This window comes from Saccopteryx leptura, chromosome 2, assembly GCF_036850995.1.
Source record: "Saccopteryx leptura isolate mSacLep1 chromosome 2, mSacLep1_pri_phased_curated, whole genome shotgun sequence".
Lineage (NCBI taxonomy): Eukaryota > Metazoa > Chordata > Mammalia > Chiroptera > Emballonuridae > Saccopteryx > Saccopteryx leptura.
The window spans coordinates 80,529,509-81,017,095 of NC_089504.1; the positions used below are offsets into that span (position 1 = coordinate 80,529,509).

The 487,587-nt window shown below is 38.3% G+C and overlaps 1 protein-coding gene, 2 non-coding genes and 1 pseudogene across 5 annotated transcripts; all 4 read right to left on the reverse strand.

Moving 5' to 3' along the window:
- Positions 1 to 86,070: 86,070 nt before the first annotated feature.
- TRNAN-GUU (transfer RNA asparagine (anticodon GUU)) lies at positions 86,071 to 86,146 on the reverse strand. The gene has a single exon. It is a non-coding gene; the product is annotated as a tRNA-Asn (tRNA).
- Positions 86,147 to 118,853: 32,707 nt separating this feature from the next.
- TRNAR-CCU (transfer RNA arginine (anticodon CCU)) lies at positions 118,854 to 118,932 on the reverse strand. Its single transcript is given in 2 exon segments — positions 118,854 to 118,888; positions 118,892 to 118,932. It is a non-coding gene; the product is annotated as a tRNA-Arg (tRNA).
- Positions 118,933 to 161,814: 42,882 nt separating this feature from the next.
- Positions 161,815 to 457,449, reverse strand: MLLT3 (MLLT3 super elongation complex subunit). Of its 3 annotated transcripts, none has more exons than XM_066368259.1 (11): positions 457,071 to 457,449; positions 454,446 to 454,626; positions 290,489 to 290,571; positions 281,419 to 281,562; positions 243,615 to 244,325; positions 182,289 to 182,364; positions 180,300 to 180,429; positions 177,633 to 177,732; positions 172,223 to 172,294; positions 171,036 to 171,107; positions 161,815 to 163,159 (listed from the first exon to the last, which is right to left on the reverse strand). In XM_066368259.1, exons 1-11 carry the CDS (start codon positions 457,158 to 457,160, stop codon positions 163,028 to 163,030), a joined length of 1,791 nt encoding a protein of 596 aa, XP_066224356.1. In that variant the 5' UTR covers positions 457,161 to 457,449; the 3' UTR covers positions 161,815 to 163,027. The 3 variants fall into 3 exon arrangements, with proteins under 3 accessions (XP_066224356.1, XP_066224357.1, XP_066224359.1); XM_066368260.1 differs by lacking the exon at positions 457,071 to 457,449 and adding an exon at positions 456,008 to 456,260; XM_066368262.1 differs by lacking the exon at positions 457,071 to 457,449 and adding an exon at positions 455,551 to 455,663.
- Positions 457,450 to 477,517: 20,068 nt separating this feature from the next.
- LOC136393863 (transcription factor BTF3 pseudogene) lies at positions 477,518 to 483,516 on the reverse strand (annotated as a pseudogene).
- Positions 483,517 to 487,587: the final 4,071 nt, after the last annotated feature.

Genomic DNA, 487,587 nt, shown 5'->3' on the forward strand with positions numbered 1-487,587 from the left:
GACATGGACAAGAATGTGATGGTAACAGGGGAGGGGGGGAAGGAAGGAGAGGGAGGGGGGTGAGGGGAGGGGCACAAAGAAAACCAGATAGAAGGTGACAGAAGACAGTTTGACTTTGGGTGAGGGATATGCAACATAATCAAATGTCAAAATAATCTGGAAATGTTTTCTCTGAACGTATGCACCCTGATTTATCAATGTCACCCCATTAAAATAAAAAATATTTATTATAGTTTTTTATATCAATTCATTTGTTAAGCATTTACTAAGTACTCACAACTTTGGTAAATAACTAGGAAAGACAAAAGAAATGAAAAACAGAATAACCTTATTAAACTGAAAAAGTACTTCCTATTAAGGATAATCACTACCACTTGAATCAAATCTCTATACAAACTATAAGATAAATAAGAAAGAATAACTAGAGCTAAACATTATTCATATGTTTAGCATTACCTGAAAATACCACAAACTTCTAATTAGTTTGAATAATACTAGCATTCTAATTTCCACAGAGCTCCACTTCCACTACAAGTTTATGAGTGTAGAGAATAGAATAAGGTGGTTTGAGAGACTACATGAAAGAAGTGGAGGGGAGAGGGTGCATTAATTGGATAAAAAAGAAAAATCAGCTTCAAATATCTAACATTAATTGCTAAAATACTGATATCTGGGGTTTGATATTTCATAACTATGCCTATAGGGAAGGGCTTTAAAGTGAGAGATACTGGAGGTAGGAACCTCAGAGAAACATGGATTCTGAGGGAGAATCAGAAAATATGATGACCTTGAGATATAGAAGTGAAGAGGAATAAAAAGAATTAAAATGTGAAAATAAAAATTAGTAATCCTACAAAAATTAGAGAAGTAAGATATATCAACCCTTCTCCCTCCAACTATCCCTACCACCATTAGTATAATCCATCAGAGAAATTGTGCTACATGATTATGAGGAATGTACTCTTCAAACTAGGAGCCTTGAACACAAAATACCCAGTAATCTAAAAAAGCAACCCAGCTTTATGCAAAGATCATAAAAAAGAAAATAAGCAAATAAAAACTGAATGTCAGTTGAAAATTCTTCCTAATGAACTATAAGGAAGAGCAAAAAACACCCCAATAAATAACCTTCATAATAAAATTAATAGCCTAAGCAACCATGGAAAGAAAAATTTTATGCCTAGAATGAGAATTTTAAAAACTAAAATCAGTAATGGGGCAGAGGGGACTAGTAAGAAATGCAATGAGAATCTTCATAGCTCAGGACAAAATTGAAGAAAAACACAAAATCACAAAATGAAGAATAAATTGCCAGTTACACAAGGGAGAATAAATCAAAATGCAATTTTAATAAGAGACATTGAGGAAGGGTAGGGAAGAAAGTGAGAGAACTAAAATGAAAAAAGATGTAAAATTGTCAGAGAGAAAAGAAGGCAAAGAAGGACCAACACACTATAATTGGAGACTGGGGAAGAAAAACAAAACTATGGAGCAGGAATAAATATTTAAACTATAACCAAGTAAAATGTTTCAGAAAAAAAGAACACTTGAACTTATGTTTTAAGAGAGTCCATATATTTCTGAGAAAAAAAAAAATAGAATGATTCTGATCAACTTCTAAATTTGGCCTAGTAAATCAATTATATTTTAAAGACAAAGAAAATATTGTCGGGGCCTTCAGGCAAATGATCAAATTATCTATGAGAAAAAAATAATTAGGCTGACATCAGATTTCTCAAGAGCAACATACAAAATATCTCTATGGGGAGGTGAATTTTAAGAAATTTAAAGACAAAAAGTGCAAATCAGTAATATTATACCCAGCCACACTTTGTTTCAAGTATCAAAACTATAAGAAAACAGTTTTGAACATTAGCAATTCAGAGAACATCATACACATGAACCATTCCTAAAGAGTCTACAAGACTCGATCTTTTCCCCCCATTATTGTCCCTATAAAAATTCTTTTTATATATTCATACACATCTCACCACCACTAAATTTTAATACTTTACAGGCGCTTTCTACCTGTTTATGTGATGTTGTCCTTTGAAATGTTAGATACTATTATAATATCTGAGAAATTTTCATCCCTGACCCCAAGAACAAATTTTCACCTTTTTTTATATACTAGAGAATAAACATCTTTTAACTAAAACATACCTGAAAATTTTTGGAAAAGGACCTATACAGTATAAAGTATATTTCATTGTTGATTTAGAACTAAAACAGTGATAAAACATGGGATGAAAAATAGTATGTCAACATTTTATTTTCTGACAAAACAGAATATTTTACACACACACATCTGCCAGAAAAAAAAAGAGGAAGTAAGAAAGGAGTAAGGGTAAAGTCAAATAAGATCATTTACCATCATATAGATAATAGGTGGATGTCAACAGATAACATCTATTTAATACTGGGGAACCAAACCAGATAATAAAAGATTAAATAAAAATGAGAAGTAAAGGAATATATATATATAAAAATAACCACATAGGAGATTCCAAACTGGAGGAGGAAAAAAAAAAAACTATGATGGACAGAATTGGTGCAATTAATAATATTAGCATATGTTCTCTAGATTAGATTTAAAAGTTGTACCATTGTTAACTTTCCTGAATTTGAGAACTGTATTTTGATTATGTAAAAGAATATCTTTGTTTTTAAGAAACACACTCTAAAATATTAAGGGGTAAAGGGTTATTATGCATGTAACTTACTTTCAAATGATACAGAAGAAATGTATTCAGGCTTGACTTTTGGTGGCAGAGTGGATAAAGTGTCGACCTGGAATGCTGAGGTCTCCAGTTTGAAACCCTGGGCTTGCCTTTTCAATGCCCGTATAAGAAGCAACTATTACGAGTTGATGCTTCTCACTCCTACCCCCCTTTTTTTTCTGTCTCTCTCTAAAATCAATAAATAAAATCTTTAAAAAAATGTACTCATATATGTATATGTGAATATATATCTATATACATATTAGTAGATAGCTACATAACTATATTAAATGTAGCAAAATGCTAAAAACCAGCCCATTTTAGAAAGTATATATGAGAGTTCTCTATATTATTCTCTTTACTTTTCTATAAACTTAAAAATATTTCAAAATAAAAAGCTTAAAAGGAAAATAAGATAAATTGAATGTCATCAAAATGAAGAATTTTTGTGAAGCAAGGTACACAATCTAGAAAGCTAAAAGACAACTGACAAATGGGAGAAAATATTTTCAAATCACATATATCTGGTAACAAGTTAATATCCAGAAAATATAAAAAAATTTCTAAAACCTAGCAACAACAAAATAAACAATTCAATTCAAAAATGGGCAAACGTGAATAAACATTTTCTAAAGATAAGCAAATGGTCAGTAAGTACATGAAGAGATGTTCAACATCAGTAGTAATTAAGGAAATGCAAATAAAAAACACAATGAGATAACACTTTACACCTACCAGGATGGCTATAATTATTTTTTTAATGAAACATCACATGTTGACAAAGATGTAGAGAAACTGGAACCCTTGTGTGTTGCAGGTGGAAATATAAAATGATACAGTCACTATGAAAACAGTTTGGTGGTTCCATAAAATGTTATAGAACTACTATATGACCAAGCAATTCTACTCCAGGTGTAAAAGAGTTGAAAGCAGAGACTTGAATAGATATGTTTACAACAATGTATATAGCAACATTATTCACAATGGCCAAAAATACAAATAGCTCAAGTGTCCATTAATAGATGAATGACAGAGATTTAGGAAGTTAGTGGTTAATGGATACTGAGTTTATTTTGGTATGATGAAAATTTTGGATATGGGACCTGGTTAGTTGGCTCAGTGGTAGAGCATTGGCCCAGTGCTTGTATGTCCTGGGTTCAATTCCTAGTCAAGGCACACAGGAGAAGCACCCATCTGCTTTTCCACCCATCCTCCTATCGTGTCTCTGTTTCCCTTCCCCTCCTGCAATCATAGCTCAATGGGAGTGAGGTGGGCCTGGGCCCTGTGATGGCTGCATGGCCTCTGCCTCAGGTGCTAAGAAGAGTTTGGTTGCTGAGCAATGGAGCAATGCCCCAGATCACAATGCAGAGCATCACCCCCTAGTGCAGTAGTCGGCATACTGAGGCTCACGAGACACATGCGGCTCTTTGGCCCCTTGTGTGTGGCTTAAAGGCCAGCTTAGGAGAACTCTAATTAAGTTAATAATAATGTATCTACTTATATAGTTTAAGTTTAAAAAATTTGGCTCTCAAAAGAAATTTCAATAGTTGTACTATTGATATTTGGCTCTGTTGACTAATGAGTTTGCCAACCACTGCCCTAGTGGGCTTGCCAGGTAGATTCCAGTCAGGGCACATGTGGGAGTCTGCCTCTGCCTCCCTTCCTCTCACTGAATAAAAATAAAAAGAAAAGAAAAGAAAATTTTGGATATGGATAGTAATAACAGTTACACAACAGTATGAGTTTATTTAATGTCAATGAATTGTACATTTGCAAATGGTTAAATTGATAAATATTACATCATGTATATTTTACCACAATTTTTTAAGTGATAAAAAAGAAGTGTATGTAGAAAAATGATTATGTAACTGTACACACAAAGCAAGTTGCACTGAAACCCTCTAAGTGCTCTCTGTACCTTGAATACAAAGATTTTTAGCACACATTTTCCTTAAAACAAACAAAAATCTTGAAAATATATTTTCTGAGAGTAGACTGAGTTATAAAATAGAGTACTTATCATATGTTATTAGCATATTACTTTTTGATGGTAATCTAACTAAACAATTTCTTTAAGTTGAAAATCATTACTTCATATTTGTATTCCAAGACCTCTTGTTATTGGATGAAGAACAGAATGATGAAGAGATAGGGAGTAAATTAATTGGACTAGGGATTTAAGGACCTGTTATGACCTAGAGAGAAACTAAAATTGGAAAGAGTTAAGGAAAAAATCATGGAGAGGCGTGATCTGAGCAAGGATGCCGTGGAAGATGTGGAAGGGCAGACAGGTAAAGTGAGGACCACTGAGCGTGAGAAACAGAGACATTGACAAAGTCACATTCTTCCATGAAGCTGTAACAGCACTAGGACTTCCTTGTTCTCACCTTAAAGCAGTGGTCCCCAACCTTTTTTGGGCCACGGACTGGTTTAATGTCAGAAAATATTTTCACGGACCAGCCTTTAGGGTGGGACAGATAAATGCACAAAATAAAATTATGCAACCGGCATAAAAAACTGTGGTATTTTTAAATATAATTGTCGAACTTAAGAGACAAGCATCAAGAGTGAGTCTTAGACAGATGTAACAGAGGAAATCTGGTCATTTTTAAAAAATAAAACATTATTCAGACTTAAATATAAGTAAAATGGAAATAATGTAAATTATTTATTCTTTCTCTGCGGACCGGTACCAAATGGCCCATGGATCGGTACCGGTCCGCGGCCCAGGGGTTGGGGACCACTGCCTTAAAGGCACTATGTTAGAAAGCTTTGCTTCTAGAGTAGCACCTCAGTGAGCTCAGATTTATCAGATGATCAAATAAGAAACTAAAAAATGAAATAATGAGTCATAATGAACCTTTTTTTAATCCTGTCCCAAATAAGTCATTTTTCTGAGTAAAATGATATCTCCTGATTTAATTAGTTTTAAAATAAGGTCAAATAATGTATGATTTATAAAATTATAGCTGTGATTTTAATTAGATGAATCAGATGGTAAATTAAATCAGAGAAAGAACCAAGTGTCTGTGGATCAATCAGAGAATATTTTAACTATAATTTTAAGTATAAAAAGAGAGGTCAAGAGAGGTTTTGAAGAGAATAAGAAACCTCTTTGAGAAATGTAGTCATTAAAATAACTTCCTGTAATCTCTCCTACTAGAAATAAACTCTGAAAGAGTCTAGAATCAGAAATGTCTTGGGAATACGAGACATTTTGCAGATGAGAAGTACCAGCCACAGACACTCTTCAACCTGCATAAATTTTATTTCCAGGAATTTATCCAGGCACACAAATGAGGAAGTTAGTAGACATTGATGACTATAGGTCTAGGCCTACTTTGAGTATAAACATCCACCTCCCTGTCTATTTTTCCCTCACCAGTTTTAGAAAAGAACTAGTCTGGATCTATAATGTATTGAAATTAAAAGACGCTGAATGAAAAAAGCAAGTTGCAAAATCTAGAAATTAACCTATAAATATATATTTACTAATATAATCCTTAAAATTCTGGAGAAATATACACTAAACTTTAATAGTTATCTAATAGTCATCTAAAGTGGAAGATAAATAGGGAGAATGAAGAAACAGAAAATTAAAAAGAACTGCCTTATTATTTATTGCTCTACATGTGTTTTAATACTAGCAATATCAACACTTAGTATGTAGTTGACACTCTTCTAAGTGTACTTCTGATGCATTAACTCATGTAATTTTTACCTAAATCTTATGAGGTAGGAAGTACCATTATTCTATTTTATAACTAAGAAACCCAAGGCCCAAAGAAGTTAAACAACTTGGCTGAGGTCATGCCGTTTGTTGGTCAAGGAGCCAGGACTCACACCCAGGTAGAACAGCTCCACTATGATCTACCTTCAAGTACACAACAATCTGATACAGAAGAGGCAAACTGTAACTCAGGAAAGAAGTGCAGCATTCCCTTTAAAGAATTTTCGCTAACTGGGCCACACAATTTTTAGTCTTCCTGCCCAGAACTACCTCCTTTCATTTGGAAGCTGCTATTGCATTATTATTATTATTATTATTATTATTTAAGAGAGAGAGAGGAAGAAAGAAGAAAGGGGGAGGAAAAAGTTGAGAAGCATCAATTCATAATTGCTTTCCTTTTTTTTTTTTTTTTTTTTTTTGTATTTTTCTGAAGCTGGAAAGGGGAAGAGACAGTCAGACAGACTCCCTCATGCGCCCAACCGGGATCCACCCGGCAGGCCCACCAGGGGGCAATGCTCTGCCCCTCCGGGGCATCGCTCTGTTGCGACCAGAGCCATTCTAGCGCTTGGGGCAGAGGCCAAGGAGCCATCCCCAGCGCCCGGGCCATCTTTGCTCCAATGGAGCCTCGGCTGCGGGAGGGGAAGTGAAAGACAGAGAGGAAGGAGAGGGGGAGGGGTGGAGAAGCAGATGGACGCTTCTCCTGTGTGCCCTGGCCGGGAATCGAACCCGGGACTTCTGCATGCCAGGCTGACGCTCTAACACTGAGCCAACCGGCCAGGGCCCATAATTGCTTTACTTTTAATTGTTCCTTGATTGTTTCTCATATGTGCCTTGACCAGAAGGCTCAAGCTGAGCCACTGACCCTTTGCTCAAGCCAGTGACCTTGGGCTCAATCCAGCAACCTTGGGCTTCAAGACTAACCTTTGGGCTCAAGCCAGCAACCTTGAGATCATGTCAATGATCCTGCACTCAAGCCACATGAAGGACTCCACGCTCAAGCCCATGAAGTCTCAAGCTGGCAACGTCAAGGTATTGAACCAGGGACCTCAGCGTTCCTGGTGGTTGCTTTATCACTGCGCCACCACCAATCAGGCTGTATTTCTTGACCACATCACCACTGGCTGAGCCTAGGGCAGTACCCAAGCTGTCCAATCAGAATTGTCCTTCCAGATTTCTTGAGCTAGGCCTGAAGGGGTATGTCAGCTCCTTTTAGGTTGTGGGAGTCATGTCTGTGAAGTGCAGAAGTGCCGCAGGAGCCAGGCTTCCATTCCGTGGAGGACACATGAAAGTGAGAAAGGTCAGTGAGCAGAAATAGTAGAGAGGGAGAGCTTGGGCAGTGAATGTTCAAGTCCCTAGCTGTGGTTGTCCCTGAGGCCCAACTGCAAGCCTGCCTTCCCACAGCTGGCCTGTCCCACTCTCTGTCACTCATTAGAGACTCATTTGTTTCTTGCCTCTGCTATATTGACCTGAGGTTTAGGTGGTTTTGCCTCTGCTAGTTTGACCTAGTAATTGCATGTAACAGCAATGAATTCAGATTAATCAATGGGAAAGAGACCATTTTGATATTTATCTCAGGGGCTCAGAATTTCAACTTTTGATACTGAATGGATTTTTATGCATTATGCTCAGGTAACAAAGAAAAATGTGTATTCATTTTAAAGAAATAAATCTACCATTAAAAAAGAGGCACTGATTCATAGAAACTTCTATATTAAATCATTAGTATGGTTATTCTGACCATATTTCTCCATAGCAAATATTAGATTTAACTGGTGTTTATTTTTACTACTTTTGTGAAGTGCTTTACTCTTTTATTTACTCTCATTCTTCAAAATATAGACCAGTTGTTAAATATATGCATGTGAATTTAGTTTTACTTTTTCATAGGATTTTTAAATAAACGTTCAAAAATAAAAACCACCTTATCTGACCATATTTCCAGCTTCTGATTTTTTTAAATGGTTACCAAAAGCTATGCTCTTACCATATTGACTTGGCCTATTTCCCTGTTCACCATCTTTAGAAGAAAATATTCATTTCCTTTCTCTAAATTATCTCTCCCCAAGGAGGTACTCTGCGTTCTCTGCAGCAAAAGAACAATACCTACTCTAAAGATTCAGATCAGAGCAGCCAAAGAGGTACAAATGACCCTTTTTCCTGAGGAGCAAGAATTCAGGAAAGAGGTGTCAACAGCGCTTATATGATCTGATCAAGTCTTGAGAGGAAATGTGTGGTTTGTTTAGAACCTTCAGAGTAAGATGTAAGATTGGGTAATTAAACTCTAACCCAGGGGTCCCCAAACTTTTTACACAGGGGGCCAGTTCACTTGTCCCTCAGACCATTGGAGGGCCGGACTATAAAAAAAACTATGAACAAATCCCTATGCACACTGCACATATCTTATTTTAAATTTAAAAAAAAAAAAAAAAAAAAAAAAAAAAAACAGGAACAAATATAATATTTAAAATAAAGAACAAGTAAATTTAAATCAACAAACTGACCAGTATTTCAATGGGAACTATGCTCTTCTCACTGACCACCAATGAAAGAGGTGCTCCTTCTGGAAGTGCGGCAGGGGCTGGATAAATGGCCTCAGGGGGCCACATGCGGCCCGCGGGCCATAGTTTGGGGACCCCTGCTCTAACCTGTAGTAGATCCAAGTCCTAAGTTGATCCTTTCATCTTTGGGTGAATAGTTAATTAAAATATATTCTGAAATATAAAGAAAATACGCAAGACAAGAAAACTAGTATTTATTGAGTACCAGTTACATCATGTACAGTATACCATATATTATTTCAATAAGTGTTTTCAAAAAGAAATAATCATTCTTCTTTGGAATAGGAAGAAAACTGAGTCACAGAGAAATTACCTAAATTGCCCAAAGAGACACATTCAGTACACAGAGAGTCAGGATTTTGAACCCCTATCCATCTATATCCAGAGTCCATACTTTTTCCACTATACACCTTTGTGCAAGCCAGTATTTTCTTTCATCCATTCTAAGTAATTAGTCTATTATCATTTATAGCATCCAATGTTAATAATCATAGAGTCTGGGTTGATAAGGTTCTGTATAGTTCTCTAATATAAGCTTAAATATTTTCATCCTTATAAGTAAAAAGTTTGATCATTTGAACTGTTCATGGTGGGTCCAGATTGACAAATAAAATCACAATAAGCCAGTTTTATCAAAACAAAATGTTTCTTAAAAGGCAATAAGTCGCCCTGGCCGGTTGGCTCAGCGGTAGAGCGTCGGCCTAGCGTGCGGAGGACCCGGGTTCGATTCCTGGCCAGGGCACACAGGAGAAGTGCCCATTTGCTTCTCCACCCCTCCGCCGCGCTTTCCTCTCTGTCTCTCTCTTCCCCTCCCGCAGCCGAGGCTCCATTGGAGCAAAGATGGCCCGGGCGCTGGGGATGGCTCTGTGGCTTCTACCCCAGGCGCTAGAGTGGCTCTGGTCGCAATATGGCGACGCCCAGGATGGGCAGAGCATCGCCCCCTGGTGGGCAGAGCGTTGCCCCCTGGTGGGCGTGCCGGGTGGATCCCGGTCAGGCGCATGCGGGAGTCTGTCTGACTGTCTCTCCCTGTTTCCAGCTTCAGAAAAATGAAAAAGAAAAAAAAAGGCAATAAGTCATCACAAGGGTCCTGTAGCCCATCAGCTGTAATTGTCCTTTGTACCTCCATCCTTGGGTACTAAACAGCTGTCTGCCTCCTACAGCAGCCTGCAAAGGGCTTTATCATTAATACCAGCTGAGAGCCAACGCAGATGAAGGGCACATTGTCACTACAGTTTCCTTCCCCACATGTCAACATATTCTGAAAGCTAGTGACATCTGATTTAGCTCTTTGCTGCCTTCTGTTCCTCTGACTTTGACAGATTTAATGAGACAAATTCTAGTTGTGAGTTTCTTCCTCCACCTTCCCATACCTTACCCCTCTGGAGCTCACTTTTTGCTGCTGTCTTTTGCAAACTGGCAAGCAACAGGAAAAACTGCTGATAAGAAGAAATAGACTTATGCCCAGAGGGTAAACTTAGCAGAGCTTTCCCAGTCTGTCTGACACTGACCCCTGCCTCTAACTTCTCAATACTGTTCATCAGGCCTCCTCCTGACAGTCAGGGACAGGGGGATCAAATCACCCCTAAGAGAGAAACAGCTGATGCTTCCAGAACTCTTTTATGTAATATAAATATTAGGAGATGGTTGGGTATTGCTCAGGTTCTCCAGCAAGTTGATAAATTTAGGGTTTGTTAAGGAAATCCAAATGAGTTGGCGGATGTATTCTGAATCCAAATACTTAAGAGAATACTCAGAATAAGGACCATTTATTGAGGATCAAGCACATCAGCTACTTTATCTATATTTTCTTAATTGTCCTCAAAGTTGAACTAGTAATACAACACTCTGACATTGAAAGACCAACAATGAGGATGGACACACTTACATCCAGAATTATTCTTTATCATTTGAAGATTGCTCTTCACAGTTTGAAAAATACCATGTAGCAGACCTTCAACTAGTGAGAATTGTCATGACCACCTCCATTCCCTCACCTCCTACTAGGTTTTCTAATATCTCAATTTAGAAGCTCAAGATTTAGGGACAGAAGGAAGAGAGGCAGTAGAAATCCTGAGACGATGAGAAAAGACTCGTGGGCACAGGGTTTTGTGCCTTGTTTGTCTGGAAAACAATCACTCACAAACTGCCCTGTGGTTCAGGGCACTGGAACACACACTAGGCAGTGCTTGAGCAGAGCATACTAGCGCTGGAGAAGTTAGTTCACCATGTCCCAGTGAGAGAACAAAGGGAATGAAGTGACTGAGTGTACAGACGTGAGACCAGACTATGATGTCTCACTGAAAGCTGTGGCAGGATTTTCAAACATCAGCAGATGCTACTATATGACCAGAGGCCAGGTGAACCCATTTGATTAAAAACAGAGACCGGACAAGGACTCAGAGGCCAGAAGGCCCTCCTCCTGTGGCCATGATGTTATTTCTGAAAGCTTCCCTCTGTGCACAGATTTCTTCCAGAAAGAAAAGGAGGAGAGTGAAGGAGAAGAAGTCCTGAAATACTGTGCTTTGTCTCACAGTGAATGGATTAAGACTTAGATGATAACACTTATATTGATAGAAAAAAATCAGCACAATAAAATGGGATAAAATAGATTATGAGCTCTAGGACTGAAAAAGCAAAGTTGAATTCAAATATAAAAAAAAGAAGCAAGTTACACTTTGGTACATCTAAGTTGTAGAGTGTGTTAATATTACCTGGTACATATGTTGTTCATGTTTTTATGTATTGCTTAAAATTATTGAACAAAACTGGAAAAAGAAGAGAGCTTGGCACATACATCTGAATAATTCCTTTGAAGATGACATCAATTTATAAGTCAATATTAATTGATTACATTGATCAACCAATCACAGTGTAATATATCTACAATCATTCATTATGCCCCATACTTTCCATGAGAATGCCAATAAAGATTTGGCCATTGCCTGGCTCAAATCAAGATACACAATATCTATAGAGTATGATGAATGATATAAGAAATACATAGGGGCCTCGGAGTTAGAAAATCTCTTTAAATTCCACAATGTGCTAGGTGAGAAAGATTGTATAAATTATTTAACTTTTCCAAGAACCTGTAAAATGAGGGTCGAATTTATTAATAATTCTTAATACAAAGATTTGTTATGAAGATATGTGGATCAATTGAGGTCACACGTATTAATTCCCACATAGATGTTGGTTCTTACCTATTAATATATGAATGAGATTTATTTGAATCTGATTATTTTAAAAAGAAATGTTTGACTTAAAATATATCTTTATAGTAGATCCATTTTGGCTCTTGGTGATCTTTTAAATTTCCAAGTACTTACAAACCATCTACATTTTAAATTCACCCAAAAATTTTGCCAAAGATAGTTTCATTAATCCTCTGCCTTTTCATACTCAACAGACTGAATAAAAAGAATTTCTGAGGGGGGAAAAAAGACTCTTGGCATATCTCCAGTTCTCCATGATTCCATGGAAATAATTGGCTTGGTTAATGATCATTTTCAAAGTTGTTTTAAGTCTCCTGAGAGATTAATAATCAGAGTCTTAAAGACATGGGAATAATTATCAACATCATTTTCACTCTCAACTAACATGTTTTTCTTTTCCTACATCCAGTAAAACACAAACCTCTCAACCGTATTGCTCTGCTCCTCTCCAGTTTGAAGATAATCTTCCTTCATAGAAGAGACAAATGAGAATTTCAGAGCACTGCTTTCTCTTAGTGCTCTTGTAACATACAATAATGTGCCACTAATACTGAGCCCTTTCTTTTTCATTTCTCTTCCTTGCCCTGAGCCAACCGCAGCTCACGTTGGGCACTGGCCTTCCTGATGCTGACACTCTCCTTGGGAGTCGTGCTTTTCTTTGGGCAGCTGTCTTTGTCATGAGCCCCTTTTACCACCTTCAGCACATGTTCACGTCAAATCGAAATTGTCTTCAGAGAAAGCCTGTACAGGAAAATTCTTGGCATTTGAGAGAGCTCTAGGTTTCAAGCCAGAGTCTGGGGTTATGAGGGACACTGACTGACCAGGAAGCCAGGTGGCAAGCCACACTAGTGCCAATTGGCAAGACCAGTGCAGACCAAAGTGCTTCTAGCAGTACCAAGTCCCCCTGCCCTGGTGGACACATAAAGAAGCTAAAAATATCAGTTATTTTAGAATGTAAGTATGGTGGGGAGGACTTATTAGAAATAACTAAATTCTTAACAATTGATGTGTTTGAGCTACAATTTTCTGTTCTTTCTACTTGTTGGAATGTTCTAAGATTTTCTTAAGAGGTAAAAACTACTTTGAACATTGTTTTATAAAAATAGTTTAAAAGTTTAGTGCTGTCTATATATGATGGTGATAAGACAAAAGATTTTAAAAAACAAAAGACAATGTTTTCAAAAGTGACTTAGAAGAAACACTTCTTGCAAAGAAGATAATGTCAGACTGAACCTAAGCTCTAGATCCATTTTAATGACTCATTTCATTTTGTTGGGGGAAAAAATTTTACTTGCATTTGAACATGTGTTGAGTTCTTATTAATGGGTCAGCCCTAAGATAGGTGTGGAGAGGAGAGGCTGAGGGTAACACTTGACTCCTGACCTCAACGAGCACTTAGCACAGGTGAAAAAGGATGAACAGTAATGCAAATAAGCGTTCCATTTTGTATTATGAACCACAAATACGAGAAAGAAGTTCAGAGAACTGGAAGATGAGTATGGATGAGAGCATTATGTCCCAAACCATCTTCTACAGAAACACAAGGGGTCCCTTTTTTGGAGGGTCATGTTGTTCATTAGAATATTTAAAGCTAATCTGTAGTGAAGAGAGATCTTTAACATTGAATGACTATAATTTCCCAAATATATTGAAAATAGAAGCCCTTTTTTTTTCAGGTAATACCTTTAGTATTCTGTGCAAATGCCCCCAACCCAGAGTTGATGTTATCAGAAACAGATTCAGGCAGGTTATGTGCTTACTCTGGGCCTTGAAGAACAGGTAACTCTTGGATGAACAAAGCATGGAGGTAGCTTCAGAGGATGGAAAGAATCTTCTGGGAGTGAAACACGTTCAAAACATCATATTCAGGGTCAAGACTGGTCAGGAGAGTTAGAGACAGGCTGGAGGAAGAGGGGTGAGAGCCAAGTGGCCCTGGGTATAAGGATCAGAAGGCTGTAGAGGAATAGTTTTCAAAATGTGAGCCTAGGACCACCTGTATTGCAATTTTCTGAGGTGTTTGTTAAAAAGCCCTCAGTTACAACCTCAGTTCCACTGCAGGTAAGTCCTGGAAATATGCAATTTTAAAATTTGCATTTTAAAATAGGTGATTCTTTAAGCACTATAAAGTTGTAGAGACTGGAAACCAGTTTGGAATAGGAAAAATATGTATACTTGATGAAAACGTGAAGTTTAATTAGAAGCGTAGTTACCCTCACACTCAGGTATTGAACCCTTGCTATATGCCAGGCCCTGGGTATACCTTGTGTTATGATTGGAATAACCCCTGTCCCTGTTCTCTTTGGGCTTACATCTGGTGGTTAGTTAAGATACTTCTTGTTTATCTGCTTCTGACTATTTGACCAATTTTCAAAATTTGGCTTCTGCCTTATTTCTGAGACCCAACTCTAACTAGTGTCCTATGCAGGTATTCTAACTATTGGGCTTCAGCCCCGGTCTATCCATCTTTGTCTCTATTGTTTACCTGCTTATTCCTAGCCAGCAGCACCATCTGGGTACTGCCTATGCACTCTAACCATTCTAACCAGAGGATTCTAACTGGGGTCCTGCTAGCTGAGTAACTGACCCGCCCACTATCGACTCACTCTTCACCATTTCCCAGCCTAGAGTAACACATTGCCACTCCCAGATTTCCAGTCACAGCCCGGACCACCTCACCCTCACCACTTCATGTTCAATCCATCCTTTGCCAACTGTCTACCTGAATGGCAATAAACCTTTGCTATTGACCCTGGTGGTTTTATATAATTGGCTTTGGTGTCAGGCAGTCCTGAGTTTAAATCCTTTACCTGCCACATAACCTTAGAAAGTTTAATTATTTCTCTGAGTAATAGTTTCCTCAACTGAAAAAAAAAATAACAATGCCTGTCTTACCAGATCATAATGAATTAAATGTGATGGTGTCTTTTAAACTCGTAGTGGAAAGCCTAGAACATAGGTATTCATTCAGTAAGAGGCATTTTATCCATCATGGAGATCTCTGCCCTCCAGGCTATAATTTTCTTTAACACCTACATGCAGGCTCATTTCTGCACTCCTGTGCTGATCTTCCCAGCAGGAGCAGGGGTGGGCATGGATGTTGAGTTCTGAGCCCTGGCCCTAAGCACACTCTCCAAAAGTGGCACATTTTAAAAGGTGATGTGCTAACTAAACTATTTAGGCTAAGCTAAAAAGACATGAGGGAAAGCAGTGTAAAAGGAAGAACTTGGGATAGTGTCCCTTCCTAAGCAGCAGAAAGGTCTTCATCTCCCCCATCCCCATGCCATCCATGTGCTCAGGGAATAAACCAGGAGTGTCAGGGGCTGGGTCAGCCCCTGCACAATGCAATAGAGCTTAGTGCACCTCAAATATAGCATTGCCCTGATATGTTTATGGGTTCTAAATAAAGACTGTTTATTAAAAGCAAAGTTTCCTGTCACTTATTTAATTGCCCTATAATTTGCCAACCAAAACAAGGTGGACATTTCCCAGAATGGGTAGTAATAAATAAGTCTCTGCCTCCACTTTCTTCTTTCTCTTAGCTAAACAAACAAACAAACAAACAAAAATACCCTTCTTTTCTTACTTGATGAAGTCCAAATTTCCCAGCTTGAGCTGCAAGGGGGTGCAAGGTTCTACATGATCAGACTCATATTGCTTATCTCAACAGCCTCGCCTCATGCTACTCTCCCGTCCTTAAGCTCCTCGCTGCTGTCATTCGGTAATACTTGCAGTTCTAACTCTCCTGTCTACTCCCTTTGGACATACTGTTCCATTTCCCCCAATTCTTTGCCTGGAACACTCCCATTCAAACTTGTCCTTTCCTCTGGTAGTCAGCCTGTGCCTTGGGCAGGTGCACTCCTTTGTGACCACATTTGTGGATTTGCTGGTAAAGCATTTATCAGACCATCACATAATTAATGATCAATGTGTGGTCAGTCTCCCCTAGATCCTTGCTACTTGATGTGTTAGCCATACAGAATGTCCCTGCCCACCTCGGAACAGAATTTTTATTTTGACAAGACCTCAGGTGATTCCCATGCTCATGACAATGTGAGAAGGTTTCCCTAATGGGCAGACTTGTGAGGGGTTTCAGGAGGTGAAACTGTCATCTCTGAATCCCCAGTAATGACTATGATATCTGTCACATCCTAGGGGCTGAGTCTGGCTAAATGCCCGTACCTGAATCTCACCTAGCTTCTCAGATTGGTTTAGCATCCCTGCTGAGAGAGAGTTAGTAACAAGCTGTCTTCAAGAGATGCCTTGTAGAACTCCAGACACAAACAATGTTTTGTGGGGCCCATATGACACCCCAAACCAGAGAGGATCATTGTCCACATCTTTCCTGTGAGATTCAGTGCTGCTATATCACAGGTCTCTGGGAGCCTTAGAACCCACATTCCAGGTTCAGGCCTGGGGTTCTCATCTTGGGTGCCATGGAGAAGTTTCTGAGTCTCAGCAAACCTTAACAAAAGGCAATCTGTTGTGAGTACCTACAGTGGGGTGGAGATACTTTCTAGAAACTCCAGATAACGCGTTGGGAGTAACTGCATGAGACAATGGTCCTGCATAAGCAAATAGAAGCAAAATAGTGTAGTAGGCAGAATAATGGCCGCCCCTCCCTTGATAGGTCTGTGACTTAATTCCCAGAATCTGTGAATACTGCATTATGGCAAAGGGACTGGCAAATGTTACTAAATTACGGATCTGAAGACGGTGAGATTATCTTGAATTATCCAGGTGGTTCTCATGCAGTGGTTGGATTCATATAATTTAACAACTGGTTCTCTGCCCTAATGACCATTTTAAGCTTAAAAAATGATATACCAAAAGGCAACTTATTATTTCATGCATTTAATACTTAAATAAGAATAATAAAAAAGGTACACAAAACTAGATTATATTATAAAAATGTTTTAAAATATTAATGAAAAAAATATTAAATAATACCTGACCAAAAAAAACCCTGTTATTTAATATATTTCCATGTTGCTTCTTGATTGGCATTCTCACTTGCAATTTTTTCACCTATGGACAGAATGAACATTACTATGGGCACTTAGAATATGCTGTTGTGCAGAGGAACTTTAAAAAAGAGTAAGGAATGTAAATTTGTAATTTCCACATTGGGCGCTGCCCAAACACTCACCTTAGAGAGAACCCTGATGACAAGTGCCATCTCAACAACCGTTTCACCAAACTCAACAAAAAATTAGGTGTCGGTTCTGCCGAACCTGTGCAAACGGCTGAATCCTACCTCTGGTCTGATGGGATCAAAACAGTCCTCATAAGAAGGATGCAGAAGGAATTCGAGTCGGAAGAGAAAGAGAAACGACCAGAAGCAGGAGCTGGAACGATGTACAAGGGGCCTGAGAAGGGTGGGAGCCAAGGCGCTAGTAATCAGAGAAAGCAAGGAAACAGATTCTCTCTTGAACTTCCTGAAGAAACCAGAGCTGCTGACACCTTGACTTTAGTCCAATGAGACCAGTGTCAGACTTCTACCTTACTAGGCAATGAGAAAGTAAATGTCTGTTGTTTTAAACCTCCAAAACGCGTGGTAATTTGTTATAGCAGCATTAGAAAACTAGTACAAGTAGGAAATCTGAGTTATTCATATCAGTGTGAATCCCTTTATTTATACTGGTTGGGACACACGGTCAAGTCTAGGTTACTCAAGTTGAACTCCTATGGTCTTGGACTGCCAGAAATTGGTTTTATTTTCAGCTGATTGGCTCTTGGAAAGTTCTAGAAAAAAACATACTCCCTTGGGTGCGGAGGGGAGGGGAATGAGGGCTTGGTTCTATCTCAATTTCAAAAGAACCCGCATTCTTTAAGCAGATTTATTACTACACATAACACTGCTTTCCCAAAGGCATCCTCCTAGTCTAAAACCCCAAATAGTACTTGAAAGCCAAAGCTTCCAGAGAACAACAATGAACTTGTCATCCTGTTCTGATAAATTGACTGCTAGGAGCTCTGGAGGCTTGGTGGGGAAAGCCAGTCATCACAACCATGTAGAGAGAGTCCCAGGGGCCATCAGTGGAGGAAAAAATAGTAGCTTCTATACATAAATCAATCCCATTCCAGAAGAACTTTAGTATTTTCATTACTGTTGGTTAATGGGAAACCTTAAAGAAAAAAAAGAGGATCGAACCCATGTCAGATCTGTCCAGACCATGAAATCCACCTGACATTATGATTCTTACGGACCAGTTGAGCTATGCCCTTTTGAAAGGTCTCATTAAAAGTAGAGCTCTCTGCAACCTTGAATTTCACATGGCATCAGCCTCCTATCGGAGAGCTAACAATGGTGCTGTGGAATCCTGAATGCTGAACAGTTTCCTTGGTGTTCACAGCTAAAGCTATTTTCTCAAGATCTCAGCAAATCGCATTACTTTAGCTATGGGTAACTGATTCTGAGCCCCTTGGAAGAAATTTCTCTGGAGTTTCCAATCCTAGAAAACAGGGAGAGTGATTGCCCAAGTCTGCCTCTGAAAGGGAAGGCCCATCTCACCTTCTCAAAAACAGCATTCTCAGTCCAGGGGCAGCTGAGAGGGGAGGGGAGATGGGCTGCTGGTCCTGGTCTAAGACAGCCACTGAGAGGAGCCGACCCAGGAGTCCAGTAGGAATGACAGCTTAATTCCTGCCCCCCTACCAGGAAGCTGTGGCAGGGGTTAACTAATTTCCTTCCCAGCAGTTCCCTGGGAGAGTTTGCATTGGTTCATAGCTGTGTAAACCCACAATACTCACGCATGAGGCCTGATGAAAGGGGCAAGTGAGCTTGTCGCTTATTTTGTTTCTCCATCTCTGGAGGTGGTAACTCACTGACTGCTTAGAAGGGGCAGCAGCCAGGGAAGTCTCAGGGAAACTGCAAAATAGACTAGCGTTGCCTCTGGCATCTTAAGATAACCCTCCTTAGGGTCACTCCCATATATTTATAGGTGTGTGTGTGTAAAGTCGAATCCTAGATCCATTTTACAGATGAGAAAAGTGAGACTCAGAAGAGTTAAATAATTTACCTGGCATTACATAAGTAATAAGCTATAAAAAAAGAAAGAATTTAAATCTAGTTTGCCTGACTCCAATCCTGTGTATTTTCTATAATAGTTATGATCTAGAAATCTGGAATTAAAAAAACAACAACAAAAAAAACTAGGTTCAAATCTTGGCTTTGCTACCTAATAACTGCATGACTTTGGCCAAATTACTTAATTATTTGTCTTAATGTTTTTATCTTTTAAAAGGGATGATAAAAGTAATATCTACTTTATAGAATTAATGAGGATTAAATAAAATAATGTTTAAGCATTGTTTAGTACAGTACTGGGTATATTATAAATTCTCAAAATATATTAACTATACATGATTTTCCATGCTATTCTCAAAGAACTTACCCTGTGATAATAATTCCCTCATGAACATATTTCTTTTTCTAAAACTTTAATACTTATAAATTGACTTTTGAAGATTGTTTTTCTAATTAAAAAATAAGTCTCAGATTGAGTGATCTTGACTCAAGGTCTACTTGAGCTGTAATTACCATGTTCTCTAGACCACTTTTTCTTGGGACAGATTAGATTTTTGGATCTTTTACTACCCATAATAATACTTATCATTGTTTCTCATTTATAAAATATCATAGATGATCTCCTTAGTAAGTGTAGAGTTTTTATAACTATTGTTTTAGCAGAAATAAGAATATTTTAAAGAGTTTTTATAGAAACACAACCCCAAGATCTTGGTTTACTTTTTCTTTTAAGATCTTGAGTTTATAAACAGTGTCCTTCCTTGCCAGGGTGGTTTATGGGGACATAGAATAGGTACATTCTAAAAGGTGAGGTACATAGAGCATAGGCCAGGTATGTGGAAGTCCCGGATTAGATTCCCGGCCAGGGTACACAGGAGGAGCGCCCATCTGCTTCTCCATCCTTCCTCCTCTCCTCCCTTTCTATCTCTCTCTTCCCCTCCCGCAGCCAAGGCTCCACTGGAGCAAAGTTGGCTCCGGTGCTGAGAATGGCTCCATGGCCTCCACCTCAGAAGCTAGAATAGCTCCAGCAGCAACGGAGCATCTACCCTGGTGGGCATGCCGGGTGGATCCCGGTAGGGCACATGCCAGAGTCTGTCTGACTGCCTCCCGGCTTCTAACTCCAAAAAAATACAAAAAAAAAGTGAGGTACATTATAAAAGACCAGAGGAAAGGTGCATTGGAGAGCATTTGGTAGAATCTGGAAACTGGGGTAGTCCAGAGAAAGTCTCAGACAAATTCATTGGGGGTTACCTATGAGAATGTTTACGGCAGCCCCCTGGAGACATTAGAGACAAACTGGCATCCACTAAGAGAGGAACAAACAAGTAAATGCGGTGGTGAATGTCCCTTAAGAAATACTATACAGCAAGTAGAAGTAATAAATTTGACTTAATTTTAGCAATGTGGATAGATTATAAAAATCCGGGGTGGAAAAAACGAGTAAGGTTTATAGCAGTGGTCCCCAACCCCTGGGCCGCAGACCGGTACCGGTCCGTGGGCCATTTGGTACCGGTCCGCAGAGAAAGAATAAATAACTTACATTATTTCCGTTTTATTTATATTTAAGTCTGAACAATGTTTTATTTTTTAAAAATGACCAGATTCCCTCTGTTACATCCGTCTAAGACTCACTCTTGACGCTTGTCTTGTAAGTTCAACAATTATATTTAAAAATACCACAGTTTTTACGCTGGTCGCATAATTTTATTTTGTGCATTTATCTGTCCCACCCTAAGGGCTGGTCCGTGAAAATATTTTTTTACATTAAACCGGTCCATGGCCCAAAAAAGGTTGGGGACCACTGGTTTATAGCACGAAACCATTTGTGTGTTTAAAAGCCTCTATGCACACACACAAAAATGACTTATTTTAAAAGGATACACATACATTTATGTGTATTGTTCAGACATAATCGAGTTGCCTGGTATTGCCCAGTGAAGATAATGTGCTATGCAGAGAGGAGTATGACGAACTTAGCTTCCCACAGCTCAAGTCCAAACCAAACAAAATAAGAGAAAGACGCAGAGCACTTGCAGTAAACCCATAGAGGAAAACATGAATTATCCTAATTTAGAAAGATTATAGTTTCATGGAAGTCATGGCATTCTAGCTGCTAGAGAGCAGGATTTAGGTGGGCATGGTGGGAAAGGCCTTTGCAGGCAGAGGTAAAGAGTTAGCAAAGGCTCAGAAAGGAGGCAGAAGTCAACCCAGATCAGGATCCAATGTGCACACAAGAGAGGGGTTGGGGTGAAATGACGGAGAACGTGAAGATGAACGAAAGCTGGAGAAGGAAAGGCCTTCAGAGAAACACTAGAGATGGTATTTTAAAGACAGTTAATGTTTTTAATTGGGGAAAAGACATGTATTTAAGAAAGATATTCTGAGAGCCAAGTAAAAGGTAGATGGGAATAGAAGAGACCACTGTCACAAAGAACCATCTTTGTGTATAGCAGGACTCATTTACATCACAGTCTTGTGGATTTTTGTCAGGAATGTAGATTCCTTGCCCCCACTATTTCCTACTATTCATTACCTCAGAAGGTTTCTGGATTCTACATTTTTAAATTAGCCCAGGTGACCCTTTGCTCATTGGGGATCGAGAACTATGTCATTTTCAACCATGGCTGCATATTAGAATGAGTTGGAGAGATTTTTAAACTCTTGATAGCCAAGCTGCTAATCAGACCAATTAAACTAAAATCTCTGGGGGAAGGAGGGTCTGGGCATCAGTATTTTTTAAAGCACTGTAAGTAATTCCAACAATCAACATTGAGGACCACTGTGCTCCAACCAGCCTTCTTTAGAAAGCTCAGGAGCCAGCAAGACTTCCCCTCATTCCATCTTCATTGAATCTCCAGCTAATTTGATTCTCTACTTAATTGGATCAAAGCCTCAGGCTCTAAATCACTTTTATGAAAAATATAAATTACCCAACCTTTTATTTTGAGACACCCCCCCCCCCCAGGCATACAGTATAGTGTTTTTTCATCCCTGGTCCTAAGCAATTGACATTTGATTATCATAAAAGGACTAACGTTGGAATTAAATAAAAGTAGCAAGATCCCTGCTCTGATTTGGTCTGATGAAAAGCAACAATGACAGGTGGTAGAACATGTCACATACATTGTATGCTAAGTACACCTTGAAGTCATAGACATTCAAAACTCAAACATATCTAGATATTAGATGCATATATCAATTAAGGTGACAGGAATGGGTTTGAAATAAAGAAAGCAAAAAAGTAGGTTTGTTATCTTGAGCAGCACTAAAACATACATTATGCCTTAGAATTCTATTATTTTTTAGTCAGTGAACAGACTTCTGGTTTAAAATAGTGCCTGGCTAGAGTTTCCTGTAGTGTCCTCTTTAGCTGCCCACTAAAATATCTATAGAAACACAGAAAAACAAGAAAACTTGAAAATTCACACCACCCAAAACAAAAACTATCAACTCAGTGCTAAAATATGAGACTTTCCCGTGAATATAAGGAAATATAACGTATTTTTTAAAGCCAATTGACATCTTCCAATGAAATGCAGTTAATTTTCTTAACATATTAAATATCTATCAAACTAAGTACTAAAATTAATGTTGGATGCTGAAATTGATAAATAAGATAGCTTACTTTAAAAGATATAAATATTTAGAATATTGAGAAAGAAAAATTAAAACCCAATACAGAAACACAAAAAAATAACTGAACAGAGACACAAGAATCTTGAATAAGAACACTCTGTGTTGCTACTGAAAATAATCTATGAAGTCAATGATTTCCATATCAAGTCCCACTAGAGTCTTATTTTGTTCTAAAAAAGTGTCAAAAATGATTCTAACATTTAAAAGAACCATCGAACGGGAAGGAGCAAGAAAACACTGACAAGGAAGACTTTTCTTAGCAGATTTTTAAATTTATCATAAAACTATAGTTGTTTTAAAGATAGCAATAGCGTGGAAATCAATTCATGGAACAAAATAGAGAGTATATAAACATGACATTCTATGCATGATTATATGAGGCATTTTAAATTATCAGAGAAAAAGGTTGAGCCAGCTTTCTGGGAAAATAAAATGGAGCTCTCCCTCCATCCTTATACTAAGTAAAATTACAGGCCAATCTAGGATTTTATTTTATTTTTTTTTTTATTTTTTATTTTTTTCATTTTTTTATTTATTCATTTTTTTTAGAGAGGAGAGAGAGAGACCAAGAGAGAGGAGAGAAAGACAGAGAGAGAGAAGGGGGGGAGGAGCCGGAAGCATCAACTCCCATATGTGCCTTGACCAGGCAAGCCCAGGGTTTCGAACCAGCGACCTCAGCATTTCCAGGTCGATGCTTTATCCACTGCGCCATCACAGGTCAGGCTAATCTAGGATTTTAAATATTTTAACATGATACAATGTCTTCCCAGCATATTATAAAAATTAGAAATTAAAAAGTAAAGACTGGTAAACTTGATTATAAGTTTTATATTTCTGTATAGAAGAAATTTAAAAGAAAGAAGAAGAGAAAATCTTGCCATGAATCAATGTCCGTGGACATCAGGTACATTCCTTGGACTTCATTGTGTTTGGCATCGGCCCTCATTCCAGATCCTGTGAGCCTCTCGAGTCCCCTCCCCCCAGAGTCCTGGCTCACATTCTCATGGCCACTCTTCACTTGTCCCTGATCTAAATCTGTACACAGCTGCCTCCTTCTCCTTTTCATGACAGCTCAGTTATTTTTCCTTGATTTCTCCAAAATCTCAGACAAAATATTTAACAAACTTTACTGAAAGTTTAGAGTGAGGAGAACTATACTAATAATTTCAAATGGACTATCGGATAGTTTTATTTTAAAAACTCCTTTGTACACTACCCGCTAGGAATAAGGTATTCACAATAGTTCTCTGCGGGCTTCAGTCTCCTGCTCTGTCATCTAGCCCCTTCTCTTGCAGTATTTCTTTTCACCTTCTGGTTCCCCACTTCTCTGCTCTTTTTAATTCCTCGAGTTTCTATTTTATTGTTAAATATAAAATGCATTAGAAAATGCATACAAGTTAGATAGCAAACACATAAAAAACAAAATCATTGGCACCCTAGAATCCTTCTCAAAAATAAACACACACACACATCCTTTCCCATCACAGTCACCACTCCACCTTCTAGAAACAACTAATATTCTCATTAGTAACCATGTCTTTAATTTTTCAATTAATTAGCAATCATGTCCTTGTTTTTTTTCTTCTAGTTTTACTACCTAAGCATACACTCCTAAACCGTATAATTTAGTTTCCTTTTGAACTTTTTATACATGGAATAATTTGAATATCTTCTTTGTGTCTCATTTTTTTGACCCAACACATGTCGGTAAGATTTATCCATGCTGGAGCATGTAGCTTTAATGTGTTTATATTCATAGGTATATAGTTTTCTATATTACAATTTATTTATGTATTCTATGTTGATGGCTATTTTAGTTGTTTCCAGTTTGGAGAAATGATAAGTAAGACTTCAGTAAACATATTTAATTTGATATAGACAATCATGCATTTTTCTAGGAATAAATAATATTATCCCTGGATCATAGGATATCTGTGTCCACACTAGAAACTTTTCCAAAATGGTTGAACAGTCCCACCTGTGAGTTGTAAGAATTCTTAATATTCTATATCCTTAAAAACATTTGATGGCAATAAACATCTGAGAAGTGTGTTTCTTATTCATTTTTTTTTAGATGAGAGGAGGAGAGATAGTGAAATAGACTCCTGCATAAGCCCCCACTGTGATCCAATTGGAAGCCCTGGTCTGATGCCAATGCTCAAATCAACTGAGCTATTTTTAGCACCTGAGGTTGATGTGCTCTGACCAACCCAGCTATCCTCAGCTCCTGAAGTTTACTCTCGAACCAATAAAGGCACTGTCTATGGGAGGGGAAAAGAGAGAGGAAAGGGAGAGAGAGGGGAAGAGAAGCAAATGATTGCTTTTCCTGTGTGTCCTGACCAGAAATCAAACCCAGGATGTCCATACATTGGGCCAAAGCTCTATGACTGAGCCAACCAGCCAGGGCCTATTGATGTTTTAATTTAGATTTATCTGATAACTAATTAGGTTTTAGGAAATTTTAATATCTTTTTTGGCCATTTGGATATCTTCTTTTGTGAAATATCTATTCAAATATTCGGCTATATTTTACTGTAGTTGTCTGCCTTTTTTTCCTCTCAATTTTTTTTTTTTTTTTTGACAAAGACAGAGAGAGAGTCAGAGAGAGGGATAGATAGGGACAGACAGACAGGAACAGAGAGAGATGAAAAGCATTAGTTTTTCGTTGTGGCACTTTAGTTGTTCATTGATTGCTTTCTCATATGTGCCTTGACAGTGGGGCTACAGCAGACCGAGTAACTCCTTGCTCAAGCCAGAGACCTTGGGTCCAAGCTGGTGAGCTTTGCTTAAACCAGATGAGCTCGCGCTCAAGCTGGCAACCTCGGGGTCTCGAACCTGGGTCCTCCACATACCAGTCTGACACTCTATCCACTGCGCCACCACCTGGTCAGGCTTTCCTCTCAACTTTTAAGAGTTGTTTTTTATATTGAATATTAATTTTACCAATTAACTGGGTTGCAAGAATTTTCTCCTATTCTTCTTTCTTTTTATTATGTCTGTTGCCAGCATTTCACCAAGTTTGGCTGTTCCTTAATTTCACTGTTTTCATATGAGTTTCACTGTTGTTTATAATCTTATTCCTTAAGGTATTCCCCTAAGCAAAATTAAGTTCACACTTAAAATAATAAAAATTTTATTTTAAATAAATAATTTATTATATGTTTTTAAAATTCTTTTGTTTGCGCAAACGTATCTTACATAAAGTTAAAATCATCTTTGGTATGCAAGTATTTTCCAGCATTGGGTGTCTAAGGCATTGCCTCAAAAACAGTTTTCCATCATTTCTAATCATGGCCAAATATTTTATTGTATGGACAGAACATAATTTACACAGCTATTCTTCTAATGTTAGACATTTAATTCAATTCATCGTTTTCCGTGTGACAGGTGTGATGTGTTGTTTTGTTTTTATTGTTATAAATAATGCTGGAGTGGAGGTCTCTTACTGTAGTTGAATACATTTCTGTATTACTGGTATGAGATACTGTATTCTCGGAAATAGAATTTTTGGATCAAAGCATATGAGCATTTTTAAGGCCTTTGACACACAGAGAATTGCCACGTTGCTTTCCTAAGGATTGGTTGGATCAATTCATATTCTCACAATAGGAGATAGGGCCCTCTCTCAAGTTTGCCTGTTTATCCCTGGATACAAACACTTTGGGGCCATTTCCAACATGAAGGCTTCTAAAATAAGTTTAATTCTCTGGATTGGAGTCATTATCCATATCAATTGGCACTAAACTTTAGTTGATCAGGCCTTGCCCAACCACAGAACAAATAGAGGCAGAACAAATTGGTTCAAAGAGACCAATACCATTGGTAAGGTCAGAGGTGGATTTAACAGCAAGTGCACTGGGTGCGTGCCTTGGGCCCCAATTTCTAAAGGGCCCCGCAAAACCCTAACTTTACACATTTTTCTAATATAAGGGTCCCAATATTTTCTTCTGTATCCAGGGCCTCAACCGACTTTAATCCACCTCTGGGTAAGGTCAAGTCTGTGACTGTTCATGATGTAAAACTGGCAAAGGAAAGGGTACCTGAAACACTAACCATGACCTCAGTGTCCTCCCCTGCAAATCCTTACTGGATAAAGACCTGAGGGCTATCTCCCAAGGGACAAAATTCCTGAAGACTTCCCTGCCACTTGGCCATATCAACTAGAGTAAAGGGGTGAACGAAACAGTCCACCTTCAAAGACAGTTACCTCCAGATGTGTCTGCCCCAGGTACCCAGGCTCCACACCAGATGTGATCCCCTGGGAGTTGGTGGGTGGGAGAGCTTGGAGCACACAGCTGCAGATGATGAGGTCATCAGCACAATTTGGGGAATGGATGAGTTCACTGGGGAAAGAAAAAAAAACATGTCACTTTTCTTTTTTCTTGTTTGAAGTCACTAAGCTTCAGGGTTCAGAAGGGAATTGTTGCTCTGACTTTATTCTCTGGGAGGCGGGTGGCTGCCTGCCAGGGCAGCTGCGCCGGGTCATTTACATTGCACGCAGTCTCTGCTGTTAGAGGGAAGCTCTTCCTTTTCTTAGATCATCTGCCTCTTTAGAGTTAGGGCCACTGCCTCGCACAGATTGTATTCGCTCGCTCTTTAATCTTTTCCCCACCCCTCCCTTTCCCTGACTTACTCTGAGCAGTTTAACAAGCTTCCCAGACAGGTCCAGCAGGCTCATCCCAATAGCTTTGAAAGCCAGCTGGCAGACAAAGGAGGAATTATTTCATAAACTCATGGCTAGGTGCAGGAGAGAAGCACTTTGTGGGACACATCGGGTCTCCTTCCATATCTCTCTCTTTCTCTCTCTCTCTCTCAGTCTAACCCTAGATGTTGATATCCTATAGCCCGGACCTTGGCTTGGTCTGACCTGAAGCACAGTTAAGATTGCTGAACTTTCCACAGGCTCTGGCAAACCTGATGGGGCCCTGAGGGAGCCGTTTCCCAGAAGGAGGAGTAAATTCGCTTTTGTGTATGGGCACATTCTTGAAGTTTCACCAAGGTGATGCTAGGGCTAAAAGGGATGGGGATCTGGTTCTCCAATGTGGGGAAAGTTGTTTTCAGTTAAATGAGGCACCCTTTTTCTTTTGGTGATGGCAGGAAAAGAAAGCACAGAAGAGTGTGACGGAAGGTAGTCTAGGCAGGGAACAGGGATGTGCAGCCTTTTTTGTCAGCGGAGCAAAGCTCATTTCTAGCCAGCCAATTGCTTATTAACTGACAAGAATGTGTCAGGTGTCATTTTATTTTTTATATCTCCAGTTAGAAATTATTTCAGCCATTACTTCAGAAATGACACCAAATGGAGAGTAAGTGGTTGATTTCATTTTCATCTTCAAAATTCAGACTGGAGAGAGGATGTGTACTATGAACCAATAAAGGGAACAATCAGAGAGGCATAATAGTTACGTTGAACACCTATGTCATGGAAAGGCACCATATGCTATTAAGCCCCAAAATGTTCTTCCAATCCTCAGAGAATCTAGCAGCCAATAAAGCAGTGAACTATTTAATAATATCAGATGGATTTTGCTTCTTATCAGTGGTATTTGGAAGGTCTAGGTTCTTATTATTAATATTGTTATGAAGCATCTTAAGGATGCTTTAAATTTTTAATCATTTAGAGTGAAAGTACTTCTAGTACCGGGAATCCAAATAACTGGTATCCTCAATATTTTCTCCAGCAACACCTTTGAAGAATAAAGAGGCAAAAAAGAGGGGAAAAGTAATGTCAGATATTTATTTTTTTAATAGTATGTATCAAGGGTTATCACAAACTCCCAAGAATTCTGATACCTGGTTCTCATAGTGATGGATACTGAGATGCTTCAATAAGAAAAAAGTACCTTTATTTACCAACTATTTATACTAACCATTGGTAACACTTCCACACATTTTGTTTGATCTTTATAATAACTTCACAATGTATCTTACATGATTAGTATACTATAATAATGATATTCTATGTCACACACATTTTAAACCTTGTCTCTCCTCCTCCACTGCCCACATATTTTAGTGTCAAGCACCAAGGGACACTTTTACTTGCCCTGTTTCTTTGTATCCTGTTTTTAGATGGATCAGCACAGTGGGCTGTAGGCATGTACCTGCAAACCATTCTACACCAAGATGGCAGCAATCAGTAGCTGAACATGGAATTGATTTTGGCCCTGTTAACTCTATCTCACTAAACCCAAACTAAAGGTATCTCCAACTCAACTGCCTGAAATCACTCCAACCCCAGGCAACAGGAGGGAAAATACAACAGAGGGAAAGTTAAAATGGAAACAGCAGTCAACTCATTGGGTTTTAAATAACTTATTTTTGCAAATTTTGCTACAAAAAAAAGTAAACCTTGCTAAGGCTCCCTCTCAGCTCAGGGCTTCAAACAGGGCCGAGAAGCTTATGCTTTTTTTGCTTCATGGTAAATTGGCCTCTACCCAGGGATCCTGCCATTGTCCAAGTGTTTGGCATTGACTTCAGAGCTTACTTCATGCAAGTCTGAATAGTCTCACTGGTAGATCTAAGGGTTGATTGGGCTTTTGGAAACAACCAAAGTCTTTTGGACTCAAGTGTTATGGTTCAGGCAATTGGTCAAGCTGTGGAGTCCTGTTTTGAAGTCAGAAGTGTGTTGGTTTTCTTTTGCAGCTCAATAACTGTATCTGAGAATAGTCTCTGCAATAAGATGCCCTGCAAACTGTACAATACAGCCCAGGATTATTCCAAGAACATTCAACAAAGAAATGACAGATTGCAGTACGCATCTCTCACAACCTAATGTCCACGTTGTAACTCGGCCTAGGGTCTGTCTACTTCAAGTGCACTGAGAGTGGAATCCAACACTAGAGTGCCCCTTGGCTGTACACTCCCGACCCTGGGATTTGCTTATCTTTATAGCTAACAGCTCTCAGGAGCTGTCTTTGCGGAAGGGTTTTGTTTTGCCCAAACTTTAATGGCTTTAATCCCACTGCATTTGTCATCTTTGGCCTCACTGGATACAGAGAAAGAGAGAGTTCAACCAGCTTGCCAGAGAGGTAAATAGGTTTAAACTTCACCACAGATGGCCTCATCTCTCAGTGCCAGATTTTCGTCAACAACTGGTGTAGCTAGTGACATGGCAAAGAACCACAGCTCAGCCTGGCTCTTGTCCACCTCTCTGATAGTGGAGACCAAGAGGGGGATAGAGAGGACAGAAACGGCCTGATAATTTGGGGTGGAAGAGAGGAAAGAAAACTACCGTGTTACAAACTGGGAGAAGGCTCCTAACAGAAAAGAATGAAAACTTAAACATATTGTTTGATCTGTTTACTTATTTAATGTCTGCCTCATTCCACAAAGAACTGAAAGTCCCTTTTATTTCAAATTAGGACTATCTCAAAGTAAAAAGTCTTTTTTATTCTCTTCTTTGGCAGAGAGAGAAGGAAAGTCACATTTAAAAATTGTCCAGCGTTTTAAATTTCATTCTTTCTCTCTGTGCAGTCAGCCCGACTCCCCCACTATTCTCAATGTCTTTTCTTCCAAAACGTGGCAATTACAGCAAGTATGCATTTGCCATTGCTGAAAAGCCACACCTCAGTGGTTGACTAAAATGGAGAGGGGGAAAGGGAGGGAATTACAAAAAAGAAAAAAAAAGGAAATACATGACTTGGCCTGTAATCTTTGGGAAGTTGCCAGAATCGTTTCCTAACGAACCAGTTCTATTCCATGGTGTGTGTGCATGTGTGTATGTGTGCATGTGTGTGGACACACGCATGTGTATTTGTGTGCGTGAGCATGTGTGTACATGCTGCACATTTCTAAGCCAGGGTGAGCACAGAAGACTCAACTCTCCATGCGTTGCTGAGATATATGAAGCAGAAGAAGTGCTTCTAGCAACGGTCATGGTCCAAACGATTATCAAAGAATTGCACTCTTGATCAGGTTTTGTGCTAAACACGCCAGAAGAAGAAAGGAAGGGCTGATTACTGCTTGTTTGGCATTTCTTTGTAGTCTGGGACTTTTTTCCCCCTGAGGTGGTTGTTGTTAACCAGGGCTGTGTGAAACCCCTTCTGTGCAGAAACTGGAGCTTCCGCTTTGAAGCCGGAGTGTCTTTGTTCTTCACCTAAGTTGGGGCCGTTTTCAACAAGAGCATTTGTATTGAAGTCTGGTCAATGCTCGCCACCCAGAATTCAGTGAGGCTGTTTTCCAGGTGGGAAAACACAGTGATGTTGGGGCCAGAGGGGACAGTGTGGTTGAAGACAGAGGAGATATGGGGAGGAGTTGTCTGTGTATGAAAATACAGAAAAAGATGCTGTAACAATTGACATGGATTGGTGAGTCAGAGTTCACAGTTCTCTTCTGGGATTCAAATGCTCCAAAAAAGAGTGTTTTGGGCCAGAGAAGAAGAGGGGAGAAAGGCAAGTAGGATATATTGCTAGATGGTAAATAAAAAAAGTGGAGAGAAGGGTAGATATTTACAAAGTATAATTATTATAGAACCCCTTGATAACTGGTATTGAGACCAGAAATGAGTTTAGTAGATATTAACAAAGCAGTAACTGTCAAGTTTTCCCCAAAACACTTATTTCAATTTCACTTTGAAAATTATGTTTAAAATGTTAATATAGAAAACAACTCAAATGTGTTGAATACTACATTTCTAATGCACTGGAGTAAAGCAGATTTCCATCTCATCCAGGGTTTGGTTTCAAGGTTGGCAAATGTTGCTTACTAGAAAAATTGGCTTAAAATTGACTTCTTAAGTCTCCCATTAATTACAAAACCCCTGAATAGTAATTGTTATCCACACTACACTTGAGAACCACTGACCTAAAAGGAGAAATAAAGAAAGAATGAGTTGCATGTCATTTTCTTTTAACAGCACTACTAAGTCTATCTGTGAATGGGGCAGGAATAGCGTTCTCTATGTTGCCTAGCAATAGGGTTTACTTCTATTCCTCTCGTTTATGGAGCCTCTATTACCCTAATACATATTATGGTTTTCTTGTTGCTGTGACAGTTAAGTTAGGTACTGTAGTTCTTTCTTATGACAGGAAGTTGCTCCTAGTGACAGAGAGTTGCCCATATATTAGTATGTAAATTTGCTCCAAATTCAGCTCTATTGTATATCAAGCCATTTACTTGTTGGCTCAGCCCTCCTATTAATTAGCAGGTGAACTCAGGTGAGAAACTTCAGCGCTTGGCTATTCCATGCATCTGTGTACTAGACAGCTTCTAAATCATCTCTTGCACTGACAGTTCATACTGCTACAATTAAAACCTCATCTTCAGGCTGATAGCATCACACTGGGTTTTAACTGTATACTTTACTTCAGGTCAGTGCCAGTGTCATTTAAGAAGGGAAAAATCATCAGCATATGGACAGCCAACTTGGCTCCAGTCTGAGGAAGAAGCTGCTCCCAACATTGATTTAGACACCTGCAATCCTGGATCTTAGGGCCCAGTGAGGCACAGGTAAAAATAAGAAAACACATTATCATTAACTGGAAAAAAATATATATCCCATCTTAAACTCTGGGGCAATGACACTTCATTATTCATGTTTGTTGAGATGACCTGTGTATGGTGTGTATGTTTGTAGAACTAGAATGTGATACCCCTTAAATCAATATTCTCTGAATATTTATTCAACATGCGTTTAGTGCAGATGGGTAGAAACTCTCTTCCTAAGAAATTGTATTCAGAAACAGATTCACATTACTAAGTCACTCTCATTGACTGAATTAGACCCAATATGCAAAAGAAAATTCAGCAATATATATTGGAAAGCCAATTCAGAGTTTAAGATAAAAGACTTAAAATATTTTAAACGTAGATGTAGGAAGCTTTTAAAAGCCAAAAGTTATTGCTTACATCTTTTGGACTAGAAATAAAGCCCTAGGGGCATCTTATAGGGTAAATCATAGAATTGTATTGGCTGGAGCAGCACATACAGTAGCTAAGACACAATAAAGCCTTAGGTAGTTAAATTGCTGAACACTTTCTAGATGAAAAGTCAGTAAAAAGAATTTACAGCCTTGCCACTTTCCAACAGTATAGTAACTTGTCGAATTAAAGATTTAGCTGGAAGCAGAAAGACTAACTTGTTATCTCTTCTGCAGAGTTGCAGTTTTTCCTTTTAAAGGGAAGACTCTATAAACATGGCTATTTTTCTTCTATTTGTCCAATATCAACAGCAAGTAACCATTAAAGAAGATTTTCTTTTAAGTCAGTGGTGGTCAACCTGGTCCCTACTGCCCACTAGTGGGTGTTCCAGCTTTCATGGTGGGCTGTAGCAGAGCAACCAAAGTACAAATAAAAAGATAGATTTAACTATAGTAAGTTGTTTTATAAAGATTTATTCTGCCAAACTTAGCAAAAATCTGACATAAAGTACTTGGTAAGTAATTATTGATATTATTATATGCTTTAACTTGCTATAACTCTGCTTTATAAATTTTATAAAGTAAAGTTACTTCCCTACTTTATAAATCACCATTACTGTGGAACCGGTGGGTGGTTAGAAAATTTTACTACTCACAGAGCTACAAAAGTGGGCGGTAGGTATAAAAAGGTTGACTACCCATGTTTTAAGTGAATGCTTGATAGCAAACACAAGCTGTACTGAAACGTTCAGTGTTCAATACTTTTTAAAAAATCTGTTGTTGAATCCTGGTACAACCATGCTAACATTGTGTGGAAGGACAAAACCGCTGGCATCTTGGCTTAGATCATGGCAGCAGCACCAAACTGTGCCAGTAGTTACTGTATTTTTTTCACCACCACATGCTTAAATAAAAACAACAAACAAATAAGATAACAAGGGGTCTCTTGATGAAGCAATAGAAAGTATTACTTTTATTAAACTTGACCTTTTATTACCCATTTTTAGCTATGATAAAATGAGAAGTACAGACCAAGCCATCTTCACATTGAAGTTTGATATCTGCCTCTATAGATGTCTAAATAAAAGCATTATTGTGATTGAGTTACTTTTTTCATGAAATACCATTTTTACTTAAAAATGACATATATAAAAACTATGACTATTTATTTTCAAGAAAAAGGATGAAGTGAGCTGGCCCCTTTAAAGAAAACAGTTGGCACTACTGGCTGCCAGTGATGAAAGTTAAACTTTCAAACAAAGCTTAGAATTTTGGTAAACTTGTCACCAGGAGCTTTATAGCTTCTCAGTAGTTATACCTTTCTGATGAGGTCAGCCTTGATATTAATATTTTTATTTATACTTACTTACACTTTTTATTTTCATGTTTATATTATGATTTGATGTTTTATAATGAAATGCATCTATGGTTCACTCAGTGAACCAATATTTTCTAAATGACTAATACCCAATATTGTAAAATTATGCCTGGTTAAATGATTCATTTAAAATGCAAGGTAGGCCAATAAATATTTATGTGACAGAATACAAATGTTTATTAATTAATTTCAGATTTCACATTTCAAATAAATTTTAAGAAACTACCACTTGTCAAGTTTTGGTGCAGTGTCAAAGAAGAATATCCATAATTATCTAAAAAGGCTATTGAAATATCCTCCCATTTCCCAACTACATAACTATGTGAGGCTAGAATTTCTTCATGGACTTGAACCAAACAACAGATTGCAACAGATTGAATACAGAAAGCAGATATGAGAATTCAACATCTGTTAAGCCAGGCATAGAAACTTGCAAAACTATAAAACATTGATACTCTTTTCCTTAAATTTTTTTGTGAAAGGAAAATAATGATGATATAGTTAACATGTAATTGGTTTATGATATTAATTAATTAATTAATGAAGCTTTTCTAAATGTTTATTTATTTATTTATATTTTCTTAAGTGAGAAGCAGGGAGGCAGAGAGACAGACTCTTGCATGTGCCCAACTGGGATCCACCTGGCAACCCACTAGGAGACGATGCTCTGCCCCTCTGGGGTGTTGCTCTGTTGCAACCGGATCCATTCTAGTGCCTGAGGCAAGACCATGAAGCCATCTTCAGTGCCTGGACCAACTTCCTCCAATGGAGCTTTGGCAGCAGGAGGGGAAGAGAGAGATAGAAAGAAAGGAGAGGGGGAAAGGTGGAGAAGCAGATGGTCACTTCTCCTGTGTGCCCCAATCAGAAATCGAACCCAGGACATCCACACGCTGGGCCGATGCTCTAGCACAGAACCAACCAGCCATGGCCTAAATGTTCTGTTTTAATTTATATATACAGGGTGGGACAAAAATAAGTTATAGTTGTTCATATAGAAAATAATATAATTAGTAAGTACTAATATAAAAATAAACTGTTTTGTGTATTCATAACTATAAACCTACTTTTGCCCCAGCCTGTATATAAATAATACCCTCATAAGATATATAAATTACATATATAACACCCTTGTAAACAAAAGCTTTTTTGTGATATTCAACAATATTCAGGAAAATAAAAGAGTTGTAATACCAAAATATTTGAGAACTACTGACATACTATTATACTTAACTCATTGTATTTTACTCTTGTTTATGCTGCTGTCTCCCTCACTGTACTAAACTCCTTGAGGGTAAACACTATATCTTATTTGAATCTGTTAGCTCTCCTTAGTGCTTAGTTTTTAATAGGTAGTAAGTAAATGATCAATGAAGGAATGAATGAATAAATTATTCAACTTCAGTGTCTAAAATTTTCTGCATTCTGTAATACCAGCCTTGGTCTCACTGACCAAGAAAAATATAAGCAATTAGAATTCCCAGATTGTGGAGAAAAAACATAAAAGAAAGAACACACATTATTTGGTATGTCTTCTAAGATCATTCATGACTTACCCTCTAATCTTATCTCCATCACTTTCTACCTCACGTTTTATGTTTCGGTGGCATCAAACTGCTACTAAATTACACTCTTGTCCACACTGCCACTCACACTTAGAGTCTAACACAAACACACACACACACACACTTCACAATTCTAACTCTGAACTTTGAAGATTCCCATCAGGTTAAGAAATGAGGCATCTCTCTATTCTCTGAGTTCCCATAATATGCTATACATATCTTTTTTGTTGCACATGCAACACTTTGCCTTTAATTATTTCTTTGCGTATCTGTTTTCCTTTCTATACTATCAGCTAACACATTTTTTGTACCCTCGGTACTATACACAGAGTCTGACATTTAATGAGTCCTTAATAAATATGAATTTGAGCAGAAATGCTTCCTATACATTACATTAAAGCTTAGGTATAAGTCATGCAAGTCCCATTCAATTTCACTCATTTGTATTGAGCACTTTTATGCTCCATTATGGGGCACTGGGGATTACAAATATTTATATCATTGAACTTACAGTCCAACAGGATACATACATATGGCAGCAGAATATGAAAAGGAAGCTACATGTATATGTTTCTATGGACCCAAGAAAAGCACACTCCTTCAACAAGTATTTAGAGCACCTACATGGCAAGACGCTGTGTGCGATGTTAATGGAAATGTGTGCTCTCAGTAACTTTCAGTCCTGTGAAGGAGATGGGCATTAAACAAATGTCACACAAGTACGTATATAGTTAATTACAATTGATGCACAAGACCAGAAAGAAAAAATAGTGAAAAGATATCACTTTAGATTGGGGAGGGATAAAGGATCAGAAAAGGTGTTTCAGAGGAAGTATCTGGAATGCACCAGGGTGTAGATGTGCAGAAGAGTTAACCACAGGAGTACTGAGAAAGCCCACCACGCTGTGGGGAGGGTGGATAATTTGGCTTGACAAGAAATGAGGCATTGGCCCATTTTGTCAGGCCAGAAATGTGGAGAGGATGAGGGCTGGGTGATGGGAGAGGGACTACTATGGCACAGCACAGAAGACTGAAGAAGCCTACAGCTAAGTCTGTACTCCATTTTCCTCTCATGATATGCAAAACCATAATTCAGTGTGGTCTGTATTCATCTCACATAAGCTCTCACGAGACAAATGGAGCCTGTTTCCTCAAGCAACTTCTACTAAGAGAAAAGTTTTCTTCAGATGTATTTCTCCATCAGCACTTCCCCCAAAGGGTACCTAAAAACTTGATTTATCATAAGAGTTTTGCCCAGAATACACATATAGTAATACAAATGTGGTATATTTAAATGCACGCCACAGAGAAATTTTCTGGTGGTGATCACAAACCATAAATAATGAAAAAATAGTCCAGTTATGGTTGTTTCCTAAACAAGGAGTTAGGCCCCCACTCAGGCTACTTCCAGACGTTGAAACATATCTCAAAAGTCATGGCAATGTTTTAAAAACACTTATCCTGGAGCTGAGACCAACTTTTACTTAAGGGCTGGCGCCTCGAATGGGAGGAACACTAGCATAGCTCCATGGATTCCTTCAGTTGGTTTGTTAAACAGGGGGCAGAAGAAAATGGGGCTGGCCAATCAACAATGTGAGCCCAGTTGGGTAGTTAAGGTACACTGAGAAGTTCAAACCCAGCTCAACCATGTACTAGCTCTGTGACGTTGGTTAAGTTATTTAACCTGTCACTCATACCTTTCTCTGTAAAATGAAGTAATAGCTATTTACAGACAGTTATGAGCATTAAATGAGATAATGTAAGTCAATGCTCAGCAAAGCATTCATTCAGCTATTATTATCATGATTGTCTACAACCAATCAACCAACCAAGAGTATTTCCATGTCTGAGCCTGCCAGACCTCACAACTAGCTTAACTACTTGTTTTACCCCCACCTTTAACCACTCATTGACATTTTAAGAACACAGTTTTTGTAATGAATCACCCTGTTTTTAGACTTCTTGCAGATAAGACTCATTTTATGAAATCCTAGCCTATCAGCCATGCAAAAAAACTACTGTACCTTTTTTCTTCTTCCTTATTGCTCATAAACTTTATATCCTGTAAAAAGATTCTAAGAAAGTCCTTGCTATTAAAATCTAAAACATGGCTCTAAAAGCACCCTCTCTTCACAGTTTGCTGCTTCCTTTACTGCTCTGAACAGACACTGAATTTTGAGAATAGCCGTCCCCACCCCTGTCACTCACTAACACCCACTGTGGTGGCTCCTGAGTCCACATCCAGACCTGAGCACTTTCCAAGTCCTTGTGTCACATCCAGCAACACCTTGAAACCTAAGTGCCTGCCACACATACCCTAAGACTGGGCAAAGCATGAAGTAATCACAGACTTTGATATTTTTCTGAACACAAGCCCCCTTAAAGTCAAATGTGTCTGTGAGAGAAAAGTGAGTCTTCCTTATCTAATCCACGGTAGAAAAAGGATCAATAGAAACCACATCAAGATTGTTGCTTCATAAGAAATAAGAAAGACTTTCAAAGGTATACATTTGGTTTAAGCATGTTTAAAATATAAAATAACTAAAATGACACCCTTGACCTTTGCAGAGGGCCTTTCAGAGGAGTATCTTAATACCTCAAATGAAAGAAAGTACTTAGAACTTTGAAACACTTTTTAAAATTTGCAGACAGCTTAATTTAGGGGTCTTGTGAACAGTTCATTGTCAGAGGTTTATAGCAAGTGTTATTTCTTCCTGAATTCCAAGAACCAAGTACGCTGAAATTTACATTCAGGTAGGATGAAAAAAACCACCAGAGCATAAAAGAAGAAAATGCCTGATGTGGTTTTTTCTTAGGGACAAGTTTAACACCCATATACCTACTCAGACCCAGTAGCTGGGAAGATGGCAGAGAGGCAGGTGGCCTCCTGTGGTTAGGGCCACACTAAGATCACATACAAAATGTAAAGCAAGTTCTGGCAAACAGAAAAGTAATTTATGACAGTAAACAAATGGCTCTTTTAAAAATCTGTCAGGTGATAGAAAGCAGTGACAAAAGACAAACATTTGGCTAAATAGCAGTTAAAGAAGAAAAGAAAAGATGGATGAAACCACCAAGCAGAAGGTCTTGTGCACCTGCAGGGTGTCAGGTAAAGGGCTTCTAGGTAATGAGAGGGAAAGAAATCTGAATAAGATTATTAACACAGCCACATGGCTGTTGCTGGATTCTTTGATTTTACCTTAATCAAAACAATTAACACAAAGCCACTGGGTCTAGATTGTGTTCCAGAACAGGCAGAACATTCAGTTTTATGAAGAGAAGCTTGATTTGGGTATTAGAAAGAAGGGAAAAGTTCCTGTATTATGGCCACTAAACATATACTTGCTTCTAGAACATCCCTCAGAAACAGCTGCCAGAGCTAAAGGCAGGAACACTGTGTACGAAGCTCTAACAAACATTTTTTATCTTCATTATATTAGCACTTGCCTTTTATATCTTCTAAAAATACCTGTTAATTATGTGATTATAAAAACAATACATGTTGTCCTGGCTGGATAGCTGTGTTGGTTGGAGCATCCCCCTAAAGCACAGAGGTTGCCAGTTCGATCCCCGGTCAGGGCATATACAGGAACAGATTGATGTTCTTGTCTCTCTTTCTCTGTCTCTCTCAAATCAATAAAATAAACATTTAAAAAATAATAATACATATTACTTACAAACTAAGAGACTCAGAGTAAGTATTGAAACCAGTTAGACATGGATGGCTATCTAAATAATTATACTAAATATGGTTACAAAAGCAAATGCCACCATAATTATTCTTAAAAGATTAGATATATAATATAAAAATAATTCTTATAGTAATAATTAAATAAAAATAACCTAGTGCTAAATCCCCATATTATATTTTTAAAAATTTGGAAATAAGAAAGGAGCATAATAGTATGACTATTAAATTCTTTGTTTTAGATAAGGAGTCTCAGAACATTCATATTTATTTTTGATGTTTATTATTTAAAGGGATATTGATCAAAGAACAATTTTTATTTAAAAAAGTAAAATTAAAATAGAAAATAAACCTTCTAGAACACTGTAGAAGATAAAAAGTAAGTATATACAGTCTGTATGGAGAGAGAAACTAGAAACAACAAAGATATTAGAAGTAAAATCAAAATAGTTATGTCAATAAATGGGTTGACCTTTCCAGTTAAAATGCAAAGAATTTAAAATTAAATTTTCAAAATTCAGTGATAATTTATTAACAGTGATCAATCTAGGGAAGCAATCAATGAACAACTAAAGTGATGCAACTAGGAGGTGATGCTTCTTGTCTCTCTCAGAAGAAACCACATTAAAGTGATAAATCTAAATCAGAAAGATACAAAAATATTAAATATATTCACTCTTCCCAAAAATACAGGTGTTACGGCCCTGGCCGGTTGGCTCAGCGGTAGAGCGTCGGCCTGGCGTGCGGGGGACCCGGGTTTGATTCCCGGCCAGGGCACATAGGAGAAGTGCCCATTTGCTTCTCCACACCCCCTCCCTCCTTCCTCTCTGTCTCCCTCTTCCCCTCCTGCAGCCAAGGCTCCATTGGAGCAAGGATGGCCCGGGCGCTGGGGATGGCTCCTTGGCCTCTGCCCCAGGCGCTAGAGTGGCTCTGGTCGCGGCAGAGCGACGCCCTGGATGGGCAGAGCATTGCCCTCTGGTGGGCAGAGCGTCGCCCCTGGTGGGCGTGCCGGATGGATCCCGGTCAGGCGCATGCAGGAGTCTGTCTGACTGTCTCTCCCCATTTCCAGCTTCAGAAAAATACAAAAAAAAAAATACAGGTGTTACAATACTGATATAAGAAAATTCAAAGCAATAAACATGAGACAAAGTATAAGTTCACGTTAACAAGTGGTTTAACTAATAATGAAGATATAAGTTAACAAATTTCATATATCAAAAAGTCATTGCAGGCCCTCGCCGGTTGGCTCAGTGGTAGAGCGTCGGCCTGGCGTGCAGGAGTCCTGGGTTCGATTCCCGGCCACGGTGCACAGGAGAAGCACCCATCTGCTTCTCCAACCCTCCCCTTCTCCTTCCTCTCTGTCTCTCTCTTCCCCTCCCACAGCCAAGGCTCCACTGGAGCAAAGTTTGCCCGGGGAACTGAGGATGGCTCCGTGGCCTCTGCCTCAGGCACTAGAATGGCTCTGATTGCGGCAGAGCGACACCCCAAGATGGGCAGAGCATCGCCCCCTGGTGGGCATGCCAGGTGGATCCTGGTAGGGCGCATGCGGGAGTCTGTCTGACTGCCTCCCCGTTTCCAGCTTCGGAAAAACAAAAAAAAAAAAAAAAGTCATTGCATCCAAATGTACAAAGGGGAAATGTGTGAAGTATCAGAAAAAAGTGACAGAAATAAAATAGAATTGGTAAATGAAAAAAATCCCTCTATTTTAGATAGATCAATAATGTCAAAGGCTATGTGTATGTATAAAATGTGTACAAATACATTTATAACTCTTTATAAATAAATGTTTATATAGAGAAAATATGAATGTATGGAGAAGATATAAATATTTACAAAAAAGCAGAAATTTTATCAATCTTATTGACCATACTGTAAAAAAGAAAAATACTTTAATAGTTACCTTCCTAAGAAACTTCATATTATTGAAAACTATGTTACAAAAAACAATTCTTTCAATGGGAAGACTCACAGTAACAAGCTACTTTCTTATAGGAAGTTTAATAATAATTTTAAATAGAAAATAAATGTAAAGCTATAAAAATTGAACAGATAAAGCAAATCTAGACTTTGATTATGGTATATATTTAAGTAAAGTCTTTTCCTATATCTTCCAGTACTGTCATTAGTCCAGGACTTCTTATACACACTTACCAACATTATCACCTTTATCGGACCACTTTTCCTTTTTTCTTGTACTATTTCCATTAGTAAGCTGATGACTTCAGCTGTCACCCTTGTAGTGCTAGGCTATTGCTTTTGTCTGCCAGCACCTCTTCTGACTCTTGTCTGGTAACAGACCTGCCCCTGAGGTAGAGAGCTCATGACCTGGGCTGAGCCTCTAAGGTTTGCCTCATCCCACTCCTACTCTAACCATGTGGCCTGGCCCAGGAAATGAGCACTAATTCAAACTGGGTGGGTGCTTCCCCCTGGACAGAAAGCATGCAAGTTCTTCATGCTTTCTGGTCTTCAAGTCTTATTGTTCAGCCATACTTCAAGTCAGTGATGTTCTCAATATCCTCCCAATAAGTCTTTTCGTTGCTGTTGTTCAAGTTAGCCTGTATCCATTTCGTTTCTCACAGGGAAGGGAAAATCCCCTTAATTGATAGAACCATTTTTTAATGATAAATCACAAAGCCATTCAAACAAAACAAGGCTCCTTTTTTCCTTTTGCAGTGCTACTTCCTGATATCAGTGGTGCCTTGGGAATTCAGTCTACTGCAAAATGTGTTTCCTAAATAATGTATCATATTGTATCCAGTTTGCCTCAGGAAAATATGTGCTATGAGGGAAATGTCAGTGCTAGAAGAACAGGATAATCTGTCAGAGATCGAACTTTATTTTGGTTTCTTTCTCTTCTCTCAAAGAGGAAACCAAGATGCTTTTCTTGGAGAATATATTTCTTCTAAAGTGAGAAATGGGAAGGAAAGTATTTATGATGCTTGTCTTATACAAATTTTGGCTTCCATTAGGTATTAAAGCTCTACTGTCTTTATCAGAGAAGGGATAATTATCAAGTGTTTGTGTTTAAAAAGCCTTCCTTGTATATTTTATGGCATACACAGACAATGATAATATCTGAATACAAATTGGGGGTAAACAGAGGTTCATTATGGGGTTCTCAAAAGACAATCCAGGTAAAAACCCTTGTCTCTGACCCTTTCCATTGCCTCCCCTGGGCAGTGTTGGCATCCAATACCTCCTCTGTGATAGATTCAATGGACAGATATCCTTTGTTTATTTTTATAGTAGTACCATAGAGCAGAAAGTTGGCTCAATTTTTGAACAAAGGTTTCTCACAGAACATTTGTACACATTATATATTTCACTTGTAATCATGTTTCTGGGAAAAGTACACAAAGATCTTGGTATGACTTGGTTGAGAATAATAGTTAATAACCATAATTAGTCATTTCTGTCTTTCCCAAAGAAACACAGAGGGGAAAAAATAATTAAATGTATCTTGAGCTCATGGGAGTTTCAGGCATATATAACAATTTAGAGAAGATTATCTCAGAAGACTTTTAAAAGACAAAAGCAGCTGTGTACATATGCTCACTAAGAAAACAAAAATGTTCATGATAGACCCAAACTAAACAATCCAATGTTCATCACCAATAGAATGAATAAATATATTCACACAATGGGATACAATACAATGATGAAAATGAAAACGTATAACTTCATGAAACAACATACAAGAAACTCATATACAGCTTGACCAGGTGATGGTGCAGTGAATAGAGCACTGGCCTGGGACACTGAGGACCCATGTTCAAAATCCTGAGTTTGCTGGCTTGAGCATGGAATCATAGACATGACCTCATGGTTGTTGGCTTGAGCCCAAAGGCCACTGGCTTGAAGCCCAACTGGCCTGAGCCCAAGGTCGTTGGCTTGAGCAAGGGATCTCTGGCTCAGCTGGACACCCCCCCCCCATCAAGGCACATATGAGAAAACACTCAATGAACAATAAGTTGATGCTTCTCATCTCTCTCCCTTCCTGTCTATTCCTGTCTGTTCCTCTCTCCCTTTCTCTCTCTCTCTCTCTACATCTTGCTAAAAATATATATAAATAAATAAAAGAAAAAGAAACTCACAAACATAACTTCGAGCTAAAGAAGACAGACATAAAAATTGCAAGTTCAAGGTCAGTTAAAAAGTCATCTATGCTATTAAGGGGTGAGTAGTGATCAGAAGGAGGTTCTGTACAGGATGGCAAGAAAGTGATCCTGGAGTTCTGGTGATGTTCCACATCTCACTGTGGGTGCTAGTTACACAGTTCTGTTCAGTTTAAATAATCCATCAAGCTGGAAACCTAGTGTTTGTGCTCTTTTCAATATGTGCACAACACTTTGATATAAATGTTTTGATTGATATAGTATTTAGGAAGAACTGGCAGAGTAAGGGTGGTCTTCTAGGCCTTTTTAAAATTGTATGTGCACATTTAAAAGCCATTTTAAATGTATGACACAGAGAACCATGATAATATTTTAATGCACATGGGAGGAGTGGGAAGAGATTAATTAATGCCTGGGGAACTGGCCCAGGGGCTTCAGCTGCCTTGAGTGCTAAGAGGATTCATCCAGGAAGGACTGGAAGAGCATGGCTTGAGACACAGACCTGCAGAATTACATCTTTCTTTCGTATCCCTTGACCCTCTGTAACTGTGGCCTCCAACCCAATGTGGCTCGTTTTGGTCACTGTACAAGCATTAGAGACCCCATTTGTCTTAATAGCATTACCCAGGTCTCTCATCATACTACTGCTTTTCAGATTGCTTTTTCCTGGAGAGTATCTGTTTCAAATTATTGTTTCCCAGATGTTTTGGTTTTTCTTTCTCCAATCTGAACCACATCTGATTGTTTCCTGCCTACATTCCTGATCTCAGTCTGCTTTTGTATTGCTTTTCTATCTTCACTGGAACTTTCATCACCTCCTATTTTGCATCTTCCAAGTATTTTGTTAAATCAATTATATCCATTTTTTAAAATGATCTCAAAGACAACAGATTAATTCCCTAATATGATGTTATGTGGCTTTAGGCAAGCAATTAGCCTTCTCTGAGTATGACCTGTGGGTTGAGGTCACCATTTTCCTAGCTCTCCAACAGAGGAGTACCTGTAGGAAGGAGGTTCTTATAATGTCAAGCCTTGAGTTTCCAAATGGTACTCAGGAGAAAACTAATTCTAAACAAGGAAGTCACTGTAGGCCACCATCACTAAAACATAAATCTCCAAATCCATCCATTCATTTGTTCCTGTTGGTTGTCACATTAAAATTTCCATGAATTCTGACTTACACACACACACTTACACACTCAAGCTTGTATTGGGAGCATTGGAAACCACTCCAGAAAATCTGTACTCCATATTTAGGGATTTTTAGACTTGGATTTTATGGATCAGTAGAAAAACATAACAGGAGGAACTGTTGTAAGATTGTTCCCTTACACTCCCATAGGAGTTCTAACATCCTATGAGGTTCTAGTTCTGATGCTGCATATGATACAGTAACATATTCAAGTTCATAAAGTTCATACAGGATTGGCTCAAGGATAGGCACCCAGGTCTTTGAATGCCCAGCTGTATTAGTTTTCTATGCTGTGTGACAAAGTAACACACATTTAACAGCTTGAATCAACACACACATGTATTATCTGGCAGTTTCTGTAGGTCAGAGGTTTGGGTGCAGAGCTCAACTTGACTCTACCAGAGAATCTCATTAGGTTACAATCTACTTGTCATCCATAGCTGAGGTCTCATGAGAGGCTCAACTGGGGACAGATCTGCTTCTAAGCTCTCAGGTTTTGACACTTGTCTATGTCCAGTTGTAGGACTAAGGTCCTCATCTTGCTGGCTGTTAGCTTGGGGTTGTTTTCAGATTGCTTTTTCTTGGAGAGTATCTGTTTCAAATTATTGTTCCCCAGATGTTTTGGTTTCTCAAACATCTCAACACTGAGAGGATGCTCAATGTTCCTTGTCATGCAGCTCTTTCTATGGGCGCTCAAATATAATAAAATAGCTTACTTCTTCAAAGCCAACAATGAAGTGACATTTTCTTTTTATTTTCCAGTTTTATTGAGATATAATTGACATCTAATATTGTTTAATTGTATATGTTGATTTAATATACTGTGATATATTTTGATATATGTGATATATCACAGAATGATTACCACCATTGCCAATAGTAGAACCTCTATCTCATTGCATAATTACCATTTTGTGTGTGTGTGTGTGGTAAGAACATTTAAGATCTAATCTCTTAGCAACTTCGAAGTATATAATGTTATTAGCTATAATCATCATACTATACATTAGGTCCCAGAACTTGTTAATCTTATAACTGGAAGAAGAGATGCTTTCTTCACTGAAATAAAAATATATCATCTATTAGGCTTCCTCCATTTTGCTATCAAAAGCTAGATAACTGACCATATGGCCCCTTTTCTTTGAATACTAGGGAACTCAAAGCCAGATCTTGATCACAGCAGCAGGAATTTTACATTCCAAGGCACCTCCTTACAAAGAAACTGCCACCATCAAAAAGCAGATCTCTGTATCCTCTAGCCATGGCCAGCTTCTGGCTTTTTTATCACCTAATCTTTGAGCTGTTGTTCAGTTAACAGTTTCCCCTTGAGGCTCTAGAAACCTCAGCCATGCTTCTGTAACTCTGACTTCTTGTCATCACAGACAGGCTGTTTCTTCTACACATTTACTCCAGTTTGTAAAACAAGGCTGGGACCTATTTTTTATGTTTATTTTATTAATCAGTTAATACATCTTTTGTGGCAAGCAACTTCATATTCCTTTTGTAAAATATGTAAAATTTCAGTAAATAAATAAAACTCAATGTTTTAAGTCTAGCACTTCCAAATGAGGCAAAGTAGAAACCTAAAAAAATATTTGATGACTTTCTAAATATATTTCTCCTATCAGTCATTGGCTTCTCATTGAAAAGATTTCTCAGTATCAATTGGCCATTGAAATAAAGCAAGGGGCTCAACTTGTCAATCTAGAATTCTCACTTTTTGAGATACTTAGTCCAGAGCCAGTCTCTTCTTTATTCCTAATGGAAAGATAAAGTCACCACTGAGCTCTTTAGCTGTGCATAGTCACTGAATAGCATTATGGTGAAGCATAGGTCCCTCCAAATCAGTACAGAAAAAGGAAAGGGCGGGGAGATACAAAGAGTGCTAGATTTTATTACATAATTAAGTGGTGAATAAGTAGCAACATCTCTTAATCATTGACAGTTTTAGTGGAGCCAGGGTGACTCAAAATCATCTGTGACTCAAGGAAAATAATTTTGTGTATGGGTAGATACTAATGATCATGTGCTAGTCACTTAATTCACATTAACAAAATAAAAAAGTTATGGAATTGAGAAAGAAAAAGAGTTAGTGACAGGTATTACCTCTGTTGTAAGTTTACGGATGAGGGAGACAGAGAGGGAAGTAAATTTAGAGACTCCTATGTTTTTATGCAGTAGGATTGGGTGAACCCTGAATATTACCATTAGTGAAAGGTTTCATGAGACGTTGTTAACATGCCTGGCAGAGGGTATAGAGAAGACTGCATACACTTGCTGGTGAAGTGCACTGAGAGAAAGTCTCCTATTAGCGAGTGGATGCTTACTATATGCAGTGATTTTCATTTAGATCTAAGAAGCACACTGGAAGCCTGAGATGAGGTCTGTGACCTATGTCTGTGCTAGAGCTGGATACCAACTTTAAGAGGAAAAAAGAGAGAAGCTTTTTGAAAAAGTCACCTAGGGCTCTTTGGCACTGCTTCCTTGAGGCTAGGCCAGTCTTAGACATTTTAATACAATTTCTTGGGGTAGATGAATTTGGATATTCTAGCTAACACATAGACTGTACCAAGCTTCTCTTAATTGGCAAATTATGCTTATTTAAGCAATTCTTAATAGTGACTTCATTGGTAGATTATTAAATTTTAAGTAAATCAACAGTAGCTCTTCATCAAAAAGATCAATTACCCTTGGCAAGAACACTTGTAGTTTCTATTCCTGCATCTGTGTGGTCTTTGGACATTGGCGCATTTGGCAGGGCGTGTGATGGAACACTGAGTGCACAAGGCTTCAGAGTTACTAGATCTGCTCCTGCCATGACCAGCTGTGTGATGTTTGGTAACTAGTAGCTTCACATTTTCTCTCAATCTCAACTGTAAAATGAAATTTAATATAAAACGAGTGATTAAGAGCTCTTTATGCCTCCAGCACTATACTAGATCCCAGTTGGGTGAGGAGGGTAGGGTAGGAAACTGTGGTTAAACAATTATGGCTCAGTTCCTACTTTTAAATGGACTGTCCTACTTATCTCAGAAGGCTGGAAATATCAAATGAGGAGGTTTATATGCTTTGAAAAAGTGTAACATGCTATATAAATGTACTTTATTATTGCTTTTACTGAAGAATACATGCTGGTTCCTATAGTTAAAAATAATTTGTTTTCCGGGTGACATGCTATTTCCATGTATTTCTGACTAATTTCATCCCAATAAAATGCTTTGTTCTTTAAGTCAGTGACAGCATCCCATAACATCATCACCTGGAGAAATGGGAATCATTCTATCCTTTCTTGTCAGGAGTTCTTACCCTCTGTCCTCCTCAAAAAGGACTTGGTGGGAAAGTGAACCTTCTGTTTCACCACCACCTTTGATGCACCCCCATGCTGACTCCAAACAGCTCATGTTCAGTAAAATTGAGCTTTCCCTTATTCTCACATATTCAATCAGAGCTCCATATGGGTAAGCAGGAGATCCCAGATGGCCTGACCACTTCCTGGATCATAAAGCTTCTCAGTATATAAAATAGAAATCTCTTTGATGATCCATGTATTTGTCAGGATTTGTTACACAACACGTGTTCCAGGAAAGTCTCCTGTGATTTCCAGCACCTCTATCATAAGCCCAGAAAGACAGTTGGTTGGTTTGTTTGTTTATGTCGCTTTCACTTGGGCAGTTAGTTACAAAGTTTTCTATTTCTTTTTCTTCCCACGTCTCACCATCTCCTAACTTAGCATGCAGTTATGATGTCCTTTCTTTAAACAGCATATGAATGCTAAGATCCAGGATGGAATGCTGATTCTCCAAAACATTTTCACGTTCTTTATTTGAGATACATTTCTCCTCATTTATTTTAGTTCTCCAGCTCTCATCCACCACAGTGGAAAATATTTAAACTGAATGAATTTTAGCCCCAAAAGAAATGCCTATGACTTGGTAAATCTAAGATAGATTTTATTTTAAATATATGTGTTTATTTAACAAATACGTAATGAATTCTTACTATGTGTGAGACTATTCTAGGTACTGAATATAACGTTAACAAAATAGACAAAAATCCTTATTTTTCTAAGCAGCCTTATTCTTATTAAACCAGAACTTATATACTAGTGAGAAAGAGAAACAGTAAAAATATTAATAGAAGAAGAAAATTATATCTACATAAAGTTAATTGTGGTAAGTAACATGGAGAAAAATGAAAGATAAGGAGAGCAGGAGTAGGGATGCAATTTAAATTTTTAAATGCTAAGAATAGACTACGGAGGACAAGAGAGAAAGGAGAAAGATAATGGTGGCTTAGGATAGGAGAGTGACAGTGAGGGTGGTGAAAAGTGGTCACTTTTAGGGTTTATTTTTAAATTAGAGCCAACAGGATTGTTCATGGATTAGATCTGAAAGGAAGAATAACCTGAGAGAAGCTAACTTGGGGTAGGAGGTAAAGGACTTGTTTTGAATACAGAAAGTAGGAGGTGTTAGATGTTAGAAGAAAGAGTAGAAGGTATGAAATAGTAACTTAGGAAGGAACAGAATGAAGAAGAAAAAAAAAATATCTAGCCCTGGCCGGTTGGCTCAGCGGTAGAGCGTCGGCCTAGCGTGCGGGGGACCCGGGTTCGATTCCCGGCCAGGGCACATAGGAGAAGCGCCCATTTACTTCTCCCCCACCCCTCCTTCCTCTCTGTCTCTCGCTTCCCCTCCCGCAGCCAAGGCTCCATTGGAGCAAAGATGGCCCGGGCGCTGGGGATGGCTCCTTGGCCTCTGCCCCAGGCGCTAGAGTGGCTCTGGTCACGGCAGAGCGACGCCCCAGAGGGGCAGAGCATCGCCCCCTGGTGCGCAGAGCATCGCCCCTGGTGGGCATGCCGGGTGGATCCCGGTCAGGCGCATGCGGGAGTCTGTCTGACTGTCTCTCCCCATTTCCAGCTTCAGAAAAAATACAAAAAATATATATATATATCTAAAACCGCAATAAAGACTTTTCTAAAATTGAGAAAAGACGTAAATCCTCAGATTGGAAATGCATCCCCAGTCTTGAATTGAATACAGTAATGCCTCAGTTTTTGTTGACTTTAGTTATCGTCGGTTTTGGTTTTCGTCAATTTTTCTGCAAAAAATTTGCCTCGGACTTTGTTGGTGTGCCCGCATGACCTTGCTGCTAATTTTGCGAAAACAAAGGGCGGCTCACGCGTTCTCCTGCTCAGTGTGGCGTTGTTTCTCGTTGTGTGATCATCACCCCGTGCGTCTAACCAAACAATTCCATTGCTTTCCAGTGTTTTTGTGCTTTTTTTATTGATTGCGAGTGCTAATACTACAATTACATGTAAGTGATTACTGCGTGCAATAATTGGATTTACATTGATTCATATGGAAGTAATTGCCTCGGTTTTTGTCGGTTTCAGATTTTGCCAGTTGTTTTCAGACAGATTATTGATGAAAACCGAGGTATCACTGTATATAAAAATAAGTCCACATGTAGACACATTATAATGAACCTGCATAGCATCGAGGAAAATGAGAAGACTTATAAAGCTCTCAGACAGCAGATTTTTCCTTAGCCAAAAAATAACAATAATACCTTCAGGGTTAACAGGAAATAAATGTCAACCTGCAACTTATGCCCAATCTTTCAACTGTATAGTCACTCATTTATCACCACACAAAGAGCATTTACCACTTACAGACCCCTATGAAAAAAACTATTAAATTGTTCACCTCAATAAAAAGAAATATAAACCCTGAAAAAATAAATGAAACAGCAAACACAAAAAATCCTATAACATAAAGATACCCAGTTTTCTCAAATTAATATATCAATTTAATTCCAATCAAAATCTAACAGAAATTTTCATTAAACTTAAAAATCTGGTCTTAAAGTTTATATGAAATAAAAAAAGACAAAAATATCTCAAAAATTTTTGGAGAACAATATGGGTAGGTTAGCCCTATCAAATATCACGATTTATCATAAAGCTATTGCATTTAGAAGAGTGTGTTATTGGTACAGGTGAAAAGACAAACAGATTAATGGTATAAGACCGCAAATTAAAAACAGACTTGTATATATAAGAAAATTCATACATGTTGTAGACAGGGAAAACTGGCACATTACAAATTCTGGAGATAAGATGAATTATTCAATAAACAGCTATTCATGTATATAATAAACATAAATCCCTAATCTACAAACACCCAAAAGTCATAAATATAAAAAATAAATTTAAAATTGTTTAGAAAAAAATTAAGTAAAATGTTTTTATGTCTCCAAGCTAGAGAAGAATTTTATAATAATTATACCAAAAAAGCACAAAATCAAAAGAAAAATATAGTTTAATTTGACTTTATAAAAATTTAAAACTCTGTACATCAAAAGATACCACAGTCAGGTGATTACTAGAATTATTGAAGTGATCTCTTCATAAGTTATATAAATGTCTAATCACTATGTTGTATACCTAAAACTAGTATTTATACCTATTGTATACCTACACTATATATATAGTTGTTTTTTTAATGTTTTATTTTTTGGTTAAGTGTGTTCCAAATACCTTCCCCCTGTGCATGACTTGACTTTTGGTATCTTTTTAAATTTTTTATTTAAATTTTACTTTATTTTATTTATAAAATTAAATTTAATAGGGTGACATTGATCGATAAGAGTACATAAGTTTCAGGTGAACATCTCTATAGCCTTTGAACTATTGATTGTGCTGTGTGCCCATCACTAAAAGTCGAATCACTCTCTGTCACCACCTACTTGTCCCTCTTTAGTTGTTCATTGATTGATTTCTCATATGTGCCTTGACCGGGGGGCTACAGCAGACCGAGTGACCCCTTGCTCGAGCCAGGAACCTTGGGCTCAAGCTGGCAAGTCTTGCTCAAACCAGACGAGCCCACGCTCAAGCTGGCAACCTCGGGGTCTTGAACCTGGGTCCTCTGCATCCCAGTCCAACACTCTATCCACTGCACCACCACCCAGTCAGGCAGTAATAGACTTTTGTATATTGATTTTGTATCCTGCAACTTTACTGTATTGGTTTATTGTTTCTAATAGTTTTTTGGCAGAGTCTTTGGAGTTTTCTATATACAGGATCATGTCATCTGCAAAAAATGATATTTTTACTTCTTCTTTCCCAATACGGATGCCTTTTATTTGCTTCTCTTGTTTGATTGCTCTATCTAAAACTTTCAGAAGTTGAATAAGAGTAGAGAGAGTAGGCAGCCTTGTCTTGTTCCTGATTTTAGAGGAAAAGCCTTCATTTGATCATTTAGTATATTAGCTGATGACTTATCATATATGGCCTTTATTATGTCAAGGTACTTTCTTTCTGTACCCATTTTATTGTTTTAAATATAAATGGATGTTATATCTTATCAAATGCTTTTTCTGCACATATCGATAAAGTCATATGATTTTCGTTCTTTGTTTTGTTGATGTGGTGTATTATACTGATCAATTTACACATGTTGAATCACCCTTGTGCTCCTGGAATAAATCCCACTTGATCATGATGTATTGTTTTTTTAAATGTTTTCTTGTATTTGATTTGCTAGTATTCATTAGACATATTGGTCTGTAGTTTTCTTTTTACTGTGTTGTCCTTTCCAGGTTTTGGTATCATGGTTATGTTGGCCTTATAAAATGTGTTAGGGCGTATTTCTTCTTCAATTTTTTGGGAGACTGAGAAAAATAAGTACCAAATCTTCTTGGAATGTTTGGTAGAATTCACTAGTGTAGCCATCTGGTTTTAAAGAGGATATTTTGGGGGAGGTTTTTTATAGTTGTTTTTATTTCCTCCCTGCTTACATGTCTATTTAGATTTTTCACTTTGTGAATTACTTTAGAAAGATTGTATAGTTCTAAAAAATTATTCATTTCTTCTAGATTGTTAAATTTGGTGGCATATAATCTTTCAGAATATTCTAGTGTAATCCTTTGTATATCTATGATGTCTGTGGTAATTTCTCCTCTTTTTTTTTCAGAATTTGTTTATATGAGTCTTTTCCCTTTTTTTCTAAGTGATTCTAATCAGGGGTTTGTCAATTTAATTGGTCTTTTCAAAGAACAAGCTCTTTGTTGTATTAATTTTTCTATAGTTCTTTTGTTCACTTTCATATAGTTCTGCTCTAATTTTTACTATTTCCTTTCTTCTGCTTACTTTGGGTTGCCTTTGTTCTTTTTGTAGTTCTTTAAGATACGATAATATGTTGTTTACTTGGTATCTCTTGTTTCTTGATATAAGCCTGTAATGACATAAACTTCTCTCTTATTACTGCTTTTGCTACAGCCCAGAAATTTTGATATGTCGTATTGTCATTCTCATTTGCCTATATATTTCTTTTGATCTCTGCTTTTATTTCTTCTTTGACCTAGTCATTTTTTAGAAGGATGTTGCTTAATTTCTACATTTATGTGGGATTCTTAACTTCCTTTCTGTGGTTGAATTCTAATTTCAAAACTTTATGGTCAAAAATATCCTTGTTATAATTTTAATCTTCCTGAATTTGTTGATATTAGTTTTATGGCCCAATATATGGTCTATCCTTGAGGATGTTCCATGCACAGTGGAAAAGAATGTCTAATCTGATGTTCTGGAATGAAATGTCCTGTAAATGTCTATTTTGTACATTTGGTCTAGTGCAGGGGTCTCAAACTCGCGGCCCACGGGCCGCATGCGGCCCGCCGAACAATTTTGTGTGGCCCGCAGACTAATCCACGAAGTTCAAAATATTTTGGATAAAATTAAGTAAGCCTAGGAGCCTACTTGTATTTTTCATTTCTCTAGCATCCTAGCTAGATATTAGCTTAGTTAACAGCAGTTGTGATGCGAACTACAGTTTCTGGTCGTTTTGTGACACTGAGTAAACTGCATGTACGATTGTGCTTGTTGTACTGATTTTTTTTTGTTTTCAACTGCAGTGAGAAAAGTGTTGCGTAACAGTTGCCTTTTGTAGACCTAGTGTGGCCCGCCGAACGGCTGTGATCTTGCTCTGCGGCCCACATGCTGAGTTGAGTTTGAGACCCCTGGTCTAGTGTGTTGTTTAAAACCAATATTTCTTTATGTATTTTCTGTTGGATGATCTACCTAAAGCCATCAATAGTATGTTGAGATCTCCAACTATGACTGCATTTTTTGTCTGTTTCTATTTTTAGATTAGTAGATGTCTTTTATATTTTGGTGCTCCCTGATCCAGTGCATATATAATAAGAAGTGTTATATTTTCTTGTTACAGTGTCCACTTTATCATTATGAAATGTCCATTTTGACTCTGGTAACCTTTGTTGTCTTGAAGTCAGAATTGTCAGATATGAGTATCTAGCTTTTCTTTGAGTATTATTTTCTTGGAGAATTGTTTTCCAACCTTTCACTTTGAATCTACTTTTGACCTTGCAGCTTAGATGTGTCTTTTGAAGGGAGCATATGATTGGGTTTTGCTCTTTGATCCAATCTGCTACTCTGTGCTTCTTAATTGGTAAGTTCAGCCCATTTACATTTAGGGTATTGATGCTTGAGAATTTTCTATGGCCATTTTGTATATGTTTTGTTTTCTGGTAGCTCTATGTTTCCTTTGGTTCTTCTCTTTTGTGTTTCTGTCAGTTGTTTTTGTCGGTGGTATTATATACTTTCTTCCCCTGTTTCTTCTTTTTTAAAGCTATGTGTTTAAGTGGTGGGTTTTTTGTGGTTGGTTACCATTTTATATAAATTTTTTATTTTTTTTCTTCTTCTTCTTTTCCAAGTGAGAGGACGAGAGATAGGGAGACAGACTCTTGCATGCACCTTGACCAGAATCCACCTGGCAAGTTCTGTCTGGGGCTGATGCTCTGCTCTTCTGGGACCATGCTCATAACCAAGCTATTTTGAGCACCTAAGTTGGAGGCTCCATGGAACCAGCCTCAGCACCCAGAGCCTATGTGCTCGAGTCAATCAAGCCATGGCTGCAGGAAGAGAAGAGAGAGAGAGAGAGAGAGAGAGAGAGAGAGAGAAGGGGAGGGGGAGAGGTGAAGAAGCAAATGGTTGCTTCTCCTGTGTGCTCTGATTGAGAATTGAACTCAGGACATCCACACACTAGGCTGAGGCTTTACCACTGAACCAACTAGCCATGGCATTTTTTATTTAAATTTTAAGAAATTTTTAATTACTATTGATATTCAATATTAGTCTAGGTATACATTAGGTATAAAATATAAGTTTTATGTAGACAATATAGTGATTAAACACTTATATAACTTAAGAAGATATATATATACAAATATACACACAAAAATAAAAACTCCTAAAAATCAACAAAAACAAAGGACAATGAATATGAATAGTCTAGTTACAAAAGGGAAACCTTATTGAGCTATACATATGAGTTGCTCAATTTGAGTAGTAATCATAGAAATTCAATTTACAACCATAATGGGATATCCATTTCACAACCATAAATTTGGAAAAAATTAAGGTCTGAAAACAATGACAAATATGTACATGGAGGTGATAAAACTAGAACTCTCATAGTATGTATTGGCAGGAAAATGAACTGATTAAACTCCTTTGAGGAACCATGTGGCAGTATCTAGTAATGTAGAAGATGTTTATCCTTCAGCAATTCCCCTTCTATGTGTCCTAGAATAGTGTTTTTAAAACTTCAGGTTGTGACCCATTACCCAATAACAAAAATCAATTTGAGCAGGAAATGAACAAAAGGGAGGGGGAGGAGAAGAGAGGGAAGGCACAATACATTTAGATTTTGTTTATCTAAGAATGTGTGTGTGTGTGTGTGTGTGTGTGTGTGTGTGTGTGTGTGTGTTTAGATTAAGGATATAATTCTGCTTTACTCTGTACATAAATAGACAATTATTACAGCACCATTTATTGAGTAATCCATCTTATCTCCCTTATGTCATGAAAATGAAATCAATTTAATGGGTAATGAACAGAAGAAAGGGGGAGGGGAACAAGGGGGAGAGGAAGGGAGAGGAGGGAGTGAGTGGGGTGGAGAAGAAGAGATAAAAATATCAGAATGTATCACTAGTTGGAAGGTGCAGTCGATCCTAGTGATGCCCTGCCCAGATCTCCTTCATGGAGCTGGTACACTCACCCTCAACTGCTGAATTAGCTGCTAACCACTCACAGCTGCACTTTTTTCCAGAGAGTTGCCATTGGCTGATAACAAGCCACTTCAACGTAGATACCTGGCAGGTTACCTCTGCTTACCCCATGCCCACCACCACTGCCCCAGGTGGCGAGCAGCCGATGACTGACAAATAAGGGGCATATAAGTCAGACCCCCTTGCCTCAGTGGAAAAACCTGTGGTGCCCTTCACAGTCCAGAATTCCCTGAAGGGTCAGACTGCAGCTAGACTTCCCCAGAAACTGCACTTTGCTTAGCTCCTTCCCCACTCCCTTCCCTCATTTCCTTACAGGGTTTCCCTAGCTCTGTTGCTGGGAACCTGACCTGAAACAGAAGGGGAAGACACTTTTTTTTTTTTTTTCGTATTTTTCTGAAGCTAGAAACCGGGAGAGACAGTCAGACAGACTCCCGCATGCGCCCGACCGGGATCCACCCGGCACACCCACCAGGGGGGGACGCTCTGCCCACCAGGGGGCGATGCTCTGCCCCTCCGGGGCGTCGCTCTGCCGCGACCAGAGCCACTGGAGCACCTGGGGCAGAGGCCATGGAGCCATCCCCAGCGCCCGGGCCATCTTTGCTCCAATGGAGCCTTGGCTGCGGGAGGGGAAGAGAGAGACAGAGAGGAAGGAGAGGGGGAGGGGTGGAGAAGCAAATGGGCACTTCTCCTGTGTGCCCTGGCCGGGAATCGAACCCGGGACTTCTACACGCCAGGTCGACGCTCTACCACTGAGCCAACCGGCCAGGGCTGACACTTTTGTTTATCTATGGGTTACAGTTTATAATGTAAAATATATTTTTAAAAGTTTGAACACTTCTTCTCTAGGGAGAATTTTGCAAATGTGCACAAGAAGATATGTACAACACTGCACATTGTTCTGTTGTGGTGAAAACAGAAATGATGTAAATGTCTACCAATAAGAGCATGCATACAATGTGTCTGGGAATAATAAATCCTATATTCATAATCACCTAAGGGAGGTGGAGGGGAATGAAAGTGCAGGGTAGCAGGCAGGAATTTTTGCTTATATCTGAAATACTGTTTTATATATGTTGAAGAAATTTGGAAAAAATTAGGCTTTATTAAAGCTGGGAGGTGAGTCTATACAATGGATGTTGCTGATGTTTTTTTATAATTATCTGTTTATTTAAAATATTTCCTGAGGAAATAAGCAAGAGATGGGGGCCTTAAATCTTCAAACTCTTGCACTCAGCTCCCCACATATACCTGTGTGGATATATCTATAAGAGGAAGCAATTTGTTTCCTCCTCTTTGATAATAAAACATTATGTGAGATATGTTTCCCTTTTTTGATCTTTATTCTAAGGACACTCATAGGAAAACTATATTATATGGAGGCTCAGTAATAATAAACTCTATTGGTCTTTATGGTCAGCTTGTGCTCTCAATTGCCGTGGTGCTGAGATTACTGTTTGATTGCATTTATTCTTGTTTACTGTCTCAAATGCGTTACGAAGTGAGCAGAATAATGTGCACATACATAAGAAGGAGGAGAGGGGTGTAGGAGAAGAGATGGAGGGAGGAGAACAAAAGGAGAATGAAAAAGAAGAAATAAAGAAACTGAAAATCGCACAGTTTGTCAGTGTGGAGATGACCATTTTCCTCCAGTGCCTAAGGAGGAATCAGAATGAAACAGATCAGAGAATCCCCAGTGGCCATTATATGTTGACTGCAGGTTGTTTTGCTTTTTGAACATGTGAGGAAATTAAGGAAAATTTGACTATCCCTGCAGCACCCATTGCAACTTCCTATACCGTCATTCTACAAAAAATAGAGGCTTCCCATTTTTCTGTCAAAATACTGCATATTTTATTCCAACTCATTTTGGAATAAAGTGAAGCATATGGGGAATTTGCAGGAGATCAAGTCCATCAGCCAGGCATCAATCTGTAATGATTTGTGGCCATGTACATATAAAGAGACCATAGTTGTCCGCTAACTGCATACATATGGCATCTGGGAATGTAAACTCACAGCCTTTGCCTTCAAAACCACATGCTACCCAGGGAGGTAAAATCATGGTTCACAACATGTGGGTTGTGATCCGGAGTAGTCTGCCAACATTTGGCAGGTGTGTGTCTAGAGATGAATTGTGTGCCTACTGCAATTTCCTTTCTTTGGGGCTCCCTTGGGGAGTAGGGGTATGTGTGCATATTCTGTAGGTTATAATACATACCTGACGTGAACTGAAGCAATGCTGATGAAGACCTGCAACAACACACATACATATTCCTGTCTCCTCATCCACTGGGCACATTCTTCCATCTGTCTTTATTTTAAACACATTACAGATACATGTTTATATATTGCACGGGCCTATGCAACTTTATAATCTCTATCAACAATGTGTCTGTCTTACAGCCCCTACGGGAAAACCTGACCATTTGCAAATAGGTACATCTAGCCAGTGAGGTGGGCTCTGACTAACATTAGGGAAATAATTTAGGACTAGAGTATTTGTTCTGATTTGAGTTAACAGAATGAATGGGGTTGGCAGAGGACCTAGTAGTAAGGACCTACTTGAATAGCCTGTCTTCCTTGCCTCAATATCAAAGCAAAATTTCCAAATCTTTTTTAATAGAGTAATGGCATTGTTCATTCTGTAAATCCAAAATCAGCAGTTACTTCCTTTTAGCATTAATAAGAAGCCCCTTTTTATTCTGAATGGCCTTGAAAATATATGAAAAATATATATGAAAATATATGCTATAACACACAATTGTTTTAAAATATGAATATGATATGTTGATTTTGCTGCTGGATTCAATTAAATATTTTAACTACACTTTGCCAGTAAAAATCTTTGGTTTGTTTATGGGTTCTTTGGTGGTGTGTAACCTTACTTTCCTTTCGGCTTGTGAAGCAATACTAACCTGGCAAAATGGTCCATACTTATTTCATCATCTTCCTGGTGTTTTAATATCCAGCCAGCCACAAGAATATTTAATGACAGCTCAACCACTTCAGTTGAAGGTTTCATGGAGAACTAAAAGCATAATCTTAGGCAAACTCACACATTTCTAGAGAGAAGCCTGAGCAGAATGAGTTGCAGGTGACCGGTGCTATGAAGCAGCTGTGGTTCTGTAATGCACTGTAACAGAAATTGTCTCCTACCCTTCCATGCATAGCCATCAGTATGGCCTGGTGCATTCCAGAACAGTCTATGCAGCCAATTATATTCAATGATTACCGGAGCTCTGGCCTGAAGACTGGATCTCTTAACATTGCTGCCTAAAGTTTTCCCACTTCTCTACTGGGATAGCTGCCCCCAGGAAGGTCACGCACACATCTTCCTACAACCTGTTTTAGTTTGGCTTCTTAGAATTTAAGTTTGGACCCTATTTCTTCCAGAACGGGGATCTTTACTTCCCTTTGAAAAATCAAAAAGCCCAAAGGGGTAAGCCATCCATGAAACAGGTTATAGTTTTCCCCATATCTACACCTCTTGTAGCACAAAGAAAGAGTAAAAGCCTTGAAATTACACAATCCTTCACTTGCATATTCTCAGTTTACTAATTTTCAAATATTAGAAAAGGGGAATAAATATTAGAAGAAGGGGAGGAGAGGAGAAGAGGAGGAGGAGGAAGAGAGGAGGAGGAGGAAGGCAGGAGGAGAAGAGGAGGGGAGGAGGAGGAGGAGAAGAGGAGGAGGGGGAGAGGAGGTGGAGGAGAAGGAAGAGGAGAGAAGGAGGAGGAGAAGGAGGAGAGGAGGAGGAGAAGGAGAGGAGGAGGAGGAGGAGAGGAGGAGGGGAGGAGGAGGAGGAGGAGAGGAGGAGGAGGAGGAGAGGAGGAGGGGAGGAGGAGGAGGAGGAGGAGAGGAGGAGGAGGAGAGGAGGAGGGGAAGAGGAGGGGAAGAGCTTCCTTATTACATAACTTGAAAACAAATGGAATCCAGACCTATATTGACATAATAACTAGAAGGGAGTCTAAATGGTATTTTCCAAGGATCAGACATTAGGGCTCAAATTCAAATCCCTCAAGTTTCCTTTTCTTCTCCTGTGCAAGACATAAGCTTTTGTGCAGGTCTTGTTCTCAGGTATAAGGCCTGGTTCTGACGGGAGGGTCACAGACCTGTCAACCACTTCTACAGTAAACTCAGTTGACTTATGTAGACACTCATAGTAGGAAAGGTGATGGTGGAGCATGAATTCCCACATAAGAGAGTAGGCACCAAAAATTAATAAAAACAAAAAGCCAAAGGGAAACCAATAGAAGCCTGGAGAACAGGGAGGCTAGGGTAACTCAAAGCCAAAGGGAGACTGCTGTGCTGAAAGGTGCACACTTGCACTGACAATTTTTTCAGAAGCTCTCTCCATTGCCTTGAAAGGAAAGGAGGGGAGAACCCCAAGTCTCCCTGACCCAGGAAGGGATGAAGTAGAGAAGAAAAGATTGTGATAACCCCAAGGTGGGCACAATCCACCCTGGCACCCAGGCTCTAACCGGCTGTGTGTTCCACTCCATGTGTAGCCCGAAGCAGGTAGAAGGGAGGAGAGCCCCCAGCAGGAACAGGAGAGATAGCAATGCTGCTCAGCCTGCTCACTTTGGAGGAGGGCCACCTGACAACGGTAAAGGGAAAGGGAAGCCTTGCGGTGACTGTGACATATGGATTCTCCCAGAAGCTTTAAAAGCCACCAACCAGGACCAGTCAGTCACCCTGGCCACAGGGACATCTGTGGAGTATGGAGGAAAATGCCTGCTTTGATTTAGCAAAGCTGTAAAGCCTGGGAGCAGGTGATAGGGGTGAGCTGTGATAGAGCGGCATTATTATTGTCTTGCTCTCTTGTAACCACTAGAGCACTCATCCCTGGGGGAATACATGCTATCCCTTTTCTCTTTCCATTTGTTTCTCCTTCTTCATCACACTTCATCACATTACTTGTTGACATTAGAAACTTTGAGCAAAAAGGGCCTCATAAAAGATTATTTCATTTACACAATTAACTAACAATGTTCCAGGCATTGGACAAGGGCCTGAGTACAAAAATAATAACATCACTCAGTTCATGACTTTATCAACATCTCCTGGCACTTACTATCCTAGGTTCCTTATCAGATGCTCCTTTTATGCTGTTATTTTTGCAACAAAGCATACATCACTGTATAAATTTGGATTTTGTGTGATTTTTTTAACAATAATTCTCTCCTACACCTATCTGTTGTCTCTCCAAGCACTGGGACTGATATCTTCCTTTTGTTTTTATCCCATTGTCCAACCCAGAAATCTCATATTAGATTAGATGCTCAACAGATAGCTGTTGAATGGATGAACAAATGAATGAGCCAAGAGAAATAAGTAGGTATCACTTTCTAAAAGATCTCATTAAAACTCAACTTAGTAAAAGAGACAGGTGGTGAGTGTTAAATAAATATCTTACCACCAACAGTCAAGATGTGCTTTCTTAAAGTAAACCACATGCTTTCCTGTGCTAAATAAATCATTCCTCCAAGGAGAAAATGGAATCCTTAGTATAGCAGGTTCTTGAATAACATCATTTTGTTCAAAGTTGTTGATGAAAAAAAACAATCAATTCCCACCAAGTCACTGTCTGTGTGGAGCTGAGCTGGCTGGTTCTCCCCATCTCTGCGTGGGCTTTCTCTGGATACTCAGGTTTCCTCCCACATCCCAAAGACTTGATTTTATATTGTTTATAAATGTCATGTCTAAACTGTCCTGGTCTGAGTGAGTGTGGGTGAGCGCCAGGGGGCCTGGCATTGGAGCGCTACCTGTCCGGGTGGGTTACTGCCTGGTCCTGAGCTGCCTGGAGAGGCTCCAGCCGTCCTCAACCCTGAACTGGAATAAGTGGGTTAGAAATAACTATCTTACTTGTCTTTATTCATCTGTAATCAACGTATGTACAACTCATTTATTTCACTGATTAATATTAGAAGTGTTTTGGCTTTTTATTTAGAAGTTTAGTGATGTTTTTGTGACCAGAAATATGCTGTAAGAACTGTAAAACTCTGGTTTATCTCAATTAGTCTACAGTAAAATTGGTTTTGTTATACCTTGCTCTACTTAAAGTCGTAGTTTCCAAAAACTATGACTTCTATCGAGGATGTTAATGGAGGATTGTTTGTACCTCAACCAGAGGTTGATTTCTCATCTGAAATAGGAAAACATGACATCCCAGTGGGCAGGCAGGCAGCCTACCTTCAGTTTTAAATATTCAAGAAAGAATACAAGATACAGTGGTGAGATTTAGCCAGTTTGCACTAGTTCGGCAGAACCGATACCTAATTTTTTGTTGAGTTTGGCAAACCAGTTGTTAAAATGGCACTTGTAATCAGAGTTCTCTCTAAGGTGGACACCTAGGCAGCCGCCCAATGTGGAAATCACAAATTTACATTCCTTACTCTTTTTTTTAATATTCATCTGCGCAACAGCATATTCTAAGTGTCCATAAAAATGTTCATTCCGTCTATAGGTAGAAAAAATTGCAAGTGAGGATGTCAATCAAGAAGCAATATAGAAATATCTTAAGTAACAGTTTTATTGTTTTTGTCAGGTTATTTAAAAGTTTTTCATTAATATTTTAAAACTCTTTCTTATAACAGAATCTAGTTTTATGTACCTCTTTTATTGTTATTTAAGTATTAAATGCATGAAATAATAAACTACCTTTTGGTATATCATCTTTTATACTTAAAACAGTCATTAGGGCAGAGAACGGGTTGTTAAATTATTTGAATCCCTTCACTGCATAGGTACTATTTGAGCAAGCATTGAGAGGGAAATTTACCTGAAATAAACATCTTCAGGACACATAAATTTCTGTTTATTGATTTCCAAAAATCTTTCTGCCACTGTTGGTTTGAAAGGGGTCATCCTGAAATTGAGCTACTCCATTTGTAGAAGTGAAAGGCTAGGAATCAAAACTTTTCAAAGATAAATTTCCCTTTGTGTTTGATTCTCTGTTAACAGGCTGTCTACTTCTCTTGTTCATATTTCCTGCCACATTTGAGAGACATACTGAGCAGGTCAGATCCAAACCAATGAAGTCCAAGCTTTAGGACCAAGAAATGCTGAATTTATAATTGTGTACTCAGAAACTAGCATCCTGAATGACTGAAAGACTTCTGCTCCACAAAATCAGGCTTCTCCAGCTATGAACAGCAGACTTGTTTTCACCGGTGGGCAGAGCTGTTTGCACAGTGGATGGCAGCAGGAAGCTTGTTGGGGCACTAGTACCAGACAGTGGGGCGCTTATGCTATATGAAAGGTATGTGCCTGTGATTTCTTAATTATTGCTGCCTACCTGTTTGGTCTTGCAAGAAATCAGAGATAGTTACAGGTAAACGTGATCCAATCAATGAAGGATGAGGCCGTGGGGACAGACAAACAGAATGAGCCAGCAAAAGCAAGGTGTTTCACACTGTCGAGCAAAGCGGGAGAATGAATGGCAAACACCAGAGGCTCAAAGGAGCCCTCCGGGCTGGGGGCTCAGGGCGAGAGAAAATGTTCAGTTTACTCCTTTGCCTGATTTCTGCTTTTGTGAAACTGTAATTTTTGCAAAGAGAACCTTTCAAAAAGCATTACATTCATTTGTTATGCTTTGTGGAGCACAAAGTGTAATCTCATTTATATATATTATGCATCATGTTCAATAATAATAATAAGGGCTACCATTTAATGAGCACTTTCTAGCTGCCAGGCACTGTGCTAAGTAAAGGCAGGTTGTATAACTCACTGTTAAAGACAGACTGACGCCCTGGCCAGATAGCTTGGTTGGTTGAGCATCATCCAGAAGTGCAGAGATTGCTGGTTCAATCCCCAGTCAAGGCAGATACAGGAACAGATCAAGGTTCCTATCCCTCTCTTTTTTTTCCTCTCTCTCTCTCTCCCTGTTCTCTCTCTAAAATCAATAAAATAAACATTAAAAAAAAAAGACAAGCTGTGGCTCAAAAAGTTTGAGTAGCTTACCTGTGATTACATAGCCAGGAGATGGCAGAGTTGGGGTTGTGACCCAAGTCTTTCTGACACTACAGTCTGTATTTTCTGCATCACAATATACCAACTTCCTCTTGAGGCTGTTCCTGAGGCTTGCTGGCAGATGAATAGAAGTAAATTTGTTGGAAGGAAGAGAGGGAGGGCAGGAGGAAGGAAGGAAGGGAGAAAGGAAGAAAAGGAGGGAGGGAGGGAAGGAGGGAGGGAGGGAGGGAGGAAATATTAAGAATTAAAATTCTCAAGGAGACTAGGCAAGCACTGAGCACATTGTTGTGCCGTGTGTTGGGAATGGTCTGTGTTTCTCTTTCCATATTTTGCTATTTGTAATAAAGAAAGACCACTAAGGGCCCTGGCCAGTTGGCTCAGTGGTAGAGCGTCGGCCTGGCGTGTAGAAGTCCCAGGTTCGATTCCCGGCCAGGGCACACAGGAGAAGCGCCCATCTGCTTCTCCACCCCTCCCCCTCTCCTTCCTCTCTGTCTCTCTCTTCCCCTCCCGCAGCGAGGCTCCATTGGAGCAAAGATGGCCCGGGCGCTGGGGATGGCTCCTTGGCCTCTGCCCCAGGCACTAGAATGGCTCTGGTCGCAACAGAGCGATGCACCGGAGGGGCAGAGCATCACCCCCTGGTGGGCAGAGCGTCGCCCCCTGGTGGGCGTGCCGGGTGGATCCTGGTCGGGCGCATGCAGGAGTCTGTCTGACTGTCTCTCCCCGTTTCCAGCTTCAGAAAAAAAAAAGAAAGAAAGAAAGACCACTAACCTGGCACTGAAAAGGAGTCGGATTTTGTTTGTTTGTTTGTTTATTAATTCTTAGTATGACTTAATTTTAGCATCTTAATAAAATTCAGGAGAATAATTCAGACTTCTGTTCTGATTAATGATTTAGTTCTATTTGGTGGGCAGGGTCCTCCTCACCCTTAGACAGAAGTAGTTTTATTGTTTCCATGTTATAATTTTGAGTTGCAGACCTAAAGTCAGATGATTCTTGAAAAGGATGCCCCTGGGTTCATTTACCCAAAATGCTCCAGAGAGCTTGGATAAAGGTGACATCCCTGCTCCATGACTCAGTAGCCATTTCATATTGGCTTCACAGAAAATCCAAGGGCCCCAGGCTGGAAATGGGTGGGTAGTCCAGCTGAACTGAACAAGGGAACATCCAGGCTCTGTTTCTGCCTAGATGGGCTCAACTGCATCATGAGGCTTTACCTGCCAAGAACTTTAATACTTTCATGCGTTATTTCATTTCACCCTCACACCCAGTCCAGGGGGCTGGGGTAGGTTTCATATGTTATGAGTGGAAAAAATACTTAAGAGAGGTGAAGTATTTCATTCATGATCAGGTACCTTATTACACAGTAAAGCCAAAAACTTTGACCCTCACCTCAGAAGTTTTTTGTTTGGTTTTTTTTTTCATTTTATAGACTGAGAAACCCATCAAGCCATTAGCTTCAACATTTAAATTTCTCTTAAACTAGAATTAAGTAGCTTGTTTTAGCACCTACCACTTTACCAGATCAAGTGAGAGGTAAGGAAAATAAAAGGGGTCATGTTCTGTGAACAAAATTGATGTATGAAAATCACAAATGAAAATGCCTTGCTAACATGCCTGCAGACACCCAAGTATGAGTGTTCAAGGTCTGTGCACATCCTACTCAAATAGTCATCAGGAAAACCCACCAGGTTCTGGAAGTGGGCGGGGCTAGGTTTGCCAGAAGACATACAGGAATCCCAGTTCAATTAGAATTTCAGATAAATAATGAATAATTTTTTTTAGCATTAAGTATGTTCTAAATATTTTGGGACATATGCATACTAAACAATTGCTGTTTATCTTCAATTCAAGTTGAACTGACATACTGTACTTTTATTTGCTACATCTTGCAACCTAGCTGGAGTTCTTTGTTCAGAGAGTTCCAGGAACCTGAGTATTCCAAGTATAGTGTAGACGCTGAGATTATTCACTTGATGTGAACCTCAAGAATGAAGTTATCAGCAGAGGTGGAATCCCCATGGTGAACAGAGGGCCCAAATTTTATTAAAGGTAAGCATACAGCTGCTATTTGCTGACGGTGGCTCCCCAAGTACTTAGTATAGGAGGAAGAACCTCAGACTGAATTCTCAGGTTTCTGCACTATGATCTCCTTGTTTACAAAGTCTGAGTCTTTCAACCAATGGATGGAGACCTACCCCATCCAATCAGACTGTACAGTTATACCCTCATTTGCATTTATATCAACTCAGAACTGCTCTATAGTGACCCATCAGAATGCATGATACTGACCAATCAGGACTGCATGATTCAGACCAGTCAGAACTATATGAATTTGGAAAGGTCATCTGCATAAAATTGGATCAGTTGGGAACCTGGGCAGAAACTTTCTCTATAAAAGTCAGACTCCCCAGTGAACTACACTCAGTTTCCACTGGAGGTTGCCATTCTGTTTTGCAAATTGTTTCACCTGAATGAAGTCTCTCTTTTTCTAAATCTCTCCATTTCTACACTTCTCTGGGAATTTTGGTTCACAATAATCTAAATGTAAGGGGGCTCAATAGGGAAAGGTGGGCCCTGGGTAGGGATGGCTTCTTGGTCCCTCTAAAGCTCTGAGCCCAGGGCAGGGACCCCTCTTGCCCAGACCCATGGGCATTAGTGTTAGCCAGAGATTGGGAAGGGGGCACATGAGAGTAGCAGAGCTTGAACTTTGGAAGAGACCTGGGCTCCATCATGGGCCTTGGGCAAAAAGTCCCTTCATTTCTCCCTGATCAGTTATCTGAACTGTGTCTAAAATGGAGACTTCCGTGGATTAATGTTTCTAAAACAAAAAACTAGTTCCATGCTCAACACCTAGTAGGCTTCAATAGTAAAAGCTTGCTTTCTAACCTTAAAAGAAAGATCTACACTAGGAAAATGCTTTGAATTTTTCTGCCTTCTGTTTTTTGCTGAACTGATTGACCTAAGCCGAGCTGGGAGTAAGTGTCAAAGTGTATCCATTGCCCCCACATCTGGGTTAGGAAAGGGTCATTCTGTTCTATGATAGCTGCCAGGGAAGTTTGTGAAGAGACACTGGAGCAAAGTATTTCAGGAGAGGTGGGGACTTGATCTCTTCTGGCCAAGAAATCCCTTTCCCTCTTTTCCTCTTCTCTCCCCTATTGTTCTTCATACCTGTCTCTGGGGCCTGGTGCATAGTTGGGGCACTGTCCTCTCCAAGGAAGTAGAGAAGGAGAAGAGGGAGGAGATGGGGGAGGGGAGCAGAGCACCATCACTTAATTCACATACTTGTTCTTCCTTCCTGGGAGGGGCCTTCCTTGGAGCAGAATTTAATCCCTGTGATTTTAACTCTGGGCTGCAGGAGTGCACACAAAGGGGGCCCAAACAAGTCCGCCCCAAGCACAGTGCTGAGTGTTGGAGGGAAGATGTAAATGAACTTGGAAACTAGTGAAAGCTAAGACTGCTCTCTTGATTTCAGTTTCATTCCTAACCAGCCCTGTAGCATCTGACTCTGGTATCTTTCTGCTAAAAAGTCTAGAGTGGGGGGGAGGGGGTGATGGCAGACTGGCTCAGGACCAAACTGAGCAGCTTCCTTTTTAACTCAGATGATTTAATAGGAGTACAAGTTTTTTAAAAAAATTCTTTTGGCATTCAGGTTCCTTGCTTTCACAGATTATAGCGAAGTTATATAAAATGACTAGGGTCTGAAACAACCAGGGAGTTGGTACAGGGCTTGGACTGACATAGGCCCAGGGTGGTTCTGCAATGAGGGGCAAGCAGACGGGAGGAGATCCCGGGAAGAGGGTCAGTGTGTGAGGGATTCTCCCCCTCACCAGACCTGACTCTAGAATGCAACACTTGACAAGGGAAAGAACCTCCACCCAAATTACCCCAACAAAAACATCCTGATGCTAATTAAAAACAGAATTTTGCTGAAGTAGAAGTAAACATCGCTCCATGAATGTCTTTGTCATTTGCAAGAACCTTGTTTCTTTGTTGCCTTCATTTAGTTAATTAGTCTTTCACTGTTGATCTGCTGCTGTCAACTAGGCAATATATGCAAATTACATCTCTGATTCCAGCCTGTTCCTCAGCCTTTGAAAGAGGGAGGGAGGGAGGTGGCTATAACAAATCTACAAGTCAGTGCAAAATGAAAAGTTTCATTTCCCGTGCTTAAGGTGCCAAGACCTTTCTTCAATAACCCAGCAGTGTTTTCTTAGCTGGTGGAATTTCAAATCGGCAAAAGCTTCCGTGGTTTCTTACAGACCTCCTTGGTGACAGAAGAAAGGTCTCCACTCTCACCCCCCTCGTGTTTCACTTCCCTGGTATTGATAAGCCTTCACTTACCTTCATTTTTACTTTCCCTTTGCCCAATTTTTTAAAAATTATTAATTAGCTCCTCATTCCCTCATGGTTGGTGTCTGCTGCATTTCAAGTGAGACTGCATTATAATCCCCTTTCACGAGACTGTCCCCATCAGAACAGCACTTGGTTAGAATGCTGACATACTGGCTCCTCTTTATGATTACACTTATGAAATATTTGATATGTACAATGTGTGCTGTCTATAAAATTATATAGCATACTAACCAGTACATGATACTGTTTGTGGATACATACATACATGAATGGTAATATTTAAATATGCTTAGAAATGATAAATGCCACCGTTAGTTACTGAGGCCACTGACCCAGGACAGTTTTACTAGCCAGAGTTGTAAACATGTTCACACACACAAATTTACATGAACATACACATTGTCTCTCAGTTTTGTTATGTATATGAACAAGATGTCCTGGAGTTTTATTACTAGCCTAGAGAATGTCTTGGAAGACATTTCCTTTAAATGAAAAGAAAGTCAGATGATCCTGTATATAGAAAACCCCAAAGATTCCACATAAAGACTATTAGAAACAATAAACCAATACAGTAAGGTCGCAAGATATAAAATTAATATACAGAAATGTATTGTTTTCATATACACCAACAATGAAAATTCAGAAAATAAACTCAAAAAAATAATTCCTTTTATAGTCGCAACAAAAAAATAAAATACCTAAGAATAAATATAACAAAGATTGTAAAAGACCTTTATACTGAAAACTACAAAGCATTATTAAAGGAAATAAAAAAAGACACAATGAAATGGAAAACTATCCCATATTCTTGGATAAGAAGAATACATATATATGTAGTTAAATGGCCATATTACCCAAAGCAATATACAAATTTAATGCAATTCCCATTAAAATTCCAATGTCATTTTTTTAAAAAATGGAACAAAAAATCATCAGGTTTGTATGGAACCATAAAATATCCTGAATAACCAAAGTAATACTGAGAAGAAGAAAAAATAAAACAACGAAGCTGGAGGCACTACAATACCTGACTTCAAATTATACTACAGAACCACAATAATCAAGACAGCATAGGCCCTGGCCGGTGGGCTCAGCGGTAGAGCTTCGGCCTGGCGTGCAGGAGTCCCGGGTTCGATTCCCGGCCAGGGCACACAGGAGAAGCACCCATCTGCCTCTCCACCCCTCCCCCTCTTTCTCTCTGTCTCTCCCCCTCCTGCAGCCGAGGCTCCATTGGAGCAAAGATGGCCCTGGGTGCTGGGGATGGCTCTGTGGCCTCTGCCTCAGGCGCTAGAATGGCTCTGGATGCAACAGAGCAATGCCCCAGAGGGGCAGAACATCGACCCCTGGTGGGCATGCCGGGTGGATCCCGGTCGGGCGCATGCGGGAGTCTGTCTGACTGCCTCCCCGTTTCCAGCTTCGGAAAAATAAAAATAAATAAAAATAAATAAAAAAAAGACAGCATGTTACTGGCAGAAAAATAGACACACAGATCAATAGAATTGAATTGAGAGCTCAAATCATCTTTGATAAAGGAGCCAAAAACACACAATGGAGAAAAGAAAGCTCCTTTAAAAAATGGTGCCGTGAAAATTGGAAAGCCACATGCAAAAGAATGAAACTTGACTATAGTTTGTCCCCTTGCACAAAAATTAATTCAAAATGGATGAAAGACCTAAACATAAGACTTGAAAGAATAAATTACATAGAAGAAAACATAGTTACTAAACTCATGGACCTTGGCCATAGAGAACATTTTATGAATTTGACCCCAAAGGCAAAGGAAGTAAAAGCAAAGATAAAGGAATGGGACTATATCAAACTAAGAAGCCTCTGCAGGCAAAAGAAACTGACAACAAAGCAAAAAGTCAGCCAACTAAATGAGAGATAATATTTGCATACAACAGCTCAGATAAGGGGTTAACCCTTTGAAACTGAGTTTTTTTCATCCTCACTGACTCCTGGGAGTGAGTTTTTTTCAAAAAATAAAATTAGTTCCAGTTCCAGTTTTTTTGTTTTTTTTTTTTTTGTTTTTTTTTCTTTCATTTTTCTGAAGCTGGAAACGGGGAGAGACAGTCAGACAGACTCCCGCATGCGCCCGACATGGATCCACCCGGCACGCCCCCACCAGGGGGCGACGCTCTGCCCACCAGGGGGCGATACTCTGCCCATCCTGGGCGTCGCCATGTTGCGACCAGAGCCACTCTAGCGCCTGAGGCAGAGGCCACAGAGCCATCCCCAGCGCCCGGGCCATTTTTGCTCCAATGGAGCCTTGGCTGCGGGAGGGGAAGAGAGAGACAGAGAGGAAAGCGCGGCGGAGGGGTGGAGAAGCAAATGGGCGCTTCTCCTGTGTGCCCTGGCCGGGAATCGAACCCGGGTCCTCCGCACGCTAGGCCGACGCTCTACCGCTGAGCCAACCGGCCAGGGCCCCAGTTCCAGTTTTATTAACTTAAAATCATGTTTGTTTGATAACCAATTTATGGAAATAAGAAGAACATACATTTGCCTTTTCTTAATGTTGCCTTACACATTTTTAAATTTTATTTATTTATTTTTAGAGAGGAGAGAGAGACAGAGAGAGAGAAGGAGGGAGGAGCTGGAAGCATCAACTCCCATATGTGCCTTGACCAGGCAAGCCCAGGGTTTTGAACCGGCAACCTCAGCATTTCCAGGTCGACGCTTTATCTACTGTGCCACCACAGGTCAGGCTGCCTTACACATTTTTAAAACAAATCAATCATACTCTGGATGGTCAGGAGGCATGAGGATATACATGAACATTCGTACTACTGAAATGGTTAATATTTAAAATATATAAAGAACTCACAAAACTCAACAGCAAACATGCAAACAGTCCAATAAAAAAAAATGTAAAGAGAACATGAACACACCCTCTCCCAAGAGTAAATATAAATAGTCAATAGATACATGAAAAGATGCTTATCTTCACTAGTTATTAGAAAAAATGCAAATCAAAACTACAATGAGATACCACCTCATACCTGTTAGATTAGCTATTAGCAACAAGACAGGTAATAACAAGTGTTGGAGAGACTGTGGAGAAAAAGAAACCCTCATTCACTGTTTGTGGGAATGTAAATTAGTACAACCACCATGGAAGAAAGTATGGTGGTTCCTAAAAAGATTAAGAATAGAACTACCATAAGACCCAGCATTCCCTCTGCTGGGTATCTACCCCCTAAACTCGAAAACATTGGTACATAAAGACACATGTACCTCCATGTTTATTGTAGTATTCACAGTGGCCAAAACATGGAAACAACCAAATTGCCCTTCAATAGAGAATTGGATAAAGAAGATGTGGTACATATATACAATGGATTATTCAGCCATAAGAAACGATAACATAGTATCATTTATGACAACATGGATGGACCTTAATACCATTATAATGAGTGAAATAAGTATGGTAAATAAGGAAAAGCTAGGAACTCTATAATTCCATACATAGGTGAGGCACACAATTGAGACTCATGGACATAAATAGGAGAGCAGTGGTTATGAGGGGGAGGGAGAGGGGGGGAAGGAGAGAGAAGGAAGAGAGGGAGGGGATGGGGGGGACAAATTAAGGTGATGGAGGATGATTTGACTTTGGATGATGGGTATACAACATAATTGACTGTTCAAATGATGTGGAGATATTTGCCCAAAATCTATGTATTCTAGTTGACTAATGTCATTCTGTTAAATTTAATTGTCTAAATAAAAACTAAAAAAAAAAAAAAAAAGAAAGAAAGAAAGAAAAGAAAGTCAGAGCACATGGTTTTGTTCGAGGGCAGGTGGTTAATGACTTCACTTTGGAGGTTGACTGCCTTCCAGTAGCCCCCCTTCCTGGGTTCATTTGAGGCAGGCTCAGGCTTGGCCACAGGCCAGTGTGGCATTCAAGGCCAGAAAAGTCTTTTCTTTCAGAGATTATGTCTTGGGTGTACTTATAGGTGGATGAGAGGGACAGTGAGGAAGGGGGAACGGGAAAGGGGACCTCAAAGAGTGCTAACCTCAATCATGAGGTCCCACTGCTGTCCCAGCCAGCCCATGCTGAGGGTTTCAGTTAATCCAGGGAGTCTGGGCAATGTTGGACCGGTGCCTTTGAGAGAGTCCAAAACTCCTAGGAGCACCCTGACTCTTGCAGTCCAGCCAAGGTAATTTAGAAGAACAATGGACTCAGGGGTGGGGGGGTAGGAAAGAAAAAATAAACTATCAGGTTAAAACCTGTGCCTTGAAACAGCTATGGGCCAGACACCAAAATGAGTCTTTATAAGCCGCCAAGGAGACAATTAAGGGAAGTGAAAACAAGCGAAGAATCAGATGATTTCAGCACTGGAGACAGCAGAGAGTAGGGAGCAGTCAGAAAGGGAGTCTGTAAGAGCCAGAGTGACTGATAAAGGAGACCAGCTGGCCCTCGCCCCCAGGCCAGCCAGAGGGCCGGCCCAGCCCTGCACACTGACAACCCTTCTGGCCCCTCTGCGAAGTGCCTGTGCACAGCCCTCCTATCTGCTTGGGTTCCAAATGAAAAATCGTTCTGCCTTCAAAGCCAAAGGAAGTCTGGTAGAAGCATGAACTTTCCCCTTAGTTCAAAAGAGAAATTAACATCCCCACCATCTTTCTGTACATTCCTACTATTATTTTTTTTCAAGTGAAAAGGAGAAATTATGATGGGTGGCATCCTATAAAAATAGAAGGTGTTATAGCATTACACCATTGCTCTTATTGAAGCAAGTCTTTCTATCAGTATATATTTTCTTTTAATAGGGAAATGTGATTTACTTTAAAGTCCATCTAAACAGTACAAGTTTACCTCTCTTATACAAAAAAAAATCTGTTTTTGATAGGCTGTCATCATGATTATTTATCCCACTTCATTTTAAAACATTTGTTTGTGTCAGTGTTTGCACGGCAAACGTCTGAGATGATGTAGGTGAACCTTGGCAGGAGTTAGCACCGGGGCAGAGATGCAGAGGACTTTCACATCCTAAGTCACTTATCCCTGTTGAGATGCATCATTTTTTTGCCTTGAGAATATTTTAACTTTGTAATAGAAAAAAAAAATGTTATTGAACTGCCATCACGGATAAGGTCCCAGCCTAACACAAAAATGGACAAAGATCTCATGGTCTGTGGTTTCTTCCCTGGAGGATCTCGTATCTATGGGGAAGATAAGGGAGGTGGAGAGGGTCAGATAAACAAGTAACTAGACTTAACACAAAGTAATAGGTGCGCTAATGGAATTAGGAATCAGGTTGTGTGGGGTATATGTGCAGGAGCAATTATTTCTGTAGGACTCTCATGCATCAAGGAAAACTACACCTAGGTGATACTGGTGAAATAAGAAAGGTAAGGGAGTCTCAGAGAGAGAAGTGACAAAGGCCAAAAGGATTGGAAGTCTGTGATATTTCCCAGAAGTAGTAAGGAGTCCAGTGCAGCTAGAGTTCAGAGACTGGGAGAGGCAAGGAATGTCTGAAGATGGGTTTGGAACCAGAAAGCAGTTCTTCAAAGGCAAGGATTGCTATACTAAGGAAGGTGAACTCCCAAGCAGTGGGGAGGGGATAATCTGTTTAAGGAACATCCTGGTCTTCAGAGGTTGGGTTGGAGGAGAAAGGGCATCAAGATTTGCAATAAGGACCATTTGAACTCTGGCATGTTAGGGTGGACAAAAGTGGGGAGATAAATTCAGATTAGCTCTGAGGAACAGAAGGGAGGTGAGATTGACAACAAAGTTTGTAACAAAGTTTCTAACCAGATATTTAGCTAAAACTGGAAATAATAATAGTTGACATATCCTGTGAGTTATGTGCCAGACCCATGCCAATCATTCTAAATGAGTCCTCACAACCCTATAAGGGAAGCGTGATTATTAGACCCATGTTACAAATGAGGAAAATGAGGCAAAGAGAGTTTTTAGTAAATATTCTAAAGTCACAGATTAGTAAATAAGGAAGCCATAATTCAAACAAAGGCTGTCCAGTCTCCCTGGATACACTCGCAGAGAAGGAGATATGCTATTTCAGGGAATGAAATGAGATCATGTGTTTATGTAAATTTTGAGGTTGCTGCAAGATATCAAAACAGATATGTACAGTAAGTAATTGGAAAAAATAGGTCTGGCACTTGGAGAATGATTCATTCATTCAGCAAATATTTTGTGATCGTTTATTACATACCTGGACCTATGTCAGAGTTGGAGTTAGGACATCATCAAAATACTTACTGAGCACCCAAATGCTCAACTATCAAATTTTAGTAAAACAAATCATTTTCATACCTAGCTGAACACATACTCTTTAAAATAACTCAAAAGATAGCTCCTTGTATAAAACAAATAAATCACCCATTAAGTACCTGGTTTTGCAATTTTGAAATTACTCATGTTGGCTTTTCTTAAAACAAAACACCCAATAAACGTGTAAAATTCAGTCAGGAAGAGAGAGTTCATTTGAATTTTATGACCCATTCAGCACATGTGCTGGGCTCAGGAAATAATAAAATAAATATATCTCAGTCATTTGTGTTGATAGAATTTAACAGGAAGATGGACAGGCGGGAAGGGTTACCCACAGGTAGGCAGAGTGCAGATCAGATCCCCCTCAGGAAAAAAAGGAAGAAATTCAATCGCAAAGTTCAAGAACACTGGGAAGAAGGAAGCATCCTCTGATTTCCAGCCTGCCCTGGCCTCTGGGCCTCAGTTGAACTGTCTGCAACACCGAGCACACCATTCACATACAGACCTGGTGGCCTGGCAGGAGCACCCAGGAGAGGTCCCTGCAGTCACCCCACACCCAGCACTAGCTGCCACCCCCAAACACAGCTGCTGAGTCTGCTGAGTAAATCTGCTCCAGCTCACCTTTGAAAGGGGAGAGCAGCCTCAGGACCCCCATCTATCTCCAGGGCTTTCTTGTGCCAAATGGCTGTTACACAGTGTGCTACATTATCATAAAATGAGTTTCCTTTCACAGGAAAACAACATTTGAGACAATTTATGTCTTGAACTTAAATAGTACCTTTAGCTAAGTACCTCAACTGACTTTATTATCTCATTAAATCTTCACAGTGTTCAATATTAAAAATATTTTTCATCAGTGGCATAAAAATCAAGGCATTTTCGTGAATATATACCCTGGGTGAGAGAAGTTGAGAATCTACAGATCATTTTCTTGCTGAGCAAACCCCATGGTGCTGTCATCTCACTTTAGCAGCAGCAGACCCTCATCGCAAACTCTAAGCACATAGTCCTGCCTCCCCCACCTACCTTCACACTTCCCACCATCAACTGTTTTCCAGATTCAGAGCCATTTCGTGGGACTGTCATAAAGAGCGAAGGGGCCACATAGCATAACAGTTAAGAGCATGGCCTTAAAGCCAAACTCATTGACTGTGTGAACTTGGGAAAGTTTCCCAACCTCTGTGAGCCTAAGTTTCCTCATCTGTAAAATAGGAATAGCCCTGGCCGGTTGGCTCAGCGGTAGAGCGTCGGCCTAGCGTGCGGAGGACCCGGGTTCGATTCCCGGCCAGGGCACACAGGAGAAGCGCCCATTTGCTTCTCCACCCCTCCGCCCCGCTTTCCTCTCTGTCTCTCTCTTCCCCTCCCGCAGCCAAGGCTCCATTGGAGCAAAGATGGCCCGGGTGCTGGGGATGGCTCTGTGGCCTCTGCCTCAGGCGCTAGAGTGGCTCTGGTCGCAACATGGCGACGCCCAGGATGGGCAGAGCATCGCCCCCTGGTGGGCAGAGCATCGCCCCTGGTGGGCGTGCCGGGTGGATCCCGGTTGGGCGCATGCGGGAGTCTGTCTGACTGTCTCTCCCTGTTTCCAGCTTCAGAAAAAATGAAAAATAAATAAATAAATAAAATAGGAATAATAGTATTTCCCAACATGCTCATGAGAATTGAGTTATTACACACAACGTGCTTGAATGATGCCAGCACATTGAGAGCCCTCAATAAACATGCCCCGATCCACCTGTCTGTCCACATGTATAGGAAGCAAAGGGCAGGAAAGTGGACGTCAGAGAATCTGGAGGCTGGACTCAGCTCTCACACCACCTAGATGTATCTTCTTGACAAACTCAACCTCTCGAAGACTCAGCTTCTGACTCCTGAGATATAAGGGAACAGTCTATACAGCTGGTTTTTTGGGAAGTGGCTGCAGCTGGGACCAGTGGTGAATGCAATGCACCCTTCTGGGCACTCCCACTAGTCCACAGTTTAAAGCTTACAGGTCAGGAATGAATGTTCCATCTTACATAATAGGTGTTAGAGAAAATTCCTCTGAAAGAAAGAGAATTTCACTGACTCTGCCTCACAAGCAGAATTCGGAGAATTTACTTCCCATCTTATCAGAAACAAAATGACTACTCAACAGCAATCCTTGTGAAACTGTATTGCTGGCATTTATTTTTCTGAGATACCCACATGGCAAAGCTCCTATAGAGCCTTTGCACACAGTAAAGTATCCTCTGAACAGTCGTTTCTTCCAGAGATCTGCTCATGGTTCTCCTGCTTCTGGTCTCCCTCCCTCTTCCCCTAGATGCTGTTCAGTATACAGCCACAGACTGCACAGGCCGGGAGCACAGTGCATGGAGCTCAGGCTTAGACCCGACATTCCTGTGTGCAAGGCCAAGACAACAAGGCGCAGTGGCCCTGGAGTCAGCCTGCCTGCCTGTGAGTCACACAAGCTGCACCTTGGGCAAACTGATTAACCTCTCTGAGCCTCAGCTTGTTCATTAAGGGATAAAAACATGAATAACTAGGTATCTCCCTAACCTGGTTTCCTCAAAGATCAAATGACATAGTGCATGTCAACACTTAGAATAGTACCAGACACACAGTATGTGCTCATTAAACATTAGCTGTGAATATAATTATTACAGCTCTGCCATTTTATAACCATGAACAATGGACAGGTTAAATTCCCTGAGCCTCAGTTTCCTTATCTGTATTCAGGGGGACAATAAATACCTTGTAGTTTTCGTATAAGGATTAAATGAGGTAATCTATCTGAAATGTCTTCACTACTACTAAGCACTCGGACAATATCTGCTATTCTCAAAATTATTATCATTAATATATACCTAATAGTAAATGAGGAAGAGGAGGAGGTCACAATACCTGGGCTGGCTACTCACACTGACTTCTTGGAATCAGGAGATAGGCCTTACACAGACATAGACTGATCTATATAGATTCTTACCACCAGACCCATGTTCAAATAAAAGAAAAAGAGTATTATATAACTTCCTTAGCAACTCAGACACTAAAATAGAGAAAAGTTATATCTACAAATTGTCTTGGGAAGAGGCCCACTGCCAAATTTTGCTAAACAATGAGCATATTTCAGGAAGGATTTTAAAGTTATGTTTGTTTGGTTTTGTTTGTTTGTTTGTTTGTTTGTTTGACAGAGACAGAGAGAATCAGAGAGCAGGACAGATAGAGACAGACAGACAGGAAGGGAGAGATGAGAAGCATTAATTCTTTATTGCAGCATCTTAGTTGTTTGTTGATTGCTTGTTCACTGATTGCTTTCTCATATGTGCCTTGACCCAGGGGCTATAGCAGAGCAAGTGACCCCTTGCTCAAGCCAGTGACCTTTGGGCTCAAGCCAGCGACCATGGGGTCATGTCTATGATCCCATGCTCAAACCAGCAACCTTGCGCTCAAGCTGATGAGCCCGTGTTCAAGCCAGATGACCCAGCGCTCAAACTGGCAACCTCATGTTTTCAAACATGGGTTCTCCCATGTTCTACCCACTGCACCACTGCCTGGTCAGGCTAGGAAGGATGTTAAACCAATATAGGGGAACCGTAGCAACACTTGTGCTTATCCCAGCCCTTCTAGGCACAACACCACACTTTGTTCCCACCACAAGGATGAGATGCAGGTAGGGAAAGGATCATTGACCCCATCTTGCAGGTGAAAAAATTGGAAACTGGAATAATCAGTCATCCTGCCCAGGCTCGATAGTGCTAGAATTAGAACTAGAATTCAGCCTGGCCTACTGTTTCTTCCAAACCATTCTGAAAGCTACTCTCTACCTGACAAGAAATTCTACAGGTCTTCTCACTATGTGTAGTGGTTGACCTTTAAACTCCATGTAACAATGAGCCCCTGATCAGATGCCCATGGCAGACATCACCAATCAATAGTGGCTCTTTTCTAATGAACCCCAGAATCTTTTACAACAAAGCGCTTCAGGAACCAATACAAGTGGATCAAATCTGGCAAGTGAGGTGACTAGAACTTACAGAATGAAAACTCCATTCCCTCCAACGGGGACCAGGCTGGTCATGGAAATAAGTAAAACAGGTGGGATGTGAGTATCTGCACACCTCGCGTGAGTGTGCTGAGTATGCAAGCACATGTCACCTCCAGCTACTGTCTCCCTAAGTTGCAGTGCAAGTTCAACATGGCCATATTTTCATAGTTAAAAACAAGTAAAAGAAGGTGAAATCTGCACATTTACCTAAAATGTTTTTCAATCCTGTGCAGCCTAACAAAACGCATGTATGGGTCACACTCAGCTCAGAGGCTGTCAGTTTGTAACCTCTGCCATAAACCAAATCTTGCAACTCTTGCCTTTCTCTGAACTCTGAGCATCGTGCTTGATTCATGACCTGATTCCGGAAAGCACAGCTCTCACCTCCTCGTTTCCATTAACGAGACCACTGAGAGGCAGCTGGGCGGACTGCTCAAAATATGCAAGGCGCCAGGTGGCTACAGTGTTCACCTTTTCCAGACAAGGAGTTGGCCCCAGGGAAGGAGAAGGTAGTGGAAAAGGAAGGACCCTCTTCCTTAACATGGCGAGGAAAGCCAGAGAGAGGGGCACAGCCAACCTTTGGGGAAATCTTGAAGGTTACCTTTTGTCTCTCAGAATTTTCTCCCCACTACTCTCTCTTCCCAAACTTTATGTACACTTTAGTATTTCATCCCAACAAAGTTTCCCAGATTTGCCCCATACTTACCCCTTTTCAACATCCCTTCTAGGATAAATATCCAGAAAATTGTATTTTGGATTTTTTCCTTTTCTCTTTAATTTTTTCAAACCAGTAAAATCAAGTTAAAGCAAACACCAAGGAGAAATTGACCAACATGTTAGCTATGCCTTCCTCCAAGGTGGGAGGCCCTTATGATTTATATTTGCTTCATTAAATATTTCCATCTTTGCCAAGTCTACTATTATTAACAATTATCATTTTCATAATAGGGAAAATGGAAGATATTTTTCACAAAGAGAAAATAATAATAAAGAAAAGTAAGTATCAGACTTACATAACATTACTGGTCAAATTACAGGGTCTATCAGTTAAGATACCTTTGGCTGCAGCAATTATAAAAACCTCAAACTGACTCAAACATAAAAGAAATGTATTATATTTGGATACAAGCGGTCTAGAGGTAGGATGGCTCTAGGAATCAGTCATGCTATAAGGCAGCAGCTTCGCTCATGGACACAAGATACTGCTGCTGTCCCAGGCATTCTAGCCATGCATCACAGAGTCCACAGGTAGAAAGGAATCATCCCCCTTCTGTCTCCTAACTGAGAGCAAAGACAAAGATGTCCAGACCCCTGAGAGAACTTTGCCACATGCTTCAGTGACCAAGACTTGGATCACCTGCAGATTTTTAGACCAGACAATGCAAAGAGAATGAGATTGCTATGAATAGTGTGTGCAAATTATTTGGGAGGGAAGAGATATTGGGGAGCCAGTCACAAGTACTACAAGATAATGCATTCACATTGTAAATAAAAGTAGACTGTTATGAACAATGATAAAATTATAAAGGTCGTTTTGAAGAGCTCAAGGTCTACAAATAAAGCAATATTCAATTAAAAAGGTGTGTTTGGAAGGGCATATGGGTTGTAATTCTAACGCTACTTGACACATACAACAATTAGTAGTTTGTATTGCACTTTCTCACAAGCTTCTTGGTTGGTATTTCGCATCTCCAGGGATGGTGCTGCGGTCATGATTTTATTTTACAGAAAAGGAGGCAATTGAGCATTTGTCTGGTGTCTAATGACACCAGAGATGGAGGCGGGTCAGGATGCCAGGCCTTTTGACACGTAGTTCGCAGGTCTTTCTGCTACGTTACACTACTCTCTCCCAAAACTGCCTAATAGGGGCAGAGCACCCTGATTTTCCCAAGCACACACACCTATAACCTCTCTTGATCCTCAGAACATCATGAGATGGCCTAGAAGGAGCAATTATCTTCATTTCGCAGAGCTATGGAGGCTCAGGAGGCAGACAGCAAAAACTCAGGTTCAGATAAATTGAAAGGCTTTGATTTTTTTACTACCAAGTGGTAATTTCCTTCTACTATATCATTAGCTGCATTTCAGCACCCTAGTCCTAAATCAGCAAACATGTCTCTAAAAGCATGGGATCCCCATTTCAAATTTTCACTCTGAGCCCCTTCTGGCTCCACTCCATCAGCCTTCTATTCTGCCTGCCTAGGCAGCTGGTGCTTCTCCTGAGCTCCTGAAATCCCTTTCATTGTTGCCTCAAGGTACTCTGACCCAACAATGGGATCATTAGTTAATCTGATCAACTAATTAGCTGAGGAAAGACTCCAGGCTCTTGGCCTTCTAGGGAAGAAAAACAATGGCATCCTAGAGACCAGGCAGTCACTTTCCTCTTTCCCAAGGCAGTTATCCCAATAGTGAGCATTTTAGGGCAGGATAGAGGGAAGTCTTAACCCTTAGCCTTTAACCCCACTCCTCTCGTAAGTATCATAGAGAAGGGCAAAGGGAACCATTTGATACAGTATAAAGAGTCTGTACCTGAGAAGACATGTTTAGGATATAACCTCCAGCCCAGCCCACTTCCCAGAGTTTTTATAAGACCTTATTGTATCATTTGTGAATGCATTTTGAGCTAAACAGAAGTTAGTTATTTTATTAAATAGTTGTATCTAGGTAAGTGGATGCCTTGTAATTTAACATTGCTCTGATAATAATTGTTTGTCTTATCTCACTTCCAAGTGTAACAGGAAGACAAAATAGGAAAGACTAGATCTCATAGCTATTTATCCAAAGCTAAGTTTCTAGAGGCTAATTCTCAACCCTGGCAGTATATTAGAATCAACTAGAGAAGCTTATAGACTATGATGTTGGACTCTATCCCAAACAATTAATTGAGAATCTAATCTCTGAGGAGGTGGGGCACAGGCACCAATACTCTTTTAATAGCCCCGGAGGTGACCCTCTGTGCAGCCAGGGCTGAGAACCCCTGCACTAGGGTGATTCAATAGCAGAGAGATTAATTGGAGTCTGTTTCCTTCAATCATGCAACCACACTTGAGGGATGCGGTGACACAGTCAATTCACAAGGGGTCAGAACATCCTTGGTTCTCTTTCTTGGCAAGTAGGTCAGTGCAGGCGATGCTCTGACATGACCCATTCTGGCACTGCAATTACTTCTCAACCACTAGAGGTTTCATTTCAAAGGCTTTAAAAATGTGACTTGGGGCATAAGGAGGAGACAAATGAGGGAGAATTGTATGGGAGAGAGGGAATTTGAGGTTGAAAGAAAGGGATAAAAGCAAAAAAAAAAATGACAAAGACAGGCAGGGGGGTGGGGTGCTGAGAAGCAGCAGCAGCAGAAAATAAAAGTGCTGATAGTGGCGTTCAGAATTGAGACCTGCTTTCAAACCATATGGCAGAGATATTAGCTTGCCTGTAATTACTACAACATTCTCAACTGCAGAATGACTTTCATTAAAACCCATGGATTGAGGCACTTGGAATTTGTGAATAATTTTGCTTTGAGCTCTGGCTCTATTATGCTTCTGTTTGGACTTGATATCTTTTAGGGAGGGAGGACTCCACTTGTTCATCAAGCAACTATTTTGGAAATAATGCCATCAGAATCATTTAATGAGCATTTATTTAGCACCCATTGTGTGTCAGTCTTTGTGCCAAGAGCTCGGTGGTAGGAGAAGATGAAAAAGGTTGACCCCATCCCTTGGCCACATTCATTCAACAAATATGTTCAGCAGCAACAGCATTTCAGGCACCCTGTGAGGTGCTATGGGGATGGACTATCCTTAGAAAACAGATAAAAATACAGGCAATTACTTGCAGTGGGGTCATTTGGGTACAACCCATCAGATATCAATTAGACTGTCCCAGGGGCTGAAGGGAAGAGAATAGTGAATGCATTTGTCCTTGACCCCAAGGGCCCCCTGACTAAGTCAATAGCACTGACCACCACCTAGGGAGTCATGAAAGCAGAGATGAGGACGTTCAGTCTCATGATGCAATCAGCTTCCCAGTAGGCTCCTGGACGGGAGGCTGGGAGAGGGGTGGTAAGGGTGTCTCTCTCTCTCTTGACTAGAATGGGACCAAAAGCACTCCCAAATTTCAGGGTTTAGCATATCTGATATATATATATATATATATATATATATATATATATATATATATATATATATGTCATACTCTTTACCATTTACCACTTAGTCCAGTGGTGACAGTTTCCTTTTTCATGCCATGACTATTCAGAGTACTGCTAATAAGGTTTCTGGGCTGAGTGATGCAAAAAAAGCTTGGTGACTGATTATTTATATCGGCTGTAGGGTTTGCATTAATGAGTATAGTTTCCATTCTTCATTTAGCACCAATATTTTTTTAAAAAATTTTTAATTTATTGATTTTAGGGAGAAAAAAAGTAGAGAAATATCAATTTGTCATTCTACTTATTTATGCATTCATTGGTTTATTCTTATATGTGCACTGACTGGGGATTGAACCCACAATCTTGGAATATCGATCGGGATGATGCTCTCACCAATTGAGATACCTGGCCAGGACAGCAGAATCTTTTTTGTTCTAGTTATCTATTTCTGTACAAGAAACTACTCCTTAAAACAGTCCTCTGAACAGTGGCTTAAAACAACAGTCCTTTATTTTCCTAATGCATCTTGAATTTGGGTAGAGCTCAGAGGAGACAGCTCATATCTGACCCATAGCATCAGCCAGGCAGCTCCTCTGAGGCTGGAAGACCCACTCCTAAGATGGCTCATTCACGTGACTGGTAGGCTGGTCCTGCCCATTGACTGGATGCTCAGGTGGGGCTATCAACCAGAGACCTCTGTTCCTCTCCATGTGAGCCCCATTAAGGGGCTGCTTGGGCTTCCTCACAGCAGGCGGCTGGGTCCTAAGAAATCACAAGTAGGAGCTGCTAGTGGCTTATCACCGGGAAACTTAACATCTGGAAACTGACACAATACCACTTCTGCTGTATCCTATTGGTCTAAACAGGCACAGGGCCCACTTAGGTTAAAAGGAGTAGAAAGAGGGTCAAAGAAGAATGGCCACCTTTAATTCACCACACTGTCCTTCCAGTTTGTGAAGTAAGTTGAGCTCAAGCTTCAAAAGTTTTGCTAACATTAAAATGAAAACATGTCGGGAAACTGAAGGCTAATGGCTTGGGAAAATTGTTTTGAATGTAAGACATAGTATTGCAGTCAACACTGCAATGCTCTGAGGAGTCCTTTCTGCTAAGCCTCTGCTCTCCTGTACACGCTCAAGAACCCCAAACACAGTGAAGGCAGAGAGTCCTGCCAAGCCTTTGCCAGGCATTCCAAGAAGTAGGTGTCTGGGCCTGTGTTTAATTTTTTTTTCTCCTAAGGCATACATTTTTTATGTTATATCTGCTGCCATTCCCCACCCACCTCTTGGAGTGATTGTCCCATGGATTCTCTTCTCCACGTTTCCCACACTTATAGGTCTGCCATCAAGCATTATAAATGCTGTGGTTTTCCAAATCCAAGCATGCCAAGGTGAGACAGGGCCCAGTTTTTCTAGAGCTGTGCATTCACTGAGGGCTTTCTGAGGAACCTGGGCAAGGCTCCTCTACCTTATCTAGGTAGCAGAAGCAACCTAAGGAGTTAATGATTCCAAACAAGCTTATGGTTCTTTTCATTTTTATTTGCTTCTGCCATGTCCCTTGAGTGTATGATTTCTCCCAACAGAAGGAAGTAAACTGAAAAGAAAAAAATAATAATAAAGCCCTACCCAGAGGACTCAGCACTTTCAGCTAGTATAAGTTTGAGGAAATATCAACCTGGTTTTAAAATTGGTTGTGGGTTTTCTAAGGTATATCATTTTTGCTTATCCCTGATGCCCAGTTCTCCCAAGCCTCTTGTCCTGCCATCTACATGACCAGACTAATTTAATCCTAATTTCAGCCCTGGCCAGATGGCTCACTTAGTTGAAGCATTGTCCCACCGTACAGAGATCCTAATTATAATTAGTAATAAATACATGGTAAGATTAAAAAATTTTTCTTAACCCCCACCTAACTTTAAAAAAATGTTAAGCTCCTAAGATGAAAATCTACCTCTTTAGTGTTGTCAGCCAAATTGAAGAGCCCAGTATGCTTTCTCCTTCTGCAGTTGACTTACTCTATATCAGTGGTCTGAACCTTCTTATCATGCCTGTGCATTCATACAGAAACACACACAAAAACCCTGGTGAGATTAGACTCCTGCCTTAAACCAGCAATGTGACCTCAGCCTCTGGGAAACTACACATACATGAATGTGGCAAGAGAGCTGATTTGAAACCAGACTGAATGGAGTTTAAATCCTAGCTCTGCCCCTTAATGGCTTTTCTAACTTGGCCCATTTACATAACATTATTGACTTTCTTTACGTCATCTGTAAAATGAGGACAAAAGTACCCAATTCCTCAGTTTGTTATGACAATTAAATAAAGAAAATAACCTGGCGTGTAGCAAACCATCAATTAATGATGGCCCCTTTCCTCTGGGCCTCTACTTTTTCAAAAGTGAGGGGGCCCTTTGGATCTACATAACCACAGAGAGACAATAAGTGTTCTCTATGACCCGGGCATGGGCCATCAGATCATAACCTCTAGGGATGTGTAATTAAGAAGGAGTCATCTCAGTGAGATCCTCAAGACCTAACTTGGAAGAGCAAGCTGAATGTTGAGACTAAATCAATGATTTTCTTGCCTTAAAACTCTTTTCCAACATAGTTTTTCTCTCCCCAATCTCCTCCCCCACCGCACACACACAGATACACAGACACATACAGTGTGATGGGCTCAAAAATGGCCTCCCAAAGATGCCCCATGTCCTAATTCCAAGAACCTGTGAATACATTCTCTTACATGACATAAGGGGTTTTGAAAATGTGATTAAGTAATGAACCTTGAGATAGAAAGATTATCCTGGATTATCTGGGTATCCTAATATAGCCACCCTTAAAAGTAGAATAAGGAGACAGAAAAGAGTCAGAGGGATATGTGACCGTAAAAGAGGAGTGAGAGAGATGTAATGCTTCTGACTTTAAAGATGAGAAGGGGGCTGCAAACCAAGCAATGTGGGCAGCCTCTTACAACTGGAAAAGGCAAGGGACAGGCTCTATCCTAGAGTTTCCGGAAAGAATCACATCCCTATCAACACCTTGATTTTATCCCAGTGAAACCCATTTTAAATTTTGACCCCCAGAACTGTAAAATAATGAATTTGTGCTATTTTAAGCCATTAAATTAGTGATAATTTGTTATAGCAGCAATACAAAACTAATACATGCAAATACTCTATTTTGACAAAATAACCACCCCAGACTCAGAGAAAATAGTTATTAATACCACTACTATGGAAGTATTAAATTTTCATTAGTCAAAAATTTTTAAAGTTTTTATTTATTTTTATTTATTTATTTTTTTGTATTTTTCTGAAGTTGGAAACGAGGAGGCAGTCAGACAGACTCCCGCAATGGCCCAACCGGGATCCACCTGGCATGCCCACCAGGGGGCGATGCTCTGCCCATCTGGGGTGTTGTTCTGTTGCAACCAGGGCCATTCTTGTGCCTGAGGCAGAGGCCATGGAGCCATCCCCAGCGCCCAGGCCAACCCTGCTCCAATGGAGCCCTGGCTGCGGGAGGGGAAGAGAGAGACAGAGAGGAAGGAGAGGGGGAGGGGTGGAGAAGCAGATGGGCACTTCTCCTGTGTGCCCTGGCTGGGAATCGAACCTGGGACTCCTGCACAACAGGCTGACGCTCTACCACTGAGCCAACCGGCCAGGGCTAAAGTTTTTATTTTAATATGTTTATACTGACAACCCCCACAAGATAAGAGGTGAGTGGATGTTAAACAAAAGCCCCTAGAAGTTCCTCAAAAGATGAATGAATCATATACCTACTATTTGGGATATCATTGGAGACATTAACTGGAATTTAATCTTCTCAGGTAATTATCAATATATAATCCCAAAGAGTCCCCAGTCACTCAAAAGAAAACTTTCTTATTTAGAGAGTTAAAAAGGAATTAATCACATTTAGAGGTTGAGGGGAATAGGGGGACATCTTTTGTTCCAACAGAGAGCTTGGCTTCTTGGCTTAAAACAATTAGATACCAATTCTCAATTTTATTTTTAGAAACCTATAAGATATAGATCAGGATTAAAATACTGTCTTAATTGTGTTCTTTTTCATGTAAAGTTTACTATTTTCTATTGGTAAAGTAAAACCTGTTATTTTGGAAACCATGAAAAACACCAAATCATTTTTTAAAATCATCCCATACACAAAACACAGCATTGTTTTTTGTATTCATTTTTTTGTATTTTTCCGAAGCTGGAAACAGGGAGGGAGTCAGACAGACTCCCGCATGCGCCCGACCAGGATCCACCCGGCATGCCCAACAGGGGGCGATGCTCTGCCCATCTTGGGGCGTCACTCTGCCACAATCAGAGCCATTCTAGTGCCTGAGGCAGAGGCCACAGAGCCATCCTCAGCATCCAGGCAAACTTTGCTCCAGTAGAGCCTTGGCTGCGGGAGGGGAAGAGAGAGAGAGAGAGAGAGGAAGGAGAGGGGGAGGGGTGGAGAAGCAGATGGGTGCTTCTCCTGTGTGCCCTGGCTGAGAATCAAGCCCAGGACTCCTGCACTCCAGGCCGATGCTCTACCATTGAGCCAACCGGCCAGGGCAAAACATAGCATTGTTTACATTACATTTCCATAAGAAAAGAAGAAATATTCCTGTAGTACCATAATTCTCTGACCAAGCATGCTTCCAGCTTGTTCAGAATATTACCAGTTAGGAAATAAAACCAACCCTTCCAAACAAGAAGGGTCCCATGGGGTCAGACAAGCCCAGTTGGAATCCTGATTGCAGTATCTCCTACCTGAGCCATACCAGTTACTTCTGGCAACCTCCGTTTCCTCATCTGGAAAATGAAATTTATCAGACCTGCCTCCCTGGCTATTTGTGAAGGTTGGACATAACTTACATAGAGTCAAAAATAGTGCTCAGTAATGGAAAGTGGTCATCGCTGGGACAAAAGTAAGTTTTCAGGAACTTACCAACTGGGGTCTTTCGGCTTTCCTAATAGCAGCATTTCAGGCCACTGATGCCAGAGCCCCTGCAGCTCTGCCACCACCAGGAAAGGACCTTTAACTCAGCACAGCCCAGAAGTAATCAGCTAATGGGTAAGACTGAAAAAGTGACTATTTTCCATTTACAAAGCCCTATCGTGGGCATTCTCTCATTTCTACTTGGGCATCACCCTGTATAAAATGGCGACCATCAAGCTAGATTTGTTTAGGATTCACCATCTGGATGTTGTGCTTCTGTTCCCCTTAATGGACATGGACTCCCTTTGCTGAAATGTTCTCACCCATCCCCCCCCCGTCCCTTGTCACACCCTCCTTCATATCCAAACTGGAGTTTGTACATTTTTCTACTGTTACATGTCTCTTTCTACTCTTCAGGGTTGGTTTTAATTTTTTCCCTAATCTTGAGAACAGTAACCAAGGTAAGGCAAGTGACTTAATCTCTACAAACTTTCGGTTTCAGTGGCCTTCGAGGGCCTATCAGTTCTAAAAAACATAAATCTCTGAGTTCAAGGTGATAGCAGGAGTCAACATTGTTAGAGCATCTTTTTGATGGGAATATGTTCGCTTTTTGCCACTCCAGCAGTGAGCATGGAGGTGTAGGACTCAGCTCATTCTCCCAACCTAAGCATGGGGTGCTCACGACCTGAGGGATAGTCAGGCCAGCGAGAGAAGCAACATCTTGCAAATGTCCCAGAGCATGTCCCTGCTCTTACAACAGGCTTATAGCAGAAGAACCACAAAAAGGCACTGTCTGTGCCCCTGAGCCCTTCAGCAGTCATGTGAGGATTAGAACAGAAAGGATAGATATGGCTTCTGGCCCAAGATTGGACAGGCACTGCTATCCACTGTGTAGGTTCTGGGCAAAGGCAGAGAATCAGTTGTCCCAGATTATTGGTGATCATAAGAGAGCTGAGAAAAAGTCACCCAGTGCCTGCCCTCAGTAACTGTTTTCTAGATTCCACAAAGGCCTGGGTCTTCTTGTTTTGCACATCACCTAAGCACCTGACACACATTTCTTTCTAAGACAATTCAGGAGACACACCCTATTATTAACCATGTCATAGCATCCCAAAACTTCCTAAAACATCAGAGCTATATTATACAACCTATATTCTGAACACCGAATCTCCTCAAATTTAAAGGTCCCACACAAGTGAGTTTGAAAATGTCTACATTCCTGGGAGGTCATAGTGCACATCATTATAGCTGAGGCACTGAGAACCTCTGAATTATAAGAAAGCTAGTTTGATTTTATTTAATTGACAGGTCAAAATTTTACATAAAACAGAAACTTTAAAAATAATTTCCATAGAAATTCAAGTGTTCTTCAGATCCAGTTTGGCAAATATCAAGGTACAGTATTTCTAAATGGAGATTAAAATACCTTTAACCACAAAGGTATTTTCACTATGCTTCAAATGTCATTTTCACCATCACCATTATTACCACCCTTCACCCACCTCAAACTTGTCCAGGTCTCATAAAATTTACAATAAAAAGATGGCAACTTTTTGTCCATATCCCATTGGGAACTCCCTCTCAAGGTCAGTGTGGCCACAGTTGTGGTCTCTGATAGCACACTGTGTGGTCAGGCCCCCTTCCAAGTCCCCAGCACCCCAAGGCTGCACTATTCTGAGGTTTATTGGTAGTAGGTGAAGAATAACATTCTGACAAATAAAGGGGTTCTGGCCCCTAAAGGGGCCCAGAGTTAGCAGTCAGGGGAGACCCCAAGGTGAAGCACTAGATGCCTCAGGGTCTTTCAGGGTTCCTGCCACACACTTTGAACACACATTCCCAGAGCCTAGAACAGCATCGCCACATGGCAGGTGATCAATAAATGAATTAATTGCATTTGGAACATTGCAGGACAATGTTCCATTTATGGGAGAATTTTTGCCTTACAGGAAAATACCATTTCTTTTTTTTTTCTTTTTTTTTTTTTAGCCCTGGCTGGTTGGCTCAGTGAATAGAGCATCAACGCAGCATGTGGACTTCTCAGTTTTAATCCCGGGTCAGGGCACACATAACAGGCAACTCTCTGCTTCTCTTCCCCTTTCTTTCCCCCTTCTCTTTCTCTTCTTCTCTAGCAGCCAGTGGCTTGATTGATTTGAATATCAGCCCTGGGTGCTGAGGATAGCTCAGTTGATTAGATCAGTAGAAGGGATGAATTCTGATGGTTTCTTGTCCCCAGCATCTCATCTGCTTCCTCCAGACCTAGATATCATCTGTCCTTTGATATCCAGACAAGTCTAACCCAAATCCCCATTCTACACCCAGGATGAAATACAAGCTCCCCTCAAGATTTCTTCAACTTCTTACAGTTTCCTTGTCCCAGTCACCTCTATTTCATACTTCTGGGCCATACAGATTTTTATTGCTGTTTTTATTTCCTTCTTAGTGTTGGCCCTTCCCTCTTGATATCCTTCCCAATCTCACACATAAGAAAGATGTGTAGACTATTTTTTACTGAAGAATTGGAGGTAGCGATAAGGAGTTTCCACTAGTACCACATAGCCTGTAATTTATAAGTATTAGTTATGACTGTTCATGACAAGACCTGCTACTTGGCCTCTCCATCCTTCTATCTCCCCTCTGTATTTACTACCCATCTCCTCACCATCAAATTCAGGTTTATTACTCACACAGAGCCATTAATTGTCTCTTGGTTCCCATCTTCCCTGGGTGACTTAATAAGTGTTTCCCTAACATAAATTTCTTTCTCTAACAAATTCTGATATCTGCTAGAAAGGCAATGATCCTTCTCAGTTCAACTACATACCTATTTATTTATTTATTCATTCATTCATTCATTCATTCATTTAACAAATATAAATTGAATGCCTATTAGAAAACTAATTCTAGGGATACACCATGAACAACAAGACAAAATGACCTCATGGATTTTATGCTCTAGTTGAACTCTAAATAAATTTCACTTAAAAAATATAAAGAGCCCACACCTGCCTGCTTTGGTTGGGGAGCCGAAGCCCAAATGGAACCAATTATAAACGTCATTTGTTAGCTGCTTCTCTGGAAAAAGCCAATCGACCTAAGGAACCAATTAGAATGTGTCACTAGAAATCCATGCCCAAAGAGTGAGAAATATTGAAGATATCCAGCGAGAAGAAGTAGATAAGAATATTTTTAGAGACCCACGGTGAGGGGTGTTGTTACCACTACCCGGGCTCTGAGGGAGGCAGTCGCCAAGGCAGCATAAAGTCCTGCTGCATATCATTGGGAGCTTATGTTTCCGAGTTTCTGTGGCAGTGCATGAAAAGCAGGAACTCTGCTAGAAATAACACAACTGAAAATTGGAGGCAGACAAAACCAAGCCTAGACTCAACCAGCTCTACAAACAATACACTCAAACACTCAGACATAATGAGATGACAGAGAAGTGCAATCCAAATGAAACCACTAGAGAAACCTCCAGGAAATGGACTGAGTGATATGGAAATAACCAAACTTCCAGATGCAGAGTTTAAAATAAGATTATAAGGAGGCTTAGGGATATTAAAACAAAAATGGATGGTCATTACAAACACCTAAATAAAGAAATAGCAAGTATAAAAAAGGACATTGAAATATTAAAAAAGAATCAGTTGGAGATGCCAATACAATATCAGAAATGAAGACCACAATGGAAGGAATTAAAAACAGGATGGATGAAGCCAAGGATCGAATCAGCGAGTTGGAGGATAAGTTGAACGAAAGCATGGAAGCAGAGCAGAAAAAAGAAAAGAGACTGAAAAAGTCTGAGGAAACTCTTAGAGAGCTCTGTGACAACATGAAGAGAAATAACACCCACATCATAGAGGTTCCTAAAGAAGAAGAGAAAGAACAAGGGATAGAGACTTTGTTCAATCATATCATAGCTGAAAACTTCCCTAAATTAATGCAGGAAAAACTCTCACAAGTTCAAGAAGCACAGAGAACTTCATTAAAGAGAAACCTGAAGAATCTACACCAAGACACATCATAATTGAAATACCAAAGCTAAGTGAAAAAGAGAAAATATTAAAAGCTGCTAGAGAAAAAAGGCTATCACCTACAAAGAAGACCCTATAAGGATGACATCCGACTTCTCAACAGAAACACTTGAAACCAGAAGAGAATGGCAAGAAATATTCAAAGTAATGCAGAACAAGAACCTACAACCAAGACTACTTTATCCAGCAAGGTTATCATTTAAAATTGAGGGATAAATAAAAAGCTTCCCAGACAAAAAAAAAAAAAAAAAAACCTCAAGAAATTCATTACAACCAAACCAATGCTACAGGAAATGTTAAGGGGCCTATTGTAAAGAGATCAAAGTGGGAAAAGAATATAGCAAACGAGGAATACAGCTTTAAAGAATAAAATGGCAATATACAACTACATATCAATAATAAGCTTAAATGTAAATGGATTAAATGATCCAATCAAAAGACATAGGGTAGCTGCATGGATAAGAAAACAGGACCCATACATATGCTGTCTACAAGAGACACATCTTAAATCAAAAGATGAACATAGACTGAAGGTAAAAGGATGGAAAAAACATTTCATGCAAATGGAAATGAAAAAAAAGTTGGGGTAGTAATACTTATATCAGACAAAATGGACTTTAAAACAAAGGCTATAGTAAGAGATAAAGAAGGCCACTACATAATGATAAAGGGAGAAATCCAACAGGAAGATATAACCATTATAAATATCTACGCACCTAATACAGGAGCACTTAAATATAGAAAACAGACTTTGATGGATATAAAGGGTGATATCAACAGCAATACTATAATAGTAGGGGATTTCAATGTCCCACTAACATCACTAGATAGATCCTCAAGAAAGAAAATTAACAAAGAAACAGTAGACTTAAAGAACATACTAGATCAACTCAATTTAATAGATATCTTCAGAACCTTTCACCCTAAAGCAGCAGAATATACATTCTTTTCAAGTGCTAATGGTACATTCTCTAGGATAGACCACATGTTAGGGCAAAAAAGCGGTCTCAACAAATTTAAGAAGATTGAAATCATATCAAGCACTTTCTTTGATCTCAATGACATAAAACTAGAAATCAACCATAACAGAAAAACTAAAAAATTCTCAAACACATGGAAACTAAATAGCAGGTTGTTAAACAATGAATGGATCAACATTGAGGTCAAAGACAAAATAAAAAAATTCCTAGAAACAAATGATAATGAGCATACAACAACTCAAAATTTATGGAACACAGCAAAAGCAGTACTGAGAGGGAAGTTCATAGCATGACAGGCATACTTTAAGAAGCTAGAAAAAGCTCAAATAAACAATTTAACCCTGCATCTAAAAGAACTAGAAAAAGAACAGCAAGTAAAGCCCAGAGCTAGTAGAAGGAAGGAAATAATAAAGATCAGAGAAGAAATAAGTGACATAGACGCTAAAGAAACAATATAGAGGATCAATGAAACCAGAACCTGGTTCCTTGAGAAGGTAAACAGGGTCGATGAACCTTTAACTAGACTCACCAAGAAAAAAAGAGAGAGGACTCAAATAAATAAAATTAGAAATGAGAGTGGAGAAATAACAACTGACACAACAGAAATACAAAATATTGTAAGAAAATACTATGAGGAACTGTATGCCAAAAAATGAAAAAGCTAGATGAAATGGACAAATTCCTTGAAATATATAATCTTCCAAAAATCAATCTAGAAGAATCAGAAAACCTAAACAGACCTATTACAACTAATGAGATTGAAACAGTTATCAAAAATCTTCCAACGAAGAAAAGTCCTGGGCCTGATGGCTTCACAAGTGAATTCTACCAAATATTCAAAGAAGAACTAACTCCTATCCTTCTCAAGCTATTTCAAAAAATTCAAGAGGAAGACTTCCAAGCTTCTTTTATGAGGTGAGCATAATTCTGATTCCAAAACCAGGCAAAGACAACACAAAGAAAGAAAATTATAGGCCAGTATCCCTGATGAATACAGCTGCTAAAATCCTCAACAAAATATTAGCAAACCGGATTGAGCAATATATGAAAAAAATCATACATCATGATCAAGTGGGATTTATTCTGGGGAGGCAAGGCTGGTACAATAATCACAAATCAGTCAAAGTGATTCATCACATAAATGAAAGGAAAGAGAAAAACCACATGATAATTTCAATAGATTCAGAAAAAGCATTTGAGAAAATCCAGCACCCATTCATGATCAAAACTCTCAGCAAGGTAGGAATAGAGGGAACATACCCCAACATGATAAAAGCCATCTATGAGAAACCCACAGCCAACATCATACTCAATGGGCAAAAATTAAAAGCAATCCCCTTAAGATCAGGAACAAGGCAGGGGTGACCCCTTTCACCACTCTTATTTAACATAGTCCTGGAAGTCCTAGCCACAGCAATCAGACAAGAAGAAGAAATAAAAGTATCCAAATTGGAAAAGAAGAAGTAAAACTCTCATTATTTGCAGATGATATGATATTGTATATAGAAAACCCTGGAGTCTCAGTCAGAAAACTACTGGACCTGATAAATGAATTCAGCAAGGTGGCAGGATATAAAATTAATACTCAGAAATCAAAGGCATTTTTATACACCAACAATGAATAGTCAGAAAGAGAAATTAAGGAACAATCCCCTTCACTATTGAAACCAAAAAAAATAAAGTATCTAGGAGTAAATTTAACCAAGTAGACTGAAGACTTGTACTCGAAAAATTATAAAACATTGATAAAAGAAATCAAGGAAGATACAAACAAGTGGAAGCATATACCGTGCTCATGGTTAGGAAGAATAAGCATCGTTAAAATGTCTATATTACCCAAAGCAATTTATAAATTCAATGCAATACCAATTAAAATACCAATGACATACTTCAAAGATATAGAACACATATTCCAAAAATTTATATGGAACCAAAAGAGATCATGAATAGCCTCAGCAATCTTGAAAAGGAAGAATAAAGTGGGAGGTATCACACTTCCGGATATGAAGTTATACTTCAAGGCCATTGTACTCAAAACAGCCTGGTACTGGCATAAGAATAGGCATATAGATCAATGGAACAGAACAGAGAACCCAGAAATAAACCCACAGCTCTATATACAACTGATATTTGACAAAGGAGGTAAGAGCATACAATGGTGTAAAGACAGCCTCTTTAATAAATGGTGTTGGGAAAATTGGACATCTACCTGCAAAAAAATGAAACTAGACCACCAATTTACAGCATTCACAAAAATAAACTCAAAATGGATAAAAGACTTAAATGTAAGCCATGAAACCATAAGCATCTTAGAAGAAAACATAGGCAGTAAGCTCTCTGACATCTCTCGCAGCAATATATTTACGGATTTATCTCCACGGGCAAGTGAAATAAAAGACAGGATAAACAATTGGACTATATCAAACTAAAAAGCTTTTGCACAGCTAAAGACAATATGAACAGAATAAATAGACAAACTACACAATGGGAGAACATATTTGACAATATGTCTGATAAGAGGTTATTAACCAAAATTTATAAAGAACTTGTAAAACTCAACACCAGGAAGACAAACAATCCAATCACAATGGGCAAAAAAAATGAATAGACATTTTTCCAAAGAGGACAGACAGATGGCCAATAGGCATATGAAAAAATGCTCAACATCACTAATCATTAAAGAATTGCAAATTAAAACCACAATGAGATTATCACATCACACCAGTCAGAATGGCACACATCAACAAAACAACACAGAATAAGTGCTGGCGAGGATGCGGAGAAAAGGGAACTCTCCTGCACTGCTGGTGGGAATGCAGACTGGTGTAGCCACTATGGAAAACCGTATGGAGATTCCTCAAAAAATTAAAAATCAAACTGCCTTTTGACTCAGCTATCCCACTTTTAAGAATATACCCTAAGAACACCATAGAACTGTTCCAAAAGGAGAAATGCACCCCCATGTTTATGGCAGTATTTGTTCACAATGGCGAAGATCTGGAAATAGCCCAAGTGTCCGTTAGTGGACGAGTGGATTAAAAAGCTTTGGTACATATATACTATGCAATACTACTCAGCCATAAGAAATGATGACATCGGATCATTTACAATAACATTGATGGACCTTGATAACATTATACTGAGTGAAATAAGTAAATCAGAAAAAACTAAGAAGTATATGAATACATACATAGATGGGACATAAAAATGAGACTCAGAGACATGGACAAGAATGTGATGGTAACCGGGGGTAGGGGGTGGAAAGAGAGCGGGGGGGGGGAGAATATTTTTAATTTGTGGATTAAGTATTTGAAGATAAATTACTCTGTATAGAATAAAAAAAATAAAAATAAAAAGATTTAAACACAATAAAAGCCTGAAAACTGATGTCTTAGTATGTTTTTGAGAAGTCACTTAGAGTCGACCACATTGGGTTGCTATTATTCCCATGTATTCTTTTTAAATGGAAGGAGAGCTAGAGGAAGGAAGTGGCTTCTGTTCTTTAGAATCCAGTTTCCCTTTTTATTTTTCCCCTTTTTGAAAGGACCATTTCCTCCTCTGGTCCCCTGGGCTGTGCTAGCCTCCTCTTATCTCTGGTTTAATCCTCCTTGAAATATATAAAGTAGCACTACCTTCTCTCCATCCCACCCCACCTTCGAGCTTATTATTTCCAAGGGGTCCTTCCCATAGAGCCCTTCACCCACTCAGCCACTTCACCACTCTCTGCTCTCACCTAAATTAATTCCCTGCCCTATTTCGAAGATGCTATCTGTGCTGGCTGGGTGTACTGCTTTGCAGATCATTAAACTGTCCCCCATATAATTTACAGATCCCTCCAATGATGCATGTCTGACTGTAGATGTCACCAACAGATGTCTCGGGAGTTACATTCTCCCCAGAATATGCTCTCCTGCAGTTTCAAGAGTTAGACTGTGTGTCTTATTCTTCCTCTCCTCCTGGGCTAGTGGGTTTCACCAGATATATGCTGCTGTTTCTTTTATAGGATTTCCTTTTTTATTTCGCCTGTTCATACCCAGCAGATCATCTCGGAAGAGTTACTTTATAGCTGGCTGAGATTATCAACACATAGAAAGCCTGTCTCATAGCTCCGCTAGGTGCAACAGACAAATGGCATCAGATGTGATTCCACAAGCACTTTTATTCCCGAAGCATCTTAGGAAAAAAAGCTCAAGCTAGCGACAGGCACAGGAGTTGCATAGAAAATGAAACATCTACAAACAGCATGCACTATCTTAATATGTATATACTATTTATTTCTTTACTTGAACTCCCTTTTGTTTTTGTTTTGTTTTGTTCTGTTTTGTTTTTTAAAGACACTGTTTTGAGCACTGATGATATGAGAGAGAGCAAACCAAAGTCCAGAGCTTATATTCTGGTGTGTGGGTAGGGGTAGGTAGAAAGTGCAAAAAATTAATGAGGACACCAGTTGTTGTGAGGCTGCTGTTTTCTATAGAGTGATAGGATTGGGGTTGTGTGGCTCTCTTGGGGAAGAGCCAGGAGATAGCGAGTGTAGACACCTAAAGCAGAAGCATGCTCGGTGTGTCTGGAGACCGGCAAGGGGGCCGATGACTGCAGGAGAGTGAGGAGAGATAAGTAGATAGTGAGGCTGGAGAAGAGGTGAGGACAAGATCATACAGGCATTCTAAGCTACAATAGCAACTTTGGCTTTAAGCCTAAATGAGCTAAAAAACCCTCAGAGAATGCGGTGACAAGAGGGGCTTGATCGACTATTGTTTGAATGGAATAACTTGGTTTACTGGGTAAAAATCAACTTTTGAGGTACAAGAGACAAAGAGAGGAGGCCGGTGTCACACCCAGGTCTCTCGCCTAACCACAACACCACAGTTGTTGAGGGGGAGAGTTTGTAGGTAAAGGGGACCCTGAAGAGAGTCTGGTCAAACCTGTGAGAAAGCTCAGAAATGTGAAGTGACCACTATACCTTGCCACCAGGACTGAGGTGAGAACCAGGCTTTCTGCATGGGCCTGGACTATTTTCACTAAGCCACAATGGTCAGGGAGAAGGCTTGGTCCCTCTTTTCTGCCCAAGGATGTTGGACCACGACTTTTTCATCCCCTTACAGCTTTCAGAGATGACAAGACCCTGCCTGTGTCAGGCCTCTGTCCCACGCCATGGGATGAGCTGCCATCTGTGTGGACACTGAGGTAGTAGTACTAGACATGTCAGCACCCATTCCTGCAGGGCCCCATCCATGTGAAAGAGGCAGCCTTACAGAGCCACAATTTGTGATGTGTGACTTTCTTCCTCAACCCTCACCTCAGCCAGACCTTATAGGGTAGGGGCCGGGGCAGGGGCAGACTCTTGATCCAAGGAGCAGAATCTTAAGGCTGGTCAAGAAGCTCTGATGACACTGCCTGGCACTAACAAATGGTGATGGCCAACTTTCTCATTTGGAATCTGAACTGAGAGATATCAACTAAAATTCTCAGCAGTGGGATCTGAAGCTAAAAGTAAACATAGACAAAGAGCTGAGTTAAGCCTTAAGGCAAACAAGTGATGGGGGAGCAGATTCACAGAGCAAAGCAAGGCCATGAGCATCATGGTGCCCATGGGCGTCACAGGGAAGGGTCGTGCCACACTAAGGCCTGTGCTTTCACAAGGAAAATCACGCTCTCTGCTCAGTGCCCAAAACCACCTCTCCCAGAGGCTCAATGGTTCTGCTTCTTGCTAAAATGAGGGTGTGTGTGTGTGTGTGTGTGTGTATTATATGTATATACATATATACATATACATACATATATACATATACATACATATATGTGTATATATGGTGACATCTGGTCATAAACGTTCAGGCCTTAGAAGTACCTACCTCCACTCAGCCAGTCCGGACTCCAGACCATCAACATAAAGACCACACCTAAAATAGCACCACACTCACTTCCTAACGCCACTATATCCAGGCCAAGTTTATTCTTAGTGTTGTTTTATTCCAAGGTACATTGATTGAGACATGTCTGTAGTGATATATCTCTTGAGAATACTGCGTGCAATAGTCTATTTAAAATAAAGTCTATCTTCGTGCAACATTTGATATCTTGCTCCCTGGAGTATGTCATCAGTTTAGCTCAAATAAACTCTAATAAAAATTCTCAAAATGTAATAAAATAAAGGCTATGTTTAAAAGAGTTATTGTTGATGATTTTGTAGGTCCAGCAGCAACTCATTGCTCCATTGCTAACCAAGGTGTCTGGACAACCCTGAAGCCAAACTAATAGCTGCAAGGGACTCTACATTTACTGTCTTATGTAATGTATAATTAGAAGGATAAGATCGCATTTTAAGGAGCATAAAGTCTTTCCTAGGATTAATGAACTGATCACTTCCTCCCCACCATAAAAACAAGTGTTCTTTCCAATGGCTTATGTGGCTAGTCATAAGCAGGTCTCCAGGCTCAGGGACTCACTCTTGTTGACATTAATGATGTTGACCTTCCAAGCTAGTTATTTATAAAAGGTGTCAGTAAAACTATTCAGGGTCAAGACTTTGGGATTCAACTTAAATGGGCTCATCATTAAAATCTTCTCATGAATGTGCCTGCCAACCAAACAAAGGGTCTTATGCAGAAGCTCTGGCAAGAAAGGCAGGCTGTTGCCAGTGGTGGAGGCATAGTTTTGGTGTGAGTCCCCAAGAAGCAAAGTCTGAGATGGAGGTTGTTTAAAAAGTGATTTACTGGAGTAAAAAAAAAGTGTGCTCAGGAGAAAGGAAGCTTGAAAGGCAGAATAAGGTGGAGAAGAATGTTAAGTGAGGATGTGGCTCAGGTGGGTTTAGTGTGGTCACCCAGGGAACTTTGGGAGACAAATCATATCACAAAGTTGATCTCATCTTCAGGCAAGGGGTCACCCTATACATTGTCAGCCATTGGCCTCTTTCAGGAGATGGGGAGTACATAACTTCCAGACTTGAGCCAGCTCCCATCTGACCCAAGGCAGTTCTCTAAAGAAGACAGTGGCTGTGAGCTGTCAGCAGGACCATAGGATGCTGGACCACAGAGTGCACCAATCTGGTAAAGGAGGTATGAGCTAGGTACCAACAGCAGCCTCTACAAGCAGCAAGAGAGATGGGTAGAAAATTCCCAAGGATTTTGTCTCTTCATTGGACTCTGGTACCATCAGAAACAAAAAAAACAAAACAAAACAAAAAAACCATGATGCTGATTTCTAATTACATAGATTAATGTTGCCTGTTTTTTAACTTGACATAAACGGGGTTGTTCAGTTCTTTTACATGTATCACCTTTCATGCTACATAATGTTGAAGAGATTTGTTCATTTTATTGCATGTAGGGGTGGATTGTTTATTATCATTTGTGTGTTTCATTCCATTTGGGGAATATACCAGTTGATCTATCTATTCTACTGATGATGAGTTTTGGGGTTCTTGCCAATTTTTGTCTTTTGGCAAACATAGATTAATCTGGGGAAAAACAGATCCTCTCTAGTATTAAATCTTTCAGAACATAAACATGGCACATTCCTCCGTTTATTTAGGTGTGTGTGTGTGTGTGTGTGTGTGTGTGTGTGTGTGTGTGTGTTTTCTTTCTTTCAGTGATGGTTTTTCATTTTCTCTGTTAAATTCTGTCACATTTTCCATTAGATTTATTCTTACATGGTGTACATGTTTGATGCTATTGTAAATGGTTTTGAGACTGTGAAATATTAAGGAGATGGAAACTTTTAATAGTCTGAGCTGTACTGCCTCTCTAGAAAATAATGGTAAAATTTTGTTTATTAAAATTGTACAAGGAGGAAAATTGTTTAAATCTTCCAAACTATTAAAGCTGACGAAAAGGACAAGGGACTCCAGTTACCTAATTAGGGTGTCAATGACAAATCTAGTTTGCATTTCCAACAGTATCTAATATGCCCTTAGAAAGTCTTTCCCAGAAAAGTACCCAAAGAGGGAAAAAACTTGAAATTCCATAGTTTGTGTAAAAGAAATGAATTCTTTTGATCTTTGGACACAGTTTAGTACTTTTTTGTACTTTTTCTGATTTTAAAAATTTGAAAAGGGAGACAAAACCCAACATTCATTTGTGCTACTGTGTGTCAAGTGCATTTACATAATTACCTCTTTTAATTCTCATGACAAACCCATATGCTGTGAGCACTTACTTGATTTTACAGTTGAGAACTATGAAACACAGAGAGATTAATGCCCCAAACCACACATCAGTGATAGCAATGCAAATCTACACCAAGCAGATGCCAAAGGTAATTTCTTCCCCTTTAAAAGTAACAATTAGTATCTTTCTAGCTATTAAAATTAAAGACACGTTCATGTACATTTTGAAAAATGTAGAACAGCGTGGACAAATCATTTTTCTAAATACATATTTAGTTTTTACCTAACAACATTGTATGATAACATACTCATGACTTTTTATATTCTTCTACAGATATCATTCTAATGCCTGTGTAGTATTTAATCAGTTTAATCTACCATAATTTTTTCACCAAACACTTTTCATGTTGGACACTTAGACTATTTCCATTTTTCATATAATAGATAACTCTGCAATTAACGATGCATCTATATCATTACAACTTTGCTCACACTGATGATTGCTTCTTTATGATAAATTCCTTGAAGTATTCTAAGTTAAAGGGATAAGAATCTTTTATGGATCTTTAATGCACAGGATCAAATCCTCCTCCCTGGCCTCCTGCCACCTGCCCCTTAGACAGGTCACAGTTTGCAGTCCCCTCAGTATAAGAGAGCAGCCACCAGCTGTGTCTTTGCTTGTGTTGGGTGTTAGAAAAATATTTGCTAATTGAACAGGTTAAAAATATTATTTTATGTTATTCTTCTTTAAATACTAGTGGTTCTGAGAATCTACTTCTTGATCGTCTGTTTCTCCCTTGGGCGTCAGCGTTTTCAGAGATTGCTCTCTGAATCACCTCCATTAGCCTGGAGGCATCCTCAATAGGCAGATTGCTGAACTCTAACCCAGACTACTTGTTCAGACCCCGGGGTGGGGCCAGAGTGGGAATCTGACTGCAAGTACTCTGCTCGCAATCACATGCTGCTAAACCTCGTAACCACTGTCTCCTTCACCCCACTTTCCGCTTAGAAACAGCCAATAGCCAGAACTCAATTCCTTCATAAATCAGATTAGCAGTCATTTTCATATGAAACTCTTGTTCATCTAGAAGATGATTTCAAATATGTAGTAGCTGCAGAGATCTGTTGAGATGTGATGATTCAAACTTGTCCATGTGAATAAACTTGAAACATATCTTTGGTAGCATAGTCAAGTCGGTGACTGCAGAATCATATTTGCTCAGTTGGGTACTAACTGGATGGCAAAAGAAGAGATTTTTAAATGCAGAAAATAAAACTTTTCTTTTAAGTGTTCAAAAAATTCTGTGAAAGCTATGAAACTAAGGATACAACTAAAGAACTAAACAAAAGAGCACACCATCCAGTGCTGGCTTCTGAGGGTGGGGTGGGCTCTGGGCCTCTCCCACCTCACGTCTCTCTACGGACTTTGCTTCCATCAAATCAAAACGAAAGAATTATTTTCTCTAAGGACAGTGGGTATATATTTGTGGGCATTTGGTTTCTGTTTTTAAAGCCTTACAGAGAGTTTTAGGGACATAAAATCTATAGTAGTGTTGTTTGAGAACCAGCTTTCTTATATTATACCTTTGTAATTCAAACAAGCAAGACTTCATGCCAGGAGAAGTTTTAAAATGATACAGTATAGGAGGTTATTTATTACTAGCAGGCCAAAATGACCCAGACGATCGCCCAGAGGTAGCAGGATGGGCAGAAGATGGCATACCGTTCGTGTCTGGGAACCTTTCCCGAAGAAACAGAAACTGTTTTCCCGGGAAGGAGGGGGAAAGGGTTGTGTTGTTGCCGACCACTCTGCATTGAGCTCCTGCTGTCCATGCTGCAAGACTGACTTTTCACGTCCTGCCTCATGTATCCTCAGGACACTCACCTGAGTGGGTGTTCCTGTCTTTATGTCAGTCAAGGCAGGTTGGGTTGGCACTCAAGCCACCAGGACTTGACCAAATGAAGGGCTGTTTTCCTCACTTACAATAAATGCAGGGAAGGTGTCTTTGTCAGAATTGGCACACTGTGGATGTTTATGGATAAATAAATGAACAAATGAATGAGCCAGCAGCAGGAACCGAGCTCAGGTCTGCTGGCTCCTATACCCTCCTCCTTTCCGTTGTGCCATCACTCTCAGAGCCTGTAACCAGCAAAGCTGCCTTTTCTGAACAAAAATTGTGTGCTGGCTTGACCTAGAATAAAAAATATTAATTACTTTCCCCTAGGCTTCTATGAATCTAGCACTCAAAAGTTCAGAATTTTAACACATAGCTTCACACTGGTGCCACCCCACCGCGCTCATAAATCAGGCTGGGATGACCCCTCTTTGAGCACTGTTACCCCAACCTCCCCTGAGCATGACCCTCTAGGCTGGGGCTGATGGCTTATGTTGCCCCTTCCCCCTGCGTCCAACCCTAGTGTGAACTCTCCACTTTCCCAGCCCGACAGAGTGGCACTAGATCCTCTCTGCTGAAAACAAGGCCCAGAAGTCATCTTTCCAGCTATGCTGAGCGCAGCATGCAGGGTAAGACTGAACCCTGTCAAACAAACAATGTAGAAAACCTGAATTAATACTGAGATGGACCCAATTCTCTGACAGGCGTGTTAAATGGGATTAAAGCTGCATAGCATTCTCTGCATACCCATCTGCTGCGCGGAGGAGCCCACAGCTGTTCTGATTTCCGACGGACAGTTTCTTGTCAGTTGTTTCAAATGCATCTCATCTTGCACTTAATCTGGGCCCCCCCTTCATCGCTCATCAGGCCGGCCTTGGCCAGCTCCTATAAGCAGCCACTGATACCCACATGCCGCGGGCTGCGGGTCTGTGGAGGCATGTGTGAGCTCTGGCTGGTGCAAAAATGTGTGATCACAGGGAAAGCTTAGCACTTTAGCAGCTGAAATAAATCTCTTGGATCCTAAGCTGTGGTGACGCCACCACCTGCAGCTTCTGCAGGCTTATGTTGTGGGATGAGAAGAAAGAACAGGAACAAATTGTTTCTGAGGCTACAGAGAGCTGCCTCTGAGATGCCCACCAACTACCATGGAAAGAGGCACCATAAAAATACATTCTGAAAGCTCTGGAAGGCCCAGCACCTCGAGGGGACTCTGGGGAGTGGCAGACTCAGAGATGAAGAAGATGGGGCAGTGCTGGGAAAGGGACGAGGCCAGAGCAACCTTCAGGGCAGAGGGCACGGAGAAGGCAGAGGACAGCTGACTCAGGAGCGCTGTTCAGCCAGCACTGGCCCATACAGTATCTTCATGAGAATTTTAAAAAATGGCCCCTTTTGGCGAGGGCTGCTTATGCAGTGAACGATCTGTGCCACCATACACTCCAGCTCTGGACAGAGGAAGCATAGGAGGTCACCATCAGAAGCAAAGAGACAAAATGAGTGAAAAAATACCTGCCCTCAGGTAACCACATATGAGCAAGGCTAGACCATGTATGTGGAAATGCAGGGGTGCATGGAGAAGAATTAGCCAAGCAATGGAAAAGCAGAGTGTCAAGTGTCTCAAAGAATCTGAACTGTCTTCCTGGCTTTTGGTGGTCTGCTGGCAATTGTTGGTGATCCTGGACTTATAGATGCACAATGCCAATCTCTGCCTTGGTTGTCACATGACATTCTTCCTGTGAGTCTCCCAGTCTTCATAAGGCCATCTTCTTACAAGTACACCAGCCACACTGGAGAAATGATTTCTAAAGGACTTATTGTTGCTTCACATCCTGTGAAGTAAAGCACTTTAACTGGCTCCTCCAGCTGACCAGCCTGGGCAAGCACTGCTTTGCATTCTGGGTAAAATCTGTGGCTCTTTCTTGTCTCTGAAAACAAACTTTTTTGTCAACACTCCAGTTCTTTTAGTTCTGATGAACAAACATTATCTTAGGATAAATGTCAAAAGCAACAATTATATTATTAAAAGAAAACCTGAATATAGCCCCTTTAGTTCTATTAAAGACATCAGAAATAACTACGATTTTCTTTTCATTTTGAGAGAGGCAGGGAGAGATAGAGACAGGAACATCGAGCTGCTCCTGTAGGTGCCCTGATTAGGAATCGAACCAGCAAACTGTGCTCTTGGACAACGCTCCAACCAACTGAGCTATCTGGCCAGGGCACTTTATGATTTCCTTAAGGAAAAAACATATTAATTGAAAAAAAGAAGTTTGACATTATACAAAGGCTGCTATTTAATTTGATAAACATTTGCAGGACAAATATTAAGTTTCTGGCACAAAGAATGCAAGAAAAATAAGACACTGTCCCCAACCTCAATAAGTGCATGTTGGTGACAGCTCAATTCACACAGCCTTGGGACATTGGGGTTCAGTGTCAGAAGGTCATGTCCCTTCGAGCTGAGCTCTCCCTTCTCCCACATTTCAGATCTCATTGGTAACACTCTGTTCACATATCGGCAAAATTCCAGTTTTCATTCATTAAATACACCAATTTTAGATCAAGTATAAATAAATAATAATATAAATAAATAAAAGCAGAAAGGCATCTATGCATGTATATATAAGCATCATACACATATACATACAGTGTGTCTGTAAAGTCATGGTGCACTTTTGACCGGTCATAGGAAAGCAACAAAAGACAATAGAAATGTGAAATCTGCACCAAATAAAAGGAAAACTCCCCCAGTTTCATACCTATTCAGTGCAGTTTGATGTGGGCTCAAGCACAGATTTTTTAGGGCTCTTTAGGTAGCTATCCCGTAGAGCCTCTACAGACTCATCACTGACTGATGGCCTACCAGAACGGGGTTTCTCCACCAAACTGCCGGTTTCCTTCAACTGCTTATCCCACCGAGTAATGTTATTCCTATGTGGTGGCGCTTCGTTATAAACACACCGATATTCACATTGCACTTTGGTCATGGATTCGAATTTAGCAAGCCAAAGAACACACTGAACTTTCCTCCGTACCGTCTACATCTTCACGGGCATGGCCATGGGCTGCTCTGCTGTATACACAGTGTTACGTCATCATCTGCACATGCGCACATGCTGCCACTTCATCCTACAGAAACTGGAAGGGTTTTTCTTTTATTTGGTACAGATTTCACATTTCCATCGTCTTTTGTTGCTTTCCTGTGACCAGTCAAAAGTGCACCATGACTTTACAGACACATTGTATATAAATATAGTGTGCATTTTTAAAAAAGCCAACGAGGAATCAGAAATAATATCAATCTCATCCCAGCCACACTTACCCACAGCCCAAACTGACTCACGATCTGCTGAGAATGTGAAATTAGGCCGAAAGGTCACACTGAGGAAACATTTTATCTTTAATAATACAGATGATTTAAAAAATAGTTACCAGTACAGCATAGGTAATATAGTCAATAATATATAATAACTACATATGGTACCAGGTGAGTACTAGAAATATCGAGGGGAACAGTTTGTAAAATATATGATTATCTAACCACCACACTGCATACCTGAAACTAACACAAAATAATATTGAGTATAAACTGTAATTTAAAAATAAAAATTTTTAAACTCACTATTAAAAGAAAAAGGAATATACTTTAGTCCATTGCCTATTTTATATTTAAAGACCAAAAGCAAGATAAATATTTCAAAGCACACACAAGCAATAGTTAACATTTGAGCACTCACTACATGTCAAACATTACATTTATAGTTTACCTCATTCTTTTATTTAATGCATGTATTTGGATTATCTCATTTAATGCTTACCTCAGCTCTGAAAAGAAGGTGTAATTTCCTCCATTTTACTGGTGAGGAAACTAAAGCTTGACAAGCAATTGGCTCAGGAAGTGGCAGAATAAGGATTCAAGTCCAGGCCTGTCCCATTCCACAGAAAACCTTGAGGGAAGGTTCCAGAATGAGCTTCAAGGCTCAGGCTGGGCTCCAAAAGACCATATCATCATCACAGTTTTAACATTAATTCTGATCAAGGAGAGAAACCAGACATAAAAAGCAAAGTAGCTGAGTCAGGGGCCCTGGGCTGAGGCTGTAGACAGGAGGCCACCGTCCGAAACCTGGGGGAGGGGACTGATATGTTCTGGGCCTGGGGAAGGATTTGGCATGTGGAGTGTGAATGAGGCAAGGGTCTCAAGTCTCATTTGAATTAGTCACTGGTTGGAGGGGTAGGTCTGCCTACTTAAGGGTCAGTGGCAGGTGTGGAACAGCTCCAGGGAGGTTGGCCATTGCTCACACTGGGCCTTGCTGTAGAGAGCTGGCACCTCCCTAGCACACTTCCCTCCTGGGCAAGTGGAGCCATTTACCCAGGAAGGAGCAGCGGCAGCCTCCCCTGGCAGCTGCCAGGGGTCCCGTGCAGAGTCCAGCACTGCTGGCCCTCGCCTGTGACAGCTCTCAGATACTGTGCAGGTAGGCCTCTGGGGGCTTCCTTGGGAGGGTAAGCACAGTCCAAACAATGGACAACAGACTTCCATGGCCTTCCAACCGAGCCTTTTTAGGTCACAGACAGTGCTGTGTTTACATTCCCAGGGATGGAACATCCTTTGCTCACTGCCCCACGTCCCACCACCCCTCCCATCTCCCTCCCTTTGGTACGTGCTTAGACTCTTAGCAATTTGTACAGATGTGTTGTGAATCACTGTCAGTTCAAGTACACAATATTTCTCACTTTAAGCTCTGCTTGCCCTGCATACCTCTTGCTCCAAGTGCTGGTGGAGGCAAAGCCACAAAGCTGCAGCAGCCCCCAGCCCTCGGAAACATTCTGCAAGATCAGGAAAGATACCCACAAAACTAGGTGACTAATACCCAGGATGCACAGTCTGTGCCAGACAGTCCCAGAGACTTGACCTCCCCAGACATCTGTCCCTTACAAGGTTAAAGAAACAGGCTCAAGGAAGTTGGTTCCCACAAACACCAAGTGACTGAGAAAGCTGAGATTCAAAAGATAGGTTCTTTCTATGATACAATGTTCCATCTTGAATTATTCTGTTTCCAATTATTTTTATTAGCAGTCATAACAGCAGCAGCAGCTTGTGGACTAGACACCATGCTAGCGCCTTGTTATGTATGAAGTTATTTCATCCTTCTTAAGAGCACTGAGGAAGATACAACTGTGATCTTTATTTCAGAGATAAGAGTCTGGGGCACCAAGGTCAGCAGGCAGGAGAGGGTGAGGAAAAACCATCCGCCACATTCTTCACTTCCTTTACCCTTCTCCTTGTGTGACCTCACATTCTTAATTGTCATCTACAGACCCATGCTGGAGGTGAGAAAACCTGAGATGTACAACTGTGGAGTGTCTGAGAGATGGTTCGGAGGTTGAGATATACAGTGTGTCTGTAAAGTCATGGTGCACTTTGGTCACAGGAAAGCAACAAAAGACAATAGAAACGTTAAATCTGCACCAAATAAAAGGAAAACTCTCCAAGTTTCATACCTATTCAGGGCAGTTTGATGTGGGCTCACGCACAGATTTTTTAGTGCTCCTTAAGTAGCTATCCCGTATAGCCTCTACAGACTCGTCACTGACTGATGGCCTACCAGAACGGGGTTTCTCCATCAAACTGCCAGTTTCCTTCAACTGCTTGTCCCACCGAGTAATGTTATTCCTATGTGGTGGCGCTTTGTTATAAATGCGCCAAAATTCACGTTGCACTTTGGTCACAGATTCAAATTTAGCAAGCCAAAGAACACACTGAACTTTCCTCTGTACCGTCCACATCTCGACTGGCATGGCTGTGGGCTGCTCCACTGTATAAATGGTGTTATGTCATCATCTGCGCGTGCGCACATGCTGCCACATCATCCTACAGAAACTGGGAGGGTTTTTCTTTTATTTGGTGCAGATTTCACATTTCCATCGTCTTTTGTTGCTTTCCTGTGACCAGTCAAAAGTGCACCATGACTTTACGGACACACTGTATTTATATCTCTCCATACATTTTCTTCCTTAAAAATGTGCAGAAAGAAAAAATGAGGGCAGAGGTAGAGGGGGCTGTGGAGCTAAAGAGTCAAAAATGGCTGAATGGGAAGCTTGGAGGTTCCTTGAGACTCACAGGAAAATGGGCAGGAGCAGGCAGGGCAGGTCCATCAAAGGGACAATAAAAATTAACCCTTTCATGTTGGTAGTCCTTGGCCCCAGACCATAAAGGATCTTTATAAATATGAACATATATTTTATTTAGGAGAGAGTCAAAGGTTTCATGTATAAGGCAAGACGACACATGGGAAAGTAGCTAAGGAACGTGGATGGGTGCAGTTTCAGAGCAGGTGGGTATACAGTGAGGGTGGTCCCCCAAAGGGGGCTGGCCATGCCAGGAAAGAGATTGATGGGCTCTGCAAGGAACAGAATGAAAACCAGAAGGAGCCACACAAGCATGAACCATGTCCAGCCATGTTCTCATGCTCATTGTAACATGACCACTCTCTAGAGGGGTGTCCAATATTAGATTTGGACATATCATCCCTTCCGTTGTCACTTTGGCTATCATTGACCACAAAGGGGTCCATGTGAACTCAATGATTCCTGAAGATCTATTGAATAGAATGGTCCCCAGGAGGCTAGGGTAACAAACCTCTCTCTACTCCTCACCGCCACTATAGGACCAAATTCAACTTTAACTCACCTTCACTGAGCACCTAAGACATGCTAATTGGAATTCTAATTTTGAAGACAAGGAAACTTGTCAGGGAGGGACTTGTGCAAAGTCATACAAATCAGTCAGTGACAGAGCCAGGATCCAAACCTGTACCTCTTTCTCCTCTTATTGCATTTCTCTTTTTACTACCCTATGTTGCCTTCCAGAAAAATCAGCTGTTAACTCTGTGCTTCTATAAATAAAAAAAAAACCTCATGTTCAAGACCTCTAATCACTTTGAATTTAGAAAAATGCCTATCAGTTGGACCAGATCTGCTCTATAACCTCATCTTTGTTTCTAGTACTTACTGAGAAATAGTACAGTATTCTGAAATATATATATAGATAGAGGATCAATTGAGTTTTGTTCTTAGCTCTTCCATCAAACTTTGTGGCCTTGAAAAAACTTTTAAATAGGTTTTTTCCCCCGTGTCAAAGCCTTTCTCACAGGACTCTAGTAAGAAAACTATCTCTAGCAATGCCTGACATACTCATGGACTCTCACTATTCTCCTGTGTATTAAATCCACCTTAGAATAGTGCTTAAATTCCACAGCAAGGACCTAACACAAATGTCATTTGGAACATTCAGAACGTCTGTTTTTGACATCAAGTTGGCCCCGAGGTTTGACAGCCTGGTACCTGCAGAGTCCCACCCAAGAGCATTTCCTTCCAAACAGGTTCTTGTTACAGAAACAGCCCTGGTTTTAGATATATTCCCTCCTCTCATAAAAGTGCCCCAGCCAGCTAAAGTCATTTGCTCCAAAGACTTAATTAATACCTTCACAGGGGTCTGGCCCTTATTAAAGACTCTTGGGGATCATGTCTTAGGGCAACGCTTTGTTCTAAGCAGCCCTATGTGTTACAGATAAAATAAAGTGCTGGAATGTGCTTTCCATTAAAGCAGGGAAGCTTGCCTGCCGCTGCTGGAAGCCCCTTTGTCATCAGAGTGACACATTAAGGCATAATCCAAGTACAACATACAAATACAAACAGTGTAAATCCTCCCACTTAATAAAAAGAGTCCCAGTAAAACCACAAGAGAAGTCTGGTAATTAGCCGAGGGGATTAAAAACTGGATGGGCATTTCCTTTACCTCATCTCCCCACTGAAGAGGCCACAGAGCGCCACCGCTCCCCGTGCACACGGAGCAACCTCAGAGCCACACCGCTCCCCCTGCACACAGGGCAACCACAGAGTCACACCACTCCCCGTGCACACGGGGCAACCTCAGAGTCACACCGCTCCCCCTGCACACAGGGCAACCACAGAGTCACACCACTCCCCGTGCACACGGGGCAACCTCAGAGTCACACCGCTCCCCGTGCACACGGGGCAACCACAGAGCCCCACCGCTCCCCGTGCACACGGGGCAACCACAGAGCCCCACCGCTCCCCGTGCACACGGGGCAACCACAGAGCCACACCGCTCCCCGTGCACACGGGCCAACCACAGAGTCACACCGCTCCCCGTGCACACGGGGCAACCACAGAGCCCCACCGCTCCCCGTGCACACGGGGCAACCACAGAGCCCCACCGCTCCCCGTGCACACGGGGCAACCTCAGAGCCACACCGCTCCCCGTGCACACGGGGCAACCACAGAGCCACACCTCTCCCCGTGCACACGGGGCAACCGCAGAGTCACACCGCTCCCCGTGCACACGGAGCAACCACAGAGCCCCACCGCTCCCCGTGCACACGGGCAACCACAGAGCCCCACCGCTCCCCGTGCACACGGGACAACCACAGAGCCCCACCGCTCCCCGTGCACACGGGACAACCGCAGAGCCCCACCGCTCCCCGTGCACACGGGGCAACCACAGAGCCACACCGCTCCCCGTGCACACGGGGCAACCACAAAGGCCCACCACTCCCCGTGCACACGGGGCAACCACAAAGGCCCACCACTCCCCGTGCACACGGGGCAACCACAAAGGCCCACCACTCCCCGTGCACACGGGGCAACCACAGAGCCCCACTGCTCCCCGTGCACACGGGGCAACCGCAGAGCCACACTGCTCCACCCCCTCTAGCACCTTCTGGGCTCCTCAGCCCAGAAGAGGCACCTTGGTTGAGCATCCCACCTTTTCAGAAAGCAAACTCACACTTAGCTATCTTTGCCTCTTGTACTGAAGACTGGCAACAGCTTGTTTGTATTTTCTTGTTTGAGAAGTGAATTTTTTTTCTGATTATAAAAGCAGGGTAGGCTCAATTTTGACAACTTTGGAATACACAGGAGAATATGACAAGAATATAACAAAATAATAGCCATACCACCTAGAGGTGACTCTGACACTCTTCACTCCTTCGATGTGTGTGGTTTCACAAAACCATGAGCACATTTTATTTCCTGCCTCTTCTCTAACGTCTACACTCTGAGCGTTTCCCTCTATGTCATTTGTTTTTAATCACTGAGGAGGGTATCATTGTGGGACTTGAGCAACATGAAGATAACCAATTATTTCTCATAGAACACTGAGGATCTTTGAGATTTTCACTTATTGTAAACAATGCAATGATAGCATCTTGATACATCAGCTTTTGTCCAATTTTTGAATTATTTTCTTCAAATAGATGCCCCAAGAGAGAATAACTAAATCAAAGTCTATGTATATTTTAAAAGTATTGATATATTTCGGTAAACTGAACTCCCTAAGCTGCACCACTGAATTCCTATACCTATGTGAGAACATCTTACCACATTTTTGTTGTTGTTGTTAAGATATATAGAAAAGGCTACTTTTTGTTTTAAGCAGAAAACCATCTTGAAGCTATGGCCCCTTTTCACAGTCATGGGAGCATAGCTACCACCTCTTCTTGCCTGTCCATTTACATGAAAAAGAGTCTTGGGGGAATGGGCAGGCTCAGAGGCCCCCTAAAAGAAGGGTGTACCCCTCCTCCCATATGAATTGGAAAGGAACACTGAGGGTCTTTTGCAAAATCTAACATGGTTGAGAACAGGGATTTAAACTTTGGCCCCTGTACTGCAGCCAAGATCTTTTAAGAGTTTGTTTATTTTTTTTCCACTTTTCCCTTTGATAATCAACAAATTTAGTGCATTCATTTAAAATCCCACAAGTCTGTTCCCTTTCCCAGGAGCAGAATGAAGTAATCTAGTTCCCACGTTCTGACAGCATGATTTGGGGTCCACAAAAGATGATAGGCTCCAGCCCACAGAACCAGGGGTAGTTCAAATAACTGGAGGTTTGCTAAAACAATCAAGCAGAAGGACTTCAGCACCAGAGCCTTGGAGATCTTCCCACACTTAGCTGCCCAATCATTCCCTCCCAGAAGAGTTGGTCTCTTTCCTACCTGACTGTAGCCATATCTTGAAATTTAATTGAACTCTGCTATCAGAAGAATACATTTTCTACTTATTAGAGAAATGAGCAGTACTTTTTAGGGAGGGGGAGAAAGGGACCTTCTGGCATAACCTCACAGTGTCCCAGGTCTCAGCATCCTAACTGAAGCTAGTGAGGAGACAGGGACGTGGGCTCTCAGCTCATTGTATGCTGGGCATCCTCTGCTTTGGGGGTTTGCATGGGAAAAGACCTTGGAAGTGCTTTGAACCTTATTGTCCCTAACTGATGGTGACCATCCAAAGTGTCCCCAAGTCTACCAAGACCCTCAGCTACCTTTCCTGGCATGCTGTAAAACAGTTTCAGATATGAATACATTCATCTTGGTTGTATGTATGCTGAGTGACTTTGAACTCTGATTAGAGGCTACTAGCTTGGTTTGGATTTGCCTGGTTTGGATTTGCTGCTGCTCCAACCAGGGTCGCCACTTCAATGACAGGCGCACTAACGATGATTCCTAGGCTGGGTGCCAGTCAGCTCCATCCTTCACCGGCATCCACAGCCCCGGGAGTGTGCTTTGCAGAGATGTACAAAGCCCAGAGGGAAACTGATCATCTGGTCGGAGTGCTCTTTCTTAAAGGCAAAAATATATATTTAGAAAGCATTAATTGTACTAAATATCATACATTTCAAACTTATAATTTCTTATGTTTAAATTTTTGACAATTGCAGAGATACAGAGAAGAATTTTTTAAATATATTCTCACGAGGCAAATAATCCTTATTGATGTTTTACATGCATATATGGTTATATTTTAAAAGTTTTGATCATTCAGAAAGGTACAAAGTTAAAAGTGTGAAAATAGTACCATGCTTATTTTATCTGTCAGAAAAATATAAGACTCATTATATACTTATTCTTATAAATGAATTACTCCTTTATGCATATTTTGAATTATACTAGGTTTTTGGGAACACAATCTTTATATAAAAATGAGACAGCCCTGAGCTATTTTTAAAAGAGAAAAAATCTCTTGCTAACGTCTCAGAAATACTAAGCAGCAAAGGGAGGACGTGGACCCGGCGGGACCCCAGAGTCACGGGGCCACATGTACCAGCTCCTCACAGCTCAGTTGGGCCACTGTGGTCATTGACCAGCATCTCTGTGGCCATGTCCAGCGTCTACCACTCCCCACTGAGCCTTACTGTGGCACCATGCCCCACTCAGATCCCTTACCTGACTCTCCACCACACACAGCCTCACTGGAGAGCCCACTGGATATGGAAAACAGAAGACATGCTTTTTAAAGAAAGTGGGCCCTATCAAGAAGGGCAATACCATTTTAATAGTTATGAGGTGTCTGTGTGGGTGACTACCTATCTTTGTAAGAGCTATAGGATAATAGCAACTAAAATCTTAACAAGATATAGGCCAAGAGGTGGCAATAAAACTACCACTTTTTGCCTTTAGCTCCTTTTGATATGGCAGGGAAAAGGAGGTTGATCTGAATAAGTAAATAAAAATAAAATAGTTATCAATGATTTCCGTATTCATGGTATAGCAGGCACTGTGCGAAGTGCTTTACATGCACCAGCATGTTTAAGCACAGAACTCTGTGGGGTAGAAACTATATCTCAGTACATATAAATGAGGGTGTTGAGACTCAGGTGTTGGGTGAACTACTCAAGGCATGTGGATGCTTAGGCTAGTTTGCTGGGGCTTCCATAACAAAGCACCACAGACTGGGGGCCTTCAACAACTAACATTTATTTCCTCACAGTCCTGGAGGCTGGAAATTCAAGATCAAGTTGCTGGCAGAATTGGTTCCACTGAGGCCTCTCTCTGGGCTTGCAGATGGCCAGTTTCTCCCTGTTCTCCACATGGCCATCCCTCTGGGTGTCTCTGTGTCCTAATCCCCTCCGCTTGGAAAGTCCAATCATATTGGATTAGGGACCACCCAAATGACATCATTTTAAGTTAATTACCACTTAAAAGACTATCTCCAAATGCAGCCACATTCTGAGGTACTGGGGGAAACACAGTTCAGACCACAATCAGGGATTGAGCCAAGATTCTGATCCTCACTTGTGAGGTTGGAAGTAGGTGTTATGGCTGCACCGCTGTGTAGCCTCAGAATTCAGAAACTTTCTTTAACTCCTTTGACCTATTCCAATGGGATTTAAGGAACCAAAAACTTGACATTATCTCTTTATAATTAGCTCTTTTAACCATAATGAACAAAAAAATTCAAGGCCCAAAGTATAGCAGTTGATTTGTTCGAATGCAGCAAAAGCAAGATGGGGAGCCATTATTGTTTATTTTGCCCCCAAAGGCTCCATGATTAAAAAAAAAAAAAAAACCTGAAGCTATTTACTAACTCACGATTCAGATTTAGCTGCATATTCTTGGCTGAAATCAAGACTCATCTCCATGTCCTGTCTGAGGACTCTTAAGTAGGGTTACCAGCCTGGAGCCAGCCAGTTGGAGGGTCCACAGATTGGGCAGGTCGTGGCCAGATGTCTCTCAGGTGCCATTGCCTCTTCATTAATCACACAGCCACGCCCCTTTCAATTCCTTCCCATGTTATCGGCGATGGACTCACTCACACATCCTCTTCATTTCTTCCATGTCTACATTCAGCTTATTTACTATTTTTTAAATTATTTTACATGTTTTATTTAAGTTTATCTTTAAAGGGAAGGCTTATATAATTGTCTTAAGTGAAAAAACTTGTATGTTTTGCCCCCAATTAAAGGTAATCACAAAAAAAGCACAAGAAAACAAAATAATGTTATTAAATTCTAACTGTATATAGCTTCTTGCTGCCTCTCTCTGTTTAAAAGAAAGAGATATTGGGAAATGTAAAAGTGTTTGAAACATACTAGCACTGAAGTGAATTTTTTTTCAAAATCAATTGGAAGGTTGAAAGAAACTTGGAATAACTCATTGTATGATCAATGTTCTCCCATCTTTGTTTTATCTAAAGTCAATTCCAACATTTTGGAAATGCTGCTTTCTACTTTTCAAAGCACTCTAACAACATAATATAAGCAGAGCTCTAAATGGAGAAAATTCCAGCAAATCCTAGGCACTCTTAGAAACTCTTAAACCCAGACAAGCCTCTTACTTGGAGTTTAGAGTTGGACAACTGCACTTGCAGTCCAGGAATGCAATCCAAACCAGGGGCGGAGGGGCGGGCAGGAAACACTTACTGCTAAAGAGATGACTTTCTATAGTTGGCTCAGCCCCTTCACTGGTCTTGAGCCAAGTGCTACACAAGTGGAAACCAAACCTAGGTTCAGACACACATGCTAGACCCATGTTTCCGGGCCTGACTCTCTGACCAGGCTGCAGAAGGTGCTGGGATAACATCCGCTTCTCCCAGGGAAGGAGGGATTACTTGCTGCTCTCTTTGCTCAGCTGTGGCAATTGATTTGACCACAAGATTGACCAGGTCTTTCCTTTCCTGCTTTTGTTTTGCAAATAGTTAATTCAGTTCTCAAGTCAGAGAACTCCCCTGGTTCTTACAGGATCAGCTTCCCCCTTCCATCACCCCTGTCACCAGGGAGCTTGTTAGAAATGCAGACTCTCAATACTCCATCCTCCATGTCTCTCCCAACCCCCCATATCAATGGGCTCATAATCTCTAGATTAGCAAAGTCTCTAGGTGACTTGAGTGCACATTACATTTTGAGAAACGCTACTTAAAAGATTGTGGTCAGGGGGTCACCATGAACTTTAAGCCATGGGTCCTTCAGCTGTGTGGCCCTCAAGCTCAAAACTGGGAGCTGCCACGCTCAATGTTGCAACTGTAATGAGCATGGTTCTCATCCAAGATCCCCTTCTTACCCAGCTGGGGGATCCTGAGCAAGTCACTCAGCCTCTCTGGGATGCTGTTGGCTCACCTGGAAAACAAACTCTCCCTCCAGAGTTGTCACAAGTAGTCCCTGCGAATGCCCCAGAGCACTTCACTCAGCGCCTGGCCTATGGTGAGGGCTGTCTAGGCCTTCATTCAGCAGATATGTGTTGAGTACTTAAAGTGTCCAGGCTCTGCTACAAGCTCTAGGGCTTCAGCACTGAACAGGACAGACAGGGACCTGCTCTTATGGGGATTACATTCAAGGGGCCAGACATAAGAAACAAAGAATTATGTCTTTCAATAGTGATAAGTACCCAGACTCAATGAATCTTATTAGAGATTAAGCGGGGTGGTCAGGCATGGTGTGTTTAAGGAAATCCCATTCAAGCCAAGATACAAATTGAGAAAAGGGACAGCCATGTGGAGGTCTGGAGGCACAGTGTTCTAGACAGAGCATGTACCAGGCAGAGAGGCAAAGGTACTGATCCAGGGTAAGTTCAGACAGAAGAGAAAGAACTGGTTAGGCTGGTTGGAGTGCAGGTGTTACAAGATGAGGCTGCAGAGGCTTCATTTCTACCCCTATCATTTTCTCTTTGAGACTTCATCCTTCAGCTTTATGATCATCCATATCCACCTATTGAAACTTGTTTGGAGGTTCTAGCAGGGGAGCACAGCTCCTCGTATACCCTTGACTGAAGAACGATCCTCTCCTCTAGAGGGGAAGGTCGTCCTCTTCAACTGAGCACGCAGCTTCGGGAGGGATGCACATGGAGCGGTGAGGGAGGAAGGGGACACCCGCCTAGCCAGCCAGATCAGCCGAATCAACCCTGACGATCAATGGGGTGACAGATGTTGCAGTCAGATCGCCCTCACATCCCATATCCACCTATTGGCTCCATTCAGAAAGCTGTTTACACTTGCCCACAAAATAGATGGTAAAGAGGCTTGAAGACCAAGACTGCTCCTAGTCCAGGTGTCCGGCTTAACAGGGATCCACCTGCCTGAGTTCCTAATGAGGAAAGAGGCACCACAGGTCCAACACCAAGTGCTTTGGAAAGGGAAGTAAGCCTGTCCTAGATAGAGAGCCTTGTGTGTTCTGGCTAGAGGGAGCTGACATCTCAGGGGTGGGATGAATTTTCTGCTGATTCCACAGATAAGACAGAGATGCCAAATACTGTGAGCAGAAGGCCAAAGCAGTCAGCAAGATCAGATTTAGAGTTTTCACCAAATCAAGGGTGTTTGTTGTGAGCCTGACATGGCTGGCTCAGATGTGTCAGCAAGAATTCAAGAAAGTTTGGGGCAAAGTGTAAAACAAATAACTTGTTTCAGAGGTTTAACATCACACCAGGTTATGAATTCAAAATCAATATTTACAAATAATGGATGCCTGCTCCTCACTTGACGCTAACAAACCTGGGAGGAGGGTAAGTCTTACAATTCCTATTTTGTGAATGGCAGTTGTAGTGCTCAGAGAGGTTACTGCTTGGACCAGTAGACACAGGACTGGAAGGCAGATCTTCTGCCGCAACCAATGATCTTTCCAGTGGACCAACCATTGCCATGAGCAACATACCTATTTCCCCCACAAACGTCCTTGCAAAACCATCTTTCCTCCCACCATTCAAGCCTCCTGCCTGCCGCCTCCCACTCTCACCATTGCTACCTTTGGTTTATTCTCTCCTTGCTGTCTTAATTCTGTCCAAAGCATAATCCAGGATAATCTTCCTAATTTATGATCAGTTAGTACCTCAATTCCCCTTTGCCATGTAACCTAACATATTCTGTTTCTGGGAATTAGGATGTGGATATCCTTGGGTGTGTTGGGGGTTATTCAGCCTCCCACATGCAGTCTCCCCCCGAGGAGCCATTTCTTGGCACAGCTGTACACTTTGGAAGATTTACTGCCACACTGGATAAAACACCACTATCACTACCACCTTCACGCCTCGGAACACTCAGCCAGGTAGTCCTATTTGGGGTGATTTAATCATTAAGAATCTTTAATTTTGTATATTCTATTGGCTCAATTCTTTTTTATAAAGAAACCCTCCCACATTGAAGAGAAGTCCTCAGTTCTACTCCCACCCCTCCCAAATGTTAAGACCTAAAGAAAGTTGAAATTCCACTTTGGGTAGAGCACAAACCTGAAAGGTTCAGTTCCAGAAGGAAACTGCACTGAGGACATCTCAGCTGGAGAAAGGGGAGCCATTTTAGTCTTGATTGGAACATGCCTTCTTCTTCTTTTTTTTTTTTTTTTTTTTTTTTTTTCATTTTTCTGAAGCTGGAAACAGGGAGAGACAGTCAGACAGACTCCCGCATGCGCCCGACCGGGATCCACCCGGCACGCCCACCAGGGGCGACGCTCTGCCCACCAGGGGGTGATGCTCTGCCCATCCTGGGGGTCGCCATGTTGCGACCAGAGCCACTCTAGCGCCTGGGGCAGAGGCCACAGAGCCATCCCCAGTGCCCGGGCCATCTTTGCTCCAATGGAGCCTTGGCTGCGGGAGGGGAAGAGAGAGACAGAGAGGGAAAGCGCGGCGGAGGGGTGGAGAAGCAAATGGGCGCTTCTCCTATGTGCCCTGGCCGGGAATCGAACCCGGGTCCCCCGCATGCCAGGAGGCCGACGCTCTACCGCTGAGCCAACCGGCCAGGACATGCCTTCTTCTGACAATCAACCCAGACAACGTTTATAGCTATACAGTCCTGTGCAGTGGGTCAGCATCTCTCTCCTCCCAAATACGGCCGTTTGATTTGAAAAATGCCTGAGAGGCTGCACAAATGCATTCAACTAGGTGCTTTGCTAATTACATCACACATACCAGAGTTACCCAGGCTAGCTGAATCTAATTACGGGAAATGCATCAACCCTGAGATTTCCAGTATGCCCAGAGAGATGTTCCAAAGATTTCAAGCTTTGGGAGAAACACTGTAATGGAGGCTGCCCACATTGTTCTGCCTGTCTGGGGTAATGGAAACACAAGGCAGGGCTCTGTGTATCTGATTCTTTCTGCTGTAAACTCTTCAAGGGGCTGTGAGGAACACAGTGTGCCTTCCACATCAGATGGCTTTCTTTACAGAATTCTGTGCATAGCACAGACATCCCAGCTCCTTAGATGCCAGGGAGAAATTCAAGGCTCTCACTTGCCTCTTTCATTTTAACAAAACTTTATTGAGCTAATGCCTTTATCGAGAGCTCTCAGCAATGTGGGGAAAATGAAGATGGGTGAGACAAGCTCAAGACAGTCCACTATATGGGGGATCCCATGCAGCCTAATTACCTGGTGCCACTTTTAAGTAAATATTCTTTAACTAGTTTTGATATTTATTTAGGGGTGATGAGGAGGAAATGATTTAATAATCATTGTATGCTGAAGTAAAGTCACTTACTTTACCTCTATTGGCTAAAATAAAATGTCCAAATTTTTTTTGCCATTTTCCAGAATTTTTGTTTTCTTCCCAGTTTTAAACTGTGATTTGTTTTCAAGTCAGACAACTTCTTAGGTATAGAGACATATTGAAAAATTTTGCATCTAGGCAATAAAATAATTTACTCACTGCCAATAAACAGCACCCTGCCCACATTATATAGTTTCGGAATTGTGGCTGCCAGCTTCAGGCCACTGTCCCCTGCGTAGTGGGGCCATTGATTCACTGTGAAAATTGCATGTGCTTGTCACAAGAACTCTCAGCAAGGTTAAGTGGATCCTGGTGAGAGACATTTTGTTTTCCTTCTAAGATGTTGTCTTCTATAGCAGAAAAGGAACTCCTTCTCATTTTGTAATTCGTGAGGAATTATACCTTATACCTGAGTTAATTGGCATGAGATGTGTTTTTTTATTTTTTTCATTCAACAAATATTATGTGCCAGAACTGACTCAAGTACTGAGCCTATTCCAAAGAACCCAGATAATGATCCTGTTCATCCTGTTCTTATGGAGTTTGCATTTTAGTAAGGTGTCAGGAAAAATAATAAACAAATAGGGAGATGTGATAAAAGAGTAAAAGTATAGGATGTTCAAGAGCTCAGAAGATATGCTGACTTGTGACTATAAAAGGGGGAGGCTGATTTAGGTTTTTATTTGTAGCTGAGCTGACACCTGATTGGTGAGGAGGAGCTGCCAGACAAAGACCTGGGGAAAGCAGTCCCAGCAGAGGCACAGGCAACAGCCAGTGGCATGGAGGAGCGAGCGGGCTGGCGTCTATGGCAGAGCAAGCCAGGGCTGATAGGGAAATGAACGGGGTGGGGGGTGGGGGATTCAGATTTTACAGGCTCTGATAAGGAGATTAGATTTTGTTCTAAATGTAATGGGAAATGATAAAAGGGTTTAATGAAGGGAGTGACATGATCTGATTACCCTTTTAAGAAATCATGACAGTTACTATGTAGAAAATGGATTATTGTGGGGAAAAGATTAGAAATGGGATGAACATTTAGAGCACATTACCAAAGTCTAAGCCAAAAATAAAGGCAGCTTGGACTATGATTGTAATTGTGCAGCAGGCGTGGTGAGGTGTAGGAGTCAGGTTGTGTTTTGAAGGTCTAGGCGACCGGACTTGCTAATAGTATAAGGTAAGGTGTGGGAAAGAAAGGAGTCAAGGGTAACCCCTGTACCAATATGGAGATGGAAGCAATTGTCAGGGTAGGGTGATCAGCAGCAGATTTGGAAGCACAAGAAATCAAGGGTCCTGGTTTAGATGTCATACATACAATGGTGTGGTCTAAATTTGTATATGTCAAGGTGGCAGTTGGATCTCTTGCTCAGAGAACAGGTCAAGGCAGGAGACATCAATCTGAGATTATTCTCTGTAGGCAGCTTTTAAAGGACAGGGCCAAGAAAAGAGTGTAGATAGAGATTAAGTCCACTAATGCATTAGTGTCCTTTCTTAGATCAGAGCTTCCAGAAGCTATTTGGCCAGTCCACTAATTACCAACCTCTGAACATGGTGCCTGTTCTAAGGGAGCTCACAGCCTAAAGAAAGACAGGCAGACGGTTACAAAACAGTGTATTATGTGTTATACATAATGAAAAGATAGCTGGCACTGTTGGGAAGACTCTATGCTAAAGGTGAAATTTGAGAAGGGCCATGAAAGTCAAGGTTTGCAAAGTAAAAGAGAGATAACGTGTGTGCAGGCATGGAATCAGGCCATGTCGGTGATGTTCCATGAAAAACAAAACACGTATATATCCCATCCCAAAAATTCAGGTCATGCTTAACAGAAAGACATGAAAAACATTCTCATTAAAGTCAACAACAAGGCAAGGACTTCCATATTTACTACTACCTTTTAATACCAGTCTAGAGATATATGCCAACAAAATTAGAGAAGACAAGAAACTAACTCGTTCAAAACTGGCTGTGAGGTTATAGAATAGACAGATGATACGATCATATATCCAATAAGAAAAAATAAGAGAACTAATAGGAAAAAATATTTAATATGAATAAGAAAATTCTAAAAGGCAGCTGTTAGTCCAATAAGTTTGTAAATACGATATATATGTTCGCTTGCTTTTATTTTGCATTGGGTGTGGGAAACAGGCTATAAACTGGCAAGGTCCTTATAGCTTAATGCTTAGTTTTAAGACTAAGCCTTTCCCACTCTTTTAATACTAAGATCTTTTCAACATCCTTCTAATGCTAAGATCTTCTCAAAACTAAGCTTTCCCCCACACCCTTGACTGTTGCATGATGTGGGGTGGTGCACTCTTATGAGGAATCCCATTTATACCTCAGATAAGTGGCTTTGTATCAGAAACTTCCTTATTTGTATACTGGCTTAAAGGCTTTAATATCTACACTATAAGATAAGGGAGATGGGGGGGGGGGACTTACTCACACGCACGTGCTCTCTCTCTCTCTCTCTCTGTTCCTGAAATTAGCATTGCTCAGATCCTGTCATCAGTATTGGAGAGGAGAGGCAGCCAAGATGGTGGAGTGCTGAAGGTGAAGCCAGTTTGTACAGAGTTTGTGCAGAGAGAAAGAGATGGGGAACAGAGGTGAATAAGGCTGGTGAGGTAGAAACCTTTGATTCTAGGAATACTTGGATGAGTCAGTAGCTTTGGGAGCCCTGAATGGAAAGGGAAGTGTTTTCCCACTGTGTGTATTTCTCATCCACCGAGTGTGAGCTAGGATTAAAGGTAATGGCACACCAGTTCTTGGCTTCGTTATTTCATTACCATCTGTCTGAATCAAATGCGAACCTGCACGCACCAAGTGGCTGTGTTGGTGGCTGTGGCTGCTGGCTTCACAGCAGCAATAAACAAAATTAGTATAAAAAATCAATAGCCTTAAATATAAGAACAATGATCATTTAAAAAATATAGTTGTATGGCCAGTATCTGCAGCCACCATCAAAGCCACCTGACCAACTCAGGTTCAGGTTTGATTTGGACCAACGGTAATGAAACAATAAAGCCAAGCACTGGTGGGTCATTACCTTTAATCCTAGCTCGCACTTGGCAGGCAAGTAAATACACACAGTGAGAAAACACTTCCCTTTCCATTCAGGGCTCCCAAAACCACTAACTCATCCGAGTATTCCTAGAATCAAAGGCCCCACCAGCCTTATTCACCTTTGTTCCCCATCTCCTTCTCTCTGCACAAACTCTGCACAAACTGGCTTCTGCTTCAGCACTCTGCCATCTTGGCTGTTCTCCTCTGCAATGCTGATGACAGGATCTGAGCAAGAGAGAGCCCCCCCCCCCACTGTCTGCCTCATTTCATAGTGTAGAAATTAAAGCCTTTAAGCCAATATACAAATAAGAAAGTCTCTGATACAAAGCCACTTATCTAAGGCATAAATGGGATTCCTCATAAGAGTGCACCACTCCACATCATGCAACAGTCAAGGGTGTGGGGAAAAGCTTAGTTTTGAGAAGATCTTAGCATTAGAAGGATGTTGAAAAGATCTTAGTATTAAAAGAGTGGGAAAAGCTTAGTCTTAAAAACTAAACTTTAGGTTATGAGGATCTTGCCAGCTTATAGCCTGTCTCCCACACCCAATGCAAATTATAAGCGAGCAAACATATATATCATATTTACAAACTTATTTGACTAACAATAGTAAAAGATCCTAGTCACAGAAACTTAAAGAATAAAATAACTAGACACAACCTAAAATTTGCTTTCAATGAAAATACATTACTTTAGCCCTGGCCAGATGCTCAGTGGATGAAGTGCTGGCACAGCTTCCGGACATCCCAGGTTTGATCACCAGTCAGGGCACATAGGAGAAGCAACCATCTGCTTCTCTTCCCCTTTCTTTTCCTCTTCTCTCTCTCTTCCTCTCTTGCAGCCAGTGGCTCAATTGTTTCTAACGTTTGCCCTGGGAGCTGAGGATAGCTCGGTTGGTTCGAGCGTCGGCCTAGGGCACCGCAGACAGGTGTTGTTGGGTGGATCCCAGTCGGGCCACATGCAGGAGTCTGTCTCTCTATTTCCACTACTCTCGCATAAACAAACAAACAAATAAAATACATTACTTTATTTCACTAAACAAACTAATATTAAATTATATACAGCAATAAGAATACCTAGAAAATTAAGAAAAAATAAAAGGAAGAAAGGCAGATTTGTTTGACAGGTTCATATTACATAAAGCAAGAGTAATTAAACCACCATGGTACTGATTTTAAAAATAAGGAGGCCCTGGCTGATTGGCTCAGCGGTAGAGCAGTCAGCCTGGTGTGCAGGAGTCCCAGGTTGGATTCCCGGCCAGGGCACACGGGAGAAGCGCCCATCTGCTTCTCCACCCCTCCCCCTCTCCTTCCTCTCTGTCTCTCTCTTCCCCTCCCGCAGCCAAGGCTCCATTGGAGCAAAGATGGCCTGGGCACTGAGGACGGCTCTGTGGCCTCTGCCTCAGGTGCTAGAATGGCTCTGGATGCAACAGAGCGGTGCCCCAGAGGGGCAGAGCATCGCCCCCTGGTGGGCATGCCGGGTGGATCCTGGTCGGGCGCATGTGGGAGTCTGTCTGACTGCCTCCCCATTTCCAGCTTCGGAAAAATGAAAATAAATAAATAAATAAAATAAAAAATAAAAATAAGGAAATCCAGAAATAAACTCCAAAATATCTAAGATGTATAATATAATATGACAATGGTGGCATTTTCTCAGTGCTTAAAAAAACACATAATTCAGCAAATGATGAAACAACTTGGTAGCAATTTTTTAAAAAAATTAAGCTGCCTTACTAAATTTGCTCATAAATCAAAAGTAAATTCTAGTTAGGGGAAAAAATCATTGAAAATGTAAGAATTATTTTAGAAAGAATGAGGTGGGGAGGGAAATCCAGGAACAATAAGAAATAAAATTGATAAACTCAAATGTGTAAAAATATAAAATCTGGCTCTGGCTGGTTAGTTCAGTTGGTTAAGAGCGTCATCCCAAAACATAAGGTTGCATGTTTGATCCCTAGTCAAGGCACATACAGGAATCAACCAATAAATAAACAACTGAGTAGAACAACAAATGCTTCCTTTTCCTCTTCCCTCTCTCTCCCTTTCTCTCTTGGTCTCTCTAAAAATCAATTTAAAAAAATTTAAGCCCTGGCTGGATAGCTCAGTTGGTTGGAATGTCCTCATAGAACGCGGAGGTTGCTGGTTCAATTCCTTGGTCAGATAGGTGTTCTGTTCTCTCTCTCTGTGTCTCTCTCTGCCTCTCATAATAATAATAATAATAATAATAATAATAATAATAATAATAATAATAATAAAATTAAAATATATAAAATTGTGTATAATAAACATATGGCAATACAACAAAATCAAAAGACAATGACAACACACTAAGGCAACTATTTGTAACATATATAACAAGGGACTAATTCTCTAAATATATACAAATACTAAAATCAATTTTAATATGACTAAAATCACAATAGGAAAATGAGAAAGGGACCTGCTTAGACAGTATGTATACACACACACACACACACACACACACACACACACACACACACCCCAAATAGATTTAAAACAGTTAAAAAGGATTTATGAGAAAGCAAGTAAACTACATTTCTCATATTTCATATTGGCATATATCAAACCCTTGGAAGAAGCCCTCTTGTAGAGGATGTTAGGAAATAGCCACTCACCTATGTTATTGTAAGTGCAATAATATTGATGCAACCTCAGTGCAGGGAAAGCTGAAGACATATATTAAAAATGTATAATGCATACAGACCCTTCAACCTTGCAATTCCACTTCTGAGAATTTATCCTAATGATACATTGGCATATATGCACAAGGATTTGCCACAAAGACATTCTCACAGCACTGTTTATATCAGCAGATAACCTAGGTGATCATCAATAAAGGACAGGTTTAATACATAGATTATGGCATTTCCTTGCAATGTTTCAATAGAAGCTATTCAAAGAGATACACTCTATATGTATAAATGTGGAACCACTACCAAAATATGATGTTAAAAAGTTTTAGAATAATGTGAAAAGTCATCGAGTATTTCTGTGAAAACAAAGAATGCACACATTTATGCTTGTGTCAGTAAATGACCAGTAACAGTGGTTGTCTTTAGGACGGAAAACAAGATGGCTGGGATAGAGATGAGAAAGAGGATTACTATTCACTCTTCATCCCTAAGTTTTTAATCATATGCATGCGTTATCTCTTAAAAACCAATTAAGTAGCAGAAAGATAAAGACAGTAGTCATTTTACCTTGTGACTTGAGACTAGAGAGTGTGGTATGGAGAACAGAGATGAAACTGAATAACAAAATCAATTTTGTGGAATTATGAACATTAGAGGATGTTCTTAACACTTAGCAGAGTGCCTGGCCCATTTTAGTTGTCCAATAAATGTTAGCTATTATTACCTATAGATTACATAACAGAATCACACATCATTTAGTGAGGTGGGAGGTTTGCTTTTGCAGATTTAACTAGGGTAGAGCAAATTCTCCAGTTACTCTTTTTAGTGTTGCACATCCAGATGGCGGCATCTGGTGAGAGCCAGCTGGAGTCCCGAGAGCCCCAACTGTGAGGTGAGAGCCAGAGCTTGGCCTCCAGCCACATTTCAGATCCCAGCCTCAGCCCAGGAGACAGCCAACCCAGACACACCTTTCTTCCTAGGCAAGTGGACCATGTCCATCCCTTCAGCACTAGAAAATTCCCCTGACCTCAGGGGTGTGCTCCTGTCCCTTGAATACAGCCAATTGGATAAGGTGAGGACACTTGAGTCAAGCTGAGCCAATCAGATTTTCTTCTTTGTAAATATGGTACTTGAAACAAAGGAGAATAAAATCAGTCTCTCTATGTGGCTGGAAGTATAATATTACATATGGGAGCTGTAGATTAAAAGATAAATCTGTAACAAAAAAGAAAAGAGTGAGGCACAGAGGACTTTCCAGTTCTGGTTCCAATCCCTTCCGGAGGCATTAGTATTTTTGTATTTCATCGGATATCTCTGGGTTCTTATAATTCATTGCCCCCCCCCCTTTTTTTTTCATTTACTTAGGCTAGATGAATTTAGTTCCTGGGTTTTTGCAACAAAACACCCAAACCAATACAGACACTGAAAACAAAGTAAATTTCAACCTCCCACTGACAGTAACCAGAGGAACGTGGAGTTGAGACCAAACAACAGCTATCCAGTTGGAGATCAGCTTGACACTCCTCCCAAAAGATAAACTTAATCCACTGATTCACTCTACCCTAGTGAACCCAGGGGAGAGCAGGTCTCTTTGGGTGAGCAGTGTAGTTAGAGCTGCTTGACATGGTTGTGGAGAGCAGGGAGGAGAGCCGGACCTAAGAGTCTCCCCCAAGAATCTGCCACGGCTACTGGATTCGTTTCCTAGTGCTGTCATAACAAAGTACCACAAACTGAGTTGCTTAAAACAACAGAGATTTAATGTCTCACAATTTTGGAGGCTAGACGTTTGAAGTTGATGTCAGCAGAGCCATGCTCTTTTTGCAAACTGTAAGGAGAGTCCTTCCTTGCCTCTTCCTAGCTTATGTTGGTGGCTGTCAACCCTTGGCATGCAGTGGCTGGCAGGTACAACACTGCAATCTCTGCCTCTGCCTTTACCTGGTGATGTCCCTGGGGGTCTGCCTTCACATGGCCTTCCCTTGTATGTGTTCTGTGTCCAAATTTCCCTCTTCTTATAAGGACACCAGTCATTGGATTAGAGCCCACCTTAATGGCTTTATCTTAACTTGATTACACCTACAAAGATCCTATTTCCAATAAAGTTACAGTCACAGGTATAGAGTGGGAATTAGGACTTCAACATTTTTTTTTGAGGAGCATGATTAAACCATAAAGCTGTCACTGAGATGAGAACTACTGTCATTCACTGTGTTCATTACTGTCCATTCATTGGGGAAACAAACCCCTCTGAGACTTAAAAACAGAGGGGATTCAATGGTAACGCAGGTTATAGAAAAGACTGAGATGCCAAACAGGCATCTTTAAATAACCAGGGATCAGAAAAAGCAGAAAGCTACTAAAAATGGAAGGACAGAGTGAGGGTGGCGATAGGGAAAAGTGGGGGCTCAGACCACTCTCTAAGTAGAAGCGAGAACCAAGGCTCTGTTCTGAGGCAACGGGAGCTGGGAGGATGGGAGGGAGGGGAAAAAATAGCTGGGCCCTTCCTCCCATCATCTGACCAGCGCCTCCACTGGCCCGGGGTTGTAGCTGCCACCAGAGCCAGCAGGGAGGGCTCCTGGCCACACAGAGAGAGCAGAAAAGGTAAGGTGACAAATCTTCCTTTAGGGAGGACAGTCCTTCTTTTGTAAGTGCCGTCCTCCCTCGAAAAGTGTCCTCCTACAAGTCCTCCTTTTTGATATTGGAAGACTAATCTGTAAATGTCCATATTCGATCAATGCAGAGTCGATTCATTATGTGTGATGTGATGTATTTGTATCTAAATGAGCACTTTTTTCTTACACTTATTATTAAAAATTAAGAGGCATATAAGCATAATTACAATATAAAATATTACAAATGCTTTTATTATGCATTTATCATATTATAGTGTATTATTGTTGCAATAAATAAAATGTTTCTTTTATTTACAATATTGTTTTCTTCAATTTATTTTTGTCCTTTTCACTGTAAAAAAGTTGGTCACCTTAGAAAAAGAGGAGTGGAGTGAGGACAAGCCAACCCAGATCGGCCCACTTGCTGTGCTCTGGACTGCTAACATGAGCCTCCAGTGACCTGGGAGGTGGGACTCATTGTCCTAACGTTATAAACAGGGGTGCTGAGGCTCTTAGAATTTAAGTAGCTCACTCCATCCAAATCACCAGCTCCCATTCCATTGTTCCTGGATTTGCACATGGGGTTGTTCTAGGAGCTGATATTACTTCCCTTCAACGGTTGCAGGTTCCACACCAATTTCTTCTCTCCTGCGTCTGGACTGCCCCCAAGCAGACACCCCCTGTACAAACCAAGCACTTGAGGGGAATCCCTTCTGTAAGGAAAAGGGCCGACTCCACCACCTTTGTGTCACTGCTGTGATTTCCTTCCTCTCTTCCCAACCTTGGGGCTTTCTCTTCACAGACCAGACTGTTGGCTCACTCTTGCTCTGCACCAGACCTTTACACACCTGAACCCTGATTCCCTGGCTAACTCCTTTATCCTTGAGGTCCCTCCCCAGTCATGACTTCCTAAAGAGGCCTTCTGCCCTCAGTGCAGCCTATCCTGTGCCCCGTGACTGGGGATAGTTCTTCTTTTATAATCTTCATGCAGTTTGTGGTTGGGGGTCTGCTGGGGTAGCCCATGGAACTGTTCATTTGAGTGCTCTTTCTTTATTTTTTTTATTTCCTCAGTTCAAACAGCTTTATAATCCTGTGCTGTGGGGATTTCCAGAGGGAATGGGGGGGCACAGTTCTTCACATGAAACACCAAGGGGGATGGCCGTGCTCCCGGGGCGGGCTGGCGGAGGGAGAGGGGTGGCTGTCCTGGTGAATGGGAAGGTGGTGATTGTGAGAAGATGCTGAGCGTAGTGGAAACCAGACAGAAGGGTGGCCAAATATAGTAGAATAGCTTCCCCCAAGCACATTTTCCAAAAATTCAGCATTTTAAGCAATTTTAAGTCGTATATTGACATGGCTGCTGTTAAAAACATAAAAAGATTTTAGAGGAGAGTATAAAACACATAAAAAATTGGGCAATATCCACCCTCCCCCCACCCAAAGGTGGGTGGCTCAGGCCCTGTCCTGCAGAAGTCCCCCTCCTCGTGCAGGGTAGATCCTGACAGTGCCTCAGAGTAAAGCCCGCTGTGCGGCAGCACCTGGGGAGCAGGGACAGGACCTCAGAGGGTTGCCAACGGCTGCACCAGGGAAGCCATCACCTGGTCATGGTCATCCCAGCTATGGTAATGACGTATGCCCACGTATGCCCACAGGTGGCATGGAGGCATGGAGGCAGAAGAATACTCTGAGCTGCTTGGCATTAGCCTTCTTGTCATCTAAGGCTGTAGGTGTAATAGGGTTGCCAGCAGCAGCCATGATGGACTAGACTCTGGAGGCCCTGTGTTTTCAGAGTCCGCATGAAAGCCCCAGGCTTCCAGTGCAAACCTTGGGGTTGGAATTTCCTGCTTCCCAGGCAAGATGAGAGCATAGAGTCAGCTTTGAGCCCAAGGAAATAAACAAAAGTGTGCATATTTACACATGAATCATGGTCTGAGGTTTATGCCCACTCAATTTGTTTCATGCCTGACTTCCCTGAGTCCCCAACTGCCAAGCCTGTCTGCCATAACTCACAGCCCAACACGTAGTGAGTACTCGGTCAATATTTGCTGAATCGAGTGAATGGAAGTTGAATCTTGGAAGAGCATTACTCTGTTTCCTCCAGCTGTGCCCTGCATGCATTAGCTCTTGGAGGCATTGGTCCTGACTGTCCCCTAAACCTGCTGACACGGGAGCTGAGGCTGCCAAACTGGCCCGTGGGTTCTGTCCAAGCAGGCACTCCTTCCGTGCTGTGGAATACCTCTGAAGTTGCCTAGCATCTCAGGGCTCCATGCCCATCTTTTCAATTTTCAAGTGCCCCCAGCTATTGTGAGTGCATTCTGTGTTTATATTCCAAGCAGCTTGAATCTGTGCCTTGCAAAAATGCAAGTTGGAAAGTTAATTCATTCCTTTATGTCAAGGTAATTGCAATTTTACCTTAATCTTCTCTTGTCAAAGACATTTCTACAATGCAGGGAGTTATCTTTTATAAGAGACACTTCAAGGTGATTTAATAACAACACTTGCTATGAGTCACATTTTCCCTGTAGTCATCTACTCTTCAGCTTGGGAGAATAGAGTTTCAAGCACAGAAGAGAGAAGGCATTTGGCTAGGCTCATAGCCCACTTACACAGTCTCAGCCAAATGTACACCTTCAAGAAAAAAGAAAACCTTAATGACCACTTGTGTTAACTAAGGTGCAAAATGGGTCTTTCAAAGCAATGCTATTTTCTTTGTTTGCTTTAGGGCAACCTACCGTATTTTCCCATGTATAAGTTGCACATTTTTCCAAAAAAATTGGGGTCTAAAAACTGGGTGTGTCTTAAACAGTGGTTGTAAATTTTTTTACTTGCATTTTCCGCTTTTTTGTGCTTGTTTTTGTGCTCATTGTTGAAAAGAGTTATTTGTCATCAGACATAGATGAGGACAAGCTAATGGATGGGAGTTTCAACAGTGATGAGGAGTTGTAGGAATTTCATGATGAATAAAACTTGAGTTCAATAACTTTATGTAATACATTTTTTTTTCAAATTTTGGGCCCCCAAATTATACATGGGAGCATCTTATACATGGAGAAATACGGTATATTCATTTGCTGCTTTGAAACTTCTTAAGACACATATTTGATAACTGTGGACAAAGAAAAAATTTGACATTGAAATCAATTATTAATATGAGCCAAGCACTGTACTAAGGATTTGGACATAATAGCTCACAGGCTTGTCTGCTAGCTGCCCTCACCAAGCTTATTGTCTAGCAGAGTAACAAAGGGGCTCTCTGTCTCCTTCTGCCTCTATCTTTATGTCTATTTCTGTCTCTATCCTCTCTACCTCTATCTGCATAAAAAAAGGGAATGGGGAAGAATTTTTCCATCTTACTGCACCATGAAAAGAAGTTTGGACATGCTTCATAGTTTCTAGTTCTCATCTCACACTAGGTCACAGGGCAACAAGAACTGGCTGAACTGAGGCTGAGCTTCAGGAGATTTGGGTTGGAATGGCCAACAGTTGGTCCAATCTTGAAGACAGTGAAGTCTTCTCCCACCAGCTAAGCCTCTAGACCAGTGGTTCTCAACCTGTGGGTTGCGACCCCGGCAGGGGTCGAACGACCAAAACACAGGGGTCACCTAAAGCCATTGGAAATATATATTTTATTTAAAAATGTATTGTATAATAAATATGTATTTTCCGATGGCTTTAGGTGACCCCTGTGTTTTGGTTGTTCGACCCCCGCTGAGGTCACGACCCACAGGTTGAGAACCGCTGTTCTAGACACACCATCAAATGTTAGCCTTAACCCAGGAGTAAATGGAGGTGATGAAGAGAAGGCTCTGCAGAAACTCTTTGAAAGGCTTACTATGTCTCTCCCCCCAAATATATAAACAAAATACACTTTTTAATCAAGACCAGGCAATTAGGGTAAGAAGACAACCTTGCCAAGTGCCACTTACTCCCACCTTCAGTTGGAATTTTTGAGCATGCTAGCACTGGTGTTCCTGCTGTAAGCAGACAGAGTCCCTACCCATACTTATAAAAACCCATACTGGCCACTCCTAATGAAGTTCTTAGCATGTTTTTTTCAAATGGATTTCTAAAACAAGGAACAATGTAATTGGCAGGTAATGACAGGATTAACAGGTTAACAGGATTGTCTTAACAGATTCTTGTGCATTTTTCAGTTCAGACTTTCACTAGCCAAGATACAGAAGAAAACAGATGTGTTGAGCCAAGCAGAGACATAAACACTGGAAATCTGTAACCCAGAAGAAGAGTCGGGTTTGCATCTTAGAGAAAAAATTGCTGCTCTCATAAATACATGATGTCATGTTTCAAATATGGTCATTTAAAGTATAAAATTATTTGGAGTTTAGCGACCTTAAACCCTTTGTGAAATTAAATGGGATAGAAGTAAACTAAATGGTCATAGACTTTGTGCTACACTTTCTGAAGTTAGAGACAGCCATCTTTGTGTTGACAATTGTGTCTCCTTCCAGCAAGTGGCTGTTGGCTGAACTGAATCTTTTGCCTTAACAGAGAATTTAAACTACCAACTGAGGATCCTCACTTTTGGCATAGATCCAGTAGTGGGATTCAGCTGGTTCATACCAGCTCAGCTGAATCGATACCTAATTTTTTGTTGAGTTTGGCAAACGGGTTGTTAAAATGGCACTTGTAATCAGGGATCTCTTTAAGGTGGGCACTTGGACAGCTGACCAATGTGGAGATCACAAATTTACATTCCTTACTCTGTATTAATGTTCATTTGCACAACACTGTATTCTAAGCACCCATAGTAATGTTCATTCTGTCCATAGGTGAAAAAAATTGCAAGTGAAGATGCAAATCAAGAAGAAAATGGAAATAATTTAAATAACAGTTTTATTGTTTTTGTCAGGTACTATTTAATACTTTTTCATCAATGTTTTAAAACTCTATCTTATAGAAAATAGAACTGCTTTGGTGGCGGCAAGATAGCAATGGAGTAGGTGGATGTACCAACTTCCACCTCCCAGAACCAAAGTGGATTACAACTTAATTTTAAGAACCATCATCTGGAAAAACCAACTTTGGACTAAACTAAGAGGACTCTTTAACCAAGGAACACTGAAGAAACCACACTGAGACTGGTAGGAAAAGCAGAAATGCAAAGAGAGCTGCCCAGCTCCCAGGCGCAAATGCCAGTCCGGAGGGACTCGCGTGGCCAGAAGTGAGTTTAGCGGAGAGGAAAAGGTCTTGGGCCCCAGGACCAAACCCCTGCCTGCAGCCCCAGAGGTTAGAAGAGGTATAGCTGCAAAACAAGGCAGGATACTGTTTGTGAGAAAGAGACAGATTTCTCAGATCCAGGATTTTTCTTAAAGGAACCATGCAGAAAACCTCTTTCATAACCACTCACCTGAGACTCCGGGGGATGGGGAGAGATGAGAGGACTGCAGTAGCAGGAAGAGAGAGTAATCTAGGAGGCACATGGGGAAACACTTTGAGGGACAGCCACCCTAATCCCTGAGTTGAGTCACTTCCCAAATCTAAAGTGAATATTTCCCCTGGAACCAGCAATACCAGCAAAGGGAAGCAGGACACCAGCCAAACATGCTCTCCCGCAGCACTCAGAGGAGAGTCACTTAGAAGACCGGAGCCATCAGGAATACAGTATTGAGTGCTAAGGTCTGAGCTACAGTGCCCCCCACACACACTGCTGAGGGCTCACCGAAGTGCAGGCGGCAGTAGGATGCGGAAGTGCGGTCCCATCGGCGGGGCTGGAAAGGGCACACAAAAGCAGTCTGACCTGGCTACGGGCCAGGTGAGCAATAGTGGTCTCACCTGCAATCCTGCCACAAGGGGCAAGGCGAAAGCTGGGCAAAAGCCGGAGAACTTGCAGAGAGCTGAGACTGAGCAGGGGACTGAGCAGGGGCACACAGCCCTGCCTGGGAGCCAGAGTGTGTGGCCTGGTGCGCCAGCACAGCCCCCTCATTAGGGGCATAAAGAAATCCGGGGAACAGAGGGAGACTCATGGCTGAGCGAGGGTGTGCAGCCCCACCCCTGGAGCTGGGTCTTGTGGTAGTCAGGGAGCACAGCCCAGCCTGTGGGGGCAGGGCGGAAGCCAGGAATGGGAAGAGACCTGTGGCTGAGCATAGGTGTGCAGCCACAACTGTGGTGCCAAGGCTTGTGGCTGCAGCACAGAGTGCAGCCCTATGAGAGGGGGCAGGGCAAAGGCCGAGGCCTGCCAGGGCTGTAGCCCAGGCATGTGAAAACAGCACCACCCATGGAAGAGGTGGAAATCAGAATGACTGTACAGTGGGCCAGTGCTGGCACCGCTCATACCCAAATGCCTGAGGCAGTGGCAGAGGGGGTGGTAGGCCTGCAGACAGATCCCACTTAGGGAACACAGAGGCCACACCCATTTGACTCCTGTGGCCACACCCTTCTTATACAGAGACAAAATGGTAAGGCAGAGAAATGCAACCCAAATGAATCAAGATAAATCCCCAGAAAAGGACTTGAATGAGTCAGATATAAACAAATTACTGGATGCAGAGTTTAAAATAATGATTGTTAGGATGCTCAAAGATCTTAGAACAGCAATAGATAGACATAACAAGCACCTAAATAAAGAGATAGAAAATATAAAAAGGACATTGAAATAATAAAAAGAATCAGTCAGAAATGACAAATACAATATCAAAAATAAAGACCACAATGAAAGAAATTAAAAGCAGGATTGATGAATATGAGGATCGAATCAGCAAATTAGAGGACAAAATAAACGAAGGCATGGAAGCAGAGCAGCAAAAGAGACTCAAAAAGTCTGAGGAAACTCTAAGAGAGTTCTGTGACAACATGAAGAGAAATAACATTCACATTATAGGGGTTCCTGAAGAAGACAAAGAACAAGGGATAGAAACCTTGTTCAATCAAATCATAGCTGAAAACTTCCCTAAATTGATGCAGGTAAAAGTTACACAAGTTCAAGAGGCACAGAGAATTCCATTAAAGAGAAACCCAAAGAAATCTACACCAAGACACATCATAATTAAAATACCAAAGCTAAGAGATAAAGAGACAATATTAAAAGCTGCTACAGAAAAAAGACTATCACCTACAAAGGAGTTCCCATAAGGATGACATCCGACTTCTCAACAGAAACACTTGAGGCCAGAAGGGCATGGCAAGAACTATTCAAAGTAATGCAGAACAAGAACCTAATTCCAAGACTACTTTATCCAGCAAGGTTATCATTTAAAATTGAAGGCAAAATAAAAGCTTCCCAGACAAAAAAATAAAACTCAATGAATTCATTACAACCAAACCAATGCTGCAAGAAATGTTAAGAGGCCTGTTGTAAACAGAACAAAGGGGGAAAATAATACAGTAAAAGAGGAAGATAGCTAAAGAATAAAATGTCAACAAACAACTACATATCAAAAATAATCTTAAATGTAAATGGATTAAATGCTCCAATCAAAAGACATAGGTAGCTGCATGGATAAGAAAACAGGACCCATACATAGACTGTCTACAAGAGACACATCTCAAAACAAAAGATACACATAGACTAAAGGTAAAAGGATGAAAAAAAATAATTCATGCAAATGAAAATGAAAAAAAAAAAAAGAAAAATAAAAAAGCTGGGCCCTGGCCGGTTGGCTCAATGGTAGAGCGTCGGCCTGGTGTGCGGAAATCCCGGGTTTGATTCCCGGCCAGGGCACACAGGAGAGGCGCCCATCTGCTTCTCCACCCCTCCCCCTCTCCTTCCTCTCTGTCTCTCTCTTCCCCTCCTGCAGCTGAGGCTCCATTAGAGCAAGGATGGCCCAGGCACTGGGGATGGCTCCTTGGCCTCTGCCCCAGGCACTGGAGTGGCTCTGGTCGTGATGGAGCGACACCCCAGAGGGGCAGAGCATCGCCCCCTGGTGGGTGTGCTGGGTGGATCCTGGTCAGGCGCATGTGGGAGTCTGTCTGACTGCCTCCCCATTTCCAGCTTCAGTAAAAAAAAAAAAAAAAAAAGAAGGCTGGAGTAGCAATACTTATATCAGACAAAATGCACTTTAAAACAAGGCTACAGTAAGAGATAAAGAAGGCCACTACATAATAATAAAGGGAGCAATCCAACAGGAAGATATAACCATTATAAATATCTATGCACCTAATATAGGAGCACCTAAATATATAAAGCAGACTTTGATGGATATAAAGCACAAGATCAACAGCAATACTATAACAGTAGGAGATTTCAATATGCCACTGAGATCACCAGATAGATCCTCAAGAAAGAAAATTAACAAAGAAACAGCAGACTTAAAGGACACACTAGATCAACTCGATTTAATAGATATCTTTAGAACCTTTCATCCTAAAGCAGCAGATTATACATTCTTTCAAGTGCTCATGGTACATTCTCTAGGATAGACCACATGTTAGAGCATAAAACATGTCTCAACAAATTTAAGAAGATTGAAACCATATCAAGCACTTTCTCTGATCACAAGGGCATGAAACTAGAAATCAACCACAACAGAAAAACTGAAAATACTCAAACACATGGAAACTAAAACGCATTATATTAAATAATGAATGGGTTAACAATGAGATGAAAGAAATAAAAAAGTTCTAAGAAACAAATGATAACAGGCATACAACAACTCAAAATTTATGGAATACAGCAAAAGCAGTACTGAGAGGGAAGTTCATAGCATTACAGGCATATCTTAAAAAGCTAGAAAAAGCTCAAATATACAATTTAACCCTGCATCTAAAAGAACTAGAAAAAGAACAGCAAGTAAAGCCCAGAGCTAGTAGAAGGAAGGAAATAATAAAGATCAGATGGAAATAAATGACATAGAGGCTAAAGAAACAATACACAGAGGATCAATGAAACCAAGAGCTGGTTCTTTGAAAGGGTAAACAAGATCGATGAACCTTTAACGAGACTCACCAAGAAAAGAAGAGAGAGAGAACTCAAATAAATACAATTAGAAATGAGAGTGAAGAAATAACAACTGACACAGCAGAAATAGAAAATATTGTAAGAAAATACTATGAAGAACTGTATACCAAAAAATTAGACAACCTAGATGAAATGGACAAATTCCTTGAAACATATAATCTTTCAAAAATCAATCTGAAAGAATCAGAAAACCTAAACAGACCAATTACAACAAATGAGATAGAAACGGTTATCAAAAAACTCCCAAAAACAAAAGCCCTGGGCCAGATGGTTTTACTGGCGAATTCTACCAAAGATTCAAAGAACTAACTCCTATCCTTCTCAAACTATTTCAAAAAATTCAAGAGAAAGGAATACTTCCAAGCTCCTTTTATGAGGCGAGCATAATTCTGATTGCAAAACCAGGCAAAGACAACACAAAGAAAGAAAATTATAGGCCTATTTCCCTGATGAATTTAGATGCTAAAATCCTCAACAAAATATTAGCAAACCAGATCCAGCAATACATAAAAAAAATCATATATCATGATCAAGTGGGATTTATTCTGGGAGGCAAGGATGCTACAATATTCATAAGTCAATTAATGTGATTCATCACATAAACAAAAGGAAGGAGTAAAACCACATGATAATTTCAAAGATGCAGAAAAAGCATTTGATAAAATCAGCACCCATTTATGATCAAAACTCTCAGCAAAGTGGGAACACAGGAAACATATCTCAACATGATAAAGGCCATCTATGAAAAACCCACAGCCAACATCATACTCAATGGGCAAAAATTAAAAGCAATCCCCCTAAGATCAGGAACAAGACAGGGGTGCCCCCTTTCACCACTCTTATTCGACATAGTTCTGGAAGTCCTAGCCACAGCAATCAGACAAGAGGAAGAAATAAAGGCATACAAATTGGAAAAGAAGAAGCAAAACTCTCATTATTTGCAGATGATATGATACTGTATATAGAAAACCCTAAAGTCTCAGTCAAAAAACTACTGGACCTGATAAATGAATTCAGCAAAGTGGCATGATATAAAATTAATACACAGAAATCAGAGGCAATTTTATGCACCAATAATGAACTGTCAGAAAGAGAAATTAAGGAAACAATCCCCATCACTATTGCAACAACAAAAAAAATAAAGTACCTAGGAGTAAATTTAACCAAGGAAGTTAAAGACTTGTACTCAGAAAATTACAAAACATTGATAAAAGAAATCAAGGAAGATACAAACAAGTGGAAGAATATAGTGTGCTCATGGTTAGGAAGAATAAACATCATCAAAATGTCTAAACTACCCAAAGCAATTTATAAATTCAACGCAATACCAATTAAAATACCAATGACATACTTCAAAGATATAGAACACATATTCCAAACATTTATATGGAACCAAAGAAGAACAGGAATAGCCTCAGCAACCTTGAAAAAGAAGAATAAAGTGGGAGGTACCACAATTCCTGATATCAAGTTATACTACAAGGCCACTGCATTCAAAACAGCTTGGTACTAGCATAAGATCAGGCATATGGATCAAGGGAACAGAACAGAGAACCCAGAAATAAACCTACACCTTTATGGACAGATATTTGACAAAGGAGGTAAGAGCATATAATGGAGTAAAGACAGTCTCTAACAAATGGTGTTGGAAAATTGGACAGCTACCTGCAAAAATATGAAACTAGACCACCAAGTTACACCAATCACAAAAATAAACTCAAAATGGATAGAAGATTTAAATGTAAGTCATTAAACCATAAGCATCTTAGAAGAAAACATAGGCAGTAAGCTCTCCGTCATCTCTTGCAGCAATATATTTGCTAATTTATCTCCACGGGCAAGTGAAATAAAAGACAGGATAAACAAATGGGACTATATCAAATTAAAAAGCTTTTGTACAGCTAATGACAATATGAACAGAATAAAAAGACAAACCACACAATGGGAGAACGTATTCAACAATATGTCTGATAAGGGGTTAATAACCAAAATTTATAAAGAACTTGTAAAACTCAACACCAGGAAGACAAACAATCCAATCAAAAATGGGCAAAAGAAATGAATAGACAGTTCTCCAAAGAGGACATACAGCTGGCCAATAAGCATATGAAAAAATGCTCAACATCACTAATCATAAGAGAAATGCAAATTAAAACCACAATGAGAAACCACCTCACACCAGTCAGATGGTGCTCATTAACAAAACAACACATGATAGGTGCTGGCAAGGATGTGGAGAAGTGGGAATCCTCCTGCACTGCTGGTGGGAATGCAGACTGGTGCAGCCACTGTGGAAAATAGTGTGGAGATTCCTCAAAAAATTAAAAATGGAATTGCCTTTTGACCCAGCCATCCCACTTTTAGGAATATACCCCCAAAAAACCATATCACTGACTCAAAAAAAAATGCACCCCCATGATTATGGCAGCATTTTTCACAATAGCGAAGATCTAGAAACAGTCCAAGTGTCTGTCAGTGAACGAGTGGATTAAAAAGCAGTGGTACATATATACAATGGAATACTATGGGGCCATTGAAAAGGAGGAAATATTACCTTCTGCAACAACATGGATGGACCTGGAAACTATTATGTTATGTGAAATAAGCCAGGCAGAGAAAGAAAAATATCAGATGACCTCTCTCATTTGAGGAATCCAAGGAACAATGTAAACTGAGGAATGGAATTAAACCTGAAGGGAAGGGTGGAGGTTGCTGTTGAGGGGGTTGCAAGGGAGATGTTGAGGGGAATATAGGGGAGGGGGATGCAATCAGGGCAACACTAGAATCTATGTAAACACAATCAATTAAATTAAAAAACAAAAAAACCCACCTCTATCTTATAACATAATCTAGTTTTGTGTACCTCTTTTATTGTTCTTATTTAAGTATTAAATACTTAAATAACCATATTTTTCGCTCCATAAGATGCACTTTTCCCCCAAAAAAAGTGGAGAGAAAAATGCCTGTGCGTCTTATGGAGCGAAAAATATGGTATTTTATTAAATATTTTAACATACCACTTGGTTCAAAATATTTTTTTTCTTATTTTCCTCCTTAAAACCCTAGGTGTGACTTATGTGACTTATGGTCAGGTATGTCTTAAGTAGCGAAATATACAGTAATTTTAAAGGTAGTATTAAAAACTATCTTTTGGTATATCATTTTTTAATACTAAAAATGGTCATTAGGGCAGAGAGCCAATTGTTAAATTATTTGAATCTCACCACTGGTAGATCCCTCTGAAAACAGAAAACATTTGAACCTGTGGTCTCTACCCCAGTCTGCTGTGAGTCTGATTGTCTGAAGCTGCCTGCAAGGCGTCCATACAGTCACCAGAGTCGCCTTTATTCCAGGAGCTGGTAACTTCATCCCTGATGACCTTTGTATGAGCCAATGCTCCCACCTGAAATGCACCAACATTCCTCATGTGATTTCAAGACAGAGACAAAAGTTTAAACTGAGGTAATTACAGCGGGTTCTGTTAAGGTCCAATTAAATCTCTAAATGTGGGGTCTGGTGGGCATGACCAGGGCTGAGAACCACTGGCTTAGCTTAAAACAGTGGCCTTTCTTGATTAAAATACACGGGTGAATAATGCATTCTGTCTTTCAGATGAATAATAAGTGCTCTGACAAGGTGCTTGTGTCCCCTGAGGGTGGCAAGACAGAAAATGAAGGCTCCAGAGTGGAGATGTAGTATTTCCAGTAGCCAGATGTGTGGATCCCAAAGCAGATGTCAATGCCCAAAATGGACTGGGAAATCCAAAGCTAGATCTTTACTATGAAATAAAGGTGTAGGACCCACAAAACCCAGAAAGTAGAAAAGAGGACATAGAGCTGGGCAGTCAGAAGAGAATTTCCACATTGTATACTCAGGGAAATTCACAGAGATGGACCTTCATTCCAGGGGTGTCCCTGCCCTTAGCTCATTGGGTAGCTATGGTATTCAGTGGCTAGAGTTTGGTTCTGTGTAGGAGAGGCAACTTGGAGGGAGTAGTGGCCATTAGTTCTAATAAAAAAACACGAATGTATATTTACTGGGCATTGATTGCTGGGATTTCAAAACACTGAACATTGATACAATACAGTGATTATAGAGCCACTATGTAAGCCACTATGGAAAATCCAGGATGGTCACTGAATTAGTTAGGGTTATACAGAAAAACAGGGCCAATAGGATATTTATAGACAGAAAAATTTACTCCAGGCATTGGTTAATGGGATTGTCTAGACTGAGATATGCCATAAGACGCTATCCACAAGCTGGAGAGCCAGGAAAGCCCGTGGTGAAATTAGGTCTGAATCCAAAGGCCTGAGACCAAAGAGTTCCAATGACCAAAAACAGGAGAAGATGGAAGTCCCAGCTCAGTAACAGAGAAGTTGGCCTTCTTCTGACTTTATGTTCTATTCCAGTCGTCAGTGGATTAGGTGATGTCCATCACATTGGTAAGAGTGGGTATCTTTACTCAGTCTACTAATACAAAAACTAGTCTCTTCCAGAAATACCCTCACAGACATATCCAGAAATAATGTTGCACCAACTAACTGGGTATCACTTAGCCCAGTCCAGTGGACTCATTAAATTAACCACCACAGTCACTGTACTTAAATTCCACAGAGAGGTATCTTGCATGATTAAAGCTTTGGGCTCAAAGCCTTTGGTCATCCTTATGTTACTTTCTTATAGCCTTTCACAGAACTAGTTCTGCCATATACCCGTATTAGGTTTTCACTGCATGAGATGTGATGCTTGGCTTCAAATTGGTAAGGGTTTCACTTAGACTTTCTTTCCAAATCTCCTTTCCACCTTCAAGTGCCTTTCTGGGAGAAAAATGACTTTGGATTTTCAAAAAGAAACTAAGAAAGACCTAATGCACAGTGTTGTGACTACATCCGTGCTCTTCATCATCCTGCTTGGCTTCTCAGCCATCGTAACCTGTCTGCTTTAACTCCATCATACAGCTAGCCAAAGGATGATCAATGACATTTGGGGATCTTGCTCTAACAAATTTAAAGTAATCCAATTCCATTTTTCCTACACTGAATAACATGTACAACTATCACTTTAATAAATCATGTTGGATCTCAGTTACTGGGTCACATATTCTGTCCATGTCCTAGTTAAGCGGTCTAGTTGCATATTAGAATCAACTGAGAAGATTGAAAAAGTGCCGGTGCCTGGTGGCCCACCACTCAAGATTCTGACTTAATTTTTTGTGCTATGGTGGAAGAGATTGGTATTTTAAAAAAAGTATTTGCTAGGCTTCTTAATATTTTAGCTAATTATTGGTAATTGTTTTTAGTGGGTAAGCACTTATAACCAATCTCCCAGCCTAATGCTCTGCAGCCCCTATATTTCCTCTTTGACACCATTTAATAATTAGCCATCTTTAGTTCCCTTAGTAGAAATTTGAAGATTAAAGGGAAACTTCTCCGCCAAATGGAAGCCTGCATCTCTAATGAAACTAAAATATACCAGCTGTTCTTTGTGAAATTATTCTGAGAGGTTTCTAACAATTTCCCATAACGTTGAAACTAAGTTAGAATTCCTTCTTCAAACAAGAGGATGTTTTTCACTGTGGGATAGAGTTGCCCTTGCCATCTTCCAAGTATTACCTATTATCTTCACATTTAATGGCTTTAAAAGTATTGACTCCTAGAAGCAATCTGAATTATCTAATATAATGCAAACGCAGACTCGGTCATTAACAATGTTTTTTCAACTTCAGAAAAAGCTTCTCTCAAGTTTTGCTCCAGCCCCATTCTCTCCATCTAACAAATAAGAAACATGCTGTGAATTGTTTGCCTGCTTGGATCTTTTTATCCCAAGGAACTTTTTAAGATGATTATGTGGTTTGGGAGAAAAATGGTCAGGGCCAGATTAATTTTAAGCTCATTTCTACTTTCTCAATGAACTTTGAATATATGCCATCTCTTATACTTACATTTTTTTTTTTTTCCTGAAGCTGGAAACAGGGAGAGACAGTCAGACAGACTCCCGCATGTGCCCGACCGGGATCCACCCGGCACGCCCACCAGGGGCGACGCTCTGCCCACCAGGGGGCGATGCTCTGCCCATCCTGGGCGTCGCCATGTTGCAACCAGAGCCACTCCAGCGCCTGAGGCAGAGGCCACAGAGCCATCCCCAGCGCCCGGGCCATCTTTGCTCCAACGGAGCCTTGGCTGCGGGAGGGGAAGAGAGAGACAGAGAGGAAAGCGTGGCGGAGGGGTGGAGAAGCAAATGGGCGCTTCTCCTGTGTGCCCTGGCCGGGAATCGAACCCGGGTCCTCCGCACGCTAGGCCGACGCTTATACTTACATTTTTTATCATCATTTATTATATGAAAAAAGCCCAGAAAAGGGTAAAAACAATGTTATTTTAAATAAAGCAATTAAATATAAACATTTTATGACAATCTGTAATCTACACCCACCATTTAGTATAGTAATTTTTCCAAAATAAACTTTATAGATCAGAGGTTAATCTATTTGATTATTTAGACCAGAATACAATTTCCAAATGCCTGAGATCTATCACATTTCCTTGAATCCTTCCTTCAAGTGGAAAATTTTAAATTTTGCTTGGAATGAGAACTGAGACCACTGGACCCACCACTTGTTGGAGGAAATTAGATCCTAGGTACTACAAAACGAAGTTTTTGTCTAAGCTAGATAGACTCTGATAGCCACATAGTTATGAGAGAAACTAAGCTATTGTATGGGCAGAATTAAAGCTTCAACTTTGTGTCATAGCAACTATCACTCTCCACTTGGGACTATAAAATCCATGGCACAGGGCCCTGGCCAGTTGGCTCAGTGGTAGAGTGCTGGCCTGGCGTGCAGGAGTCCCGGGTTTGATTCCCGGCCAGGGCACACAGGAGAGGCTTCTCCACCCCTCCCCCTCTCCTTCCTCTCTGTCTCTCTCTTCCCCTCCCACAGCCAAGGCTCCATTGGAGCAAAGTTGGCCCGGGCGCTGAGGATGGCTCTGTGGCCTCTGCCTCAGGCGCTGAGTGGCTCTGATTGCAACAGAGCGACGCCCCAGATGGGCAGAGCATCACCCCCTGGTGGGCATGCCAGGTGGATCCCAGTCGGGCGCATGCAGGAGTTTGTCTGACTACCTCCCCATTTCCAACTTCAGAAACACACACACACACACAAATCCATGGCACAGATAGTTTTAAGTGATCTTTTAAGGTTTCACCAAAAATTGGTTGCAAAACTAGGAAGTGAATTTTTACTCCTGTGTACTCTTTGAGAGTCTGTGGTTATATATGTCCTTTCTGTTTTCTCTTGCTTGTGTTTTCTTGGGGAGGTGAGAATGACTTAGACACATGTCTATGGAAAAATGAATATTGATGATACATTATGTAAGTTTCCATGAAAGTTATAAATTCATTGGAAAATCAGCAGCTTCCCTATCTTATCCTTACATTTCATCCTGATTATAAAGGGGGAAGGAGAAAGTCTCCATCATTCAGAAATATCTCACAACTCTTTCTACCCTGAGTAAAAACACCAGGTCCTAGTTCTGAGATATTTGCCAGAGTGAAGTGTGCCTCCTAGGTTTTCAGTACATTTTATCTAGATCTGTACAAATTTCATTATTTTATTTCTATTAGCTGGGTTTATTTCCTGTCTCCCTCCCATGGGATCCTTCAGAGCTGAGGCTGCGTCTTTTCTTCTAAATATGTCCAATTTGACTCAGAGGAGGTACTCAAATGTGTGGCGAATGAAGGAACAAGTGAGTGAAGAATTGACTCCCCAAAGTTAGCTGAAAGGAGACTAGTTGAGGAAGGTCAGAGCCATGAGTGCCATGAGCCAGGGCTGGCCTGCAGAGATTTATTGCTTGTGTCTCCATTTGTCCACTGTTATTTTGCTAGTCAATATCAGTAGTTGTTGAATAACATTCATTTATACATTATTTAGTAGGTGTAATCAGTCAAAGTCTGCGCAATCCTGGCCCAGCTCTTTAAACTTGCCTCTTATCTGTAAACACATTTCCTGAGCAGCTCTATCTTTTCATCTTGTCTAGATGATCTATAGCAATATCCCAGAACCTGCCTATTTTCTTTTTAATCCCCTGATGGATTATAAATAGCCTGCTCTAACCCTTCCCAAAGCTTTGAAGGCAAATTCCTGCATTCTACATTACTATCAACATCTTGCTCCACACTTGGACCCCTTTGGGAGGCTACCCTCCTTCCCCAGGGGCTGACACAAAAACCTTCTCTACTTCTCTGCTAACATAATGCTATCTATGGCCATGACCAACGTGGGGAATGGTCGCTGCAAATACACACCTCATTCACTGCTTCACACACTTCGCAGAGGTGATTAAAGAGGAGAAATCTAGCATTTAAAAAAAATGGCAGGGAGAGAAGGCAAGAGAAAGAGAACAACAAATGACAGGAAAAAAGGGAAGCAAGGGAAGTGACATGAGGGAGATCTAGGCCCACATAGGTGAGGACAGGAAGGGAGATGAATAGTGGGGGACAGAGAGCAGCACCCTGGCTTGCTTGCTCAACTTTCAGACACCACACTTTTGCTGAAACACCCAATTCTGTCCAGCCACCTCTGAAGTAAATGTTGTTATAAGAAGCAAAATTGCCTGGAGAGAACTCAGTTTTCTGGTGCCTCATGAATCCTTTTTATTCTCTGCGCAGAGGAGAAGAGCCTCAGTGTTCGACTTTCTCAATTTCAGAGAAACTCTTCTTCAAGGCCACAGCAGGACCTGGGAGACAGTTTTTGAGGACTCTCTATAAAGAGCACCTCAGGATGCTCTTCTATGACAGGAGTGGGTTTCAAGCCTCACTTCAGTCTCTGCTTCTCAAATTCACTTCCATTGCAAACCGGAATCTTCCCCTCCCCAGCTCCCCATGGCTGCCTCTCAGGCCAGAGGTGAGCAGCTAGGTTGCCCTTCTCCAGGCTCAATTTTTTCTGAGTATTCATTTTCAATTTCCAGTTACAGCCTAATCCATTAAGAAGCACTTATTCTCAGCAAACCTCTTGTGCAAGCTCTAATTTGCTGTTTCTCAGTATGCACTCATTTTTATATTCTGTCAAGCAAGCAAGCCAGGGCACTCTGTCACCCAGTGTTTGTCTCCCTCCTTGTCTCCATCTCTGCAGATCCAGGTCCACTAAACGAGGCAGAGAAGCTCCCCTCCTTCTTCTTCAGTACCCTGTCTGCTTCTTCCTGTCTCAGACTGAGATGGGCTCCCTCAGGCTTCCATCCTGTTGGAATCGGCCTGTCTTTTCCTGAATGTCTATGAGGCTTAGCGGATGGGTGATAGCCTTCTGAGGACAAGTTCTGAGCTGCTCCAAAGGCATCCTTAAACACAGGTATCATCTTGAGCCACTAAACTCTGAACAGCCAAGTCTTCTCTACCATGAACACCCCTATCTACCCTCAAAAGGGAATAAACCCCACTGGTTGGAGTGAACATCCTTTGGAAAAACAGCTCAGTTTCTTATGATCTCAGGTCATATCTTTGGAAGACACAGAACTTTACAAATGTTTCTGAAGGCTTGATGCTTTGTGATCATAGGCCCCTTTTCTCTGGAACTAACATTTATTGTTGTTGTTTTCTTTCACCATGTTGCAGGAATTGTGCCTATTTTCTTTCATTATCTCATTTAATCCAAACCAAACTCCAGAATGATCCTTAAAACAGTAGTCAGAGACCTGGCCGGTTGGCTCGGTGGTAGAGCATCGGCCTGGCGTGCAGGAGTCCCAGGTTCAATTCCCGGCCAGGGCACTCAGGAGAGGCACCCATCTGCTTCTCCACCCCTCCCCCTCTCCTTCCTCTCTGTCTCTCTCTTCCCCTCCCGCAGTCAAGGCTCCACTGGAGCAAAGTTTGCCCAGGCTCTGAGGATGGCTCTGTGGCCTCTGCCTCAGGCGCTAGAATGGCTCTGATTGTGGCAGAGCGATGCCCCAAGATGGGCAGAGCATCGCCCCCTGGTGGGCATGCCGGGTGGATCCTGGTCGGGTGCATGCGGGAGTCTGTCTGATTGCCTCCCCATTTCCAGCTTTGGAAAAATACAAAAACAAACAAACAAAAAAACAGTAGTTAGATGATGACATTCATCTGCACAGAACTCTTCAATGACTTTTTGTCTTACTCAGCGGAAAGCCAAGTCCTTGCTACAAGCTATAGTGAGCACTCTATGATCTGACTGTGTTTCCTACATAGCTACCCTTCAGTTTCTCTAGTCTAGCTGTCCTGGGCTTCCCCCCGACAGTCACATCACTTCTCCCTTTTATTCTCCCCCGTAGGCCCTTCTCAGGGAACCTTCCTGGACCATCCAATATACTTAGAACCTACCTGCCCCTGATCTTCCCTACTGCTTACCTCTTCTCTTATCTACCTCTATAGTCTTGGTTACTGTCCCTCTGATTCGAATGCAGTTGCACTTTGTTTTGTTCACTTCTGAAATCCCACTGTCTAGAACATGATTCTCAATAAAACATTCTTGAATAAAGAAATGAATTAAGGTATCCTTCTTACCCTCATTTTCATTGAGAAACTGTTTTTTGGTGGCTAACTAATTTGCCTAAGGTCATAGAGCCAATATATGACAGAACTACACAAACAGTACTGAGGGCTCAACAACACCCCTCCCCAAAGTGTCTTTGTGGGAAATTTTTTGTTAGTCTCATTCAAATAGGGGTGATTTTTGACCAAAGAAATAAGTGGGGAAGCTGGGTCTGGAACCTGTTGTGTACTCTCGTACTTCTTCCAAACTCACTTACCTAGTAGGTTCTCCTCTCTTCACACTTAACATGGACCAAATTCAATCCTTCCTTAAATACATACCATAGCTTTAAAGTAAAATGAAGAGAATATCACATAAAAGTTTCAACATTTTTAGAAACAATTTGTTGTTATTGGTACTTGTAAATATAGAGGTGCTTTTGTTCACAGGGTAAGGTTATATAAAATGAGATAAGCTAACCTCAAAATATTCTATAGTCTGTAAGCTCCCATAGGGCTGATACCGTGCTTTACTCTCCTGGACTAGTACTGAGATTGATAGTCAATATGGCACCCAATTGAGGCTTAATAAACAAATAACTGTCATTGGAAAATAAACCTTAGTTTTGTCTAGGAGCAGATTTGGACATTGGTCACATTGTCTGGATCAGTCGATTCCATACACATCTGTGCAAAGAGTGGCACCATCTTAGACATTTGGGTGGAGCTTGGGAAGTCAACCACGTTGGAGAGCAAATCCTAATCCCAGTGGAAAGTTTGAAAAACAAAATACATAACTAGTGCAGGGGTCGGGAACCTATGGCTCACGAGCCAGATATGGCTCTTTTGATGACAAATCTTTAACAAATAATGTTAAAAATATAAACATTCTCATGTATTACAACCCATTCATTTCATGGTTTCAGGTGGCTGGAGCCAATCATAGCTGTCCTCCAGGACAACACCAAATTTTTATTGGATAATGCATAATGTACACGGGTCGTTGTATGGCTCTCAAGGAATTACATTTTAAAATATGTGGCATTCATGGCTCTCTCAGCCAAAAGGTTCCCAACCCCTGAACTAGTGGAATGGAATATCCTCAATTGTAAGAGAGAAACCTGGAGCAGAATCTGTCAAGTTAGTGTTGCATGGGAATCTGCCAGGTGAGACATGTACTCCACAACCTAGTCAAAGGCAGTAGCTTTTCAACCACTAAAAACATTCCATAGGGAAAGACAGATGGCCATGATATATAAACCAGAAAGTTGAATTGGTAAAACATTAACAGGAAGTCTACAGAAATCCAAGCTGACACTTTCTAATATGTATAATCTTCTCTCTCTCCTCTCGTCTTATGTGGGCCTTGGAGCTCTGCCACATTTCCCTTCAGGGGAAGAGGATGGAGCCTAGCTAAGGAACAAAATTCCTTCCCCTGCTTCCTTGAGTCTGTTCTAGGGCCTGAGATATCAGGAAGTGCCTCTAGATACCCTGAAATATTAGGTCAAGAAACTCTATTGTTTCCTATGCAACCACCAAGCTGCATCCAAGAGGAAGGCTGGCCCTCCAAATGAGGAATCACTCAAATAGCATTTCCAGATTTCTCCTACTGACATGTGACAGAGGTAACCTTCCCTTTAATATGGCTGGACCCAGTGACTTGCTTCTAATGAACAGGATATGGGGAAAGTGATGGATATCACTCCCATGATTAGGTTATAAAAGACCATGATTTCCATCTTGCTAGCAGACTCTCTGTTGCTGCATTTTATAAAGAAGCGATCAGTTGGAGAAGTCCATGTGGCAACAAACTGAGGGTATCCTCCAGCCAATAGCCAGCAAGGAACAGAGGACTTCAGTCCAACAGTGTATGAGAAATTGAATCCTGTCAACAACTACTAAATGAACTTGGAAGCCTATGACTGTGGCCAGATCAGCATCTTAAGTGCAGCCTTGTGAAAGACCCTGAGCAAGAGGGCCCAGCTAAGCCATACCTAGATTCTAAAGAAACTGTGATAATAAATGTGTTGTTTTAATCTGCTAAGTATTAGGCTATTTGTTATACAGCAATAAGTAACTGAAACAAGGATAATAAAAATACTGTGAGATGCATATAACAGGTTCATGCTAAAAGTGTCATGACAGCACAGCAGCTTGAAGTCAGAGGGCACTTACAGTGTACGCCTGGTAGAGTGGTGGAGTATGGGAACCTACTTAACCATGCAAAGCTGTTCATGCTGCTCCCACTTATCATGCTGCCCATTTGCCCAGTGGATAAAGCCCTGGGCAAATGTTGATAAGTTGATAAGTCTGGCCACAGGATTCCCATCACCTGGTCTTAGCCAACTTCTCCAATTCTACCTCCTGCTTCCCCCCTACCTGAATCTTTGAGTCATACCAAACTCAAAGATGTAGTTAACCCAGATGCTCTATTACTTTCCCCTTTGTCCACACTGTTCCCTTTTTTTAGAATGTTTTCCTGTACAGGCCCAGTTCTAGATGCTCTGTGGAACTCTGTTCAGACCCCTGTACCTGAGCCTCCGTGACTCTCTCATACCACAAATTCCCTGTTCTGCAACCTTTATTTTCTTATGCTAGCACCCCTCTTGCTCTAAGCTCTAAATTGGGCCCCATCTTCAACTTGGCATCCTCAGTGCTCATTCGCAGTCTGGAAAATCACTTCAGTCAACTAGTGAAAAAATAACCATGGGATGGACCTGCCAGGAGGATAAACAATTATTTATTGGTTTAACTATAATTTATACCATACTATAGAAATAATAGGCAGCTTACAATAAAAAGACGTATATTCAGGAAGATCAGTGGCACAAAAAATCAAAAGCCACACAGGAGGATGAAAAAGAAAAGCCTACAAATTACAGGTAAATTTGTCACAATAGAGGATTACATTTCACTCTAAGTTTTCCCATAGCCAAGCAAGACAACTCCAGGAATTATTAATTTGCCTACACCGTCCACTTCTGTTCATGTCAAAACTCCATTAAAGACAAAGAATGGCTTTCACAAGATTTGTCACATTATTTAGGCTCCCATCCTATATACCAGTTCTACTTACCAATAATCAAATCAACAGAAAGAGAAAGGGGAGGGGATAAAAAAAATCAATATCTAATTTTTAAGCCCTTCAAGAAGTCAGTCTTCCTCCCCATTTGCTACCAACTGAAATTGACAGGCTGACCCAGAATTAAATCAACGTAGGAATCACTCAAGGAGTGGCATGCTTAGGAAAAAAGATAGCAATTACACTTTGTGAGACCAAATGTCTTATGAGGTATGGCCATCAGGTGGAGATATTTGATGATCCTTTAAAATATCTTTGAATCAGCAGCACTTTCACATGGATGACTTAAATTTTGAAGAAAGAGAAAACACTGGATGATTTAGTCAGTGTATCAAAAATTTGTTCCCATCCAACAGGCTTATTGTCATGAAGGATTTTAATGCAAGATCAATAATGAGCCTTGGAGAAAAGGCCTTGAATCCCATGAACAAAGAATGACATAAAAAAATTCTATTCCTGCTTAGTCGACTTATTGGAAATGATCATAATTTTTGGTCTACAGAAGAGAATACACCCAAAACCTAAGCTGAAATCTCTCTTCAGGTCATAAGCCAAGGTGTACAATTACGACTGTGAGAATTTCTTGCAGGGCAAATGACTTAGAGTTTTTAAAAATTGGTTAGGAGTGAGAACATGATCAATGGATTTATGATTTGACTATGTAAATATGCTGGAAGATCACCTGTACAGAGGGCTTGGATGACTGTACAAAAATTTAGGCTAATAGAGCTCTTCTATGCCAGCACAGGAGAAGGCTACAGAATTTCAGGGAAACAATTTTTCAACCTTGGACACTGAGTAGAGACATGAGGAAACAATGCATTCATTGAAAAGCAAAACTAAAATGGTAAGAATAAAGTTATTTTCTATACTAGAATTGCTAGCAAATTTGATTATGTAAAAGAAATCTCAAAAATTCTACTTGGTGCAGCTTTGTTGAATCAGAACAGACTCAAGCTTTCACTGTCAACATGTCTCCATGAGAGAAAATTCAATTGGTGCATTCTTAAGTGCTTCTGGTTTATTTTCATTCTGATGGATTTGCATCCAATTTGCATCTTTTCAATGCACAGTACTATAGAACAACCCTCCCCCTTTCTTATTGATAACATATCAGATGACCTAATGGATCTATACATCACTTTTAGGTGACCATCAACACAGATAAAGTCCAAGTAGACTCACTCAGGGACAAAAGTATTCCATGCCATAAGGGTGACACCTAGCACAACTTCCTTATGCATGTCCTTCAGACACCACTAACCCAGCCCTGGGAGTACTGGCTGAGTGCCTAGACTGGGAGTGGATCTGTGGGCTAGATTGCACAATGTAAGCAAAGGCCCTACTTTAAGAGCTTTGCCTCAGGATCCTGATTAGCCATCAGTGTTTCCTACAATTCCCTGATAAGAAACACCTGGAACACAAGTCAAACCTGCAGCTCTTTAGGCACTGACCCGGGTCTGGGTTAGGAAGCCTGGGATAGAAATGGACTTTAAGAATCTGTATTGGTAACAAGTCCCTCATCAGCATCAGGGACCCTGGGAAACAGAACTTGGATAGCTGAAAGGTTATTGCTAGGACAGTAGCCTCATAAAACTGGCTGCATATTAGAATCCCTGAGGAACTTGAATGATTGGAATTCATACCTTAGCTAGGCTTACCAAGTCAAAATCTCTGATAGTGAAAATCAGGACTGTATTTTTTACACTCCTACCCCAGCTTCACATTGGAATGATCTGGGAAGCACTTGATAATAACAATATCCTAGACCCTGTGCATAAGAATTAACTCAGAACCTCTGGAAGAGGAGCAGCTTATAAAAGCTCCCTAGGTGATTCTGGTGAAACCAGACCACAGCTGAGCATATGGGAACCACTGAGGTAGATGGTGTATGATGAGCTGAGGTCATTGGGCTTTTCTTCATTCAACAAGCCAGAGCAGCAAGGAGCAACTAAGCACTGACTCTGTGGCCGACACGGCAGGGCCAGTTCCTTTATTCATTCGATGCCTCTGACTGCTCCCTGTGCATGGCTTTCAGGTGAATTATTTACTCCAAGTTATTTATCCTTTAAAAAGCTGTGACTTTACCAACAGCAATAGGAACAAGAAGGCTAGGAGCCCAGAAAGGCTATTCAGTCTGCCTGCCGTATAGCTTCAAAGAAGTTCTAACAGCATAAAGACATTGTTGCTTGGGAGCGCAGTGCCTATCCCATCAAAATGGAAAGGCAATTCTGTAGCCACAGCTGCTACCTTTGCACAAGCTCCTCAGGAAAAAGGCTGGCACATGGTAGGCACTCAGTGAATATCTGGTGACTGGCTGACTGAATTCCCACCACCACAGCTAAAACCTTCAATAACCTTTTAAGATGGCTCACTGTGAATTTTCTCCAATTTCTGAAGAAATCACCACCACTGTCATTGTATAATACCATGAACAATTGGAACTAGTAGCAAAATTGCTATTTTCAAATTGCTTTAGTTTTTAATGTGGGGCAAATAAGTTCTACTAAGATATTAAGTAGACTTACTTAAACCTCCAGAAGGATGAGGTTCTTAACATGGTCATCTCCCATCTGTGGTAGGCACAATACTGCCCCCGAAAAGTGAGCACATCCAAATCCCCCCAAAACCTGTTCACATATTACCTTATATGGCAAAGGGGCAGGTAAGATTACAATTAAAGATCTTGACATGTGGGAATTATCCTGGAGGATCTGGGTGGTTCCAAGGTAATTATAAGAGTCTATAAAAGATGGAAAGAGGCAGAAGGTCAGAGTCAGAGAAAGATTTTAAGATGCTACACTGCTGACTTTAAAGATGGAGGAAGAACTCATGAGCCAAGGAATGCAGGCAGCCTCTAGTCTAGAGCTAGAAATGGCAAGATAATGGATTCCCTCTCCCCCCTCCCCCGAGCTTCTGGAAGGAGCACAGCCCTGCCGACACTTTATTTTAGCCCAGTGAAACATAGTTTAGTCTTCTGACCTCCAGAACTGTTAAGATAAATATGTGCTGTTTTAAGCCACTAACTTTGTGGTATTTTGTTATAGCAGTAATAGGAAATTAATACATCATGTAATTTTAAAGGAAAAAAGAATAGAGAGAATAGTGGCTAAAGTGGCATTTCTTTACATTTCATCACAGTGAAAGGCTGCAGTGGGGTTCTCTACAAAATAATGTGGCCGACCACATCCCATCAAAACCGTGTTGTGGTTTTTAAGAGTACAATTCTGAAACGAGTTACTGAAATCCTTGCTATAAATCAAATCATAGGATTGTAAGATAACAAGTGGCCATTTCTACATAATATAAATGTCTGTCTTTTCAAAAAATGCATCATGTCATGCTAAAGTCGAGATGGTGAGCAGAACATCTGGCTAACTAAGGTCACAACGTGGGCTTACTCAGGTGAAATGGCCATTATCAAGAGGACAGTCTCCTACCCCAAAACCCTTCACCAAAGTAGTAAGCCACAGTTTTGTAAAGATGACAATGATGACCACACTGTATTACCTACCATCCCCTCCAGATGTCAAAAACTCATGTCTGAAAGGACACATTCTCCTCTATCCTTCTATGACTCAGGACAGTCTTTGTATGATTATGTAGGACTAGGAAGTTTGTAGCCATTCAAGTGGATAAACCAATGAACTCACAGGGTTCCTGAACCCATGACCTCAGCTTCACTAATACTACCTCCGGCAACTGAGCTCATCCAGTGGAAGTGTGTTCAATCTTGTTTTATGAGACCTAGCTCTGAGATCAGAAAGAGGCCTGAAAACTGTGATGTTTTGCCTCTGGCTCCCTTTCTTTCCACAGGCTGAAAACAGGTCAATGGCAGTAGTTACATAGCTGAGGACTGCCCTGAAAGAATGTGTCTGTGTGGCCCTGGCTGCTTAGCTCAGTCGGTTTGAGAATCGTCCTAAAACAACAAGGTTATGCGTTCGACCCCCCAGTCAGGACTGAGTGGAACAATAAATGAATGCTTCCTTTCCTCCCACCTTCTCTCTTTCTTCCTCTCTCTGTCTCTCTAAAAAATCAATCAATCAATAAAAAATAAATCCCTGGCCGGGCGGCTTGATTGGTTGGAGCATCATCCCGAAGCGCAGAGGTTGTCAGTTTGATCCCTGGTTAAGGCACACACAGGAACAGCTCGATGTTCCTGTCTCTAAAAAAAAAAAAAGAACGTGTCTGTAAGGATGGCCAATGACTGTGACTAGCGTATTGGGCACATCACAACAGGCTGACAACTGAGGCTGAGCTGGACTAGGACAATCCTATGTGTTGGCAAAATTCTCTACCAACAAAAGAGAATAAATAGAAAGCTCTTATTAGACTGCCAACAGCATAAAAAATTTAAAATCACTATCATTTATTGAGCATTTCACTACAGAGCAGGACAGTGTACTAAGTGCTCTATAAACATCTACTCTTCACAACACCTTTAAAACAAGAGGTACACTGCTAATCCCATCTCACAGGTTAGAAAACCAAGGGTCAGGAAAGCTTCAGGTTACAGGACTAGGAGTGGCAGAACTGGCATTCAAAACCAAGCCTTTCTGAGTCCAATGTCTGTGATTTCAGTTATCATACTGTACTGCCTTTAATAAAATAGCAGAATAAGAGACACAATTTTAAAGAGGCAGCAAAGAATGAAATGAATGTAGCAATCACCTTTCAAGCCAAGAGATTTATTAACAGCCATTCACTCAACATTTTTTGAGTGTTTGTTTTGCACTAAATATTGAACCTGTGCAACTTGGAATGACTAAATATCAAAGGATATCAGGTTACAGGACCTGGAGACAGAGTGGAGGGCAGCAAAATTCCAGAGCATGCTCCAACAATGAAAGAACCTGCTAAATGGGTAGCTCCAGTAATACAGGAAATGGGTTGCCACCCCAGGAAACAGCAGCAACAGGCAGTGACTCAGCAGGTGACAATAAAAAGGTAGTAACTCCAGCAAAGGTGTCAGGTTTCCTGTGTGGAAAACCACCCAACCTCAACATGCAGGAGGCTCTTGGAAATGGGTCAGTGACCAGAAACCCAATATAAGGAATGGGTCCTCCTTGCATATAGTATAGAAAGAACTGATCGTCAATACTGGCCTATTCACTTACTCAAATGATAGGCTAACGTGGGCACAGCGGTGCGGAAGTGATGCATGGCCCATGGATCACTTCACCATGAAGGCTCTTTGGCAACATTGAAAATGCTCTACACCCGGATCCTAAGGGCCTGCTCCTACCTTAGGGGAGATTCTCTCCTGTTACCATAAAGGGCCCAACTAAACACCTTTTATCATGCACATACCTAAGTGATAGAGAAGCCTGAGGTTGTATTTTCAGTTCAGCATTCCCAAAGTGTGTTCCTTGGAAATGGATGACCACAGGTCCTGGTTTACTTGTATTGTCCTTGAATAGTTAATAGTGTCCCGTTTCACTGAAAAATGTCCCAGTTTGGACAATAAGTTAATTAATTGACCACTTAACCCAGAAAACTACTTTCAGGCATATTTAGCTAAGTTATCCTTTTCAAACCTTTAGCATCCCAACTTACACTGTAAATCTTGAAGAATGAAATATACTATAAAAACTATTTTGATCAAGAAACTTAAAAAGCAAGATATCTATTACATTGTGTAACTCCTGTTGTGTTATATACAACTTGGGAAATATTGTTAAAGTTAAATATGTTTGGTTGTTGAGGGTCATATACTAGGTAGTTTTTCTGAACTTATTTAAACACAAGATCATTTTTGAATGAAATGTCAAAAGAGATCAGTATTCCACAAAATGCTCCCACATTTTTCTTCAACAAACATGGGTGCCTAGTATGTCCTGGAATTGTTCTACATCCTGAAAAGACAGCAGTAAAAAGTCCTTGTCCTCATGGGGCTTACATTCTAGTGGGGGATACAGGCAATATACCTGTAAATAAAAACTAGAAAGCAATGATTTATCCCCCAAGTGACTGACAGTCAAAATAAAACCCACAACATCTACCAATTCTGAGAAATGTTCATGAAGTAGCCACCCATTGTGAAATAGGAGTTAGTACTGATTCATGTCTGTCAAAAGCCATCAATGGCTACCATGTTTTCTGAGCAGTAGACATTCCCTCAACAAATCTCCCCTCCTTGAACTGACTGTACTTCATTCAGCATTCTTTTTACTATAAATGCGCCTTTGGGGGAGTCCATCTTCCTCTGCCTTTTGTTTATGGACTGTATTCATAATTTGTGCCTTTAATATTCTTTTCCGTTGTATCTAAGGTGTTATTGAAAACAGCATCACTTTCAAAGAGATGTTTATAGTTGCCTAGCACACAGGGAATAAATTAGAACAAATGGAGAGTTATTACATTCTTTGCCACACATCCCACCCCCTAGGGCTGGATGAGGGACAAGGAGGTGCTTTAGAAAAAACGCAGGCACACACACAAAAACTCCCACCCTTTGGACTGATTCTGAGCAGAATAAAGACTCATATTTAAATGAATAAGCCAAATTAAAACTTTCTCTCCTGGAACAAAGCTAAAGGAAAGCCTCTTTATGTTGCTGGGGCCTTAGATGCCACGGCTCAGCCTGTCCCAAAGCTTCCCTCCACTGCTCAAAACTAAGCCATCTTGCTGCATTTAGCACTTCTCACCAGACCACCCACCCAGACGCGGATACACAAACCACATGTGTGAGGAATGCTGTTCTGCTAGGAAATCAGTATCAGTATTTCAACCTTATTACTTGCACAGGCGGCCTTTCTAGTGTGACTCATTTGTTTTATCTTTTCAATAGCTTTGATTATTTTCTTTTAATGGCCTGGATTTATCCTTTTCTACTCTTTTGAAACTTCAGAACTCTGGGGTGGGGGCTGCATGCGGTGGGAGACATGATTACGAGAGGAAAATGAACCAACAGCTTTGTCTTGACTCACCATCTTGCTCCCACTCCTGTGGTCATCTATTCTCTGCGAACTGCCCAGCACCAAGTTAGTACGAAAGTGGCCTCTAGGAACCTTCCCACTCAGGGGGTAGCTTATTTTTGTTGTTATTTACAGCTATTAAGCCCAGTTATAACTACTGGACTGTGTTTTAGTTTGTGTCATGTATTTCTCCTCCTGGCCCTCAGGAACCATAGTAGTTATCTTTCTTTAATTAAGAGGAAATGAAGACCAAGAGGCTCAACTAACAGCCCAAGGCAAGCTCGCAGCCTCTGGAAAAGACTGGAATTGACTGTAAGGACGGGGAGCACATAAACAGGAAGGTGTGGCTATGTCCCCCGGCAGAGAAAGCAGAGACTACAATGTGCTCAGGGTTTTCTATTTGGGTGGTATCCTGGGCAAGGAAACCAATAAAATACTCATAGTTGCTCCACTAATCAGAACAAACAAGACCATTAGTTTTGGACACTATGTCCCTGAGTCCCCAAGCAGAGAGGTCTGGGTATCTGGCCTCAGTTAAGCTGCCATTTCTTTCCAGGACTCCTTGCATGTCCAAGTGGGAACACAATTCTGAGATGGTGGAACTGTATTGAGGGAAACTGGCTCGGTGCACCTTCTGTGTGAGACCACTGGGAGACAATATCCTGGGTGTTCAGCAGGCCCAAGATGTCCATCCTGACAATCTCCAAGCTGGAGAAAAGGCAAGGCCATTATTTAAAAATAAACAAATGAATGTTTGTGCTGAAACAGGGGAAGAGATTAGCCCAATTCAAGCCTGGTAATTAGAAAGCTTAACTGTCAGCCAACCTCTTCTGGGAGTGATGCTTCCATACCTAAAATCAGGTTTTACTTGATAAGATACAAGGCAGTCCACCATAATCTTCTTAGTTGCTTGTCAGCCTGCTGATATGGAGTTTCTCAAATTTGATCTCTTTACTATTAAGAAGAGCCTTATATTCCATTCCCTGGTCCCTTTGTTGAAGTAGTTTTTCACTTTCCTGTACAATTAAGGTAGCATTTCCTGCTACTAAAGTAACTGCAAAACCTATGTTAGACTGACTCTGTCCAGTGATAGCATGTTGTTCAGTTTATAAACAAAACATTCCAGAGAAATAGGGGAAAGAGAAAAAATACCATGCACAAGTAACCTGATTTATTCCAAGAAAGTGTGGCACTATTTCTTGCTCAACTCTACAGAGCATTAAAAATGCACTGGTTTTAGGATGGAAAATGTTGCTCAGACACTGGGGAACTCAAAGAGGAATGGAGCATTGGCTGTCCTTAACTGGTCTGATATCTCTCCATTCATTCTTCCTTAGGACCAGCATCTCGTCTTGAGAAAGGGTAGGGGCTCATTTTTCTGTATGCAAAACAAAACCAAACTTTGGTCAAATGACTCTTAACAAATCAGTAAGACTATACATTATAAAGAAAACGAAGCCACAATAGATTAGATATGAATTTAAGCAAAACACCTATTTCTGTCCATCTGTACTTATATTTCAGCACGGGTTTCAGAGATGGGAAATACATCTATGAATGGCTTGTAGTTCACATAACAGCATCTACACACACATACACAGTGTATCTTTCAACATAACTACACAAACACACTCCATTAAAAAAGATACTGACAGATTTATAAAATGTATTGGCCTTGCAGTATTAATCTCAAGAATACATTTTTTACTTAATTTATTTTTGCACTGCATGGTAGCTCTGGCCACTGTTAAGGATCTGTCAGCATTTCCATCATAACTCTATTTTCAGGATACTGGAGTATAAGCGCCAAAACACATATTTACAGTTTACAGACAGCAGTGGCTTTGTCTTCCTTTTAAGTTGGCTCCTTCGATACATCTTTACAAGAAATATTCAGGGATGGCAGTGCCTCCAGATAAGAAGCATCACATAAAACAAGAGGTTAAAAGATGCAGACTTTCAGCCCAAGACTAAAACATAGAGACTGCCTCCTCTACTTTCACTGCAGCTGTGGTAGACTCGACAACGTAGTCAGTTTTAGAGCAATAGTCCAAAGCAAGCTTATAATCTGCGTGCTTGTCTGTGTGTTCGCATTAACACACACATTGCTAAAGGTGGAAAATCACAATACAGCAAATAACTCCAGAGTTAATCACATTCACAGTGAGAAAAATGAACACCAGTCACCAAACACAAATACTGACCATTTCCACACTGAACATCCAACTCCATTACCAAGGCAGAGTTAAAACATTTAAGATTAGTCTCTCTTAAACATGCATGTTAACTCATTAACATGTACAGGGCTTAGAATGTTACGCTGGCCTGAACTAATGTTATGCTGGCCTGAACTTTCATTAAAAAGTCTTTTATAAGAATTAGCTGAGCCTAAAGAAGGTATCCATAGAAACATTTTTGGTGGAAGAAAACCAAATTTATCAGTTCTTTCCACAAAAAGGTGTATAATTATTCAGATAGAGTTTTGCTTAGCAATTTAAAAATGTTTACAGCACTTCTTATGATTTTTTTCTCTAGTCTCCTGATGTTAATTTTTCATGTTCTTCCCCACTTTGACACAATATGCAAGCATATATATTGATAGAACTACCTCTTTGTCTACATAGAGAGGTGGATTACAGGAAAGAAATGAAATAACTGCAAATGTTGTTGCTGACAGGACTGCCATATTCTAAGACAGGCACCCGCTCTCATACATATTCTGCTGTAAAACCAGAGGCAAGAACTCATTTATTAAGGAGAACTCTGTACGTACATTTTCCCCTCTTAAATTACTGGGAGAAAATTTAAAGTAAGTTTATCATATTCTGGTTGGCTCAAAACATATTCACACTCACCCAATTAATTTTATTTGAAACATCTATTTATATATATATATATATACACCAAAGAAATTAAACCCTGCCATTTTTCTTTTGTGCTTAAAAAACCAAAGCCACTGTTAGGACACATATGTTTAACAGGTTTCAAGAGTGAATGTATATAAATGTGGCAGAACTGAGCAGGCTAGTTTAAGAAAGGTATAACTATTTGAAATTAATTGAAAGGGGATTTTTTATTTCTGAATTTATAAATTAGATGAGAGCAAGAGTATAACTTCTAAAAAGTTAACAATGTGACTCTTATTTTACCATAATTTGGTGGAAAACTCATTTTGCTCTCTCCACGAGTAGTAAATGGGGTAGGTTCTCCTGCATTTTGTTATCAATTACAAACTTATATTTTCACAATATCCTGAAGACATCTGCTTTATTATCTAAACTTTATATCTAAATTTTATCGATGAAATAGCGTCTCCTCTTTTTGTCACACAATTTAGTTACAAAGATAAAAATGGCCCAAATTACATATAAGCATTCCTAGTTAAACTACACAGAACCACACAAATTTCTGGCTTAATTGAAATTGTGGATTAGCAGTTAAAATTTTTCAAAAGAGTTTTAAAAATTGCAAATAATTCCATATAAAGTCCTGGCTAGGTGGCTCAGTGGATAAAGTGTTGCCCCAGAGTGCCGAGTTTGCAGGTTTGATCCCTGGTCAGGGCACGAACGAGAAGCGACTAATGAGTGTACAACTAAATAGAACTAGGTGGAACGAGTTGATGCTTCTCTCTTTCTCAATGTAAAAACAAAACAAAACAAAAAAACAACAACTAAAAACACACAATTCATCAGTTACCTAATGTCTAAAACAACTTAGAAAGTTTCTCTGTAATTAAACATTGAGAAGTGGATTAGACAACAAATGCTTCAAGGACGGTTTGTGCCAATCATCAAAAATCAAACGTTATTGAAAACATACACTTGTCTTCAGGGAGGATGCCTCAGAGAATTAGTTTACAAGAAGTGTGGCTATATTACTTTTTAAAGGAAAAAATAGTGTCTTTGGATAGAAACAAAGTAAAAAAAAAATCCCCTTTTAAAATGCAGAAATAACTCCATTATCAATCTACATTTACATTACTGCCCAAAAGAATGGGTCTGGAAAGACCATTTTCTGTACAGACACTAGTTAATCTCTGTGTGAAAAGACAGCATCTGGCATGGAAATAAACAAGGGAGACACTGGTCTATTAGCACACATAGAGACTTTCCTAAGGCTGATCCAGTAAACGAACCTTGGGATCCAGAAGTACTTCTTCATTTCTTTTCTTTTCGGTTGAGTTCCTAGCAAAACCTGCAAGACGGGCTGTTCTCACTTTGCATTTCTCCATTTACGAAGAAGGTGGAATAATGACACCAAAAGTACTTTGGTTTGTTTTTTGTTTTTTTCTTTAAAAATAATTTGCTTTCTTTTGCATGCCACAGGACAGATTTCTAGTTTCAAAACAGGGTACATCAAGAACAAAAATATCCCCCCTCCCCAACCATCTTTATTTTCACCAATACAAGAAATCCTTCTGCAAACATAAGCAAGTGACTAAACAGGTATCGAACCACTGAATCTACACGTTAATACATAATCTGTTACAGCAGAATAACCAAGAATTTCCCCCAAAGAAAGTTTTTAATTTTTCAAATATAAAAAGAGTCTAAGGGGATCATATATGAACAAACAAAAATCTCTTATTCCAAGATTTATGGTAAGGATGGATAACACACTGGCAGCTGAAGAAAGCTGAAACTCTTACTAATAAATAGATCCAAATTAAGAATTTCTACATTTCTTTAGAAAACAGAACCAGAATTCCTTTTTGTAAAAAATGATGATCCTGTGGAATGCCTTTACTTCCATATTTACCTAATATTATAACAGTAAAACAGACACAAGGATGTTGAGGACAGCTCAACAATGCTGGATGCAGGACGCGCACATGTACACTCTGTTTAAAAGTCCTACAGGTTGATTGACTAAGGCTAGACAGCAAGTCATGATCCTATTTGGTGCTTTTTCTACCATGGTCCAAGATCATTATATGGATACAGCCAAGGACTAGGCCCCAACTTTCAGGAAAACAACCACAAAGAAGAAAAATCAGGGTGGTTATCTGGTCCCCCCAGTTGATCATTTGTGTCCTGGAACTGGGAAAACAAAAGGTGGAAAATACAGACTGCAACGAGTTAAAGGAGTTGGACAACGTTGGTGGAGAGTGGCACGGTATACAAGTAAGGTCACTGGGCTTGGGATGGCAAGGGCGCTGCATTGAAAGAGCATCCACGGGACCAAGTACTTATAATGTCTTGTGGCATCATCCCCTCAACGACTTTAGGGTATCTGTATGCGATAATAAATAGATCAGTTATGTAATAAGGCAGTGTGTTGAATATGCATTCATCCTGTGGAATGAACCACCACAGAGAGAGATACATGATACCATACACATTCTTTAAGTTTTCTTGTGTTGTATTTGATTTGTTTGTTTTCAAGGCTATCCAGGCAAACTCTTCCCGGGGGTTTCCTTGGAGAGAAGAGTGGTCCGCTGAGGCTGTTTGCGTAACCTCTCCTTTATCAAGAGATGATGACTGGCTTTAAAGAAAAATAAAGCTGAAGATTGTTTGATTTTTATTTTTTCCCTTTTGGTTGCATCATTCTGAGTGTTTCCTTATAAACAAAACAAAACAAAAAAATCACAACCAAAAAAAAAAAAAAAAAACACCAAACAATAGTTTTTGATGCATCCAGTTGTTGTATCCTCAGGATGTTCCAGATGTTTCCAGGTAACTCTGTAGTTTACGGACTGTGGTTTTGTCCAGCGAGCAAAGGTCAAAATCAAATGTTGTGTTTGTAATATGAAAGTGTCCAGTTTCTTCTATAAGGTTCACAATCTAAAAGAATAAAGAAGAGAAAATTTGGGCATCAAAAAGCAAAGAGAGAGAGAGAGAGACGAAGGCAGTCAAATATGGAACATGTGACATATACAGTAAGAAGGTTCTATGCCATGAATGGCACCAAAGTGTCTCTTAGCCAATTTTATAAGCTAAAGGAATATTCACCGTTTGAAATTCTGAATGAGAACAGATTACCTGTTTTCATCATTCATATCCTTTAAAAGTGATTCGTGTTTTCAAGTCATCAACAAACTATTTTACTATAGGGGTGGGAGTAGGAGTGGGTTGTTACGGGGGAGATAATATGTCTTGACCCCTTTAATATTAGTTATTGACTCAATGGACAGTGCCTATACCCAATAGATGTATGGAAATTCCAGCCTATAAATGACAAAACTCCTTGTAAAAAAATGTATACACAAAGCACACACATACATCCACACATACACTGCTCAGAAATACTAGGGAATATTTCAAAATAAATATGAAGCTATAAAATATCTCCTAATTTTTTGTGAGCAGTATATATAATAATGAAAATTTTTCTTTCTGGTTACATTATTGAACTTTTAAAAAATACAAAGACTTACAAAGAAAAAATTAAACTCATCCACAATTCTACCCCCTGAACATCACGGGTAGTGAGTGATTGGCAAGGGGCTGGAGGTAGCCTTCTGGAACTGTCTTGTTGTTTGGTTTGGTGCTGGTTATAAAAGATGCATTCCCTTTGTTAAGATTCACATAGCCATATACTTTGTTATACTTGAACAGAAAACGAATAAAAATCTACATTTATTACTTATAGTCATGTTTAGTTTGTTCCCTTGAGTACTGGATGGTGATAAGTATTAACTAGAAAATAAAAGGATGCCTTTGTCTGCCACTTGGAGGAGTTACACCTCATTTCCCATTGCATTGGCTCGAGTTTTCAGAAATAAGATAAACAAAAGTAGTGACAGAGATGTGGTTGTCTTGCCCTGGCTTTCAGGAGATCATGTCTAAGGTTCAACATTAATTATGATGTTGGTTACTGGTTTAAGAGAACCTTTTACTAATAATTTTACTAACAATTTGATTAGAAAATAATGATGTGCCTAGGTAGTGTGGGGTTTAAGTATGTTTGCTGGGGGTAAAACGGGATGGAAGGAGTTAATACTAGTAAGCTTTTCTGAGAGGAAAATCAGCGCCCGGATAAAAGATGAAATACTTATGCAGAGAAAAAAATTGGAAACTCTTCCACTTATTTTTACTTGTCTCTATTACTCCCTATCTATCACTTATGATTCACTTTGGTTCAATAATATTTTTTAAAAAGAATAATTTTAATTATTTAACCCACTTATTCAAAGACACTTTCAATTATCTAATTTCAGGATGAAAACAGTAAAAACTTTTGACCTTTTCTTAAAATTAATTTTCTCTAAAAAATAGTAAATTTGTGAACTATTCCGTAAGGGTCAGTGGTTCTCAACAGAAAATGTGCTCCCCATTCCGGATATCTTTGACTTCCACGGAAGCATAAAAGACATATTGAGCTTCATCCAATTGTTGCACAACTGTAGACTTACAGCTACAGTTACTGCTTTATTCAATCTCTGAAACTATTTATTTTATTTTTTTTACAGATGTACCTATTGGTTTAATAATAAAACAAGTTGTTCCCATTGCAAAACCATGACATACACAGCAAACTGCCGACCTGATATCCATTTGTTCTTTTTTCTTTACTAACAGAAGCTTGATTTTCTAGGAGTGGCAACACACCCAGCTATAATACTTGCCCCCCACCCCCACCCCACATGCAGCACTTTGCAGATACCGCTACTTACAATTTATTTTTCAGAAATCACTTGGCATTCAGAAAAATTTTAGCAAAGCATATGGACAATGGGCATGGGCCTCCTGCCCTCTGTCCCTCTTCCTGTCAGGAATGATGACGCCATCCTGACAGTGCAGGGGCTATCTAACCCTTGAGAGGATAAATGCATGATGTGAAAGATGGCATCTTTCAAGCCACCACATTGATCATAAATTACGTACCTCCAGAGCTGTTATTAAGGGGGGTACAAAGGGTGAAGAGGGAACCTTATTTGCTTAAACCACTAGTCCTAGAGTTCTATTACATGCATCAAGAGACTATTAAATGGGGTATTCCCAATGGTTAAACTACTACATTCACATAAGAATTTATCAAGCAAGATCTTGTTATTAACCCCTAAAGATCTAAAAAAGACCCTCATTTTTTTTATTAGTTAATAGTTATAGAGCGTTGGATAGGTCACACACACATCTACATACATACAGAGACACACAGCCAGCTCTGTCCACACAAACAAACCTCTCAAGGTAATCAAATATTATATATATTTAACATCGATTTATTTAAGAGTTCTTTCCAGAGTAAATTATCTTTTTTGCTCTATTGTATGGAAATACTATAGAACTATTGAATACGTGTAAACTTCAGGATAGACACAAATATTCCCTTGAGGGAGCCCTTTCTGGATAGAAACGAATAGTCTTTCAAAGGATACAATGGAGGCAAATCATAATTACTCCCGAGTGTGACTTGTCTACCCAACTAGCAGGCAAGCAGGTCAGTGACAAGCATTCAGAATAGAGAGTCCTGAATTTGGCTTATCAAGTTCTGTCCCTGCTCTCTATTTGAATGGCATTAGACAGGTTATGGCCTTGAATATCAGTTTCCTAACCTATAAAATAAAGGAAATGCCAACTGATCACACAGGGGTGTGCAGAGGATCAAATAGGATATAGGAAATAAGATATTACAAAGCTTCTCTACAAACTGTAAAGTGCTACACAGCCCAGGGCAACACGATTCTGATGCCATATAAAGATGAACTTATCCGTAATTACCTGGGAAGTAACCGCACAGCACATGAACGACCAGACACAGTGCTTCTCCGCCTCCCCTCATTGACTATAAGCCAGTTCATCAGCACCAAAGCAAACGAAGCAGGGAAAAGGCCAGAAGCTAAAATTCAGAAAACACCTACGTGGATTTTTTTTTAAATACTTATAAGAAAAGTTTGCAGGGGGAAGGGAAGACAGCAGGGAGAGAACAGTAGGTGAAGGAAATCAGTTGAAATGACAAACTAAAATTACAATGTGTGGGTTAAGGAAGTCCAACCCCACATTTTTCCTTAAAAATGACAGGCACCCCACCCTTTTAAGAAAATAGCTTTCTGTGGCTCAATATCGCTGCTCACTAACTATTTCATAAGTAGAAATAGAGAAAAATACCTTTTAGAAAAAGCCACTTGATTTTAAAGCAAATAAACATATTTGCCCACTAGGAAATTCAGCTAAGTCATCTTACAAGCTCTGTAGCATCGTGGTTCCCGGGGCTTCCACCACGGTCTTCCTGCTGCCCCACACCCAGCACGTCCCACCTTGCCTGCAGCCGCAAACACACAAAGACATAAAGGGGAGCTGCTCCATCTCACTAGAGGAGCCCCGCATTTTTACGGGGGCCTGTAAGGCTACATCAAGGCAGATGCAGAGACAGCCTAAAAGCACAAGCAGTGGCAGCAGCTAGGGAGTTTGGAACTGTTTGCCAAAGGGAACGGCATTAATGATGTGGATCATTAGAGCGTGTACCCACGTCCTCAATTAAGTAAAAACTTCATAAAGAAAAATAAATTGGGCTCCTTTCCTGAAACCCTGATAAAACATCAGAAACAGCATTAAAATAAATGCTTTACTTCAATGACAGAAGACAAAGCCTAAAAACACCCCAAAAGTTAGTCCCCCAAAGGATACCACTCTGCTGATGCAGGGTGGCCCTACCTCAGTGTCAGTACCCTGCATCATACTGCAATAATAAATGCCTCTTTAAAATAATAATAATAATAATAAAGAGCAAGTGACCGCAGATAAGGATAAGCAGGCAAGAGCTCGGGGTGTGTAGGGAAGTGGAAAAGGAATGTGAACTGCTTAACTCATTCTTCAGATGATAGTTGTTGTGAAAACCCTGGTGATTATTGCCTGCTATGTCAGCCTTTTAAGGGGTACCATGCAGGCTGTTTCTTCCTTTTTTTTTTTTTTAAACAAGGAAGATTCACTTGTTAAATTGGTGACTCCTGTCTCCATCCCTGGTTTTTAATAATAAAAAAGTAGAAGCATTATTTTTAGTCTGATTATATATTTTTAAGACCAGGGTCTTTCTACAAAAACAGTCTTTTGACTGAATGGGAAGTAGCCAACAAGCTTTGCTTTAATGGCATTTGCCTCGAGTGGAGTCAGGGCTGGGATAAATTAGGTCCTCTTGTAGAATGACCATGGCGGTAGACTAGGTAGTACTGTCTTGCCCTGAGATGTGTACCCTGCTTTGGGTTAAGAGGCAGACTGTCAACCTCCAGTCTACAGGGGATTCTAAAACATGACAGGCAATTTCCCAGGATGGAGAAAAATCATTTTCAGCAGAGCATTTCACAGAGAAGGGTCTCCATGATGTTAGAAGAAATACTCTGAACCCCTACTCATTCCCCATATCCCTGAAGATAATTATAATAAAATATAATAGCTGTTACCTAAATTGCTAAACTGTCTTCTAAGGAAGCCCTGGTTTTCCTCTGAGCTTTTTTTCCTCCTAAGTAGGATGCAAATCCAGACTCAAGCTGAATTGCTGAGGAGGAGTTAAAAAGTGCTCAATCTCCCTTTCCAAATAAATGTAGAACATGTGGTTTGAAGAATTATTAGTCAGTCCTGTAACTGACATCTCTGCATTTCACTGTATTCATTGTACTGTATTTTTTCCTCATGTAAAAGTAGTTTAAGAACACAAGGCTATTGGCCCTGGCTGGTTAGCTCAGTGGTAGAGCATCAGCCTGGCGTGGTGAAGTCCCAGGTTCGGTTCCTGGCCAGGGCACACAGGGGAAGTGCCCATCTGCTTCTTCACCACTCCCCTTCTCCTTTCTCTCTGTCTCTCTCTTCTCCTCCTGCAGCCAAGGCTCCATTGGAGCAAAGTTGGCCCGGGCGCTGAGGATGGCTCCGTGGCCTCCACCTCAGGCACTAGAATGGCTCTGGTTGCAATGGAGCATTGCCCCCTGGTGGGCTTACTGGGTGGATCCCAGTTGGGCGCATGTAGGAGTCCGTCTTTCTGCCTCCCGCTTCTCACTTTAGAAAATTACCAACCCCCCCCCCCCAAATAAAAAAACAAAACAAAACAGGCTATCTTGATGCAATGTCTATTCATTAAACTAGCTGTTGGGCACCAGTACTTCATGCCCCCAGATTAAGGCAACGATATTAATCACCTCCTGTGAGCCAAATAAAAGTGTCAGAGTGGATTCAATGCATTTTTTTTTTTTCATTTTTCTGAAGCTGGAAACAGGGAGAGACAGTCAGACAGACTCCCGCATGCGCCCAACCGGGATCCACCCGGCACGCCCACCAGGGGCGACGTTCTGCCCTCCAGTGGGCGATGCTCTGCCCATCCTGGGCGTCGCCATGTTGCGACCAGAGCCACTCTAGCGCCTGAGGCAGAGGCCACAGAGCCATCCCCAGCGCCCGGGCCATCTTTGCTCCAATGGAGCCTCGGCTGCGGGAGGGGAAGAGAGAGACAGAGAGGAAAGCGCGGCGGAGGGGTGGAGAAGCAAATGGGCGCTTCTCCTGTGTGCCCTGGCCGTGAATCAAACCCGGGTCCTCCGCACGCTAGGCCGACGCTCTACCGCTGAGCCAACCGGCCAGGGCGGATTCAATGCATTTAATAGGAAAAGGCCTAGGATGTGATCCTGGGCTCACTAGAAAGTCAGTCGCAGGTGTCAGGTCTGCATGGCAGCGAATACATAAAATTTGGAATGCATTCCAAAAGCATGTTCAATCTGAGCAGCTCTCAAGGTGGGGAGTAACATTAGTTCGCCATAGTGCTAAATTTTACAATAGGAATTAATTAAGCAGTAAACCGTGACAGGACATGCATCATGGTATCATAATCACAAGCCTCAGCTGCATTGCAAGGCAAAAGGCCAAAGACAGAGAGCTTTCAAGCAGCCTGGGAATGCAATTAGGGTGAAACGCTGTGCACCCTTGAGTGCCTTTATGCCAGGTTAAAAATTCATAGAGATCACTCTCTCCCTCTAGAACACTAAAATAATCCACTTCGAGGGAAGTCTCAAGTAAGCCATCTTCCGTCAGAATTCTTTCAAAGGTCAAAATAAAGGAAAATGTGAAATTGGGAATACCAATGACACTCTAAGGTAATACTATGCCCAACGGCCTAATCTTCTCGACTTTGCTGGCAAGGCTGCCTTTGCAAAGATGTCCCCAACCCTATCCAAACATCTGTCTCTGTCTCTTGCAAGACTCACTATTTGGGCCCAGCTTGTACATTAATAGCTTTGTTGGACAACTGCTCCACAGTGGTTTAGAGCTGGTATTTGGGAAGAGATGGAGAAATGAGCTAATCGAGTAACCATCACCATTCAGTCAGTTAGCTCCAACGAACTGGCAAATGGCAGGCGAATGATTTCCAGTTCTAATCCTGCTCCCCTACCCATACTCACTTAGAAGGAAAAGCAACCTATATCTAATTAAGTAGCATAGGTCTGTAGTCTTTTGTTCAAATATGAAACTCTAGAAGGGTTAAAAAGTTTATCAGACCAATCAGGAAACTTGCCAAGTCTGAAAGTGTGTATTTATAGATTTAAGCAAAAATGTACATAGAATATAAATGTTACTATCAGCCATTAAATGTTTAAAACACACACACACAGACATACATGCACACAAACACACACAGCTGGGGTAGATTAAGTACTAATTTCAAGTCATTTGAGAGTGATAAAAAAAACTAAACAGTGAAATAATCTACAAACCCACTCTGGAATTCAGAACACAACCTTCTCTTTGAGTGTTAAAGAAAAAATATTTTATCAATAGCCACTGTTAATGCAATGGACACACATAACTGCATGATAACTAAAAACCACCCTGCTTATCTTCTCAAAACATCAAATTGTACTAATAGAAGTTTCCCCACTCTACAAGTATTCCACAGTTGAGTTCATAATAATAGAATGTATGTTGTACAAGATAAGAGAAATGAGGGAAATATTTATTTTCCTTAGAACAGCACTGGCAAAAGGTTACTAAATTGAATCACAAATGTTTACAACACTTGACTGAAATCCTTATCACTGTTTTCCCATGAAACCAGAAGCCTGGCTCCAGAGGTTTCTGCATTCCTACTATTCCTCCTTCAGCCCACCTCACAGCATCAGCTAGCCAAGTGATCAGCACATTCCAGCACCATCACCTCCACAAACGCCCAGTCTTCACTACCCACGGCACCAGGGAAGGGAGACAACCACCGCAGAGCTCCAAAGCAGACTTCCGGGTAGCCTCGGAAGTGAGCACCCTCCCTAAAGAGGGTGGGATAGAACCCCTAAACCCTTGAACAGCGCAGAGGTTAGGGGTGCATCCTGCCCCACACAGCTGAATATCCCCACATAACTTTGGACTCCCTGAGAAACTTAACTATAGTCCCTCGGTATCTGCAGGATTTTGGCTCCAGTATTCCCCGGGAATATCCAAATCCTCAGATCCTTAGGTCACTTACATAAAATGGTGTAAAACAACACACACTGTTGGCCTTCTGGATACACAGATTCCCAGCTGCAGATGGAAAATACTGTTTTTGATCCACAGCTGGCTGATACCAAGGGCCAACTGTATGAACAGGTGAAATTCAAACCCATGTTGCTCAAGGATCAACTGTATAGCTTCAGGTAGCATCAGCCCAGTTCTGACTGTGTGAGGCTGACATGGCCTCCAAGTGATATCACACTACTCCAGCCCAAACTAGGCCTTGAAACTTCTGGAAATGGTTGTGCTAAAAAGCATTTCTCACCTGCTGCAGAATGTGTCTTTCCCTCAACGTCATTAACCTTCTGTGCAGCTCTACCAGTTCATCTAGGTATGCCTGAAAGAGAAGAGTAGCCCCCAAAGAACAAACATGTTAGGAAGCAGTTCAAAAAGATAATAAATACATCAGGACATACAGGCAGCGACTGAAGGTTCTTCATTCTACCCTCACCCAGGCTGTACGGATTCGGCGCCTAAGGCCTTTGAAGACCAAGAGTCCCTTGGCCAACTATTACTTTTTTGAACCAGCTTTTTAGAAAGGAGCAATTCTCACACTTATTTTCTCACAACAAGATTCAAATGAACAGCCTCATCTAGTCCCAACAATTGCTCTGCAGACAGAAGGGCAACTCAGGGATGACTTGTGAGTTATCAGTCTACTTTCATTTTTTTTAAATTCTTCTATCTGAGAAGCTTTTCAACTAAGAGAAAAAGTCCAAATTTGAACGTGGAAGTATCCAGGCAGATTACCGATTATGTCAGGGCAAATGCTTAAAATAAAAATAAAAAAGGCTTCCTGGTGATCTAACGTTGCTAGTGAATAGCAAATGAAAGAACAGAAGGATATCTTACAATAAATAGACGTTTTTGTCTAAATTAGTACGTGGTTTGTTAAGAGTGCCCTTGAAAGGGCAAAAGCGACCTCTCCTTCCATATGCTCAGACCCATGAGTCTCGGTTAGCATAGCTGCATGTGTGTTGCTACCACCATTTGCAATGAAGGGAACAGAAAGGTCTGTGAAGCACTAGCCAGGCCTGTCCTGACCCTGCAAAACACGTTAGGACCCAGCCCACCCCAGGAGATGAACCTCTAATAGGCCTTGCAGTCAGATTTCAGATGCAGGATGCACTCTTGGGGAAAGCACACTGCGCTAGAATAAGATGTCCTATGAGATATGTTACATGAGATTCTTTCACCCTCTAACTCCACCACAGGTTTCTTATCTCCCAATTCAGTGTGCCTGAAATCCCTGGGCAATGTAGGCATCAGGGCAAATGGTAGCATAAGGCCAAGCTTAATACTGGAGCTATAAGGAACACCTGGAAAATGAACTACTCTCAGGCACTGATGAAGTCAGTGAAAGGAAAACCAGCAAGGATGATCAAGGGAGACACAAAGAAACAGAGGACCTGTCAGTTCTGCAGCACTCAGGGTTGTGGATTGGAAACCTACCTTGTCACATTCACCATTCTTTATTTGCTTATCTGATTTGCTTTGCTTTATTGGACTTTTCACTTCAAGAATCTAGGGATCCAAGAGAAAGAACACTGTTAAATTTGATTTCAAGCACTTCTTAGCTTAACCAGCCACCTAAACAAAGTCACTTATGGATGAAATGTCATACAATAACATCATTCTCCAAATAGTATATCTCCTTTGTACACTTTCTTCTCTTCTAATCTTACTTTTTCTTGGAAAGTAAATCAATTCTATCTAAAATGCTGAGTCAGGGCAACAGATTTTTTTTTTTTAAGTTGATGATAAGAAAATTGATCTAAGCTTCCAAGGCTGGGGCTTCTTTGTGACAACACTTTCACACATATGTACAGCAGCTGACTTATACCGGATTATAGTTCCCTCTGGCAAGAATTTTTTCGTATTCATTCTGCTGTTTCAGCATGACTACCAGTGCTCAGTATGCTAGAGATGAGAAAACAAAATTTCAAATGCTTTTTTTAGTACCTGACTTTCAGATTCTAAAAATTACTCATATCCACTAACTTAATGCAGCTTTGGAAATAAAGAGGGCCACCATCAGTGACACTGCTTGTTCCCAACCTGGATCATCCAACTCAAGGAAGAAAAAGCAAGGATTATTGTGTTTCAGGAGATAATGTCTTTCCCCATGATAAAACACCAGGTGCCTCTTCTTCCATCTGACTCATTACAGCTCAGGTTATGAACGGCAGTTTTGCATACTGTTTAGAAGCTTCCTTGGGGAGCTAGGTTTCTAATTAATAAAATAAAAAAGCAAATTATTATTTAATAAATAGAGTTGACTTATTAGAATCTGAAAAATTGAAGATTATGAGAAAAATATTTTTAAATTGCCCTGGCTTAAAATGGCTTAAAAACCACGTAACTTATTTTTGAGTATTTACAAATGCATATAAACATAAAAAGTAAAGTAATTTGTCTTTTTTCATTATAACCTCATTTTCAAGTGAGTCCTTATAATCTGAAACTAATATTAAAAAGTAAAATGCAAAATAAATCAGTCTCATATTCCTAACTGCTCTTCTCTTTATCCATTCTCTACACACACACACACACACACACACACACACACACATCACAATTCTGTTCAAAGGTCTATCATTTTCCATAACAAAGACTTTTAAAATAAGTCTACTTTTAATTTGTAGTGGAAAGAGCCCTCATTGGGCTCAGAAACCTGAATTAAGGTCCTAGCCTTATCATTTAATATTTTGGGGCCTCAAAAAAAATTAGGTAAAATGAGAGGAATGCCAATCCCCCCATTTAGCTGTAAAATTTTATACTACTAAACATTTTACCTTTTGAAGACAGGACCATGACATTCTAGCAAAGAACAAATATTTATACTTCTACAAAAGTTTATTTTCCTTTGAATTTAGAATAATGCACAGGTAAGAAGTGAGTTTCTAACAGTCTTTCCTAAAAATTACCTTTTTTTCATTTTTAACATGAAGATAATCAGATGACCAGTTTGACCAGGTAATTTAAAATAACTTGGCAATACAAGGAAATTACTTAGTAGCAGAAGCAAGGCAATGATTTTTTTTTTTAAAAAAAAAATATGGTCCACTGTAAAGAAAACCAAACACTCCACTACATTCAGAATTTCCTTCTCTTTATTGTTGTTGGAAATGAGACCTCAAGGGAAAACTCCAGGCTCAGAGACCAAGGAGTAAGTAGGTCAGTAGATGGCACTCCTTCCCAACTCAGACACGAGGCTGGGCAAAACAGAGACAATCTGCTGAGATTTCAGGGCAGAGAAAGAAACAGTGCCTGCTGGCTTGCCTTGTGCATTAGAAAACTGAGTTTTATTCCCATATTCCACCCTGCCCACCCACTCCCTCTCCACCCCCAAGTTATTGCACTCCAGGAGTCAAAGTGACTGAGAAACTCGATACTGTATTTGCAATGGAACTTGGCTAACGAGGCTTTAGAGAGTTCTACCACCTTCTCTTTAAGGCAGAAAACTGACAGGACATTGTGAGAAGCTTAAGTCCCACCCTCCGCATTCCCTAAGTGCTACAGCACAGAAGGCCAAACTACATTGAAATCCTAGTTTCTTTCTTCTGAGGCTTCAGTGGCCTGAACAAAAGCTCTGGGTGTCAGTGATCCGCCTCAAGTTACTGAGTGGCTGCCCAGAGAGGGCTCAGTTAATCTTCCTCCTTTGATCTCTCCCTGCTCCAAAATAAACAGCTTTGTCAAAACCTCATTCTGAGAGAGCTGAGCCATGCTGTAGACAATTGTTTTATTTATGATCATTTCTTATCTTTGAGGAAACGACTCCAGAATATAAAAGTGCAGCACCTTGTCTTCCACAGGCTTATTTCAAACCAGTTTAACTGGATAGACTTTAATTTCATTCAAGGTGCCTTGCAGGCTGATAGGTGATTTATGATATTCTGAATATTAACTCAGGTCCAATGGATCATTTCCTTCCTTTAGGGCCCTCTCTCCTCCTGCCCATCCACACTTTCATCCAAAAAGGATGTGGAATTTTGATTTTGTTTGAAATTTGCATAAGGAAGGTTTGAAGTAAAAAAAAAAATCTGATTAAAATAGCACATCAGTCACTATAATTCCTTATCAAGTTTTAGGTACTGAGGGAGACAGCCACCCAGACTGCAGAGATGCGTCTCTGATACACAGGCAGTCTCTGAAAATAGAACTGTGTTTAGTTGCACTTCTATCCTTAATCTACAGGTATAGCCTGAAAATTAAAATTTCAAGATTATTGTTTTTCTGTATCCCTTTGTGAGGACTGACAACTCAATTATTCAGCAGAAGGATTCTCTACTGATAGGGCATTCATGTTAATGATCACTAGTTGCTCCTAACAATACTCCGGTTAATTACTTGCTTTGTTGACATGTGGCTGTCTCTCTGTTCCCCCATTTTTTTTCAATAGTTAGAAAACATTTCACTCAATTAACACTTTCCCTCTTCCTTAGTACCTGAAAGATTTGAGAAAGGGGAAGGAAAACTCAGCTTTGTTTGGTAATTTACAGAATCTTGAGACAGCATTATCGACTCACCGACAGAGAACAGCCAAGGGGTCTTCCTATTTCAGTTAGGCCTTCCCAGTATGTTTTCATCTATTTTATTTGAGGTGAAACTTCAGTTAACCACATACCCATATTTAAACATAAGGCTAAAATTACATTCCAGAGTGAAATTTATAGACTTCAGACTTAAAATTTTTTTTTTTTACTATTTCATTTTATCAATGTGATGACTAAGGAAGATGAGAAAGTTTTTAAGAAGCCTAAGAACACTGATTCAAAGGGATGGCATCAGAGCCAACCCAATGCAGGTGATTTAAAAGCTTAAGGAAACTACTATATATATATACCACATTTTAAAAACCATTTCTTGCTCTCAGTTCCAAGATACAGCTCTAAGGAGGGAAGCACTCTTAGGTACATGTATTTTCTAACGCCAACTAGGCAAAAGTGAAAGCACATGGTCTTCCTTATAGGTGCATGGAGCAAGTGACAGATAACTGAGTATTCTTGACAGATTGATGATTCACACGTGTACAGCTACATTTGTTGAATAAACATATGCCAAGGAACCAGTGGTATGCTATTTAATAAGATAATGTAATTTTTACCTTCTCCAGATAAATGATTCTATTCATTTTTTTTTATCTTGTTTTGCTAGACAGGTAAAAAAAAAAAAAAAAAGCCTGACAACGAATTCAGACCTTTGTCAAGACTGCCCATCCAGGTAGGGCGTAGGGGCAGCTGTTAGATTTGAAAGGTAAGAGAGGGGCTTGTTGGAGCCGCAAGTACAATATTTAGCAAGCATGGTCTGAACCCTGACTGGAGTGATGCTGAAGGAGCCTCAAGAGGCAGGAAAGCACATCCTAACGCCCTTTGCTTCTGCCACTGCCGCCACCTGTGAAACTGCCTGATTCTACTACACCATGCACTGGAAGCTAAGTAAGTTTAAACTGTATATAAAAATATATTCAAGGTCCAAATTCTACTCTTTTGTCAGCTCATACTAAAGCACAAATTACAAAAGAATTCCAAGTTATCCACTCAGCCAGCCCAGGGCTCTCTTCTCGATGGATGGCAATAATGGCTATGACCTGAGCCTTCACTTCCCCCGAAATGCTTCACTCGTGGTGCTGGGTGGCCATGCCATAGGTGAAGGCTGGCTGGGCCTTGGGCATGGTGGGCACTGGAGATGGGGAATGCATGAACTACAGGGAGTTAGGATAAAGAATAAGGATGCACTAACTCCTCGAATAGCCAGTGTGTAACAGATGATGATGTTGGGTCTGTACTCAGAGAAACAGAGTCAAATTGTAATTAATTGGTGAGGTAAAAAACACTCATATTTTCCTACTTAACAATGAAAGTTTTAAGATGTAGATAAACATTATGAATGTGGAATTTTAAATTTTAAGATATCTTTGTTTATGTTTTATATAACATTTAAAAAGAAAAAGTCTTTAGCTAGAAAAATCACATTTTCCTAGGAAAACAAAGATCAAAGTTTAAGGGCAAGGTCATTTAAAATTGTGGACACCTGTGAAACAGAATAATTTTAGAAAAAGACAGCTCTTTTATTTTTAAATTAATAATATTCATATGGTAACTTGAATTAAGCAATTATTGTAGCAGTCACCAACAATCAGTCTAAACAAAGAGACAAGAATAAGATTCGGTAATGAGAATATCAACTCAATGCACAATGAGGCTTTTGCAATATTCATAATATTTGAAAATAGTTTATGATAGTAAGTACTTAAAATATTACAATGTTAATCATTTAACAAAAGCTTTTCATTTTAGCTTTCAAAGTTCTGCCTAGACCTTATCCAAACAACTATATTCTGAGTTGACTATCAAATTAATAAACTTTCCTATAACTTGATGTAATAGCAATGATAATAACCATTATTTACTCTGCATTTTATTAACAATTCCCTACATTCCCATGTGAGGGTCCTCGTTTCCTGGATAAGCATACAGAGGCAGAGCACCTACGACAAAAAACCTTCGCCGTCAACTGAGTACCAAGTAGGTATGGGCACTGCCTCATGCTCTACGCATGAATTATTTATCATCTTCCTAATACAGTAACTAGAAAGGAAGACATTACTATCCCTGTGTACAGATGAGGAAACTGAGGATGAGAAGTTAAAGCTAATTAACTAACCCATCCAATGGAACATACTTTTCATGACAACATAAGTTTACATAACCCGAACTACATGTTTATTTCTAAGGTTGTACATTCCCATTTGAGATCAAGAGGGACTTTATTTAAATTACTGAGCAAAAAGTTTTGTGTGCTTTGTGAAATGATCCCATCTAGTTCTGCAATCTTGACCAGTGCAACCCCAGCAATTTACCTGGTTGTTGTTGGTTTTTAATAAGGGTGGTGGGGGTTCATGATGCAGGGGCGAAGAAGCAGAACTGCTTTCACTATCGCTGCCATCACTTAAGCTAACTCTGAAAGAAAACAGAGAGAAGGCACTTGCATCATTACAGACAATTCTAGTACCTATAGACACAGGTACAGAGAGTGAAGTATCTAAATACTCTAAGCATTGAAAACTTGCTTTAATTTACACAACCGCTAACATGAGTTGACATTTACTTTGTATCTGGAAATGTGTCACCTGCTATTTCTCATTTAATGATCCCTATATCACAGATATGGAAACTGAGAGATTGGGTCACTTAACTAGGGTCACAGAAATAAAAGTGGTTCTTTTCGGATTCCGACCCAAGCAATGTAACCCAAACCTGGCACTCACTACTAAATTTCACAGCCTTATTTATTCTTTATCTCCCTGCTCCAGCTCTATCCACCTGCTGTCATCAAGCATGTCACCCAAGTTTGTAGAAGGTCAACTAAATCAGACAGTTTGTAAGTTACTGCCTTTTCTGTATTTCCCTTTTCCCCTGCCTCTTTACTTCAGATGAAAAATTTACAAATATAGCTAAAATACAGGTTTCAGGAGTGGAAGCAACACTAAGAAGAATGTGGACAATAGTCCTGCACAACTGACAGCTCAGAGGTCATCTGAAGATAGGATGTGTGACGCTCATGCTAGAACCACCACTGGCCATGTCTACTGTGTAGAGAGTCAGAGCTGTTGCTCGGTCCGAATAGTGAAAAAATTCATTGGGAATATACTATGGCAGTTTGGAATAAATGCTTTAGAAAAATACAGTGATATCTTTCAACAACTAAAGACAATAAAAATATCACCTGCTCCCCCATTTTTCTCTTTTCTGGAAAAATGAAATTTTCTTCTAGCCAAAGTAGGAGGTATTTCTTTATTCTACTCTGCTCTCCTTCAGAAATGTCCTTCAATGTTTGCTCCCTCTCTCTGGGTATGCAGTAACCTAATATAATATTCTCAGAAACAGAAAACGCTTTAGAAATCTAGATAGTCTTTCTCTTACTCTGAATAGGCAATCACATCCCAGCTCTATAATATATATTCAGATAGACAAGATACAAGATAGGAAATGAAAAGGATACACTGGGACATCCTTTTAGCAAAAACTGATGGAACTTGTTTTTCTTAACTAAATTACATTAATGAAGTGTTTAGTTGAAGCGCTGCTTTAAAATGCTTCTTGACTGAAGTGGAAAGCTGAGTATTTAAACTGATTAAACAGTTGAGACTTCACAAGTGCAGTGAAGATCAAATGTTACACCGGCGCTGCTGTGCTAACAGCTCATGTCAAGCAGGGAAAAAAGAAGAGCAAATCCGACAATAACGTATCACATTGGACAACTCACAAATGTGTACAGTCTGACCCACACGGACTCAGGGGGCAGGAGAGTAAGTGGGTGGGCAACAGCTAATCAGAATATTTAGATCTTCTAAATAACAATAACTTGGGTAATTGCCTAAATAGGTTGTGCATTTTTCCTTGACTAAAATTGAGAGCAGCGGGTGGTCAGGATTTTGGCTGTTTTAAGTATACTCCTCCCCTGTAAGTTTCAGTCCACTTTTAGATCTTTTTGCTCTACCAGTTTCCTTCTTGTCAGATTAATGGCTTCCAAAGGGAAATGTTGTAAGGCCACGGCCATAAGGTTCCTTATATTTTCTCTCATTTAAAATGAATACAGACAAGTGAGTTTGGGAGACAAGGTGGAGAAAGAGGTACTGAGTATGGCCATAAGGAGAAACTGAGAGATCTGATAGGACATATACTCTCAGGAGCCTCTTCCAAAAGGACACTAAGAAATTACCAATTAGGAAACATGGTTTGTCCAGTTCAGGCTCAGATTACATTCCTTGCAGGAATTTTAGGGCCTTCTAAATCATAATGAATAATGGGGAAAGATTTACTGCAATATATTATAAATGTAATTGGATTTTAAGTTCAAGTAGATTCAGATTTTATTCTACTCAAAACACATTAAAGTAAGCATGCCTATTTGTTTTCCTTATGATAAAGAAATAATATCCTCAAGGCAATTTCAAGCTGACTATTAATTATAAGTGACATGAATTACCATCTTATAATGTGGAATTATGCCTCACAGCATTCAAGCTACTTAAGGAATCTAATTGTCAGCACACTTAAAAGGAATTTATTTTCTAGAAAACACACAGGTGATCCTAGTTTTAATTAGGTCACACACATAATTCACTGAAGCCAATTATGTATTTCTAACTACAAACAGAAAACACATTTCCTGAAATTCTGAGACTACCTACAGCAACGGATCTAGCCAGACTCTTCAAATGAAAAGTGTTTATTTCAGCAACCACGCCTACCACCTTGGCATATACTTTCAAGAACAAGAACTTCTAATAGGACTTTTTTCCTATAAAATTTTTAGAGGAAAAACCTCTCCTTTCTGATAAAAGAGATAAATAGCTCCCTGTAGAGGCAAGTGCAAGTATGCCAAGGTGTCTCAGCTTAAAACAAATGTGACCATTTACTGCACTGTTTTGGTGTTTCACACCTTGGCTGTGGTTTGCACTAGTAGGTCTACTAAAAAGGTAGGATTCTATTGCAGAAAACCTTTTTCCTTCCAAGACACTCACCTGCGGCCTCGGCTGCCTCCTCTATTTACAGGTCTCTCCATTTCAGAGTCATTGTCATTATCCTCTGCTTCATCTGATTCCTCCTCATTGTCATCAGAATGAAGATCTTTCATTATAGACCTTAAAGGACCTGAGTAATGACAGTGAACCACAGGCAATCAAACATACTACTTCAAACACACTTAGCCACGTTAGTCACAGAGAAGGGGGATGCTCAAAAGCACTGAACACTGGTTAAAAATAGCCATCATCATATATATTTATACAATTTACAAGACAAATTTGGTAGTTTCTGGAATGAAACTTCTGCCAAAACACTATTGTTTTCACAACAGATACTCTAAAATCTTCACTAGAAAAACTCTATTTCCTAGGAATCTTTTTTCTATGTATTTTTCTTCCCTAAAAAAAAAAAATTACCCCTAAAAAGAAACAGAAAGATCTATTAGTAAATTGAATGTTTTGTTAGGTTAATCCATGTATTGAAAAGTTGAGACTAATAAATCACTGTGGTTGTAACTTGTTCTTGGCAATGCAGCCTTTGTGTGGTAGTTTTTGATCTATTAAGGTTTAGCTGTTCCTTTTATTTTAAGGTCAATTTCAGGTCAAGCAAGCATTTCAGTCAAGTTCAGATTATAAAGTATTTCAATTCCAGGGTGTAATGTCCTATCTCTGATCTTTATATTGATCTTGGACACAAGGTCTAGTTACAACAATTTTATGCAGCCAATTTTTAATTTAACTTTTAAAGAAATTCCTGGCAAAATACCAGCATATATTTACATAAATAAGACCATGTAATAAATCAGAAGAGTATTCACGAGAAATTCAAGAGTATCCAGTATGAGATGGAAGAAAAAAATTAAGTCATAACTAATTTTATTCTAGAATAGGACTAAACTGAAACAAACACACAGAAAAACTCAATAGTGTGGGTTATTTTCACTCTACTAAGCTGAATATATTGAAAACAAGATAGATATTTTTATCTTAACTGAAGAAATTGTAAAGACAATCAAGAAAGTGAGAGAGGCACTTTCATTCCAGATCAGGCAAATCCTAAAGTCTAATCTAACAGGAATATCAGAGCTATCACTAACTCAGTTCTGAAATAAGTACTGATTCTGCCATCTCCCATTCTTCAAACCTCAGATTTCTATGCTTTTGTAACTGGCTTATTCCTTTGGACGTCCATGGAATAAGAAATCTGAATAATCTCAACAATCAGTGTCTTTTATTTTTTCCTGGAAGCTAAGCCTTAGCCCAAACACGTACAACAATTTAATCCTTTTCAAAACATACAAGGTCATCAGGGATTCAGTGTGGTCAATGAAAAGGACAATGTGCAACACAATCCACAAAAACCAAGTATTTCTTGATATTACTTCACTTTCCATGTTTAAATTTTTTAAAAGAGACCTCATTATTTGAAGATTTTGAACATACAAAAGCAGAAAGTATATTTAGTTAATGTTCTGGTTTAAATTAAAAAAAAATTCTTAAAATTTAAATTTCTGAGTTTGAGTGTGTGTATATATTTATATATATGATATACATACATATGACAACAAATTAACACTTGCCTAAGAAAAAGGTTTATTAATATATAGAAAAATAAATAAAATGAAAGATATGAAAGATGTCCAGGAAGGAGAGTAAAAACCTCTTTCTCTATATCATAGCCTCTGAAGTCCAGAATTTGCTATTGTATTTCCTTTGGGAACTCCCTGGAACAGGCTGTGTCTATAATCCTTTTGTAAAATGGGACTCTGATGGCAGGGACTGGAAAAAAGGGAAATTTCTAGAGGTTGGCCTCATACATCAAAACAATACTCGAGTACATTCCTAGGGGAAATAAATACAACTACATAAAAGCCGAGTTATCATTCAAATAATAAAACAGTAGAAAACAGGCCATAAATCAACTCATTAAGCTGTTTATGAGGAAAATGTCCCATAGTCCCATAGTTGACTGGGAGATGTTGGTACCTTGTTGCCTCGTCTGAGACGGTGTGAAGCTGGAGCTGGAGCTGGAGCTGGAACTGGCAGGGCTGGGTTGTTCAGACTTCAAAGAAGAGAAAGGCATCATCAACATATTTATGGGACACTTCATATATAGAATTACAAACAATATTGTTGCTAAAACTATTTTGCTTTGCAAAAACAGCCTGACACTGCACAAGAAAAATGGCAAATATGCTAACACAGGAGAGTCAGGGTGTCCTTTTCATTTTGTCCACCATATTTTTACTAGATGCAGAAACAAGAATATAAACTCAAAGATAAAGAGATAAACAGGGAGTTATATGAGGAAAGAGCCTTGCTTTGATTTTACTCCAATGTTTACTACTATCCTGATCTCTTTCTAAAAGATACCTTGATTACCTTTTCTGCAATGTCTGATTGACTCAACTGGTTAAAACATAGTGCTAATGAGGTCAAGGTCATTAGTTCAATCACATTATGAGCCAGTTAATTTTACTCTGGTCCAAGGCCATGACCCAACCCTAACCCCATTCATCCACAGTTCACAAACAGAGGCCAATGTTCACAAGGAGACCCGGCCAAGTCTGACAAATGAGTCAAGAGAAAATTGTTGCCACTATTTAAAACAAACAAACCAACTAACCAACAAACAAAAAACCTTTAATTCCACACAGCTTATGGATGCAGGGAAAGTGCATCAAACATACACCGCATTCTCTCCCAGTGAATTCTTCTCATCCATTAACATCCAGAACAAGTGCCACATCCTCCTTGACCACCCAACCAACTCAGTTCTCTTCCTTCTCCAACCCCACTAAAATATGGATCTTCTCTGCTTATTAGATATGCTACAGTATTATCGTACTTCTGATGGGTGTCATCTCTCTCCAGGAGATTGCCAGCACTTGAAAAACTGGGGCGTGGGTAGGTGTCCTGTGCTTCACGTTAACTCACTACTCAGCAAAATGTATGCATATAGCAGGCATGCTGTGTCTAAGACTGAAGCAGCACATTAGGCCCTCTGTCCCACTGTCTGCCAGTGTTTGAGACTTTATCACAGGTAAAGATGGGAAGAGCAAATATATGTTCAGAATTATGCAAAGAAATTGATCTTACTATCAACACACTTTAAATTTATATATTTAAGGTTAAATTTATTTTAAAATAACTTACTAAGGTCGATAAACTTGGTTTTAAGTGTGGGCTATTTCTATCCCATTTCTAATGTGCTTATAGTCTCAACTACAATGTCATTTAGAAAATATTTGAGGTTTTCTCATGTACTGGCTATTTCTTTCTACTTTGCTCAATAGGTGACCACACTAATCAGGGCCACATGGAAGACCAATTAAGAGCTCAATCAGAAGCTAATAAATAAATGAGGATTAAAATCTCAGTTCTGTTCATATTGCAGTTTTTCACCACTGATTATTTTTATCTCCCCTCCCAGCACTGAACCCCTAGCCTACCCTCTCCAAGCAACACCAAGCTTCCTTGGACACAAGGAAGCATTTTCAGGCATTCCTAAAGCACACTTCACATCCTCAGGCTGGATGGGAAAACAGGTGTCAGCAATCTACCACTCATTCTGCAGGAAAAGAGCCAGACAGGATCTCTAATGAGCAGCAGGTGGGGAGCCCACCAACCCTTCACCAATGCAAGATTTACTTAATATTTGTAGTACAATGTCCTACACACTGCAGTTTGTGGCCCACAAAGAAGAGATGGTTACAAGTACATGGTGTGAGGTACTCTTCATTTCTGTTCAGTGGCTCTTCCACTGTGACGCATAATGGTGAACTGCACAACCGAAAGGGTGTTAAGTTAGCATTTTTGTGCAATGCCCAGCTGCAAAACATTTCTGCCGTGGTCTGCAGAGAACTCTTTTTCCTCTCCAAGTTGCTTGCTTCAGCCATGAAAAGTGTCTGCAAATGGTATTATTTTGATAGTTCTGGAAACCATTTGGGAGCCAAGAGAGAGGTTTCCTTAGAGTGAGTGGAGAGAGCTCTAATTCCTGGTCCTGTCTGACCAGTACATGTTGCACTGCACTTAAAGGAGCCATTCTGCCAGAGCTGTTTGCTAGCAGTGACATTAATTAGGATAGCATGAGAGGATGGTGGCCATCTCTTCAAGTACCCCACACTAAACTTGTTCCATCTGTCTTAAACACTACGCCAATGCCAGAGCCAAACCTGCAGGCAGCCGTCTATTAGATTTTTAACTATCAACAAGGTTAATAATTTCACAGTTGCTAACCAACAGAAAATTGACAGAGTAAAAACATAATACAATAGGAGAAAAAGCCTTTTCATTCAACATTTTTCATTAACACTCTGCCTTATCCACAAAGCATTTGAGAAGTTTACAATAGAAGACACATTAAACAATAACTATTAAAGTAGAAAGCCTAGGCCCTGGCCAGTTGGCTCAGCGGTAGAGCGTCGGCCTGGCGTGCGGGGAACCTGGGTTCGATTCCCGGCCAGGGCACATAGGAGAAGCGCCCATTTGCTTCTCCACACCCCCCCTCCTTCCTCTCTGTCTCTCTCTTCCCCTCCCGCAGCCAAGGCTCCATTGGAGCAATAATGGCCCGGGCGCTGGGGATGGCTCCTTGGCCTCTGCCCCAGGCGCTAGAGTGGCTCTGGTCGCGGCAGAGCGTCGCCCCCTGGTGGGCAGAGCGGCGCCCCTGGTGGGCATGCCGGGTGGATCCCGGTCGGGCGCATGCGGGAGTCTGTCTGACTGTCTCTCCCCGTTTCCAGCTTTAGGAAAAAAAAAAAAAAAAGGTAGAAAGCCTAATGCAACAGAAGTGGGTAGAGGATAAAATGTTGAATGATGAGCAGCTAATGTCCTGGAAGCTTTCTGCAACCTGGATAAGGACTTGAAAAATTTTGGGGGCTGAGGAGACAAACCTTTGATGGAAGAAATGAGGCTTACTTTCATGGGCATTGGAATCACCTGGAGGACGTGTTACAAAGGCTGCTGAGCCTCACCCCCTGGTTTCTGATTTAAAGGTCTAGAATAGCTGGAAGGATTCTATACATGAAGAGATTCTGATTTAATAGTTTGGGTGTGGTGTGCAGGCATGTTTATATTTTAAAAGCGTAACAAATGATATTAATGAAAATTTCAGGTTGAGCACCACTGATACTATGTCAATCACATCATTTTTTTCTAAATGCAAAATAAATTTTTTAAATAAATCTTCAATTTAAGACAAAATAAGAGAAAAAAGGATCATGAGAAAAAAACTAGGAACTTACTGACTTATCCAGAGATAGCACCTTTGCATCCTCTTTAAAGCATTTTGCAAGAACACAACCTGACAGAACATGGCTACCACTCAATAAAAACATTTATAAAGTATGTACAATAGTGTCATGGTAGACAGACTTCAAACAACCTGAGAGACCAGGATAAAATTCAACTAAATATTAACTGCTTAAAAGGCCATTCTGCTACTATATGAGGCTGACATATTCTTATATGTGGTCAGTCCAGCAAAACAGAGCTGTAGCTCACTTTAAGTGAAGCCTGTATTTTATTTTTTAAAAAATCAGATTTACCCTCCAAAAAACACAAATCAAGGATGATTATATAAACTAGAAAAGGTTATTTGCTTTACAAAAAATATTCACATAAACAGGGCTAGATTAAGATCTTTATGGGCTCTAAGGATCTAAAACATTATGGTATCCTTTTTTCCCTATGTGTGTTTTGTGCCAAAACCTAAGTGAAGGAGATTTCAATGAGGTTCTGATTTCCCCCCTAATTTGATGCTTTTGAACTATCAGAAGTCTCCCCATTAAAATTTTTGTGTTTTCTTGCTGATGCCCTAAGCACATGCTTGGCTGACAGTGACTAATCAAACACTATACATGAAGTTTCTTTCAATGGTGTGCTCCAGTGACAAAAGTATATATAAGCTTAAGAATCTCAAATTCTATTGCTTGCTGGTATGTTCTTAGGAAGATTGCTTGCGCATCCGTTTCCTCACAGAGTGAAGGCACTGAACCTCATGTAGAAGTGTTAAATTGACATAATAAAGTGAAAACTCCTAGTCCATTGCTGTTATAATAGCTAATCAACATTTGGTTGCTACTATTATTTACAATAGATCAAACTCCTCTGTAGCCTAAAACAAGATATACCTTTATTGCCAAAACAAGAGGTCTACCAAGATGTGCAATGAAATCTTCAACATTAAGTGGCTTTGCAAAATCATTTTGTAATGGATTTTCTACGGAGGATTACTTTTGTCCAAGACAAGTAAGAAAAACCACATGTTTACAACGCCTAGAAGTTAAGTGCTTCAAAAGAGAACACCTGTCAAGGTAGGTCACATGAGAAGGCTTGTAAAATCTGGCATTGTTCCTTATACTGGAAGGAGACTTCCTCCTTAGGTAATCAGAAGACAGAAGTTGTTTAATCTTTTCTAATAAGTAACTACACTTATGAACAGAATTTCAACTTAATCTTTAAAATAATCAAAATTAAAATGGGGAGAGAATAATATATACCTTCATCAGGAAAAAAATAATACAATATAACAAGTTAAACAGAAATTATTTTAGACATATTGCTCCATTTTTAAATAAAATTTCTATCTCACTTAGAAAAATAAAAGCATGCAATAAAGATTATCTTTTCTTTGCACAAATATACAGAGAAACTGTGTCAAGGATGAGTAGTCCTCAATACACTTTATTTTTCTGTTCAATTATCATGAGTGACTGAAATCATAGGTTCTGTTTAGTCAAATCTTATTTTCATTAGAAATGATAATCATCTGACACTTTTTTTTACCTAACAAAAAATCACTTTAAGGACTGATAGACGATAACTAAAATTATTGTGGCAAACATTTCACAATATACACATGGGTCAAAACTTAAACTAATATAAGTCAATTATATCTCAATAAAACTGAAAAAAGACTACCTCATTTAGTGTCTCTTTCATACAAAATATAAGATAATCCAACTCAAGTTTAAAATATACATTTAATTGGAAAGAAAAATGACAGATAACATCCTTTGTAAAAACTGTAGAAAATGTTCTTCATATAAATGCACTCTACTACCTACCAATTTCCATTAATAGGTTATATATATATATATATATTTGTATTTTTCTTAAGCTGGAAATGGGGAGACAGTCAGACTCCTACATGCGCCCGACCGGGATCCACCTGGCATGTCCACCAGGGGACAACGCTCTGCCCACCAGGGGGCGATGCTCTGCCCATCCGGGGCATTGCTCTGTTGCAACCAGAGCCACTCTAGTGCCTGAGGCAGAGGCCATAGAGCCATCCCCAGCGCCCGGGCCATCTTTGCTCCAATGGAGCCTTGGCTGCGGGAGGGGAAGAGAGAGACAGAGAGGAAGGAGAGGGGGAGGGGTGAAGAAGCAGATGGGCGCTTCTCCTGTATGCCCTGGCCGGGAATCACACCCGGGACTTCTACACGCCAGGCCGACGCTCTACCACTGAGCCAACCGGCCAGGGTGGTAATATATTTTGAAAACTATGTCAATAAAAGGTTAAGGTCAAAGTTAAGCAAATAAACAAGTTTTGAAAAATTACAAAAAACCCATTTAGATTAAGTTAATCTGAAAAAATTGATGTAAGAATGAACTGTCAAAAGGCTAGAAATAAGCCCTGGCCGGTTGGCTCAGTGGTAGAGAGTCGGCCTGGCATGCAGAAGTGCCGGGTTTGATTCCCGGCCAGGGCACACAGGAGAAGCACCCATCTGCTTCTCCACCCCTCCCCTCTACTTCCTCTGTTTCTCTCTTCCCCTCCAGCAGCCGAGGCTCCATTGGAGCAATGATGGCCCGGGCGCTGGGGATGGCTCCTTGGCCTCTGCCCCAGGTGCTAGAGTGGCTCTGGTCTCAACAGAGCGACACCCCCCCCCCTGGAGGGGCAGAGCATCGCCCCCTGGTGGGCAGAACGTCGCCCCCTGGTGGGAGTGCCAGGTGGATCCCGGTCGGGCGCATGCGGGAGTCTGTCTGACTGTCTCACCCTGTTTCCAGTTTCGGAAAATACAAAAAAAAAAAAAAAGGGCTAGAAATAAGAGAAGTTTTTTTATTTGGTTTTACATTAATAACTGCTTCAAAATAAACATGCTAAAAGTACAAAACTTTATTACATATATATAAAGGTATATGAAAAAAATTAAATGAGTATCTATTAACAATTCTAACCTCTTAAAGTATCTTTGTGTAGCTCTATCCTATTCTTCATTTCATTTGCTCTACCATGAGCAAGGAAAGTGTTAAGCAAGGACTGAATTGTATCCTTCTAAAATTCATATGTTGAAGTCCTAACTTCCATGTGATGGTATTTAGAGATTGGGCATTTGAGAGGTTATTAGGTTTAGATGAGGATGAGGGTGGGATTTTCATGATGGAATTACTGTCTTTATTTAGAAAAGACACCAGAGAGCTTGTTATCTTTCTTCCCCCTCCCATGTGAATACACAGTGAGAAAACAGCTAGCTGCAAGTCAAAAAAAGGATCCTCACAGAGGCACCAAATTAGCCAGCACCATGATCTTAGACTTCTCAGTGTTCAGAACCATAAGAAATAAATTCCTTTTGTTTAAGCCAGCCAGTATATGATATTTTGTTTTGGCAGCCCCATCTAAGACAGCAGGACAAATTTTTTCTCCCTATTCTGATGATGACACAAAGCACAAGGTTAAGTGATCAGTGGGTAATATTTAGGTGAATGGGAACCAAGTTTTCTTTTTTTTTTTTAAATAACTTCCTATTTATTTTTATTTTTTATTTAATTTATTGTGTTTACATAGATTCTAGTGCCACCTCAAATGCATCCCCCCATATTCACCTCAACATCTTCCTTTCCCCCTTCCCAACATCTCCCTCCCCCATTTCCTTCAGGTTTATCCCATCCTATCATCTCCTTTCCCTCTGTCCTCTTTTCCTCTGGTCCCTTTATCTCTCCTCTGTCTCAATTTCGTTCCTCAGTTCACATTGTTTCTTGGATTCCTCAAATGAGTGAGGTCATCTGATATTTCTCTTTCTCTGCCTGGCTTATTTCACATAACATAATAGTTTCCAGGTCCATCCATGTTGTTGCAAAAGGTAATATTTCCTTCTTTTTCATGGCCCCATAGTATTCCATTGTGTATATGTCCCACTGCTTTTTAATCCACTCGTCCACTGACGGATACTTGGGCTGTTTCCAGATCTCCACTATTGTGAACAATGCTGCCATAAACAAGGGGATGCATTTCTTTTTTTGAGTCAGTGATATGGTGTTCTTGGGATATATTCCTAAAAGTGAGATGGCTGGGTCAAAAGGCAGTTCCATTTTTTAATTTTTTGAGGAATCTCCATACTGTTTTCCACAGTGGCTGCACCAGTCTGCATTCCCACCAGCAATGCAGGAGGGTTCTCCTTTCTCCACATCCTCACCAGCACCTATCCTGTGTTGTTTTGTTAATGAATGCCATTCTGACTGCCTTGAGGTGATATCACATTGTGGTTTTAATTTGCATTTCTCTAATAATTAGTGATGTTGAACATTTTTTCATCTGTCTACTGGCCATCTGTATGTCCTCTTTGGAGAAGTGTCTATTTCTTTTGCCCATTTTTTGATTGGATTGTTTGTCGTCCTAGTGTTGAGTTTTACAAGTTCTTTATAAATTTTGGTTATTAACCTCTTATCAGACGTATTGTTGAATATGTTCTCCCACTGTGTGGTTTGTCTCTTCTTATTCTGTTCATATTGTCTTTAGCTGTACAAAAGCTTTTTTAATTTGATAGGATAGGAGTTCGTTCTTCTTTGAATATTTGGTAGAACTCACTTGTGAAACCATCTGGTTCAGGGGTTTTGTTTGTTGGGAATTTTTTTTCTTTTATTTATTTTATTTTTATTTTTTTTACAGAGACAGTGAGTCAGAGAGAGGGATAGACAGGGACAGACAGAAAGGAATGGAGAGAGATGAGAAGCATCAATCATTAGTTTTTCATTGCACGTTGCAACACCTTAGTTGTTCATTGATTGCTTTCTCATATGTGCCTTGACCGTGGGCCTTCAGCAGACCGAGTAACCCCTTGCTTGCGCCAGCGACTTTGGGTCCAAGTTGGTGAGCTTTGCTCAAACCAGATGAGTCTGCACTCAAGCTGGCGACCTTGGGGTCTCAAACCTGGGTCCTTCCGCATCCCAGTCCGACGCTCTATCCACTGCGCCACCTCCTGGTCAGGCTGTTTGTTGGGAATTTTTCGATAACTGTTTCCATCTCATTTGTTGTAATAGGTCTGTTTAAATTTTCTGATTCTTCCATATTGATTTTTGAAAGATTATATGTTTCAAGGAATTTGTCCATTTCATCTAGGTTGTCTAATTTTTTGGTATACAGTTCCTCATAGTATTTTCTTACAATATTTTGTATTTCTGCTGTGTCAGTTGTTATTTCTCCACTCTCATTTCTAATTTTATTTATTTGAGTCCTCTCTCTTTTTTTCTTGGTGAGTCTAGTTAAAGGTTCATCGATCTTGTTTACCCTTTCGAAGAACCAGTTCTTGGTTTCATTGATCCTCTGCATTGTTTCTTTAGCCTCTATGTCATTTATTTCCACTCTGATATTTATTATTTCTTTCCTTCTACTACCTCTGGGCTTTACTTGCTGTTCTTTTTCTAGTTCTTTTAGATGCACGGTTAAGTTGTTTATTTGAGCTTTTTCTAGCTTTTTAAGATATGCCTGTAATGCTATGAACTTACCTCTCAGTACTGCTTTTGCTGTGTTCCATAAATTTTGAATTATTGTATGCTTGTTATCATTCATTTCTAGAAATTTTTTATTTCTTCTTTGATCTCATTGTTAACCCATTCGTTATTTAATATCATGCTATTTAGTTTCCAAGTGTTTGAGTATTTTTCAGTTTTTCTGTTGTGGTTGATTTCTAGTTTCATGCCATTGTGATCAGAGAAGATGCTTGATATGATTTTAATCTTCTTATATTTGTTGAGACCCCTCTTGTGCCCTAACATGTGGTCTATCCTAGAGAATGTTCCATGAGCACTTGAAAAGAATGTATGTTCTGCTGCTTTAGGGTGAAAGGTTCTAAAGATATCTATTAAATCCAGTTGATCTAGTGTGTCCTTTAAGTCTGCTGTTTCTTTGTTAATTTTCTTTCTTGAGGATCTATCCATTGATGTTAGTGGGGTATTGAAATCCTCTATTATAGTATTGCTGTTGATTTTGCCCTTTATATCCAACAGTCTGCTTTATATATTTAGGTTCTCCTAAATTAAGTGCATAGATATTTATAATGGTTATCTCTTCCTGTTGGATTGCTCCATTTATCATTATGTAGTGACCTTCTTTATCCCTTAGCTTTTGTTTTAAAGTTCATTTTGTCTGATGTAAGTATTGCTACCCCATCTTATTATTTAGTTTCTATTTGCATGAAATATTTTTTTTCTGTTCTTTTACCTTCAGACTATGTGTATCTTTTGTTTTAAGGTGTGTCTGTTGTAGACAGCATCTGTATGGGTTCTGTTTTCTTATCCACACAGATACCCTGTCTTTTGATTGGATCTTTAAATCCATTTACATTTAAGGTTATTATTGATATGTAGTTGTTTATTGCCATTTTATTCTTTAAAGCTATAGTCCTCTTTTACTATATTATTTTCCCTTTTTGTTCTGTTTACAACAGGCCACTTAACATTTCTTGCAGCATTGGTTTGGTTCTAATGAATCCCTTGAGTTATTTTTTTGCCTGGGAAGCTTTTTATTTCTCCTTCAATTTTAAACAATAGCCTTGCTGGATAAAGAAGTCTTGGTTGTAGGCTTTTGTTCTGCATTACTTTGAATATTTCTTGCCATTCCTTTCTGGCCTCAAGTGTTTCTGTTGAGAAGTCAGATGTCATCCTTATGGGGGCTTCTTTGTAGATGATAGCCTTTTTTTTTTCTCTAGCAGCTTTTAATATTTTCTCTTTATCTCTTAGCTTTGGTATTTTAATTATGATGTGTCTTGGTGTAGATTTCTTTGGGTTTCTCTTTAATGGAGTTCTCTGTGCTTCTTGAACTGCATCAATTTAGGAAAGTTTTCAGCTATGATTTGATTGAACAAAGTCTCTATCCCTTGTTCTTTCTGTTGTTCTTCAGGAACCCCTACGATGCAAATGTTGTTTCTCTTCATGTTGTCACAGAGCTCTCTTAGAGTTTCCTCTGATTTTTTCAGCCTCTTTTCTTTTTGCTGCTCCACTTCCGTGTTTTCATTTATCTTGTCTTCTAAATCGCTGATTTGATCCTCCGCTTCATCCAGCCTGCTTTTAATTGCTTCTAGTGTAGTTTTCATTTCTGATATTGCATTTTTTATTTTTGACTAGTTCTTCTTTATTATTTCAATGTCCTTTTTGATGCTTGTTATCTCTTTATTTATGTGTTCATCGTGTCCATCCATTATTGTTCTAAGATCGTTCAGCATTCTAATAATCCTTTTTTTAAACTCTACATCCAGTAGTTTGCTTATTTTCATCTCACTCAGTTCATTTTCTTGAGGTTTCTCTTGTTGGTTCATTTGGATTGCATTTCTCTGTCTTCCCATTTTGTCTGTGTATTCCCTTGTTTGGGTGTGTTGTTTGTAGAGCTGGCTCAGTTGAGGATTGGTGTTGTCTGCCTCCAATTTTCAGTTGTGTTATTTCTAGGTTTTCTTGGGTTGGCATCAGCTGTTGTTTGTAATCTGCTGTCAGATTTGGCTTTTCTCTGGAACCAAGTTTTCTAACTTCTAAATCAGTACTCTTTCTACTACACCTATTAACTTTGAAAAAGTGCAATTAATTTAGAGCGTTCTGAACACATTACCTATCATTTATAACTCTAGTATCAGAGAACAAAATTTGCTATGTTACTGTGAAAGATGTACTGAATATCCCACCATTTATAAAGGACATCTTGTGATGGGCACCTAAAGCAAACCAGTAGTAAAACAAAACACTTCATTGTTGGGTCTGAATATGTCTGTATCAATTGTGTCTTTATCCAATCAATACTAAAATGATCCTGACTTCTCATATCACTAGTAAGATAGTTTTGTTTAAAAAAGCAAGAAAGTGTCTCCTCTGCATTGTCCCGATTCTCTTGACATTGGCACCAGTCAAGAGGCCATCAGGCGACACAGTACAATCATTTATTTTATTTGCCTCCAAAGGTGATCTACTTTCTTTTCTCAATTCCTGTATATAATTCCATTAACCTTCAGGAACAAATGACAGATTTAATGCTTTAAATAACCTGACAACAGCTCTTTCTTTGAAAATGAGGTGAAATTGGGGAAAGGACTCTGGAATAGGAAACTGTAATGTTTATTTCTCTCTTTGGCAAACCATCTCCATTTGTAAGTATTATGATCTTAGATGAACTTGATGTTAAATTAGAATTACATTTAGCCTCTTGATACTTACATTATCAAAAGCTATTTTTATGCCTGTTATTTTCTGGTAACAGAGCAAGATCCTAAGAATTATCCTTCTCTACTTTTAGCAAAACAGAAAAGGCCCTTATCTCTACTATATTTTCAATTTATATACAAAATCATCCTGAGTGCCAGGATAACTGGCTTACTATTGAGGTGCCTCAGTTTTTACAAATTCATTTGTTTTCTTTGTTATTATTGTCATTTTCACTATTATTATTAAATGCTGTCATCATTTGTATCCATACTGTCTGAGAAAAAAACCCCAAAAGGAAATGAAATGGCCTTGGGGAACCAGGGTCTATAAATCTTTCTGTAAGACTTTTTCCCACATTTAGGGATATAATTTTCTTTTAGCTTCCTCGCTTTTAATAGAAGAGCGTCAAGTTTTTTTTTTTCTTTATCTCTCATCACCAGTTGTACTTTGAAGGCTGCTACTGATCCCTATAGCCAGAACACATAAACTTTCAATATATCCAGTTGTTGCAAGATGGTGTATGGGCCAGATGTGTTCAAAAAATCACTCCCTTGTTAAGAGCTTTAGGAATGAAAGCTCATTTGGAAACAGACAATTTACAGTTACACCTCCTAAAAGCATGTTACTATTTCTTGAGCAACGACTGCATAAAAGTTGAGTTTCACAACTGGCCTTTAATGTGTGTGTTTGAGGGTGGTGGGTAGAAAAGGAAAAAAGTTACAAGTCAAAAGGTTTTGAGCTATAACTCTTCACGAAAGAGAAATAGGAAAAAAAAAAAAAAGGTTCCTGATAGAATTGTCCCATAATGAACTGTTATTGAAACAGATCAATGAACATCAAAACACCATTGCTCATCAGTTAACAATAGGATCCTGAGACTATTGTCTGAACAACTATTCAGTTAGTCATGAAATAACCCACCTGTGCAGAATAAAAAAAGCTTGACATAATGTAAAAGTATTATTGTATTCTCTCTATACATAAGTGTAGTATTGAATTGAACAAAGTCCTAAAAAGTATATGTGTTCATATTCCCAGTTTTTGATTATAAAAATTTAAATATTAAATTAAATAGAATGAATTCGGGGTATCATAAAGGTGATAGCTAATTGAAATGAACTAAAACATAGGTGCACCTGAAGTGATCATGACAAGATATTTAACTGCATTTCCTTATTAACTTTAGCCCTTTTAAAAAAAATGCCTTACTTTAAATGGTGATAGAGCATTTGATTGACACAAATAGAATAATCTTTGTAGACATATTCAAATGTCAAAAAGTTTTATTAATTTTAATCTTTCAACAATTTTAGAGAATTTTCCAAATTAAAAGTGAAGTTTAGATTTATTGTTATAGCAGCAGCATCAAGAGTTCATTTTTTAAAAAAATTTTATTTACTAAGACCTTATTTCCATGGTAATTTGACTTCTAAAATAACCAAATCCACTGGGAAAAAAAAGGTATTGATTTGAAACTATCTAATCATCACTAGGTCCAAAATACATTTCTTGTGATCAATCTATACAGTAAAGACTATCACTAGCTGCAAGGATTATTTCTTTACAAGCCTTCTTCTATCTTCTTAATTAGAATAACAGTACAATTTCCATTAACATATTTGAACCATTTCTTCTAAATCAAGCCATTTGTACCCATCCTGTCTGAGATTTCCTTGGTTGTGGGTATACACCAGCAATGTTCAATCCTTTTCTTCTCACAACACACATACACTAATTACTAAAATTCTGTAGCACACCAAAAATATATTTTTTGTTGATCTGACAAAAAAAAATAGTTTTAATGTTGATTGATTCACACTGGGTGGTTATTGTTGTGTTGGCTGTTGTCATTTTTTTATTTGACAATCTAAGAGGAAAGAGGTACGTGCCCCCAACTAAGTAGTCAAATATTGCATGGTTTTAATATTCTTGTGGCACACCAGTTGAAAATCACCAATATACACATGTAAGATAATCCACAGGAGTAAATAAAATAATAGAACCTTTATTCATATTTATTTTGTCTTTTTCTTTTAAATTTTCAAATTCTTATATGTGCTTTCTTGTTCATAATATGTTAGTATGGCTATTACTACAATTTGGAAATATACATATATTGGGAATATGTGTTTCCTAAGGGAAATACATTTTAATACCAATTCTACAGATAATTGTCAGTTTTAATTCTATATTTTACCTGCTCAAATCTTGTGATATCATAAAGATTTCAAATTCAGGAGTGAAATGGGCTAAATATACATGGCAGTATTATAATTTACTCAGAGGCTATCTAATTTTTATATTTTTATAACATTTTATGCTCAAAATTGACTTAGAGGTTAAAATTTTAAATTTTTGGTTAAATAGAACTGCTGTAATAGAGTTCCTGATTAAATAAGAGATAACATAAACATATTTAAATTTAACATTTAGAGTGTACATAAATGTTAAAAAAGGAAAAAACAAAATGCCCTCCCCAAAATTTGAAATTGTTTTCATCGTGGCTCTCTGAGACTCCAATTTTCATGTTTGCTGAAATTATACACTAATAAATAAAACTGAAATTTTTATAAACAGCTTAACATCTATATGTTATACTTATATTCACTTCTATTTGAAATGCCAACTACTAACCAAATGTTTTAACTCCCTCTATTTTCATGAAAATAAACTGAAATAGCAAAAACACAGCATATTTAAGAGACTGCTCTTATATGAAAACATCAGGAGGTATATTTTTTGTTTTGTTTTCAATGTACCCCTTTTAAAAATGTGGTATTTAAAATCAACACATTCCCTGTTAGTGATATTAGATTTCTGTCAAGAATAGGAGGAATGCTACTGATTACAGGGCTCTAAAGAAACCTACATTTCCATGCACACATCTTATATAAGCCTAACAGTTGCTTTTCTTCATAAATCAATCTATTGTTGTACTTCATAATGAGAAGGCAGATTTACTGCCTTTTACAACCCTTTCTCACCATCAGAAAGATGCCTATTTGGGTAATAGGACGTTTCTCTTCTTCAAGGGTGTTTAGGATTAGGGAGGCAGGGGCAGGAACCTTTAACATCTGCTCCCTTCAAGTGAATGACACCTCCAGTTCTCACAGCCAGGATGCTGAAAGCAAATACTCATAAGTTGATAAAATACTTTAACTTAAAGAAGCACAAAACTTTAAATATACTGAAGACACATCTCTAAAACACACATTTGGGATTTGAAGGTTATACTGTAAAACTGCTGAACATATTATTTTGATTGCTAACACTTTAATTCAAATGCCATAAAATCATCATCACAGAACAATAGGAGTTTAGAATAAAGACCTTCAATTCCATCATCTTGAATTTTCTCTAACCCTGAAAACAAATCTAAAATATCGCCTGGTAAGACTTTTGTCATTTGTTATCTTAATATCGTGCAGTAATAGTAAAATACATTCTTCCGGTTTTATTTACTGAATTTATTTTTCCCTTAGGGAGAAATATTTAAGAATCGTGAACTCTAGACTTAAATTTAAAATAAGAGAAAGGCACTTGTCAGCATCTAATTTCTAACCATCTCCCTTTTAAATGTACACGCACCTCACTCACTCTAGTTAGGCTAAACATTCTTAGTGAGTAAGTAGATCTTAATAGCTCTAAACAGAAATTTCAGCAATCATAGTTCTACTTTTGGAAACATAGCTCTTTAAACAGGCCTCATGATTCCTACTAGAAAATGTAATCAACCATAAATTAAAACCAAATGGACACCATCCAGAACAAAACAAAGTAGGGCAGGTACTGGATTCACGAAGAACCTCTATTTTTGAAGAAAACTAAATTATGTCTCCTGTCCATGAATATGGAGTACTGCTCAGGGAGCGAACACGTTTTGTTACTTTGGGCTATCTTTTGTCACTTAAGCAATGCTTTCTGACAGTTTTACAGGCTGTTATCCCAAGGACTTCAGTATTTATGGCCTTTATTCACTTAGGCTTTCTGCTCTTATCCACTGGTTACTAATCACTAAATAGATTTTTTTTTTATGGGACTGAAATTAGCTCAAAGGATGTCCTTCAACAATGGCAGCTCAGGACAGCACCGGCTAAAGGACTTCTCCACAGCCTTTTCCTTGCTCTCCTCAATTCTGTCTTCCTTACAGACAAGTTAATGAGGGTTTAGATCCATGCTGCTCAATTAGAGCAACAGCAGAAATGATTTACAGTGTTCTTAGAGGCTAGTTCGCAACCATTTCTGAACTGATCCTCAGAAACTCATTCAATTTCAATATTTCAAGAATGACTTAAGGGCCTAAACTTGTTTTTAATCTACATGGAACAAGAGTATTTTCTATGCATAAAATAATTATTCAGGAAATGCTCAATTCTACAAACCTTGCTATATACACATGTACAAATGTTTCAAAAATATAATTATATTTAGAAATTTTGGAACATTTAGTTTATAATATGGCATTGGAAAATCTTTCTACAAGAAAAGGTTACTTATTACCTTTTTATTCACTACATTTAAAAGACCATGTGTTGAAAAGCAAGGAGAAACACAGACTCTTCTTTTCCACTTAATTGCATTTGACTTGAACATCTCCTAAGAGATTGTTTTTTTTATCTCATGAACAATGTGAAATGTGTAATAGATCACGTCCACTTTACCAGCTGGTTCCTAGAAACCTGAAAGTCAAATTAGTCTGGAAAGTGGTATTTTCTTATAAACTAAAAATTTGAAGGAAAACCAGAAATAGTGACATTATTATTCTCATAAGCTTCCTGATAAACTGAGAAAACTGCACAATTCCAAGTGTGGGCTGAGCACAAGGGAGGGAGAGAAAGAAAGGGGAGGATGGTCCTGAAAGAGCACCCAGGCTCTGCCATATTGCTCTAGAATAGAATTTACTAAATATGACTCTTCCTGGGACGAAAGGGATTTATGATGATCTAACTTCTGTTTTCTCTGAAATTACGCTGGAATGAAAACATTTAAAAGAGAATTGTGCAAAAAAAAGTTTCTTAACACTTTAGATATTTCCATGTCTGGGTAAAAACAGTATGTTCTGCCCCATGAGAAAAGCAATTTTAATTTATCAAGATCAGTATTTGCATGAAATTACTTTGTCTATTTATACATAACATGAACTATTTGGATATTGCATTATTGCACTTAATTGCTAGAGACCCGTACGATAAATTTTCCTTGAATATAGTTCCAGGAAAATTTATTTCAGCCAATAAATGTGCATGCTTTGGTATTTCAAATATAAAACTATATAAATCATATTTCTCTAGGAAAAAAAAGTTAGACCTTATTAACCATGTGTAAAATTTGCCTAACTCAGAATGAATGCCGTTTTTAAAATTTTGTTACTACTTATCTTAGTTTATATTTGCCATATATATTAATCTGTAAACCAAATTCTACTTAAACAGGCATATAGTATAAATATTAAATAAAATAAAAATTAAATACATGTACATGTATAAGAATTTACATAGTAATAATTTTTAGAAAATAAGATAGTCTCTCTAGAATTATCAAAAATATTAAGGAAACATTCTAATGTGCAACTAAGGTGATAACTAATTTTTTATCAAACACTCCAGTGGTTAGATGACAAAGGGTATTCTGTTATTTATTTATTTATTTATTTAGTACGTTAAATTACTACATTGTTCTGATGTAAACATCTAAAAAAATAAGTGAATGAGGAAAGAAAAATATTTTGGATATATAACTTTTCATGGTATAATAATGACAAAATGCAACAGTATTATATTATTCCTTTTTGAATGAAAAGATTGATTTCAGATTAGTAAAATATTTAAAAACCTAATCTTTAGCTTCTCTTAGAAGAGAAAAGGTGGTGTATAATACAATAATCATGAATAGAAAAGACTTCAATTCTTTAGTATGTATTTCAATAATTGCCAGGTAGATAAAATATGTTTAAATACTTGGAAGCCAGAGGAAAAGAACATCTTTTTTTTCTACCTTAAATTACTGGGGGGAAAGGCACAGTAGGGCTCCATTATACAATGAGGTATTAGAAAACCATACCTCCTCTTTTAGAAACATTTTCTCTAATTTTAATACTATATTAAAACATGTTATATGCAAATTAGTGATCTAAAATTGATAGTTTTTCCTGAATTCTTCTGTAACTGTTTTTGAAACCCCCTGTGTCTTTTCCTCATCTCATCACTCTCACTCCCCGCCCCCACCTTTCATTACCTTGTGTAACATCCTAGAAGCTGTCTTTTCTATGAAGTTACTACTCACAGTAAATAAACTTTACATTCATCTGTTCTTTAAAAATCAGACATACAGTGAGCAAAAAAATCCTCCTCACCTTATTTAAAAGAAAACAGAGCAGCCCTCAGGAAAACAGAAGTGCCCCAAAGTTCACTTTTGTCGGCAGGGAGTTGAGAGTTGTTAAGAATGATCCTCTTGAAAAGAAAGAAGTCTCCTTAGGCACCCACATGTATATTTAGATTAGATTGGCAGTTTAAATGACAGCAAACACATGGTCATGACTTCCCAATTGCTCATTCATCCAACACACACACACAGACTAATCGGAAGCAAACATCCACCCCAAACTGTTTTAGAAACTAGCTTCTTCCATCTGATAACACAGTATGTGTGGTAAGCATATATTCTGCTACAGAGATCAGATGTCAAACACTTACCTATCTCTCTAGCATTCCCAGATCTTGAATCACATTGCTTCAGCATTCCAGAACATTTTCCTAAAGTCTGACTTATCAGCTTAAATCAGTTGAGTAAACTCCCTGCTCTAGCCGGCAGTTTTATGAAGCACATAGTAAAGAATGACCATGTAAAGCTTCCAGAATCAGTGTGTCTTATGACTGTTAACTGTAAGACCTGCCTATCCTATCAGTAACAGCACAACCTTTTAACATAAAAAGGTTAAAGACACTACAGAGGGTCACATTTTGTTGTAAAAATAAAGAATGGTAGAGTTAAAAGAGATACCACACACAAACTTTAAGCTCCTGTTCATTACAGGGGCTCCAGTAACATTTTCAGGAAACATTTTCCAGTAAATATACACTGCTCAAAAAAAAATTAAAGGATATTTTATTGCTTCATATTAATTTTGAAATCTGCCCTAATTTTTTTGAGCAGTATATATGTACGTATAATAAAATTCATATATATTAAGATGTGTTAGTGAGATGCGGAAAGCCAATTGTTCTGTGACAGAGTGAAAGGTTATTAAAACATGGCAAGGAGATTTTAAAATAATTACATTTTACTTTTGACATGAATTTTGCACTCAAATATAAATATCAAATACTTTGAAAACTCAGTATGAGGGTAAAGGTGGAAATAATAGAATAATAAAATGATCCAAGGCTCAGGTTTTGAAAACCTCAGGCCATGTTTAAATACTGATTCCACCACTTTTTAGCTGTGTGAACTTAGCTGAGTAACATTATCTTTCCAGCTCTCAGTTTCTTCACATCTCAAGTGGGAAAATAAAATTAACACCAGTACTAATTCATATAGTTACTATGAGAATGTAGATAAAGCAAGTAAATCATTTAGGACAGAGCCTGGAATAAATGATGACTAAATCAGCTATTATTATTATCAATAGGGATAACTTTGTGAGCGTAAGATGTAAGAAAAGTCAGGTCTGAGTCCATTTGGCTTGCTTACCACCCTCTCCCTCTATGATAGTCTTCCCTAAAATATGTTTGATACTTCGAGAAATAAGGAGACCTCCTTTAGACTAATTTAAAATTTACTTTCCCTCAAATTTCTCTTGGAGCAGGGAGCTGGCAAAATGCCTTGTTTATTTAATGCCTGGCTGTAGACAGGACTTATATACAAACAGAATAAACAAAGAAGAGAATTAAAAAGTGATAATCTAAGTACAATTGCCTAGTCATGAAATAATTAAGAATTCACAGAAAAAAAGAAAGTGAAACTTACGTAGGGCATCCCACTCAGAAGGTTTTCCTTCTGCAAGGAGACTCCTGGCCCCAAGAGACCCAAGAAAAAGATCCACTTAAAAAACACACTAATACCATTATACTGTTCTTGGTAGTTCATCTCAATTTTATAGACATACATACTTCTGTTATATGTTAACTTGTCTTAGTAGTAAAAAGACAAAAAACAGATGGATTCTGATGGCTTAACGGAAGAAATATTTGTCCTGTGGTTTTTGCTACTTTATAAAAGTATTATAAAGAAATTCAGAAGTGGGGTGAAACCTCAAACTTAATTGAAACTCCTTTTGCTGTCTGAAAAATTAAGATTATAAGTAGCCTTTATTATGTAACATTGGCTCATGTGGTATCATCAATGTCAAGTGTTTCCCTTTTTTCTTTAAAAACCATAATCTACATTACATGCAGTTCCTGCACTCCTAGTAAGAGGCTTTGTTCTACAGTAAGTCCTCACCTAATGTTGTTAATGGGTTCTACAACTTGCAGCAAAATGATGTATAAAGAAACCAATTTCACCATAGTCTAATTGCTATAAACAAGAGTTAAGTTCTTACAGCATCTCATCAACATTTTAACAAACCAATGTTGAACAAAACATTATCGGAGAACCTGCTATATGGCTAATTTGATGTACTTGAGAAATAAAGATTATTTCCGATGTTAGTGTTATCCAAAAATTTGTTTTAATGTTCACTTCTACCTATCATTAAAATTTAATATAACCTAACACAATTATCATCAATCAGATGCAGGTGTTGGATAACTACATTAGTGTTAACACTACAGGCAAATTAAGATTTCTTCTCATGGGATGGAGTTCTGATAAATATCAATTCCTTGGTTTACTGAATCCTGAAGATCAAAAGGCCCTGCATATGGCACTAATAAATCAAAGGGAGTCATCAAATCTCCAGTCTGTTTTCTTTGGCTAAAACTGCAAAGTTTTACTCACAGAGCCTTATTTACTCCTAAAAATTCTCTGCCAAACCAAATTTAGCTCACCAAGAGGACAGAAAATACAGCACTCCCCAGCTGCACCCCCCCGGGGCTCCTGAAGCTCAGGGATACTATTGTGTGGTGGCCTAGAATACCTGGGCTTTCCTTTCCATTGCTTTTCTTATATCGCATTATCAACTAAAAATTCATCTGGGAAGCAAGAAGTAATCTCTAGATTTAAAACTGGAAAATTACAAAACACTTTTATTTATTAGTGAAACCTACCATGATTAAAGGTACTAAATTTAAAAAAAAATCTCTAAGTTATTCACACATACATACCAAAAATAAAAATTTTAAAAAACACCTCACGAAAATTTTCCTCACTTTACTTAAATATTAAGTAAATTATATTAATACTTAATATTAAATATTAAGTAAATTATATCTCAAAGGTGGGAATTCTACTAAGATATTCATAGTCTAATAATCACTTTCTGATACGATGACATAAACTTTGCGTGATGGCAGCACTATTTGATAGAGAAGGGGCGTGGAAAAGATAACATAAGCAGGATGAAAGCTGAAGAAAAATTCTACTAGCTTTCAGTTGGTTTCTCTAAGGAGGATATTCTAATGGATTAACCATTCTGTTCCATGGTATTTCTGATCTTGAAAGAAATGTATAAATGAGTGCTGGGACATGTGTTTTACTTTATAAAATCATTCTTACATTAAAAAAATTTTTTTTTGCATAATTATGTTGGAAATATATAAACAAAAGTAACAAAATATATTTCTCGGTTCAATTGAGACCATCCTAAAGCAGTAAGAAATACTACTCACTTTTCTTTCCAAAAGGAATCCAGAAGGTAATATTGGCTGTAATAAGCTGAAATCTCAGCTAAGAATTTTTGCTCAATGTTAATTTCTCAACATTGGCACTACTGACATTTTGGACTGGAAAAAAATCTTTGTTGTCAGGGCCATCCTGGGCACTGTAGAATGTTTAGCAGCATTTCCGGCTCTACCTACTAGGTGCTGGTAGTAGCACCCCCCTACATATACACATGTCCAGGTCATGACAATTAAAAATGTCTCCAGACATTGTCAAATATCCTCCCTGGAGAGAGGACAAAATCACCTCAGGTTGAAAACTACTACTGTAGGCTATTATTTTCTTTAAAAGTCATCTACAGGAGTTTCATATAATCACCCAACACTAATTGGCACAATATTCCATTTCACTGAAGTTCTATTTCTGAGACCATCATGAAATGACATTTTGGTCTGACAAGATACATTTTAATGTTTTTTCTCTGGTATTGATGAAAACATGCATTTTAGAGAAAATTAGAATCTCTTCCTTCTAATATATTTGCATCCAATCTCTCCCTTAAGTGATCTGGCCTGTCATTCCACTGTACTTCTGGTAGGATGTCAACCAAGCTGTCTCTTAGGTTGAAACCAAATTCCCACTTCCAGCTGGCACTGCCATTTCTGTATTCCATACACAGAACAAGTACAGAGGCATGCCATTTGGTGAACAGGGTCCAAAAGCACCATATGAAGACACATACTTTACATAACATTATCTAAAACAAAGTTTGCAGTTAGATAGAATAAGAGTGGGAGAAGGATCACTCCAATACCTCTCTGGTCAGTAGTCCCAAGCCTACCCCTTCAGAAGCCCATTAAATCTTACAAATTAGCCTCTGAAATCTGTGTGGTTTTCTTCTTCTTAGCTATATAGCTTTGCTGAAGAAAGGCCAAAAAGGAGTTGGTCTGGTTCCTGTCATTAAGATTTGTTTAGAGGCCCAATCACTGGAGTAATGAACCTTGCAGGAGTGGACAAAGCCTATTAATAGAAGCTTTCAGCTGCCACAGACATCACTGTAGGTGACAGACCTCATTCCACGGATGCCCCAAGCTCTAGTCTAAAGATGTGCTTAAACGAGAAAGCAAAGGGAATATATGACCACATTGAATATTTCAGACCTAAGAGAATTCCCAGTTAAGAAATACCAAATACTTTTTGTGGCTATTAATATTGGCCATGCTGCTCCTATGATAACAGCCATGATATTTTCTGGATATATATGAAATTCGAACCTGTTCTGAACTGAACCTAGATAATTAATTTTAGGCCAACTAGTGCTGTTTTATCCTGATAGCCATTACCCTCCAACTTAAAATTCTGCTTCTAATGGTTTTAGTATATTAAGGTTCCTTTTATGTGCTTTTTGTCACTGATAATTTTATTTTATTTTTGTTTGTACTTTGTGTATGAGTTTTCCAAGTACTTGTGTTAGCCACTTTCTCCCATAATCGCACTAAAGATGAGGATGAGAACAGAAAGTACGATTACTTTAGACCAGGGGTCCCCAAACTTTTTACACAGGGGGCCAGTTCACTGTCCCTCAGACCGTTGGAGGGCCGGACTATAAAAAAAAACTATGAACAAATTCCTATGCACACTGCACATATCTTATTTTAAAGTAAAAAAACAAAATGGGAACAAATACAATATTTAAAATAAAGAATAAGTAAATTTAAATCAACAAACTGACCAGTATTTCAATGGGAACTATGCTCCTCTCACTGACCACCAATGAAAGAGGTGCCCCTTCCGGAAGTGCGGCGGGGGCCGGATAAATGGCCTCAGGGGGCCGCATGCGGCCCACGGGCCGTAGTTTGGGGACCCCTGCTTTAGACCCTCTATGGTAGGAGTTGGCAACCTTTTATTGTAAAGGGCATAAAAATAAGTTTTAGACTTCACAGGCTATATATTCTGTCAGAGCTACTTTACTTTGACCTTTAGTGTTAAAGCAGCCACAGACACTATGTAGAATGAGTATGGCTGTGTTCCAATAAAAGTTTATTTATAAAAACTAGCAGAACATCAGATTTGGTCCAAGGGCTATAATTTGCTGATCTCTACCCTATTGGTACTTAGTACAACTGCATGCTTATAATGGGTTAAGGAAAATTTCTTTCCTTTAACTCACCATATTATTTGTGTTGGTCTATTTCTGTTTATATTCACAACACAGTTTAATTTTTTGCAAAAAAAAAAAAAAAGCTTAATGATCTCATTCACTAGTTATGTGGTTTTCAGTTCCTTTAAGACCTTCTGTCCTATGGCAATCAAACAGTTTTAGCCCATGAAAGAACAATGTTCTGATCTTGTCCAAGTTTCTCAGTTACTATGGAAAACTTAACTGTGATATGCTATCCTGAAGAGTAAGTTTTCTTGCCAATTATATTTGTGAGTGTGTACGAATAAAAAAGTTTCATCAATAAAATAAATTACTCTTTACCAGATAAATAGCTACTTCCTCTAGCAAAGCAACATCTTAGAAAAGGCAGTTGGAAAAAAGTTACAAACTTAGAATTCCAAAGCCGCTGCAAACCCTATAGGAAGGCTATCCAAAGGTCACCCATTTAGGAAAAGCAATCCATTAATTATTTTGAAAGTTCTAGTATTTAAAATGAGGAAGTTTTACATATATGTACAAACATACAACGATAGTACACTTTTGGAAACAAAAACACAGGAGCCTGTATATTTAATTCATATAAACATGACTAAAAGAATAAAAATGGTAACAAAATAAAAATCCAGGACTAAATTAGGCAAAATACATAATAACCTAAATGAAACCCATGAACAAGCCATATATAAACAGCCTCATTATATATGATTCTATGTTCATAAATTTAAAATGGGCAAAACATGTTCAGCATAGTGGTTACTTCTGGGAATAAGGGGTAGTGACTGGAAGAGAGTGATAGGAGGTTGTAGGGCGCTAAGGAAGTCTATACCTTCTGTGCCCCTCCCCCCATTCTTTGCTTTATTAAGGTATAACTGACAAATAAAACTGTAAGATATTCAAAATGTGCACTGTGATGACCCAATACACATACATGTTTGTGTACTGTGATGATCCAATTGATCCAATACTCACATACATTTTTTTCTTGCACTTTTCCAAAGCTGGAAATGGGGAGGCAGTCAGACAGACTCCCGCATGCGCCCGACCGGGATCCACCCGGTATGCCCACTAGGGGGCGATGCTATGCCCCTCTGGGGCGTTGCTCTGTTGCATCCAGAGCCATTCTAGTGCCTGAGGCCGAGGCCACAGAGCCATCCTCAGCACCTGGGCCATCTTTGCTCCAATGGAGCCTCAGCTGCGGGAGGAGAAGAGAGAGACAGAGAGGAAGGAGAGGGGGAGGGGTGGAGAAGCAGATGGGCGCTTCTCCTGTGTGCCCTGGCCGGGAATCGAACCCAGGACTCCTGCACGCCAGGCCGACGCTCTACCATTGAGCCAACTGGCCAGGGCCATTTTTTGTTTTTAATCTAATTTACCATTTTAACAGCTGCAGGATTTATATAACTATTATGCTTTACCCAACAAATTACCTATTTGATAAAGGCCTTCTACATGTCAGAGATGGTGCTAGATTCTGGAAATAAACTGTGAGCAGGATAGATTTTTTTTAAAAAGAAAGAAAAGAAATAGACCAAAAAAGTCTGACCTCATCAAGGAAGATATGCAGATAATAAATAAGCATATGATAATGTGCTCAACGTCATTTTATATCAAGAAATTCCAAGTTAAAACAAGTTAACATTTTATTAAAAAAATTTTTTAAACAAGTTAACATTTTAAAACAATAACAGATACCATTGCATATCTATTAGAATGGCTAAATTTTTTTTACACTGACAATACTAAACACTGACAAAGATGTGAAGTTACAGGCACTCTCTTTCACTGAAGGGGGGAATGGTACAACCACTCTGGAAGACAGTGTGAAGTTTGTAGCAAAGCTAAAACTAGTCGCACCATACAATGAAGTCATCAGACGCCTAGGTATTTACCCAGTTGATTTGTAAACTTATGTTGTTACAAAAACTGTGCATTAATGGTTATAGGAACTTTATTCATCATCAACAAAAACTAGAAGCTATCAAAATGTCCTCCAGTAGCTGAATGGATAAACTATGTGTATCTATACAACTGAATATTAATCAGCAATAAAAGGAAGTGAGTTATCAACCACAAAAACATATGAAGAAACCTTTTAGACTGGGTTTCTGTATTATTCTTATTACATGACATTCTGGAAAAATAAAATGGGTAATTTTTAGATAGATATCTGGAAGTTCAAGTTCTGTACAAAGAAATATAGGACTTTTCCATGGTGATTGAGGGGGTTGTAATGTCACAATTGACCAAAATTATACCCAACCAAATAAAATAAATGTGTACTTTAAGTTAAAATGGACATATATGAAGATTCATGTTTTAATTCTCACCTAGAAGAAGTTTCCCACACTAGAATTTTTAACCAAATTGATTCTTGTGTAAACCTCAAAACAAAAAGGTAGATCAAACGTGAATAAGTTAGAAAGTCTGTATTTGGCTGCTTCTTTTGAATACTTATTCTAATAAACAACAAAACTGAATAGTCAGCTAAAATGTAAAATCAAAGGTTGATGAAGAAGATGGTAGAGTTTTCTTTTTTTAAGAAAGATGTTCTTCCCACAAAGAATCTCCCATTAAACAGCAATGATAATAACAAACTTCAAATTTAAAAAATTTCCATGTTTTTCTAAACAGGTGCATAACTACACAAGAGTTATTCCACCAGCAATAAAGATATGGGTGGATATTGTTTACTTTGTTTTTTGGTACTGAGGATACCTAAATAACTGACCCAATCAGAGAAAAATAACTCATATTCTACAACATCTCTCAAAAGTCTCTAAAGTTTCTTAAGATGCTCAGAGTTAAGGAGAAATAGAACACTTATATCAACAAGAATGTCAGGGACTAAATCCTGCTGTAGGATCAGAAGGCAATGTTTCATCAATAACAGGCATGTAAAACTAGCATTATTCACAATAGCCAAAAAATGAAAGCAGTCCAAATCTCCATCAATGGATGAAGAGATAAACAAAATGGTATATTTATATAATATAATATTTTTTAGCCATAAAAAGGAATGAAGCTCTGGTACATGCACAAAACAGATGAGCCTTGAAAATGTCATACTCAGTGAAAAAAGCCAATCACAAAAGACCACGCATTAGGTAATTCCATTAATATGCCTTGTCCAGAACACGCAAATCTATAGAGACAGAATGTAGATTAGTGAATGGCTGGGGCTAGAGAAGATGTAGAAGCTGAAAGGCAGTGAGTTTTATTTTAAAGGCAATGAGAATATTCTAAAATTGATTATGGTAATGGCTATACAACTCCATGAGTATACTAAAAACTACTGCATTGTATCCTAATAAAGTTGTTTTTAGAAAACTATACTGAATATATACTGACAATAGCTCATTCAGTGTTTTTCCTTTTCTTTATTCAGTAAAGCAATTTGATTCAATCCCTGTTTTTAAAGATAAAAATGTAATTACATGATGTATGCTTTGATATATTTAGCCTATCAGATTATTATAGAAGTTACTAAAATGGAAATGTTATGAAAATAAACCAAGAGAATTTAACAATCAGTTTGGCAGTAACGTTCCCAATGAACTATAGATAAAGTGTAAAACATTAGCCAAAGAAAACAGTAGTACATTTGACAGTGTTACATAAAGAAGCATATAAGTTAGTAAAATAGGTTGAGCTATTTGGAGGTAAAAGGTGTTAAGTTTAAACACAGAACTGAAAAGTAGGATATTAATTTTTCTCCAAGGTTTTAAATAGATATATGGCTTTAGAACAACTTAAAACACCTTCTTGCAAAAATGACAATCAACTTTCAGAATAAGAAAAAGTAGCAGTAAATTAAAATACAAATAGAGATAGAAATATATACACATCACATCAAAGTATTTATCACAAAACAATCAAATTAATCCCTTTGTGTAAAACATATCAGCAAATATTGTACATACAAAAATGTGCCTTTTACTGACTTGCTCTTACATACCTACTATGTGTTTGGAAATATGTTAGAACCCTGGGGAACAATGCCAGACAATCTAGATATGACCCTGACCCAGCTTTACAGTTTAGCTTATGGTTTAACATTTAACTGGCTTTTCATTCAGTATTTCAAATTTACGAAGAACTCTAGCAAATTAACTACCACTATGCAAACAGTTTAAATCAAAGTTAGAAGTAAGAATTAGCAGGTAGAGAAATAATGTCTTTTTTATAATAGTAAAACAAATTTGATTATTTTATAGGTTGAATTGAGGTATAACTGAAATGTAGTAAAGTGCAAAAATCTAGGAGTATAGCTCAATTAATTTTTATAGATGTATCATATATACACCCATGTAATTACCACAGGTGATTAGTTCCCCTGATAATGACAGTGGACAATGACTTGCTAAGTGCTGATACTGGCTCGCATGCATGGTCTTAGCAACTCTCACAGGAAATTGTGTAAAAGACTTTATAAGAGGCAAACCAATTGATACTGGTTAATTATTCTGTAGAAATAAAGTCACATCTAGATGACTAATCATCTTCGTATGGAAAATACTGGCAAACTTCTAGAAAGGACAAAAGTGGTGGGGAAAAGGAGAACGGATGTAGATATTACCAATATAAGTGGTAAATAAAGGAGACTTTACATGAGAGGAATTGTGTGGACTCTTCCCATATTTATTTTGTATAGAGGGTCAACAGTCTGAGAAAATTCCTACCATAAGGCATGAAACCAAAGACATCGAGTTAGATCTAAGGAGCAGCATAAAGTGAGTCTAGAAGGGTAACAGAGATGCCTAAAACGTTCCATTCCATCTATCCATCCTCTATTTATTTAACATTTCATGAGACAATATGCCAGCCTATCAAAAGGATCCGATTTTTATGTCCCCAAACCACTTTCCATATCCACCTCTTTTAAACATAATCAGATGTTCTTGCATATAAGCATTATTTTTAAACCTGCAATATTTTTTCCGAAAACAAAGTAGGGTAAAAATATAGAACTCTTTGTATCAAATGTAGACTACTAAAGTTGAAGTTAATCAAAGGAAGACAAGTCAGTGATAAATATTTAATCAACAACTAGAAATTATAGAAATTATGCAAGTTTAGATAAATTCAGATTTTAAAATCCATTTTTCTTCCATTTCTCCCATTTTATTCTACTACTTTGATATGCTATGGCCCAGGTGCTATATAAGCGTAAAGACAGAAAACAACTAAAGAAAAAGACAAAATTATAAGGAACTAAGTAGCTGGTCTAAGGAGAGGCATATCAATGGCGGCTTGACATAAAAATCAGTGTACCTTGTGGGGGAAAGGGAACCTCCCAGGATAAATATCGTGCAACCTGCTCACCCTAGGTTTCTCCCAAGCTGCTTTATCCTGCCTCAGTCCCTGGGTTGCCAAGAAGCCAAATCTGAATGCTCTTGTTGATCAGAACACTCTGAGAAACTTTTAAGAACACTATTTCAAAAAATAAAGAGAATTATTATGAGTCTTCCCAGTCTCATTTCCTTAAACCATGCCTGGTGGTCCCCAGACCAATCAGGGTCCAGAGACTGCCTTCCAAGAGCTACATTTCCATTTTGTCAGCATCTTTATAATGTGTCCCCAACACAGGACCCAGATGTAGCTTCATGGGGCAGAAGTAACAGAGTTGTAATTTTCCATAATTGACAGGTAATGTTTTGAATATAGTCATACTGCACTGGTGAACCATTAAAACCTCCAAGATAATTTCCCTCCAATAAAAACTATCTTTTAAGCCTTACCAGGTGGTAGCACAGTGGATATAGTGTCAGCCAGGGATGAAAAGGACCCAGGTTCGAACCCCCAAGGTCATCAGCTTGAGCATGGGCTCACCAGCTTGAGTACAGGGTCACCGAATTGAGCATGGGATCACAGACATGACCCCATGGTCACTGGCTTGAGCCAAAGGTCACTGGCTCAGCCACAACCCCCTGGTCAGGGCACATATGCTTCTCATCTCTATCCCTTCCTGTCTGTCTGTCCCTGTTTGTCCCCATCTCCTCTCTATCTAGCTAAGACAAAACAAAACAAAAAACTGTATTTTAAGCCTATCATTCTTATCCTTTACTAATAAAAATGAAGGAACTTACACATATCTTTGTTAAATTTCACTTTCTTAGGTTTAGCCTAGCATTTCTACTTGATAAAAAAAAACTAACCATAATTCTGGGATAATATGAAATACACTATCCCTCCCATCTTTGGGTCACATACTTTTTTCCACAGTGCCTGCACCAGTCTGCAATCCCACCAGCAGTGCAGGAGGATTCCCTTTTCTCCACATCCTCGCCAGCACTTATTATGTGTTTTTTTGTTAATGAGCGCCATTCTGACTGCCTTGAGGTGATATCTCATTGTGGTTTTAATTTGCATTTCTCTAATGATTAGTGATGTTGAACATTTTTTCATCTGCCTATTGGCCATCTGAATGTCCTCTTTGGAGAAGTGTCTATTCATTTCTTTCGCCCATTTTTGATTGGATTGTTTATCTTCCTGGTGTTGAGTTTTACAAGTTCTTTATAAATTTCGGTTAATAACATTTTATTGGAAGTATTGTCGAATATGTTCTCCCATTGTGTTGTTTGCCTTTTTATTTTGTTCATATTGTTTTTAGCTGTGCAAAATCTTTTTAGTTTGATATAGTCCCATTTGTTTATCTTGTTCTTTATATCCCTTGCATGTGGAGATATTATTATATTGCTGTGAGTGATGTCGGAGGGCTTATTGCCTGTTTTCTTCTAGGATACTTATGGTTTCACGACTTATATTGAAGTCTTTTATCCATTTTGAGTTTATTTTTGTGAATGGTGTAAGTTGGTGGTCTAGTTTAATTTTTTTGCAGATAGCTGTCCCAACACTATTTGTTAAAGAGACTGTCTTTACTCCATTGTATGCTATTACCACCTTTGTCAAATATCAATTACCCATAAAGGTGCAGGTTCATTTCTGGGTTCTCTGTTCTGTTCCATTGATCTATGTGCCTGTTCTTATGCTAGTACAGTGGTACCTTGAGATAGGAGTTTAATTCGTTCTGTAACCAAGCTCGTCAGTCAACTCATATATCAAACAAATTTCTCCCATTTAAAATAACTGAAATAGATTTAATCCGTTCCAATCCTGTGAAACATCCCCAAATCATCCTAAATTATGAAAAATGTTTTTAATTAAGAAACACACATGTATACTTTACCAATGCATAATAAAATATATGAAATAAAAGAAAAAAGTGTTCTTTAGTACTGTATTCTTACCTTGGAGACAGACGAGTGCGGCTAATGGAGGTGAATGGCGGAGGAGGAGGGACGGAGGAAGGGATGCAGGCACTGTAGACACGTAAACTAAAACTGCACTTTCTTAACACTAAATGTAAACTAAAACTGCACTTTCTTTATTTAAAATGAAACCACAAAAACTTAATTATAAAATAATGTACTTTCTTAACTTTAAACTTAACCTTAGCTTAACATTACGTATTTTTCATTTAATCACCACTTGTTTTTGCCTTTTTGGCTGCACTTTCAGCACTTTCACTTGCAGGACTTTTGAATAAAAATTTATCCAAAGAGGTTTGTTTTTGCCTGCCTTTTAAAATGTTATGGAGATGTGACAAATAAATGTCATTAAAAAGTGCTGAAGCACGAACAGTTGAAACTTTTTTGGGGTGTTTCTTTTCAATGAAACTTGAAAGCTTCTCCTACATTGCGAGTATGTCTTTAATTTCACTTATAGAAATCACTTCCTCCAACTCTACCTCCTTGTCACTACTACTCTCTTGCATTAGCTCCATATGTTGCATCATCTGTAGCTCCTTCTACTCCTCAGTTGAGAGTTCCTCTTCATGTTCCTTGACAAGCTTGTTTATGTCACCCTCATCTACCTCCAGACCCATTGACTTTCCGAGGGACACAGTCTCCTCCAACGTTTCTACCTCAGTCTCGGTCTCTGGTTCGAATCCTTCCAAGTCCCTGTCTGCAACAACATCAGGCCATAACGTTTTCCATGCTGAGTTCAAGGTTCTTCTTGTAACCTCTTGCCATGCCAAGTCAATAATGCGTAAACATATCACAATGTTGTAGTGATCTTTCCAAAACTCTCGAAGGGTTAGATTTGTATTTTCAGTCACCTCAAAGTAGCGGCGGAACAAGTGCTTTGTGTAAAGCTTTTTAAAGTTGGAAATGACCTGTAGATTAAAGTCTTGTTGGGTGGGAGGCAGGGGACTTTCATGAATTTGAACTCATCGAGAATGTCATCTTCAAGACCAGGTGGGTGGGCTGGAGTCTTATCAAGAATTAGTAATGCTTTCATTGGGAGTTTATTTTCTTGAAGATATTTCTTCACTGCAGGACCAAAGACAAGATTTACCCATTCAATAAAAAACTGCCGCATAACCCATGCCTAGCATTGCTGCGCCACATAACCTGCAGTTTTTCTTTAAGAATCATGTGAGTTTTAAAGGCTCGAGGATTTTCGGAATGATACACTAGCAGTGGCTTTACTTTACAGTCACCACTAGCATTTGCACACAATGCAAGGGTCAGACAGTCCTTCATGGGTTTATGGCCTGGCAGCTTCTTCTCCTCTGTGGTGATGAAAGTCCTCTGGGGCATTTTTTTTTAAAACAATTCTGTTTCATCACAGTTGAACACTCGTTGGAGGATGTAGCCTTTCTTTGTGATAAGCGCAGCAAAACATGTGATGATGTGATGTAGATGTACTCCTCAGCTGCCTTATCGTTAACACTCGGAAATTTGCCATGCCTCACCACCGAGTGGATGCCAGATCTCTTCTTGAAATTTTCAAACCAGCCGTGACTTGCCTTAAACGTATCTTCTGCTGCCTCTTTTAAGGTTGATGGTTCCTCTTCAAGTCGCTATAAATAATACGTGTATTTTTGCATATTTCAATCTCTGTCACTGTATCTCCTGCCAGCTCTTTTTCTTTCACCCACACCAGCGGAAGCTTCTCCGTTTCTTCATGGATATTTGTCCTTAACTGGCACAGAATCATAGTTCCTTTCACTGGATTTACAGTTTTGATGGCATCCTTTTGTTTAAGGATGGTACAAATTGTAGATGTATTGCAGTTGTAAAGCCTTGCCAGTTCAATCACTCGTACACCACGCTCATGTTTTTCTATTATTTCTTGCTTTACTGCTATCAACATCATTCTCTTCTTCTTCTCACCACTGTCCTTTGGCCCCATGATAGCACACAAAAAAAGTTAGTAAAAAATGCAAAAATGATGCAAGAATAAGTACAGCGCATGAGATTCGACTTGATTCTGCAGGTAATACGTGAGAAAGAATGAGATGCTGGTGTTGTGCTGCTGATACTGGACCCATGCACCAATGCTCCAACTAGTGGCAGCTTCCCAAATAACGACTCCTATCTCGGAATTTCACTCAGATCTCGAATGAAAATACAGACCAAGTCACAGCTCGTATCTTAAAAAAATTCATATGTTGGTCTGCTCGTATCTCAAGGTACCACTGTACCAAGCTGTTTTGAGTACAACGGCCTTGTAGTATAACTTGGTATCAGGGAGTGTGATACCACCCGCTTTGTTCTTCTTTTTCAAGATTGCTGAGGCTATTTGTGTTTTGTTTTTTTTTTGGTTCCATATAAATTTTTGGAATATGTGTTCTATATCTTTGAAGTATGTCATTGGTATTTTAATTGGTATTGCATTGAATTTATAAATTGCTTTGGGTAATATGGACATTTTAATGATGTTTATTCTTCCTAACCATGAGCACGGTATATGCTTCCACTTCTTTGTATCTTCCTTGATTTCTTTTATCAATGTTTTACAATTTTCCAAGTACAAGTCTTTAATCTCCTTGCTTAAATTTACTCCTAGGTACATTATTTATTTATTTATTTATGCAATAGTGAAGGGGCTTGTTTTCTTTTTTTTTAACTTTATTTATTTTTTATTTTCTTTATTGATTTTTAGAGAGAGGGGAGTAAGCGAGAGAGAGAGAGAGAGAGAGAGAGAGAGAGAGAGGGAGAAGGGGAGGAGCAGAAAGCATCAACTTCCATATGTGCCCTGACCAGGCAAGCCCAAGGTTTCGAACCGGCGACCTCGGTGTTCCAGGTCAACGCTTTATCCCACTGCGCCACCACAGGTCAGGCCTATAGGTATTTATTGTGTAAGGTTTTTTTGTTGTTGTTTTTTCAGAGACAGAGAGTCAGAGAGAGGGATAGACAGGGACAGACAGACAGGAACGAAGAGAGATGAGAAGCATCAATCATCAGTTTTTTGTTGCGACACCTTAGTTGTTCATTGATTGCTTTCTCATGTGTACCTTGACAGCGGGCCTTCAGCAGACTGAGTAACCCCTTGCTCGAGCCAGTGATCTTGGGTCCAAGCTGGTGAGCTTTTGCTCAAACCAGATGAACCTTCGCTCAAGCCGGCAACCTCGGGGTCTCGAACCGGGGTCTTCTGCATCCCAGTCCAACACTCTATCCACTGTGCCACCACCTGGTCAGATTGTTTTCTTAATTTATCTTTCAGACAGATCATTGTTGGTTTATAAAAATGCCTCTAATTTCTGAGTATTAATTTTATATACTGCCAATTTGCTGAATTCATTTATCAGGTCCAGTAGTTTTTTGACTGTGACTTTAGAGTTTTCTATGTACAATATCATATCATCTGCAAATAATGATAGTTTTACTTCTTTTCCAATGTAGATGCCTTTTATTTCTTCTTCTTGCCTGATTGCTGTGGCTAGGACTTCCTGAATAATGTTGAATAAGAGTGGCGAAAGGGGGTACCTCTGCCTTGTTCCTGATCTTAAGGGGATTGCTTTGACTTTTTGCCCATTTAGTATGATGTTGGCTGAGGGTCTGTCGTAGGTGGCCTTTATCATGTTGCGGTATGTTCCCTGTATTCCCACTTTGCTGAGAGTTTCTGATCATAAATGGGTGCTGAATTTTATAAAATGCTTTTCTGCATCTATTGATATTATCATGTGGTTTTTCTCCTTCCTTTTGTTTATATGATGAATCACATTGACTGATTTGAGAATGTTGCACCAGCCTTGCCTCCCCAGAATAAATCCCACTTGATCATGATGTATGATTTTTTTTATGTAATGCTATATCCAATTTGTAATATTTTGTTGAGAATTTTAGCATCTAAATTCATCAGGGATATTGGCCTATAGTTTTCTTTCTTTGTGTTGTCTTTGCCTGTTTTGGAATCAGAATTATGCTCACCTCATAAAAGGAGCTTGGAAGTTTTCCTTTCTCTTGCATTTTTTGAAATAGCTTGAGAAGGATAGGAGTTAGTTCTTTAAATGTTCAGTAAAATTCACCTGTGAAGTCATCTGGGCTAGGGATTTTGTTTGTTGGGAGTTTTTTGATAACTGTTTCAATCCCATTTGTTGTAACCGGTCTATTTAGGTTTTCTGATTCTTCCAGATTGATTTTTGAAAGATTATATTTTCCAAGGAACTTGTCCATTTCACGTAAATTATCTAATTTTTTGGCATACATTTCTTTAAAGTATTTTCTTACAATCCTTTGGATTTCAGCTATGTCAATTGTTACTTCTCCACTCTCATTTCTAATTTTATTTGAGTCCTCTCTCTTCTTTTCTTGGTGAGTCTGGTTAAAGGTTCATCGATCTTCTTTACCTTTTCAAAGAACCAGCTCTTGGTTTCATTGATCCTCTGTATTGTTTTTTTAGCCTTTATGTCACTTATTTTTGCCCTTATGTCATTTATTTTTGCTCTGATTTTATTATTTCCTTCCTTCTACTACCTCTGGGCTTTATTTGCTGTTCTTTTTCTAGTTCTTTTAGATGCAGGGTTAAGTTGTTTATTTGATTTTTTTCCTAGCTTCTTAAGGTATGCCTGTAATGCTATGAACTTCCCTCTCAGGACTGCTTTAGCTGTGTCTCATAAATTTTGAGTTGTTGTATGCTTATTTTCATTTGTTTCAAGGAGATTTCTGATTTCTTCCTTGATCTCATTGTTGATTCATTCATTATATAATAACATGCTGTTTAGTTTCCAAGTGTTTGCATATTTTTCAGTTCTTCCATTGTGGTTGATTTCTAGTTTCATGCCATTGTGGTCAGAGAAGATGCTTGATATGATTTCAATTTTCTTAAATTTGTTGAGACTCTTTTTATGCCCTAATATGTAGTCTATCCTAGAGAATGTTCCATGAGCACTTGAAAAGAATGTATATTCTTCTGCTCTAGGGTGAAAGGTTCTGAAGCTATCTATTAAATCTGGTTGATCTAGTGTGTCCCTTAATTCTGCTGTTTCTTTGCTAATTTCCTTTCTCGAGGATCTATCCATTGATGTTAGTGGGGTATTAAAATCTCCTACTATTATAGTATTGCTGTTGATCTCACCCTTTATGTCCATCAAAGTCTGCTTTGTATATTTAGGTGCTACTATATTAGGTAAATAGATATTTATAACTGTTATCTCTTCCTCTTGGATTGTTCCCTTTATCATTATGTAGTGACCTTCTATATTCCTTACTATAGTCTTTGTTTTAAAGTCTATTTTGTCAGATATAAGTATTGCTACCCTGGCTTTTTTTTCATTCCCATTTGCATAAAATATTTTTTTCCATCCTCATTACTTTCAGTCTATAGGTATCTTTTGTTTTGAAGTGGGGTCTCTTGTAGACAGCATATGTATAGGTCCTGTTTTCTTATCCATTAAGCTACCCTATGTCTTTTGACTGGAGCATTTAATCCATTTACACTTAAGGTTATTATTGATATGTAGTTGTTTATTGTCATTTTTTCTTGTAATATACATTCCTCTTCTACTAGATTTTTTCCCCCTTTTGTTCTGTCTACTGCAGGCCCCTTAACATTTCTTGCAGCATTGGTTTGGTTGGGATGAATTCCTTGAGGGTTTTTTTTGTTTGTTTTGTTTTGTTTTTTTTTGGTCTGGGAAGCTTTTTATTTCTCCTTCAATCTTAAACGATAGCCTTGCTGGATAAAGAAGTCTTGGTTGTAGGTTCTTGTTCTGTATTACTTTTAATATTTCTTGCCATTCCATTCTGGCCTCAAGTGTTTCTGTTGAAAAGTCAGATGTCATCCTTATGGAGGTTCCTTTGTAGGTGATTGACTGTTTTTCTTTTGCAGCTTTTAGTATACTTCCTTTATCTCTTACCTTTGATATTTTGATTAGGATGTGTCTTGGTGTGGGTATCTTTGGGTTCTTTTTTAATAGGGTTCTCTCAGCTTCTTGAACCTGTGTGACTCTTTCCTGCATCAATTTAGGGAAATTTTCAGCTATAATTTCTTCAATCAGGTTCTCTATCCCTTGTTCTTTCTCTTCTTCTTCAGGAACCCCTATTAAGCATATACTGTTTCTCTTCATGTTGTCATAGAGCTCTCTTAAAGTTTCCTCAGACTTTTTGATGCTTTTATCTTTTTGCTGTTCTGTTTCTGTGCTTTCACTTATCTTGTCCTTTAAGTCGCTGAGTCAGTCCTCTGCTTCATTCAGCCTGCTTTTAATTCCTTCTAGTGTAGTCTTCATTTCTGATATTGTGTTTGTCATTTGTTTGGTTCTTTTTTATAATTTAATGTCCTTTTTGATGCTTGTTATCTATTTAGGTGTTCATTATGTCTATCCATTGTTGCTCTAAGATCTTTGAGCATCCTAACAATCATTATTTTAAACTCTGCATCCGGTAATTTGGTTATTTCTATCTCACTCAGTTCTTTTTCTGGGGATTTCTCTTGTTGATTCATTTGGATTGCATTTCTTTGTCTTCCCATTTTGTCTGTGTATACACTCTTCCTTTGGGTGTGTTGTTTGTGTAGCTAGCTGAGTCTAGGGTTGGTATTTTCTGACTCCAATTTTCAGTTGTGTTTTCTCTAACTCTTCTTGGTTTGGCATCAGCTGTTGTAAACTGCTGTGGACTACTTATCTGCTATCACTATTCTTTTTGCTATTTGTGTCGGTATTTTCTTTTGTTTTCTTTTTTTTTTTTTTTTTTGTATTTTTCTGAAGTTGGAAATGGGAAGGCAGTCAGACAGACTCCTGCATGCACCCAACTGGGATCCACCTGGCACGCCCACCAGGGGGCGATGCTCTGCCCATCCGGAGCATTGCTCATTTGCAACCAGAGCCATTCTAGCGCCTGAGTCAGAGGCCACAGAGCCATCCTCAGTGCCCGGGTCAACTTTGCTCCAATGGAACCTTGGTTGCAGGAGGGGAAGAGAGAGACAGAGAGGAAGGAGAGGGGGAGGGGTGGAGAAGCAGATGGGTGCTTCTCCTGTGTGCCCTGGCCGGGAATCAAACCCGGGACTCCTGCACGCCAGGCCAATGCTCTACCACTGAGCCAACCAGCCAGAGCCTGTGTTTGTATTTTCTATGTTTTACCTGGTCAAGTGTGAGGATCCCCTCCTTAAGCTACCACTCTAACAAGGGTTGTTAGGTCCTGAACTGATGCTCTCCATATCTGGCCGCTAGATGTGCCTGCCCTGGACCTGCCTGGCTGGAGCCTGGCACAGATCAGTGGGGGTCACTGCCTATGACTGGCTCTTATCAACCTTTTTGGAGCTACAGGTGATCCAGATCTTGTAGCTGCCTCTGCTGGGCCCAGGTGCCATTGTAAGTATCAGCTGCACTCCTAGGCTAACTTTTATCTACTCTTGGCCTGGAGAAAGTTCCTTTAAAAGTTCAAGTTCACCTGAGATCCACTTTTTGCTGCCTCTTACTATTAGCTACTGTTGGGCTCAGTACTGTAATTCAGTGATTAGGTACGGTATTGAATGCAGCTTGTTCCTTAGCCTCAGCTGTCTTTCTATCCAGAATTTTTACTTCTGTTTTATTTTTATTTTTCTTCTTTTTTAGCACTCAGAAGGGTCTAGTGGGTGTGGCCTCTGTGCTCCCAATGTGTAGTCTGTCTTGGGAGGGGCTAGCCCCTCTTCCACAGCTGTTGCTGTCTCTCCCATTTGGGCTCAGGCGCTGCCAGAGCCAGCCCAACTCCCAGGGCTGCTGCCGCAGCTTCTGCCGCCCCTGGTGGGCCAGTGAGTACCTGCTCAGACCGCCCCCAAGGTCAACTGGGACCCAGCCATCGCCAAGGGCCGGCTCATGCCACAGGCTGGACTGAGTGTGAGCTCGAACCTCTGCAGAGGCCTGCCACTTCCGCTACCATGAGCGGCCCACACATGCCTGTTTGGACCGCTACTGCTGTCACCTGGGCCTCATCCACTCCCTGGGGTGGGCCCATGCCCCAGGAGTGACTGCGTGGGAGCCAGGACTTCCTCAGCAGCCCCCGCAGCCTCTGCCTTCCCAGGCGGGTCAACGCGCAGCCGCTCAGACTGCTTCCACTGTCGCTTGGGTTTCAGCTGCTGCCAGGGGCCAGCCCAGGCCGTAGGCATGATAGCACGTGAGCTCGAACCTCCACAGCAGCAGCAGCAGCCATGGCCTCTGCCTTCGCGGGCAGCTCATGCACAGCCCTTCGGCCCGCCAGCGCTGTTGTCCAGGCCACCACCACCTCCACCTCCAAGGGTGGGCTGGATTGTGTGCAGGCTTGAAGCTCCAGGCTTCATGCTCGCCTCTTACCAGCCGGCTGCGCGCCCACCTGTACCACCTCCGCAGTCACCCTGGCTCGCACCCGGGCAGGCCTGCACACTCATTCTGACCTCCACAGCAGCAACTGTGGCTTCTGTCTTCATGGGCAGTTTCACGCACGCTCGCCAGGACCGCCCTGGCTCTGCAGCTGTGCCTCGCTGCGGCAGGCCTGCCCCTGGCAAGCACTCAGCAGTGTGGGGGAGCGGTGTAGCACAGACCTCAGCACTCACTACCTGTGTCCCTAGTGCTGCCAGCCTCTAAGCGCCTCTTTGTTCTGACTGGAGCAGGAGAACCTCAGGTGGGCGGGGTAATTTCTTCCCTTTGCTGGTGTGTTGCTGCTCTGAGGAAAAACGTTCACTTTAGATTTGGGGCGTGATTCAGCCTAGGGTGCAGGGGTCCCCAAACTTTTTACACAAGGGGCCAGTTCACTGTCCCTCAGACGGTTGGAAGGCCACCACATATAGTGCTCCTCTCACTGACCACCAATGAAAGAGGTGCCCCTTCTGGAAGTGCGGCGGGGGGCCGGATAAATGGCCTCAGGGGGCCACATGCGGCCCGCGGGCCGTAGTTTGGGGATGTCTGGTAGGGTGTCCATCCCTCAAAGTGTCTCCCCCTGTGCCTCCGAGACCACACTCTCCCCTGGCAACTCCAGTTCTCCCAGTGCTCCCCGCTCCCAGAGTCCCAGGCAGGTGGCTGTGAATGAGGCTCTCCATGAGGTCCCTTTAATATGGAGCCTGGTTCCATGAGTTCTGTCTCCTTCTCTCAAACAGTATCTAGGCTCCTTTGTCAGACAAATACAGTCCGTTCACCCCTTCCAGGTTCCAGGGCTCTAGGCTGGGACTCCGGTTTGGGGCTGAGGACCCACAACTTGCTGGGCAACCCTCCCCGTCGCGAGAGTCCATCTGGGCCGCTGCTTCTCCCAGGGGTGGGGCAGCTCGTTCTGCATCTCCACCTTTCCTACCAGTCTCAGTGTGGGTTCTTTGGTGGTCCTTGGCTGTAGAATCCTCTTAGTTTAGTTTAAAGTTGGTCTTTCAAGATGACTGTTCTCAAAATTAAGTTGTAATCCACTTTGGTTCTAGGATGTGGGAGTTGGAACGTCTGCCTATTATTCTGTGGCTATCTTGTCTCTCTTGACATGAACCCTTTAAATACACTGTTCAGCCATTACAAATCCACCTATCTCAAGAATCACCCAGTTTTCATATTTCCTCCACCTTACCCTAAAGTATCATTAAAAGATGATGAGTCACTATATTCGCTAGTCAACTTCATGAAAATTAGATTAGTTGAGTACAATAATCTTTCAGAACCCAGTGATAGCCTTTTCAAAGTTTCCTTAACTGCATAGTTCAAATTTAATTCTAGATTATTATTTGGAAAGAACATAGGATTCACCGATCTGCAGTTTATAGAATGTAAAGATTTGTGAAAATAACTCATAGAAGATCTTATTTTTTCATTATATGTTGATTGTTACATTTTGGAGGCATTTACTCATATTATTCATTATAACACTGTGGTTAATGGTAATACTATAATACCTTCAGTAGACTTGCTACAAAGATTTCCCCTCACTAAATTATCCAATGATACAATTAAAGAGAGGCCTGAATGTTTCAGACTCTAAATATGTGTGGTGGTCTCTTTCTTTATCCCAACAGCTGTTCCTGAAATAACTACTTTACTTGCCTGGCAAAAATAATGCTAACTGAAAGAGAAAAAAGTCATTACTAGCTCTGTGGAATAATTAGTGATGATTTTTTTTCTTTCAAGTACAATCACCTAACGTGAACATTTAAAAACCACAGAGCAACAAGTAAAAGTGACAAACCTAACATGAGATATACTTGTAACTGACATTATCAATGTTTAAACATATAATAAATTGATTCCTGATTATTTGACACTTTACTTGAAAGCATTTCATCATTGATTAATAAGTTACCATTCCTCAAAGTTTCACATCTAAAAAAGATTTATAGTATTTTACTTATCCTTGACAACAACTCTATCAAATCATTCACTGCCATCATCCCTCTTCTTTCCACATGAGGAAAATGACTCCTACATAATCCGTAGAATTTTCACCAGCACAGTACAGCACAGAGCTAGCTGGATCCCTCACAGGCTCTGGCTGCAGGCCGAGAGACCAAACACAGGCGCTCTGCGCCCTCCCCGTTCCCATTCCACCAAAAGAGGGGGAATGGGTTGAGGGAAAGTATCTTTTCCACAATTAATATCAAGGTTTCAGGTATCTGCCACCTGTAAAGGGAATGAAATAGAGAAGCTCTTCCCAGCCTAAACACAAAATAAGATGCCAGCTGTGCAAAACAAGAGGCTAGTGAGCAGTTTTAAGGAATCCAACTATGGTTCCTCCTAGCTAGACATTGAGCCTATTGGTGACTGGGCCCTGAGTTAGAGAATGAACACTTCAAGGCCTTGGGATGGGAGGGCAGATAAGGAGGAAAACTGAATGGCAATAATTTAATTCAATACTTCTAGAAGGCAAATTTGGGGTCCACAAAGAGATGCCAGCTCCATGTCTAGGTTTATAACTCTACCACCTACAGGAAAGAACTACTTTGCTCAGAATATGGAAGCAGTTGTAATTTTCCTCTACCATTGTGAGGTAACACCTTGGCTTGGGGTTACCTTTATTCACAAAGTGTTAGACATTGGCAGTAAAATATACTTGTAATAAAGATGGAATGCGCTTTTACTTTCTTCCTTAGAAAAGACCAGAAAATAAGAAATAAAATGTCAGGAAAAGAGTTTGGAGAAATAAGAGAAAAACAGAGACAAGTTTTGGCCTATTTCAATTTTTTTTAATGGGCCTATTTAAAAAAAACCAAACAAACAAAAACGGTGCCCTGGGTAGGGGAATTTCTTCCAGGGTAGGGGAATTCCAGTCCAAGATGACCCATATGAGAGAAGGGCAGGTGAAAGAAACATCCTACAAGAGTTTGAAAAGCGATAATCTCCCTAAATTTATTGGTCACTACCTATGAAGCTAATAGTTGGAGAAACTAACCCACAATGTCTCCCAAGGCAACAGATGGATCAAATGAATTAGTCAGTATCCTTCCCAGGATGCTGGCCATAAAACACTTTGGAGGAAAGGTGGTTAAGCAGTGCATCATCCCGAATCAAACTTGACATCTGCTTAATCTTCTCCCTTGGACTCCAACACCATACTGGATATTTCAAATGGATAACAACATGAAAGCTCCATGTGGACTTCTCTTTCATTATTATTTCAAATGCTAAATATTATCTACTTAAGGATCTTATCTTGGCTCCATGCCCTGGCAGAAGGTAAGCTTTTTCTTCTAATAAGAGCCTGGAGGCTCTACACGACCATGGGAGATCTCAAAAATATTCCTACATATTCATAATAGTCAAATTAATAGATCTGATGCCTGATGTAAAGTGGCATTTTATGGGTAGCTTTAAAAGGTACTAATGGGGTAACTTTTAAAGCTACTTTAAAACATGCCGCTATGAATCTAATGCAAAACCCTGTTGCCTTTTGATTTTGGTTATGTGTTCACTATTCTCTAATGAAATAACCAGAAAAAAACTTATCATTTTTCTTCTCCTCTAAAAAGATTGTGTGGCATTCAGTAAAGAAATTTAGGTTAAAAACCTTTTAAGTGTCCTCTGTAACAATTAAAATCTTTTTCTTTAACTTATTGACAGGGTTCACAGCCACACACAACAAAAGCAATAAAATCTTCCCTGCGTGGTATATTACATGCCCTTAGATGGATTAAAAACGCTAGCCAGATCTGCATTTTTAGAGGCTTTTGGCTGCTATAACGCTATCAAAAGTAGTGTCAGCTGAGCAGCAAATAGACCAAGGATAAGCAGACCTCAACGATACAGTGAATTCAGTTCCAGACCACCATCATGGAACAGGGCATCATAATCTTTTTGCTGGTGGAGGGTCTTGCCTTTAATTTATAAAGAAAAAAAGCAATACCTATGAAGCGCAATAAAATGAGTGCAATAAGAGGTATTCCTGTAAAGAAAAACCACTGCTAACTATACTTCAGGATCTTCTGACCTTGTGGTTAGGACAGAAATAGGCTGTTGTCTGAGAAAGCAGAGTCCTTGCCTTCAAAATTCACAACCCTAACCAGGAAACAAGATGATGCATACAGGGCAAAAGTTAACTGACACATATGAACAAGCATCCATAATGGCAATTTCACATCAAAGCAGAATAAAGTCTATCAACTAGAAGAATAAAATGCTTACTAAAGACTGTGTTTTCAGTATTTATTTTTTAAGATCAAGCCATCTCTTCAACATTTTTGAGAAGTGTTTTAAAATTTGGGAAGTCCTTTACACATATAATCCTAATAATCTGCAAGGTGAGCATGACCAGGATCCCCATTTGACTAAAAAATGTGTGGGAAGAACTAGTTTAGAAATAGTCAGATTTTATTAGCATTTATAGACTACCAGCTAAATGTCAGGTACTGTTTGCTACTCATTTTGAGTCGCACAATTTTGAGATATACTAGTCACATTTCAGAGATTATAAAATTTGACACAAAGAGGTTAACTATTTTGTCCTAGATTACAAAGCTAGTACAACTGTCAGACCTGGAGCCTTTTTCCAGGTCTGAAGATCTTTTCTAGGACACCTTTTTCACTTATTTATAAAAATACACAGTCCATGTTCCACACCAAAATATAATATGCTTTCCTTGATCCAACACACCAGGGTTACAAACAGATTCCTGTGTCCAGATATATTTACATGAGCATACTAATGTTGAAGAGAACTGTTGGTGGATGTGGATGCTGCCAAGGCTGAAGGAACCTGTTCTCATCCAGAAAACACTGCAAGAGGTGAAATATGAACAAGGTTGTCACTAATAAAATGGAATGCCGAAGTAAGGCTCATCCTAACTCAAGGATCAAGGGGGAAACCACCAGAATCATGGGTGAAGAGAAGTCAAGATTTTTGGCATCCGTCAGGTGGAAGATACCAGAATTAGTTATAAACAAACAAACAAAAAAACACACATACACCCCTTAGATATTTTACTTTAAATAAAATTTATAAATATGCATTAATCAACCAATCTTTTGATGTAGGATCAAGGAGTTTTCTTTGAGTGAAGTGTGAAAAGTCTTTTACACAAACCATATTATGCATTATCTATGCATTATCTATGATCACCATCTATAAGCAAGAAACCGGGGACTTGCATAGCTTTTCGAGTGCAGAGTCCTTCTAGGTTCTTACAATTTTTTTCCCATGGTGTTTTTTACCTAATTTGGGAATAAATTTTTTTCCAAGGACTCTCAGGTTATACAACTTAGTTTTCATAGAAGCAATTACTTTTTGTGTATATAATTGGTTTATACAACATTTAATTAATTAATGTAATTGCAAGTTGAATCGACACACGTTTGAGAACTAATAATGACTTCTTGGTGAGTGTATCATTCAATCTGTGGGAGCAGAAGCGCACAGGATGAGAGCACCCACCAGCACTGGGCAACAGCGAATATGCTTCATAAAGGAATGGAGAGCCATTATTAGCACAGGCTAATTCATCGAGCTTCTTTTGGCTGCAGACTGTGCAGGGTCTCATAAAGGCTGGCTAGAACAGCAACTGTTCAGGAACCATCAGCATGAAAATTCCAACTTAGGGAATCCCCCAGAAGTAAAAACAGGAGGGAACCCATCAATGTATAAGTTTTAGAATACTTTAATAAGGTTTCAAAGTACAAGAGCTGGAGATATCTTTCCGTAAGATAAGAGAGGATAGCTGCGATAACACTTTTCTTTCCAAATTGATGGCTGCTATTTTCAGTTCATTTTTTTCTTTTAATAGAACCAACCTCCCACAGTGATAAATTACACTTGGTTATAACTTTAGTTTTATAGTGTAATCATGATTCTTTTAAAATCACCCTTAGAAATGCTAGCAGCCTCGAATCCATATAATTAATTATACATTTGAGTATAATTGAATATATATTTGAAAACTGACTAATCTGACAATCCTTTAGGGGAACTAAATGCATCCCCCACATCTTGTTTCTCTCAGTGTGTTACTAGTCAGTATAAATCTTTTTTTTTTTTAATTATAATTCTTGCCCCTTGTGGTTAGAAACATAAATCTTTTGTGATTATTATTTCACTCATTCTTCCACATAGACAATAAACATTTTATTGCATGGCTGCAGATACTCAAATGTGATTGTTTGATATTTAACAACCAAATTAAGATTATTAATTGAAAGCTAATCTGTTGTGATAATTACGCAACCTGAGGAAACAGAAGAGGGAAAAATAGTTCCTTTTATACAATATACAAGTGGTGTTTTAGCAGTTCCAATAATTTCAAGAGTACATACAAACATTAGAGGAAATATAATCATATTTCATGATCGCAGACAGCAAAAACAAGGTGGTCATATAACTTTCATGTTATCACGCCTCTGCACAGTCCCTATAGGAAACAGTGAGGCAGAAATTTCTTTCACTTCAACATCCTGTTATTGAAATGTCTCCGAAAACTATTTGCTTTTTTAAAATACAGAAGCAAATGTTTCGGATTTTGGACTCTCACATCCCTCTGCTGTTTCAATAAAAGATTAATTTGTGGTCCTTGACTTTTCTTTGTTATTTTTATGGTTTAATATTCTATGTAGTACAATAAGGTTAAAAATAATCTCAGGTTGTTTTGTGGGAGTTTTCAATAGCTCCACTCTCCTTGGCTAGCGTATGTAGTCTAACACAAAGGCAAGGGCTACAAAGGCAGGTAAAGTGCAATCCAATGTATTCAACTTGCTGACTTGGCTGCCAGTTTATCCCAGAATTTGGTTTTGTGAACTTATCTGTGCAAGCATGGCTTATACCCTGAACTGTATGTCTCTGAGAGGACCGAGACTTGTCTTGGTGAGCTCTGCCACCTCTTGTGGTCTATTTCAGGTCTGTCACATTTCCAGATCATTCAGATATATTTATAATTGAGACTCCTCAAGACACAGAGAATTCTCAACTATAAATATATAAGTTAGTTAAGAGGAGTCTTAATTATAAGTACATAAATCCATATATAAACACACACACATATATATATACATAACATCTCTGCATTATCTAAACATTTGTTGAGCACCAATTAAGTACCGGGCATAATACAAAAAGCTGAGAAATCAGACAATTAAGAGACCATATCTGCCCTAAAAATATCCCACTGAGCAGGAGAAAAACACTTTAATATGAGAGAATAACAACTATAATCAAAGTATACACAAACTGTCAATGGAGGGAGCACAAAGGAAAGGTGGAGGTTAATTTAGGTCAGGCAGGTTATGTAGAAAAGCTTCAAAGAAAAGGTGACTATTAACCAGGTCATAAAGGACCAAGGGTATTTCACCAGGACATAAAATTATATGGAATGGTCAAGAAACTGAATATTGCTAATATTTTAGGATCACTAAAGTATAGGAAGAGTACAGAAGGAGGAGAGTGAAAAGGTCAGATTAAAAAAGTCTAAAAACAATGCTTAAAAAAAGTTGGCCATTGTCTAAGGATGCTAGACAACCAAATCCATTCTTCTGAAAACTAGGAAAAAAGGGGGGGGGGATCATGAACCATGTTTTATTTTTCCTATACAAACTGTACTACTGGTGAAACAAAAGGTAAAGGAGAAAGAGTTTCTCTTTTTAGGTGAATTCTGGCAATAAATAAGGGAAAAATGATGAAATAAAAATACCAACGATCCACCAATGCATTATGCACAGAGGCACGAAGCATCAGTGGTGGTAATCTCACCTCACAGGCTCCTGGTGAAAGAACACAACTCTACCTATGAAACGGACTTGCCCAAACCAACACCAAAACCTAACTCAAATCTGGCCATGCCTCTAATTTACAGAAAACACAGCACAAAGACACTATCAGCAAAACTCAAACTGAGAAATTGTATAAGAAAACCTAGTTGTTTTCTTTTTTCCTTTACACTTTTATGTGAGAAAAAGATGTGAGGAAAAAGGTATAAATCACCAATTTAAAATACATTTTTACAAACCGTAAGATGTGGACCTAATTTGGATTCTGATTCAAAATCACTGTAAAAACAAACAAAATTTTTATGACATTTTTATTCTACTGAAAATTTTACCAGAAATTTGATATTAAGAATTATTCATTTATTCAGATATAATAATGATACTTTAGTTCTTTTAGAGATTCATATAGAAATATCTATGTATATGAACTAATATGACACCTTAGATTTATTAAAAATTATATTGGGGGAAGAGTTGACGGTGATCCAGTTGAAATGAGATTGACTATCAGTAACTGTTGAAGCTGAGTGATGGATAAATGGTGGGAGGGTTCAGTATACATTCTATTTTGGGCATATTTGAAATTCTCTATAATGAAAAGATTACAAAAAAGTAAACAAGAAAGGCTAAAGAGAATTTGGTGTTTAGCCCATATGGCAGCTGATGTTTTGTAACAATGAAATGTTTTATAAAAAAGGCTACATTAGCCTGACCAGGCGATGGCACAGTGGATAGAGCGTCGGACTGGGATGCAGAGGACCCAGGTTCGAGACCCCGAGGTCACCAGCTTGACTGCGGGCTCATCTGGTTTGAGCAAAAGCCCACCAGCTTGGACCCAAGGTCACTGGCTCCAGCAAGGGGTTACTTGGTCTGCTGAAGGCCCGCAGTCAAGGCACATATGAGAAAGCAATCAATGAATCAATGAACAAGTAAGGTGTTGCAACGCGCAATGAAAAACTAATGATTGATGCTTCTCATCTCTCTCCGTTCCTGTCTGTCCCTGTCTATCCCTCTCTCTGTCTCACTCTCTGTCTCTGTAAAAAATAAATAAATAAAATTTAAAAGAAAAGGCTACATTAAAGATAATATTTTGAAACTGAACCACAATACCATTTTAACTAGTTGTTTCATATTCTTGAATATTTCTTTCCAGAATTTGTGTTTTAATAGTTATGTAGAGAAGGGCTTAGGGCAAAAACGAGACAAGAGACAGATAATAGGTGATTTTCCAGGAGAAGATAATATAATAGAAAGGGAGGAGACTAGCAATGGCCCACTTACGGGTGGTGGAAGGTGGTCAGCTGGCACAGAAGATGGGCAGAGAGTGGTTAGGGAGATCAGGGTAGGTATAACAGAGCCAAAGGTGCCAGAAAGGTAAAAATCTAACGCTTAGAAATGGTTTCTGCATTTAGAATCTGGAAGGCACTGGTGACCTTTTCCAGTCATAGTTTTAAGAACAGTTTCCAAGAGCAAAAGCCAGACTACAGTAAGCTGAGGAATAAGGGAGCTTTTGAGATAGCTGTCACTGAAGGTAAAGGAAATGAAGAAACTAGAGTCTGAATAGAATCAGGGTTAACTGAAAAGTTGGAGGCGAGTATATGTGTGAGCAACTGGCTGTTTGGCATAAAGGAAGCCATAGTACATCTGTAGAGAGACTAGAGGGAACTCAGGACACAGATACTGGAGGGTCAGAGGGGGAAGGATTCAGATTTCATCTGTTAAGAATACCAGCTTGTCGCCCTGGCCGGTTGGCTCAGTGGTAGAGCATCAGCCTGGCGTGCAGGAGTCCCTGGTTCGATTCCCGGCCAGGGCACACAGAAGTGCCCATCTGCTTCTCCACCCCTCCCCCTCTCCTTCCTCTCTCTCTCTCTCTCTTCCCCTCCCGTAGCCAAGGCTCCATTGGAGCAAAGTTGGCCCAGGCGCTGAGGATAGCTCTGTGGCCTCTGACTCAGGTGCTAGAATGGCTCTGGTCGCAACAGAGCAACACCCCAGACGGACAGAGCATCGCCCCCCGGTGGGCGTGCCGGATGGATCCTGGTCGGGTGCATGCGAGAGTCTGTCTGCCTCCCCATTTCCAACTTCAGAAAAATACAAAAAAAAAAAAAAAAAAAAAAAAAGAATATCAGCTTGTCCAATACTTCATTTATATTACAGGTTCTGTAAAGCTCTTTCCATGTTTTTATTATTAAGCAATATTAAGACTTTTGCTTCTTCAGATGCCTAAACGTGTCAGTTTCTGTTTTGCCTAATGATCCCCATACCCCAATCCAACCTCTCTGCCGAAATACAGCAAACCATAATTATTCTGCTTGGTAATTTCCCAGAGACAAAGAGGACCAGGGCATCAAATTTTTCACTAATTAATCTCTGTAATATCCACTGAGATTTACACCCTACCCTCACTTAGACATGACATGAGGCTTTCAGGTGCAATTCTGCTGAGGGTATGAAATGTAAAATTCATTTATTGAACCACAGGGCACAGACTAAGAGGTGGGCCACGGGGCGATACCAGCCTTATGTCTAATGGGCATAAACAACTCATTAGGAACCATTTTAAAATGTTCAAGTGGAGGAGTTTGAGAAGGTAATAAGGGGCATGTGAAGGATTGTAACTGTTCCAGTTGGAAATGATAATGGCATACCAATTGGGGACCTGCATCCCAGGGCCTCTGCTGAGGCTCAGTGAGAGTTCCATCATCTTGGGCAAGTTGTAAAACTCGGCCCCATGATCTCTGCAAAACGCAAGTTGTTAAAGAAAGTTTCTGAAGTGTTCCTGCTTGAAATATCCCATTATTTTCTCAATCATGAAGTAAACTGGGCATTAAAGATTTTTAAATGTTATTGAATGTTTGTGGTTTCTAATCTTAATCTTAAATCTTTAAAAGAGTACATATTAAGGTTTTCTAAAGATGCAGAGAGACAGGAGTTATGAATATGATGAGGATACGGAGATGGGCAGCATGGGAGGCACCACGTCTTTCTTTCAAACATTAGTTTTGGGGGAGCAAACTATGAGACTCATTGGTTCTATTCCTCAAAACAAGGAGGAAGATGCATGGCTTATCTCTAAAACAGGGAAGGGACTTGTTGCAAGTTGTCCCTGTGAGTGTTGCTGGACAGAAGAGGCAAGCTTGATAAGTGAGAAAAGTGAGACTCTGACTATCGGATAAGCTAGCACTTTCAAACACCCATCTCAAGATCAGCAACAAGTTTGATGTCCACCTTTAACTAAAACAATCCTAGAAAATAGTGAGGAGGAGGAGTGAACTTGAAAATCTAGTGAGCACTTTATAATACTGAAAATGTTATCAGGCAACTTTGAGGAGAATTTATCAGATAGAAACATTTTAAACTAGAGGAGACTTTCAGCAACTCTCTAGTTTGATGGAAGGTTAGGCCAAACAGAAAATGACATTTTAGAAACATGTGCAGGAATTAAAAATATATACTGTGGCCATGGATTATAAATCACTAAATTCCTACACAGCAGCTTTGCCTCTTGAACTCTACAAGAACACCTACCAACATCAGGTTTCACAGAATACAATTCATAAATTACCGAACAAAAAGTTAAGTCTTTGTCTGTGACATAATTAATACTGTTGCTTGAACTAATACCCGAGTAGCAGTTCACATGGGTAATTTAATCATTAGCATTAAAATTCACATTTTACAGTGCATCACCAGTAAGCTGAATCTGTCTAGTTTTTTTTATTCCAAGTGTATGCTGGTGGACTATGGCTCCAGGACCATCCTCCTAGGCCCAGGAAGATAATTTACTAGCCAAGTATGGCTATGTACCAGGACAAGGGAGCCCCATCTTCCTTCCTTACAGCCTTCATGAGTACAACCTTTAGACAATGCAATACAGTAGGTGGAAGTTCTTACAGTAACACTGGCTATGGCCTTTTCCCTAGTATGAGTTATATGAAACACTTTAATAAGACAGTACATTGGTGAGTAAGTGTCCTTGGATAGATTCTGAAGTACTACAGCTTTTTACTAAGTTCTGTAATTCTAATTCCTAGAAAATGATACTGAGGCATATGAAGCACCAGTTGATTGGCATTTTGTATATCATAGCTAGCTCTCCTCACACCCCTAATTAATAGCCAAGTATCCAAATTTGGGGATGACATCTTACTTCTTATTCTCCTCCTTTCACTGAACTGTGGTACCACTACCAGAGGAAGCCAGATGGTGAAAAAGTTAAATGTTGCTAATTAGATTTTTCTTGAAAGGTTTAATCTGTACCACAGTGGTTTTAATTTGGTGTGATTTCTCTCTCAAGAAGATTTAATCTGTAGTATGATACAAGAAAGTATGGGCTTTGGCATTAGTCAGACGTGTATTCAAATTCTGGCTCTGCCACTTCCACATCTGTAAGATGAGAACCAAAAACTATCTCACACATTTTACAAATTGCATAAGGATATGGAGTGAAAAGGTCCAGGACAATTCCAGCATGGAGCAGAGTTCAGTAGGGCTTCCTTCATTGCTGACAAACCGGTTTGATAAACTAACTGAAGGGTTTCATTTACAAGATCGCTCTTCATTTTCAGACTTGTCTACATTTGCTACTGGTTCTTTTTTTCCAAATTATTTCTTCCATCAAGAATCCCTTCTCCTGTCCACCCAGCTCTCCTCTACACTAATTCATGCCTTCCTTTTTACAAAGCTCAGCCTAATTTTGTACTTTCCGTAACACCTAATAAAGTGTTTGTATATAGGAGTACCTACAACATAAAGATTTTTAAACGTTATTGAACATCATTAATCACAGAATATAAAAAATGAACATGTTAAGAAGGAAACGTTTGTAGTTACTCAAAGTGACATAATGGTTTATTATATTCAAAATAAATAGAAGGACCACAAAATAAATCAAGGGTCAACAATTTAATTTTTAAAAAACAATACTATGATTCTAAACACTGAGACCTCAAACCAAGACATTCTAGTAATTACTTTATTTATTTAAAGTAACATCTGAAGACCTCATATATTAAGGTGACCAATCGTCCTCCTTTAGGGAGGACAGTCATTCTTTTGTAAGTTCCGTCCTCCCTCAAAAAGTGTCCTCCTACGTCTTCCTTTTTGATATTGGAACACCAATCTGTAAATGTCCGAATTTGATCGATGCAGAGTTGACCCATTGCGTGTGATGTGACGTATTTGTATTTGACACGATTCGTCAAGAATCAGTACAGTGTGGTGAGACACGATTATGAGACGCATGCACTCCGCACGGGGGACCTTGAGAGAGCACGGGATATACCGAGCATGCAAATGGCTTTGTGTACTTCTTACTGAAACACAACACGGCACATACGACATTGTAGACTCACAATTATTTCTTTCTCAGTGAATATTCAATCATAGACAGGTAAGCACAATTCACGTTTTATTAATTCATTATCTATTTAATAATTTCCAAATATGTATAATTTTATTTACAAGTATTTTCCCAAAATTTGAGTTTTAAAGTAGAAATCAAACCTCAAACCATATCTATTAATAATGCATTTTGATTAAATAGTTGCATAAAATAGATGCTTTTAAATTAGAAAATGATAAATACACCCGAATATGACTCCATATTAGTGGTTTTGTTTGATATTTAGTTTTACTAAATGAGTACTTTTTTCTTACAATTATTAAAAATTAATAGGCATGTAAGCATAATTACAATATAAAATATTACGAGTATTTTTATTATGCATTTACCATATTATAGTGTATTATTGTTGCAATGAATAAATGTTTCTTTTATTTATGATATTGTTTTTCTTCAATTTATTTGTCCTCCTTTTTACTGTAAAAAAAGTTGGTCGCCTTACATACATACATTTTCTTTCCATGACTGAGAAAGGCAAGAAAATTTCCTTTTCTATAAAGTGTCAACAACTCTAAATATTCTCCCTACCCCGGCACCTCTCATCCCCATCCTCTATGTCTTCTAAATTCAAAGGCAAAGTCTGTTGTCTCCATACACTTTAGTAAATGCTTTTCCATTTTCCCCTGCCTAATAGAAGGATCTTTGACTTTATCTGGGAACATCTCACTGTGCAGTCACCTCTGGTGACCCAAAGAAGCCTCTTAAGGGTGATTTTTCTTTGTGGACCTTGACACTGCCTTGAAACTTTACAGTCATAAATTGTCACCTACTGAGAACAATTTCTCAAACTTGGTTAAATAATTACATAGACAAAAAATAAAACTATCCTCTACCTATATCATTGCATTATCTTGCCTCCTAATTCAAAGAAAACATAGCCTATTTTGAATACCCCAGAAATATTTTAAAAATGGAATTACACAACGTAACTACAAGATCCAGAAAGAAGGGATCTTCAAACCGAGGACACCATTTGTTATTTGGTGGCACCTTCTGGGAAAGCTTGATATTGCAGCTCAGCTCTGTTAAACATAAATTTCCAGGCAAAGCCAAGTGGGAAAAATGCTAGGAGCCGGGAAGTAGTGCTGACAACATATTATAATAATGTGAAATCCAGATCCATGCGGGTCTGTTTTCCTTTAAGCAAGTATGTATGAGAAGTTAGAGGTTCCTGGATGTTTCACAGCTCTTGCCTCAATTCTGGCTGTGGATGCCAAATCCACTTATGAGGAAAATGCATCACCTTCTGAATGAAGGCTATAGGTAAAGCCCAAACCAATTGGTGGGTCAGAGCAATATGATTCACGAATGGAACAAGAATATATCAAAGGCTTTCTCAGCAGTGATGTCAATTTTATGAAGCAGTCTCTGCAATTGTAAGATAAATTCATGGGGAAATAAAATTTGCTTTACCCCAAAACTCATCTTGAGGGCACTCCCTACTAAGTGGGATCTAACTCTGGCTCTACCATTTTAAACATGGCAACCATGGGCATGTTTTGTAATTTTGAGCCTCAGTTTTCCTATCTATAAAATGTGGATAATAATATGACCTATTTAATTGAGTTGTTTTGAGAGTTAAATGAGTTAAAACTACTCAAGTGCTTCGAGTGGTGACTAACACAAAGAAGCATTCAAGGGAAGTTTAGCCACATCTGTAAGGTATCCCTATGGTATGATAAACCTAGTTGTGTCAAATGTTGACTCACATCTTTGACTCTATGTCTAAAGATGATTGATTGATGGGACAATTACAAAAAGGTCATGGGCCCTAGATTAAGAAACAATAGACTAATAATGTACAGAATAGGCAATGCAGCTCTCTTGAAGGAGGCTCATGGAATTTATTTAGAGTAACAATTCAATATAAGTAGGTAAAAAAAAAATCAAAGTTTTAGCAATTATTGATGACAGTCAACTCTGCGGTGCTAGGGCCCCCTGTCTGTTCATGACCCTCAGCTACCTAAGACGTCTAAATAATTATTTAATTTAAAAACTGAAAAAACATTTGGATTTAGTATGGTACCCAAACAAGGAAAAGGAAAAACCCTGTAACTCTGCTTAAAAAGAAAAAACAATCTCCCTTTTAACTGCTTCAAATTTTTTTAAAAAAATAAGCCAGAAATGTGGCTGAATAAATGCACTATTTATTGGCTTGACTGCAACTGCTGATAACATCTAACACAAAAACCAAACAAAAGCAACAAAGTCAGGTGAAGTTTCTCCATGCACCCAACAAAGGTAACTTTTTTCCAATAGTTTACTTAATGTGCCACATGAGGTGAATCTACCAGGGGGAAGAATTGCAACTCTTCAGGTATTTTTACCTCCAGTTATAAAATACAAAGAACAGGAGTCCAAAATGAGTGCCCCCCTTGGAGAGCCGGGGCAGCCTTTTAATGAATGGCCTCTCCAGCTGCTCACTCACCCTACTTACAGACTTTACAGCTCTTACATGTGCTGGAATTACAAGTCATTAAAAAGCCACTTTGAAAACACAATAAAGACCTTCTTCTCTGACTGCGACAACCTTCCATCATATAAAAACCTAAGGCCAATGCTTCAACAGCGGGACATTTACTGCCAGCTCCAGACAGTTTGAGCAGGGCAAGGAACAGGGTGGGGCGGGAGGAAATGAAGCACAACAAAAGAAGGGAAGTTTCTTTTTCCTTCTCCTTCTTTTTTTTTTTTTTTTTTTCTGTTCAAAAGAAACTTCTGCTAAGGTGGTTTGAAGTCTTTATCCTGGATCCGAACTACCACCTAACCTTGGGAAAAATGCTCCTAGTCGGAAGAGAAGATTTTACCTAAGTAAGCACTTCAGTAAACCAAAACTATCAAAAGACGTGATTACAATCTCATTTCTCACATTGTAGATTGTAGTATGAAACATTTTCCCAAATGTAATCTGCCCATTTTCAAGGAAAGATAATTAAAACTTTTAATTTCCGCACTTTTAAATTACAATTAAATGTCTACAAAGCAAGGGAAAAAAGTGAAGGCAACGATAAGGAAATTACTACCATAAACGAAACTGATCATAAATGGTTACTTCAGTCTTCTTTTACTGTTTTATTCCTCCTTCTCTGCTATGATACCAAACTTCCTCATATCACAAAACAAAATCAACTCAATAGAGAAGCAGAGTTATATGAAAAATAAAAACTAGGAAATTACAGGAGAAGTGGAAGGTATTTGGGTTCTTTTTTTATTGTCAGTTAAAGTATAAAACAGTTTACTACAAATCACAATTACAAACTTTTGGTTGATGTTGATACATGCAGATCCTTACTCTTTTCTAGCTCCTAGTTAATGTCACCACTACTAACCGACACTTTCAATAAGTGACCACTATTGACACAAAAAAAGAATTCCTAAACCAAAAGCTTTATTCTAAAGGGAATTATCTGGATTCTTTAGTGCAAAATATTATTATTATTATTATTATTATTATTATTATTATTATTTTATTAAGTGAGAAGCAGGAAGGCAGAGAGATAGACTCTGCATGCGCCCTGATTGGGACCCACCCAGCAAGCCCTCTATTGGGCAATGTTCTGCCCATCTAGCAGCACTGCTTGGTTGCTTGGCAACTGAGCTACAATATTTTAGCACCTAAAGTGAGGCCATTGAGCCATCCTCAGCAACCTGGGCCAGCTTGCTCAAATCACTTGAGCCATGGCTGTGGGAGGAGAAAAGAGAGAGAAAGAGAGAGAGAGAGAGAGAGAGAGAGAGAAGGGGGAGGGGAAGGAAAGAGGTAGAGAGCAGGTGGCCACTTCTCCCGTGTACCCTGACTAGGAATCAAACCCAGGACTTCCATATACCAGGCTGATACTCTACTGCTGAACCAACTGGCCAGGGCCCAAAATGTTCTTAACAGTAACATTTATGTGCATAGCAAAATCATACCTTTATTATATTTCTTTTGTTTGCTAAACGCTCACCCACTATAAAACAGTCCTTCTGTTTCCCTACCTGTACTCCCCACCAACCTCCCATAGTCTCTAAGGGAAAATTATAAATAGACGTTCATCTAACAATATTAGATTTCTTTATAAAATGAGAAACATTTCAGGAATTAAAAAATATATTGAAAAATTATTCTTTCAGTCATAATAGTAACCCAAAGGTAAATCATTTCTTAGTACAATTGACAAAAGCTATAGGAACCCTCAACAAGAAAGTAAGACCACCAGATTTATGGCTTAAGACCAGCAAGATGGCCTGACTAGGCGGTGGCACAGTGGATAGAGGGTCGGACTGGGATGCAGAGGACCCAGGTTCGAGACCCCAAGGTCGCCAGCTTGAGCGTGGGCTCATCTGGTTTGAACAAAGCTCACCAGCTTGGACCCAAGGTTGCTGGCTTGAGCAAGGGGTTACTTGGTCTACTGAAGGCCCACAGTCAAGGTACATATAAGAAAGCAATCAATGAACAAGTAAAGTGTTGCAACAAAAAACTAATGATTGATGCTTCTCATCTCTCTCTGTTCCTGTCTGTCTGTCCCTACCTATCCCTCTCTCTGACTTTCTCTCTGTCTCTGTTAAAAAAAAAAAAAAAAAAAAAAGACCAGCAAGACTACCAGATTCATGGCTTAAGACCAGCAGAGACAAGCGTGACCCAACACGGCAACTAGGTAACCTCTAACCTTATTATATATTTATTGTAATTTATTAGCTTCTAAATGACACACCCCAAACCACCATGCTTAGAAACAGAAAGCTCATATAAGGACACAAAATGGCCAACATAGCTACTCTGAGAAATCTCCACCCTTTTCCAGGGAAGGTCCTGAATATTCCTTCCCCTTCTTAAATACCCTACCCCTCCCACCCTGATTAAATGAACCTCAATAAAGGAAGCAAATTCTGCTAACTGAGTGCTGCTCTGCCCGCGGAGCAGCCTACTCTCTGTCTCACCACTTCTCTAATAAACTCACTTTCTCTTTAAACTCTATGCTGGCTTGCATTTGAATTCTTTCCTGCACAAAGCCAACAACTCACAATGGGTGGTGAGCTTTCGGGTCCCAAAACTCCCAGAATGCCTGCATAAAAATCTTGCCATTTACAACAATATGGATGGACCTAGAGGGTATTAAGCTAAGCGAAATAAGTCAGAGAAAGACAAATATTGTATTATTTCACTTCTATCTAGAATCTAAAAAACTAAAATAAACAAAATAGACTCATAGATACACAGGACAAACTTATTTTTTCCAATGGGTTGGGCAGTGGAGAGATGGATAAAAAAATGAAGAGGATTAAGAGATACAAAGTTATTGTTATAAAAGTCATGGGGATATGCACAGCATTAGAAATATAGTCAATAATATTGCGATAACTTTGTATGGTGATAGATGGTTGTGATCACTACTTGTGATCACTTCAGAAGGCTTATAAATGTCAAATCATTGTTGTATACCTGAAGCTAACGCAATATTGTTTATCAATTATTCTTTAATTAAAAATAACTTTACATTATTGAATAAAAATATTTTAAAAAGTGTCTTTGCCCTGTGTTTTTCCCACAGTGTAGCAATATCAAAGTCCTCAAGACAAAATTCAGAGCAACATGACATATATTTCAATTACTGTTTTCCATTTAAAACATATAAACCTCATACTTAAAAAAAGACAAGAGAATTCTGCAGTATTTTTAAGTATCAAAAAATATTTCAATGCTTTAGGTTAGAAATGTTTCCAGAGTCAAATAACACATGACAATGGCTAACACACATTTTTGGAGTAGTGTACTGATGCTTTACACCAAGACTGACAATTTTCACAATGATCTTACAAAGTAAATACTATTATAATCTTCATTTCACACACACATACCCACACCCACACACACAGAAATAGAAATAGAGAAAATTAAACCATTTGCCCAAGGTCATAGATACAGGTGGGATTCAAAACACGACCAGTCTGTCTGACACCAGAGAACAGACTCCTAAATACTTGATTACTTCACTACCTGACTGCCTACGTACCTATCAACCTACCTACGAAAACACTTACTAACAAGTAAGTGATCCCACAAAAACATTCAGGAATACAAACCATGGATGTAGTCTCTTTTTCTATTCTCATTTACAAAATATATAAAAATCTTAAGCAAAACAACAACAATGAAAAAAAACATGAATCAACAATTTAAGCTTATTAATCTCAATAGCCCTCATTTTTATTTTTATAGAAAACCTGAATCTAATTTATAAAAAACCTTCTTTAAAAAGTTCTTCCTTTTAATTGCAACTAACTTGTACCAAGGCAAGGTGCTTTCTTCGCAGACATACCAGGTAAGTAATCTTTTTACCCTAGCCCCTTCAAATTCTTCACACTCTTCCAATTATTTTTTGTGTCTTTCTTCTGTTTCCAATGTCCATGATTTCCACCTACTGTGTCTAAAATTATCTATCACCCCATCCCTCACAAATGAACATAAATCTGGCAGATATTTAAATAATGAAGCTGGGAAAGACTTTATAGAGATCAGGTTATCTGATCACACTTACTCAAATGCAGACATACCATCAGGACAATGGGAACGGTGTCCCCTGCTCCAAGCTACCACCAAAGCAGTTACTGGCCAGGGGAGGTTTAGGATTGCTAAGGACTCTCCATTACAATTGTTTCCTTTTAGTTCCTTCAGTCTTGCCCACAGGAGGGACACCAGGTAGTAAAAAGGCCAAACAAAGGCTATCTTACCTACTAAATAAAGGAAATTTCAGCCCTATTTTATTTTCCTTTGCTCATAGAAAAGTATTTTGGGCACTGGCTTACTTGAAACTACTGGTGTCAGTTCTTTTCTGTTTCACCAACTACATTTAGAGAATTAAACTAAAAGCAGCAACAATAAAAGAATTACTACTATCAGAAAACTGGTAAGGAAAGTATAGTTGTTGGGTTGGATATCCAAATAATACCCAAAAGTCTTTAGTCTCTCTGTAATAATATGCATATTACAGAAACATTTGTTATGATCACTGGATATATGGGGCTCTAATGTGTCATGAATCCTTTTTTTAAAATTCACTAGTTACCATGAGGGATTATAATTTTAACTCTACACTCTAGAAGATTTTTAAAGGTATTGCTTTGAATAAATATATGAAATTGGACATAAAGTTTATGAAAAGAAAAGCCATACCTTGTAAATTATATATAAAAGGGAGAGAGTAAGAGGCAAACAAAAATGGGAATTCACAAAATTATCTAAAAAGAAAGGTTATTTGTGATACCTTCATGTTGAAAGAGCATTCAATATTGCTTTATAAATGCCATTGGTCTTCTTATAAATCAGCAAACATTCAAGAAAGATGCCTTTAAAATTTTTGATCATGACCTATTATAAGAAATGATACACCCTCTGAAATAAAAATTTCACAAACCATTATTTATCCATATTAATCACAATGTATTCTGACTTTTTAAAAATACTGGTGATGACATGCTAAATTGAATACATGGCTCACCAGAGAATCACAACCCCTAATTTAAAAACCTCTGTTCTAGAAGAATCACAACTTGTCAGAACAAAGTTGCTAAACGTGACAATCTTGATAGACTAATCATACCCCAACTGCATCAATGAACATTTCAGGGTGATCTGAAATAAAAGTCAAACACACACAAAATAATTCCAAGTAGCATCTGCCTTAAGAACAAGTTCAATAAATGCTTGAAATATTGGAACAAACCCATTAGTTCTCATCTCCATTTCACAAACTACCGTTATAAAGCCTTTACCAAACACTGGAATGAATTGCTCAATCTCTAGTGTTTTATATGTTACTCTGTTCCTAATAAAAACCTTACATTGAAATTTCAAAATTAGCTATAGAGAGCGGGGGGAAAGGAAGTGGTCTCTGGATGACTAGAGATCAATATTGATGCCATGTCCTCACCCTGGCTGGATTTCAACCCAAAACAGTGCAAATGCATGAGACAGAATCTGCTAATAACAAACACCCCCTAACCCTTGCCAACATTTGAACTAGGAACATTGGTGAAGCGACCCCCCAGAACAGAAAAAGAAGTAGTATTCTAAAACTGCCAGCAATTTTCAGCTAGGAATTTTCCTTGACCATATCTAGAAATATTAACAAGTCAAAGAGAGAAGATTATTGGGACTGAGCTTGACTGATAAGTAATGGTAGAAGGCCAAAGTTAGAGAAAGAGGGAATGTGAGGAAGTGATAACTAAAATTATCTCCTCCTCACATTATCTTCTAATTGTCTAGTTACCCAGATAACTAGACAATTGGAAACATTAATAAATAATGTTCATATTCTATTCTCCAGAAATAATATTGACTTAATTACTAAGTCTTGTCACTAAAGCATAAGATGTCTTACATTAGTAGATTAGAATAGATAACTTGAAAATCCCATCTAACTCTGAGACATCTGTAATTATAAGTTTAAACCTCAACATCAGGTAACATTATAGGGGTTATTAGATTATTAGATAGTCTTTTAGATACCCACAAAAAATAATCCTACTCATCAGAAAAAATTTATAATGAAGATGACAATAAAAGCATTACTACTATTACCAAAAAACTGGTAAGGGCAGTACAATTATACTGTTAAATTAGTGGCTATACAATGAAAAAAAATTAAATTTTTTATTTTCAAAATACTGTCACCTGGTTTCATAGGCACATGTGTGTATGTTAAAATTTATCAAATTATATATGTATAATATATTGTTACACAATTTTGCCTAGATAAAACTGTTTAAAAAATACTATCACCAGCTTTTTATTTATGTAAACAAATTACTTCATCCTGTTAATCAAAAAGATCAATATTATAGCTGCACTCTATTTTTTTAAGTTTCTCTTTTAAATTTATTATTCTTTATATTCAAGTTTTACTACATTCTTCTTACTTTCCTAAATCAGAATCACTGAAAAGCACAGTAACAGCTCTAATGAGCATCTAAAGTTTTTCTGCTGCCATTCAAACAACCCACTATTACACTGTGAAATATATCTTTCTATAACAATTTAAATCATAGCCTAAAAATCTGCAGATCTCTTAATGATTTCACTTCCTTCTATTAGCTAAGGAAATTCATTTCTAGGCACTTCCATGCTACTATGTTCTGATTCAACTATCATTTTCTTCCTTCATTCTTTATCTTGAAGCTATTAGAAATAAAATCTGAAAACTAAGGTGGGAAGGGAGGGAAGCCAACAAGACTACTCACATCAGATTTGGAGGACATATTCTCCTCCGCGTCGGAATCATTGGGGTCCACGATATCATCAAACGGCGGTAAAGTTGATTTCTTCTTCTCTGACGTCTCACTCTCAATTTTGACCTTTCCCATTTTGACATGAGATTTGTCCTTTATCTGTTTTTTGTCAGCAGAACAAGTGAGTATCAGTGGTGGCGCACTAGAAAAACTTTTAAATAAAGCCTCTGAGCTACTCTTTTTCCTTTTTTTGGCTGAGAGTTCTTCAGAATCTGAAATGGGGGGCCTTTTACTAGGAGCCTTCTTATCTTGCTGTCCACTGGTGATAGTGAGTAAGTTACTGTCTGGTTTTGGCTCTTTTGACATGGGTTTCGGTTCCTTGAAGGCCATCTTAGGAACTATTTTTTCTTCTTTCAGTGGTTTGTTTTCTTTGGGTTTCTTAGAGGATTCTTTGGAAGATTTGTTGTGATCCCTGGAAGGTTCTTTGAAGGCACTTTTATGTTCTCTGGAGTCTTTAGAAGGTTTTTCCTTGTGCTCCTTCATTAATTTGTGAGGCTTTGAAAAACTGGTACTGCTGCTGCTGCTACTGCTGCTGCTGCTGCTGCTGCTACAGCTGCTGCTGCTGCTGCTGCTGCTGCTGCTACTGCTGCTGCTGCTGCTGCTGCTACTGCTGCTGCTGCTACAGCTGCTGCTGCTGCTGGTATGAACACTCCTATTAGGGTCCTGCAAAAAGGGGAGAAGAAATGAAACTCAAAGCCAAAGAACAACAGAGTCAAAGGCCACTTGCCTTGCATTTCATCTGCATAAAGTGATCCCTCTTTATTGCTCTCAAAGAAATTTTAGTGGAGACCAATAACCACACTATAACAGGTGGAAATAGGGTATGTGAAAAACATGGTGAATGAGGGCTACTATGGATCAAGGAATTTAATGAGGCAAGCTGATTTCCTAATCATGAGAAACAGAGCATTCTAAACATGTCAATTCAGCAAATGCTTTTTCTGGAAGATACAAGAATGGATAACATATGGCCCCACTTAAAAAAAAAATTTTTAATCTTAAATTGCAGTTGATGTATAACATTATATTAGTATCAGGTGTACAACCCAGTAATTAGATACTTATATAACTTAAAGTGATCGCCCTGATAAATCTACTACCTATCTAACACCATACACAGTTATCACAAGAATATTGACTATGCTGTACTACATCCTCATGACTATTCTGTAACTACCAATTTGTACTTTTTAATCTCTTCACCTTTTCAAACATTCCCCCAATAATCTTCCCCTCTGGCAATCATCAAATGTTCTTTGTATCCATGAGTGTGTGTCTGTTCTGCTTGCTTGTCTGTTTTGCTTTTTAGATTCCACATATAACATATGGTATTCGTCTTTCTCTGCCTGACTTATTTCTCTCAGTGCAGTACCCTCTAGGCCCATCCATGTTAGTGCAGATGGCAAGACTTCCACATACCCACTCTCAATAACTGTGACATACCTATGTTTCACAGTTGCTGAAAGAGCTACCTATATAGTGCTATGGCAACAAAAAGCAGGAGATGAGTAATTCTGCTGGGGGTATGGGGAAAAGAATAATTCAGAAATTTGTAGAAAATTAACACCTGAATTAGGTCCGTAAGGAGAAGCAAATAATACTAAAAAGAGAAGTATTAAAAAGTACTTGGAGACCAGAGACTAGAATGAATGAAAACTATGAGGGATCAAAGTACAGATTACCATATTTCCCCATGTATAAGATGCACCTTTTTCTCAAAAAAATAGGGTCTAAAAGCTGGGTCATCTTTTGTAGTGGTTGTAGGGTTTTTTGTTTGCATTTTCATAGATGAAACTGAGGATGAGGCAATATATGAAGACAGTGATTTGTCATCAGACAGATGAGGACAAGCTAACGGATGAAAGTTTGACAGTGATGAGGAGTTGTATAAATTTTACAATGAATAAAACTTGAGTTCAATAACTTTATGTAATACTTTTTTTTCAAATTTCAGGCCCCAAAATTAATGTGCATCTTATACATGGGATCATCTTATACTTGGGGAAATACGGTATATTTGGGGAGAAGCATCTTTGAGGCAGAGGTAGAAAAATAGCCCAGGGTCACATAGTGAGGCAGATAATATTAAGTTTGAAATGGCCTTTTAAATATAAAGAATCACAAGAACCCCTCCATCGAAATAAAATTATTCTCAATTTGACATAAAAAGCAAGTATTTTTTGCTGTCCAAACTTCAGCACTTAAGGAATATGTCTCATATCCACTAGCAAAGAAAACAAAAAAGAACCCTAACAGAACAAAGATTTCACCTATTAGTCATCAAAAGAATGAAAAATCTTTATCAATTATTACTGTCTGATCATAAGAAAAGAATTCATTGCTATTTCATTTTAAATGTGTTACCATTTTTTTTCACTCATACAAATACCTCAAAATAAAATATATAACCTTTCCATCTAGGCACAAAATCTAAGCCCCTCCTTAACCATATCTGGGAAACTTTATCATTAATAATAAGAATAAGAAACAGAAGTAAACCCTGGACATGCAAAAATCCATAGCAATACTAAGAGAAGAGCTCTTTCTAGCTTACCTCCACCTTCTAATGGAACCAAAGACAAATAAATGTTCAAATTGCAACTGGAATTTACATCATCAGGTTTGGTTATTATGTTTTACTTTTAAATCACCCACTTAAGGTCAAAGATATGTAAACCAATCCTCTATTCCTTAAATATCTAGCATGACACAAAAAAAGATAGTAGGCAAGGGTTATGCTTCTCAGTAATATGAACAATCTACTTATTGGGTCTATGGGATGAAAAGCACATATACGAATATGCATTAGGAAATAATACAATGAAAAATTATTGTTCTGTGTTAGTGGGAATATGTATTTTTTCCTTTTACAATTTTTGTCTTACTTACTCAAGAACAAAATTACACATACCAATTATTGCATTTATTTTTCTCAAGTGAGCATTTGGTTTAAAAATTCTAAAATGGATAAAGTTACAAAGCAAAGACATGCTTTTATGCATCAAATTAGATAATTCCTTACAAAACATCTTAATCTGAGATTTGAAAGCAGAACACTAAAGATAGTAAGATAGTATTCATATTACTGAAACTACATTATTATATAAATTCTATTACAAGACATTTCCTGTCATGTTAAGCAATACTAGGAATAATTAAAATAAAATATAATGAAAAAACTAAATTCAGGAAGAACATTTTGAAATCTAATATCCTTGAGTTTCTTTTGTTGTTGTTAAACTGGTCTGTTGACTCATTGAATTTTGGCAATTTGCAACCAGTATTCTAAATATGACTTTAAACACCCAAGCAATACTGTTTAATTTCAACCTTATGAAGTATTACACATATTTTTATAAATGTAACTTATAAAATATATTAATTTTAACCTACCAACATATATTCTAATTTTAAGCATTAAAAAACTAATATTTCAGTACCAACAAAAATAAAAGACTTCTATAGGGATTTTTCCATGATTTATTTGTAAAATCCTTTCATAGTACAAACTGGTATTCTTAACACAAAGTACATAGTGGTATATGACACAAATTCTTGTGTCATAGAAAGTTCAAGTTTTCAAGTTAATTACATACATATGACGTTAAGTATAGAACTCCAGAAATTTTATAACTTTTTACTCCCCATGTTGGGCTAGGCTAGGTTTGAATGCCCACCACCACCGTTTCACCCACCCAACAAATCTTGGTTACAAGCAGGTGCCCCAACCATTCTTGTTCCTTCCACTTTACCAGAAAGCTTTTTTTTAAGTTAACACAATTCAGAGCTAAAAAGGGAAACACATGAAATAACAGTTCAGGCAAATAAAAATTTAGAAAATAACAAAAAGATGAGAAAATAGTTCCTTTTCATAGGGTTACATTTTCTATGAGCGATGAAAGTAAAAATATATGTCACCTGACTCCATATTCACACGTGTAATAAATTCAAAACAAAGGCTTACCAAGTCAGAAATCAAATTATTACTGAAATAGAGTAAAAGCTTTCACTGAATCTCAACCTATCTATCCCTTCTATATTGAGGATTAAGTCACTGGCTTTTAAATATTTTTACTGAACTCTTAATCTCAACATTAAATTCCACTAAGCATCACAGACTAATTACCATTCAATGTGAAGTTCACACCTGTTGTATAATTCAAATGCTCTTTGCCTGAGGCTGATTAAGACAAAATAAATATCGATATTAGGGAGAGCATGTGTGCATAATTCAAATCTCAAATATTTAAGGCAAATAACTGTTTAAATATAAATATACATGTATTTGTATTAACTTTACAACCTGTGAATATAGGATAGAGCTTTTTTTTTTTATCTACCCAGATTTTACTGAATGCTTCCTTATTTTAAGTTTCTGGATCAGAATGGGCCCCTTTAATGTATAATCTCTCTTTCTTTCTTTCCTTTTCTTTTTTTTGATTGTTTTCTCATATGTGCCTTGGGGAGCTCCAGCCAAGCCAGCAACCATGGGTTCATGTCTACGATAAGATGTGCCAGCTGGCGTGCCTGCGCTCAAGCCACATGACCCTGTGCCCAAGCCAGTGACCTTGGTGTTTTGAACTTGGGTCCTCACCATCCCAGGCCATTGCTTTATCCAGTGTGCTATGCCCTGGTCAAGCTGTATAATCTCTTTTAATACTATTTTTTAGCAACCCCAGGCCTAAGAGAATGGTGTAACAATTCATCAGAATAAGATTTTCTGATTATATGTGATTTTTAATTTCCATGTTATCACCATGTCTTCTTCCTAGTACTACTGATAACTCAAAGATGATTTTCTAGCTCCTGTTTCTTCCTATACCTACCTTTTAAATTTTGGCTTCTGTCCTACTTTAATTGGTTTCTGCCTTGTGGAAGATTTTCAGTTCAGTGAAATTTGCATATAGATAAATAAACTCTTCTAGAAGGTTTATTTATCCCAAAACAATAAACTCTCCTAAAAGAGTTTATTTGTTCATGGTACATCTTAAAAGAACACTTCCAAAAAAACAAAAAAAAAAGGAACACTTCCTAGAAATTGTAGTGTAGTCCAAGAGCTTATGCATATAAAGAAGTTAGGAAAACTATGATAGCTAAAGACTGGCCTTCAAAATAGAAGTCTCTTCTGTAACTTCATTAAACACTTCACAAATATCACAGAAGGATAAAATATCATCTGAGGCTATAAAAAAGTATAAAAAAGTAGAATCTGGGGGAAACAATGAATCTTCAACTTGACTTACGTCCCCCACTTCAATCCCAAATTCAATCTATTTACCTATCTTGAACCAGTCAGCTTGGGTACCAGCTGGGAGTAAGCAGGGCCTGAAGAATGTGGCCATGAAATTATAGTCACCTTCAGAGAGGACTGGCTCAGGACTGCTTTGTTCTGGGCTCCAAGCAAGACCCAGAAGAGCTCTGCACACAGATAACTGCACCAGCGTGGCCAGCCTCCCTGGCCCCAAAGGTGTTCAAGAGGCACTCAGTAGAGGGGAGACTACCCTCTCCTCCCAAGGCCGGGGAATGCAAGACCAGAAGAAAGGCAGAGAGTCCTCAGGCTATAAAATACACAACATGTCTGTTACTACAGTGCAGGCTGAGATGCCTGTGCTTTTCATCATTTACAGGATACAACAACCTAAGGTCCCATAACAGCTCAACCTGAACTCCAGCTGACATACCTAAGGGTGGGAGAATGTAGGAGAGAACAGACCTAACAGATCTTCTCAAGAACACAGATGAAATATCATGGCCAAAAACTAGTATCACTGATTTATACAGATTAAAAGATAAATTAAAATTTAAAAAGTAAAATGCTCAAGCTGAACAATTCAGCAGATAAAGAAGAAGATGGACTATAACTGGTGGCATGAAGAATCAACTGGAAGAAAACTCAAAGGATAAAATAAAAATACAATGATTTGAAAATTATAATGGCAAAAGAAAATAGGCTTGCACTGGCCTCAAAGCTCGGATGGTTGTTAGAGCATCATCCCAATATGCAGAGGTTGCCAGTTTGATCCCTAGTCAGGCACAAAGAAATAGAACAATGTTTTTGTCTGTCCCTCTCTCTAAAATCAATAAAATAAATTGGAAAAAAAAGAAAGTAAACTTAAAAAACAGATTGAGACAATCTAACTAATACACCAACCATAGGAAAGGTTCCAGAAGAATCTCCAGAAGGAAGAGAAGGGAAAGATAGAGGAACAGCAAGGACTAATAAGTCACATGCAAAAAAAACCATTCGCTAAAATTCCTAAACTTTAAGGATAAAAAGAAAATCTTACCAGTTACAAGAATCAAATTAACATTACACTTATGATTTGTAATATTGGACTAATAATAACAATAAAAGTAATGTGTAGACTGCCAGGAAAAAAAGCAGTACAACTCAAACATCCTACATATACACTCAGTGTGAAAGAAGTTATTTGCCAAAATTTAAGGATTCAAAGAGCACATCGCCCACTGCCCCATCTAAGGAAAGAACTTGAGAAGGAATTTTAACCAAGCAGTCTGAATCAGAAAAGAGAGCTTTATGTGTGGGAAGACGGAGAGAAGACGAAACAGGGGTGCGATGTACCTTGCCCTCTATACAGAATTAAATCTTAATGAATAATAAACTACATGGAATATGTAAGATAAATGCTTAATATAAATTCCAGATACAGAAAAGTCTAACAGAAATCCTGACCTAAAAAACTGAATTTCTCAGATGGGTTTGAGACTCATTGGGATGATCACTTAGTAAGTTACATAATGTGTAATCAGTGGTGTACACCTGAAACTAATATAATAAAGTATGAAAACTGTAAATAATGCTTTTAAAAAGCTGAATTATCTCCATAGAAATTTAGAAATGTTAGAGAAGAAGATTAATGAGTGTCAAGGTGAGGGAAAACATTGGTATCATTTTTCATGTTAAAATAGAGGAAAACCGGTTTATAAGAAGTTAAAAGGGAAGGTAGACAATGATAAAATGGAAAAGTATAGTACTTCCCCATAAACACGAGGAAACCAGGAAATAAAAGTATAATAAAAATTACAAAAATTGAAAAAAAAAGACACAAATATAAATAATGAACAAGGTATAAAGTAATAAAATCAAGTATCACTAATTAGGATAAAAAAGAAGGGTGAATCCCCCACTAAAAGGCAGACTGTCAGGAAAAGGTCATACACAGACAGTAGAAACATTTGAAATCAAATGACTGAAAGAAAGTTTAAAACCGGGCAATGAGCCAAGAAATATCAGCTAAGTGCCCCCAAAAGAAAGCATGAGTGCTATATTAATATCACACAATGTAGAATTCAAGGTTAAGAGGACCAGACAGCATAAAAATTTTAAAAGTTAAATTATATAAAGCCAAAGGTATTAAAATATTTTTAAAAAGCTATTATTTTGTTTTATTAAGTGGGAGGCAGGGACACAGACAGACTCCCACATGTGCCTGGACCAGGACCCATCCAACAAACCCTCTATGGGCAATGCACTGCCCATCTGGGACCTGCTCTGTTGCTCAGCAACCAAACTAATTTATAGCCTGAGGCAGGTCATGGAGCCATCCTCAGTGCTCTGAGCCAACATGCTGGAGCCATTTGAGCCATGGCTGGGGGACAGGAAGAGGAAGAGAGAGAGAGAGAGAGAGAGAAGGGGGAGAGGATGGGGAAGGGGTGGAGAAGCAGATGGTTATCTCTCCTGTGTGAATCGAACCCTGGGACTTTGTACACCAGGCCAATGCTCTACCGCTGAGCCAACCAGCCAGGGCTATAAAAAACAAAAAACTTGAAAATGTTTCACTGAAATGAGAAATCAATACATCTTTACCAAAAACAGACAGATATAAGGCTCTGGCCGGTTGGCTCAGTGGTAGAGGGTCAGCCTGGTGTGCAGGAGTCCCGGGTTCGATTCCCGGCCAGGGCACACAGGAGAGGCGCCCATCTGCTTCTCCACCCCCTCCCTGTCTCCTTGGTCTCTATCTCTCTCTTCCCCTCCCGCAGCCAAGGATCCATTGGAGCAAAGTTTGCCTGGGCACTGGGGATGGCTCTGTGGCCTCTGCCTCAGGCGCTAGAATGGCTCTGGTTGCAACAGAGCAACGCCCCAGATGGGCAGAGTATCGCCCCCTGGTGGGCATGCCAGGTGGATCCCGGCCAGGCGCATGCGGGAGTCTGACTGCCTCTCTGTTTCCAACTTCAGAAAAATACAAAAAATAAATAAAATAAAAATCTTAAAAAAATAGATATAATAAGATGATCAGAGATATGAGGAAATTAAAACAATTCACAAACTTGATTTAATAATTATATAGAACTTTCATTTCCTGAATAAAGGTTACAATTTTTATCTGCCTATAGACCACTGAAAAGATTTTAAAATAAACTTTAAAATTCCTTTAAAAATGTTTGACTAGGTTATATAGATTAATCATACTCTAATAAAATTATTAAAATAAAGAGAAAAAAATCAGCCAAAGGAAAACAATGAAAAGAGCATTTCATATTAAAAACATTTAGAAGCACAGGAAAATATATGCTCAAAGGAACTGACAGCCTTTATTGCATTGATTATTCCCAAAAGGAGAAGAAAGGGGATTGGGGTGGAGGAGATATACACTTAGTACTCATTCTGAGAAACTAGAAATAGATATATAAATATGAAAACAGTATAATATCAAATATAAGGGAGAAAATAAAAGAAACAAATTTCACCAACATATATGCTTTAAAATAAGGCCCTTAACTGTATATTTAGGGCTCAAATTCTAAGGAAAAGTTTATCAAGTTCATTCTGATTTAAAGAAGATCTACAATCTTCTTTTCAAAATTAGCTAAAAGAGGTGAAGTTTCTTGAATTTAAAATTTCTTAAATTTACAAATTAAAAATTAATCTTATCTACATAAAAGGCATAAAATTAATAAGGGATAGTGATTTATAAATATTTCAATATAGCTAGGCAAATATCAGAAGAAATGCCCATACAATTAGAAATGGTTGAGTGTGTGTGTCTGTGTGTGTTTGGGGGAAGGGTAGACAGAGTAGACTACTCATGATTTTTAAGAGCTTTTTAGCACCATTTGACTTTATACTATAAGTGTCTTATTTAAAATTAATATTATAAGACACTAATATTATGAAGCAGATGTTATTTCAACAACAATTGGTCGGACACATAGAAATATGAACCAAATTTATTTAAACACCAAGGGTAGAAGCAACACGACCCAAAACTTAACATTTATTGATTAGTCAATGGGTAGGAACTAGAAGAACAGTACATAAGTGGAAAAGAAAAGGCACTTGAGAACAGCAATGGGTCTTTCATTCAATAACAATCTAAATGGCCTGTGAATAGAAATAATTTTTTTTAAATGCACTATTTAAACACATACAAGAAAGAAAAAGTCTGCTGTTATAGAACATAATGCTTTGAAGGGTTTTACTTGTTTTGATTTTTTAAAATAATGTACTCTTTTAAAGTGACATAACCAGGAAATTAGAAAAAGTGCTGCAATACACCCCACACAACTTGAGGCAGGAGATATATATATATGGATATATAATATATATATATATATCCATTTCTTGGACTGACCAGGGAGGGGCAGCCCACAATTTTAAGGAATTGAAGAATCACATCCTCAAATTCCTCAATTTGCCTGATCTGTACAAAAGAGCCCATGCAAATACAACTACACCTACCTAAATACAGGTAAGTCTACATTGCACACAGTGATGAAAGATGCAGCAATCATCCTATCAGTTAAGCATGAACCAATAAGTAACATGAAAGAGGATAAAAAATGATGTTCATCATTCAAGGAGAGAATCTAGACAATAATAACAGATTCTCCTCAGCCATACTTAGCTGTGAGTTCTTACAATTCTTTAAGACAAATTGGCCTTAATAACATGTACAAAGAACAGTTACATCTCAGAAGCAAAGGACACCCACTTGAGGACTTTAAGGAGGAAGTCAATATGAACTACTATTCATTTTAGGAAGATCATCTAGTAGCAGTGTGGTAGGGAGAATGGAATGGGTAGAGGGTGAGAAATGAAAGGCCATTTAGAGGACTACTGCACTGTGGGCTGGTGGCGGCAGAATACATACTAGTCCAGACAATTATGTAGGAGTTTTATAACAATTTGGTGAAGTATCAATTAGCCACATTTTAAAATGAAAAGACAAATTCACAGAAACCACTGTAACCAAAGTCACACATGTAATTAGTGATAGAACTGAGAGTCAAGCCCAGGTTGTCTGGCTCTAATACACATACCCTAAACCAGTGTTTTTCAACCGTGGACCAGTGTTTCTATAGACAACTGCCAGTCCACCAGTAATATTGTGCCTGTCTGCAAAAAGAGTTTACTCCTTGACATTGCATAAAGATTATAGGCCCAATGATCTTAGTCAAATTTGCTTATGCTCAGGGTGATTGCCACTTATCAGCCTGTATCAATGATGAAAATACTACTGAAGTTGTCTTAGATATCTTTGGAACTTGCAGGCTTGTTTGAACAACTTTTTGCACTGTGCAGAGCATTAACAAGTCATGCGCAATAGATAAAAAAGCATCTGCCAAACTTATGTAGTATTCAATACATCATATATGTGGAGTTTAGAAATCAAGTACCAGCTTGTACCATGTTACACTGTTATATGCGGTTAAGAAAAAAACTTTATTCATTGTGTGTTTCCGTTTCTGGCCAGCAGGATCACCAGTCCCAAAGTACAAAAAGGTTGAAAACCATTACTTCTATCAGGTCGATTAGTTTCAAAACCATCTGCCAACCTTGCCAACATAATATGAGCTGCAAATGAAAGAATGATGAGTAGAAAGGGGAAGGGAAAGGCTTAATAACTTTAAAAGAACACCGCTGAACTTACTGCAAGTCTAGGCAGAACTACATCAAGTTCTTTTAGTTCCAGTAGAGGGGGTACAACTTTTTGGTAGGTGTCAAATGGTCACAGGATCTTTCTTTTCTCAAGTGACTTAAACTTTGAGTCTTTTGTTATCAAATAAATATTTTAAACTTGACAGACATTAAAACAGTTGTAGTTAGACGGCTTATTGGAAAATCAACCTTTCATATAATGTCCCTCAGGAACATGATATTGCCAATTCTTTTAAAGAATATCACAAAACTATAAGATACATCTTATCACATAAAGGCTTTCAAAATCAGTGTATATAATCTGTCACACTATATAATTTGCAATGACAAAAACTTTAGTGATCAAATAAAATAAATGATTACCTCCTAAAGGCTGACATGGGGGAGAGGTCACTGTTAAAACTAGAGGCTCTTACATGAGAGGTATTTGGAATGAGGAAATTTAAGAAATTTAGCACAAAAATAAGGAGGCAATAAATAATTTTTAAAGTGACAAAATAAATGGCTGTACAAGAAAGAAAATATAACAGTACCCATCTTAGCTGTGAATAAACAATTTAACTAGTCATAACCATAAACAATGTTTATTAATTTTCAACTTTTAGAAATTACTCAGCTCAACCACTTGCTAAGTAATTTAAATTTCCCTGTCAGTAAAATGGAGACCCTATCACTTACTTATACTATTATCAAGGTCAATTTGATGATTAAGTTAAGTTTAATATATATAAAATACTTGTGTGTATAATATGTATATATTATAACATGTATAATATATGTAATGTGCTTGGCACATAGACAAAACTATCTATATGTACTTTTAATTACTACTGTTACTGCTACTACAGAAAAGCACATAAAACTTAAAATGTGTATTAAGCACATAAAACTTAAAATGTGTATTACATAAAACAATGTTATCAACTGTGACAATGCAAAAGTAAATGTCTGAATAACAGAGAAGGTAGAAACAGAAATGGAGAAGAGAAAGACCTCTAGGGTACCTTTAGCTTACAAATTTGAGAATGACGAGAAACTGTCCATGGTTGGTAGAACAAGAACAGAGTTTCTTTGTTTAAAGAACAAGTTATATCCAAGACAAGAATTAAAAATGGTGTTATATTGAGAGGAAAGGGGGATGAAGGAAATGAGCTAGATTCTTATGTAGCATAGGCATATAGTTTGGAAACTTCTGGCAGTAACCCTAGAACTTTTAAAAAAATTAATCAATCAATAAGGAACAAAGTGTTTCCTTCCAAGAAGTGGGAAGAAGATTGGGTCTTTAGAATACAATATAGATTTTTAGTTTTTGCTAAACACTAACTATTCTTTGCTATTTAATTCTTTTAAACCATACATGTGCATTATTTTGATATAAATTTCTTCAACCTCTCAAATATATTTTCTATTTTACCCACTTTTTCAAATTAACTTTAATTTATTGTGTTTACATGGATTCAAGTGTCCCACTCAAAATAACACCCTCACCCCCAACCATGTGTCCCCCATTACACCTCCTTGGCCCCCTCCCCCTTGCTATCTTGTTATCTGCATCTATGTGTTATGTATATATAATTTCACTAATCCATTCACCCTCTCTGATACTGTCTCCTCATCCCACTTCCCTCTGAAGGGTGTCCCATGGCTCCCCATGACCCCACCTCTGTCTCTATTTTGTTCCTCAGTTCACCATGTTCATTAGATTCCACATATAAGCAAGATCATATGATATTTTTCTTTCTCTGCCTGGCTTATTTCACTTAGCATAATAATCTCCAGGTCCATCCATGCCAGTGCAAAAGGTAAGATTTTCTTCTTTTCCATAGTCACATAGTATTCCATTGTTATTCTACCCACTTTGGTTTTACCCATTTGAACTTCAGAGATTTTTGTGGAATATATTTTGCATTAGAAAAATAATGAAATTATTCAACTATGTTTGTCTATTATAAAAATAATTTCAATTTCCTTTCTGATGTAGTACGAATGTTATCTTTTTTCTTTCCTGAGCAAACTACAATCAAACTCTACACTACAGATTTAGCTTAGGATACTTAGATTAAATTTTGAGTTTTATTCATTGTACTTCTATTAAAAAGATGAAGAAAATAAATCATACTTTCAATTGAGAAAAGGGTACAACTAAATTTATTTCAGTTCTGGAGTGAACAGAGTAATAGTTAAATTTCCATTCCCCTAAACTACTGTCCAAAAGCATTAAAAGTAAATCCAATTAATATTTTCTTTAATATTAAAAATATATTGAAGTGCCTGAACAGGCGGTGGTACAGTGGATAGAGCGACGGACTGGGATACCGAGGACCCAGGTTCGAGACCCCAAGGTCGCCAGCTTGAGCGCAGGCTCATCTGGTTTGAGCAAAAGCTCACCAGCTTGGACTCAAGGTCGCTGGTTCCAGCAAGGGGTTTCTCGGTCTGCTGAAGGCCCACGGTCAGGGCACATATGAGAAAGCAATCAATAAACAACTTAAGGTGTCGCAATATGCAACGAAAAACTAATGATTGATGCTTCTCATCTCTCTGTTCCTGTCTGTCTGTCCCTGTCTATCCCTCTTTCTGACTCTCTCTCTGTCTCTGTAAAAAAATAAAAATAAAAAAAATATATTGACGTAATGCATCTACATGTAAACATAAATTTTAATTATAAAGCACCAATTGGAAAAAATATTCAATATTTTACAAAATAATATTCCAAGTAGACAAAGCTTTAAAATGCCTTCTCAAATGACTAGTTTCATCTATGTGATCTGTACTATAACTACTTTTGTTTCAGAACCCAACCTCATTTAAAATGCTCCTATTTATATACTATTCCTCGACCTGCTAGGGATTCCATTCTAAATTACAATTAAGTACTATTAACAGTAAATTGTATTTAGAACACTTTGTAGTTTCAAGTAAATTTGATTACTTTTGAGGTTTGAAACTAGAAACTTAAACTAATATCTATTCTCTTTCTAGGTTTATGTATATTTAGCTTTGTACAATTTCTATTTTCCTTAAAAAGCTTTAAAACATATAGGCCAGATCACTCGAGCCCTCTCTTTTAATAATACATGACAATAAGGATTGATAAATAGTATTTACTCACAGAGAATAGTCAATCTTCAATGTATATTACTAATCACAACAGAGTAGTTAAAAATATGAGATGAAAAACAGTGCCTGGCAAATAAAAGTTCAATAAATCTATTGCATAAATAAAAATAACAATAAAAATAAAAATATCTAACTAGAGACTCAGAAAAATATAGAGATAATATAACAGCTGAGAATTTTCTAAAATGATAAATATCATGAAACTACAGAAAGAGTAAGTACAATATTAATATATATATATATATAAATTAAAAGGAATTTACTCCTAGACACACTGTACTAAAAGTGAAGAACTCTAAAGACGAAAGGATTGTAAAATCAGTAAGAAACAAGAGATTATCTATTGAAAGCAAACATGTAAATGAGTGGTATATTACAGTTAGCTAATATAAGCACATAAGAGCCGATTGTTAAATTTTCAAGAATTCTATGACCCAGATTTTTAAACAAGACTATTATTAAAAGTTACATGATATAAATGTACGAGTAGAAAAATATTAAAAGCAGAGGTTCATAGATAAACTCATTATTTCCAAGTTATCTGTACTCTAGGTAATTATTTATGTTTATTAATCAGGATGATAGAAATACTTCATAATTGTGTGCTATTGTTCATCTCTTCCCAACTCTGCAATGACAGGCATAACATGAAGAGAGTATTTATTTATACCACAGAAATAAGTAAAATCTAAAAACCAGGAATTCCTCCAAGAGGTAGTTGCTAAACATTTCCTAGTATAACCCTGAATCAGAATTACATCAGACTTCACATTTTTTTTTCAAAATGTGAAAAGTAAATGTCAACCTAGAAATATATAATTAGCAAAAACAATTTCCATAATGGGACAACAGTCAAAATTTTTATATATATCAAAAATTAATAGGAGACTTTCACTAAAAGAACTTCCAGAGGATTTTAGGAAGAAAAATGAATTCAAAACATTGTAGCAATACAATTAAACAGAAGTAAAAAAATAAAACAAAACAAAACAAAAAACCTTTTAAATTAAAAACAAACTCCATATATTTCTATTAAAACATTTTTAATTCATCATATTGAATAAAAGAAACATTATATATCATACTTTTGCGGAGTATACTTAAACGGTACTTAGAGAAAAAATTTTAACCTTTAATACTTAGATTTGAAAAAAAGACTAAAAATTAGAAAATTTGGAAAAACAATTGCATAACAAACTCAAAAAATTATAAAGATTTTTTTAAAAACCTAATAAAAATTTTCCAAAAATACCAATGGGAAGAACAAATAACACCAGCAAGTACAGCAGAAATTAAACAATAAGAATGTTATAAATATTTTTTGTGCCAATCAAATTAGAAAGTAAATACTTAGGCTAATATGATTTATTAAAGCTGACAAAGAAAAAAAATAAAAATAAAAACTAATCCTCTCTTGAGTCAAGTAAATAGTTAAAAATATTCCTACCAAAAAAATGATGAGGGGCCTACAAGTTTTTACAAGCAAGTTCTAGAAGAAAACCTTTTCAGTCTCACAGAAACTCTTCCAAAAGATGGAAAAGAGAAAACATTTCTCACTTTCTGTGGCAAATATTATCAAAGTAACAAAACTTGCGAGGAAAAGAAAAAAGAAAAAAAAAAAAAAGAAGAGAGAAAAATGCAGATCATTTTCATGCAAGAATACATATATAAAATTGATTAATTATATATTAGAAGAATTAATCCAATTATGATTGCCAGGAAAAAAGGCCCTAATAAGAGCAAGACCAAATTTGTTTTATCTCAAATATTCAAGAGTAGTTTAGCACAACAAAAATGCTTGTTAAGTACATTTACAGATTAAAGAAGGGAAAAAACATCTGTTCATCTCAGGAGATGGTAGAAAAATTATCTGATAAACTAAAACTCTATGGCCCTGCCTGGTGGTTCAGTGGATAAAGCATCCTCCCAGTGCACTGAGGTCAAGGTTCAACCCCTGGTCATGGCATGTAGGAGAAGCAATCAATGAGTGTACAACTAAATGGAACAACTAAGTGGAACAATGAGTTGATACCTATCTCTCTCTCTCAAATCACTAAAAAAAATTTTTAATCAAAATCTATGTATGATTTTTAAAAGTAAAAATATAGAACTCCCAACCAAACAAGACTAGGAGATAACTTTCTTAAAAACAAAAGGTGGCTATTGAAATCCCACAAAAACAACATTTTAAATGGGGAATTATTAGAGTTATTCCCTTTAAAATCAGAAATTTTTATACTTAATATTTCACTGGTGGTCTCACTGACACTGAACCACAAAGGGCAGAAAAAAAAAGGTAGGAAAATAAAAAAGAGAAATATATGAAAAGTAAAGGGATTAAGAAGTACAAATTGGCCCTAATCAGTTGGCCCAGTGGTAGAGCATCGACCCGGCCCGTGGATGCCCCGGGTTCGATTCCTGGTCACAGCACACAAGGGAAGTGCCTATCTGCTTCTCCACCTGTTCCCCTCTCACTTCTCTCTCTCTCTCTCTCTCTCTCTCTCTCCTCCTGCAGCCATAGCTTGATTGGAGCGAGTTGGCCCCGGGAGCTGAGGATGGCTCCATGGCCTCCACCTCAGGTGCTAAGAAGAGATCAGTTGATAAGCAACAGAGCAATGCCCAAGATGGGCAAAGCATCGTCCCCTCGTGGGCTTGCCAGGTGGATCCTGGTCAGAGTGCATGAAGAAGTCTGTCTCTGCTTCCCCTCCTCTCACTGCATAAAAAAAAGTACAAATTGGCAGTCATAAAATCGTCTTGGGGATGTAAAATACAGCATAGAGAATATAGTCAATAACTATGTAATAACTACATGGTATCAGATGAGTACTAGACTTATTGGGAGAATCAATTCATAGGTTATATAAATGACCACTATGCTGTATATCTGAAACTAATACTGAATGTCAGTTGTAACTTAAAAATTTTTTAAAGAAGAACAATGTCACTATCCATATATGACCTGATTATCCACGTAAAAAATCAAAAGAGCCTATAAAAAAAATGACTGCAGTAAATAAGTTTAGTAAGATAATTAGAGGTAATATAAATATGCATAGGTAAACTTCATATTACACATCAGCAACAAATAGAAAACATTTAATGCTGTATTCATAACAGCAATAAAAATATAAAGTATCCAGAAGTAAACAAAACAGAAAACTAGCTGACCTATATCAAAAATACTTCAACACTTTAACAACTTTAAAGAAAGCTTAAGTAAACTAATAGACTAGGTTCATGGATAACAGCACCCATTATCCACAGATTCAATGTAATTTCAACCCAAATCCTAATAAAGTTATTCAAAGTACTTAAACTAATTATAAAATTTATATTAACAAAAAATAACTTTTAATACAATTTGTCACACCATCTAGCAAACCATATTATAAAACTATGGCAATTACAACATAGTGGTTCTGCTGCAGAGATTATCAAACTGACCAAAGAAACATAAATGAACCAGAGCCCCCCAACAGATTCATAAATATATGAAAATCTGCCCTTTGACAGGGTAAGCACTGTAGATCTGAGTAAAGTGCAGACAACTCAATAAAATGTGCTGGGACTGATTTTCTATATAGGAAAAAATTTAAATTAGACTCTTACCTCATACCATACATAAAATAAATTCCAGATGTTTGAAAATATTTAAATGTTTGACAAAACTTCTCAAACGTGTTGGAAAAAAAAATACCAGAAATTATCTACATGAACTTGGGATATAGAAGTACATATTAAATGGGACACAAAAAGAACTAACCATAAAATATTTGACCACATCAAAATTAAGAACCTCTATCTACCAAAAAAAAAAAAATACCATAACAAAAATAAAAATACCATAAAATGGGCAAACTAGGAAAAATTACCTATGGTAAATATAACCAACAATAGAATCCTATCTCCAGAATATAAAATGATCTCCAACAAGTAAGTAGAAAAATAAGCAGAATACATGAACAAACATTTCATGAAGAAACATGAGCCTGACCAGGCAGTAGTGCAGTTGACAGAGCGTCGAACTGGGATGCATAGGACCCAGGTTCAAAACCCCGAGGTCACCAGCTTGAGCAAAGGTTCATCTGACTTGAGTGCAGGCTCACCAGCTTGAGCACAGGATCACAGACATGACTCCATGGTCGCTGGCATGGGCCCAAAGGTCACTCACTGGCTTGAAGCTCAAGGTTGCTGGCTTGAGCAAGGGGTCACTCACTCTGCTATAACCCCCTGGTCAAGGCACATATTAGAAGGCAATCAATGAACAACTAAGGTGCTGCAATTAAGAACTGATGCTTCTCATTTCTCTCCCTTCCTGTCTGTCTGTCCCTATCTGTCCCTCTCTCTGTCCCTCTCTCTGTCTCTGTCACAGAAAAAAGAAAAAGAAAAAAAAGAAAGAAACAGGAACAATCACTGAAGTGTTTGCTCAACCTCATTACTACTGATCACTGGAATGCAAATAAGATAATGATAAGATACAATTTTATGCCTACTTTTTTTTAAATGTCTGTAGAAATGTTTTGTTCTTTTTTTTCAAGACTTCATTCATTTTAGAGAGGAGAGAGAAAGAGAAAGAGAGAAAGAGAGAGAGAGAGAGAGAGAGAGAGAGAGAGAAAGAGAGAGGGAGAGAGAAGGGAGGAGCAGGAAGTATCAACTCCCATATGTGCCTTCACCAAGCAAGCCCAGGGTTTTGAACAGGCAACCTCAGCATTCCAGGTCAATGCTTTATCCACTGCGCCACCACAGGTCAGACCAATTTTATGCTTACTAAAGGGCACAGATGAACAAGCCTGACTAGAAAATGAGCGATGTGATTGCTTTACACATTGCTGATCTATTGTTCCAAATTGTTACAGCTACTATACAAAATAATAAAAAGCTAAATATGTGAATGCCCTATGACTCAGCAATTCCATTTGTAGGTATATACCCTAAAGCTATATTTCTTTAAATATGGCCAGGTACAGCAACAGCAGAATTACCTGGATGCTTACTAGAAATTTAGATTTTTGGCCCTGAGCATTTGGTTCAGTTGATAGAGCATCAGCCTGGGGTGTGGAAGTCCCAGTTCGATCCCTAGTCAGGGCACACATGAGAAGCGACTATCTGTTTCTCTTCTCCTCCCTCTCCCCTTCTCTTTCTCTTCACCTTCTGTTGCCAGTGGCTTTATTGTTTTGAGTGTCGGTCCTGTGTGCTGGGAATAGCTTGGGTGGTCCAAGCATCAGCCTCAGGCACTGAGGATAGCTCAGCTGATTCGAGCATCAGCCTCAGACAGGGTTTGCCAGGTGGATCCCAGTTGGCGCACATGTGGGAGTCTTTCTGTCTCCCCTCCTTTCACTTAAAAAAAATTCATGTTTAAGCTCTATCCCAGACCTCGTGAATAAGAATCTGTGCAACGGGGTCCCAGACTGAGAATTCTCATTCTTAATTGAATGGTAGGTTTATGTTGTTTGTTTTAGAATTTACATATAAAACACTTATAATTCTGATATGTATCAATGATAATAAGTTTATTTTAAGAAAAAATCAAAATTTCTAATTTATAGAATTATAGAACCCTATAATTCAGTAAAAAGAAATGCCCATTGTAATTCAATGAACACATTTATTAGCTGCTATGAACAAAGTATATACATCCTCTCATTTAATCCTATAAGAAAACTGTGAGGTAGGTACTTAGTAAGTAAGCAATCAAATATGTGTTGAGGCCCTGGCCGGTTGGCTCGGTGGTAGAGCATCGGCCTGGCGTGCGGAAGTCCCAGGTTTGATTCCCGGCCAGGACACACAGGAGAGGTGCCCATCTGCTTCTCCATCCCTCCCCCTCTCCTTCCTCTATGTCTCTCTCTTCCCCTCCCGCAGCCAAGGTTCCATTGGAGCAAAAGATGGCCCAGGTGCTGGGGATGGCTCCTTGGCCTCTGCCCCAGGCACTAGAGTGGCTCTGGTCACGACAGAGCGACGCCCTGGATGGGCAGAGCATTGCCCCCTGGTGGGCATGCCGGGTGGATCCCGGTCAGGCGCATGCAGGAGTCTGTCTGACTGCCTCCCCGTTTCCAGCTTCAGAAAAATACAAAAAAAAATATATATGTGTTGAATGAATAAGTACTTGAATAATTTTATAATAGAAAAAAAACATTTGATTATGTGCTATGTATTGTGAATTAAATGAAATTACAAAGATGATTAACTATTAATACAAAAGAGTTTGATATAGTCTCATTGTTTTTATATTGCATGAGTTATCAAAAATATAACAAAAAAATCACTGTTTTCTCTGGGACTATTTCTGATCAAAGGTGTAGAAATGAACAAACAGGGTGGAGTTAACTAATATAACATTTCTATATTATGGAATTTCCATTTTGTGCTTTAAAAAAGCAGAGTTAGCTATGTGTAAGGCACCAGCATTCTTCAGGGTGGGAGAAAAACAGAGCTGTAGTAAATACAAGAAATTACCAAGGCTAAAAAAATCTGCAACACAGTCTATGTCCTCTAGTAAGAACTCAAGTTTTAAAAGTGCAAAGTCAGAGCTTTATTCATTGAATACAGATTAATGTAAAGAAACCCACTTGGGGAAATGGCTGCCTGACAAAAATTATTGATATTTGCATCTTTCACAAAGAAGTACTTCCCTTCACTGGGCTCCTACTAATATATATTTTTTCTTGTTTTTCAAATTTGGTTCACTTTTGTGTCCTCCTAGCACTGAGAATAATGACCAACTTCTAAAAGATGCATTCCCAGTGTATGTCTATGAATGAATTTATACCCCTAATGAGCATTTGTTATAAATAAATTTATACCCTCATTGAGCATTCATTAGGGGATGCCAGGTCAAACATGTTATAGTCCCCATCCACACAGAGCTAATGTAAGTGCAAGTGATTAAGTGAAAACAAAATGGGCCTTTTCTCCTGAACAGTCCAAAAGCTACTAGGTGGAGCCAAGCAAAGTAGCCAACAGGAGGGGAGGAGAGGGTGGTGATGCAAGGGAAAGCATCCATGCAGTGGCTCAGAGTCACAAGATATGGGCTTCTCTTTGAAGAAACAGCTGTATCCAGGGTTGAGTCAAGGGAAATACAAAATAAGCCTAAAACATCTTCTTGTAGTAAAAAGTCAGGAAGTATATGCAAAGACTGATCAAAGCATGTCAATACATAGAAACCAGACTGGACGGGTTCCCACTAGCTAAAGCAGGACAATTTAAGCATGAAAGTAAATAATAATAGTAATAGAGTATATCCATTGGAAAAATAACATATCCTTAAGTCTATGATGATATAATACATACAATAATAAGTTTGAGGAAGAATCAGGTTTGCACATTTTCTCAAAGTACCACCAATAAAATACTACTGACAAAGAAAAAAGAGTAATTGGCAGTGGAGAAGGCTGGCAGACACTATTTAAATCAAGTGACCAGAGTAACATCACAGGAGTAATTTGTACAGTACAATGGACATCATGAGCACATGTTTAGGTGCAATCAGAGCAGTCCAGCATCACTTAGTAATATTCTTGCCAGAGATGCATAACCTGAATCTGGTCCTGAAGAAATGTCATACAATCCCAATTGAGGGCCATCTACTAAATAATTGGCTTGAAATCATCAGAAAGTCAAGTTCATTGAAAGTCAAAGGAAGATCAAGAAACATTTCTCAATTGGAGGAGACTAAGAAGACATAATAACCAACTGCTACATATAATTCTAGACTGGATCCTTTTGGTACACAAATAAGAATTCAGTAGAACAGTATTTATAATTTAAATGGGATCTGAGGAGTAGAGCTGTTGGTAATGTACCAATGCTAATTCCTGACTTTGACAGTTGTATCATGGTTATATATGTAAGACACTGTCCTTGTTTGCAGAAAATAAACATAAAAGTATTCAAAGATAATGGAGCATTGTTGGCAACTTACTCTCAAATGGTTCAAAAAAGAAAAACTTGCCCTGGCCAGTTGGCTCAGCGGTAGACCGTCGGCCCAGCATGTGGAAGTCCTGGGTTCGATTATGAGCCAGGGAGAAGCACTCATCTGCTTCTCCTCCTTTCTCTCTCTCTCTTCCCCTCCTGCAGCCAAGACTCCACTGGAGCAAAGTTGACCCGGGTGCTGAGGATGGCTCCATGGCCTCCGCCTCAGGTGCTAGAGTGGCTCCAATTGCAGTGGAGCAATGCCCTAGAGGGGCCGAGCATTGCCCCCTGGTGGGTATGCTGGGTGGATCCCAGTTGGGCGCATGTGGGAGTCTGTCTGCCTGCTCCCCCCCCCCAACTTCCCACTTTGGAAAAATACAAAAAAAATATTTTTTTGTATTATACTTGCAACTTCTCTGTTTTTTAAGATCTTTATAAAATAAAAACTATAAGGTAAGCAATAGTACTTTGAAGAGCCCCATGTCTCAATCTTTGCATAATGAACTAAGGAGCCTGGTAAGGGCATCAAAATCAGAGGGTGTCCAAGAAGAGTCTGCAGTCTCTTCAATTCACTCACTTAGTGCTCTCTACAAGGACCCCTATCATCTTAAGCAAGCCTAAATTGCATCATATCCTGCTAAGCAAAGTCTAAATACCATTCTAAAAAAGCCAAGGGTCTCTCTACAAATTTAGATTTATCAGCTAAATCAATGTTTTTTTTAATATAAGAAAAAGAGTGGTTTGCTTTCAAAAATGCCAAATGAGCTTGCAGTTTTATAACACTCACACACACACACACACACACACACACACACACACACACACACCCACAGAATCTGAAGCCCTAGATCATCTCTACTAAATTAAAACCAATTGTTTCTGTTGAAAATGCAGACTATAAACTTGTAATATATATTTAAAGACATATTTGCAAACAACCTATCAATGACTTATTTGGAAAAATCTACCCCACTTGACAGAATTTGTTGTAGAAATAAGACAAGTTTAGATACATTCACTTTGACCATCTCACAGGTTTATACAGTCAGCCTTCCAAAAAAGAAAACACTGTTTTTACCATTGCTGGACTTCAGAAGACCCTCAGAGCCTGCCTGAGTGAGATGGGAGCAGGGCCCAAGAATAACGTTTCTGCCACCCTGCTAAGAGAAGAGGATGAATTAAGTGCTGCAACTTTCTCTCTTAACAGCACACCAGGGCAGCCTCGACTGACAGCTAGAAATTTTTCTCCCTCCCCCTTCCTTTTCTTTTTCCTTCCTTTTCTTTTGCTTTTTTTTTTTTTTTTTTTTTTAGGCAACTGACCTGGGTTATTGTAGATCTCTGAGAAGAGGACAGTGTATGAATGTATTATCTCCTGAAACTGACTGAGGGTATAGTTTGGTAGAATGAAAAAAAAAATCCAGTATTCATTCATGGTATACCTGGGATTTGGCATTAAGTGTGGCCCACAGTAGTGTACTCAAATACTTCCTCAGAATGAGGCAAGCATTAAGCTAAAACAAACAAAAGAAAAACCTTCTAGTAAGGAAATTTTCTTTTTACTTTATTTAACACTTAGAGCTTCCTGGGCAGAGGTTGGTACTTGAAGGCTAGGGATTTGACAAGATTTAGGAAGGTCTTCTCAAACTTGATTTTCAGAATTAAGAGAAACCAGTTTCTGGTTTTGTTTTGTTTTTTTGGGGGGGGGTTGTTTGTTTTTTCTGAAGTGAGAAGCAGGATAGCAGAGACAGACTCCCGCATGCACCAGACAGGGATTCACCCAGCATGCCCACCAGGGGGCGATGCTCTGCCCATCGGCACAGTTGCTCCATTGCACCTGGAGCCATTCTAGCGCCTGAGGCAGAGGCCATGGAGCCATCCTCAGTGCCCAGGCCAACTTTGGTCCAATGGAGCCTTGGCTGCAGGAGAGGAAGAGAGAGACAGAGAGAAAGGAGAGCGGGGAGGGTGGAGAAGCAGATGGGAGCTTCTCCTGTGAGCCCCGGCCAGGAATCGAACCCGGGACTTCCACACATCGGGCTGACACTCTACCACTGAGCCAACTGGCCAGGACCAACAAATCAGTTTAGTGCAGTGAATTTTAATCTACGAAGCAAGAAACAAAGATAAAAACCTTCTGCCAGAATTCTTACAGACTTTAAAAGCATCTTGGATTTCCTGAGCCTGTATTACAAGTCATAGTTTCAAATACTCTGAACCATTTTTAAGTCGTGTATCCTAATTTGGGGAAGAGAAGGAGGGAGAGAGGGAGAGAAGACAGAAAGACAGAGAGGCAGTTAGAGAGATCAAAGCAGTTTCTCCAAAGAAGAGGCAGCAAGACAGTCTCAGTAAGCTGATTCTAATAAAGTGTATTGCCATCCAACTTTCCAACCCTCAGGAGAAAATCTTTTAGTATCTAAGTACTCAAAAAATTACCACTATCCCATGACTTATTTGCATTTCTACTTTCAAAACCTGGTAGATTACGAAATTATTTGATGACTTTATTATAGTCTTCTTCATACACTATTAATGCCAAGAAAAACCACTTCTAAAGTCATGTATACCCTTGCTATTCTGATGAAAAAAAAAAGCCTACAAAAATTATGCTTGTCCCTAATTTATGGAAAATGAAAACATACCATTAATCTCCACAGAGAAATTTATGCTGGCTTAAGAAAGTTTGGGTGGTGAGGGAGTGGATTCCTAATTATCATTTTCTCCACGCAAACTGGATTTTCAGAAGTGAGAGAATACAGAGACCTTCAGTGTCCGGAGCTAGAAACAAAAGGATACAGGCTGCTGCCAGCACGAGCACGCTACTCTACTGGGCAATCTCTCCAGTTGTCTTCAGGACAGGGGCCCATGCAAGATTATTCTAGTGGTCAGTCCTAAGGCAACTACGAGAAGTGGCCCTGGAGATTTGTTTTATTACTAATTCCTTGTCTCTTTTAATTGCATTTTCAAAAGAAAATGAGAAAATTCATTATTACTGTGCTAGTATAAAAAAATATATTGCAAGGACACTGAAAAAAAAGAGAGCCTGGCCCATGGTGGCACAGTGGGATAAAGCGTCAACCTGGAACACTGAGGTTGCCGGTTCGAAACCCTGGGCTTGCCTGGCCAAGGCACATATGGGAGTTGATGCTCCCTGCTCCTCCCTCTCTCTCTCTCTCTCTCTCTCTCTCTCTCTTTCCCTCTCTCTCTCTCCTCTTTGAAAATTGAATAAAGTCTTTAAAAAAAAAAGAAAAAAGGCCTAACTCAGCTACTCCTTGCTTGACTAATCATTTCAGTATTTGATGCCTGAGTTTACTCATCTGCTGAACAAGGTGCTTGACATTATATCAAAGAATCCCTTCAGTTACAAAACTGTATATATATGTATGTTTTCTTCATTTTTATAAACAAAAAAAAAAAACAACAACCCAATAGAGATGAGTCATTTGTCCAAAGTTACACAGCTACTAAGCGCCAACGCCAGCACCAGGAAAAAAGTCTTTTATAACAGAGTCTGTCCATCTAACTGGTATGCTATGTATGCTTTCTTTACCAAAAGAAATCAGGATAGGTATTCAGATAATGGAGCAGTGAGAAAGTTTCTGCGTATCTCAACAATTCATACCTTCAAGGCTGATTAATAGCTTGCTTGGATTATTGCATTCAAGGCTGATTAATCAAGTGCAGCATTATCTTTGTGTCTGTGAGACAGCCACCCTGAACTGCTCTGCAGTGCAGAGGCACATACGTCCTTAATTAACCTCAATGTATTTTCTTTTTTTTTTTTTTTTAAATGGTAACTCAGAATAAAATTTTAATTATAATATTTTTTGAATCAGAAAGAAAAAGGAACTAAAGCCAAAACTGGGAGTATGCATATAAACCACGAAAATCTCTTCAGGAGAAGAACAAAACAGCAAGAACAGGATTCAGATAAGACGATGCCAGGGTGTAATGCGCATGAAGAGAGAGAGAAGCTCAAGAAACCTGACCCTGGGGGAGGAGCCCGATGGTCAAAAGAAATGAACTATTGTCTAACCACTGTGATGTACACCTGAAACTAATACAAAATAACACTGAGTGTAAACTGTAATTGAAATGAATTCTAAATAAATGTTTAAAATAAAAGAATAGAAACCAATCTAGGAAGAAAAAATATAGAAGGGACATTAAAGAAATAAGACTCAAAAAGAAAAAGTTCCAGCCCCAACTCTGGGACTTATGTGAAGAGTCAAAACAGATCAAGTGTATCGTAAAACTGGAACATAGCAGGAGGCATTCCTACTAATGGTGACTGTTACTAAGATCTAGAATACCCTTGGTCTGGAGTTAACTACGCTCTCTTCACTAAGGTATTCAGAGCTCAAAATTATCAGAAAAGAAAATACCACTTATTTAATTTTTACTTAAAAAAATAATAAATCACTGCCCATTTTGTGATACCTCTTTTTGTGACCATGTCCTTTCAAAGAGTTACCCTGGTCTCATAGTCACTGACATTTGAAGCACAATGGTCTTATCAGAAGTCCACTTGCTCCCCATGTTTAAACCAGACCTTTAGATACCTATCGATGTTGAATAATAGTGTCATAAGCTAAAAACACAAAGCAGACTGGCAGAACAAGAGACCAGACTAAAGCTTTGAAAGGACATGGCTATTCCAATCTGCTGTACTGTGAGAACAAATTTTCAGGAAATTTTCACTTGTTATTTCCCCAGGTCACTCCTGCCCAGACTATCTCAGATGAGGTAGTTGTGTTCTACATCAAAATCTGCTTTTTGTCTGAATCTATAAACAGTGCCACTACTATGCATGATTGTCCAGATTGTACTCTGTACAAGAATGCTTGGTCAATGGGCTGATGACAAGCTGAAATCCAGCTAGGTTATACTAGTCATGCCAGGTTCCTTGGGCTGGGGCTTCGTGGGTTAGGAGAAGTGGAAGTACTTATTTCTAATTTGGCCAAAGACACCACGGACACCATATGCTTAGACTTGTGTCAATACAGCCCCCCCAAATCCATCCTTTAGTCACTAAGAGTCAATGTTTTTTGTTTGTTTGTTTGTTTGTTTTTTAGAGTCAATGTTAAGACTGAAATTCACAAAGGTAACTAAATTTTTATTATAACTTCACTTTTACTCCATGGTTGAATGAACTAGTTTGTTTTATGGTTAGGGTATCCTTATGTTTAATATAGTAAGTAAAAATATAAATATTTCATGAGATCTTATCTATATAAAATATACAATATAAAATACAGTCACTGCAGGGATTATATCAATTTATTTTCTTCTTCTTGCATATTTAGATAGTCTATGTGTTTCTAAAATTAGCACATACTTATTTCAAAATTAAGTAAAAAAATGAATTCTTCCTGGAAGCTAAAATATGTTCTTTCTAGTGGAGCGCCATTATTGTGTCAAAGACTTGGAATAGAAATGTCTTATTTTTACTTTTTTAGGTGTAAAAAAAAAACCATGGTTTATATCAAAGCATAATAAAAGCCTGTAGAAAAAAAAGAAGTAATTTCAATAAAGAAAACAATTATTTGCTGACTGCTGACTGCTTAACTATGTACTAACATTTTATTTAATAATCTCAAGTGGGAAGAAAGAGATATTATGCTTATTTTAGATTTACACCAACCTAAACCCCAAGGTAAATCAGAAGCAGATCCGAAAATTGAATTTGTGTCTTCAGATTTCAAATCAAACATTCTTTCTATCACATCATGGCTATGTCTCTTATGGGAATCATTATATCAAACCACTTATGATTTATCCTCACTTCTCGAAAATTAAACACAAATATCTATTTCAAGAGACTCAGACTTCTATTTTTAAACAGCAACCTAAGACCCTGATCACTGTCAGGTTTTCTTATAATTTGTGGAACAAGAAAAATTCAGAAAATAAAATGTTAATCATAACTTCCTTCTCCCTTCTCTACCTCCTACCCCTAAATTGTTTTTACTTAATATTATTGATTAGTAAACCTCCAAATAGCCAATGTGGCTATTTTGAAAACAGCTGCTCTCACACGCACTCCTTTACCATCCTAGTAAGGGAACAGACTCAGAGAGATTAGACAAACTCTGTATACAGCTTTGAAACAAGTGCATAATGACGTTCATAATGAACTACCTGAACTCAAAAGGGAGAAAGAAACTGAACCAAGTTTTCAATTGTAACATTTTTCTATTTAAAAAGAGAAAGAATTGTTCATTTTTTTATTTGAAATTCTCCAAGATTCACATCCTTTAATTCGTTTTCTTTTCTAGTAATTTCTTACTTTCTTGGCTTTTTGGGCACTGGGGGCAAGAGCTAGGGGCAGAGTGAAGTGATGGTTTTCTTTCAGATATCACAGCACTTCCTTTCAAGATTAAGCTAAGACCCCTACCTATCGGCAGCTAAAGTGCGCCTCTGGGGAGACGTGTCACAAGAATCATGGCACACCATCCAATACCAACAGCTTGAACATGCAGCAGAACTCCTCCTAGCATACATTCCAGGAACATGGACCTGTTTCATTTTTTGTGTTGTTTTTTATTTTTCATTTAGCCTTTGCTCAGTTTATGCAGTAAGGGTATTTGAGCTTCGCACTGATTGAAGAATGTGCCCCTATTTTTCCCTCTCTTCCTAAAAAGGTAAATAGGTAACCAAGAAGGCAGGAAGACTATCTTATAACACAGATAGTTTCTAGTACAGATTTTCAAAAGTCTGTATCTATCCTGCAATCAATTTATGTGACCAACTTTCAGAAAACATTAAACCATAAAATGACTGAATATGCTGAATAACATAAATAACTTCTAGTACCGTGACCATGCTTTCCCTAAAGATTTATGAGATCAATGTTAAGGCTCAAAACTTTAACATCCTATTTATCATTTTTATTTTCTACTTTCATGACTTAATTTTAGGAGGGGGAGGGAGGACCAAAGATAGAGAAAGGAGAAAATACCAAATATGACGGAAAATTAACCTCAGCTCTGAGAAACCACCAAATAAATAAGGCAGCCTGCTTGATCTTCCATTTATTCAAATACATAACCTTTTATTGGTGCCGGTGGAAAACAGTGGCATCCTTTTATTTTTGAAGCAGAAAATTATAGAATGATAAGTATCAGAAAATAACAAAAAAGAATACTTGCCCCAAAACAAATATCCAAAACATCACTGAAACTGTCCAGTAACAGTCACTAAAATAATTTTATGTATTAAATTTTAGAGTCATTTAAAAAATAAGCAGCCATCCATCCATGTCTGGGTACTGCTGAGATGAGTTTGCCACAAAAGCCACTTATATTTTTAGAAGCCAAAATCTTGACAAATCGGTTCCTAAGAACATAATTTGTTACACGTTGAAAAAAATTCTGAAAACACAGACCTTGGTTAAAGAGGCTTCCGTATCATTTTGTAACCTTTCCAAATGTAAGCATGTGGGAAGAGTACCCATAAATTCAAGTTGAAACTGAAACACTTAGAATATTTCCAAGTTGAAATACATTAAAATGTGGTCTTTGAAAGGAAATAAAATGGTTTTTAAACATATGAAAAGATGCTCATCATAACGCATAAGACAAACGTGAATTAAAATGAGATATTATTTTCAATAATCAGATTGAGGGAAATTTTTTCATAAATTACCATGTGGAGAAGTTGGTATTCTCACATATTGTTGATGCAAGCACAGTATAGTATAACTTCTTTGGCATGCAATTTGTAAATGTATATCAAAATTTAAATTTCATTTTGCCTTGGAGTCACAATTTTACTTCTAGGAATTTATCCTACAGACATATTCATCATGTGCACAAAGAACTACGTAAAAGGTTACTCAGTAGCTTCACTGACGGCCTAAAGGAAGATTCAACTCACTGTATGTTATTTTGTACTGAGTGTATATTTACCTATTTAAAAAGTTAAAGTTTTAAGGTGAGAAAATGAGATCTGTACCTTTTATAAATTAGAAGGGTTCTAAACTCTCCTATTAACGGCTATAGCAAACCACCCTATACAAGATTCATTCCAGAACACTGAGATAAAATGCTATGTTCAGATGGTTTGACATAATGGCATTAGTGAACACTCCTTATCTTAAGATGTCTTTGGCCTTTTAATAAGCAGAACCCCTTGTTGAGAGTCCACTATGGATTTGAATTCCACTTTACAATAAGCAGAGCTTTAGAACGATTCCATTTTATTCCTTGTAAAAATATACCATATATTAATGCAACTGTCACTCTGAAAAACAGGACTGCTTTATGCTGCAGGCTTAACAGACTGGAAGCATGTTCCCCATGTCTTCTCCAGCAAATCTTGCCAAATCGGCGTCTGAAATGTCCTATTGAAACAGGTGGTGTCTGAACAGAATTGGATTTCTGCCTATAGAAACCCTAGTTTTAACAACTGTTGTGGTTAGCTTTAATTTTCAGTCCTCAAAATTAACTGCTTGCCAGTGATTCAGAAATAGACTGAACAACATGTTTAGACTTTGCCCTGTTTAATTGAGGAGAAAAGAAAGAAATAAAAAAGAAAAAGAAGCCACCAACACCCTACTACTATCTCATAAAGAACAACAGAACCAAAGCCGACAACTTGATTTCTTGGCCAAAAAATAAAAGAGAGTAGCTGTAAAATAAATTCAATTCTCCCAAAATGCTTGTCTCCTTTGTGCTTTCTCAGAGAAACATAAGGATGCAACTACCTGCTGAACAAGCTACTTAGGGAATATTCTTAACTCTAAGAAGCCTTTAATCCAGGGGTCCCCAAACTACCGCCCGCGGGCCGCATGCGGCCCCCTGAGGCCATTTATCCAGCCCCTGCCGCACTTCCAGAAGAGGCACCTCTTTCATTGGTGGTCAGTGAGAGGAGCATAGTTCCCGTTGAAATACTGGTCAGATTGTTGATTTAAATTTACTTATTCTTTATTTTCAATATTGTATTTGTTCCCATTTTGTTTTTTTACTTTAAAATAAGATATGTGCAGTGTGCATAGGGATTTGTTCATAGTTTTTTTTATAGTCCGGCCCTCCAACAGTCTGAGGGACAGTGAACTGGCTCCCAGTGTAAAAAGTTTGGGGACCCCTGCTTTAATCTGTTAGAAATTTAGAGTTAAGAACATCATTTTTCCAGAGAAAACGTATATCTAAAAAAATGATATTCCAAATAGACGTCTGCTTCACTTTATATAAATGGCAAGTATTAAACCCCATGAAGAAAGACACCATGGGCTAATCTTTAAATCTAACACAGGTCCATCAATGTGCTGGTCACACTAACTGGTGTAACCATCTTTTCCTGTGAATATATTTAGAATAGGTTACACTATAAATAACGAACTTTTTGCATTGTACCTTTAAGTTTTTGATAAAAAAAAGTTGTTGAAGATCTGGTGATTTTCTAAAGCAGCAGTCACAGGAAAAGGAACCAAAGGGCAGGGTATCTACTCTGAGCCACATAACACGGTTACACAGACCCAGTGAGGGAAAACACTGCCTGGTCCGTTTCAGAGATGATGAACTGACATTAAAAAGGATGTAATAATTGTCTTCAGCTAGAAGATAATACAACTGAAGTTTTCACTCAAATCTGGTGGATTTCAAATGTTTTCCAATTGTACCACCCTCTCTTGCCAACAGGAAACCTAGTCAGTAGAATGACAGGTTTTAGTTATATGATGTACACTTACGTATATTTTTATTTTACCAACACCCAAAAGAAAAACTCATCCTCTTTCAATCAAATGTGACAGGTGTCAAACCCTTGTGCAGTTTTTCAGTAGGACTGAATTTCAGCTACCAAGATTATCAATTAAACAGAAAATCATCTATTGTGATCATAAACCCCTTTTTAAAAAATCCTGCCATCTTGAAGAGTATATTTAAAAATCACTCAAGAAGGATTCTCAGTTCATGTTTTAAAAAGCATATAAGACTATCTCAGTGGAATTGAGAGGTGCTTCTCCATGGATACACTTGATCCTTTTGCTTAAAATTCAAGAACAAATAAATTATATCAAGTATTGCCCTCAAGAGTATATTGTTTACTGTCCTTTACTCTGGCTACCAATCAGAAAAAACAAAAAACAAAACCCCTCAAAATAAAGGCAATCTCCTTTCAGAAGCTCTCAGGTTGTTCTCTTCCATTTCCTGATGTCTACCTTCTGTCTTTTTCTTACCTAAGGCTTGACAGAAGCTAGACCTTAAACCAGTAGTTCTCAAAGTGTGTGCCCTAGAAGATTTTCAGGTACTCCCTATGATATTCCAGAGAAATATGTGCCTGTTGGGGACCAAAAAACCAACCGGGTTTTTGGAGTTTAGATTTTTGGGGAACAGAGGTGTGGGGAATTGGCTGTAAGCTGACAGTCTGCCCAACCCCCATCTCACTTGCCTGATTAGGTTGCAAAAGGCTGTTAAACTGTGGTTCTGGATTGTTTACACTACCCCCATGTTCCCCAGAAAGACTGAAGGCAAGTTTCTTCTATCCTTTGTTTGGTGTAAAGTTAAGATGATATGTATGGTGGGGGTTTTGGATTGATGATTAAACATAAGGAATTGTCTCTTGAAGCCTTTTGAATTTCTATAAAAGAAGAATATGTGGCAATACCTAAAAAAACTTTGAACATTTTACTACAATTTTCAACATCCTATTTATGTGAATTAGGATTTTCTACCCTCAACACAATTAGAAAAAAGAGAGAAATTCTTCAATGTGTTGATGAGGAAATGACAGTTTGCCTTTCAAATAGATGCCCAAACATTGAAGAAATCACTAGGACACATCAGGCTCAAGTTTCTCATAAACATAAGAATGAAAAAACTTAACACATTTGTGCCAGGACCTGCCAAATTTACTAAATTTTACTAAGAATGTATCTATATATATAAAGATAACATTTTTGTCGGTTTTTTTATTTTTTAACCCCTCTTTTTTACGAATTCTAAAAGGCATAACTCAAAAAATGTAACATAAAAATGTTTTTTAATGTCAGAATAAATTTAATTTTGTCATATCTATTTTGTTTAATTACCATAAAAGCACGCTTGGACTTTTTTTTTTTCTTTAATATTTGACTTAATTATTATAACATATTTCAGAGAAATTTGTATATAGTGTGCCTACAATTATTTGTAGGATTTTAAATGTGCCCCAACTTCAAAAAGTTTGAGAACCACTGCCTTAAACCAAATCTACCAACTTCCCTAGCAAGCTCCAATAAAGTCACTCACTTAGAGAAAACTATCTTCAGGGTTCTGTAAGTGAAATCATTCTCTATTTCAATATTCTCAGAAACTAGTATTTAAATCTAAATGTGTTCTTCCCACAAAAGTTTTTCTTTATGCTTTTAGAGCAAGGATATCCTTAATATTAGGCACTTGTTCAACAGTAGAACTGGAAACATCTTTTCAAAGGGGAATGTACACTAAGATTTCTCTAAGACAGCTTAGAAAAAAAAGTTGCAACATTTTGTTTTTAAATCCAGTGAAAGAAAGAGAATGTTATTGACCATAAAAAGGCTGTCATTGGCCCTGGCCAGGTAGCACAGTTGGTTAGAGCATCGTCCTGATATGCCAAGGTTGAGGATTCAATCCCAGTCAGGGTACATACAGGAATCAATCATGAAAGCATGAAAAAGTGGAATGACAAATCAATGTTTCTCTCTCTCTCCCCCCCTTTCCTTTCTCCCTAAAATCAATAAATTAAAAAGTCATTTAGCTCTAGGTTTATATTGATAGACTGTAAAGTAGAAAAAAATTCTGCAATTTCTCAAGATTCTTCTGGTGAAAAGTTCTTTGGAATCATTTTTTTTTCTAAGAGCTGAAAGCATTTTTCTAAGATGATGCCAGCTCTACAAACAACCTTTCTGATCTCTTAAAAAGCCAAGTTCAACTTTTAATAGTGCTATGTACCTTAGGTTTAAAAGAAAAAAAGTACAAGAGAAAAAGAACCATAGCCAAAACAGTAGTCTTACTCTACTCGTGCCTCAAGCTGTACATAGTAATTTCACACAGTACATATGCAGAAAGGATTAATTCTTTCTTTTAAAAGTAGAATATACACATCTATGCAATGGTTAGGTATAAGAAACACAGTACCCCCCACCTTTCACCTCAAAATCCAGTGGGAAAAAGAGTTTATCTCAAGAGATACAGTTACGAGCAAGGTTTCTAATAGACACCAAAAACAAAGGCAGAAAAAGCAAAAAATAAACAGTAGAAATACATCAAACTAAGAAGCTTCTACACAACAAAGGCAATCATCAACAAAATCAAAAGATAAACTATGAAATGGGAGAAAATATTTGCAAATAATATATTTAATAAGGGGTTAATAGCCAAAATATATAAAGAATTCAAACAGCTCAATAACCAAAAACAAAACAAAACAAAACAAAAAACCAATCTGATTAAAAAATGGACAAAGGAACTGAAGAGACACTTTTTCACAAAAGACATATAGATGGCCTATAGTACATACAAGGGTGCTCAACAACACTAACCATCAGAGAAAGGCAAATCAAAACCACAATAAGATATCGCCTCACACCTGTTAAAATGGCTATTGTCAAGAAGAAAAGAGACAGTAACTGTTCCTGAGGATGTGGAGAAAAGGGAACCCTCATGCACTGTTGGTGGGACTGTATTTTGGTGCAACCACTATGGGAAACAATTTGGAGGTTCCTCAAACAATTAAAAATAGAAGTACCATGGGATCCAGCAATGCCACTTCTGGGTATATATCCATAGGAAATAAAAACAGGACATCAAAGAGATATGTACCTCCTATGCTCATTGCAGTATAATTTACAATACCCAAGATATGTTAACAACTTAAGTGTCCATCAACAAAGGAGAGATGTGTGTGTGTGCATGTGTGGCATGTGTGCGTGTACGTGTGTGTGTGTGTGTGTGTGTGCGTGTGTGTTTAAATAAATAAATAATTAAATATTACTCAGCCATGAGAAAGGAGGACCATTTGGGACAACATGAATAGACCTTGAGGGCACTATGCTAAATGAAAGTCAAACTGAGAAGTCAAATACTGTATGATATCACTTACATTTGGAATCTAAAAAAGCTAAACTAATAGAAATAGAGATTAGAATGGTAGTTGCCAGGGAATGGAGGAAATGGGTGGAGAGTGTTGGTCAAAGAGTACAAAGGTCCAGTTAGTTATAAGATGATTAAGTTCTGGAGATCTAATGTACTGCATAGTAATTATAATTTATACTACTGAATTATATACTTGAAATTTGTTAAGAGATTATATCCTAAATATTCTCACCACAAAAAGAAATGGTAATTATGTGACATAATAGAGGTGTTAGCTAATGCTATGGTTTGTACAACCTTAAATTTAAACAATGTTATATGGCAATTATATCTTAATAAAGCTGAAAAAATTTTAATAAAATCAAAATGTTCATAAATCAGTACTCAAAGATAGGCTCAATTTATATGAAGACAATGATAAATGTTTATATATCAGATAAAAATAATACAAGCTAGCCAAAAATCCAGGTAAGACAAAAAATGTGTAGTCCTCTATACATTCTCACATTTCCATAAAAGACTAATCATCCCATATGAAATGAAAAGAATCTATGTGATTACCTTTAGTTCAAATGAGTTTTTAAGTTTTAATTTTATCACAAAATTAACTGGAACCACCAATTCCTTAAAGAATTTATGTCAAAAAACTGGTGTGCTTGAATATTTCACATTTCAGCTCACTATGTTAGAGTTGTCAGGACATAATCTAAGTCTAGTAGGAAAAAAATCTGCTAGCTTCAAACAGCACTTAAACTCGAAGAAGCAAAGTTAGAAGTCAAGGAAGATAATTCTGAGATAAAGGTTGAGTATAGTAAAAGACAGAGATCGACTGAAAACCTTATCAGGAGGCAGGAATACACTCCACTGCATTATCAATGACCTGTAACCTCTGCTCCAGCTCATAGGCAACCCTTGAGTACTCTGGGACTAAGTGGTTGTTTTAAAAAGTTCTTGTGTCATATTTACTTTTTCCTATGACTCTCATCAGAAGCCTGGTATACTCAAGTTCCATAATTCACAAGCTCCAATTACCTACCTAACTGCATCCCCAAGAGAAATAATTGAAGCGTAAAATGCCACTTTGGTAAAACGAAAAATAACGAGAGCTAGGATTTAAAATGGACCAGTTCATTTTTAAGGGCATAGCCCTCGATAAATAGTATATTGACATTGTGCGCTTAGTAATTATAAAAAGAACGAAATAGAGTTCCTTTTTATAATTAAAAGAAGCATCATTTCCTTAATAAATATATAATAAATTCTTAACTTTTCAATGAATTGCCTTCCATCCAAGTACTAACCAGGGCCAACCCCGCTTAACTTCCAAGATCAGAAAAGATCCAGTTCATTCAGGGGGTTGGTGGTATAGTAAAGGGTAAAGGGGGTCAAATATATGGTGATGGAAGATTTGACTTGGGTGGTAGGCATACAACGTAATATACAGATGATGTAGCATAAAACTGGACACTTGAAATCTATACAATCTTATTAACCAATGTCACCCCAATAAATTTAATCCAAAAAAATAGTTTTATTACAAAAGCCCATTTCTTTTTTTCTTTTTTTTTTTTCACTTGTGAGATTCCTTTAGTCTCAACTGGTGGTGGTAGGGAACCCTGAGATCTCCTGAGGATAAAATTCAAGGAGTCTGTGAATTTGAATAGAAAAAAGTTAATCCTTTGCTTCCCACATTTCCATAGGAAAAAAGCTCACTTCTTTTTGAAAATACATTTCCCCATAAAATACTATAAGTGGTGAATCATTTTCAAAGCTGGCCCAATACCTGTTTAACCCACAATCTACTGACATAGTACAGTACGAAATAAATTGTGGTAAAGAACTTGCAATGTCTCAAATGCAAAGTTCAACTAAAAGGATAGGAGCTTGGCAAAACAGAACTCCAAAAAATGGACTTCAGGGGTTCCATATAACCCAAAATGTTCATACAATTATATTTATGGCTGTTTTCTTAAGAGAAGACCCATAGCTTTTCTGAAATTCTCAAAGTGGTCATCCATAACCCCATACAGGGAAGGAACATCTATGCTATATAAAACCCAACTCTTTCCTACAAAGCCCTCAGGTAGATTTTAGCAGTGTTTGAGACATCTTGAGGATTTATGGTCTACACAGGCTTACATATAATGTTAAGTTCATGGGTGCAAAAGTATCAAAAAGCTTCCAGAAAAACAAAGTGAATTAAATTCTAGATTCAACATTTTAAGGGTTCTGAACTGCCAACATAAGATGACACCGGAAGTAGAGGCTGATGATCCCAATGGGATCCATTGTACAGTAAATTTTGACCAGTTAATAGCGTCTGTCAGCCTACATAGCCACAAGCAAACATTTCAGAATGTTTATATTTGTAAGAAATCACATATTTTCTACATCCTAGACAGATCACACAGGCAAAGATTTACCACACCTTTGTCACCATTATCTTAGAAAGGGAAATCCATCTTTACCTACATAAAATTTAAACAAACAAAAATGTGTATTTAAACAATTCAAACATGTAATATGATTGAGGGTAGTTTACTATTTGGACTTTTTGAACTGCACAGACTATAAGGCTATTCTATCCAACAATGTAAATTCAGATTAATGTCTATCTACTTAAAAAGTTATTGTTTGCTTAACTCTTTATCTCAATTCATGTCTATAATTAAGCCATTATGGTATCTCATCTCTTTTGCCTCTCTTAAAACATTATTGTACTTCTTAACACACTGGCAACTAGTTTTTATTGGAAGGCTTTTCACCAGACAGTAGCACTCACCCCTCCTGCCTTCAGCAACTTTCTTCTAAACTCCTCTGTGGGGTTGTTGAAAGTAAGTTTTTCACAGCGGAGGTGATTCACTGGTGGATGGCCTTCAAGATGCAGGAATAAGTCATAATCAAAGCGGACTTTCTTAGGTTCTTCCTAGAAGTTGAAAAATATTAAGAAAATAAAAAGAGAGAGTTAGGTATAAATAGAAATTTAGAAAGCAAAGGTTTACTTCTCATAAACAACAGAAAAGAGCCAGACATATAACAGCTAAAACGTCAAAGAAATACTGGGGGAAATATTACCATGGAATTATCTACAAAGCAAAATGAAACTATATGATAAATTGTTTCTTATGTTAGGGGAAAACCAAAAAGAATAAACTCATCATCTTTCCTGCAAGCTTTCAAGTGGTATGATACCACCAGCACAGCCACCCAACCAGAATCCTAAGCAACCTGAAGCCTCTCCTTTCCATTCCCACTCCACCTCCCCATACCCATTATCAATACCCGCATTCTCTCTCCTAAACATTTCTTAAACAAGCCCTCTAACCCGTACTGTGTGGGTAACTGGGCTCAAAAAATACAGCCATTTCTACACAGTAGCCTTTCACAAAAGCTACATGACGGGGGAAAGCCTGTACTGAGCTGCCTGCCTCTGCACGAACCGCCTGCTACACTGTGTTTTTGCCATCTGAACCAGCCCTTATAACGGAGTACAGTCGTCCCTGGCCATGTTGCGGTTCACTTTTCACAGTCTCACTGTATCGCAAATTTTTAAATTGTATATATCTAATTTTGTATTGCGAATTTTTTGTTATACCACAGGATTTTGCGATATATAAGTATTTTTATATATTTATTATTTTAATTTTTTGTGGTAAAATAAGCAAAATAAGTGTGGGAAAGGTTAATAACAGTGTCGGAAAGGTTTGTAAGAGTGTGGGGAGGGTTTATAAAGGCTTAAAATATATATAGATCATAAAATAAATATAAGGTCTCTACTTTGCAGATTTTTGCCTCTCACAGTGGATTCTGGAATGTAACTCCCACGATAGACAAGGGACCACTGTACCTGGAATCCTATTTCAACCAATGACTACAGCTTTCCCCATCTGATTGGAGCTGTGCAGCTGGAGCCCCATCAACATCTTCATTGACCAATTAGGGTGGCTCCATCCTGACCAATCAGGAAAGAGCCTTTGAACCAATCAAACTGTGAGAACTTGAAGTCCTCATCTGAATAAGACAGACTGGTCAGGGAGGGGGCAGAGACTTCTATGTAAGCCAGCTCACCTATGCCTACAAGAGTGTACTTTCCCTTTCTATCAAACACTGAAGGCTGTGTTTCCCTGGCTGAGCCAAACAGCCAAGATGTCTCACGGGAGCAGAGCAGAGCAGGCCAGCACAGGCCAGCACAGATTGGCATAGATGGAGCAGACCAGACCAGAGCAGAGTTGTCTAGCCTGAGAGGGGCCTGGCCCCAGGGCCACCTCACAGCCATGCTCTTTTCACAGCCCTGCTATATCACTATTGAGCTGTTTTGCACTGAATCAAGTTTCCTTCTTCACTGCACCCCAAATTGAGGATTCCTGTTGGCACTGAATGGGCACCAATGACCATCAGTTGACAGTGTCATCCTCTGACTGTCCAAACTACTATAAACTCCTTTGTCTAATAGGTCTTCATATTTCAGGATGGATTATCTTCCATTTCTCCTTCATTCAGGCTTCAAAATTATCTAGTATATGAAACAAAACTCTATCCATTTTCACTATTTGATTACAATTTAAACAGCTTCCAATTCCACTAGGATAAAAATTTAACCTCATGTGAATACCATATAAGGGCTTTCATCATCTGGCTCTTGGCTCTGTATCTCACCATATTCCTTTCACCCACCTGATGGTCTGGTAACACCATTGCTGGTTCCCAGTATTTACCTAGTTCAATTAACTCTGGTATTTACTCTTGCTTTATGTTGCTACCTTCATTGTCTACCTCCATTAATACACTTTCTGTTTTACCCGGAGAGCTTCTTAGCCTTCTCTATTCAGGTTTCACTTTTTGAAAGCCTTCCTTGACTCCAATCCCAACCCAACATTGCCTCTCCTCTGCTCTGTGTGTATCTCTCTGATCCTTGACACATTTTAGAATAACTGTCTTCTTATTATCTCTCTTTGTTCTGGTAGATAAGATTCTTGAAGGTAGGAACAGTGGTTGAGTCATCACTGTATTCTTAACAACTAGTTTAGTGCCTATACATTATAAAAACTCAACAAATGTCTGTGAAATGAATAAAATAATGGCATTTTCCTAAACTAGAAGGACAAAATAGCATTGTATCCAAGAGAATACAATAATTAGCATTTCATGATACCGAAGTTCTACTCTTGAGCCATTACTTTAATTGGCTATCACTATACACGGATTCTTATATTCTTTTTATTTTTTAAGATTTTATTTATTGATTTTATAGAGAGAAGAGAGAGAGGGCTATAGGAGTGAGAAGTATCAACTCATAGCTGCTTCATTTTAGTTGTCCATTGATTACTTGTTGTATGTGCCCTGACCAGCACATACAACAAGCAATCTCAGGGCTTCGAACCAGCGACCTCAGTATTCCAGATCGAGACTTTATTTATCCACTGCACCACTACAGGCCAGGCTCCATAGATGGATTCTTGAGCATTGTGGGGAAATGAAGACTGAGGATAATAGTAACAATACCTAATACAAAGTTTAACATTTATTTCATTTAGGACAGCTGCAGATTAAGAAATCAAGGCTTTAGAATTTGTTATATTACTTTATACAAAAACTCCTTGTGTATTACAGATATTAATCATCCCTGTGAAATGTTACAATTTTTCCATTTGTCATTAGCTTTGTCATTTTAATAGCAGCTTTGTTGAGAATAAATCACAGACTATAAAATTCACCCTTCTAAAGTATACAATTTAGTGAATTTTAATATATACACAGAGTTATGAAAACATCACCACTACCTAATTCTAGAATATTTTCATCACTCCAGAAATAATCCTCGTTCCTCATTCCCCCAGACACAACACTCCTCAGTACCATAATCTACTTCTGTTGTTATGGTATTGTCTCTTCTGGACATTTCATATAAAGACATGAACATACATAAAATATACATTCAATATATAATCTTTTATGACTGGCTTCTTTCACTTAGCTTAATGTTTTTAGGGTTCATCCACATTGTAACATGTCAGTACTTAGTTTCTTTTATGGCTAAATAATATTACATTAAACAGTATACCAGTTTTTTTGTTTGTTTGTGTTTTTTGTGACAGAGACAGAGAGAGAGACAGAGAGAGGGACAGACAGGCAGGAAGGGAGAGAGATGAGAAAAATCAATTATTCGTTGCAGCTCCTTTAATGTCCTTAGTTGTTCATTGCTTTCTCACATGTGCTTTGACCGGGGGGCTACAGCAGACCGAGTGACCCCTTGCTCAAGCCAGAGATCTTGGGTTCAAGCCAGCAACCATGGGGTCATGTCTATGATCCCACGCTCAAGCCAGAGACCCCGCGCTCAAATTATGAGCCCCTGCTCAAGCCGGATGAGCCTGCAACCTCAGGGTTTCGAACCTGGATCCTCCACGTCCCAGTCCGATGCTCTATCCACTATGTCACTACCTGGTCAGGCAGTATACCAGGTTTTTTTAATGCATTTATTGGTAAATAAACATACAGGCTGTTTCCACTTTTTGATGACTATGAATAATGCTGTTATGAATATTGATGTACAAAGTTTTTATGTGAAGGTGTATTTTCATTTCTTTTAAGTATACACCTAGAAGTGGAATTTCTGGGCCACTCTATTATGTTGTTCTATGTTTATCATCTTCAGGAACTGCCTTAGTGTTTTCTAGAGTGGCTACCCCGTTTTAAAATCTCACCAGCAATGTATCATCAGGTGTTTGTGCTTTTTTAATACATTAAAATGGTACATAGTCAAATAAGGCAATGTTTCTCTTTAAAAGAATTCGTTATATGACTAACACATGATGAAACAGGTGATTTGAACCCAGTTCCTTTTACTCAAAAGTCTGAGCACCTGAAACTGTCAGACTGTACTACAAATTCAATGTTTCCAGCTCCTCGCCCAAACTTGGGCAAATCATAGTCTCCACTCATTTGTTCACTGTTGCGTCACTGCTACTGCCAATCAGCATGGGACCTGCTTCCCTCTCATCAAGATGCCATTCTTTCCTGGCTACTAGCTCACACTTACTAGCATTCCTTCTTAGCCTTCATATTTCCTTTCTTTCTTCACTGATCCCATACATGTCCTTTAATTTTTGGCACAGCTTTCCAGGGTGATGACATCCCTTCCCAGGAGTCAGTTCTACCTATATGACAGCAACCCCCCTCCCGTCTATATCTCCAGCCCAGCTCTTTCTTAACTGTCATGCATGTGGCCCACATCCTATTCACATCTCTACTACACTGGCCGGCAGCAACATCAAATCCATGCATTATCTTAAACTGAAGTTATTTTCCTCTGTTCTTTCCCTATACTCTATACCAGGGGTCTCAAACTTGCGGCCCGCCGAACAATTTTGTGCGGCCCGCAGACTAATCCACGAAGTTCAAAATATTTTGGATAAAATTAAGTAAGCCTAGGGGCCTACTTGTATTTTTCATTTCTCTAGCATCCTAGCTAGATATTAGCTTAGTTAACAGCAGTTGTGATGCGAACTACAGTTTCTGGTCGTTTTGTGACACTGAGTAAACTGCATGTACGATTGTGCTTGTTGTACTGATTTTTTTTTGTTTTCAACTGCAGTGAGAAAAGTGTTGTGTAACAGTTGCCTTTTGTAGACCTAGTACGGCCCGCCAAACGGCTGTGATCTTACTCTGCGGCCCACATGCTGAGTTGAGTTTGAGACCCCTGCTCTATTCCGAGGCAAACAAAAATCCTAATTGCTTGCCAAGGTTAAAATACAGAAAACTCATCCTCTAATCTTCCTTCTCCCTCACTCGTTATAGTGAAATTGTCTTCAACTTCTATTTGGTATTCCTCCTCAGAACTGCCCCCTCTTCTCCAGTTACCATAACCACTGCCTTAGGTTAGGCCTTCAGCATTCCTCACCTGGTCACCTTGCCACCCTGTTTTGGAACTTACCCCATTCTGCCTCATACATCACTCCTTGGTATAAAAGCCTTTAATGACTCATCATTTTTTACAGGATAAAATCCCATCTCCTTGGAATAACCACCATAGTATTTAAATACCTTTCCTGCATTTCCTCTGCTCTCTTACTACACCCTATTCTTCTATAACTGTGAAGCGCTTGCAGTTCCCCATTAATGCACCTCATTCATTCTGCCTTTCACATCTAGTGTCCCCCATGACTAAAACGTCCTCCATCCCAAGATACCTCCCTCCCTTGCCCACTTATGCACGCTCATTATTCAAGACCCAGCTAAAGCATGAAAACCTCTGAAAAGTCTTTAACTCCCCAAATCCAATCAGAATTAGACATCCCTCTTATAGCATTACTTTATTAATGTAATCGTCACATTAAATTATGATCATTTTTCACTTACCTGCTTTCCTTTAAATTGTAAAACAGCAATCTATACAACCTTAAAATTAATTTTAAAAAGGGCCTGTTTTCTACCTTATAATTTGGAATATAAATTGGTAAAACTTTTGAGAAGACACTTTGGCATTATCAACACACTAAATGCGTATGATACCCTAACCTAGTAATTCTCTTTTATATAAATATTTAAATATATATATTTGTATACATATTTGAACTTATGTATATATATGTAATATATAAAATGTTCATGGCAGCACTGTTTATAATAGCAAAAAATAAAAAAAAAGGTCTGCTTGTGAATATATCATTACCATGGATTACCACTCAGATATTTAAAAACTGTGCCTGACCAGATGGAGGTGCAGTGGGTAGAGCGTCGGATTGGGATGTGGAAGACCCAGGTTTGAGACCACGAGGTCGCCAGCTTGAGCAAGGCTCACCAGCTTAAGCCCAAGGTCGCTGGCTCGAGCAAGGGGTCCCTTGGTCTGCTGTAGCCCCCCGGACAAGGCACATATGAGAAATCAATCAATGAACAACTAAGGAGCCACAATGAAGAACTGATGTTTCTCATCTCTCTCCCTTCCTGTCTGTCCCTCTCTCTGACTCTCTCTGTCTCTGCCACAAACAAACAAACAAACAAACAAAACTGTGACTTGGAAAGGCATATTGCTAAGTGAATTAAACACAAGTCACAGAAAAATATTATAGTATGATACATTATGTGCCTTCAGCCTCTATCTGTATTGACATACATTTTATCTGAGCAAACACATGAGACGGAAATGGAACAGTTAATCAAATAGTTAACAATGATTAAATAGAGTCAAGAGAATAAAACTTCTACATTTTACTCCATATACTTTTACTAGGAGTATATACCTGCATACATTTTTAGAGATAAAAATATATTGATGAATATAATTAATTACCAGAAGATAAAGAATGAAGTAATAACATCACTTTATAGTCTGCAAAAGTTTAAAACAAAAAAAAAAATCCATTTTCAATAAAACTAAGGGTAAGAATTGCAGAAAGTGATATCTTTCTATGTATCCTGAGTGCAATTTCCTTTCAACAAAGCTTTTCTAAGAAAGAAAGTGCCCCATAAGCTTGTGTTCTAGACAAATGAATATATTTTCTAGAGAACAGACATCGATATTATGTCAGTCTATTCCCCTCAGAAAATATTCTGCTCGAAGTTCAAACAAGAACATATGCATTTATTATATATAAAGCTAGTATATTTTCTAGAGGTGAAAATCTGGTTTTGGCAACATCAGATTAACCCCTCATTCTGCTTTAATCCCAGATTTACTCCGGTGCTTTCCCCAAGGACAGGAAGAAAGGGAAGCCCGGGATCCTTTCAAACCTAAAGTGCTACAGTCGGTTATGTTTAGTGTGCCTGCTGGTTGAGCACTTCTGAAACACACATGATTCTCAAAGACAGGCTCCAGCTGTTGGACACAAATACAACCTAAAACAGAACGAATACACACGAACTCAAAATAAGCACTGACACTCCACCACCCCTCTGACTCTGACCTCTCAAATAAATGAGCAAGACTGAAAACAAGCTTGTCTGGAAGCACAAGGATAATGATGCGACCAAGAACAGGATAACCACCTTAATATGCAGTAGCGGGACCCCAAGATTACATGGAGGTCCTTCTGCTGTTTGCTCTCACCTCCTATGAAAACTTTGAACAATAATTCTTCCATCAACCATTATGGCAATGGATGTTCATTCTTTAAGACAGCATTGAATAAACTCTAAGGATGCATAAAATGATAAAACTCAAAAATTGGCCTTAGACAAGCCATGCAATCTATCAATGACTCAATTTCCTTTCCTTTAAACTAGAAATGATACTATTCATGTATGAAAAGTTCTTATAAACCCACTAAATGGATCAGAAAACTGACAAGGACAAAGTATTCAAATATTTAACTATACAGAAATAAGTTAGTGCCACATATGCTCTCAAAATACGAATAGTTAAAAAAAAAAGTAATGGGGGTATGGGTAGCAGGTTTGTAGGGAGGTGGTGTACCAGGGATGTAATACATGAGGAGATGGACTCAGAAACAAAAAATATGGCCTTGGCCAGATAGCTCAGGTGGTTAGAGCATTGGCCCGAGGCACTGAGATTGCTGGTTCCATACTTGGTCAGGGCACATATAGGAACAAATTGACATTTCTGTTTCTCTTTCTCTCTCATTCTCTCCCTTCTTCTCTGGCTAAAATCAATCAACCAAGAAAAACAAATAAACAAACAAAAAATATAAAAAACAAAATCTATGCCTGTCATCCATACATTCCTATTTTTCAGGATAGTTTTATTATAGCTTAATTAAAAATGAATTATCTCTTAATGATAAAAAATTGTTTTTGCTGGGCCACTGACATATTGAAAAAGCTAGTGGGATACTGTTGCAATGGGAGGTACTAAGCATTAAAGAGTGGTTTATCAGTGGTTCTCATTCTTCATTATGGATGAGAATTACCTAGAAAGCCAGCAAATATGCAGACTCGTAGGCCCCAGTCCCAGAGATTCTGATTCAGGACATGTGGGATAGAGCCTGAGAATGTCACTTGTAACCTGCTTCTCTTAGGTGACGCTGATGTTGCTGGCATAGGACCGTAACTTTATGGAGTACTGGCTTAGTCAACATGACATCCTATTAGCTTGGTTCCTTTCAAAAACAAGGGTGGGTGTGTGTGTGTGTGTGTGTGTGTGTGTGTGTGTGAATTATCTCTCTTTTAAGCAAGTTTCAGAAATTAAGATTACTTTGGAATAAACAGAGAGAACAGTGTGATTAAACATAACATAGCACTTACTAATGGTTACGTATATATAAAGCATTATTGTAAACACTCAGCTTTACCTTATCTGATCCTCCTAGCCACCTTATGAGGTAGATACTCTATTCCTATTCCCATTTTATAAATAAAGAAGTGAGCCCCAGAGGTTGTGAAATTTGTCCAATATTTTACAGTCTGTCTGTTTTGCCACATTTGTACTGTTGAAGGCTCTTAAATCTAGTAGAATCCATAATATCACAAGTTGATATAATTGCACAGGTATATTATGTGTGTATATCAGCTTAAAATGAGAGATTTTTACTTTGCAAGTCTAGAATTATAAAAGTTCTAGAAATAAAAAAATGAGAAAAGGAGTACATCACTGAAAAACATTAATTAATCTTTTCTACTTTACAAACATATATTAATCTTTTTTCAAATAGTAGTAATTCTACTAAAGAAAATATTTAATGAATTTCATATAATTTGACTTCATATAATTGAAATTATCTTTTTCCAGCTACTTCCTGTATAATTAAAGAGAATAATAGCCAAAATCCCTAAAAGACAAATTTAACTTTTATTTTAAAATTATCTAGTGATAGAAGTGCTTATGAATCAAAATTATTTTAAATATCATCTGGTTAATGAAGGATCCTCTATTGAAAGATTAATGGGTAAAGATTACATACCTTGTTTTTAAAATAAACCTCAATTGGCAAAATGAAACCAGCATACCCAGATTCTTCTACTTTGTAAGGTGGATCTTTGCACACTGCAACATTAAAGAGAGGAAATAGATAAGATGAGAATAACAAATAGACAGTTTTCTTTCCTTTAAAAAAAAATCCCATTTTACCATCAAGATCCTCAATTTTCACATCCCTTTGCCAAGCCCTCATCTGCATAATGATATGTCCTTTATTTATTCTCCAGAACGTATAATAATTATCCCATGTAAAGAAGATATGTAAGTTAATTATTCAAATCTTGACAGGGAGGTCAGCCATAATCATGAGTGACTAGACTTCAGTTGTTATTGTCCTGACCTAAAGCTTTAGGAAAACTGCAGATAGTTCCTTATGATCCAAAGCATGAAAGTTTCCTAATGAAAGTATTATCTATGTCTAGTCTTTGATGTAAGTCACTCTACTGCTAAACCCCTTATTTCTCTGAGATATACTGATTTCTGTGCCAAAAAGTGGCCTGACCACCCTCCTTCCTTAGAAAATCCCAAATTCACATTCTCCCATAGTTATTGGTTGCCCATTAAGTCACTATCCCCCCTTTCCCCAAGAAATGAATGTTTACTGAAATACTGGTATGCATACAAACACTTAAAATCATTCACATCATAAGAATATATAAGAAACAATAAGGCTTTTGTATTTCTTAGGAAGAAAGACTATTAGGTAACACTATTTAGAAAAGCTCTTGGGAAATAAGAAACACCCTAAGAAGCTAAATATAATTTCATCCCACTACAATTTTCCAAAATCAATCACAAGTCAACTGGAATTATTCTAATTAAGATTGCATTTGGCAGTATCACAAAGAAGTAAAGATGTAACACTGAACATCAAGGCCATACACCCTGGTAGCCCAAGTCCTCTGCAACAGAGCCCCAGCTCCCGTTTCAGCCTTCGTCCTTTAGTGAGCCACCAAACCCCTCCTGTGCTTCAGTCAAATGCATCAATTCCCCTCAAGTGTGCCCAGCATTTCCCAACTGCGACTTATCCTTTTGTTATTTCTCCCATCACACTTTCATGCTATTTTTAATATCCTCTGCTAGTTCAAATCCCGGTTTCTTCACAAGGCCTTTCCGGACCACAAGATACAATCATCTCTTCTCTTTTCACCTTCCAAAGCACTATCTGTCTGAATTGCTGGTTTGACACTCAACAGAGTTCCTTATTACTATTTATTCAGAAATATCATCTGTAATTTCCCTTCATTCCTCAAAGACTGAAACATTTATCTCAGGAATATAATAAAGAGTGTCAAGGGCTCAGACAAACATGGGCGACAATCCAGGATCTAGCTCAGACTAGCCAATTCTCTGAACATCAGATTCCTCTCCTGGACAGTGTAAGGATTAAACAGGATTATGTATGTAAAAGACACGGCACAGATCCTGGAGCACAGGAGTTCTTAGTAAGTAACTGAATTGACACAGGAAATCTAATTGGTAAAATACCCAATTGTCATGTACCTTTTCAGGTAAAAACAGAAAGGAAGAAGCAAGTAGAAAACCCTGGACTTGGATTAGAAGACCCAGGTCCACAGGCCTGGATTAAAAATTCTCCAGACAACTTCCACTTCCTTTCACTTTAAAATAGAGAATACAATCTATACATCTCTAAGCATGGCTATTAAAATGCAAGAAGACTATATATGGGGGGAAATAGAAGTGTGAGGAATTTTTATTATAGATGATCATGATGATGGACATGAAAATTAGTTAGACACTCCACAAGTACATATATGGTTAAAAAGAAGTATACTGAAGATAGGACTTAAACATTTGACCATCTTCTTTAGTCCACCTTAAAACCATTTCCCCAAACCAACATCAGAAGTCAATCAGGAATGAGGGATCTCACCTGCCCTTACAAGTTTCTCTAATAAAATATGAAAAAGCACAAGGACTCAAGAGTGACTTTAGTCCTTCATCTACTGACCACCTGCCAACTTCTCATGAATATTCAAATACCCTGGATATTGTGCCATTAAATGCACCCTACCCCACCCCAGCTAGGAGGCTAACATTATACCCACAACCTTTTCAGGCTGCAGAGCCCCTTTTTAGAAAAGCAGTTTCAGTGCCCAGGTCGCTTGGGATTAATAGTGCCAATGTTATTTGAAAAAAAGTTTATTCTGTGAGTTGCTGTACTAGCCAGAGAAATTATAGTTGTTCCTCTATACAACCTTTTGTATAATTCATTTTCTCTATTCTGCATGCGCATTGCTCCTATTATAAGAAACAGCTGTTAGTGAGCATATCTAATAGTTGTAAGTCTTGGATTTTTTTCCACCCACTAAAGGAAATGATCTCTTATGTATTCATTTTCCATAGAAGTCTGGTTTTATAAGAAACTATTTACCAACACATACCTCAATTATTTTTAAATGGAATACTTTCATAAATCACAATGAACAATGTCTGTTGAACACCCTGAGCTCTTAATTAGAAGCAAACAATATTTTATACACATGCCAGACAATCAGTAGCAATACGAAAACCAAAAAAACTAAATAAATAAATAAATAAAAGTTTCAACCTGAAGAAAGTCAAATTAGGGGAAGTAGTTTGCTTGTTTATTTATTCAAGTATCTTATAACCAGAATCATTAACATGAGTTTCTAACCCTGTTTCTAAAAAAGAAACCGAAGTTAAAACTAAGAAATATTTTAGTCAGTAGGGATGGTACAATAGACATAAAACAATTACTTTTAAACTAGTAGAACCACATTTAGGGTCTCCTTCTGTCACTCAACAACACATCTTCACTAAATATTCCTTTCCAAACTTTGCACAGTGGCAGCATCACTGAAAATGAGGTTTACCTGAGGCATAATCATTGCTGAGAATCTCTTCTATGATCACTGACCACTATTACCTTTATACTATCTAAGCAACTCATCCTTTCTCTCAACTGTTCAGGAATTAGATAATCTCTAAGAACTATTTGATAAAAGGCCAAGTTACAGGTTATTGAAAAGACATTCATCTTTGGAAAGCCATCAGATTTTTTTAGGTGATAATAAAATGTAAAGACTAATATTTAATTTTAAAATTTTATTAATTTTAATTTATTGTGTTAACATGGATTCAAGTGTCCCACTCAATATAACACCCTCATCCCCATCCCCTTGTCCCCCCATAACCCTCCCTTTGCCCCCCTTCCCCTAATTCCCTTCCCCCTTCCCTTTGGGATTTGCTATCTTGTTATCTGTATCTTCTGTGTTATGTATATATACTTTCACTAATCCCATTACCTTCTCTGATCTCATCCACTTATCCCCCTTCCCTCTGAGAGCTGTCCCTTTAGTCCCTGTGACCCCACCTCTGCCTCTATTCCGTTCCTCAGTTCACTTTGTTCATTAGATTCCACATATAAATGAGATCTTTAAACTATAAAAATTAATTCAGTAGAAATTACTGGAAGCTCTTATTCCTGTCAAAATCCAGCCCAGATGTTTGGTCTTTCAGGACATCTCCCTTATTCCTCTTTCAACCTTCTCTGGGCTGGTACACATAGCACCTTTAAGACTCTTCCACTAGAAAGAGCCCCTTGAGGTCCACAACTCCGTCGCTATTCATATCTGTAACACTGGGCACTAACGCTGCATCACATAATAGGTACTTAACAAATGTCTGTTCAATTAAATTTTTAAAAGACTTATACCATCCTTCACTAATTTATCACTGCTAAAGAAGTCGCTTGCCAGAAGCAACCATGAATTGATATTAGCCCATCAAATTCTTTTACAAACTCTCTATAATCACTATAACTTTAAAAAATGGACACAAGTGATAGAAAGTGTAGCCACAAATGAGTCTTCTCTTGACAGTTGAGTATACAGCACTAACTGGTTCTAATTCTGATAGTACAAAGTATTAGGAAAATAAGTTAAGAAATTGGGCCAAAAGATCTCTAATGTCATTTTGAAACTAACATGATACAGCCATAAATAACATGTCTCTTCTCTCCTTCCACACATTAGTACCCATGTATGCAAAGGCTCTAATTAGGAGATGTTTAAAAACTCTAGCCACCTGTACCATGCAGGACTACCAGTACCCAACACCTAAAATCCATGCCTAAGAGGAACAGACCAAAGTTTTTGTAAATAATAAATAGTTAATTTTCCCCTAAAATAGCTTTCCAAAAATAATAAGCACAATATAGGCCCTGGCTGGTTGGCTCAGTGGTAGAGTGTCGGCCTGGCATGTGGAAGTCCCAGGTTTGATTCCCAGCCAGGGCACACAGGAAAAGCACCCATCTGCTTCTCCACCCTTCTCCCTCTCCTTTCTCTTTATCTCTCTCTTCCCCTCCTGTAGCCAAGGCTCCACTGGAGCAGAAGTTGGCCCAGGGGCTCAGGATGGCTCCATAGCCTCCCTCCACCTCAGGTGCTAGAATGGCTCCAGTTGCAACAGAGCAACACCCCAGATGGGCTGAGCATTGTCCCCTAGTGGGCTTGCTGGGTGGATCCCGGTCAGGTGTATGCAGGAGTCTGTCTCTCTGCCTCCCTGCTTCTCACTTCAGAAAAAAAGAAAAAATAATAATAAGCACAGTATAGACCCATATACATAATAAATGGTATGATATTAAGTTAATACATTTATCATTAACATATTTTAATTTTTAGTTGAGCAAAAAACATATACAAGAAAAGAAAAACACATAAAACATGGAAAGGAACCCTGGCCTGTTGATTCAGTGGATAGAGCATCGGCCCAGTATATGGACATCCCGGGTTCAATTCCCAGTCAAGGCACACAAGAGAAGCGACCATCTGCTCCTCTCCCCCTTCTCTCCCTCTTCCCATCCCACAGCCAGTGGCTCGATAGGTTTGAGTATTGGCCCAGGTGCTGAGGATAGCTCAGTTAATTCAAGCATCATCCCCAAACGGGGTTGCTGGTTGGATACCAGTCGGGGCGCATGTGGAAATCTGTCTTTATCTCCTCTCTTCTCACTTAAAAAAAAAAAAAAATTTTTTTTAAATAAAAAGGGAAAAGGGTCATGATTTAATTAACCTGGCATAAGTCAAACCCTTTCTTACTACCTGGGATTTTAATATCTTCTTCCTTTAGGAGAAAAAGACAAAAAAGTTCTGTGCTTAATACAGAGAAATAAATGTCCCTTAGATGAATGAATGATTTTATGTTTATATACTAATTACATATGTATATACAATAAATAAATGTAATTAAAAGATCCTATATTTTAGCACTAAAAAAGACAAACTCTTCTAGTCCCATAATACCCTCATTTAAGATTTAGAAAATACCATTAGACAGAAGTTTTTTCCCCTAATACTTAGGAAAACAGCTGGTAGATTCTTCTCCAGAACCTCTCTCCAGCATGTTTGTTTAGACACTATGATTTATACCCATCTGAGTACTTTTGTTCAGGACATGGTACAGTTGCTCATTGATAATTATTGGTTGTACTTGATTAACTATGCAGACCCATCAGGAAGGAAACACCAAACTCTTTATAGAGAGAGTGGTCATTACCACTGTTTTATGACAAATGTCCTCTCCAGCTTGAGCATTTTGGATTTCTTCCCTCCTTGCTTTAGTGTCACTGCATCAGCGCCCTTATGATCAGTAAAATGGTGCTACATGGGCCATGTCTCTGCACCCAGCTGCTCTGTGTGAGTGTTTGAAAGCCCAGGGCTACCATCTAGCAGTCTGAATACCACATTATCCCTGAAGATGGATGCCAAGCCCTTACATTTGTGACATGAAAAGGACAAAAATCAACAGTTGGGTTTTTTGTTTTCATGAACACATGCAAGCATGCATCCACGCACACACACACACACACACGCATACATGCACGCGTGCAGGTTCCACCATTGCTTCTATGTATTTAGCCCATCACTAAACAACAAAACAAGATTTTCCCCCTTTGTGTCATTTCATCATTTCCATGAAGTAGGAATAAAGATAACACTGGGCAACTTTTGAGCCCTATTGTTGAGTTGTTTATACCTTGTTGATATTTTTAAATACAGTTCTAAAACCCTAATTGATTCCTACACATTAAAAAACTGTGGTCATGGCCCTGGCCAGTGGCTCAGTGGATAGAGCCTTCCCTGGCATATGGATATCTGGGGTTCAATTCCCAATCAGGGCACACAGAAGAAGCAACCATTTATTTCTCTCTCCCCTCCGTCTCCCCCTTCTCTACCTCTTCCCTTCCCACAGCCAGTAGCTCGATTGGTTCAAGCATGGCCCAGGGTGCTGAGGATAGCTCAGTTGATCCAAGCCAGTTAGCCTCAGGCACTAAAATAGCTGGATACTCAAGCATTGGCCCTAGACAGGGTTGTCAGGTGACCCTCCCCTCCTCTTACCTAAAAACTCTGGACACACAAGAAAACTCTCCAGTTACTTTTTATAAAGCTTTAAAGAAACAAAGTAGATACAGTTAGCTAACTAGGTAAATACAGAACACCTATCTACCTCCTCAGGATCCCATGGGTGTACTCAAAGGCCAACTCAAATAACATCTTGACTCTGCAGAGCCTTCTGCCAAAACTCCAAATTAAAATCAGTAGTTTTCTTCTTTCAGATTCAACCATTCTTTTCTCATTGCATCATATTAGCTAATTCTATGCTACTAATAAGCCCCATGCTCAATTTAATTTTGTACTTTACAAGGACTAAGGCTGTGTCACAGGCACCTTCTCATCTCTGAACTCAGCCCCCATTTATGAACTTGAGTTGCATTAATGAAACATAACTTTAGCATGAGCTTCACAGAGTATGAGCAAAAGCACTGGAGAGTAAAGTAGCATAATGAATTAGTATTAGCAGAAACACAGAAAATGATGAAGAAAAAACAGATAATATGAGTAAAGTTTATACTTATATAAAGAACCTCATACCACATACACTCAGAAAGTCCAGGTCGATAAAAACATATTGCACATATAAAAAAGGAATTGTTGACTTTGAAATCCTGGATTTGGAATAAGAGTTTAAGATTCCAAATTGGCCATAGGAAAGACTTTCTTTTCACATGCCCCTCAGGTATCCACGTGAGAAATTTTGTTAAATATTGAAAAAAAATCTTAATTATGACAATAAAAATAACTTCATTTCTTAGTAACGTGAATATTTATTTATTTATTTATTTATTTAACAGAGACAGAGAGGGACAGACAGACAGGAAGGGAGAGAGATGAGAAGCATCAATTCTTCATTGCGGCATCTTAGTTTTTCACTAATTGCTTGTCCATTGATTGCTTTCTCATATGTGCCTTGACGGGGGGCAGGGGGGGCAAGAGCGAGTGACCCCTTGCTCAAGCCAGCAACCCCACCCTCAAGCAGGTGAGCCTTCACTCAAGCCAGATGAGCTCATGCTCAAGCCAGCAACCTTAGGGTTTCGAACCTGGGTCCTCCGCATCCCAGTCCGATGCTCTATGCACTGCGCCACCACCTGGTCAGGTGTGAATATTTATTTATAGACTCACAATATCACTAGCCTTTCTCACCAGAGGAGGAAAAATTGTGACGTTTTAAAAATATATGCACCTTTTTACCTTTCTAAGGAGTTGGATCATGAAAGTTAAGCAAAGCCTAGTTTGCTGAGGCTAAATCAATACTTTTTACCTTGAAGGAATATAACTGTGATATTAAAATAAGACCATCTTCACAATTTCTTCAAGGAACATGTAACACGTGAGCCAACAAAATGCATATTGTCCAAAACTATATAACAGTATGAGTTGTTAGGAATATTAAATAGAAATCCTTAAGCTTACATCTTTCACTAAAACTGATAGTACTTACACCAACTTGCCCAGAGTTCCCTCATATAACTCAATATGTGACATTACTTCAAAATGACCAGCCTAGTGTAAATATATATCCAGGCTAATTTTTTGGGAAATAAAAACAAAAATCCATATCTTCAGTTCACCCTAAGGACAGACTTGATTCTTTTCTTGAGAATCATTCAAGTAGAAAAATCTTGAGATTTCTATCTCAAGGATAACCATCATTTCTTTTTTAAAGTTAAACCTTGGGCAATATATTTCTCAGAGTATGATATTTCAGGAAGTCCATCTGGAAAAGCAACATTAGCTACACGGAAAATTATCTTCTACAGAAGGAACTAAGACCCTCCCAGTATTAGGTAGGAGCATCTTAATGTCAGTGTGTACTACTACATCAAAAAGTCACTTGACTTGGGGTGTTGAACACACTATACAATATGCAGGTGATGTATTATAGAACCATACACCTGAAATGTATATAATTCTATTAACCAATGTCACCCCAATAAATTTAGTTTTTAAAAAAAGAAAGAAAAAATGCAAAAATATAAAATAATATAAAAGTTGGTCATGGGGTAACCCAGTTCCTTTCTTGGGGCTTTTATTATTTAACATAAAAAACAGCCATTTAAAAATCACACTTCCTGCCTGACCTGTGGTGGCGTAGTGGATAAAGCATCAACCTGGAATGCTGAGGTCACCAGTTCAAAACCCTGGGCTTGCCTGGTCAGGGCACATATGGGAGTTGATGCTTCCTGCTCCTTCCCTCTTCTCTCTCTCTCTCTCTCTCTCTCTCCCCTCTCTTAAAAAAATAATTAAATAAATAAATAAATAAAATTTTTTTAAAGAATCTATGAATTCTTATTAAAAAAAATCCCACTTCCTAAGACAATACTTCATGATGTCAGGAGATATGAGAAGTAAACAATTCTTGGAACAGCTCTCTGGAATTGAGGTTACCGCAAGTTTTACAATTGGCCCAGGTTTCCCTAAGACTGGTGCTGCTTTTTATTTAGAAGGAAAAGAAAATCTCGTCTTCATTTATAAAATCATCCTATTTTATCATTAATATTAATTCTTTATTTCCTCAGATATTAACCTAATTAATTCATTGGCTTGAATTAATTATATAATCATAGGGCTACAAAGATAAGATGGAGTCCTGCTCTCAAGTCCTGCAGATGACAGTTTAGGCAGAGATATTGTTGTCTAAGTGAAGATTCTATTCTAGGGACTAGAGACAGAGCAGTAACACAACCGACATGGTACCTGCACTCATTAAGCTTATGTCTACCTTTGGGAGAAAGGGAAGAGGAGAAGGACAAAGAAAGGAACACACATGCATGAAAATATTGAGAAAGGAAGTATTGAACAGTAAGTGCTATAATGAAAATAAAATAGTATTGAATAATAAATGCTTGTGGTGAAAATAAAGCAAGCTGATGTGAGTAGAATGGGGAACTCCTTCTTTAGATTAGTATTCCTTCTCTGAGGAGGTGACATTTACGCTGAGATCTGGGAGAAAGAAGAAGCAGGGAATGTGTTGGCTGGGCAGGGGGAAAGTGCTCTTTATTCTGCTTACAGAGGAAGATGCATGAACAACCTAAAGGAAACCTGTCCTTACCATAGCCTCCAAGGCTGCTCAACCCCTTACCTGGGTTTTTCTAATTGAGGTGATGACACTGCCTCCTTCCTGAACATTTCTTCCTTATACTTCTCTTTCATTTTCAATTCACCTTTTAATACCCACACAGAATTTAGCTGTTATGACTTCACAATCTCATTTCTCAAATCTTAAAAGCAATGCATCTACTTATAAAATCTTCATTATTATTCTTAATTATGAAGGATTTTTTAAATAGGTACAATTCTTTGGAATTGTACAACCTAATTTTTATTTTATTTATTTATTATTTTATTCTTTTAATTTTATTTAGAAAAGTACATTTAACAGGGTGACACTGATCAACAAGAGTACATAGGTTTCAGGTCAACATTTCTATAGCATTTGAACTATTGGATTATGTTGTATATCCATCACCCAAAGTCAAATCATTTTCTGTCACTAAATATTTGTCCCTCTTTACTCCCTTCCCCCTAACTCCTTCCTCACATCTCCCTCCCTCTGGTAACCACTTCACTTTTATCTATGTCCATGAGTTGCAGTTTTATATCCCACTTATGTGTGAAATCATATAGTTCTTAACTTTTTCTGATTTACTTATTTCACTCAGTGTAATGTTCTCAGTGTCTACCCATGTTGTCATAAATATCAGTATGTCATTACTTCTTATGGCTGAGTAGTATTCTATTGTCTATAGCCAAAAACACACAATGGAGAAAAGAAAGCCTCTTCAATAAATAGTGCTGAGAAAACTGGAAAGCCACACACAAAAGAATAAAGCTTGACTACAATTTGTCCCCTTTTACAAAATTTAATTCAAAATGGATTGAAAACCAGCCCTGGCTGGTTGGCTCAGCGGTAGAGTGTCGGCCTAGTGTGCAGAGGACCCGGGTTCGATTCCCGGCCAGGGCACACAGGAGAAGCGCCCATTTGCTTCTCCACCCCTCCGCCACGCTTTCCTCTCTGTCTCTCTCTTCCCCTCCTGCAGCCAAGGCTCCATTGGAGCAAAGATGGCCCGGGCGCTGGGGATGGCTCTGTGGCCTCTGCCTCAGGCGCTAGAGTGGCTCTGGTCGCAACATGGCGACGCCCAGGATGGGCAGAGCATCGCCCCCTGGTGGGCAGAGCGTCGCCCCTGGTGGGCGTACCGGGTGGATCCCGGTCGGGCGCATGCGGGAGTCTGTCTGACTGTCTCTCCCTGTTTCCAGCTTCAGAAAAATGAAAGAAAGAAAAAAATGGATTGAAAACCTAAATATAAGATCTGAAACACTAAATTACATCAAAGAAAACATAGGTACTAAACTCATGGACCTTGGCCATAGAGAACAATTTATGAATTTGACCCCAAAGGCAAGGGGAGTAAAGGCAAAAATAAATGAATGGGACTATAGCAAACTAAAAAGCTTCTGCACAGCAAAAGAAACTGACAACAAAACAAAAAGGTAGCCAGCTAAATGGGAGATGACATTCACAAACAACAGCTCCAATACAACCTAATTTTAACTAATATCCTTTTTTTATAAATTACACCCATTGAAATTTTAGTTTCTGTGCACAAAACGTACAGAAGGAGGAATTTGAACTAAAAAGCACCAACCACAAATAAATAAATACATAAAATAAAACAGCGGCTTTAAGTGCGATTTGAGAAAAAGAAAGATCACAAGTGAAAAGCTATATACTCAAGGGGAAAAATAGTATGCAAGGCAAAAAAATTACATAGTTCAGTAGAGAAAGAAAGAGTACAAGACTGATGACATTCAAAATATTAGAATAAAAAAAACTACAATGAATAAAGCATTGACCTGGCATGCCAGAGTTTTTGGGTTCGACACCCAACCAGGGTACATACATATGAAAAGCAATGAGTACACAACTATATGGAACAAATAAGTGAAATGAATTGATGCTTCTCTCTCTCTCTCTCTCTCTCTTTCTCTAACCCCTTCCTTTCTCCTCTCTCAAATCAATTGAAAAAATTTTTCAAAAATAATAAATGATTAAATAAATAAAATTATTTTTTTAAAAAGAAACTACAATTTTCTCAAACACATTCATATTAAAAGAATATTTTTCAACTAATAATTTTTTTCTTTTAATAAGACCACAGGAAATAAGAGCCACTTTTAAGTATGCTACAACCATCTTTCCTCCATGACATGCAATTACATGTTCAATACTTGCTCCTTAAGCAGAGGATGATGAAATGATTTTATACACAAGAGAGCTATCAACTGCGTTAGGATGATACAAGTGGCAAAGCGTTATAAAATAATCAAATATAATAAATCAAAGATCAGATCCATTTCTCATTTTTAAAAATTACAACGGCTGCTTGATCCTTGAGTTGCCGAGTTTATACTGAGGGCACTGGCTTGATTCCCAGGATGCTGGCTCAGTCCCTCCGGCACTGGCTCAACCCCCAGGCCACCAGTTCAAACCTTGATCAGGACATATATGAGAAGCAATCAATGGCATACTGAAGTAGAACAAGTAGATGCCTCTCTCCCTCTCCCTCAAAACCAAAACCAAAACCAAACCAAACCAAAAAACAGCCTAAGAAATCACTACAACCTAACTTCACAGAAACACCAAAAGATAATGATCCAAAATAATTCAATGGTCCATTTATTCTCTTGTCAATTTTTGCTTTATTCCCTTTTCAATAGGAAAAACAAATGCTTCCAGGGAAGTAATCTAACTGTTCTAACTTTAGAGGAAGGATTAAGAACAAGCTTCCTTTTTCAGCATCTTTTGGACTCTGCTTTATTTTTCTGTTTAGCAGTTGGCACAGAGATAACCTACCCTGAGTCTCCTAATTGATTTAAGCTCCATTAGATGTTATAAATGAAGATAGAATGAGGGTGACACAATATAATGGCAACTGTTTACACACAGTACATAATGGAATGTGGTTGCTGTTTAGCCTAACAATCTCTCAATCTTCTCAAATAAACTAGGAAAAACCCTATATCCCCACCCTTTTGTAGCAAGGGTTTTCCAACTGTGTTTCAGGAAACCCTGTCCCCTTCAGTTGTGCGCTAGCCCTGCTTTTACTGACGCAATAGGTGTTTGCCCCAAACAATGAAATTTTAAATAGTTTAAGAACCCATTCTAGGTTTTAGATACAGTATTAGGGTCCCTTAGAATTACAAAAGGGAAAAAGTAAGCCACTGCTAAATAAAATGTGAAACCACTGTTTACTAGCAAGTTATAAAAATTTACCTATATCATTAAAGTAAGCCTACTTTTACAGAGGATAATTTTTTGCTTGCTCTTACTAAGTATAGTAGTGATCTATTTTCTCCTATCCTAGCATAAAAGCTATTTCAGTCCCTCAGATTTGCAGCTCTGGCATGAGTTTTGGCTAACAAGAGATAGACAGTAATAGGAGAAAGAACAGTTTTTTTATTCTTTACAGGTCAATTTTTATAAAATACTGTATCTCTGATTACCAAATGCAGTGCTAATTTAAAGGTACTTCTCATGGTCTTTGAATTCCAGTAGTTACTTAGTATGGGAAGCAGTACAAATATAAATGAAAGCAAAATCAGAACAAACATAAAAACTATAATAGTCAATATTATAGGTAGAAACTCACAAACTGGAAAACGTAGGGAACAAAAGCTGGAAGGAGAAGAGAGCCATTAGGTTTCATTTTAATTAAAGAAAGCAGGTATGACATTATCAAAAGGAGAAAGGGAAACAATTGTCATAAGCAGTAACGATTCTAGAAAGGGCTTAGGAGAAGATTATAGTACAAACTCTAGTACATGAGAAACATTCCCCTGATGGGTAACTAAATTAGGTATTTCTTTATGAGATATGAATAAAATAAGTTTTCTAAGAGAAAGATAAAAAATAGGATATTGATAAAGAACTTCAGAGTCAATGACTAATAGCTTTATACTTACTTGGGAATAGAGAATCACTTACTCTTTTGAGAATAAAAATGAAGGTAGCCAAATAATGCAAAAGGCATATTGACTACTGCTCCAAATAAACTAAGGAGAATAGAAACTGCAGAAGATTTTGAGACAGACTATGAAAAAACAGGAGGAAAAAGGAGGCTAAAGGTTCAGATATTACCATAAATTGCCACTGTATCCCAAATATAGCATGAAAATTTTCGAGTATATTGCTTTGCTAACTTAAATCAAGGAACCACTGAAGACTTTAATTTAGCAGCGGGCAGCATTTTGTGACAGAGGAAATTGTGTAATGTGGGCAGAGGAGCTACTGGTGAGAATCAGAGCTTTTGAGAAGAACCCCATGGTTCGGATTCCACCTTGGACACTCACATTGTATGTTCTGTTCTCTGTTATTAAGTGCAGCCATTGCTATTACCTATATCATACGACTCCTTGAAGCTTTAAGAGATCATCCATGCTAAAGGCATAAATGAGATAACCCCTACAAAGCTTTGAAACTCTTCCCAGAAACTGGAAACCATCCAGTTATCTAACAGCAGTCAAATGCAAACCATAAACATCATGGAATTAATTTTGGACTTTACCAAAAATGTTTCAAAAAATACAGATTTAATTCCAAATATTTATAATCAGTTTAATTAAACAGTTTTAGATCTGATTTTATTTTCAGCCTTATAGATTCTTGACAGGAATGTATGAAAAACAATATTCTTCACTTTGAAATTCTTTGGGCTCAATCCATCACTAATAATACTAGCAGTAGTTCCACATTCTTCGCTCACCTTCAGACTCATAAGGCCCAAACTAGCATATATTGTGAAAAGGAACCAAATAAAGCGTCCAAGGTTATGTAATACAAAGCAGTAACACTGAAATGCTGCAGTAAAACAAACAAGTAGAAAATAGAAATGTAACCTAAACTTGAGACCTGTGGTGTAGCCAATGAAAAATAGCCAAGGAATCAAGAAATATGGTTCTGGATCCATTTCTACCACAAACTCACAATCTGACCTTTGGAGAGTCCCTTGAACCACTCACTCCAGACTGCCTCTATGATATAAGAAGCCAGTTTCTAGATCTAAAATTTTACTGTGCCAAAGATGAGTCATGTGTGCTTTTATCCTAACTTAAAGGCAAATGTATTTTGCTTTTTATATCTTCATTTAAGCATAAAACATCTATCAGCTAAATACCAAAACTGCTGAACACAATCAGGAAACTGGGAAAAAACAAACAAATAAAAAACAAAACAAAGAACCTGAATTACAACTGAGTTTTTAAAATGTTTCTTGATAAAGGCCTTTTCTTAGAAAATTTTATTTTTATTAGGCCAGTATAAATAAATGAATACTAACTTTCTTTAACAGAGGCTATTCTATACAAAATAAGATTATAAAATAGATTTTTATTTTCTTATTTTCATTCTGATTATGAAGTCAAATTAAATCTACTATGTAAGACCCTGTTTTATATGTATGAATCAAACTAGAAATTTTATTCCTCAGGAACTTTGTATAATTTATTCATAGTAACATATCAACTCAAGTAAAGGAATGAAACATCAGAACACAGTGGCAGCATTTATGAGAAACACCATGCTATTAAAAAGCTAAAGTAAAAAATAAAGTCAACTGTTTGCACATTAGGCAGAGCACATTATGTAAAAAGCCCTGAGTGTTATGATTTTACTATACGTTGCACTTGTAACACTCTTGTTCTTAATCACATGGAAACATATTACATTGCTTTTTAAATAGAATGCACCCTGCCACAATGCACTCAATCTTAATAGTATTCCAGAATAGCATGCCCATATGAAAGGTAGGTTGATGAATAGGTTTATGCCCTATTCAAGAAGATGAAACAGCTCAATAGAAAGATTAAATAAGGCTCCTGCCAGTGGTTGAATCTTAAAGTCAAAAAGAAGAACACAATTCAAACCAAATGTTACAGGCAAAGGTCAAACAAGAGAATAATTAAGACCCTAACTTGAAGAGCTAGCTAATGTTCACTTAATCAGTGTAAATCAGAAGAAAAATTCCTCCCCTTAAAGTGTGACCATAACTTTCTCTAAGTCAGTTCCAAAAGATAAATTATAAAACTGAATGAAGGTGACCTAAGTCTCAAAATAACGTTTACAGGGAACCACCATTCCTAATAGGAAACTGTTGGGCCTTATGTGCAAAATTACATATTAAAATTCTGTTCTTGTATCATACTTAAATATTAATCCTAGATTTATTAAATATCAAATATTAATTAAATATGAATTTTGCTAACAGTCTTTCAGTTTGCTTTTTTCTAGATTTCTATTATAGCCAATTCATTGCTATACAAAGAAATAATTTACAAAGAATAATTATCAATTTATGCTTCCGGAGTACTTTTTTGTTTGATTTGAATTTCTAGTCATCAGTCCCAAACCAATCTAACTGAGGATTTAACGAAATGGGTGAACATATTTTTCTTTCTGTATACATACCACCTACAGAATGAAAATAGAAACTCAGCTATAAGAAAATTTGGGTCTGTATAAAATAGTACTAAAGTAACAGGAAAAAGAAAAGTTGTTTATCGTGATAGTAAATATTCTGGAGGCATTATAATTCCATCTGGAGAAAAGCCTGGTTTATTTAAATTTATTGTAGGACAACAGATACATTTGTGTTTTATAAAAATTGTTCTCCTTGTATACTATCATATTCTATGTTAAAAACCCACTATCTAATTTAGATTCTCTTTCAAACAGTCACATTTTTGGACAATGATACTGATAGCCTGAATTAATACACACATGCACATATCATGCCCATGAAGAAAATACAATCAACCAGAAAGACTACCAAGAAATCAGATAAGCTTTTCCTACTCTATTAAGTCCTTTTCCTTGTTATCTCATTTTCATAAAGAAATGCTGGTAGATAAACTCTAAATTCTTTTGAGTGTAATTTGGGGTCATAAAGCATAGGAATTATACAATAGAACTTGAAATATCACAGGAAGAACTTTTTAATATTTTATAATAATGATTCATTTATAAATAAATGCATTTATTCTCAAATATACTCTCACCCCAAAATAAACACATATCATATAGTGCAAATAAGTCATTTTCTTTCCTACCTATGATAAAGAGCAGTAAGATATTTAAAGACAGAAAATCTCAAATAATTTCTTCCTTATAGATAACAAAGGTATGATTTATTTAACACCTTTCACCAAGTCCCTGAAAGATAGCTGATGTCACAAAAATCCATAACATAAGGAAATAAGTAGCCTAAGAACCCTGCCAGCCACCCCTTTTTACAGATGGAATATGACAACTTAAGCAATTTACTGAGAGGTCAGGAAGCTAATTCCTGGCATTCGATCAATAGATATTTATTAATGGTGTCTATGCCCAGCTTTCTGTGTTGTACTTAGATGAAAAGTATTTTCTTCTTTTTGCTTATTCATATTTTCTCATTATTTTACAAAACAAAAATTCTTACTTGGATAATAAAATAAAAATGCTTAAAACAATAATATAATGCTGAATGAATTCAAAAGAAATTCAGAGAAAACAGGTTTCTGAAATTTAAAATCTTTGGAAAATCAAGGAGAAATAAAATAAAGGTCTCCTACCCATGTGTACCTTCCACTATCATATATATATATATATATATATATGCATATATTTATATATGTATGTACACACACACACACACACACACACACAAAATACATTAATAATTGAATTTTAAAGAGAAACCAGATTTAGAGCCAGCAAATCTGTGTTCACTGCCCAGCTGATATCTCCTAGCTGGAGTGACTAACTTTGGACAAATCATATCACTCCTTTTCACCTCAGATTCTTCTATCCATAAAATAATCAAAAACATCACTGTGCATATCCAATGTCATATATTAAATACATTATGAGAAAATCATTTTGTAACTGCTAAATTCCTATCACACACTAGTTTTATCACATGACCATTTTACCAAAAGTTATGCATACTCCAGTAATTGCGGTCAAAGAAAAAGAAGATATCATTTAGCCAAAATTTCTGATTAACCAAGAGTGAGGTGTTAGAGATATTCAAACATAGTCTCTGCCCTTAAGAATAGCTCCCACTGCCCTGGCTGGATAACTTGATTGGTTAGAGCATCAGCCCAAAGTACAGAGGTTGCTAGTTCAATCCCCAGTCAGGGCACCTAGAGGAATGGATCGATGTTCCTCTCTTTCTCTCTTCCCATTGCTCTTTGGCTGAAAATCAATCAATAAAATTTTTTAAAAAAGGAATAACTCCCATTATTTTATGGGCATGGGACTCTCTGTTAGGATGTGGATATCATGCCGCCACCACCGATGTAGCAAGGAAAGTAAAGACCTTAAAACATCAATTAGGATAACACGATTCTGCTAAACTATTAAGATAAAATTAATAATTTGGAAATTTAATTCTTTTACAAATACGGTTTACTTTAACTTCACCTAAAACTTTATTTTAATATTAAAAACCCCGATGTTATTTAATTCTATTAGGGTTTTCACTTGCCTTAAACTTATTGAGTTAACAATAACTATATTAATAACTTAATAAGCAAATTTTTCAAACCCCCAGTAGATATATCTTCAGGGATGCTTCTCACCATTACCACCACTGCCTGATTATTTCCAAAAAGTGTGTTGCTGGTCATTTACTTACTCCTTTCACAAGCACCGCACACTTGCTACGCACCAGAACTAAGAATGCAAGCATGAATAAATTAAGAAATTATCTTCAAAAAATCAGATAATTTTGGGTAAATCCCAACCCCCTATTCCCAGACTGCAGCATTAAGTGAATGAAGTGCCAAGTCTCTAGTAGCAATAGTTGAACATTCTGGATAGAACAAATTTCAGGATGGTTAAGCCAACCATGCATGAAAGCACACGAATGTTTGTAATGCAGCCATTCTTTAAAAAACAAAACAAATAAACAAACAGCTTTTATAAGCTAGAAGCTGCGATGCAAATACCAAGTAAACCAAATTTAGAAATATACTGTTCTACTAAACCATATCATTTCCTTGATCATATCAGTTCAGCAATTAAATTACAATTTAATCCTTTCCTAGTCAATCAAGAGTCAGTCACCCTCACTAGCTCCGATTCTCTTTCTTTTCTGCGGTTACTAATACTGTAAGTACTTTTAAAATCTTAGCTAAGACCGCATTGGTTTGATTACACTAGAGTAGTTAGTAGTGGTCTCTAGATTAGCAAGCTCAGCAGCATCTGGAAATCTTGTGAGAAATGACAATTCTGGTTCCTCACTCCAGACGTTCTGAATCAGAAGTTCTGGGGTCTGCCCCGGTGATATGCTGTCCCCAGACTTCCAGACAGGGCTAACGTCTGCTTCAGGGCGAGAGCCACTGCCCTGAGACTCTCTCCTAGTCCACCCTCGTCCAAGCAGAGATGCTCTCTCTTTCTGTGAGTAACTTTTTCTCACCGATTCAGTTACACAGCTGTTTTTCCTCCACCCACTGGGTAAAACTGTTTCCTTTATCCTGTAAATTATACCACTTTCTAAAATACCATTATTTTTGAAAGGACCAAAGGATTGTATATTGTCATCCCCTAAAATTTTCTTCTCTAACACTATTGTAATAATCCAAAAAGTGTTACAACATTCAGTTTCACCAACAGTAACTGGAAAAGAAAGAAAGAGAGAAAGAGAGAGAGAAAAAGAGAGAGAGAGAGAGAGAGAGAGAGAAAGAAAGAAAGAAAGAAAGAAAGAAAGAAAGAAAGAAAGAAAGAAAGAAAGAAGGAACAACAACAAAAAATACTCAAGAGTAAGTAAGCTTATGATTCTTTTTTTTTTCTTTTTTTTTTTTTTCTTTTACAGAGACAGAGTCAGAGGGAGGAATAGATAGGAACAGACAGACAGGAACGGAGAGAGATGAGAAGCATCAATCATTAGTTTTTCATTGCGACACCTTAGTTGTTCATTGATTGCTTTCTCATATGTACCTTGACGGGGGGGGCGGGGGGGGCTACAGCAGTCTGAGTAACCCCTTGCTCAAGCCAGTGACCTTGGGTCCAAGCTGGTGATCTTTGCTCAAATCAGATGAGCCTGCGCTCAAGCTGTCAACCTTGGGGTCTTGAACCTGGGTCCTCCGCATCCCAGTCCAATGCTCTATCCACTGCGCCACCACCTGGTCAGGCCAAGATTATGATTCTTAATGTGATAATAACACAAGAGGAATGTCTGCTTACTGCTCAAGCAGTTCCTGCCAGGAAAACATATATGGTCATAGAAGAAACTTTCTAAACATCCGAGGCTATACTACAGTTGCTTTTCATTGGTTAGTAAGGAGTAGGACTGGGTCCAAAATTCAAGCTTAATCCAAAAGACTATACACAAACGTTTCCCATAATAAATGTCAAGAACAGAGTAATCCCACAATGTCACTGCTACAAAAACAATAATCCTTTAAAAAAAAAAAAAAGCAAAAGACAACAAAAATCCTAATTGTGCTAATAAAATCAAAGAGCAAAACAGTTGGAAGCTATTTAACAGTAACAGACTCCAAGTTTGGCCTATGTACAACAATAAAGCACAATACATAAATAACTATTGTGCAATTTGCAGATTACTACTGTACTTTCTAGTCATTGCACAAATAGAATTTATTATACCACTCTCTTGGTGGATATCTGTTCCTAGAAGGCTAGAGATAATGCCCAATAGAAGTGTCAAATGCCTAGAGACATGGAATAAAGTTGACTCTCTTAACTGATGATAAAATAACCAGCCCCTTGACACAAGGGGACTCTGACCTTGCTGCAGCTGCTTCTCATTTGCAAGTGTTAGCTGGGAGTATCTTTTTCTGTCTCCTGGCTCCTAAAATTGTGATATATCATTTCTGAGGACCTCAACATTATTTCTATAACTCTTTAATTATTGGGCTGATTTGGAACAGAGGATTCTTCAGTAACTTCAGTTAGAAACCACACCATAATTTTTACAGTAACCTACTTAAATGAATAAATGAGTTGAGTATATAAGAGGAAGGGGTTTAGAGCAGTTGTAAGGAGTTTGCATCTGTTAGCTAAATGCTAGCTAAATTTAGAAGACTAGTACCCTTGAAAATTAAGTTGGGGTAGATATGACTGTCTAAATGCAGCTATGAGTACTTTTATTTTCAATGACTAGTGGACCCACAATTAATATTCATTATACTAAGACAATTACTTTCAGGGTATTGTTTACGAATGGACCTAACCTATCTTATCAGTCTGCTGCTGCATATGGATCCCCTCACTCATACACTACAAGCCTCAGTATACCCCCAAAAGCCTCTGCCTTCATTCAGTAGAGACCCTGAACACATCTTAGCTTCCCATCCTGATTTAATTTCATCCAACATACAGCCTTCTTCTCTGATCTAGCTGTTAGCTCAAGAAGATAGGGTCCTTACAAGCAGTTTGATCAAAGAGGAGAAATAAAGCAAAGAAATGTCCTATGACTGTAATTTAATGAGAACAATATTCTCCCAGCTTTTCAACTGTTTCTGAAGGCAATATTCATGGAAAGCACTTTAAATAAACTTATTTGCAGGAATATGCTCTAAATATTTCTATTCCAAATTCCATCAGGATTTTGTTACATGAGTTTTAAAGGGTTGATTGATGCAAAGAATAGTGTTCAAACCAATGAAGGTCTTTATTGTCATAAGTCAATTTCCAAGACTTATGGCTGAACTAGAATAAATTAAGTCTATGAATTCACCAAAGGACTATGAGCCTATTATAATAGCCACTCATCAAGCCAAAGCTTTGAGGCTACTTGACATTATAAAGCAACAGCAAAAGAAAAGAAAAAGAATGAAAAATCCATTGCCTTAAGAGTTGATTCATGCATTTTAAAGGTTGGTATGATTTATACAACCTTAAAGCTCAAGGTGAAGTGTTTTGTGCTGACAGGAAGGCAGTCTAGAAAGCAGAAATTCAAACACAGCAGAAATATTAACTACTTGATTGTTAATGGCTTTGCATTCTACAGTACATTTTTACAACGCAAAAGAGGGCAGCTAAACAGGTATTCCTCAATAATTTACTTTAAAAAGGCACATCACATACCCCTAATTCTTAACAAATTTTCACAAAGATACCCATCAAATCTCCCTAGAAGCCATCCTGCCTTTACTAACTTTATGGTACAGTTTCAAATTCTGATTTGTTGCACCTTCACTTAAGAAAAATAAGACTGTGTTAACATATATTAAACAGTTTAATACAACTTGCTACTATTAGACTGCTGTAATGAAATGATTCAGGCTTATATATTAGACATGGTGCTTAGCTCATTTGTTTAAAAAAAAAAACTGGCCCTATGTCCTTGGGTCAGAAATGAAGCCCCCCATTTTTACATTGGTTTTATGGAAAAATCATATTTGACTTGCATTATTTTGATATACATTAGTAACCTTTTCCAGGAATTTGCCATACTCTAAATATGAGGGCTATTGCCTTACCAAAGTTGAGTCACCCTCCAAAATACAGATATTTTACTTTAATATGTATAGGGTGGCATATCAATAAAGCTGTCAGTCAGGGTGTTACTTTAGTTAGCAACAAAACTGTACTACTAAAACAAACTACACATTTCATTAATGCATATTTTCCTAAACATGAAATATGAGAATGCTACCTAAATGTTTTCCCAGTCGTTCCAAATTTATTTGATCCAAAAACAGTTAGGAGATGACTGTCCCAACATTAATGCTTCTATTTGGGAAGACATACCTGGATAAAATGCCTTATGATAAGTAAGGCTTACAAAATAGGAAAAGTAAACTACGGTTTGAGCAATATACATGCTTTTGATTTTGTGCCATCATCTCTACAAAGGCCTCTACCGAGGAGGCAAGTCAGTGGCTTCGTTTTCTAAACAAGGTAGGAAGAGCCAAATCAGAAAAATACTTTCAAACTCCATCCCTGACACAGCAACTTTATTTGATAAATATGTCCCAGTCAAGTATGTCATCTAGCAAAGGTTCCTCATAGATGTCAGCATGCCTCACCCACACGTTTCTTCTTTATTCTATTATACAAATATAAGTTATAGTAGTCACTTGTGAAATAGTACCAAAAAGAAAAAAAGCCATAGAATATACATCCTTAAAATAAAGAAGTAATGGTACCAAATTCAAAACTTGTAGAAGAACAGATGTTAGAGTAAGTGGTAATATATAATTATACACCAAAAATCAGAGAAAATTATACTGGAAGCTATATTAATCATATCATACCTTGTTGAAATTTCTTGGAAAAGTGAATAAAACTCAAACTTCTAAGCATTTAAAATGAAAATCATTTCACATTCTAAGACAATATCTTGAGGCCCCTCTACATCCATCTAAAAATAAATGGCATCTTCATCCTAAAGACTGAGATTTCATTGATTTCTCAACATTAAACACAAATTGTTAATAGCAAATATGATGAATTAAATTCATGTCAATTAAATTCATGTCAATTATGATAGAGTATGTTAAGGATTCGATCCTTTAAAACAAAACAGAACAAGTCTTTACTATCTGTGTATAAAGACCAGGCTTTAAAACCTATAGTCTTTTGTTTGTCCATTACGCTATAAATAGTCTGACAGACAGTTTCACCTTTAATTGAACCAACTCTGACTGGAACAGGGATATGGGCTTTTGTCTCCTCCCTTCCCCAGGGCCCAGTGGGATAAATGCCGGAGGGATTCCACACAAGCTTTAGATGTCTTGGACTTAGACCCTATTTGTTTTGGAACCATGGGTTCCTTTCTTATTAAATTCTTCTATTTGCCGGGAGAAAACTGGAACAAAAATGAAAAAGTCTGATGTATTATTGACTTCAAGGTTTGTTTCATCAGTCCTGATAGGAGATTTCAAGGATTTTTTCTTTTTAAAGCAATAAACTCGACAAGTTGCCTTTGCTCTTTTTTTATTTTCTTTTTTAGTATTTTACAGAGAAGAATGACATAGTGAGTCTCAGTTTACAATGGCATTTGGCTTGCAAACGTTGATGCAGTCTCTCTCATATCCCCAATTAAAAGTCTTTGAAAGCAGACTCCCAAAAGTGAAGACAAACTTTGCCACTCAAAACTAAAGCTGACCATAAACCTATCACCTTCATGCGAGCACATTTTCCTGTTGACCAGAGGATGATAATACTAGACAGAAAAAAATCTCAGTAATTCCCTCCTATCCTATCCATCTGCTCTAGGCTTCAGAAGGCCTGGATTTAGGCCCATGTAGAGTCAACTAACTTCTCCCTGAGGTTCAGTTTCTTCTATAAAATGAGGGGTAGAGCTAGTGTCCTTTTGAAATACATAGTCTTTCTATTCTGATGAGACACTTAGCTTAACTATCCTAACAGTATGAGTTGTATTTGCACACTGCTTTTACCCTTAAATGAGATGAGCAATCACTGGGATATGAAAGCAACAGAGGCCCTGGCTGGTTTGCTCAGTGGATAGAGCGTCAACCAGGTGTATGGATGTCCCAGGTTCAATCCCCAGTCAGACCACATAAGAGAAGCAACCATCTGCTTCTCTCCACCATCCTCTCCCCTCTTCTCTCCCTCTTCCCCTCCTGCAGCCAAGTAGCTTGATTAGTCCCTGGGCACTGAGGATAGCTCAGTTGATTCCAGCATCAACCCCAGACGGGGACTGCTAGGTGGATCCCTGTCTGGGTATATGCGGGAGGGAGTCTGTCTCACTATCTCCCCTCCTCTCACTTTAAAAATATAAAAAGTAAAGTAAGAAAGCAACAAAGAAAATTCCAAAGACAAAGGAATATTTTCTATAATTGTATGTTTCAAAGATTACTAAACAGTACATTTTAAGTATTTAGGATTTGGAGGTGAGGAGGTGCAGAAAAGTGTTGTTCTGGCCTTTGCCAACTTCATCCCCTACTTATATTTGCCAAATTAGATCAGGTCAAGAAAAAGTCTCCTTCACATAGAAGGTCCCTAAGCCCAGCCCCAGAGCAGAGTACAGCTGCAGTTCCAGCGTGCTGAGGGGTGAGGTCCTTTGCAGCCAGCGCATGAATGATCTCAGATTCTTGTACTGGTGATAGCTGCACCAGGGAGCAGCATTTTGTTTCTACATCTCTACAGTCTCCTCTCTGATATGTGCACTGAGGTTAACATGATGTACTCTGCAATGTTTATAGAGCTCTGTAAACATTGCTGGCTCACACTAAAGAAGTACACAGAGGAAAGGGATGTAAGTTCTTGAAAAGAGATGTTCCATCTTGTTCATCACTGTACCCCAGGGCCTAGCGCAATACCTAGCACAGAAGAGGTGCTCAATAACCATACCCTGACTGACTGACTGCTGTATCTCTTGAAAGTAAGCCACAAATGCAACCCACAATTATCGCTAGAGAACTGCAGAGTTGGCCAGTGTGCTCCATCAAGGGTCAACTCAAACTATTGATCATCGTCTTATAAAGCCGTAAGATCTAGGTTCAAAGATTACCTCAAGCATCTCTTTCTCTGCAAATGATCTCTGCAGTGAAGATGGCAGGTACCACCATGGCAAGGTGAAAAGAGCACAGGCTGGGAATAAGGTGACCTGGTTTCAAAGTCTAAATGCACCACTTAATGGCTATGACCTGGGGCAAGTCACCTTACCCTCTCAGCTCTCCTTGAATGTATCAAGGGAATACTACTGACTTCATAGTCTAGTTGTATTTAGAAATGAGGCCAAGTCTGTGAAAGCACCTGGAGAGAGGAAAGGGAGGGAGGGAAGGAAGGGAGAAGAGAGGGAGGAGGGGCTGGCTTCCACAAAGGTAAAGTCCCATCTCTAGGAATTCTAGTCCCATCTCTAGAAGGGCTTGCAGTAGAATAGCAGCTGTGGGAATGAACTTGAGAGACTATGAAGAGAGAGACTGACAGGACCTGATGACAGTTTGGATTTGAAAGCTTGCAATTAAAGAAATCCTGGTCTGCCCTCATCTGGCAGGGCCTAAATTTATTCCCTCATGTTATTTCTAATATGATGGAGCCCTTTTATTACTAAGGGGGATGGATAATTCAGAAGGAACCACTTAAAGTAGTTTCCGCTATAAGTTTAATGTTCTAATGTGACATAATGCTGCTGGCTGTACTATTTGGGGGCGGGGGGGGGGGTTGCTGATGCTTTCAGGTTTCTTATGAAAGTATTTAACTTTCTACTTATGTCCCAGGGCTGTGAAGGTGCCTTTTAAGCACTAGAAGAATTTCTCTAATTAATTTGCTTTTTATGCTATTGGCCTCTCTTTACAACCAGAGCAGACTATTAGTCTTTTTCCCTATAGCTTATTTCTTTTAACAAGAGGAAAAACAGGTGATTCCCTGTCCCTACCCCAAACTAGTTCAAAACTTTTTCAAATGAGTGCCCAGTCCTAAACCAAAACCTTCCCCTGGGAAGAGCTAACCTATTTGACTCAAAGCAAGCAGTTCAGAGAGGAGAAAAGAATAAAGCCAAAAGAAGTCAGATACTATGGCTTATAGTTCCAGGTCACCACTAACTGGGTAACTATATTTCAGATTAGTTGCAATTTCTCTGTGACTAAGTTCTCTTAACCAGACATGGGTGGTGGTATCTGCCCTCTCTTTCTTTCTTGGAATGCTGTGAATAACATTATTTTTAAAAGTAAAAGTATTCTACAAACAAAGGTATAAAAAAATCAACATTTGAACTGGCACACAGATAACAATATTCATTTTTTGACATAATCAAATTTCAATAAAAACCATGAACTACTTTTCAGGGAAATAATGCATCACAATGGTTTAATTTTCATAACGTACAGCAATGCTGCAGTATAGATGATATAACAGGCTGAATTATGCACAAGTACGATTAAAAATTACCTAAAGCCCAGCTCTGACCCACTGCAACACATTGCCAAGGTGACAAGTTAAGCTTCTGGTATCCTTATAACATAAAATGTGGAACAAGGTACATCCTTTCTACAAATACAAGAGTTATTTTATGTGCTCCCTTCTTTTGCCAAACTCCGTATCCTTTCCACTGACTTGGTGTTTAAAAAGCAGGTTTAAGGTAACAAAGTACGCAAAATGTAGTTGTACAATATGATAACTAAAAGAAAATCAAAGATTAGCTGAAAGAACTGATGCTGTCTCCTTGAGAGCCAAACTATAGGCCACAAATTCGTCGAGCATACCTGTGGCCTTTCCAGTTCAATTCTCACTACTTCCTCAAAGGCAGAGCATGTGAAAGAAAAAAACACAAGCAAGAGCTCCTCCAACGGCCTCCCCTGCTTCCAGTCCTGGCTACTTGCCTTCCATATGAAGGCTTCAAGTTCTGGAAATTTCCTTTAATGCAAACAGATCCATCTGAGTAATTCCTGGCTGTGTTGAGCAAAGACAACTTTCCGTAGGGAAACACAACAATAATAGATTGACAATTTCAAATGGGGCCAGCCTGCTGCTGGCCTACCTTAAAGCTGCCTCTGCAAAGATGGCAAGAACTCCTTTTCCTCCATATGTTGAAGAGATAGCCTCACTCTTCTGGACTGGGCACTTCAAAACAATTTTGCTTTATATGACACAGGTATGTTTTGCGCAGCCTGATGGCAACCAATTAATTCATGGAGCACTCATGTACTGGTGCACTGAAGAAGCTTTCCTATCCTTTTGGAAATGAGAAAGGGCTATCCACTAAAAATCCATTCATTTTAAGGTCTCAGAGTACCTCATGTAATTACAGGTACATAGCAGATGCTCAGTTAGTTACACACTGACCACCTGGTAAGCAAACCTGTAAATAAATTATCATAACACGAGAACTGCAGTTTTGAAAGTAATGGCAAGGTGTGGTGGTAGCACAAAAGGGAGGGAGGGAGGGAGGGGGAAGGAGGGAAGAAGGGGGAAGGAGGAAAGAAGGGGGGAAGGAGAGAAGAGGGAAGGAGGGAGAGAAGGAGGGAAGGAGGGAGAGGAGGGAAGGAGGGAGAGAAGGAGGGAAGGAGGGAAGGAGGGAAGGAGGGAGGGAGGGAGGGAGGAACAAAGGGCCATAGTGCTTCTCATAGTAGTATTTAAGAGATAGTCCTAAAGCTAAGCCTTGAAAGCTAAGCCTTGAAAAATAACTATTATTGGTAAAAAAGTTATGATTCAAGAACCTAAAGTAAAAAAAGAATGAGAATGAGCAAAACTACTGTCAGTCATCCAACCAAAGCCACGCTTTCCTTGATAAATTCTCCAAGAGTAGTTAAAGAACTGAAATATTAATATATGTACTTTTTCTAATGATGAACCTATCTAATTCAGTCAGGCAGCTAGGCGTTATTAAATCTCCCATTAAGATTCTCAGCCAATTCTTGATTTAACTCCCTAATTGGTGTCATAGAAGCCAACACTTAGCTATTTTCCTCAGGAATTTGAAGGCCTTCATACCCAGAACAATTTAATTTAAGAGACAGTTAAGGGATAGCCTCATATTCCACAATTAGCTGATTCTGTCACTCTTGATGTCGCTGTGAGGTACTTACTGGGAGTTAGGAAACAAACTGCTCTTTACACATCCTACCAACGACCCCCCCCCACCGCCACCGTGTAGATCTTTCCCTCAATAATATATCACTAGTTAAAAATCTCTTCCGTTTCTCAGGCAGGGAGCACTGGAGAAAATTCAGTTACTTCACATATACTTGGAAGAAGCTAAAAGCTACTTATTGAAGTCAAGATTGTGTTTAAAAAGCTAAAACATTAAAAAAAAAAGTCAAACAAAAGAAAAGTCTCTGCCTTAGCATTAACATATAAGCATGGCTATCGATTTTGGCCATGATCACACTAGTGGTCACCTGAGTACTGACAACTTCAGAAAACCAGTACTTAACTTGTCTCTGTCTCTACAAGGGTGGTGGATAATTTTCTATTCGGTCAGAGCACATAAATACAAAAGTAAATGATTAAAAGGGCTCATTACACCCATGAGGACTCAAAAAAAGTGATTATAGATACTACAGAGCAAATGGAATGGGGAAAGAGTTGGCCGTCTGTTAAAATAACTGTGGCAGGCCAAATCCTCACTACATGTTATTTCAACCACAGACTCATCTATTTAACTTTCCTAGAATTTCACCACTAAAATCAAACTGGCAAATTGTCTTTCAAAAAGAGTATTAAATTCTAGGGCCAGAAGGAACAAGGAGATCATTTAAAACACCTCTCTCTAATTCAAGATGACCACACCTTAAAGCAATTCCAAATAAATAAAAAACTTAATGGTTTCTTAAAATGATGAAGAGGAGGTATTTTTAAATGCCTAACTCAACTGGCATTCATTTATAGTGTTCAGTAGTTCAAGAAATATATATTTACTTCTCACCTAAGTCCCTTCTACTGTAGCTGATTCTTACTTTTTATTTCATCATTTTAAGCTATATATTCTACAATTTTAAAATACTTAATCTATTGCAAGCTCTTTTCATCTCCAAACCAAAGACTGTCTTTCAATTTTTCCTATAGTTTTTTGGCCAAATACAACTTGTTACTATTTTAGATATATATTTTTTAGAAATTTAAATACTAATTTTGAGTTAGACAAGTTCCAACTATTAGCCCTCCACTTTATTGTGCAAATAAAAACCAACTTCCTTAATACAGACAGGGAGTACATTGTTCAATGAGAAAGATTTTTGTAAACAGTGCCTTTTGAAATTACATCTTCTAATTTTATCTTATTACCATGCCAGGTTCATGAGTTTCTCCCAACTCTTCACCATAAAGAGTAGATGACTCCCCATTCCTTCTGAAGCCAAAGCCAAAGCCTCTGACACCAGAGGGCTCTTTGCTAGCTTCTTGCTAATAAGTCTACACAGTCGCAACACATACTCCATCTGACATCTGAAACCTCCAACCTACACGTTGAAGAAATCTTCTTTTATGCAGTCTAGTTTAACCATTACTATAGATTCCTCCAGACAGCTAGACATTACCTCCCAATCCAAGAAAGTCTGTCAAGAACTAGACTGTATTATCACATCCTCTATTTCCCTGTATTAGTCACTCCTGAATTTAAATGGATGATTATACATACAGAACTCATACTATAATATATAGTATTAGTAATCCTATCTATTACCAATCAAGAGGTTGAATAATAGTTTATCATAAAAATACAGAGTTCTAATAAGTCTTAAAAAAGAGAATGTACATTGACTAAGATAATTAGTGTAACAGGCATCAAAGGACTTGTTTCTTTTTTTTTTTAATCCAAGAAGAGTTTGATTGGATATTTAAGTCTCAGGTAACACCTCCCATGACAGAGGACACCTACACATCTGTCTTTTCAATTTACTTAGCCCTGTTTTTGTTTCTTATACAATTCATGAATTTAACACATTATCCCAGAATGTACTGGGTGACAGTTTATATCCTAACAGCAGATCTTTTACCCTCTGGCCTCACCCCATCTCCAATTGTCTTTACTGAACTTAGAATGGTACTTGACTATTTAGATGCTAAGACCTAAAAGTGACAATGGCATCTTCAGATAGGAAAAAGATAAAGACAACTGAAGGGCAAAAATATAATTCTGAATCATTTCAGACCCCTAAAAGTGAAATGGCAACCCCATATCCACTAATCTATATTAAGGCAATTGATTAGAAATGATCAATAACACACCATCATGGATACTCATTACATCACTAAAAATAATTACAATTTTTAAAAGCAGAAAAAATATATGCATGATTTTTTAAATGACAGACTAGCACAATGTTAACACAGTATTTCAAGCGTACGATGCCACTGACAATACACAGGTTCAACATTATCCTATACTAAGAAGAAAATACAACCATGAAAATGCCAAATGAGTATGGATTAATAAACAAACCCCTTTCATAGATGTTAAAATGTAGATTTTAACATCTATGAAATACAATAATGAAATAAATACAGTTGGTTAATTATCTGTGGGCATAGAAACACATGATTAGAGTTTTGGTTAAAGATAGTAAGTACAAAGGGGCAATCCCACAAAACTGATCAAGTGGTGAAATCCTATCAAATACATTTTATTTTCCTACTGGTGTCACTATAGTTTCCATTCAGGCCTATTCAAATTTTTGATTAAAAGGGTGTTATGATCAGCAGTAGAAAAGACAATGATATAGTTATACACTGGTAAACTATACGACAATGAAAAATAAAAGGCTACTACTGCTCAAAGCAAACACATGGATGAATTTCACAAACATTATACTGAGAAAAAATAAAGAAAAAATAAGCCAGACATAAAAAATTACTTAACACAGGGTTATACTTATAGAACCTTTAAAAATAGGCAAAACGAATCTATATAATAGAAGAGAGAATAATGGTACCTTTGGAGAAGCAATGACTGGTAGGAGTAGAGGGAAGGCTTCTGAGGTTTAGTTATTGGGATGAGTTCACTTGATAAAAATTAACTGGGTTGTCACTTATATTTTGTATACTTGTATAAATAAATGTAACTAAGTAAATGTAAGCTATATCACAATAAAAATGTTACTTTTCTTAGAATTAAAAAAAAAGGTCTAATGGGAGAATTCAAATAGATGCTGCATCATGTTCTCAGGGTTATTCTTAATCCTTTGATCTTCTTTTCTAACAGAATAATCATTCTACCATCATTACACTGCTGTACTGAAGGAATCTCTCCACTGTTTAATAATTCTTCAATCAACAAACTCAACTGCCTTCAGTTTTCAGAAGCAGAGAAATTTCTATTCTTTTGGCCTTGTGTCTCAGCACTATGATACTCTATCTACTACCCACCTGCCTGAAAGAAACCTATTCATCTTTCAAAGTCATCCAAAGGTCACTTCTTTTCCCTGCCTTCCCCATTAAGACTTTCTTGGAATCTTCCTTGTAAGCCCCCCAAAATTACCAGTTTCTCTGGAATCCTCAATGAGGGTGCTTATTCAATATATAAACAATATTTTATTGAACATAAAATTTGATTTTCTGTTCCCCCTACTAGTCTGTAACCTATAATATCTGTAAAAGGAACTCTTTGTTTTTTTCCTTTTAATTCACTTTCATTACCAGGACTAGTATGAAGCTTAACTCAAAATATTCAAAATATTTGATGAAATTCTGAAAACAAGAACTTGATGACCAGGAGAACAACAGTTATATATATGATTATATCCACATCTTGAACTCAGTTCAATATTTTCAAAAGATAAGAAATAAGGCAAAAGTTTCTGAAAAATCTATAGTTATTTCTTTCGATTAAAATTCAGTTAACAATTTAATTTTACGTATAAAATATGAGTCATATGTTTCCCTAGCCAGAACAGCTCAGGTGGTTAGAGCACTGCCCCAAAGCAAAGAGGTTGCCATTTCGATCCTCAGTTAGGGTACATACAGGAAGAGATCGAGGGTCCTGTCTCTCTCTCTCCCCTTTCCTCTGTCCCTAAAATCAATAAATAAAAAAGTTTTTTAAACCTATTGTATTTAAATTTCTTTTAATTGGTGAAATTCTCTTAGGGAAATATGAATCATACACTATTTTAAGGCACCTTTTATCTAACTGGCTCATCAAATAATTGAATTATATACATATGGAAACCTAAACAATATATCTTATTTTTAAATAAGTCATTTATTGTGCTATACCTCCACTTCTTTATTTCTCATATGCTCCAAACATAAAAAGCTATAAAATATTACCACAGTAATACAGTGCAGAACACTAAGCCAAGACATTTAAAATAACGTTAATCACCTAGAAAGAGATGTACAATATATTTTATTGCTAAGTGTAAAAAAGTTACTATACTTTTTACGTTAAATTATTCCATATTTATAAATATATATATATATAAACTCATATACACACACATACATATGCATGCGTGTATAGACACAAGCAGAGTGATTAAATACATACAGAAAAGACTGGAAGGCTACAAAACAAATTTAACAGTGATTTTTCTCTTTAGGGGTAAATTGAGGAACAAGGAGACCTATTTACAGTTTTAAAATTATAAATATATCAGTGCCATTAATTGTAACAGGGCTGAACAAATAGACTTCATTTGATCTAAATTTTGCACTACACAACACTTCTTGACCAATTGTCAAATTAATGACAAAATATTAAGAATGGATGTTTGCATACAGAAGCACATATCACATTATTTTCAGTAATAATGTAACACTTCCCCCACATGCAAGTCATAATGAAGTCATGCAGTTCCTGAAATGCATTTCTGCCTATCATCAGTTATACTCAAGTGCTGAGCTCTGCTTCATTTGTGTTTGCCAAAATGTTATCACTGAACTCTTGTATGTCATCAACAAGAATAACCAGTAATACCACCATAATTCAAAGTTTCTTTGAAAATCCTAGTGAATACAAGAAAGTTTTTTTAGCCATACATATTTACTTGTAGATTACTGTCTATCCAGAAAAGCAAAGAAAGTACACTGAAAAAATATTAAAACCAAAAGGATTTCCAGAATAAGGTAATATACAAAAATATATAGCTTTCCTCCATAGTAGCAATAATTACTTTCTAAAATAACTACTTCCGAAATATAATTGAACAAAAGGCTCCATTTATAAATGCAACAAAAACTTAATGAACTCAAAAAACACAGATTACCTATAAATAAAGCCATATAACTTTACTGAGATATAAAATAAGACCTGAAGAAATTAAAAGATATAGCATGCTCTTAGATTGGGAAGATAAAATATCACAAAAAGGTTAATTTTCCATAAATCAATCCATACCTTTAACAAAATGCCAATAAACATCCTGTCCTTTATAAGCCAACATGAACATAATGTGGTCTTGATAATTAATGAGAGAAATGGGGAAAGTAGACTAATTGGGAACCCTCCAAAGAAAAGAGCAGCTAGTAAAATATATAAAAGGATATTCCACCTCACTGTTGGTATAAAAAAAATGCAAAGGACAATTTTTCTAAAAGATTAGCAAAGAAATTAAAATAAGGTAAGACCACACTCATAGAATGCAATCAGTATCAGACACGTAGAAATAAATCCTTCTCCTTATTCTCCAAGGGCCAGCTGATGGTTTTCCTTTATAAAACACAAGTGTCAGGCAGCGCTATGACCCCAGCACTCCCACAGCTCTGTGCACTCACTCCTCCAGTGGGTGTCTAAGAGTCCCCATCACTTGGTTTATTTCCCACAGGCAAGGGACATAAGTATTACTACCTTTGTATTGATACTTGCTATTTAGAGAGAAATTTGGGGAGAAATGAAAGCCCACTTAATACCCATGATATTTTATCACCACCAATTGTTGTGTGACAAGATTCTAAAATAGATTTACTTAACCAGACAATGAAAACACAAATTTTATATATACACATATATGTCTATGTTTATCACTTAAAATAATGGCAGAAAAAGCATTAGCCCAAAAAGTTTTGAAGCCAGTACATAAACATACCAAGGCAGAACTAAACACTAAAACGTTCCTCACTTCATCTTTCATGGGTTCTTCTGGTCTGTCTACTAGATGTAAGAAGGAGAGAGGGGTAAAAAGTGCTACCTGTGAAGCCAGGGTCTCTATTTATCTTTAATTATGCCTATCCAAGGCTGTAACCTTATAGCTAGTTGGGAAAATCATAGGACCTTAAGGACTGGAATAAAATTCTATTTATGACAAACATGTCACTCAATTGTTTACAAAATAAATTAACAAACACAACTATTACCCTGTCCTTGAAGGAGCTTATAGCCCCTACTGAGAAGACAATCTAACCTGCTTTCACCTCAAGCCATGCTTTCTCATGCCAAAAAACAGAAAGTTGTTTTATATTCCCTAATCAGTACTATTCAAGAACCCTCCCATAACTCCTACAAAGAGAAAGAAGACCATTTGCCCCAATTCTAGAAGTCAGCCTGTACCAATAATTTAGTTATCAGGCAAATGGTATAATTTATAAATATCTCACTCTTCTGAAACTAATTTCAAAACATACTTGTGGCATATCAAAAATCAAGGCCCTCAGTGAATAGAGAATTGGCCTGGATATCCCAGGTTTAATCTCCAGTCAGGGCACACAGGAGAAGCGACCATCTGCTTCTCTCCCACTCCTTCTCCCTCTTCTCTCTCTCTTTCCCTCCTTCAGCCAGTGGCTCCGTTGACCCAAGCATTGGCCCCAGGCACTGTGAATAGCTCAGTTGGTCTGTCAGCCTCAGATGATAAAAATAACTCAATTGATTTAAGCATTGATCCCAGATGGGGGTTGCCAGGTGGATCCTGGTTGGGGCAAATGCAGGAATCTGTCTCTCTGTCTCCCTTCCTCACATTAAAAAGAAAAAAAAAAATCAAGACATAAGCTGTCTAAGAAAACAAGGAATATCCCTATTGAATTATTGGTAGCCAAAGACTAAATCTTCAAGATGGAGGTAAAATGATCTGAAGAAAAGCCAAATTTTACAAAACTATTTGAAAGAGATGAATACAATAAAACCCATAACTCAAACTTCAAAGCTTTTTTTGTTTCTTCAAAGACAAGTTTTATTCATCTATTCCTAGTGTTCAAATCCTGCAGATGAAAAGTAAAGTACACAACACAAGGCAGGTAAAGGTGTCTTATTACTTCCTTCCTTAGGCAGTAAATTAAATCTGATACCTGTAAATCAAGTCTTTCTCCCTGACCCCTGGCCCTCCCCCCACTTTCACCTTGTAGGATAAATGCTTTTTACGATAAACATTACAAAACAAATCAATTAAGACAGAAAGTAGATGGTGCTTGCCAGGAGCAGTGGGGAGAAGGAAATGAGGCTTTAGTGTTTATTGCATATGGACTTTCCGTTTGGGATGATGAAAAGTTCTGGAGATAGAGAGTGGTGATAGTAGTGCACCAACCGAGTATGCTTAATGCCACTAAAATGTACTCTTTAAAGTAGTGAAAATGATAAATTTTATGTTATGCATATTTTTCCACAATTTTTAAAAACTGATAGACCAGCCTGGCCTGTGGTGGCGCAGTGGGTAAAGTGTTGACCGGAATGTTGACTGGTTTAAAACCCTTGGCTTGTCCAGTCAAGGCACATACAATAAGCAAGCAGTGAATAACTAAATTAAAGCAAATATGAATGAATACCTCTTGCTCCCCCACCCCTTTCTCCTCTCCCTGTAAAATAAATAAATTAAATTAAATTAAAAAATGAATAGACTAGTGATCCATAAATTGAACAGTGTATAGAAAAAGACTGAAAAACTGTCAATAATTTAGAAGACTTAAAATAAGAGTCCTAATTGCTTTTTTGACTATAATGACCTCAGAAAGAATGATGAATTCCTAAGCAAATTAAACAAATACAATCGTTTTTACTTCTTCTGATAACATAAGTAACTTTTCAAAAACAGTTAAAAAAAAGCAATACATAGAATCTGATTCTTTTAAAAAGCTAATACGATTTGTCCTCCTGAAATGAGATTTGGTAAAGGCTCAAATTCAGTTTTAAAGTAGTTAAACAAGCAAATGCCCAGTTTTCCATGAGGGAAGCTATATTGCCAGATGAGTGCACAAACATATAGAAATATCAAAGAAACAGTGAATAGACACTGTTGATGCCAAATTTAGACAGAAAGGCATTTTTAAAAGAAATAAACTTATGAATGTCCAGCCAGCCTATGTAATGAAATTCAAAGGCAGCAAAAAGTGTCAGAAAAAAACAAGAAAGAATCCAAGACATCGTTTATGAAAGTGAGCAACAACTTCACAAAAGACATTTTAAAAACTTCTCATTTCGCCTGTCCAGGCGATGGCGTAGTGGATAGAGCATTGGACTGGGATGTGGAGAACCCAGGTTCGAGACCCCAAGGTCGCCAGCTTGAGCGTCGGCTCATCTGGTTTGAGCAAAGCTCACCAGCTTGGACCCAAGGTTGCTGGCTTGAGCAAGGGGTTACTCGGTCTGCTGTAGCCCCATGGTCGAGGCACATATGAGAAAGCAATCAATGAACAACTAAGGTGTCACAACAAAAAACTGATGATTGATGCTTCTCATCTCTCCGTTCGTTCCTGTCTGTCTGTCCCTATCTATCTCTCTCTCTGACTCTCTCTCTGTCTCTGTAAAAAAAAAAAAAAAAATCTCCCACATTAAAAACAAACAAACAAACAACTTCTCATTTCTTCTAGCTTAACACAGGATTATGGAGCTAGAAGTGGTACAGGGTAGAGAGCTAAGCAAGGCAATTTAATAAAAAGAGTATTAAAATTAATTTTAAAAAATTAATGAGGGTCCTGGCCAGTTGGTTCAGTGGTAGAGCATCAACCCAGCATGTGGGAGTCCCAGGTTCAATTCCTGGTCAGGGCACACAGGAGAGACGACTATCTGCTTCTCTCCCTTCTCACTCCCCTCTTTTCTATTCCCATAGCCATGGCTCGACTGGTTTGAGCCTGGACCTCAGGGGCTGACGGTCGAGCATCTGCCTCAGGCACTTAAAATAACTCAGTTATGAGCATTGGCCCCATAGGGACAGAGCATTGGCCCAAAATGGGGGTCACCAAGTAGATCCTGGATAGTGAACATGTGGGAATCAGTCTCTGTATCTACCTTTCTCTCACTTAAAAAAAAAAAAAATTAATGAGGAGGGTCCCAGAGACTCATATAGGTTTTCATATCTACACAGATGGGTCTATTTAAATACCCTACAAAGGCTGTCATTAGAAGGAGTATCCCTTTTCAAAAATCTTCGCATCTTAAAGGTGAAGATTCATACTCTTCTTTATTGGCAGGTCCCCAACACATCTAACAATGTCATTAAACAAAGATTTAGATTTTTATTTTTTTTTTGGCCAGGAAAATGCTCCAAATTAATGCAAGGAACACTAAGTGATTATCATCTTGCCAATGTTCATGGTTATAGGTTCAGTAATTAAGGATGCCACCTTGAAGAGGACAATGACTGTCCCCAACCTTACACTCAACTATCAACAATATGCTGTGCTTACAGCCTATATTCAAATACAAGTTACAGAACACTTGGCTAAGAGTACATAAAAGATCATTGAATCAAAAAAAAATCACAAAGCAGAGTAATTCAATAGTTACGCTCCAATGACAAAAGGCCTGTCCTGGCAGCTTCCTATACAAGGACAAGCTATTTTATATTCATGATATTGATGAAAATCAAAAGTAGGGAAAAAAGGTAAGGGGAAACTAAATATTATAATTAATCTTGCCAAGTTAATACCATAGATATTAAACAATACTACTCCACTTCTACTGATTCAAAGAAAATGAAAAAATCAAAATAATAGAAAATGAATAAAATCAAGCAATCAATGGCAGAAACTTACTATAAATAAATATTTCTATATAGCAAACTGTAAGGTCTGAAGGATATAAGAAAAAGTAAGAAACAGTGCCTACCTACAAGGAATTTACAATTTACTCTGTGCTCCTCAGATAGAGGTGAAATTTCTTTCATCACTGTAATTCACTAGAAGACTGCTCGGTCCCACCATGTTTGAGCACCATGACAGGCAGCATTCCAAAGCTGTCCCCCAAGATTCCTGTCCTCTGGCTATTCAATCAAACACTAATCTAGGTACTGCTGTGAAAAGATTTTGCAGATGTAATTAAAGTTCTAATAAACTGACCACAGGCTATGAAGATTATCCTATATTATCCAGATGGTCCTGAGTTAATCACATGAGACCATAAAGCAGAGAACTTTCTCCAGCTGTAATCGGAGAGATGTGGTACAAGAGAGAGGCAGCAGACAGGAAGTCAGAGAGATTTCCCAGCCTCAGAGGTTTGTGGCTCTCCCACTGGCTCGGAAATGTAGGGGCCCACAGGCAAGGAATGGAGAGAAGCTTCTAGTAGCTAAGGGCTGGCCCAGCTGACAGATCATAAACAGAGACCTCAGCCTTACAAATAAAAGGAATGGGCCTAGAAGCAGATTCTTCCTTGAGTCTCTCAATAATAGCCCTGCTGACTATATTTCAGGCTCATGAAACCCAGAGCAGAGAAACCAGGTTAAGCCAACCAGCGTCTGTCCTATAGAACCACGAGATAATTAAATGGTATTGTTTCAAGTAGCTAAATGTGTTAATTTATTATAATAGCAATAGAAAATTCATGCAGACACTTAAGTATGTTTGAAGATAGTAACATTTCATCCTCACAACTGAAAACTTATCACCTTCCACTTTACAGATGAGGAAACTAAGGAGTAGATCAGTAGAGAAATTAAAAATCCTGCTTTAAAAAATGTGCTTTGGAATTAGTTATTACTTATATTCGAGAAAGCCTATAACGTTTATAACGTGAGCTTAAAAGATGACTAAATTTCACTCAACTAAGTGACTTCTTTTTAAAGGTCAAAATGTAAGAAGAAACTTTAAATAAAATAGTTTTAAATTTTAAAAAACTTTTTAAATAAAAGATTCTCTAAATCAAAAGAGTATTTTTTTAATGTTCTTATGCCAGAATATATGCAGTTAACTTCACAGGAAAAACTACATTTCCAAAAATAAATGCAAAACTATATACCTACACACTTCTTCCTACACATTTAAAAATCAAGATAAATATGAAGTTAATAAAATGTTCAATTATAATAAAAATTCAGTTTTATTTTTCTTACTCCAGAATCAATTTTAAGTATAGTATTATAAAAAGATAAAGTGATTAGAAGAGCCATATAAGAGATTTTTTAAACAAAGAAAAAAATGAGGAGCATCACTTATACCAAACTTTTCAGACTCTCACACTCTTGCTCAGGGAGACAAAAATTCCAGATAAAAACAATGATAATATGGAAAGAAATCATGGGTAAAATACAAGCCAAAATGAAACCTAATGTTTATTTTATGAGGACAAAAGACACAATTAAATCACCGGCAATGATTATATAAGATGAATAAAATCTATTTCTAATCTTCAAAGCACTAATGCTAAAGACAACAAAATATTTAAAAAGAATTTGGGTTTCTGATCTTTGAGATTCAGTGAAAAGTCTTTTCAAAATCAACAACTATTACATTCCAAAGCAGTTAATTAACAAAAAGTACAAATGAAAAATTGTTATTTGAGGGAAAACTGTGAAAAAAACTTTAAATAACCATATACCTGTCTTACCAGGCAGTGGCGCAGTGGATAGAGCATTGAACGGGAACAAAGTAGGCCCAGGTTCGAAACCCCGAGGTCGCAGCTTGAGCGCGGGCTCATCTGGTTATAGCACAGCTCACCAGCTTGAACCCAAGGTTGCTGGCTTGAGCAAGGGGTAATTCAGTCTACTGTAGCCATCAAGGCACATATGAGAAGCAATCAATGAACAACTAAGGTGCTGCAATGAAAAATTGATGCTTCTCATCTCTCCCCCTTCCTGTCTCTCTGTCCCTATCTGTCCCTCTCTCTGTTTCTATCTCTGCCACTGTCACCAAAAAAATAAAATAATAATAATAACGATATTCACACCTGGAGTTTTAATAATCAATAGCACTTTCCCTATTGTTGATATTTTCTTTATGACTTTTCAACTTGAAATCTTGATTCCCAGAGTATGAGGCAAAGATCTGGGAACACAGATCTTTAATTGAAGGTCTACATAATTTTCTTTCAAATAAACCAACCTTGAATTTCCAACATGTAATGTGAATTTATATTGTTATATAAAAACCTATTTCGTTTTTTATTTATGAATAATATACCCATGCTGTTTGGGGTTTAGTAATAAAAGATTTTTAAAATAACCTCTTTAGAAAAATAAATTATATCTACTCTAAGCAATTTAAAAGAAAAAGTTTAAATCTAGCTAGTCAACAGTTTCAATACTAATGTCCTACTTATAGAATCTCCTCAGTCTCTGATATTATGAATTATGTATCGTATTTCCCTATGTGTAAGATGCTCCCATGTATAAGACACACTTTAATTTTGAGGCCCGAAATTTGAAAGAAAATATATTACATAAAGTTACTGAACTCAAGTTTTATTCATCATAAAATTCATACAACTCCTCATTACTGTCAAAACTCCCATTCATTAGCTTGTTCTCCTCTGTGTCTGATGACGAATCACTATCTTCATATATTGCGCAAAAACAAGCACGAAAAAACGGGAAATGTAAGTAAAAAAATCTACAACCACTGTATAAGATGCACCCAGTGTTTAGACCTCAAATTTTTCAGAAAAGGGTGCATCTTATACATGGGGAAATATGGTATATGCATTGATGCCAATCATTAATTTGCAGGTGTTCCTAATGTAATATTTGTTTAGATTTTCCAATGACTACAAGCATACTAATTTAGAAAAACAGGCACATCAAATTATTATTTAACCTATGGTGTCTGCAAAGCTGAGCACACTAGGAAAGAAGCTCAAAGATAGTTTGGTAGTATTTGAGAAATTAGATGGTAGCTTCATGGATGTTCATTTTGATTTTGTTTTGTAACATACACATTATATATACTTGCCTAAAGTGTTCCATAGTGAAAAAGGAACTGAACAGATGACATAGTTTCTTCAAAATACAGTTACACAGATTTTTTAAAAATGATGAAAATAGAACTTCATTACTTCCTATATGCATGCATATGTTAATAATTTGGATTTAATAGAAAAACATGCTTTATAGATATTTAACTATACAGAAAAGTAAAAAAAAATAGTTAGAATCCAGAGAAATCAGAGTCCACTTAAACCACTTAAAAACTAAAATTGCTAAACTAAATTTCTAAACTGAATTAAGAACTTTGGTAAAATGTATAAAGTACATAAATATCTTGTAGATCTGGTCTTGAAAACCTTTTGTTCAGTCTAGAAATCTATTGCTAGAAGATTCTGGGGCAACTAAAATGCTGCAGACTAGGTACAAGTTTAGGGGGGTGGGGTTTAACTTTATGGAACAACTAGAATGAAATCATGACCTGCCTGTCCAATTGATTGTCTTACTTCTAAAGTTTTCTAAGGATGAATGCTACAAATCAGTCTATAGTCTGAATTGTGAGCTGCTTTCTATTTCTTTTTCCTATTAGAAGTATTATTCCAATTTCTAATTTCTTTTTCTGTTTGCTTAGTGAATCACAACTACCTCAATACTTTTGCCCTAAATAAAGTTCAGAAAAATTCGAACTTAAACATTATAAACTTATTCTTCTTAGAGACTTATCAAGTGTCCTCTTCTTTATTAAAAATTATATTTAAAGTCATTAATCATATAAACAACTCATTTCTTTAAAAAGCATCCTATCAAAAATTTTCAAGGATCCAGTTCCAGCCTTTCTTCCCCCTTCTCAACAGGTGTTAAAAATTAAGTGTCAAAGATAGAATCAGGTTTTAAGAAAGAGAAAAAAAGATAGAAAATTATAAGAGAAAAAAAAGACAGAACCATGTTAATCTACCCTGTCCAACTCCAACTTAGCTTTTAATACCTTGTCATAACATTATTATCTTCTAACACTGAGGAAGGGTATTTTTTCACAGTCCCTTAACTTCACAGACCAGATATTAAGAAAAGGTTTTCTACAAAAATATATATTTCAGTTCTGGCAATCTAACTTAATGGGAAAATTCTGATCAAAGAAAAGCATCATACACAAATGTTCCATTATAGTATCATTCACCTTTGAAAATATACAAATCCACTTAAATGTTTGAGAAGAAGAAATTTAGGTTACCTAAATGGTAACCACCCTTTTACAAATGGAATATTAGGTAGCTATAAAAAATAATGCTGACCCCCAAAATTTGTAATTACATGGGAAACAGCTTATGTTACAGAAAGTGTGCAAAGGAAAACTACAATTTTTTAAAAATAGAAAGTACATTTAAAAAAAATTTTTTGTCTTTCCCTAAATGGTGCATGTAGATACCTTTTAATCTATAACACCTTATTTATTTTCCTACTTCTCATACTTCAAAATATGCTATCATTTTAATTTTTTTAATTTTTTTTATTTATTTATTCATTTTAGAGAGGAGAGGGAAAGACAGAGAGAGAGAAGGGGGGGGAGGAGCTGGAAGCATCAACTCCCATATGTGCCTTGACCAGGAAAGCCAAGGGTTTCGAACCGGCGACCTCAGCATTTCCAGGTCGACTCTTTATCCTCTGCGCTACCACAGGTCAGGCTGCTGCTATCATTTTAACAGCCCGCAAGAAGCACATAGCTCCTTCCTTACTTTTATTAAATGCATACTTCCAACACTCGCAACACTCCAAAACACATTCAAAATTTTTTTAGACAGAACCAGCCTCACTCATTTGGAAAACATTCTTGGGAAAGTGGACATTTATTATCTGGATGTTAAAGTCAAGCTGAAGATTATTAAAGTATCACAGTTAAATATAATTTGGCTAGCAATTATCATTACAGCAGATAAACATAATCTGGCATTCAGGATCCCTCAGAAGTCTTCTTCCCACCTTTGCCAGAATCCTAAGGAACGTTAACTATTGCTGAATGAGTTCTGTGATCATCATACGTCATATCACCCCCACAGAGACATAGCCATTTGTTTCCTGTTCTTCAGGACTCCAGAAATCTTACATAGTAATCCAAAAGCTTTAAAGATGTTCATTTACTCTTTTTTTAATTTAAATTATGCTATAAAGGTTCAACCTAAAATTAAGAAAAACTGTGTTATTTTAAGAAATGGGCAAATAATTCCTTGAAATATTTGATTTTATCTTCCTCTGAACACTTTTTTCTAACCTCAAATTCACATTTCAATGATATTTTCCCCAAGAAAACCAACTGCCTGAAGTTTTCTTTGAAAATATACAGGACCAATAGATTTTAATAGCACTTGGGGCGATTTTCCCAACGTTTTCAGGCTGCCCATCTTAAAAGGTCCAAAAAAAAAAATGTTGAGAGTTATAAAGTATTTTCAAATTAGTCCCAATTTCATCCTTCAAACAGACAAACTTTCCCACCATGAACATTTCTTTAATATTGAACTGTTCTTCAAAAACAGCCAAGTTGGCTATGAGTTTACTTTAATACACACCAAGAAAACTCATTTAATTTTATAGATACTAACATTCAAAAAAATAATTATTTTATTTTTATAGATACCAAAGGGAACTTTGCAAGGGAAAGAAGTAAACTCATATGTGTACTCCTCACATATATAACTTCTTTCCCTTTTAGTATAATTAGCATTTCCACGAGAAGTTGGCTTTTAAACTGGTCCACTTCCATGTATTTTTAAAAATGTAATGTGTTTGCAGCTAGCTGAAGGTGAAATGCCTGTACTTCTTTCCTGCTGAACAGTAGTTCAGCCTGCCACGATCCTTCTGTTCCCAAGACAAAAACTAGGCATATGTGAGAGCAATTTTTCTTCTGTTTCCCACCACATTTGCTGTAAAATGTTGAGTACTGTGGGCAACCACACCAAAAAATTATATTCAGAAAAGCCTGTACTCTCTGGCTTCTCAGAGTGTGGTCCCCAAATCAGTGATATCAACATCACCTGGGAACTTGTTACAACTAAAAATCTCAGACACACCCCACCCCCACCCAGACCTATTGAATCATAATCTGCATTTACGAGGATGCCCAGGTCATCTGTACATTAAAGTTTAAAAAGTATGTAGTCTGGAGGTCAAAGTAGAAGGTAGCATGATTCACTTTCTCCCAACTGCTCATTCTAAATTATATAAAGCTGCAGAAAATCTGGTCATCAATAAATAAATTATTCCTAAAATTTGTTGGTAAATTTTTAAATTAAATCAAGTTTTGCCACAAAGATACAAAATGCATGTGTAGCTGATGCTTCGTGCCTATTAAAAGGATTTTCAGTGCACTACCAGAACTAGATATTTTTAATAACATACTGAAAATAGGTACATCTGTCCTCCATTCACTATTAAGAAAGCATTCTTGCTAAAGAGTTTTCCTGTCTTTTTCAAACATAAAGTGGGTCTTGTAGATGAAATCTATTTTTAATTGTTCCCTTGTAAAAAATGTTTTAAGGTATCTTTAATATGAGAATCCTAATTGACCAATTTAATTCACCTTACAAAGAATTAAGTATTAATGTTTCAGACAAATACATGACCATTATCATAGTCCCTAGCCTCACAGTAACTAGTCAGTATGTTATACCTGTAACAAAGGGTCCTCATACTTTTAAGGATTTTTTTAAGAAAATATCAAATTGCAGGCTACTGGGAATTTATAATACAACTTGACTCACAAAAGTTTAATTTACTCAACTTTCCAGAGGTGTATTCAATATGTAACACAGTACACCTGCACTGACCTGTGCCGTTAGTCCACAGAGTTTTTAAACAAGATGCTTCTATAAGGACTTCAACTAGAGCCTACCACAAAAGTGCTCTGGGAATAACTATCCCTCTACAATCAGAGCCTTGTTCTAAACAGAGCCCTTAAATAAATTAAATCTTTAGAAAAACACACTTTTGTGTTTGTAAAGAAAGAAACATTTCCTGAATGCCAGAGAATGTTTCCTTGAGAAACTGTTTATGTTACTGTGTTGAAAAGGTGTTTATGTTGCTATAAACACTTTCCTTATAAGAGGAGATGCAGAGTCTCTCCATTGTTTACATTGTAATCAGCCCTGTTGCTAAAGATCTACCCTTATTCTTCATGCCTGGACTAACTCTTACTTCATTCTGTCCCAATCATATCTCTCTTCCAAAATTCTGTATTTGTGTAGCACAATCAACCCATAACATGAGAACAGAGGAGCTTAGGTTCATAAACAGCACAATAACCATCCTCATTTTAATTAGCAAGTTGTGGTGGCTTGTGCCATTTCATTTTGGTTAAGCAAGAACAACATTTCCAGAAATCTTCTCCCTATATAGTTACAGGTTAAAGTTAATCAAAAATAGAATTTGCACAGATCTGAAATGATCAGCATAGATGTGGAAAGCATTACCCTCTGAAGGCTGTTAGTATAGTAACCAGTCTTGTTTAAATGGGTGGTTTCAAGCTTATCTTTGCTCTTCTAAGATCCCTGTCCAACTTCTCAAGTTAGCCCAATAGGACAACCGCAACTCTAGGTCCATCACAGACCCACAGATGTGGTAACTACACAAAGGCACAGCCTTCCATAGACCTTTTCTCATGAGCATTCTCTCTTGCTTGGCTTCTCAAACTGACTACTTAGGGACTTCACTGATCCTCCAACTTGCCTCCTGGACCTTTATAAGTTCCTACCATAAATGTTTATAGTTTAACTAGAAAGCCCGGCGGTCATACGAAATGACCGCTGTTCTAGATATTATAAATTGTAATTAAAATGATTTGTGCAAAGGTGTCTGCTAATTCAAACTGAATTACCCAGGGCAGGCGGCGAGGACGCCCCTTTGCTTAGTGCCCCACGGGGTTTCCCCCTTCTACTTGCTTAACTGCTTAAAGTAGAGTGCAATGAAGGAAACCACTGGCGGTACATCTCTTAAGAGCCACCGCTAGCTCAATAAATAAAGGTGATTTAAATACTAAAATGTTAATTCACATGTCAAAGATCTCTTTGTACACAACATTTCTTGTGTAGATCTCATCATTTTTAAGCTCGCCTTGCAGAGGACCATCAAATATTTTTAATTTTACGTCCATTCTTTCACGAACTCTTGAACAGGCAACATAAAGTTGACCGTGTCCAAATGCAGGCTCAGATAAAAAAATGCTAACACGCTTAAGCATTTGGCCCTGAGACTTATTGATGGTCATAGCAAAGGCAAGTTTTACAGGAAATTGTCTACTGTCTACGTCTCAATTGAAAGACGCATTTGCTCTGTGACTGAAGCAAGCCTTGTCTTTCTCTGCTCAGTGGTTTCTTTTTGTCCAGAAAGCCGTTTTTGTGCAGCTTTAGCTCCTTTTCTCTCCTCTTCAGTGCTGTATTTTCTAGGAGGCATTCTTAAAAGAAATTACGTTAAGACGTAGTTTTTATGTAAAACAGATGATTGCCAATGCAAACAAATGTTCACCTTCCCCCTGACACGCTCAATTTGCATTCAGCCTTAAATTGTTTCAAAAGCAGATGATTGCCAATGCAAACAAATGTTCACCTTCCCCCTGACCCGCTCAATTTGCGTTCAGCTGTGGCAACTTCACCCCATTGGCTAGTACAGTTACGCAAGCAACCAATAAGCTATCGGCGACAAACAGACACTTAAGCCGCATATAATAAAGATTTCTGTAATAAATCTCTTACTCTACAATTCATTCTTGTCTTCTTCCATGATTAAAGCCCAACTGATTCTACAGGCTTGGTTTACTTGTTAGCTCTAGATTTAAATGGTCTCTTGCCATTAAAGACATAGCATATTCAACAGTAAATGGTAAAGCACACTTCACCTTTTGATCCTCGGCTGATAAATACTAGTAGAATAGGGCCTGTGTTATGCCCTCAACTTAACTCTACATTTTTCCCATGTAAGTTTTTTCTTTTGATTCTGGCTTTATTGAGATATAACTGACATATTTTAAAAATCACATACTTAAAGTATATAACTTGTTACATCTTCATATAAATATATACCCTTCATATAAATCATCACCACAGTCAAGGTAATGAACATATCCATCAACCCTAAAAGTTTTCTCACATCTCTTTAAAATCCTTTCCCCTTCATGCCATGCCCTACCTCCTATTCCCAAACAACCAATAATGTACATTCTGTCACATTACTTTGCATTTTCTAGAATTATACAATATATACTCTCTTTTGAAAGGGGGATGGCTCTGGCTTATTTCACTCAGCATAATTATTCAATTATATTGAGATTCACCCATCTCATTTTGTGTATCAATAGTCGATTCCTTTTTAATTACTGAGTAGCATTTCATTGTGTGAATATACCATAATTTATTTATCCATTTACCTACTGGTGAATATCTGGGTTGCTTCTAGTTTGAGGCTATTCTAAATAAAGTTCTTATGAACTTTACTGTAAAAATCTTGATATAAACATATAGTTTCAAGTCTCTTGGATAAATATCTATGAGAAGAACACCAGGTAAATACATGTTAAATGTTTTAAGAGACAAAAAACTGTTTTCCAAAGTGAGTATACCATTTTCAGTATCGATCAATAATGTATGAGAGTTCCAGTTGCTCCACATCCTCATCAACATTTGCTATGGTCAGTCTTTTTAATTTTAGTCATTCTAGTGGTAGTGTACATCTCAGAGCAGTTTAAATTTGCATTTTCCTATTGACAAATAATATCATATGGCACTCATGTGTTTCCTTGACATCCATACATCTACTTTGGTGAAGTGTCTTTTCAAATATTTTGCCCATATTTAAATTGGGTTGTCTTATTGTTGAGATGTAAATTCTTTATATATTCTAAATTCAAGTCCTTTGTTAGATAGACATTTAGCAAGTATTATCTCCCAGTTTGTAACTTACCATTTTATTTTCATAACTTTTTTTTTTAGCGAGAGAGAGACATAACCAGAGAGAGAGAGATCAGAAGCATCAACTCATAGGTGCGTCAGTTTAAATATTGATTAATTGCTCCTCATATGTGCCTTGACCAGGTAGCTCCAGCTGAGCCAATGACTCCTTGCTCAAGCCAGCAACCTTGTGCTTCAAGCAAGTGATCTTTGGTCTCAAGTCAGCAATCATGATACCATGTCTATGATCCCAAGTTCAAGCTGGTGACCTCAGGGTTTTGAACCTGGGTCCTCAATGTCCCAGGTTGATGCTCTCTATCCACTGCACCACCACCTGATCAGGCTCATTTTCATAACCTTTGAAGAGCAAAACTTTTTAATTTTCCCTAACTTTCAGGGACTGTATTCGGTTTGTAGGATTGCTATAACAAATACCATAAACTGCTTAAAATAACAGAACTTTAACCTTCCATGCTAGAAGTCTGAAATCAAGAGGTTGGCAGGGCTATGCTCTTTCTTTGAAAGTTCTTAGAAGAATCTTTCCTCGACTCTTCTAGATTCCAGTGGTTGCTTGTAATCTTTGGCATTCCTTAGCTATGACAGTGTTACTCCAGTCTCTGCCTCTGTCTTCTCATAACCACATCCCTATGTGTCTCTGTATCTTTATATTGATTTCTTAAAAAATCATCAGTTATTGGACTTGGGCCCACACTTATCCATTATGATCTTATTTTGATTTTGATTATATTTTTGAAGAGATTCTATTTCCTAATAAGGTCAACTTCATAGGTACCTGGGGTTAGAACTTCATCATATCTTTTGGATGGACACAATTCAATCCACAATGGGCGCTCAGATTTTAATATCAAAAAGAGCACACTGACCTATAAATTATTCAATGTAAGTTCTGGCCTCTCTGACAACAGTGTGGTTTTGCCCCATTCACTGTTCCCACGGAGACATCTGCAAATTCATTTGCAGAATTTCTCGTACATGATCTTCCTTCCAAAAAACAGATGGGTTCCTTGTAATATAGTAAGCTTAGTTTTAAATCTACCCTTAACTAGTCTCTCTTTACCAGATATTAGGAAAAGATACATGAAAAGGAAAAAAAATCATCACAAAAATATTTTTTTAATACCTCCCCCGCTTGACCTACCACTAACTAGGGTATAAAAGTTTGAGGGAACAAGATTAGCACAGTGACTACTTTACATCTGAACTAAGAGATACTTCTAATTCTGACCCTGTCTTCCTTCAATGCTGCCTAGAAGAAAACAGACCATGCTTCTCCAAAGCAACAGGTTCTAAGTATGAACCACTCCATAGTGAACTACCCTAGACTTAGTTTAAAACAACAGCCGGTTTACTATCTTTCCTGGTTTCTAGGTCAGGAACGCGAAAAGGGTTGGCTGGGCAGATCTGGCTCTGAGTTTCTCATCTGGCTACAGTCAGACGGTGGCTGGAGTTGGAGCAGTAGGGGCCCTTGGCAGCAGAGAACCTAGGCAGCGGAGAATTGGCTGGGCTTTTCTCTTAATGTAGTTAGCCCTCTCAGAACTGTTCCTAACACCTGGGTTCCACTCTAGCCCTGCCAATCATTCACTGCTTATAATTCACAATTTTGAATCAGTCTTAGATTAGTTTGAAGTCAAGTTGTCATTGTAACACACACACACACACACACACACACACACACACACACTATACACACTTAGCCAAATGGTTTGTTTTTTTTTTAATTTACCAATTATGGTTCCTATTCACTGGTATCCATTCACTAGTCTGAGTGCCAAGGAATTACAATTTTTTCATTTCTACTTCCATAAATCATAATAAATCTCAAATCTTCATTTAAATATACAATTTTTAGGTACCTCGTTTACTTTAAGATTCCCTCATTCTCTATAAAATGTAATGGAAAATAAACTAAATTCCATACAAATATTTATGGTACAGCGACTGCATGCCAGGCCTTCTGCTATGTGCTGGGCCACAAAGATGAATAAGGCACAGTCTCCTGTCCCTTACACAGCTAAGCATCTAGCCAGGAAGGTGCATTTACCAACAACTACTGCACACTTCACCACAGGAGAGCCATCTCTAAGGCTTAGAAGATCCAGCTAAACCACACACAAAAGTGATTACTTTTAAGGAAAGGAGGTATTTGCCAAAAAAAAAAAAAAAAAAAAACACAAAAATGATGGGCACTCATTGCAAGCAAAAGAAAGTGTAAGAAAACAAAAAGACAAATAAAAAATCAGGATATAGAGAATGCATGGCTTAACAAGAACTACAAATGAACTTGAAGTACGGCTCCAGGTACATGGCAGTTTGTGGCCAACCATGAGGCTATCAAGGTAGGCAAGTGCCAGTCTGTGATGACCCTTACACCATACTGGAAGAAACTGAGTTCTACAGGCAACAGACAGCCACCAAATACTTTTAAGCTGGAAAAAATCTTGAGGAGAGGAGACTCATGTTTTCAGAACGGTAATTGGCCACAATATGAAAAACAATTGGAGAAAAGGAGTGTAAAAGTAGGAAAAACCAAGTTCGGGGGAAAGAAAAGGAAGACCCAGGAATTGAGTGAACAAAACAGATGCAGGACATACAATCTGGTGAATGATACCTTGAACCAGGGTAGGGGGCAGGCGGAAGGGAAGAGTGGGGGAAGCTCAAAGCATCCTGCCAGAATGAGAATCTACAGAAGTTGGTGAGAAGCCTGTGTCAAAGTCAAACAGATCAAAGGCTAAGAGCTGAAGTAAACCAAGATGACAATGATCTTAAACTTACTTTCTGCTGGAAGCTCGGTTGATTACAGAACAACATACAAAAATGGCATCCTAGGTGACAGAATATGAGCTAATTACATAATCACAAACTCAAGGAGTGTTACTTTTCATCTTGGTGATCATCTTATTCACTTTATAAACCATTTTCCTCTCCGACTGAACTGGAAGGTATTATAGAAACCATAGGACCTGAGACGTCAGGGAGCAAGAAACTTTCAAAGAAAAGTAATAAAGGGGAATAAGAGAATAAAAATTGGATTTGTACAAAGCACACATACGTAACAGCAAAAGTAACAACTGGCAGGGGATAAGAATTTGAAGCTGTTAAGCCTGTAAGCTCTAAAATAAAAGCTTTCCTGTCGCAGTAGTTCCTGGTTCTTCTTACCTCTTCTTACCTGGTTCTTCTTAGCACTGCTTTTGTGCCTCACCTGAAAAATGTGTGATAGGACCTGGAAGCATGAATTTCTATCATTACAGACAAGAAATGGGCTTGTCTATACCAACTGTAAGTACTATTTTTTTCCCTTCCCCTTTGCTTCTGTGTACTCACCTCAGAAGACTTACATTGTGGGTTAGCAATAGGCCTAGCATGTAACATTACAGTATCTCCGAGCATTAACTGTTCATATTAATTACTAGCACTAGATATCATCTGTCTAATCCCAGCTTGACCATTTTTTCAGCTCTTTTTATGTGACCCAAAATGTCCTTTTTCACATTCCTAGAGACAGCAAGAAAAACATGCATTTCTGTCTTGTCATATCTGAAAAATAAGGAACAGTGAGTGGTCAGTGTCTCAAAGTCACCTGGCCTCTTGTTCAGGAACAGAGGCTGGTGAGCATTCTGGGGCCACTGAGTAGATTGCTGGCTCTCTCTTGCTTCTGCAGCCTCTCCATACTGAACGTAGTTTCCAGAGCCATATCCATTGAGTAAATACTAATTTTTTTCTTACCTTTTAAATATTAAACAACCCTACAAAGCCAGTCTTCAGTGAAACATGTTGGTATAAGGATACAGATTTCTGGCTTTGAATCACTTCCAGTTATTATGCATTCCAAATCACATGCCAAAATTTTAATGAACTTTCAAATTTACATTTATGAAAACAGACCTTGGCACACATAAATGGGTTATTTTTCCATATCACTTTTCAAAAGGTTCCTCATAGCTAAAATGATTCTGAGCTGTCTTCTGTCATTCAAGATGAACTCTACAAAAGAACTAAGTGTTCTTACTTTCACACTAATTTATTCTACGTTGGCTTTGCTCAGCATATGGTAAGCATATGGGAAAGAGAAGTGTATCTGGAAGCTGTTAGAACTGCATGTAATCAAAATCTACCAGAAGAAACCTAATTTGATTAATTGAAAATTAAAGTAGTAGTTAATCACTTGCTATTTAAGAGAGGGGAGGACTACCACTTAAAAATAAATGCTTCTCAAACACACAAAAAAATTAATTCTCTTTGTTGCAAATCAACTCTTACTATTTAATTGGTAGAAGCAAAAGTGCAAGGCACCCCTAAAATCATCAATAGGTAGGCTCTGGCTCAATGATAAGTGAGTAGTAAATTTTAAAGAAAACAACTCCTTTTGGCAAAGAACCCTGTTCCTGAAAGCATTACTTTAGCAGCTAACTGATCTTTAAGGGGGGTTGGGGCGGGGGGGGGGGGGAGAGCAAGCTGAATCCAGGTCAAATTTTCTACCTATATATAACTATTTTAATGCTTATATACAATCTACAAGTTCATATAAATCTGTTCATTGAACACCTTCAGCAGTCTACAAGGTACCAAAAGAATGTTAGTAAGTGATGAAAAGCTGAGGGAGCATTTCAATACCAAAACTGCCTGCTCTAAGTGATCACGGCCTATGCTCAAAAGCTCTAGCATCTTTTAACGATACTAGTATCAATACAAAAAGATATTGACAGTAGGATCAAACTTTATACAACCCTTCTAAAACTTGCCTTAAAACCAGGCCTTATGAGTTTCCTTCTTCCCTACCAAACCTCTGTATACACAGTAATCAAAACCCAAATTAATCCCATGTTCAAAGATAGGAGGTGATTTCTCAGGATTACTCAATTTCCTCCTACCTATACATGCAGGATTTTGCTTACTAACTATAGCAAATTCATTGTCTTTTTGAAAGGCAGAGCAGCAGTATAAAAAAAGAAAACTAATCTAATCACATGATGCCACCCACTATAGTCCCAAAATGAAAGGGGGGAAAAAAGCCAAGATATTAGCTAAATCAACAGGCTCAACATTTTTTTTTTCTGTATTTTTCTGAAGTTGGAAACAGGGAGGCAGTCAGACAGACTCCCGCATGTGCCCGACCGGGATCCACCCAGCATGCCCACCAGGGGGCGATGCTCTGCCCATCTGGGGCATTGCTCTGTTGCGACCTGAGGCAGAGGCCATGGAGCCATCCTCAGCGCCTGGGCCAACTTTGCTCTAATGGAGCCTTGGCTGCAGGAGGGGAAGAGAGAGACAGAGAGGAAGGAGAGGGGGAGGGGTGGAGAAGCAGATGGGCACTTCTCCTATGTGCCCTGGCTGGGAATTGAACCCGGGACTCCTGCAGGCCAGGCCAATGTTCTACCACTGAGCCAACTGGCTAGGACCAATAGGCTCAACATTTTAAATGCTAAAATTATAGTAAAATAAAATTAAAAGAAAAAGTACATTTTACAATAAGAATATATAATCCATTCAAATGAAGTGTGCCTAACATTTAGGATAAGCATTAAAATATAATATATAAAAGAACAATAAAATAAATCAGCTACAAGGTGGGGGGAGCATATTACCATGACAATTAATTAGTAGTATCACTACATTTACATTCCCTGCTGCTTAATACAAAGACACAAAGAAATTCTATCACAATAAAACAGTTTAGGTTCTACTCTTGACCAGAATCACAGTGCATGCCTTCTGAGATGGCTCTAACTTGAAAATGTTTGCAACTTTCCATCATAAAGTCCATTTGTATTGGTCTCACAGAATCCCAGGTAAGTGAAAACCCACAGAATGCTTGAAATGGACAACTAATAATGACAACAGATCTATTCCCTTACGGTTCCCCCACATTCCACCCTTCCTCTTTTATAAAGGAAAATGTTTTCATTCTTATCAGTTTCCTTTCACAAACACTCTGCATCATGTATCCTCAGGAGGCCCATCCACTAAAGGCAGAATGAAAGTGTTTACAGATGGTAGAAAGAGATAGGGGGAGGACACTACCCCAGAGCCAACCCTATCTTCCCTGAATCTACAGACCTAAAGAGAAGAAATTCTAGTCAACAAAACCCCAGTCATAGGTTTCGTAGGGAACTGAAAGTAAATCTTGGAGGTAAAGAATGAAGAAGACAAAAGATGGTTCAAGATTCAGGCTAGAAGAAAGGATTAGACAGATAAGCACAAACTACTGCTCTTCAAAGTCAGACTCTATACAATTCAAGTTCATAGAGACTAGCATCCCGAATTAAAAAGAACTAAACAAAACAAAAAGTAATACATTAAAAAAATGTTTTAAATACAGATGGCAAACCGTATTTGGCATGTTCACTAAAATAACTATGAAATAAGTATACAGACCCAATAGGCTAACCTCTAAAAAAAAAATGACGAGGGATCCCAATTTTACTGTATTCAAATCATTTTATGGCATCATTAATTTATATGGCCTTCATCTCTATAGCCTCAAGTAACCAAAAGAACATGGTACATAATTTCATTTTAAATAGATTCATTTTTAAAAGTCAGGTGATTTTGTGTTTAGAGAGGGAGTGGTGAAGACATGACAAGGAGTTACAGGCCAAGATAAGCCAATGCGAATTAGGAGAACTAGGATTCTGCTCTTTACACGGGAGAGAAATATATATATATATTATATGAGAGACCTATGTTTCCTTAATGCACTATGGCCACAACAGTTTACATTTTATGAAGATCTAAATGGACACCAGGTCTGCTTGGGCACTTCCAGCTCTCTCCATTCAGTGTCCAGACTGGGCCCCTGTAACATCTGGTAGCACAATCACCGAAGCCTTCCTAAACTGGTGATTTGGGGTTTTTTTCTTTGTTTTTTAGTGTGTACACTTATTAAAATTAGCACTGAACGGTACATTTATTTTGTTCAAACTTCTGGTGAATATAGTGGGAAGAAGTGTTTACTGTAGTATTTGTAATTCTTTATCTCCAGGTAAAGATAGTTATCACTCTCCAGTGGTGACTGGTCTGAGTCATTAAAACACCCTGTGTAAGGCCAGGGGCCGCCACAGCCATCGTGGCCACTCATGTGCAGGTTCCCATTGGATTCAACAGACAATAAAGAAACAGTGGAGCCAAAAAATGGTGGGCCATTCCTTTATTAAAGTCCCCCACCGGCCAACAAGAAACACACAGGGTAAACACTTCCCTTTCACTCAGAGCTCACAAAGCTACTGAAAAATCTGGTTCCACAACCAGGAGAATCTTCTCCGGTTTCTAATCAAAGGCCCCACCAATCCCAAAGCCCCTCACCTCTGATTCCCCATCTGCCAACATGGCTTCTTACTCTGCAAAACTGGCTTCTCTCTCTTTCTCTGCCATCTTGGCCTCTTCTTCCTTCAGCACTCTGCTTTCTCTCTTTTTCTCCTTCTCCTTCCCTGCTCTTTCTGCTAAACTACCTGGGCCCATCAAGATCCCTCCCTCCTGCAATATTAGCAAAACAATAACCCCTCCCAAGCAGGAAGGCAATTAGCAATTTCACAGATCACAGAGGGTGGCACTGCCTAGCGCCATTTTTTAACACTAAAAGTGAGCAAACTCAAAAAATCCGGATTTTACAAACTCATTTGCTCAACACCCTGTTAGAGAGTTGTTGCTCTTCTACTTTGATTTTTCACCTGAGACATTCATCAATATTTACACTTGAGGTTTTGGGTTGTTTTTAAGCACACACAACTGAAATACTGTGTGGTGCCATGCTAGAAACAGCACACCACTGCCATTCTGTTGAGCACACGTCAATGCATCCTTCAACAACAAAACAACTCACACCTTTTCTCACCTACATCTTTGAAAACAGATTACTATTTAATTTCACTAATACCAGATATTTGTTTTATATTCTGGTAGGAGATTTGAGCAACTCTTACTGTAAAAGGAACTATCAATCAGAGCACAATGCAACAGCTAGGGTATAGAACTCTACAAACAACGTATTCTGAATCTGAGATGCACCACTTAGAAACTTGGGCAGGCCAGAGACCTCTTTGAAGATTGAGGTCCTTATCTAAAGATGACAATATCAACCTTACTTCCCATTTATCTCAGGGAACTATGAGGATCATCTGTGAAAATGTTTTGGATACCCTAAAATCCTATACAAAACCATACAGAAAAGGACTGACAGACTGTATTACATAAACATTTAATACTTCTGTATGGCAAAAGACAAAGGCACCACTGTTCAATAATAAACTAGAAGAAAATATCTGCAACATATTGACAAAGGATTAATATCTCATAAGATCTTTAATAATTTGGTAAGCAAAAAAAGCTCAAGAGAAAAAAATGAGCAAGGAATAAAGAAAATATAATAAATAAAAAAACATATGAAAAAATGTTCAACCTCACTAGTAGGCAGAGAAATGAAAATCAAAAGATCAATTTTGCCAAAATTGGTGACAGTTAATATTTAGAGTTGGTAGCACTATAAGGAAACAGGTGTTTTCACACATTGCTTTTGGGGGCATAGGGAGAGGGGTAGCTAAGTCTGTACAATCTCTGGAAAGCTCTATGGTAAAATGTTAAATTTTAGGCCATAGCTCTTTCAATCAAGGAATCTCACTTTTAGTATTTATTTAACTGAACTAAAAGCACCAGTATGTATGTATGTGTATGTATGAATAGATAGATACATACATACATACATACACACACTCAGGGATATTTTCCCATTACTATTTAGAAAAACTGAAAATGTGGTTGCTATTCAATAGCAGAAAGACTTAATAAATCTCAGTTATTCTCGCTATAGAATATTATTTAGTCACTAAAAATATGAATTCTATATGTCTGAATCTTATGGTCTCAAAATACATCCAAGATATGTTTAACTGAAAAATTCAAGGCCTAGAGTCTTGTGAATCATACTATCATCTGAATGGTATCATCAAGTAAAAATATACATTTTTTTAATAAAGATTTTAATGGGTGTATTTTATTGACCATATGAGAAATCTGTGAAAGAAACCAATTAGAATATCAACACTGGTCACCACAAAAGGCTGACAACTAGAGGAGCTGAGTGTGTTCATGGGCACACATGTCTGTATTGAGGGATACTGGGGTGACATTTATAGAAATTAAAATATATTATTTTTGTAATTTAAAAAACTTAAAAAAAATAAGTAATTAAGACCAAATGAAACAGCTCATACCCAGTATTGGCAAAAATTTATGCAAATATGTAATAAAAAAATATATAATAAAAAAGCAACATTGCTGAATCTTTTTTTCAACTAGGAAAAAATAAATCTACCTAGAAAGTTCAAATATAATGCAGTGATTTCAATGTTGGATGTTTTGTAATACACTATCTCACAATTAATTCCCTGTCCCAAACTATTACCGGAAGTAAAAATAGAAAAAGAATTAAGCTCTGAAACCTCACTAAACGCATCAGTTACAAACACAAAGGTATCGCACATGCTTACACACAGACACACAATCAACTGAAGGGGAAGGAGGGGCAAAGGTTAGAAGAGAGGCACCTAAGTGCTCAGGTTGAGGGCAGGGGATGTCAAGTAGCCGTGGCAGACATAAATAATCTATGGACACACTAATCTGTCTCTGTGGAGCCCAGGGCACCTCAAAATTCTACCTCCCACCTCAGAGCTATAAAGCAGAAGAAGAAATCTATCTGCCTTCCCTTGCTCAGAAAGGCAGATAGCTTAGCTGACTTTGCTGGAGGAATAAAAACATGTAACTCTGAGCAGATGATGAGATGCATGTTTATAACTACTCTTTATTACTCCAGCACTTCAAGAGCAAGTACTCACTCAATAACTACTACTAAAATATGCTCAATCTGCCTCCAAAGAAGGTCTCAATGATGCAGTTTTGGGGACTGTGGAACAATAGATGTCTCCATATCTGGCAGCTGATCTAAAATGCTATTAACATACATGTTTTCATTATATGCATTACCAGATGAACAGGTAATATCAAATACTTGCTCTTTTTTATAAGTTGGTATGATCTCCTTATTTAAACCAGTAGATATCAAATTGTGACCTCAAGACTAGCAGCATCAACAGCACCTGGGAACTTGTTGAAAATGCAAATTCTCAGGCCTCACCCAAAAATAAGTGAATTAGAAACTCTGGGGGAAGAGTTTAGCTCATTTTTAACAAGCTTTCCAGCTTGTTCTGATTCTGATGCCCACCAAAGTTTCAGAACCACTGCCTCTAACTATCCATGCAAAAACAGTAGCTGTGTGTACACGTGTTTTATCCTGCACACCTGCAAAATTTGACAGTAAAATAGTATAACATGTAATATCATTAAGTAAAGTTCACTTGTTGTTTCATTTTTTTAATGAAGTTCATCTTGTTTTCAAGAAACTGTTCCTAGAAGTCATTAACTGAGGTTACTAAAATAGCTATGCCCATCACCAAAACTGCTTCCAATTTCACTGCCAGAGAGAGACAAAAGCACAATACATACATGACCAATCTCTCCCCATACTAACCAGGTAGTTTGCAGACCTGCCTTTTGTCTGGAACTCACATTGTTTATAGCACTTGCTTTTTTGGAACAACCAGTTGTAAAATGACTTTATTGTACATACTTACTCCAATGTATAAGGCAATTTAACAAACACAAGTGCTTTAACATCTGCTACACATAAGACATCATATATTGCCTGGACTGTGTTGATGCAGTGGATAGAACGTCAACCTGGAATGCTGAGGTCACCAATTTAAAATCCTGGGCTTTCCCTATCAAGGCACATACAACAAACAGGCAATAAACAACTAAAGTGAAGCAAATATGAGTTGATACTTCTCGCTCCCTCCCTCTCTCCTCTCTCTGTAAAATTAATAAATAAAATCTTTTTTAAAAAAAGACATCATATTAAGAACAGCAAGTGAGACTCTGCCATATTAGCTTTGTTACAGCGTCGATCCATATGCCAATATTGTGGGTTCAATCCCCAGTAGAACACATACAGGAATCAACCAAGGAATGCATAAATAAGTGAAACAACAAATGATGTCTCATGCTCCCTTCTACTCCCTTCTACTGAAGCCCTGACTTAAACAATTTTACAAACTAGCCCTAGAATAGCACATGGAATGCAGCAGAGTTTCCTACTCTCTACCACAATCTGCTCTCTCCCTTCCATACTACATAATATTTCCCAACTTCCTGTGCAACAGAGTAGTCATAAGTATGATATAATTCTTGCTGACATAATATGAAAGTGATATGACTTTAAACATGTTTGAGTTCAGAGACCAGAAATGCTTTCCTGTCCCACCCCCTTAAACCTGAAACTGGTGGCCACAGAACTTAAGTCATGCAAATAACAACAAGGTGTCAGGGGATGGGAGCAAAAGATGTGGAAGGAACCTGGAAGCTGGATCTCTGCATGGCCACAAATCCTACAACCTGGATCACGCCCGTCAGGACTGACATAAATGAGAAAAGCCACCTTGGTTATTTAATCACTGTATACTCAAGTCTCTGTTATAGCAGCGTAGCGTACTCTGACTCACGGACTAGATAAATTCTTATATACTAAGTGGTGTACAATACACCTGGCACTACACTAGAGGAAAAACAAAAGTTGTAGGAGCACAGTGGCAGAAAAGATTTAGCCCTCACTCTCACCCCCACCAAGGAAATTAGAAGGAAGACTTTAGAAAGCCTGCATATTAATTTTCTAGGAACAAGTTGCTGTATCTGGTGCAGTGAGTCACAGTTTCATTCACAGAGATTACAGTTTGATGGCCCTGCTTACAGTTGTGTCTCACTTGCTGTTTATTTTATTTTGTTTTGATTGAACTTATCGGGGTGATACTGTTTAACATAATTATACAGGATTTAGGTGCCCAATTCTACAATACGTCTCTGTACACCATATTATGTGCTCGCCCCCCTAATTCAAGTCCATCACTGTTTAGCCCCCATGCCATCCCCCCCTCCTCCTCCCAGCAATCACCACCTGTTGTCCACACCCATGAGTTTGTTTTGTTTTGTTCCTTCTTGCCCGGCCCCTCCAGCCCCCCCACTCAGTACTCCCGGCCCCAGCTGTCAGCCTGCTTTCTATGTAGCAATCTCTTTCTATTTTGCTTATTGGTTCATTTTGTTCATTAAATACCACTATGAATAAAATAATATTGTACTTGTCTTTCTCTGACTGGTTTATTTCACTTAGCATAGTGCTCTCCAAGTCTATCCATGCTGTTGCAAAAGGTAAGATTTTCTTCTTTTTTGTGGCCACATAGTATTCCACTGTGTAAATGCATCACAGATCTTTTTTACCCACTCATCTACTGATGGACACTTGGAATGCTTGCAAATTTTGGCTATCATAAATAATGCAGCAATAAACACAGGAGTGCATATATTCTTTCAAATTAGTGTTTTGGGGTCCTTTGGATAAATTCCCAGAAGTAGAACTGCTGAATCATAAGGCAGTTCCTTTTTTAATTTTTTGAGATAAGTCCATACTACTTCTCACAGTGGCTGCACAAATTTGCATTCCTACCAACAGTGCATGAGAGTTCCCTTTTCTCCACACCTTCATCAATACTTGTTTGCTGATTTATTGATGACAGCCATTCTGACAGGTATGAGGTGCTATCTCATTGTGGTTTTAATTTGCATTTCTCTGATGATTAGTGATGTTGTGAAACTTTTCATATGTCTATTGGACTGATACGTGCAAAAAAATGAAACTAGATCATCTTCTTACTCCATACATGAGAATAAACTCAAAGTGGAAGTGGATTAAAGGCTTAAATATTAGACTCAAAACCATAAAAATCCTAGAAGAAAACATAAGCAGTAAAATCTTGGATACTTCTTGTAGCAATATTTTTTCTGATATATCTCCTCAGGCAAGGGAAACAAAAGAAAAAAATAAACACATGAGACGACATCAAACTAAAAAGGTTTTACACAGCAAAAGAAATCAGCAATGAAATGACAAGTCAACCCCACAGAATGGAATAATATATTCACTGGTACAACTGACAGAGATTCATATCTAAAATTTTAAATAACTTAAAACTCAACACCAAAAGAACTAACAATCCATTTTAAACATGGGCGAACAACCTGAATAGAAACTTTTCTAAAGAGGACATACACTTGTGTCTCCATGAGCACTGAGAATGCAGTGGTTCTGAACCATTTCTAAAACCCTAATGAAACCTTCAGATCATACACCCAAAACTATAAGTGCAAGCAAAGCATGTTCTCACATATAAAAATTGCCATACCATTTCAAATGGCTTGTGGTCACCGCCAAAGTTCATGTGCAGACCCTTGATATAGAGGTTCTGTGGTTGAAGGCATGTCTGAAGAAAAATAAGTTGGTGTGCATTCTGCTCCAAAACAACCTTATTTTGTGAAGGCTTTCATATAATAAAAGGCTCTCATAAAATGATGCACAAACTAATGTCACTAGATACGCTATATCATGGACTATAAGGAACTTAGTAGTACATAATGACAAAGAAATATAAGTCATTAAGAAAGATGTCCATAAGATGTTAGCCATAACCCCAGCCCCAGCTCCAGGTCTTTACAGCTATGAGCAGTGGACCTGCCTCAAAGCTCATCTCCTCATTCCTACAAGGTTTCACCTTCTTCACATGATCTGCATGAAGGAAAAAGTAGCTTCATCACAAAAGCATGTAAACCAGTATTTACACCACATAGCTCTTCTGATCACAACCAGTACAAAAGATATGACAACTTTTTTAAACTGAGGTATAACTGGCATGTAACATTTTTTATTTTCAGATGTACAATATAATGATTCAATATCTGTAAATATTGCAAAATGATCACCACAGTAAGTCTAGTTAACTTTTATCAAAACCTCACTCAGTCTAATCTGATAGGTAGTATCACAAAATGTATATATAAGCATAAAACTCCTTATGTATGCACACCCAAATACTTTAAATTACAATTAATCAGAGCTTCAATATTCTAACTGGGCTCAGTCCTTGGCTGACCTCCACAACTTTCATGACCTGTCAGTTTTCCCTTGTTATTGCTCACTTTCTGTGTCTCGGGAACGTTATTTTATTAAATAATTGTCATGCCATAAGGCATATACTACTATAAAACTTTGTCTGCTAGGCTGAGAGAAACAACTATTTCTTTTTTGTCAAAACCTATTAAAATGCAATATTGCCTAAAGAGTGTGCAGAATCATTTCCAGCTACATTTGAACCAAAAAACAATCTATATTTCTCCTAACAGGGTACCAATTGCAATAATGTAGAACGATTATGTGGGGATCTAGAATTGGTAACAGATTTCACCTAATACCTTTTTAGCAGGTTCAATAAGCAGGCTAAATGGTAAAATCTTTGCCAAAAAGGGTATATTATTTTTACAATATTGTGAGATAAACAAAAATGTGTTCTAATAAACTCAATTTGCACATTTTAAGAACCTACTAAATTTTTGGTAATATGCTAGAAATTACTAGCCAGATAAAGGATACATATTAAACTTTATTAATTAGCTATAAGAAATCACTAGACTTAACATGATATTTGTATTTTTTAAACTAGTCTAATTCAATTGGTTAATAAAACTTTACTTACTGTCCATGTGCTAATACAGATTTTTTTACTTTTTTTAAAGAGAAATAGACAGGAAGATAGAGAAATGAGAAGCATCAACTCATAGTTGTGTCACTTTAGTTGTTCATTGATTGCTTCTCAGATGTGCCTTGACTGGGGGGTTCAAGCCAACCCAGTGATCCTTTGCTCAAGCCAGTGAGCAACCTGGGGCTTCAAACCAATGACCTTTGGGCTCAAGCCAACAACTTTGGGATCATATCAATGATTCCACGCTCAAGCTGGAGCCTTCGGGGTTTCAAAACTAGGACCTCAGTGTCCCATGTCAACACTTTACCACTATGCTACCACTGGTCAGGCTAGATTTTTTCAGGCTTCAGAAAGTTCACAGCCTAGTGTTTAATGCTTGCTAAATATTATAATGTCAGTAGAATTTTAAATAAATTTCTTTAGTGACACAGAATGAGGGAAAATCTGTATTAGGATTAGAAATATAGTATATGTTGACTAACAGTCACTAGCTACTGTAGAAGGCTCTAAAACCAACATCAAAAAAATCTTACACATATTTCTTAGCTCTATCTACTGAGAGAAACTAGAGCTGTGGCACCTCAGTAACAATGATTATAAAAAGCACCCAGGTTTTGGTTTCTAAATACTATTTTCAAATAAAAGGAACCAGGGCTCTTTGAGAAACTGGTTGAACCCAGGGCTGGGGTAGTGAAAATATAAAATGCACTTGTATAATATCATAGGGTGAAGAAATAAAGAAGTAAAGGAAGAAACTATGTCAAGAGACACAGGAAGCAATCTTCAAGAATTCCCACTGGCCAAAAGTTGGAACAATTTCAATAACAAATATACATACCCAAAGAATAAATACTCATGCAGCATACTGGTATAAATAAATAACTAAACAGGGAGAAGAGACAACCTTTCCTTATAGAAGAATTTCAAATAGTGAATGAAAAGAAATCAGGCAAACAGAAAAACAGCATTAGAACATCATAGTGGTAACTGTTGCAGACAAAACGGGTGCAAAAATTTAAGCAGAAACAAAATATCATGCAGTCTCAAAGTATCTCTCTCAAAATATTTAGTAGTCATAATGAGAGGAATAGTAACTTTATAGCAGAGTATCCTAGCACATGCCACCTTAAACATATGAACAAGGTTAATGAACCAAAGATACCTACTGACATCATCCACTCACTGGTATGGTACACTGAGAAGGGCTCAAATGTATCCTTCTCAATAATAAATAAGCACAATCTAATCATAAGAAAAAAAATCAGACAAACCCCAAATTCAGAGACAGTCTATAAAATACCTGGCTAGCACTCTTAACAAATATCAAGGTCATAAAAGACAAGGAAATATGAAGGAACTGTCACTGACTGGAGACTAAAGAAACATGATAACTAAGTGCCTTATGGAAATGAAGAAGGACACAAGTGATTAACTGGTGATATCGGAATAAATTATTTATTGCAACATAATTGCTATGCTTGTTTAAAATGTTAACACAAGGAGAAGCTGGTTAAAATATGTATAGGAATTCATTTCTTTATTTTTGAAAATCTTCATTAAGACTAAAATAATCTCAAAATAAAAGTTTTCAAAAATCTATAGAATAAAAATGATCCCAATCACACCGGCAACACAAAATTACTGGATACAAACATGACAAAATCTGAAATATAATTATGGAGAACATTATACAATTTTATAGGACATAAAGAGAAGACAGATTTTTTTAAAAATACACTAAATTCACATAATGAAAGAAAGTGACAATGCCCACAAAGGTTAAGACTTATGACTATTTTGAATTTAAAAGGAAGATGGCTATTTTTGTTTTGCTGACCTAGTAATACTCTATAAATTAAATATGGTCTAGTTCAATCTTTCTTCATGAAAAAAAGATGAAGAAAAGAAAAAAACAATGGTTTTAAAAATTAAATAAGGATAAAAGTTAGAAATACTTATTAACCAGAAGAAATTTAGACTGTATTTAAATTATAGACTTTTACAATAAGTATTTTCAAAAACAATTCGATATCCTACACTGGATCCAGAACACCAAAAAGATATCAGTGGAAAAACTAAATAAATCTGAATAAAGTCTACAGCAGGGGTCCCCAAACTACGGCCCACGGGCCACATGTGGCCCCCTGAAGCCATTTATCCGGCCCCCGCCACACTTCTGGAAGGGTACCTCTTTCATTGGTGGTCAGTGAGAGGAGCATAGTTCCCATTGAAATAATGGTCAGTTTGTTGATTTAAATTTACTTGTTCTTTATTTTAAATATTGTATTTGTTCCCGTTTTGTTTTTTTACTTTAAAATAAGATATGTGCAGTGTGCATAGGAATTTGTTCATAGTTTTTTCTATAGTCCGGCCCTCCAATGGTCTGAGGGACAGTGAACTGGCCCCCTGTGTAAAAAGTTTGGGGACCCCTGGTCTACAGTTTAGTTAACAGTGACCTGGCCCTGGCCGGTTGGCTCAGCGGTAGAGCGTCACATACAAAATGTAAAGCAAGTTCTGGCAACCAGAAAAATAATTTATGACAGTAAACAAATGGCTCTTTTAAAAACCTGTCAGGTGATAGAAAGCGGTGACAAAAGACAAACATTTGGCTAAATAGCAGTTAAAGAAGAAAAGAAAAGATGGATGAAACCACCAAGCAGAAGGTCTTGTGCACCTGCAGGGTGTCAGGTAAAGGGCTTCTAGGTAATGAGAGGGAAAGAAATCTGAATAAGATTATTAACACAGCCACATGGCTGTTGCTGGATTCTTTGATTTTACCTTAATCAAAACAATTAACACAAAGCCACTGGGTCTAGATTGTGTTCCAGAACAGGCAGAACATTCAGTTTTATGAAGAGAAGCTTGATTTGGGTATTAGAAAGAAGGGAAAAGTTCCTGTATTATGGCCACTAAACATATACTTGCTTCTAGAACATCCCTCAGAAACAGCTGCCAGAGCTAAAGGCAGGAACACTGTGTACGAAGCTCTAACAAACATTTTTTATCTTCATTATATTAGCACTTGCCTTTTATATCTTCTAAAAATACCTGTTAATTATGTGATTATAAAAACAATACATATTGCCCTGGCTGGATAGCTGTGTTGGTTGGAGCATCCCCCTAAAGCACAGAGGTTGCCAGTTCGATCCCCGGTCAGGGCATATACAGGAACAGATTGATGTTCTTGTCTCTCTTTCTCTGTCTCTCTCAAATCAATAAAATAAACATTTAAAAAATAATAATACAGGCCCTGGCCGGTTGGCTCAGCGGTGGAGCGTCGGCCTGGTGTGCGGGGGACCCGGGTTCGATTCCCTGCCAGGGCACATAGGAGAAGCGCCCATATGCTTCTCCACCCCCCCTCCTTCCTCTCTGTCTCTCTCTTCCCCTCCCGCAGCCAAGGCTCCATTGGAGCAAAGATGGCCCGGGCGCTGGGGATGGCTCCTTGGCCTCTGCCCCAGGCGCTGGAGTGGCTCTGGTCACGGCAGAGCGACGCCCCAGAGGGGCAGAGCATCGCCCCCTGGTGGGCAGAGCGTCGCCCCTGGTGGGCGTGCCGGGTGGATCCCGGTCGGCCGCATGCGGGAGTCTGTCTGACTGTCTCTCCCCGTTTCCGGCTTCAGAGAAATACAAAAAAAAAAAAAAAGTGACCTGCCAATGTTAGTTTCATAGTTTTTACAAAAATACCATGGTACTATATGACTTTAGCAAAGGGAAAACGGTGAGAGGGACACCGAGATTCTTTGTACTGCCTTTGCAACTCTTCTGTAAATCTAGATTTATTCTGAAATAAAAAGTATATTAAACATATATGTCTTCTCACTTTCAGTTGTAAAAATGATTTCTGATGGAAGCATGTCATTATATTAATCCATATTGAATTATTTGACTCAGTGCTTTCTGTTCTTTAAATCAGTATTGAATCCTGGATTTAATAAAGAGAAATCCTTATAGTTCATGCTGCCATAAACAATTCATACCAGCTAGAAGTCCTTAATTGCCAGAAAAAAAATAACCGTAATATTCTCATTCTGTTTATCCAACATAGCTTAGTATCCAGGGTTAACAGCAATTTTAAAAAAGAGATGTAGCCTGACCTGTGGTAGTGCATAAAACGTCAACCTGGGAACACTGAGGTTGCTGGTTCGAAACCCCAGGCTTGCCTGGTTAAGACACATATGGGAATTGGTCCTTCCTGATCTTCCCCTAACTCTCATTCTCTCTCTCTCTCTGTATCTCACTCTCTCTTTCTTTCTCTCTCTCTCTCTAAAAATGAATAAAATCTAAAAAAGAGAGAAAGAGATATAAGAGAAAAACAAATCAAAAAAGAAAAAAAGAGATGTTATGAAAAGAATAAAATAGAAAAACCTTAAAGAAACTAAAGAGAGAAAGATAGCATTTGATATTTAAAAAGAAAAATTATAAATTAATTCCAATTGTCACAAGATTTTTAATACTCTGAAATCATGCTGTGGGAAGTTTCTTCATTAGACCAAATGTAAAATATATTTATTTCTAGAACAGAATCAAATTTAGATACAAAAAAATATATATTCTTTTATAATGAAAGAAATACCCTTCTGCTATTATCACCAAAGTATCACTAAAATAGAAGAACAAGTTCCATGTAGAAACTTCCTTGATAATTTACACTTCAAATAAGACTGCCAAAGTCATCTCTTTCAGCTTTGAAAGCCACCAAAAGAAGCATTAATTTAAAAAATTAGTCTGAGCCTGACCAGGTGGTAGAGCAGTAGATAAAGCGTCGGACTGGGATGCAGAGGACCCAGGTTCGAGACTCCGAGGTCGCCAGCTTGAGCACGGGCTCATCTGGTTTGAGCAAAAAGCTCACCAGCTTGAACCCAAGGTCGCTGGCTCCAGCAAGGGGTTACTCAGTCTACTGTAGCCCCCAGTCAAGGCACATATGAGAAAGCAATCAATGAACTAAGGTGTTGCAACACACAATGAAAAACTAATGATTGATGCTTCTCATCTCTCTTCGTTCCTATCTGTCTGTCCCTGTCTATCCCTCTCTCTGACTCACTCACTGTCTCTGTAAAAAAAAAAAAAAAAAAAATTAGTCTGAGCAGTGGATAGAGCTTCGGACTGGGACTCGGAAAACCCAGGTTCAAAACCCCGAGGTTGCCAGCTTGAGCGCGGGCTCATCTGGTTTGAGCAAGGCTCAGCAGACTCACCAGCTTGAGCCCAAAGTCGTTGGCTTGAGCAAGGGGTTACTTGCTATTCTGTAGCCCTCCCCCATCAAGGCACATATGAGAAAGCAATCAATGAACAACTAAGGTGCTGCAACGAAGAATTGATGCTTCTCATCTCTCTCTCTTCCAATTTGCCCCTATCTGTCCCTCTCTCTGTCTCTCTCTATCTCTGTCACCAAAGAAAAAAAAAAAATTAAAATGACCCTATATTGTACTTAAGAATAACTTGGATATTAAAGTTTAAACACTATTTGGAAGAAAGCAATAGCATATTTTTTAATTAGCTTTTCCTCTCTGAAATATAGATATAACCATTTTGTACCACACTATTAAAGTCATTACTCCTTAGAAGATAAAATTATTGCCTGCTAATATTGTTTTTTAATACTCTGAGGTGGCTGTTATTATGATATTAAATTTTGAGGTCACATGTGACCTCAAATATCCAGGGAAGCTCATGCCCAGACTGTGCTTCGGGCCGGGGGGCAGGAACCATTATCTTCAGTGTGGCATAAGAATAAGAAAACAAAAGTAAATAAAATTAAGTGTTTTGTCTCTTAAAATAATATCTGCACCAAGACACAAAATTAATATTTTCCTTATCATGGTTCTTATATGACAATCTCTATGAAAACATCTATAAAACTGTTCCACAGTACAATAGAAGAATGATATATTTCTGCCAGATGGAATTTACTATATTTAATATAAAAATTATCTTTCATACTTTTTAAAGCTGAGGAACAGAAATACTGTGACTAACTAGAAATAACATTTTTAAATAAAATATCTTAAAAACATGACAGTGGTACAGGGTAGCTGTCATGAATGAGCCACCGCAAGTGTTACCAGTGGTCTCACGTATGATTCCCCTCGTGCTTGCTCACCCTCCCATTCAACTCTGTCCTGAAAACTTCTGAACGAGACTCCTGCTGGGCACTCTACAGGACTTAAGGTTCCCCAACTCTAAAGCTCCTCCACCCGTGCTTACTTCTTCAAATGGATTCCCAAAGGGAGACAAGAGTTAAAACTTCTCCTACCAAAAGGACTCTTGTGAGCTGCTTAATCAGAAGAAAAAAGGACCCCCTTAGGCTAAGTCAGAATGAGCAAGGGGACTGAGAAGTGGTGGGAGAGAAGAAAGAGAAGAAAGAAGAAATGAACAAGAAAATAAGGTACTAAAGAAGAAAGACTAGACAAAAAGGAGCAGTGAAAAGAGTACCTAGCTCCTTAACATTTTTAAGTTCTACTAACAAAAAGACAAATCCAATCCTTAGGTTGTTTTGTTTTTTTTAAGTACTGAGGTTTTAAATGAAATTTAAAGCTTTTGTTTTCATTCCTCCTATCAAATGTAACAGTATCCCCACTACACATGCTTCTTATTTCATTCATCTGTAAACCATTCCTGTCAACTCTCAAATGCAGGTCTAGTCAATCTCAAGGTCACTGGGCACACATGCCTCTCCAGTTAATAGGTTTGGGATACAACCTCGTTGCTGTAAGATTTTTTTAGCTCTTTTAATGTGTCAGTCCAGGCTTTTAATACCTTTCATCAAACTATTACTCATAACTGGTCTCACAAGACCCATAGTAGTTTAGTTTGAAGCCTGACCCTCTAAATTTACATGTTGTGACATTCTTTGAAGGCATTTATTGAAAATCATGGCAAGGACATTTGTACTGAGACCAAATAAATAATATCTTCTGTCATTTGGACCATGGCTGAGAAAGGCTTACAGCTTGACAAGGTGAGACAGGGAGAAGGGTGGTTGCTGTGGAAAAAAATATGTGCGTTTAAGATCAGAAAGCACTATAATATTTCATGTGTAAACTTTCACAAAATACTATAATGTAAAATCAAGTGAAACCAACAAATTTTGCTAGGCAATTAGCCACCCATGGGCTACCTGACACTCTGCTGACAATGAGGAACTTTCTGTAAAGTTAAGGTTTAGTTCACATGCAAACAGAAGGTACAACAAATCGTAAGTATACAGCTTGATGAACTTTCACTAAATCAATAAGAATAACCATCACCAAATTCAAGACATGAAAAATTACAGAAACAAGAAAAAGAATAAAACTGCACAACTGTCTTACATCATAGACATCAAGAATAAACTAACAATAGAATAAAACTTAAATGTAAGACCCAAAACCATAAAACTCCTAGAAGAAAACACAGGTTGTAAATTCTGACATCATTTCTAGCAATTCTTTTTTGGATATGTCTCCTTGGACAAGGGAGACAAGAAGAAGAAAATAAACACATGTGACTACATCAAACTAAAGAGTTTTTGAACAGCAAAGGAAACCAGCAACATAATGAAAAGATAACCTATTAAATGGGCAAAGATATTCGCCAATAATGTCTCTTATAAGGGTTTAATATCCAAAATATATAAGAAACTCATATATCTTAATACCCCCCCCCAAAAAAAACAATCCAATTAAAAATTAGGCAGTGGACCTAAATAGACATTTCTCTAAAAAGGAGACACAGATGGCCAACAGACATATAAAGAGATGCTCAACAACACTAACCATCAGGTAAATGCAAGTTAAAACCACGAGACATCACCTCACAACTTTCAGAATGGTTATCATCAATAAATCAACAAACAACAAGTTGTACACCTGAGACTAATACAATACTGTGTATCAACTATAATTTAAAAATAAAAATAAATTTTTAAAAATTAAACATTATAACCTTCTCCGAAGCCTGCTCCAGTGCCCCCTACAAATACTACGCTTCTCCAAATTTGACTTGCCGAAAGTAGCATGACCTTTTTTGGAACTTTCTATTAACAGAACCATATAATACATATTCCTTTGTGCCTGGCTTCTTAAGCTAATATTATGTTTGTGAGATTCATTCATGATGCTGAGTGTAGCAATAGTTAGTTCATTCTCGTTAATGTATAGAATTATATTATTTCACTGTAGGAACATTTCAGTGTATTTGTCCATTCTACTGTTGATGGACAGTTTGGGGTATTATGAATCTTTCTGTACACATTCTGTACATGTCCCCACACATAAATATATACATTCCTAGGATCAGAATAACTGGATCATTGGGTCTATGTTTAATTTTACTGGCAGTTTTCCAAAGTGCACACACCAATTTACATTCCTACCAGCAGAGTGTGAGCGTTTCAGTAGTTCCACATTCCCAACAAACCCTTTATTGTCTTTCTTAATGTTAGCCATTCTAGAGTATGTATAGAGAAATAACACTGTGGTTTGATTATTCTTTCCCTAAGGACTAACGAAGTTAATCAACTCTCATATGTTTATTGTACATTCTAGACACTCGTATGAAGTGTCTGTTGAAGTCTCTTGTCCACATTTTCTATTGGGTTAGCAGTTTTTTTCTGTATTAATTTGACCAAGTCCTTTACATATTCTGGATACAAGTGCTTAGGCAGAGGTTTTTTTCTTTTCTTCTCTTTTCTGTTTTAATCTATTTGGTACAAACATTATACACAAATGGAAATGACAAGAATGGTGTAAGATCAAAGGTTAAGATTATATCATCAGCTACAAGTGGTCAGGTATAAGATCAATCTAAGGCTGCTGAAGACAAAGCAGGATACACAGAAAGGGAGAATTTGGGGGGGGGGCCATCAAGAAATTAATAAATCTACATAAGTAGAACAGCTGAATGAATCATAGCAGAAGCCTTACAAACCATGAGCAGAAAACTTCAAATCAGAGTGGACCTTATTCATGTCAGTTCTTTTCCTAAGGGTCAAGTCTTCACTGAGTATCAGGTAGGCTGGATAAAGGGAAACTGTTGGGCAAATGAGTTTGTAAAATTTGTATTTTTTGAGTTTGCTCACTTTTATTGTTAGAAAATGGCGCTGGGCAGTGCCAGGTATATGTGGTCTGTGAAATTGCAAATTACCTTCCTGCTTGGGAAAGGCCGTTGTTTTTGCTAATGCTTGCTGGGGAAATGATTTTTATTGCCCCCAGCCTGTTTTGCAGAAAAGAAGAGGCAGAAAGAAGCCATGTTTGCAGAGTGAGACAGAGAGAATGCAGAGTGCTGAAGCAGAAGCCATGTCGGCGGGGAAAGAAGGAGAGAAGGAGAAAGAAGCCATGTTTTGCAGGGAGAGCAGAAAGAATGCAGAGTGCTGAAGAAGAAGCCAGTTTGTGCAGAGAGGAGAAGGTGTGCAGATGGGGAACCAGGAGAGAGGGGCTTTGCAAGCTCTGCTGAGACTGGTGAGGCCTTTGATTGTAAGAGAAACCAGAGAAGAGTCTCCTTGTTGTGGAACCAGAGAATGTGTCAAGGCTTTCGGAGCTCTGAGTGAGTGCTTAAAGGGAAGTGTTTTCCCTGCCTGTTTGCTCATCAGCTGTTGTAAGACTTTAGTAAAGGAATGGCCCACCATATTTTGGCTCCACTGTTTCTTTACCATTTGCCCAAATCCAATGAGAACCTGCATGTGCATGGCCGTGATGGTGGCAGCCTCTGGTCATACAGGCCTTGTTTAATATTGTAAATATATCTCCTTGTTTCATTATCCCAAGCCTGAAATAGGGGTATTATCCTCCATTTGCCAATGAAGAAAGTAATTAAATAGCTTACCTAATATCATAGCTAATCGGCAGGAGTAGAATAAGAATAGAGGTTTGGCTACATCTAAACCCTATGGTTTTTCCTCCAAAGTTTATCATCTCAACAAACAAAGTTATTACAAGATTTAGCTTCTACTAGGGTTGCTCCTGAGAACTGAAGCTGAAAACAGCAATTAAATTAGAACATCAAAGGCTTCAGGACTTCATACAGTTATGCCTGCCTTCTACCATAATGCATTTCAGAAAATGTACTCAATTTGAATATCCAAAAGTCAAATCTAAAAGTCAAACAGCAAACTAGGTGAAGTGCCACAATTCTAAAACACCTTTAATTCTGAACAACATCGTTAGGTCTGTACCACCTTTGGTGGAGGGAAAAAGAAATCAAGTGAACACATTTATTGTAAGATATTCTGATTTCAGGAAAGAGGAAAGTGGTACACCTTAGAATCAAAGAAGCACAGTAAGTGCTTTAAGAGATGATGTATTCCCAGTGCAACAGAAGTTTATTAAAGTCCCTAATTATCTCTCACGTTTTTAGAAACAACCTTCAAAAAATAGTTCCAGCATTTGGTTCACGTTCATTAATTGTGTTCTTTTGCTTCATCATTAAACACAGTGTAAAACTAATGAGCATCTAATTGAGGTTAAAGACCCATCTTAATGATTTCATCTTTATCTCAATCACATTACAATTATAGGCTATACCACTGTGTGTATAATTATATATGTGTGTGCTTACATATATACAAAACCTTTCTGTAATTTCAACTTATTTTTATAAAACAGAGCACTGCAATAAAATATGTAATCAATTATATAAATACATACTGCTACGCTCACAGGGACAGCATGCCACCAAAACCCAGCTATGAGCTGAAAGGCAGCTATGTCTTTCATATGGATGCTGTAACAAACTACCAAAAATTTGGCGGCTTAAACAACTGGAACTTGTTCTCTCACAATTCTGGAGGTCACAAGTCTGAAGTCATTTTCAGTGAGCAGAAAATAAAGTGTCAGCGGAGCTGCGTGCCCTCCAGAGGATTTAAAGGAGAATGTGTTCCCTGCCTCTTCCAGCTTCTTGGTGGCTGCCGGCATTCCTTAACTTGTGGCCACATCACTGCAAACCCTGCCGCTGTCTTCCCATTGTCGTCTCTGTGTGTCTGTGAAATCTCCCTCTCCTTTCTCTTATAAGGATACTTGTACCAGCTTAGGGAAAAACCAGGAGAGGAATGATCACCTTATTTTAAGAATCTTAATTTAATCATATTTGCAAAATATTTATTTTCCAAAAAAGGTAACATTTACAGATTTTAGGGATTTGGATATGGATATATTTTTTCTAACACTTTTTAGCCCACTACAGCAAAGTACTCATTAGTTAATATATCAAAGCACCAAGTGTGGGAAAGTGAATTTCAACCTGTACTATATGAAAGTTCAAGGTGCAATGAAGTGCAATGTCCAGAAAAATCAAAGACTGCCAGTGTCATACTACAGATGTTCATTAGTAATAAGCATCTGGCAGAGTTATCAACCCTGGCTAAACATTAAGTCACCTGGGAACATTTTACAACTACTGATACTAGATCCCCACCGGAGACCACTAAAATTAGAATTTGGGTGAGCAGCCAACATTTGTTTTTTTCCTTCATTTTTTTTTTAAACTCAGGTGATTCAAAAGTTCAACCAAAACTAAAAAAACCACCATCTCTAACAGAATATAAAAAATAGAAAAATGGACAGAGACCTTAATTGCACAGGGGTAACCTTTTTTTGTTTGTTTTGCTTTTGTAACCAATTTAATGCAGCCATTTTTTCTCCTTAGGGAAAAAGGAACCCTTTAATAGCCATGTTCTTAATTTGAAAATTATGTTGAGATCAGAAGTTCTAAAAACTTACCTCTATAATGCCTTTAGCCAAATCGGAACATGTAAGGAGAATGCCCAAGCAAAAAATAGTACAAAGTAAATGTCTAATTTCATTACAAAGAACCTCGAGTTGGTTCATTTAGTTAACAGTGCTCTAACAGTATGAAACAATGCTTGCTTAACCCATTTATGCCTCATGTTCCATTACTGGTATGGTCATGATGTGAGGGTTATTTATATTCTACTGCTCAAGGTCATTTCCAACGTCTGATTTTTCACACATCTGCCTCCTGAGAGTACATGTTATCATGCGATGCACAGAGTCAGTCACTGCTACAGATACTGGCATGCTGAGAGCTTGTCAAAACTAATGTGAATTTTCAGAAAATTTTTGAAGAACTGAATTTCAAAAATTTCAACCTCTAGCATACATGGTTTAGTTAAAACAAGTAACTTATAGACCTGGTCGGATAGGTTATTAGAGCATCATCCAGAAGCACAGAGGTTGCCTATTCAATCCCTGGTCAAGACACATACGGGAACAGATCGATGTTCCTCTCTCTCTCTCTCTCTCTCCCTTCTTCTCTCTCTAAAATCAACAAACATAAAAAAGTAACTCACAGAAATATTCATGCTACAGTAAAAGTTATTTTATAATTGCTTACAGTTTCATTTTATTTTTATGTTGACTACCACTAGTAAGGTAAAGGAAGTGGAAGCAAAGGAAGTGGCAGGAAAGATTCAAAGATGATAAAACCAATTCTTAATCACTTAGGCTAATTATCCAAATTGAGAATTTTATTTTCATGTTGTATTCCTATTCCTTCTTTCTGCAGCTGCTCTTCTACTCATCTGCCTAGGTTTTTTGTTTTTTTTGTTTTCACTACAGTGAAAGGTAAGAGAAACTCAAGTCAGTCAATTCTGTTTCTAAATATGTATTTTTTGAAGTGCTTCTTATTAGACAAAAGGAAATCTATATTCAGGAGTGGGAAAAAGTGGGTTTATAGCTGTTCATATGGAAAAAGACAAGCAGGTTGTGATTATTACAACTGCTTTATTAACTCAAAAAAATGTCACGATGTGACTGTAAAGCTATCCTGTTTTATTTTCTTGATTGGTATGATAAATAACTCAAAGGAGAGAGTATCTCAATATACTGATTTCACAAATGAAGAAGAATCAAATCAAGAACTAATATAGCCTGACCAGGCAGTGAAGCAGTGGATAGAGCATCCGACTGGGATGCGGAGGACCCAGGTTCGAGACCCCGAGGTCGCCAGCTTGAGTGCGGGCTCATCTGGTTTGAGCAAGGCTCAGCAGCTTGAGCCTAAGATCGCAGGCTCAAGCAAGGGGTCACTAGGTCTGCTGGAGCCCCCAGTCAAGGCATATATGAGAAAGCAATCAATGAACAACTAAGGTGCCGCAATGAAGAGTTGATGCTTCTCATCTCTCTCCCTTCCGGTCTGTCCCTATCTGTCCCTCTCTCTGACTCTCTCTGTCTCTGTCACACACAAAAAAAGAACTAATATAATATAAAGATTGGCTCTCCAGTCACCCTTAACTTCTCATTATATAGATAAAGAATTACCAAGACTAGAATACATGTTTACATATAAACACTGTACATAAGAGTCACTAAACTTGATTTGAGATTTGCATTTTATTTTTATACAATAAAAGGTAAAATGTATGCCCAGTGGAAAAAGCACTTCAAAGTCCCTTTGGGAATATTCCACTGAACACACCTATCACATTTTTCAGAGCTTAAATTGGCCAAGATACAGAGGATACAGTGTCAGTTCCTAGATGGCATAAGGGGAATTTATCCAACAACTTCCTTTCAAAATCTGGAAAATGTTCTTCAGAAATTCACACATTTTTATGTCCTATTTTCTGGTAAATATCTTCACAAAAACAATTACTGAATATAAACCAGTATCCAATTAGCCACAATCCAAAAGTTCTTTGTAAATTGCTTATACATTTTGAATAAATTATAGATATCTTTTATTTACATTATATTTCTTTTTACCCAAATGTATTTTAATACACCTACTTATATTCTTAGATACTGCTTGTTTTTCTGCCAAAAAAGCAAAATCCAAGAATAATTTAATTTTGCTTGTAGCTTTCTTCATGCTGCACTCGCCCTTGTTTCTCTCCCCTCTATTACAATAGCAGTTTTCAACCGGAGGCACACTGGTGTGCCGCACAATTTTTTAAAACATGCTGTATTTCACTATTTAGTCAGGGGGATTGACCTTTTTGCCTTAGATTGTCAAATAAAAAATGACAACAGCCAACACAATAGTAGCCATCCAGTGTGAATTAATCAAAATTATACCTATATTTTTTCAGATCGGCAAAAAATATATTTTTTGCTGTGCTGCAGAATTTTAGTAATTAGTTTTGTGTGCTGTGAGATTAAAGAATTGAAAATCACTGCATTACACATTTGCATTTTCAAACATTTTTCTTTCAACTCTGTATTCAACTGTTTTCTTTTTACCTTTTTAAAGCATTGATCATCTTTATTTTAATTCTCTGTCAAGCACTTAATGAGGGTCTCATCCTGCTGGCAGCCACTCTAATTCTACAGCTTCCTCATTGGGGAGCAAGTTTCACCTCTCATTTCTCTTCCTCTAAACTACATTCCTTTTTTTCTCACTTTCAATAGCAATGTTAATTTCAACCAATTTCTATAAGAAAGAATGTATACCAATAAATGTTTAATTGCATTTTACATCAGACTAAGAAATTACTGATTCCCTGTCATTTTCAACATATATAAAACTGTCATTAAAAACAATTTTTTTTTAATTTTGAGAAGAATGGTTTTATGTCTCATTTCATAGTCCCAATAAGGCCTCACAATCTTATCTGTTTGACAGTCTGTGTAAACTATTCACAGGAAAGCTAAAAAAAAAACACCTCCATTTTAGCTTATACTTAATACCTAAAATATTTATAAAATATCTACTATTTGTTAACACAGTGATAAGCAGCACTATTCACAATCCCACAAAAATGACCAAATTAAATTAATCTCAAAGTGGTTTTCACAGCTGTGTTCAATTTGTGTATTGGCTCCTGAATGTCATGACTTCAAGCAGAAGATTAAACTTTACCAGCCATCATTTAATCTGTAAAATTAAGGCATTTAAGTATATAATAATATGTATAGGATAGTTTTTTTCAATAATCTAGAAAATACTGTTCAGCCCTTAAAAAGATTCACCAGCAACATTTCAAAGAGTTGACTGTTGTTGTTAGAAGTACAGTATGGAAAACCTAGAAAATGTAGGAATGTATTTAAAAGTCAAAATCACTCATAAACATACCAAGTAGGAGTAGCCACTATTAATATTTATAGATTATAAAAATACACTTAAATGTTATATCCTCATATATGTGAAAAATTAACACACTTGCAATATTCGGCACAAATTTGGGCCAATTTTTTTAACTTATTCCATGAACTTTGTCTTAGGTCATTAAAATATGTAAGAAACTGTCATCTTATGGTTGTATTCAACACCTACTATATAAAGAGCAAATTTCCAGAGGTGAAATATTTAGCAAATGTATTTGTGAAAATTTTGTAAGATACATTTTGGAAAGTTGCTACTGTGGAAGAATTGCACCAACTTTTAAAAAAGAAGTAAGGCAAGTAGCAATGTCAATGCTAGGGGAAAAAATATACATTATAGATTCATCTTCAGAGTTTTTCAATCTCTGAAAAAGTTGGGGAAAGGTCCAATTAAAATACTGATTCTGTATTTCTGCTTCAGTTCTCTATATATAAGCCACAAATGTGTAATTTCAAATAATTTAAAGTTTAAAATTAGTTATGAATTAAGAGAACTATGTTAACATTTCTGAGCTTTGATAGCATTGCTTTTTACTTTTATCCTGTTTTGTCCTACTTGATAAATAGAAAATGAGAGTTTAATTAAAAATACATAGTTTTCTAAAGAGCTCTCTCAATAAGCATATTAAACCTGCAAGCACTCACAAACCTAGGGAAAAAAATAAGTTAGAAACCAGACACTAATCATGGTCTACACAAACACAAATGAACATTTCGAAATACAAATACTGCTTTTCACAGCCACATAAACACTGGAAAAGATACTCAGCAACAGCACAGTTAATCAGCTCTACCTCTTATAGCTCTGGTACCAAAGAGGCCAGAGGTTGCAATGCTTTTTTAGACACAACATATTTTTAACAGAAATCAAGAGAAAGGAAGGAAATGCACATCCAAAAAAAATCAATCATAAAATATTTGAGTCATGCAAGACGAGTCACTGGAGGAAAACTGCATGTACTCTGCAGGAACAGACTGCGGGAACAGACTCCGCCAGAAGCACATTTAAGATGACAATAGGTACTGAAGGGTGCTGAAGCAGCGGAGATGCTCACAAAAATTAAGTGCAATCCAGGAGACCTGATCATCTGAGCATCTCAACTCCTACGTTTCTAGATCCTCAAAGACACCACCACGTGCTCAGAAACTGATACCGGCAAATGTTAAAAAAAACACAGAAGCAGAAGGATGCTCATCTACCTCGGCTACAAATATCTAAGCAAGACATAAATTAGGCTCAATGAGGGGGCCTTTTAATCCATCAAGAGGCAGACAGGGCCTATGTGATTCTATTACTAAACAGGCAGTTGTGGTAGTGAGGGGAGAATGCCTCAAACTTATAAGGGCCTCCTGCACTTATTAAATATAAAACAGCTTTTAAAAGTCCATCACAGGTATATTTCCAACTGTAATTTTTAAAGGGAGATTTTTTTCTTAATGTAGTCAAGTAGGCAGAGAGCCAATCAATCCATTAGAAAAAAAAGCAAAGAGACAGAAATCTATGCTTCGTCATTAATTCAGCTGTGTGAAGTACAATGCTACTAGCAATTTATTTTAAAGCAATGGATAAATGCATAGCAGAACAGATAGTGGGAAATGCCTTTGTAGTATCCATCCTACCATTCAAGCAGACCTCATACTTTTTTGGCTCATGTCATGTCCTTGGGAATGAGCAAGTGTCCCAGGTTTTGGCAGTATACACCATGATAAAAGAAGAAAGCATTTCCTCATGAAAAAGACATTTAACTCTAGATTTTGATGGCGAGCATTTGGGCAGAAAGAATGCACTGGGTTTATCCAATCCTTTCTTCTAACCCCTTAAGCATAAGAATTTCATAAAAAACCACTATGCTAGGTGGTAAATTTAAAATTCTATATCCCTATGGATCTTTTAAACCAGTCTACTGAGCCAACTAGAGCCACAGCTGAGAAGAAAAAGCTAAGTGAAGGGGAGAGTAATACCATAGACAAGACAAAGAAACCCCACTTCCTGTTTGCACTACATTTTAATCAAAGCCCCTTCAATTTAAATTTGTTCTTGAATGCTGATGAGTCTTCCTAAAGAGTAATCTTCTGTAAATAAACCTGTTTTGCTTTGTCTCAATACAATCTACTGTGTGCATTTTTTTAAATATAAAATGACTGCGAACTATCCAGACAAGGCTATTTCTTCTCAGCTCTGGTATGTGACTCCTCCTGCAGGTAGTGGCTGTTTAACTAGAAAAACAAAAACACTGCCAACAGGCACATACTGTGCAGGAAATATAAGCGCTTACATTTATAGACAGGAGCAGCTTTGTAGAACATCTAAGATCAGCAGCCCAAATGAAGAACAACCATCTGGTTCTTCACTTACAACCAGGGGTTTAGCGACACAAACATCCAAGAGCATGAAACCTAGGTACCCTGTATTGCCAGCTCTAAAGCTATAGATGGGAAGCCACTAAATAGCCAATTATTTAAGTCCACATATGAAATGTTCAACATATACATTTATATATACTTGCCTTTCACTTAATTGCAGATATTAAAAATATTACACAAAGCAAAATGGCTTCGGAAAACAGAGAACAGTCAATGTTATCACAGCTGGGCAAGAAACTCCTAAGCATCAATTTATACTACCATAGAAAACTGGTGCTATACACAGGTATGTCTCCCATGATGTCAGAGATGAATGCCAAAGAAGTGAAAATATTCCATTTGTATGGAGTAAGGGGTAGGGTGATTTTAAAAAACGTTAGATGTATAAAACGTAGAGAAAAATATGTATTACATTCTTTTTGTACAAGAAAAGACATTTTAGGTACACTTTCTTATCTGAAGAATGCTTTTATTTCCCTAGAGATGATCATCTCATCATTCACGAACATCTTAAATCATAAGCTCTAAGGCATGATTTTTTCTAATAAAAGAACACAAGATTTTTTATTCATTTACAGCTTTTTAAAAAGAGGGGCATGAGGGAGTCTTGTCACCTAATATAGATACATCTCAAACAAATCCTAGATTCCAATGTGAATTTCATGTTTATTTTTAAATATTTGAATAATTCAAATATAAAGCAACACAGTTATAAAAGTTAAATGTAATTAAAACACCAAGAAAATGAAATTTAAGAAAATTATTGTTAAATTTATAAACTTTAAGTCCTTCAGATCATTTATTGTAATGTGAAAATAAAGTCTAAGTTGCAAAATTTATTTGACAGTCATGGCATTTTATAAGCACTCTAATATCAAAGTGTCATTGTGGTTTATGCTGTTCAAATACATTAATCTTCTTCTTACTCTAGATTTTACACATACATTTTAAAAACTAATTATAAGCCAGAAGACAAATGATATACTACATGGCAGCATTTGTAAGATCCCTTAATATAAATGCAATGTTCACATAATCATTAAATGATTTGGAAACCTCCACTGATCTAAAAATGTATGTATAATCTCCTGTTACACCATCAGGGTGTTGGGAGTTCTTAAGGACAGAAATAATGTGTACCCTGTTTGTTCATTATTTCTAGTGGAATGTGAAAAGGTTGGCTTTCACAGAACCCAAGAGTTTATTCAGTGTTCTAGTTTTTACTTTTCAAATTCAAATTAATAAACACACACACTTACAAGAGCACTTAATATGAGCCGGACACTGTTTTTAATTCACTTATCCCTTAGAATATGAACATTCCTGTGAGGTAGCTGCTAACATTAGCCTCATTTAACAGATGAGTAAACTAAAAGAGAGACAGGTCAAATTACTTGTCCAAAATTTATAGCTAAGTAAGTGGTATAGCAGAGATTCAAACCTGGGCAATCTGGCTCCAGATTCTGAGCCCCATTTCTAGAGCTATATTAAACAATCCCAAACATCCCTCCTTGCCTTCCTACCTCCATTTGAATACCTGAGGTGGCAAACATTCCTAACTAAATTCACACCATCTGCCATGCCTTTGAATAAGTAGATTCACATACCCAAGTTGTTCCAAACATGCTTGAGAAGAAAAAAATGCCTTATGTTCCAAAGAAAAAAATACTGGACACAAAAATGCAAAAAGTTATTGAGGGCCTGACCAGTGGTGGCACAGTAGCTTAAAGTGCTGACCTGGGACACTGAAGTCCCAGGTTCAAAACCCTGAGGTTGCTGGCTTGAGTGTGAGCTCATCTGGCTTGAGTGCAGGTCGCCAGCTTGAGTGTGGGATAATAGACATGATCCCATGGTTGCTGGCTTGAAGCCCAAGGTAGCTGGCTTGAACAAGGGTCACTGCTCAGCTGGAGCATCCTGGTCAAGGCATATATGTGAAAGCAATCAATGGACAACTAAAGTGGCACAACTATGAGCTGATGTTACTCATCTCTCTCTCTTCTTGTCTGCCTCTTTCTATCTCTCTTTTTTCTCTGTCTCTGTCTCTCTGTCCCTCTCTCTCTTGCTAAAAAAAAAGTTATAAAGAATTAGAGAGGGCATTGTCAATAGTTTTATAAACAATCCTACTCAGACACTTAAAAACATTAATAAAACCAATGCTTTTTAAAAACTGGCAACACAGAGTAATCAAAACTGTTTGGTACAGGCTTATAGACAGACATATAAACCAAAGAAACAGAAGAGTCCAAAAATAAACCTTCAGGTATAAGGTTAAATTGTCTTTGACAAAGGTATCAAGCTCACACAATGGTGGCCCTGGCTGGTTGCTCAGTGGATAGAGCATCAGCCCAGCATATGGATGTCCTGGGTTTGATTCCCAGTCAGGGCACAGAGGAGAAGCAACCATCTGCTTCTTTCCCAGCCTCTCCCTTCTCTCCCTCCTCCTCTCCTGTAGCCAATGGCTTGATTGGTTTGAGTGTGGCCCTGGGCTCTGAGGATAGCTCCATTGAGTGCATCAGCCTCAGATGCTTAAAATAGGTCAATACTGGAGCAATGGCCCAAGATGGGGTTGTGGGGTGGATCCTGAACAGGGCACATGTGGGAGTCTGCCTATCAATTCTGCTCTCACCTTAAAAACAAAACAAAACCACACAATGGGGAAAGGAAAGTCTAGTCAACAAATCATGTTGAGAAAACTAGATGTAAATATACATTAGATAAATATGTACATCAGATACAAAAATTAACTCAATGGATTGAAGACTTAAATGTAAGAACTGAAACTATTAAATTCCTAGAAGAAAACATAGGCAAAAAGCTTCAGCACATTGAATTTGGCAAAAAGTTTTTGATATGACCCCAAAAGCACAGGCAAAACTAAAGGTGGACACTGTTATATCAAATTTTCAAACATCTTCAGAGCAAAGAAAACAACTAACAGAATCAAAATGCAACAAAAAGGCATGACTAGGCGGTGGAGCATTGGATAGATAGAGCGTCAGACTGGGATGCAGAGGACCTAGGTTCGAAACCTCAAGGTCACCAGGTTGAGCATGAGCTCATCTGGTTTGAGCAAGGCTCACCAGCTTGAGCCCAAGGTCGCTGGCTCGAGCAAGGGGTCACTCGCTCTGCTGTAGCCCCATGGTCAAGGCACATATGAGAAAGCAATCAATGAACAACTAAGGTGTTGCAACAAAGAACTGATGTTTCTCATCTCTCTCCCTTCATGTCTGTCTGTCCCTCTCTGTGTCTCTGTCACAAAAAAAAACAAAAAGCAACAAAAAGAATGGGAAAATAATATTTGCAAATATAGTAGTACCTGATAAGGTTAATACCCAGAATACATTTTTTTAATCTTATAACTCAATAACAACAACAATAAATAAATAAATGACTTGATTGAAAATTAGTAAAGGATTTTAATAGATACTTCTCCAAAGAAGATATACACAAACAGTCAAAGAAGATACATACAAATAGTCAGCAAGCATATAAAGCACCACTAATTATCAGGAAAAGGTAAATCAAAACCACAGTAAGATTATCAGGAAAAAAATAAAAACAACAAATGTTGCAAAGATGTGGACAAATTAGAACGTTTGTGCACTATTGTTGAGAAATGTAAAATGGTGCAACTACTAACTGAAACAGTATAGAAAACAGTCCCTTAAAAAAATTTAAATGGATCTATCATATGACTCAGCAATCCCACTTTGGGTATATAGCTAAGAGAATTAAAAACAGGACCTCTAAAAAATATGTGCATACCCACACTCACTGCAGCATTATACACAATAGTCAAGAGGTAGAAGCAACCTGAATGCCCATCAACAGAAGAATGGATAAAGAAAATATATATACACACGCACACACACACAATGGAATATCATTCATCCTTTGAAAAGAGGGAAATCTGGTCAAATGCTATAATATAAATGAACTTTGAGTTCATTACAATTAAATGAAATAAGCCAGTCACAGAAAGACAAATACTTCATGATTCCATTTATATGCAGTGTCTCAAGTAGTCAAACTCAGGGAAACAAAACAGAATGGCGGTTACCAAGGGCTAGTGGGAGAGGGAGATATGGAGTGAGTCTTAGGTGGGTGTAGAGTTTCAATCATGTAGGATGGCAGGGAGAAGGAGGAGAGAAGGCTTCTGACAATTTATTGCACAACTAAGTACTCGTGGTTGACAATATTGTATTGAACACTTGGAAATTGTTGACAGGTTTTATTTTTTTGTATTGTGGCAAAAAATAAAAGACATACAATGGGAATATTAACGACACATTAAAGTCTTATTAACAATTTCATATTTAGTCATGCCTCTTTACCCCTATTGGATATAAATCAACCTTGGAAGCAAACCTATTTTAAAACATTCATTTAAATTATTAAAAGGACAGAATTGAAATTGTTTTTCATATTCAATAAATATTAGGCTGTTGTTTTATTTCCAGATGTTATCTATTTCTCAAGAACTCTTCCAGAACGTGATCTCCCAACACACAGAAACATAGGAGTATAGAAAAAAACTTTCCAAAGACATAGATTTTGGGAAGGCAGCCTAATACAGTGCTGCCCAGTAGTAACAGAATACAAGCTACATGTGTAATTTAAAGTTTTCTTATTGCCACATTTTTTAAAGTAAAAAAAAAAAAAACTGGTGAAATTAAATTTAATATTATATCTTATTCAGCATAATCTAAAATATTACTTTCAATGTAATTTTTAATAATTGAGTATTTTATTTTTAGCAATACCAAGTCCTTAGAATCTATTGTATATTTTATACATATAGAACATTTCAATTAAAATGCTAAATTGGCCCTGGCCGGTTGGCTCAGCGGTAGAGCGTCGGCCTGGCGTGCGGGGGACCCGGGTTCAATTCCCGGCCAGGGCACATAGGAGAAGCGCCCATTTGCTTCTCCACTCCCCCCCCCCCTCCTTCCTCTCTCTCTCTTCCCCTCCCACAGCCAAGGCTCCATTGGAGCAAAGATGGCCCGGGCACTGGGGATGGCTCCTTGGCCTCTGCCCCAGGCGCTAGAGTGGCTCTGGTCGAGGCAGAGCGACCCCCCCCCCCCCGAGGGGCAGAGCATCGCCCCCTGGTGGGCAGAGCCTCGCCCCTGGTGGGCGTGCTGGGTGGATCCCGGTCGGGCGCATGCAGGAGTCTGTCTGACTGTCTCTCCCCGTTTCCAGCTTAAAAAAAAAAAAGAAAAGAAAAGAAAAGAAAAAAAAAAGATGCTAAATTTTCATTAGAATCATTTGACAAATGCCTAGATTTCAAAATATTTACATACCCAAGGTGTTCTAAATATAATTTTCCAATAATTGAATCAAGTCTGATTTAAACTTAAATGCAATTAAAATTAAATAAATTTTAAATCAGTTCTTGAGTCTAGCCATACTTTAAGGGCTCAACAGTCACATGTGGCTAGTGACTCCCATGTTGGACAGCATGTATGTATGTAATAGGAACATGAAAAGGCATCTGTCTCAACACGGTTCACTCTCCTCTAGTTCCACGACATTTCTTTATGATTGTTTTGTGGCATCTAACTGGTACAGCCCAGGTCAGCCAACAGTTCCTCCTTCCCAAGGGAGATGTTTTTGTTTTCTAGAAAGCCATCAGCACTTGAAGTTTGAAAAAAAAACAAAAAACAAAAAAACCCAGTAAATAAAAAGAAGTATAAAATCATGCAGGGAGTTGCTAAATACAGATTAGATTTGATATCCCATTGATATACTTACATTAAATGGACTTTAATTGCTATAATTAACTGTTGGAAAGGTACAATATGCTTTCCCTAATTATGTGAAATTGCCCTGACACCCATTGGAATGGTCCTATCAAGATTAAAATTCAAAAATGTCATCCCGTGTCCCAGGTGTAATCTTTCCTCAGGGCTCTGAGCAGCAGGCTGATAAAAGCAGAAAGAGCGGCAAAGCTATTCCCCTGAATATCTTTGAAAGTCACTGATGGACAATATTATCATGCTGGGAACATTCATCTGCACAAACTGACCGACATGCTCATTTTACTCAAATACATTAACAAACAAAAATTAAATTAAATAAGGTGTTATGAATATTAACTGCCTTTATTAGACAAGGCATAAATCACTCAAATAAATCACTGATAAATTATGAGAGGCTCCCTGGAAACTTTGAAAAAGAAAAAAGGTAAATAGCTATAATGTATGTGGACCAAAACACTGGACTCAATGATTAAACTGACAATAGGCTTTGCTTTCTTTGCAAAGAAACGCCATCTCTATTACCAACCCAATAACCATCTCTGTCACTAGCCCAGTAAAGTTTGTAATAGCAACAATGACTAACTCTTTTTGTTTTTATTTTTTTACAGAGACAGAGAGAGTCAGAGAGAGGGATAGATAGGGACAGACAGACAGGAAAGGAGAGAGATGAGAAGCATCAATCATTAGTTTTTCGTTGTGACACCTTTGTTGTTCGTTGCTTTCTCATATATGCCTTGATCATGGGGCTACAGCCTACCAAGTAACCCCTTGCTCAAGCCAGCGACCTTGGGTCCAAGCTGGAGAATTTTGCTCAAACTAGATGAGCCTGTGCTCAAGCTGGTGACCTCGGAGTCTCGAACCTGGGTCCTCCACATCCCAGTCCGATGCTCTATCCACTGTGCCACCGCCTGGTCAGGCAACAATGACTAACTCTTAAAGAGTCCCTAATAATTAATAGAAGTAATAATAATACCTAATACATGTGCCATTCACTCTGTGCCAGAAATTGTTCTAAGCATATATTACATACAGTATACATATATTGTTTAATCTGTACAATTATTTATTTTTAATTTTTTTTACAGTTTTTTTTATTTATTCATTTTAGAGGAGAGAGAGAGAGAGAGAGAGAGAAAGAGAGAGCAAGAAGGGGGGAGGAGCTGGAAGCATCAACTCCCATATGTGCCTTGACCAGGCAAGCCCAGGGTTTTGAACCGGCAACCTCAGCATTCCAGGTTGACGCTTTATCCACTGCGCCACCACAGGTCAGGCTATTTTTAATTTTTTATTGACTGATTTTAGAAAGGGAAGGAAGGGGAGGGAGGGACAGAGATGGGGGACATCGATCTATTTCGCTTATTTATTTATGCATTTGTTGTTTGATTCTTGTATATTCCCTGACCAGGTTTAACCTGCAAACTTGGTGTATCCAGACAGCCCTCTAACCAGCAGGGCTACCAACCAGGGCTGTACAGTAATTCTATAAATACTTTACAATCCTCATTTTTCAAGATGAGGAAAGAGTAGCTAAGGTCACACAGTGATTGGCAGAACGTCTGGCTCCAAATGACATGCTTTTAACCACTACACTGTACATCCAAGGCTATCAAATTCACTTTTGCTGGTTTGAGAACTGTAAGACTGCTAACTACTTGGACCTGCAAATCCCATTCAGACAGAAATATATGAAGTAGACGAAAGCCTCTTCTTATGATCACCAAAGATGCCTAGTGATCTTTCCACTGTGACTGTTTTCTGTCTTCCTAGCACATGCACACAGGAAATCTCATTCCAAAACATTGTCAATACAACCAAATTAAGGATTCCTACTCCATTGCCCTTCCCATTTCCATGGAGTTCATACAACTGAGTGTTGATTCCAACAAAAATCCCATGGCTTCTGACTGATCTACAGGACCATTAACTAAGGACTTGCTCCAAACATCACAAACTCAAAAAGACTTTCAGTAATGGGGGCATGAAGCATGCATTGCAATCTCACCTACCATTCAAAAACTCACAATTCTACTTTAGATAATACTAGTTCCAATTCCATGTATCAGGGCTGATAATGAATTGCCAACTGACTATTACAAGTTTTACTACTATTATTTGCCCCCAGAAGCTCAACTTAAATGGAAGGTGGCTTATAAATATTGAGAAATCCAAGTGGAAGAAAAAGGACCTACATATGTAGCCCTTCCTAAAGCATGAATGTGTATTTAACCATGGCTTTCCACCCTGCTTGTTCTTCTTATTACATAACTCCCTCTCATAGCTTCCCTGCCTTTCGGCTAAGATCAAGTGTACATAACTCCTTCTTTTTATCCTCTTAGATTTTTCTGATGCCATTTGTTTAACCACATATACTTTAATACAAGGGTGAGAAAAAGCAAGGTTACAGTTGTAAAAAAAAATAATAATAATACAATAATTAATAAATAATAACACAAGAATAAAGTCTGTGTTTTGTGTACTTTAAATCTTCTTTTGCCCAACCTGTATATATGGTTTATTCAATAAGTTAAAGTTTGCTTAATATGTTTAAAAGTCTCCTCTAAATGACTAATTCTATTGAGGAAAAACATATTCATTATGAACATCTAACAGGTAAAGAAACATATACCTCCTGACCAGGCGGTGGCACAGTGGATAGAGCTTCAAACTGGGACACAGAGGATCCAGGTTCGAAGCCCAAGGTAGCTGGCTTGAGCAAGGGGTCACTTGCTCTGCTGTAGCCCCACCCCGGATCAAGGCACATATGAGAAAGCAACTGATGAACAACTAAGGTGACGCAACAAAGAATTGATGCTTCTCATCTCTCTCCCTTTCTGTCTGTCTGTCCCTATCTGTCCCTCTCTTGGACTCTCTCCTTTTCTCTGTCAAAAAAAAAAAATTTAAAGAAACATATACCAACATCTTTAGCCAAAATGTCCAACTGGCCTTAGCAGCCAGCAGACATAAGGGTAAGGGGGAACGACCCTGATTCTTGAGTTTATTTTTAATCTTCCCCCCCAAAATTACAAACCTGGCCTAATTTCTCAGGTACTCACATACTAGATAACTGACTGAGCTTTTTTATGTAGCCCACGCATCTCTTTCAACAAATGTATTCTACAAAGCAAAGAACGCTTTGAAAGCACTCTGCCCGGCCACCCCTCATCAGCTTCCTGCTCCCCAAACTGGTGTTTCTGTTTTTCAATTCTCTTTTGGTAAACTATTACATGGAACTTCATTCCCTGGGAAAAGTCCAAAAGAAATATCTCCTAATTAAGGGAATCTAATTTGAGTCCCATAAATTCTCCCAAATGGTCATGAATTTAACAACCAGCTTTTCCTGTGATATTTCAATTCAAAAACAAAACCAAAAGCAACCTCCAAAGCTGTAAGTGCTGAAACTCCAGTATCAGACAGAAAAAAAAAAAAATTGCTTAGTGACCAAGACAACACAGTTTCTGATTTTAGTGCTCAGCTTAGAGTTAATTATACTTAAATCAATTTTCATAAACTCCCAGTAATAATACAAATTATTTACCTGTAGGCCCTAAAACATTAATTCTATGAAAGGAAGCAAAATAAAGGTTTATTACAACCTCTATTATGACTATTTGATTTTTTTAATTGAGCATTACTACCACACCCTATAGAAATGGTAATATTTAGGATTTATGTAGCAGTAGACTTTGGTAACCTCCTGAAATTGTTAAGTCTAGATTTGATCCCCACCCCCTGCATACATGTACAAACACATACCTCCCTGCTCTGATAAAATCAACAATTACACTTGCTTTCCTCTCTCAGTTGCCAAGTCACCAGATCCACCTACCCAGATCCCCTTATGACTGTAAAGTTTATGGATTACTTATTTCTCATGTTTTTTTTCCCCCTGACACACTGTAACCACTTTCTTTTAATAGAACTTTGATCAATTCTCAGAAGCATTTTGGGGGAGGAGAGTAAGCAACAAAAGCAAAAATGTTTTTAAAATTTTTCTTTATTACTTGAAGTCTTGTTTACAAAGAACTTTACAGTCATATCAGAGCCTTTTCACAGCACTCTAGAAAAGAGAGCTTCTTTAAATCTTACTTAACAGAGGAAAAAATAAGGTTAAGTAAGTAAGTTGCAGAAAACCACCCAGGAGATGCAAGGGAAGAGTTCATATGCCAGGTAGAAAAGTACTGCCTTTTCAAAACGGACCCTTTTAATTTGCTTCGCTACCGAATTCCAAAAAAAGCTTTTATTAAATAGTATTAAATTTAAATAAATAATGAATTTTTATTTATTTAAATTAAGGCCAACATCACTCACATGAAGCAGAGTAACCTTTGTTTTTCTTTTTTAAGATGTTATTTACTCATTTTAGAGAGCGGAGGAAGAAAAAGAGAAGGTAAGGAGGAGCAGGAAGCATCAGCTCCCATTCGTGCAGAGTAACCTTTATATTACAACTACCTCACCACCTCCGGCACCACTAGCAGTCTAGCTATGGGGACATCTCCCACTCCTAGTTTTATGGGAGTTAAAAGAGGGGAAATTGAGGATTTTGACGGTGGCAGTGTTAACATTGGTGCAACATTAAGTCTAAACTTTGAATTTCTGATAAGTTCTTGTTGTGAAAGACCCAAAACAATCCACCTTGTCGCTCTTTACAAGTAATATATTCAGGTATATATTGAATGACAATGAAATTGTTATCCAAATATACATTAGGTTTACTTGAGAAATCATTTCAATAGAAAGTTTAATAATTCAAACGCCAGATTGCGTGAGATATAAAAATCCCACACAGGAAAAAAGAATCCTACATAGAATCCACCTCTTCTCACCTGGCAAGGTCCCAAAGTCAAAACCATTTTCAGTAACGAGCCTTATGCAAGTACATCCTAAATGTCATTGTAGGTTTATTAAAAAGATTCAAGCTGGCCCTGGCCGGTTGGCTCAGTGGTAGAGCGTCAGCCTGGCGTGCGGAAGTCCCGGATTCGATTCCCGGCCAGGGCACACAGGAGAGGCGCCCATCTGCTTCTCCACCCCTCCCCCTCTCCTTCCTCTCTGTCTCTCTCTTCCCCTCCCGCAGCCAAGGCTCCATTGGAGCAAAAGATGGCCCGGGCGCTGGGGATGGCTCCTTGACCTCTACCCCAGGCGCTAGAGTGGCTCTGGTTGCGACAGAGCAACGCCCCGGATGGGCAGAGCATCACCCCCTGGTGGGCATGCCGGGTGGATCCAGGTCGGGCGCATGCGGGAGTCTGTCTGACTGCCTCTCCGTTTCCAGCTTCAGAAAAAAACAAAACAAAACAAAAAAGATTCAAGCTGAAAAATAAAGGTTTTTCTAAATAAAAAAAAGAAAAACTAACACAAAATTTTTTCTTATAAAGACTCCCTATGAATTGAACATTCAGAAAGTACCAGAAAAAAATTAAGAATCTGCCCTTTTATTATGAGTAATGGGTGTTTTCTCTTCACCACCAGAGGTCAGAATCCAGAAGTAAGTCCTCGTTTTATGGTCACACTTTTTTATACTTTAACCTCATGAATCTCAGAGTGGTTTTAAATGCCACTTTAAAAAGCCCTCAATTCTCAACACTGAGTGTAAGAGCTGTATAAAGGAAAAAGAGAAGGCTGTCCTTTTGGATATTTCTCCCTCCAAAATACTTAGGAGAGCTCATATTCACATTCACAAGGAGGTGACAGTCCTTGTGCCTGAACATTCCTCATTCACAACAAAAGTATGCCAGGCATGGTGTTAGGTGCCCTGAAAATAACGTGTCAGAGAATCCTTGTACTCACGGAGCTCACCAATTCCAGCTGATCTCAATTCACTCACAACACTCCCTCAACAACACATATCAAACACTATTAGAGCCGGCCACTACACTTAGCATGAACTATATACCTTTTCATTTTCTTGACTCCCAATTGCAATGAAGTTTATCCTTTACATATGATCAACAATTCAACTCCAACTCTTAATGCTAGCATTCACTGAGACTTTCTCAATGAAACTGGTCAAATTTCTTGACCTTTTAAACATTCTTACCTTACAGACCTAGAAGACAGGAAACAAACAGGAGCTTGAATGTGTAACTAAGTTTTTAGAACTAGGTTAGATGCTTTTCTAAATTCTAGAAGACAGAAAAGAAAATGTCCCCAGAATACTAAATACTAACTTGTGGAAAATTTTATAAACTAGTACCATAAATCTCTGAATCAAGTACTTTTCTTTAGAGGAAAGCAAATCAATTGTAATGGTCCAGCAGCTTTCCATAACCCTTGAGAATTATAACTAATTTCTTCCACATAACAATGTTCCTTTTCCTCTCTTTAGTTCCAAATACTGTCTGTTCAAACTAAATAAATTTTACATTTATGATGTTTAACTGGCATCACACTTTCTGCCTAACATTTTTCATACAATCCCTCATTAAAGGAACATTAATGATTTCAATCAGACCAATTTTAGTTCCTTACCCCAAAATTTAATTTCCTGTACAGTACTGCTTTTATTTCACCTTTGGAAAAAAAATCTAAGTTCACAATTTTTTAAAGACCTCTGTTCCCTATTATTTAAGAAAATTCATATCCTGACAGAATATAAACCAATATAAGTTGTTACAAGTTCTGTTGCTCATTTCTGACAGAGGAGAGCTTCTAGCACAGTCATAAAAACCAAGCTCCACAGTGAAGCAATTGTCCCTGCTGAAAACTCATTTTTAAAAATTTTGAACACTAAAAAATTGAGTGATATAAGTAAAATACACTCACCAAACATGATATACAATAGGCAATGTTACATGCAATAGGAAAGAAAAACAACGGAAGAAAAATTCTTATTGGTGGACAAACTCTCAGTAAAACAGACTTTAGTAAAACAAAGCTAATATAAGTATTGTAAACTTTTAAACTGACTTCCCTCACTCTGCTAAGGATACCTACTTTCCCTCCCTAAAATACACAAGTAATATCTCCAAATAAGAGATGCTTAGCTACTAAATATCTCTCTCATAATAATGTACTTAACACAAGGCATTTGTATAATCCGCAGTCTGTACTTTCTTGAAGAAGTGGAGGAGAGTTTTGGCTATTTGCACCTATAATTGTAATTATGTAATTTATTGTCTTGTAAACCAATGAAATGAAAGTGAAAAGGTATTACTTTTAAAAAACTAAAGCAAATGCTTTGCAAACACTCATTGAAGGGGAACATCCAAATTAATATCTGCCTGGTCAACTGTGGAAAGATAATTCAAATGAAGAACAAATAATTTTAATCTGGAAAGATTCTAACCTCAGATTCTAGAGCTTCAAATTCTTGCTCCACTATTGGCCTGACCAGTGGTGGCATAGTAGATAAAGTGTTGACCCGAAAGCCGAGGTCACTAATCAAAGCCCCAAGGTTGCTGGCTCTGAGTGCAGGCTCATCAGCGTGGGGTCACTGGCTTGAGCAGGGGAATCATGCACAAAATCCCAAAGCTCCCCACCTTGAGCCCAAAGGTTGCTGGTTTGAGCAAGGGGACACTGGGTCATCCAGTCAAGGCACATACAAGAAGCAATCAACATACAACTAAAAGTGAAAGCAACTACAAGTCAGTGCTTCTCACTCTAGTCTTTCAGAAGCAATCAATGCACCACTAAAGTGAAAGCAACTATGAGTTGATGCTTCTCACACTCTCTCTCTCCCATCCTGTCTCTGTCTCTAAAAAAAAAGAAAGAAAAAATCTTGCTTGGTTTTTCTTTTCTTTTTCTTTTTTTTTTTTCTTTTTTTTTTTTTTTAGCAAAAGAGAGAGAGGAACAGAAACAGACAGACAAGAAGGGAGAGAGATGAGAAGCATCAATTCTTTATTGCAGCACCTTAGTTGCTTTCTCTTATGTGCCTTGACCGCGGGGCTCCAGTAGAGTGAGTGACCCCTTGCTCAGGCCAGTGACCAGAGCAATATTGGGCATCAAGCCAGGAACTGTGGGGTCATGTCTATGATCCCATGCTCAAGGCAGCGACCCTGTGCTCAAGACGGCAACTTTGAGGACACTGTATCCACTGCACCACCGCCTGGTCAGCCTTGTCCACTTTTAAGACTGATGATGTATCAGGGTGTGGTTAATATAAGAGACACCCCTTAGAATTCCAATAGTGAACCAATATATAAAGAAAAAATTATCTTTCCCCAGGATACTGGTGCATGGAGTATATTTATTCAGTTAAAATGTCTAAGATAAATGTGTATGTTTTAATTTTCCCTTTCTAATTAGTTAACAAGCTAACTAGAACTAGGCCAAACAGTCAGCTGACATGGAATTCAGGGTTTTGTGGAAATGAACAACAATGATAAAGCATATTGTGGTGGCCACTCCCATCAATTCCCCTCCCCCATGCTGCCGGACCATTCTGCCAGCCTCCTCCTGGAGGTCATCTTACTGACCCCACAAATCATCTTCTTAATCTAAACTTAAGCTAGATTTTCTCTGGCTGATTTTTATGCTTAAAATAGCATTTTGGTTTAAAAATCAGTTTTCAGTGTAAGTTTGGATGTCTATAACCCCAAACTACATTTTTAGAAGCTAAAACTGAATTCTTAAACACACAAAGCTGGGGAAAAATCTAAAACTTAAAATTTCACTGGTACACTACATCCTACAGCAATAGTCTTCAAACCGACTTATGTATACCCTTTAGGGTACATAAAAACTGTTCTAAAACAAAGTAAAATATTTTCCATCTTCCACTTCCTTGTGCTGGGTTTCCTAACGATGATATGCCTGAGAATGTCACCCTTTCCTCACTTCCTCAAGTGAGTGCATCTCAGCCACACCTTGGGTGCATAAAACCTCCAGGACACCAAGGGGGAGAGCCACTGATTCCAAACTGGTTTTGGTGGAAAAAAAAAAGTAAGAAATGAAGGCATCTGAAAGCAGAAAAATAAATGCATTTGCAAGTCAGATGGCTTCAAACAAAATTAGAGGATCCAATCTTTGAGCCATCTGCCAATCATCACAAAAAAGTTTTGAATATAGATCACTGTGTGAGTTTTGCCAAGTAAGTTCAGAAAGCATCAAAAAATTGTATGTCTTTGCTATAATACTCCTTCCTTTATCAACTTTGGAAAACAAAGTTTTTTCAGTGCCTGCACATATAAGAAAGAAAAACAGAAAACAAACATGGTGTCAAATGTTTTTACCATCTACTAAAACACGAATATGGGAAGAAAAAAAATATCACATTTTTTTGCTTCATAAGACGCACCTGAACATAAGACACACCTAAGTTTTCAAGGAGGAAAATAAGAAAAAAAAATATTCTGAACCAAATGGTGTGTTAAAATATTTAATAAAATACCATATTTTTTGCTCCATAAGACACATTGGCATTTCCCCCTCCACTTTTGGGGGAAAAAAGTGCATCTTATGGAACAAAAAATATGGTACCTACATATCATAAGAGAAAAATTTGTAAAATGATACATTTTTACTTTTTAATTTTATCAATCATTTATCAGAATTTGTAATATAATGATGTTATTTTCATCGACTCTGTTCTAGTAATAATTGAAATGTTTAAACAGTGATGTCTGGGGTGAGTAATACAGTCACAAGACTAAATTTTTTATTTCAAGTTTTTATATATTTTTATTATGTAAATGATGTAATCAACAAAAGACTCTGAAACATGAACATATATTAGAATAAAAATTGAGGAAGAAAAAGAATAAAAAAAGAGTTCAAGATTAATAGGAAACATAAGTTTCAATTTAAAGAACTTGTTTATTTTTCAAATTATTTTTATTTATTCATTTTAGAGAAGAGAGACAGAGAGATTGAGAGAGAGAGAGAGAGAGAGAGAGAGAGAGAGAGAGAGAGAGAAGGGAGGGAGGAGCAGGAAGCATCAACTCACATATGTGCCTTGATCGGGCAAGCCCAGAGTTTTGGGGGTTTTTTTGTTTGTTTGTTTTGTTTTGTTTCCTTTTTGTATTTTTCTGAAGCTGGAACCGGGGAGACAGACAGACTCCCGCATGCGCCCGACCGGGATCTACCCGGCACGCCCACCAGGGGGCGATACTCTGCCCATCGGGGCGTCACTCTGTCGCGACCAGAGCCACTCTAGCACCTGGGGCAGAGGCCAAGGAGCCATCCCCAGCGCCCGGGCCATCTTTTGCTCCAATGGAGCCTTGGCTGCCAGAGGGGAAGAGAGAGACAGAGAGGAAGGAGAGGGGGAGGGGTGGAGAAGCAGATGGGCGCTTCTCCTGTGTGCCCTGGCCGGGAATCAAACCCGGGACTTCCGCATGCCAGGCCGACGCTCTATCACTGAGCCAACCGGCCAGGGCCAAGCCCAGAGTTTTAAACTGGTGACCTCAGCATTTCAGGTCGATGCTTGATCCACTGTGCCACCACAGGTCAGGCCGAACTTGTTTATTTTTTAATGAACAATAGCTGGTATGAAAATCAACTATATTTCAGGGCATTATGCAAAAGGTTTATTTTTAGGCCCTGCCCGGTTGGCTCAGTGGTGAAGCATCGGCCCAGCATGTGGATGTCCCAGGTTCAGTTCTTGGTCAAAGAACACAGGAGAAGTGCCCATCTCCTTCACCACCCCTCCTCCTCTTACTTCTCTCTCTCTCTCTCTCCCTCTCTCTGTCTCTCTCTTCCTCTCTCTCTCTCTCTCTCTCCTCTCTCTCTTGATCACTCTCTCTCTTCCCCTTCTGCAGCCATGGCTCGATTGGAACGAGTTGGCACCAGGCACTGAAGATGGCTCTACGGCCTCTGTCTCAGGCACTAAGAAGAGCTCAGTTGCTGAGCAACAGGGCAACATTCCAGATGGGCAGAGTATCGCCCCCTAATGGACTTGCCGTGTGGATCCAGGTCAGGGTACATGCAGGAATCTGTCACTGCCTCCCCTTCTCTCACTGTTTAAAATGAAAAAAAAAATTTTTTTAAGGTGTTTTTTAATGTGAATTTTTACAATATGCCTGACATTTTACCTTTTGAAACAATCTAAATGTATGATGAAAGTTTAGATCTCAGAAAAAGATCTGAAGACCACAGGGTGGCATGGGTAGTAGTCTGTCTGCACCCAGTGACTGTCAGAGGAACCCTCCAGCTACCTTTTCAGCCTTTCACTAACAAACAGTCATCAGTTTCTACCTTCAGTTGGAGTCTCAAAAATATCATTTACTCCAGTCTCTGCACTTTCCCACCTCCTAGATCAAGTTCACACTGCTAGGAAGACAGACCCAGCCCTGCTCCAAATTTCACCATTCTCCCTTTAAGGACCAGTTCTTGGTGATGAGCTGTAAACTGCTAATTTGATAAAAGGATAGAATAACAGTCGAGTTGGCAGCATGACATCTAGAGACAAATTATCTGGTTTCAAATTCTAGGTCTGCCACTTATTAACTTAAGCCAGTTACTTAATCTCTCCGTGTTCAAGTTTCCTCATCTATAAATGGGGGTTATACTTAACTTTACCTATTGGAGTAAAAACATGAATAATTAATACATTCAAAACTCTTAAAACATCTCTTGACACATAGTTTTTGCTATATCATCATTGGTACTGCCGCTACCACGATTATTACTACAACTACTCTACTCATACCTTGGTATGAATATTTATTGTACAAACTCAGGCCCATATCTCTATAAATAGATGCTTCTCATTACTTGTGTCAGGCAACTATTTCATTGGAAAGGACAGAAAAAAACATCTATCACATTTGTCCCTCCTAGGGAAAATGGCTAGTGAAAACACAATAGGAATGAAAAGAAAACTCTATATAAGGCAACTAGTATTTAGAGAGAAAGACTAGCAAAGGTCTCAAAGACAAGAAATACCTTACCAAGTGGTGGTGCAGTGGATAGAGCATCATACTGAAATGCAGAGGACCCAGGTTCAAAATCCTGAGGTCACCAGCTTGACCACAAGCTCATCCAGCTTGAGCACAGGCTCACCAGCTTGAGCATGGGATCATACACATGACCCCATGGTCGCTGGCTTGAAGGCTAAGGTCACTGGCTTGAGCAAGAGGTCATCCACTCTGCTGTAGCTTCTCGGTCAAGGCACATATGAGAAAGCAATCAATGAACAACTAAGGTACTGCAATAAAACATTGGTGATTCTCATCTCTCTCCCTTCTCGTTTCTGTCCCTATCTGTTCCTCTCTCTGCCTCTGTCTCTGTCACACACACACACACACACACACACACACACACACACAAAGATAAGATCTAATGATAATAATAATCTAGCCTGACCAGGTAATGGCACAGTGGATATAGAGTATTGACCTAAAACACTGAGGACCCTGATTCAAAACGCTGAGGTCACTGGCTTGCTCATCTGGCTTGAGCATGGAATCATAGATATAATCCCATGGTTGCTGGCTCAAGCCCAAAGGTTGCTGGCTTGAGCAAGGAAGGGGTCACTGGCTCGGCTGCAGCCCCCTAGTCAAGGCACGTATGAGAAGCAATCAATGAACAACTAAAGTGACATAACTATGAGTTGATGCTTCTCATCTCTCTCCCTTCCTATCTGTCTCTCTCTCTCTCTAAAAATCTAGTAGCAAAAAATATAGGGAGAGAGTAAGCCCTGAAAAAAAAGTCTGAAGAAATCACTGTTCTCTCTTTAGGGCTCCTTTCATTCTTTATCTTGCATCAAGAGACAATATATGGGTCCTGGCCAGCGGCTCAGTGTATGGAGCATAGGCCCAGCATATGGACATCCCAGGTTTGATTCCTGGTCAGGGCATAAATGAGAAGTGACCATCTGCTTCTCTTCCTCTCCCTCTTCCACATCTCTCCCTCTTCCCCTCCCTCAGCCAGTAGCTCAATAGGTTCTAGCATCGGCCCCAGGTGCTCAGGATAGCTCAGGTGGTCTGAGCACACTAGCCTCAGGTGCTAAAAGCAGCTAAGTTGATTCAAGCATCAGCCCCAAACAGGGTTGCCGGGTGGATCCCAGTGAGGGCGCATGCAGGAGTCTGTCCCACTATCTCCCCTCCTTTCACAAGAAAGGAAGGAAGGAAGGAGGGAGAGAAAGAGAGAGAGAGAGAGGGAGAGGGAGGGAGAAGGATGAGGGAGGGAGGGAGGGAGGGAGGGAAAGAAAGAAAGAAAAAGAAAGAAAGAAAGAAAGAAAGAAAGAAAGAAAGAAAGAAAGAAAGAAAGAAAGAAAGAGAGAGAGAGAGAGAGAGAGAGAGGGAGGGAGGGAGGGAGGGAGGGAGGAAAGAAAAGAAAAGAAAAGAAAAGAAAAGAAAAGAAAAGAAAAGAAAAGAAAAGAAAAGAAAAGAAAAGAAAAGAGAAGAGAAAAGAAAGAGAGAAGGACAAAAGGGTGACCATAGGAAGGAAGTCAAAGAGAGGACTGCAACAGCTGCCCTGGAGAACCTGGGCTAGCAGGTGTATGGCTACAAAATAGTTGATTTCACTGACCACACAACACCTGCAAGCCCACCCCCAACCCCATTCATGTAAACCTAACTGCAATAAACCTAACTTTTTAATTGCAATAAACCTAATATCTAACTTGCACCTAATCCAAACCAACATCCTCAGCCACCAGGTGAAGAATAGACTCTCATTGATTCAACAGCACCCAGGAGTCATAGAATCATCTGAAATGTTTGTTTGGAAATACAGATTCCTGGATCCCCAGCAAGCCTGGCTCAATCTAGGGCAGGGATCAAGAATCTGCACTTTAAAAAAAAACTCCCAGAAAATTCTTGAGTACACTGTATTTTTACACAACTGCCTGAAAGACATGCCTGGAATATCACTTAGTAAATGCAATTCTTTCTCACTTTGCCCACTCTGAAAAAATTAAGCCATGTTGGCATCATTTTCATTGGTGAGCTCTTGTCTCCACAAGCCTGGAACCATGACTGCAAATTACTCTGGGTGGGAAACGTCAGCCTTGCAGACAGAGAGGAAGGGGAGAGCATCTGCCCCTTGCTCTGGGTAGCACAACCCTGGGAAAGAGTCCATAATGGCCTGGCCTGGATAACAGGACCACTGCTCCGTCTTCCTGCTAAAAGGCTCAGAGCAGGTTGGTACACTGCTGCTGGTTGACCCCATCCTGAGTTCACCATCATAGCCAAGGTCCCTGAGGCAGAAAAAGGGGCCTCACCTTGACCTGTCTCCTGGGGAATCATTCTTAATTGAAAAGTTTCCCTAGTTTGTGTCTATTATAAATAATTTTATAGAAAATAAAAAGTTATTCTTCTTTATTTATGATTCCATTTTAAAATCCTGACGTAAGTCCAAGTATTCTGGAATATTTGTGTTCCTAAAACGAGCAAGTAAAGGATGCTGGCTTCTACTCCTTGAAAACGTATGTTTGAGGACTTTAAAAAAATAGGGCCCTTTTAACTTATGTTATTAATAAAGCAACATAAAATTAACCAAGCTCTGATTAACTGGGTGAAGTGTGTGGTGTTCAAGTTGGCCTTCCAGTTTCCAAGCAGTTTTTATGAAGCACGCCTAAGGCAGTTTCCGCATCAGAGCAGGCTCTGAAGAAACACTGCAGGAAGGTAAGAGTCTTCTTTATTTGGCATTTCACCTTCTCTGATTTCTCCCCTCCAAATAAATTGCTAGGTTTATCTGATGGGGGAGTATTTGTTTCAAAGTTCAGGGATGGCACACTGGCACAGGGACAGGCCAGGCCATAAGAAACCTTACTATTACGGAGCCTTTTGCCAAATCACTTTGCACCTTGGAAACACGTTACACTCCATTCTTCACTTTGAGTGTCTCCTCCACCTGATTTATGTAAGATAAAGTACTGTGTGCTATCAAATGTTGGATATCTGTTATTACCACTGCCTGAAGGAGTATAAAATACACATTTATGGATAAGTCATTCATGAATATGTCATATGCATGAACATCCTAAAGAAGTCTGAATAAACAGAAAAACTTATTTTCTCTCAAATACAAAGGTTTTTTTTTGTTTTTTTTTTTAAATAAATTTTTATTAATGGTAATGGGATGACATTAATAAATCAGGGTACATATATTCAAAGAAAACATGTCTAGGTTATTTTGTCATTAAATTATGTTGCATACCCCTCGCCCAAAGTCAGATTGTCCTTCGCCACCCTCTATCTAGTTCTCTGTGCCCCTCCCCCTCCCCCTAACTCTCCCCCTGTCCTCCTTCCCCCCACCCCTGGTAACCACCACACTCTTGTCCATGTCTCTTAGTCTCATTTTTATGTTCCACCAATGTATGGAATCATGTAGTTCTTGTTTTTTTCTGATTTACTTATTTCACTCCTTATAATGTTATCAAGATCCCACCATTTTGCTGTAAATGATCTGATGTCATCGTTTCTTATGGCTGAGTAGTATTCCATAGTGTATATGTGCCACATCTTCTTTATCCAGTCTTCTATTGAAGGGCTTTTTGGTTGTTTCCATGTCTTGGCCACTGTGAACAGTGCTGCAATGAACATGGGGCTACATGTGTCTTCACGTATCAATGTTCCTGAGTTTTGGGGGTATATACCCAGTAGAGGGATTGCTGGGTCATAAGGTAGTTCTATTTGCAGTTTTTTGAGGAACCACCATACTTTCCTCCATAATGGTTGTACTACCTTACAGTCCCACCAACAGTGAATGAGGGTTCCTTTTTCTCCACAGCCTCTCCAACATTTGCTATTACCCGTCTTGTTGATCATAGCTAATCTAACAGGTGTGAGGTGGTATCTCATTGTAGTTTTGATTTGCATTTCCCTAATAACTAATGAAGCTGAGCATTTTTTCATATATCTGTTGGCCATTTGTATCTCTTCCTGGGAGAAGTGTCTATTCATGTCTTCTTCCCATTTTTTTATTGGATTGTTTGTTTGTTTGTTGTTGAGTTTTATGAGTTCTTTGTAAATTTTGGAAATTAGGCCCTTATCTGAGCTGTTGTTTGAAAATATCATTTCCCATTTAGTTGGCTGTCTGTTTATTTTTATATCAGTTTCTCTTGCTGAGCAAAAACTTTTTATTCTGATGTAGTCCCATTCATTTATCTTTGCCTTCACTTCTCTTGCCATTGGAGTCAAGTTCATAAAATGTTCTTTAAAACCTAGGTCCATGAGTTTAGTACCTATGTCTTCTTCTATGTACTTTATTGTTTCAGGTCTTATATTTAGGTCTTTGATCCATTTTGAATTAATTTTAGTACACGGGGACAGGCTGTAGTCGAGTTTCATTCTTTTGCATGTGGCTTTCCAGTTTTCCCAACACCATTTGTTGAAGAGGCTTTCTTTTCTCCATTGTGTGTTGTTGGCTCCTTTATCAAAGATTATTTGACCATATATATGTGGTTTTATTTCTGGGCTTTCTATTCTGTTCCATTGGTCTGAGTGTCTATTTTTCTGCCAATACCATGCTGTTTTGATTATTGTGGCCCTATAATATAGTTTAAAGTCAGGTATTGTAATGCCCCCAGCTTCATTCTTTTTCCTTAGGATTGTTTTGGCTATTCGGGGTTTTTTATAGTTCCATATAAATCTGATGATTTTTTGTTCCATTTCTTTAAAAAATCTCATAGGAATTTTGATGGGAATTGCATTAAATTTGTATATTGCTTTGGGTAATATGGCCATTTTGATTATATTTATTCTTCCTATTCAAGAGCAAGGAATATTTTTCCATCTCATTGTATCTTTTTCGATTTCCCTTAACAATGCTTTGTAATTTTCATTATATAGGTCCTTTACATTCTTTGTTATGTTTATTCCTAGGTATTTTATTTTTTTTGTTGCAATCGTGAAGGGGATTATTTTTTTGAGTTCGTTTTCTAATATTTCATTGTTGGTATAGAGAAAGGCTATGGACTTCTGTATGTTAATTTTGTATCCTGCGACCTTACTGTATTGGTTTATTGTTTCTAATAATCTTTTTGTGGAGTCCTTCGGGTTTTCGATGTATAGGATCATATCATCAGCAAAAAGTGATACCTTTACTTCTTCTTTTCCAATATGGATGCCTTTTATTTCTTTGTCTTGTCTGATTGCTCTGGCCAGAACTTCTAGCACCACGTTAAATAAGAGTGGAGAGAGTGGACAACCCTGTCTTGTTCCTGATTTAAGGGGGAAAGCCTTCAGTTTAGTGCCATTTAATATGATGTTAGCTGATGGTTTATCATATATGGCCTTTATCATGTTGAGATATTTTCCTTCTATACCCATTTTGTTGAGAGTCTTAAACATAAAATTGTGTTGTATTTTATCAAAAGCCTTTTCTGCATCTATTGATAAGATCATGTGGTTTTTGTTCTTTGTTTTGTTGATATGGTGTATTACGTTAACCGTTTTGCGTATGTTGAACCATCCTTGAGATTCTGGGATGAATCCCACTTGATCATGATGTATTATTTTTTTAATATGTTGTTGTATTCGGTTTGCCAGTATTTTGTTTAGAATTTTAGCATCTGTATTCATTAGAGATATTGGTCTGTAGTTTTCTTTCTTTGTGCCATCCTTGCCAGGATTTGGTATGAGGGTTATGTTGGCCTCATAAAATGTGTTCGGAAGTATTGCTTCTTCTTCAATTTTTTGGAAGACTTTGAGTAGAATAGGAACCAAGTCTTCTTTGAATGTTTGATAGAATTCACTAGTATAACCGTCTGGGCCTGGACTTTTATTTTTGGGGAGGTTTTTAATAGTTTTTTCTATTTCCTCCCTGCTGATTGGTCTGTTTAGGCTTTCTGCTTCTTCATGACTCAGTCTAGGAAGGTTGTATTGTTCTAGGAATTTATCCATTTCTTCTAGATTGTTCTTTTGGTGGCATATAATTTTTCATAGTATTCTACAATAATTCTTTGTATATCTATGATGTCTGTGGTGATCTCTCCTCTTTCATTTTGGATTTTATTTATTTGAGTCCTGTGCCTTTTTTCCTTGGTGAGTCTTGCCAAGGGTTTGTCAATTTTGTTGACCTTTTCAAAGAACCAGCTCCTTGTTTTATTGATTTTTTCTATAGTTTTTCTGTTCTCTATTTCATTTATTTCTGCTCTGATTTTTATTATCTCCTTTCTTCGGCTGGTTTTGGGTTGTCTTTGTTCTTCTTTTTCTAGTTCCTTAAGGTGTGAAGTTAAGTGGTTTACTTCGGCTCTCTCTTGTTTGTTCATATAGGCCTGAAGTGATATGAACTTTCCTCTTATTACTGCTTTTGCTGCATCCCAGAGATTCTGATATGTCGTATTTTCATTTTCATTTGTCTGTATGTATCTTTTGATCTCTGCGCTTATTTCTTCTTTGACCCATTCATTTTTTAGAAGTATGTTGTTTAGTTTCCACATTTTTGTGGGTTTTTCCCCCTCTTTTTTGCAGTTGAATTCTAGTTTCAAGGCTTTATGATCAGAAAATATGCTTGGTACAATTTCAAATACAAAGGTTTTATAGCAGAAAGAGTACCACCTTGGAGTCTGATGACTGAGCTCCTAACCCTACTCACCCATAACCGATCTAGGCAATCATTTTACTTCGGACAAAGTCACGTGAACTCCCTGTGCCCTTGGTTTCATCAGTTACAAAATGGAGAGTTAGACGACATGATTTTTAAGCGCTCTCACTCTATAATCCTGTACTTTTCAAGAAGTCACAGATTTTGTTCCCTGTGCCAATGAAGATGAAACATATTGTAAGGTTTATGGAGAAATTCATTACTGTCTGCTTACTCATGCTGTGGGTTCTGGAATTATATGCCTGGGAAATAGCAAAATAATAGCTATCATGCAGAAACTTAAGTAAAATAATAATAACAACAACAATAATAATATCTGGATAACCAGCACCAGATCCTTAGAATGCATACAAGCAGAAGATATGTAGTCATTTTTTTAAAAAAAACTACAACTGCTATTTTGGAAGATCCTCTTTATTAAAATTAGCAAAAGGAAAAAAGCTATATTTAGACATATTAAAGTAAGTATGATTTATACCACCTATACTGTCACTTATTCAACAAATATTTACTAAGCACACATCATGAGCCAAGAGCCAGAAATAGAGCAGAAAACAAGACAGAAAACTTTCCTGTGTTTTGGAGTCAGATAAACAGCAAGAGGACAGGATTAACTGAAATTAAAAAATTAATTATTACAAATATGGTGACTATTGTACCAGAGACACATATAATGGGTGTGCCCAAAAAAACCTAACAATGTAATAAGGACCTGGTTCCGATGGTCCTGAAGGCTTTCCTCAGGAAATAATAACTTACCTAAGAGGTGAAGGATTGTGAGGTTACTGCATGCTAGTGGGAGAAAACATTCAGGGAAGAGAAAGATAACCTTAGAATCTGTCAAATTTGACATCTGCAGGGCCAAGTTCCAGTCATTGCTCTTCCCTAAAGATATATATTATCCCACCAATAAGGACCACTTTATTACAAAAAATAAAATATACCTATAAATGGAGATCGTCTCTAGAATGATTTGAATACACTGCTAAATTTAATAATTGAAGAACAAAGGGAAATATGTATCTTCTTTAGATAAACTGAGCACTACATTAAAAATTACACTCGTGACCAGCAGGGAAGAGCACATACATAGCCAGTCATTCCAAAAACAAGAGGGAAGTCACTGGCACATTTATATTCTTCTACACTTTTAAAATTAGCAATCAAGAAACTCAAACTCTTAATTCCGAAGACTTACCCTCGAAACAATTACTCTCAAAGTAAATCTGTATAATTAAAAGTTCTCTGATTAAGAGAAATCTTGTCCTTTCCAGAGACCACCTGGGCAGCCTCGGAACTATTATTCTTTTATGCTAATGATTCCTGGTTTTAATCATCGTCTTTTTAAAAAACAAATAATTACTGCATTCCAGTTGACAATTTGTGTTCCAAGTTTCCTTTCCAAAGTCATCTTTAAAGTCCAAGGCATATAAAAACCACGATCCATAGTTGCTTACAGAACTGACAAGGGGTTATTGACTCCAACAGACCTGGTTGGCATCAATAATTCAAGCACATTATGAAAATCTCCACACAACTCAAAAAAAATTTAAGTACAGAACTAAAGTTTACATCCACAAATCTGTTTGATCTCTGCAGTTGCAAAACCATATGGCACACAGAGAGAAACAAATTATCTCTGCTTATGAAATAAGAACCTTCTGTAGGCTTTGGGACAGACCAACAGCTAAGATTGTCCTGGTTGCTGCATATCACTATAATTAACTCGCTCTGATCCTTTTGAAGAATGTGGAGTTTTGTTTTGTGTTTGCTTGGCTCTTTAAGGGGGCAAGGATTAGAGACAAGAACTAAGGAGGATTACCAATGGCAGATGGGAAGAAGACTAAGAGTAACTTCAGACACCATCATTTCAACACACTATTTCTACGAATATTTTATATATAAAATCTTTATATTTTACTTATTCAAATTTATTCTTGAGGAGATGTACAATACTATGCATGTCAATATTTACAATGTACTTCAGAGAGCTGTGCTGGGGGAAAGGGCCACGTCCTTACACTAAATGATTCTGTCGTTTCCGGAATAAAACCAGTTTCATAATCATTGTAATTTCCCACTCTGTGACTACATAGAATCAACAGCAAAAATATGGCATGGCAAATGAAACTTATTGATCTAAAATGCAGTTGATATTTTCTGCTTCTGCTCCTATTCCTGTCACTACCCACCACCACCCCCATCATTCATTAAGTCCCCAAACAAACAAAAATGTTTAAAAATAATTTACACTTCCAAAAGCAAAAGGCCATATGTTATATCCCTAAATTAGTAAGTAAGGGGATTTACAATTTGACCTATGACACTAACAGGATTTGAGAAAATACTTCATAAACAGCCAACCAACGGACTCTTAGCACCAGCAAAGAATTTCAGAGACAATTTGGTTATATGGATCCAGAAGGGTAACAAAGGAAAATACAAATCAAAAGTGACAAGAGCCCTGGCCGGTTGGCTCAGCGGTAGAGCGTCGGCCTGGCGTGTGGGGGACCCGGGTTCGATTCCCGGCCAGGGCACATAGGAGAAGCACCCATTTGCTTCTCCACCCCCACCCCCTCCTTCCTCTCTGTCTCTCTCTTCCCCTCCCACAGCCAAGGCTCCATTGGAGCAAAGATGGCCCAGGCGCTGGGGATGGCTCCTTGGCCTCTGCCCCAGGCGCTAGAGTGGCTCTGGTCGCGGCAGAGCGACCCCCCTGGTGGGTAGAGCATCGCCCCTGGTGGGCGTGCCAGGTGGATCCCGGTCGGGCGCATGCGGGAGTCTGTCTGACTGTCTCTCCCCGTTTCCAGCTTCAGAAAAATACAAAAAAAAAAAAAAAGTGACAAGAAAAAAAGGGAGCAAATGTTTTTAAAGGTAAATAGGACACTTCCTGGATATACAATAATTTTATACAGAAAGAATACTTAGGGGTGATTGGGTAGAAAGAATCTATAATAAGAGAAGACCCCATCCTGAAGAACAAAAGCCTCAAGGGCCCTGCCTATCTTTCCACCAGTGGGAGGGATAAAGAAAGCAGTTCCCTAACACTTGATATGGTAGAACAGGTGACGCAGCACGTTCATTCTGAAGGACGAGCTTAGAGTCAGAAATAATGAGAGTTGTTGGCTCTCAAAAACACTGAGTCATGGAAGCATTCCCTGCATTTTGTCTTTCTTCTACTTATATTGTACACAGCCCAATGTCTTCCAGTGACATTCTATCCTATCCCCACCAAATCATTCAGAGCTCAGGGACCAGGAGCACAGCAGCGTGTCAAAGCTGTCCATCAGGCTGGGGAACATCTCCAAGAAGCAAACTAGTCAGAGTTCAAGGGAGAAACTTTATCTCTTAGCTATGATCACTTCCAAATTTAAATAACCTTAAAACATATAGATTACAAGTACAGTCCTGGGAAAATCAGTAACAAGTTACCAAGTGACAGCATTAATGGGTTTACCTGAAATCTGATCTGCTTATTTCTAAACATCCTTACACTTTTTAAGATCATTTTCTATGTATAAGTGAACTACAATGAAGAATACGTTTTATTCATTCACTATCTAATCTTGCTGTCCCCCAGCCCGGTCCCTACCCACTGAGGTAGGGGTGGCATCACATACTTGGCAGCTAATCGTTGAAGACAGCCTTTTCCTTTTCTTTTCATTTCATTTGTCTGACAGTTTGTTCAGATAAGCCACTCACAATACTTTTCTGGATCTTTTGTGTGTAGCAGGGAGAAGGAGCCCAATAAATGTCCACAGGGACTCCAGAATGCACAACATCTCTACCTGCTCAAAAGTAATCACTGCTTTCCTGCCTTCCAATGGCAGTTTTAATTCTTCCCACAACCTAAAGCTTTTCAGGTAGATTAGAAAGCCCATTGTTTTCTTCCTTTTCCCCTTTAGTGGTAGCCTTGTCTATACCTCTTGGTTACAGACAAAGAGAACAAAGGGTAGTCAGACCTATAGATTTCTGTACTTGACCTTCTTTCTAAGGTACAGAGGCTGGTGCCCAATACTGCAACCAGAAAAAGGAATGTGAGCTGCATGAATGACAAACACATCCTACAAAGAAAGAAAAAGAAACAGCCGTAAGTTCTCATTACCCAAGTTAGTATATAACTAAAAAAAAAAAGTTTTAAAATAAATATATAAACAAATAAATAAATAAAGGACTCTAACCAGGACAGAAATTCATTTAGCAAAGAAAATCCATCTAATATAGAATAGCATTTTACAGTAACATGTTGGAGTTCTTGTGTTTTGAAAAATGAGACACTGACTGATACACTTAGCCAAATATTCTGATCTATCATCATTCTAAATATATGGGCCCATCTTTCAGCAAACAAATTAGCAGGTAATACATCATCAGCAAGCACTCACCCTTCCCTGGGAGCTCTATAAATATAGAGTGATCCTGACTGGCAGTTACTGAGCTTAAAACATAAAACACTGCTAACTTCACTGGAGCCACGCTGCAAAAGTCCATGATGTCAATTAGAAGTAGGGTATTGGAAAACGCTTTATGCACTAAAATTCTTTTAGGGAGAGAAAACAAGGAGACAAAAAAATAGTTTACACTTATAACCCCTTTAGTGGATCATGGAGAAAAGAAGAATACATCTTGTGCCATAAAGGGTACCAATGTTTTAAGTGTGTCCAGGGTTGTATGACCAGCCCTGAATTGGAAGAATTGGACACTGAAAGAAAAATCGTCCTTCCCCCCAATTCCTCCTACTAGGAGCAATGCAAAGTACGCAAGCTTTTCAATACAGTAAGAGCTGCAAAGCTAGCTATAGTCCCCAATCCTCAGAAACGAGGCATGCAGCCTCCAAGATTCTGATTTAAACAACAACCAACTATTTTCTGAGGGCAAAAGGGGAGTAAAGTTCTTAAATCATTTAATTCTGTCAATTAGTTCCGCAACTATGGCATAAAAGAACTATGGATATTTATCCACTGGAAGTGGATCAAAAAGTGGGCTCTCTTAATGCCTATTAAATAGTGCTGATTTTCAAGCATCACTGACCAAGGTCAAATCTGAACCAATGTGAAAGCCTCCACTTCCCCATCACTAATCCCTTGAGCCATCCATTCTTCCAAAAGGCTAATGTTTTGTAGGAAGGGGAAGAAATCCCACACAGTACATGTAGCACTTAATATGACTGCTTTCTACACTAAACTGAGCTTACATGACTACCATTTATCTACAAAACATTAAAAAGTAAAAACACTCAGGAAACTTCCAGAAATGATATCACTACAGTATTAACATGTACAGAGAATCAAAGAATTAAAATGCTTTATCCCACATAAATTATGTAAAATCTCTGGCTGATTTCAGATCATGGTTTTTTTTGTTTGTTTGTTTGTTTTTGGTGTTTAGTTTTCTCCCATCAACTGAAGAATTAAAGGATACCACCTTGAGCATTTGTTCCCAATTGACAAGATTATCTTCTGTGCAGGTGATGCTGGGAAAATTGTACAATGATCATACTTGGGTTCCACTGGATTATAAACCACATTTAGAAAAGTTTGGCCTCAGGAGATTGAAGGGATGGGAGGGGAGGGGACGGGGAACACAGTGAGCTGTAATGCAACTATGAGTTTGGTGGGGCACAGGCACAATGAACTTTATTCACGGCCCAAAAAGAAAAGCTTCCGGGGTGCCCAAGAATCTAATTGTTCGCTTTCTCTATAAATACCATAAATACCACCCCCACCCTCACAACTTAATACACACTGCTAGGTAAACTTCAACTTAACATAATAGTCCTACTAAAACAAAGTTAGCCATAGTTCGTTTCTACAGTTCACTTAGAATCATGAGTTTAAAAAGATTAACCCAGGTTCGCTAGAAACCTAATCACAAAGTAGGGTGCATTTCCAAAAATATTAAATATATTTAAGTAAATATATTCCAAGTCCCAGAAGAAAATACAATTGCATGTTACCTCTCAGGTTACTCCCCAGGAAAGAAAAGCTATGGTGCCCAGAAATCTGGTATAAGCTAGTCACTACTGAAACGCTGAACAAAATAAGCTGCTTTGTCAGCCTGGGCAAATTCTAGTCCTTCTGCAAGAAAAAAGCCTACCCCCTACATCCCACTCAACTTTTCCCCACCTACCCAGGGGAAAATATTCTTTGAAAAAGTGTTCCTTGGCCCCTACTCCCCATAGAATTAATCACTTTCCCACTGTATTTTTATACACTTCTTACCCCTGTCACAATGCATCTTCACTTTATTTGCATGAACAATACATGCTTATAACAAGTTCAAAAATTACCTAGATATATACAATAAAAACAGGGTCGTCTCTCTCCTCCCTTCAATCCTTGTTAACCATTTGGTATGTACCCTTCCAGCCCAGTTTCTATACTTAAACATGTACATGCTTATCAATTTACAAAACCGACACATCTAGCCTGACCAGGCAGTGGCACAGTGGATGGAGTGTTGGCCTAGGATGCTGAGGACCCAGGTTCGAAACCCTGAGGTCACTGGTTTCAGTTTCGAGCTCACCAGCTTGAATGCAGGATAAAGTGGAGCTCCCTGGTCAAGGCACATATGAGAAAGCCATCAATGAACAACTAAGGTGCCACAATGAAGAACTGATGCTTCTCATTTATCTCCCTTCCTGTCTGTCTGTCTCTCTCACGCTAAAAATACATACATACATACATACACTAACATATCTAATAGAATATGCATCCTATCAGAGCAAGAACTTATTCACTTCTGTATCTAATGCTTGGTACATTGCTCATACAAATAGGTGCTCTATAAACATTAATCAACCAATGATCAAAGCGTTAAAGTTACAGAGGAGCAAGTATCTAAGAGTCCTCACAGAGGCTCCAGAGGCAGAAGAAAAGGGATGTCAGCATCCTTACATGTGCCTGTGTTCATACCCACAGGAGATTTGCAAGGGGATAAAGAGCAGACATCATCTGAACCTACAGCTCCAGGTGGCACACCAAAGGACCAGTGGCTAAGCCATCACGGGGATACTGAGGCACATCAGCACATTTCTATTTCACTAAAAACATCCAAAGGAATGGACCTAAGAAACTGATCCATTCAGAATTCTGGGAGGCTGTTCTGCCCCTGATCTCAAGGGCAGTTCTACTTTCTAAAAGGCGCCACCTAGGTACTGCCTATAGAGCATTCAAGGCATCATCCTAGCCCAGGTACAGGATTCAAACTGTCTGAATTGTATTTTAAAATGTGTGAACTCTTCTTAGAAAAAAAAAGCAAGAATTTCAGGATGTACCCAAAAGAACAACAACAACAGCTATACAGATGTTAAAACAGGGCTAAAAGCTATAAATTAGAGAAGGTCTCTTTTCTCTAAGCATCTAAACTTACAAACTTTCATAACCAAAAAGAGCTGGAAGTAGTACCACACTAAGTAAAAATTTTAACATAAATATCTGATTCAACTTAATAGTACAAACCCTTTAACTTTCCTGAACTTTTTTAAAAGATTATTAGACTTGCTAGGTACGATCTCAAATTATTCAAGTCACCAAATGTTGGCTATCCCAAACAATAATGAGCCTAAACATAAAATGGCATAGGAAACTATTCTTTGCAAAACTCTGTTTTAGAAAAGCTTCAGATTTGAGCACTGAAATTAGAATTAATTCAGTTCTTTACCAGTTTATCTTTTCCTTGACAGGGTTCCAGAAAAAATTGCTTTAAGAATTCATTTGAGCTTACTGCCTAAGTTTTCTTCTAGGATACTTATGGTTTCATGGCTTACATTTAAGTCTTTTATCCATTTTGAGTTTATTTCTGTGATTGGTGTAACTTGGTGGTCTAGTTTCATTTTTTTGCAGGTACCTGTCCAATTTTCCCAACATCATTTGTTGAAGAGGCTGTCTTTATCCATTGTATGCTCTTATCTCCTTGGTCAAACATCAGTTGTCCATAAAGGTGTGGGTTTATTTCTGGGTTCTCTGTTCTGTTCCATTGATCTATATGCCTGTACTTATGCCAGTACCAAGCTGTTTTAATTACAATGGCCTTGTAGTATAACTTGATATCAGGAAGTGTGATATCTCCCACTTTATTCTTCTTTTTCAAGATTTCTGAGGCTATTCGTGTTCTTTTCTGGTTCCATATAAATTTTTGGAATATGTGTTCTATATCTTTGAAGTATGCATCAACATCTATTGCAGCAATATCTTTGCTGAATTATCTCCACAGGAAAATGAAATAAAAGACAGGATAAATAAATGGGACTATATCAAACTGAAAAGCTTTTTCACAACTAAAGACAATATGAACAGAATAAAAAGACAACCCACACAATGGGAGAACATATTCGACAATACATCTGATAAGGGATTAATAATCAAAATTTATAAAGAACTTGTAAAACTCAATACCAGGAAGACAAACATGTAATCAAAAAACGGGCACAAGAAATGAATAGACACTTCTCCAAAGAGGACATACAGATGGCCAATAGACAAATGAAAAAATGTTCAACATCATTAATCATTAGAGAAATGCAAATTAAAACCACAATGAGATACCACCTCACACCAGTCAGAATGGCGCTCATTGACAAAACAACACATGATAGGTGCTGGCGAGGATGTAGAGAAAGGGGAACCCTCCTGCATTGCTGGTGGGAATGCAGACTGGTGCAGCCACTGTGGAAAACAGTATGGAGATTCCTCAAAAAATTAGAAATGGAACTGCCCTTTGACCCAACCATCCCACTTAGAGGAATATATCCCAAGGACACCATATCACTGACTGAAAAAAAGAAATGCACCCCTATGTTTATGGCAGCATTGTTCACAATAGCGAAGATCTGGAAACAGCCCAAGTGTCCGTCAGTGGACGAGTCGAATAAAAAGCTGTGGTATATATATATACAATGGAATACTATGGGGCTATGAAAAAGAAGGAAATATTACCTTTTGCAACAATATGGAGGGACCTGGAAACTATTATGTTGAGTGAAATAAGTCAGGCACAGAAAGAAAAATATCATATGACCTCACTCATTTGAGGAATCCAAGGAATAATGAGAACTGAGGAACAGAATTGAGACAGAGGGGGGATAAGGGACCAGAGGGAAAGTGGACAGAAGGACAGGGGATGATAGGATGGGATAAACCTGAAGGGAAGGGGGGAGGGCTCTGTAGGGAGGGGGGCAGGGGAGATGTTGAGCGGAATAGGTGGGAGTGGGGAGGCATTCAGGGTGACCCTAGAATCTATGTAAACACAATTAATTAAATTTTTAAAATGTTATTAAAAAATAAATACAGTTAACATACACAAATAAAGAATTCATTTGACATAAGAAATATTCCACAACTTGGTTGATAAAATAGCCCTGACCTCATTAGCATCATAACCCAGGTTTATATATTGGGCCCAAGACATTGGGTACATGTCCAATAGTAACATATACTTTGAAATGCACAAATTGGCCTGTGCATTTACCAAGCATTATCTTCCATTCAGTAGAGAACATACAGAGACTAAACTTGGCTCCTAGCTCTGAAAACTAACAGTCCTTCATTCTGTTGAGCATAAAAGGAAAGAAAGAAGGAAGGTAATGCCCATATTTTAAGAACTCTTCCCACTCTCACACACCCCTCAACCTCAACCACGAGAATCTTCTACCTCCATCCCCCTCAGAACTGCCTTCAGGGACATATAAGATGTTGATGGAATTTTGCTCCTATGGCTGTTGAACAATTCCAAATTAACAGAAAATCAACTAATGGGACCCCAAAGAGAAGATGAATTAAGAGGTATGAGGATGGGACTTAGAAACTGTGATAGATAATATTTTAAAAGCATATGCCACTGAGATATTTATAGGTTAAATGATAAGGTGTCTAGGACTGACTTCATAATAAATTCAGTTGAAGAAGAGGGAAAAGGAGGCCTGGGTGGTTACTGCTGATACAAGTTTGTCTGTGAGTTAACACTTATTGAGGTTGAGTAGTGTATACATAGTATTTATTATACCGTTTTCTCTACCTTTCTGAATATCTTTACATTTCATAATAAAAAGGGGAGGCATGAAAGTATGTACAGGAAAATGCTAAAACTAACAACTCTTTGGAGGAAGGATTCTGGATAATCTTATTTTCTTCTGTGAGCTTTTCAGTAAAAACAATATCATTTTTTCTGTTCAGAAATTAACTATCTACTCTTAGCATGATGATGACTGCTGAAACATTTCTGGTGAGAAATGATGCTCTTATTGGATGTCTTTAGAAGCCATCCCTGTCTCAGTAAACCAAGCTGTGGCAAGATACAAATTTAAGTGAAAACTACAGTGCCCTGAGGCACACACACCCAAAGAACCCACATAACAAAGTTACACAGGAAGATGTAACAAGTGTAGAATTAAAAGAATCTGACAAAAAAAATACCAATAGAGAGTAAAGAAAATTAATTCCTTTTCCTGAAAGGCAATAGCATTTGTTTAAAAAGGTTTATTTTCCCTTTTAGCTAAAGTTGATTGAGCCCTTGCTATGTACAAATAACTTGGCTGTATTCTCATCTAATCCTTGTAATAACCCTGAGAGGAAGTAGTCTTATCCTTGTTTCAGAAATGAAGATATTGAGATTCAAAGAGTTTATACAGAGTGGGGTGGGAGCAGGATTCCAACCAAGAATGCAAGAATCACATCTTTGTCTTCAGGATGTTGAGAGAAAAACAGGAGGGGATATGCCCAAGTAGAAAGACAAAAATTAATCTACTTCAAAAAATTCCCTAAGTATACAGAGCCTGGGAATCCAACTTAATCCTATGTAAGAGTAACATTTACACTCTTTCTGTCCACCCTCAAGACCCAAGGGGAAGAAATGATTAGAAAATGGATACATCAAGAAGAATTAAAAGGTCCACAAACAGCAGACAATCGACCATAGCAGTTAGCATTTATGAGTGCTTATGTGCCTAGCACTGTGTTGCTCACAAACACCCTAAAGGAAGTATTGTTGTTCCCATTTTAAGAAAAGCGAACACTGGAGAAGCCAGGTAACTTTCTCAAAATAACTGGCAATAAGCAAAAACTGGTTTTTAGACCCAAAAAGCCTTCACACACCATAACACAATGTTGCTCCTTAAAAAATAGGCTCACATCCCTCTAAATCCACTCTGAATATCAAGCATCTACATTCCCAGAATAGCAACACCTGGTCTAAATAGTCAATGTCTGACCTGTGGTAGCACAGTGGATAAAGGGTCGTCCTAGAATGCTGTCTCTGATACAAGCCCCGGGCTTGCCCCGCAAGGCACATACAACAAGCAATCAATGAACAACTAAAGTGAAGCAACTATGAGTCAATACTTCTGCCCCCCCTCCAGCTCTGTAAAATCAATAAATAAAATCTTTAAATAGACAACAAGATATTCCAAAACGTTCCAAAGTCTGAGAGGTACAAGGGAGATTATACAAAAGATCCCCTATAGCAATATTATGAAAAATACACAAGCCGGTGATTACGTACAAACTATAATAAAACTTGAGCAAACAAATGCTATGGAAAACTCAGTAGTGTCCTCAGTATTCAGAACAGGCAGGTTCAGAGGAGATTTGGAGTAAAGAAACTATTTCAAATCCCCGTTTCTCTACTTACAAGTGCCATAACCCTAGGCATGTCATCATTTAGGCACTTGGAATCTCACTTTTGGTCCCTATTAGTGGAGCTAACAAAACCTATTTATATGTAAAGCACCTAACTCAAGCTTGGCTCTCAACATGAAGCAGAAGCCCTGTAAAGCTCCATCCCCACAAATACTCTGTGGTCGGTACCGGCAAGCACTCTTCCTCCTTCAGTAAGCCCAAGGGGAAAATGAACCCTCAACTCCCCATTTGTGGATCAAAGCAATGCCTTCATCTGGCCCAAACTACCTCCCCTCCCTTCTCATAACACAATAACATCTTTATAGTAAAGATCCTCAAATTGTGGGGATTTAGTTCAGTAACTCTCTTATTTTGCAATACTATAATTTTACTTTATTGGACTTTCAGATGGGCTTTGTTTGGCATTTGATTATTTCAGAGCCAACTTCCCACTTAAAATTCTAGACCTTGGCTTTGATAATAGAATATGAAAAATGCCAGGACATTATATCTGTCCAAGGGACAAAACCTCTGTGAGCAGCCAGAGATTGTTTTATTTGTTTATACAGTGACAACAGTCGGAATTCCAAAGAATCAAGTCATAGACTCTTAATTTTCCTCCATCAGCCCTACTAGCTTGGTAGTAATAAAAAGCAACTAAGAACTCACAGTATTTCCTTGTTTCAAATTTGCATTGTTTTTCACTAATGTTCAATATAAATAAAATTAATAATGCTAAACACGACATTTTCAAAGAAACAGAAATATTAATTCTCCTATATATATCACAGTTTTAACAATTTTTCAAGCTAACTATCCAAACTATCTTATTTAAATAAGATTTTTGGAATGTCTATAACAACAAAACATTGAGACATATGCATATAAATTTATGACATGAAGGGAGAAAAAGATTCTGAACCCTAAAGAATTTTTTAGTTTGTTGTTTTTGTCAGTGTGATACCGAAATCAAATACTTAAACAAAAATTAAAATCCAAAGGCCTGCTTTAATAAACAACACTGTTAAAAAAGATTAAGTCTCAAATTAATTGGCAATTCTGGGAATTTCTAGCAATGCTGATTGCTCTTTAAAAACAGCCCCTTTAAAAAAGGAAAAAAACAAAACAAAACAAAAACCTATTGGTCTGGATCCAGACCCAACAAATTTCATATTTCTTACTCCTTTTGATTCTCACTTCCCACTTAGGAAAGGCAGGGTTAAGAACTAAATAGACCCTGACCTTTAAGTGTAACTTGAAAAAGCCATAGCCTGAAGATGAGTCATACACAGACTTTGTAAACTAACTACACAATTGTTAGACTGTATTTCATACAAAGAAGCTAGGGGTAAAACTACTGACTGAAAATAGAAGACATGTCTTTAGTTTAGAAACACACATAGTCACTCAGTCACACAAACAAAACAAGGACCACCACTCATACATACATACATACACATCATCCCTTAGCAAACAAAGATGTACTCTCATTTAATGCTATTTAACTTTGTAAAAAAAGAAATATTTTATTTAAGGCTTATGAACACAGGTGAGCTTATATCTTCTAGATTTCTCATTCCACTTGTTAATTTCAGGAACAAAGAAAATTTTGGGCCGACCCTTTTATTATTTGAAGCAAACTTAAAATAAGAAAACATCTTATTGCTCAAGAAGTTTTCTCCATCCATACATATAGTTTCTCCTTTTAAAAATCATATGCTTACATATTCATAGAATTACCTAATGGACCTAACTGCCTAAATGGACCTAAGAAAACCAATTGGTTTGTTTTCCTGTTTATCTTTTCACATGGCCCACCAAGCTGAAAACTAGTTCAGAGTAAAACTATTGCAACATAAGAAAAGTATTTTTTAGTGTACACATGATATATAGCCCTGGCCAAATAGCTCAGTTGGTTAGAGCATCGTCCCAATATGCCAAGATTGCAGACTTGATTCCAGGTCAGAATGCTTATAAGAATCAACCAATGAATGCATAAATAAGTGGAACAATAAATCAGTGTTTTTCCCTTTCTCTCTCTGTAGAATCAATTTTTTTAAAATGCTTTGAAAAAAAACACACATGATAAAAATAATAGCAATAAAATGAAATAGAAAAAGAGCTAAAGAAGTTAAAGGAAATTCAAATAAAGTTAAAATTTTAAATAAGTAAAAATAAATCTATGATAAACTAAATGCTACCTTAAATAGAAATTACAGAATCCAATACAATTAAAGAGGACTAAACAAAACAGGTTAGATGTATGTTCATCTGAAGTCTCCACCTGGTAAAATGAAATCAAGTTGTTATCTCCAAAAGTGATTTTGAAAAAGTGGGAGATAGTAACAATAATATTAATAGTAATTAATTAATCTCCAAACTGTCCTATGCACAGGACACTAATCATCTACCTCATTTAATTCTCAACATAACTATAAATTTCCCCATTCTATAGACATACAGGTTAAGTATGGACAAAATTTTGTTGCCCATTTTTTAGACAAGGATAGGAAGAACTGGTGCCTGCCTGGTAATCTGTTTAAAGAAGAATAATGAATCATTTTGTGTCAGATTTCTTAAACCTGAAAATCAAAATCACTTGGAGGCTTTATTCAAATACAGATTGTGGGGTGCTACTGAATTATGCATTCACTGGTTGATTCTTATATGTGCCCTAACTGGAGATCAAACCAAACCCTGGCATATTGGACAATGCTCTAACCAACCAGGACAAGAACCTGTGTTTCTAACAAGTTCTCAGGTGGCAATGCTGGTTCTGGGAACCACATTTAGAGGCCCATTACTTTTCATTAATCATAATGAGGTATACTAAACATTTAGAGATACAATAAAACAATGATGAATTGTATTCAACTGACCCTAACTACAGTGTCTGGATTTTCAAAGTACTTGATTTATCCACATTATGAAGAACAACAGTTCTGTGAAAAGTCACTCTGGTATAAAGTAGAATATTTTAAACCAGAATTAATTCTGTAACATTGCCCAATATCTATTAATTTTACTCACAACAGTCCCAAGAATCATAACTCTTTCTACCTGTCTCTTCCAAAATTACATTCTGCTCTTTGCAGTGATTTATCCCCATATTTGCTATATTTAACAACCACAGTAGAATAACAACAGAGCATAATTTTCAATTTACTCTCCCCTCCCCCATATTTTAAAAATCCTACACACACAAAAACATCATAAAGTATACTAGACCACTAAATATTTAAATACTGATATATTCATGAAGAGTTGAGTTGTCAGATCTTTCAAAATATGAAATAATCAAGTTTTACCATTTGCTCCTATCTGTCCAGAGGATACTGACTGGGAGAAACACCCTCAAGAGAAGAAAACACAACTTCCATAGCATCTGTTTCTCTCAGTCCATGTGCCTCTCAATATCTCTGTGAAATTACCTCCACAAGACCGAGAGTCCCAGGTTCAGCTGAGATTCACCTTGGCCCATCTCTGACTCGCCCACCAAGAGGCTAACCACTTGACGTGAGAAATTATTGTAAACTTGTTCATCCAAATGTATTCTAGTCCTCTTATTGCACAACAGAGGGCAGTGTGAGAAGACCACACTGCCAGAGCTTCAGCTGAACACAGCCAGAGCTGGAAGGTAGAGGTAATACTCTAAGGTAGGCTCTGCTTCTCAGGTGGAAGTGCTGGTATTCAGTCCCGAGCTTCACAGGAAGAGTCAACATCCAGGGGGAAAAGGGGTGAACACACAATACGGTATACAGAAGATGTGTTTTAAAATTGTGCAATTAAAACCTGTATAATTTTGTTAACCACTGTCATCTCAAAAAATTAAATTAAAAAAAAAAGAAAAGAGTTAACACCTAACATCCACATAATTTGCCAGATAGGAGGTCCTGAACCCAGATGCTATAACAATGAGAGGCTGCCTGACTATTCAGCTTTCCTGATTCAGCAGGTAGCAGTTTACTTGACTAGCCAGTTCTACAATATTAGTCTGAGAGTCATTCCTAGAAATTCAATCCGGAGCCTACAATTTCAGCTCCTCCAAGATGTATGAAGGACCTAATTTCTCATATCAACTCCCTCCCTGCTAAAACTGGCTAGAGTGGTCTGTTTTCTACAGGTGAATCCAGACCTACATACCACTAAACAGAAAAGGATTCCTTTTCAGCAAGAGGAATTATTACACTTTAGCATCATAGGAGACAGACAACAAATTGGGAAGATTTGGATTCTATTCTAAACTCTTCCACTGACTGTCAGTAAATAGAAATTTAAAAACTGCTGAATGAATTAAAAGTAAATCTAGGTAAATCATCCCTTCCCTATTTTTACCTGGCACAAAAGATGTGTTCAAATTTTTTTAATCACTCAGAATTAAGGTCTGTTCTAAATATTACAAAAGCATAATGAAAAAGAAAGGTTGGTTAATAATCTGAGGTTCATTATCTGAAAATGAGAAACCTATCAAAGAAAGAATGACAGATAAAGAACACTCCACTGTCTGACACAGCAGCAGCCAACCACATATGGCTACTGAGCATTTGAAATGTGGCTAATTGAACTAAGAAACTGCATTTTTTCATTTTAATTAACTAATTTAATTGGTTTAAGGTTTTTAATTATAACTAATCAATTACCAGAAAACAAACATATTTGAAACAATTCAAGTATATGAATCTATTTTTTCAAGTGTATATTTTATGAAACTTACATACATAACAAATTTCCAAGACTTAGCACCAAAAAAAAGTGTAAAATACGTTACTAATTGTTTATACTGATAACATATTGAATGATAATATTTTGGATATATTAAGTTAAATAAATTATATTGTTAAAATTAACTTGACCTGTTTCTCTTCACTTTTTAAATATAGATACTAGGAAACTTAAAATTACAGCTAGGGTTTTTCTTGTATTTCTATTGGACAGTGCTACCTTAAGGGATTAAAATATTTAACAGTTTTTGAAAGCAGGGTTAAGAATAAGAATACATCAAATTGGCATCATAGAGAAACAATGGGAAATATGCTTCTTCAGAGCCCTGAGAGCACTTAAAAAGCACCTCTCCTGCCTTACCAGGCACTGGCACAGTGCATAGAGCATCGGACTGGGATGCAGAAGACCCAGGCTCGAAACTCCAAGGCTGCCAGCTTGAGCACAGGCTCACTAGCTTGAGCGCTGGGTTGCTGGCTTGAGTGTGGGATCATTAACATGACTCCATGGTCTCTGGCTTGAGGCCAAAGGTCACTGGCTTGAAAACCCAAGATCACTGGCTTAAGTCCAAGGTCACTGACTTGAACAAGGGGTCACAATGAACAACTAAGGAGCTACAACGAAGATTGATGCTTCCCATCTCACTCTCTTCCTGTCTGTCCCTCTCTCTGTCTCTCTCTCTATCTAAATAAATAAATAAATAAATAAATAAATAAATAAATAAATAACATCTCTCCAAATAATACTTCTAAGTACCCAGATAATTTACTCAAAGTAATACTGACCTACAAAGGAATATAAATAATACACTTTTTTAAGGGAAGAAAATTTAGCAATAACCTGATGAGAGACATTATAGGAGTACACAAAATTATTTTCTATAAAATATGTAGGTATGAAAGGTATGAGAAAGTGTAGTCTTGAGGTTAAAGCTCAAGAGCTCTTTCTTCTAACTAACCTTTTCACTCAATAATGAAGTCCAAAATCAAGTTAGGGACACACAGTAGAGACTAGACATGACATGGTAACAGCATGAATGTGGGGCAGGCCTCTGGCCTGTTGACCCAAACAGCCCAGGGACTAAAAGGAAGAGCAAATTCTTTTGTTTTGTTTTGTTTTCTTCAAGGGAAGGGCACGTACTGGGTGAATTTAGCCCTTATAGGTGGGCCCCAGGTAGCGTTTTGTAAGTACAGCTAATTAAATCTCAACAGACTTGTGTGAGGTAAACAGAGACCAAAGCACTTCTATCCCAGTTATACTAACGAGGCCCAAATAAAGAAGCCCTTGCTTGTTGTCACCTTAGCAAGTCCCAAGAGCTCTGGCTTAGCTACCACTGTCTCAGAATATAAAGTCTATCCATCTTAGTCATTAGCATGCACACAACTCTAGTCTTGCTAATGGTCACAAAGACAAATGCTACCCACTTACTTTTTTGCTCTCTAAGTCCTTCAAACAAAAAGGTCAAATCCCTTTCTCCATTTATAGAAATTAACCAAAATGGATCCACTGCTATAACTAGACAGTGACAAGAGTTACATCTAACACCTTGCCTTTAGTTAATATGATTTTTTTTTTTAAGCTCAATTTGGAGCTTAGGACAAATCTCCTGATACTGTCCCACAGACATGCTCCCACACTTTTTGGTCCTGAATAAATTCAAATCAGAGCCCACCATGGGAGAGCTGGGAACCTTCATAAAACAAATTCTCAACCTCTCTTGGACAGCTCTTTAATCCATTTGCTTTGAGCAGTTTTATCTAGAACACACTGTATATAATAACTACTCCTAGAATATACAGCAGAACACACTGTATATAATAACTACTCCTAGAATATACAGCTAAAAGGCTGCTAACCAAAAAAGCAATCTGGGGGAACATTTCAGATCTTGCTCCTCAGCCTATGTTGTCAGTTTTGCACAAATAAACTCTTATAAAAGCACAAATTAGCCTGACGGTGGCGCAGTGGATAGAGTGTCAGACTGGGATGCGGAGGACCCAGGTTCGAGACCCCGAGGTCGCAAGCTTGAGCACGGGCTCATCTGGTTTAAGCAAAAGCTCACCAGCTTGGACCCAAGGTCGCTGGCTTGAGCGAGGGGTTACTGGGTCTGCTGAAGGCCCGCGGTCAAGGCACATATGAGAAAGCAATCAATGAACAACTAAGGTGTCGCAATGTGCAACGAAAAACTAATGATTGATGCTTCTCATCTCTCTCCGTTCCTGTCTGTCCCTGTCTATCCCTCTCTCTGACTCTCTCTGTCTCTGTAAAAAAAAAATTAAAATTTAAAAAAAAAGCACAAAGTGACAGTTACAAAAGTGTTGATCTGGAACACTGAGGTCACTGGTTCAAAACCTCTGGCTTACCTGGTCAAGGCACATATGGGAGTTGATGCTTCCTGCTCCTTCTCCCTTCTCTCTCTCTCTCTCTCTCTCTCTCTCTCTCTCTTTCTCTCCCCCCAATCTCTAAAGTGACTAAATTTTAAAAATTGTTTAAAACAAAAAGATTATAGTAAAAAATATTGTAATAGCCTGACAAGTGGTGGCACAGTGGATAGAGCATTAACCTGGGATGCTGTGGTTCCAGATTCCAAACCCCAAAGTCATTGGCTTTAATGCAGGCTCATTCAGCTTAAGTGCAGAGGTCGTCAGCTTGAGCATAAGATCATAGGCAAGATCCCATGGTCACTGGTTTGAGCCCAAGGTTGTTAGCTTGAGCAAGGGGTCACTGGCTCAGCTTGAGCCCTGGGTTAGGGCACATATGAGAAGCAATAGATGAAAGACAAAAGTTACACAACTACAAGTTTATGCCTCTCATCTTTCTCCCTTCCTCTCTCTGTCTCTCTGTCTCTCTCTCTCTCTCTCTCTCTTGCATGTGCAGAGGCAAGCACACAAAAGAAAAAAAAATACCGTAATAACTATGTAATAACTTAAAATTATCAGGGGGAACCACTGTGTGATGTACATGACTATCTAACCACTATACCATACATCTGAAACTGATACAGAATAATACTGAATGTAACTATAAAACTGAAACTTTTTTAAATTGGCAAATACTCTAATAGAACCCAAAAGAAGAGAATCTAATCCTATTTTATTAATTCTGTACCACTTGAGGAAGAATGATTCAAATTTAAGTTCAAATATGTTCTCTTAACTTTCACAAAATTATTTGTGGTGTGCTTTTCGTAGCTTTTTATTTGTTCATTTTTCTTATGGTTTCTAATTGCCTTTCTTTATTTTGTTAAATAAAGACCATTTGCCTTTTTCATACACACACATACAAAATTTCTCTAAAACAAAGCAATCGAGGATGGATAACTTGGAATATAAAGCAGTTTTCCTTTCAAATAAGCAGAGCTTACCAATGTGTCCATTATGCACCTCATCCCAAACATGCCTAGGTAGAGCCTTAAAATAAAGCAGACAATATTCACTTTTACCTAAAATAGTGACTTGTTAAGCACAGCATTCTAATGATATCAGAGAGCACAGCCTAAGGAAAAACAGTACCCCACCCTCCAGTTTGAGGGCCTGGACCGGAACCACAATTTACACAGGGTTAACCACCTAACCACCTGGACAGAAAGCTCTGTCAATAGACCTTGTTTTAAAACACACATTATATTCCAAACAAGCAATTCAAGCTAAGTTACATTGCATTTGTTGATTCATACAGAAGGATACTGCCGAATTCCAATTCAAGATTTCCATGGGAACAACCATTTCTTTTGGCGCTTCCTTAAATTCAAGTTATCAATGGACTCATTTACGGTTTAGGGTTGATGAACAAACCTTTCAAGATCATGTTTCATTTAGAGGATGGATGAACTCAATCTTCTACTTCAACATAATAAGCCTCAACAATTCGGACACTGCTGATTTTCAAGTTCTTTGATACTAAAGTGAAAGGCCTAGGTTAATGTTTACCTTAGCATTATCAATGTGATGTGTGTGTGTGGGGGGGGACTTTTAAGCAAAGGAATTACATAAACAAAATTAAAAAGTGTTAAACCAATTCTTTTCACTCCCTTTAGAAGTTCCATTTACATACTGGCCGTGTAAACAGCAGCCACAGTAGTGCTTTGATCTGCTAATTACAAAACATTTTTATCTTTTCATTAAATCAGGAGTTCTAAGAGGCCACTTTAATGATTAAAAGGGCAGCCTACTCTAACTCACTCTAGACATTTGCTTGAAATTATTTTAACTAAAAGAGGCTCCGCATTTCACTTTTTAACTCTTGGAAGTGGGTGGCTCCTATTTTAACAGGCAGATCTCAAACCCGGGATCAGGAACAAAAACAGTTGATTAAAATGCTCAAGCTGTTTGGCCCCTGGCAGCCAATAAGAGATGCCAAAGAGGACTCTCTCCTCAGTTAATGAAGTACCTTAAACTTGATTTCCCACACATTCAATGACCAGGAAACACTATGAGTGTTCTCAGGTGCCAGGAAAACACTGCACATTCAACATTTCTTAACAGATCTAACCCTTCAATTTGGCAAGAGAAATACCACAACCTTCCGCTATTTCACGAAATGGTAAACAACACATAGGCATTTGAGGGTTTACACCAGGGAGATAGAGAATCTTAAGAACACTCATTCTTCTGTTAAAGATGTCTCCGTTTTTCTCATTTTTCTTTTATTTTTAAAACAGAATAAAGTCCTGCATCTGATGTTCAACTACAATAAGGTTTTTTAATTTTTAAATTATCTTACTTCCAGTTCTTTTCCTATGAAACAAGAATAAACCCCAAATACCCTTTTTTAAATTATTATTTTTAAGAGTTTTAGGTTTACAGAAGAAAATGAGCAGAAAGTACAGACTTCCCATTCCCATACTCCCTTACTCTACCTCATCTCACCCACCCTACTCTCATTTCCCTAGTATATATTGATAGTAACATCTTGCATCGGTGTGATACATTTGTTACAACTGATGTACTAATATTCACATATTAACTAAAGTCCACACTTCTAGGTTTCACTCTTTGTGTTGTAAAATTCTACAAGTTTTGACAAATGCCTCCTGTCTTATAGCCACGGTTACAGTATCATACAGAGTAGTTTCACTGCCCTACAAATCCTGTGTGCTACCTATTCATCCCTCCCTCCCCACAAAACCCCTGGCAACCACTGATAGTTTGTCTTTTCTAGAAAATCATATAGTTAGAATTATACAATACATAGGTTTTTCAGACTGGCTTCTAGCACTTAGCAATATGCATTTAAAGGTTCTTCTATATCTTTTATTCCTTCCTTTTCATGGTTTGCTAGTTCATCTCTTTATGTCACTGCATAATATTCCCTTGTATGGATATAACCGCAGCTTGTTGATTCATTCACCTCAGTGAAAGATACCTTGATTGTTTGCAATTATAAATAAAGGTGTTACAAACACTCAGGTGCAGGTTTTGTGTAGGATGCAAGTTTTCAACTCATTCGGATAAATACTTAGCAGCAAAATTGCTGAATGGGACGTGGCAAGTACAGGGTGGGGCAAAAGTAGGTTTACAGTTATGAGTATGAGAAACACAGTTTATTATTTATATTTTTTCCACGTATATGCTACTTTATTTTTTTTAATTTTTATTTATTGTGTTAACATGGATTCAAGTGTCCCACTCAATATAACACCCTCAACTCCCCGCATCGCGCCCGCCATGCCCCGCGCAAAATCTCTTCCCATTCCCATTCTGCCCCCTTTGCCCCCCGCCGCCCTATGTCCATCACCCCTTTCCCTCTTGGACTTGCTGCCCTGTTATCTGTACCTATGTGTTATGTATATATAATTTGGCTAATCCTTTCACCTACTTTGATCCTGTCCCCTTTTCCCCCTTCCCTCTGACAGCTGTCCCTCTGTTTCTTGTGACTCTGCCTCTGTTTCTATTTAGTTACTCAGTTTGTGTTCATTAGAATCCACAAATAAGTGAGGTCATATCCTACTTGTCTTTTTCAGCCTGGCTTATTTCACTTAGCATAATAATCTCCAGGCACACACATGCCATGGCAAAAGGTAAGATTTCTTTCTTTTTCATGGCTGTATAGTATTCTGTTGTATATATGTACCTCAGCTCTTTTACCCATTTGTCCACTGACAGACACTTGGGTTGTTTCCAGATCGTGGCCATTGTAAACAATGCTTCAATAAACACGGGGTACATGGCTTCTTTAGTTATTTTTATATTATTATTTATTAATTATAGTATTTCCATCCAAACAATTATAAATTTACATTTGCCCCACTCTGTAGTAGTCTGCACAGGGTGCCATAACAAAATACTACAGACTGGGTAGCTTAAACAACATAAATACACAGCTCACAAAAGTTAGGGGATCAGGGCCCTGGCCGGTTGGCTCAGTGGTAGAGCGTCGGCCTGGCGTGCAGGAGTCCCGGGTTTGATTCCCGGCCAGAGCACACAGGAGAAGCGCCCATCTGCTTCTCCATCCCTTCCCCCTCCTTCCTCTCTGTCTCTATCTTCCCCTCCTGCAGCCAAGGCTCCACTGGAGCAAAGATGGCCCAGGCGCTGAGGATGGCTCTGTGGCCTCTGCCTCAGGCGCTAGAATGGCTCTGGATGCAACAGAGCGACGCCCCAGAGGGGCAGAGCATCGCCCCCTGGTGGGCATGCCGGGTGGATCCTGGTCGGGCGCATGCGGGAGTCTGTCTGACTGCCTCCTGTTTCCAGCTTTGGAAAAATGCAAAAAAAAAAAGTTAGGGAATCAGGGAATGCGCAGATACTCCAGTACTTTCAGCCTTTTGTACAGTGCATTTTCACCAATGAAATAAAGTTGGTTTTGCATCTCATTTGCAAAATACAGTTGGTTTTGCATTTCATTTACATAATCAATTTTCTTTGACTTGTCATTTGCTTTTCTGATGTTGTTTAATAAAAAAAATTAAATGATTCTTTTTTTATCACTTCATATTCATTTGGAAATAGCCCCTAATTTTTGTGAGCAGCATGTATTTCTCACAGTTCTGGAGGCTGAGAAGTTCAAGATCAACGTGCAAGCTGGTTGGATTTCTGATGAGACAGCCCCCTTCCTGGCTGATAGATGGATGACCTCCTCACTTGCTCCTCACATGGGGGAATAGTGAGGGCGAAGAGAGCAACTCTTTTCTGTTTATCTCTTCTTATAAGAACACTAATACTGTCAAGTCAGGGCCCCACCCCTATGACCTCATTTGACTTTATTTACATAAAGGCTCTGTTTCCAATCACATTGGGGGTTGAAGTTTAAACAAAAGAATTTAAAGGGGAATACAAATATTCCGCCTAAGAGATGGTAAGATTACGTTCAGCTTTGAAAGAAATTGCCAAACTGGGCCCTGGCCAGTTTGCTCAGTGGGTAGAGCATTGACTCAGCATGCAGATGTCTCGGATTCAATCCCCAGGCAGGGCATACATGAGAAGCGACCATCTGCTTCTTTCCCCCTTCTTCTCCCCCTTCTCACTCTCTCTTCCCCTCATAGCCAGTAGCTCAACTGGTTCAAGCGTCAGGCCCAGGTGCTGAGGATAAGCCCAGTTGGTCCAAAGCACGTCAACCTCGGGAGCTAAGGATAGCTCGGTAGATTCAAACATCAGCCCCAGACGGGGTTGCCAGGTGGATCCCATTTGGGGCACATGTGGAAGTCTGTCTCACTATCTCTCCTCCTCTCAAAAAAAAAAAAAAAAAAAGAAAGAAAGAAAGAAAAAGAAAAATTGCCAAACTGTCCTCCAAAGGACAGCTGGCGTATCACTTTGTACCAACGATGAATGAGAGTTCCTGCTGATACACATCCCTGCCAGTAGTATTTGTTGTTGTCAGTAGTGTTTTCGATCGCAGCCACTCTAATAGGTGTGTGTTGGTATCCCATGCTGTTTTAACTTGCAAATCCCTAATGGCATATGATGTTGAGCATCATGATTTTCATTTGCTCTTTTGCCATCTGCCTAGTTTCTTTTATGTACTGTCTGCAAAATAGTCTTTTCATGATTGTTTTTTAACATAATTTTTTAATGTTTATTTTATTAATTTTAGAGGGAGAGAAAGGGAGAGAGAGACAAGAGCATCGATCCCTTCTTATATGCGTCCTGACTGGAGATCAAACCAGCAACCTCTGTGCTTCAGGCCAATGCTCTAACCCAGTGGTCCCCAACCTTTTTTGGGCCACGGACCGGTTTAATGTCAGAAAATATTTTCACGGACCGGCCTTTAGGGTGGGACGGATAAATGTATCACGTGACAGAGACAAGCGTCAAGAGTGAGTCTTAGACGGATGTAACAGAGGGAATCTGATCATTTCTTAAAAATAAAACATTGTTCAGACTTAAATATAAATAAAACAGAAATAATGTAAGTTATTTATTCTTTCTCTGCGGACCGGTACCAAATGGCCCACGGACGTGGCCCAGGGGTTGGGGACCACTGCTCTAAGCAACCAAGCTATCCAGCCAAGGTCTTCTCATGATTCTAAAAACATGTTTACTAAAGTACAGTCTGATGGCCACCTTGGAATGGGATCACCTGAGCTACCTATTAGAAATGCAAAAGACTGGACCCTATCCAGTACTAATGTATTAGACTTCTCTAATGCACTCAAGACTGATAAACATTAAATGGACAAATATACAATTGAAAACAGGAGGGATACTGACTAAGAATCACCAACAGTCATCCTCACTCTTACTGGATTGATTGGTTAGATAACATGCATCCATTATTTTTCCTCACTGGCTGCTGACTTTTAAATCACAGTCTTTTAAAAAGAATAAATGTAAAATGGGTAGGTACTGCCATGATCAGGAAGTCAAGGCTACTCAGGGATAGGGAAAAAAAGGTTGGGAATTGAGGTGTTTAACCTCAAACCCCTTGGAAAATCATTGCAGGGCAGAGAGGGGGAACAACTGGTTCTACCCCTTAAAAATAAGCTAAACGAACCTGCCAAGAAAGAGAAGAGGCAGAAGTTGGGCAAGCAGCTGGGAAACTGAGATAAGCAAAATACCATGGAAGCAAATTATTCAAACTATGACAGGTCACAAATCAAACTCAAACTTAAAGCCCCTAATCAGCCTCAAAGAATTTTTTTTAAACTTATATCTGTCCAAAGAAGGAGAGGATGGCAATAGTTGCCCATTCCTCTAAGGGACTGGGGTAGGGAATAGAAGGAAAAAAGAGCAAAAATAAAGCACAATAGGAAAGAACTATTCGTAGTATAATACTCTCTTTCTTTTCTTAACTACCCACCATACATCTTATTTTTATTTCTAAATGAGTTTGAAAATAAGTTTGAAATGAGATCTCCAATGTGTTTTTAAACCAAAAGCATAAATTCTTCCGTGAGTAGTAAATCTAATAAATAAAAGAAATGATATTTTAATTATTGCACATTTCCAACAGATAAACAAGTAGAGAAAATGACTTCCCAATAGATTCATACCTGCAAAGGAAACTTTTTTAAAAACCAGTAAGACACAAAACAGATAAAAATGATTTTCTTTCATGGCTACAATGTTAAGCTATAATCAACTGTAAATCAGATTGTTTACTCAAAACAATTCTCTTGGTAATGGCAGAGAGTAATAAACTTTTTAAATCATTGATTTATTAGCATTTTATCATTTAAAACACATTCTCATACATAATCTCTTTTTTATTCAATCCTATAATCACTGTTCTAAGTGAAGTGGGAGAAGCTAATCTCTCTATACTCATTTTACAGATAAAGCAGAGTCTCTGGGAGATTAGGGAAACTTTTTCCCTCCATGGCGGTGAGCACATGGCAGAGCCAGAATTCAAATCCAAGACTCTAACTCCAGGATAGCTCCACTCTTTCCACTTTGCAGTAACACAATAATGCCAAAATGATTTTTAAAAAATCCCCGTTACAACCATAAAAGAGAAAAATCCATAATGTGGTTTCACAGTACACTGGGAAATCCTTTTTAAAAAAGAAAATTTTAGGCCCTGGCCCAATAGCTGGGTTGGTTGGAACATCATCTCGAAGCAGAGGTTGCCAGTTTGATCCCAGTCACGGCACACGCAGAAACAGATTGATGTTCCTGTCTCTCTTTCTGTCTCCCTTCCTCTCCCTAAAAGACAATAAAATAAACCAAAAGAGAAAGAGAGAAAGAGAATTTTAGGATTCAGCGAGCATAAGCTTTGTATCTCTGGAACTTCTTCTGTGATGGCACTCGTATTCCAGACCACGGTGCTAACTGCTGATTTCTAGGCAGCCTGGCAATGCAAACTTGCCAAGACAAGACCAACACTCCGCAGGTGATAAATGGCCCACGTACAGTCAGTCATCTATGCCAGCTGTTAGAAGTTGGAAAAAGTTTTTCTACCCTTCCCTTCACCAAGCACTCTAACTTAATAAGCCTCCACAGCTAAGGTTAAACCCATGTCATTGAGCAACAACTCCCTCCAAGCTTCTAAACAACCACGAGCCAGATGAAAATGACAGTCAGTACCTTGCTAGGAATCGCGAGTCCTTTATTAGTGCTAAGTAGAGAAAGTGCCTACAATGGTTGACATCCTGACATTCTTAAAAAGGACAGAAGGGACATTTAATCATATTACTACCCCCCACAAAATACATCTATTCCAGGGTAAGAAATAATATTATCAACATTTTAAAGGCTTGAGTTTCAGAGAGTTTTTAAAACATTGGTTTTCAAGTCCTTATTACTTTCAAAAATGTTGACATTTTAGTAAATCAAGTGGCATTTTTGAACTTGCTGGACCTCTTTTTTTTAATCTAGTTCATTGTTCTTCCTAATTTATTCAGTATCTTTTTTCTAATTCACTGTGGGCTGTGACACTAGAGAAAATGAGTTAAGTTGTTGTCCTTATTCCACAGCAGAGATGCTCTGACTTAGACTCACCTGGGTGCTTGTTTAAAATGCAGACTTCCTGTTTAACACATTGTAATAAAGAATGAAAGCATGTTTATTACTTAAAAAAATAAAAATAAATAAAGTGAAGATTCCCTGATTGCACTCTCAAAAGGTTCTGAGTCAACAGAACTGAGACAGTGTTCTGGAAGCAGCATATTTAGTATGGTTCCATTTTAGTGGATGATCTGACAGGTGTGCTCAGCAAATGCTACCATAGAAGAGCTCATCCTGTTCCACCAGAAAAACTTACAAACAGACATTTATGAACAAGCTGTGCCTGACCAGGTGGTGGCACAATGGATACAGCATTGACCTGAGATGCTGAGGACCCAGGTTTGAAACACCAAAGTCACCGGCTTCAGTGCGGGCTCATCTGGCTTGAGTGTAGGCTCACCAGCTTGAATGCGAGGTCACCATTTTGAGTGTGGGATCCCAGACATGACCCCATTGTCACTGGCTTGAGCTGAAAGGTTGCTAACTTGAGCCCAAGGCCTCTGGCTTGAGCAAGGAGTCAATGGCTCAGCTAGAGCCCCCAGTCAAGGCATGTGTGAGAAGTAATCAATGAACATCTAACGTACCACAATTAAGAGTTGATGTTTCTCATCTCTCTCTCTCTCTCTCTCTCTCTCTCTCTTCCTGTCTGTCTCTTCTCTCTCTCTCTCTCTCTCTCTCTCGCAAAAAAAAAAAAAAGAAAGAAAGAAAACAAGCTGTGAGTGCTAACGGCCATAAAAAGGCAAGTGACTCCGGTTGGCTCAGCGGTAGAGCGTCGGCCTAGCGTGCGGAGGACCCGGGTTCGATTCCCGGCCAGGGCACACAGGAGAAGCGCCCATTTGCTTCTCCACCCCTCCGCCGCACTTTCCTCTCTCTCTCTTCCCCTCCCGCAGCCAAGGCTCCATTGGAGCAAAGATGGCCCGGGCGCTGGGGATGGCTCTGTGGCCTCTGCCCCAGGCGCTAGAGTGGCTCTGGTCACAACATGGCGATGCCCAGGATGGGCAGAGCATCGCCCCCTGGTGGGCAGAGCGTCGCCCCTGGTGGGCGTGCCGGGTGGATCCCAGTCAGGTGCATGCTGGAGTCTGTCTGACTGTCTCTCCCTGTTTCCAGCTTCAGAAAAATGGAAAAAAAAAAAAAAAAAAAGGCAAGTGACTACAAGTGGAGGACCAAGGGTCTTCCAAGACTGAGAGGAACAACACATGCTATGGCATGAAATCACGAGATGTTAAAGAGACCAAGAATCATTGGAAAACAGACCTATGTCCAAACTTTGAACTCACCCTTTGGGGAGTATCTTGCATGTGAAAATTTTCACAGAAAAATAATTTTAACATGGAAATGAATAATTGGACATGTATTAAATGTGTAGAAACATACCTAAGAGATATTGTGGGTTGGGTTCCAGAACACCATTAAAGAGTGTACAGTGATAAAGCGGGTTTAATCTTTTTGTTGGCGGGGGGTTCTTGCCTTCGATTGTAAAAAAGGCAACATCTGTGAGACACAATAGAGCGAAGTGCAATAAACTGAGGTATACCTTATTAAATGTGAAAATATGTCCCAAGTGGAAAAGAAAGGGTGTTTTATAAGAGATGCTGAACATTAGCATTTTTTATTCCCAAGTGAAACTGACAAAAACCTACATCAGAGAGAAAAAAGAGCAAGTTCGTAGGTAGATATTTTACCCATTCCAACCACACATCTCAGTAACCTAAAATGAATTAGAAGTTAAATTTTAAAGCTCACAATCTATTCTTATTTAACCCTACCATTTGCTCATTTCTTATCCACACAGCCCTTTCGCTACCTTGTATGTGGCTTTAGATACAGACCAGAGTAATTGATCTAACCAGATGTATAAATACTTAGCATGATTGCTGAATCATGCAGTGTATTAGTCTACTCAAGCTGCCATAACAAAATACCACAGACTGGGTTCCTTACACAACAACTTATTTTCTCACAGTTTTGGAGGTTAGAAGTCCAAATTCAAGGTATCAGCAAGGTTTATTTCTTCTGAGGCCTCTTTGTTTATAAATGGCTATCATCTCCCTGTACTTTGACATGGCCTTTTCTCCTTATGTCTATGTCCTAATCTCCTCATCTGTAATGACATCAATCATATTGAGGTAGGGTCCATCCCAAATCTTAATTACCTCCTTAAGGACTCCATCTAAGTGGATGGAGCATCAGCCCAGCATGCAGATGTCCCAGGTTCAATTCCCTGTCAGGGTACACATGGGAAGCAACCATCTGCTTCTCTTCCCCCCCCCCCCCCCCGCCATTTCCCCCTACTTTCTCTCTTCCCCTCTCGCAGGTAGTGGCTTGACTGGTTCAAGCATCAGCCCCAGGCTCTGAAGATAATTTGGTTGACTTGAGCATCAACCCAACAGGGATTGCTGGGTGGATCCCGGTCAGGGTGCATGTGGTAGTCTGTCTCTCTATCTTCCCTCCTCTCACTTAAAAAAACAAACAAAAAAACAAACAAACAAAAAAACCCCTCAGAGAAAAGAGAAGAAAAAAAATCCCTCTACATTCAGGATTAGACAAACCCCTCCTAAAATTCATGGTCACTTCAGCCAGAGGATTACCAGAAGGTCTGTTCCATCATTCCAACATCAAGAATCAGCTCTAAAACTATCCTGGGAATTTTAAATAACTCCTTAAGGGCAACAAAATTTCAGACAAGTCGCCTTCACACCCATCCTTGGTGATAAAACCAAAGAAGCAATGAAAAGCAGGCGAAGGAGAAAGAAAAAGTTTATATAATTACATTCCAACACTTGCTTCCAAAGCTGTTAAGTGTATGATGGCATTCTTCATGGCCATGCCCAGAACTTAATAAAAGCACCCAAAATTTTCCTTAATTGTTAGCTAATTCTACAGAAGCAGAAACTTGTTCTGAAACAGCATCTTTTCAGGAGTCATAAGCATATTTAAAATCAATTAACAAGGGCTTCAATATTGTGAATTAAAATGGCCATACACATTTGACTAGAATCAGTTTCCTCTCCCATAATTACTTCCACCATCAGAACTCAACATTTAAAAATTCTTACAGAAATTAGATTATGTACAGAATTTACATTATCATGTATTTAGTAACTAAACCATAAAAAATCAAACACAGAAAGCATTTGCCATGACACTATTTATGTTAAAAAAACATATATTAATTGTTAAAAATGGAGGGAGGAATGGAATATATCCTGTATCTATCCTTTCAATAAACTCTACCGAACTAGGAAAATTAGTAGGGTACAATACCAGTGAACTAGCTAATTCAGGTTCCTCCACAAAAGATCATCAATAGATGCTAAAACCACTGCATGAAACAACACTATGGAATATGATGTTTGAAAGACACGAAGTATCATCATCAAAGTGTACCTTGACAACAGCTTTTGCCACTTCCACCAAGTGGTAAAACTCACTAACACAGGAATAATCTATACTAGGTATCTCCTGACATGAAATACAAGAAATACCTACAACATTTCTTCTTAAAAATATTTAACCTAAATGGAACTAAGCTTACAGCTCTAACTACAATTCACAAGAAATACAGGGAATAGAGAATTCAAATTAAATGACTCCACAAGGAAATGATGGAATAAATCCACATTATAGAAGGTTCTGAAGACAACTGACTTGGCCTCTTAAAAGATGTCAATGTCAAGATAAATATATACATATATATATTTATATGAAATACATATATATATTAATGTGTAATAAATAGATATATCTGAAAATAGGAAAAATGTCCTAGATTAAAGGATGCAAAAGAGACACACACTTTAAAGCTCATGTTAAGTCTTAGGTGTGATCAGATCAGTAGTTTGTGGTTTGTAGGAGAGTATCATTGTTCTTCCAAGACACATAGTTATGTGTTTAAGGGTGAGAGAACAGGACATCTGCAACTTTCAGGTGACTGGGAGGTATACAGATCTGTTTCTGTGGGTCTCCATTCCTTTATGAAGGCTCCTAGATCATGTAAAACTTTTTTTTTTTATGCTTTTCTCCTGATTAAAAAAATGTAACACATAATTTTATATAGAAAGTCCCATCAGATTCTTTTCCTCTACTTTCCATTACCAACAAAGGCATATATACCATCTCTTTTTTCTGTTTAATTTTATATATTCCAGATCATTAGGGTAAAAATTCTTTCTTTTCTTTTTCATCACCATTTATCTATCCCCTCTTTACCCTCACATCCTCCCCTTTCCCTCTGGTGATCACCATGCTATTGTTTGTGTCAATGAGTTTTTTTGTTTTTTGGAATTTTGTGGGGGGTTTTGCCTAATCCCTCCACCTTTTTTACCCAGCCTCCAAACCCCTTCCCCTCTAAATGCTGTCAGTCTGTTCTGAATCAATGAGTCTATTTTGTTAGCTTATTTTGTTCATTAGATTCCACATATGAGTGAAATCATATGGTATTTGTCTTTCTTTGACTGGCTTATTTCACTTAGCATTAAACTCTCCAGGTCTATCATTCTTTTGCAAAGGGTAAGATTTCTTTCTTTTTTATGGGCAAGTAGTATTCCATTGTATAATGTACCACTCATCTACTGACACTTGGGCTGCTTATGCCGTCTTTTTTTTTTTTTAACATATATATTTTTCTTTTTCCATTGATTTGATGAGGGGGGGAAGGAAGGGAGAGAGAGTGGGAGAGAGGAAGAGAAGCATCGACTCATTGTTCCACTTAGTTCTGCATTCATTGGTTGCTTCTCATATGTGCCCTCCCTGGGGATGAACCCACAATCTCACCAGCATGACACTCTAACCACTGAGCCACCCCAGTCAGGGCTGCTTATACCATCTTACTTCCACTATAAAAAACAAGTCCTGAGGATATGTTATCATATTCTCTAGACCAGTTCTGTCCAATATGGCAGACACTAGTTACATGCAACTTCACTTGAAATGTGGCTAGTGACTGTATTTAATTCTAATTAATTTACATGTGAATTTAAATAGCCACACATGTCTAGTGGCTATTGTTTTTGAACTGTGCAGCTGTAGAGTATATACAAAGCCTAGACATGAAAGGCAATATAATTTACAAGCTTAAATTAAGGACAGGCTTCAGGGAAAACTATTTCATAAGCTTTTATCACCAGCTAATTCTAAATCAGGAATAACCTACTTTGGGTTTCCTTATAGCACTTTTTCTTTACTACAAAAAAATAGGTCCTCAATAAAAGTTTGCAAAATGAAACTAATACAGCTTAAACCTACCCCAAATCAACAGAATTACCAGAGAAATTACTGCATTCAATCAAATATATAAAAAAGTCCTGATTTAAGATGTCACAATTGTCAAGACTAATAAAAAGGAACTGATTTATTTTCAGTTTTCATTTAAAATAATAGGCTCCTTCAGAAAACTAAAAATATGGTTTCACTTACAAAAACTTATTTTAAACACGCACTGCCAGAAACATCTATTGTATAAGGTAAAATGTATCTGGCCCAGAATACTACAAAGCACTGGTCCTCTCTAATACCATATTCTGTCACTTACCTACTACTTGACTTTAACGAAGTTACTTAAACCCTGTGCTTCAGCTTTCCCATCTTGAAACTCAGAGTTACTATACTTAATTTACAGACTTACTGTGAGATTTAATAACATTAAAGTCATTTACAATGGTACCTACTTGCATAAGCATTCAGTGACTATTTCTTATTTTTGATAGATTAAAAAAAACCACATACACAAAGTTTCATAGAGAAAAATTACAAAAGCATCTAGAAATGTATTTTCGATTAGGTCTTGCTCAACATAGGACAATGCTCCTTTAATAAATCATATTGTTGCAATGAAAAGCCCTGCAATGTTGCCATGTGCCTTTTACCAGACAAAAAGGACATACTGTCAAAGTTTAATTTCTTTCACAACTGTCTAAATATGAAAATACTGCTTTGTGTCATCATTTTTATTAATGATTTAGGTAAACTTTAATTAAAAAATAACATTTTATATACCATATATTCATCTATTTAAAATCTGCATTTAATGGTTTTTAGTGCATTAAGATATGTGCAACCATAACCAAAGTTAATTTTAGGACATTTTCATAATATCAGAAAAAGGTATCTTTCTAGCTATCACCTACTCTTTCCCTCAAACTCCCCAGCAACTAAGCAACTAATCTATTTTTCTGTCTACAGATTTCTTTATTCTGAGCATTTAATATGAATATAATCATATAATATGTGATCTGTGACTGGCTTTTTTCTCTTAGAACAGTGTTTTCAAGGTTCATCCATGTTGTAGCCTGTACCAATTTTTCATTACAGCCAAGTAATATTCCATGGTATGACTATACCACATACTGTTTATCCATTTATTGTTTGATAAACATATGGGTTGTCTCCACCTTTTGGCTACTATAATGACGCAAAAAAAACAATCATGTGAAAGCATAGGTGTACACATATATTTTCATTTCTCTTAAGTAGATACCAAATACTAGGTCATAGAGTAACACTATATTTAACTGTTTAATGAACACTCAACCTGTTTTCTCAAGTGGATACAGTACTTTTCTGTCCAGCAGTATATGAGAGGGGTTCTGATCTCTCCACATCCTTGTCAGTATTTGTCATCTGTTTCTTGTTATAGCCAACCTAGTAGATATAATGTGGTATTTCACTGTGGTTTTGACTTGCATCTCTGTGATGACTACTGATGTTGGGAATCTTTTCACATACTTAATAGGCCATTTGTTTCTCTTCCATAAAGAAATTTCTTTTTAAGATCTCTTACTCACTTTTAATTGGGTTATTTGTCATATCATTGTGTTATGTGTATATGTATTCTAGATACAAGCCATTATCAGACATATAATTTGAAAATAAGTTCTCCCATTTTGTGGACTGTCTTTTCACTTTCTTGAAAGTGTTATTTAAATCAGCGGTCCCCAACCCCCAGGCCACGAACCAGCACCGGTCCGTGGGCCATTTGGTACTGGGTGCGCAGAGAAAGAATAAATAACTTACATTATTTCCGTTTTATTTATATTTAAGTCTGAACGATGTTTTATTTTTAAAAAATTACCAGATTTCCTCTGATACATCCGTCTAAGACTCACTCTTGATGTTTGTCTCAGTCACGTGATACATTTATCCGTCCACCCTAAAGGCCGATCCATGAAAATATTTTCTGACATTAAACCGGTCCATGGCCCAAAAAGGGTTGGGGACCACTGATTTAAATCACAAAAATTTTCAATTCTTATAAAATTCAATTTGTCTATTTTTTCTTTTGTTGCCTATGCTTTCGGTCTCATATCTGAGTCCACTGCCTGACAAATCCAAGGTCATGACAATTAATCCCTACGCTTTCTTCTAAAGTTTTATAGTTATAGCTCTTTAAAGTCTTTAATCCATTGAGTTAAATTCTGTATAAGGTACAAGGTAAAAATCCAACTTCATTCTTATGCATGTGGATATCCAGTTCTCTGAGCATCATTTATTGAAGACTATTATTTCTCTACTGAATGGTCTTGGCACCCTCATTGACCAGACACATGGGTCTATTGCTGAAGTTTCAATTCTATTCCATAATCCACATGTCTATCCTTAGGTCAGTACTTCAATGTCTTAATTAATTTTGCTTTGCATTAAGTTTTGAAATTGGAAAGCATGAGTCTTCCAACTCTTTTGTTCTTTTTCAAGATTGTTTTGGCTATTCTGGGTCCCTTGAAATTCTACATTAATTTTAAACAGTTTGTCAATTTCTTTTTTTTTTTAACATTTTTTAAAGATTTCATTTATTGATTTTTTTTAGAGAGAGAAAGAGAGAGGGGGGGGGAACAGGGGAAGAGCAGAAAGCATCAACTCATAGTAGTTGCTTCTTATACATGCCTTGACCAAGCACACATGGGGTTTCAAATTGATAACCTCAGCATTCCAGGTTGACACTCTATCTACTGTGCCACCACAGGTCAGGCTAGTTTGTCAATTTCTACAAAAACAACAGTTAGGATTCTGACAAAAATTGCATTGACTATGAAGATCAATTTGGAGATTATTGCCCTCTGAACAATACTGTCTCCCAGTTGATGAACATGGAATATTTTCCCATTTGTTTAGATATTACTTAATTTCTTTCAACAATATTTTGTAGTTTCAGAGCATAAGTTTTATACTTCCTGTATTAATGTATTCTTATGTATTTTATCCTTTTGATGCTACTGTAAATACAATTGTTTTCTTAATTTCATTCTCAGATTGTTTATTGCATGTGTATAAAATAGGGTTGATTATTGTATGTTGACCTTGTATCCTACAAACTCGATGAACTAGTATACTATGAGGGGGGAATATCTAATTCACAGGGGGGAACCATTAAACTATATAATTATGTTTTTATTACAAAATACTCAGCCTGGCACAGAGTTGCTGTTAAATATCAGTTATATATCAAGAGCTTTACAAAGTTATCTTACTATAAAATATTTATTCGACACCGCCTATGTGAAAAACTGCGAGTGATACAGTGATTTATTTTAAATTCTGTCAATAAGGAACAAGTGATCTTAGAGCAGAAATAAATCCTACTTGTCCCTCAAGTAATTTGTATAGATATCAGATTTTAAAAATCGGAATATGCTCTCTCTTGCAACAAATTTGTCTTCATACACTCTTTAATTAAGAGCCTCAGAAAACCATCTGCTTTTGAGCATGTAAATGAGGTTCAGTCCTCCTTATGACTTTAATGTTTATTGCTAGACTCTTCCATACTTCCTCTAACCATGGGTATTGTTGCAGAGCAATGTCCCAGCACTGAACTCGACCAATGTGACATAAGAGTTTTAATATTGTTATTATTATCTTCAATTTTTCTTTCTCTAAAACCTATTTCATGCTTTAGAATTTTCAGAGAAGGGAAACAAAGAGAAATGAGGAGCTATGTCAGGGGAATATTACAACAGGTAAGGTTCTTGAAGGGTCTGCAATCCTACTATTCCATAAAAGCATACTAATATTTTTTAACAAAAACAATTTCATTCCAATAAACTTAGACATCTGCTTATTGTTTTACAGCACCATTTAAAAATCAACCAGGTCAACTTTTGTCTCAGCAACATTTGTTTTACTTCTAAGTAATTTTTAAATTACACTTATTTGTTGGAACAATACAGCTATAAGCAACAAACTACAATGTGTACCACAAAGTCCAATCTCAGCCCAGATTTATTTTTGGCTTCGCAACAACTTCAGCTAAAGAAGAATGTCATTGCTTTGTTCAAGGTGGGTCATAAACAGTCTCCAAAAAATAAAATAAAATAAAAATAAAAAGCAAGACAACATAAAATGCTGTCTAAACCAAAAATGGTACAAATATAGAAAGAGATTCATGTTCAGACATAGAAACATAACTGTGCTCATCTTTAATATCAACTTCCCCCTTTATGTTCACAAAACTCCATTCTTACATTTACTACATTTCCTAAGTACGTTGTTCTGAAATGTAACTACTTACAAGTGCATTTCCCTTTCCCCCTACAAATCTCTGAGCTTTTCAAGGGCAGAGAAGTCATATTGCTGAGCAGATATATGAATGTGGGTGAAAAGTAAAATGCACAAAATGAGGCACTGCCATCCCACCCCAACATCACCTAACCCAGTTCTTCAAATTGGCTTTAGGTTTACTTCAACCCCTCTACAGCTGCTGTCGTCTAGCGAAGACTACAGTCTCAGTGAAGCACCGCTCAGATCACACTGTCTGCTGATGAAAAGTGATACCTCATTTAAGAGAAATGACACACACACAAAAAAAAAATTCTTTAAGTACCAGAACTGATTATTAGTATAATAAATTAAATCTATTTTAAGTTTCAGCTAATCTATCTCATACACAGTACACCTCTAACACTGCACCTTTCTGAAGTGCTGAGTCATTTAATGGGGCCAAAGAAAGGTGATGCACTCAGTATTTGCCCAGCAAACCTGGTAGAAAAGCTAACCAATCTGAGCACATCAGAACGAATTAAAATTATTTTCCTCAAACCGGATTCAGCTGCTCTAGACTTCTCATTCGGTGAGAAAAAGGAAACAAAAATTAAAGGAAAATCAACATATGGGGTGATCAAGAGAGGCACCGAATTTCCATTTATCCAGGAGACTCAAACACCCAGAATCTTCTTGATCGATACCACGCAATGATTGATATTTATAAATATAATTCTAAGACAAAATTCCAAAGAATGCTTTTTAAATTTCTGAAGAAAATTACATTCTAAATCATTTTAGTAACAGGATATTAAAAAAAAAAAGCATGAATACTACCATGTTTCTCTCCATCACCTATAATTAACATCACCAACCAAGTACTGATTACTGTACTGAACCAGGCGTATGCCTCAGAATCCTTCTCATAGACGAACCTGGAAATAGAGATGTGACCCTGTAGCATATTATAATCACAGCAAAACAGTGATGAGCTTATGACTTGAGGTTGAAAAAGCCTGTGTTTAAATCTCAGTTACACCATTCAAAAACCGAGTGAACATATAATCTATCCTCCAAAAAGCACCAGTTTTAGTAGTAACACAGAACAACAGGCATAGAAAGGGACTCTCCCCAGCAAACAGGACATGTGGTCACTGTACTCGATCCACATATACCTTGAGAAGGTTAAGTTAATCTTGGATCCACATCTACAAAACATGCAGACCAGGACACAGAATAAAATGTTTAGTAACTATAAATTGCTTTCCTATACCTTTTCAGCTATATAACCCCACATACTATGATGCTAATGCAAAACCACACAATTCTTTTTTCATTAGGCTTCTTATTTGCAATTAAAAACAAACAAACAAAAAAACACAAAACACTTTGTTCAGCCCTTACCAGATATTCAGTTGGTTAGAGCTTCATTCCCAAAGCACAGAGATTGCAGGTTTGATCCCCAGTTATGGCACTCAAAGTTTCTCTTTCTCTCTCCCTTCCTCTCTTTTTAAAATAAATAAAGTAAATTTTTTAAAAATTACTTCAAATTCTGGTACCTGGGCAGAACTAATCACTCAGAACTTTGTTTCCAGAGCTTCACTTTTCATAGCTTCATAAAAGTAATCATTTTGTTGTTTTGTAATTATTTTTCCCTCATGCTTAATGCCGGACTAACCACTCCAAGAAGACAAGAGCCACTACTCTTTCTGTTGTTATCCTCAATGCTTAGAGCAGTTCCTGGCACAAAGTAGAAGCTCAAAGTTGGTTCAATATATGATCACTATTTTGGAAATACATCCCTTCATTACCCAGCCCCAATCCTGCTACACATTCTCAACCCACAAAGATGGTCTGCAACTACCTCTGTCCTTATCTTTGACCATCTGAGTTTTCATACTCGTGGCGAGTAACAGCAATCCAGAATGTTTCCTCTACAGAATGCTTTCACTTACTTCTCTAAGGGGAATCTATACAATATTTTGAAATCCAATTAGGTTTTGTGCCTTTAGGAGACTCCCATTTTACATCTTTATTCACACAGTTCTGATCCTTCACACACTTTATTAAACTCGAATTGTTCCTTCAAAGAAAGACAAAACTGATTGTCCCAATCTCCAACCAGTTTCACTTCTCTTCTCCTACTCTCAGCAAATTCTCTCAACCCAATCAAAACCATAACACCTCCCCCAGAAATTAAGATATACTTGACAAAGACCAGTCAAATTATTGGAGAATCAGAATTCAATGGGAAAAAAAAAAATTAAAACCAAGGCAAATTAATACAGCCTCATTTTGACAGCACTGAAATGCCTTCAATGGTAAAACAGTTTTAAATTGTGAAGAAGCCTCTGGGTCCCTAAGGCATTTCTAAGGTTTCTTTAAAAAATAAAAATGTAGTCAATCATAGACATGTTTACTTTTTCTCTGCTCCACTGGCCCAGATGCAGACTGCTCTGGGGCTGGGGGTTTCAAGGCAAAACAATGAAGCATTTGACAACCTCCAAAGGTCTGAATGACATTCTGGAAACAGTCAAACTTCATTTTGGACTGCTCACTGAAGTACAGACAAACCACCATACACTGCCCACCTTGAGCTTGGATATACACTAGGTGTGAGTAACAATTTAGGCACTTTGTATTCAAAATGACCTCTCTAGCTGACAGATTAAGAATAGTCATGAAAATGTTCTTTTTCATGTTTCCTAAAAGCCATGAAAATTAACCTAGCAAATCACCCACCATCACAGTAAACAATCTATGACGACTTGTTGAAATATAACTTTTATTTGGAAAGAAAAATATCTGCTGTAAGAACGGCAGATGGTTCTTATCCCAAGTTGAATAACAATAGCAAGACGAAATTTTAAAGGTCTATTAAGATACCATTGGAAACTGTGATTTTCACTGTCCCTCCTCCAGAAAGTTTCTTTTGCTCCATGAAAATAATTTTATTAGATAGGGACAGGAAAAAAAGTGCTAACAGAAAGAAGTGTAGTTTCAGTGTGAGTAAAATATTAAATGTCCTAAAAGCAGACAGATCCTCAATAACTTAGCTTCAATAAAACTTCCTAAATCCTTTCCTTTTTTGTTCCTTTGAGAAAATGGTAAAGCAATTTGCATTTACAGCTTAGTTCCTGTTTCCAAAATATCCCTTTAACTTTTTCTTTTCTCTTTTTTATGGTAGGTATAAATAGCACCAAAATGTCAAATCACAGCTATTTCGTGTGCTACCTATACAAATAGGTCTGATTTCTGGCCAGCCATAAAACAATTACTGCCCGGATTCCTCTGGCTCTTTGATATCCAGCTTGTCCACAAGGCTTCAAAGCTAGCCTCCAGGACTTTTCTTAGGGCATTGCTGAAAAACAACCTCAACAGAAACACAAGATAAAATGTTCCCACTCCTATAAACACACAAAGACAGAACTACAGAAGTAAAACTATTAGGCAGCCTTGCGGTGGGGTTTCTTCCCCCCAAGAGAATTTAAGATGTCCAAGTATTTTGAATTGTTTTCTAGTAGTGTTGATCAACTAGAATTTCTTCCCCCTCATGCATATGGCTATTTCCTCCATATTCAAGCCTCCAAAAATTAAGAATTACTTTGCTTTCAGAGAAACTTTCTGATTTACTAGAATAACTTATCCCATGGGAACTTACTAGGATGGAACGAAAGTTCAGCTTCTTAAGCACATAAATAACTATACAGCGCTGCATTTATTCAACATTCAACGTTGTAAAACTCATTCAAGCTAGAAGCTTTGTATAAGGTTAAATTTGGTTACAATATCAAAGAATTTATGTATGTGCGATTGTATGCTTTGACTATAAGTTAACAGAACTTTATTCTCACATGGCTTATGAAAAATCACTACATTACATGTGGGATGGCATATACACGAATACCTAACATATACAGCACACGTATGTGCTTGGAGCACCAGTCAGACTATTTCTTCTTAAGCTACAGAAAAAGCAACAGACCTATTATAAGGAAATAAGTGCTAAGTCCCATTAGAGAAACTTAAAATTTGGTATCTCAGAGGAATGGCAAAAGTGACATGACTATAAAATCTCTCATTGCCCATGTTCTTACAGCAAAATCTTATTAAGCTTGATACACACACATATACCTATATCCCAATACCTACATCTCTGCACCGAAAAAAGAGGACGGTAGTTTTACTCTGGCAGCTCTACCCTACTATGCCAGTTACATGGAAAAAGTATTTCACAAAATAAGTAGTTGGCAAACATACGCTTCTGAATTAAAAGCACAGATGTTTTAGTCTCCCTCTGTACATAAAAGATAATTTCAGATACTATGCATAAAAAGACTACCTTTGAACCCAAACCTGCCTCTTATGTCTCCCCTTCTCTTTACCACTTATAAGAGTCAAGCACTTTTTAAAACGTTAATCCAGATCTGATTTTAGTATTTTTCTGTGATATTATCCAAGGAACCACTTGTACATATTTATCCAAAGACATAAAGCCACGTTTTTTTTGTTGTTTTTTAATCTATACAATAAATCAACTCTTAGAAGTACATAGAGGAGCCCTCTCATTATAACCCTAAAATTTAGCACTCAAAATTGGAGCTACCTGTTTATAGCTACAATCAAGTACGCTGCCTTTTATCTTTTAGGTCAAATCTGGCACCTAATATTGGTACTAAATTTCCTCATAACAATGTGATTATGTAATCTCTTGAAGATAATTATAATTTTCCTTTAGATTTTTTTACCCGAGACCAAATGCATTAACATATAACAAAAATTCTCAACATGAGTGATAAAATGCATTAAAAGTAACCTTTAATCCATGGTATTAACTGATTTTATTCTATTTTGGCACGTTTGAAGTAACTCATCTAAGGATTAGTTAGGCTTTTCTACACTTCTTTTTATCAGGACTCTACTATTCTCGATTTAGTTTTGAGAGAAAAGGGTTTGCAAAAACTATAATAATCTCACAGCTGGAGATGGCTGGAAAGTCCGTTAGTCCTCATTGTGCCCTTAATTTGCAGGAAGCCTTTGTGCTCTTCTACTCCTCGTTTTACATGCTGAGCAGTTTTCACTGATAAAGTACTTATAGACCAGTTATTTTGGATTAATGAAAAAACCAATAAAATTTTATGTAAAATGGCTGTGAACTTTCTCTTTAAACTAATGAAACATATATCTTCAGCCTTGATTGCATAAAATCTTAACCGTGATAATTTGCCTCAATAGTTTTCATGCAAGCAATCCTAAAAATTTTAAGAAGTATTCTTTTCAAGCAGAGACGGAATCCAAAATTTTAGGCTATGAATTCAGATTGAACGGCCGAAGCCTCAGGACAACCATACTGATTTAATCACATAGCAGTAGGTTTCAAACCCTTGCCCTCCTTAGCCTTAACAATCAAGTATTTCCCTGCCCTTTAAACCTGTAGCAATAATGCAGACACAGCATACAAAAGGAAATCAACATCATTGGATTTTTAACATTATAACATCAATTTTGGGAGTGGGTGGCATTGTTCTAATGCTACACTTAGCTGAAATATTATTTTAAAGTCAATGACAGTACTTCCTCTGAACTTCAAGCCCCCCAAGAAGACATTTAAATATTTGACTACAAAGGATTATAAATCAATTTTCACAATTTGTCACAATTTCAAAATTCCCTAAAAGTCTTTAGATACAAAAAGTAATGTCTAATTTTAAAACTTCTAAGTTGACATTTTAAAATCTGTCTAAATATAAGCAAAAATGTTGAAATATGTCATACTCTAAGACATGAAACTGTATTGTAGGGGAGTGCTCATTTTCTGCTACACTACCTTCCAATAAATCAGAAGTTCAAATCATAATCATAGAGATCCATATCTAACACAGCAAGTATATGTGCAAAGTAGAAATGATAGTGTCTGAAACTAATAGGGTTAAACAATTTCTTTTGTGAGGCTACTGGCAAAATCTACAGCAGCTGTCTGACTTTGCCATTAACGATCATAGCAAAAGCTCAAGGAAGTGTTCCAATACAGCGCTTGGTCTTTAGTATCCAGATCGTTTCTATTTCATTTTCAGCCAAGGGAATGGAAAATGAAAACAAAATTATTCCTCCGCCAGTGAGTTTACTTGACAAGCTAATTTTTACAAACCTTTAACTTTTATTCACATGTATACTCATAAGACCTGTTTCCTTTATGTGTGTGGACAACCTTAATAACTTTTAAATACTGGCTACAAGATAAACTTCAGATGGCTATCACTTCTTTAAACCCACTTATAAAAACTACTAGAAAACATTTTAGCTATTCAAGGACTAGCTAAAAGAGCTAACAAGGAAAAGGAAAACATATAGTCATTGCTATAAACGGTTGAGCCACAAATCTTTGATTCTATCAGTGAAGAAAACTGCAGAATTCAGACTACTTTATATGACCTAAAACAACGGTAATAATTTCAATAAAAGAAACAAACTCAGTTCCACAAGGATTACAATTTTCTACCCAAAACTACTTACATTGTTTAAAATAAACAGCTCTCTTATCATCCAGTTATTACCAACACTTCTGAGATACCTACTCCTAAACTCTTCTCCACTTCGCCTATGGAACACAGGTATTTCAGGCATGTAACCATAAATATCTGTTAGAAGCCCAATAGTCTTCAGAAAAAAAATTACTTTTCTGAAGAATGTAAGGGAAACAAAGTAATCAAATCAATCACCCAACAAAGTTATCACTATGGTTAATAACCATAGGTTCATACTAAAAAGAAACTCCAAAATAATTACAGACAAGTTAAGGAGGAACAGTCAGGACTGCAACATTCCCCATTTCAATATTTACAATATGTAAGTAAATATAATGTTTTATTCAAGCAAATCTACCTACAGAACAATTTGTTTTACAAATGGCATTCTTAATCCAGTATTTAAATTGTATTTCCAATCCTGTTTAGTTTCACAAAGGTATGGCCCAAATCAATTTTAGTAAATGTCAGGTCAATATACACTTATGCTACAGGTAAGAGATAATGATTATAAGGATATCTGATATACTTTCTTTCTTTGTGTGTGTGTGTGTGTGTGTGTGTCAGAGACAGAGAGAGTCAGAGAGAGGGACAGATAGGGACAGACAGACAAGAAGGGAAAGAGATAAGAAACATCAATTCTTCGTGGCTCCTTAGTTGTTCATTGATTGCTTTCTCATATGTGCTTTGACCTGGGGCTACAGCAGACCGAGGGACCCCTTGCTTGAGCAAGCGACCTTGGGCTCAAACCTGATGAGTCCGCGCTCAAGCTGGTGACCTCAGCGTCTTAAACCTGGGTCTTCCACATCCCAGTCCAGCACTCTATCCACTGCGCCACCGCCTGGTCAGGCATATACTTTCTGATTATAACAGATCCTATATTTTACTCTATTGCAAGAAGAAATATTGCTTCAGCTACTTAACATTCCAAAAGAACTATTAGGTGTTGATTTCTAAATAGAAAAATTAGAGAAAAAAAAAATCTATGAATTTTAAAATACACTACAAATGGGTATTCCTGAGTTGACATTTAGATGAATGGCTTACTTGTTCTAAAAAGTAAACTTTAAATAGTAGGTTATATGTTACTTGTAGGGATTTAAACCATAAATTCTTCAAATAAAATTAAAGAAATTGGTTTGCAAGTAATTAACAATGGGACTTCAAGAATATAAAGCTATCTCTATACATTCTCTCAGGAATTTAACTGGTTATGTTCAATATAATACTTAGTGGGTCTTGGAGCTCACTGCCTATAAAATCTCCCATGGAGATTCAAGACCACCCATTGAAAATAGTACAGCATTACTGCCTCAAGCAAGAAGCTGGTACATAGGACTGGTTATTCAAGTCTTTTAAATACTATTTTATTGAGGGATTGTGGGAGGTGGGGGAGGAGGAGAAGGGGGATTCATGAGTGGTGGGGGGAGGTAAACTCAGTCAGAAAAAAGCAGTAATTTCTTAAGCAGAGGTTCCTGTAGTACCCCCCAACTTCTCATCACCCCTGCCTTTGAAATAGCTACATAAACAAAGTAATGAGTGCTCAATTTCAGAGGGAATTACATTATACTCCATTTGAACAGGCTACAAAGTCCTTTTATTTGAAAAGCTGCTTCTCCTCTGTTGTAAACAATTTTACTCCGCACTAATTTCAGACAAGAGAAGATGGCTAGGGAGATGGAAGGTGGGGTTAGGAAAAACTCAAGTGTCCTTCGATGCCTAAAATAGTTGATCCAATAAAGATCCTTTAGGAAAAAAAAACTTTAAGTCTATTATTTTTTTCTCCAAGTAAGCAAATCATACAGGAGAGCTTTTCTTTTCTAGGGTACTGCACCCTGTCTCTTTAAATTGCAGGCCTGCCCCATTTCCCACGCATTCAATGGAAGCAACACGTTTGCTGGCCTCCAGCCCACAATGTCAAGTAGTTTTCTTGCTATTGAATTTCAAGATTATTCTTTTGGATCATTTGCCCTTTAGTTTTAAGTACACCAAAGCAAAAATAATGTCCTCCTACAATAACATAAAGAAAACCCTGAGGTCTTTACAAGTCTACAAGTAGAGAACACCTTACCTGTTAGTTCCTCTTTCACTGCAAAATGTGCTCCCATCCTATATACTCAAAATAAGAGCCATTTATATATTATCTTGGTCTAGTTTAGCTCTGTCTGTCCTATAATAAAATTATATGAGTATATTTTATTTAATTTAGTATCAAATTTGGAACTCTAACAAACAACTTGCAATATTCAAACCAAGTTCCCCTATTACTCAAAATCCCAACTCTTCACTTGGTCTCTCAGGTATTTCATTAGAAAGAGTTTTTAAGCAATTATTTTATTTTCTATATTTGCAGTTAAGACATCTACATAAACTAATTTAATAATAAAAATAGCAAGCAAATACTATGAGCTGTAGTCATGGTGCCAAAGATTTTATTTTCCTCATTCTCATACACACCTTAACTCTAAAGAAAGAAATCAGGTGACTATGAACCCCATTTGAATTCTTTCAAAAGGAGCAGAAATAGTTAAATAAAAAATTTATTAGAACTAAATTAAGCCCATGTAAAATAATGTTATTCCAAATGCTAGCAAATAGAACTTAATGTAGTAATTTTGTTCCAATGGCTAATAAAGAAATGTTCAGATCACAAATATCAATTTTTGTTATTCATATTCTAAGGTGGAGTTTAATCTGGCTAACTGTAATTTATGAATTTTATAAAACCATATAATACAGACTTATTTTTATCTAATAGGGTTTTGCTCTGTATTTGAGCAAGTATACTTTTTTTTTTAATGTTTACTTTATTGATTTTAGAGACAGAGGAGGGGAGATAGAGACAGGAACATTGATTTGTTCCTGTATGTGCCCTGACCAGGGATCGAATCAGCAAACTCTGTGCTTCAGGACGACGCTCCAACCAACCGAGCCATTTAGCCAGGACTGAGCAAGTAGCAAGTATATTTTTAATGGCTATTTTTAAAAATATTATAAAGGTAAAGATATATCTCACAGGCAGTAATATCGTGGACTACATCAGAACAATTTTACATTACAAATTTTAGATGACACCTTTTAAGACAACTAAAATTAAATCTCTCGTTTTACAGAAATTATTACTTTTAGTTATGTTTAAGGGATATTCATATCAATCTATCTGCACTATATAGGGTGGGGCAAACAGATTTAGGATTGTCCGTGTGGAAAATAATAAAATATTGAATTGTTTCACATACATAATAAAAATTAAACTGTATTGAATAATAAAAATAAAAATTAAGCTATAATTTTGTTTTATATACAAGGTGGGGCAAAAGTAGATTTTAGCTGTATGTGAAACAGTTTATTATTGTATTACTTTCCATATGAACAACTATAAACCTACTTTTGCCCAACCATGTATCTTAATAGTATTAAAGCTGTTTTATTACTCAAATATTATTTTTGTATAGTTATGCATCAATTCCCCATCCAAAAAGGACCACTTCTCACCTTAACTTACTACATATTATTTTTGCCTTGGTTTTAGTAGTAGTTTTGAGTGCATTTTATTTCTCATAATTAATGTTTAACTTCCAAAATATATACTAGAAATGGGTCTTTATTTCCAATTACAGATCCCATTTATTCTTTTTTTTAATCACCTGATTTTATTGATTTTGAGAGAGAGAAATACAGGAACAGAGAGAAAAGAAGGAGAGAGGATGAGAAGCATCAACTCATAGTTGCTTCACTTTAGTTATTCATTGATTGCTTCCCATATGCCTTGATGGAGGGTAGAGGAGGGAGGTAGTGTGAGGGCTCCAGCCAACTCAGTGACCCCTTGGCTCAAGCCAGCAACCTTGAGCTCAAGCCAACAACCTTGGGTTTCAAGCCAGCAACTTTGAGATCATGTCAAGCACTCAAGCCAGTGACCCCGTGCTCAAGCTCACAAGCCCATGCTCAAGCCTGCAACCTTGGAGTTTTGAACTTGGGACTTCACCCTTCTAGTTCGATGCTCTATCCACTGTGCCACCACTGGTCAGGCCAGATCCCATTTATACTTAACTCCATCATCATATATCTAAACATGGTAAGAGCCATTTAATTTGTAGTCAATTTTAAAAATCAGATTTACACTCTGAAAGTATATATAACACTACACATCAAGATAAACATATTAACAAAGTTGTACTCATCAAGACTCCATAGGAAAAAAAAATAAAAAATTCTCCATTCCTAAGTACTCCAAAAATGTATACTGTACTTAATATTAAATATGGTTGTGTTTCTGTTACAAAGAATACCTTATATGAATCATGTACTTATAAATCAGGTTAATCTGGATAATTTTACAACTGCAATATAACAACAATAATTAAGAAAGTAAAGAACATCATTTACATAAAACTTACAATCAATTTATGAAACATTGTACATATACTTATAGTGATTATTAAAAGAAAACACTCAAAGTGACAAAGTGATTGAAACTTTTCATAACAAAATATAAAAATGTTTATTGGGAAAACAAGTCCTGTACATGATCCAAATAATATTACTTAAAAAAAAAAAAAAGCTTATTATAAACATGTTTATATCTACTTTTATCTAGCTTTACTTTCACATAAGATGTCATTCAAGAAAGCTTGAAAAATCCAACAAATTTTACTAATGAAGAGAATTTTCTGATAACCCACTTCCCAGAGATAACTTCTATTAATATTTTACTATAGTATTTTCTTCCCATCTTTTTACTCATATATTTTTATCTATCATACAAGTCTCAAAATGTGGATAAAGATGAACAATTTTAATACGAAGAAAATGGACTAAATTAAGTACTAAAATCAATGATGATAAACCCAAAAAAGAGCCTGCACAAAATGACACTATGTCAAGTAGCATTTACTACAAGCTACTGTGTAGCCTTTACAACATTCTCATATTTGCTGCCCCCTTTAAAATCTCTACATTTGAATATTTTTATGTAAATTGAATCTATAACTCTAGTCATTAGACAACACCCTTTAACACACTGAAGTGATAACTAGAATTATTTTTCTTTGATCTAAAAGTTTTGCAAGCTATTGCAAGTAATGAGTGGAAAAGTACTTGCTTTTCAAGACAACTTCAACTTTAATGATATAGAAACACAAATAGTGATCTGAAAACAAGATACTTCATAAAAGCAAATTGAGCACAAAATGTCAAGTTCTAGGCTACAATATATGAGATACAGAAAATAAATAGATAGGTCAACTTTCATGAAAAATTCAATGATCTAATGACCTGATAAAGAACCCCTAAAGTAGCAGTTTCAGATCTGGCAGGATGGCTCAGTTGGTTAGAGCACTATCCAGAAGCACATAGGTTGCCAGTTAGTTCTCCGATCAGGGCACATACAGGAACAGATCAATGTTCCTGTCTTCCTGTTGCTCTCTCTCCATTTCTCTCTCACTAAAATCAATTTAAAAAATTAAAAAGAAAGATTTTTAAAGAACTAGTTTCAAATAAAATAGGGTGTCTTGAGTTCTTAGAATGCTCTAACCTACAAGTAGTTGATGGATGGTGTAAATGGCACCATTATAATCAGAAAGTCATTTTTCTTTTTTTTTTCTTTTTTATTAATAGAGGTAGATAGGCAGAGACAGACTCCCAGATGCACCCAAACTGGATCCACCCAGCAAGCCCCTTACCAGACAATGTTCTGCCTGTCTGGGCCCTGCTTCGTTGCTCAACAACCAAGCTATTTTAGCACCTGAGGCAAAGCTATATAGCCATCCTCAGAGCCCAGGGCCAACTTAGCTTGAACCATTCGAACCATGGCTATGGGTGGAGGAGAGAGAAAGAGACTGGGGGGTTGGGAGAGAAGCAGATGGTCCTTCTCCTCTGTACCCCTGACCAGTAATCAAACCTGGCTTCCATGCATTGGGCCGATGCTCTATGCTGAGCCAACTGGCCAGGGCAGAAAGTAACTTTTCATAACCAAAATTTCATCACTTATTAAGTTAAATACCCATGTTATCTTCTACTTCCCTATTATTACAGCCAGTCTTTTAACCATTTTACTGTTTACTCACCATTAAAACAAAAAGTTAAAATTCCAATATTAAGAAGTTCATATCAACATTTTGTTTACAGAAAGTCATTCTCCACACTTATGAAAGGTGAGAAATTAAATATAGCAGCACACACCATTGTCTAGCATGACAACAAACAAATATACAGATGATTGCCAATAAATGCTAGTTATTTTATCATTATAAAAAGACTAGATCAATGACACTCTCAGAATTTATCCTTTTTTAAAAACTAAGAAAAGAATAGTATATCAGAGCTGGAAAAGCCCACAGAGTTTATTCATTCCAAACACATCTCCTCTACCTCCCAGGCCAGGGCCTTTACTGCTTGCATTGCTAAATACTGTTCCCACCAGTTACTGGAATACATCTGACTCCTATTTTTAAAGCTAAAAGGCTAGTTGTATTTCATGCACCAAGTAGTAAAAAAAAAAAAATGATAGACCTGGCCAAGTCTTTCAAATTTGTGTCTGGCCTTTAAAACAGCATCCAGAATAGATGAAGGAAAAATAAGGGAGAAAAGGAGAAAAATCCATTTTGTCTATAATATAAGCTAAAACACATTCTAGAAAATGTGATTCTGAGCCAACACAATGTTCCCTACAAAATTCAAGCGGTGGTTCTGTTTGCACAAAGTCAATTTTTAGAGGTACAGAAGAATTGAGATTTAGAACAGTGAGTAATAATTTGCTACTTAGGGGAGTGGAAACTCAAGTCTGCATTCAAACACTCTTTTCCTGATTTGCACTACCTTTATGTTACATTGTTGCCAGAAACGTCCTATATCTATATTACACTGATGATCAAAGGTATGAGTATTGCCTACAGTGATAATATAGGTCCCATCTCATCTGATGTGTACCTCTCCTGCAATACAGAAGAAACATCAGATACGTACACAAGGAGAGGTGAGTGCTGGACCTTACGTGATCATGCTATATTCACTGTATGATGAAGAAGGTAGTTTCCCACTGCTCCTTACTATTTTTATGCAGGTAGGAAAAGTCATACAACAAGTATCTCTGATAAGACAAATGTTATTCAACATTTTGAAGAATCCACCCCGCTAAAAGCAACCAAATCCCTACAGCCTAAACTCTTTAATTTTCACTGAGACACTACAAAACAGCTGCTAATAATACAGGAACAGAAAAGAAATGAAATAGAAGAAACAATTTTCTAAAATAGAAAAATACTTTTTCAATACAAAGAAAATTTTCATTATTCAACAACTCATATTAATGTATTACAGTATTTTGGGTAAAAGGTATGGATATCATGAAGTCTACAATGAACCTTGTTTATAAGCATTCAAAATGTTACAAATGTTTATTAAAATAAATTGATACCAGGCATAATATGACACTAATCTCTCCCAATACCATCCTGGAAGGGAGGAGAAAGAAAAACAGCATAAAACCTATTTGCAAAAGTTAAAGGCATCATGCAGACTAAATTTATATCTAGAAATATCGAGGGGCAAGTAAATCTCCCTACTCTCTAAGCTACTGCTATTGTTATTAATATTTTAGGAAATTCTAATGTATATTTTGCTTTTTAAAATCAATACATACACAGAGCATTTGGCCTGGTATTGATAGGAAAATAACTAACTAATGATTTCTGCTGGAAAGGAACAAAAAAAAAACTACATTTGGTAAAATAAAATATTTTATAATTTATTTGATCTGAGATTATCAGTCTTCTAACATGGGTAACAATCACTTATAAACATTACTTTAAATAAAAGGACCTTAGAATTAAGTTCAAAATAAGCCATAATGTTTCTTAATAAAAAATGATGGTGCATTGATTCTATCCAAAAAGTTAATTGTTAACTACAGCATACCTACTAAATCACATCTAAATACTAGTTTTATCTTTTTAGAAATTCAATAATAGCTTTCTTCAGGCCTCAACCACTGCAAACTTATCCCACTTAAAAGAATTAGGTCATGAAACATAATGTCAGTAAATGTTCTGCATCTTTCATGGAATTACAATTCTAAGGGAGAGAGGGGACTGCAGGGGGTAGAAATATCAGGGGATCTACCATTCAGTAACAATTTTTCCTCATGATTTAATTATATACACAAACACACATACATACAAATAGAAACTTCAAATAAATCCATAAAATAAATTTGATTTTGCCTGAAAGTAGCTATAGAACTTCTTCCTTTTAAACAGTATCTACCATGATATTACCACTTAATTAAATCCTAGATCATGTATACAAAAGCAGTTATTGCTGAACATTTGTCTGCTAATATAAGTGAATAATTACTCAAGTTTTAAAAGTAAACATTTACCACCATTTATTACTAGTTATCTTTGCACTGGCACACTTGTGACTCATTGTGTCTACATGCAAGATCACTTCACATTTCTAGGCTGCTGATTGAAAGTAAAATGAGAGGGTAAACAAAGATGAAGAATCTCAAGTGTCCTTTCCAGCTCTAAAAGACACAAGCACATTGAAGGCAGGGAACTCTTCTTTCTCTTACTTATATCTCCCCCAATCCTTTCACTGTATTTTGCACCTATAGAGTCTATTGGTTAAGCACATTACCGGGACCACAAATTATATTTTTAAAGAAAACCCCAAAATCAAACAGGCAAGCAAAACAAAATAGATACATAATTTTGACACAATTAAAAAATTGTACATGATAAAAAAGATACCATACATTAGGCTACAAGAGAAAGAAAGATAAATAGGAAAGATCTTTTCAACACAAATAAAGGATTAAACATCCTAAAAATAAATATAAAAATAAGGTATCTTAAAACATCCAACACTAGCAAAGGATATAGAAAAAATAGTACTCATTCCCTGTAAAGGTATAAATTGTCACAACTACTTTGTAGAGCAAACTGACAATGTCTAGTACCAATGAAAATGAACCTTCAACTCAAATTCTAGGCTTATATCCAAAATCATTTGCACAAGGTAACATCTACAAAGACGTTCAGTTCACTTCACAGACTGGAAAATTACCTATATATTCCTTAACAAGGGAACAGAGAAGTAAGTATAAATCATATTCCTACAATGAAATACTAAGCAGAAGAAATTAAAGGGAACGAATTGGCTCTCTGTAGGTGAAGTATGGAAAGGTTCAAAAACATAGAGTGTGTGAGGGGAGAGCAACATGCAAAATTTATTCACTCATGAAAATGTTCTAGAATTAAATACAGTAGTAGCAATTATTGTACAACCTTGTGAATGTATAAAACCCACTGAATTTGCCTGACCTGTGATGGTGTGGGAAAGCATTTGACCTGGAACGCTGAGGTTGCTGGTTCGAGACCCTGGGCTTGCCTGGTCAAGGCATGTGTGGGAGTTGGTGCTTCCTGCTCCTCCCCCCTTCTCTCTCTCTTTCCTCTCTAAAATGAATAAAGTCTTTAAAAAAACAAACCCCACTGAATTTTACACTATAAAGGGGTGAATGTTATTTACATGAATTATATCTCAATTTAGAAAATGATTCACCTGGTAGGATACTCTTTATGAATATTTTAAAACACAGTACCCTATTTTTTTTAGTAATATAAGTGTGCAAAGGTAGATAAATAGATGGAAAAAAAGCTGAAGAATTGGAAGAAAAGGTTGAGAAGCATGTGAAAATTTTAGCTGAATCCGTAGTACTTAATTCCCTAAAATAAAACAAGGAAGCAAATATAATAAAATGTAAATACTTTCATTCTTGGTAGTGGGGATCTGAATTCTTTTTTTTTTTTTTTTTTTTTTTTGTATTTTCCTGTATATTTTTTTAAATAGAAATACAAAAAGGGGAAAAAACAGGCATATCACAAGTGACAAATAATAAATATGCAGTACTTACACAAAGATATGTATCAGTACTAATCAAATAAATGCAAATTAAAATGAGGTATTATTTCATCCAGCAGATTAGCAAAAAAAAATTTTAAATGCTATTATCCATGACCAGGTAGCTCGGTTGATTAGAGCATAGTACCTATATGCCAAGGGCGCAGGTTCAACCCACAATCAGGGCACATGTAAGAAACAACCAATGAATGCATAAAATAAATGGAACAACAAATCATTATTTCACTCTCACTCTCTCTCAAATCAATAAATAAATAAATTTAAAAATATAGCATTAATTCTCAGTACTGGCAACCATGTGGGGAAATGGGTAATCTCCCAAACCCCAGGAAAGCATAAACTGGTACAATTTTTTTGGAGTAAAGTGTGATAATACATATCAAAATTTACAATCTATATACTTTGACTCACCTACCACCCTTCTGGAAATTTAACATAAGAAAACTACTGAAAAGCCATAAAAATTAATGTCAAGGATGTTCACATAGCATTATTCAGATCAAATTTGAACTGAGAACAATTTAAATGTCCAAATAATATTCAAATCTATATTCAATGTAATACCATAAAATTCAGCTTTAAAAACATGTTATTCCATTATATATCATGAGGATAGGAATGTTCATCTGTGTTTTATCCCGAGCTCCTTGAAATGTTCTAGGAACACAGGAAGAGTTCCAAAAAACATGTGTTGAATGAATTAATGTTAATTTATAGTTGGTTAATATTTGTGTGTGTGCATAGATATAAAGATATAAACAAAATATTAATTATAGTTATATATGAAGAATTTGGGGGTAACTCCTTTTTATGTCTATATAACTTTTCTATAATGAACATATCTATAAACTAGCAAATAGCACAATGTCATTTGCATGCAAAAATAATATGGGTTCTTCTTAAAAGATGCTCTATACAATTGTACAATGTAACTTCTCAATCTCTGTGATATTAATATCAAAAGTTTTCTTAAAAATTTAAGAACTACCTGTAATATCACCGATGGGAAATTATTTATCCAAGAACTCTTTTCAGACAAATTATAGTCCCAAAAGTGAATACAGCACTACAAATAAGAATAAGGAGAATCACAAAATATAAGAGAATAAAAGATGAAAGCATCCAAATATATGTTATTAGAAAGGGGATGAACTAAACAGAGAGATTCTGGACACACACACACAAAACAAAATGTTTTAAAAGAATATTAATTTGTATCACTGAAACAAGAGAATTTCTCTTTCTGCATGTTAGCTTCTTCTCTGACAAGTAAAAATAAACTCAAACAGAAAGTGTAAAAACCAAAAGAACAAAATATAGAGGTCTATATTATTTCCATTAGGACAATGTGAAACATTGTTTCAGAGACCAAAAATATTTTACAATCTGGTCAAATAGATTAAATCCACTAAAATTCCGTAATCTACTGAGTTCTTGCTTAATTTTATAATTAGTATAATTGTGTTTAACATCTTCCCTCATCCCCAAGTATCTAAGCTTTCCCAAATTCTCTTTTGAAGACTTAAGATGAGATTAAAATAAAATAAAATAAAATATTCCACATTTTAGAATTATAAAAGCTGTATTAAGTAGTAGGGGTCATCTGTAATAAGTGACCAGAAAAGAGTTGAAGGACTAAGGTCGGTTCATTGAGGACACTGGAAGGAAACTTCAAAGAACCAAAAGAAGGAACAAAGGATCTTTAAGGTAAAATTATGAAACCGACTGATACCCCTAACCCTGTCTACTTCACAGAGGTAATTCTACAAAGAGGGTCACCTAAAATAATAGATGTAAAAGGCTTCTACAGAACATAGGTAACACAGCATAAAATGGACAGTGCTGTTAAGCATAAAATATAGCCAGTAAAACCCATTTGAGATTTCATTTTCTGGGGGGAAAAAAAGGTAATTGTTACACTAAAATTTAACCATGCAAATGCCTTGGAAGATTTATTTTTTTTCTTTCCATTAAATGAGTGTTTTATTAGCAACAATAATAATGGTTTCAAAAAATCAGCTTCTACAAATTAATAGGGCAGTTTATCTGTGCCAGGTTGTATGCTGAATATTTTATATGAGAGGTTCTCTCGAGTATAGTCTGGTGACCCCATCATCCCCCAGACCTTTTCCAGGGTTTGGCAAAGTTAAAATTATTTTCATAACAACTCTAAGACACTATTTTCCTTTTTTCACTCTCATGCCCTGAGTGTACAGCAGAGTTTTCCAGAAGCTACAATGACATGTAATAACACAACAGACTGAATACAGAAGCACATAACAGGATCCAGTTGTCTATTAAACAAAACATTAAAGAGACTTGCACACAAAAAAGTAAAGCAATGCTACTCTTTCCACTCTTCCTTTTGTTTGAGAATTTGTTTAAAATATCTCAGGTTTAATATCTAATACAGTAAATATTAATAGATAGAACTTGCACAGAATCAAGTTCTTTGGAATCCTCAACTTTTAAGTGTAAAGGAGTCTGGAGACCAATAAATTTGAGAACAGCTGATTCATATTTAATCCTCAACTTGTGAGGTTCTGGTTCTATTCTATCTATTCCCTTAACACAAATGAGAAAAAGACAAACATGACTTGCTCAGGATCACACAAAGTGTCTCTTAAATCAGCATTTGAATCCAAGTCGGTAAATCCTAATCTTAACCACTGAGCAACAATATATACTCAAGATAGTTAAAGATCACTTTTAAATAGTTACATGTCAATCCCTGTTTAACAGGCAATGTTCTATACTGGGTCTTTACCTTTTGTCTTTCAGACTTAAAAGTAATGAGAGCTTATTGGAGTGCTTTGAATATAATATATAAAATTAACTTTTTTTAAAAAAAGTCAAACACTACAAAAATAACCTCCATTACCACCAGCACCATAGGCACTGTCTAAAAAAACTATTGGTAAGAATCTGTGCCCAGTCATCCAGGACTTATATACACACATATACTTTTTATCTGTTTAAGCACATTTTTTTAATGGGTCACACTGACATAGCAACTTGCCTTGTTTCACTTGAAGATCTTCCTGTATCTACAAATAGATTTCCCTCTTTTTTTTTTATAGATTACCATCATTTACTTCTACCCAGTTGAGGTCCCCTATATGGCTTGCTATTAAAAAACAGTCACAAGAAATATGTTGTATCTTGGTCTAGTTGTGAAACCATATCTAGAAAAATCCCAGAAGTAAAATTCTGGGTCAAAGAGTATAAACATCTAAAATCTTATTAGATTTTACCAAATGCCCTCCAAAATGTCTATGCCAAATTTACATTCACACTAATGCGTATGAGATTTTCTCCAGTAACTGAGGTTTTAGGTGCTTTAGAAAATTACACTATATGTTGCTTCAAAATGCCAAGTAATAAAACTGTTCTCACTGGTCTTCCTAATTGCAACAGAAATCTACACAAATCTTATTAACACTCACTGAATGCATCAGTATAGTCTTATATCTTTATTTTTTCCTTACACCTTTTAAAGGCCCCAGAAAAGAAAATACACCAGGTGCACAATATCTGCAACCAGTAAATCCTCAAATTTTAGATACCCTGATAAAAAGTTATTCAAATTATTTCATAATACTATTTAACACAGCTCAGAACTACACAGTAAAAGCTGGGCTCAAACACTTAAATCAAAGGAAAGTTATAAATGTGGATTTATTATGCTTTATCTGCCTACTTAAAGGACTAAGGCTACAAATATAAAGCTATCAAATCATACCAGTGGCCAAATTAGCTTACATAAACTAATAAGCACCAGATTTCATATCATAAATGTCAGTAGAACAGATTGAAATAGTAAAGACGGCTGTAATTGAAAAGAAAGTTCATTCAAATTCACATCATACTGAAAATAAAAACATTAATATTTTAAATAAAATGTTTTGAACGTAACTATTCATTTCAGTCATATCAGGCTATTATAAATCTTTGGTACTAATAAATAAGATATGGTATTTTTCTTTTTGCAAGTAGATAGTTTTAAAATGCATTACTCTGACCTGCAATTCTGCAACAGCTAATGGATAGTCCAGGCTTCACCATTTCCTCAATATCTCTTTTTTTAAGACTTTGTGTTAGTAGTTTTAAATTTCAAGTCTCCAATACATTTTTGGGACAGAGTAAAACCTCATTAATTCGAGTCTAATTAGTTCAATTCTGAAATGGTATATGTAATTCTCATTAGGCAACAAGTTGATAATACTCTAATTTCTTCCCCTACAAGTTCTCATATTACTGTGAAATAAAGGAAATCAACCTGAAAATTAATTCACATTTTCAAACCAAAGATTCATGAAACTAAGCACTCATCCATCTCTGTGCCTAAGGAGTGCAACCTCATTTCTAAGGGCCACCTCTGTCTATCTGCTACTGTAATAGTTAAGTGACTTGACTTGTTATTAATAGCCATTCAGAGTTTAGAGTATATACATTCCTTTTAAATATTTTGTAACTCAGATTTTTCACAAAGCCATTTTTGCAATTCCTCCCATTTCCAATCCTAACATTTATACATCTATAATATCACAAATATAGCACCTTAAAGGGTATAGAAATAGAAATGCCTGGCATTCTTATTCTGTGCCTATTCTTATCAGTTTTAAAGACATTTTAGGCCAAAAAATAAGTCCCAGGATTAAGTGGCATGTTTGGTGTTAAGTGAATTTACAACTATTCCCAATGAACAGAGAAACCTTCTCTTGCAATCTGAATCATGTGTAATTACAGTATGACAAGGTCTCTCCTGGGCTATGTAAGCTGGCATTTTTCCCAGGACTTGTCACATCATGGGAAGCACACATACAAATAAAAATCCAAAAATAAACATTTTATAACAATGGCTTATAGACTACATAAAGAAACTCCATAGTTAAGAATAAAAATTGAAGAGCCCAAAGGACAAGCTAACATCTCACTAGAGACATCTGGGAAGACATAGTACTATCAAGTGGCTTACCACGCCTAGAAACAACTACCAGGTATAGGCTCTGTGGGCAGCAAGCACCCTCACATTCCCTCAGGCTGGACAGAAAATCATTAGGTATGGGAAATAAAAAGGAAATCACTACACACACCCACAGGAGCAGAAAACAGTAGTGAAATATGGAGAGGTTGATCATCTTTAATTTCTTAATGCCAATTTGTTGATTGTTAAAGCACCTAAACAAAGTTATCTTGAAAGCTACATCTTGTGACAACTGACTTTGTTTTCCTAATTCAATAAACGTGGCTGTTTTTGTTAAATGTATTTCACCTCGAAGTGAGTAGCAGCCAAGGAGTCATAATAGTGTGTACCAAGGATCTTAGAAGGTGGTTTCTTTTGTTTCAACTCCTCCGCAGTGGCTCTATGAACACATGGAAAAGGAAGAGTGAGATTCTAAGCATCATACACATATAGTGACAGAAACTTGACAGTACTCATCACAGTTTTGAAAAACTGTGAATATAATATCCCTGGCTATATTTTGATAGAAAGTGCTAACAAAATCTAAATGTTATTTCCTATAGGCCATGCATATTCCTACCCCTCTATTAGAAGCTTGATTCATTTATTAACCATCCAGCAAAGCCCATCAAATTCAACTGTTCAAGTTTCAAGAGGAGCTATAAAACAAACGACTAAAGGCAAAACATACAATCTACATCCCATTACATGAGCTCTGGAAACAAAAATAAGCATTAACACAAGCCTCTGCAACCTCTAAGGCACACAGCATTTCCCTTTATTCTATCTCTGAATGTTCAATAATTTCCAAGTAGCTCTAAGCAGAACGGATTTATTATGATGTTACCCTAAGAAACTGCAGGAGTTCTAGATGCCAATAAAGATTACGGATCAAATGGAAGGTAACTACTAACCATTGTGTCGACTTAGATAAATAAACCTGCTCACAAACAAAGCACCTTATTGTATTTATATTGTTACCTCCACTAATCCAACTAAAACAACCAGACAGTAGCTTTCCAGAGGCTGTAGGGAATAGAAATCAGGATTTCCCAAACCCTTTCTCAGTTTCTTTTAAAATAACACACGGTTTCTTTTCTTCAAAACTGTCTATCCTTTATGGAAACTGTTTGGGATCCAAAGGCTCAGCAGGATTATGCAAACTAGACACCAAGGCTAAAATCCAAGGTGGGGAAGGACTGAAACACAGGGCAAGACAACCCCGGTCCTCTGAAACTTGGACTCAACCTTTGCAGGGACCTTCTTCCCCGCAGATCACATGGGGCTGACATTTCGGAAGGTTGTTCAAAATCGAATGCGCAATCAAGTGCCATCGCTGGATAAGAACGAGTAAGTCTCCCAACTAAACATAAAATCCTGGCTGTGGAGGCTAGGGGTGGCTAACCCACAAAAGAAAAATTCTATGACAACTGGTGATCAATGTCTCATATATAGGAAGGAAGGCAGAAAAAACCTCAGAGGGGGGACTTCTTGAAATAGACGATAACTACATCCCAGGCATTCTCTGCCTATTTAACACAGGTAAACCTCAATTTCACTAAAATGAAAAAAGGCTCAAGCTGTTCATTCCTTCCAGCCCCACTCCCCACACCTCCAAATACAACAACTAATTGCACCTTCCCCACAGAACCCGCGGTAACCCCAGAGGACCGGTGAGGGCTGGCTTGGGATGAATAAACACTCGACACCTGACGGTCCTTTCTCTGCTGTGACTTTCACGAAGCCGAAGTCGCGCGCGCAGGCGGGAGCCGGGTCCTGGCCAGCGCGGCGCCGCGCACCCGGGTCCGAGGTTCCGCGGGCGAGCGCGACGCGGGAGGCGGGGAGAGAGGCAGGGGACCGCCGGGCCAAGCGATTGTTTCCTCCGTCAGCAAAGACATTTTTTATCAAGCTTCTTTTGTATTCGAGCCCTACCTCTTTTTGGCCTTGGAAAGCTTTCGTGCAAGTGGAAGACGACTTTCTCCACAAAGTGCTGTATGTTACTGTGCTCTGGGCCGCGCACGAACACCATCCAGTCGTGGGTGAAGCCCTCCACGGTGGGTTTTTTCCTCACCTGGGCGCGGTGCCCCAGCTCCAGCTTCACCTGCACGGCACACTGCGGGCAGCAGGAGAGACAGCCGTGAACAACAGGAAGGCGACCGTTCGACACTGCACATTGCGCCTGACATTTTTTTTTCCTTCTTCTTGAAAAGCACATAAAAGGAAACGGCTGTGCCCTCTGCATCCACGTTTCACGCGCGTGGGTGCGCACACCCCACACCCCCAAATACACCCCACTGGCTGGCCCGGCCCCCGGCGCCCCGGGCTCAGCATCCACACCCGCCAGGATTGTAACGGAATGTTACCCCCAATCGGGAAGGGGGTTCGGGGGTCAGGGGAATAAAGGAGAGCACACTCAGCTACTACAAGCACAACGCAAATGCATCGGAAACAAATTAGAAGACGATGCCCAGGCGGTTTCCCGGCATGGGAGGAAAGATAGCTGGGACTCCCAGGGAGGTTCGGGCGAGCCCCCTCCCCGAAAGTACCACGACGACCGGCACACGCCGAGGAAGTCTTTGTGTACGTGTGTGGTGTGCGTGCGTGTGGAGCGCTGTGCCAAGCTGAATGGAAACTACAGGCAGCCTCTGCTGATGGGCACAAACTCCCGTGATCTTACCACGGGGTTTGTGCACAACAAAAATGAGACGTCGTCACACACATACACACGCCCGCAGGAAAACACGCCGAGGCATCCATAACTTAAGGGACCCCGTACCCTCAGCTGAATAGCCCCACGCGATCGGTGAGGCCAGTCTACCGGAGCCCCCGCAACACACTTCCAAGAGCCAAAGTGGCCCCAAAGTACCTCCCACCCACCACCACCCCCAAAAAATGAAATTCAGAAAGGCAGAGCGGCGGGCGGACAGCCACGGAGCCTCAAAGGAGCGCAACCCGGCGCGGGGGCAAAGTTGCGTGCGGCCCTGCCGCTGTCAGCCCGCACACTGCAGCTCACACACGCGCGCCGCGGAGAACGCACCATCGTAGCGGCCGCCGAGGCTGCTCACCGCGTCCCCGGACCGTGCCCGCGACTCCCAGCGGCGGCTGCGGCTGAAATATGGCTGAGTTATTATTCGCCTTCTTCCACCGTGTGTGTGTGTGAGTGCGCGCGTGTGAGCGAGAGTGCGCTTCTTGCGATTGCAAAGAGAAGCGAGGAGGGAGGGAGGCGCGGGGGGTGGAGGGGCGAGTGTGTGTGTGTGTGTGTGTGTGTGTGTGTGTGTGTGTGTGTGTGTGTGTGCGTGCGCGCCAGGGGGGGGGGGGAGGAGGGAGGGGAACGGAGGCTCAAGGAGAGAGGCAGCAGCTCCCTGCTAACCGTACCAACCTTTTTCTAATTGAAACCGCGGAGCGCTGGCTCTGTCTGGGCTGCGGTGGCGGCACAGGGCAAGGGAGGAAAGGGGAGAGGGAGATCTTTTATTATTATTTTTGCAAGTACTTACCGAGCTAGCCATGCCTGGGGGCCCGGAGGTTTGCTGGGGTGTTGTGAGGTACCCCCCTCCCCGCCCCCCTCAGCTGTAATTCATGAAGAAGCTGCTATGAATGAGAGCTCGCCCAGGAGCGGAGGGTAGATGGCGGACATTCTCTGCCTTTTTCCCCCGCGTTCGCTTGCTCGCTCGCTCGGTTATTAAACTCAGCCCCAAAAGCAAAAGCAGCAGCAGCAGCAGCAGCAGCAGCTCTAGGGCCAGAGGATGAGATTCCGGAGCATGCGCCGTGGCGCCTGACACCAGGGCTCCGAGCCTCAAGGGGCGGAGGGAGGGCGCGCGGGCGGGGCTGAGCGCGCGGGGAGGCCGAGCGAGCGAGCCAGGGGGAGCTCGAAACAGCCAATCAGCGGCCACCTCCCGAAACCCCGGCGGCCGGCTGAGCCACACTGGAACGCCCTGCTTAAAGTAACAGGTTCCTGCTGGGGGGTGGGGTGGGGAGGACGGCGAGAAAGGCCGGGCGGGGAGCGGGTATTGGAGTAGGGCGAGCGGCCAGCTGGGGAGCCATCCTAGCCCCTGAGTAAACTTCGTTCGCCCTACAATAAAAAACGGATTAAAACTACTGGAATGTAGCCACTGCCTAGAGCCCCCAGTAGCCGGAGAAGGGGTGTTAAATCAAGTCTTTGGCGTAAGTTAGTACGCTTGGGGGAGGGAGGGGGGCTTTCTTTTACTTTCCATCGCGTCTTTTTGTGGTTTTGTGCTGACGAGGCAAGAACTCACACCCAAACAAACTTAAAGACTGAGCAAGAGAAATACCATCCTACAAATAAGCATCAGAAAGCAATCGCTGGGACTGTTATAACCGGCAACAATCCCCTGGCCCCTTTCCCCATCCACTCACAGGCACCCTCCCCCGTACTCCCCGCCTTTTCGCCACTGCCACTGCCACTGCCGCCGAAAATATAAAAACGAAATGAACAAGAGAGAAACAAGAACGCTAGTTCCTTCCAAAGGAGCGCCTCCGCGTTGGTAGTCCACGACTGGGAGGCATCACAAAGCAGTGCCCAGGTGAAAGGCGAAATACCTGGGTGCGCCGGGTGCAGACCCTCCGGGACCGGGCTCGGAGTTGTTTTCTTCGGGATGTTTTCCTTCCTGACAGCCTCTTTGGTTGCATCAGAAAGTGGAGGATTGTCTTCTGAGGACTCGAGGGGTAACTGGGAGTCTTAAAATATCAGAAAAAGTTAATACTGGCTGTAATGTACATAAATTGGATTATAATCTTTAGGCGTATTGGTGACAGCCAACGTAATCCCATCTCTGGGTATTAATCCGGTTAGGTGCCCGAATGACAACCAGTCGCGGGAGTGTTCCCAGAGTCGCGCGCCTGTAACGTTCCCACTCGGGTTGTTTGGTCTCGGTTGCCGGGGATGGAACAGCGCAGCCACGCGTGGGGCGGAGTGAGGAATACTGACTAGCTTCCTTTAGCAACGCAGACAACCTTTACAGAGGAAACGGATAAGATCTAGACGATTGATTTGAAAGTGAAAGATGGGTGTAACTTTGGTTCGTTAAATAAAGATCCTTGCATCTTCCTAACCTTTTTTGCCGTCTTTATCTTTTTTCTTTTCTCCCCCTTTTCTCTCACCTCCCAATTTCTTGCTGTATTCCTTTGGCTTCATGCTCCTTTCCCTGTCTTCCCTCTTTACTTGCCTCTCTTCCCCTTTCTGGCTCAACATTCTTGCTTTCTTTTCATTCATCTTTCTTAAAACCACGAAAGCAAGTAAGCAAGTTGTCTCGGCCTTTGGATTAAAGAGAGTGATATAAGGGAAGGAGGTTACCTGGGGCATCCGAAAACTTTATTTTCAGTTCTTCCAGCTGTACACACACACACACACACACACACACACACACACACACACACACACTGAATCAGATTCAACCACTTCGGACCAACTTTAATTTTCAATGCAAGCCTCCAACTCAAATAGTTTGAACCTCTAAAAGTGATACTGTGCTCTCCTCCGCTTAAAACCGAGAAAACGTCTCTGGCTTAAGGACCCCAATTTCTGCCATCTCTCTATTGAATTTAAAAGCACAGGGTGGAGAGAACGACGGAGGGAATAAGCATTTTAATCCAAGTCCAAGGGCTTAGATTTCTCAACTGACCTACATGTACATAGATGGCATATCATCTTGTAGGTGTACCTGTAGGTGTGTGTGTATGTGCATATAAAGACTAAATTTATATACACGCAGACGAGCTGTGTGTTAGTATCTATGCGAAGGGTACACCTACTTGCTATGCATTATTAAATTTTTTATAAAATAATAAAACTGGAGAGAATTCCTTTGGAATAATAAGATTGGAAACTGATGGTTATCTGGATGTGCCATTGGTAAAGCCATTTTCTATAAGGCGGCAACCATTAGGCAGCCCGTGTAGCTCACCACACAGGTGAAAAACAACAATCCTACTCATTTAAATTGACTTAAGGGTTTGGCTGTCTTTCTTGGAATTTTCTCTTGTAATTTGTACTCGGGCTAAGGAACTGATGTCTCCTTTTTGAATTATGTGTTTGCAGAATTCAGATTTATTCTAGAAATCACCAATAAGTCATAGAGTCAGACAGAGAGTCTTTTCCTATTATCCCTCCTTTCTAAAAAAAATGCTTTAAAAATCGAAGGTAAGGGTAATTCTCATTATAGATTTCGTCAGTAGATGGCGCACAGAGCCCTTCCACGGAAGTCCTTATGTGACCTCTTTAGAACAAAAAAGACCAGGAGGAAGAGAAAAGAAAAAAACACAACCCTGAATACTCTAGATTCAACTTTAGGGTAAAGGAATTTATGGCAGTCTCTCAAATTATTACTTATAACACTCTAACAAGCTATCAGTTAAAAGCAATCAAAGAGGAGTAACAGCTGATTAATTTTGTGTCCAACACATCTGAAGATCTTTGCACTTGAAGTGAGATACAATGGGATACAACCTTTTGAGTACTTAACAATATAATTATAGATAATATTTTACAAATAAATTTTAAGACAAATTTCTCTCATATTAAATACAAAAAATAAAATAAAAATGGAAGTGATGAGAGCTAAAACCACCTATTTATCCAAAAAAAGAAATTCTTACCAAAATATGTGCTATAGGACTTAGCACAATATGAATAACTTACTACAGGTTAGTTTTGAGGAGCAGATAGGAGAAACAGTTGACATCGTCATATCAAAATAAAATGCTTAATGAAGAATAAAAGAGGACCGTATCTGGGACAGACATTAACTCCTGATCACTATCACTGCAGTCACTACTGCCCTGATCACCATCATTTTGGCTCCAGTCCTTTTATTTGCAACTGTATTGTTTAGTTTAAAAGTTGAGGTCAATTTGGATGTTGCTAGCACAAAATAACTCCTTTAAAAACTAATTATGGTATAAAGAAGCAGATGTTTTTTTCTTATTAGAATTTTATCTATTTATTGTGATAGATTATTGATGTATAAACTCAAATAATCAAATCAATAAAACAAAAACCATTGCTCATGCTTTGCTGTATGGGTTTAAGGGAAAGGGGAGAAGATACATAAAAAAAAACAATAATGGGACAGACATTAACCAAATATCTTGCAAATATTAGACACATAATTACTAATGATATACTTTTTCTGTGTACTTCACCCATGTGCTCATTCACCAAAACTATATTTTGCTATTTCCATGTGCCAGGCACGGAGTCAGGCTCTAAGAACAGAAGAATGGCAGGGTTGCCCTGGCCAAATAGCTTGTTTGGTTAGAGCATAGTCCTGAAGTACAGAGGTTGCCAGTTCTATCCCTGGTCAGAGCACATACTGGGACAGATCCATGTTCCTAACTCTCTCTCTCTTGCTCTCTCTCTCCCTTCTTCTCTCTAAAATCAATAAAATAAACATTAAAAAAAATTTAAATATACTAGGGTTCCTGCTGCCACAGAGGGGAGAAGTTTCACCAAAACAATTTCTTTTTAATTTTTTCATAACTAAGTTTGGGATAAAGATGTATGTCACACATAAGCAAACAGCATTCAAATATGACATGAACACCCCAAGAACAAGAAAAAGAGTGGCCCAAGATTAGAAGCCAGTAATCATTGCCCTCAATTCCACTTTTTTAAACTTGAAATAAGGTGGGAAGGGAGTGATCTCTTTTTTGCAACAGTAGCCAAGTCCTAATTTCCTTTCCCTGATCTTGAAATGTTTTCTCCAGTGGTACAGCGTGGCCCAGCCTGTGTATGTCCTGTGTTCAATTCCCGATCAGGGCACACAGGAGAAGTACCCATCTGCTTATCAACCCCTCACCCATCTGCTTTTCTCTCTCTCTCTCTCTCTTTCTCCTCTCTAAAATGAATAAATAAAATCTTTAAAAAATAAAGTTTAAAAAAATAAATCATACTTTTTTTAAAAAAAAGAAATTATTTCTCTGTTCATCTTATTACAGCTCTTTTAAGAAAAAAATCTCGTAATGAAAGAAAGCCTTTTCAAGATCAGCAGTGTATTTTCTCAGTTGAAGTGGCCTCTTTTCCTTATGAAACTTTTTGGCTCAAAATGTTACATTAAAAAAATTTATTGATTAATTTTAGTGAGAGAGGAAGGAAAAGAGAGAGAGAGAGACAGGAACATTGATTTGTTCTTGTATGTGCCCTGACTGGGGATCAAACTGGCAACCTCTGTGCTTCAGGCAAAGCTCTAACCAACTGAGCAATCCAGCTAGGACCAAAATATTACATTTTTAACATGATGTTTAATTCATGATTTTAGTATACTGTATCAGGAACTTCAGAATAGTACAAATCATTTGAAAAAACAATTGCTTTGGGGTTGGCTGGGTGGCTCAGTTGATGAGTGTCATACCGGCCTGGGTTGTGGGTTCAATCCCAGTCAGGGCACATACGAAAAGTGACTGATGATTGCACAACAAAGTGGAACAACAGGTTGATGCTTCTCTCTCTTTCTCTCTCTCTCTCTCTCTCTCTCTCACACCTTCCTCTCTCTCAACTCAATGGAAAAAAATATTTTTTAATTAAAAAAGAATTGCTTTGATACCCACTTCAGGACCTAGTCTAGGACTATTTCCAGAGATAAGAAATATACACACATACCTGACTTGTGTTGGCGAAGTGGATAAAGCTTTCACCTGGGACACTGAGGTTGCCAGTTTCAGGCCCTGGGCTTGCCTGGTCAAGGCACATACAACAGTAAGGTGACCAATCATCCTCCTTTAGGGAGGAGAGTCCTTCTTTTGTAAGTTCCATCCTCCCTCAAAAAGTGTCCTCTTACATGTCCTCCTTTTTGATATTGGAAGACTAATCTGTAAATGTCTGTATTCAATCGATGCAGAGTCAATCCAGTGAATGTGATGTGACGTATTTGTATCTAAATGAGTACTTTTTTCTTATAATTATTATTAAAAATTAATAGGCATATAAGCATAATTATAATATAAAATATTACAAATGTTTTTATTATGAATTTATCATATTATAGTGTATTATTGTTGCAATGAATAAAAAGTTTCATTTATAATATTGTTTTCTTCAATTTATTTTTGTCCTTTTCATTGTAAAAATGTTGGTCACCTTAACAACAAGCAACCAGTGAACAACAAAAGTGAAGCAACTATAAGTTGATACTTCTTGCTCCCCATCCCCTCTTCTCTCTGTAAATCAATAAATAAAATCTTCAAAAAAAGAAAGAAAGAAAAATACACATACACACACAAAAAAAATACACAAATATTTTTTTAAACACTAGAGCCCTTTCATGTGTAAATTATTCTTTGAGAATAATTTAAGCAATTCACTTATACATTCAGAAGACAAGATCCTCCACCATAATTTATTAATTTAGTGGCTCATTCTCTAATTTAATAAACAGTACCTAAAGGCCTGAAAATTAATCAAGGATATTTCATAAGACCAACAATATGAAACAAAATAAGTACTGTTGGAGATCAGTAGATATAATGTGATTGAATAGGTCTTCCTAATAGATACAAGAACCCCAGTGGAATGTTATTTGTAGGCAAAATAAATATTAAATTGATACTGCTACAAAAAAATACTATATATAGCCGGGGGGAGGAGGACCCCTTACTGTAAAACTGTCTAAAAAGTTGACGATTTTACTGTATCTTTATGCATCTCTGGCAACTCTTTAAAGGCTGCTACACAATATTCTGTCTTTAATAATGATGTGATTTTCTTGATTTTCAGTGGAAATTCTGTTTTCATATATGATTTCATTGCTCCCGTTCACATATTATGAATGGAAAGTTAAAATAATCATTTTACCCTAAAATCATAATCTATATTTTTCCATATTTGGTAAAAATGAGAAAATAGCTACCAGGCCTATGAACTAATGTAGGCAGGTCAAACTTCTTTTTCTTGTGTTTTTATAGTATTTATACAACAGGTCAAACTTCAATTAAAACTTGATAGAAGTCCTGACCTATGGTGGCGCAGTGGATAAAGCGTTGACCTCGGAATGCTGAGGTCACCGGTTTGAAACCCTGGGCTTGCCTGGTCCGGCACATATGGGAGTTGATGCTTTCTGCTCCTCCTCCTTCTCTCTCTCTCTCTCTTCTCTCAAAAAACTGAATAACACTTAAAAAAATAAGATATATCTTTAAAAAATAAAAAAACTTGATAGAAACTTAGGAAGTAGAAATTACTCCCTCTGTGTATTAAATAGTCTGACAGTAGTTTGAAAATAATATTAAGCCTCTAAGAAGTAAGTGATTTATTTCCTTCTAGTAGGATCAAGTATCCTGATTGGGTTAAACTATTTACAGTCAGTTTTGAATAATCCATGAATTTATTATCTACTTTGTAGATAATCTACAATGACATAATTTTATATGTGGGTTTTTTAAATGTAAATTTATGTTAGCATCAGTTTAAAAAAACAGCTATACAAAATGCACATGACTACATCTATTTGTCAGTTTCCATTCATAGTTTTTCTCACACAGAAGTTTATTAGTTTATTCTATCTCTTTTGGATCCCACTCTCTAACTTTTATTAAGCAATTTGTCATCCCAGAGATACAGTACTTTGACAAAAAAAAACTATTGATCTAGGGATTAATAAAAAATGATAGGAAAAAAGGAATATTCATTTACCAATGTGCTAAATCAAGAGAACTCCTAGAAGATATTAGTAATTATTGTTCTATTATGTATTCTCTGTGAAATCAAATACAGGAATATTAGTGAGGAGTAGCAATTTTAGGGAAACTTCAGTTGTAACAAGGAAATAAAAATCACCTATGAGTAGCAAAAGAGCTTTACTTATTTTTATACAATTAGACCCTTAACATATATTATGCCAATTATTTGGCTTATGTTTCCTGACTTTGACATTTTGGTTTTACTATTAATTCAGTATATTCAATTAACTTTTATTGGCTCTTCATTGAAGGTCAGCTACTGTTCCTGGTCCTTTGAAATAGCATATAAATATAGGATACCTCTAACACTCTCATTTATTTCAGGGCGTTTTACAATTATTACCTTGGAGTTAATAGGTTGTTACAAAAAAAAAATGAAAAAATGTTATTAAGCACATAACAATAAACCCTTGTATCTCTGTTTAAGAAAGAAAAATAATTTAGCCAGGACAACAGTAGTTATTCTTACTCTGGAGAAAAAAAGATTGTTGAAATTATGAAATTATTTACTGTGGTCACAAACAAGCACTCAAATACTTCCAAATCAAAATTTCATTTTTATTTTTATTTTATTTTTTTATTTTTTTTATATTTTCGAAGCTGGAAACAGGGAGGCATCATACAGACTCCCACATGTGCCCGACTGGGATCCACCCGGCATGCCCACCAGGGGCCGATTCTCTGTCCATCTGGGGCGTCACTCCATTGCAACCAGAGCCATTCTAGTGCCTGAGGCAGAGGCCATAGAGCCATCCCCAGCACCACGGCCAACCCTGCTCCAATGGATCCTTAGCTGCGGGAGGAGAAGAGAGAGACAGAGGAAAGAGGGGGAGGGGTGGAGAAGCAGATGGGCGCCCCTCTCTGTGTGCCCTGGCCTGGAATCGAACCTGGGACTCCTGCACGCCAGGCTGACACTCTACCACTGAGCCAACCGGCCAGGGCCCAAATTTTCTTTTTTTCTTTTTTCTTTTTTTTTTTGTATTTTTCTGAACCTGGAAATGGGGAGAGACAGTCAGACAGACTCCCGCATGCGCCCCACCGGGATCCACCTGGCACGCCCACCAGGGGGCAACGCTCTGCCCACCAGGGGGCGATGCTCTGCCCCTCTGGGGCGTGGCTCTGTTGCGACCAGAGCCACTCTAGCGCCTGGGGCAGAGGCCAAGGAGCCATCCCCAGCGCCCGGGCCATCTTTGCTCCAATGGAGCCTTGGCTGCGGGAGGGGAAGAGAGAGACAGAGAGGAAGGAGGGGGGGGGGTGGAGAAGCAGATGGGCGCTTCTCCTGTGTGCCCTGGCCGGGAATCGAACCCGGGACTTCTGCACGCCAGGCCGACGCTCTACCACTGAGCCAACCGGCCAGGGCCCCAAATTTTCATTTTTAAGGGCTCCAGTTGGACAAATGTGGGACAACTTGAGTCTCAGAAAGAATCTATGAGTCCATAGTGATACTTAAAGAAAAATAACAAGCAGGTAAAAGCAAAAGCTTAGCCTTCCAGAAAAATATCAGCTAAGTAGTATATGTAAAAAGAATGTTAGAAGTAGAAAAATCACTATTTTATAGCCACAAATGCAGTAACAGATTTAGTCAAGGCTCCTCAATATGCAGTATGCTGAAAGTATGGACAGTGAAAGATTTGGGGAGAACATTATTTATAATGATACAATGCCTCATTGTATCACTCCACAGATTATATATAAATTACAAAGGGAGAAAAGGATCTTTATAGTGAAGAAACTATTGGACACCACTTAACCAAGTCATTAAACTTAATATCATCAGTAATGGGTAGAGCTGACATCATGTGCCTCTTGATGTGATGTGATAAAAAGCATATAGCATCACCCATGTAGTATTCCTGCCAAAAGTGTTTGAATCTATGAGGAAGGATCCAGATCACGTGGAACATTTTACAAGATAACTGGCCTGGATTCTTGAAATATCAATATAATAAGAGAACCCCTCCCTCAAAGTTAGGAAATAGTCTAGCAACTAAAGAAAGATGACAACTAAAAAACAAATATATAAACAAAAAGCAGCTTAAAGAAATTCCTGGAACAGTTGGGGGAATTTGAATATGTACTATATATTGATGATACTATAATACCAAAGTTATATTAACTGGATGAGCTGATGGTATTGTAGTTATATAGGAGATTCACCTAATTCTTAGGAAATACATACTAAACTGTTTAGGACAGTATCATGTCTATAACTCTCAAGTAGATCTGTCAAAATAATAAAGTTATATATAAATATAAATTGAGATAGAAAAGAGAGAAAACAAATGATTAGCTATGTACTACCTTTCTGTAGATTTATATTTTAATTTCAATTTTATTTTAAAAAATTTATTGATTGATTTTAGAGAGAGAGAGAGAAAGGGAGAAAGAACAACATCGATTCATTGTTGCACTTATATATGCATTTATTGGTTGAGTCTTGTATGTGCCCTGATGGCATCAAACGTGCAACTTAGGTGTATTGGGATGATGCTCTAAGCAACTGAGCTACCTGCCAGGGCTCAAAATATATTTTAGGAAAAACACTGATCCTTAAGATTCAGAACTAATTTCTGAAGTCATAGTTCAGTATATGTTATTTCAATAGTATTTCTGCTTAATAAGGATAGAAGTAGGGAAAATAGGAGGAGGAAAATATAATATTAAGGATTTATTTGAAAGAAAAGATAGAGGGTTAGAATGGAGGAGGCATTTGAGGCTTTATACTTTCTCCTTCCTGCTCATCACCAAAAAAAAAAAAATTGTTTTTAAATTATAATACTGTGATGGCTTTTGGTTGACTGACATCTTTGAGGTCATTACCTTTTAGTGATCTCAGCTTTTCTCTGGCAATGAATGGTGACAAAAGGGAGCAAGACATGGGACATGGATTTGGTATGCCCTGCTAAATCAGTGACAATATTTTCATGTGAATGTTTTTTCAGACATTAGATGCTGTGTGTGAAAGGTTTCTGTCATGAGATTATAGCAATTTAAAGGTCATTCAATTCTACAGACCCCATTAAGCATTTCTCCAAAAGAAGTGTGGTTTTCTTTTTAAATAGTATTCAAGGACTGCCAATATCAGCATTGTCTAACTGAGAAAGATGATTTTTTTTTCATGGCTTTTATCACTGACCCAGTGTTTAATGCACTGACTTTCCTTCTTTATTGCTCAAGGGCAGCTAGATGAGTAGTCTTGGCTCATTTGTAAACCATCTAATGCTTTTATTCTCAGTTAATATTTTCTTTAAAGGTCACCTACCTCTGACACCTGTCAGGTTAGCACTTTTCAGAATCAGGGATAGGACCTTTTCTTGATCAAGCACACCCAGTACAATGTCTAAATATTGACCAGCAGTTTTGGACAAATAGCAGATTAAGAAATTGCTCTTGTTTTAAAGACAAGGTCCTCACGGGGAATTTTTGCCAACTAGGTACCAGAGAGTGGACTGTGGTAAGTGTACACAAAATAGAAACACGGCGGAAAGTTCAGTGTTCCCTTTCCAAACTTGAAGGAGAATGCACAAAGGCACCAGTCATCCCTTCAAATGCTGTTCAGAGGTAGAGAAGGTCAGTCAATAAGTGAAATAAGTGGAGAGAAAAAAAAATCATGCCCCAAATAAAAAATGAATGAACAATATAAATTCAAACCACTTTAAGGGAGAAAAAATCCAAACTAGATTACAAACCCAAACAAATACAAAACAAATGTATAAGATGATAAGTATAATAAATTTTTTTTATTCTAGGGGAAAAGCTTTTAGAGGCAGACTTTGATTTTTACTCAGTAACCCAATGTGGTAGTTATAATTGCAAAAAACATAGTCCATATAGTTTCTTAGTTAATTAGTTGTTAATACTGTGGTGCTTACCTAAACTGTGGTTACTTTGTTTAAAAAAAAAAAAAAAAAAAGGTACCAGAATTGTCTTTTAGAGATGTCAGACTGCTTAACTTTTTCTTCAATCCAGACATTTTATTTGGTTATACAAACCTATATTTGGAACTGTGTACTGGTCCTGCTGTATGCCCAGTGTTTTGATTAGAAAGCTAGGGCAAAGACCTGACTATATGCCAAAACTTAAGTTGAGCCTTAAGGCAGTGATGGTTTTCACATGGCAGAAAAAAGATGTAAAGTTAGTTTCCAGATCACAGTACAAAATATCCCACGTTATTTTGTCTTCTTTGGCTCATCAACTTGGTAAAAAGTTTTCAGGTAGATACTCAAGGCTCTGATTTCTGTTGCTTTATTTTGGGAAGAATGGAAAGGAGTTGTAATTCCTCTAATTCTAATTAAGAGAAAAACTGACAATTACCATATCAGTGGATAAAATTGCTTCTGCTCCTTGATTCATTAGTCTGTAAAACTATTGAAGGGATATATCAGAAAAATATGAAACAGAAATGAAGAAGCAGTTTTCCTAATATTATAGATTTATTTAACAAATATTTATTGTACATCTCATATGTAAAGCACACACAGAAATAAATTTTGCAACTTTATATAAAATTCAATGGAAAGATAATTTGGATGGAGGGATATTGGTTAAAGAAAAAAGAGATAAATATCAGAAAACAAAAGAAGACACACAAAAAATACTTGGAATTATGTAGAGAAATAAGAAAACCTGTGAAAAGACAATGTTGGAAAACTTGCAAGTATTTAGTATTTAAGTTCCTCAAGATGATTTTTGGACTAAATCTACTTGTTAAATAATAAGAAACAATATGAAAAAGATACTGTGGGCATAGTTAGAATTTCATAACAACTTGAGAATGAAGAGGTATGGGCACTTTTCATTATGTAGGATTCTGTCATTATGAACACATACAGTGAAGATGCACCCAACCTGATTCCTTTAGTTGAGATAAATTAGAACAATCCTGGTCCAGGTTTTATTCTTTTTATTCGTTTCCTCCTATACTCTAGTATTTGAACATAGTGTTCATTGTGAAAAGCTGGCTTTGTGTTTCATGGGTAGAAACTTTGAAAAATTATGTCTGAAGGTTATTGCTGAGATTTATTGTATAATTTTACATGTTAGAGGGCAAGAGTTTGCTGAACTCATATAAATATATATATATTCATATATATCCATATATCTATAAATATATAAATGCTACAAAACTATATTAAATCAATCAGCATATCTTTTATGTTTTGAAGGATTGACCTAAATATAAATTGGCTATACTCCTTAATATCAAAGATAAAATGATTTAACTCATGGGTTTAGGAAGCCCTCTTGGCAAAACTGGGAAGCAGAAGTAATTCTGAGCTATGCACCTTTCTCAAAAAGGAAGCTCTTTAACATCAACAAGTTGTCTCCAGTTGGCAGAGTTTAGGAACAGAAGACATTCTCAAATAAATTTGAGACATCTTATTCTATTATAGCAATTAAAAAAAATAATAATTTCAGAATTTTTTTATTAAGCTACTAGTATAAAATTTATTTAAAATAGGAATAAAGATGTCCCAAAAGTAACTGTTAAATGAAACATGAAAGTGGTATTTTTAAAACCCCAAAATCAATTTTCATGTTGGTCTTGGTATTTTTCCTTTCAGTTCAGTGAGTACTCAGTTTTCTAGGTACATATTCTCCCTGAAACAGTCATAGTAAAGCTAAAATAAAATTCTGGCTTTGTTGAGTCATGATAGTTCTCATTACAAGTCTCTTTAAAGCCATTTCCAAGAAAGAATGCATTTTAACAGAGAATAAAAACCATTAAAATATTAAGAGAATTATATAAGAAGTAGGGAGAAAATTTGTAATTGGAAAGCTTAACATAAATATTTTAATTTCCGGCTTCTGTAAAAAGATGCTTAGAAGATCTGGCTACCCAAGATTCAAGTAGCTGAATGATAACTCAGAAAACTCTGAGTCCAGGCTCCCATTAGAAGGTAATTCGTTTCCAATTACCTAAAGTTCTTCTCTGTCCGCTGCACTCATTCACTTAATGGGCATAGCCCTTGAGACCTTTTATATGGCAGTCAAGATAATCTTATCCCTAGGATCCCATTGCTGATATACAGCAGATGTGGGTAATCAATGGTGGGCAAACAATGGCCAGCAGGTCAAATCAGACTTTAAGTCTTTTGAGCTTTAAAACAATAAATAAAAAAGCTTTGATATTTTTAAATAAAAGGTATTTTATGGCATGTAAAAATTATTTTAAATTCAAACCTTTGTGTCTATAAATAAAGTTTTATTGAAACACAACAAAAACCATTAGTCTATGGCTGCTTTTTATATTACAAGGACAAAATGGAGTAGTTGTGACAGAGACCATATGGCTCACGAAGCCTAAAATAGTCCCCGTCTGGCCCTTTATAGAATATGTTTGATGACCTGATTTGGAGTACTACTGTCCAATAGAAATGTAATATGAGTCACATATGTAATTTTATTTTATTTACTTATTTATTTTTTGACAGAGACAGAGAGAGAGACAGAGAGAGGGACAGGTAAGGACAGACAGACAGGATAGAGAGAAATGAGAAACATCAATTCTTCATTGCAGCATCTTAGTTGTTCATTGATTGCTTTCTCACATGCGTCTTGACCGGGGAGCTACAGCAGACTGAGTGACCCCTTGCTCAAGCAAGTGACCTTGGGTTCACCTGACCAGGTGGTGGCGCAGTGGATAGAGCGTCGAACTGGGATGTGGAGAACCCAGGTTCGAGACCCCAAGGTCGCCAGCTTGAGCACGGGCTTATCTGGTTTGATTAAGGCTCACCAGCTTGAGCCCAAGGTCACTGGCTTGAGCAAGGGGTCACTTGGTCTGCTGTAGCCCCCCAGTCAAGGCACATATGAGAAATCAATCAATGAACAACTAAGGTGCCGCAACAAAAAATTGATGTTTTTCATCTCTCTTCCTTCCTGTCTGTCTGTCTATCCCTATCTGTCTCTCTCTCTGACTCTCTCTGTCTTTCCCACAAAAAAAAAAAAAGTGGCCCTGGCCGGTTGGCTCAGTGGTAGAGCGTCGGCCTGGCGTGCAGGAGTCCCGGGTTCGATTCCCGGCCAGGGCACACAGGAGAAGCGCCCATCTGCTTCTCCACCCCTCCCCCTCTCCTTCCTCTCTGTCTCTCTCTTCCCCTCCCGCAGCTGAGGCTCCATTGGAGCAAAGATGGCCCGGGCGCTGGGGATGGCTCCTTGGTCTCTGCCCCAGGCGCTAGAATGGCTCTGGTCACAACAGAGCAACGCCCCAGAGGGGCAGAGCCTCGCCCCTGGTGGGCGTGCTGGGTAGATCCTGGTCGGGCGCATGCGGGAGTCTGTCTGACTGTCTCTCCCCATTTCCAGCTTCAGAAAAATACAAAAAAAAAAAAAAAAAAGTGACCTTGGGTTCATGCTGGTGAGCTGTGCTCAAACCAGATGAGCCTGCACTCATGCACTCAAGCCCATGACCTTAAGCTTTCAAGCCTGGGTCTTAGGCATCCCAGTCCGATGCTCTATCCACCGCACCACTGCCTGGTCAGGCTCGTGTGTAATTTTACATATTCTAGTTAGCCACATTTTAAAAAAGAAAATGATGAAATTAATTTTAATGTTTTATTTAACCCAATATTTTCTAATATTATAATTTCAATATGCAATCAATATTAAACTTACATTTTTTTCATAGTAAGTATTTTAATTCAGTGCATATATACTTTCAGTATATCTCAGATTAGATTAGCCACATTTCAAGTGCTCAGTAGTCACATTGCCACTAGCAAATTGAAAGGACAGCACAGATTTAGAACAGGAAAAGATTCCTAGGAGGAGGCAACAATTTAGCAAAGCAATTAAGTCCATTTATATAATAAGGAGCTCAGGAGCATAAGAAAAGTGTTGTAGGAACAAATGCCTCTACACTTGAGAGTGAAAGAAATGAGGGAAGGAAAGGAGAGTGTGCTCTAAGGAGGGAAGGTACTGGGCTGACTGATTGAATAGAGCGGAAGACATATACAAGAAGAAACGGATGATTTTAAGAAGTATTGGGAGGAGTCTATGAGTCTTTAGTCCTTTTCATGAGGTTCAAAATAAAACCTAGAAATCTAGTTGGGTTTTTTTTGTTAGTGAAATATTTTTTATAATTAAATGTATTGGAGGGCATTGGTTAATAAAATTATATAGGATTAAAGTGTACAACTTTATGATACATCATCTATATATTGCACTGTGTGTTTACCACTCAAAGTCGAATCTCCTTTTGTCACCATATTGACCCCTTTGCCCTGTACTGCCCCGCATCCCTTTTTGCTTAGGTAACCACCATACTGTTAATTTAAAATATTTAAGTGTGCATGGACTTTGCTCTTTGTCGAAACACTGCTCTAGATTTGAGCCCCAAGGAAAAAAGCTTCAAAACATTAAATATTTTAAAGAAGGGAGCTTTTAATCAAAGACTGTGGGTAGGGAAAAAAATCCCTTGCCTGACCAGGTGGTGGCACGGTGGCTAGAGTGTCAGCCTGGAACTCTGAGGACCCAGGTTCGAAACCCCAAGATCACTGGCTTGAGTACGGGCTCACCAGTTTGAGCACAGGGTCACTGGCTTGAGCATGGGATCAGAGGCATGACCCCATGGTCATTGGCTTGAGCCCAAAGTTCTCTGGTTTGAACCCAAGGCTTGAGCAAGGGGTCACCACTGGCTCAACTGGAGCCCCCCAGTCGAGGCACATATTATTGTAGAAAGCAATCAATGAACAACTAAAGTGTCACAATAAAGAATTGATGCTTCTCATTTCTGTTTCTTCCTGTCTCTCTCTTTTGCTAAAATAAAAAATAAAAAATTTTAAAAAGTCCCTGCTTCTTGTTGCCTTCTCTACCAGTATCCACTGTCCTCCATTTGAGGAGGGGTGGCTAATCAGATGAGCGAGGGTCTGAGACTCATTGGTTCTCTCATTTCTGGTGGAAGAGTGCAGTTGTTAATAGCCACTGGCCTAAGTCTCTTGCCCCTCTAAGCAACACAGGCTCTCCCTTGGTGCTCATCCCACCCCTTGCACATCCTCTCTCATGTAGTAATAAACATACAATTCTAATACAATGCAGTAATTACTATAATGGAGTTTTATTGTATTGAGGTGTAATTGACATGTAACTTTATATTAGTTATAATGGAGCTTCGTTTAAAGTAGCATAAGAGCAGAAGCGAAAGAGAGTTAGGGGGTTGAAGGGCACTTTTCACAATCACATTTTTACTATTCACATTACTTTATATAATAGCATTTTGGTGTTTAACATTACTATGAAAATGTTGCTTTTGTGAATGTATTGTTATATGTGAAAGTTAGATGCTAACAAATCAATTATAAATGTGTAGATAAATGAGAAATTTACTTTTGGAAGTCCCTAAGATAATACAGGCATTGCTTGGACACTGAGATTATGCCCAGGGTAAAATATGTTTTTCTTAATTTTTTAATTTAAGAAATATATATATATGCCAGACACTGTTATAAGTAACTTACAAATATTACATTTTTAACCCAGTAAATACTTCTATGATGGTGAGCTACTATTATTTTCTCCATCCTAGGCCTGAGCAATCTGAGGCACTAAGTGGTTAGGTACCTTGTGGAAGGTCACACGGCTAGTGACAAATATCTAGAGTGACCCACTCTCCCAATTTGCCTGTGTAGGGAAAACAGCTGTGTTAGGCTTGCTTACACTTTGCAGGATTAGTGCATGAGCACATGGCAGAGCCACGTGTGTATAGTCTATGTAAGGCTATGGGTGCTTGCCCTCGGGACAGAGTGTGGATGGCTGGCCTGCCACAACGAGGGGCCATTTTGCTGGTCGTTCACCTGCTGCCGTAAGAAGCAGTTTTCCTCTGCCTGTTTGTTCATCTGCCATCGTGAAAATCTGATAAATGGAATGGCTCAACACTTTCCGGCTCTGCAGTTCCTCTATCATCTGCCCGAACCCAGAGTTAATCTACCTGGCCATGGCCGCTGCATTACAGCCTGGAAGTCTCCATGGACAAGTCCTGCATCCCTGATAGAACTCTTCAGTTCTGGGAAAACCAGGATGGGTTGTCACCCCAAAATTCAAACCTTGGGAATCTGACTCTGGACCCCATGAAACTAAGGTGCTCTCTCCCTCACAGTAATTCAGGGATAACCCTAATCGGTGTGGAAACACCATATGTAAAAATAGACTAAACAAAAACAACCCTGAAACCTGGGCCTTTTGCAGATACTCTACTGTAGGAAAATTCACCTACAGCTAACAGTCTTCCAATAAGCAGTCCAGAATGTGCTAGGGTTAATTTGCATCAATTACTTGCAGCTGTAGAGCAGACCTGGCAATTGCAGAGTTTCCAGAAAGTGAGGCAGAGGGAAGATTGGAAGTTCCCCGTGACAATGGCGAAGATGTCTCACTCCCAAGTGAGGACTATGGGAACTTGAAAAGTCTGTAAATCTAACTGGGAGCATCCTAAGTTGCTTCCTGCTTTGTCTGACTGTTTTTGTAAATTTCTGTAGCCATAGCCATTAAAGAAATTTTCTGCTGTCTGGGTCTGTTTGTTTCTTCTCTTCAATCATAGTAATAGATTTGTCATGACAGCACCAAACTAAAACAGAACTTCTGAAAAGGCAGGTACTCAGAGGACAGAGAAGGTGAGTGAGTGTCCTATGGGTGATGGGGAAACATACCCTAAAAGCTAGTGAAGGAGGCAGGTAGAAGGAAGAAGATAGAAAGTGTATTGACAAGGCTTGAGTCCAAGTTTCTGCCATCAGCCCCCATTCACAGGTGAATGCAGCTGAGTGAATACAATTTTCAGATGATGCTTCATAGAATGGTCTCTTTCACTTTAGCATTCCATAAGGAGTATCCCCACTCCCCACCTGTCTGCTGCTTCTTTGGCCAGTACTAAGTGCAGAAAGAGCCCCATCAAAGGAGTAGGATGCCTTTCTCCCCCTTCTCATCTCTACTCCTACAAAATAAATGAGAAGTGGAAAGAATAGTAAATGCCATTTAAAGGAACCACAGTGCTTGGTTTCTTCCACTGAGCTTTTGTATAAAACTGCTTGTTATAAAAAAAAAAAAGGTGTTTTATCTTTTTGTTCGTTTGTTTTTTGTTGTTTTGGAGAGAGAGGTGAACAGATAGGGACAGACAGGCAGGAAGGGAGAGAGATGAGAAGCATCAACTTGTATTTGTGGCATCTTAGTTGTTCTCATACATTCCTTAATGGGGGGGCAGTTTCCATCTGAGCCAGTGACTCCTTACTTAAGCCTGCAATCTTGGGCTCAACTTTTGGACCCAGTGACCTCTAGGTCATGTCTATGATCTCACGCTTAAGCCAGTGACCCTGTGCTCAAGCTGGTGAGCCTGCGCTGAAGGCAGCGACCTCAGGGTTTTGACCTGGGTCCTCAGCATCCCAGATCACTGCTCTATCCACCGTGCCACCACCTGGCCGGGCTTCTATTAATTTTAAGTTTTGAAGACCTTAATTCAGATTTAGATTTTCAAACGAAGACAAGGAAAACACACCTGGTCTGTGAGAAAGGCTCAGTGAAGAGGGGATCCACAAGGAGTTATTTCTGAAATGATACTAAGGGTAAGAGTTTGTCAGATGGACAAAAGGGAGGGAAATTGAGAGGAAACACTTAACAGATATTCTTCCCTCAGCGTGGAAAGATACTAGGCAGGGGTGGATGGAGAGGTACTGAGACCTGAGAAAGCACAGGTGCTCAGTAGCCTGAGGGGAGAGAGTGGTGGAACATGGGGAGCCAACTCTTGAAGGGCTTTGTCTGTCGTGCTAAGAACTTTGAATCTGTGCCAACGGGAAGCTATTGAAATAGTTTGAGCAGAGAAGTAACACAATCAGATCTGCATGTTAAAAAGATCACAGTATGAGAATGTTAGTCACACAAAATCCTAAAGAATGTGCCATGAAAAGACACGGTTAATGGTGAACTAGTTATTAAATGGACCAGGAAAAAAACAAGACTTTAAAGAGCTCCTAGAAAGGGATTCTAAGACTAATAAAAACAATAAAAATATTGAAACATATCAAAGAAAATAAGTCAGAAAAAAATTTAAGTCACTTGAACCAATGGTTTAAAGATAAAGATGAAAAAGCTTATCAAATGAACAAACTCTTAACCTCAGTACTGATCCACAATGGATTAGAGAGGTCCCAGTTTCCAAGCCGTCTCAGCAATAGCAAATGATGATCAATTGTTGGCTCTTCAAAACCAATTTGAAAAAATATACGCAAAATTCTTGAGACTGGCTAGTGGTCTTTGATCATCTCACTGAAGCATGCTTTATCTTTTTTGAGAAGTCCTTCCTTCCACATAATAATCAGACAGTGCACACATTTCTAATTTATAAGGTAATGTTATTTTATTTTAATTTTTTTATTTTCTATTATTTTTTATTATGTTTAAATTTTTTTCCCCATTGATTTGAGAGAAAGAGAGGAAAGAGGAGAGAGGGGGGGAAAGCATCAACTTGTTCCACTTAGCTGTGCACTCATTGTTTGTTTCTCATATGGGCCCTGACTGTAGATCTAACCCATGACCTGGGTGTGCCAAGATGACGCTCTATCCACTTAGCTACCCAGCAAGGGCTGTTTTTTATTTTAAAAAGTGAAATGAGATATTTGTTTTAATCTTTAGTATAAATGTTTATTAGACTCTGTAGGTTAGCAACTTTTAAATGTTCCATTCTTTTATTTTTTTCTAATGTTTATATCACAGTTTATTTTTCTTTTTTTTTTACTTATTATTGGCGGCACCATTTTATTTTTATTTTATTTTATTTTTATTTATTCATTTTAGAGAGGAGAAGGAGAGACAGAGGGAGAGAAGGGGGGAGGAGCTGGAAGCATCAATTCCCATATGTGCCTTGACCAGGCAAGCCCAGGGTTTCAAACCGGCGACCTCAGCATTTCCAGATCGACACTTTATCCATTGCGCCACCACAGGTCCACAGTTTATTTTTCTTTTCTTTTTTTGCATTTTTTTTTTTTTTTTTTTTGTATTTTTCTGAAGCTGGAAACAGGGAGAGACAGTCAGACAGACTCCCGCATGCGCCCGACCGGGATCCACCCGGCACGCCCACCAGGGGCGATGCTCTGCCCCTCCGGGGCGTCGCTCTGTTGCACCCAGAGCCACTCCAGCGCCTGGGGCAGAGGCCAAGGACCCATCCCCAGCGCCCGGGGCCATCTTTGCTCCAATAGAGCCTCTGCTGTGGGAGAGGAAGAGAGAGACAGAGAGGAAGGAGAGGGGGAGGGGTGGAGAAGCAGATGGGCGCTTCTCCTGTGTGCCCTGGCTGGGAATCAAACCCGGGACTTCTGCACGCCAGGCCGACGCTCTACCACTGAGCCAACCGGCCAGGGCCTATTTTTCTAAAACTGGTAATTTCTATAAAATTTTATTGGTTTAATAATCATTCATTGACAAATATTTCTTAAATATCTATTTTTTTCTCTTATGCCCCAAGGAACTAATAATTGACAAGATAGACAAGCCCAGCTACTGCCCTCATGGACATTATAGTCTAGTGGCAAAGCAAAAAATTATGCTGTGATATGTGTAGAGAACATGACAGAAAATTATTTCACCTACCTACTCTCCATTCACCTCGTATTTCCTGTTAAGAGACCCCTACTTTGTTTCAAAGTAAGTGACATACCCAGTTGTGGAAGACTGTATTTCTCCTAAATGACCACACCACATGCCCTTCTAGATTCTGCCATCCCCACATGAAGAAGTAAAATTGAATTTCCCTCCCCTTTAACCTTGCTAGGTCTTGGTATGTGTCACGATGGATAGAGTACAGAACAGGTATTACTATGTGATTCAAGACCTAGGTCATAAAAGTTGATACAGTTTCCCCAGGGGCTCTGTGGGGACCCTCATTTTTGGGACTCAACCATCATGGCATGTGGAGCCAAGAAGCCACATGAAAAGGTCATGTGTAGGTGTTCTAACCACAGTTCCAACTGTGAGTGTTCTTGGCCCACCTCCAGCATCAACTGCCGCTGTGTTGATGCCGAGTGGAGCAGAGACAGGCTGTTTCTGCCGAGCTTTGCCCAAATGGTATATTTGTGAGAAAAACATGTTTTCATTTGATTTTTTTAACCTTTGTTTCAAACTTTGTTTTAAACCTTTGTTTCAAACTTCTTCAGCTTAATTAGCTGCAAAGAATGTTTTATGTACAAGCAAAAACTGAAAAGAGCTGCAGTATCCAAGAGGCTTGGGTTTAAAAATATTAGAGATCTAGATTTTACCAGATCCATAAAGAGAATTTGAAAAAGTAGTCATAATATAAAATAGCAGCTCCCAGTAACTTCTCCCAGATTATCTTCTTCAGAGGTTGACAAAGTTCAGTTTGCTTCATTCTCGGAAGCCTCAGCACAATTCTCCTTAAAATCTGGAACTTCATCCTCTTCCTCCTCTCCTGTAGCAAGTGGGTTTTCCCACCCACAGGTGCTTTGGGCAGAGCTTCAGCTAGTCTCCTTATCCTAGTCAGCCTGTTTGTAGGAAGCTGGTTTGAGTTGCTGAGTAGCACATCTGTCAGCTGCTTTGTCTCAGCATGGCCTCTCGGTGTTAACTGCCAGAGATGCCTGAACTTTAGGGTTGTTAAAGTGGATCACCATTCCTTGGTTTGTGGACATATTTACCTTTGTAATACCAGAGATAATTTTAGCCCTAACTTCTTTAAGAAAAACCAAAAGGTTTTTTTGTTTTTTTTTAATCATCTGCTGTAGTTGCTCTGGGATCCACCTGCTTCTTTTTATGAGCAGTTCCTTTCCCACCAATGTGTGCTTGTGCCTACAGTTCTACAAGTTTCTCTTGGTCCCACATGCTCTTCTTTCATCTTGTTGAAGAGGAAATGAGGCTGTGTGGGGGACTAGAGTAGGCATTCACGGGGTCTTGGGCAGACCAGCTGAGAATAGGCGCACACACACAGGGATGCAAAATGGCAGCTAGAGGGAGGCTGAAAGTCAGAAAAACATGTTTTCATTTTAAGTTACTAGTTTGTTCTTTAACTGAATTCACTGGGGTGACATTGGTTAATACAATTATATGGTTTTAAGTGCACAGTTCTACAGTATATCATCTGTATATTGCATTGCATTCACCACCCCAAGTCAAGTGTTTCTCCATCATCATCTATCCCCCTTCTACCTTTCTCCACCTCCCACCACCCAGCTAAGCTACCAAGTTTTGAGATGGTTTGTTACACAATAGATAAATAGCGATAGATACCCAGAGCACTGACTTTAAAAGCTGCATATCCCAGCCTTGCTTGCAGATTGGAGGGGCCATGTGACATATTCTGAACAATAAAATGTAAACAGAAGTCACTAGATGAGGTTCTGGGAAAAACTCAATAGATAAATGACTTCAGGATGTGGATCTTTTGTGGAGTGTTTTGTGGTTTTTTTGCCAATAAGTCAGAGTGACTGCTAGAGTTCCAGCAGCCATTTTGTAAGAATGAGAAAGAAGGCCACACCCTAAGGTTTCCAGAATAGAAACTTAGAAAAGGTATCAACATGGTTCAGAACAATGCAAATTAAAACTACAATGAGATACTATGTCACACTTTCAAAAACATTAAACATTAAGAAGACTGACAAGCCTGGCCAGTGGTGGCAGTGTTACATCCCAGGAGACAGGCCACAGCAAACCCAAAGTGAATTTTATAAGTTTTATTGCAGACCTGCGCAGGGACTGCAGGCAACCCACGCAAGGGAGCACTGCAGCCCCGAGCTTCTAAAATGGCTCCTTTTTATAGGGTGGCTATCTAGGCTGAGCAAGCATTATACAGAAGCAGATGTGGCAGTTAGCTCTTCGCTAGAGAGGTCGCGCGCAGCATAGCAACGGGGGGGGGGGGTATAGCTCAGTGGAGAATTTCAAACATAAACTTCTGATAAGGGTCTTTGACTCATAAAATGCAGGATGTCTTTGTGCTGAACTCTGTTCTCAGCCTCACAGGGACCTTGTCAGCACTTCCCTGTTCCTTTTTTTTCTAAGACTTAGACTCTGGCAGCCACAGCACACTTCCTTGAACCTAACACAGAGTAGATAGAACATCAATCTGGGACACTGAGGTCCCAGGTTTGAAACTCCAAGGTTGCAGGCTGAAGTGTGGGCTCACCAGCTTGACTGCAGGCTCACTAGCTTGAGCACAGGATCATCAACGTGATCCCATGGTCGCTGCTTGAAGCCCTAAGGTCACTGGCTTGAGCAAGGGGTCATTGGCTCAGCTGGAGCCTCCCAACCCTGGTCAAGGCACATATGAGAAAGCAATCAATGAACAACTAAAGTGCCGCAAATATAAGCGATGCTTCTCATCTCCCCCCCTCCCTCTCTCTCTTAAAAAAAAAAAAGACTGAAAACACTAGATTTTGGTGTGACTTAGGAACCACTAGAACAGGGGTCAGGAACCTATGACTCACAAGCCAGGTGTGGCTCTTTTGATGGCTGCATCTGGCTCGCAGACAAATCTTTAATAAAAAAATAATAACATTAAAAATATAAAACATTTTCATGTATTATAATTCATTCATTTCCTACTGCTCATGTTCATGGTTGCAGGAGGCTAGAGTCAATCACAGCTGACCTCCGGGAGAACACCAAATTTTTATTGGATAATGTGTAACATACACGGGTCATTGTATGGCTCTCATGGAATTACATTTTAAAATATGTGGCGTTCATGGCTCTCTCAGCCAAAAAGTTTCCCGACCTCTGCACTAGAACTTGCATACATTTCTAGTACAAAGAGTATAAAATGATACCAACACTTTGGAAACCCGTTTAGCAGTTTCTAACAAAGACAAAACTACACCTATTTTGTGAGTCAGCTATTTAACATATAGATTTTTATTAAATTAAAATGTTTACAAAAAGACATGTAAAAAATGTTCATAATAGCCATAAACAAGAAACTATCCATAGATCTACAAACATGAGAACTGATAAAATGGATAAATAAGCAACAGTACATATACTACATTGGAATATTTTTTGATAAGAAAAAACAAATGATACTCATATAATACAATAACATGGTATATGCTATAAATTGGCAATTTAACATGTTATCACAATTAGCCAACTTAATAATAATTTTTACACATTGACATGTGATGCCAACTTTATTATCTGCATCTTTTATATGTAGTACTTCTAGTTATGGCTATTTATCTACTACTCCAAAGATATATTGATATGTGTTCATTCTAGTAGTACTGTGTTTTATGTGTTGTCTTAATATCTTTTATTTTTTTATTGAGTAAGTCTTTATATTAAGAGTCTTTTGGTTACAAGTAAAAACATTTATTAAAGTTACATTAGGCTAAAGGAAGAATACCCATGGACCAATCAACTGTGCCCAGAGGCAGGGATCACCTTGAACAGGACAGGCGATTATAGAGGCACAACAGTTGAATACTTTAAGCTTGAGAGAGCACTCAGCAGGTGTTCATTGTTCCCCTCATCAGCTTTTTTTCAATAATTTCTCAGCTCTTTTTTATTTTTTCTAGCTAATCAACTTTAGAATCAGTGTTTCAAATTCCAAAAGATATCCTATTTGGATTCTGATTGGAGTTACATTAAACCTGTAAATTAATTTGAGAAATGACATCTTTATAATTGTCAGTTACTCAGGCACATGGCAGGACTTCTCATTTGTTCAAGTCGTCTTTTATGTTCTTCAGTAAAATTTTCTACTTTTATTATATCGTTTCTGTCTATTTCTTATGATTATTCTGGTGTGTTCTGTATCATTCATTTTTAAATCAATTATAATCTAATTTCTACCTACTAATCTTAATTCTTTTATTGCTGAAAAAGAGAGAGACGCAGTGGAAATTACTGGCAGGACATTAAGGAGGCTTGTAGAATTAAGAAAAAAAAAGAGTTAAGTTTCAGAAAAAGGAGACGGGACTGATATCAGGGACAACTACAACCATGTGTAGAAACACAGTTGTCTTCCATATTGCTCATCTCTCGTCTCTATATATCTCTGCATTTTTACTTCATTCGGATATTTCCATTGTCCAGAAAAAAGAAAAAAATGTGTTTTTCTCACTGGTTCCAAATAGTAGGATCTCAGGCAAAGGTTCAGATTGGCCCAATAGGTCATATATGCTTTCTGTTGAACATATGCCAGTATTGAAAATATACCTACCTCTACAGCCAGGGGGGTTGAGATCTAGGATTGGCATGATTCAAGTTATGTGTTTATCACTGTGGGCCGGGAAGTAGATCTGCTGCCAGATGAAGGGTAAAAAGGTTCTCTGGGCAGACAATATACACTCCATCTACTGGAGTTGTTCCTATTAATGTACATGTAATTGTCTTTTGCTAATTCCAAGAGATACTTTTTTAGAAAGAATTTTAGAGAGAGAGGAAAGGAGAGAGACAGAATAGGATAATTGACCTGTTCCTGTATGTTCTCTGACCAGGGATTGAACCAGCAACCTCTGTGTTTTGGGACAATGCTCTAACCAACCAAATTCTCTGGCCAGGACCAAGAGATCCTTTTTTTTTTTTTTGTATTTTTCTGAAGTTGGAAACGGGGAGGCAGTCAGACAGACTCCCGCATGCGCCCAACCGGATCCACCCGGCATGCCCATCTGGGGCGTCGCTCTGCCACAGACAGAGCCACTCTAGTGCCTGAGGCAGAGGCCATAGAGCCATTCTCAGCGCCTGGGCAAACTCCGCTCCAATGGAGCCTCGGCTGCGGGAGGGGAAGAGAGAGACAGAGAGGAAGGAGAGGGGGAAGGGTGGAGAAGCAGATGGGCGCTTCTCCTGTGTGCCCTGGCCGGGAATCAACCCCGGGACTCCCGCACGCCAGGCTGACGCTCTACCACTGAGCCAACCTGCCAGGGCTAAGAGATACTTTTTAATCCTTATAATACTTTCCTCTCTCATGACTGATTTTGACAGCCTCTTGAAGTTCTCTCCTCCCTTTGTTCCAGAAACACATTTTTCTTGCGTTTTTTCTCTTTCACTCTTACTATTTCTTGCATTCTCTTTTATTGTCTTTTCTTTTTCTCCTTACCCTTCTAATTGGTTTTCTCCAGGTGTCCATCCTTGGTTTATTTCTGTTCTTTTCCTAAAGTACATTTTCTGCATTACCTCATCTAATCCTATGGCTTCAATTATCACTTATACACTGTTTATTCTCCAATCCATTCCTCCAGGCCAAATTTCACTTTGCATCTCCAGACTCAGCTTTAGAAATAGAAATAGAAATAACTCATTGCTTTAACTATAAAGAAGAATGGTAGATTAAACTGTCTTCTTGCCTACAGGAGACACTGAACATATAGTATCCACTCTGGAAAACATTAACAGTGATCTATAAGAGAGTTTAATTTTCAAATCTCCTTCATCCTTAAACTACTTTTGTGTTTCCAAAGTAAAACATTTTTAAAATTTATACATCATCTAAAAGAGTCATGTAATGAGAAAGCAGTCAATGAACAACTAAGGTGCGGCAACGAAGAATTGATGCATCTCATCTCTCTCCCTTCCTGCCTGTTTCTGTCTGTCCCTCTCTCTGTCTTTCTCTCTCTCTCTGTTCTATCTCTCTTGCTAAAAAAAAAAAAAAGAAAAAAAAGAGTCATATACAGGCCAGAACATGGCATAATGATGAGAAAAAGTGCTGGTACAGATATCTGTAGACTTGTGTTCTAAATCTTGTTTTGCAACTGTGTCTTTGTACCTAAGATTCCTAATTCAGGACTGTAAGAGGGATCTGGTGAGATGACTTACACGTGGAAAACATTTCATATCATGGTCAACTATATCCCTGAAACATGTGTAATTATTGTTTCATCTTGCCCTAGCTATTTCAAAGCCATGATATGAAAATTAATTTTAGTCATTACCAATTTGGACTAGAGTTTCTCTCATCTCTCCCTAAGATGTCTTTAATGAATACATTGATTATTTTAATTTAACTTAATATACAATGAGCAGTCATTGTACAAGATGGGGCAAAAGTAGATATACAGTTATTTATATGGAAAATAATACAATAATTAATAAATAATAACAAGAATAAACAGAGTTTTTGCATACTCACTTCTGTATACCTACTTCTGCCCTACCCCATGTATCAGGTTTTTAAAACTATGGAGGTGTTCTGGTTATACATTGCTGCATAACAAACATGCGAAAATTTAGTGGTTCAAAATAATGACTATTTATTATGATTCTGTTTGTTTGTTTATTTTTTTCTGGTTGTGACTGGGCATACTCATGTAGCTGCTTTCAGGGAGTCGGCTCAGCTTACCTGGGACAGCTGGAAGGACTGGCCCTTTTGTTCTGTGAAGTCTTTACTCCTTAGGGCAGACTCAACCATGCTTCCTCACCTGTGATAGGCAGTATTCCAAGAGGGCAGGTGTGAAGTACTGTATTTGCCAGTTCCTTGTTTGTGTCATATTTGCTGATATCTCATTGACGAAAGCAAGCCACATGACCAACTCTAGGCACTGCAGGAGTGACTACACAAAGACATGGATAACAGGAGGCAGATTTGTCGGGGCCATTGGTGTAACAATATACTCAAGTAAGGAAATACATATATTAAATAATCTGAATGAAATGGATAAACTTAGTAGGAGATATAACTTACTAAATCTAAGCCCAGAAAATATTTTTAAAGATTTTATTTATTTATTTTAGAGACGGGGAAGAGAGAGAGAGAGAGAGAGAGAGGAGGAGGAGCAGGAAGCATCAACTCCCATATGTGCCTTGACCAGGCAAGCCCGCTGTTTTGCATAGGCAACCTCAGCATTCCAGGTCACTTTATTCACTGCATCACAAAGGTCAGACAACCCAGAAAAATATTTTTTAAATATACAAACAAATTACCATAAAAAAAGAAAAAAAGACTGAGAAAATTATCAACTCGCTATCCCCAACACACTAAATAATAAGAATATTTATTTACAGGGAAATTCTGCCAAATTCTCAAAAAAGATATCTTTATTATCACACAAAATGTTCCAGGATATAGGAAAAAGTCTTACAAATTGTTATTAAGAGAAAATTATATTAATTTTATTACTAGAATAAATATTGAAAAAATAAAAATTACGGACAAACCATATTTAGGAGTATTTTTTAAGCCTAGAATTAATATTTATTGTATTAAAATGAATACATTCCAAAAAATCCATATATTATCAGCAGATTGCCTGTAGAACACATGCATAATATATGATTTTACTTTTTCTTATTTTTTAATTCTTATTAATTTTTAATTTATTGTGTTTATATGGATTCAAGTGTCCCACTGAATATAACTCCCTCACCCCCTACCCCATATCCCTTTTTATACCCACTTTGCCCCCTTCCCCCTAACTCTCTCCCCCTTTCCATCTAGGATTTGCTGTCCTGTTATCTATATCTCTGTGTTATGTGTATCTATAGTTTCACTAGTCCCTTTACCTTCTCTGATCCTATCCCCTCATCCCGCTTCCCTCTGACTGCTGTCCCTCTAGTCCCTGTGACCCTCTATCCCATTCCTCAGTTTACTTTGTTCATTAGATTCCACATATAGGTGAGATTATATAATACATTTCTTGATCTGCTTGGCTTATTTCACTTAGCATAATAATCTCCAGGTCCATCCATGCAGTCGCAAAAGGCAAGAGTTCCTCGTTTTTCACAGCCACATAGTAGTCCATTGTGTATATGTACCGTAGCTTCCCAATCCACTCATCCACTAACGGACACTTGGGCTGTTTCCAGATCTTGGCTACTGTAAATAATGCTGCAATAAACATGGGGGTGCATTTCTTCTTTTGAATCAGTGATTTGGTATTCTTAGGATATATTCCTAAAAGTGGGATAGCTGGATCAAAAGGCAGTTCCATTTTTTTTTTTTTTAAATTTTTTTTTAAATTTTTTTTTATTTTTACTTATTCATTTTTAGAGAGGAGAGAGAGAGAGAGAGAGAGAGAGAGAGAGAGAGAGAGAGAGAAGGGGGAGGAGCTGGAACCACAACTCCCATATGTGCCTTGACCAGGCAAGCCCAGGGTTTTGAACCGGCGACCTCAGCATTTCCAGGTTGACACTTTATCCACTGCACCACCATAGGTCAGGCAGCAGTTCCATTTTTAATTTTTTGAGGAAACCCCATACAGTTTTCCACAGTGGCTGCACAAGTCTGCATTCCCACCAGCAGTGCAGGAAGGTCCCCTTTTCTCCACACCCTCACCAGCACTTATAGTATGTTATTTTATTAATGAGCGCCACTCTGACAGATGTGAGGTGATATCTCATTGTGGTTTTAATTTGCATTTCTCTGATGATTAGTGACATTGAACATTTTTTCATATGCCTATTGGCCATTTGTATGTCCTCTTTGGAGAAGTGTCTATTCAGTTCTTTCGCCTATTTTTTAATTAGATTGTTTACCTTCCTGGTGTTGAGTTTTAGAAGTTCTTTATAAATTTTGGTTATTAACCCTTTATCAAACGTATTGGAAAATATGTTCTCCCATTGTGTGAGTTGTCTTTTTATTTTGTTTGTGGTGTCTTTTGCTGTGCAGAACCTTTTTAGTTTGATACAGTTCCATTTGTTCATCCTGTTGTTTATTTCATTTGCCCGTGGAGATATATCAGCAAAAATATTGTTACAAGAGATGTCAGAGAGTTTACTGCCTATGTTTTCTTCCAAGATGTTTATGGTTTCAGAACTTACATTTAAGTCTTTTAACCATTTTGAGTTTATTTTTGTGAATGGTGTAAGTTGGTGGTCTAGTTTCATTTCTTTGCATGTACCTGTCTAATTTTTCCACAGAAGTTAAGAAAACAATCCCCTTCACTATTGCAACCAAAAAAATAAAGTACCTAGGAGTAAACTTAACCAAGGAGGTTAAAGACTTGTACTTGGAAAATTATCAAACATTGATAAAAGAAATCAAGGAAGATATAAACAAATGGAAGCATATACAGTGTTCATGGATAAGAAGAATAAACATTAAAATGTTTATATTACCCAAAGCAATCTATAAATTCAATGTAATTCCTATTAAAATACCAATGGCATACTTCAAAGATATAAAACAAATATTCCAAAAATTTATATGGAACCAAAAAAGAACACAAATAGCCTCAACAATCTTGAAAATGAAGAATAAAGTGGGAGGTATCATACTTCCTGATATCAAGTTATACTACAAAACCATAGTAATCAAAACAGCTTGGTACTGGCATAAGAACAGGCATACAAGTCATTGGAACAGAACAGAGAACCAAGAAATAAACCCACACTTTTATGGACAATTGATATTAGACAAAGGAGGTAAGAGCATACAATGGAGTAAAGACAGTCTCTTTAATAAATGGTGTTGGGAAAATTAGGAGTATTAACACAGAATCAATCTCTCATACAGAAGAATGTTACCACATTATTAAGACAAGTTTATTTTAAGAATGCATAATTTGTTCAATATTGGAAAATTTTTAGATTGATTATATCAATACATCAAAATGGAAAAAATCATAGCATCTCCATAGATACAGATATATTTTATAAAATATAACATGAATGTTTTATTTTTTTAAAAACTTTAAGACAGTAATAGATAATTCCTTAATTTGATTAAGTATGTCTATTTTAACAAAGCCAAAATCATGTTAATGAGGTAGAAAAGTTATCTCTACATATGTTATAAAACTCAGAAAAAATAAAAGATCAATAAACTTTATTATATAAAAATAAAGTTCTGCAAGACAACAAACGAAATAGTCAAAAGAAAAATAAAATGAGAAAAGTATTTGCTATTTATATAGGAAGGTGCTAATTTTACCAGTATAGGAAAAGCCTTTATAAATCAATAAAAAGACAAACAGACCATAAACAAAAAAAATACAGTACCCCCCTGTCAAGATGGTGGCATAGGTAAATGCAGTACTCATAGCGTCCCACAACTACATTCTAAACTATAGTAAAACCATCATTCAGAACTACTTTAAATCTAGCTGAATAACAGTGCTACAACTAAGGATTCAAAGAAGCCACAGTGTACTCCCTCTCCTGTGAGCGTGCCTGTACCTTTTCCTTCTCTCTTCTTTTCTCTCGGGCATGCATCTCCTAAACTTAGAGATCCCTTAAGACTTGTAAACAGGGGAGCAATGGGCAGTGGCAGCTCATCCCCAGCAAACCCCATGAACCTGCCTCCAATATTTCCTTTATTCTGATTTCTCAGTGAGCCAAACTAGCCCTGCCTAGGCCCTCTCCTGTTGCTTCTTCTACCCTAAACCCTTCTGTGTTTCACTGTCCCCAGCTTAATAAATGTACACTCAAATAAAAAATAAAATAAACATAAACATAAAAAAGAAGCCACAGAGAGACTGGTAGGAGGGGTGGAGATGCAGAAGGGCTAGTCCAGAGGTCGAGAACCTTTTTGGCTGAAAGAGCC

What these genes read in the sequence shown, in the direction of transcription:
- MLLT3 (XM_066368259.1), bottom strand. Translation starts at nt 457,160, where the DNA reads ATGCAACCAAAGAGGCTGTCAGGAAGGAAAACATCCCGAAGAAAACAA. An exon ending in TCTGCACCCGGCGCACCCAG is followed by an intron (nt 454,627 to 457,070) that starts GTATTTCGCCTT and finishes TGCTGCCCGCAG; the next exon opens with TGTGCCGTGCAGGTGAAGCT. An exon ending in AGGTTTATTTTAAAAACAAG is followed by an intron (nt 281,563 to 290,488) that starts GTATGTAATCTT and finishes TTCAACTTCTAG; the next exon opens with GAAGAACCTAAGAAAGTCCG.